The 576716-nt window shown below is 39.3% G+C and overlaps 1 protein-coding gene across 4 annotated transcripts; it reads left to right on the plus strand.

The window, feature by feature from the left end:
* Window positions 1–30544: 30544 nt before the first annotated feature.
* KLF12 (Kruppel like factor 12) lies at window positions 30545–466336 on the plus strand. 4 transcript variants are annotated; one of them, XM_013047135.2, is made up of 9 exons: window positions 30545–31512; window positions 174869–174932; window positions 231852–231941; window positions 280677–280715; window positions 325243–325789; window positions 353691–353826; window positions 395957–396019; window positions 437112–437269; window positions 456345–466336. In XM_013047135.2, exons 2-9 carry the CDS (start codon window positions 174900–174902, stop codon window positions 456524–456526), a joined length of 1248 nt encoding a protein of 415 aa, XP_012902589.1. In that variant the 5' UTR covers window positions 30545–31512; window positions 174869–174899; the 3' UTR covers window positions 456527–466336. The 4 variants fall into 4 exon arrangements, with proteins under 4 accessions (XP_012902589.1, XP_044936569.1, XP_004775111.1 ...); XM_045080634.1 differs by lacking the exon at window positions 280677–280715 and adding an exon at window positions 318171–318239 and having other exon boundaries at window positions 30547–31512; XM_013047136.2 differs by lacking the exon at window positions 30545–31512 and adding an exon at window positions 31521–31763.
* Window positions 466337–576716: the final 110380 nt, after the last annotated feature.

The raw sequence follows: 576716 nt of genomic DNA on the forward strand, positions 1-576716 counted from the left end.
GACTCAAACTCAAGCATTCTGGGTCAAAAGTTCTCTTGAGTCAATTACTCAGAATTACTCCACCCCACTCTCCAACGCCAATGTGTCCCCACCCTCCACCTCCCCCAACCTCTGTAAGTTCCTTCCCTTTCCAGGACATCCACTTCTAAGGAGTGAACTCTGTATCCCTATTTCTGAAGGTGGGGCTGCAGGAAAGGAGCCAAAAATGATGATGAGGGGACACTCATCATTTTTTATCTTCCTTGGGCTCGTTTGGCAATTACAGAGGCATTTTGTTTGTTCTATGTTTTCTGTCCTCTGGAAATGCCTAGATATGTACACAGATTAGGCTGAGTCCTTCCATCAAAACAAACTTCACTATAGATAAGTTTCTTAGTTCCTTTCTTTCCCAAACCAAGACTATACAAGAATGTAACCCCCTTGTTTGTATTTAAGAAGCCTCTAGTTACAAGGAGGCATAAATAAGATGGTAAGAAAGATGAGGTAAATAAGATGAGGTAGGAAAGATAATACAACTGGCTTTGAAATGAAACCTCAAGTGAGTAAGAGAATTGAAGGTACTGGCAGCTATTTATCCTTATTTTAGAATATGTTTGTATTTAATTATAGTATAATATAGTATAATTAATTATAGTATATATACTCTCTTGCTTAATAAAATAATTATGAATATTTTTTTTAAAAGATGAGTAGGAGGGGTGCCCGGGTGGCTCAGTGGGTTAAATCTCTGCTTTTAGCTCAGGTTATGATCTCCAGTCCTGAGATCAAGCCCCGCATCGGGCTCTCTGCTCAGTGGGGAGCCTGCTTCCCCCTCTCTCGCTGCCTGCCTCTCTACTCTTGTGATCTCTCTGTCAAATAAATAAATAAATAAATCTTTAAAAAAAGATAAGTAGGAGAGACCTACTAGCTGGTTATTTTAGATTGAGTTCTATTAGATGTTCATGTATCAACGAGGTCTCCATGGGTCCAGAATGTTCCCTTCAGGATACAGAAGAGACATATACAAAGAATGTGGGATGCATGCTATCATTCCATAGTCCTACACAAAAGAAGACATTATATCTCTTACATCCTTAAGTTGGGTTTCCAGTTCTCTCTGGGGAGCTAATTCAGATTAAACAAATAGCAAAGCACTGAGAAGCCAAAATGCCAATGTATTAATTTACTCTGAAAAACGTAATTGCCAGGCAGATCATAGTACTCACTTTGACTAGTTAGAATAGTACCTTCTCAATAGAAATGTCACCTTGAAAAATATCAGAATGAGAGGATATCTGGTAATTACTGGATGGAAGTAAAAGACATTGAACGACCTTCAGGCATACAAGAACTTCTCTATCATGGGGTTACATATACCTCTTAGATTTCTCAGTTGCTCCAGAGTGGGCTAAGGAAATAATGGAATATGTGCATTGTCCGGCTTTCGATTTTCAATGTTCTTTATTATTGTACAGAAGTTTCTGTGACTCAAGGGGGCACCTGGATGGCTCAGTCAGAAGGGTATGCTACTCTTGATCTTGGGGTTGTGAGTTCAAGCCCCACATTGGGTGTAGAGATTTTAAAAAAAAAATTTTTTTAATTGGGGTGCCTAGGTGGCTCAGTAATTAAGTGTCTGCCTTTGGCTCAGGTCATGATCCCAGAGTCCTGTGATGGAGCCCTGCACCGGGCTTCTTCCTTGGGGGAAAGCCTGCTTCTCCCTCTCCCACTGCCCCCTGCTTGTGTTCCCTCTCTTGCCTTGTCTTTCTCTGTTAAATAAATAAATAAATAAAATCTTTAAAAAAAATTTTTTTAACCAAAATAAATAAAGTTTCTGGGACTCAAATGACACAGTATCAGAATTTCGGGCATTATTAGATACCCCCCTTTTTGATTTTCAGTATACTTTAAAGATTTGGGATTCCCTGATGAGAATTTAGGAAAATATTGTTATCTTACCCATAACACACTCTTCGAACCCATCTTGGTGTGATGTTACATTTTGGGGGAAAAAAAAAATACCCTTTCCAAAAGGCTACACTCGTTCATTTGTGTAATTTATTTCAGTTAGACTGAAAGGTAAGCACCTTCTTGGAATCTGCAGCCCTATGTATTTACCACCTAAGGTCTCAGGTCTCAAGAACACATATAGACATCATGTGGTCACCAGTAAACTTGACCCCTAGAAGGAACATGGCCATGCTGAACACAAAGGACTAAAATTCAGAATATCTGGGTTCTGGTCTCAGCTCTGCCTTGAGGTACTTGAAGTGTAGGAATCTCAAGCCTGTTTCCTCATACTTAGGCATGCATAACTGGGATAGCTCATTTTTCAGTCCCTTTGACTAGGACATAGTAGGTATTCATGCTTGTTGAATCAATGAATCATCTCAAACAGCTCTTTTAACTCTAAAAATTGTAGTAAAAATTGGTGAATTAAATTCTAGATTGGTGGGGTGCCTGGGTGGCTCAGTTGATGAAGCATCTGTCTCCATTTCAGCGCTGGTCATGATCTCTGCGTCATGAGGTCATGAGATTGAGCCCTCTTTGGACTCTGTGGAGCATGCAGCCTGCTTAAGATTCTTCCTCTCCCTCTGCCCCTCCCCCCACTCATGCTCTCTCGCAAATAAATAAATAGAATCTAGATTGGTGAATGACTTTTTTACAAATTCGGTTTTTCACTAATAGTAGTTTTCCATTTTTTCCTTTAGTGAACATTCATTGCAAACTGCACAGGGGTCACACAAAGACCCTGACCATGAAAAATTTACTGTAATTGATAATTTCAAGCTTTTTCCTCATTTTCCATATACTTCATACTGAATACTCTATATCTACATATAACCTTCTATTTATTCTAATAATCTAATATTCTGTCTTTACAACCAACTCCTTCTCTACATGTCTCCCTTTCATGATTGCCCCAAGATTTATTTCTATCTGGGACTCACTTGTTTTGGGCTCTCTTTTTTTTTTTTTTTCCTCTCAAGAAGCCTGCTCACTGCTTTGTAATCCAAGTTCAGAAGTTCAGGAAGAGCAGATTCTAATAGGAAAGCAAGAGTCTGAGTGAGGGACCCCAGTGGCCTTCTACTTACCTAATGCTGGACCGTGAATGGCGCACATCTGCAACGCTGGAAGGTCACTCTGGCTTCCCTATCCCAGCTTTAGGTTGCTCCAAGAACTCAGAGCAACTCCCCGATCTCCGTCTTAACCCCGGCTGCAAATCCCCCACAGGGGATCTGGGAAGGAATCCAGCCAAACATCCTGCAGCCACACATGTGTCTTCACTCACTCTCCAGCCCCCGCAGCCTTTACAGGTCGCTGCCCTCACACGGACCTCCCCGGACCACCCACAGGGCCCTGCCCTGAAGTCCTGCACATACCTCCTTGGCCCCCTCATCTCTCAGTCTTGCCCGAACATGCGCAATCTCTACTCCACTTGTTTCCACCAAAGTCATTACGAAGGAGTTTTTAAAGAGAAACGTGATTTTTAATGTCATAACATTTCCAAACAGTAAGAACACACCGACAAAGTGCAACGGAAGCAGCAGCAGCACACACCGTAGTGAACATAGGAAAGAAGAGGAGAGGCACGAGAAAGCAAAGGTCTGTAACCATCACAGGGAGAGTGTTGATTCTGAGTGCGCCTGAGCAGTGCACCCTGAGAATGTCTGCACTGGTCGCAATTAACCAAGACCCAAGAAAACAGAAATCCCACCCCACTGAATTCCTGTGCTTACCAGTTTTCTCTGATCCAAACAGCTGGCCTATGCCAGAAGGTTGACATTCCCTGTCCGGTGTTTTAGGAGCAGGATGAGGATGAATAACAGGTCTGTGGTGCAGCGTGGGATTCTGGAACGGATCCTAAGGGATCCGGAAGCCTAAGGGATCTGGCGAAATATGGCCATAAGTAGACTATCTCCAGTTACCACCTGGGGCTCCCTTTCTTTTGCCCTGTACTTGGATCTGTGTCCACTGTGTAGAGGCGCTTAGGATCGTTAGAATAATTTCGTTTTCCAGATGCCTTCAGCCCTGGTATGGGTCTCTTGGCAGTAGGATCAGGTAAGCCAGTGTTTGACCATCCGAGCTCTGCCAGTTCCACTTTAAAGACTTGTCATAAAGAGGTAATTGGGGGGAAAAAAAAAAAGATTCATGTATGAGAGTATTTGTTACAGGATTTTATACATTTTCAAAACGTAATGAATAAACCAAATGTTAATTGATTGATAAAATATTAAACATACATATCATAGCACACTATGCAGTCATTAAAAGTACATATATTTACTCATTGATAAAGTCCCCTGTGATTCATTGTTAAATGCAAAAAGAAAGTCAAAAAGCAACATGTATGATCCCATTTATGACAGGTATATACTGGCAGATATACACACAAAGGGGCTAATGAAAATATTGAACATTTGCTATCCAGTTTCCAAAGTGGAATTTCAAGGTGGTTTCAAATTTTTCATTTCTATTTTGCTGTATTTTTTTGAATTTTCTAGTATAATATAAATCGTTTTATAGGATTGGGGGAAAATGTTAATCAGCTATTTTTTTTTTTTAAGAACAGGAAAAGGGAAATGTATGGCAGAAGTATTTTCAAGCCCGGACTCACACTACCTGTGTGACCCTAGGCGAGTCATTTAACTCTGCTAAGCCTCATGTGTTCACTTATATTATCACTCCTTACTTACCACAAGTGTTGCTTCAGGATAATATAACATAGCAGGGCAAAATGTTTTGAAATATTATTCAATGCGTCTTTCTCCCCTGAAGCTCCTTTTTTATGCTGGAACGCTTGTACTACTAAAGCTAGTGGAGGAAGCTGAGGCGGATGGCCCCGGAAAAGAGGAGACATAGGAGAAAAACACGGGGTAATCAACAGTCATATTTTTGTCTTTGTGCACTAAACTACTGAAGTTTTGAAGAGACAAGGGTCTTGAAAAACAAACTAGTGTTAAAAAATTTCCTTCCAAGCTTTATGTTTTTGTATTATGATTATGTCTTTAAAAAAAAAAAGATAGTTATTTATTCAGAAGAGTGAGAGCAAGAAGGGGGTGGGGCAGAAGGAGAAGAAGAAGCAGGTGCCCCGCTGAGCAGGGAGTGGATGCTGGGCTGGATCCCAGGACCCTGGGATCATGACCTGAGCCAAAGGCAGACGCTTAACTGACTGAACCACACAGGAGTTCCATGAGTATTTCTTTTGAAATAAAATTCTTTAATTTTAAAAGAGTGGGTGAACCTCAAACTCCCAAACAAATTTCCAGATTAGCCAAGTTTAATTATTTGTTATAGAGTACAATACTTCATTCATTCATTCATTCATTCATTCAACAGATACTCTTTCCAGGCACATGTTTCTAGGCACTAGCACTATAGCAGTAAGAAAAACAAACAAAAATTCATAGTTGGTAAAATAAACAATACATTCTCTTTTTTCATTCTTTTTTGCTTTGATCAATAAGGATTCATTAAAACCATAGTACATAATCACCAATGTTAGATTGTACCAACAAACTTTTCTTAGGCAAGTCTTTTACAATTGGTGACCTCTAAAATGTGATGAGCCATTTGAAACTCTTTTTTTTTTTAATGTAGAACATTTACCTGTTTTTTATTTAGCTATAAATGACCTACACATTATATATTTTTTAAAATATTTTATTTATTTATTTGAGAGAGAAAGAGATCACAAGTAGGCAGAGAGGCAAGCAGGGAGAGAGAGGGAAGCAGGCTCCCTGCTGAGCAGAGAGCCTGACGGGGCTCGATCCCAGGACCCCGAGATCATGACCTGAGCAGAAGGCAGAGGCTTAACCCACTGAGCCACCCAAGTGCCCTATGACCTACACATTAGATTAGTTTCAGGTGTGCAATATAATGATTCAGTATATGCCTATATTGCAAAACGGTCACCACAATAAGTCTAGTTAATATCCATCATCACACATAGTTACAGTTTTTTTCTCATGATCAGAACTTTGAAGACCTACTGTCTTAGCATACCTTCTTATGATACATCATTTGCAAAGGGGGAGGTATAAAGTGGAGAGGATGTGAAGAAACTGGAACTAATGTATTTCTGGTGGGTGATTCTAAATTGATTCAACTCCCGTGGAAGAGTATTTGCTATTATACTGCACAGTGGAATATCTGGGTACACTATGACACAATTCACTCCTACGTATATTCCCAAGAGACATACGTGCAGGTGTCACAAGACTTATGCAAGAATACTTATAGCAAAGACATTCACAAGAGCAAGAAACTAAAAAAGAACCCAAATGGGACACCAGAGTGGCTCAGTCATTTAAGCGTCTGCCTTCGCCTCAGGTTATGATCCCAGGATCTTGGGACTGAGCCCCACGTGGGCTCCCTGCTCAGTGGGAAGCCTGCTTCTTCCTCTCCCTCTGCCTGTCGCTCCCCCTACTTGTGCTCTCTCTCTCTCATTCTCTCTCTCCCTAATAAAATCTTTAAAAAATAAAAAAAGAACCCAAATGTCCATGAACCAAAGACTGGATTAATAAACTCAAGCATTTTCAGACAGTAAGACAGATAAATAACTACGGCAGCATTCAATGTTATGGCTGAACCTCTGAAAGATAATTGTGCCAAATGATGTTTTTCCAAAAATGGCCACGATGTATTTCCAGCCTCAAATGTTCTTCCAGAAATTTATCATTCCCTTCTTTACAACCTCTCATGTCAACAGGTAGAGTCTGTGTTCCTTCCCTTTGAATCTGGGTGGGTCTTTTTGACCCATTCAACTCATACAGGACAGATGCTGTGTGACTTCTAAGGGCAAGTCATAAAAGGCACTACAGTTTCTGCCTGGCCCTTGGAAAATCGAGCTGCCTTGCATGGGGTCTGACAACCCTAATGCCACCAGACCCCACAGAAAGAGATGGAGGGAGAAGCCCAGAGAAATTCTGCTTGTTTCAGTCCCTAGCAGCTCTGGTGTAACCAGCCCAGGCACTAGAAATATGAGTGGCCATGTCTCAGAGATGACCCCAGGTCCAAAAGCCCCATGGCTCCAAACACATGGAACCAGAACGCCCCAGCCATGCATTTCTTGAATTCCTGATTCCAGATACACTGTGAGATGTCTGTCTGTGTCCATCAACTATCAACTATAAATAATGGCTGTTTTACACCAAGTTTTGGAGTGATGTGTAATATAGTGATAAATAACAAGAATGACATTGGCTAAAAGCAAAGAAAAAATCCCAGGAAATTATTATAGTCTGATATCATTTTCTTAGTGCTCAGAAATAAGTAAAATGAAACAAGAAAATTTTATTTTAAGAGTCATTGAAAAAATACAGTATTTTCTAGATTTTGATGTTCGTTTCTGATTTTATTGTGCTAGAATTAGAGAATTATTTGTATTATTACTACTTTTCAATATGCATGAAGGTTTTCTGTGTAGCATAATACGTGATCAATTATTGTAAATGCAACTTTTGTATTCCTACACTACTGAAATCTTTATAATTACAACAACATAGTATCAGCAGCCTTCCATTTCTTTAGACAATATCTGTTCACTTTCTATTGTGAGCAATGATAAAGTTAGCATGCTTCCTCCTTCCTCTCTGCTACTTCCTCTTCATCTCTGTTGTTTTTTCTAATGCTTAATAGTATGGCTACAAACACTAATATTCCTGTTACTTGATCTGTCAACTTTAAATGCTATCTCCTGATTCTTAGCCATTACAGATGAAGCAATAGATAGACTTACTCTAACTCCCATTTCCCCTGCTTTGTCTCCAAAGTTGCATTAGTTATATAATGTCTAAATGGCCATATCTGTTTGATCACCAAGTTCCCTCACATTTGGTTTTACCCTTGCCTACAGCTAAATAGATTAAGTACTACCTGCCCATACACCAGCCAGTTTCCAAAGTCATCTCCAGGGATTTCATCAAGAAGAGTTTATTCAAACAATATTCCCTGTGCTCCTGCATGTTCAGACAGCCTGGACAGACTTTGGTCTTTATATCTCAAGGATAGTTTGGCTGGATATTTAATCTTTGGCTGACACTTTCCACTAAAGACACTGTATAAGCGTTTAAAATATTGACAGTTTAGTGCATGCTGTTTATCTGCTGGGAAAACTGGCTGTTCTTATACATATTTCTCTCCTGTAGAATATCTTGTCCTGATGCTATAGCACTTGGACATTTTGCTGGAGGTCATGAAGTCTAGAAGGTACACCGGGGGGCCCTCCCAGCAGAAATCTTTTTCCCCCTGAACTCGCACAGAGGTTGCCAATGTTCTGCAATTGCCGCTCACTGTGTGACTCCTTGTTTAGCCCTACCTCTTCTGCTTAGCTCAACCAGATGGATCTAGAGGGCCTCAATGAGAGCCCTGCTCACCCCAGTTCCTGACCCCATTCTTGTAAACAAGTGATGTAGCATTTGCAATTAGGGAGAGCCCCTTATCTTCGGGAGGTGGTCCAATCTGAGCTCTGGCATACTCCAGGCTTCCTCTCTACTTCCTCCTATGGCTTTTGGCCATTCTTACATAAGTTTGAAGCCAGTAGGTTATATATATGATTTCATGAAAAGGCAAGCTTTGCAAGGTCCATTTTTTCTTCCTTAGGCTTTTTCCTTTTTCCTAGGGGAAGGGGCAAAAAAAAAAAAAAAGCTGAGTTGTGGCACCCTTTTTTGTCAATATAGTGCAAAGTGTCAAAAGCACTTTTGGTTTATAAGAACTGGACTCAATGAGAAAGAAAAGGGTTTGTGGGTCCTAAAGATCCAGAGATTGGTTCCTTCAGAGCATAGATTTTAACTACACATTATATGGTAGAAAACGCTCTCTGATAATCACAGAGCAGGCTCCCTCATTTCAAATGATGTAAGAGAAGAATCAGATGGCTGGAATGAATTGATTTGGAGGAAACATGACTAGATCATACAGAGCCCTCTGAGAAGTGCCCAGAACTCTGTCCCAATTTGGAAACTAAATTTTGAATAGAAATAGCAACAGAAACCCTCTGTTTGTGGGGAGAGTCTCAGAGAAGAGAGGACTACAGTTTTGCTTCCCAAGATATAACTTGGGAAGATACATTTTAGAGCAAGTCTCCAACATAGCATCTGAAGAGTGGGAAAGAAAGGACAAGAAAGTTTTCTATGCAAAACATTCCCATATGCGTGGAAGTGGCACAAACAAGAGAAAAACAAAAATGTATAGACTCTGGGGCTCGAGGTCACAGATGTCAGTTATAAATGCCCCAGGGCACTGCAGCAGAGATTACTCAGGGGAACTACAGCTCCCTGGAGGCCAGCAAGTTCAGGAGACATCACTTGGACCAAACACGCCTCGCCAATGACAGGACAATGCAAAGGCAACAGCCTTCTTCCCAACATAATATATCCCAAAAGAGATGGAAGGAGAGAGAGTGAATATAAAACCGACTGAATATTTAACTTGATTTGGCCACATGGAAGTTGTAAATAACTGAGTCATCTTGAATTACTCAGATTATCTCTTTGCCATCTCCAAAATGGGAGGTACACAACTGAGTTAATTTCACTTGCAGAGAAATAAACACTATTAGAATTTTATACACATAGGTTAGCGACTGTGAAACTTTAAATCTGCTACATGTGGGGCCTTGCCTGAAATTCCAAGGAACACTCGTGCAAGGCATACTTGCACCATGAACTAATTCAAACCCTAGACAACAATGGAAGCAAATCAGAACCGTGATGCTATGAGAGAACTGTGTGCAGAAAGCCAAAGTCTGGCCCCCCAAACTGATATTCACTTCACTGAACACCTATTGATAGTCAGCAGAGACAAAGAAGAGGGAAGATCATGGGGAGTTATACTTAGGGCCATCAGCTCTGACTCTGAACTGCCAAAGAAATAAATCTCCTACTCACAGAGGGAAGGTTGATTCTAGGGGTACCAGCTTGGGCCATAAAGGTGGGGATGGCAGTATATTTAAAGAGTTTGATTTGGAAGAAGAAACAAGATCCCATGTTTAAGCTGTGAGGAGTACCCATAACTAGTGTGATAGAAGCTAAATAGACTGGGGAGGAACTTGAGACCTGCAGAAAAAAGAACACCATGATGGGGCGCCTGGGTGGCTCAGTGGGTTAAAGCCTCTGCTTTCAGCTCAGGTCATGATCTCAGGGTCCTGGGATCAAGCCCCACATCGGGCTCTCTGCTCAGTAGGGGGCCTGCTTCCTCCTCTCTCTCTGCCTGCCTCTCTGCCTACTTGTGATCTGTCAAATAAAATCTTTAAAAAAATAAAAAAAAAAAAAAAAAAAAAAAAAAAAAAAGAACACCATGATGATGCAAGAACCAAGGAGTGGTCAGTTCCTATCATCCCTCTAGCTGGACTGCCAGGATGCAGTAAATAGGATAGTCACTATTGCCGGGAACCAGTGGAATCCCAAGAGGCCTAGAGTGGTGTTCCATACATCATTTCCTACAACCCTAGGCAAAGTCCTATCCTTAGTCCAACTTCAGGGTAGCACCTTCCATAGCATAGTCTACACTGGAGGGGAAAGTGAGCAAAGAGAAATCTTTGGGACAACAGTGATAATCCTATAATAGAAACAAGGATAACTTCACCCATGATCCCCATGTAACTGCATAATCTCAGAAACTCTGAGAAGTAAGTCATGGGTAAGCAAAGTTTGAACAGGGACTTAACTATGATATTCCTGGCCAATATTTTTCCCCCTAGGGATGCAAATATTTATTAGGACGATGAAAGAAGATAATATTTTTGGAAATTAACCAATGCAATTTATTTTTTGCAGTCATTCTTAAGTTCTTAATGTTTTCAAAACTCTATGTACTGAGTAAATAATAATTATTTCAAGAGGGGGTCGGATCCAATTTAGAACAACAAAAAAGTCACCATTTCATTTTAAGTTTGAAAGTAGAAGTTAAAAAATCCAGAGTGAGCAAGGAGGAAATTAAATTCACAAGGGTCATGTCTAGAAACCCAAGATGGTAGGCAACAGGTTCAGGGAGATTCTAAAACAAAAGAGTAATAACTTGGCTTTCCCAGGTAAAGCCCACAACACTACAAATGTTCTAGAAAAAGCTTAAATCCAACAATGACCCAAATGCTATTAACTAACAAAGTTGAATAAGGTCTCTGAGTTCTTGAGTTTTTGACCTGAGTGTGGTGTAGAGAAAGATATAAGAGGCTTGCACTGAGAGAACAGGTGGATCAAAGGAGACTTCACGTTTGGAACAAAGAAGATAAAAAAGGATGGTCTGACAACTTGAGACCACTGGAGGGGTATGGACTTAATGGTGTATAGACCAGGTTTTCAAGTTCAGACAGGACTAGCTATAAATTGCACAGAGGATACCACAGGGATCAGATGACCCATCCCTAGGCAGAGACAATTCCTTTTAAAATATTTTATTTATTTATTTGACAGAGAGAGAGATCACAAGTAGGCAGAGGGGCAGGCAGAGAGAGAGGAAAGGAAGCAAGCTCCCTGCTGAGCAGAGAGCCCGATGCGGGGCTCGATTCCAGGACCCTGAGATGATGACCTCAGCCGAAGGCAGAGGGTTAACCCACTGAGCCACCCAGGCAGTCCCTCCCTGAGCCCTTTTTTGACCAGGATTTTAGTTCTACTCCTGGTTTGAAGTAGAAAATAAGGGAGAATCACAAACTGATTTGAAAACTTATACTGACCACATCAAGTTCAGGAAATTACTAAGTAAACTTGAATTGGCAATACAGAAATTTGCAGCATCAGAAAGACTGGAAATTCTTAAGTAGTTTCAGTTATCCTAGGAAAAAAGCATTTTCATTTTTAGCATCCAGATTTTGTGACTATGTGAAAATTAAGCACAATATACATATTAAGAGTAACAGGTATAGGGGCACCTGGGTGGCTCAGTGGGTTAAAGCCTCTGCCTTTCGCTCAGGTCATGATCTCAGGGTCCTGGGGTCGAGGCCCGCATCGGGCTCTCTGCTCAGCGGGGAGCCTGCTTCCCCCTCTCTCCCTGTCTGCCTCTCTGCCTACTTGTGATCTCTGTCTGTCAAATAAATAAACAAAATCTTAAAAAAAAAAAAGAGTAACAGGTATATAGCAAACATTTAATAAATGATAGCTACCAATTATTATTACATTATTACATCATTCCACTTTCATCTGAACTTTATGCTTTGTTTTTTTTTAAGATTCTGTTTATTTATTTGACAGACAGAGATCACAAGTAGGCAGAGAGGCAGGCAGAGAGAGGGGAGGAAGCAGGTTCCCTGCTGAGCAGAGAGCTTGATGCGGGGCTCAATCCCAGCACCCTTAGACCATGACCACAGCTGAAGGCAGAGGCTTAACCCACTGAGCTACCCTAGCGCCGCTTTATGCTTTGGTTTTTATCAACTTATAGGTCTTAAGAAGCAAACATCTTTAAAATGTCCTATTAGTTTATCAGGTGGCACAAAAGTACTGGCAAATAAAATCCTTGGTTCTGAAAGAGGTAATATAATTATGGGACTGTGGTGGAGTAAAAGACTAATGTTCAAGAAGGGAGCATTCTAGAAGAATTGATTAAGTTCGTAATTTTGCCTGGAAAGGAAAACAGGCTCATCTAGCCCCCAAGTCACACATGAATTATTTGTACCAGGATGATATTTAAATAATTAATAATGAGAAACTTAGCTTAATATTCCTGCCAACCAGCCTGTATTGAGGAACCAAATTTTTAAAATATGGCTTGGGAAGTCTGGGATCAAGTAAATGTGTTGGGTGGTCTTGCAAGCTATTTTCATCACATTGTAGGAGCTCAGTGGACTGCTTTTCTCTCCATTAAAGGACTGTACCAGAACATCTATTTATATTCCCAAGTCAGGCCACCCTCTTTCTTGGAAAATACTGTCAAAAGTGAAACACTCTTCCATTATGAACTGCCTGATTTTACTCTCTAGGGGTGCCACAAGTCTTACTTTGTATTTATTTCTCATCCTTTTGAACATGCATTTTTATAGCATTGCAAGTTAATTACAGATAATTTTTTAGTCCTCATATTTTGGGTTGGTAACTTTTATTAGCATGTAAAGAGCTATCTTCATTCTTCACGTCACTGCCGCAATGACTCCAAGACTCACCGGGGGTGGGTTACTTCTTCCTGAATCTTGTGTTTATGAGCTTCAGTCATTTCCTGGCCAGAATTGCTTACTGTTTATTTTGACTTTCTCCTCCATTTGAAGATTCTTCTGAGTTTGCGGCAGGTTTGTCTATTGACTATAAGTGCCTAATCACATTTTTTTTTTTTTTACCCAGTTGGAATTATAATTTTACATGTAAATGGTGATGTGAAAATGCCCCAAAGTACCACTTTTTTTGTGCTCTCAAGACTATTTCTTAGAACTACTAGTCTTTAGTCTTCACTCATCCCTCAGAACCTAAACTAATTCCCTATCCACACTTGTAAAATGCCTAAATGAGTTTATAGTCATATAATTGTGAATAAACTCATCACCTATTATAATCCTAAAATTATTAATCAGGACAAGCACTATTGTATTATATTATAACTGATTGATAATGCTACTAGGTATTTCGTTTTTTCGTTCATGAAAACAAAGCTTGCTTATTAAAGACACCAGTGTTCAATGTATGAGTGTTAAGCCTTTTCATGTATGATGATATTTGGGTAGAAGAATTCCTTTGCCATATATTAGAGTGGTATTCATTAATTCATTCAATAAGTTTAGTAGATAGTTAACGAGTGACAACTATATTCCAGGCACTCTCCTAGGCAATGTGTGTACATTAGCTAATAAAACAACAAAAGATTTATTCTTATTGAGATTACAATCTAGCTAGGGGAGATAGAAAATAAAAAATACATTGTGTTTACCGTTGATGTTAACATATGGAGAAAAATAAGCCAGAGAAGGGAGATGGGACAAGGTAGGGAAGAAGCTGCTATATTTCAAAAGGTTTTAAGAGGGAAGGCCTCATTGATTAGGTGAGGAGACCACCAGAGGAGAGGATATGCACAGGCCCAGATCTCAGGGCCAAGACTATGAGGCAAAGAAAGCAGCAAGTGCATAGCCTTGGGGCAGGATGGCCTGGCGTGTTCAGGAACAGCAAGGAGGCCAGAGTGGGTGGAAAACTGGGAGGGAGAAGAATGGGAGAAGGGATGTGGAGAAGGTAGCAGGTAACCCTGACATACTATTTAGAAGTCTGTGGAGGCTTTGCTTATAAAGAGTGAGACGCCATTGTGCGGGCATTGAGCCAAAGAGTGATAAGATCAGATCTTCTGTTTTAAGAGGGTATCTCTGAATCATGTCCTGAGAAATGTGTGTAAGGAGGGGATGATAGAAGCAGGGAATCAGTGTCAGAGGCTTTTGCAATAAACTAAGTAAGTAAAAGACGAAGGGTAGTACCAATGGACGTGAGGAGAGCATACCAATTCTAGATCGAATCTGAAAGTTGAGTCAATAGGAATTGCTGGTTGACCATAGGACAACTCTGAGTCAGTGAGTCAAGAATGACACTAAGCTTTTTACCCAGTGAGGGGAAAGAAGTAATTGCCATTGGCTGACATGAAGAAGGCTATAAGGAATAGATTTAGGGCTAGGGTGGGGTCAGATAAGATCTGGAGCTTAGTTTTAGACAACTTAATTTTAGGTGCCCATATGCATAGGAGGTTAGCTCTAGAGTTGATAGTCGAATATATCAGTCTGGAGTTAAGGGCCCTTCCAGATATCATCTCCGTATTGATAGCCTTTAAAGCCATAAGACTGGATGAGATCACTAAGGGAGTAGGCAGAGATAGTTAAGAGATCCAACAGGGAATGTGGGCACTCCAGCTTTGGAAAAATGAGCTGGGGGAAGGGAGAAAAGAATGAGAGAATGTCTTGCTCTGGAAGGCAAGGGAAAAAAATGTTTTAAGGAGGAGAGGGTGTTAAACTCTCTCTTTACCCATCAGTTGATGTCAGTGTTAAACTTCATCTTATTGACCTATCTGTGCCAAGTTCTACTGATAGGCCAAGTTAAAGACTGGGCATTTGCCACTAGGTTTATTTTTATATTTTTTTTAAAAGAGATTTATTTATTTATTTGTAAGATAGAGAGGAAGCACAAGCAGGGGGAGCAGCAGGCAGAGGGAGAAGCAGGCTCCCCACTGATTAAGAGGCCCAGTGAGGGGCTCCATCCCAGGACCCTGGGATCATGACCTGTGCCAAAGGCAGATGTTCAACCGACTGAGCCACCCATGCACCCCTTGCCTCTAGATTTAAATCCTACATTTAATTTTTATTGACCCTCGTGAGTGTAATTTTAGTAGAGTGGTGGGCATGGAAGTGTGAATTGGTTTCAAGAGTGTGGCAGAAGAGAAATGGAGTACAGAAAAAAGTGGGCACTTCTTGGCAGGCTTTTGTTATCACAAGCATAGATACGGGGCAGGAGCTGGAGGAGACTATGTGGTCAGGAGAATGATTTTTAAACTTGTTTTCTAAGACTTGGTAGGTGATAGGATGTTGTGTGTTGAGGGGTCATGACTCAGTGGAGGAGGAAAACCTGGCGATGCAGAAGTGAGGAAACAGCTCCTGGAGGAATATCTATGATGGGGTGAGAAGACAGGGGCGTAATGCTGGGGGGAAGAGCTGACTTTAGAGAGGGGAACTGATGGCTTGTTCATGGTATCACAAGGGAAGGTAGAGCCGTAAAAACATGGGTAACTGTGGAAAACCCGCTCTTGAGGGCTTCTGTTCTCTCAGGGAAATAGGAAGCAAAGCTGTATCACCGGACAGTGAGCATGGAAGATAAGGTTCGGAAGTGTGAGATGAGATAGGTATAAAAGAGTCAATGGGTCAGGAAATGTCTAAGATTACCAGGCAGTGCTTATATCCCAAGTAAGCATTGGGGGACTTCTATTTCTTGGGAAAATATTCCCAGATTATTAAAAAATGTGTTTGAAAAAAAATGTGTTTAATGGAATATTTTGGGGAACCATTGTATACTACGTTGGCTCTCTCTGCTAGAGTCAATGAACAGGTTAACAGCTGCTACCACATCTTCTTTAAGGAAAGATGTTTAACATTGTACAACCAAGTTTTTTCCAGATGCTTGAGAGCACTGAAGTCTTAGTGTAGCACCACCTATTAGCACCCTCCAGAACACCGTTCCATGGAATCCAGTTTGGAAAATCACTGCCACAACTATAGCACCACCAAGGTGCCCCCCAGTACCCGACAGAAGCTCTGGAAGTCACCCCTATTCCATCCGCAAGGGGCAACATCTGAACTAGATGCAAAACTTAACTCTCTAGGTAAACCATGAGGCAAGAGGCAAAGAAAGTAGCAAGTGCATAGCCCCGGGGCAGGATGGCCTGGTGTGTACAGGAACAACAAGGAGCTGTTCTCTGAAGTTCCTCATCCATGAACCATGATGGGGTACAAGAAGCCTTCATGACAATTCAGGCCCATGGGAAGAACAACGTGCTCAGCTCCAGGAACTCAAACCTGACATGCACAGGCTGGGAGATCCCGGCAAGCCTTTCACACTTCAGTATCTAAGTGTCCACTGAAAGATTTCCTTCACAGTTGTGGGAACAGAATACACAGTGATTAAGAGTGCTTACCGGAAGTCCATTAACGTAGGAGCAAATCTCAGCTTCATTTCCTACTTGCCGGGTCACCTTGGAAACAGGTTAACCTCCATGGATCTCGGTTTTCTTCTTTGTAAAACAGAGAGGATATCCCCTACCTCACTGGCTATTGCAAGGATTAAATGAGATAAAACACATCAAGCACTTAGCACATTGATTTTTTTACATGCGTACTGTAACAAGAGAATGCAGTAACTGATATGGAGCACTTCTCTAAATTAAAAGTCCTTTGAAATTGTAAAGCAGCAATGTTGGTTCTTTATTAACGGTGTGGGAAAAGGAATTAAATTAAGAATGTTTTTAAAACAAAACATGTAATACAAATAGATTTGGTTCGTAAAAGTACGATGCAAACCCACTACTCCTCACTGATTTTCTTCATCTGTTTTCTCCCCAAGATTTTGATGACAGTCTACTGTAGAGGTTTATCAAACTTGTGCTGCATTATTGCAGAAAGGAATGGCTTTTCTGTTGGGGATAATAATAGTAACAAAATAATATCATTTTAGATTTGTGGTCTCGCATTTCCTTTCCAAGCAGGTATTGCTCCTGATGGGAAAATAAAGGTTACTAAAGGGTTAACTGACTTTAGTAAAGGTCAACAACATGGCAAAATCATTCCACTCCTGGAGCAGCAGGAAAGCATGTTTCTGACATATTTATAACTCCATGGTTAAGATGTTCGTTTAATGTGCTTTTTTATCCAAAGGTCTCTGACCATTTAAACCTTTCCCCCCTTTAAGTTAGATGTGACTTGCTAGCTATTAATGTCCTTTAAGTACCTGGTTTATACTCACTTTAAGATCTGGCCCTAACAATTTTCAAAGAATGCTACCTTGACAAAATTCCAAGATAATTACAGCAATTGTGTGTGTGTACGTTTTTTTTTTTTAAACAAACAAACATGTTTGAGTTAAAATTAAAACCTCCCTTTAGATTTGAAGTTTAAAAGAATTAAGTTTGCTTGCTTGTTGTAAGAAGATATTTCTGAGACTTTGTGATGCAAAGAATAAAAAATACATTTTGAATATAGCTTTAAAATGTGCTTGAATATGTCTGCTATGAATCTTGGAAACTGATCCAAGACCAGGTTCAGAAATAGGAGCTAAAAACCTGAAGTCTAGGGCTTGTTGCCCAATCCAAGAGGACCGCCTTTCCCCTTTCTAACTTTGATGCTTCTAGATAAAATGGCATATTTCCTTGCAGCTTGATTACCTATTAGTAAATAAAAGTGGTATTTATAAGTATTTGGGGGGTTATATTATATAAATATTTTCATTAGTAAGAAATACAGGTCCTAAATGTTGATGTGCACAAATGGATACAAGTCAATACACGTGCACACGAAAGGATAGAATTACGTGTGGTGTGCATCTAGATTTTCGCAGCAGACCCAGCCATATGTTTCTTGTCTAGGAGGCTGCCCAGTGAACTCATGCATGTGGATAACAGTTCTAGCAGGCAAAAAGCCATATAAACAATGGGCATAACTCATAATGAAACAAAGAAGCATGCTAATAGCAAATTGTATCATTATAGAACACTACTCAACCGAACTTTTTAATGAGTAATTTTGATAAATGAGCAAATGAGATGTTAATATAGCCATCCCACTGAAAAGAAATCGAATGTTTGATGGTGAAGGATCACATAGCATTTTGCACTGTAAGATGTGACAAGTCACTTCCTCTCCCTGACTTTTGCCTATGCTTATCTTCTTTGCAACCTTTCTGGAGTCAGCCAGGACAGTATCAAGCACAATGCCTGGAAAACGGTGGTTAAGTTGTATGAGATATTTTGTTTTGTCATTGCGACTGGAAAGAACTGCTTCCAGTTTCAGAGAAATAAAGAACGGGATTTAAATTCTTTGTCCTTTTATGTAATAAATAGAATGTGTACTTTGTGCTTAGGGTCGGGGTGGGAAGGGTAGTGTAATAAACCTAAGGAATTTCTCATAGAGGAGCATTTTTGTATGTTGAAAGTAAGCCTTATGTTTCACCTGATGTTTTCTCCTGAGAAAATACAGTTGCCCTGCTTAATTCAATGAGGAAAATATTTAATAATTGATGAGGATTTGTGGAGTTGAAAATTGTAAACAAGGCAGTATTTCAATACAACAGCTCTAAAATAACTAAATAGACTTCCTCTGTTGTATTTATTCACCCTTTCTATAGCACCTATCATCTTAATACTTAGGCATAAAAGTACCGGGCATAATGTGAGGATGAAAATATTATGATTCCATCTCATTTTTCTCTCTCAGTAGTTAAAATATTGACAGTGTTCAGCCATACATTTATTCCGCCATGTTACACTGCTCGGTTCCTGAGACTAAAGAATTCCTTATGTACAGCGAATATTTCAGTGATTGATGTGAAAGAAATATGAAGGCGTGACACTGTATTTTAGTTAAACAGTCAGTCAGTGGTTTATTTAAATAGAAGTAATACACAAATTTGTAGATACAGTAGCAATAGCCAATGGCCCTGTATTCAGTGTTCTTTGCCTTGGTTTCATTCTCATTTTCAAAGAAGCTCTCTCTCCTCTCATGATTTCACACCACCCAGTTAAGTTGCTGAGACCCATTTTTAGCTGCTGGGGCTGCGGACGTTATCAAGCCCTTTCATGTTAATGAGCTACACAGGCATGATTTATATCATAACAATTGATGACAGGTGGCACAAAATCCTTGTAATTGTTGTTTTGAAGATAAAATGATGGGGCACCTGGGTGGCTCAGTCGGTTAACCCACGGACTCCTGAGTTTGGCTCAGGTTATGATCTCAGGGTCCTGAGATGGAGCATTGCCTCAGGCTTCATGCTCAGTGGGGAATCTGTTTCAGTTTCTCTCCCTCTTGCCCTCCCTCCCCCTGCTCACGCATGTGCATGCTGTCCTCTCTAAAATAAATAAATAAAGCCTAAAAGAGAGAGAGAGAGAGAGAGAGACGATATGAAAGCACCAGGTGCCTCAAAATCCTCATCTGTGCTGTTCCCTTTCAAGTATTTATTGAGTGCCTACTATACCAGGTCTGCAGCAGCAAATACCAGCGAAAAATCCTCTGCACTTTGGAACTCCCAATCTTGGGGAGGTAGGCTGGAGAGGGATAGGCAGAAGCAACGACAATAAAGCAAAATGTACAGTGTATCTGATGGTGATGGTGATAAGTGGCTTATGGAGAAAGATAAAGGGGAAAGAGGTTAGGAGTGCTTGTGGGGCTTGCAACTTAAAGTGGTTTGACAAGGCCAGCCCCGAAGAAGTAAAAAACAATAGTAGAAGTTCATAGAATTCTTGTGAAGGTAAATAAACTGTATGTAAAATGCTTTGACCAGTGTGTGGCACATAGTAAAGATTTAACAAGTGTCAGTTTCAAAAAGAGGTAGTGATGTTTAGTGTTGTCCTGAGAAAGGTTTTTGTTCTGTTCCTTCATTTGCCATGGCCATTTTTATCTGAAATTAGGAATGAATTTGTTTTCAAATTTTGTATAAAAGGTTCAAAAAACTAATTGGTAAACTAGACAAAAATTCAGAACTGGGAAACCTAAGTCTTAGTGGATAGATTATCCACAATTTGTCCCTGTCTTAAAAAGGGAGAAGGAGGAGGAGGAGGAAGGGAGGAAGAAGGGAAGGAGGGAGAGAAAAATTCTTTATTTAATGTCTATTTTTCAAAGAATAAAGTTGTTTTAAGTCATAGATATAGTTTAAATTATTTGAACTTTATATGTAGTCTGACTTGAAACATAGGTCAGTTAAAACAGATGTATCCCAAATATGAGAAAATACTAATCTTTGCTAATTGAATTAACTGGGTTCAAACATCTTAGTCAATATGCAGAGATCTTGTATGTTCCTTTAGATGATTTTTCTTTATAAACAGCTTTACTATTCTTGTAGGCATACTTTAATAGTAAACGAAGAATAAGTTATTTGTATTAAACAAGCTAACAACAAAGCTAATATAAAAGGAAAACAAATAATTATAGGGCACCACTTTCACCACTGTTGTTCAACATAGTACTAGAAGTCCCAGCAATAGTAATCAGACAACAAAAAGAAATAAAAGGTATTTAAATTGGCAATGAAGAAGTCAAACTCTCCCTCTTTGCAGATGACATGATACTCTATATGGAAAACCCAAAAGACTCCACACCTAAACTACTAGAATTCATACAGCAATTGAGTAATGTGGTAGGATACAAAATCAATGTACAGAAATCAGTTGCTTTCTTATACACTAACAATGAAAATATAGAAAGAAAAATTAGAGAATTGATTCCACTTACTATAGCACCAAGAACCATAAAACACCCGGAAATAAACCTAACCAAAGAGGTAAAGGATATGTTCTCGAGGAGCTACAGAACGCTCATGAAAGAAATTGAAGAAGACACAAAAAGATGGAAGAGCATTCCAAGTTCATGGATTGGAAGAATAAACTTTGTTAAAATGTCTATACTACCTAGAGCCATGCATACTTTCAATGCCATCCCAATCAAAATTCCGCCTTTTTCAAAGAGCTAGAACAAACAATCCTAAGATTTGTATGGAACCAGAAGAGACCCCCAAATTGCTAAGGAAATGTTGACAAAGAAAAACAAAACTGGGGGCATCATGTTGCCTGATTTCAAGCTTTACTACAAAGCTGTGACCATGAAGACAGCATGGTACTGGCACAAAAACAGATACGTAGACCGGTGGAACAGAGTAGAGAACCCAGATATGGACCCTCAACTCTATGGTCAAATAATCTTCGACAAAGCAGGAAAAAATATACAGTGGAAAAAAAGACAGTCTCTTCAATAAGTGGTGCTGGGAAAATTGGACAGATTTGTGTAGAAGAATGAAACTCTACCATTCTCTTACACCATACACAAAGATAAATTTGAAATAGATAAAAGACCTCAGCATGAGGCAGGAATCTATCAAAATCCTAGAGGAGAACATAGCAGTAACCTTTTTCTTTCAAGATATGTCTCAGCATAAAAAATTATTAAGGTACGCCTGGGTGGCTCAGTTGGTTAAGCGGCTGCCTTCGGCTCAGGTTGTGGTCCCAACGTCCTGGGATCGAGTCCTGCATCGGGCTCCTTGCTCAGCGGGAAGCCTGCTTCACCCTCTGCCTCTACCTGCCTCTCTGTCTGCCTGTGCTCACTCACTCTCCCTCCCTCTATCCCTGACAAATAAATAAATAAAATCTTTTTTAAAAAAATTATTAAAAAAAAGATATGTCTCAGCAATTTCTTTCAAGATATGTCTCCAAAAGCAAAGGAAACAAAAGTGAAAATGAACTTTTGGGATTTCATCAAGATCAAAAGCTTCTGCACAGCAAAGGAAACAGTCAACAAAATAAAGAGGCAACCCACAAATGGGAGAAGATATTTGCAAATGACACTACAGACAAAGGACTGATACCCAAGATCTATAAAGAACTCCTCAGACTCAACACACACACAAAACAGATAATCATGTCAAAAAATGGGCAAAAGACATGAATAGACACTTCTCCGAAGAAGACATACAAATGGCTAACAGACGTATGAAAAACTGTTCATCATCATTAGCCATCAGGGAGATTAAAATCAAAACCACATTGAAGACCATCTTGCACCAGTTAGAATGGGCAAAATTAACAAGACAGTAAACAACGTGTTTTGGAGAGGATGTGGAGAAAGGGGAACCCTTTTACCCTGTTGGTGGGAATGCAAGTTGGTGAAGCCACTTTGGAAAACAATGTGGAGGTTCCTTAAGAAATTAAAAATAGAATTTCCCTATGACCCTGCAATTGCACTCCTGGGTATTTACTCCAAAGATACAGATGTAGTGAAAAGAAGGGCCATCTATACCTCAATGTTCATAGCAGCAACAGTCACGGTCACCAAACTGTGGAAAGAACCAAGATGCCCGTCAATGGATGAATGGATAGGGAAGATGTGGAGTATTATGCCTCCATCAGAAAGAATGAATATTCAACTTTTGTATCAACATGGACAGGACTGGAAGAGATTACGCTGAGTGAAATAAGTCAAGCAGAGAGAGTCAAGTATCAAATGGTTTTGCTTACTTGTGGAGCATAAAGAATAACACAGAGGACATTGGGAGTTGGGGAGGAGAAGTGAGTTGGGGGAAATTGGAGGGGGAGACAAACCATGAGAGACTGTGAACTCTGAGAAACAAACTGAGGGTTTTGGAAGGGAGGGGGTGGGGGTTGGGTGACACTGATGGTTGGTATTATTATGGGGGCGTGTACTGCATGCAACACTGGGTGTTTTGCATAAACAATGAATTTTGGAACACTGAAAAGAAATAAAATAAAATGGAAAAAATAATTATAGGGCACCCACAATGTGTGGGTATGTGCTAGATAATTTGGAAGTTGCTTTCATTTTTCCTTCAAAAAGTTTTGAGGACTTGTGTTTTGGGCACTGCCCAAGGCACTGGTGGGACATCTGAGAAGTGTTTGGGCACAGTTCTTGCCAGATCTCATAGAGCTTACAGCCTCGTAGAGGAAGGTATGTACGGCCTCATTAGTTCTTCATCTCCTTATAAAGAAGGTACTGCCCCACGTGTATAGGGAGGAAAACTAAAACCAAGAAAAATGAGGTGAGCTGTCAAGGGCCACTCAATCAAGTGATGAGAACCAGAATCAGTTTAGAACATTCTGTTCACAGGTGCAAGCTCTTTCACTACTGACTCAGTAAAATTTGAGTGTGAAATACAAATGCAGTTGGTATTTACCTTTCTAATTACAGCCTGTTTACTCAACTTTTAAAAAATTAATGTTCATTTCTCGATGTAAATCGATGCAGTAGGAAGATGAACCATGACCAGACTACACAACTAGGTGAGGTGGAGCTGGGATTCACATTTTGCCTTAGGTAATTCATACATGGATTAATCTAGAATCAACTACATTATGGTTTGTGCACCTCAATGATTTTTTAAAACCACATTATGTGGGAAAAGTTCAGGTAAAGAAGCATCTTTTTTTTTTTTTTTTGATAGTTTATGAAATGATGTTTTTACAATGATGGGTCAATAACTCTTAAGCCGAATGGCATGTGTCTCCTTTTTTAGCTATCTGCCAGCAACAAGTCCAAAGAGACCCTCAGCAACATAACGGTATGCATCTTGCAACTAAAACATTCTGCACAATTACGTAACAAAAAGGCAGACACTGCCCGATGAATGCCCCAGATTCCATTTCTCCTTGCCTACTTCCCTGCAATTGGTGTCCATGAAGTCATGTGACCCAATTTTGGCCAATGAATTAGTAGCAGATGGTAACAGGTGAGGCTTCTAGAAAACTTTCTAAAACTTGGCCTTCACCTTTAGCTTTTTTCTTTCTTCCTAGTGGGGCAAGAAAAAGAAGTTACACTTTAAGAAGGGGAACAGGGAAACAAAATGAGCTTTGGGGCCTCGTGGCACCAAAGAGCAGCTGTACAGTCCCCAACTGGAGCTGCCTCCCTTTGGCTTCTTGTTTTGTTGAAGGAGAAGTTGAGACCAAAAGTATGTATCTTCAGCCGCCATTAGTCAAGTTTTCTGTTCTTTGCAAAGGAAAATAAAGCGATACTTAATCAGTGATCTTCTCCCTTCCCTTCCTTCTCTTTTCCCCTAGATCTTCCTTTCCTGTTCTGTTATTCCCAAGTTTTAGGTTTTAATTTTTTTCTTTCTATTCTTTTCTAATCAGTTCTTTATCTTCCAGTTGGATAGAATGAATGATCTATTCACATGACTTCCAGTGTTATCAGAACTGTAAACATGCCCGAACTCCTGAATTTCCTACTCTTCAGACCTTTCTTTTCACTTCTTACCAAGACTTGAAATATGAGACGTTGTTTTCTATTTTCTTTTCCTTGTACCCCTTTCCCAAAATAATAGGTTGTTGAATTTTAGTCTGAATTTGTAATATCTTTTGCAGCTGTTGCGTCATTGGTTTCCTATAGTAGCAAGTTGTGGCAAGAGCAGTTTGACTCAGCCCAAGCTTTCTACCTACCAGTGTTACCTGGTCCTAGAGTTCAGTTCCTACTAATCAAAGAATTAAAATGCAAGCCATTTCTGTTTGCTAATTTAAAGTTTGTTTGTTTTTTGTTTTTTTTCTCTGAAGCGCCACTCAACTAACCAGAACACCTTAGCCAGAACACAGGGAAGATGGTACTCTCAGATATATGATGTGGTCATTGTTAAGTTGGTAGAATAATTTTGAACAATAATCTGGCAGTATGTTTCTAGAACAGTAAAAACAAATTCATAATCTTTGTTTTGGGAACAACTTAGAGGAGACTATCTAAAAAAAATTTTTTTTTTTTTAAAGAAAGATGCCAAGATAGTCACTATAATCTAAGTATAATTGTAAAAATTTGGAGAAAATTCTTGTGGTGGGGATAAGCTAAATAAATAATGGCAATTCACTACTAGGACAAATAATGATTATGATGACTTTATATCAAAATAAAAGATATAAAAAATTACAATAAAATTATGAACCCCAAGTCAGAAAAGACAGTAGTTACCCCTGTAGGGCTAGGAGAGGGATGTGACTGGCATGACCAGAGTGGGGGCTTTGAGTATTGGAAATATTCTATTACTTAAGCTAGGAAGAGGCCACAGGAATGTGCCATAACATATATATGTTATATATTATTTTACACACATGACATAGTTCATATTATTAAAAAATAAAAATGTCTTTTGAAGAAATTTTTAACCTCCACAAAGGCTCTCTCTCCATTCTTCTTAGTGTTACCTAACAGATACAACTTTATCCAGAGTACTGTAACTGTATTTTATATTATAGTTATTCATTACTTTTATCTAAGCTCATCTTCGTATGCTTATAATACTGAGGCTAGTGTCTTGTATATAGCATGAAATTAAAGTGGTATTCTGCAAACTATGTACACTTTAGCTGAATTAAATTATTTCCATGGGGCATAATTTCTAATTATAAAAATAAAAAAGGCAAGGATAGCTATATTTCAAATCTGATAATGCCTCAATTTGTTATATTTTAAAAATGCAAATTATCTGTTTATTACATTATATCTCTAACATTTGCAATCTAAAGACTTGCAAAGTGCCTCTTTTTTTTTTTTTAAGATTTTATTTATTTATTTGACAGAGAGAGACACAGTGAGAGAGGGAACACAAACAGGGGGAGTGGGAGGGGAAGCAAGCTTCCTGCAGAGCGGGGAGCCTGATGGGGGGCTTGATCCCAGGACCCTGGTCATGACCGGAGCTGAAGGCAGATGCCCAACGATTGAGCCACCCAGGCACCTCACAAAGTGCCATTTTGAAAAACAACTTTTCCTATGAATTTTCACTCTGGTTATGAAAATTTATATTTAATACAATTCTACTTAAAAAATGAAAAAATAGTATAATTGATTGGATCATTTTTAAATGATTAAATATGATAGGGACAACAAAATTAGATAAATGTGTTCCAAATCTGATACATTTCTGTATGTAAAGACTTCTAATTTAAAAGAAAGTTGCCAGAATCCATGTTCAAAAGGTGTTTATCAACACATTTCAGTTTTGCTTGTTGTTTTTAATATGTGCCCCCAAATGGAAACTCAGGTTTTCAGCTATATTGTGTTTTAACATATGTCACTCCAATTTTGTATGTTATTCTAATTGGCTCAACAAACATTTCACTAATCATCTACCATGTACAAAATACTGTGATGGGGAAAGGCTAAAAACATGGTTAAGGTGCATCTTCAGTTCTCAAATGGGTTACCTATCTAGGAGCGCCAATAGTATTTAGTGAAAGTACCCTAGTGATAAGTGAGGGAATTAACACTTGCTGGATGCCTACTTGGGCCAGGTTATCTCCTGCTGTGTATCTCATACTGGCCCAAGTGAGGACCCAATAAACGTTAATCCTTCCAAGTATGGGGAATATCATTTAAATGGGTGGAAAAAATGGAGAATCAAAAAGGTACTCTTTCCATTACATTAAAAGAAGCCTCAAGAGGGGAAGATAATTTTGTGGTGAGAGGGTGGGATATGTATATCTGTGTGTGGGGTGTCATGGAATCATTTTGGGAAGATTCCATAGCGATAATGGGGCAGGGGGCGGGGCGCGGGGCGGTGAACCATCTATTAAGGCAGCTAGGAAGGAGAGGGCATGGCAGGGTATCCACCTGGGTTTGAAGTCTGAAATACATGAAAATCTATGTGGGGCCCTCAAATGTCATGGTTATTGTATTGATGCTAATTTGTGTCACTTCGGGTTTTAAATGTAAGTATGCTCTAATTAAGGCTTTGCTGGAGGTGAGGTGGAATGGACCTGAGGGAAGGAGGCCAGAGTTTCAGAGCTGCGGGGTGGAGGGTGGGTTGGGTGGGGGGGATGGGGAGGGGGGGGTGGGGGGGAGGGAGTAGGAGCGCTGCAGGAGACTTGACTAGAAATGACTATGCAGGAGCTTGGAAAAGAAGAGATATGTCTGAGAGCGCAATAAAGATATTTAAGCTAGAAGGACCCAAACTGTATTGATTGCAACAAAACAAAGTTATAAAATGTCATTTTCCTCTAATTTCCAGACAGCTCCTCACTCAAATCAAAACATGTTGTTTACCATGTAATCACATAATATCACCAGCTGTTTGCATTCCTAGTAAGGCTTTTTACATGCCTTTCTCAAACTCAAACAGGAAAACTTCCTTTTGCCGAGCATCATTACCAAAATACGACATGTGAAAAAAATGGGCATGGAAACCTGACAATACACGTTCACTTCTGACCGCAGGGAAAAGTCAAAACTATAGTTTAAGATTTATTTATAGCTTTGGAAGTCACATTTATTTTGACTTTGAATCAAGTCTAGTCTTTCAACACAGCTTTTACTTCTGAAAATGGACTCAATTTTCCCCCATCCCTGCCTGAAATTGTATTAGTGTTAAATCATCCATGCGATCCTTGGCATCACTAATCCAAAGGCTTAAGAACTTTAAATATACACAGATACTGAAGAGAGTCTTTACCTTAGAGAAATCAGGGTGTGGTACAGATAATACTCTTAATACTGTAAAAGATTTTTCTATCATTGACACTAATTTTTCAGAATATTACCACTGGTGAAGTATAATTAAGAAGATCTGACAAAAAGTTTGCAGGTAGGTAACATTTATTTTTACATTAACAACTTAAAATCTCTAGTTGTGAGTTCTGCCTTATCGTTTACACTGAGTGAGATATTACTTGCCTTGGGGGTACGTGTAGGTTCTTCTCTTTTCTGGGACAAGATGTTAGGTAAAAGAATACCAAGTTTAAAAAACTCAGAATACCAACCTCTAGCAGCCTTGTTAATCCATGCACCTTTTGGTACTTGTAATAATCAAGACTAAGTAAAAGAAGTATATGCATTTAGGAAAATGAGTCATCTTTGACCCAAATTATCTTGGTTTTAAACAGAATTGAAGTACCATAAAGAATGGGATATGAAAGATACTTTCAACCCTGAAATTTTATGATTCTGTAATTTCAAAACATTCTTGTATGCGGTTAGAATTATACATTCCTGCTGAAAAATTGACATGTTTACATTCTCTGACTTCTCATATCCCTGCACACAAATGGAAGCGAAGGGTAAGGGACAAAAATGTAAAGATGTGCACATATTTTTGTTAGGCTATGGGTACTATTTTTCTACCTTTTCCCCTTCTGTTCACACGTTAGTTGGCTTAACGCTAAGTTTGATACAGGGAATGAGTAAATGAACTGAATTGGAACTTCAGTTCATATACACAAATGTATGTACAGACACACACATAATTTACTGCAGTATCCTAACTCTCAGTGATAACCATCTTCTTTATTCTTTGGTTTTGCTCTTCCCCACCCATCCCCAGATCATACACAATGAAGTGATTCTGCCTTTTAAATTTGTATCTTTCTTCTTTCTTCCTTTCCTCTAAATCTGGGGAGTTGCCTTAATGGAACATTTCTGTTTTTTCTCATCTGTCAACAATTAAAAAAAAATTGGCAAGTACTTTCCCCCCCTAATATTTGATGTACTCCCTTCTTTTAACCACATTACCCAGATTCTGGATATTAACACTGACCTTCCTCTAATTTCCTTATCTCTCCGGAATGGAGTCTTGTACTTTTCGATCTTTTGTCATTCTATTTACATGCCTCTGGCTGTTGCCAAAGGAAGGGAGTGCAGCTTGGAATGCTTTTCCACGTGCAGAAAAGCACTTGCTACAGAACATATTTATGGTCGGTCCGCCACTCAGCTTTGAGAAAGAGCTGTTAGTACAAGAACTGCCACAATGACATAATTTCTTACAGCATCCTTCACTCTTACGGTTAAACTCACTTCCTTCACTCCCTGCCCCACCTAGAGGGAAACTTCACAGTGTTTCTAGTAGAGGCAAGTTTTTCGTTTAAACACTGCATTTGTTGATAGTCTACCGTTTTCCAAACACGCCTTTTCGTGTTTCTTCCAGATGTAGTGCAGTGTAAGGGACTGTTAACCGCGATTAGACCAGGGGGTGGGGTCCGGAGCCGCTTTCCCGAAATAGAGACCCCACCCTGCAATGGCCCCTCAGCCTCCAGGTCCCATTTTCTTTCGGGGCTCCTGATTCCTGCCGCACCCACACCTTCAGATGTGGGCATCCCTCGCCTTCCTGCTCTCACAGCTCTCGTCTTCTAAGACGACTTTGCTTAAGGAGTGGTCTGTGATTTTCAGACACTGTCACACTTAGGCCATTTGTGGTTTTTCGGAACCCCGAGAGCAGGGCAGAGCCCTCCTCTCAATACTGTCGGATGTCTAAGAGGCAGGCCCGCTGACTCGTCCAGTGAGGATCAGAAGTGGGCTGTGGACTCATCGTCCAGGCTGGACCACCTTTCCCAGCATTCCCCATGCACAGACTGTGGCAGGTGGCAGAGACCGCACCAGGCGGTACACTGCCTTTGTTTTCATTAATAACGCACACCGGGCCTTTAGAGATGTTTGGAAAATGCCACACAAAATGTAGAACACGGCTTTTCCTGGCTAGAAGTCGTTCCTTTGCTCTCATTTCCTGTTTCTCGGCCTCTCCCTTGTTTCTCTTCCCACCCCACTTGGTGCCACATTACTTCAAATCTTGCTCTCCTAACATAAACTTCCCCTTCGCAGCCTTCCCACCGCCGGGGCGGTTTCCCGCGCGGGGCGGGCTCAGGGGCACCGCGCAGGGGTGACGGCTGGCCCGGGAGCCCCAGCGCGCTCACCTAGGTTTGCAAGAAAAGTGGCGCTCGCATCTCCACCGCTGACCGCCGCGCCCCGCCAGGCCCCCCTCCCCACCCCGCCCGTCCGCTTCCGCCCGGTCTCCTCCCCGCCCCCGCCGACCCTCCGGCGCGGCGCTGACCCCCGCGCCCTTCGAGCCGCGGCGGGAACGGGCGCCCCGCCGTTGCCTCCTCTCTCCCGCCCCAGAATCCCGCGGATCTGCTCCCCCGGGCGCGGGGGCGGGGAGGGAGGGGCTGCTCGCTTCTCGTGCCTCCCTCCTGGGGCACAGGGTCGGGGGCTGGACTCCCCGACACCGCGGGCCCCACAGCCCCCCGGCGCCTCGGCAGGGGTCTGCAGCTCCAGCTTCCTTCCGCTCCTGCAAGTTCGCCTGCTTTCGCGAATAACTAACACGGGCTGGCGCCCCTTCTGCCGGGTTTCCCAGGCGAGGCATGCGTCTTCCCCCGCCCCCATCCATCCCAAGGTGAAGCACCGGGAGGGAGGACACCCCCGCTTCGCCCGCAACGTGCGCCGCTCCCGAACCCAAACAATGATCCCGCTTCCTTCCTCGCCCAGCCCTCCTCCCGCCCCACCCCCCGCGCGCACCCCAGCATCCAGGGCACCGCCCGCCCGGACTGCCCCTGCCCGGACCCCATTGTTGCCCGACCCGGGCGATGCCCGGCGCCCGGGGGCGGTCCCCGGGAGCCGCCGCGCCGCCGCGCCCGCAGCCTCGGCCGGCCGCTGGAGCCGGCTCCGCCCACACCTTTCCAAGTTAGCTGGCGGGTGAGCCGCGGGGACGGCTCGGGCGCCCGGCCCCCTCCCTGCACGCCCCCACCCGGGCCGGAGCGGGGAGGGGGCGGGCGGCCGAGCGGGCTCCGCGCTCGGTTTGCCTCCGAATTCTCTTCCTAAGGCTGCCTTGCGCGCTCTGACACAAAAGAGGGGACTTTCTCGCGGCTCAGCGCGAGTCCTCGCCTGGCGAGTTGCAATCCGGGGGCTCCACCCGCCGCGAGGCCCCGCGGGCCCCCCTCGGCCGGCGGCTCCCAAAGCTTCGTTGGCCATGTGTAGGTTATTTTGGGTGCCGCAGCAAGGTGGTGCAGGTGAAAGGGAAGCTCGGCCGAGGCCGGAGGCCGGGGGGCGGGGGCAGGGGTGGGGCGGGGTGGGGCGGGGTGGAGGCTCCGCGGACCCACCCCCCAGCCCGGCGGCCCGGGCGGCGAGGCGAGGGCCGGGCAGTGGGTGTTGCCTTCTACCTCTGCGAGCGGGGAGGGGTTAGTTTCCCACAGGGGATTTCAACCATCACACTCTGAGCCCGCCTCCTAATCCTCGGGCGGAGCGGCTCGGGGGCCCCATTTTATGGCAATAAAGCGACTTAGCGCCTGCTGAGCGAGCCCCTCCCCGCCGCCGCCCCCGCCCTCGGCCCCACCCCGGGGCTCGCCCGCAGCGGCGGGGCTTTGTTTCTGGGGAGGAGGACCCGGAGCTCTTTTGTTTGGGGGTTTGGTGTTTTCACCCCCCCCCACCTCACCTCACCCCACCCCACCCCACCCCCCGCGCCTCTCCGGTTTCCTGAGCTGCGGGCTGCAAGGGAGGAGAAGCGGCGTCTTGCAACCCCCTCGGCTGGGCCCCGGGGTAATTCGATGCGGGCCTGGCGAGGCTCCCCACGCTAGACCGGGGCTCGCGTCTCGGCAGCCTCCACCCACCGGCCCACCCTACATTTAGCGCATCATGTGATCCGGGTAAGTCATTTGCAAGTACAACAGTTCCCTGGGTTGCCCCCCATTCATTTCCTGAGAACTGCAGAGAGCAGCTGAGAGGCTCTGCCTGTGCGTGTGCGAGTGTGCGTGTGAGTGTGCGCGGGTGACGCCGTGTGTGTGCGAGAGTGAGTGTGTGCGCGCGCGTGTGTGTGCGAGAGAGAGAAAGGGAGAGAGAGGGGGACTCTGTGTGAGGGAAAGAAAACAATTTCTCCTGCTCTGCAGCTTCTGTTCAGGTCTGTGCCGATTCTGTTTCTTATCAAAATAAACAACCCCCTCCTTTTTTTTTTTTTTTTTTGCCATCCCAAATCAGACCGTATTCTCTTAACATGTTTTATTTTCCTTCTGTCATCTGCTCAAGTTAAATCATTTTGGTTGGTCTATGTTCTTAAAGGGGGAAAGTGTTGGGAAGCGGGAGGGGGCCGAGGGAGGGCGATGCTATTGCAGAGCAAGTAGCGTCGGTCGGATGTGTGGAGAAGAAAGAAGGACGTTTCTCCCCCCCCACCCCCAAATTCTTTTTTTTTTTTTTTTAAACTTATCAAGTACCGTGAATTAAGCAAATGTTTTTCTACCCCTAGTGGAATTGTTGGTTGCAGTGTTTGGCTGACAGTTGCCAAGGATGAGAAATAAAACACCAGGGCTGAATTGGGGGGGGGGGTGTTGTGGAAGTAGTTTGCCCCCAGGAATAGAGCGAGTTCGGAGAATAGCCGCCGCACCGGGGCTATGTGGGCTGTGGGTGTGCACCGGAGAGAGTGGAGGGGAAGGGGTTAAGGCGGAGATGACACTGCTGGCATGAATAGTGGTCCTGGTGCTACATTCATTATTGTCTCTGGTCGTAATGATGTGTAACTGTCACTTGCTACGGTGCCTGGTCCATGGAAGTAGCCAGGGGCTGGCCCGTGGCTGTTATTTTCAATTACGGGGGAGCCGGCCGGAGTTGACAAGGGGCAACTTTGCACGTCCACGCGAGCCGGGAAGCCCGCGGAGACGGCCTGGGAGCCACTTCTTGCCTTAGAAGCTCGCTCCCAGGACTCGGACTTGACCTCCGCGACATTAGTTGGTGTTCATGTTAGATGCTCCCCTGCGGGGAGAATCAATCCTGCTTTTGTTGGGTAGAGAACTGCCTATTAGAACTTTGAAAACTTTTATCTTTGGGGAAAAGGGTGGGGTGCACTCAACAGTTCTGTTTCGAAGTGCATTTGAGGCAAACGCTTGGAAAAAGTACCAATTCCTTTGTTATATGCCCTGCAGCTTCCCAACCCCCTTCCCCCTGCGCTTCGAGTTTTGCATACTTTAATAGTAATACCCTTAATTCAGCTGATAAAAACTGACTGTGTTGAGTTAAAGAGTATTAGTACAACGGAATGTGTAATCTGGATAAACAGTTTGTATGGTTAATATTGTCAGCTCTCTAATTTAACCGTACAGATTTTAAGTATCGTTCTGTATGGATTGTTTTAAGCAATTCCACTGGCTAATAGAATTCTCCGCGGAGCACTCGGGTATTTTATTTTAAATCAGCTTTAATATTCTGTTTCTCAGTAACACTGGGGAGGTGAGCAGCTCTATTTACATTTACTGCATGTGCATCCAGTGGCTTCAGTAGACATCTGTCAATCAAATAACGCCATTCTGCAAATCCACGAAGACGCCTGCAGGCCCTTTTCTTACTGGAGGATAGAGTTGTTTGGATAAGTAAATGCTTTGAAATAAATTTGGTGGCGTTTAACAGGGCGCAGCTCGTGATGGGAATAGGAGTGGTCACTTTGAAGAGTGGGTGTATTCCATCATCTAAGAAATGCTCTTTGGAATTGGCATTTAATAAAACCGCTGACACCCCTTCCCCCCCAGGAGCCGGGCTGTGCTGTTTGTAGACCTCATTCCCATGTTGTTTACATTTGTTTAGAACCACATAAAAATTGGTTGTGATAAAGGGGTATACTTCCAGGCTAGAAAATGTTTAACTGTGGAAGCTCAGTGGACATGGGATGTTGAAGGACAAACATTTCAGTTGCATAAGTTGTATCTCTTGCTGCAGGCAGGTCAATGTGAAGACTAGCTTGAGTCTGGTAAGCTGCTTTGGGTTGGGGAGAGAGCAGTTAGAGCATAGAGGTATAGGCAGACGTTTGTTGTGTGTTTTGGAGAGAGGTTTAATTCTGCCTTGTAATTCATAACTATTATAAAATATACGAAGGCTGGTAAAATTTGGGACTTTTAGTTTATGAAATAAAACTGTGTGACGAATACAGTTCTGCCAGGCTTGTCATTCTTGAGGGATTTCTGTTTATTTTTGAGTTGCTTCAGTTGATTTATTACTTGGTAATGCCTCTTTGAAAGAAACTTCGTTCAGATACACTTTATTTTGGAATGCTTTGTCTTACTATTTATTGAATGAAAATTGTTGTGCCGGTGAGCCCTTAATATATATATATTTTTTTTCTCCAGAAAGTTCTTTTTCAGTAACCGAATGTCCTTTGGGAGAGAACTGGTCCTGCTGTAGCATTTGAGACCTTGACCTTAGCAACTCTTGGCTGGTGCTTGTTAACTACAGCTGCAGCCTATGTGTGTACAGAAAGGGAAGGCACTGCAAACACTCGTGGGCTCCCTCTCCCTAGGCCCAGGGAAAAACAAATCAGGATGCTTGACGTTCATTCATTACGAAGAGTGCATCAGGCATATAATAGCAACAGTGCTCTGGTCATTTAAAAATATATATATGTTCCTAGGGGATTACTTCCCCACCTCCTGTGAAAAGTAAACAAGCACTTTAACAGACTGTGTGAGTTTTACATGTTATATCATGAAGCAGGCTGTTAACAGCTTAATGAAATAATTTGATCCTAAACATAGGTGGGGTTTTTTTGTGTGTGTGTTTTTTTTTGTTTTTGTTTGTTTTTCCTTTCTGCAAAGAGGACACAAATGCTTAGACCTTTAGGCCTACACTGAGGGCATCTTGAACTGCAGCCAGTATTGGTTAATCTAGACTATTGAGTAACCTTACCAGTGAGGTGATATTGTTAAATAGTTCAACATATAAAGGCCCGGGATGTTTTTACCATCGCATGAGATGGAAAGTGTGGAATTTCATATTTATGTGAATTTCATTGGTACAATTCCATTGAATTGGGGGTGCTAAAGGTTTTCTTTGTATATAAGAGAAACTATCTTCTTAGAGTGTTAACTTCATAAATGCAACTGTCAGTGATTTGTGGATTTATGCAACATAGTTGTATCCTACAATACTAGAGGCACAGACTCATTTTTAAAGTTACTCTTTTTTTGGATAAGGAAGTCTCCTCACTCCTGCTTCCATGTTGATTAATGAATAGGAGCTTAAAAACCCCACACTGATTTATTTAGAATCCACACCCATGATTGTCTTATTCTTTGTTGAAACAATTTTCATTTTTATAAATAATTCCTAAAATAGGTTGCAGTTGCTTACCTCTATCATTTATATTTTGAAAATACTGTATGCCAATAGAGTAGAAATATATGTATTTTTGCCCGGTGTCCATTTATTTTCTGTGTGAAATTTTTCTTTGTATTTATTTTTCAGCCTACAAATTACGCACAGCTTTCAATCTTAAGTATGTACAAAATGTAAGGGGAAAAATTTTAACATTAAATCACTGGCAACACCCTATAAACCACAGCCTTAACTCATCCACCACAACCACAGCTCCCAAAATCAAAATGCTAGTAAACAGATGGGCCTTGCCCTGTGCCCAGGAGGTCAACAGCCTTAGGCTCTGTGAGATCTGCTGTGTTTCTAGATCCCAAACCGGTCCAGAGAACTGTTTGACTTCAACAGACCAGAATTCATTTCCAGGGCCTAGACCGGCCACACCCCATCTGATGTCAGCTTTTGAGTTCTTGTGGTGGAGAACACATGCTGTGGATTAAATGGTTGCTTTCTCTATATATTCTCAGTAATTATGTTACAAAAGGATTTTTCGGTTTTGGGTGTTTATTGTCATAAAAGTGGCTACTTGAGTAGTCCTGTTGCTCCATAAAAATTTGTTTTGGTCTGGCAGTAGATTGCAGGATATTCACCCAAAAAACTGCTCTGGTATGGCCTTTCTTCCTGTCTTTTTTTCAACTTAAAGTCCTGCTTCTCTTCTGTGGCTAATTCCATGGTATATAGTTTTGGATATTAGCATAACTGGACTGGTCCAAACAGTATCGCTTTTTAGGTACAGATGGTGTAGTAGAAAGCCCTTGTCGTCGCACTGCCCTCGTGTGTGGAAGGCGAGAACCAGTTGCAGAGCTCTGGGACAGTTTTCCCAGTCCCATCAGAGTAACAGAGGCTGCCCCATTACGGCAGACTGGCCAAGACAGCCAGGAATTGTGTTCCCAGTGCTACATTCACCACACTTAGGGGTTTTCAGAATAATTCCTGTCATGATGTATATGTGTAGTTATATACGTGTGTGTGTGTGTGTGTGTGTGTGTTTGCTATTTTGTGTATGTACCTGTGTGTATACATACACAGTATTTATATTTATGAATGCGAATTTTTATATTGTCTTTCTATGTTGGTATATATATCCCCCATGCCACATACACTAAGACCAAGAATTATAGTAAAAAGCCCCCTCCCCCATCATCGAATAAAGAGGGAAAGCACACAATTTGTTTTCTCAAAGCCTGTGTTTAGTAAGATTATTCTCACTTGTGTTTTTTTTTTTTTTATTTTAGCAAGCAAACTTACAGCATGAAAACAGCCCTTCCCCAAAGAAAACAAACCAGCAAAACTAAATGACAACCAAGAGGAAGGATTGTAAAAAATGAAATAAATAACTCTAAAGAAAATGTTTATTCATTTCCCAATCATGTATCTGCTAAGGGTATATCTCCTGTTGTCTGGACGGATTTAAGGGGCAGAGATACTACAGTTTGAATTAGGGGCTCTTGCCTTCTAACTCTGAATGGCCTTGGTCACATTTCATAACCTCTCCGAGTCTAGAAAATGGGAAAAATAATGTGCATTTTACGGGGGTATGGTGAGGGTGAAAGGGGATAGTGTGGGTACAAATCACTTTGTAAAACTGGAAAGTACTGGCCTGGCAACCGATTGGACAGGGAAACCACTCCCTCTCCATCCCCCACATCCCTACAAGGGATGAACTTTCCAGCCTCTCAAAGTGAGCATATAAATTACACTTATGGAGAAGGAATTTCCGAGTGTGGGTAGAAAACTTCTGGCAGTCAAAGGTCATGAATTCCATTCCTGTCTCACTAGAGATTTGCTCTGTGACCTTGAGAAAGTCATTCTTAAAAAGTTTCTCTAGCTGGTATGAAAGTCACTGACTATTACCATTTATATAATGCAGGTGAAGTATCCGAATAGGTTTTCTGAAGAAGGTCCATGAAAATACAGTTCCCATGATCATTTTACAGAAAACAGAAAATAAAGATCAACAGTGATTATTTAGGGATTGTAAACCTCCAGGCTGTTTCTTCAGTGAGTCAACTGAAACTTCTATCAACTGGTCATTAAAAATCCTTTTAATTTTTTTTTTTTAATAGAATCATTACATTCATGCTGTTGTACTATGATTTAGAACAGTCTATTGAACTGCAAATTCCTAGTTAAGCCAAGATTCTGTTGATTAAGCTATGTCTGATTTATGGCTTAAGGTGTCTTGGTTAGACTCAAAACATTGTAACACAATACATGCACAGTAAAGAGAGGTAAATGATGGAGATATTGCATGGATATTTGAAAATCTGTGGAACACATTTTATATGCACACCTTTTCCTGCCACGCACATTTCTTTACACACATACATTTGAGAAAATTAAGAACAGTTTTAATTTACATAATTTCTCCCCAGCTACATTTTCTTCAGTTAAGAAGCAAAGTATGTTTCACACTGTGTAAACACTATTCTTGCAAGAGCAAAGAAACACTCAAACTAGCTCATCGATATAACTCGTTTCAGGCTCTTTCCATGTGGCACAAACACCCTAACTCCTGTTCATGTTACAGCTATTACTGTAAACATCAATTTCTGTGGGACTCTATTTACCATCCCTTGCTTTGAGAACATGCAGGGCTCTAGTCTGTATTCTGGGGCCCTGGAGTACATGCTGTTCCATCTGCTTGTTGCTTTGCCTTGTCTACTGCCAGTAGTAAGCCCCTTGAGAGCAGGAAATGTATCCTCCTCAAAGTTGCTGTCCCGGCTTCTCACCCAGTGCCTACCATTGTGACTTATCATACAGGGCTAGGGCTAAAATACTCATGGAAAGAACAAATGAAGGAGTGCAGCCCCACGCTAACCCTTCAGTAGCTAAAGGGCAGTGTCATGGATATTTCCTACCTACATGTTTTCTAGCTATGTATATTCAGCTCTCTTAGCCATTCCACAATTCACAATATTTTCTTGAATTTTTAAAATTTTATTTTTGCAAAATGAAGCTTTGTAGTGGAGTCGAACAACGCTGGATTTGAAACCTCAGACTGCTCAGGTTTTGGCTGTCTAACAGGGCAAGTTAATTCTCCAAGTCTCCGTTTACCCACTGATAAGTGAAAACAAGAACAAGTAATGTCAGCTTTGTAGATATGTTTGAGGACTAAAATTGTGGTGATGTCCATAAAACATCTAGTATATGTACCTTGTTAACATTTAGTGCTCTACAAATATTAGTTTGTTCCAGGGTATTTGTGCCTCTCTCCATTTTTGTAAGTTTTTAATTTCAGTTAGTTAACATACAGCGTTATGTTAGTTTCAGGTGTAAAATACAGTGATTCAGCATTTTCATACATTACTCGGTGCTCCTCACGACAGGTGCACACCTTAATCCCCATCACATATTTAACAAAACCCCCCACCCACTTCCCTTCTGGTAACCATCAGTTTGTTCTCTATAATTAAGTCTGTTTCTTGATGTGTCTCTCTTTTTTTCCCTTTGCACGTTTGTTTCTTAAATTCCACATATGAGTGAAATCATATGGTATCTGTCTTTCTCTGACTGATTTCACTTGGCATTGTACTCAGTAACTCCATACATCTTGTTGCAAATGGCAACATCTCATTCTTTTTTATTGCTGAGTAATATTCCATCATGTATTTGCGGTCTCTACTCGTATATCCGTGGACACTGTTTCCGTATCTTGGCTATTGTACATAATGCTGCTACACCAGGGGGCATGTATCCCTTTGAATTAGTGTTCTTGTATTATCTGGTGATGTGATTGCTGGATTATAAGGGATTTCTATTAAAAGCAGACAGTTTAGAATCATTGGTTTATAAAGTAATCCATTCGGAATGAAGGGTAGCAACAAAATAAATTAGCTGCTCTTTCTTGTGCAGAAGTTAGGCGCCATATTTCTCATGTGTTGGCTTATTTAGTATGTACTCTTTAGTATACAGGTATGTGTAGGTTGACTTCCAAATAATTTATACTATGAACATACTATGTTTATACTATAGTATGTGTGGAGACCCCTAGAATACAATACCTTTTATACACTGGATCTTGACTTAGGAACATCATTTTACGGGTGGTGTTTTTTTTAAAGCTATTGAGTGATGGTGCTTACTGCCAAGTAAGAGTTCCTTCCCACCCCCCGCCCCCGCCCCATGACTTTGCTACTTTTGACAATAATTTTAAAGATTATTTGAAAATTGTACTACTTTTGCTTTTCATTAACAAAATAAATGGAAAAAGGCAGAAAATGAAAGGGCTGCTTCTACTTATAAGAAACAGGGTTTATCATCTTGATACACAGTTGAAACAGAAATCATTAGGTGTGTTGAAAAGTGACTCTTTGGAGGTGCTTTAATGGAGTTAATCTGATAAATTGTGAAAAATAAGATTATGGAATATACAGAATGCTATACATCTGTTTTTAGTACGGAATTTAATAGATTACATGTAACTATAGAGTTTGTAATTTTTCTTTTGTCTCTGGGTGTGGATCTCCTTTAAAACAGAAGTCTGGTCCCTTGACTTACACTTACTTGGATTTTGTGTAAGTTTCCAGGAGTGCATTATATATTGAAAAACATGAGATTACTCTATTTAATATTCTTTGAGTACCTATATATGATATTACGGTTTCTATTTTATAGATGTAGGAACTGATTTTCACCAAATTGGTGCGATCGTGGTCAACAGCCAACTAGCGCCAAAGTGAAGATTTGAGTGCTGGAAAGCCTTTGTGTTCCTCTTTCCTCCCTGTGTTTCTCTGCTCTCCCTTTAGCATTAAGTATGCTATTCCAGAGTTAAACTTGTTGTAGAATCGAGCAAAAAAGGGGAATATTATACAAATACTGTGTTTAGAGGCTGTTATTTTATTTGTAGATTATATTGACATACTACACTTACTAGAATACATTGACTAGAATATTTAATACAGAAGCCAGTTCTGTGATGGGTGATCCGTGTACTGAAACAACTTATGAGACCTCATCCAAAAAATTATTTTAGAAGGCAACAGCTACAGGATGTTTCCAAGTGACAGTAGTCGACCAGTAACTTCTGGCCAATACACATTGTGCCGTTTGATAAGGCTGTTATAGTCAAAGGTGTCATAAAAGTAAGAAAAAACATAATCGCTCTAAGAAATGCCTTACCTCTTTTGACATATATGTGTATATATATATTCAGCTCCTATCATGAATATAGAATCATGTATAAAAATGGGTAGGACATCATCATTACTGAGCTGAAATCAAGGAGAGGAGGTAAGACTTAATGTAGAAAATTATAATAAAGCAATTTGTGATAAATGGACCAAGGGCTGTAAGTTACTTAAACGAAATGCATAGGAAAAAATGCCCCTTATCTGCGAAATCAAGAGTTTCAGGTTTTTCATGGATATGGCAATAATTCTTTGTGGGAAACATTTACTTTCTATAGAAAGAAAAAAGCAAACCTACAAGAATAAGAAAGCAAATTAAAACCATATTTTGGCTACTGTAGTGATTTCACACCTCCTTTTCTGTTATCTTTTAGAGTTGATGGCTTTATGGTGTTTTATCATTTGCCTTATCACCAGAAAATTGTGATTTCCAAAAATAAATCCTGGGAAGTGCTTGGCTAGTAGGGCATGCAGTGTTATAATGAGTTTAGAGAAGGTTTATTTGGGCAAAAAAAAAAAAAAAAAACTTCACAAAAAAAACTCATATGTATGTGTGTGTGTGTGTGTGTGTGTGATGATTGGTTAATAAAATTTTAAAAGTACCCCTTCTGTGAAGCTGTCTAGTGAAATTTTTTCATATCGCTGAAGATTTGATGTATGATAATTTATAAATGATGAGAATTTTACCTTTGACCAAAAACCTTGAATATGAGAGTAAGATTTTTTTTTTCTAACTTAAGAACAACAGAAGGAAAAACTTGAAAACCAATCAGTTTTACAGAAGGTCACAGTCAGTTGTAATTTATCAGAGGTGTGGCTTGAAGGGATATTTAGGAAGAAACTTTACATTAAAGTGGTTGGTTGTTCAGAGTGACACCCTCTGGAAAGTGCATTAGCTTTCTGCTTTAGGTGTAACTACTTACACTTAAGGAAACACACATTTCATTTTGAGACAATGTATAACAAGAAAGAAATCCACTCTTAATGAGTCTATAAAGGGCAGTGATAGAATTCCTGTTGTATACTGAGCTCTCTATTGAGTATATTGGGATCATACCAAGGCACTAGGCTGAAGCAGTTGTTTTCATTTATAAATAGCTCGGTAATTAAGACACTCCAGAATACTTGGGAAGTGTGGGCCTAACAAAAAAAATTTTGTTTAGTGGCTGGTGGTTTACAGGGTGGTTTTAGTTTCATCCTGACAATCCTATAAGGTAGACAGGACACATGTCACTTTTTTTATTCTCAAGGATATTAAAGTCATATGAAGGTAAAATAACTAGAAGGTGGCCAAGCCAAAACTAGAACCTTGATTTCCAACCCCAGTAACATAATTTTTTCCATTTCATTCCACTGCTGTCTTCCTAAGTTTCCTTTAGTCTTAGATTTTGAAAGTCTACTTTGCAAAAAAGAGGTGCCTGTGTCTAGCATCTAGCTCATGTAAGATAGTCACTGAATATTATTGGATGAATTCTATCCCCTTCCAAAACGTACTTTAAAGGGGCATTAAAAAAACCATATGCAATAGCTCAGATTTTAGAAGAAACTGTGCAAATAGAGGCATTTCTACTCTGAAGAAAATGAGGAGACGGTTCATCACTTACCATGTACCAAGGCTTGTGCTAGATGCTGAAAGTGCAAAGGTACTCTGTCCTAAGTGTGTGCAGATCAGGAGGAAGCCTCGAAGCTACAGCCAGAGGGAGGCCCATACTGTACTATATTTCAGTTTATTTTATTTTCATGTAGATCCTTAGTGTGCCTAAAAGTAATACCTAGATATTTTTAGATTCATGTTTTAGTTTCTTTTGAGTACTTTTCATCTTATCCGAAAATCTTTTCCATTTAAGCATGTGATTGTTTTAAGTTTCTTTTTCCTTTCAAAAAAGGTATATTTTGTGCTTGCTGTACTGAAAATGTGTATGGTACACTTAAAAGGCATTATCTCATTTAATGCTTATAGCCAACTCAAAGCGAGCTATTTACTTAAATGAATTGATTATTACTATTATTACTTTTATGAGTAAGGTTTTCAAAGGACAACTTAAAATCTGTAGGAAAGAAGTGTTTCGCCTAAACTCATTGAGCAGTGTTTAGAAATACATCTCTCTGATAAAAGTAAGTATGTGTGTGAAGACTTTAAACTTCATTTTTTCTTTTTTTTTCCCCTACTTCTCCCCTACTTCTTATAGCCAGCAATAACATTCCATTCCCCCGTAACTCATGTCATCAGAACTATGTGTCCTTTTACATTTTTCTCCATATCCTAAGCATCATAAACACATTTGCACAAAGTTTTTTGATCACTGATTATAAAAATGGGATTATATTTTGGAGACTATTGTCAGATTTGTTTTTTGGTTCAGTATAGCTTAAGGGAAATACTTGCACTCAACTGCTGTATCTCTACTCCATTAAAAAAAAACAAAAACAAAAGCGAAAACAAAATATTGCCTGATATTCTCAAATATGGTTATTTCATAGTCTACTGAACCATTAACTTATTGATGGGCAATACTTTTGTTTCTAGTTTTTCCACTAATTACACTATAGAAACTAATAACAATATAGAATAATTTCTACTAATAATATAGAAACAATAGAGAAATACCTTTATATCTACACTTTGACAGACCAATGGGACAGATTCCCAGGGTGGGATTATTTACTGCTTCAAAACGGTGCCACATTGCTTTGAAGAAAAAGGCTGTAGCAGTTCTTTTTACCAGTAATGCAGGCAAAATCCTTAACCTGAAACTCCATTAGGAAAAGTTGACACTTTCCCAGTCTGATAGTTGTGCAGTAGTATCTCACAGTTACTTTAAATTAGTATTTCCTGACTGTTGGTGGCATTGAACATCTTTTTCTATATTTGTAGGTACATTGGAGTTGTTCTTCTAAAAATTGCCCTTTCATACTCTGCTCATTTTTCTACTTGGGTTAATGTCCTTTTGTGGGAGTTCTTTATATATTATAGCTATTAACCATTTGATATCTGGATTGCAAAGACTTTTGTCAAAAACTGTCCTTTTGGGGTGCCTGGGTGGCTCAGTTAGTTAAGTGTCTGCCTTGCGCTCAGGTCATGATCCCTGGGTCCTGGGATAGAGTCCTGCAGAGGGCTCCTTGCTTGGGTGTCGGGGGAGTGGGGAAGGGAGGGAAGGGGAAGCCTGCTTCTCCCTCTGCCTACTCTGCTTGCTACTCTCCTTGCTTGGGCTCTTTCTCTCTCTGACATGAATAAATAAAATCTTAAAAAAAAAAAAAAACAACCCTGATCTTTTGTTTGTTCAAGAGGTATCTTTTGATGTATAACATTTTTAATTTTTATATAATCAGTTCGTTCTGTCCTACTTAACTTTTTTTAATGTTTTCTCCATTGACAAAACAGATGTGTAATCTACACTTACACTGAATTTTTCCCTTCCACTTTGATCTTATCTTTAGTAATTTTAGTAATTTGTAATTTTTAGTTATATGTGCTATAGAAGAGGGATCCACTTTTACTTTCAGATGCATATTAGCACCATTGTTAAATTAATGTATTCTTTTACCAGTAAATATAAATTCTGCAGTTGTATTATGTTCTCAGCTATCCTATGATAGTACCAGGGTTTTTTTTTCTCTTTTAAAGTAGTAAAGTCCAAATCTAAGGAATATGTCATCTATTGTCCCAACTCCCCTGGACTAAAAAAATACACAAAAACCCTGTTTGATTCTAATGGGAATTGCATTATGTTGTATATACTCTGGGGACAATTGACATTTTAATATTTTTAGTTCAGTGTGTCATCCCCATTCAAGAATGTGGATGTCTTTCTGTTTATATAGTTTTTTATGGTTCAAAAAGATCTTAGTATTTTACTTGTAATGGTTGTTTTCTCTTAAATTCTCTTAAGTCTAAGTACTTTTATAGGTTTTTGGCTATTTTATATTTATTGAGATGATAAGATTTTCTGTTTTAGTCTGTTGGTATGGTGAATTAATTGTGTGGCTTGATTTTTTAATGTTGTGACAGACTCTCATTACTTATAAAAGTCTTACTTGTTCTTGGTGCATTATCTAGTTATATATAGCTATATTTGATTTTCTAATATTTTGTTAAGAATTAAGATATGTGTTGGGGTGCCTGGATGGCTCAGTGGGCTAAAGCCCCTGCCTTTGGCTCAGGTCATGATCCCAGAGTCCTGGGATTGAGCCCTGCATCCGGCTTTCTGCTTGGCAGGGAGCCTGCTTCCTCCTCTCTGTCTCTGCCTGCCTCTCTGCCTACTTGTGATCTCTATCTGTCAAATAAATAAATAAAATCTTAAAAAAAAAAGAATTAAGATATGTGTTTATACTGTTCAGTTCTTTTTATTCTTTTAATATTTTTATCTGATTTTTGCTTTCAGGTTATTCCTAGCCTAAAATAACAATGGAAGTGTTCTATTATCTATTTTTTTGGAATAGTTTTTGTAGAATTATTTCTTCCTTAAATGTGTGGAAGAATTCACCAGAGAATCCATCTGGATTTAAAGTTTTTTTCCCCCTTTGCAGGAAGACTTTTAACTATAAATTCAATTTATTCAACACATACAGAGCTATTCAGATTATATGATCCTTTGTGAATTAAACATCTTGGTTTGTGTTTTTGAAAGAATTTGGCTTTTTCACCCAAGTCACAGAATTTATCGGCATAAAGTTGTTTATATTGTCCTGTACTTTTAACGATTGTAGATCTGTACTGATAACTTGTTATATCTGATTTAGGTGACTGGTCACTTTTCTCCTTTTCTCCTGATCAGTCTGGCCAGGAGTTTATTAATTTTATTGATGTTTTGAAAGGGCCAGCTTTTGGTTTCATTAATTTTTTTTCTAATTTTTACTTTTTTTCTAATTCATTGATTCCTGACCTTTATTATTTTCTTTATTATGCTTGTCACAGGTTTAATCGGTTCTCTTTTTAGTTTTTTTAAGATGGACACTTAAAGTGTTGATTTGAGACCTTTTTTTTTCTTACATAAGGATATAATGCCATAAATTTTCCTTTGAATACTGCTCCTTTAAACTTTAATTCAGTTAATATTTTCTAATTTCCATTGTGATTTCATTGTTCACTTTGAATTGTTTAGATTGTGTTGTTTAATAGTCAATACTTGGAGATCTTACAGATATTTTTCTGATACTGATTTGTTTTCAGAGTATGTATGATTTTGATTCTTTAAAAATTTTCTGAGATTTGCTTTATCACTCAGTATATGGTCTGTATTGGTGAGCATTATACATACAAACCATGTGTCCTGTCATTATTGGGTGGAACATTCTATAAATGTCAATTAGGTCTATATTTTGTAAATATCAGTGAGCCAAGTTGGTTAATAATGTTTGAGTCTTCTGTATTGTCAACTGATTTTTTTTCTCTCTTTTAATCTCTCAGCTATTGGCAAAGAAAAGTTTAGTATTTAAAATACAATCATGAATTAATCTGATTCTCTTCAGGTCTATTAGTTTTTGCTTTATGCATTTTGAAAGCTTTGTTATTAGGTGCATACATATCTAGGATTGTTGTGTTTTCTTGGTGAATTGACCCCTTTATCATCATGTAATATCCCTGTTTTTCCTTTATAGACAACATACAATTGTGTGTGAATTTTTAATCCAATTTTATGATCTCTAACTTTTACTTGGAATGATTTGTTTACTTTAAACATTATTTTGATATGAATGGATTTCAATATAATAACTTGCTGTTTGTTTTCTTTGTCTCACCTAGCTTTTTTACTCTTATTTTTCCATATCTTGACTTTTCTGGGGCTTGATTATTTTCTAGTAGTCAATTTTATCTCCAGTAATTACAGGTCTTTGTTTTATATTTCTAGTGGTTACTCTAAGGTTTACAATATATGTCATTAATTTCTCATGGTCATATGATACAATACCACTTTCTGTATTTTGTCAGAAAGAAAGTTATAACAGTATACTGCCCTTTTTTTTCTCTCCCACTGTTTATGTTATTTTCTTAATACATTTTAACTTATACATATTATAAACCATATATTTCCTAGGTATTAGTTTTGCTTTAAAGATTTATGGATATAAAATCTTTATATCCATATGATCCATATAAATATATGGATCATAAATCAGAATAAAAGGTCTTTGTATTTACTGATGTTTTTTATACTTCAAAGATTCTTTATTTCTTTGTTCTAAATTTCTGTCTGGTATCATATTATTTTTGCCTAAAGAAAATATTTCTTGAAATGTAGGTTTACTGACAGTGATTTTTCACAGATTTGTTTATCTGAAAAAGTCTATTTGCCTTTGTTTCTGAAATATTTTAGCTGGGTTTGAATTTTAGTTTGACAGTTTTCTCTCCATTCATTACTTTAGGTATGTTGCTATGCTATATTATCCTCTACTTTGCATAGTTTCCAAAGAGATGTTCTTTGTCATTTTGATTTTGTGGCTCCATATATAACGTTATTTTTCTCTATCTTCAGGATATATTTTTTAACTTCAGTTTTCAGTAAAACCAAATGTTTTTACACGTATTGGCTTGTTATAATTTGTAATTATCCTGCTTAGGAGTTCTCTTAGCTTCTTTGATCTGTAGTTTATTGTCCTTTCTAATTTTTCACAGGTTTTCCCCTCTATTTTTATAAGTATTTCTTCTGCCCCCTTTTTTCTCTTCTCTCTTTCTGGACCATTTGGACAAGTACATTTGTTTGCTTCAAATTGTCCCTTAGGTCTCGGATCCTCTGCAACTGCCACCCCCCCATTCAGTTTTCAGTCTGAATAATTTTTCTTGATCTATCTTCAAGTTCACTAATTCTTCCTGTTGTGTCTTCCTATCTTCAAGTTCACTAATTCTTTCTGTTGAGTTTTTTGTAAACTTAGTGAAAGAATTATCTTTGATATAAAGCTGCTTCTTCAGTGTTTTTATATCACTTTATAAAGTGTTTTTATATCACTTTAAAAAAATTTCAGTTTACTGAATTTCTCCATTTATCCCTTTTGTCTGTCTTTTTTTCTAGATTCTTTTACATTTTAATTGTAGTTATTTAAAAGTATCTCTGGTAGTTTCAATATCTCTGCCATATTGGGATCCAATTATATTGATAGCTTTATCTCTTGACAGCTAGTAACTTGCTTTGCTTTTGTGTCTTACAATATTTTGTTGACTGACATTTTGTATAAAAGGACAGTAGAGACTGAGGTAAATAATTATGCTAAAAAATGGACATGTCTCTTATTCTGCAAGATATTAGTGTCTGTAAAGAGGGAAGATAAATTGTTCTGGTCAGTAGATGTGTTGAGTTATTACTTTGTTGTTGCTTTTGAACGGTCATATCACTAGAGACTTGAGCTTTCTTTAGGAACGCATTGCTTTTACCTTAAGACTTCAGTGAGACCTGAACTGTCACAGTGTTTTTCTTCTCAGTGTTCCTGCTCTACCCTCAAGTTTTGGTCAGCTCTGAACTCCACTGTCACAGGGAGCCTCCTTTTGTTCTTTTGCCTCTATCCCAGCAGTAGTCTGGGAGGACTTGTGGGTGGGTGAGTGGGTAGGATCTCAATTCTCTTATACCAACAGCAGTCTTAGGCGAGCCTGGTGTACCTAAGTCTGAGTTGAGACTTTGATAGCATGCCTTCTTGTTGTAGTCAGACTATCTTGTGTCAATGGCAGGCTTAAATGTTTGTGTGCGCTTTCTGATTTCTTTTTTGTATTATTTTAGAATTCTGGATCTGGGTAAGTTTTCTGCCTTACCCCAGGAGCAGATGAGTTTTAACCTAATGTTCACTGCAAGGTCAAATGTGTGTGATTTCTGTCTCTCATCCAATGGCTGTTTTTCTTTGAACTTGGGTAAAGAGATAGGCAGAGTCTCTCTTCTGGAGGCAGATAAATCTTCTCCTTCTCTAGCTGCAGTTCACCTTTGCAGGGAGGAAGCTGGAGTATTTACTGTTCTTGTTCCTGTGGCAGATGGCTTTTGCTTCACTTGACAGTAGAGTCTGGGATGAGGCCAAGTTTTATCCTTGTGTTCCTGTGATAGCTGATGTCTACCTTTGTACCCCCTTTTAGGGTGGGGGCTTTCTTACTTCTCTTGTTCTTTCATTCTTTTGTCCTAGCACCTGGAGGATGCTTGGAAAAGAGCAGGGTGATTGGCTGTGGTGTGTCCTGGCATCAGGGGTTTCCTGGGATACTGACTGACTCAGCGAGCCCACATTCATCTTTTAAGAATTTGTTAAAATGTCAGTGTTTTTGTTTTTGTTTTTTAATCTGCTTAAAAATTAGAAGAGGGGCAATTGGGTGCCTCAGTCATTTAAGCATCTGACTCTGAATTTTGGCTCAGTCATGATCTCAGGGTTGTGAGATCCTGCCCTGTGTCAGGTTCTGTGCTGGGCATGGAGCATGCTTAAGATTCTATCTCTTCCTTTGCCCTGGCTCTTACCCCCTTCTCTTTCCCACTCTTAAAATATTTTATTGCAATAAAAAAAACAATAAAAAATTTCCATATTAACTGTTTTTAAACCTACAGCTTAGTAATGTCATTTATATTCACATTGTTGTGCAGAAGATCTCAGACTTTCTCATCTTGCCAGACTGAAACTGTATACCCATTGGACAGCAACTCTCTATTTTCCCCCTTCCCTGGGCCCCTGGCAACCACCATTCTGCTTTCTGTTTCTTATATGCTTTTATGACCCTTCATTCTATTTCCATTATCATGGTCAAAGGCAATGTCCTCTTTCTCTGTGAATGGGCTTGTTACCCATTGGAATTTAGTTTACCCTGTTGCCTTGTAACTTAAAGTCTTTGCTCTCAAAAACATGATTTTGTAGGATAGTTATCTTAAATACGTATTTTCTTTCTACCCTTGTGTAGCTTAAATGTGCTTAGATTCCCCCCCCCACTTTTTTTGACTGTTTGTTGAATTTTCTGTAAGTTTTTTAAAAAATCATCTGATAAATCATCTTTCTTTCTTCTTTAGTTGACTCTTATAAAGCTTTTTATTAGAGGATTCATTAATATTGAACTATCTTTGCATTAGAGATTAAACCCTGTCTTTTCATAAGTTATTAGTTTTGTATAAATTTAATTGATTTTATTTGATAAATTAGTATGAAGCTTTGAATGAATATATATATATTTTTTTTCTTTTTTTTTCCACAAGTGGGATTGGTCTATAATATTTTCCTTAGTACTGAATCATGTTTCTGTATCGATATTTTGGTGGATATAGAAATTGAGAAAATATTTCTGTCTTTCCATGAGCTATAGTTGAAACTCTCTTTCTTTCTTTCTTTAAGATTTTATTTATTTATTTGAGAGAGTGAGAGCCAGAGAGCAGGAACAGGGAGAGAGAGCACGAGCAGGAAGAAGGGCGGAGGGAGAAGCAGACTCCCCACTGAGCTAGGAGCCTGATACAGGGCTCCACTCGGGGCTAGATCCAAAGCTCCTGGCTCATAACCTGAACCCAAGGCAGAGACACTTAAGGGACTGAGCCACCCAGGTGCCCCATGAAACTGTTTCTTATAGACTAATACTTAGGTGTCAACTGTTGGGTCATGGTTTTATATTTTTTCTAGTGGCAGATATGTAATCTTTTTTCTAGTTTCTTCTATGTATTTGTCCATTATTTTTGGATCAAGTTTTGGCTAGCAGATTGTCCATTCATTTTTTAAAAAATTGATTGAGATATAATGGACATAGGACATTCTGTTCATTTTAATTGTACAGTGTATGATTTGATGTGTGTATGCATTGCTTAATGATTAACACTAGGTAAGAACTGTCACTACACGGTGATAGTTGTTTCTCTTTCTAGGGATGAAACTTTCAAATACACAATACATTATTGTTATCAGTAGTCACCATGGTGTACATTACATGCCCAGTACTTTTATTTATCTTATAATTGGAAGTTTATACATTTTGACCATGTTTATCCCTTTCACCGCTTCCCCCCCGCCTCCCCACAATACCCTGCTCTGGCAACCACCAATCTCTTATTTGTATCTGTGATCTTTGGCAGCCACTGATTTGTTATCCATATCTATGATCTCTGTATCTCTGTATATACCCATTTGATAAATTTTTAAATTTGTTAGGTCAGGATAATATGTAGTATTCTCTATTATGTAATTACAGTTCTACTATAAAGCATTTGTAACTTTTTTGTTCCTACTACTGTTTATTTTTTTTACTGTTTTTTTTTTCCTTAAATGTTCCATAAATTGCTTTGCTATTATGCTAATATTTTAAAAAAAGCTTTTGAATTTTTCATCATTTCTACTGGTTTTACTTATTTTCTTTTTTGACTTTTAGCACATTTTCTTAATTCTCTTTTTTTTCCTTTTGCTTAGTTCTTTTAAAAATAAATCTCCTTTTAACTAGGAAGGCATTGAAGTTAGATCTAAACATTTGCTATATTCTGTACTTTTTAGGGGAAGAATTATTTCCTTTTTCATTGTACCAAATTTTTGTGATTTTAATTGTAATTTTACTATAATTTAGTTTATAATTTTATTGATTTCTTCTTTGAGTCAAACATAGTGTTTCAGTGGGGTGTCTCTCTATCGGATGGGGTCCCTCAAATGTGTGGTGATGATTGGGTGGAAACCAGTGGCGTACAAGGTGAAAGAATTTACTTGAGGTACAACAAAGGAGATAGAAGCTAATTGAATACATTTTAAGGGAGCAGCGGGTTGGATGGCAGAAGAGAGGCTGTCTGCCGTGAGGCAGTAGGTGGGGGCTACTTCTGAAGAGGGAAGATGAAGAGGTATGGCAATGTATGGAATCTTCCCTTTTTTTTTTTTTGTAACTGTGACTAGTTTTAAGTGGCCCGTCCATTAATTAGAGCCTATGAATATTTTGAGGTGGATTGCCTGATGGGCTTGTCTGTCCTCAGCCAGGGGGTCACTGTGGGTCTCCCCCCTTTTCTTTAAATTTTTATTTAAATTCTAGTTAGCTAATGTACAGTACCATATTGGTTTCAGGAGTAGAATTCAGTGGTTTGTCACTAATATACAACACCCAGTGCTCATCATAACAAGTGCCCTCCTGAATACCCATCAACCCTCAGTTTGTTCTCTGTTACAAGTCTCTTACGGTTTATTTCCCTCTTCCTTTTTTTTACCTCCTCTTATATGTTCATCTGTTTTGTTTCTTAAATTCCACAAAGGAGTGAAATCATATGGTATTTGTTTTTCTGAATTATTTTGCTTAACATAATACCCTCTAGTCCCATCTGCATTGTTGCAAATGGCAAGGTTTCATTCTTTTTGATGGCTGAGTAATATTTCATTGTGTGTATATACCACATCTTTATCCATTCATCAGTCGATGGACATGTGGGCTCTTTCCATAGTCTGGCTATTGCTAATGCTGCTATAAATATCAGGGTACATGTACCTCTTCTAATCTGTACTTTTGTATCCTTTGCCTAAAAATACCTAGTAGTGCAATTGCTGGGTCATAGAGTAACTCTGTTTTTAATTTTTTGATGAACCTCCATGCTCTTTTCCAGAGTGGCTGCACCAGTTTGCCTTCTCACAAGAGTGTAAGAGGGTTCCCCTGTCTTCACACCCTCGCCAACACCTGTTGTTTCCTGTGTTGTTAATTTTAGCCATTCTGACAGATGTCAGGTAGTTATCTAGTCATGGTTTTGATTTGTATTTCCCTGATAATGAGTGATGTTGAACATCTTTTCATGTGTCTGTTCATCATCTGGGTGTCTTCTTTGGAAAAATGTCTATCCATGTCTTCTGCCTGTTTCTTAACTGGTTTATTTGTTTTGAGGTTGTTGAGTTTGGGAAGTTCTTTATAATAACCCTTTGTTAGATATGTCATTTACAAATATCTTCACCCATTCTGTAGGCTGCCTTTTCGTTTTGTTGACTGTTTCATTCACTGTGCAGAAGCTTTTTTTTTTTTTTTAAGATTCTATTTATTTATTTATTTATTTATTTATTTATTTATTTATTTATTTATTTGACAGAGAGAAATCACAAGTAGATGGAGAGGCAGGCAGAGAGAGAGAGAGGGAAGCAGGCTCCCTGCTGAGCAGAGGGCCCGATGCGGGACTCGATCCCAGGACCCTGAGATCATGACCTGAGCCGAAGGCAGCGGCTTAACCCACTGAGCCACCAGGCGCCCTGTGTGCAGAAGCTTTTAATCTTGAAGTCTCAATAGTTCATTTTTGCTTTTGTTTCTCTTGCGTCTGGTCACATATCCACTAAGAAGTTGCTCAGGTCGACTTCAAAGAGGTTGCTGCCTGTGTTCTCCTCTAGGATTTTGATGGTTTCCTGTCTCATATTTAGGTCTTTAATCCACTTTGAATTTATTTTTGTGTAGGAAAATGGTCCAGTTTCATACTTTTGCATGTTGCTGTCCAGTTTTCCCAACACCATTTGTGGAAGAGACTCTTTCCCATTGAGTATCCTTTCCTGCTGTGGGCCCTTTCTACATTCAACCCTCAAGCCTGTTTGCCTAAAAGTGGCCTCTACATCAAGGATCTCTGAAACTGTGTTTTTAAATTTCTGAGTATTAACTATTTTTAAGTCTTTATTTTGTATTTATATTTAAATTTTGATTTATATTCAGAGACTAACTTTGTAAAACAGACTGATTTTTTTAAAAAGATTTTGAGAGAGAGAGAGAGAGAGAGAGAAAGAGAGAACACACACACACACACACAAAGGGGGGAGGAGGGTGGTGGGGCAGTGGGAGAGGGACAGACTCCCTACTGAGCAGGGAACCCCATGTGGGCTCCCAGGATCCCAGGATCATGAACTGAGCCAAAGGCAGATGCTTAACCAACTAAACCACCCAGATGCTCCTGAAGCATTCTCATTTTTAAAGAACTATACGTTCCTTTTCCAGTGATTTTAAATAACTATACTTTTCTTTTCCTGTGATTTATTTTTATAAATGTTTTATAGAGACTTGAATAAGGTATCTATTGAGGAATGTGTTATTCCATTTTTCATGTGCAACATTGAGTTTGATGATTTTTTAAAAATTAAAATCTGTTTAAAAGATTTTATTTATTTATTTATTTTTTAAGGATTTTATTTATTTATTTGACAGACAGAGACCACAAGTAGGCAGGGAGGTAGACAGAGAGAGAGAGAGGAGGAAGCAGGCTCCCTGCAGAGCAGAGAGTCCCATGTGGGGCTTGATCCCAGGACTCTGGGATCATGACCCAAGCCGAAGGCAGAGGCTTTAACTCACTGAGCCACCCAGGCGCCCCTTTATTTATTTGACAGAGATCCCAAGTAGGCAGAGAGGCAGGCAGAGAGAGAGGGGGAGAGAGAGAGAGAAAGAGAGAAGAAGAAGTAGGCTCTCCATGGAGCAGAGAGCCCGATGTGGGACTCAATCCCAGGACCCTGGGATCATGACCTGAGTGGAAGGCAGAGGTCTTAACCCACTGAGCCACCCAGGCGTCCCTTGTTTTATTTTTTAAAAATATTTTATTTATTTATTTGACAGAGAGAGAGAGAGAGAGCCAAGTAGGCAGAGTGGTAGGCAGAGGTAGAGGGAGAAGCAAGCTCTCTGCTGAGCAGACAGACGCTTAACCGACTGAGCTACCCAGGTGCTCCTATTGATTTGTTTTAATTATTTTATGTTCTAACAGTTTTTTCTGTTAAATTTGATTAATTCAAAAAGTGGTGTATTGAGTTCTGTATTCTAGTCATATTTTTATATCTTTGGGTTTTTAAAATTCATTTTTTATTATTTTAAATTACAAAATACAAGTAACATAAAATTTACCATCTTACGCATCCTTAAGTGTAGAGTTAAGTGGTGTTAAGTATATTTACATTGTTGTGCCACAAATCTCCATAACTTTTTCATTTTGCAAAACTGAAACTGTGCTCCTTGAACTCCTCCCACTGTCCTCCCCCACCCCTGGCAGCCACCGTGCTGCTTTCTGTTTCTATAAGTTGGGCTATTTTAGGCACCTCTTATAAGTAGAGTCATATGTTGACTTTCTGTGACTGGCTTATTTTAGTTAGCATAATGTCTTCAAAGTTCATTTATGTTATAGCATGTGTCCAGGTGTCCTCCTTTTTTTAAGGCTGTATAATGTTAAATTGTATTTATACCACATGAGCATGTGTGTTCAAATGTCTTCTTTGAGTCTTGGCTGTAAATTCTTTGGGCTATATAACCAGAAGTGGAATGCTGTATATTGTTGTAGTTCTGTGTTTAATTTTTTAGGAATTTCTGTAGTGTTTGCCACAGCACCTGCGTCATTTTGCATTTCCACCAGCAGTGCACAGGGGTTCCAATTTCTCTACATTCTAGCTAATGCTATTTTCTGGAATTATAGTTTTTCTTTTGTTATTAGCTATTCAAAGAGGGGTGAAGTGGCATCTCATTGTGGTTTTGATTTGCATTTCCCTGGTAATTAGTGATGATGAGCATCTTTTCATGTGCTTATTGGCCATTTGTACATTTTCTTTGGAGATGTGTATATTCAAGTCCTTTGCTGTTTTTTTTTAAGTTGGATTTTGTTGTTGAGTTTTAGAAGGTCTTTGTATATTCTGGATATTAACCCCTTATCATATATACATGATTTGCAGATATTTTCTCCCATTCTGTGGGTTGTCTTTTCACTCTGTTGAAGTGTCCTTTGATGCCCAGAAGCTTTTACTTTTGCTTTAGTCCAATTTATTGTTTTGTTGTTGTTGGTGGTGTCCTATCCAAGATATCACGGGCAAATCGGTTATCCTGAAGCTTTGCACACCTATGTTTTGTTTTTAAAACTTTTATTGTTTTATGGCTTCATTAAATTTTTAATAGTTTTGCATGCATATTTATCTGTGTATTGTTTGGGTACATACAATTCCATGACTTTTCTTATAATTATCCTTTTTTTTGTACTGAATGCCTTTCAGTACAAAGGCATTCAGTACAAATACTGACTGACATTAATATGTCATACTTGACTGACATTAATATGGTCATTTGTGTGCTTTCTTTTTGAGGAAGAGTTTAAGTATATCGGATTTTATTCTACCAATCTATCTAGTCTGTCATTAGCTTTTCTTTTTAAATTTTGTTTTGTTTTATAAAGGAGTGCTTTTTTCAGTATCTAGGTGTTTTTTTTTTTTCAAACCCATTTTATTATCTCTCCTCTTTAATAGTTACATGTAACATGACTGTATATTGTTTTTCTTAATTATGATTTCTTTAGTCATTTTTCCATCATAATTCCTTTTGTGAATGTAATCAAAGTGATATTTATTTCCTTTTATTTCTTATGTGACTCCCATCAATTTGGGAGATACTCTGCACGTTTGACTGATGGTGAGTAGTCCTTCCCTGGCTTGATGTTTGTGCCACCATTATTATTAGCTCATATAGTTCTAATGTGTGAGAAAGAAAATGCATTATTTCCTTAAGACTACTCTGTTTGACAAAAAATTGTTGTAATAAACTGCCATCACCAGAACACTTTAGTAACAGATGCACAGATCTCTGATGCCTACAGTGTGAAGGGTTCCCTGTTAGATGTGATGCCCTTTGCCAGATACAACTTGCTGTCCGTGGTAAGAATAGGGAGAAATAGATTTTTCACTGCACCTTGCAGCAAGGTGGCTGCCATCTTTCTTACATTTTTCTTCTGTGAATTTTCATTATCTTTGTTCTCTGGTATGGTGAGGTGTCCTAGGGATGCTTTATTCTAAGAATATGATCCTATGGATATTGTATTGCTGACACTGTTTCATAATTTGTGAGATTGCTGTTTTGATAGAAGTTCATTGGTGTCTTCAGTTAACAATGCAGACCTTGAGCAGAAAGATTATTTCAGTCCCAATTACACTTCACAGAAGGTTTGAAATCATTATCTTAGTTTTTAACCCTAATTTGAAAAGATGAGCAATCTTTGATTTCCAAATAGTTTAAGTATTTTCTGCAAAGTCTTACTATAAAATCATAAACTGTGTGCTGGCAACAATCCAGTCATGGAAATCAGCTAATTTTCATTGAGTATTTATAGTAGTGTTCTTAGGATTGTGTTTAGATCCTGTCTTAATTTGCTTGGGCCCCCATAACAAAAGACTACAGACTGAGTAGCTTAAAAAACATAAATTTATTTTCCCACAATACCGGAGAGTAGAAGTCCCAGATCAGGATCAGTTCCTGGTGAGGACTTTATTCTTGTCTTGTAGGTGGCCATCTTCTTACTGTGTCCCCACATGGCAGAGAGAGAGAGAGAGAGAGAGAGAGAGAAAGCTTTGGTGTCTCTTGTAATTAAAGCCCTTAATGACCTCATTTAACCTTTATGAGCAGGTCATATTTTAAAATACATTTTTCAAATACATTTTTCACAGGTCATATTTTCAAATACATTTATCACCATGGGGGTTAGATGTTCAACATAAACATTTTGGAAAGACAGATATTCAATGTATAACAGATCCAGAGCCTAAATTCTTTAAGAATAAGGCATTAAGTCCTAAATTTCTAGTAAAAGTGAGTTCTTAGTAGTTTGTACCACTATAGTAAAATTACACATTCATGGTGGTATGTGAAGAATTTAAAGAGATCAAAACCTCATCCAGAGAACATCTTTGCAGAATTACTCTGTGATCAAGAGTATTAGTTTGTGGGGAAGGAGATAAAACTCTGGGATTTATTCCCACAAGTGAAGAAATGATCTCCAAAGATACACTGTTGGGCATCATGTAGAGTAATTCTTAGGGCTTGGCAAGGAGATGCTATTCAAGCTTCTGGCTGTGCCTCAGTCGTTGCTTTTCAAACAGGAGTTTGGCAAAGAAGGGGAGGAAATAGGATGCTTTTCTTTTTCCATATTTTGGGGGGGACAGTTATTTAGTGTATGTTTATTTTATTTGGATCTAAGGCAAGAAGAATGAACACGGTAGTTATTGAATATGCACTATAATGGGTTGAATGGTGCCTCTCAAGAGAGATGTGTCCATGTCACTCTCTTGAACATGTGAATGTTACATTTTTTTGGGAAAAAGGGTCTTTGCGGATGCAGTGAAGAACCTTGAGGTAAGATCATCCTGGACAACCTGGACGACCTGCCCTAAATTCAATGGCAAGTGTTCTTGTAGGAGTCAGAAGAGGAGAAAGCCATATGAAGACGGAGGCTGAGTGATGTGGCCACAAGCCTAGGGACACTAAGCAGTGCCAGCAGCCATCGGATGCTGGAAGAGGCAAGGAATGGACTCTCCCTTAGAACTTCCTGAGAAAGTGTGGCCCTAGGGGCATCTGGTGGCTCAGTCCGATTAGTGTTTGCCTGTGTTTGCTTTGGGCTCAGATCGTGATATCAGGGTCCTGGATTGAGCGCCATGCTTCTCCCTTTCCCTCTGTGGCACCCCCTGCTTGTGCTCTTTCTCTCTTTTTCTGTCAAATAAATAAAATCTTAAAAAAAAAAAAAAAGAAAGAAAGAAAAGAAGCATGGGTCTGCCGTTACCTCAATTTTGGGCTTCTGACCTCCATGAAAGAGTGATTTCTGTTTTTGGCTACCAAGTTATTGGTGATTTGTTAGGTAGCCATGGGAAATGAATCTCTACCCACTATGGGGAATTTGTTCTGCTGAAAGTGAGGGGTCCAAAATGAAGCAAGACAAGGTCCTTGCTACCAGGAATTCAACCTTTTCTTGAAAGTAGACAGAAACATAATAACACGTTACAATAAATTGTATAGTAAAATTTTGTACAGAATGTTCTGAAGGCCTCGAAGGGTACAGCTAACTTTGGGGGTTCTGGAGGATTTGTTGAGGAAGACACTTTGTTCTGGGTTGGAATGAGGAGTAAGAAAGAGTGTCCTTAGAGGAAGGGTCTGGAGGGAGAAGTGTGTATGAAAGGGCCTTTCCCGACCCTTTCAACCCGGCTGGGAGATGAGCACGCCATCTGAAATCCCATCATCTTCACTTACTTACTTACTTAGTAGAGCCATTTCTTGAAGTCGCATTGTCAACTGGAGGCTGCTATATCTCAGCCTCCAGTCGTCTGGCTCAGTGGTAAATAGAAAATGTATTAGAAAAAAAAATCACCGTCCACCCATGCTTCATCACTTCATCTTCTGGGTCAGTACTTTTGGCAGCATAGAGTACAGTATGAGGTCAGTGGTCTACACATGAGGCCACAGTACAGTTTCTGAACTCTGTGATTGGGGGGCGGGGGGTGTGGAGAGTTGGCGAACTTCTGTGTAAAGGGTTAGAAAGTAAATGTTTTGTTTGTTTTGTTTTATTCAGTTATTTTTTCAAGTAAATATTTAAGATTTTGCCAGCCACATAAGGTCTCTAGGTGTGTGTGTGTGTGTGTGTGTGTGTGTGTGTTTGAACACCTACATATATTTACAACTCTTTAAAAATATGTGTGTTTTACAACTCTTTAAAAATGTGAAAACTTTTCCTGGAGAGCAGGCCTTATAGAAACAGGTCATGTGCTCTATTTGGCCTCTAGGTGCATAGTCTAGTGCATAGACTCTTGTTCTATGATATATTGAAGTAGGGGTTCTTTTTTCTTTGTAAAGGACAGTGAAGTATTTCTGCTGTAAAGAACCTGTATAAATATGAACAACTTAAAATCTGAGCCAGGGTATTATTGATTAAAATTTATGATTTTCAAACCTTAAGCAAATATTGAAGAAGTTTAGAAATGGCCAGAAAATGCTTAAGTTTGCTTTAACATCTTTGCCTCTTTTATAAATGGAACTTAAAAAACATTTCAAAGATTCAAAAAAAGAGGAAGCATGCTATTTTGATGATTTCTCTAATTACACCACTTTAAAAGGCTTTATTTCCAGTTTAGTAATAACATTTTTAAAAGATCGTTTATTTTTCATTAGCACAGTTGTGCTCTTATATGAGTTGTATAGTATTTTTAAAGATATTTCAACAAAATTATGTTCTTTAGGACAAATGATTAATTGGGCATTTCAGATCATCTTGTGAGGGAGCTTTGTTTTTAGACTTTTTTTTTTCAATTAACAACTCCTAAAACTATTCCAAAGTGTTGTAGTTTTAGAAACTGTCAACAAATTATTTTAGGATTATTTTCAAATTTCTTACAGTAAGCAAGTGTAGGTATTTCAAAGATGCCTTATTTTTAGTTCCTACAAAGCATTACAAATTAGGTATTATAAAAACCTTACACTGAGCTTAAAATAAAGAAAATATTAAGGATACCTCAGAAGATGTCTTACTAGTCAAACTTTCTTTCAGTCCGTAGTACAGTTCCCACCTCTTTTTTTTCTGCACTGGGTCCATAGAATTCAAGTAGATCAATAAAATTTGCTGAGGCAAAAGGTAAATTTGAATACAGATTGTGTTATAGAAGTCAATCTCAAATTGAAAATTAGGATACCTTGTAGTTGGTCTCTTATGGTTCTTATGGCATTTATATTCTATGGTAGATTATAAACCCCAGATCCTACATTCAGACTGCTTATTTTAGCTGTGGCTCTCATTCCACTGAGCTCCTTTCAGAGAAAGATTGATCCCAAGTCATGTCGCTTACATTCAGACCAACTGTAATATGGTTGGTGAAGTCTGGCAAAAAGAATCAGAATCCTGTTTCTTCCAGAGTTTAGTTATTGAACCCCAATACGTCAGCTGTGGAATGGGGATAATACCTGTTGTGTGCTTGTTGAGAGGGTTACAGAGACTGCAGGCCATCCTAAGGTGCTTGCTTGGCGTAGAGTAGGCCAACGGGTTGTAGCAGGAGTTGTTGCTTGTTCCCATTCCCCAATGTAGGGGAAGGGCTAGAACACTTTGGATGACTTCTAGAGATAAGCTGTGATAAGAGCTGTAATCCTGGCCCTACAGGGAAATTACCTAAGAATGCTCCTTGGGATGGCCTACCAGCCACACCTTGATGGGTGGGTTGCTTTTCAATGGGTGGAGGGAGAGGAAAGGGCTGTCCAGGCACAGGAAGCAGCTTGAGCTCAGGGTGAGGCAGGAAGTGCTGGGTGTGTATAAGGCTGAGGTCCACTGGCTGATTGAACCCACAGAAATGCTTTCCTTGGAAATATACAATGCTTTCATAAGATTTAAGCCAAGAGAGAAACTTGAGAGATTTTGTTTTAAAAATCTAGATTTCCAATTTCTTTTGAAAAATTTGAAGATCTTATAACCATTGTTTGAAACATCATCATTCCTTATTAATGTAGTGGCCACATTAATGTAGTGGCTATATTTCAGATGTTTTGGTATAGTTTGTTTATAGTATGTTTTAGTATAGTTTAGTTCAAATCTTCCATTTTGGTTTTTTTTTTCCCTGAAATGTCTTGGCTACAATGGCCACTTTATTCCATATGACTTTTATAATTATATTGCTTCCTTAGAAATGTGGTATGCATTTACAGTTTACTCCAACTTTGTTTTATGTTGTTTTTCAGTAAAAGGGCTTTCATGATTTGAGTTCTATAGATATTTTATACTTAGAGTTGCTATTGGGAATGTACCCCACGACCCTTTATATTTTTTAACTAGTCATTGTCGGTATGTTTATAGGAAATCTCCATTGGTTTGGGCTGATCTTTTTATCATGTTAAGGAAGTATGCTTCTCTTTTTTGACTAAGAATTATAATCAAGAATAGATCTCAAACTGTATCAAATACTTTTGGGCATCTCACGTTATGATATTCCTCTTTGACATGTTGAATCATGGTAGGTGGCTTTTTAGTAGTAAGTAAGTTTCCCATTTTTTTGTGTGTGCTCTAGAGTAATCAGAGCATCTGAATGATGTGTTAAAAGTATTTGTAAAATATATTTTCTATTCTTTAAATATTGGGAAACTTGATGTTTGTACCTGTCTTTTTTTTTTTTTAAAGATTTTATTTATTCATTTGACAGAGATCACAAGTAGGCAGAGAAGCAGTCAGAGAGAGGGGGAAGCAGGCTCTCTGCTGAGCAGAGAGCCCTGTGTGGGGCTTGATCCCAGGACCCTGGATCGCTACCTGAGCTGAAGGCCGAGGCTTTAACCCACTGAGCCACCCAGACGCCCCTGTGCCTGTCTTTTTAAAATAAATTACTTAAGTTCTCCCCTCCCCCTGCATCCCATGGAATCTGTTCTTTGGCATTCATCTGGTCAGATTTCCTACTTCTTTTAAATCAGTATTGATATTCCTGTTTACCTCCAAAATAATTTTGTGGTTTTCAAATTTCAAATTTAAAAAATTTCCATTTGGTGGCTAAAAGCAATTCTTCATTTCATGATTTGTGTGTTTTATATCTGAAAATTAGTTTATGATTTATCATTTACAAACCCTCAAGTTTAGTACCGTTTCCTGTTTTCTGTTGCATTTTCTAGTATATGTGCTGCCGAAGTGAGCACTCTGTTGCATTTTCTAAGTGGTTATTTGAACATGGTTGGAGTTTACATTTAGTTAGAAAAGCTGATAAACACTTTTTACATTTTAGAATTTATTGAAAATTCTTTGTCACACAGTATGTGAGTAACTTATTATTTTTAAAAATATTTTTTAAAGATTTTATTTATTTATTTATTTATTTTGAGAGAGAGAGAGACAGAGACAGAGATAGTGAGGGAGAGCAGGAGCAGGGAGGAGGAGGAGAAGCAGACTCCCGACTGAGCAGGAAGCCCGACCTGGGGCTTAAGCCCAGCCCCCTGGGATCATGACCTGAGCAGAAGGCAGATGCCTAGCCCACTGAGCCACCCAGGTGCCCCTACATATGAGTAGTTTAGAGAAAATTTCCACATATATTTAAAAACAGTGTATTAGCTCAATGTGTTAACTTTAGTCTCTTGCTCATAAGGAGTTCTACTTAGCTTCTGGAAGAAAGATATGTCAGTGAACCATTAGTTTCTCAAAAAGTTGCAGAGCATTCAGTAGGAATTCATCGGCCATCTGATTTCCTAGTAGCATTGAAAAAACTGATCTAAAGAGATTCTAAGAAAACCAGTAGGTAAATGATTATTGTTCCTGTTGCAGAGCACATAGCCAATACTTGAGGAGATGAGGGGCATACTCAAATAATGTGGAAAGATACTTTTGAGACAGTCCTTATTAAGTGTCTTTGATAGATACATTTAGTTTCTGAGATGGCTGATGCTAAAAACAAAAAACAAAAACACCACATAATACATTGAGGATTTAGCATTTTTATGGAATGGAAATTAAGGGAACATATATATAGTGGATATGCTTGTTTAATTAAGACAAATGGTCTAACCTATCTCATAACTAAATATATTTGTCTTAACAGTTGCTTATTTCCCCTGAAACTTCTGTAACAATGTATCTGTCTTGACCATGTGTTGACTGTAGAATCTTGGATGCACCATCCTAAGATTCCTAGTACAGGGCAGGTCTTCATGGTTTTCTTTGGCTTTCTTTGATCTCCAGTTTCTGATATGCGGCTTATGTCTTTAAGCTATTTCTTATTCTTTAAATTGATATACAAACCTAGAGACCTTAAAGTCAAACAGGTAGAACGTAAAATGATCTAAACAGTGGCGAATTAACATTCCTTTTTACTTTTGTTTCAATGGAAATATTATTATCTTGAAATTCGACTTATTTCTTTAACTTAGTGATACTGTAATTACAAATTTTGACTGGAAAATTTATAGAAAAATCACAGAGAGACTCCCAGAATATATGCTCTTGGAAATGGAATCCTGAATACATGTGTGTCCCATGGAGGTATCTTTATCTTTTTTCCTTTGCGTTGTTTTGCATTGGAACTAACTCCCTTGGCAAGACTTTTCTGTCATAATACAGAAAAAAGATAAGAAAATCTTTCTTGAATTGTTTGGCTTGGCTGTATTACATAGTTAGTGGAGAGCTAGATTTGAGTTGCTAAAACACCTTACTGTCTTTATCGATAGAGAAAAATGCCTTACAGTACTTCAGTGAGGACAGATGTATAATATTTATTTGCTTAGCATAATTAGATTATTTTCTACACAGTTATATTTTGTTGAATATGACTTAATTTATGGCCTTGATTACCCAGTGAAAAATGCAGAATTCCTATGAGCAGTTTGGTAAGTATGCATTGATTTTTAACTCCAGAAAACACCATTGCTTATCAGTAATGTGAATATTTTGAAAAAATTCTGAACCATCTGAAAGTTTAAAAAACAAAATTTATGTCTTGAAATGTAGTGTTGAGTGAAAGAAATGGGAATTTATGAAGTGTCCTAAATTAGTCTCACTCTTATTATGTTAGAAAAATCATCAATTTCCTTTTATAGTGAATGTACTCATCATGGTATCACCAAAATGTAAAATAATAAACAAACTTTTCTGGAAATTAAATGAAAATTTTATGTTAAATACTTAAATGCAATTTTAATGTCTAAGATGTCCAGTTAAAAAATTGGTACAGCTGTTGAAATACCTGTATTATCAAAACAGTCTCAAATGTGAGTTTGAATAGATACTTGTTTAAGACTTGCAACCATTTCCTATATCCAGGTAAAGCGTAGATGAAGGCTTTAATAGCTAGTAAGCACCAAATGTGATTATGAAATATAATTGACTATGAGTGCCTTGAGGACAGGAACAATGCTTTATAAATAGCCTTGACTTCTTAGCTACTGTGTGGTACAAGCTATATAGAGTAGGGGCTCAATCAAGTGTGTGAAATTCAATTACACCATTTCTTTTTAAGGCTGACAAGAAGTTGCTATCTCATGACTACCTTAATTTTATTACAATAAGAGATGATGCTGAGAGCATCAGTGTCTGGTCTTGAGTTTCTCTCCTTTCTTCCCCTTCTGCACACGGTGTCCTTACACATGGTATGAAAGGCGTTTTCTCCCTCTCACCTCACAAAAGCCTCCTTCCTCCTCTCCTTGGGAGATAATTAGGCACAGTGTGTATTAGTTTTTATCCTTTTATTTTCAGAGCTTGAGTATTGAATTATTTGAACAAGCACTTCATCCTCTCATAGAAAAGGTCCTTGATCGGAAGCTCTGTATCTGTTCACACGTTTAGGTTGGAAGCCAAGTTAATGCTGTTCCCTCCACTTGTACCCTGGGTGAGAGAAGCCAAGAATACAGCCTGTGCGTTCCATTCCATAGGAATCTGTGAATTCACCCTTTTGCCAAAGATCCTTTCCTTCACTTGCTTTCTCAGTATTTTTTTTTTCCTCTTCGCTTTGTCGATAAACCTACAATACTGTCAGATAATTCTACTCTTTATTGTATGATGCTTCCAGTTATACTGTTTCAAATATGATATGATTTTAGTGTTTTTGAGTTTTAGTGTTTAGTTTTGCTTTTTCCCATTTTCGCTTCATTAATCAGATTTATATTTTTCAAAAAAATTAAATAGTCTGGTAGAGTTAGAGATAACTTGGTACAAAACTCAACTTTGTTTTAGAGATATGAAAATCATTTAGTTGTATTTCTAGAAAATACTGGCATTTTAAGAATTCTGAAATGGCTAAATAAGTTACTTTTTTTGGGGGGGGGGGACACTGTATCTCCTGACCTTTCTCATAGGCCACCGGAGCTGCATAATGGTTATCAACTTTCTTTAGAAATTTATGAATACACTTTTCCAATAAACCTTGTATTTATCAGGTTGCTGACTGGCCCTGAAACAGTTATTTACTTATGCTGTCCTTGGCCCTGGTGATGTACCAAACAGAATGGTGACCCAGTCCACTGTGAACTGCGCAGCTTATGATCTAGAAGAAAAGACAGACATCCAACAAAATAATTTCAGAAATTAATTAAATGAATAATAGTGGATAGAGAGCTATAGAGGAGAAGTACCCACTGCCACTCTGCAGCCTCCACAGAGCACAAAGGGAGACCTAACCTACTTTAGGAATGTTTGTGCACCAAGTGTGAGGTATGAGTGCCTCTCCCCTTGCCCTATTTCATCTTAAAGTCACCAGTGCCTGTTAGTTTCCTATGGCGGTCCCCTTTTATGTTCTTAGTCTGTTGCTTCTTGAAATAAATCCAGTGCATTCAGAAGTCAGTAGATTTAAATCGGAGCACTATATATGGTTATGAACTTCTGTGTTAAACTAGGAGAATGTTTTTTTGCTAGAACATTATCGACTCATGGACTTGTATACTAGCTATCTCTAGCTCTATTATATTTTCAATTTGGGCGACTGGGAAAATGGTGCTGCCACGAACAGAAATCAGGAAGCTAAGAGAAATATAGGCGAGCTGGAGACAAATAATGGTAAAAGCCATACCTAACTTGACAAAGAAGGTGAGGTCCTGGTCATTTGGAACTTAAGATACATAGATTCAGCAGAACCAAATGATATTGAACAGCATTTAATCTTTAATGATTCAGAGGACATGCAAGTCAAGAAATTTTGGTACCATATTCATCTTTATGAATCTCAATTTATGTGAATGTGCAGAAATGTCAGGCTGTAAAGTTATGGTTGAATAAATGTCGGATAACAGAACATGAGTTTAATCATTCAGTGAATATCTCTACCTGTCCACAGAGGAATAATGATGCAGTGCTCAAAATTGTCTAGAAACAAAATGTACAAATCATTGAAGTAATGTACTAAAAATATGTTCAACTGTGATGATTCACCGGCCCAAAAAATACCTCATCTGGGAAATTTCCTTATGTATATACACTTCTCTCTGTTTGAATGGGGTGTGCGTGTGTGTGTATCTATGTATGTATGTGTTTTAATAACAGGGTAAAATCAATTTTGTAACTCAGTTTTTGAAAGGTAATTACATCACGGGGAAAATTGTTCTGACCTTTCTCATATTAAATTCACTTTTTAGGATCTATTGCAATGATATTGTTTTAGCTAACTCCATCAACTTCTAATAAAACTTCTATCATTTATCTTTAAACCATTATATAAACTGTGATACTATGGTAAGGTTGGTCTCATTTGGTGATGATGAGTTATTTATGTAATCATTATACTTTATATGATAGATTCCTAGTAGGTCAAGCCCTTTTGAAATTTGGCAGAATTGAATTATGGTTCATCAATACATATTGGTAGTGATTCTGAGGTTGACTCTTTCATTTCAGATCCTTTCAAGGAAAATTGAAGTGTTTTCTTAATTTTGATTATTTGTTTTTCCCTCAAAAAGATCTGTAAAATCAAACACAAATAGCGCATTATAACTTAGTCAAATACCTCTAATTAAAGGTGTGGACTCTGTTCTTCAGAATTCTCTGTGGGGTGTAGGTGGGCCACTTTGGAGGTTGTCTGCTTGTTAGTGACTGCTGGTAGCTTACTTATCCCTGTTCCTGCTCCGTCCTGCTGTTATTAGATCCAGGAGGCCTCCGAACAGGCATTTTCCATGTTGCATTGCTGATGGTATTTCTTAGCAGTGAGATTAACATTTCTGAAATGACAAAATTTTCGGATCACATCCTTGTTTTAATTTGACATCATGAAGAAGCCCTCAGCTGAAAGGAAACTCCTATTTACTATTCTTAGCAAATTTTAAGTGAAAAAATTTTAAACATCTGGAATGAAATTGTACAGTGGCCTAGAAGTAGTTTTCCAGTAGAATTTTTAGAAATAGTAATTTAAAAAAATTATTAGAAATGACTTTACATTTCTAATAAGTTGTATAAGCAGGGCAGTTGTTAGAATTTCAGCGTGTTTGCATTTCATACACCTCTCCCATTTTTATTTGGTGTCTTAATGAAACATTTGAGAGCGAGCTTTGGACATGATGCCCCCTTACCCATAAGTACTTTAGTGTATGCTTGCCCCAGATAGAATACTCCTATATAACTAGCATACACAGAAGGCCAAATCAGGAAGTCCACGCTGATACAACACAGCCATCTAAACCACAGACCTCATTCATATTTCACCAACCACCCCCTTGCTTTTCCCTTCTGGTGAGAAACCCGTCGAAGGATATTCATTACAGTCGGTGGACACATGTCTTTGACTCCTCCAATTGGGAATATTTCTTAAGTCATTTCTGTTTTTCATATCTTTGACAGTTCTGTAGAGCACAGGCCTTACATTCGTTAGGATGATTCTGAGCCAAAGATGATGTCAGTTTTGTTCATTGGGTCATGTCAATGGCTGCCAGATTTCCCTTCTATCAAGGTGCCCCCCCCCCAACTGACTAGTGCTGTGTAACTGACTAGTGCTATGTAACTGACTAGGGCTGTGTAACTGACTAGGGCTGTGTAACTGACTAGTGCTGTGTAACTGACTAGGGCTGTGTAACTGACTAGGGCTGTGTAACTGACTAGTGCTAAGCTTACACCAGTATCCCTTCCCTCATCATAGTCCCATCCACCAGGCGTGTTTTCCATGGACTGCTCTGCCTGAATCAGCCCCTGCAGGGATAGTTGTTGCCAAGTAGTGATTTTAATTTTGTGTTGTTTCTTCTACTGGTAATCCGCTTTGTGGAAGAGCCTTCCCTCCTCCCTCCTTGATTTATTTTTTCATACATCTTAGATTCCTCGTTTTTTCATTGGGTACAGTATGTTGTTATCCTTACTTACTTTGATGCTCGTATTATCCCAGATTTGGAAATGGAAGCCTCTTCAAGGCAGCTCATGTATCTTTCAGCACACGCCGATCAATTTTGGAGCACTTCTTGATTTCTAGGACTCCAGAAAATGAGTCCTAAAAGCAGCCTTTTCTAACTTCAGAAAGTAAACACATGTTAATGAAACCTCAGTCATTTGTGTTATATGACATGGCCTATGCACGCAACCTTATCTTATTATAGTCTTGTCTTGTACGTTCCTGGCCCCTTCCTTGCAATACGTTCTCTCTCTTCAGGCGCCTCTGGTTCCTTTTAGTGGACAATGGTATTTTGAAAGTCAGACTGGGGTGGATAGTTGTAAATAAATGTCTGGTGGCTTTTGCTGTCCACTCTTTAAAATAAAACACAACAAAACAAGGCACAATTAAGTGGACCCACACAGTTCAAATCCATGTTACTCAAAGGTCACTTGTACTCCTGATTCTAGTGCAACACTTCCAAGTTCTTTGTAGTCTTTACTCTTGCTGTGTTTGTAAATACCTGCTCCAGCAGAAGCCTGGACTTTATTAGCCTCGGCGCGTGTATTTATTTGCACAGTCGTTTTACCAGTGTTCCCTATCCTCTGCATGTCTCCTTGCCTGGTATCACCTCACCTTCTGCCCCCAGGGCCCTGTGTCCTTGGTCTCCAGCAGGCAGCCTCCAGTGTGCCTCCCTGCTGCTCCCCTCTGTCTGTCCGCACTCTGGTGCGTGGTCCCACTAGGCATGCTTCCCTGCCGGTGACATCCTCCTTTTCCCCACAGGACTCTGTGTCCTCTGGTGCCACTGGACACAAAATTGGGTTTTATGGTTGAATCGCACCATTTTATACCTTTAACGGTGTTGTTAGAAGATGTGTATGTGCTTTGTTTTCAGTTTCAGTCCACACTCAGCCAGCCCTGCCTGTTCTGTGTGAGGTGCTGGGCTAGGTATACTGCAGAAGTGAAGAAGGTCAACAGTGGACAGTCTCCACTCAATTGGAACCATCACTGGGGGGTGAAACCACTGAATTACAAGTAATGAATTTTACAGAAAGGGGAGAATGAATCTTACGGAGAGGTACATTGGAAGTGCTTTCATGGTACCCTGTACTTCGTATTGTCTGTCTCCCAAGATTTACTGAATGAATTCCTTAGTATTTGTGGTGTGGGTGTACATCTATGGCTAAGCTCAAGGAAAGGCTCTGAGAGTTCCAGAATCTGCATGTAAGGCCAGCACTCTGATGTTATGGTTTCACATCGTCTTCTCTTGGTCAGCGGGAACAGGGCTCATGTTTCTGAACAAGGTAAGATTTGTATTGTAAAGGGTTTGTATGCTTATATGGCAAAGAGATTCCTTTAAAACCATTTGTAGAATAATAATTAGGAATAGAGGTCCAGCAGTAGAAAATGAGTCCTAAAAGCAGCCTTTTCTAACTTCAGAAAATAAACACCTGTTAATGAAACCTCAGTCATTTGTGTTATATGACATGGCCTACGCATGCAACCGTATCGTTTAAAGATTTGAAAATATTAAGAATTCTGTGTTGAATTTATTTGTTTGCTTAAAGATAAACCTTTTTACATTTTGAATATACTTGTTTAATAATAGTGCATTGCTACATAAAGTGCCCAGTGAGGTATTTTCCAAAAAAAACATTAAGCCAGTGATGAAGACTCCTTGCATAAAGACTAAAAAACAAAGGTTACTAAGGTCTAATTTTTATAATGGTTCTTTCCTATGGTCTTGACTAAATATCTGAGAAGTATGCATTCCTGTCTTGTGGCAAAACCTACATATGAAGCTTGATAAAGCCATTCACTATTCAGTCTAGGGACTTTAGGGCAGTAGGCCTAGGGAGTCATGGAAGTTTGAAGGAACTTCAGAAAGTGTCTGTCTTAGGTAGACAAAAGTAATGACTTTACAGAGCCTGGATGCAGTGTACCAGGGTCCCGGATAGGAATATAGCTCTCGGGGCTCTCAGTCACTCAGTGCTTTTGGATGTGGCCATAGTTCTAATAATCGTAATTATAATGGTGATGATGATTATAACTATTATTATTCGATTGACCTAGCAGGTGATAGCACCAAACTTCTGCCAGAAGGTAAGCAATACTGACAGTTAGTAATTACCCAGATTGTTTTTAGCACTTGATTAAACTGGGCCCAATGTTCTCTCATGGTGTGTGATTTCGAGATTCTGGGCAGTGAGTTCAGCATTAGCTGTGGATGAAAAACTGAACATCTGAATTACCTTTAGTATTATGGTTGAAATGGTTACATTCCTGGGACCAAGATTTCTGAGATTGCGTGAGGAGGTGACTGTTACAGAGAGAAATTTAGAGCTCAAGTGTGTTAAGTATCGTTTGATAGTAGAGGCTAACTGGTTTACAAAAAGTCATTTAGCTGGTTGGTTATTTTCATTTCTTAGTTTTTTCTTTATTGGGTTTATCTGTATTATAAGGGGAAGAGAATAGAAGATTGAATTCTGAATATCTATGTAGTAGGCCAATAGATGCACCTAGATGTCAAAAAGAATATTTAAAAAAAAAGTATTTGGAGGAGCAGTTTGCAGAATTGGGGCCTGAGTATGGAAAAATAATGAGTTGCTGCTTTAGAAAAAAGTTGCTTTGCAGACATTTAAATCATAAAAGCACATGAATATATGTATAACATTTATATTTGAAAGTATGCTGTGTAGTGAAGTGTTTGTGAAAATACTGGAAACTTAAAAATGTGTTAAAAATGTTGGGATGTAGTGTCTGAGTCTTGTTAAGCAGCAAAACTCAGCAGCATATGTAGCGTTCGATCTTTGGGCCAGGGTTGTGATGCCTTACGAGTTACTGCGATTTAATAATGATTTTTAGAAATTTGAAACTGTTTAAGCAAACTTAACTGTGCAGTCATATTTATAGCTCGTCCGTGCTGTGATTTTGTGCCCTGGTTTTCCTCCTGTATTTGGTTATTAACTAAAGAAAAAAGCCAGAGCAGGCTTTAGTATGGTGGACCCAGCAAAGACAACCAATACATACCAGTCCCATTCTCACATTACAGATGTTTGGAGAATTGATGCTTCATTGTACTTTCTGAAAATGCCAGGTGTTCACGTAAACGCCTTAAGATGAGAGCTCCACAAGTAACTCTTTTACGCTAGTCATCTAATCTTTGAGAAAAGACCTGTTCCGCCATCTTGGAACATGACTCTTGGAGACTCTTCAAGATAGGAAATTAGTCTGTATTTCGCATTCATCTTTTAACCGAATTCTTATTACCACAATGGAGCTGTCTATGTATTGTACTTTTTTGAAGAGGTAGAAGCTCTGGTTCAGGGAATTGAAGTAACTTACTCAAGGAAAGAGATTTGGAATTTGAGCTCCAAAATGTCTGACTTGATGTTTCGAATAAATCCAGGTTTTTCACCTTTTTTGGTCTTCCCATTCACATAATGAATTAGGCTAAGGCCACAGACTATGTTGGGTACTTCCTGAACTTGTTCATAAACCCCTTTCTAGTTTTTCAGAGCTCTCTGGGCAGGCTTTTATACTTTTTGCTTTTTCGTCACGCCGCTGGAGAAGAAGCAGGCTGAGAAGGTGGCGTTTTTGGCTCCCTTGCTTTGTTGTGATTTTTTCAGTGATACTGGAAGGTAATTTTTTTTCTTTTAATAAGCAGTAACCACATGTGTGAGCCAACGATAGAAGGAAAAATGACACTGGTGGAGTTTTCTTGCCGTAGGTATAACCTACTTAGTTGCCTAGGAAACAGAAACATGATTTACAAATATTGATTTGAAAAAGCTTGTAGGAAATCCTAGGCGTCCCTGCCTTTAAAATAGTTTGTCTGAAGAGAGCAAGTTAAATAATTGAATCCTGAATGATCACATTTTATTTAGATTAGAATGTATTTTATATATTGAATGGTTCTCTAATTTAGATTGAGGTTCAGTATGGTTGTAATATTTGGTACCCATTGCTCATTTATGCGTGCTGGAGGAATCAGTGACCTTTTTCTCCTGTAGCTGGGTACAGTCTGCTCCCCCACCTTTTGCTTTTCTGAGTACTCTGCTGAACGCCAAGGAAAGGATCCAAAGGAAGGTAAACTCCAGATGAAGCTAAGACTTTAGTTAGAACGATGAACTCTCGTCGTCCATTTTGTGGAAAACTTGGAGTTCGAATTCTGCTGCTTCCAGTATTACCAAATTAGATGAAAGTTTTCTCAGTTTTATAGCTTGAAGGGGGAAAAAGAGAGCCACCAGGAAAAGCCTGTGAGCTCTTGTCAGCAAATTAACACAACTAAGAGGAACTGCTCAGAACGTGTGTAAAAGTTGAGGCTCTTCAGACAAGAAGAGCTAGTTCGGAACATGATGAAAGATGGTAAAAATCTAGATGGGGAAACCCACCTTCATCAGAGGATTCCGTGATGGTGTAAGAGAGATACAGGGTGTATTTTCGTGTGTTGCGGAACTGTGTGTCCTTGATGGTGTCCCTAAAACCTGCTGAAGACAACTCCGCACACCCAGTGCTGTCCGGGAATCTGATATTTGCCTTGGCAGAGGTCGTTCTCAAAGTAACCAGTATGCAAAGTGGTAACCTCAAGTCACTAAGAATAGTTAGTTGTTTTTAGCACATTCTTTGTAAGGAATTGAAACTGAATGCACTTTATCATCATTTAAAAAGATGACAATGACGGTGATGATATGCAAGTGTTCAGTGTATCAAAAGTATTTGGTATATCACTCTACCAAAGCCATTTTGAAGGTCTTATTCTTTGAAGATTCCAAATAATTGAGGTTTTATGAAATACAGTTTCATTGTCATCAACCCCTGACATTTCTAATTTGAAATCCCATATGGGGTTTTCAGTCATATCCCAAGAATCTGAAAAAAGGGGGATGAGCTGATCTTTGTTCTGTCTGGAGATTTGAAAAAATGCAAACTTTTCAGGCTGAGGGATGTATGATCAGAGTCTATGAAATGTAGACTTTATGAATCACATCTCAAAAATCTGTGTTAGAACTGAGTTCTCCCATGCAATCTGAACAATATTAAGTGTGAAAACAAGTGAGAAGAAATAATGCTGCATCCAGTAAATATAATATTGTATAAAATATATTATATATGTGAGGTGTTTTATGCTGATAACTCTTCAAAAATACTTTAACAGGGTAGCCAAATCAATAGGACAATGGACATAAAAGCTTTTCTGGTTGTAGGAAAAAACAGTTATTGAGTCCCTCCTATGTGACCGATGTTGTGCTTCATCTGGGGGTTCCTTGACCCAATCCTTTCCCCTTAGAAATACACAAGCTGGGGAGGAGACAACCTGCGATATGTATGTGATACATATGACATATAAAGGAAAGGAGAGGGGGTTGTGGCAGCCCACTGTGCTCAGATCCTTTTTCACCCCTCCATGAAGGCATGTGTGTGCTATTTTTTTTTTTTTTTTTTTTTTTAAAGAGTGCAGTGCTTGTGAGTGGGGCCTGGTGGAGAGGGGACTGGGGGGAGGGGGGTGAAGGGAGGGAGAGGAGAAAAAAAGAGAGGGGGGAGAGAGAAAGAGAATCTTAGGCAGGCCTTGTGCTGGATGGGGTCGTATCTCATGACCCTGAGATCATGACCTGAGCTGAAATCAAGAGTCAGATGTTTAACCAACTGAGCTACCCAGGCACCCTGCATATTCTTTTTTTTTTTTTTTTTAAGATTTTATTTATTTATATGCAGATAGGTCACAAGTAGGCAGAGAGGCAGGCAGAGAGAGAGAGGAGGAAGCAGGCTCCCTGCAGAGCAGAGAGCCCGAGGCAGGGCTCAATCCCAGGACTCTGGGATCATCATGACCTGAGCGGAAGGTAGAGGCTTAACCCACTGAGCCAGGCAGGCACCCTTCATATTCTTTTTTAAACCTATAGTTTCCAAGTATCTGCAGAATGTGTATTTTATATTTAGACATAACGAAACTACTGTCCTTTGCTTTCTCAAATGGTAAAGGATTTGATGATGGATAATTTGAATGAACATGATTTTAAACTTTTCATGCTATGTATGTGTACATAAGTGCATATGGCAAAGACTTATGAGTACGGTATATATATTATGTGAGATGTACTTAAAATATATAAAGTTATATATGTCAGAATCTATAAAATATACTGATTTAAATTCTGGAACTACATACTTGTGTAACTTAAACATAAAATACCGCTTAGTATTTTTTTTTTCATTGCCTTTCACTTACACACCTAATGAGCTCTGAAATATTTGAGGTAAATTGTCCTTCCTCAAGGAGGGAATGATTTTCAGATGTTTTTAGTTAGTAACTTATGTTGAAATCAAAATGGTTTAAACAGTGGATTGCTATTTAAACCAAAATGTAATGCTCCTTTACATTAATTTGTATTTTTATTTATCTTACATACCTGGAGAAGTTGACCTGAGGAATAATGTATTGATTATAGGCCCTCTCACTATATATAATTTTTAGAGTCTGTTTTTTAAAAAATATTTTATTTATTTGACAGAGAGATCACAAGTAAGCAGAGAAACAGGCAGGGGGTGGGGAAGCAGGCTCCCTGCTGAGCAGAGAGCCCCATGTGGGGCTCTATCCCAGGACCCTGGGATCATGACCTGAGCCGAAGGCAGAGGCCCAATCCACTGAGCCACCCAGGTGCCCCTAGAGTCCATTCTTGACTACATTTTCTTTTTTGCATGTGATGATATATTTTGAAAAAACTTGCAATTAGAACTTTATAGCTAGAATGCTCTTTAAAAATTAATTTCATCGAATTCCTTCATGTTATTTACAACCAAATGACAATGACTATATTATGGTTATTTATAGTTTACAAAATTATTTTTTTGTTAAATGGAACTCCAGCTTTGCCTAAACCTATGACTTCCATATATTAGTTTCTTTATTCTTTGTTTCTTGTTTGGGGCATTCATGGCAGCAAAGGCAAATTCAAAAAGTTGCAATTTAATCTCCATGAGATCTGGGACACTTTTTAGATTTTTGTACGTGTTCATATTCAATATATTGATAAATGGGAAGTAATTGTAAGAACTGAGAAACTGTATATGAATTTTTTTTATAGGTGCTAGAGGGAAAAGGAAAGACCTGGTTTTGATGAAGGAAGGACATGAGCAAAATGAGAAAAATAACAGAATATTTCATGTTAAAGAAACATTAGGAGACAGAGTTTATAACCCAGAAGTCACTTTTTTCCTTTTTTTTTTTTTCTTACCAAGTTTTGGTTATATGCAATCTGTCCCCAAAAGATTATTTCACCTCCTAAAGGTGTCCATGGTGTTGTCTTTTTGTTTGTTTGTTGGTTGTTGTTTCCCAGCTTCACTAGCGCAAATGAAACTACACTGCCATCACTACCATTATCCAGTTTACTTTTTAGTAGGCATTTAATTTAGGCTGGTGGAACTTTTCACTTTTCAAGTACAGCAGCAACATGGTGAAGTAATGCAAAAAGCTTAATCTGAACAGCATGCAGATTGGATTTAATGGAGGAGAAGCTAGAGTCAAGGAGACCAAGTAGAAAGTAAAAATTGTGGTCTGCACTAAAATAAGGATGTTTTGGAATGCAAGCAGTAGGTAGAATTAAGAGCATTTCCCGAAGAATATTTTGATGCCAGAGAATTCCAAATGTAGAGGAAGAGAGAAAGAGGATGCTGAAGTTTCAGGGCTCGGTGATTTGGAGAATGAAGATTCCATTCCCACAGGATCATTGTGGAAGAGGTGATTTGGGGTCATATTCCAAGTTCAGTTATTGCTTATATTATCTATAAGTTGATAGTAGGGCATCTGGGCGCATGCATGTGTGCTCACATTATTAGAATTAGGGAACTGGAGCTCAGGTAAGATCTTTGAGCTGGAAAAAGATTTGAGTACAGAGTTCTGGATGAAGCATTGAGACATGATTCAGTACTTGAAGGAGGAAGGTCGTTTGCCTTTCGTCAGAAACAGCTATTTCAACACTTGCCTCCAAGATTATATTTCTGTTAAACTTATTCAGTAGCATTTCCTACCGATAAGATGTGTTTGATTACAAGAAAATGAACTCAAACTGACTTTAATAATAAAAGGGACTGTGGTCGTCTGATAATAGAAAATCGAGAGGTAGGTAGGTCTTCAGAATTGGTTGGGTTTAAGGGTGCCTGGGTGGCTTAGTTGGTTAAATGTCTGCCTTTGGCTCAGGTTGTGATGCCAGCGTCCTGGGACTGAGCCCTGCATTGGGATCCCTGCTCAATGGAGGACCTGCTTCTCCCTCTCTCCCCTGCGCATGCTCTATCTCTCGCTGTCTCTCTCTCTCTCAAATAAATAAAATCTTTAAAAAAAAAAAAGAGTTACTTTGTTTTAACATCTCAGGATTATCAAGGATGGATCCAGTTTCTGTGTCAGCTTTAATCTTAGGCTGGCTCCTGAAGTTACAGGAATGAGAAGGGGAGGGTATCTGTGTTTTTCCTTGCAGGGTGAGAAGAAGTTGGCTTCTGGAATCTCTCTCAGCAAGTTAGGAAGTTTTCTTTCTCAGGTGCTACTTGTGACAAAGATGCCATAGTTCACCATGACCATGAGATATTTTTCCATTCATACGGGTCTCTAATTTCTTTCAATAATGTTTTGTAGTTTTTGTGGAGTTTAGGTTTTGTAATTCTTTTGTTCAGTTTATTCTTAAGCATTTTATTCTTTTTGATGCTATTGTAAATAGAATTTTTCCTTTAGTTGAGGTGTAGTTGGCATATAACACTGTATTATTTTCAGATGTACAACATAATGATTTGATGTTTGTGTATTCCAAAATGATCAACACAATGTCTAGTTAACATTCCTTATCACACATAGTTATAGAATTATGTTTTCTTTTACAGATAACTGGTGAGATTTACTTTGTTAGCAGTGTTAAATATGCAACATAGTATTAGCCAGGGATGGAGTCCCACATCGGGCTCCTTGCTCCGCAGGGAGCCTGCTACACCCTTCGCCTCTGTCTGCCATTCTGTTCTGCCTGTGCTCCTCTCTCTCTCTCTGTGACCAAAAAAAAAAAAAAAAAAAAAAAAAAAATCCTCTCTCCCTAAAATAAAATAAAACAAGATAAAACTGATTTTTGTATATTTATGTTGTATCCTGCAACCTTGCTGAACTATTTAAGTCTTTTTTTTTTTTTTTTAAGATCTTATTTATTTGACAGAGAGAGATCACAAGTAGGCAGAGAGGCAGACAGAGAGAGAGAGAGAGAGAGGGAAGCAGGCTCCCTGCTGAGCAGAGAGTCCGATGCGGGGCTTGATCCCAGGACCCTGGGATCATGACTGGAGCCGAAGGCAGCGGCTTTAACCCACTGAACCACCCAGGCGCCCCTATTTACTCTAAGTCTCAAGATGAGTTCTGTAAGAATTTTGAATATATAGGCATGTCATCTGTGAATAGAGTTAGTTTTACTTCTTCCTTTCCAAACTGAATGGCTTTTATTTCTTTTTCTTACTTAATTGCCCTGGCTAGAACTTTTAGTACAGTGTTGAAGAAAAGTGAGAGCAGACAGATGTTCTTGTCTCTTTTTGGATCTCAGGGGGAAAGCCTCTAGTCTTTCACCATTAAGTATGATATAATCTGTGGTTTTTTGGTAAATGACCTTTATCTTGTTGAGCACATTCTCTTCTATTGCTAGTTTTTTTAATGTTTTTATCATGAAAGGGGGCTGGAGTTTTTCAGATGCTTTTACTGCAGTTATTGATATAATCATGTGGTTTATAGTTTTTAGTCTGTTGATATGATGTGTTACATTAATTGATTTTCAGATAGCAAACTAACTTTGTTTTGTATGGGATACATATCATGACGAAGTGGATTACATATCATCACTTGTTCATGATACATAATCCCACTTGGTTATGATATGTAATTCTTTTTATATGTTGCTGGATGTGGCCTCAGTAGTATTTTTTGAGGATTTTTGTATCTGTATTCATAAGCAATAACACTCTGTAGTTTTCTTGAAATGCCTTCATTGCAAACAATTTTTAAATGTCTAGATGTTTGGATTAACTGTGGAGTTTTTAACATGTAATCGATTATTATTTCTTTATGGGCTTATTAAAGTACACACTTACTAAATAAATTGGCATATGAATTAATAGTGTCTACTGTTAATATATTTTGAAGATAAAAGGATTGGGAAGAGAACATGGTAACCTCTTTTTACAGTGGAATGAAAGAAACTATTGTAGTTATGAACCTGGTGTGTTTTCTGTTCTCTAGTTTTTTTTTTTTTAAATATGGGTGGAAATGTTTATTGGACTGTGTGTGTGTGTGTTTATAGAACTAATTTACCCCATCATATACCTGAAAAGCAGTGAATATATTACAGTATGAATAAAGTAAAAATGGATGTAATGGAGATTAAACTCGGAATTGTATTTAGAATTTTACTAACTTTTTTTAGTGATTAAAAGAGAATTTTATAAATGATAATTGCACAATTCTACTAAATGTAGAATAATTGCACAGATTTCTTATTTTTTAAAAGCTTGGGACACAATACAGTAGTTTACAGTTTCTGTGGTGAATTAAGTTTCTCTGAAGAGAAGTGGTATTTAGTGGAATTTCTGAATAGGTTTACCAAATAGTAAGAGTTGTTTGTTCACCATCTTCCATGGAGTTTTTAGCAAACTCTTTCCTCTTAGGGTCCCATGATGTTGAGGGAGAACGGGGCCATGCTTTTGTCTCCAGTCTGTAAGGTACCACGCCCTCCTCCAATCACTCATCCCTGTGAAGTTTCTAAGAATAAGGGGTGTACTGGTAAAACTACCCTGGGTCGTGCCCTCATTGTGTTCGCCTTGTGAAGAACGCACCTGGGTGTACTAACAGGTGTTTCTTTCTTTTCTGCTCACTTAATGTTCGTGCACTCAATGGGGCTTCCTATGTAGACCACCTCGGGCGTCCTCTTCACCATGCACTGAGAATTAATTACCAATTAATTATATAGTGGCACCTCACACGTGACAGAGATTCTCATTTGACACTAATAAATGAAGAACTTATTACCTCTACTTTACAAATAAAAAACCCCCTGAGGCTCAGGAACTTAAATGACATGACCAGAAGCTGACATCAGCTGGGGCTGGAAGCCTCACTTCTGTCAGATTATAAGCTCCTTGAGAACAGGGAGGGTATTTTAATTAGTGATTTAGCTGCAGCATTTAGCACATATCTTGGCCTAGGCATGTGTTAAATAAATGTCAAGTCCCTGCTTCCTTCCAAGTGGCTGACCCCAACTCTGCTATTGTGGGATTGCTTATGCAGATGGTTCTGGACTCCTCCAGAAAGGCCGAAGCTCAGGGGCATCAGCTACTCTCAGAAGTGAGAAGATCCTCCAGGATTCATTTATTCATTCATTCATTCATTCATTCATTTATTTATTAAACCACTTTGCTGTTCTATCTCTGACCTGCATTAACTTCTGATGCAGGATCTTTGCCAACATTCACATCATGTGGTTTCTGGTCGCATGTGTTTCTGATGGTAGAATTCATGTGGCTGCTGCTTCCTGTCTGAACTTATACCTTGGGCTATGATCTCTTCCTTATTCAACAAGTTGTGTTGTCACAATTAATTCCAAATGAAATTACTGCCTAACTATGTCACAGTTCCTCTCCAGCATCCTCAGTGGCACAGAAGTAAAATGTTCTAGACGGTTACATTTGGAAGACACAAGGAGAGATTTACATCTCTATATTTATGCCTTTAAAACAAAAATGCTACCAGGTAGATTGTCAGTCTCTCCCTAGGCTTAAAATATCAGGGATTTACTTAGCTAATAATTTTCATAAAAATTGGCTTCTAAAATTTAAATCTTTTATTTTACATTTACATCAAATATTAAAAACCTCAGTGTTACTTTCATAATTTTTAATGAGTAAGAATATAAAGCAAGCCAAAAATAAAATTTATCTTGAAATCTACTGCAGCTTTTCCTCACTGAGGATAATCATTTGCTCAAATGATGGTCTTAGCAGGCACCAGCAGTTTCAACACGGATACTTGGCTCCTGGCACAGATGCTGTACGGAATTGTAGTATCTCTCAGTGTTTGTTCCACGGACAGTTGGCACCAGATTTACCAGAAGTGTTTGTTAAAATGCAGACTTCTAGGCATAACCTAGGATGATGATTCAATCAGAACCTTTGAAAGTGGAACCCAGGAATCGGTATTTAAATAAACTTCTTGTTGACTCTGGTGAATTCCAAAGTTAGATTCCCCTGGGCTGGCCAAGGGTCAGAGTGACAAAGAACTTGGGTTTAGTCGCTCCACCAGTGAAGGCTGTTTGACATTTTATGCTGTGACATTATATCTGAAAATAGGAATAATGGTAACCACGGTTAGTTACCTCAAGGAGGTGCGAGTTTTCAGGGAATTTTATGTAAAATAATTCCTGCAGTGACTGGTACATAGCAAGTGCTCCACAAATGCTACCGGTAGCAGCAGTCAGTGTGGTGCTTGTTACTATTATCATTGCACCCAAATGCTATAATAGCACTAGGACTCCTGAGCCCTTCAAAAGGAGGCTGTGAATGTTACCGGAAAAACAACTTTCGAGAGTTGAGAAGTCAGGGCCAGATGTTGGCCAACTATGGGCCACAGCCTGGTTTTATAAATAAAGTTTTATGGGTGCACATCCCATTTGTTTAAGTGTTGTCTGGGGCTTTTTTGGACTCTGGCCTATGAAGCCGAAAATACTTTCTGGCTCTCAACAAAAAAGGTTTGCTGACTTTTGCTCTGTACTGATGTGGATTTTGGCCAAAGCTTCATCTGTGTGGGTCTGTGGTGCAGGCAGAGGCAGTCAGGTGTTGGTTATAAAAGTGAGTGCTGGTGACAGTGGCCAGTTTTCCTGTTCCTGGTTTCTGCTCCTACTACACCTGCTGTTCCAGGTCTTTCAGATGAGCCAGCCCTTCACGGTGCCTTTCTGCCACTGCCTTCTCCCTCCACCTAAAAATCAGTGACAAGGTCCTCTACCATTTTTGCATCTGGGAAGCGAGCTGGGTGACTACGTTGGAGGCTTCTTTGGACTTAAGTGGTATAGCCCCTACAAATAACAACCTGGAAAGTAAAATAGTATGTAGAGATCATGTAGACAAAACACAGTCACGTGCCCTGGTGGGTTTCCTAATTAGCAAGTTTGAATTCATATTAACTTCTAGAAACATCTTATCATTCATCTCTCACCACCTCTAAGTTAAAAACCAAAACCAGGGGCTCTGTGGTGGTTCAGTCGGTTAAGCGTCCGACTCTTGATTTCCGCTTAGGGCATGATCTCAGGGTCTGGGATCGAGTCCCGTGTTGGCCCCTTGCTTAGCAAGGAGTCCCCTGGAAATTCTCTTTCTCCCTCTCCCTCTCCTCTTCTCCACCATGCTCATGCATGCTTGCAGAGTATCTAAGATAGCTAAAATAGATAAATCTTTAAAAACTAAAACCAAACCCAGCTATCAGACTGTAAAAAATAAATTGACATAAAATTGTGGAAGGATCTTGTAAACAATCACAATCTAATTCTCTAAATCTAAAACTCTAAATGGAGATAAGACTGTTGAAATTTGTGGTTACATTTCACAAATTAAGCCTACCTCCTCTAACTTCTATGATCAAACTTTGTATCATGCTCAAGCATACAAACAATGATTAATTTACCACATTTTGTTATTTTCCAACATTTTCAATAGGAATATCCCATTTTCCCCAAGTACTAGCTATATTCTTCTTGCATTATGCCCTAATGTTTTCATGGGCTCTAGCTGAGAAAGAACCTTTATAGTCAACCCTTAATATAATTTTATATGGTCTTTGATATATATCTATATATCAAAGATATATATGTGGAGATATATCAAAGATATATATCATCTATATGATATATATATATCAAAGATATATGTATGTGGAGATGGAGATAACTTGTATCTTTGATATCTATGTCTTCGGCATCTCTCTCTCTCTCTCTCTCTATATATATATATATATATATCTCTATATATATCGAAGACATAGATATCAAGGATACAAGTTATCTCCATTTTTGCATATATTCATGAAACTACAATAGACAGCTAATAGACTTAAGCAAAAATGTTTTGAGAGATCAAGCAATGCTATTCTATGTTCTTGTGGGTTTGATCATAGGTGCTTTTCTCTGTATTTCTTTCTTTGATGTGTTCTGTCTTTCACTGTATGTGTGTCTTATTCCTTCTTCATGTGGTCCCTTAGTCTGTTCTTCCTCTTGTCCTACTCCTTTAACCGGTTGTGATCTTAACTGATTGTATCTCTTGGGTCAAATGTTTATGCAGTAGAACTAGCACAGCACCTAACATTACTCTTTAAAAAAAGTCCTGCCAAACAATAATTGTTTAATGTGCTCTTTGATTAATATTTTTATTAGCTTGCCGACTTTTCAATAAGAAAAAAATTCCCATCCCCTGTTTTCTTGGCCTCTCTCTGTTGCTGGCTCAGAGTGTTTTATTGTTTGATGGAGTAGATAAAATTCCCCTGATGTTTCCTACTCACTCTAAATTTGGAATACACCTACAGTATTCTTTTAGGCTTTATTGTTTCCTAAACCATCTATTTAAATACTGTCCTAAAGCTTGAACGGAACACTGTTATTGTGGCTAAAAATAATATGTGTAATGGAGCAGTAGATTTGACTTCATTACCATCTTCATAACCATGCAAAAGCCAGCGTTCCCACAAAGCACTCCATAAGGTCTAGTGATTATTAAATTTTGCCGGTTCCATGGCAAATGTATAATGGCTACTTGTAGTGATTTGTAAAATAGAATGGTGGGAAGAGTTTGACCTTTAAATCCAGTAGGTCTTTCTAAAACCCTGGTGTTTGGAGGAAAGGCAGAGGCATCGATAAGGCCACTAGTCAGGGGGAAAGCTCTTGCTTATTTACGAACAGAATAGAATTCAGGGCACCCTTGTGCTGCATCTGTAGCAGAACAGGAGGAGCTTATAGTCTGTTATTTTATATTGAGATGTCTATGAACTGGAGACTGTTTGCAGTTATTTTGTCGGGGATGGTTGATTTGACGTTCCTATATAATTTTTCTATCATTTATCAGAAAACCTTTATATTATTCTAGGTATTTTTTTTTCCTTTTTGAGTATAAGGACAAATCTGTTTCCCAGGTGAATTGAATTTAAATTTTGTTTTAATAAAGAACTTCACATCCTTGTTCAATGATATTAAAAAAGATAATTTTGCCATTTGAATTATTCTATTACACTTTATGATCCTGTACTTATGTTCTTGCTTTTCCCCCAGTCTAAAATTCCCATCTGCCACTTCCTCCTCACTATATTCCCTCTTCTAACTATTCCAACTCTCAAAACCTGATTCCTAGTTCAGATGCCATCTGCTTCAAGAAGCTGTCCTGCTTTTGCAAAGTCAAATGAATGAATTTGGGTTTTTTTTCCCTTTTTTTTTTGCATCTTAATTTCTGTACTTTTAGAGACATTTTGCCTAGACTTCTATTTCATAGTTATTTTGTTAACTTCCAAAGATAGGTGTTAGGTATCAAGTATATGAAATTACCATTATTCAACTGTTTTTGAGCTATAAACATGTCACGTTCATATGTCAGAACCTAATACTTATTTCAACATTAACTGCACAAATCTTTGAAAATAAACTATTGTCTGAGTTCATGAAAACACATTTTGGACTTGGATTCATGTCTCTATCCTAGAGGACTTACAGAGTTTTATACGTAACAAATGTATTCAAAAAATGTTTGTCAAAATCAGATTATCCACATTCCTATCACTTTGTATGAGATAACTAATAATTGATCTAGAAATGATACCTTTGCTGTGGGTCACACCGTTTGAAAACTGGGATATCAGAGTCCACTGTGCAGATCTGTCTATTGTCCACTCATTTCAATATTGTCAGATACCTAAAATTAAACTTCTTGTCTGAAAGTTCCTGTTCCTTATGTTTTAGTTATATACTATATTAACTTTCTTGAAGCATTTTATCTTTACTTCATTGATATTTGCCTTATTTTGCTTTACTAATTGCAAAAGTAGTTCTTTTATTTCTAATTTTCCTCTCTCAAACTTTTTACCAACTTAAATCTTGGTTTAAGGACTGTTAGAGCCCGCCCCATCCCCACTGCCCCCCCCCCCCACGCCCGCCCCGGAAAATATTCCCTGGCTTGTTTTGTTTTATCGTGGGGGGAAAAGAAATCTTTCCTTTGAAGTTATATTTTGTGCTTGCTAAAGGTCCAGTTAAATCACAGGAGATAAAAGTTGTACTGACAACCTTGGACATTCACTGTCCTTTGCCAGAAATAGCAAACTAGATACTCATCTTGTACAAAAATATGTGCATATTCATCCTTCAAAACATCTTGTCTTTGGTTGGTCTTACAGTAAGCAGTAGACGTCCCAGTCAGCTCACAGTGTGGAATCTGAGGGTTACTGGGCAGGAGGTAGGTTTGGAGGGGAACAAAGTGTGGTGCGGAACAAATAGAGAAAATTGTGTTTTTTCTTTACTGACCGGCTTTTGATTTTGATACCATACAATCTCTTTCTTAGCTACTTACAATACAGTATAATTTCCTCAAAACAGGTTTTTTAGCTCACTTAGACCTTTTTTCCTAACTGGAAGAAATTCTGCATGAGAAAATGAGATTTTGGAATTGTAGGCAAAGCCCAATTTGTGAATACACTGAAATATTTTATAGCATCCTATAGAGATACATTTTTGTTTTAGTGATTTCTTTTGTCCTTGAATCAACAGTTTTGCAGTATAATATTTTTAATTAGGTGAAATTTGTGATGGGCTCTTCTACAAGTTATGGAGCATGGACAGACATTTTTTATATTTAGACCCCATTAGTTGAGGGTTTTGGAACATGAGACTCTGGTCTATGCAAGTTGAAATTGGTAGTTTTAATAATTAATTAAGGTCACTTATTTTCTTATATTTTTCCAGTCGGAGTGGAGTAGGGGAACAGGTTATTGTAAATCTATGGGAGGTGACCTTCTCTGCCTGTATGTGGTGATTTACACATGTGCATGTTTCTGCTGTTCCAATGAATAATTCAATAAAATGGACTAGATCTTACTGATCATGGTTTGTAAATGCAAGGGTAGAGATCAGTATGCTGTTCCCCATGCCGCGGATGGTGTCTTGCACATGACAAATCTGTAATTATCTGTTGAGTGAATGGTTGCGTTGATAAAGTATCTACTAGTTGCTTAATACCATGTGTTGAACTCCGAGGAACAGAGAAGAACCATGACGTTAAACATGGTCTTTAAGTCTGTAAATTAGAAGTAGAGACAAAAAATCAATGCATGTTAATAGAATGATTAGTACTGAAATCTGTAGTACTAAAAGTAATTTTTAAATAAAAGCAGAGATAGACGAAAGAAGCAACAGTAGTGATGTCATTTTCTAATTATTGCACACCTACTTTGTACCACTTATTGCATAAGGTGTTTTACATGTGTTATCTCAGTGAATCTTCATGGCAAATCTGATTATTATCCATGTTGCTCCTCCATGAGGTCATCGAGGTTCAGTATCAGTCTCAAGATCACATAGCAATTAAGTGGCAATGTTGGGCTGTAAGACCTGTTCTGTCTGCCTCTAACAGTACTGTTACTTCATTGCTTTGTTGCTTCTCTGGTTTTCTAGAACTGTCCGGCCCAGGATTGGCCCAGGGTGGTAGTTGGTTACCAACGGCTCTCTAGATACTTGCAGACCCAATATAAGACTTGGAGCTCTTCCTGAACCAGAAATTTAACACCCATACTATTGTCACTGGGGCCCGGCTCCACCCAAAGGGCTGGTTCAGTGATGGGAGGAGGGAATCCTATACAGAGACTTTAAGAGGCTTCCTTTGTCTCTGCCCTCATCAGTATTGGTGTTAAAATCCATACATTTTTTAGTGGTATTTTCAGGCTCTTCAGTTTCCGTTATAGGACATACTTTATGCATACCTATAAACAGCTGTTGAAAACAAAGTGCAGTATCCATCATGGCGGCCGTCGTGTTTGAGGTTCTTAGAATTAGAAAACTGGTGTAATTGATGGGTCTCTGCCTGTCAGTTCTAGGTCTCTTGCCTGGGGAGCTTTTTACAAATAACAGTTGACACCCTTGAACAACATGGATTTGAACTGCACAGATCCACTTCTATGCAGACTTTGTTCGATAAATCAGTGCAGTTCTGTAAATGATTTAACATTTTCTTTTCTCTAGGTGACTCTGTTATAAGAATAAAGTGTATAATAAGCATAACATACAAAATACATGTTCATCGACTGTGTTATTGGGAAGTCTTCCAGTCAGTAGCAGGTCACTGATGAGTAGTTGGGTTTTTCGGGTAGTCAGAAGTTATACTTGGATTTTCAATTGCATGCCACGTTTGGTACCTCTAACCTCTGGTAGTTCAAGGGTCAACTCTACTAGTACCTTAGCCCAGTCTCCAGAATATCTAAGTCAGTAGGTTTGTGCTAGGGCTCTGGAAATCAGTCAGCCTATCTATCCATCTGAATAATCATATGATTCTTTTTTCCTTTCTTCCTTCCTTCCCTCCGTTCCTCCCTCTCTTCCTCCTTCTCTCCCTCTCTCCTTCCTTCTTTCCTTTCTCGCACCATCTGATGGTTTTTAAGCGTATGGGTCACATTCTCTCCAGTTTCTTCCTCACACTTTTTTAACATCTCTGAAGACAACTTAGTATTGGAGAACATTTTGATTGACAGAGTTTTTGTTTCTTGGACATAAAATAATGGTACATTTTACGACCGATGGGAATTTATTTACAGTGATGGCAGGGTAAGGTGATTTCTATAAGGGAAAATGATTACCTAGGAAACATCCACTTAGGGATGCCCCTATGATTCCCAGAGTGTAAATGTTTTAATTTAACCAAAGAACAGAGAAGCTATTTGGTTTCATTAATCAGTACATTCGAATCATTACTCTGAATGATTATGCTTCATTTATTTTGTGTCAGAATGTTTTCCACACAATAATAGAGAATAAAAGTGCATCATTAATTATAGTTGAGCAGCTCACACATGTGTGGGTCTATATATTTCCATATTGTCACACAGTGGAGGAAATTTAATATAAGCAATAATTAATCCTTACAAAAGAATTGAAGATTCAATTAAATAATAGTATTAAATTCATGATCATTTATAATCGTGCCTTATAACAGTTTTAAGTAATGCTTGAAAAAGTTTGGAGAAACATTTCCATTTGCCCATATCTTCCCTTTTTAAACGGAAAGCTTTTGTCATAATCATATGGTTGTTATCCTGGGGGCCTAACAGTTACTTGCTTTAGAGAAGAGTGTAACTTTTTTTGAAATGGAATTAACTCATTTGCAGGGCTTCACCGTGATGGGGTTTCTGAAGGAGAAGACTAATTACTGTAAAAAAGTGGTAGTTGTGTGCGCGGAAATTTGGATTTGCTCCTTGACTGTAAATAGGCACCTTTCCTGATAAGAACCTCTGTGTCAGTCTGCTCTTCTGGTTATTAGAACTTCCGTGCTTCTTCATAATGTTTCTTCTGGCTCTTTTCCTTTCCCCTGGCTGGCTGGGACTCTTGTTTAAAAACAAAAAACAAAACAAAACAAAACCCCATGAAACCAACTATTACACAAAACCCGCTTGCAGTATATAATTGCAATATCATGAAAACCCACTGTATCTTCCTGGGTCCAAAAGGGGGTGAAGGAAGTCAGTTGCCAGTTTGGTTCATTGACTGAATAAAGTAGAGGACTTGATTTATAGTTCAGTAACTTTTTTTTTTAAGGTTTTATATATTTATTTGACAGAGAGAGGGATCGCAAGTAGGTGGAGAAGCAGGCAGAGAGAGGGTGAGGCAGGCTTCCTGCTGAGCAGAGATCATGACCTGAGCGGAAGGCAGAGGCTTAACGCACTGAGCCATTGGGTTAAGTGGGTGAACTAAGCACCCCAGTTCAGTAGCTTCTTAAAAAGGCAAATATGTCTCTCCCTTATAGATGAGAAAATATGGAGACAAGAAAAATTTGAAGAGTTTAAGAGATGCTACAGGGAAAAGTGGGTGGAGAACAAAATTTTAGAGATTCTTGGAACACATCATAGTCTCTGAACTCCATGATCTCTCTTTTTGCAACAAAGCCAAAATAATTTCAACACTATTTTTTTCAAGCACCAAACAGTTTTCAAATGGTTTCTTAAACATTGCTTCAGCTTACTCTTAAAATGAATTTCTGACTTAGAGTTTTTATGGCAATTTTGGGTAGTTTGTCTAAGAATACTTCACAAATGATGGGGTCAGATCTAGAATTTGGGATTTAGGACATGTAGGCCCATATCATTTCCACCACATCACACTTAGTGATTCATTAATAACTTAATCACATTTTATTCACTGCTCCCCGATGATGGTATCATTAATTTCAGTATTTTAGTGTTACTTTTTATAATTTCACGTTGCTTTAGGCTGTGATTTTCAAAAGCAGTTGAAGCCAAAATTCTTTCAGTATGGATTGCACCCTTGATTTTGGAGAATGTGAAAAAGAAAATTTAACATTAAAAATTGATTTATACTAATAGTTTGTGGAATAGCCACAGCCCGTGTACAACTATAAAAAAATCCAGTTTTAATATAATTGAGAAAATCTACTTAAATATTTCTTTTATATGTTTAATAGCTTTTTTAAAAAAAATATTTACATATTTGACAGACAGAGATCATAAGTAGGCAGAGAGGCAGACAGAGAGAGCAGAGAGCAGAGAGCCTGATGTGGGGCTCGATTCGAGGACTTTGGGATCATGACCTGAGCCGAAGGCAGAGGCTTTAACCCACTGAGCCACCCAGGCGCCCCGTGTTTAATAGCTTTATTGAGATAAGAGTCACATGCCAATTTAACCTGTTTAAAGTATACAATTCAGTAGTTTTGGTATTGTCAGAGAGTTGTGCACTGCTCCACAATCAATTTTAGAACTTTTTTTTTTATTTTTTAAAGATTTTATTTACCTATTTACTTGAGAGAGAGAAAACATGAGTAGGGGGGAGGGGCAGAGGGAGAGGCCAGCTCCTCACTGAGTAGGGAGTCCAATGCTGGGCTCCATTCCCTGACTCCAGAATCATGACCTGAGCGAAGGCAGATGCTTAACTGACTGAGCCACCCAGGTGCCTGTGGGGAGAGAGAATCTTTTATGAATGTATGGATGTATTTATTTCAGTGTTCCAAGATTCATTGTTGATGCTGCACACCCAGTGCTCCATGCAATACGTGCCCTCCTTAATCCCCACCATCAGGCTCACCCAACCCCCAACCTGCCCCCTCTCCAAAACACTCAGTTTGTTTCTCAGTGTTCACAGTCTCTCATGGTATGTGGGGAAAGAGAATCAAGTCGATCTCACACTGAGCTTGGAACCAGACACGGGGCTTGATTTCACGACCCTAATATCATTGCCTGGGCTGAAACCAAGAAGACGCTTAACTGAGCCATCCAGGAGCCCCAAGAAAACCCATTTTTATAAAGTGGAGGTATTCAGGGATATCCTGGTTCTGTTTCAATTTGGGGCTGTTATGAATAAAGCTGTTTTTTTTTTTTTTTTAAAGAGGTGATTTAAACAAAATAAGTAATCTTCAAATTAATGTCAGAATCCTGTGTTTGAAAACCTTTAATTATATTGTAATTATTTCTGAGCTATTTAGAGACATTTTGTGCCAGTGTGCTGAGCTGGATATCTAAAATGGTTTTTTAAATTTAAAAAAAATTTATTTTTGGTTTTATCAGTGTCCTAGTGTTTCTCCATTGCTGTTTTTGGTCAGGAGAGTAAAGTAGGTGATTTTTGCTTAAACCAATGAGTCTCATTTATTGCTGTAGAAGCTGTAAACATACTCATGGTTATTAAATGCAGCTTAGCTTTCTGGTATAGCTTACCAAGATCATAATAGATCCTGGGCTGAAAACTTTACCATTATTTACTGAAGAATGGTTCTCATAATTTGATGCAGATTAGAATCGCATGTGTATTTAAAAATAGTAGTTATCTTTACCTGTTCCTTGGAGATTGTAATTTAATTGGTGATTTAATCCCACATGGGACCCAATAGCTAGCAAATTTAAGTTTCTTGCATGATTCTTATGTGTGGCCAGGGTTAAAAACTTGTTTTAGTTTCTTGTTTTCAGAATTTTAACAACAAAAGCCTGCAGCTTAATTTTTCCAGACTAGTTTAACTTTCATTTATCTGTCTGATGTCTCAAGAAGAAGAGCTCATTAAATCAAAGCTACTTTAGAAAATGGGTGAGGGGGGCGCTGATTGAATCTCTAGCCAGCACCTCTGAAATTCATTTGCCGAACTGTTCATCTTCGTATCCTCAGTACCAGCAAATGCCCACTCGGCAGAAGTTCTTTACCTGCCTGCCTCCCTGCCTTTTATTTTTTTCCTTTCCTCCCTTTCTTCGATATTTATTAAGTGCCTACTGTCTGTTCCAACACTGTCTTATATCCCAAGGATATAAATATAATTTGGAGTCCTTTCTTACGTTTGAGTTGGCAAAAGATGCATCATATTTGTGGAATTGAATGGAATCACACCTGAGCCCTCTTGGCAAACGGCTGGGCTGTGCCTCAAATCCTGTCGAAATTAGGCCTTTCTGATGTCCAGGAACGCTCTAAGCCTCGTCTGTCACTTCCTTACTGGTTTGCTTCCCTGTTACATTGAGGGACATCCCAATTCTAGCCAGGCTTACGCCATCAGGATCACGTGGGCTAGAGCTAGTAACTTGGGTCTGACTTCTGCATGCACCACAGACTCACCTGCGTCCTACCAATGCCTGAGTCTGGGGTGAGCTCAGAGTCAAGTTAGGTCATAAATACAAGGGACACTGTGACTTGTGGGCTGTAAGTCATCGGAGCCTCTCCCCAGAGGACTCGTACAGTGTGACTGCCAGGTCTAAGGACCCAGCCTTTTTTTCAGCCCATGGCACATTTCATTTTATTTTGTTTCAGTTTTTCATCCATGATTTTGCTTTTCCTTGTTATTTGTGCTTTTTGCAGCCTCTCAGCACGTAGAAAATACCTTCTGAATGCGAGTAAACAGGTAGGGGGAGCTGGCGGTGGATCCTGCTGTACTGCTTCCAATGGAGATCTAAACTGGGGGAAGAAAGGCCCACTGCGAGGTTTAACAGCACAGTTCTGCCTGTTGAGGCTTTGATGCCACTCTTGGCAATGATAGATTATCCATGTAGTACTGAGTATTGTTGACCAGAATCATAGCAAGCCCCATGTTCCTAGGAAGGTATTTTAAGACATACATTGTGCTTTTTAAAAAAAATTTTATTTATGTATTTGACAGAGCGAGATCACAAGTAGGCAGAGAGATAGGCAGAGAGAGAGAGAGGAGGAAGCAGGCTCCCTGCTGAGCAGAGAGCCCAATGCGGGATTTGATCCCAGGACCCTGAGATCATGACCTGAGCCAAAGGCAGAGGCTTAACCCACTGAGCCACCCAGGCGCCCCAACATTGTGCTTTTAAAAGGAAGTAATTAAAGTTTAGGCGTTTGAGGTGATTCTCCCCTCTCACTGCATTCCCTTCTGAATTCTTGTACTTTTTATTTGGGTTCTTTGGCTTGCTTTATTTCATTTTGCAAATAATTTATTCTCTGGACCTGTGTGTATTGGTGTGTGCCTTTTAAAGGCTTTGGTTTGTTTGGGAAATACAACTCGACCAAAGGAGCCTCTATGGCCACCATTAGAACAAAGCTTCCTAATTTCAATGTCATTAAGTGAGCAGCTGGTGCAGCTGAATTCAGAGGCACAAGCATGGTTATTGACTGTTTTCTCTGAAAACAGTCTGAACAAAGCATTTCCTTAAGCAGTGTTGAGCGGGATTTGGAACTTCCTATGCCTCAGAAATGTCTAAGAAAGGGTTCCGGAGTTGCAAAGGTCAGCATGACTGCTTGTGACTCCTCACCTCTACCCCCAGTCCATGGTATTTGACTCCTTTAAAAAATCTTGTATTTTAGAATCATATGGTCAGAATGGCTAAGTTAAAAAAAAAACATTTAAATATATGATGTATCAGTTACCCTTCAATGTGTGATAACACACATGCTAGTTAAATTAAGAACAAGTGGGGCGCCTGGGTGGCTCAGTGGGTTAAGCCACTGCCTTCGGCTCGGGTCATGATCTCAGGGTCCTGGGATCGAGTCCCACGTCGGGCTCTCTGCTCAGCGGGGAGCCTGCTTCCTCCTCTCCCTCTCTGCCTGCCTCTCTGCCTACTTGTGATCTCTCTCTGTCAAATAAATAAATAAAATCTTAAAAAAAAAAACCTTTAAATTAAGAACAAGAAAATTTTAAACATTGGAGCTTGCATTAGAGCGGGGGTATGTTATTTTTACATATTATGGTATTTAGTTTCTTGTAGATAGTTAAGGAGAGTAATCTTTTATATAAATTTGTATATCTTCTGTGAATAGGTTGGAAACAGAGATTAGGAGTTGGCCGGAGTTTATTCATGCTTTTTTTTCATAATGATTTTGCTTTCATTATTTTTTATCATAATGTTTTCATTAATTTTTCATTAAAGATATTGAAATATAATTGATATAACATGTTAATTTTAGGTGTATGACATAATGATTCAATATTGTCCAATATGTCCAATATATAGGGACACCTGGGTGGCTCAGTTGGTTAAGCATCAGCCTTTGGCTCAGGTCATGAGCCCAGGTCCTAGGATTGAGCCCCTGCTGAGAAGGAAGGCCTGTTTTTCCCCCTCCTCCCTGCTCGTGCTTGCTCTCTTTCTCAAATAATAAAATCTTTAAAAAAATTTGTATGTATATTGTACACACACACACACATACACATATGATTATCATAATAAGTATAGTTTACATCCATTAGCACTTACAGTTAACAGATTTTTTTCTTGTGAGAACTTCTAAGGTCTACTCTTTAGCAACTTCTGAAAATACAATTATGGATTTTTTTTTGAGATTTTATTTATTTATTTGACAGACAGAGATCACAAGTAGGCAGAGAGGCAGACAGAGAGAGAGAGGAGAAAGCAGGCTCCCTGCTGAGCAGTGTGGGGCTCAATCCCAAGACCTTGAGATCATGACTTGAGCCGAAGGCAGAGGCTTTAACCCACGGAGCCACCCAGGTGCCCCGCAATTACGGTATTTTTATCTCTAGTCACTGTGCTATACATTACATCCCTAGGACTTATAACTGGTAATTTATACCTTTTAACCTCTTTTACCCCTGTTTCCCACGCCCATGCCTTACGTTTTCTTTTTCTTTTCTTTTCTTTCTTTCTTTTCTTTTTTTTTTTTTTTTAAGATTTTAGTTATTTGACAGAGATCACAAGCAGAGAGAGAGAGAGAGAGAGAGAGAGAAGCAGGCTCCCCGCTGAGCAGAGAGCTGGATATGGGACTTGATCCCAGGACCCTGGGATCATGATCTGAGCCGAAGACAGAGGCTTTAACCCACTGAGCCACCCAGGTGCCCCTTAAGTTTTCTTTTTAATGAATATCTGCCATATACCAGACTCTGTTAAGTACTAAGAGGTACAAAAGATAGGCACGATACTAAGCAAATAATTAATAATAAAGGTGGGATATATTTTGGTGAGAAGGTGGGTGGCATAGATGAGCTTTCATCTGTTTTATTTCCAGGTAACTTTGTATTTTCAGGGAAAATATCCTTTATAGAGAGAGAACTCAGGTTGGGTTGAGAAGGTTGAATACTACCCCCATAGTCCACTGATGGCTTAATTTCATAAACTCTTTTTTTCTATTGAATCTGTTTTATTTTGCTGTCCATTAATTTTTTAAATTTATGCAATTAAAGAAAGTTTACTCCCACAGATTAAGGAAGTATTTTATGTGGGTTTACTACCTGCCATGTAAAATCGTGATTTTTCCTTTTCTTTGTGTTATTTCTATTTCTCTCAAGTTTTTTGTTTGTTTTTTAAATTTTATTTAACAGAGAGAGAGAGGGAGAGAGCACGAGCAGGGGGAGCAGTAGAGGGAGAGGAAGAAACAGACTTCCCGCTGAGCAGGGAGCCTGACGTGGGGCTCAGTCCCAGGAACCTGGGATCATGACCTGGGCCGAAGGCAGATGCTTAGCCAACTGAGCCACCCAGGCGCCCCAGCACCATATTATTTTCATATAGCCCTCCTGCATTATCATAATCATTAAATTGTAATTAGGTGTCGTCTTTAACATGCATTATTTAGTAAGGTCTGGTGGTTAATATAGCTCTGCAAAGGTAACGTTGTATGCTTTATTTTCAGTTCTACTTGGTTAGTGTTTTGTTTTTTTGATGTTTTATGTGGTTAAGAGTATATGAGAAGAATGTCTTCTGTAAGTTATTCATGGTGACTTCTGGGCCTTAAGTTTATTAATAGCTTGGCATCCATGATCCTATACACATATAAACTGATAATTCATGACTCGAATAGTCTTTTCCTTATCCATAAGGAAAATATTCCAGACTCACTCCCAGAGCCTCAGGACGTCCCTTGTATTGCCCATGGGGAGAGTTGTAAAACTTCATTACTTTTCTCATTCCTTCTACTGAACAATGCCATTCTCATGGTCACCAATTAATGTTTGTGTCACTGAAACAGTAGGTGTCTTCCTCAGCTTCTCACCTGACTGGTTTGTGGCCCTATCTTCAAGGCAGGTGAGTTCCTCTGGATTGGGACTGGGCTGACATTCGGTCCTCCTAGAATAGGATTCCGTCTTGGCTTTTCTGAGATCAGTGGCCTCACCAGGTCTCCCATGCCCATGCTCATCTCCACGGACTCCTCAACTGATAAGAATTTCTAAAGTTATGTTGTCTTTAAAAAAAAAACACCACCACCAACTTTTCTTTTACTTCGTTCCATTCTCAAGGAAAGATCCTCTTTCTCTTTCTCTCTCTCTTTCCCTCAAGTTATAGGATAGCTTCTTGAAGTAATTTGTTTCCACTTCTTTATCTTCCAATTCCTACTCCAACTTAAGGCTCCTGAGTTTACGCACCTTCCTGCTACTGAGTTCAGACTTCTTTTGCTAATAGTCTCTTAACTGCTACATACATTGGTTTCACTAGTGGTGTCTTATTTGACCTTGCTTTCACATTTGATGTGGTTTACTACTTCTTTAATTTCCTTCCTTTCCAATACTATTCGTATGCTCCTGCTTCTTCCTTTGGGTTGATTCTTAGTCTCCTCTATGGGTTAATTCTTAGTTGCCTTTTCTTTTTGGCTCTAAAGCTCATATTCAGAAGTGTTTCCTCATTCTCCCTCCTTTCTTAGTGTGCCCATTTTTTTCCTGCATCTTCAAATTCTATTCATGTATTCATGAATCCTAAAAAAAAAAAAAAAATCACCTCTTGATTGCTAGACCTAGATGGCCAACTTCCCATTAAATTTTCCAAGTGGATATATAATAGCATTTCAAAATCGTCATGTTCGCAACTATGTTCTTTATCTGTTTCTTCAAATGGCCTTCACTTCAGCTTTTTGTTAATTCATCTTTGACTGTTGATTGCTAAATTTCTGAACCTTGGTTTTCAGTTTTTGAGTCATTATCACTCACCCCTTAGATATCTCATCAGTCAGGCTGATTTTACCTCCTCAGTATTGTTGTTCTGTTATTTATTCAGTAGACTATTTTCATATTCTCATAACTGGTGTCCTGTATTACTTCCATTTATTTTCTAAACTGCTTAAAAAAGATGCTTTGCTGAAATGCAAGTATGACTCTGTCATTCTTTTGTTTAAAATATGATTCCCTATAATTTATGGTCTGATACTCAGATAACTTTGTCCCTCATGGTTCAAGCCCTCCCCTATCTTCCTAGTCTCTTTATAATTTGAAAACTTTGGTATCGGGGACCCCTGGTGCTTCTTGGTACTACCCAGCTTTTGTACATGCACTCTGTCAGAACTTACCTTCCTGCCTAATACAGGTGGTTTTTTTGTTTTTTGTTTTTTTTAGACACTTAACATTTACTTATGATGCTTAGTATTTTTAAGTAGGCTCCACATCCAGTGTGGAGCCCAATGTAGAGGTTGAACTCACAATCCTGAGATCAAGACCTGAGCTGAGATCAAGAGTCAGATGCTTAACTGACAAAACCACTTAAGCCAGCTCCCCCTTATGATGCTTAGTATAATGGATATAACGGATTGCTAATATTTGTTAGCATATCCTTCTGTCCCATTAAATTTTGACTTTTTTGGAGGGCTAAAACCTTTTTCTTTGTATTCACAGTCCCTATCATAGTGCATGGCACATAGTAGGCATCCGAATATATAGTGTAACCTTATCAGTGAGAGAAATAAAAATCAATAGTTGGTCAGTTAGTCAAAGAGTTATAACAATAGAGGAGCATAAAACTGATGTATGCATATCTTACATATTTTATTCAAACATAAAACTTACAAATACATGTATTTTGACAAACCTTTGTTATAAGACCTATACTTCTTTTTCCAGTATGGATCCACAGATGGGTTCAGTGTTTCTTATCAAAATCAAACCCATGTGGATTGTCTAATTTTTCCTGATTTGATTCTTTGAAGTAAAACCCTGGACACACTGTTACGGTTATTTAGGGTTTTTTTTTTCCCATTATTGTATAGTTATGATGCCCATACCCTATTCAATGCTAATTTTTAAAAATTCAATTTTTTATGAATTAATCTTTGAAAATTTTCAAGGGATTCAGCTATTTTGCATCATTCCATCCTCCTATTTCATTTATTTAGGTAATATAACACTTAATAAAATCCATTATAATGAGATGTAACTGCATAAACAGGTTTAGGATCAAAATCACTCTGACCACAAATGTAGTTCAGGTGACTGCAGGAGAGGTGCTGGTTGGAGTGTTCCAGGTGCATCTGTCAGTATGATATACAAAATGAAAGGAGATCGCTGGTTAATCCAGACCATTGGTTAAGTGGAAGTTGGTTAAAAGCATTCTACCGTATTTGTCAGATTGTGCTAAGCGATGGTTATCTCTGTTACTTGGCATTTTTCTAACTAGAAAAGTTGAAAACAAACTTGCCTTCTCTCCAGTGCATTTTCTCATGCACATCATTTATAAAAATGTTAAATAAGACCACTTTGAGCACCTGTCTGCTGGAAGGTCTCATGCTTCAGTGTCTATTTCTTGGTCATTTGTCTACTGCTTTAACCATGGCAAAATGTAATTTTTAAAATTGGTCTTTGATTGCCATCAAGTAGAGTGAGTGCTCAAGCATATTCTTTCATTAATTCCTGTTTGTTTTTGTCCCTTAATATGTTGTTTTCTTCAGTGTTTGGAAGGCCTTCATTTTGACAGTTCTGAGGCTGGGCACCCTATTAGCATCCTTTCCGTGGAGTGGCTGATTGTAATTGAAATTTTATATTTGAGCCAACAGTTTAGAAATACTACCTTGAGTCTTTAACTCTGATAATGCCAATCACATTTTTGTCATATATGGTTTAATAATTAGGTCTAGGCTCTTCCTTACGTTAAGCACTGTTTGATTTAGTTCCTGCAACCTGTTTCAAAATATAAGTTGGGATTTGCAATATTCTTAATACTTTTCCTAATAGACACCAAGGAAACAGTTACTCAGTCTCTCTCTCCCTCTCTCTTTCTCTCATCTAAAATACATGCTTTACAGAAAATTTTGCTGTATTTCCAAAGGTTTTATCTTTTTAAGCAACATTTTTTTATTTGCTTTGGAGCACTTTGAAAGGTTATTCACGAATTCCTTCTTGTCAGGCCTGATGATTAGTTTGTCCTTGAACTGCTAATATTTGAAGGTTTCCCTATGTTTCTTGCTAGGGCTCCCCTCCAGTTTTTGAGAAGCAGTTAGGTATTTATGTCCCCTCCGACTGTATCCTTTACGATCCTACACAGGACTTGGTCCTTTTGATCCATAGCAGATGTGGATCTGGGCTGGGGATGAGGTCTTCATGATGGTCTTCACTGTACCTGTGGTTTATTTTCTTAAAGCTGCATATTTCCTTTTTTTGGAATCAAGTGCCGTTTTTAAGAGTTAACTAGTGACCTGTTAGAGCTGTCTTTCAAGGCCAGGGTGATGGTGCTATCTAGTTTGACAGGACTTTTTCCCAAGGAGCAGCTGGTTTTGATTTTTTCAGTGTTAAGGGAAACTCTCCTGCCTGACAGCAGAGGTGTATACGCAGATTACATTACCATTTTCTTGGTGTCTCTGTGTGTGTGGTTTTTTTTTTTTTTTTTAAATTTCACTGTCTTAATTGAAACCTTGAGCCTATTATCTATAATGATTATAAAAGCAGTACCTCATAGTTTGTCTATATCGGCTCTTTCAACATAATGTGTATGTGAGTTGGTAATGGCTCTATTTCATAATAAAGGGAAATTATTTATGGATAAAAAAAGCATACTAGACTATTAGAGCAAGTAGCTTAAGAAAGCAAGTGTTCAAAATATTCACCATCTGCTTCAGTAGACTTTTTGAGAATAACCGTACAGTCTGAAACCCCCACAGGCATCTCTATTTTCTCTTCATAGTCTCTTCTGCTCAGCATCCTCTGTGGGTCCACCGGCCGTCCTAGCCTGTGGATGTGGACAGCCCACGTCCTCCACCACAACCCACATGTTTTGTTTATGCACCTCCCTGCCTCTTGCAGGACTTCCAGCCCTTTTAAAATCTCCTCTACGGGTTGGGTCCTCAAGGCCGTCTTCTCTGTATTGATGAATCGTTCCAACAGCTAGTTACTGTGGTCTCCTCCATTTTAATCTGTACTCAGGGCACAAGTCATCTCTTAAAAATGGGGCATTATTCAGAGAAGGAAACATACAGCTCTAAGAAGATCAACTATGGGTATTTTGAAGACCTTATCCATAGGTATTCAGGGCCATTTTGTGTGTCCTGATGAATCATCCCATCAGCTGGTTACTGGGAAGAGTCCCGAGTTGCTTGCTTGCCACGTCCCCTCTTCTTAAACCTGCTTAGAGGGCTCACCATTGCTACTTCTAACTCCCCAGAGAACCCTGATTTTGTATATCTAGAGGGATCATTTCAGAGTTCTCTTGTATTGTGAGCCCTCGGGGGAATGTTCGTTTAGGTTGTCCTCTGGAGCTTGTGGTCCTAAGCCGTGGGTTCAGTTACTTCCTCTACATAACTCCTGCACTACTGCTTTATGGGCTCACAGACTGGAGATCTGTGCTGAAGCAAGGACGCGTAATACTGTGCTTCATCTCTGGTCGCTGTGCAAACCCACCCCCTTACCCTGTAATATGGAAATCAGTATAACAGAAACAATACCGAAATCTTCATCCTTGAGCCCAGAAGCGGAAGTGGTCATGCACATGGGCACCTGAGGGCTCACTGGATTTCTACATCATCTTATACACCTAGATACGTGTTATTTCCTGTGTAGTCCTTAGAGACTCTGACAGAGGTAAATCAGAGTCCAGATAAATTGCTATGTAATATAAATTATAATAACTTTGAAATAGTCACACGAGTGTCTTTCACATTTGAATTTCTATGTCTATATGTCTATTCACATTTGAATATATAATTTTGAATATGAACAGGGTTTGCTATTACACATTTTAGCGTGTGTATAGACCAATATGCGAGAATGTGCATATAAATCAGATACGCAGTGAAGTGTGTGTGTATGTATATGCAGATGATGCAAAATAGAATGATACATACATGAGTAAGTTGTGTGTATGGATCGAACAGTACGGTGTACATACATTTATATATGTGCACATGTGTGCATTTGAATCAAACACAGAATAGTATAAGGTACATGTATATACGTGTGTGTCAGTAATGCAGTATATATGTGTGTATGGGTGTATATGAACCCCACACAGTGATACAGTGTGTGTGTTTGTGTGACTCAGACACAGAATAGTGTATGTGAACCAATCAGAGGCAGGTGTGTATGTGCGCATGTATTTTGTGTATGATTTGGACACATGGTAGTATAATGTACGTGTGTATGTGTGTGCATATGTGTGAGACAATTTTGGACACACAGTAGTATACTGAAAAAAACACAGGATAAATAAAACTCATGTTGATTCCAGAATAACATGTGACTCTGCACAAATCACACAGTCTTCCCAGGCAGCTTTAGTAAAAAGTGAGATCTTTAGTAGCTCTCAGTTCTTTCATGGTTTTGAAATTTGATGGTCACAAACTATCTAGCCTGTTCCATCACTGTGTGAATCATTATATCTGTAATGACATTTATAGTTGACCTTTTAGCATTCAGAATCTCCATTGTACCTCTGTTTATTAGCCTCTGCAGGAGAGCGACATAATAACTCTAATTTCATCGTTATTTCTCTGAACTATGCCCAAAATGGTCCTGGCTTTTATAATTAAGGGTATCGAATACTTCTTTGGCTGTACTATCAAAATCAAATTTTCTAAGTCATTGGATTAACATAAAGAAAAAATTGCAGCAATCTATGTCTCATCTTGTTAAGACTTCGTTGCTATATAATACCTAACTAAAAATGATTGAGTGAGGGAAATCCTTGAAGGCAGTGTTCGTCCCTATTGGCAGTAGATAGTACTTGCCGTATGCCAGATACTCAGCAAATATTAATGGAATGAACAAATCATTGGAAATTGCATTTTAAAAATTCATTCTCATATATGTACCCATGTGTTCTCTGAAGATTCCTGTGCGATGTTTTGGTTGGGACTGGTGGAAGGAGGTGATTTCCCGCCATCCCGTTTGCAAGAGGACAGTGCCATTGAGATGCTGTTTGTGACGGACACAGAGGAACTGAGGGGTGGTGGGAATAGAACGTTAGTGCTTTTCTCTCTTTTGGGAACAGTGATCACACCCCTTTTAGACGAACCCTCTTAAACCAGTGAACCAAATTATTTCATTAGCTCTATGTCCATACCATCATATGGAGCTTTTCCTCCAGGCATAAATCTTGTGTCCATTGGGCACTGAAGCAGTTAATCTAAATGTTCTCCTTCGGAATCAAAGTGCATTGTGGACGTAGCACTGAGTTATGATGCCAGAACATCAGAAGGTCCTATTTTTTTCCGTAGAATATTCTCTTCCTAGCATGTGGTATCTATAAAAGGAAGTGAAAAATTCTCTAAAGGAAAATTATAAACATCATTAAAAAATCGGGTGTTCTGATACAGAATACCTTTTCTGTTGCGTGAATGCCTTACACATTATTATTATTTTTTAATTTCAAAAATCATTTAAACATTAATTATTAGCTGTAGGGGTAATTAACTTTTACTTCGACACCTTATGCCAGCCTTCTTGTGGAAAAGCAGTAAACATAAGAAATAGTACTTCAAAAAATTTGATTATCTGTTATCACAAGGATTCTTCAGGAAGACATTCGGCCCTAAAATGAGTGAAATAAGAAAATGTTATGTAAGGTTGGGCTACCTAGCAGTTTGGATGTCCTTGATGTTGAGCATACAAAATCCTAATACAGACTCTGGATGCTTGCTACTGACTATAGCTTAGCTCTTTTGGTTCAGGTCTCTTTGCAGGGTTTTGACATTTTTGCATGAGGTTTGTGCTGAATTTAACCTGACCAAGGAGGCTTCCTCTAGAGTCAAAATGAAACTGAATATTCATATTAAGGGTGGTGGGGAAAGAAAAAAAAATGTCCTTCCATCAGAAGCAGACTGCACGAGCCTTCTGCCAACTGGCCTGTTTGTGAGAACTAGTGAAGTCATCAGTCCAGAGCTATTTTCATACACTGACACGGTGCTGCAAGGCGGCCGGAGGGGCCACACAGGGGAAGCTCTGAGAGAGAGGTTTTCAGAAGCAGAACATTTTGCTGCTGACGGACAGCCTCACCGTTTCACACCGGCTGGGACTCTGACATCTCTAGGAAGCAGGAGGGCTTGTGTAATGGCCCAGGCGGGAGGAAGGTGAAGAGGAGTTTTAGCTTTTACGGGCTCTCTAAAGCAATGTCTCAATATCTAGATGCGGAGGCTGTCCAGCAGAATGGGTTGCCACGGGGAAGGGGAGTGGGATGGTGGAAAGCTGGAGATGAGCTCTTTTGTCTGTCTGTCGAACAAGATGGTTTCTTTTCCCTTTTTCTTTTACTCAGAAAGGTCGCAAATGGAAAGCCTGCTCTTTTGCTGACACAATCCTGTAGGAGATCATGAGCAAAATAAAGGAAGTGGGACTTGGATCATATATAATTTATCAGTGTGTGGAAAACAAGCTGAACACTGTGCTGCGTGGTAAATTACTTCAGAACAGGCCCAAAGTGGGAGACTATCCTGTGAAGTTGTATTTTTAAACCCTTAAGAGAAAGATCTATCCCTTGGTGAAAAAAAAATTTTTTTTAACCTGAAATACATAAAATAAATGAAGTACATTTATTTTAACCTAAAATACATTATTTTAATTTTCTGATTATGGACTCTGGCCGGTGAACTCGGTCTTGAAAGATCCTTCAGGAAAGCCCAAGTGAGTCTTTGATTAGAGAATCATGTACCAGATGCTGTTTTAACCACTTCCAAAACCATCCAGAAGTACACACAGAGCTTCATCCCTTCAGAAACTTAGAAGTAGTCCAAATACATCCACCAAATGGAGGTAAATTTGGAGATAATGAGATACTGTGTTTGAGTGTAAGAAATGAACTCTTTTTCTGCTTCATTGATGCAAGTATTTTAAATTGCCAAAGTAAGGTATTCTCTGGTAAGTGGCTTCCTCCAATGGGGAGCAAATCAAAGCAGACACACTTTAGCCTGAGTGCACTCAGGGGTCATGACTGTGAAAGCTGCCATGATTCAAACCCTATTGAGCAATGGGAAGCCAGAGACAGGAAGCTGCCTTGTTTATTAGAAGTAGGGTGACCACAGTCTCAGACAATGGAGGAAGATTCTGGTACTTTCATTCTGAATAGCAAGCCCTAGTGCAAAAAAAAAAAAAAAAAAAAAAAAAAAAGGAAGAGAGAGAGAGAAAGGAAAGAAAGAAAAGAAAAGGCCAAAGTATTTGTCATGGGTGTTTCTCTATTACTAAAATGTACAGAGCTCCTGTGTACTTTTTAAAATTTTTGGTTAAAAAGGCACAACCTTAACATATCTTATTCACAAACAGTTCAGAGTTTCACAGAGCTCCTCTAAAGTCAAGGTTGCAGTGAGTGCATGGCCTTGATTTCTGCAGTGTGAATTCAAAGTAACCTAGCCATTATTAGGGGAGTGCGTCCTTCAGACTATTCCAGAAGACACTTATTTAGAGATTTCTATCATGTTTTCAGCAGGAGAAAGATCAGAATTGCTTTGGGATTGCTAGGAAGGTAGGAGAGGTATTGTAGGGTAATTTTCTATTTGATAAAATTTGGAACATCGTTTGGAACTTTTTCAATTACACATAAAGAAACGGAGACCCAACAGTGTCTTCCTTACCTGAAATCTAGTAAATATTTAGATTTCTATAGGAAACATCATGGAAATTAGATGAATGAACTTAATTGAGAGTTACTGTATGTCCCGTAATAAAATTGCCGTTTTGAGGATTCATGAAATTTGATCTAGTTTTTAAAGGCTGGGCTTGAAATCTAACTCCGCCATTGTCGCTGTGGGACCCTGGGTAAGTGACTTAATGTATTTGGGCCTCATTTTCCTCATTCATAAGATGAACTTAATAAGAGAACCTATCTAAAAGGATTATTGTGATGTTTTGAAAGATCTTGAATGGCTTAGCATGATGCCTGGTTTGTAGAAAGAGCAAAATAAACATAGACTGTTGTTATGATGACTAATGCTGTTACTTTGTTGCATGTATCCTTCAAGGCCCTTATTTGAAAGATTCATTTTCATTTGTGTCAGCTACACGAGGGACCAAGGACTAGAACTGGCCCACTGCCCTCAGCCCTGTGTATGGGAAAATCGTGTTGCTTCTGGTGGGCTGAAATACATGCTCTTTGAGGAATAAATTTCAAGATGTTAAAACCTGTATATAGGGATCAGTGAACATTTCAAAGAGAGTAGATAATAGGACTAACAACTCCCAAGTTCATAGTATCAGGTTTCATTTATGGTCATTTTGTATGTTCTGAGTTCCTGTTTCCTTCTGCATCTTACTCTGGGCTATGTGTGGCTATGCACGTACTTTCATATGTTTTTAGATGTTACTTTTGGTACTTTTGCTGTTTTTGATAAACTTATGAGATACGTTTCTTTGTATCTGTTACAGAGGAGGAAACTGAGGCTCTAAGAAATTTATCAAAAATTACCTAGAGTTAATTTAACCACTTTTTATTTCATTTTTAAAATTGTCTTCCTTCATGTGTCTCTGTATCTCCCCTCATCTCCTCCTTCCCCCTCATCGTACATCCTTGGCTTCCTTTCTTTTTACCCTTCATCGTTCTCTTTTCCCTTTGCATGTTACCATTCCTCTCTTTTATTTTTCCCAATTTCTCTGATGGATGGCAAACATAACTTTTAAGCAGTTGCTGTCTCTAATAACTTCTGAATTTTTATACCAATAATGTGTTTTCTTTTAAAGGTGTTGAATTAAGTTGCAGTCTGTGGCCGGTGATTTAACTCGTCTCTCCTGTGTGTCTGTGACTAGCTGACAGGAAGAGTAATTTGCTTCACTTGTGTAAGAGATGGAGGCCACCCATTAACATATCTTGGGAATTACCTTCTTCACTGATAGATAGTTCAACTTATACTGAGTATTCTGGTTTTTAAAATTTGATTAATTAAATTTTAAAGATTTTATTTATTGATAGCGGGAGAGGGAACACGAGCAGGGGGGGTGGGAGAGGGAGAAGAGGCCTCCCACGGAGCAGAGAGCCCCAGTGCGGGCTTGATCTCAGGACCCTGGGATCATGACTCGAGCTGAAGGCAGACTCTTAACGACTGAGCCACCCAGACATCTGCAGGTGTTCTGGTTTTAAAAGGCCTCATAGCAGCCACCATTTTGACGGCTTTACACCTGTCTTTTTGGTATAAAAGCTGCTGTAATCTACTCCCAGAGAGTCCAGTGAAATGAGCCCCTTTTCAGAGGTAATGGGGGGAGATCAGAGTATTCTCTTGGTCTGTGGGGATGGGACGGAGGTTGGGGACAACTGGCCCCTGAGCTCTGCTTCTGTTTCAGCATCTCCAGCTGGCAGGCCCCGTTGTACTTGGGACCCACCTACACAGGCCCACAGCCCCTTGCCTGGCTTGCTTTTTTTTTTTTTTTTTTTAATTAAAAGACCATGTGGAGTTAGCTTTAGCTTTATGGAGATAAGGGAAAGAGAAAAGTTGGAAGTTCAGGAACAAAAAAGCCTGAAATGGGATCCTAGCCCTGCTTTTTTAAAATTCTCTCGTCAGGATTCAACAACTTGCGCCTGGCAGCCCGTCGTGGTCTGGAACTCCCTTTCTCACTCTCATGAATGGCTCCCAGCGACTTGAAAAAATAATTCTGAGCTCTTAAGTTATGCAGGGCACTACACTACAACTTTTCTCTGGCTCTGGTGACCAGACCCAGTTCTGGACCTCCTTTTGCATGTGTAAAGACAGTATTTTATAACTCTTCCATTTCCCCGTTCTTCACTAGGCCCCACAATGGAGGGGGAAGAATGCAGGTTTTTGTACATAGAGTTGAATTTCACTCCCCTTCCCTCCCAGAGGAGGCAGGCATGGCTTCTAAATGTTTTTCCACTTCTCTTTACATGTAGGATTAAAGCCAAAACAAATTACGGTCATTTTGGCTTTTTGGTTGAGTAGATTTTTGATGAGTTGGAGTTGACTGTAACTTTGAAAGAACATTTTTTAGTTTCACGAAATAGTTGGGTAGTGCAGTTTTTGTTTTCACAGATTACTTTTCTGATCCTATTTGTAGACCAAAGCATGGCAAATACTTGAATAAGTTTCACTTCTGTGTAGGAAACTCTTCATGTTAAATAGGATTCTTATACACTCAAAGGGATATACTGCATAATTTTACACCTAGTGCTATATAAGTTGGATTTCTTATTCATCACACACCATATGCAGTGTTATTAATCTTTACTGTAAGTAGAATGACAAGTGAGCAATAAAAGCAGGCCTTAAAAAAAAAAAACTACCAACAAACATACAGGGGGAAAAAAATCTCTAACAGATGCTTCGGAAAGAAGTGACAGTCAGTGAAATGTGGGTTACATGTATGTTGCATAACTGATGCACTGATGTGTACGCTCAGTGTGGTCCTTGGTTTTCACTTCCTATCACAGCGTGGTCTTCGTTCTTTTCTTCTCTCACCACCCTCCCTCCTTCCTCCCCCGCACCTCCCACAGCTCTTCGGTCCTATTAACACGTCCTCTCCGGGTGGGAGGCAGGTGTTGTATTTGACTGCGTCTCTGATCCCAAGCCCACCCATCTTTGCTGAACGGGGCGGAGGATAACCTTTGGAGGTGGTTGGCACCGCTCATGCGATGGTCCCTGTTTCCTCTGCCTTTCTTGCCCATCTGTAGGATCCACTGTTGCTTGCGGGGTTGTTTTGTCTGTCGTTATCCATGCTTGCTCCGCCAACTGCACCTGGAACTTGTTCCTGGGACTAATGCATGCAGCCATGTATCCTGGCCCTAGGCTGGGTGCTTTAGAGCTATTGCTTACTGGCCGCCTACTGCCTAGAACAACTGTGTTTAGGGTAAATTGATGCTGTTATTTTTCTTCCAACTGTCACCATCGCTTATCCATACCCTCCTCTGTTAAATGAAAAATATTCTGTGGACACGCCTTGACTGTTTCCTGTGCTGAGCCTTTGTGAGCCCTGCCTGCAGAGACTTAAGACCAGCAGCCCAGAGGCAGGAGAACTTTGTTTCATCAGCTATGGGGAGTGGGTTAAAGGTGTTGGTTATGCCTGCAGTTTGTTCCCATGCTCTGGGGATGAGATTCCTGTGTTCACAGTGATACAGAAACCAGCCCAACTAGGGCATTGCGTATAGAACCAAGAAAATACAATTTACATATATCCTCCGATACTTTGCTGGCAAAGTAAGTGCCTTGCGTTGATTTGTTACTGTAGCCCGTCAGCGCAAGGCATTGTTGTTGTTTTTGTTTTTCCTGCTAATCAATTACTTTGCAGCCCGGGTTTTGCTTTTTAGAGACATTTACGTGAAGGGACTGGGTTTGAGAAACTGATGTCTCAGTTTCCGACTTTGCTGTTGGTAAGACCACAAGGCATTTTGGTGGGAAAGTAAAGGCAGAATTTGACTTATTAAAATTTCAAATTAACTTGCCTTTGGTAGTTTTTCGTAACATGATTTTTCTGTGGCTTTTTAAATATTTAGTACTGTTGTCAATGGCTGGTGTGCTGGGACTGGAGATATCTTATTCACTGTTGCCCATTCTGCTAGATGCTCTCGAGGAAGAAATGTACCGTCTTTTTGTCTTAACTTCCCTGTCCATAAGATGTTAATTATTATAATTATTCCCCACTTGCTTCATAGGGATGTCAGGATGCCTTGGCATAAATGCTATGTGTAAATACAAAGTATAATATCATAACGGGCTTTTAATTTTCTTTAACGTCAAATCTTTGCTCACTAAATTTTAATTAGGATGGATGTACGTTGAAAATGTTCTAAGCTTCTGAGCCATTTTTCTTGATAAGATCATAGTCTTTTGTTTTTGTTTGGGGAAAGGAGGTAAGAAGCATTTCTCTCGAGAATGGAAAGCAGTCTATCTAATGAATGAAAGGCCCCTATGTTAATGCAGTTGGTAAAATATATAGGCACACTGATATGTCCAAAACATCAAAAAATTGCAGGAACAACAAGGCCACACAGCTGGGAGGAAGGCCTTGGCAGGGATATGGGGGCTCTGATCTTGACGCTGTCTGCCTTTAGCTCTGGGCTCTTAGGTAAGTCATGGGTTGTTTTCTCCTTGGTAACCTGAGTCCCTTGAGTTTGCTAATTTCAGAGTTCCCTTGTGTTCTGTCATCTTAACCCCAGGTATCCATTTCTTGCCCTTCCTTGCCCCATTCTCCTGTCAGTGTCAGGTCTAGACTGTGCCCACCATAAAGGAGCTGATGGACTCCTCAGTGAGTGGGACTCTCTGTGGGACTTCAGTTGCCAGTGAAAAAGTCCAGCTCCTGACGATAGAGCTCTTCCTTAGTGTTTGTCCCCCCCCCCCCCAACAGTAGCAAGAAATACAGATTTAATCACAAGAGAACTCTAGGTTTTGGAACTGTCCTATACATAATACAAGAAAAACACATACAAAGTATTTAAAGAAATAAAGGATGCATTTAAAACTGTACTTCTACAGTGAGGGATTTGAACGGATAAGTTTGGAAAAGAACATTAAAATGGAACGTTAAAATATGAAAATTAAACACCTGTTGAAATAAAAACTCAGTGAACAGATTGGATGGCAGATTAGATACAGTTGAAAAAAGAATTAGTGAACTCAGAACCATGTACACATAATCCTAAGAAGGTAAGAAAACCTGAAGGAAAGTCAAGGAAGTATGAAGCATGGAGTAATGGCTACTTGGGGTGCTAGAAGAAGTGAGAAGAGAGAACTTTTAAACCATTATAGCAATATTTATAGAAAATTAAAAACAATAATCCATCACCCAAGGAATAGAATGTAATTTTTTTTTATCATAGGAAGATATACATGTCATTAAATTCGCCATTTTAAGCATTTTCAAATGTACAATTCAGTGACATTGGATACATTCACAATGTTGTATTAACGTATTAAAAGATTATAGTAAGGCTCTGAAAAGGTCATTCTAATCTTTTTTTTTTTTTTAAAGATTTTATTTATTTATTTGACAGAGAGAGATCACAAGTAGGCAGAGAGGCAGGCAGAGAGAGAGAGAGAGGAGGAAGCAGGCTCCCTGCTGAGCAGAGAGCCCGATGTGGGACTCGATCCCAGGACCCTGAGATCATGACCTGAGCCGAAGGAAGCGGCTTAACCCACTGAGCCACCCAGGCGCCCCTCATTCTAATTTTTGTATAAGATTTACAAAGAATAAGGTAGTAGTAATAGTTGTTTACAGTTATTTAAAATTTTCAACAAAATGAGCAAAATTAATGTTAAGTGTATTCAAGTTTACTTTCACAAAACACATTTTAGTAAGAGAACTTAATTACAATAAAAGATATGCAAGCATATTTAAAATTATTATTTATCCTAGTATATTTTTTTATCTTCAGACCTTTTATTTTTTAATTTTTTAAGAATTAATTATTTTTATTAACATAAAATGTATTAATTATCCCAGTGGTACAAGTCTGTGAGTTGTCAGGCTTACAGACTTCATAGCACTCACCAACCATATCACATACCCTCCTAATGTCCATAACCCAACCACCCTCTCCCTATCCCCTGCACCCCCCCCCACGCAACCCTCAGTTTGTTTTGTGAGACTAAGAGTCTATTATGGTTTGTCTCCCTCCTGATTCCATCTTGTTTCATTTTTTTCCTTCCCTCCCCTCCGCAACCCCCTGCCCTCCTTCTCAAATTCCTCATATCAGAGAGATCATATGATAATTGTCTTTCTCTGATTGACTTACTTCGCTCAGCATAATACCCTCTAGTTCCATCCACATCTTTGCAAATGGCAAGATTGCATTTCTTTTGATGGCTGCATAGTATTCCGTTGTATAGATATACCACCTTCATTCATCTGTTGATGGACATCTAGGTTCTTTCCATAGTTTGGCTATTGTGGACATTGCTGCTATAAACATTTGGGTGCATGTGCCCCTTTGGATTGCTACATTTGTATCTTTAGGGTAAATATCCAGTAGTGCGATTGCTGGGTCATAGGGTAGCTCTATTTTCAACTTTCTGAGGAACCTCCATGCTGTTTTCCAGAGTGGCTGCACAAGCTTGCATTCCCACCAACAATGTAGGAGGGTTCCCCTTTCTCCACATCCTCTCCAACATCTGTCATTTCCTGAATTGTTAATTTTAGCCATTCTGACTGATGTGAGGTGGTATCTCATCGTGGTTTTGATTTGTATTTGCCTGATTCCAAGTGATGCGGAGCACTTTCTCATGTGTCTGTTGGCTATCCGGATGTCTTCTTTGCAGAAATGTCTGTTCATGTCCTCTGCCCATTTCTTGATTGGATTATTTGTTCTTTGGGTGTTGAGTTTGGTAAGTTCTTTATAGATTTTGGATACCAGCCCTTTATCTGATAGGTCATTGTCAAATATCTTCTCTCATTCTATCAGTTGTTTTTTTGTTTTGTTGACTGTTTCCTTTGCCATGTAAAAGCTTTTGATCTTGATGAAGTTTATTTTTGCTTTTGCTTTCCATGCCTTTGGCCATGTTTCTAGGAAGAAGTTGCTGCCCCTGAGGTTGAAGATGTTGCTGCCTGTGTTCTCAAGGATTTTGATGGACTCCTTTCTCACTTGAGGTCTTTCATTGATTTAGAATCTATTTTTGTATGTGGTGTAAGGAAATGGTCCAGTTTCATTTTTCTGCATGTGACTGTCCAATTTTCCCTGTACCATTTTTTGAAGAGACTGTCTCATTTCCATTGGACCTTCTTTCCTGCTTTGTTGAAGATTAGTTGACCATAGAGTTGAGGGTCTATTTCTGGGCTCTCTATTCTGTCCCATTGATCTATGTGTCTGTTTTTGTGCCAGACCATACTGTCTTGATGATGACAGCACTTTGTAATAGAGCTTGAAATCTGGAATTGTGATGTGACCAACTTTGGCTTTCTTTTTCAACATTCCTCTGGCTAATCGGGGTCTTTTCTGGTTCCATTTAAATTTAAGGATTATTTGTTCCATTTCCTTGAAAAACATTGATAATATTGTGATTGGGATTGCATTAAGTGTGTAGATTGCTTTAGATAGCATAGATATTTTCACAGTATTTGTTCTTCCAATCTATGAGCATGGAACATTTTTCCATTTCTTTGTGTCTTCCTCCATTTCTTTCATTAGTACTTTATAGTTTTCTGAATTTGGATTCTTTGCCTATTTAGGTTTATTTCTAGGTATTTTATGGTTTTGGGAGCAATTGTAAATGAGATCGACTCTTTAATTTCTCTTTCTTCTGTCTTGTTGTTGGTGTATAGAAATGCAACTGATTTCTTTGCATTGATTTTATATCCTGACACTTTACTGAATTCCTGTAAGAGTTCTAGCAGTTTTGGAGTGGGGTCTTTAGGGTTTTCCACAGAAAGTATCATATCATCTGCAAAGAGTGAGAGTTTGACTTCTTTGCTGATTCTGATGCCTTTTATTTCTTTTTGTTGTCTGATTGCTGAGGCTCGGACTTAGAGTACTGTATTGTATAGCAGTGGTGATAGTGAACATCCCTGCCGTGTTCCTGACCTTAGGGGAAAAGCTCTCAGTTCTTCCCCATTGAGAATGATATTTGCTATGGGTTTTTCATAGATGGCTTTGATGATACTGAGATATGTACCCTCTATCCCTATACTTTGAAGAGTTTTGATCAAGACTTTGTCTAATTCTTTTTCAGCATCTATTGAGAGTATATGTTTCTTGTTCTTTCTTTTATTAATGTATTGTATCACATTGATTGATTTGCAGATGTTGAACCAAACTTGCAGCCCAGGAATAACTCTTTTAATGTACTGTTAGATCCTATTGGCTAGTATTTTGGTGATAATTTTTTCTTCCATTTTCATCAAGAATCTTGGTCTGTAATTCTCTTTTTTGGTGGGAGTCTTTGTCTGGTTTGGGATCAAGACGATGCTGGCCTCATAAAATGAGTTTGTATGTTTTCCTTCCATTTCTATTTTTGGAACAGTTTCAGGAGAATAGATATTTATTCTTCTTTTAATGTTTGGTAGAATTCCCCTGGGAACCCATCTGGCGTTGGGCCCTTGTTTCTTGGGAGATTTTTGATGACTGCTTTAATCTCCTTACTGGTTATGGGTCTGTTGAGGTTTTCTGTTTCTTCCTGGTTCAGTTTTGGTAGTTTATAGGTCTCTAGGAATGCATGCCTTTCTTCCAGATTGTCAAATTTGCTGGCATATAGTTGCTCATAATATGTTCTTATTAATGTTTGTATTTCTTTGGTGTTGGTTGTGATCTCTCCTCTCTCATTCATGATTTTATTTATTTGGGTCCTTTCTCTTTTCTTTTTAATAAGTCTGGCCAGAGGTTTATCAATCTTATTTATTCTTTCAAAGAACTAGCTCCTAGTTTTGTTAATCTGTTCTACTGTTCTTTTGGTTTCTATTTCCTTGATTTCTGCTGTGATCTTTATTATTTCTCTTCTCTTGCTGGGTCTTTCTCCAGCTCCTTTAGGTATAGGTTTAGGTTGTGTGCTTGAGACCTTTCTTGTTTCTTCAGAAAGGTTTGTATCACTATATACTTTCCTCTCATGACCGCCTTTGTTGTGTCCCACAAATACTGAGCAGTTGTGTTTTCATTTTCATTTGTTTCCATGAATTTTTTCAATTCTTCTTTAATATCCTGGTTGACCCATTCATTCTTTAGTAGGATGCTCTTTAGCTTCCATGTATCTGAGTTCTTTCCAACTTTCCTCTTCTGATTGAATTCTAGCTTCAGAGCATTGTGGTTTAAAAATCTCAGGGAATGATCCCAATCTTTTGGTACCAGTTGAGACCCGATTTGTGACCCAGCCCTTAGTGGTTTTTAAAAAATATTCCATTTCACGTATAAATTATTTGGGGCCAAAGCATCTAGAAGTTTAAATGATCACCCTGAATTAGTTGCTTTGAATTCTCTTTATGAATTGTCTTATCTGCTCTGACCACCCTGGTGGTGTTCGGTTTTTGGAGTCAGGGGTCAACTTCATAGGTTTTGTTTTTAGAACATTTCGGTCTAAGAATTTTGATACTGTGAGCAGGCTGAAATACCTCTTGAAGATAATACGGGAACAGTTTCAGATTCAGCATACCTTAATCTTATTTTGTGATGGAATACATGGAAAAGTTGACTGGGATTGGAATTTTATTAAAAAAAAATTACGTGTGAAATTTCTTATAACTAACAAATAAGCCTTCCAACATTCATAGCAACATTCTATAACTGTTATTCCCACAAAGTGAATTGATCTCCAGTTTCTCCATGCATCTGAGTTTCTAGGTCCCATTTTACATTTCATCCTGACTGAAAAGCGGAGATGCCAAAAGGTTTTCTCTTTTTCCTGCATGCCATTTCCCCCTCTCAACAATGGACTAATACAATTCTAAGCAATATTTTGAACGTGTTGTTTTTCATCCAAAGATATTTATGTGAAAATTTTAAGCTTTACGGCTGTTCATGTTACTTAGGGACCATCTGTTGTGTGCCAGGTCCGGTACCCAGATGTGAAGCCTCCACCTTTAATAGAGCCTTGTTTCAGCTGTTCCTGAAGCCAGTGGAGGCAGGATGTTGAACGGTTAACAGCACCAGCCTCGGACTTCTTGGCCTTGGGTCCCATTCCCCTGCCTTCTCAGCTTGTGACTTTGGGCACTCTGACCTTCCCTCTGGTCTTGTTGTCTCTTCTGTGAAACAGGGACGGTAGCTCTACCTGTAGGACTGGGGAGAACATTAAATGAATTAACACATGGAAAGGATTTAATGTCCCGTGCACAGTAGTCCTTTTCCATTATCCCAGTATTAGTAGTAGCAGCAGGTAGTGGTACTGATAATGGTAGGTGGTATCTCTTGCCATCCGGGATTCTTAGAGTTTTGTGGAAAGTTGAGAGTTGTATCTCTTTCAAGGAATATGTACTAAATGTAAATGAAGTATGTTTAGAATACAGTCAGTTTTTCACCACAAAGACCCAATGAAAATTTTTTGCCCTATAAATATTTTATTTAATAGCTTATATGAGAAGTGTGCTTTGATGCTTCATCTTTAATTATTTTAGGTATTTCAGTTTATTATAGTGTGTAATTTCATTGTAAACATATACCGCCCCCCCAAAAAAAAAATCTAGAGTATAGAGTTTCCTGATTGATAAAATGGCTTTCTACTGTTAGATTTAGGTTAATCTGCATGTGCTTTTTTAATGGTTGTTGGTGTGGCTGTGGTGGATGGTAGGCAGGAGACTCTGGAGAAGGCAGGTAGGGGAGACTCTGGAGGTTTTAGAGGGAAAGCTAGACTGTCGATTAGCAGGGATGAGGAAGAATGGCCTAGAGCCAGGAGGTGGAGGATATTTGGTAGTTCATGAGGCAGAAATGAGCAGAGTACATGAAAGGGAGGGAAAGCCAGTTGCCCTCCAACTTTTATCTAAACTGTGGTAATGAACGAAAAGTAGAGACACCAGGCGGGGTGACTTTATCTAGAGGTGGCACATTTGATTCTGTCTCATTCATTACTCATGGCTGTGATGTCCCAGTGACATTCACTTGAAAATTTTGGAGATTGGAATGGAAACTTGCTTTGGGGGAGGAATTCTTCCTTTGAGTAGTGTGTGATGTGGTCTGGTTGGAGTGTGGTGTTGGGCAGGGTCAACAGCCTGCTTCCTTGGCTGGTAACTTGATGCTCAGCTTTTTGATAGATGGACTCCTTGTTCTTTCCTTTCCATGGAGTGTCAAAAAGCTATTAGAAGACTATTTTAGTAATAGTCTTCTCAAGAGTGGGGCTAGTAGCAAAATTAAAAAAAAAAAACTAACTTGGAATAATTGATTCAAAAACATAATTCTCAGAATGACCCAATGGGCAGCAGGTGGGCAAACCATGAGAATACCCAAGTGTGGCACCATATCCTGGACTTACACAGTGTGTGGCAGGTTTCTGATCTAGTTTAATCCTCATAGTTACTCTGAGAAGTTACTGCATCTTCCTTTTTTAACACATAAGGAAACAGATTTAGAAAGGTAAAATAATTCGTTTTGGGTCATACAGTTAGAAGGTTTGGGAGTCTTTACCTTCTTGTTACAAATTCTGTTTTCTTTTTATATGACCTCACATTTATTTCTCTCTACTTGATTTCAATTCTTTTTCTCTTTGTGGGTGGGTTTGGCGTGAGTGGTATTGGTGCTTTTGATCTTCTGATGATGGTTGAGTCCATCTCACTACTCAGTCTGTGTTCCCCCTTCCTTCTGGTACCCTAAGGCTCCTCTCCTGTTTTGCTCTTTCCCCTTGCTTTTTCTTCAGTCTCCACTTGCACTCCTCTTTCCATTTTCTGCCCTGCTCCTCACCATCAGCCAAGCATAAGTTCCCCAGGTCCCTGAAATATGTCCCTTGAGGGGGGGAGACTTGCAGAGTCATCTGTGGTGTTCGTGTATGTGTTTATAGCGATTCTATGCTATACAACTCATTTTTCTTACAATTTTCCCCCAATACTGTACTTTAAGTTCTCTCTGTGTTGCTATTAGCTCTCAGTTCTGTGTAGTATTCTGTAACATTTACCAACCACCGTTAGTTTTTTCATTCCCTAGTGGAAATCTTGAATGCTTTTAAGTGTCAATACCACAGTGTTGCCTTGAACATTTCCAAAAATGTGTACTTAAGAAGAGCAGAGATGCAGGATCATACCGGGCATAAAGATACTTCATGTCACTAATCACTGCCGTATTTTTATTTTTTTCATTATTGCTGTGCTGGCTTAAATATCTACAAGTTGTCTGTAAAGTTTTCCTTTTCCCCAAACCACTGCCCAAACTTGGTATCATTCTCCTCTCTAATGGTCATCATCCTGATATGTATAAAGTAATACCTTGTTGTGTTGATGTGTCTTTACTTAATATCTGGTGAGTTTTAACCTCTCCCCTCAATTTCTGTCTCCCTCATTATAACATCCCTTGCCATTGCGGAAATTCAGACCTTTATGAATTCTTACTTGAACTATTGAAATATCACCTTGACTGGAGTCTCTGCCTCTCAGTCCCCAACTTCCCCTGCTTGCTAAGATTCATCATCTTATCTTAAAATTGTCACATGGGTCCTCTGCTCAAAATCTCTGATGGGTTCACATCCTCTTCTTTTTTTTTTTTTAAAGATTTTATTTATTTATTTGACACAGAGAGATCACAGTAGACAGAGAGGCAGGCAGAGAGAGAGAGAGAGAGAGAGAGAAGCAGGCTCCTGCTGATCCCAGGACCCCGAGATCATGACCTGAGCTGAAGGCAGCGGCTTAGCCACTGAGCCACCCAGGTGCCCCACATCCTCTTCTTTTTTTTTTTCCACATCCTCTTCTTGTGTAAATTGCACGCCCCCCCCCCCCCCCCGCCAGCTCCCACCACACATACTGTGGTGGGTTCAGAGTGTATTTTTGGTCTTGACCTCCCACAGCCCCGCATGGCCCCTGATGCCCTCCTCCTTCCATCAGAAATCCTTTTCATTTTGTCTTTCAGTGTTGATGTTCATCACAATTTTGCATGCACACAGTTTAAAGAGTCAAACTGACCAACAGAGCTTGTGAAGAAAAAAGCAGCAATTCTTTGCTTGTTTTCTCCTCTCGGTTTTCCCATCCTCTGAGGAACTTTTCTCAACTGCTCTTCAGGTTCTTTTGATTTTCAAGCATCATATCCCTAGATAGCTCATATATGTTGCTATTTCTTTCTTTGTATTTCCTTTTGTGTTAACTCTTACCCGAGGGCTTGCCCATATGCAGTATGAGGACTTACCTCATTTCCTCTCCATGCCCCCCTGCCAAAAACACACAGCTTCTCTGTCTCTCCAACGTAGTTGTTTCAACGCTGATTAAATCAGTATTAAATGTTCACCTAATTATACCTATGGTGGTGTTAGTCACAGTTGTGCCATGTACGTTGATTACTTTTTCTTTCCTGTAAATTTTATTGCCTGATTTTTTTTTTTTTTTTTTGGTTGAGTTTTGAACATTCTCATTTCTGCTTTACTCTGGGCATTCCAAGTCATGAGAAGAAGGTTGTGTCCAGGTCCTTCTTGGGGCCTTCAGCCCCGTTCCAACTTGTGCTCAGCTCTCATCCTGGGGTCCTGCTATCATCCTTTCCCTCCTTGGGCCCTCTGTCTCCTTCTCTCCCCCTTCCTCCTCCTTTAATTACCCCCTTCTTTTCCTATGTGTGTCCTCCTTCCTGAGTAGCAAGGTTGTAAGAGAGGAAAGTGTTTGACATCTAGCATGTTAAGAATATCTTCACCTTTATAATTCATGGATACTTTAGTTGGGTCTAGAATTCAGGGTTGAAAATAATTTTCCTTTGGGACTTTAAAAGTATTCCTCCACACCACCTTCTGTGTGGATGCCATTATGATTCCCAGTACTTTTGTGAATGACCTTTTCTCCCCTGACTCTTGAGTTTTCAGTGTCTGAAATCTTGTAATACGTGAACAAGTGTTCTTGTTCCAGATGTTCTGAATTTCCCAGTGATGTGCTTTGTGTGGTCCCTTTTCATCAGGTTTTGCAGGGTGCTCAGCTGGCCCTATCATTTTGTAAATGATAAACTGTAAATCCTTGTTTTAGAGACTTTTTTCCCCCTCAAAACAGAAATCTCTTGTCATCCAAATTCATTCGTTTCCTGGGTTCAGATAGCAAGCAGGCAGATAGGGACATATCGCAGGATCCAAGGTACTGTTCCCTCCAAAAAGTGCCATCTCAGAATTTCTTTTGATCATCTATTCAGTTCTTGACGTAAGGGAATGAAAGTGGGGAGCGGGAGTGGGGGGTGGTTCTTTCTTGGTTGATCTCCATTTTCTGTTTTCTTAACTCCCATATTCCGACGTCAGATATTCTGGGATGAAATGCCAGTGTTTTTATTATTCTGCTTCTGTTTTCTCTCTTCTGTTCTGCTTTCTCAAAGATTGTCTTCATAGTCTTCCTATAGTTTTCTTATCTCACTTTTTTAAAAGTATGTATTTATTTTAGGAAAAGAGAGCGAATGGGGCGGGGGGTAAGGAGCAGAGGAAGAAGGACAAGCAGACCTGGCACCGAGCCCGGAGCCTGACCAGGAGCTTGCTGCAGACCCCTGAGATCATGACTTGAGCCGAAACGAAGAGTCAGGTGCTTAACTGACTGAGCCACCCAGGAACCCCAATCTCACTTTTTTACTATCCTATTTTTAATTTCTAAAATATTTTTTGTTTTTGTTCTTACAGTAATCCTTTTAAAATGACACCTTCTTCTTATCTTTTGAATGCATTAATAGTCTCTGTAATCTCTGGTTGGAGCACTCCGTAGATTCCTGGATATTCTGAGCTGATCTGTGAGCATTTCAGCAGAGTCGCTGGCTGGGTTACTGTTTTTTGAACTATCTTTAGGCTTGAATCTAGGGCTAATTAGGTTTTCTATAGAAAGACCACCCAGACTCCTGCTGATGGGTGTAGGTCAGGGATGTGATTCACACCCTAAGAAGAAAACTGGACATCTTAACAGACTGTTCCCTTTTTCACTCTGTTCTCTCTGTGATTCCTTCATCCACACAGTATCCCTGATGTCTCAGGAGCGGCTCCACGTTTTTCTCTCTATAGGGAATAAACTGCTGGTCTTCCAGGATGGGGATGGGTAGACATCTGCGTTCACTAAGGTAGTGTATCTGGAGATGTAACAAATTCTTAGAGAGATTGTCAGCCAGTCTCCCTTATTTTAGCTAAATCTTACCCCATTTCTAGAGTCATATGGAGCTGACAGCTTCCCAGATTCTGGAAGGTTTTTTTTTTTTTTTTTTTGGGTAAGTCATATTGCTTCTTGGTTTTCCTCACAATTGGCTTAGTTTTATTCAGCTTTCTAGGGTCTGCTAAATCATTTACCTTTCTTCCATCTGCTTTTTGCCTTTCCAATTTTTTTTTCCCCGTTATTGACTCATCTCACATTCTATGCCTAAAGAAAAATCTATTCCCTCTCGTTTTATTTGAATTGGGAAGGGAGTGAAAGTCAATGTATGTGATCGTCCTGCTTTTTCTTTACCCAAAAGTCATATTCTTCTTGGTCGTTTAAGTTTCCCTTTCTGCCAATCATTGATCTGTATGTTTTAGCAGGTTTTTCTATTGAGTTTCTGATTTTTTTCTTTGGAGAATTTCTTTATATGGTCTAGATTTTAATCCTCATTGAATTTCTTTCTTTCTGTTAACAACTTTGGGCCACACGATAAAGCTCTGCTCCCAGAATTTGAATTTTCTGAAGTGTGAAAATAGATGTTCATATTGCTGGACTCTAATTATGTGTTGTTGTGTGGAGTATCCAGAACATAAGTACTACAATGATTTGATGCCTTAAAGTTTCTCTCACTCCTTTTTATTTTTTTTTTAAAGATTTTTATTTTATTTATTTGACAGAAAGAGATCACCAGTAGGCAGAGAGGCAGGCAGAGAAAGAGAGGGGGAAGCAGGCTCCCCACTGAGCAGAGAGCCCGATGCAGGGTTCGATCCCAGCACCCTGGGATCATGACCCGAGCCGAAGGCAGAGGCTTTAATCCACTGAGCCACCCAGGCGCCCCTCTCACTCCCTTTTAAAAATAATACAGTCATTGAAAGAACACCTATGATGTAGCCATTGGATCTGCATGAGTTGTTCTGGTTGGAAATTTTAGATACCTGGCTGCAGCTGTGGCAGAAGCTAATGGTCCTGCATTATTTGTTCTTTCTTTTATCTGTGGTAATGGAGTTTTTCCTTGTGTGCCTCGCTGCCCAAAGTAAAGAAGACATTTTGTAGCCTTTATGCATAGCCGGGTGATTCCAGCCAATGTGATGTAAGTGGATGGAAGCTTCTACAAGCCTAGCTTGAAAATCTGCCCCACCTCTTTATCCTTTATTTCCATTGCACGGAAGGTAGGTAGATCTGGTGGCTGGAGTTCTGGCTGTCCTTCTAAACTGATAACATAAAGCCAGGCTCTGGGAGTGTGTTGGTGTGCATGGTGTCTGTAGCACTTAGGGGAGCAGAGCCTCTGTGCAGTCGTTGACTGTGCCTGACTTTGCATTCAGAATGTTAGAGACAGAGACTACCGTCCTGCCTAAGCCGCTGTCCATAAGGCTGCTGACCTTTGCAGCTGTATCCCATCTTGACTGACGGCCCAACTCAGACTTGCCCCATCAAACTCACCCCATGGTTTATTGGCTTATGAAGTGGGTTCATCCAAGAAGTGAAGCTGTTTTTAGTTACTGACGTATGCAGTAGTTGAAATTATGTCATGGGTACTCTGTTTCTTTCTGCACTTTTCAGTGCTCTATTCTCAGATTATTGAAGTACGGCAACAGTATGGCTGCTGGTTGCCTATTTTATAGATATTTTGTATTCTTAGAAAAAGAGCAAGCGGTTTTTTTGATAACAGTTATCTTGGTCACCTGTTCCCTAAGTCAGCCAAGGTGACGAGGGGCAGAGTATTCAGATCCGTTAGACCGGGGTCAGATGACCACTCCTGGGTTGGAGGGGAGGGAACTTTCTTTCCCAGACAGGTGGACTGAGCAGGATTTTTCTCAGAGGAAGAAGAGCTGATTTTGAAAAGATGCTGGGAAGATAAGTATATGTCTAGTTGCATTATATACAATTAAGCTTCGTATAGCTATGATTTTCAAAACCAATATATATGTTAATTTCTTGTTTTTTTTTTTTCTGTTTTTCAGTAGCTCTTTCCAAAGAAGATGAAGAATGTTTAAATAACTTACAGGAGAATCAATGACAATAAAGAGATAAAAAAAAAAAAAAGAAAATTAATACCAATAATGGTGTAGCAAGGGAGAATAAGTGTATTCCTTGCTTATGTAGAAATATAGTAGTAAGATAATCAGATGAAAATACCTGTGGTAGAAAAAAATTACAGTAGTGTTTTCTAACTAGGGATGATTTCCGCTAGTGATAATTAAACATTCCTTGTTCGAGTGTTTACAGTGTATCTCTGCAATTGATCTCAGCCATAGTTGAGTGAACATCCTGATGTGATTCATTTCCAGTTTGTAACTTCTTATTCTCCTCTGAGCCTCTCTGAAGGACCTATCCAGTGTCATCCTCGTCCTCGTTTCTTTCTTCAGAGGGGACATTTATTTCTGGGAGTCCTTCAAAATAAAATGGAGTAGGTTGTTGCTTTCGCAAAACAAATGGGGAAGTAGGTTTCTTTTTATTTTTAATACATTTTTGTTGTTGTTTTTAAAGATTTTATTTATTATTTTGACAGAGATAAGAAGCAGGCAGAGAGAGAGGGAAGAAGCAGGCTCCCCGCTGAGCAGAGAGCCCAATGCGGGGCTTGATCCCAGGACCCTGAGATCATGACCAGAGCCGAAGGCAGAGGCTTAACCCACCTAGCCACCTGGGCGCCCCTTAAGTACATTTTTTTTTTTTTAAAGATTTTATTTATTTATTTGACAGAGAGAGATCACAAGTAAACAGAGAGGCAGGCAGAGAGAGAGAGGGAAGCAGGCTTCCTGCCGAGCAGAGAGCCAGATGCGGGACTTGATCCCAGGACCCCGAGATCATGACCCGAGCCGAAGGCAGCGGCTTAACCCACTGAGCCACCCAGGCGCCCCTTAAGTACATTTTTAAAAACAGGTATTGCAGCCTGTGAACAAACTGAGGACTGCCATGGACTTCTCTCAGACCACTATTGAGATATATAAAAAACTGTATATAATAATTTGCTGAATTTTGACATCAGCATCCCCCCCAGTACCATCACCTCTTGATCACTGTAATAAATTATCTATCACATCTGAGAGATTGTGTCTCCTCTGCTTTTTTTTCCCCCTTTGTGGTAAGAACACTTAAAATGAGCTCTACCAGGTACGTGAATGGGTCAGTGGGTTAAGTCTCTGCCTTTGGCTCAGGTCATGATCTCAGGGTCCTGGGATTGAGCCCTGCATTGGGCTTTCTGCTCAGCAGGGAGCCTGCTTTCCGCCACCCCCCTACTCCCTGCCCCCCCGTCCCCCCGCTTGCCTCTCTGCCTACTTGTGATCTCTGTCTGTCAAATAAATAAATAAAATAAATAAATAAATAAAATCTTTTTTTAAAAAATGAGCTTTACCCTTTCAGCGAATTTTAAATTGTATTTCTAACTATATTTTATCATTGTACAGCACACCACATTGTTAACTGTATGCACTATGGGATAAGATGTCTGGAATTTACTAATCATGTGTAACTGTAACTTTATGTCCGTTGAACAAAAACTTCTTCCATAAATTATTTAAAATTTTTAGCCTTGTTTAGAAGATGAGGCAGACATTTAAAAAAATAAACTTATATTCTTTTTTTACGTTTTAGATTTGTAGAAAATTGTGAAGATAGAATTCTCATATGCCCCATACCCACTTCTCCTTATTACTAACATTTTACCTCAGTATGGAATAGCTGTTACAGTTAATAAACCAATATCAATTCATTTTTATTAATCTGAAGTCCATACCTGATTCAGATGTCTTCAGTTTTTACCCACTGTCCCTTTTCTGTTCCAGGATTCTATCCAGCATCTCACACTGCATACTGTGGTCATGTTTCTGGCTTCTCTTGGCTGTGACAGTTTGTCTGAATTTCCTTGTATCTGATGACCTTGATTCCTCTTATCGGAGAATGATTTTAAAAACGAAGATCTGGGTGCTTGCTGTGCTTGATGCTGGTGAGATGTTGCAAAGTGGGCATTCGTTCAGTGATCCCATTTTACAGACATAGAATTAGAGATCCCAGATAACCCTGCTGGTGAATGAAGAGGGCAGAAGTAGTTGTGGTCAGATTATGGAACAAGAGACCTTATTTCTGGGTTGTTTTCCTTTCGTTCCTCTGCAGCTCAGGGACTGATAGTTTTTCTCAGTCACTGATCTTTTTGTGAGGTGGTTTATTTTCCTGGGCAGTATGATGAGTCATTTATCTAAGGGCAAAGTATAAGAAGTTTTTTATTAATGTTCTGACTGGAGAAGTTACTCATTTATTGACCACATCTTTTTTTTTTTTTTCCCCAGTTTGCCAAAAAGACACAGAAATGAAATATGATCTGCTGAAAAGTATTGTATATTGAATAAGAATAGACGCAAAATTCCTTACAAGATTGTCTGTAAACACAGAATCCTTAAGGAGTGTTAATGGATATAATGTTCTCCCACTCTTTTCTTTCAGCCTAAACAGCAATTGCTGTGAGGACTTGCCAAAGTTATTATAACTAGATCCATTGCCCAGTTTTTACAATTTTAGTCTTCATTGAAGATATAAATATTGCCTTGAATAGAGAAATACAAACCTTCCTCAAGGAATTCTTCCCAAGGGAAAAATCTAAACCTGGGACACCGGGGTGGTCAAAAGCCAGCCTTTGGCTCAGGTCATGATGCCAGGGTCCTGAGATCCATCCCTGCTTTGGGCTCCCTGCTCAGTGGGGAGAGTGCGGAGTCTGCTTGTCCTTCTCCTTCTGCCCCCTGCCTCCTGCCCAGCTCCTGCTCTCACAATTAAATAAAATCTCAAAAAACAAAACAAAACAAAACAACAACAAAACAACTAAACCTACAACAACAACAAAACAACTAAACCCACCATGTCTTTTACAGTATATACTACTTTTTTTTCTTTGCATTAACTAATCAGTCAGTTCTGTTTAGAGATGGGAGCTTGGTAGATTTTGCTAGTTGTCCTGGTTGAGGACCAAGATAATTGAATAATCTGAATTTACTATATTTTAGTAAAATATCAAGAATGACTGAAACTGTTATGAAAGCCCGAGAGTATGTGTGCACACACACACACAGGTCAATCAATGTTCATGTTTCCAGTCAGGACTGCCACATGTTTATAGGGAAGTTGGAATGATTTTTGGAGTTGTCTTGGTCTCATTGCTCCTGTGTCGTCCCCGACAGAATGGCCCCCAATCAGGCTTCTGTGAATTATCTTTTCCTTGTCCTTTCCCACACCCATATTTAGCCAGCACTAAACATATTCTATTCTTTTGAAGCATTTGAGTGCATTAATTTTTGATGTTTGAAATGGTTTAATCTGTCAGAAGACGAGGGTCTTAATTTTATTTTCCTTCTGGCCATTAGTGGGATAATTAGAAGAGCTTGAGCAGCACTAGACCCTTATTTCATCCAATCTTTCAAGTTTATAGACTTCATGAAAAAATAATATTTCACGAAGGAAATCTCAGTTTAACCTTGTGGAAAGGTTTTTCAGTCAATTCGTCAGACGTTACTTATCATGCATGGAATCTTATTTACCTTTCTTCCTTTTTCTTTTTCTTTTTGCATTTGGATAATCTTGAGAAAGATCCTGACTAGTTTTTGCTGCTTTCTTGAATCTCAAATTCATAATTTTACTCTTTCTTCTTACTTCGCCTTGTATCCTGAGATATCTATGTACTAGAAAGTCTCCTTACCAGTGGAGATCATTGTGCTGTCTCAGTTTTAATTTGTGCCTCAGTTAATGCTTTTCTCATATTCATTTAAATGCTTTATGAGTTCCTTTTCTGTGACGCACAGATCCTATCTGTTTGAGTGAATGACACATTGCAAATATTTGATGTTACATATTTATGAGGTCCTTCTGAATTATTTTATTACTCTTTTGGACATACTTATCAGATCTTACTTAATTGATGGTAAGACTCAGCAATCCATTAAGTCTTTCAGTTAATTCAAACTCTGGCTATAACTAGGATTCATAGAACCCTAACTCCAATATTGTTTAACGTAGCTAAATCAAAACAGAGATCCTATCCTGGGCTGGCTTCTTTTGAGCGCTCTTTTGGACCCCCTGGCCTTCCGATATCATTGTTACAGGAAAAACATGGAGATGCTACCAGGTCAGATCCCTTTTCAAGATTGGGTCCTTGTGCTGTTAATTGCACATGAAAGCCTTTCTGTTAAGAATTAGGCAGTAGATAAACTCATTCTCAATACTGAAGGAAGTTGTGAATGAACGATTATAAAGTACAGAAGATAGTTATGGCCAACTCCTATATAGCACTAACTCAGCACATAGATGTTTTATGTGAAGAAGATACAATGTCAAAATCTTTATTTTTTTTTTATTTTTATTTTTTTTAAATTTGAGAGGGAGAGAAAGTGAGAATGAGCACAGTCAGGGGAGGGGCAGAGGGAGAAACAGATTCCCACTGAGCCCAAGGCAGACCCTTAATGGATTAAGCCACCCAGGCGCTCCTATTTTTTATTTTTTAGAAAGATTTTATTTATTTATTTAAAAAAAATTTTTTTTAAAAGATTCCATTCATTTATTTGACAGAGAGAGATTACAAGTAGGCAGAGAGGCAGGCAGAGAGAGAGGAGGAAGCAGGCTCCCTGCTGAGCAGAGAGCCCGCTGTGGGACTCGATCCCAGGACCCTGAGACCATGACCTGAGCCGAAGGCAGTGGGCTTAACCCACTGAGCCACCCAGGCGCCCCAGAAAGATTTTATTTTTTATTTTTATTTTTATTTTTATATTTTTTAGAGATTTTATTTATTTATTTGACAGAGAGAGAGAGAGAGAGAGAGATCACAAGTCGGCAGAGAGCCAGGCAGAGAGAGAGGGGAAGCAGGCTTCCCACTGAGCAGAGAGCCCGATGTAGGGCTCAGTCCCAGGACCCTGAGATCATGACCTGAGCCGAAGGCAGAGGCTTGACCCACTGAGCCACCCAGGCTTCCCGAAAGATTTTATTTTTAAGTAATCTCTACACCTAATGTGGGACTAGAATTTACAACTCCAGTATCAAGAGATGCAAGCTCTCCCGACTGAGCCAGCCAGGCACCCTAATCTTTATTTGGCATATGATGAAATTAAGGTGCAGAAAAAAACTTTTTTAGAGATTTTATTTATTTGAGAGAGAGCATGTGTGCACGGGTGAGGGGCAGAGGGAGAAAGAGAGGGAAGTAGACTCCCCACTGAGCAGGGAGCCTGATACGGGACTTGATGGATCCCACGACCCTGAGATCATGACAGCTGAAGGCAGATGCTTAATTGACTGAACCACCCAGGCACCTCAATGTGCAGAAAATTTATTTACCTTGTATATATTCACACAGTAACAAATGTGTAGGCAAAATCAGGCGTTCTGACTTAAGCCATTCAGCTGGAAAACATTACTATCTTGCCTTGGAATCTCCCTACCTGACTTTTGATGTGTGTGTGTGTATGTGTGTGTAAATGATCTGGGGGGTTTCATTGCCATATCTTTGATTTTTTTTTTCCCTCCTTTTTCAAGAAGTTGAACGTTGGATGCTTGTGAATTTGATAATGACTATTAGGAAATAACAGTTGCCATAATCAGCTGAACTGCTAAAGTTCTGTCCTCCTACTCATCAAAACTTAGCTAAGTTTACACAGTGCTTGCATTTGAGAGTAAGTCAGTATCTTAACATGAATGTTCAAGGTCAGTTCCATCTGATAAATGTTTATTTATTATCTCCTTTGTATAGTGTCCTATCTGAGGCGCAGTACTCACAAAAAAACAAGGCCAGTCTTCTCCTTACATAAATACTTACATAAATACTTCTATACTCGTGTGCCTATAGTTAGGTACCCAAGTAACTGCACTGCAAGGCATATGAACAGTACAAGGCATATCGTGGGGGTTCAGAGATGATAGAATTAGGTTTCTTTGAGGAGGTTGCCTTAGACCTCAGTTGTAAAGATGGGATTTCTTTAGAGAACTGAGGTGGGAGGAACAGTGTGTGTGCACAGATGCTAAGGAGGAAAGGTATACAAAAGTGGTATGAGTATGGTTGTTGGGTAAGAGGTGTACATGGTAGGGATTTGTTTTCGAGATATGGTGTAGGTTATGTTGTAGATTTTATTTAAAGCCATTCTGGACGTTGTGGCAGTGCAGATAGAAAAGAAGGGCTCAACTTGAGAGTGATTCTCAGAACCTATAGGACTTGGCAACTAGTAGAATGGGAAAGATCTGGATGAACGAGGAGGAGTCAGGGGTGACGTCAAGCTTTTAAGTCCAGGAGATTTTGGAGAGGGTGGAGGGAAATCAGAAGAGCTGGTTTTCATTCTGGTCTGCTTTGCTGAGGCAAAGATTACTGTGATAGTTGGCATAAACATTTTTTTACAATCTCAGCTATTGAAAACCTGGGTTGTATGACTTAATATTATATCTAGGGTGTGTTTAAGGAGAGAGGACAGCTCTCAAAAGAAATTGTGGAGAAAACGTCTATTAATAACCATAGCTTTGTTGTGTAGTGCAGTCTGTCTATCTAAATGAAGTACTCAAGGAGTCTCTTATTCAGTCTTAAGTGGTTTGAAAATAAGGGAGAGAAGTTGTAGGCATACTGATATTTGTTCTGAGTGTAAAGTACTGGAAGTCGATTTCATTCTGAAACTGTTCTTGGCTTGAGGGAGATTCCTGGGGTAGCTGAATTCTATGACCTGGTCTGGGATTGTAGCATCCAGCGCATCCACTCAGGGCATCAGTGTTTTTCAGGAGGAGTGGGTGATCCGATGGCCCAGGTCTGTATTCTGTATTCGAACGGCATGAAGCACACCTTGATCTTTTCCTCACAGGTGTTCTCTGTGATGGCATGAAGCCCGTCGATTGTGGATGACCTGTTAGATTTTTAGCACTGGGCATTATGACTGGTACTTAAGTAGACTCAAAAAAATAAAATGAAGTGGTGATGAATTGTTTTCATAGTCTGTGACAGGTTAGGTTTTCAGAGACATGGTCTTCTAATGGCTGTTTAATAGGCAAAGTTTGAATCAAGGGACCTGTATGCCTGGCTTACCATTTATATATTTTAATCTGTGATACCTGTAGTTGAATTCTTCCAACCAGAATGTCTGCTCTGCACCACGGTCAGGTTTTGACACTGATGAGTTTAGTTTTTGAACAAGCCATACTATGTACTTTATGCAATGACTCATTAGGTAAGGCACAATTTTATATTGCATTTATGGACAGTAGGTCCTATGTGAAAATTTTGTGGGCATCACAGGGTCTTGCTGGGGTAAAGCAACAGTTTCATATAGTAATGTTTCTGTCTTTGCCTCTCCTTTTGAGTCCGGTGATCATCTAAGCTAATGCTAAAAATACATGTAGAATTTTCATCTTTATCTTAATTGTATTACGTTTTTGAAACCTAACATTGGTCCTTCATTTTTATTTTTGCCTATTTCCGAAAGTAATACTTTGTAATAAATCTGTATTGATCTTAAAGCATAATAGTAGTGTCATTTCTTTATTTTTAAGTTTTTTACAGAATTATGTTTTCTTTTGTAGGATTTTGCAGGTATAATATTAGACGTATGAGGGAACCCAAAGATCTGATTAGACCAGCTTGACAGAGAGACTGGATAAATGAAAACTAAAGTGTTGAGTGAAAGAAAAAAATCGAAGTGTTGAGATACGTTAATTCAAAATTAATCAGAATAAAGAGAAAGTATCTCTTACATAAAAGATCATACTAATTTAAAATGAAGTTGCTTACTTTTATAAAACTTTTCCAAGGAAACATATAACGTATGAAGTGAGTCCATGGCTGTATTTTATTTTTTTCCAGATTTATTTATTTGAGAGAGAGTGAGTGGGAGGTGCAGAGGGAGAGGGAGATAGAATCTCCTGTAAATTCTGTGCTGAGCTCAGAGCCCTGTGTGGGGCTTGATCTCACAACCTGAGCCGAAACCAAGAGTTAGATGCCCAACTGACTGTGGCACCCAGGCACCATCCCCTACCCCAATAGCTATGTTTTGAAAAACAGTGACCTCTGTTCCAGGTTAATGTTCTTTCATTAGTTATAGATGTTTAAATTTTATTTATTTATTTATTTTTTTGTTGCTTTTTTTAAAAAAGATTTTATTTATTTATTTGACAGACAGAGATCACAAGCAGGCAGAGAGACAGAGAGAGGAGGAAGCAGGCTCCCCGCCAAGCAGAGAGCCCAACGCAGGGCTCTATCCCAGGACCCTGGGATCATGACCTGAGCCGAAGGCAGAGGCTTTAACCCACTGAGCCACCCAGGCACCCCTAGATGTTTAAATTTTAATATCAAGCATTTCTATATCCCCAGGGAGACTATCACTCCTCAGTTTTACATGCTTTAAGCTGTAAATTTGCCTTGAACAATTTTTAATAACATTTCAAAGATGTATCTCAAAAAGGAATTTAAAAGAAACATTGAGCTTTTGAAGTCAAACACAACGCCTTGTCTTCTGAAAGCAGTCAACTTATTGTAACTCAACATTCTTTGCTCTTAAGATAGAAATACCTTCAGCAAAAAGTTGTCTTAAGGGTTGAGATTTTTAATGATGTGAACCTTAAGGTTAATATGACCATTTTACATGGACCATACATAATCATTTGTTTTGTGAATAGAATGGTGATTGGCAAATACATTTGCTTTCTCCTAAAGCGTGACTATGACGTGGGCCAATTACAGGCTGTCATGTGTCTTTTTCATATGGAGCACAATTGTATCTTCTCTTTCCTTTATATACGGCTTTTGTAGTGGTTATCTAAGCTGTGAGCTCGTAGAGATCGAAGAATCATTTTAGTGTTTATAGCCCCCAGCTATATAGAACAATGCCAGTTGCTTAGTAAATGTTGGTTGAATGATACATGGTTGGCTAAATGTATATATGTATGGGTGGACTGTTGGATGGATGGACGGATGGATGGATGGATGGATGGATAGCAAACAGAGTTTGCAACTGACAGGTTTTCTTTTTGATAAATTTATTTTTAAGTAGTTGTACATTCACAGGAGTTCTCCCCCTGCGCCCCCCACCACCCAAATACAGGGTGATCTCATGTCTTCTCACCCAGTTTCCCCCAGTGGTAATTCTGACCTCCTGCAGAATCAAACTCAAGACAAGGTACAATCTGCAGAGCTTCTGTAGGTTCCCATAGTTTTGTACTCACTCATTCATATGTGCTCATGCGTATAGTTCTGTGGGGTCTTGTCACGTGTACTCATGTTAACAATCACCACAGTCAAGATACAGAATGGTTTCATCTCTCCAAGGCTTTCTTGTGCTGCCCTTTTATCTGCTGCCCCCCATGATGGGTTATGATAGTGCTGACTTGGTGCTCTGTATTTGCTTATGGCTTAACTATGGTCTAGAAAAGAATTATGTTTCTGGGAAAAGAGAACAGCAGTGATAGCATTTGTGGCTGTTCTCCAGTCTGTAGGTCATCCCTCGCTGGACTAGTTTACGTATTTTCTTTTTTTTTTTTAAAGATTTTATTTACTTATTTGACAGAGAAATCACAAGTAGGCAGAGCAGTAGGCAGTGTTGAGCGGGGGCAGAATACTGGCTTCCCGCTGAGCAGAGAGCCCGATGTGGGGCTCAATCCCAGGACCCTGAGATCATGACCGAGCCAAAGGCAGAGGCTTTAACCCACTGAGCCACCCAGGCACCCTACACATTTTCTTTTTTAAAGAAACATCTTGAAGTTGGCTTCTCCAAAGTTGTGAGTTATCAACATGATCGTAATGGGAGTTTACTCTCATTAGTTGGAACACAGGATCTCTTCATTACCCAGAAAACGCATAAGGTTGCAAAATGAAAAGAGAAGGCTAAAAATGGGGATCTGCAGTGTTAATGAGGTAGATATTGACAAGTACATCGTAGGAAGTGACCTCAAGAGCAGAAATTGATGCATTTTCATATGCAATGAATTGGTGTGTCCAGTAGGTTTTAATGGCCACGACTGTGGATGTCTTGTGTGTAATTATGGCAAGAAATACAGAGCACTGCATGCGGGCTCCAGCAGGCCAAGCATGTCTCACTGTGACTCTTCTGGGTTGAGAGGAAATCTGTGACGAGGTGAACACACCAGGTTGGGTTGCAGATATAACCGCTCATATTTACATTCACACATGGAGGACACTTTTGATATAGAAGGAGAAAAACAGATGCTAGTGGAAGGTGTGCTTTTGGGAAATAGTTTGGAGTTTTGGAAATGAACATCTTTTACTCACATGTCTCAAAGGTAAAAGTAGACCCTGTGACAGAGTTGGCACTTGGGCTATAAGTTCATCCACATGAGACCTGTCTTGTCTTGGGAGAGAAGGTACTATCTCTCCCTCTTCCCTCACCCACTTACTCTTTTACATTCCATGATGCTGGAAGACAGAACCATGGAAGTTTCTTGGGAATTTCATCCTTGGGCGTGGAAGGGCCCTTCCCAGCTGTCTCTGTTTAGCACTTTTCTTCCTTTCTGCCCCTTCCTGCCTCACCCTGGAGCTCCTGTTGGGGCAGAAGTTAACGTGAAAAACCTGTTTTGTAAAGAAAAGCCTCCAAATGCCACTCCTCAGGTCTAGGGAGAGGAAAAATATTGCCACTTCCCAGTCCACCTTGGGAACACTGTGTTCCTGTTGGGCGTGTTCTGCGTGTGTGTGTGTGTGTGTGTGTGTGTGTACCCTGTGGGCGGATCTGGGAGCCTGCAAGTGGGTGAGGGGACACCGGGTCTGGGATGGTGTCGGGCATGGCCTTTCAGAATAGCTTGTTTCCATTTTTTGGGAACATAACCCCCCCCCCCCGTTCCAGTTTATTAACAATCAGTATTGAAGACTTACCTTAGGCACTGTGGGAAGTTAAAAAAGCTTTTATCTTTGAAGGACTAGCAATCTCTTCAAAAGATTTATCTACAAGTGGGAGAAAAAGAGGTTTGCCAGTAATGCAAAATATGAGACTGTGGAGTATTTGAGCACGACAGAATACACTGGGAACGCGGTTTGAGTGCAGTCTGTGAAGGTTTAGAGAACATGCGTTTCGGGATGGTTCCTAAGGAGGGGCTGGACATCACCTAAGGTGGACATGTTTGTAAGGTGCACGCTGGGCATCAAGAAGGGGACATTCAGAGAGGCAGCAGGTTGGGGTTGGGCTGTGTGCCTGGGCAGCTAGATGCACCCTGGGCAGGCGATAGGCATCCTGGGATCAAGTTCCTCCACTGACTAGATTGGTTCATTCTGGTGGAGTTCCTTCCCTGACTATAAAATCTCTGTCCTACACTAACATTGCAAATACTCAATAAAATAATGTTTATGACCTACTCTGTAAACTGCAAACCCTACACGGATTTGCATTACTACTCTTCTTCGATTACCAGTTTTAGACATCAAACGTTGATCTCGTTTGTGTATGATTTAAAACTGCAGAGCATCTGAAAGGCTGCTGATATTTACCTATTTTTAAGAGCACGAAATGATACTGAAATAACACAATTCAGCGGATCGTTTTGGGATGAGATATGTATTTCCTTTTCAACCCATCAGGAATGAATTTTTAGCACGATGATGAGCCTCTTCGGCTTTTCTAAAACTGTGTGAGGGAAAGACTGATGACTTCCAAAGCAGGACTGTCTGCCAGCTTTGTTTGGCTTCAATCTGACTTTATATTTTTGTTAGAAAAACAAACAAATGTTCCCTAACAAGACAAAAAGCTATATTGGGAACTTCCCTCTGTCCCTTGAGCACCTATGTATGTGTCATGCAGTAAGGATCAAAAAAATAGTCATCTCTGTTATGGCTCAGGTAATCAAATTAACAAAATAAATGTATCCTTTCCAGCTGAGATCGGCTGTAGTATAAAAGGAAAAATTCTGAGTACTTGTAATAGGCACCTTGTGAGGCCATTTTCCCCAAGGAAGTAATTTGAGTACAGATGTGAGGTAAGCTGTGGGATAAATAGGCCTGGAAAGCAGAACAGAGGTATATGGATTGGGATAAAAATTAATTGCTAAAAATATGAAGCCAGCGTATATGATGTGCCTTTTTATAGTATTTTCCTCTGGGAGCTTAGATAAAGCCGCTTCTATATCATCCTTAATGCAGTGGTTTGGCTAGGCATTATGCTTTGTCCAACCTGAGGTATTTTCAGAAATAATATGCTAAGATTTCAAATATATCTCCCTAAATACTTCACCTTATAAAAACTGAATCAGAGTAATATGGAAAAGGTACTAAGGTAAGATTTAGGGGAGTTTCTTTGATAAATTTGTCTGGAGGAGACATTTCTAAAGCGTGACGCCAAATCCAGAAATCCTAAATTGGAAATAGATGCGTTTGACTAAAAAAATTAAGCCCATCTTTATAATAAATATTTGGCAAATTTAAATGACCAGGTATCAGCTGGGAAAAAAAAAAAACAAACCCTAATTGTAATATATGTGAGAATGAGAAGTTCATAGTCTGAAGGAAGAAATCTCTCAACCAGAATAAAACAGCTACCCCAGTATAAAGATGGGAAAAGACCTGTACAGGTATTTCACAAAAGAAGACATAAATGAACAGTAAACCACTGACTTGGTATGTAATCTTGCCAGTATTCCAAAAAGTACAGATTAGAACCATTTTTTTCCACTGTTCGATTGCTTACGATAGAAGATGGCCTTACCAACTGTTGGGAAAGCTGTGGTAAATATATGTGTATGTTTGTTGTGGAAGCATTTTGTCAACTTCTGCTTTTCTGTGCAACTATACATAAACTCTTCAAAAGTGAGTAACCTTTGGACCACAAGATTTACTTCCAGGAATTTATTCCAAAATACAGTTTTGCAAAGAATTGGCTACAGTTAGGTTCACTAGGGTATTGTTGTCATTAAAAATTGTCAAGCAACCAAAATGCCGGATAAATAGTTAAATAAATATGATACAGTGATAGCCTGCTCTTGAATTTATTGGTAGGCAAGTCTGTGTATGAAGTGTTGTCACCTAAGGGACGTAGTGGGTTACAAAATGGCGTGTATGTCAGGGATATACAGTTGACCCTTGAACAACATAGGATTCAGGGGAGCGATACCCTGTGCCATCAAAAATCCATACAACTTCTGACTCCCCTAAAACTTAACTGCCAATAGCTTCCTGTTGCCTGGAAACCTTACTGATAACATTAATAGTGGAATAGCACGTACTTTGTATGTTAAAAATGTTTTTCCCAGTGTATTCTTACACTAAAGTAAGCTAGAAAAAAGAAAAGGTTATTAAAATCTTCTGTATGTACTCTACTGTATTTATTGAAAAAAATTTGGAGGACTTCTGGGTGGCTCAGTCGACTAAGAGCCAGCCAGCTCAAGTTATGATCCCGGGGTCCTGTGATCTAGTCCCACATTGGACTCCTTGCCCAGCAGAGAGCCTGCTTCTCCCACCGCCTGCTGCTCCCCCTGCTTCTGCTCTCTCTCTCTCTCTGACAAATAAATAAATAAAATCTTAAAGGAAAAAAAAAAGAGAAAAATCTATGTGTGAGTGGACCCATGCTGTCTAAACCCATGTTGTTCAAGGGTCAACTGTATAGTAACATTGAAATTTGCTATATTTTAGATGCTTTGTGAAGTGCTTTACATTGGTCATCTTATTTAATAATCACTGCATTCCTCTGAGGAAATATTATTGGCCCCATTTTACAGATTAGTAGACAGAAGCATCAGGAGGCTAAAGAGCTCAAGGTCACACCAGTAATAAGTGTGGAGACGGGACTTAACGGAATGAGCAGCTTTGGGAATTCATGCTTTTTGTATGTGTGTATACATGTATGTGAGGGCATATACCAGATGTGGTAACAGTGCTTGCTATTTTGCTACTACTATTTCAAGTGATTTTAATTTTCTTAGTTACACTTCTAGGCATTCTTTGAGGGTTTTAGAATATGCGCATTATATTTTCTAATCAGAAATAAAAGGGCCAAACTGGGGCGTCTGGGTATCTCAGTTGGCTAAGCTTTGGACTCTTGATTTTGGCTCAGATCATGATTTCGGGGTTGTGAAATAATATGCTAAGATTCAAATATATCTCCCTAAATACTTCACCTTATAAAAGGTGGGAACTTCCCTCTGTCCCTTGAGCACCTATGTATGTGTCATGCATAAGGATCAAAAAAATAGTCATCTCTGTTATGGCTTCCCCTAACATAACATAGGGGGGATGTGGTGTCTGCGTGGTGTCTGCTTAAGTCTCTCTCTACCTCTCTCCCTCTTTCCCCCTCCTCTTTCTCATGTGCTTATGCTCTCTCTCTCTCTCAAAATAAATAAATAATATCTTGAAAAAAGTCAAAACTATTTTTTAATGTTTATACTATACAATAAATAACAGTTTTTAGAAGGGCAGGCAGCACTTGTTTTAATTTGTGTACAGTGTGTGTCAGGTTTTACTTAATGAGGAAAAGATAAAATATATGAATGATTAGCATATATAGTTGACATTTTTAATAACACCCACAGGGCACTGCATATTAGGAAATTAGTAAATGATGTTTCCTGAGGCATGTTTAAGGGTAGATACACAAAATTGAGTTTTAAAGAATGCAAATAATGGAACATTAAACACCTACAGCAGTTTAAAAATTCAAATCTTTTTTGGAAAACTGAAGAAGAAAAAAAAAGTTCATATAAATGTAGTTTTACTTTTATCACTAAACCATCAAGTATTTACCAAATACCAAGAATTTCCGGACATAAAGGAGTACCAGATAGAAAATTAAGAGTCGAGTTGCGGAAGCAAAACTTCAGAGCCAAATAGTCCCTGTTTAAGAGAGTATATATTTCAGGAGGTAAATTGTAAGCCTCAGATGAAAATACTGAAGAAGTAGGTCTGAGTCAGAAAGGTAGGGGCTCCACGTAAGATGGATAGGGTTGAACAGTACTCAGGTGTAATAAGTCAGTGCATGGGGAAAATATCGAACTGACACTGCACACTGGAGAGTTGGTGGCCGAGGGTGACAAGTAGCCTGAACAGAAAGCAAGAATGAGCCCATTGGGAACAGGCAGTAGTTCAGTCGTGGCCAGCTAGGAGCCATGGGCAGTGCAGTAAGGTGAGGTCAGATTATAGAGTGCTTCCATCGTGAAGCAGTAATGTAGAAAACTTGACAGGTAAGAAAAAAGTTGTCAAGGCCTTCTCTAAGGCTTAATTATATTGGTTTTCCAAAGTTTCTCTTCAGTTTCATAGATATAGTAAGGAAGGTCCTTTAATCAGGAAACCATGCTTAATAGACTTGGAAATTCCTGTTACACATACTTTGTTTTTAATTTTAAGTTTTCAGATTGTATTTTTATAATGTATTAACAGAATTCCATAGATTTTTACATAAGAAATAATGAAGGCTATCAGTTTGATTGGGTTTCTACACACTTGTGAACAGAGTTCTTAGTTAAGAAACTCTTTTTTGGGGTGCCTGGGTGGCTCAGTGGGTTAAGCCTCCACCTTCGGCTCAGGTCATGATCTCAGTGTCCTTGTTCAGGTTGTGATCCCGGGGTCCTGGGATCGAGCCACACATCGGGCTCTCTGCTCTGTGGGGAGCCTGCTTCCACCTCTCTCTCTGCCTGCCTCTCTGCTTACTTGTGATCTCTCTGTCAGATAAATAAATAAAATCTTAAAAAAAGAAAGAAAGAAAGAAACTCCTAATTAAGAAACTTTGGATGGGGCTTTGGATGTCATTTGGTTTGAGTTCCCACCTCAGTAAAGAGATTTCTTGTATAAAAATCCCCAAAGGTGATCAATTATTCCTTCCTATTTGCCTAAAATAATGACTAGTAGGAGGAAAATGAGGATTTGAGTTTGTTGCTTAGCCCAACATTAAAAGTAACCTGTTTTATCTGTGGAAATATATATTTATAACAGGATAAAAAATTTAAAAGCACACATTTTTAAAATAAGATTTGTACTAGGGCGCCTGGGTGACTCAGTCGTTAAGCGTCTGCCTTCGGCTCAGGTCATGATCCCAGGGTCCTGGGATCCAGCCCCACATTGGGTTCCCTGCTCAGTGGGAGGCCTATTTCTCCCGCTCTCATTCCCCCTGCTTGTGTTCCCTCTCTCACTGTATCTCTGTCAAATAAATAAAATCTTTTAAAAAAAAATAAGTTTTGTACTTACTGGGATATGATCATGTGGAATTACCAGTTAATTTAATCTTTGAAATGCTTTTAAAAAAATCTTATTTTTTTATTGCAACATGGAAGAACGTATTTAATCTCTTAAATTAATCTGCCAAATTGAGAGGTTTTTTTTTTTTTTTTTTTGGTCAATGACTTCATAAATATTTTAGTTAACTTTGTTAAGTAACATAAATGTTAGTTTTTTGGGGGGTATGACTATAAAAATAATGTATATTAAGTAATATTTATATTTTATTGATATTAACTGTTCTGCTATTTTATCATTTTATAATGTTCTTTTTATAGATGAAAGAAAGTTACATCTGTGAGTCAACAGGTAGCATATTAAGGGTATATACAAAAAGTAATAAATTCTGATTTGGTAGACGATCATATTTGTGCATTGCAATGATTTAAATCAAGTTGATTATGTTTATTAATAAAGTAACGAATGCTTGTGTGCCTCACACAAAAATTAGATTACTACCAGTAACCTATACACATTCTCTTAGTAAAATAAAAGAGACTTCTGATGATAGTTTCTCATAAACCTAGAAATAAGAGTAATCCAGTTCTCTGCACCCGAGATCCCCCTGTCATATGGAATTTAATCTCTGCTTAATACTCAATATATAGTGTATCTTAGGGACAACTGGTTACTTAGAACAAAGTAAACCACAACCATCTCTGTATGTATCGAATGTAAGCTTAATGTCTGAAGCCATCCAAACAAAAGGAATTAAACAAATGAATTGTAAATCACATACAACATCAAATACAATAGCATTGCTGGGCCAATTGAGTAAAGGAGAATTAGTTAAGGTAGGCATTGTGGAGAAAGCAAGCAAGAATTTTGAGAGAGCATAAAGGAGATTGGTGAACCAGAGAATCCTCTAGAAGGAATGTCAAGTTGTTGGAGTCTATGAACCCATCAGGACTTGGAACACTACCTAATCCATTGTAGTTCTGGGAGGTAGCATGGCGCCTTGTACATGTTGGTACATGAGTTCTTCCCTTTTCCCTCCTTTCTTCCTCCTTTTTGCTAAATATAGTGCTTTCAGATATTGAGAGGGTAAGAAGTAGATTTTAACAAATTACAGAAGAGTGTAGCAGTTCAAAACCATAGTTGCGGATTGTGGAGAGTGAAATTGAGCCCTTCCTTAATCACTTGCTTCTGTTTCTGGGGCGTTAGGCAAGATTTGTACCTTCAAGTTACAGTTTGCTCATCTGTAGAGTGGTCAGAGAAGAGTAACTATATCTAAACTTGTTATTTTAATGAGATGAATCTTGCAGAAGCCTTTAGTACTGTATTAATACATTCTTTAAATGTATTCTTTCTGGTCTGCCATAAGCCTCAAAGATCTGACACTAAGTGGGTTAAGTACTATCTGTACAATATGATTATTTTCTCTTGAGTTTCTATCAATTGGAAGTGGGCCAGATATGGGGAGAGTGTGGGAGGTGAGCACATGACAGCCAGGTTTTGTTCTGGAACATTGGAGCTGTTCGGACTTTTTGTTTCTTTCTCATGTAGGTATTTAAAAATGTTGTGGGCCATCTGAAGGGGTGGTGAAATATCCTTTCACTAATGAAAGGAACTGGCATTTCACTGGACTAGAGATTGACACAAGTAAAGATACAGAGAGGGATCAGGTATAAGAAAAAAGAGGTGATAATATGGCAGGGAAATCGTCTGGGGCCAGACAGGCATTGGCTGCTGCTCCTAGCTCTTTTCCATTGACTTCTTTTTAGAAGTCTCTTTCATGCATCATCCCAGGGAGGCAGACTTCTAATCTTCAGGGGACTCTTGTTGGTAATCTTCTCTTCTGTTTTCCGCTTTCCAGTAAGCCCTCCCCCATCCTGGATAAAGCGAGCACACCCTCCCCTCCCCCACCATTCAGCCCTCGCTTGGCTTCATTCTAGTGCTCAGGGTCCCAATCTCTGAGGGCATCAATTGACTCAGGGAATTCAAGACAAATAATGACTTAAAACATTTTAAATGTAATATAAAAAGAACTGCAGAGTTTTATGGAGAAAATTCACATCTATTTTTGAGGAAATACAGCATTTTAAGTAACTTAGACCCTTCCATGGATGACTCAGGTCCGACCTGCAGCACCTTCCTTTCCCTGCTTCCCTTCCCCCTGCCTTTCCCACCGGGCCCCGGTTCTGCACTTAAACTGTGTTCTAGAGGTAAGATTTGGCAAGTTATGCTTTTAGGGGATTACATTACAGAACTGAACTCCTAAGGAGCCACACATTTTATTCCAGAAGGGAGCTGACTGCTCAGGAGTTGGTTGGAAGGTGCTATTAACATCAGAGTGCAAGGCTCTTCCTAGAGGCTCAGATGCACCTGGTGTAAAGGTGAGACATAGAGAAATACTTGAGGACAAATGGTGGAATGATACTGGGCACCCTGGATGCCCACATCCATTAATAGGTCTTCCTGAATACTTACCAATCACGAGTGACTTCCACACTAAATAAAATAAACATATTCCATCCATTATATTCTGGCAAATTATTCATGATTTAGCTAAGTCTGACCTAAAGAGAAAATGATCAGGAAACATGCCTATATTAATTTTATGATTTTTAAAAAATTTTATGATTTTTAAGGATCAAGTTTCTTTTTAGTTGGAAACATTTACACAGTGAAAATGAATGGATGAAATTTTCTTGTCCTGGAGATAGCAATTATTCCATTTCAAGGGGCTGATTAAAACAATGGAGGAAAACAAATCTAGTAGGATTACATAAAGAGATATAAGTAATCTCTCTCTGTCAAATAAATAAATAAATCTTTAAAAAAAAAGAGATATAAGTAAAAATCCTGGTTTATATGGTTTATAAGTTTTTTTTTTTTTTTTCTTCTTCTCAACTTTGGAGAAGAAAGGCAAGAAAGGATCAGAATTTGGTTCAAGTCCCAGGCTTACCATTTATTATTGCTTGGATGTCCTCCATGTAACCTTGGAAAAGTTTTATTTCCTATGGGACCTTCAGTTGCCTCATCTAAAAAAATGCAGTTACTAAAAGCATCTAGTTAGTGTTGTGTGAAATGATAACTGGATATCTAGCAAGCTGTCTGGAAATCAGTATTCCACGGATGCTAACTATAAATAATAATAGGGAGAATTGCGAACTCCTTTTGTATATGTCATCTATGATCACAGGCTATTTCTTTAGAGTTTTGTCATTGGTCATATAACATGTACTCTTTTTAAAAAAATATGAAAATGCTCTTTTTCTTTATTTTTCTCATATAACGTAAGCTTATCTTATGATGCGGTTCTCATATATGTTGTACTTCTAATTCCCATTAGCGTAAGGAATAATTGAACATTTTTAAACCTTCAAACATTTCCATATAAGAACCTTGTTTATTGTATTATTTATCATATTAAGAAAAATTCTAGGAGTGACCTTATTAATCTTTATAATCTTTTCAATAAATGTTGCTGTTTGAAATCTACTAATATTTCAAAATAATATGAGGGAAATATACTTTAAAAATTTATATTGTATCTATATTTCTTAAACATTATGAAGTTTTATCAGGAATGCAAATGAGATAGGGAAAAAAAACCATACTCAGAAAACACACTAAACTTTTTCAGCAAAAGTTTTCATATATTTTACTAATTGTTCTTCATATGCAGATCATTTTTACTTAATATTGCTTTTTATCCCATTTTTCTTAATTGTAGTTTATAATGGCAACATATAATACTCTATTACATTGTTTTATTATAATTATATTGGCCATTTCCTTTTGATGTACTTGTTCTAGTTTTTAAGATACAAGTGGTGTTTCAATGAGCTTTTTATGCACAATTCACCTCCACCTCTGCCCTTTTTTTTTTTTTAGGAAGGGGGGAGGATTAATTAGGGTGTTACTAGTGTGTCAGATACTGTCAACTGTTTTGATTCTTGAAACACAAGTGCCTTTTAAAAGGGTTCTGGTTAGTTGGTGTTGCCAGAGGCAACACAGGAGTAAGGTCCTTTCTATCAGGTCTTATCAGTGGATGTAAGGCATTAGTTTTAAATTGGCTGATTTAATTGATACCAACCATCTCTCACCTTTTCTTATTTCATTACAGACAACAGATACATTTTAAAATCATTGATGATTAACAGAACAAAACCAACCTTTGAAAATGTATTTCTGGCTTATATATAACCAAGTACTGATGGTTTGACTTACTGTAACATTTCCTTTAAATTCTTATTATCTTAAGCCCCAGTCACCGAATGAAAAATTGGAAACCACTGTTTTGGTTTTACGGGCATTTACAAATAGCCTTCGGACATCTTTATCTTGAGTTTTGCTATTAAAACAACTCTGCGAAGTCTTCCTTCGCTTGCTTTCTCTTTTACCAGAGCTGTAGGAGAACACATCTTAGTATTTACTCACCGCACCCCTTACCCCCCAAATGTAGGCATCATGAATGAATAGACAGAAAGGGGTAAGGGAATTTTCTTGAGATGCATAATTAGATGTGAAAAAAAGGGGGGGTGTAGAGAAAAGTGTGAGAGCTAAGGAGAAAAAAAATAAGCAAATTAGGGAGGAAGACAGGAAGGTATGAAGGGACTAGATTTACGTTGCGTTTCCATGTGTGAGTCGCTCCGTAGCCTGTAGGAAAAGCTATGCTTCAGGTTCACTGATGCGATTGTAATTTTGGTCCAACTAATTCTGTTGTCTCTTTCCCATTGCTCATTTCTTTCTGAGTCTTTATTCCATTTTATTTTGAAGCAAAGCACTTTCTGAATTGCTGGTTCTGTTCCGTCTCAGTCCTGCAGCTTCCCCTCTGTGTGAATTTGCACTTCTGGGGCACTGTTTCCTGTCAGAAACCCAAGGCAGGCCCCTGACCTTTCTAGGTGCCTATTCACACAGGAAAGAACCTGACAAGTTTCCCAGGGCACATGACTTCACTGTGAGAGCTGATCCAGGGTGGTGCACAAATGGGCCCCCCCTTCCCATACCTCGTGGTCTCCCAGGGGTCCTAGACTGGTTAGAAAATTTAAAAATGGACATAACCCTTTCCCAGCACAAATAACAAAGATTAGAATCTGAGATTTAGATTTGCCCGGATAGAAATCAATCAAGGCCAATGATAATGCTATTTGACTCCAGGATCAGGTGATATATTTTTAAAAATTGTAATAAAATATCCTAATATAAGATGTACTGTTTTCAGCTATTTTCTTTCCTTATATTTGGCAAGTTCCAAGTTTTCACACTGTGCAAAGCACTTTTCGAAATACCGGAAATTCAGAGATGAAGAGGAGGTACTTGTCCTCAAAACAGCAAAAGTTGAGTTAAATCCGTATTTTTTTTCACATGACCGTATCTAACTTGGAAATATGTGCAAGCATATGTAAGTTACAGAGCTGAAAACCATTCCTTCCCTATTTTGGGAATAGAAGAGCCTTTAACCCTTGCTTTATTTTTATTTTTTAATTGTGGTAAAATATACATGACATCAAATTGACTTTTAGGCATTTTTAAGTGTACAAGTCAAGGTGATTTTTATTCACTACACAATTTAAGCTTCAAGGAGCATTTATGTAGAGCTTTATTAGAGAAGCATGAAGCTGTAAAAGAAGTTGATGTGCAAATCTTCCACTTTTTTTTTTTTTCTTGAATTAAAATAACTTTCTTTCCTCTTCCGCCTTTCCTTATTTTTTTACACATATATTTTGGTAGTTGAACTATTGCCAAGTTCCTTTAAACCTGTTTTTCCTCTAATGTAGAGATTTTTTTTCTTTTTCCTTTGAGTCTTAAAGATAGTTTTCTGCACTGCATTTGTAATCCATGTTTAATCATTTGTACTAGTTTTATAATAATAAAAATGAAATTGGCATTTGTTTCATCTGATACGAGTTATAGTTCTTTATAAGGTCAAGTTTGGAATAAGGGTATCCAAACTTCAGCTCCTTCCCTGGGAAAGGTTTAGCAAATCTACTTATTAAAGGAAGTAACATTTATATTTTTCCAAATAATATTTTCCTCCCCATCACAGGGACTCTGGAGGAGTGATTTTATGTGGCAGTAGTCAGATTGGATGCCTGATGTTCTCGGTGTCTTCATTTAATTCTATCTGTAGACCTTTCTTTATCTTGTCACATCAGTCTAATCTAATGCATTTCATTGCTTTATTCATGGCTTATTGATTGATGATATAATCTACATTATTTTGTATTCATGACGTTGACTCTTTATAAAAAGGCAGAGCATGAACTTGTGTTATTCTGAATTCCCTTGAGTATCATTCTTGCTCCGAATATGTTAGTAAACTATTTAGAGGCTAATAGTCCTATGGAAATGAAGTGTCAGAACCTTTGTAGCTACTTAGACCATTCGTAGATTTTTTAAAAACCATGAAGAAATTGAAATGTTCAACATGTATAATTTACTGAGGTTCATTGTTAGTTGCATAATTAAGAATGTTCAAATTGACTTTGAAGCTATAGCTACATTTGATGGGGCATCCAATGTATTTGTATGCTTTTCAGGGCAGATGAGCAGCAGAGATTTCTTGGAAAATAGAAGTAGCCGGGATGGAATGACATTTGCATAAAGGCCCTTCCTTTTGCTACCTTTGTTTGTTTGTTTGTTTTGTTTTATTTTGTTTTAGAAGCTTGGCTTCATCTTACTTGAGTTACTGAACTGCTTTAAGCTTCTTTCCGAGTATCACAGCCAAACTGAAAGATTTCCTCACCTGTATTTTAAAACGGCTGTCAGACTGAGCAAAGGCAAGCAATAGAGATGCCTTTTTCTTGTGTTTTCAGTTTATTTGCATTTGTTCCTGACTTCTAAGCTATTTTATATCCCCGAAGGAGTTTGCTTGCTTTTAACTCTTTCATATATATGTATATATACATATATATATACCTGAAAGGGTCTGTAAGAGATCAAAGTAAACGTCAGCCTGGTAAATAGAAGAGATTTTTTTTTTCTCTCTGAGCTATGTTATAAAGGGAGATTTCTTTTGCCTTATTTATGTTGAGAACTCAATGTGGTTAGGAAGACACTGAGTCATTAAAGTTTGAGAAGTGCCAGGGAGGCCAGTCCTGTTCTGTGTAGAGTCTCAAATATTTGAAGTTTATTGGAACTGAAATAATTTAACCAATACAAATCTATAACTAATCGGAGTTTTTCCTAATTTCTTAGGTTTTAGAGAGATTTTGTATTTTTCTTTCTTAATGCATCTTCACTCATGAAAACAAAATTTGGCTCAAATAAATGATTCTGCTCATCTTTTTAGTGGTTGAGTGATCAACACTAACTTGTTTATACTGCCAGTTATTTTATAAGATACTTATAAGGTCAAAGGAGATGAAATATATCTGGGGACCAAACTGATTTGTGCCTAAGGAATTGTGATTATGGTCAGTAATTTTTGTACTACATGTATACTGGATGTGTTTTCTCTTTCGGATGCCCACTTACTCTGCTGTAGTCCAGCCGATTGCTGCTTTTATCACTGGGACTGCTAGTGTATCACAGAGTGTTTGAGTGTGACAAAATGATACATGTACCCATCTATTTATTTGGTTATTGGGGAGCGGGGAACTTCTGTGCCACCTATAGCTAGCGAGGACAATTCAATGTATAAACCATTAGGTGGACCACCAAGGCACTAAATCAAGGAGAGTTTACTACTTTGCTGGGTATTTGTTAGAATATGAAGTTGGGGGCACCTGGGTGGCTCAGTTGTTAAGCGTCTGCCTTTGGCTCAGGTCATGATCCCAGAGTCCTAGGATCAAGCCCTGCATTGGGCTTCCTGTTCCGCTGGAAGCCTGCATCTCCCTCTCCTACTCCCAGTGCTTGTGTTCCCTCTCTCACTGTGTCTCTCTCTCTCAAATAAATAAATAAAAAATCTTAAAAAAAAAAGAAAATATGAAGTTGGAATTCAGGAAGTATTTTCTCTGAAATACAGTTGGTGGTTGGGTATGAGTTTGTTAGAGGTAGTATATTCTACAAAGTCCATTTCCTCTAGAATGCGCCTTCCCTAGAACATGGTACTACCAGTATAATCCTGTGTGTGACAGTGTTACCTATTGGAAAATGCTTGAGTTTTCATATGAATTTTTCAGAGCATTGCTATAGCACCGACAGCAGAGATATGAATGTAAAAACTTCTAAGCTGTAGACAACTTGTTATTTTAGAGGCTGAATGTTGGAAGAAGGGTTCTATTGCTTTGGTGGTGATAAACTGTCAGGGATTGGAATCCCTTTCTAGATTAGTCTCTTAGGGACACTCTTGACTCTGACTATATTTTCCATACTCCATTTATTTTCTCTGAGGTTCCTAGAAACTTGGTTAATCTACTACCTATTCACAGTCAACACCGGATGCTTCATACCATAGTTGCTGTTCTCCGCTCCCTGTACCTCCTTTCTGCTGTATGGGGTTGAATAGTCTTCCCTCCCAAAATTCACGTCCTTCTTGGCATCTCAGAATGTGACCTTATTCCAGAACACTGAAAACGAAAAAACTAAACGAAACATGACCTTATTTAGAAATGGGTTGTTGCCGACGTAATTACTTAAGATGAGGTCATACTGGAGTGGGTTGGGCCCTTAATCCAACATGACGGTGTTCTTAGAAGAGGCATAGGCTACACAGGGAGAATGCCATGTGATGGTGGAGACAAAGACCAAAGTGGGGTGTCTTCAAAGCAAGGGACACTGAGGATTGCTGGCAACACCAGAAGCTACGAGAAAGGCGGGAACGCTTTCTCCACTGTAGGCTTCAGAGAGAGCGTGGCTCTAATTACACCTTGATTTTGGACTTCTAGCTTCTGGAACTGTGAAAGAATAAGTAACTGTTATAAGCCACTGAATTTGTGGTACTTCCTTACAGCAGCCCTAGGAACCTTCTACATCCGCCAGTTAACAGGAAGGTTTGTTTTGGATATGAGTGTTGAAGTAATTTTAATGTTGTTCCTGAAAGGTTAGTACTACTAGAAGTGTACTAGAAGTAGAATTGAATATAAAATCAGGAAAGAAATCAGAAGTTGAATATAAAATCAGGAAAGTTATCATAGTTGAGGGAATTCCAAAAATGAAGTTTAGAAAGGATAAGGCGCAAAGGGCATTAGTTTCCTTTTCTTTCTTTTTAAGATTTTATTTATTTATTTGACAGATAGAGATCTCAAGTAGGCAGAGAGGCAGACAGAGAGGGAGAAGCAGGCTCCCTGCTGAGCAGAGAGCCCCATGCCGGCCTTGATATCAGGACCCTGAGACCATGACCCGAGCTGAAGGCATAGACTTCAGCTGGGTGGGCAGAGCCACCCAGGCGCCCCAAGCATTAGTTTTCAATCAGCTTCATTCAGTGTAGTCTCCAGAGAAAGTGTTTCCATTCCCCTGAGATGGTAATTGTGTTGTTTTAGGGTGGGGCCCTGACATTTGTATGTCTAAAAGCCTCCGGAGGGAATCTGGGAGTATACAACCAAGGTTGAGAATCACTCGGGTGCCTGGGTGGCTCAGTGGGTTAAGCCGCTGCCTTCGGCTCGGGTCATGATCTCAGGGTCCTTGGATCGAGTCCCGCATCGGGCTCTCTGCTCAGCAGGGAGCCTGCTTCTCTCTCTCTCTCTCTCTGCCTGCCTCTCCATCTACTTGTGATTTCTCTCTGTCAAATAAATAAATAAAATCTTAAAAAAAAAAAAAAAAAGAGAATCACTCATGCAGAGTAAGAAGACAGACTTGTTAGGTGTAGGGCACGGGCTCTCGGGTCTGGCTGCGCACTGGGGTCCGCTGGATGGCTTTTCAAACCTACGGCCCACTGAGCGCCAGCCGCACACATTCAGGGGTCATTGGTCAGGGGTTCAGATGGCTCAGAGTTTAAAAAGCTCCTGGTGAATTCTGATGTGTAGCTGACATTGAGAAATTTGGTCGAAAGTTCTTTATATTCCACTGAATAGCAGGGATACTTAAAATTTAAAACTTTTTGAGACTTGGTGTCTGTGTGTGTGTGCGTGCGTGCAATGGATAGATTTAGATATAGTTAGTTTCAGCGAAACAGAAATCTGTGTCCTGATTCTAACTCTATATTGCATGGCTTTCCTGAACATCTTTGACAGAGAGGGGGCCAGTGAGGGGTGTGTGGGTTGGATGTGTTGGGGGATTGGTGTGGTCACGAGTGGTTGCATCTGGGTAGTGCTGGGGGTTCATGTGCTTTTTCGATTGACTTTTCTGCCTCCTTTTCTCTGCATCGTTTATCCTCTTTTCTACTCTTAGAAAACCAGTCTTGGGCCTAGCACATTATGGAAACGAGAAGGAAAATGTAGACGTGAAAAAGCATAGAAGATGAGTAGAATCTACAGAGGGGAAGAAACAGAATAGGAAAAATGTCGTCTGACAAAAATGTCCTGTAGCCAGGGTTGGTTGGCTGTTTAATTATGAGTGTGGGGAATGCCCACTGATTTTGTAGAGAGGGGACTTGATGTGTGTGGATGTGGATGTCTGGACAGATATTTATCTAACGAGGGAGCGCTGTTCTTCTGTATGTAGAAATGTGTACATACCTACAAATGTGTACATAAGTTGTATTTTTTTCTGCATTTCTGTTTGAAGTGGATGTCATTGCTGTGTTTTGTGATGGTTTCATAAAAATGAGTTCCTCTTGGTCTTGCAGTTCAACATCTTCAGTGTAGACTTGACCGTTGGGTTGTACTCTCAGTGCTGATGGAGAGCTACGTTGTTGTTCATACCCCCAGTGCTTCCTAGTAACTTGCGTGACTTACGTTATAACTTCCATTGTGGCTATTACTTATAGAGTGACAGCGTATTTGAAATATCTATGAAGACATTAAAACATCAGATTTAATGTAGTTAAATTTCACATAGAAGGTTTGGAATGAATGTCCCTGTGTTGAGTTTTCATTTTGCGTTGGTTTCTTGTCAAGTTTTAGTGCTTTGCTCGCCTCCCTGTGATCATAGCTGTGTCCCTTTTTGTTTATTTGTCTCTAAACTTCACTACTGATCTGGCTGCTGCTCTTTCAACTATTCTAAGCCTATGGTCTGGCTAGTGCTACCATTAAGGAGAACATGGCTATCGGTGAAATTCTTAGAAGTTGGTTTCTATACTTTGCACTGGATTCTTAAAAGTGATAGCCATAGGGGCGCCTGGGTGGCTCAGTGGGTTGAGCCGCTGCCTTCGGCTCGGGTCATGATCTCAGGGTCCTGGGATCGAGTCCCGCATCGGGCTCTCTGCTCGGCGGGGAGCCTGCTTCCCTCTCTCTCTCTCTCTCTCTCTCTGCCTGCCTCTCCATCTACTTGTGATTTCTCTCTGTTAAATAAATAAAATCTTAAAAAAAAAAGTTATAGCCATAGCTATCTGAAATTCTTCTATGCCTTCTATGCACTTTGCACTCTTGTATTTAGCTTTCATATGGTCCTTTGAGGTAGATGATAGCATTTCTGGTTTACTGGATCAGGACTGTCGCTTAGCATTGTACTTTGGATCTAACCAGGGACATATTGGGAAACAGTATTTGGAGTAAAAAGCCCTGATTAATTGCATCTGCCAATTTCCTTGATACAAATACACTGACCATTATGGACCTCGAGCTACAGAAGTGCAGTTATGGGGTCGTGGACGATGTCCATGGTCAGCTCTCACGTGCTGTACTAGCCAGCCCCAAGCTCTCTCTCTGGGTCTTACACTAAAGCTGGTGTTGTTTCTGTTCTCTTTCCTTCTTTCCCTCCCCGCCTCCGCTCCTTCCTTTCCCCTCTCTCTTTCTCCCTCTTGGAAACTTCCCCTCCTGCCCACCCTCTAGTCGTTTTCCAGGATCTCCTGTATCATTATCTCAAGGATATCATGTCTTGTTTGTAGCTTCTACTATTAAAAGTTTCTTAGAGACGTGGAATTATCACCAACCGTCAACTTTCAGGACCCTTATTTCCTTAGACCAGAGTAGAATTAATAGACGAGGATTTATTATATTAAGTCGTCTCTTTTTTATTCTTGATAAGAACAATGTGAGTATCAAGTCACTTGCTATCAAGTCAATTGCCTGATCATTCCAAATGTGAGTAGCAATTTTGTAAACTTATTAGTAACAAGTCAAAGTGATTTTACTCCTGACACCCAACCGATATTTCTGAGTGTAATTCAAAATGCTTTTTTCTTTTCATGCCTCCCTTTTCTTTGCAATTCCCTTTACCTGAAAGTACTTTTGTTCTGAGATATGGTTTGCTTGACACAGTTATGTAGTAGCAGACTTGGAAGGTGCTGGATCTTGATGGTAATGAAAACCCACGAGAATTGTCAGTCATCTTTCTTCACAATTGCAAAGGAAGTGGCAGGTGTTAAAATCTTTCTCCCATTCCATATTTTGATGGAAAAGTCTAAACACTTGTCTAATCTCCTTCGCTTTCTCTATCTCTACCTGATTATAAATCTCAGAAAACATGTGTCTTAGAAAGTTTTCATTTATCCTGTTTCTGGCTCTAACACTGACTTCCTTAAAAATTGGAGTGCATTCTAAATCATTGCATCCTGTCAAGTGTCCTGCCTGTACCCAGACCTCCAGTGTGATGTATTAGGCATCTGTAAAGTGCTGCTGCCTTTGTGGGATTTGTCCAGTAGTGATTAGGTACCCATCTTCTTTCTTCAGACACGGATAGGCTGAATGGGAGTAGAGCACTTGAATCCATCACTGGCAGGGGCCGCTTGCTATTTTGTGTCACTTTGACTCGCTGGAAGTTGCTTTAGTCTACGAGAACTGTGCGATTAACAAAGAATTGCTAAAATTTCTGGAATGGCTTCTTCAAAGTTTATATATGCATGAAAAGATATTTTAGCCAATATAAATAGGAGGCTTGTGAAGTCTTTTTTTTTTTTTTTTGAACAAACAAATTTCATGTAACAATGACCTCCTTTAAAAGCAGGCTGTGTTTTTCTTTTCCAGCATGTCAGACCCCTGGAAGACATGGCCATAGGCCATGGGATTTCCCACTCAACAGAATGTCATTTTATGTTGATCCCCAAAGAGTTCGGAATTGTTGAGATTTTAGGACTGCCTAACATTTGTATTTAACATATAGGCCATGACACTGAGCAGTGAGAGCTGATGGGCACAGGGACCAGCGACAGAGTTTCTGTTACTATTACGGGGGAAGCAGAAAGAAAAGACCAGAAGGTTTCCATGTGGTCTGTAGTCCAGACCATTGTTTTTGCCTTTGCTGAGGACATAGTTAAAGGAGCAGATCTTTATTTTCCTAAAAATGTTAAAATTGGAAGCATTTTCCACCAGAAAAAGAAATTTCCCAGAAAAGAGGGAATTTTATTTTGCGATCTAATTACATGAAGAGATGCAAAGTTATATTGATCTGTTCCCTGCTTTGATTTAAACATACAGATCTTTGATTGCAAGGGACTTGTAAGTTAAAAAGACCTATTTTGAATAAGCTTTGGACAGAGAAATCCAATTTTCAACACGAACAACATAGCTTCATTCTCTCTATGATAGTTCTATAGTAATTGTACTGATTTATGATGAATATATTTGTCATCTGAAGAGAGTTTACAATGAAATGGAATTACTCTATAGCCAAAAAACTTTATAGCTTAAAGTCTTCATATGTAGAGTTAATAGTATGGGAATAAAAACATATATATATATATAAAATGGTTTCTGTTAGATGAATGAAACATGCCTGACATTGGTTTATTATTGTCGTTGGTAAAGAATAAAACATCATGTGGCTTCTCAGAGCCATAGGTCTTACTGAATGATCTGTTATAAGAGCAGGATGATGCCTAAATATTTGAATGTTAGGGAGTTAAACATAATTTCCAATGAAACAGACAAAATGTCTGGTAAAATCTAATTCCTGAATGTTTGAACAGTGACCTATTCCCAGAGGAGGATTTGCCTTCTTGAAATGATATGTATAGATTTATTTTGTATACCTTTTCAGCAGTGGTGAGTTCCCCCTTAGGGCATTTCTGCATATTAAGTCACTTTTGCAGGAGATAATTAGCCATGTATTATGCATAAGAAGGCAGAATAACCAGAGAGAGGGAGGGCGGGGAGGGTGGGAGAGCCTGAGAAATTTCTAGTGAGCAAGGGCTTGAAAATGAAGAATTCATGATGTAGCCCCATGTTACTAATTTAAAATTGGTAAGATCCTGTTGAAGTTTAACTTATGGAGGATGTTGCCTTTATGGTTCTAATTTAAAAAAAAGCAAAAGGCAAGAATTATAAGTACTTTCAAAGGCTTTCTCATAGCCTGGGCTATTCCAACCCCAATTTCTCACGTTTTTCCTATGCTGGCAGGTGCCACTGGATAATCCGGAGCCCTGTGCCCCCTCCCGGGCTGTGGCTGAGCTGGCATGCCTCCTGGTGACAGCTCTGGAACTGCCAGCCCTGACTGAGGCTTTCTTATCCCTTCTTTGCTTCTCCCCTTAGCATAGGCCATCTTTGATACTCCAGTGCTCTGCTTTTCTAGGCCTTTCCCTGCTCTTTGGCCAGTTACTTCCAACTCAGACCATTTGTTTGAGATGTTTGTATAAGTATAAATATAAATACATAGATGTATGTGTCTATCCATTTTCTCTCGTGACCGTTGCCAACTCATCTCAGGAAAACCTCCTCTTCTTCTTCTTCTTCTTCTTCTTTTTTTTTTTTTTTTACTTTGCAATAAAAAGATCACGACCCCGTTTCTGCTGTTCCATCACTTTTTATGGCAATAAACCTGTGTGTATGTAGTCTATATTTAGCAAACAGATTAAAATAGAATTCGTCAGGAAAGAGAAGAGTTAGAAATAAGATCAAGATGAGATCTCAGGTAGAATCAAGTGACTAGTCAAGTTCAGAGGATTTCAGACTTCTTGGAGTTGTGTGAATCATCTGTGTTGACTTCTTTTTTTTTTTTTTTTTCGGTGGAGGACCTTTATTTATTCATTTATTTTTAGTTCGCCTTTTCACCCAAGTGCAGTTCGCATGCAGAAAAGGGCACATATTACAGGGGTACAAAGGGGTGAGCCCCCACAAAGTGAACATCTATGTTCTCTCTCATTTCTGTTGCCATACATAGCTGTATCCCTCAACATGAGTATAACAGGTCGTCTTTTGAGTTAAGCTTCTTTCACCCAACAGGATGTTTTTGAGATTTATCCAGAGTGTTCTTTTGTTTCATTGCCGTATAATGTTCCAGTGTATGAATTTATTGAAAACTTCCACAGATTGATTTATCCACCTGACTGTTGGTGAACATTTTCCTGTTTCTAGTTTTCAGCGGTCAGGGGTATTCTTGTGAAAGCTTTGTGATACGCACGTGTGTATATTTCTGTGTGGCGTATTCCTGGAAGTGGGATTGCTGGGATTGCTGAGTCTTAAAGAATATGCTTTCATTCTAGTAGATGCTGCCAAGTAGTTTTCCTAAGTGTCCCAATTTAGGTGTTCATCAACAGTATATGAAAGTTCCAGATGCCCCATGTTCTTGCTATTATTCATATTTTCTTGCTGTGTGTGTTTGCCATTTTGATGGCTGTGTCTTAGTGTCTCATGTGGCTTCAGTTTACATTTTCCTAATGATTAATGTTGGTGCAAAGCTTTCATACGTTAGCGGCCATTTGGCTATCTTTTGGGAGGAATTTGTCCAAGTTTTTTTTTTAAAAGATTTTATTTATTTATTTGACACAGAGAGAGAGAGAGATCATAAGGAGGCAGAGAGGCAGGCAGAGAGAGAGGGGGAAGCAGGCTCCTTGCTGAGCAGAGAGCCTGATGCAGGACTCGATCCCAGGACCCTGAGATCATGACCCGAGCCGAAGGCAGCAGCCCAAACCACTGAGCCACCCAGGTGCCCCCGAAGGCAGACTTTTTAACCCACTGAGCTACCCAGGCGTCCTTGTCCACGTTTGTTGTTGTTGTTGTTCACTTAAAGAAAAACAAAACATCCTAAGTGTCTTTCCCTTTTTGTTCATTTCTAAAATTGATCCAAATACCAAATCCACTCTGATATTTGTTAGGGAGGATGGGAATCATGGAAATGTTACTCAGTAGTATGTATTTGTTCATTCATTAAACAAATGTTTTTTTGAACATCTCTTATGTTGTATATCTTTACAGTGGTATATAATGGTGTCTACCTTAAAGAGTTTGCAGTCTAGTTGGGTATTAAGGAAAGTTTAAAAAAAAACAAAACATCAAGAAGACTTGTTGTTAAGTGCTTTGACAGTTAAGGAGCAAGAAGAGAACCCAGTGAAAAAGCATAAGTAGGCACGCGTAATGGGCTCTCAGTTTAAGAAAAGACTTCCCATAAGAGAAGAAAGGGACCCAAAACTTAAGACGAAAAGTAGGAGTTAGCCAGACGAAAATTAGGATGGGGAGTTGTGTTTCAGGTAGAGGAAACAAAAACACATTTGAGAGATGGCAGTGCTGATGGAGAGAACCCCTGTATTTGCATGTAAGGGATGGGGGTAGGGGCAGGGGCAGGGGTAGGGAGTGTTGTTTAAAAAGTCTTAATTAAAAAGTATTTCTTTATTTAATTATTATTTACTGAGCCCCTCTCATGTACCAAACCCTGTGTAAGTCACAAGGACAAAGGGTCGGTAACATTATTATCAGCAATAACAACAGTAATGACTAACGTTTACTTCTTCCTGTATGCTGGGCATTGGGATAAGCACTTTCCTTACATTTTTGCATTTCATTCCTGGAGCCATTCCAACATAAGCGCTGCTATTATTCCTGTTTTATATTTGAGAAACCTGGGTCCTAGACAGGCTGAGCAACTTCAGTAAGCCTTCGAATGCCCCATGCCCATTGAAAATGCAGTCTAGTGGGGACTTTCAGAAATCGCACAAGGAATTATATGTACAAATTGTAATTGCTTTGAGGGTTACATACCATTAAGTTAGCCATTAATAGGAAGACTTGTAAGATATTGAAATCTACAAAGTGGATTAAAATCATAGGGAGGAGGGCCTGGCCAACTTTGTTGGAGGAGCATGTAACCCTTCATCTCACGGTCCTGAGTTTAAGCCCCACATTGAGTATAGAGATTACTTAAATAAATAAACTTAAAAAAATAAAATCAGGGATGCCTGGGTGCCTCAGCTGGTGAAATGGCTGCCTTTGGCTCAGGTCATGATTCCAGGGTCGTGGGATCGAGTCCCTCATCGGGCTCCTAGCTCAGCGGGGAGCCTCTTCTCCCTCTGCTGCTCTGCCTGCCGCTCACCTCGCTCATGCTCTCTCTCTGGAAAATAAATAAAATCTTTAAAAAAAAAAGATCAAATCATAGTTATATAATACGTTATATGCTATATATGGTATATTAATACTATGTATAAATTACTATCTATACAAATATTTTTATCAAATTATGATAATGCCAGGGCAATAAACTACAATATTAGGAGCATGAATCTGGAGTGAAAAATCCCTTGGTTTGATTGCTGGCTCCACTAGCTATTATTTCACTAATGTGGCAAACTCTTGGCCTCTCTGCTTCACTTGGAAAAACCTTGTCTTAAATCCATCCCATATTCATTTTAAAATTTGGTAGTCCTGTGAGGAAAAACGTTCATATTTGCCATTGGTCTTTTCCCTGGAAGTTTGAATGTGCTGAACACTACCAAAAAATCATTGGCAGACTGAGACCTTATAAAGTACATTACTTTTGGGCCTGGAGAAAATTTTTGGAGTAAACTGAAAATAGAAGGTTATAATTGAAATGTCAGCAAATATAACTTTAACAATTCTAGTCGATGCTACTGGAATATTAAATATACCTGTTAAATACATTTTTCTTTTCAGTATATAAATTTTAATATGCATTTCATATCTCTCCAGCCATATTTCCTATATCAATAGTCCCCTGTGGCAACTTTATCTTTGAATACAAACTATTCTTGTTCAATATTTGAGTAGTGATAATGGGTTTTATTCTATAAATAACAGCCTTAGTACCCTAAACTACAGCCAGCATAACTTTATCATTTGCAAGAATTACAGTGTTTTATATTCCAAATAGCGATTTTAATGTTTTATTCATTACCCATAAACAAATGCAGAACACACGAAGAAAACCATTTACTGGTATAGAAGGGGGCAAATGTGGTGCTGTAGTGGGGTGCCCTCTGTCCACTGGGCTTGCAGGCCTGAACTGCTGAAATTCAGTCTTCCAGGAGCCTTCTAGAACATTCTGAGGATTCAATTACATTTAAAGTAGCAATCTAAATAGCCCAGGGCTGCTTAAAAGCTTCAAGCTATGGAAGAAACCTTGAAAATCACTGTATTCAGAACCAATTTAAAAGGTTCTTGTCCTTTCTGATGGTTACCCAGTAGATTACTTCTCAAACTTTCCTCAGGAAGGAAATAATCCCAGGTATGTGGTTGAAAGTAGCCTGCTGCAAGTAGTAGATGTATTCTGACTCTCTTGTTTTACGTTACATTGTATAATTTTTGACCTGTATTCATAACATACTCTGTTTTAATGTAAATTTTCAAAAAACATCTACAAGTGAAAGTGATGCTTCTGTAAGAAACACCGTGTTTTATTATGTGAATTTCTGTTTTTCTTGGCTCACCGTGGCAAAAGACCCCCACCATGGCAAAAGACCCCGATAAATCGAGGGTGTCTCTAATTTGTAATTCTTGGCCTCCTAGGCATTTTGAATCTGAAGATTAGATTTTGTATCTGTGTGCAACACATCTCATGAACTGGCCGATGTGTGGCTGTTGTTTTTGTTTTGTCTGGTTTTTGTCAGTTCAGAGGTGCAGCCATTGTTTAATTTTTTAATTTCTAATTTGCTTCTTTTGTTTTTAAGATTTTATTTATTTGACAGACAGAGATCACAAGTAGGCAGAGAGGCAGGCAGAGAGAGAGGAGGAAGCAGGCTCCCCGCTGAGCAGGGAGCCCAGTGCTGGGCTCGATCCCAGGACCCAGAGACCATGACCCGAGCCAAAGGCAGAGGCTTTAACCCACTGAGCCACCCAGGCGCCCCTGTTTTATTTTTTTAATTAGAAAAGTTTGTAAAGGGCTACAGCGTCTTCATGCTGTCAGAAGTTGAGTAGCAGTGGCCTTCTCCAGAGAGGGCATCCCTTTGCCCTCCCATTTCTAGCTTTTCTGGAAAAGCTACACTCCTCTGTTTGAACCTTCCAGCTCCCGTTAGCAGTGAGACATGTAGCTCCCTCAGTAAATCGGCCCAGAGCTTCCCAGCTGGCGTGCTGTGGTTGGTCACAGGTATACCAAGACATTAATGTCTTTGGACAGTTTGAGGATGATTTGAAAAGTTTGGGAAGCGCTGAATTTGCCTTTTGGTAACTTCATGCACAGCCTGGCATTTCCAGGTTGCCCTACGTCATGGGTTCAGAGAATCCTCTCACATGAGGGCCTCCGTTGTGTTTATATCAAGCTGTAGGGATCAGTCAACTCTTCAAGTCCTTCTGCAGATTCAGAAGAAATCAAGCCATGTGCTTTTTACTGGGTAGATCCCCTCTCTGATGTCCAAGGTTTATTTCTGAGTGAGCCTTGTTTCTCGAGTGTAGCCCTGCTTATGTTGCCTGATAGGGATGGGTCCCCGCCTGAGCAGGGGAGAGATATTTGGTGGAGATCATGGGATTGAAGACATTGTCTCCATAGGCAAATCTGTTGGGGGGCGGGGGGAAGAGGTTGGGAAAAGCTAATATGTGATTGTTAGGTACTGTCACATTTAAAAAAGAGCTGTAAAATTTTTTATATGTATAATGAATTCTTTCACCAATTTGTACATTATGAAAATTACAAACTCTGTGATTCAAATTTGTTTACTCAGAGGGCTGCCTGAGAAGAAACATAGAAGGAGCAACAGTAAACACAGAACGGATGAAAATGTTATTGTCAGTAGGTTTGACATTTAGAAATTTAGGAGGATTGTTTGGTCTGTGTTTCCAAATGGTGCTGTAATGTCATTTACTCGGCTGTGTTTGGTTTAATGATGTATACCATCCGATGTATTGCCCTTCCGCCACGGAGCAGATATGTGATGTAGAATATGTTACATTGTATTTTACCAGTTGAAATACGGCTATTTTTCGGGACATAACAGTGGATGCAAGGTTATATTTCTGGTCTTCTGGGAATCTTTTAGTTTTAATAGGCCTTGAGTGCTATAGAAAGTCCTTGACACTTGAGTTTGGGCATGGCTGTACACGAATGACCGTGCTTCTGGAAGAACACACAAAGCTTCTGAGATCACTTTGCAGAGTTTTCAAAGAACTGAAGATTAATAATCTGGTGAGATAAAAATCAGGTAGCAGTAAACATCAGATACATTCTGCACAATCATAGCTTTCCGAGGGGCTCAAGATTTTGCTCAATTAACAGTACAATGCTGTGATCCATTTACATCCAGATACATGAAACACTAGATTAAACAAGAAAACATACCTTTGGGGAGTTAAGTGGGCAAAGTAGACATGTCATTAAGGTCTATATAAAATATAATTAGAGGCCGGGAAAGTTACAGTGTGGTGTGCAAGGCTTTGAAATGTGGGACCTTGACTACTGCCCAGTAGAAATATAATGCATGCTACTTAAGTAATTCCTAATTATGACATTACAAAATAAAAAGAAGCAGATGCAATTAATTTTATTTTATTTAGCCTAGTATATTCAAAATATTACCATTCTAACATAAAATAAATATAAAACAATAAGTAAAATATTTTAGGGTTTTTTTGTTTGTTTGTTTTTGTTTTTGGTAAAAAGCCTCCAAAATCTGGTGTGTATTTCACACTTAGAGAAGAGCTTAATTTGGACCAGTCATGTTTCAGATGCTCAGTAGACAGACTCATGACTGGTATAACATCTATCAGTGTTTGGCCTTTAGTTTCTGTAGTACTGCAGGCAGAGATTTTATACTATTTCGATTCATACTTTCATGGCAGTTTTCTTTATTATTATGCCGAAGTCTGTGCTTTCTGAAACCTGGCATCCTTTATTTTTAACTAGAATGGGGATTTAGTTGGAAGAAGAAGGATAAATCCTGTTGACTCAGTGAACGAGGGATTAAAGTTCATAGTGAAAGAGATCAAGATGTGGATTTCCTAGTAAGGGAGAAAGACCAATGATATTAGAGAGGCAATAAAAGAGAGAGTGAAGAAGTTATTGAAAACCAAAGTCTGACTAATTCTGGAATCGGTATAATGTTAAGTAATTAAGTTTTTAAAAATAGAGCCAAGTAATCTCCAGAAACAGGAATTCTGAATGATAGATTTTCAGAGTGAACTTTACCTCTGTGGGATTTAGTCTATTTGGGTCATGATATTATGAAAAATTATAAAGCCATCTTCTGTTGCCTCTGTCTCTGTAGACAAGAGAGTAGTAAGACATATTAATGTTTTCTGGGAATCTGGTTGACTTTAGTAACTACTTTTTTTAACTGGCATGATATAATAATAATAATAATAATATAGGATACCCAAGAAGTTCATATGATTTTTTTTCTCTGATCTGCTTTGGGCTCCAACACATTCTGTGGCTTAATGATATGACGTACTGCTGTGCTTTTAAAAACCAAAGTAGTATTTCTAAATTAAAAAGAGAATTTAATACTAACTACTGTCTTTATGGAGTGCCTTTTGCAAATTGCATTTCTTAGATTATCCAGACATGACAAAGATCCTGCAAAGTAGACGTTAATATTAGCTATTTCTATGGATGTGGAAAAGCTGAATTTTAGAGAGAGATGACTAGTCCACAGCCCTATAACTTGCCGGTAGAAAAGGTAAGAGCTACAGAAGGCTAAATCTAGCATCAGGTGAATAAAATGATTTAAGGAAGTCTAACTGGCTCTGCAGTTACTGTTTATGGTCTCACAGCAGGAGGGTTAACTTTCCAGTAACTTCTGGGCTTCTGCGATGCGTGGAATGTGTTTGGGTGGGTTCTTACATGAAGCCTCAGAGAAAACCTACATTAAAGACTAACCACCCTGGAAGATAAGAACTCTGCCACACTTTAAGTTAGAGCTTTTTTTTTTTTTTTTTTAAGATTTTTTATTTATTTTTTGACAGACAGAGATCACAAGTAGGCAGAGGGGCAGACAGATAGAGAGGGGGAAAGCAGGCTCCCTCCTGAGCAGAGAGCCCAATGTGGGGCTCCATCCCAGGACCCTGGGACCATGACCTAAGCCGAAGGCAGAGGCTTTAACCCACTGAGCCATCCAGGCGCCCCTAAGTTAGACATTTTAGTCCGTAGACCAGACATGGAAGAGGCTGCCCGAGCAGCAGCAGCAAGCAAGACTCACGCCATCAGCCACTCCTGCTCAGAATGGAGACGGCGAACAGAGGTCTCTCCCGTGGCTGCTTGATCCGGCCCCAGGAGGAGGCCGCCGTGGCGGTGTGTGCCGTCCCTGTGCTTGGTGGCATGCCTGAAATCTGGCCACGTCTGCAGATAAATGGGTTCTGGCCCAGCATGTCCCTCAAACTCATAGCTCAGAAGCTTCTTGGGGGAGGCACTATGGCGTGAGGAAAAGAGTATGGACCTCGGGCTCAGACAAAAGTGCACTCAGATGTCGGCTGTGCCGTCTGATAACCATCCAACTCATCCCACTCTCTTTCTTCACTTGTGAAGTGGGGGTGAGTCATCCCCTCTCCACGGGGAGCATTACCAAAGAGAACGTGTGACATGCCTGCCACGGTGCCTGGCACATACCCGATTTACGGATTAGATTTTTACTGCAGACGTACTATAGTAAATAACATACTCCTTTAAATTACACGAGACAAAGTGGCGGTTTCACTTCTGGCTGTGCTAAGACTGTAGCACTAGAGATTGTTTACAGGCACAGATAAAGTCGTTGCAATGCTCTGCTTTATGGAACTGTGCTTGGAAAGGAAAGCCCTTCGGAATTCTCCAAGGGCACCTCCGGGGCATCATTCATTCACTGCTGCTGTGTCCACGGGCTCCGCTGCAGCAATAGTGAAAATACTTCACTCTGTTGTCCCCTTTTGATCTCCTAAGAATTTCTCTTCAGAGTGCCATCTAGTAAAGCTATGTGGCATGCTAAGTTACAGTGGATGCATTAGTTACCTATTGTATTCCTGCGGAAAGTGGGGTCAGAGCCACTGGGAGTGAGAAGTTTGGTTAAATTTTCTAAGTTCAACCAATTCAGAGTTAGAACTCAAACTCTATCAACCACTATTTATTTATTCCATTTCATAGCTTATGCCTTGGAGACCTGTATTTTCTTTTATCTTTTCTTTCTTTCCCTCCCCTCTCTTCCTTTTCCCTTTACTCCTCCTCCGTGCCTTTCTCCCCTCCCCTCCCCCCTCTCCTCTCCTCTTCTTTTCTTTCTTTCTTTTTTTTTAAATTTGATTTATTCATTTGACAGAGAGATCACAAGTAGGCAGAGAGAGAAGGGGAAGCAGACTCCCCACTGGGCAGAGAGCCTGACACAGGGCTTGATCCCAGGACCCTGAGACCATGACCTGAGCCAAAGGTAGAGGCCTAACCCACTGAGCCACCCAGGCGCCCCGTCTTCTTCTTTTCTCCTAAGTGGACTCTACACCCAGTGAGGTGTCCCACGTGGGATTTGAATATATGACCCCAAGATCAAGACCTGAGCTGAAATAAAGAGTTGGACACCTAACTGACTGAGCCACCCAGACACCCCTATGGATTCTTAAAATATAGGATTTGTAGGTTTGCCACCCTATAAATGGAAGAAGACTTGAAAATCTTTTCACCCTTTCATTTGAGGAAGCTGATGCCCAGACAGGTTAGCTAATTTACCAGGTGGTAATAATATTTAATGGTAGTACTGCAGTGCCGTAAAGTTAAGGAAGAAGGGCTGTATTGTTTTCTTCATCTAATTTGTCGCAAATCTCACCAAATAATGTTTGGTGATCAGTGACAAGATTTCAGCCTATTGCTGAAAAACGCATCGTAAAATTTGCTTTAAAAATTTTTTGCTTTTAAAAAAAATTTGCTTGCATTAAAAACTGCCACTAGGTGTCAAGGTTATTCAAAGAGAGTTGGACTGTCGGGTGTGTTTCTAATTGCTTGCTCTCCTGTGGCCAAGAATGCCTCATGTAGCCCTCTCTTAATCATTGTTTGGTTCGTAGGTGATATCTCACTTTAGAGTGACTTATGCGTACACTGGATAGCACCCGATAATAATTTGGGTAATCTGACTTAAAATTATGTACTGGTATAATCCAAAAAAGTCAACTTTTTAAAATTTTTTTAAGATTTATTTGACAGAGAATACACGCCTGTGTGTGAGCTGGGGGAGGGGCAGAGGGAAGGAAAGAAAGAGAGAGAAGGAGAAAATTTCCAGCAGACTTCCTGCTGAGCACAGAGCTCAGTCACCGGAGGCAGATCATAGGATCCTAAGATCACGACCCAAGCTGAAATCACGCCCAACTGACTGAGCCACCCAGGTGCCCTGTAAGTTAGTTTTTATGAAATGAAAGATGTGTATAAATTATGTTAATCATAAGGGTGTGCCTCAGTTAATTTTCACAGTTGGACACATTGATAAACCTACCACCAAGATAGAAAATTAAAACATTATCAACCCAGAAGTCTCCTCTGTATCTTTCTTTAGTCATTAGTACTCTCGAAGTATAAGTACTACTTTGACTTCTGTCACCATCAATTAGTTTTGTCTTTTTGAATTTTATATAAATGGAATCATGCTAGAAATCCCATGGTAACTGTTTTTTTAAATGGTTTAATTTTATTTCATATTGTGTAATGAATTTTTTCCATGTTCTTCACTTCTTATTACTGTTGAACATACCATTATTTGAATATGTCCCAATATATCCATTCTGTTGTGGATGGGCCTTTGGATTGTATATAGTTTTGGCTATTACACATAGGTCTGCTGTGTGATCTTCTTGTATATGTACTTTGTGAATATATATACTTAATTATGTTGAATATATACCTAGGGATAAATAGTGGACTTACTGGGTCATTAGATATGTGTATGTTCAGCTTTAGAAGACTTCTAGTTTTCCAAATTAATTTTACAGGTTACCCTTAAGCCATCAGTATATGAGACTTTTAGTTCTTTCATATCATCACTAGAACTTGGTACTGTCAGTGTTGTTAATTTAATTTATTGAATTTTTTTTTTTTTTTTTGAGAGGGAGGCAGTGAGCATGTGCATGGGGGTGGGGCAGAGAGAGAGAGATGGGGATTGAGAATCTTAAGCAGGCCTCACACCCAGCACAGAACCCAGTGTGGGGCTAGATCTCATAACCTGGATCACAACCTGAGCTGAAATAAAGAGTCAGATGCTTAACTGACTGAGCCACCCAGGCTCCTCAGTATTGTTAATTTTAGGCATTCTGATGGATTTACAGTGGTATCTCATTGTGGTTAAGTTTACATTTCCTCGATGACCAAAGAGGGTGAGAATATTTTCATGTGTTTATTCGCCATTTTCATTGAGTCCCTTTTCAAATTGTTTGCTCATTTTTCTTTTCAAATTGTTTACTCATTTTTTTCTTTTGTGCTTTCTACATTTTTTAAATTGATTTGTAGAAATTCTTTATATATTCTGGATACTAATATTCTGTTAGATACATGTATAGCAGATATCCTCTCTCTGTATACAAGTTGCCTCTACATTCTCTTTATAATGAATTTTGATGAAGATTTTAATATTATTCATTTTATTAGCCTATCACTTATGATTAGTGCTTTTGGTGTTCTGTTTGTGGAATCTTGGCCCCTCACAAGATTATGAGGATTTTCTCTTTTATTTATTCTAGAAACTTTATTTTTCTTACCTTTCATATTGACAACTATATTTATCTGGAATCAATTTTTGTGTATGTTGTGAGGTAGGGGTCAAAATTCACATTTTTTCCAAATATGGCGTTCTTTTGACTAGCATCATTTATTGACAAAGCCCTCTTTTTCTGATTGCAGGATAGTGCCATCTTTATCTCAATCAAGTGACCAATTATGTGTGAGTTTATTGATTAGTTTATTTAGACTTATGTGTCAATTCCAAAATATTTTAATTATTAGGACTTTATAAATCTTGATATATGAAAATATAAGTCCCCCAACTTTGTCCTTTTTCTTTAAGATCACCTTGGCTATTCTTATTTCTTTGAAATAAGAATATTGAATATTCTTATTCATGAGAGGAAGGAAGGGCAGAGGGAGAGGGAGAATGAGCAGGGAGCCTGATGATGTTGGTCTCTATCCCAGGACCTTGAGATCATGACCTGAGCTGAAGGCAGTTGCTTAACTGACTAAGTCACCCAAGCACCCTTAAAGGGAATTTACGTTTTAATATTGAGTTTTCCCACTCATGAACATGGTATAGCCTTTTTTTTTTTTTTTTTTTTAAGTACTGCTTTAATTGCTCTCAATAGTTTTTTTTTTTTTCAGGGTGTGTGAACATCTTTTATTAAGGTTATTTTTTGATGTTTAATTCTTTAGTATTATAAATTTTCTTGGCTTTTGATTTTTTGTTATAGTTAGATTTTTGCAGGTATATTTAGCTTTGTATATTGACCTTACTAAATTCATGTGTTAATTTTGTGCCTGTAGGGTCTTTGTATTTTCTATTAATGCAATCATTCCATGAATAATTATTCTGTGAATAATCACAGTTTTACTTTTTCCTTTTATTATCTTTATTTTTTTATTTTTAAAGATTTTATGTATTTATTTGACAGATGCAGATCACAAGTAGGCAGAGAGGCAGGCAGAGAGAGAAAAAGGAGGAAGCAGGCTCCCTGCTGAGCAGAGAGCCCAATATGGGGCTGGATCCCAGGACCCTGGAATCCTGGCCCGAGCTGAAGGCAGAGGCTTTAACCCACTGAGACACCCAGGTGCCCCATCTTTATTTTTGAAAATTATTTATTCTTTTTGATACTGGCTGAAACTTACAGCATAAGTTGAATTGAGACAGTGATAACAAATGCTCTTTTTCTGATTGCAGTGGGGAAAAGCTTTAACATTTTACCATTAAATGTGATGCTTTTGGTAGATTTTAAAATAGCTACTCTACAACAAATTAATGCGGTTGATTTTTTTTTTTAAAAGATTTATTTATTTATTTATTTGACAGAGAGAGAGAGAGAGAGATCACAAGTAGGCAGAGAGGCAAGCAGAGAGAGAGAGAGGAGGAAGTACGCTTCCTGCTGAACAGAGAGCCCGATGCAGGAATTGATCCCAGGACTCTGAGATCATGACCTGAGCCGAAGGCAGCGGCTTAACCCACTGAGCCACCCAGGCGCCCCTGATTTTTTTTGTTTTTTTTTAAAGATATATTTATTTATCTTTAGAGAGAGAGACAGTAAGTGAGAGTTGAGGTAGGGAAAGAGGGAGAGAATCTTAAGCAGACTCCCCATTGGGCGAGGAGCCTGATACTGGGCTTGATCTTGGGACTCTGAGATTCTGACCTGAGCCAAAATCAAGAGTCACATACTTGACTGACTGAACCACCCAGGTGCCCCTAAGGTTGATTGTAAAAAAATGATTACTATGGGTTCATTTTATCAAATATTTTTTTGTGTTTATGTGAAGAGGTGATAATGCTAGGAATTTGCCTGTTGAGAGTGATGAAACTCTTTGTAGAGGAAGGAGGAGAAACTTCAGCTTCTTCTGAAGGGTCACGGTCGTCAGCAGGGGTCCAGACATTGCAATTACAAATGGCAAGTTCTTGAGACCAGGAGTAACATGATGAAATTTTTAAAATATGTGTCTGTTTGTAATGTGCATTGGAAAGAGCAGAGGCTAGCGACAGATAGATTAATAATAATCCAGACTTGTTAAAGAGAGGTAAGGATGTGGAGGCGGTGAAGGAAAATTAAAGAAGTGAATCAGAAGTGGTTTTAGGAAGCATAAATATGATTGTTGTTGTATGTATTAGAAAAGAATCTTCAAATTGATTCAAAGATAAGGTTCCAGGGTCTAGATGTTAATGGTTTTCACAGACTGCAGTGGGAAACTGGGAAAAGGATTTTTTTGGGGAAAAGAATAAATCATGACTTCAGTTTTGGGTGCTGATAAGTGAGGCTTTTCCCCCATGGTAAGATGGTAAGCCATTTGTGTGTAAGGGAGCTATCTTGGCTGCAAATCTCCAGTCTTTATCACAATTCCAGACATGATAAGACTATCTGTATAAAAATCACAGGAATCTAAGTGTTAGATTGTTCAGTGATAATCTAAGTGGGACAAGGTAGAGTGAGATTTAGGAGGGGAAATTAGGTTTAGAGATATTGATCTGGGAGATAATAATTGAGTCTCTGGTAGTTGAACTTCCTGAGAGATCAAACAGAAAGGACATCTTAAAACCATTGAGAATTCTGGAAGATGCCCCTCTGAATGTCATAAAATATTTTATGAACCTGGAAGGTGAAGCATATTGAAATTGGTGGTTTATGAGTGAAAATAAAAGAAACGTCCTTATGGAAAGTAGGCAACCAGCAACCTTCAAGATGAAGGAAATGATAGTATCTTAGACAAAGTTTGGCATCCAGAAGGGTCTCCAGATAGCGTATGGCTTGCTCTCATGTGACACTTGTGTTCATTTAGATGCTGGTTGAAAGCTGTTTTCAACTTAAACTACAGATTTGTGCATGTACTTCAGAGCCCTATTCTTGATGACTCCAGCAAGTTGTCATCTACTTGGTCCTCATGAACAAAAATGCAATTATTTTCATCCTCCAAACCATGGCATTTTTGCAGAGATGAAGTATGTGTCAAACCACAACACCTGGTATCTACTGTTCCCCAGATTTACCAATGCTTTTTTAGCAGGCTCAGTGGTTTCCCAAATAGCAGCATGCCGCCTCCAACCTTTTTTTAGTCTTAAAATATATGATCTATGACGTCTTTTTCATTTTTGAATCCCTAGTGATTGAGAAAGTTATTTTTTTTTTATAAATGGGAGCATTAATGACTACATATGATTAGGTAGGGACTTTATAGTTCCTTTATATTATTTTTTCTTTTTATTTTAATGGAAGTTTGGAAAATTAACTGTTTGAAAGCATAAATTATTTCTGCTTGGCTTTATTTATGAGGGTAAAGTCTTTATTATTTGGTTAATTTATTTAGATTGTTTAGTATTATGTTTCTGTCTATATCTTCAGAGCCAGAAAAGATTCTGTAATTTCATTTGAACACTGTGAGCTGATGGAAACATATTTAGCCAAAGTTAGGATAAATTTTATTTTCTAATTAAGTATTTTAATAGCTGTTTGGGCTAACGGCCTCAAGCACAGGTCAGAAATACTTCTTTGAAATGTATTTTCAGAATTGGCTATTTTATATTGAATGCATTATCAGAGAATACAGGTTATTTCTGATATGAAAAGTTAAGGGTTTTTTGTATCTGTGCATATGGTTAGGTCATTGGGAAGGAAAAGGAAGAAAGGATTTTCATTACATGAATCTTGCATTTCATGTAGAAGATTGTACAGAAGTTCTAAAATCTCTAAAAACTTAAATGAGTTAATGAAAGTGTTACTTTCTAATTAGGGGGAAAAACCCTTTTAAAAATTGGCTTTATTGTAGTATTGGGCAAGTCACTTTAGTGTTCCTGATTGAGTACACCTAATATAAATCCCTTTATACTGTAAGACAGCCTACGTAAGACACTAGAAGTCACACTTTTAGGATTGTTTTTATTATTTATTTGCAACAAATCATCTTTCTATATTATAGACTTTTTTTCCATGTTAGAGCCCCCTTTTAGCTCCTAGAATGCTCTTTGGTGTGTGTGTGTATCTGTGTGTGTGTGTGTGTGTGTGTGTGTGTACCCACACATAGTAAATTTTATGTGTGGGTACACACACACACACACACACACACGAATGTTCTGAGACTCAGATTTAAACGTACTGATGACTGCCTGCATTCCGAAATGTCTCTTCTCCCCCACTTTTCAAGGCTTCACTTTATTTCATCTTCCTCTGTGACAGCTAGGTGGGGTCCCTTGACTTCCCACTCTACTTTGTTCTTCCACAGAGTTCCTGTTTTGTTATGGAACGTGTGACTTGATACAGGCTAGAGAATACGGACTTCAGTCACAGTTATTTTTATTGTAACGTGTGGGTATTTAATCCTAGGTCATCATGCTTTGTACATGAACTTATTAGATAATACAAGCAGCTAGTCAGCATTAAACTTATGGTAAGTAGCCAGTAGATGGTAGCTATTATTGTTATACTTATTTTACTTATTTATATTTGTCTCACCTTTGTGAGCTTCTTTAAATTAGGTATTGTGGCATAGGGTTTTTAATGTCCTCAGTTCCTGGCATATAGGCGATCCACGGGTGAATTAACAGAATATTTATACCATGGAAGGAATATCGCAATTAAACATCAGCAGACCTTCATCATCTGCTAGCAATTACTTGGATTATATTTGCTTTGACTCCCAATATCCGTATTTCTCCAGCATTTAAAGGAGTCTTTGATCCTTGTAAACAAGAATCAACCTAATATATCATTTGTCATTCTCAACAAATAGTATTTTGATTTTCTGGTATTATTTAGTCATGAGAGAAGCATATGGTTATGCAATTTATTTGACGGTCTACTAATTTGCTCATCGTTGAGAAATACTAATTGATAATGTATTTATGATGACAGCTTGCTATCTGTGGTGGGCCAGATTATGAGCTACATAGGGTAATGATTGTGATGTCTGAATGTGCAAACTGAATTGATGAGTTCAGCCGGACAAAACTGTTGTTTAGTAAGGCACTTGGCAACTCGTAAGACATTCGTTAAAAATATCAGATGAATCCTCTTGTTTCTGTATCATTGTATCAAAATGTCAGTAAAACAAATCTATTAAGCTCTCTGATCCATCCTTCAAATTCTATTTTAAAGTCCGCCTATGTTAAAATTCCTCTGGGTTCAGATATTTGAAGAGATTGAACATGAAAGTACCCTAAAAATATCTTGTCTGATATTTTCTAATTGTTGTTAAATATTTTGAGATTGCAAATTTCATTTAAATGTCAACTGTAATTAAATGTGTGCCATTTGTTTTTCCACTCAGGTTTTGCAGTTTGATGAAATGTTTTCCCCCACAATTTAATAAATATTTGTTTTATTTCACATGAATTAATTCAAAACTGGATAAGAGCAACATATTTTAATCAACTATTGTTGTGATGGACTAGAAAATAAATTTACTCCCTAAGCACACTATTTACTATGCACTTGAATGTAATTTATCTTGCTTAGTATTGGCAAGTTAAACACAGAAAGCAATAATTAATAGGAAAGCCAAATACTGCATACTGCATACTAAATAAGGCAACTTATTTTTCTTGAATATATAAAATTTGTAATTACCCCATAATATATATGCCTCGCTATGTACAGACAACGCTCATTGAACTAAAGTAGTAGAGAAATTATTAGGCTTATGTGAATTACGCATTTTTAATTGGTACCAACTATGTGTTGATCATGATTGTATTTTCAGTTGTTTTCAAAATTGGAAGCTTGCTTTTTAATGTATAAATCATACTACCACATTATACTTGCATAATGTGTTAGGAAGGGAACTGGCACCCTATTATTTTGTTCCTCCCACCAGCCCCTTGGAAACTCCAAAGATTTATAATATCTTTAGTATGATGGTTTAAAACACATCCTGATAGAAAGGATTGAGAGAAAGTCGTCAACGCTCTTCACATGGGAATGCAAACGTGTGTGTGGCCAAGTCACTTTTGGCGGAATGTGGTGTTGTACGCCATCATTTCCCGTACAAGTACGAATTGCATGTGCTCCTATTTGTGTTGTAATCTAAATCACATAAATTAGACATATGAAGACAAAATTTAATCATCTTGTCAGTTCTTTGCAATACAAATCAGATTTTTGGCTGTGCAGCCCCAATAAAATGGCAATTACACTTAAATATGAGCATAGCATAAATTACTTTTCAAACCATTATATTGAGCACAATATATGTAAAAGAAATGCTTAATTCATTTGCTATGGTTACTTTCTTTTAAAGGTTTATTTGTTCTCTGTCTGCAAAGAATGCTGCGATGTAATGGAAGCTGAAAATGAATTAAAAGAGTAATTTCCATGTCGGTGTGCTTTTGCTTTACCTCCTCCCTCTGAAAATGGGCCGTTGATTCAGTGAACTCTGTTCTTCAATGTTTGCTCAGGCTTTGGGCCATACCTCACTCCGAGTGAGACCTTAATTCGTAAAGTTTGCTCTTTCTGTGTTGTCTGCTAATAGTGAAAAATTTTGGGGTGGAAGCATAATTTCAGAGAAACATAAAGCTGGAAATAGGGAAGAACTTTTTTTTTTTTAAATGGAGCATTTTCATTTGATTTCTATGTAACTAATAGAATTCCATAAGATTTCTGGTTGTTAAGGACCTGAAATTCCCTGTCTCCTGTTTCTCTTAGCAGTTACATCATTGAATTCTCTTAATGGAGGAATTGGGGACGCCGTACTTTGAGAGCCTAGGGGTGTGATTCTGTCGTCTGTCCTAGGACCTTACTATAAAAAACACACAAGACTGACTGTACTCTTGGGGAAGTGTAACTTGGATTCGAATAGGTCATTGTTTGTTCCCAGTTCTCAGGAAAGTTTAAGTGGAAATAAGAGTCTGTGTGTCTGTGTGCTTGACCATGAATGTAAGGAGGAGGTTTGGGACTGACATTTGTTGAATAACTGATAAGTACCAGAGTGTCTGCTAAGTACATTGTACATTCTTCTTTTCAACGTTCATAGCTGCCTCCCCAACGAGATTTTATTTATTTATTTGAGAGAGAAAGAGTGCGCGCACAATCACAAGCAGGGAGTGGGTGGCGGGAGGAGGAAGGAGTAGACTCCCCATTGAGCAGGGAGCCCAATGGACATGGGGCGCCATCCCAGCACCCTGGGATCATGACCCGTGCTGAAGGCAGATGCTTAATCAACTGAGCCACCCATGCGTCCCGTGATAGAGGATTAGTAAACGAGGAACAGGGCACCCAAAACTTAAAACAGCTTGCCTTAAGTCACATTATTGCCAAGTGTTAATGCTGGTGTTCCTGCTGTTTGGTATTCATGTTGTGATCTTTTTTCAACGTGAGAAAGCACACAGTCCTTCTCAGATGGAGTGAAGTGTGTCATTTATTCATGTGAGATCCTGAAATTGTGTGTGTAGAAGAGTACTTGGTGTTTGTATATCATCACCTGAATTGCCTGATGAGTCAAAGAAAAGGGGTGGAACTTTGTGCCTGAGCTTTTGTCTCAAGGAAGTGAGGTAATACTAGAAAGTAGGTATGGAATTACAAAATATATCCAGGAAATAATCTGCCTTGAAGTTTTTTGCCTTATCTTTTTTAATTCATGAGGTCTTTGCTGTGATAGTTTTGTGTTAATAAATTTAATGGAAATCGGATTACTTATTTTAAAGATACTGCTCTCTCTGTGGACTCTACCTACCCTAGTTGAAACGATTTCTGTTAAAACTTGGGGAATTGATGAGATACAAAGAATAATGGTCACTCTTTAATAACAAATCATGAAAATTATATGTATTTCATATGTAGACATTATTTAGAATGCAGAACCACATTTCCCAAGTGGAAAATAACCAACTGTCTTTTCCTATTTGTGGTGAGAGGCATCTCTAAAATTGGATATTCATATAGACATAACTTGCTGACTACTTACGGCCTATGTTAAAGAAGCATATCTGAGGACTAGTTTGCTTCTCTGTAGAAAATGATGTTTGTGCCATGGAAATCCGTGTGTCTTTTCTCAGCAGTGAGAAGTCTCATGCTGTACAAGTTCAGGTAGGTGTCACCTGTCACCTAGCAACAAGCACATTGCTTTGTGTCTTCAGCGTCTCTTTTCATTTTTAAGTCAAAATAGCTATGAAAATGTAGCACTTAGATATGCATTTATCTCCAGAAATATTTAGATTAACCTTCAAATATTTTTAGTTCCCAAGATAACTCACTGCGACAGGTAAAACAGAAATAACTTTAAATGAAGGAAGGCAACGTATATATTAAAAACCTTGAGGCACAGCAAGGCCGGGGTGGGTCTGTTACATAATACCATCGACTTAAATTCACAAAGCCTGCATGTTGGAGTCCCCTAATTGGCTTGAAAAGTTTTGTGAATATGTATATAAACCTTTGTTACCTGACTTTTCTTTTTTTTAATCAGCCCTTGAAAACACAAGATCACAGCTAATGAAGTAGTGATTTGTGAAACTGAACCTAGAAGACGGAATCCCAAATGGGATTGCTGTACCATTACCAGAATTCCATTTGCTTGAAGCAGAGCAACTAAATTACCTTTGGGCAGAGAGTAGAATACCCTGAGTGGTCAGATGGCTATAAGCACCTTTAAAAGGTGTCTCGCTGTCTCTGTTTAAAGATACATAAAAGGATTTTCAGAGGAACTGGCAACAAGCGTACTTAGGGTTCCTGAAGTATGCAGAATGTATTAAACACTCACCTTTAGAGATGGAGAGCATAACAGATAATTTCAGGTGTGACGAAGAGCTAGCAACCTGTTACTACAGGTGATGAGTTAGGGCCTGTGCTCTAAAGTGTAACTCCTTCTTCATTAAGCTGGGTAGTATCCGCGTTGTTCTGACCAAGGTCAGTTCTATTGTCCAGGATACTTAACTGTCTTTGAATTACAAAGGACGCTTAGAATTCCTTCTAGGAAATTTTAGGGGAGGAAACAAGTTCAAAAGGAACAGAATTTAGAAGATGATTCCCTATTGCTACAATTTCTCCAGACTCACCATTAAAACAGGAGTATTTACGAACAGTTCTAGGCAGCAATTATTTTTGTTTAAAAGTAAGTCTAAACTTCTTTCCGAAATGTAATATATCATGCCTTTTCTTATTTCTCATATTTACTTTGTGTTGAAATAAGGGACCAACCCTTTGCTTTTTCTTTACCTGACAATTGAGAATCATTTTTGGAGCCAGGAAAGTAAGCACCAAAACATGTGTGATGAATTTTTGATGAGGACAGTGGCCTTTAAAACTTCTGTGCTTTGAGAAGATTTATGAGATAATTTTACAAACCTATTTGGCAGACTTAAGTAATATTTTAATTAGGAAATTGATGAGATATTAACTGTTGCTGGAAAGGTGCCATTTTCCTATTTTACATCATGGCTTGATTTTGATGGGGATTTGGGGAGCAACACAAAGGCCCCTTAGCATGAATCAAGTTGACATTCATCTCTTTTGTGGTCTCAATTTTGAGAAGTCCTGTTACTTTCTTGCTTAATTTGGGCCACTGATGAAGGAGTGAGAATTCCTGTGTGAATGACAGGACACATTGCTGCATAGACATGACCCTAGTTGGGGTAGGTGGTAGACAAACCGGTGTCACTGTTACCCCTGCTTCTGCGGAGAAGGAAATGGGGACGCCGGTTGGATGAATTGTTTCAGGTCCAATGGCCAGTGGGAGACAGCGGTGAGCCCAGGGATTGGTCTTCTCAGCTCTCCACCGTGACTTCATTTGCTGTCACATGTGCTACTTAAAGTATCGGGGTACTCGAGGGGAGCTGCCGGTCAGGAGATGAGCTTGAACACTCTTTGAAGAGTGTGAATTAAACAGAAAACGAAAGTTAGCATTATATCAGGCTCTCAGGTTTGAAAGATACAGAGGTATATACATTGAAGTTATAGGTGGTTGTAAAGATAAACCAAAAATCCATGCTCAGATGTGGAGCTAAGGAGTTCTAGAAGGACCCTGACATTATCTAACTGGTTACCTTGGGCATGAAATTAATCATCATTGTCAAATCGATCTTAAAATAGTTCATGTACTCAAGTTCCAGAACTGCTTTCGGTACAAATTATATCACTAGGCTACTTTGTAAATCTCCAAATGCTGTCAAAATGTGGGATATTATATTGGGTATAGTTCACATTATTTAATGTTTTAGTCAGCAGATTAATTTTATCTAAAAATACAAATTAGATAACGGAGGCCCTAGTTACGTGGATAGGAAGAGTCCGCATGATTGATAGAAACATGAGTTTATTTTGTTTTTCTTCCATTTGTCATTACTACCTTCATTTACTCATTTGACAATATTTATTGATCCCCCTAAAATGTGTGAGGTAATGTGCTCTGTTTCCGGAAATAAAGATGGATGTGGCGCTATGGTAGCACGGGCTTCTGTTTCTCTGGGGAGCATAAGTTGGTAGAGTCTCTTTAAAAAGACGTTTTGAAAAACCAGGAAAAAAAGTTCCTATTATTTTGATGTGGTAATTGCACTTCTATAACTATATTCTAAGGCAGTAATTAAAGGTGCAGACTCAGAGCAGCTAAGTATAGTAAATGAGGCTATCTGGCTCAGGGGGTGAATGGTGGTGAAGATCTGCCCTGGGCTCTGCTCATTGGGCCCTCCCTTCTGATTAGAGTCTGTCCCTGTCTGCCCAGAGAGGGCGTCCCTTCCAGTGTCACTATGTCATCACCCCAGCTAGCAGAGGCCCTGGTGGCTATAAGATTCACATAGAAGGATGTTTAAACATTATCAGCAGTAGCACAAAATTGTAAATTATTAGACAAAAATTAGGGAGTAAATATATCTCTGCAGTGGAGTGTTACAAATTTTGGATTAAGCATCAGGAAGTTGAATATCATGTGAAAAATGGCCAAGATATATCAAAGTGTGGGGAGAAAAAAACCTACAAAATTGGAATGTAAGATTGAAGCCAGTTTTTGACGTACCTAGTACATTCTGCTAAGTTGGAACTGATCGATTTAGATATATTTTGAAGACTAGAAAGGACAGGACGTGTTTGATAAGAACATGGTGTTTTAAGATGACTTTTTAATTCTTTCAAGGGAAACCATATTATGGTTTCATAATGTAAAATAGAAGAGTTACAGTCTGAATTTCCAGAGAATTTTCCTAGTTTGCCATTGTAATATTAAGATATGATTGGGGTGCCTGGGTGGCTCAGTCATTAAGTGTCTGCCTTCAACTTAGGTCATGATCCTGGGGTCCTGGGATTGAGCCCCACATGGGGCTCCCTTTTGCCTGCTTCTCCCTCTCCCACTCCTCCGCTTGTGTTCCTTCTATCGCTTTGTCTCTCTCTGCCAAATAAATAAATAAATAAATAAGATCTTTAAAAAATATTATTAAAATGTTACATTTACATTATATTGCTTTTCAGCAGGATTTCTAGTAGTAAAAACTGTAGTATATACATATTGAGATATAAACTTTTTAAAATATGTATATATTAATTATGTATAGAGAGAGAAGTGGAGAAGAAGGAGGGGGCGCAAAGGGGGAAGAGAGAGAGAGAGAAAGAGAGAAGGAGAAATTGGTTAATTGATTGATTAACTTAAAACTAGAATAAAATTAAAAGCCAGTCTGCCTTACAGACCAAGCCCATGGAACTTGTGAATCGTGCTGTGTTTCATTTAAGGCCCTATGAGCGAGTGAACCCTTTTTCTGTTCAAATGTCTGGAGGCCCACGCAGAGGAAATCTGTGCCGTGCTGCAGGGGTGAGCCACCAGCAGAGTGGGTGCTGCTGAGAACACCAAGGCCTGTCCCTCTTGAGTGTAATTCCGAATGAAAAAGCAAAATCAATTATGCCTACTAAGCTGGCTTAACTGAATGCCAAAGAAAATTTGCCTCATGAAAAGGGAATTCTGAAGCAAGTTACATAATGTGCTGAATGAAAATAAACAGGAGGACTTTCAAGATACTTCCACATGAGGCAAATGCTTTATTGTAATCAGAACTCTCTAATCCAGCAATATTTAATTATATTTAGTGAGATCCAAACGGTCCTGGGGATATGGGAGCTTTTGAGATTAATTTTTGGGGGTACCTGGGTGGCCTAGTCAGTTAAGCATTTGACTGGACTCTTGGTTTATTTAGGTTCCGGTCATGATCGCAAGGTTGTGGGGTTGAGTCCTAGGTGGTGGGCTCTGCGCCCAGCAAGGAGTCTGCTTGGGAATTCTCTCCCTCTGCTCCTCCCCCCTGTATCTCTCTCTTGCAAATAAATAAATCTTTAAAATAAATAAGAAGTTGCTTGGGTATTGATCGACATGAAGGCACCAAAAAGTATTCATATTAATTATGCTGCATATGTATCAGCTGTAAAGAAGGCAAAAAATCATTTCCTCTGGAAAACAGCATTACTTAAAAATTCGTTGTTTGCTACGAATAAGGGAGCCAAGTGCTTCAGTAAGAATATTTGTGACTTTCGTATATTAAATTTACTTTTAAACCAATTTCTGCCATTTTCTCCTCCCCTTTGTCTCTCTGGTGCCTCCCTTTCCTTTTCTTCCCTCCCTCGACTCTCTTTAAACAGATCCCCATTATCTTGTGCTCAGGAGCTGTCCTAGTTGGAGATCGTGCTTTTTTTTTTTTTTTTTTAAAGATTTTATTTATTTATTTGACAGAGAGAGATCACAAGTAGGCAGAGAGGCAGGCAGAGAGAGAGAGGAGGAAGCAGGCTCCCTGCTGAGCAGAGAGCCCGATGCGGGACTCGATCCCAGGACCCTGAGATCATGACCTGAGCCGAAGGCCGTGGCTTAACCCACTGAGCCACCCAGGCGCCCGAGATTGTGCTTTTATTCCCGCATTTCTCCACTTTGCCCTTTAGTGGCTGGTAAAGAGCAAGCAAAAAAAAAACAACCAGTGAAAAAAATATTCTGTGACTGTTGCTTTGATTACCTCATTCTACCAATGAAGAACCTAAAGAGTTGCAGAATGAAGTTGTTCACTCCCCAGTGGAAGAATGTCATCAACATGTGGAACTTTTTCTCATTATCTGTTTTTGTGTGTGTTTCTTGCAGGATCAATGTGACTCTAGAGACAAATGGATGAATGAATATCCATATGAAGAGGAAAACAATAAAGGTTGGTTAGTCAAATTGTATATAACTGCATTGAAAATCTTAGGTTGAACATGACTTGGGGGCCATTCTCATTAGAACAATTCTGTGTCTGGGTATGGGACAGAAGTCAATACTTCGATACATACATCTATCTGTAAAGTGTAATTTAAAAATTTTGAACCCTTAAATATGAAGAAATTTATAAGGAAAAACCCCTTTTTTGTGTAAGTCTAGCTGTTATCAGTTTCATAGAACTTAGGCTGAAATTAAGGAATCAGCTTATTGATGAATATTGAGAACTGGAAGACCACTGGATACAACTGATCCCTGGGACAAAGAAAAACAAAAGAAGCCAGCTTTTGTGTAAATATATGTTCGTTCCTACAAGCGTAATCCCGATACCAGCGCCACATGGCACAGGATTGCTGTCAGATGCTGTTTTCTTTGTGCCAGCTGAGTCAGCTTTCCTCAGAGGAGTGGGATGACTTTGAAGGGCTTTTCACAGACAGGTACCACTGTAAATTAGAGGGGGGGAAAAGTCTTGTGAATTTCAATAGTAATCAAATACTAGCTGTCACTTTAGGTGTGGCAGTTACTTGAGCTTTTCTCCTGCTCTCTACTGGTTATGATATAAAAATCATAGGCAAAAGAAAGAGAATTACAGTATGTTAAACTATCTCTTTCCTAAGATTTTCGCACTTAACAGGTCTGTTTCATAGACATGTGCCTCATAACACTTGTGGAGCTGCGCAGTACCTGCCATTTCGTATTTTCCTTCCTGCGTTGCTTCCGCTACTGTTGAGTAAATGTATATCATGCTGTGTCTTTTTCTGCCAGCCTACCTTCGCAGTTGCTTCCAGATAATTTTCCAGGTTATATCTTTCATTTAACATTGCCTTCTTCCCTCATCATTGCTAAAATTACTCCTTTCTAGTATTTGTATCTGGAAGATTTTCAGACCTCTAGAGGGTGCATGGATTCACACATGATACAAGGGGGGCTTGCGGGTGTGTGGTAATATTCTTTTTCTTGACTCCAGTATTGCCTACATGGGAGAATTTACTTTGTGAAAATTAATTGTGCTGTGTATTTTTTTTTAAAGATTTTATTTATTTGAGAAAGAAAGGAAGAAGGCATGTGAGAGTGAAGGAGTGGGAGAGCTCGTGTTCATGAGTGTGGTGAGGGGCAAAGGGAGAAGCAGGTTGCCCATTGAGCAGGGAGCCCAATGCAGGATTCAAACTTAGGACGCTGGGATCATGACCTGAGCCAAAGGCTGATGCTTGACCAACTGAGCCCCTATACTGTGTATCTTTATTTGGATCAGTGAGTTGCTATTAAACTGGCTTTGGGTTGGGGGGGGGGGGATGGAGGGGTGTGGTCTGTATTGCTCATCATTGCCCATGGTGTAAATACTCTAATTATGATTGGTTTCAATGATTTAACAACTAGCTTGCAGGGATCTTTAATATTTAACAACTGGCACTCATGAGCTGGGGATGAGCTAGCACCAGCACACGACTGATAATTTCATTCAAAAAGTTAAACGGTATTATGGACTCCCTAAGGCAAAGGTAATAAATTTAAATTTTCTTGCTTTGTCCCTATGTAAATATGGAAACTTTCACTCCTTATCATGCAAAATATGTTTATCCCTTATATATGATATTGGTATAGTATTACTTTATGTTTTCATTCAATTGTTATTAAATTTTTTTGTTTGAGTGGCTCAGTATTAACTTTGTGAGTTTATTTATTTTGACAATGTCATTGTTCTGTAACTAATTTTATGACAACTGAAGATGTTGGCAAAGAGAATCATTGTGTTACTACTTACCCTGAGGAAAAACTCTGAAAATATTATCTTGATTGACTATAATATATGTGATTCATTCTAAATGATTGTGCCTCCTAGCTTATAAAAGTCTTATTCAGAAGTCTGTATGGAGGAAGGAACAGTGAGTATTTCACTTAATATGTTTGTCCCAAAGAATTATTTTTTTTTTCTTACTGCTGTTTTTCATTTTTTTGGTCTGTATTTTCAGTTACAGATGTCTCAGAACAGAAAATACATTGGTGCTTCTTTTTAAGCCTGCTTGAATCAGGTGCTGTTAGTTTTTAAATGATTTTTTGAAAAATTTTATTTATTTATTTGACACAGAGAGAGAGAGATCACAAGTAGGCAGAGAGGCAGGCAAAGAGAGAGGAGGCAGCAGGCTCCCTGCCAAGCAGAGAGCCAGATGTGGGGCTCGATCCCAGGACCATGAGACCATGACCTGAGCTGAAGGCAAAGGCTTAACCCGCTGAGCCACCCAGGCGTCCCAGATGCTGTTAGTTTTAACAATGTTTGATTCAGGGAGAAAATTGCAAAGCTTGAAAATTTATCTTTTCTATGTATTAAGTGTATTGACAAGGTCACTTTTAAGATGCAGTTTTAGAATGTCAGCAGTGCAAGCAACATTGCCACTGTCTACGTAATTGAAAAGACATTTGAATATCGCTTTAAAAACTATTTAGTATGTTTCCAGTTTGTGACTAGTGATAAAATCTTGCCAAGAGCCACAGAATATCCTGCTGTGCCTTTCTGCTTAGGTTTGAATATTTAAACGGCCTAAATAGCATTTGCAGAATTCCTTTTGTGGCCACACCAAGAGTCTCACTTCCAGGAGCAGCCTTCATCTTCTCTTTGAAAAAACCTATATTTGCATTCAGTCGTTTCCCTTACTCAAGTGTTAAGTTCTTTTATTCACTTTCCTTGCACTTGAGTTTGTCCCCTTACGATCTGCCATTGGAAGACATCAAGGAAATTCAGAAAAGATCCCATCTTCCATCATTTTCTGTTCCCAAATATTGGCAGGAAGTATGTCATATATGCTCTCGAATGTATTTCACCAGTTGCTGTCCCAGTGAATGAGTTGGCTTGTTCAGGGACCGGGTTCCGCAAACCTGGCTTTGCCCCATCTGTCTTCCAGCCGCTCCAGGGTATGTTTACCGAGTGCTTCTCAGCTGCTGGTTTAGAGCAGGTGTCCAGAACATGCGCACGCATATACATGAGCCCCCCTCACCAGAGTTCCCATTCAGACTTCTGCTCTGTGACTACCTCTGTTGAACAGCTGCATACACCGTCCAGCACCAGCAGTGGATGACTTTTACATCTTGTATTTGGAAACCACAAGGACAATAGCAAGCTTTGCTGAGGAATCTTGAATTTCCTACCAAAAAAGAGTTTATAGCATAGTGATGGGCATAGATAATGTGGCTGCTTTAAAGTTCTTTTCCATGAAGTTCCAAGGCTCTTTCTTCAACACAGGATAGCAAGAATCACGGCAACCTAACCTTTCTTCCATTTTCAACTAAGTAGGCAGAGTGGCTCGGAAAACCCCAGGGTCATGTAAGTAAATCGTGGTCAGCGCTGGGTTACTACACGTTTATGTAGGGTAGTTGCTTAGTAATCATGGACTAGAACAAACAAACAAACAGAAAAACCCGGAAAAACAAGTCTTGACACTATAATGATCTGTCTGGATGATCGTGGACCAGTGACGACTTTTCTGAATTTTAATTTTCTCAACTGCATAGTGGAACTAATGACACTTGTCCTATTTCAATGGTTGTTATGGCAGAAAAGGAAGTATGACGTTTTCAGAAGAACATTTTAAAGCGTAGAGTTCTAAATGTGAGCATGGTACTGATACTATTATTTTTATAGCATGAGAGAGATTTGTGACTTTGTTGTATGACTTCACATTATAAAGTCATTTTCAGAATTGGAAGCACCCTCAAACGTCACTAAGCCTAACTTGTGCTTGGGGTGTGGCAACCTTCTGGAAGGTTGGTTGGTTCCATCAGCCTTATGTTGAGTACTCTTCGGAATTTATACTGTATGTGGCAATTCATTCTACTGTCAGGCATATGTAATTATATTACAAGTTTATCCTCGTATGGAGCCGAATCAGTAGATGGGATAATGATGGAAACTAGTGGGTATATCACATATTTATTAAAATATCATCCTGAATTACGTCACTCTTCCATCAAGTTGTTTCACCTTTGGGTATCTAATTTCTCTTATCTAGGAAATGAGAACAAAATAATGTACAGGAATCTGAGAAATATTATGCAGTTATTAAAGTAGAATAATGGCTTTATTCTTTGAAAAGATGATGTATTGCTCATTTTTAAACACCGCCTCACACCTTTTTTTTTTTATTTTTTAAAAAATTTAATTTCCTTTCAGTGTAACAGAATTCGTTGTTTATGCACCAGACCCAGTACTCCATGCATTATTTGCCCTCCATAATACCTACCACCAGGCTCCCCCTATCTCCCACCCCCCACTCCTTCAAAACCCTCAGGTGGTTTTTCAGAGTCCATAGTCTCTCATGGTTCATTTCTTCCTCCAATTTCCCTCAACTCCCTTCTCCTCTCCATCTCCCCATGTCCACCATGCTATTTGTTATGCTCCACAAATAAGTGAAACCATATGATAATTGACTCTCTCTGCTTGACTTATTTCACTCAGCATAATCTCTTCTAGTCCCATCCATGTTGATACAAAAGTTGGGTATTCGTCCTTTCTGATGGAGGCGTAATACTCCATAGTGTATTTGGACCACACCTTCCTTATCCATTAGTCCATTGAAGGGCATCTTGGTTCTTTCCACAGTTTGGCGACCGTGGCCATTGCTGCTATGAACATTGGGGTACAGGTCGCCCTTCTTTTCACGACATCTGTGTCTTTGGGGTAAATACCCAGTAGTGCAATTGCAGGGTCATAGGGAAGCTCTATTTTTAATTTCTTAAGGAACCTCCACACTGTTCTCCAAATTGGCTGCACCAACTTACATTCCCACCAACAGTGTAAGAGGGTTCCCCTTTCTCCACATCCTCTCCAACACACGTTGTTTCCTATCTTGCTAATTTTGGCCATTCTAACTGGTGTAAGGTGGTATCTCAGGGTGGTTTTAATTTGAATCTCCTTGATGGCTAGTGATGATGAACATTTTTTCATGTGTCTGTTAGCCCTTTGTATGTCTTCATTGGAGAAGTGTCTGTTTATGTCTTCTGCCCATTTTTTGACATGATTATCTGTTTTGTGTGTTTTGAGTTTGAGAAGTTCTTAATAGATCCTGGATATCAACCTTTTGTCTGTACTGTCATTTGCAAATATCTTCTCCCATTCCATGGGTTGCCTCTTTGTTTTCTTGACTGTTTCCTTTGCTGTGCAGAAGCTTTTGATCTTGATGAAGTCCCAAAAGTTCATTTTCGCTTTTGTTTCCTTTGCCTTTGGAGACATATCTTGAAAGAAGTTGCTGTGGCTGATATCGAAGAGATTACTGCCTATGTTCTCCTCTAGGATTCTGATGGATTCCTGTCTCACGTTGAGGTCTTTTATCCATTTCGAGTTTATCTTTGTGTATGGTGTAAGAGAATGGTCGAGTTTCATTCTTCTACATATAGCTGTCCAATTTTCCCATTACCATTTATTGAAGAGACTTTTTTCCACTATATCTTTTTTCCTGCTTTGTCGAAGATTATTTGACCATAGAATTGAGGGTCCGTATCTGGGCTCTCTACTCTCTACTCTGCTGTCTATGTGTCTGTTTTTGTGCCAGTACCATGCTGTCTTGGTGATCACAGCTTTGTAGTAAAGCTTGAAATCAGACAACGTGATGCTGCCAGTTTTGTTTTTCTTTTCCAACATTTCCTTAGCAATTCGGGGTCTCTTCTGATTCCATACAAATTTTAGAATTATTTGCTCCAGCTCTTTGAAAAATACTGATGGAATTTTCATCGGAATCTGCCTCACACCTTTTATCATTTGACGAATGTTATTTACAACGTCTCTGTGTGTATATACAAGTAAATAAAGGTGGTCTTACAGAAAGCATCATGATATTTATACTTCGTATTTCTAATGAAGAGATGTTTTTTCATTTTGCTTCCAGTATAAAACGGAAGAAATAGAAAGTGGACTTAAACTGAAGGAATTTATGAATTTCAAATTAATGTCCTTTCACCAGTGTGTTGCTATTACTTGACAAACAGAGACTCTTACATATAGAGAATAAAGTGGTGCTTTCCAGAAGGAACGTTTCTGGGAGGATGGGTGAAATAGATGAAGGGTATTAAGAGGTACAAACTTTCAGTGATTAAAATACGAAAGTCCCAGAGATGGAAAGTATAGCATAGGGAATATAGTCAGTAATACTCTAATAGCATTGTGTGGTGACAAATGGTGACTATGCTTTTTGTGGTGAGCAATGAGTCAAGAATGAATTGAAACTAATATAACATTGTCTGTCAACTATACTTCAATTAAAGAGTTAAGTGGGGAAAAACTCTTTGAATTCTGATAAGCTTTTTTTTTTTTTTTTAATGAATTTAACTTCAAAACAGCATCTTTTGACTTTATGCTGGGGAAGATGGAAGGGGCACTTGGGTGGCTCAGTCGTTAAGCATCTGCCTTTGGCTGGGGTCATGATCCCAGGGTCCTACATCAGGTTTCCTGCTCAGTTGGGAGTCTGCTTCTCCCTCTCCCTCTTCCCCTGCTTGTGTTCCCTCTCTCACTTTTATATTTATTATAAATAAATATATTCTTAAAAAAAATGATAGGAAAATTGATGGCGTTTCTTTGTATTTTTCCCTCTCGTTGTTTTACCATCCTTTTTTGATTAAGGTTATTACCAGTGATTTCTTTATTATTTGTGATTATGAACCACAATTACCAAAGCTTTAGTTCAATATTTTTTTAAAAAAATTTTTTATTTTTTATAAATGTATAATGTATTTTTATCCCCCTGGGTGCAGGTATGTGAATCGCCAGGTTTACACACTTCACAGCACTCCCCATAGCACATACCCTCCCCAATGTCCATAACCCCACCCCCCTTCTCCCAACCCCCTCCCCCTAGCAACCCTCAGTTTGTTTTGTGAGATTAAGAGTCACTTATGGTTTGTCTCCCTCACAGCTTTAGTTCAATATTAAAGCTTAGTCTTACTTCTTCCTTTTCTGAGCAGTATGGAACTACTGCTTTCCTGCTCTCTGGCTTTGGTGTCACTGTGAAGACTGAAGCAAACTGATCCACTTTTTCTTGTTTTGCTTTTTGTTCAGATATCTGTGGACTATTTTTAGTTTGCTAGAAAGTTCAGTAACTTCATTGACTATGTCTTGGTTTTTATGATTCTGTATCAGTTTTTCTTGGATCCTGTCATTAAACTCTGAGAAATAGAGTCTGTATGTATGTCTTCACATTTAAAAATAATATTTAAAGTATATTTTCTTTTCATTTTGTTCTCTTCTTTAGTAACCCTGAAAATATATCTAATATTTCTCCTTGGTTTTTGCATCTGTGGTCTTCATCTTTAACTTTTTGTTTTCACTTACTGTGCTTTCCTAGTAAGCATTTTTTCTTACTATGTTTTCAGTCAAGTTCTGCATTACTTTTTAGTAACCCAAGTGGTTTTTTTTAAACAGTATTTCTGTAGTATTTCAGAGCTCTGTCAGCTTATTTTCATTGATTTCAGTTAACTTGTCTTTTTTATCATTTGAACGCTTTTACTTCTTCCTTGAATATTTTCGTTTTGTAGACATGCTCTTGTGTCCCTTTTTTTTTTTTTTTTTTTGTAATTTGTGAAGTGTTATTTGCCCCAATTCTTTGTGTCTCCTTGGGTAATTCCTCCTGTTATGTTTGTTACTCACTGGCCTATTACTTACATTTTTCTTGGTATTTGCTGCTTTTCTGCACAGTTCTCTTGTGGCCCTGGTTCTTCCCTGTCTCCGAATGGGCCCAGTGTTGGCTAGTATTAGCCTGTATCCCAGGGAGTGTTGTGGGCAGGGGCACCACGAGTTTGGGTATGAACTACATGAGTCCAAATCTTTGACTCGAGTTAGTTATTTCAAATACTCTCTAAGTAAAGCTGTCATTTCCAGAGTCTTCCTCGCTTCCATTATACAGTGGAGGACTCTCGAGATAAAGGCTCTGACTCCCTTCTCACCTCAGGTGGGAACCTCGGTCCAGATGAACGAGCTGGACTCTAAAACATGCCGTGTCCCTCTGCTCGCTCTCTGAGTGGTACTGTCTCTGCTTTCATTGGGTAGGCATTTCATAACTGTGATTATTACTTTTCAGAAATTCTGTGTTTTGCTTAAGGCCTGAGGAGGTATATGTCAGCTCCCAGCTGCCTCCCAGATTTCACAGTCTTTGACAGGTATGTTTTGTTTGGCGGTCTGGGTTTCTGACTATCTTTGCTTTCACAGAAGGTGGAGGGTTCCCCCCACCCTCCTTTTCCTTTCTTCTAAATTTGCTCTGAAAGTGTTCAATGAGTTTTAAAGGAAGAATATTTAAAATTGCAGGACATTGCAGTTTCCTCTAAGGGAGATTTTAGGGAGCCTCCTGCGGCGTTGACAAGAGAGGCTCTGTGCTTAGACCTCCTGGTTTTTAATCATGGCTCAGCCAGGGCTCCCCCTTCACCCAGCTTCTCTCTCTCTCATTGTCACGTCTGCCACGTGGAAATGATGATGATGATGACGCCTCCTCTGTAAATATTGTTGTGAAGGTACAATGAGAAAAAAATGCTAAAGCATTTGCATATTGCCTGGCAGTCACTAAGTGCTCATTAAGATAGCTATTTTTACTATTTTAAGCCATGTTAATTGAGTTCAGAAGGCATCAGTTCTGCTTTAGGAAAATTCACTACTCAGACCAGTATTTGTATATGTTTCTTTCCCTTTGACTAAAGGTATGCTGGGATGTACCTGGGGGTACTGGGTGTCCTACTTAATATGTCAGCTTCTGGTTTTAGGGTTTAACTGTTCCTTTGTGTTGATAAGGAATTGATACGTTAAGCTTTCTCTTGGAGGAAATAAAACTCTTGAAGATACTGGATATGATAGGGGAGTTGGTGTCGACACAGAGTGTCGACACCTTCTCTCATATTAATCAGGGTTCTTCAGAGAAACAGAACCAACAGAAAGTATATATATCCTGTATGATATATATGATTTATTATAAGGAATCGGCTCATATGATTATGGAGACTGAGAAGTCCCATGATCCGCCATCTACAAGCTGGAGACCTCCCAGGAAATCCAGTGGTACAATTTTGGCCCAAGTTCAAAGACTTGAGAACCAAGGAGCTGATGGTGTAAATCCAAATCCAAGGACAGGAGAACACTGCTGTTCCAGTTTAAGCCGGAAAGGACTGGCGCCTCCCTTCCTTCACTTTTTGTTCTATTTAGGTCCTTAACCAATTGGGTGATACCCACCTGCTTTGGAGGAGGGCAGTGTGCTTACTGAGTCCTCAGTTCAAATGCTAATCTCATGCAGAAACACCCTTACAGACACACTGAGAAATAATGTCCAATGTGGGCACCCTCTGGCCCAGTCAGGCTGACACAGAATTAATCATCACACCCACCCTGCAGTGTGATGAACCCAGCAATCCTATATTTAGAAGTATTATTTGTTAGACACAGGGCTACAAAGACAAATTAAATTTAGACCCTGACCTCAAGTCTTCATCATCTCAGGGACAGGCAAAATAAGTTACTACAATTTGGTGTGATTAATACTACAATATAGTTAATGAAACCGAGAGAGTTGGTACGGGCCACGATCGGCTTCACATATGAAGTGACATTTGACCTGGGCCTTGAATGATCGCGTCATGTTGACTGGAAGAAATGGGAGCAAACAAGAAAAGTTATGATCTTTTGTTTCAAAAAAATCCTAGTAACTATGAACCGTATTTTCTTTTCTTTGGCTGAGCATTAAAGTGCTCTGCAAAATTTCCTCTTGGAGTTAATGGTAAATGTGATATTCAGTGATGTCATTAAATATTTCAGCCAGAATCTATTGAGGCTCATTTATGTGTCCAAATGATTTTCTCTGTTTTCCCCCTCCCTCTCTGTCTCCCTTGCTCACATGCTTTCATGCTTTCTCTTCCTTGCGCACACATCTTCCTTCTCTGGACATTTGATTATAGTGGCTCTTCCGCTAAGCTTTATGTTCTTCTATTTAGAGTGCATTATCAAAGTCATTTATATAATATATTTTACCAGAAAATTTCAGGAGTGATCATAAAAATGATATGAACATCTTTTAAACATGACCATTTTAGTTAAGCAATGTTGATTTAATGAGAATTTTATAGTATTAAAGCAACATAGTAATTGATTATTGGAAACATTTATGGAAGTATAATATCTGTGGTTAATTTTATATTATCAACATCTGTACATTAAAAAAAAAAAGCAACCTCCTTTTTTTCTCCCAAGCTGATGTTAGCTAAGAATTAATTTCCTACTGTTCTCTAAAGGGACTTTTAATACAATCATGAATAATTATTGACTGAACAATGAGTGGAGTTCTTTATCTTATACATAATTTAATCCTTCAGTACACCTTAGCCTAATGCAAGTAGGACTCACAGATATTCCAAGAGAAGAATCATTTGATTATTGACCTTCAACATGCTTTGTTTCTCAGAACTGGTTCTGGTACCACATTCTGTACCAGTCATGAGAGAAATGGAACCATAGGAATGCTAGGGAATATGGGATTTATTCTCAGGATTTGACCTCATCCACTTGTTGGAGCTAGTTAAGCGAGTTGTGTGTGGCTGTTGCTTCTGTGTCGTTGGTGTTTGGCCAGAAGTCAGCGGGACAGGAAGGAAGGATGAGTGGGAACTTTGGGAGAGCAGGGGCACACAGGAAACAGTGAGGATGAGCCGATCTCTACACAGATTCTTCGCTGCTGCTAAGCTTCCAGTCTTGGGGATGCTGAGGACTGGAGGAGGAGCCGGACCCCCTTCCTGTGTTAAATACATCATGGCCCGGGAATTGGCTGAGCTCCCGGAGAGGTCCCGTAGGAGCCGCAGTCAAGGGGGCGGACCTGTCCTATTCTCAGCAAGGTGTACCAGCTGCCTAGTGGTGACAGTGTCTGTGAGCTGTGCCTGCATTTGGAGCTCTGCGTTGACCTTCTGAGTGTGAAACAGATGTGACTGCTGCTACATTTCTTCCTTCTGCGTCTTTCCAGAATGTCCCTCATCACCCAGGGACTGAGGGATTATGTGGGGAAGGCAGTCAGTGCTCGAGATGCACATTGAGCTCCGCTAAGCTGGGACAGTTCCTAGCCACCAGCGGGCATTGCTGGCTCTCCTTTCTCACGTGAAGCTCTCCTTCCTCACCTGCCCTCCCCTTGAGTCTCACTGATCATCTGCACTCTTTTGAGCTCCGCACTCTCTCTTGATGCTACTGGGCACGTCTGAGGACTTGAAGCCCCGCGCGTGGTACCAAACCTTGTCGTGGAGACCAAGACACACACAGAAGAGCCCACCGGCCTGGGCTCACCGTTTTCCCGGTCGACTCCTCTACTGAAAAACAGTGGATCAGTGTGGCCTTGTGTGGTCCTGGACACAGTTGTTGGCGTGGCTAAGACGGCTAGACTGACTGTCCGTCCCCAATGCCATACGCCAGTTGGGCTCAGATCAGGGCCACGTGGCTGCGGGGAGCTGCAGTTGAGGACACAAGACGGGCAAGACATAGCACAGGGAAAAGGGGATTCTGATTTGGTGGAAACATGTGAGTTGTCTTGTCACTGGGGGCTTATCCAGGCAGTGGGAGTAGGAGCAGTATTGTGAGTGCGAGTGATAGGAAGCGTCGGTGCTCACGGTGTGAAGGAAATGAATGAAAACTGTCAGGGAGAGCAGGAGCCTAGCGGCCAGGTGGCCAGGCAGCAGCGGGAGGTCAGCAGCTCTGGGGGACGGTTAATAAGGAGGCGGGTGTTCATGCAGACGGGGATTCAGGAACTGGGAGGCTCTGATACGGGAGCGGGGGATCCAGTGTGGGTCGTTGGAGGACAAAGAGCTACCCCATGGCCCTTCCCAAGTAGAAGCAAGGGGGCTGTAGAAAGATGGTGGCCCAGGCAACTTCTGTACAACACCGCTCGCTGGGCTGGCATGGCAGGTGTTTATCCCACATGTCAGCTCTCGTCTGGGCGAGCGGTGGGGGACTTCCTGGAGGTCTGTGTTGAGTTCCGGTGCAGGACTAGCGTATCCTGGGTGAGGGGACTTCCTAGGGGCAAGGGTGAAGGAGCAGGTGATGAGGTGAGTGACGGCCAAGAACTAGCTGCTTACTCGAGTCCGAGAGAAAAAGAAAAACTTTTGAAAACAACCTGGCTCAAATTCCTAAAATTTCATCTAGAACCCCAGAGAGGCTTAGACTCGAGTTTGTGACATAGAGTAAATTCAGAAGTAGAATTCTAATCCGAGAATAGGAATAATTAGATTGCTGAAATAAGGTCAGGAACTTGTGGAACAGACCAGTTTATATTTACACATTTATGCTTCGTGTGTGTGTGTGTGTGTGTGTGTGTGTGTGTGTGTGTGTTTGTGAGAGAGAGAGAGAGAGAGAGAGAGACATTGCTTCTAGCTTATGGGTAAATGTCTGCTAGATTTTTCTGAGTTTTAATCAAAGATTTTAATGTAATCATCCAATTACTTTTAAACTGAATCGCGAATATCATTCTCATTCCTTAACCATCAGGATCCTAAAAATGAAGACCCTTTACCTGGTTAATCCCTTTGTCGATTCCACTCTTCCCAGTGGTGACAACTTCTCCTGGGGATTACTGTTGCCAAACTGTAGATACAAAGGACAGAAAATGTTATCTGTAGCATGTAATTGATGCTTGTAAATTCCTCCCTTCTCCGCGATGCACTGATTCATTCTAAAAAGGAGAAAGCGGTGGAAAGAGGTGGGAGTGGGTCTGCTGGCCAGATTTGTTACTTCTGTCAGTAACAACTTTTATCAGTCTCTGGAATACTGAGGCACTTGTGTAAGGTTGCACAGTGGTTAGTAGCAAAGCTGCATCCTTCTCTTGTTTGTTTTGCAACACTTATTTGTATATCATTTCTAAAAGTGCCACTTAGAGTAGAAGGCCCATAGAGAAATGATTCTGGAGATGGCCCTTGTGAAGTGTGGGTGGAAGGGAGGCTGACCACAGGTAGAGGATGGTAAGCAACATTTTCTTTTCAAGCAATTAAGTGATAGATTTATATTTCTAAGTTCTTCTGGTTCCACACCAGGACTTAAAAGCATCTTAAATGTTCCCTTGTCTAATTTGATAATTACTACAACCCCATCTTACCTCTCATCTCTCCCCATAGAATCTGAAAAAAATGGAGGGGGCAGACATTCAAAGGTGGAGGTGGCATGCAATTTTGGCAGCTCTACAATCCACCTGTAGCTATCTTGGTGCAAATAATTACCAAGGGGAGGCAAAGAGAGCGAAAAGGCTGTGAGATTTTTGTGTTGCAGCTAAGAGTGAGATAGACTCCTTTTCCCCAGTTCTAATCAATTCTACAAAAGCTGCTTGTTTTTTGTTCCATCAGAAACAATGTATGTTGTTGTAATCCAAGAACTTGATTACAGTGGAAAAGTCTCTAATGCTTTCTGAGCAAGAAATTGATCTCAGTTGTACTTTGCCTTTAACTGTGAGGCTGAGATACTGCTAAAGCCCTAGCAATTGCTCTTTCCACATGGAAACTTGTTGGCTGGGTAGGAGCTGAGACCAGGTGGGACCAGTGGGGTAGCTCATGTCATTCTTTTTATGTCTGCTCAGTCTCATTAAGTAGGCCAGGACGTATGGCTCTGCATCAAGGAGATGATGCTGTTGTTGGCATCAATAGCAACTCCTTTCTAGATTTTTATTCTTAAGTAATGCTGAAAATTTCAAACCTGTATCTTAGAAATGTGGAAATTTGGAGTTGGACAGTACTATAAGAATTATCTCATTCAACTGGATAATGCGTAGGAGGAAAAAGATCAATAAAAATCAAGTTACTTGCTCAAGGTTACATAGCCCATTATAGACTAGGAGGTTTGGGAGAAAGAAAGGCATAAAGGGAACATGGTTACTTGCAATTCACAGATTTTAAATCCAGTTAAAGCAACTAGGGTGACCTTTTGCCCATTTCTGAATTTAAAGCAAAAGGTACCCGATGGACATCATTTCAGCAAACATTTGACTAAGTGGATGGGTGGAGTGTGAATGAGAACAAAAGAAAGGGAATGAGAGAAGAAAAATGAGGATAGATTTCTCTGTTACTTTTTTCCATTTTTGAAGAAGGTGTTAAGGAGTGTGATCATCTAAGAAAGAAAGAGGAGATCCTGAGAAATGGAAACCTGAAACGTTTCTTTAATTAAGGTTGACTTTTGTAGTAAGTGGTAGTCGAGGAAAAGGGCTGATTTACAGACTGGAAAATGGTAAGATAAAGATTTTCCTAATCATGCTGATGTTACGGTAAAAATGCTCTGAATTTACTGTTTAGGGTATAGTTAAATATAACAAGTGTGGAGAAAGTACTTCTCTGTACTAAGTATATTTACGATGAATAATCTGTCTGTTTTAACACAATAAATTTATATTGAGACATCTAGCAACATAGACTTTTTTGGGATAATGTGCTTTTTTTCTTTCATTTTGATTAGTTGAATGTTCTGAGGATTTCCCTCTACCCTCTGTTTCTTATGCTTTGGATAAGTTTCAATTCTTGTGTTAGAATAATTGCTTATGTTGTGTGATGACTATATTGTCTTAATAAAGCAAATTCTAGCCAACTATGTCAATTTTTTTTAGAACTGTAATTTTGAAAATTCTTATTTAATTAAAAGAATTTCTTTTCTAATGGAGAAAGTAAGGATAAAAGCTTTTTTGAAGTTATTAAGTATTTGGTAGATATAAAAGAATATATGTAATGAATGTATTTTATAGCACATATAACAAAAAGAAACCCGACTTGAGAAATAGAATGTTTATAGTATTTTTAAAACTCTTTTTTAGTCCTAGACATGAACATGATCCTGAATTTTGCATTATTGTTTCCCTGCTTTTTATCAATTATAAATCTGTATTCTTGAGCTATATATTATTTGCTTTTGGGTGTTTGGGGAGATCATATAAGTAGTGCCATGCTGTGTATGTTCCTTTGTGATGTGCTTATGTTATGCAAAGTTTTTGGTTTTGATATGCATACTGGTGAGAATACTGATTTCCACAGCTGAGTAGAATTTTATTATAAGACTAGACCATAGAGGGACTGCTGGGAAGATGGTGGGGCATGGCAGCTGTAGCGGCACGGGTATGTTGTTGGAGGTGGAGCAGAGGGGCCATCTTCTTCAGCTTCCTCTGTAGCCTCAAGACATTACTGGCGAGGAAGCCCCAGTGGACACCACCAGACACCACGGGGGGCCTCCAGCTTGTAGACAGAAGATCCTAATCTCTTTCTTTTGTCAACCAGACCCTTCAAACCTGGCTTATGAGAAGCTAAAAGGAGCAAGTCCAGGAGTTATTTTCATTCCTGGCTCTCTTTCTAATATGAATGATACAAAAACATGGCAATTTTAGAGTTTTAACAGCTCTCTAGGTCATGTCGATATCAGGGACCTCTATGTGTATTTTGCATCCCTATCATCTAGTTGGAGGACAGCCATACAAGACAGATGCAGTAAGTAGAGATGTCCAGTTGCCCACCCAGGGAGGGAAGGGAGAGTTAGCTGCTCTGCCTGCTCTGTCCCCTGGATTGAAGAGAAATAATTGTGATTGAGACATCGGCAGTGGCCTTGTTACACGGTTTCCCCAGGGTCCCAAATCATTTCACTTTATACCTAAAGGAAATTTTAATTTCTTCTTCCTCTATGACTTACAAATCCCTAAGAAAATGTGGATATATATGCTATATATCCACATGTTTTCTTATATGTACACTATATTTTTTCTTATATATGTATATATAAGTCTATATATACTATATACACTATATTTTTTCTTATATATGTGTATATAAGTATATGTCATATATATGTACACATTTTTTCTTATATGTACACTAAAAACACGAGGATTTATTAGTTTTCACCATATTCTAAGAGTTAGAAAAGCCTGAAAATTTGAAATTTGAGTGTAGTGATTTATTTCTACTTAAACAAACAAACAAAAAACCTAGGGGCTCCTGGGTGGCTCAGCGGGTTAAAGCCTCTGCCTTCGGCTCAGGGCATGATCCCAGGGTCCTGGGGCTCGATCCCCCCACATCGGGCTCTCTGCTAGGCAGGAGACTGCTTCCCTTCCTCTCTCTCTGCCTCCTTGTGATCTCTCTCTCTTTGTCAAATAAATAAATAAAATCTTTAAAAAAAAAAAAAGGCTGTACCATAATTTATTCCTTCTCTAGCAGTAAGAATTTCTATTCTTCCCCGTGTTTTATTATTTCATTTATTTTTCTGTTATAATTTTTTGAAATTGAGTATAGTTGACACACAATGTTACATTAGGTTCAGTGTACAACATAGTAATTCAACATCAGTGTTATTGTTATGTTCACCACAAGTGTGGCTGCCATCTGTCCCCATACGTCACTATTACATATCACTGTATTCCTTATGCTGTGCCTTTTATTCCTGTGACTTGCCCATCCCATCCCCTCCTTGCCTTTGACAATATCACTTTGTTCTCTGTTTTTATAGATCTGATTCTGCTTTTTGTTTTATCCTCCCTCCCCACCCATAAATGAAATCCTATGGTATTTGTCTTTCTCAGTTTGATTTATTTCACTTTGTGTAACACCCTCTAGGTCCATCCCTGTTGTTTCAATGGCAGGAGCTCATCCTTTTTTATGACAGCATAGTATTCCATCGTAGATATATAACACATCTTTCTCATCCGTTCATCTATCAGTGGACACTTAGGTTGCTTACATGTCTTGGTTATTCTAAGTAATGCTGCAGCACACACAGGGGTGCATATATCTCTTTGAATTAGTGTTTTCATTTTCTTTGGGCAGTTACCCAATAGTGGAATTAATGGACCATATAGTAGTTCTAATTTTAATTTTTTGAGGAGCCTCCATACTGTTTTGTACAGTGGCTGCACCAGATCACATTCCCATTGACAGTGCATGGATGTTTGCTGCTTCTCCCTCTTCCTTGTTAGGGTCTTTTCTTCTGTATACCTTCGGGTCCTTAATGTCTCTAAAGGATATCAGTCCTATTGTCTTAAGGCTCACCCATTTTGCTTCATTTTACATTAATTCCTTCTTTAAAGGTCTGTCCCCAAATACAGTCACGTTCGAGGTACTGGGACTTCATCCTAAGAACTTTTGGGGGTAAACAACTGAGCCCATAACAAGGGTGTTCCCAGTTGTCCATTAATTATATTTTTAATCTTGTTTAAAAAAAAAAAAAACACCTTGTTTATGTACTTGTATCTCCCTTTTCATCTACTTATTTCACAATGATTATTTTTACTTTCTTCATTTTTTTTTAAATTATCTTTGATGAGTCCTACTAGGCTATAGTCTTTTCAAAGAGTTCTTTTTTCTTTGTTTTTTTGGTCTATATTTTGTTAATTTTTTATTTGTCTTTATTCTTCTTACAATTTCTTTGTGCTCTCACATTCTTGTCTTACATATTTAGTTGCTGAGCTAATTGATTTCCAGTTTTTATATTCAAAGCATTTCTAGTGTATAATTTCTTTATATCATTTAGTCCTATTTTTTCTTTATTCCGTTATAATTTCTTTTAGAATCATAAGTTATTTTGAAGTCTTAATTTTCAAATGTATCTTTAGTTATTTTTTTAGTTACCTTGTGTTGATTTCATTGTATTTATAGCATATTTACTGGATAATAATTCTATATGGTCTTGCTACATATAAGGACTATTTCTGTAAATGCTTTGTATGTTTGAAAAGAGTGTATGTTTTCTTCTTGTTGTGTACATCATTTTGTGTTTGTTCAATAGGTAAAGGTTTTTAATTATCTTGCTCTGTATCTCTGACCTTACTGATTTTTGCTTGGCTAATCTATCCACAACTGAAAGAGTTGGTTGAAATCTCTAATTACAATCATGACTCTGTCAGTTTCTTTTTATTCATGTAAATCTTGGCTTTATATATTTTGAACTACACTAAGTCGATGAATACTCATTTAGAATGGTTAATACTCCTAGAAAAATTGACCCTATGTCTCGTTAACTGGGTAATATTTCTTTTCTTTCATAATCCATTTTGCCTGAATGCTTTTTTTTTTTTGTCTGAATTTAACATGCATACTCCAACCACTTAGTTACTTTCAGCATTGTGAGGACAGTTTTCCTTTTCACTTTAAATGCCGGCGGATTCACTGAAGAACGTAAGCAGAAGATGCACAGGTCAAGAGTTGTGAAAGAATAACATGAGCTTCTGCTGGAAAATGGATCGGAAGGCTGCAAACAAACTGGAGTCAAGGGAGGCTAATGTAGGGTCTTTTGAGATGGTGGGGGTTTGGCTTGGAAAAGTCAGACCTGAGATGGGGAATAAAGTGAAGTTGTATATTTCAGAGGCAGAATTGAGGGATATTGGTGAATGGACGTGAGAGGTGATAGAAGGAACGTGTGAAGCTTCGTTTTCTATCTTAAGCCACTTGTTACTTGAAGTCATCATTTATCAAGCCTGAAGTGATAGATGGACATGCTCCCAAGTTCACGTTTGTACATGTGGCATTTATTTTTCAAAAATATATTGATAGTCTCTGAACGACAATTTTCATATGTGTTGCTTTAGAGAGGATGAAATGTATATGGATATGCTGTGAATGCGCTTTTCTGTCCAGTCCTAGTCATTAACTTTTAAACTTTTTTTTTTTTAATGACTTTGTGCCACGCACAGTGCCAGTTCTTCTGGGCTTTCAATGGTGTATATGGTGAGATGCACTGCCCTGAGTTTATTAGTGAATGCAGAGCAACACAAAGACATTTATCACCACAGAGTGGGAAGTGCTTTGGCAAGAGAAGTACCTGGTTCTCTGTTAGAACAGAGCAGGGGCACCCAAGCCAGATTTGCTTGGGTAAGTCTTGGGAAGACTTCCCAATGAAAATTAAGCCTATGTTTAAACTATGATACAAAGAGACCTGAAGATGAATAGGGACAAACCAGGGAATGGGTAGGAAGGGTGGGGAGAGAATACTGGCCCACTTGAGGATCTTTTTAAATAAATAAAAGAAAGAAAGAAAGAAGGAAGGAAGGAAGGAAAAGGAGGAGAAGGAGAAGAAGATATATAGGATTTGAGAGTAGAGTTTTAAAAGGAATGATTACTGTTCAGGAAAAGAGGAGCCAAACTTCAGAGACTTACAGTTTAAAAAATTTGCTGTTATTGTGAAAACAAGGAGGAACTTTTGAAGAGATTAAAGAAAGAAATTGACATGATCAGATTTGCATATCGGTGAATTTCTGAATGTCTGTTAAAAGGATTGGAATAGGAAACTAGGGAAGACCACCAGATAAGGGACTGATGATGATGCTATTGTGAATTGGGGCTAGCTGGGCTCCAGGGATAGAGAAAAAACCGGACGTACCCGAGGGATATTTAGGAGATAACGTCATGATGATTTAGTTATTTAGTATACTTGGTGTTGAAGCAAAAAAGACAGAAATGACATGAAGGTGTAGCATGGACTACTGGGAAGAACAGGTTTGCCAAATACCTTGAGATCTTTTAAACCCATGAGATTGGAATTTCCTAGGAGAAATCCCAGAGGATTTTTCCAGTAGGTGTCCTTGAGCCTGTTGCTCAAGGGCGAGTTCCGGGTAGAAACTTAGGAAATCAGGGCTGTATTGATGGACTTGGAGCTGTGAGAATAAATGGGATCACCCAAGCCATGTTTATGAAGAGAAGAGAAATATGGGAGGGGGAGCACGGAAAAACAAGCACAAAAGGCTATAATGCAAGAATATGATACAATGCAGTGAGGAGATAGAAACTGTGGGATTGTGAAGAAGGGAATGGACTTTGGTAAGAGAAAAGGAAAGTCATCTTCAAGTGAGATGATCACTGAAGAATGATGGTAAATATTAAACAGTTATGAAAGAGAACGATCCAGGCAGATGGAATCATACAAGAAGTTACCATAGATGGAGAAGAGAAGAACATGACTTGAAAGACTAATGGGTAATTTATTTGGGGACAGGACAGAAAGATCAGTCAGGGCCATTACGAAAAATATAATGCATTATAGTATTAGAATGCAGGGCAAGATATTTGAATTAATGCCATTAGTATACCTTGTAACATGTCTGCCTTTTATATGTTTTATTAATCATAAGGCCACAGTTAATAGTTTGTAGATGTTTTTTATTAATGTATTTTTCCCCTGATCTTATTCATTAAATACTTCTGAGATTCTTTTTGAAATCTGTTTCTTTTTTAAGAGAAATATTCAGATTGTATTTAAGGAAATTTATTTCCTTTATTTAAGGTAATTTCACTCATTATGTTTAAGTAAATATGCATTCATTATTAAATTCTAGTGTTTAGAGTAAAAAGAGATGGTTGAAATAATGAAAATAAACTTTATATTTTTTAAATCTAATTTTTTACATTTTTACACCTTACAGTCTTATATTTTATCATTTTATTTTTATAGTGTTAGTTTCAGATGCATGATACAGTGATTCAACACTTGCATACAACACCTGGTTCTCATCACCACAAGTGAACTCCTTAATCACTATCACCTATTTAACCCATTCCCCCCTCCCCCCCCATTTCCCCTCTGGTAATAATCAGTTTGATCTTTGTACTTAAGGGTCTGTTTCTTGGTTTGTCTCTCTCTCTCTTTTTCTCTTTGCTTGTTTGTTTTGTTTCTTAAATGCCACATATGAGTGAAGTCATACAGTATTTTTCTTAGCATTGTACACTGTCTCTGTTCATGTTTCGCAAATGGATACATTTCATTCCTTTTTATGGTTGAATAATATTCCATTATATGTGTGTGTGTGTGTGTGTGTGTATGCCTCATCTTCTTTATTCGTTCATTAATCAGTGGACAGTTGGGCTGCTTCCATATCTTGACTATTGTGAATAATGCTGCTGTAAACATAGGGCTGCATGTATCGCTTTGAATTCATGTTTTTGTATTCTTTGGGAAAATACCAAATAGCGTGATTACTGGAAAACAGGGTGGTTCTGTTTTTAACCTCTTGAGGACCCTCTATACTGTTTTCCAGAGTGGCTATGCCAGTTTGCATTCCCACCAACAGTGCACAAGTTTTCCTTTTTCTCCACATCCTGGCCAACACCTGTTGGATCTTGTGTTGTTGATTTTAGCCATTCTGACAGGTGTGAGGTGATATTTCATTATAGTTTTGATTTGCATTTCCTTGACTGTAAGTGATGATGAACATCTTTCCATGTGTCTGTTGGCCATCTGGATGTCGTCTTTGGAGAAATGTCTGCTCGTGTCTTATGCCCATTTTTAAATTAGATTAAATATTGAGTTTTATATTTTCTTTATGTACTTTGGATACTAACCCTTTATTGGATATGTCATTTGCAGATGCCTTCTCCTATCCCATAGGTTGCCTTTTAGTTTTGTTGATTGTTTCCTTTGCTGTGCAAAAGGTTTTTTTTTAAAGATTTTTTTTTTTTATTTGACAGACAGAGATCACAAGTAGACAGAGAAGCAGGCAGAGAGAGGAGGAATCCCTGCTGAGCAGAGAGCCCGATGTGGGGCTCGATCCCAGGACCCTGGGATCATGGCCTGAGCCAAAGGCAGAGGCTTTAACCCACTGAGCCACCCAGGCGTCCCTAAAAGGTTTTTATTTTGGTGTAGTCCCAATAGTTTATTTTTGCTTTCATTTCCCTTGCCTTAGGAGACCTATGTAGAAAAATGTTGCTGTGGCCAATGTCAAACAGGTTACTGTCTATGTTCTTTTCTAGGATTTTTATGGTTTCAGGTCTCATCTTTAGGTCTTTAATCCATTTTGAATTTATTTTCATGTATGGTGTAAGAAAGTGGTCCAGTTTCTTTCTTTTGCATGTTGCTTTCCAGTTTAATGAAAAGAAATGTTAGATGTATTGTATTATACTTGCCAGATTTCAAATGTTAACCAAAAATTAAGGATGAGTAAATGGATAAACTTTTGTCTTTTCAAACTTTTTTTTTTTTTTGGATAGAGGGACTTCTAGAGTTAGAAGGTTTACTTTTGTATTACATAATAAACATGCAGTTGATTAAAATTTTAGACTTAGATGAAAATACTTGTTTCATTAATGGAAGAGTTAATTTCTAATGAGCATATAGTGAAGAGTTACAATAGAAAATGCAGTTCTTAGTTTCCAGATTTTCTTGTACTGAATGAATGAACAAATAGCAAATTCATTCTTTGTGTAGAACTCTCTACCTAGTCCTTTGTAATAGTAGGAAACCTGCACTGTGTTCTTAAAGTTTATCAAGTCATCAAGCAGCAAAAGATTTAAATTAGTTTGATACTCATCCTGGTTCTTTCCCATGGCTTTTCATTAAGCTATTTCTTATAATTTATTTCCTGGTCAACTAAATCAAACATTGTCAACTAATGTTAAGAAAATATCGTATTCCCTAAGATACTTTTTATTTGAGCATATTAATTAGCTACTTTTTTACTCTAAAGTCAGATTGATTTAATAAAATAATTGGATCATGCTTTTCCATAGAAGTTTATAGTTCTGTAGTACCAAAGTAGTCCTTTTGTCACAGCTTCTGTATTAATGATGTGTTTGGCTAGATTCCATTGAATAATTTATTTTGTGAAGGGACTCATGGATGCTGCATTGCTTGATTTCTTGCATGTTAAAATATCTTTCTTTTACATTCATAAGATACTTTGCTTGAAAATTTTGGGGTCCCACTTAGAAATCTGTAGATTACTTGTCTTCTGGCACTGAGTATTCCTCATAGAACAGGGAGGCAAGTCCTATTTCCCGTGTGTAAATGAACTGTTCGTTTCTGTCAGAACACCTGCAGAATTTTTTTATCTTGAAGTTCAGTGACTTAAGGATATAACTTCTTTTGGATCATTCTGTATCATTTTTCTTGGAACACTGTCTGTTATTTCAATCTGTTCTTCCTTCATGTTAGGGAAAAATTCATACTATTATTACTTGAAATATTTTTTCTAGCCAATTTTTGGGTTCTTTTCTACAGGATCAGCATTTTTTAGTTTGTTCTTTATGCCTCTTTTCTCCATTAAAAAAAAATGTATTTGTCTTCTTCTTCTGTATTCACTGGATTAAATAAATCTTTTTTTTCCTACATCAGTAATTAAATTTTTAGTCATGTTTCCTCATTGCATTGCTTTTTTTTTTTCTTTGTTAGTACATAACTGATAATTTTTTGGACTTCAGTACACTTTGAATGCTCTGCAACACTTAAAAATTTTTTTCTAGGGGCGCCTGGGTGGCTCAGTGGGTTAAAGCCTCTGCCTTCGGCTCGGGTCATGATCTCAGGGTCCTGGGATCGAGCCCCACATCGGGCTCTCTGCTCAGCGGGGAGCCTGCTTCCTCCTCTCCCTCTGCCTGCCTCTCTGCCTACTTGTGATCTTTCTCTGTCAAATAATTAAGTAAAATCTTTAAAAAAAATTTTTTTTTCTATTGTTTTATCACTTAATCTTTGAGTCCCTGTTCACTAGTAATCATTTTTTGAGGTTTGCCCAGTATGTGAAGCTTTTTGCTTTTAGGTTGTGTTTTCTTTAGGAGCAAGAACGTTTTTCCTTCCTCTGCCTGCTTGTTTCCTTCCTTTATTCTCTCTTTGCATTTTTTCCTTTAATTCTATCCAGTGATGTATTTCAACGTTTCACTTCATCTTGGCCTGTGTGTAGATATTCTATTTGCTGGGCTACTCTGTCCTTTAATCTTTTGTCCCTTATTTCTTATTATAGAGGAGGACTGTGATTTTTCTCTTGGTTTTTACATTTTGAGAACTACCTATTGCCTGTTTCCTTCTGCTGTAATTCGAGGTGAGGTGTGGAAGGGACTTGTTCTGGGAAGTGGAGGAAGGCAAGGGCTTGGCTGGATGATGGGCAGGCTGTGTCAAAGTGTTCTCCCTCTTTTGGGCCCTACAGAGACAATGATGCCCTTTCCAAAGGAGCACTCAGGTATAACAGCTCCTTACAAAGACATGCAAACTATTTCTGCACCTTTGGCTGAGTGGCATGAAGCTTCTCCTCAGGGAACTTCCTGATACTTGGTTTCAGACTGTGGCTTCCCTCTTTACACCCATGAGCCCTGGTGCATAGATTTTAGTACGTTAAAGAACTGAAAATTTCCCCACAGGGTAATGATGTGAGATATTTAAGATTACTTTGGGGCCTGTAGGAGTATCTTCACTGTTAAATAACAAGGCCATTTTCCATATTTTCTGGGGCAAACCCTATTCAGAAATACGAAGTGGGCTTTACTTTGCTCCCTTTCTATGTCGCTGTTGTTCCATTTCCTGTTGCTAACCAAAGCAACTTACAAGAACGTGCATCCCGTTTTAAATGATCTCTCATTAGGCGTCCGGATTTTCGGTCGTTCTGGACGATTTAGTTCAAAATGATGAAGCATTTATAAAATCGGTGCATTGCTTGCATGAAATCATGATGCTTGAGGCCATGTGGAAACATACCCTGTACTTCACGGTGTTTATCTCACAAAAGGGGAATGATTCTTTTTTTGGTCCTGTTATAAGTCTGCTTCTCACATGGGTAAAATGTACACAATCGTCGGTGTCTTCCTGGTGATTCATTAAGTCTGTAGGGTGCAGAAGGGCAATGGTGGGTCACCCCAGGGCAGGATTTTAGCCAGGAGCCTGTCACCTCATATCGATCTACTGGTTACTGGTTTCATTTATGTTTGAACTTGCTCCGCTGTGGCTGTGATTACGGTGAGTTCCATCTGAGACATACCAGATGATAAAAGTAAACTGAAATTTTAGAAAGTTTACAAAAACCTTCAAATCAGCCTTGACATCCAGTCTCTTATGTCCTGTTTAAATGCTTTTGGTGTATGTTTGCTTCTATAGGGATGATCATTAAGGAAACTGTCAGGAATAATGTCTCAAAAATTATCTGTGAGTGAGAAACCACCATTTGTTCTAAATGGTTATTACTAATCAGTTGTCTTGATAATTTTATTGATTGGATTCATGATAAGGAGTCAGACTTTGAAGACTCTTTTAAAGACCTCCCATGATTCTTTAATGGAACATTCACAATGAAAATGTGTCAGGCTGATGGGGGAAGTTGCATTTATTGTCAATGTCGTTCTTTATCCTAATAAACCAAAACCCACAATATTTGAACAGTCTTAAAATCCTCATGCAGTGATTACGTTATCTTTAACAGGTTGCTGTGATTTTACATGCTCATGCATGTTAAGTTTTTTTCCCTTCTTTTTCTCAAAGTGAAGTGTTCCAACATTTGAAGGTTTTCTTTCCCATTATATCTTAGCATTTATTTTCCTGAGAGTCTCTCTGTACCATTCTCTTTGATTTGATAAACCTTTATTGATTGCATAACACCAACACTGGGAGTGTTTGGCCTGTGTAGTTGTGCAACCAGTTAGTTTGTGAGTGGAAAAGAAACTAGCAAACAAACAGAAGCTTTTAAAGCCCTTATCAATTCAGGTAAAGAAATTTTGAAAAAGTATCTTTCATCTCTCTTTATTTGTAGTTCATATTACCATCACGAATGTAGTATTTTCGTTAGCATTAGTAGTCATACACGAGATCTACTAGAAAATTGGTAGTGAAACCTGTCTAGCCACAGTTAATTAAGGAGTTTTCTTGTTTTGAGCCTCAGGAGAAATCTACACCGTGCATTCCCCAAAACATGGCCTTATATTGTCATGGAGGTGGAACTAAACTGGGGGAGGGTGATGTAGCCCAGATAAATAATATATGCATTACATGGTTGCCTAAGAACAGGGGTCAATAGTTCTCCTGTCTGTTAGAGTATGTAATTGTGCCTGCATTGGATTCTGGCGGCTTATCAGAGGCTCTCTCTGGAGTTTGGTTTCGAAGTTTATTTTGTTACAGAAGTTCATGTATTTGGTTTGCATTATGTCTCTTCCCCCAAATTATTGACCTCAATATAAAACCCTTACATGTATTTGCGATTGATTGCTTTCTACAAGATTCCGGCAAATGAAGGGTTTAATTTATCATGCTTCACTTCTCGACTCCTTGCTTGACTGCGTCTTTTTTTTTGCATCTGTTTTTATTGATATATTACAGAATTTTAAAAGCAGCCCTGTTTTTTTATCCCTTGCCAAGTTCTGAGAACTTTCTCATTTTGTGTTATTTATGTTTATAATTTTTTACCATTTGCAATTGGTATAAATTTAATTGTGAAAACCCCTAACAACTCTTTCGGTTTTCAAGGGTGCTCTCCCAATTGCTGTTAACATTTTTTTATGCAGCTTATGTGATTTTGTTTAATAAACATTCCCCGCCCTTCTGCTACTTCCAGCCCTTGATTTAACCCACCGAAAATGGGTACTTTTGACAGCATCTGCACTGGGAAATGCTTTCCAAATGAAACATTTGTTAGAACACACAAACGATTTATTTGAGTTCATCTAAGAGCCTAAATATTTGATTCTGCTGCCAGTACATGCTTTATTGGCTAATGTTCCTACAGTGTTTCCACATTTTTATAGGCTAGCGGCCAAGTTGTCCAACAGTCTGAATGGAAGTGGGTGTGTGTATGAGGAGCTGGTATCGCCAGCATGTGTAGCCAGTGGGCATGTTAGAACTCACGGAAGTTGATCCCTTCAACCTGGAAGCCTGTAGATACTAATGGGCTTTCTTAGTTGGTCCAAAGTGGCTTGAGGAAGCCCGCTCAGATGTCCTATGCTATTTACCCAAGAAAATGAGAACTGTTAGGGTAACATACTTGGTCGTGTTGGATCTAAGGTAATCAAGAAATTTAGTACAACTGAGATCTAAAATATCATTATTCTATAAAGATACTTCTTGGTTAAAAAAAAAAGACTGTGTAGTGCTTATGGTTTATAAAGCATATTGTCACATGTCTTCTCATTTGATCAATCAAAAAAAATATTTGTGGGGTAGATCTTGTTATATCAGTTTAACATATGAGAAATCACACGAGCTGGAAATATTGATGCTGTGGGTTTAAATCCTTATTATTAGAGACTACCTTCTGTGTTCTCTCACTGTCCTATGTGGGAGTTAAAGCATGGCCAATGGAAGAGGGACTGACCTAATGTAATACCATATTGAACCTAGGAACTCTGCATGTAGTACCAGCATCAGAATGTCAGTCATCAGCAAGGATTTGTGGATCCTAACCAAAGTCTTGATTATGTGACATCTGAAAATTTAAGTTGGTCTCCATTTGGTAAGAACAAAGAGTGGATAAGTGAAGACGCACATTTGTATATATCTAACATTATAGATATATACTCTGTGCGTGTATGTGTGTGTGGGGGGGCATTGAAAGGAAGAAGATTTGATGGTAGCCCTTTGGCGAAGATTTTTAGAATGGCATATGTTAATTAACTGAGACCTGTTGCAAAGGCTCCTGTTCCATGCATGCCCAGAGCGCTTTTTACAGGTGTGCTTAGAGCCCAGCAATATGCTAGAGGTTGGGGATATAGGTAACTAACACATAGGGTTCAGCCCTGAGGTGGAATTTATAATCTAGTAAACACAGTAAAGGAATGGAGTCCTTCAGTGTGGGAGATGCTGGGGATTGAATTGTCTCACCCCAGAATTCATGTGTTGAAGCCCCAGTGGGACAGTATTTCCAGGTGGGGCCTTCAGGAGGTAATTATATCATGAGACTGAAACCCTGACAGTGAGATTAGTGCCCTTAGTCCAAGAGATATGAGGGATCTCTTTCTCCCCATGTGAAGACACAGCAAGAAGATGGCCGTCTGCAGGTAGAGAAGAGAGGCCTCACCAGGAGAATTTTAAATAGACCCACACGTTGGGCTTGGACTTCTCAGCCCGCCAAACTGTGAGAAACAGATTTCTGTTGTCTATACCACCGGGTGTGTGGTATTTGGTGTAGCAGCATGAGCTGACTACTACAGTAGAGATGGAGGAATCTCCACAGACCCGTGTTTGGATGAGGGTTTGAAGAATGAGTAGGAGTTCTGTCAATAAATAAGGAGGGAAGGGATATTCTTCCAGGATGAACTCAGTGTGGATGTGCCCTAATGTGTAGAAGGGAATGTGAAAGATTCTAGTGGTTGTACATTGTTGAAGGGATAGAGGAGAGGTTAGAAGCTAATCTGGGACTTGTTTCCAATAGTCTTCTGGAATGTAGGATATATTGAAGGGAATTGCACTCAGCCTCTTGGCTTTTAACTCTTTTTTCTACTACTGTATTTTCATATGTTTGATTTAGTTTGGTCAGATACATTTTCATTATTCTCAGTAATTGTCTAGGATATGCTTTAGAATCTCTAAGAAGATAGACTTTGTATTCTGATCCTTCATAAGTTTGGATCCTACACCTCCCTCTCTAGACGTGCCCTACCACACACATGTTCATACACACAGTGGGAGTCCTAACTCAGCAGCAACCCCAGGATTTCCCTTGGGAAATCCAGCTCCAATGTGGTGGAAAAAATTGAAAATCGTTGCCATAAGCGAAAGGAAGCCTTTTAAAAATTAGATACATAATTATATATTTGTAAGTATAAATATGTATTATGTATTTCTGTCTTAATCATAGACTATATTAATTATGGTATAGATAAAAGTTATATATCGTATATAATATAGATTTTAATGTTTTGTATATCATCTCTTTATTATATATAATACTAATATATATAATAGGGAAGATATATATGAAATAGGGAAAAAAGTCAACCTTACGTGTTTTATAGAAATATAATTCGTTGCTGATATGTACATAAACTGGAAGGGAAATTGCTGGCAGCTGGGAAACGAGGTATTTAATAGTTGTTAAGAGATGATGACGCGAATGAAGGCTCTAGCAGTGGAGATAGCATGAGTGGTGCGGAGAGAGAGCTCAGAGCTGGCATCCAAACCGCTTTGTCATTGATCACGGACTGAAGAGAATTAAGGAATGCTCTTAGATTTCTCTTTTGCTATATGCTGATATCATTCACAGGAGTAGAGAACAATGCAGCAGGAAAGAATGTAGGTTTTTTGCGAAGTATGAAATGGGAAGAGAAATGAGTGAGTGAGGATGCTCTATCAACTTTTTTACCTTCTAGAAAATCCCCGTAGAGGTCATGATAGGGAATAGAGACCTAGAACTCGAGAGAGATGGGAACTAGAGATGAATTACCTGTAGAGAGATGGGATTGCAACAGTGAGTGTGACCTGGATTTCTCAAGGAAGAATGTGTCCAAGGAGAAGGAGAAGCAGATGGAAGTTTAGCTTCTTCAGGCTTCTCATGGTAATTCTGAATGTGCAACAGATGGAAATCGTGCCTTAGGGATTCCAGTAAAATACACGAATAAATTCCCTTCCCTTAGAGTTTACAGAATCTTCTTTACATTTGTACTTTGTTTTATGTTTTGTTAAGTATTTTCACAAGACCATCTTTTAGAAAACTTCTAAATTCTGTCATCTCAACAATATTTAATAAGGCAAAGAAGTTTTCAAAATTAGAGTACTCATTTTGCAATCAGTTTACTGACAGACATAAATGATGACATACACAGATTCTGTTTTGCGGGGGCCTGAAGTAGAGGCATATCGAATAATTATTTGCCCTGAGAATATTTACCAAATGACATGCAGAAATATAGTAGCATATCACCAGTAGAGTCTTAGTTATCTAGAGACCATAGCTGTCTGAGACCCCACCAACTACTGAGAATCACGCAGATAAGACCTCTGAGAAGACAACAGATGACACAATGTAGGTTTACCCTCCCTTACAGGAGCGTATGTTGGACACTCAAGTTTCTATGTTACTTTCAGCAAGTTTTGCTGATTCCATTTTTTAAAAATATACAACAGATGAGAAGCAGCAAATTTGTAATAAGCATTTTACAAAGGACCTTAAGAATTATCTGGTTGAATTTCCTCATTGTACTTAGGCCCAAGGATGCCAAGTGACATGTTCAAGGTCATTTAGCTAGAAAAATAACATAAATCAACTTGACTCTTGGTCCAGTGTTCTTGCTATTCCCCCACAGGGCAGAAGGAGCATCTATAAAAAGAACATGACGGTATTGAGAAATAAAAGGCTGACAGACTATGAAATGCAGATACACGAGCACAAGAAGCCCGACAGTTTCAGGTTCTGCAGTGTAGACACACTTCAGCGGGCCCTGCGGTTATCTCTGTGGGCAGCATTGCCTAGTCTTTGAGGGTCATAATTATTGGCCTGAGTCATCAAGAAAACGTTAACTTATGTCCCTTTCTATGTAAAATATGTAAGGAGTATTTCCATCCCAAGTGGTTAGTACTTTTTCTTTTACATTTGAACTTAAAAGAGATAAGCCCTTGAAAAAAAAGAGCTAAGCCCTTAGCCATAGGGAAAACTAAACTCTCCAGAATATAAAAAACTAAGCTCACCACAATACAGTACTCCAAGAAGGCCGTGTAAATGAGACTTATTGATAAAGGGGCAGACCTCTCTTGTGACTTACTTACTCTTTCATTCAAATGACCAGACTTAGATGCTTGGTGTACAGAATAATATGTTTTAAAAGTTACGTGACCTTATTTAGAACTGAAGCCCTCATGTTTACGGGAAGGAGTTGTCTGTGTCCAATGCTGTGCGTGTAATGTTGATGCCTTACGTCTCATCCTTAGGAGAAGGGATGAGAGCCTCAGGAGATGTTTTTTCCCCCCACTTGACTTTCCCTTAGAACCTTAAACCTGAGGGACCCTTAAAGACTCCTATTCATATATTATCCACCTCATTCTGTCTTTGAACACCTGAGTTCTGTTCTGTAACTGTGTGTTTAACAGTCTTGGCTGATTTCTTTATTTTGGTATTCCGTGGCATTCTGCACTTACTGAAACCCAATTTTCTCGGTTTTGGTGACTGGCACAACCCTATTTCACCTGTCATTCTCAGTTCAACCTATTTGGCTATCAGTTTCTGAACCTACGATCCCTTTCATGGGGCCAGGAAACTAATATAAAAGCCAAAAAAGCATTTAAGTGTGGACTTGGGAAATGTTACATTTATATTCCTGGGAAGTGATCAGAAAACAAAATTGGTGGCTTTTTTTAAAGCAAAGGAACTTGTCAGAATTCAGCATTTTTATTTGTCTTTTCCCTTGTCCTGTCATTTATTTTGGTCACAATTTATAATGTTTTATCTATAAAACTTGTTGGTAGACACAAAAAGTTTTAAGTGGAAGCTACCAGTTTCTTTTTTCCATTTGGGATATTGAAGTGTCTGAAATTAATTAGGATTTTTTATTAGCGTGGAAAGTCAGTTAGATAGAAGTTATTGGTGCATCGTGGAACATTAACTGTTAACTTTCCACTATATTTCCTGGCTAAAATGCTGGCACATTGCTGGGCATGTAAGTTCAAGGTCATTGGGTTTCAGTGCTGATGTGAGACCTCAGGGGTTACTTTCTGTTGAATCGGGTAAAGGATTGTGGAGGATCCGGGTGACGTAAGGACCTGACTACCTTATGTGCCACTGAGTGAAAATTCTATGTTGGCTCAGTCCTTTTGCACACAGAGTTGTAAGAGGCCGCAGAGGTTAGGACTGCATTCAAGCTGTCCTCAAAGGAGAGTTGGCTACTCTTTCCTTACAGATCCCCAAGGAAAAGGGAGTCCATGACCTCCGCTGACTGCACATTTCAGAGCCTCACAATCAGGCTTGTAAGGAGTTCTTCCTAAAGCACGGCCCTTCTACTTCTTAAAGTTAGTTTCTTTTCTGACATTTTTTCCCCCTCACTTTTACAGGTTTCCTCCCCTTTAATTTCTTTTTTTCCCCTTTTAATTTCTTTATCAAAATGGTATGTCTCATTATGTGTTTATTAGAGAAATACTTGAAAATGTAAAAGAAGTCAGAGACCAGCAAAGCTACCATAATTTTCATTACATTCAGAATAATGAGGTAACTTCCTATATGCCATTTGTATTCTGGTTTGTATAATGAAGAATGTATAGTACAAACCTATTTATGTCAGTGGACGCATTTCCCTGTCTTTGGAAATGACCCTTAGTGGGATTTTATTTTATAGCTTGATAATTTATTTAACCACTCTCCTATTTTTGGACACTTAGGTTGCTTCCAAGAGTCAGTAATTAGAAACAGCAGAGAAATAAATATTCTTTTGCACATCCTTAATTATTACCTTAGGATAAATTCCAAGAGTTAGAATCGCTAGAGCGAAAGGCCATGTGCATTTTATGGCTTTTAATATTTTCAGCCAAGTTGCTCTGAGGTTGATAGCCCCACCCACTAGAAGATGAGAGTGGCCTGTTCTTAATTAATTTACATTGCGGCTACATTGCAAGAACTTGGAAAAGGTAGCTCTGTGGTCTGAGATGGTCATGTCCTAGTTTGAAGAGTGTGCTGTCATTGGGGCTTAATAACCACCATCCTTTTCCTCTGCTGAAATTCCTGTCACCTCATGCCTTATGGTTATAGTGGAAAATTTTAATTTATTTGGGCTTTTCGGAGAGGAGAAATGAATGGTGAAGAACAGAAGGGGATTGTTGGAACAGTGAGCAGTCGTGTGTGTGTGTTCTCTGCATTTCCAGCCATAAGGGTGTTGAATCAGCGTCTACGAGATGCCTTTGTGGATAGCGTGCGATGGGTCATGGAGAGCCATGTAGACTGAATGCAAGCTCTCTGCGTGGGGATAACTGGGATTCCTGTCCGTCATCCTGGTCTGCAAACCCGATCCGTCTCTGTTACAGGACGTTACAGGATGGAAGCCCTTATATATTACAAAAATCACGTTGGGGCGCCTGAATGGCACAGTAGGTTGAGTGTTCGTTCTTGGTTTTGCCTCAGGTTGTGATCTCAGGGTCATGAGATCTAGCCCAGCATCAGGCTCATGCTCAGGATGGTAGTGGTGAGGAGGTGTCTGCTGGAGATTCTCTGTCTTCTTCCTCCCTGCCCGATGCCTGCACTCACTCTTTCTTTCTTTCTCTCAAATAAATGAATGAATCTTTAAAAGACCAAAAAAAAAAAAAAAATCAAATGAATACACTTTCTAAATTGTGTGAAGAATGCAGTGTGCTTCTAAAATATAAAATTTCTTACGGAGACTTGCCGGTAAATCTCTTCCCCTGAAGATTCTTCCATCTGAGGTAAATATGTAAGAGCTTTATTGTTTTAGAAAAGTGTCCTTATAATGGTGGCAGCACTTACATCCTAAAGCATGAAGATGGTGAGAGTGCTTTGATTCACAGCACTGCTCGTTGTGGCAGTTTTGCTTGTGACCTTGTCACATCGAAGGTGTTCGATCCTAAGGCCAAGCCTTTCGACTGACCCTCTATCCAGTGGCAGCGATGGCCTGCAGATGGGTTACAGGTGTGCCGGCACATCTATCCCTTGGGCCTTTGGGATTGGCTGCCATGTCCAGCCTTGTCTGGTCACCCCACAATGCAGTAAATCTGCCCCCTGTTCTGTGTGTCCGATAATGTCAGAACACAGCTTACGGACCCTCTTCTGGCCTTTGGCTTCCCTGAAATTTTGTACTTCAGGTTCAGATCATCATTCACGTGTCTGAGCATCTGTACCCCGCCTCTTATAGATTACTCTGATACTAGTTTGGGAGAATTGAGAGATCTAAAACATTTTTGGTTGTATACTAGAACTAGATTCTCATCGAGGGGTTCTGAAGTTCTAGTGTGGTTTTGCCATCCTCAGTGCTCTTTTGCCCCGGAAAAAAGGCCCAGCTAGGCTTGGTTTTGTACTCCTGTGTTCTGTGAACTGACCTGTGAACAGAGAGCAGGGACCGTGAGTCCCGGGTCAGAGCCGGTGGCGGGCTGCGTGCTGTGCCAGGCGCCTGCTTATTCCCATTTGTGTTTCCTTGCAGACTGGATTTCTGTGCAGCCTTGGCGGCAATTCATGTAGGTGTGAAAAAGTACCAAACAGCTCGGTTTCCTCTTAAAAGTTATGCCATAGCATGGATCTCTTTCTCATTGTCTGACTTCTGGATGGAAGATTCCAAATGATCTAAACGAGACCTTAGGTATTTGTAACAGTACTTTAGGAAGGATCTGTCTACCCTATCAAGTTAGTTTCTGTATTTGTTGGCTTCTCTGGGAATAAATTGTAAAACTAGGCCCACGCATTGAGCAGCAGAAGCTGTGACTGCTTAGGTTTCTCTTCGTAATGGTTGAGTGCTAGGTTTTACCTCCGGCGTGTCAGTAAGAGGTGCGGTCTCTCTGCCAGCCCTCCTGGATCTTTGCACCAGATCTGAGCATTGAAGTTGTACATGGTTTCTTATTTAAAAACTAATAGCTTGAAGAAATGTAAATTTAGTACCAAGTGATTACATTTAGACAACTCTAATTGCATTGTATGTTGTCTCTTATTTTCCGTCACAGTACGAAAGTTTGCCCCGTCAGGTATTTGACAATGAAAAGTTTGTTTATTAATGTTGCTGCATCACACCAAGTACTACCTCACCACAAGACTTTTCCATATTGAGAAATGGAATTATTTTGTTGACTACTTTTTAATTTCAAAGATGGATGATTGATAGAAAGAAACGTTCCAAAAACGTTGTTGAACAACCTGTATTGTTTGTTGAAAGTAGGAAGACTTACTACTGAAAACTACTTTGTTGATATTCATATAATGTACTATATAATTGGAAATGGAGAAGCGCCTGGGTGGCTCAGTTGGTTGGGCATCTGCCTTCCGCTCAGATCCTGGGATCGAGCCCGATGTTTGGCTCCCTGCTTCTCTCTCTGTCTGCCATCACTGCCCTTCCCCCCACTGGTACTGTGCTTCTCTCACTCATTCTGTTTCTCGAATAGATAAAAAATCTTTAAAAAAGTTGGAAACAGATTGAAAAGTTAAGGTTAGGCAAGGCAGAGTGCTGTGACACAAAACCTGCGATTGTTTTTCCCATTAGACATTTTTCAGCAACATGCTAATCAATATAACAGATATAACATATATAAACACACACAGGCACATATACATATACCCATATCCTTCTGATATCTTCTGGCATAAAATAACTTTTATTGCCTTATTTAACTGTATTTTAGTCTTATATATATCAAGTACATTGAGTGACAATTTTCTTTACTGCTAGGAGAAGAATGATTAAATACAGAATGATGTATTTCCCTTGTTGCCTGGTATTTAAGATTATTAGCCAATCCCTTCTATTGGTCTTGACAAAGTGTTATTGTTAATGTTGGATAATAGAATAACATTTGAATCACTGTTGTAAGTATGTTCAAATAATAAACAGTGTGGGAGACTGGTCAGTCTCTTCAAAAGTCTTGGGATAGCATGTTGCTTCTTTTGATAGTTTCATAGACTTGGCAATAGTGGTTGCTTTTAGGACTTAGCCTTCTTGTGTATGTCTAGATGCTATTTCTGAGGTCCACTGAATAAAGTAAGAGTACATTCTTGAATTGTCCATTTATTTATTTATTAAGATTTTATTTATTTATGTGACAGAGATCACAAGCAGACAGAGAGGCAGGCAGAGCGGGGGGAAGCAAGCTCCCCGTGGAGCAGAGAGCCCCATGTGGGACTCAATTCCAGAACCCTGAGATCATGACGTGAGCTGAAGGTAGAGGCTTAACCCACTGAGCCACCCAGGTGCCCCTGTCCATTTATTTTTTAACTGCTTTTTTGGAAGCTGCTCTAAAGAATATATTCTTTTTTTAAATTAAAAAGTGGAATTTGTACAACAGAGAATTTATAAAAATTAACTTTATTTTTAGGGCAGTTTCAGACTCACAGCAACACTGACCATTGTACTTCTGTATAGAATAGTTTTGCTGCCCTAAAAATCCTCTTTGCTCTTCCTATTTATCCTTCACTCCCCTTTAACCTCTAGAAACCATTCCTCCTTTTTTACTGTTTCCATAATTTTACTTTTTCTGGAACGTCATGTAGTTGGAACCATGCAGTGTGGGTAGCCTTTTTGGATAGGGCTCTTCCACTCAGTGATACACATTTACATTTCTTCCATGTCATTTCATGGCTTTACAGCTTATTTCTTTTTAGCATTGATTATATTCAGTTGTTGAGATACACTATAATTTATACATTCACCTACCAAAGGCTATCTTAGCAGCTTTCATGTTTTGGCAGTTATGAGTTAACACCACCATAAACATCCCTTTGTAGGTTTTTGTGTGAACGTACATATTCAGTTCATTTAAATAAATTCCAAGGAGTGTGGATTCTGGGTGATATAGTAAGAGTTCATTTAGTTTTGTAAGAAATTGCCAAACTGTATTCAAAGTGGCTGTACCATTTTGCATTCCAGCCCATTAAAGAATGAGAGTTCATATGGCTCCACTGCATCCTTTTCAGCATTTGATATTGTCACTGTTTTAGATTTTCGCCAGTCTAGCAGATGTAGCATCTCATTGTTTCAATTTGCAATCCTCTAATGACATATGATATTGAACAACTTTTCATATGCTTATTTGACATCCATATATCTTCTTGGGTGAGGTATCTTTTAATGTCTTATATCCATTTTTTAATCAGGTTGCTTGTTTTCTTATTGTTGAATTTTAAGAATTCTTTGTATGTTTTAGATAACAGTCCTGTATCAGATGTCTTTTTCTCCTGCATACTTTTCCCTAGTCCGTGGTTTCTGTTTTCATTCTCTTGAATGAGACTTAATGAAGTCTAGCTAAAGAAATACTTCTTTCATGGGTCATGCATTTAATGTTGTATTTATAAAGTTATCTCCATACCAAGGTCATCTGGGTTTTCTCTTACCTCCTAGGAGTTTTATAGTCATGTATTTTACATGTAGGTCTGTGAGCCACTTTGAGGTAGTTTTTGTGACGGGCATAAGGTCTGTGGTTCTATGTGTAGATTCTCTCTCTCTCTCTCTCTTTTTTTTTTTTTTTTCCAACGGGGCTGTCAATTTGCTTCAGAACCATTTGTTGAAAAGACTGTTTTTGTGCCAGAGATTAGCATTTGAATCAATAGATTTATGTATTTTATTTATTTATTTTTAAAGATTTTATTTATCTGACAGAGAGACACACCCAGAGAGAAAACAAAAGCAGGGGGAGTGGGGGAGGGAGAACTAGGGGGGAGCCCCTTGAGTGGCTCAATCCCAGGACCCTGGAATCATGACCTGAGCTGAAGGCAGACACTTAACCGACTGACCCACGCAGATGCCCCTGAATCAGTAGATTTAAATGGTGCTCTGTTTTTAGATTCAAATTCACTTGTTCATTGCTGGTATATAGGCAAGTGATTGACTTTTATACTACCCTTGTATCTTACAACCGTGCAATAGACACTCATTACTATTTTGGATTTTTAAAAAATAAGTGATCATGTTATTTGCAACCAAAGACCGTTTTGTTTATTCCTTCCTAATCTGTATATCTTTTATTTCCTTTTCTTGTCTTAGTGCATTAACTAGGTCTTCCAATGATGCAATGATGAGAGCTTACATTCTTGCCTTGTTTTGATCTTAGTGGAAACCTCCCCCTTAAGCATGATGTCAGCTATAGGTCTTTTGTAGATGTATATATTGCTTAGGATTCTTGACAGAAATAAAACATAAAGATATAATGAGAATTGGTTCACATGATTATGGGAGGATAAGATACACAACAAGATTTCATCTACAAGCTGGAAAACTAAGAAAGCTGGTGGAAGGACGCCTGGGTGGCTCAGTCAGTTAAGCATCTGCCTTTGGCTCAGGTCAAGATTCTAAGGTCCTGGTATTGAACTCTGCATCGGGCTCCTTGCTCAGCGGAGACATGCTTCTCCATCTGCTGCTCTGCCTACTTATACTTTCTCTGTTAAATAAATAAAATCTTAAACAAAAAAATAAGAAAACTGGTGGTATAATTTAGTCTAAGATGGAAGGGCTGAGAACCTAGTGCAAGGCCTTGCATCCAAAGGCTGAGTAACCAGGAGCTCTGGTGTCTGAGGACAGTAGAAGGTGGATGCCCTAACTCAAGAAGAGAAATAGAGAATTTGCACTCTTGCTTTTCTGTTCTGTCTGGACCCTCAGTAGGTGCTTGATTCCTGCCCACATAGATGAGGATGGGTCTTCTTTATCCAATCTACTAATTCAAATGCTGATCTCTTCTGGAACGATTCTCACAGACACACCCAGAAATAATGTTTTACCTGCTATCTCGCATGCTTTAGCTAAGTCAGGATGGCATATAAAATTAGCCATCACAAATACTCTTTGTCAGGTTGAGAAGGTTCCTCTCTAATCCTAGTTTACAGAGAGTTTTTATCATGAATGGACGTTGGATTTTGTCAAATGTTTGCATGTATTTATAGGATCATGTGACTTTTTTTCACTTTAGCCTTTGAAAGGGAGGGATTATACTAATTGATTTTCTGATGTTGAATCAACCTTACATACCTTGGATAAATCGCACTTGTCTGAAGTGTATAATTCTGCTTATATATTCTTGCATCTTTTTTGCTAATATTTGTTGAGAATTTTTGCATCAGTGTTAATGAGAGAGATTGGTTTGTAGTTTCTTAAAATGTCTTTGTCTGATTTTGGTAATATGTTAATACTGGCCTCATATAATGAGTTAGGAAGTGTTTCCTATGCTTCTGTCTTCTGGAAGAGATGGTAGAGTGATATAATTTCATCTTTAAATGTTTGGTAGAATCAGCCAGTCACCAATGAACTCATCTGTACTTGTGCTATTGTGTGTGTGTGTGTATGTGTGTGTGTGTGTGTGTGTGTGTGTGTGAGAGAGAGAGAGAGAGAGAGAGAGAGAGAGATTGTGGGGGAAGGGCAGAGGGAGAGAGGAGAGAGAATCCTAAGTAGGCTCCATGCTTGTGGGGTGCAATCCCACGACGCTGAGATCAGAACCGAGCCAAAACCGAGTCGGATACTTAACCGACTGAGCCACCCAGGTACCCCTGTACCTGGTGCTTTTGCTTTGGAAGGTTATTAATTGTTGACTCAATTTCTTTACTATATACATGCTATTCACATAACTTATTTCTCCTTTTTAAAAAATTTTCTCATTAAAAAAGAATTTTTAATTAACATATAATGTATTACTAGCACCAGGGAACCGATTTCTTCTTTTGTCATTTTGGTAGATTGTATCTTTTAAGGTTCTGATCTGTTTCAACTGGGTTATCAAATTTTGGGGCATACAGTTGCTCATAGTATTCTTTTATCCTTTTATCATCCATAGGGTCTCTGATGATATCCCCTCTATTTTTTCTGGTATTATTAATTTACATCTTCTCTTTTTTTCTTAGTTAGCCTGGCTAGGCTTATTGATTTTATTGATCATGTCAAAGAACCAGTTTTTGGTTTTGTTGATTTTTTTTCCCTATTGATTTCTTGTTTTCACATTGGTTTCTGCTCTAATTTTTATTATTTCTTTTCTTTCTTCCTTTGGATGAATTTGCTCTTCTTTTCCTAGTTTCCTAAGGTATAATGTTAGATTATTGACTTTAGATATTTCTCATATATATATTCAATGCTATAAATTTTCCTGTACTTACTACTTTTGCTTTTCCTTCTAAGTACTTTCTTGGCATCCCACAAATTTTCATAGGTTGTATTTTCATTATTATTTAGTTTATTGTTATTTGGTTTTTATTGTTATTTGGTTCACAATACTTTTAAATTTCTCCTGAGATTTCTTTTTTGACCCATTTGTTATTTGAAAGTGTGTTATCTCCCCAGTATTTTGAAATTTTCCAGCTCTGTTACTGATTTCTACTTTAATTCCAGTGTAGTTTGAGGGCACATATTATAAATTAATTAAGGTGTGCTTGATAGCTCAGAATGTGGTCTGTCTTGGTGAATTCAGACTTGAAAAGAATGTGTAATTCTCTTGTTGTTGGATGAATCTATAGAAGTGAGTTATATCCAGTTGATTGATGGTGCTGTTGAGTTCAACTCTGTCCTTGCTGGTTTGCTGCCAGCTGGGTCTGTCCATTTAGGATAGAAATGTGTTCAAGTTTCCATCTGTAATAGTGGATTCACTTATTTCTCCTTGAAGTTCTGTTTGTGTATTTGCCATATACATTGTGATGTTCTGTTGCTAGACACAAACATATTAAGGATCTTCATGTCTTTTTGGAGTATTTCGTCCTTTATTGTTACGTAATACCTTTCTTTATCCCTGATAACTCTCCTTGCTTTAAACTCTGATCTATTTGAAATAATAGATACTGCTCTGTTCTTTTAATTAGTGTTAGCATGGTATATATTTTTCTGTCCCTTTACTTTTAACAAACATATGTTTTTATATTTAAACTGGGTTTCCTATAGGCAACATATAGCAAGGCCTTATTTTTTGATCCACAGTGACATTATCTGTCCTTTTTTTTTTTTTTTTTAAATGTTTTAATTTATTTATTAGAAAGGGAAAGAGAGAGAGAGAGCATGAACAGGGTGAAAGGCAGAGAGAGAAGCAGACTCCCCGGTGATCAGGGAGCCTGATGTGGGGCTTGATCCTGGGAATCCGGGATCATGACCTGAGCCAAAGGCAGATGGTTAACCAGCTGAGCCACTCAGTGCCCCTCTGTTCTTTTTATTGGTATATTTAGACCACTAATGTGTAAAATAATTACGTATGTAGTTGGATAAATACTCACCATGTTGGTGAGTATTTTCTTTTACCATTGTTGCTGTGGTTCTTCGTTCCCGTTTTTGTCTTCCACAGTTTTTCTAGCTTTTGTGGTCTTAACTGAACATTACATATAATTGCATTTTCTCTCCTTTCTTAGCATATCAGATTTCTTTTTAAATTATTATAGTGGTTGTCCTAGAGTTTTCAATGTACATTTACAATTAATCCAAGTCCCCTTTTAAATAATACTGTTCTGCTTCATGGGTAGCTTGAATGCCTTATAATATCAAAGTATGTCAGATTCCTCCTTCCTCTTCCTCGTATTAGCCCATCCAGAGGATTGTTCATTTCTGTTACATAGTGTTTTTGATCACTAGCATTTCTTTTTGCATCTTTTTTAGAATTTCCCTTTCTCTGCTTCTGTTATCCGCTTGTTCTTGCATGTTGTCTATTTTCTTCTTCTTCTTCTTTTTTTTAAATTAAACCCCTTAGCATATTAAGCATAGTTTTAAATTTTCTGATCTGATTATTTCAGCATTCCTGCCATATCTGACTCTGGTTCTGATATTTGTTCATTGTCTTCAAATTGCTTTTTAGTATGCCTTGAATTTTTTGTAGAAAGGGAGATAAATGAACTCCAGTAAATAAGCTTTTAGTAATGGTAAGGTATGGGGAGAAAAGACGTGTTTTGTAGTCCTGTGGTCAGGTCTCAGTCTTTTGATGAAACTATGCCTCTTGACTTTGAACTTCCCCGGTGCGTCTCACTCCCCCGCCGCTCCCCTCTTACATGAACAGGGTGGCTGGTGGGGACTGGAGGTATGTTATTTCCCTTCCTGCAGTAGGGCCGGTGCAGATGAGACCCTAGCAGGTAAGGCTCTGGTAAGAATTTTTCCCAAGGACTGGCCTCGTTGAGAAGAACTCAGTGGTCTGGCATATTTCACACGGAAATCCTCCCTCTGGTGATAGTGAAGGGATTTTTCTCTCATAGTCACTGTAAGGATATGGTACAGCTCCTACAGATAAAACTCACAAAAATGTGGGGACCCCACATAACTGCATTCCCCTGGAGCTCTGACTCAGGCTGTCCACCGCGTGCCTCCAGCCACTCTTTAATTGCCGTTCGGGGTTGTCTTCTCCAGCGCTGGTCCCCACAAAAGTTTTTGTTCAAGGATCTTTGTTCTGGCAAGTTGTGGTTTTCTATATCCTTTTGTCTTTCTCTCTACTTTTTAGGGCGGCAGTTTGCCTTACAACCTCATTTCTCAGATGGAGCTAACAAAAGTTGTGATTTTTGTTTACTTGGCCTTTTACTGGTATGATAGTTGGTCACTTTAGACTTGTTACGGGGTGGACTAGAAACTGAAAGTCCCTGAGGATACTCTCAGTTCTTCCAAAAATGCAACACTAAGAATCCAGTTCTTGTCCTCTTCACTCTCTAGGAATTTCCTCAAATAACAATTCCAGGATTGTTACGTAATCAGAAATCTGCACAATGGGCAGAATGTAATTGTCCATGGTTCTTACAAGATAGTATATTTTGTTTAAAAATCTGAGGAATGTAAATCTTTTTGCTCCTATGGTTTTTCACAGAAGAACAGAAAAGATTGATTTTTCCAAAGACTAAAACCTTTTAAAATATACTCTCTGCTGCTCTATGTAGTTAAAAAAAAAAGTCTTTGGCCCATAGCTTCTTTTCTCAGGGTGCTAAACTCTTAGCATAAGGTAATAGTATCATGTGCTCATTTTTCTATAGTCATGGAATTGCCTAGAACATAATTTGCAGATTGAATACCAATATATCACAGATCTGTGGGTAATGAAAATATATGCAGACAATTGATAGCCCGCGTGAAGCAATGTAACAGGATTCAGTGCATCAATTATAAATATAACTTAGTAAGTTACTTTCAATTTCATCTACATAGTTTTTAGATTTGTAGTAGTTAAATTTTATCCGTAGCATGAATATACCCGTGGCTCTGTGTGTGTGTGCGTGCGTGCACTGTCCTGGTTAGAGAAGCAAGGTGACCCTTTTATACTCTATGAGGGGATCTAGCTAAAAATGTTGATTTCTCTCCTCTGTTTTCCTTTTAATCTGTTTGGTTCTTTTTTATCTCAAAAGGTTAACACCCAAATATTTCTTTTAATTACACAGATAATCTGTGAAATTCATGAGAAGTGAGAACATTTGTCAAAGCAAAAATGAAAAACATGACTCCACGTTCTGTCACCTGTAATTTTGAATGTGCATCCTTTTAGTTTTATTCTGTCCGTCTCCCACTCGGTCCCTTTCCCTCCTCTTCTCTTCATCTCTTTCACACTCTCTTTGTTCTGAGCATTGTTTTTAACCGTATGGCAACGTATTCTCCTGTCCTGTCTTTTTTCACTAATTATGATCATTCATCTCCTTCAACACAAAAGGCACATATCATAAATTTAATGAATAAATATTATTCAGTGGTTTTTATGTCCCATAATCCATTCAACTAATTTCCTGTTGTCCAGCATTTAGATTGATACACTTTAAAAAAAAATTTTTTTTTAAATACTGTAAGCAGTGTGGTGTTATACATACTTATATATGTGCTTGTTTGGTGATTTCTCTGAAATATCATCTGCTGTCATTGTTTTTACCAAGATGCTCATAGGCCTTGGGGTTTCTCCTCTATTTGTGTGTTCTCAGTTTTTTTTTTTTTTTAAGAATTTAGTAAACTTTTAAGTTAATGTGAAAGAGAAAATTGCATTTTATGGTATTTGGGGCTCTTGTTCTTACAATTTTATAGCATTCAAAAGGTGATGATGGTTCATAGTGCTCTGATCTTTAGGAATAAACCATGTACTTACGAGCAAGATAAACTTTACCATGTTTTGCTCTCTTAAAGCACAGCAGCAATATGTTTGATTTTAAAGATCTGGTTTATCCAATACTGTGTTGAAAAATAATGCTCCTAAAGCAAATCTCTTTATATTTAATTTAAATAATCATACTTTCTAATTATGTAATATTTAAATATATTACATGATACATGTATATAGTACATAACCACATACATGTATTATATAACCACATATGTAATATATGACCATATATAATGCTTTAGCTCCTTTATGAGACTGACGCGCTGCGCTGCCTTCTGTGCTAAGGAGGCAGGTGCTTTAGCTCCTTTATAAGTCGCTTTTAATCATTATGTACTAATAGACTTAATTTATGATTTTTTTAAAGAAGATTTTATTTATTTATTCGACAGAGAGAGAGATCACAAGTAGGCAGAGAGGCAGGCAGAGAGACAGGGGGAGGCAGGCTCCCTGCTGAGCAGAGAGCCCGATGTGGGGCTCCATCCCAGGACCCTGGGATCATGGCCTGAGCCAAAGGCAGAGGCTTTAACCCACTGAGCCACCCAGGCGTCCCTAAAAAGTTTTTATTTTGGTGTAGTCCCAATAGTTTATTTTTGCTTTCGTATCCCTTGCCTTAGGAGACCTATGTAGAAAAATGTTGCTGTGGCCAATGTCAAACAGGTTACTGTCTATGTTCTTCTCTAGGATTTTTATGGTTTCAGGTCTCATATTTAGGTCCTTAATCCATTTTGAATTTATTTTCATGTATGGTATAAGAAAGTGGTCCAGTTTCTTTCTTTTGCATGTTGCTTTCCAGTTTAATGAAAAGAAATGTTAGATGTATTGTATTATACTTGCCAGATTTCAAATGTTAACCAAAAATTAAGTGTGAGTAAATGGATAAACTTTTGTCTTTTCAAACTTTTTTTTTTTTTTTTTTGGATAGAGGGACTTCTAGAGTTAGAAGGTTTACTTTTGTATTAACCCACTGAGCCAGTTTATGATTCTTTTTATCTGACTTCTTTTGTTTAAGATGCGGTCAGATTTTCTAAGGTATCCTTTTGACCTTAGAGTCCTGGTTTCTATGAAGAAAAGTGAAGTATAAAACATCATCCAGTAAATCAGATGTATAGCTAAGAATTAAAACTCTTGTCTTCTAGTTTCTCATTGAAAGTTGAATTGCCATATGTGTTTGGATAGTTACAGTTTCTTACTTTGGGGATTTTCGAGGCTGCATGGGTCGATTCTCAGTGGCCATGTCCAAGAATGGGTCAGGAGAGCTTCCTGAAATTGCTATATTACTATTGAAATCCTCACAGGATGAGGAAATTCACAGCTCTTTGCCTGGATCTTTGCATTTGTTTAGTGGGGAAATTTGGATACACAGAAAGGGGTCTAGAAGGAATTTAAACAAAATAAGAAAACCATCTTACAAAATGTTGCTGATTTCCCAGTGAGTGTATTTTAAAGTAAACTATAAATATTCTTTATACCGGATGTTATTTTCTTCTAATATTGAGGTAGTGTTTATATTATTGGGTAATAAAATTCAACATAAAATTAAAATTCTTTCCTAATGAGTTCATAATATCAGTAATTACAAAACTAGTGTTTCTTAAGTGGGCACACCTTCCTCCTCTCACCATCCCCTTCCCTTTGACATTTGATAATTTCTGATTAGTGCAGCTGTGGGGGTGAGAGAGGGCTACCGGGATCCAGTGCTAGAAGGCAGGGATGCTGTTGTACGTCTTACAGTGCACAGGGGAGCCCCAGCCACAATGATGTATCTAGTCTAAATGTCCATATTGCAGATGGTGAAAAGCCCAGGTCTGAAAGAATATTTGAGTCATGGCATTGGACTTCCTAAGGGGGCATATTTACTCTCTTTATAAGCAACATTTATTTTATCCATATTCAGTCTTAAGCAGCAGAACAAAAGGTAAAAGCAACTTCGGGGGTACCATAAGTTACACAGTTTCAAAATTACACTGTTTCTATTTTTATGGGTCAGATTTATGAATTGGCTGGCAGGAAGTTACAAGGCCTGAGTCAATGCTGTGCCGTTATAGAATTCCTTAATAAAAACGTGTACTTCAGATTTCTGTTGAATATATTTTGTTTCTTTTCTAACTTTCATTGTGTTACATTTTAGAATTTGAGAAAAGGGAAAAAATTAGCCCTGGATTTAGTTTACTTACACATGTGCAGAAACACATACCTTATAGAAAGTCTGAGATGGGAAAAGCGTGGTTGATAAAATGAGCAAGTGCCGACGGGGAAGGACGAATGATGGCAGCTTGGTTGGGGACGTGGAGGTGTTCCTGTCACTGGCTTCCTCCTGCCCTAAATATGCAAATTGTTAGCCGTTTGGATTTATTTTATCTTCTCTGTTGTTCTTTTGTCCCCTCCCCCCCCCCGAATTTTTCAAGTTTTCTGCCTTTCGAATTGCAGGCTCCTCTGTAGATATCTTCTCTAGTAACATACATGTTAGATATGTTATAGTAGTGTTTTTCTTTAAGACAGTATATCTCTGGGCAATCATATGAAGGAGAATCAGAAGTAAAGGGTTTTTAGCATTGAATCAAATAGCTCGTGGTTGCTCGGAAGGGCTGTCAGACACTTCAAGGTTGCACCTAGTAGTTAGAGATGTTAAACGCCCTCCCTGGGATGCCGGGGGAGAGGCAGGTCATGTCTGTATGTAATTGGTGTGCAGCCTTACAGTTTTAAATAGACAGCATAGTTCATTCTTGCCATTTTTCCTGAGAAATTTTATTTTAATTGTGTAGCTCAGTCTTCCTTCAGTTCCCATCATCAGTATTTTTTTTAACAAATCTACCATTTCCATTCTACTTTTTTTTTTAAAGATTTTATTTATTTATTTGGCCCAGATTGAGAGAGAGCACACACAACAACACAAGCAGGGGGAGAGGGAAACAGCAGCACCCGCCCCCATGGGAAGGGAGCCCAATGTGGAGCTCCATCCCAGGATCCTGGAATCATGACCTGAGGCAAGGCAGACATTGAACCACCCAAGTGCCCCTTCCATTCCACTTAATGATAGTTCATAGAATCTAACACATAAACCTCAGTGGTTCTTCAGAGTCAAACAAAAATCAGATTAGAACATTCACTATTAACAGTAAGTTTAATAGAATGGCAAAATAGTATTACTACTAATTAAAATTATTTAATATAGCTCTTAACATAAAAGACTTAAAAAGTACTGAAACACTTGGTATGCATTATCTCATTGAAATCTTTTTTTTTAATTAATTTTTTATTTTTTATAAACATATATTTTTATCCCCAGGGGTACAGGTCTGTGAATCGCCAGGTTTACACACTTCACAGCACTCACCAAAGCACATACCCTCCCCAATGTCCATAATCCCACCCCCTTCTCCTAAACCCCCTCCCCCCAGCAACCCTTAGTTTGTTTTGTGAGATTGAGAGTCACTTATGGTTTGTCTCCCTCCCAATCCCATCTTTTTCATTGATTCTTCTCCTACCCACTTAAGCCCCCATGTTGCATCACCACTTCCTCATATCAGGGAGATCATATGATAGTTGTCTTTCTCTGCTTGACTTATTTCGCTGAGCATGATACGCTCTAGTTCCATCCATGTTGTCGCAAATGGCAAGATTTCATTTCTTTTGATGGCTGCATAGTATTCCATTGTGTATATATACCACATCTTCTTGATCCATTCATCTGTTGATGGACATCTAGGTTCTTTCCATATCTCATTGAAATCTTAAAACAATTCTGTGAAGTAGGAAGTTATCTGCACTTTACAGATAAGAAAACTGAAACCCTAAGAAGGTTATACACCAAACAAATATGTGTTGAGTGTAACCCAGGAAGTGTATTTTACTGAGCCCATGTTAGACAGTATTCTATTCCTACTTACACTTCTGTGCAATTATAAAAATGTACGGAAAAAAGCAGAGATGTGGACATAGAGTGCTTTTAAAAGGTTAAAGATCAGGTAGTTTGAATTCTTGGAGATGGTATTGGAAAGAAATGAAAGTGGATATGTAACAGCATTGCCAATAGAAATGTTGACTTAGCTTGGGATTTGGATGATACATAAAATTTAATTATGACACCTGAAGACATCATTCGGGGAATCTGGAAAAGTCATAGCTAGAGGTGAATATACTTGGAAATTGAAAGATAACATTTTGTCGAGCCTGTGCATTTGGCAGCCAACCAGTAATGTCCTCACTGCATCCGCACGATCCAGAGTATTGAGGGAAAAAGGGACAGGATATGCATGGCCACTTTGTGACCTGTCTGACATGGCTGTCCAGACAATGCCAACTATTGCAGCTTCGTCATCGTCAATAGAATCTTTTAATAACAATCACTTTTGTTACATTTTCAACCATACGACAAACATTATGTAGTGCTTTTCCAGGCTTTAACAATCCTTCTTGGATGAAATAACCTGTAAAAATCATCTTTTACTACCTTTACTTTTTTGAAACATGCATTAAAAACCGATATCATGCTTAGGGTTTTCAAAGAATATAATATGATATTTGGTATAGAATCTTAATATAAACCTAGTTTATATCTTAATATAAACTTAGTTTACTTGTTTGCAGCTTACATGCCTTTCTGGCTACGGAGGAGAACCTTAAGGTCGAGCTTTTGTCTTTTGTTTTCATCAGAATAGTCAAAATTAAAAAAAAAAAATTAACTTGGATTTTTAATTCTCCTCGAAGTTCTTTTACTTATTCCCAACTCCTCAGTGCTATTTCTGCAGACTGTGCAGGAGACAAACTCTCAACAAGCCCATGTTGTAGTAAGATAATCCATTTGGATTTGATAAGGAACCGTTTAACATCATTGTAGACCAGGAAAGGTAGAAATATAGGTCAATAGTCATTTCCTTTGTTTCCTACAGAAAATAAATGACTTAATATTTGATAGTCATCTTAATTTTCTCTAGGCACAGAAGACCCGTGTTGTCATTTCATTACATAAGCCATTCAGTGCTCTGAATGTGTTTTCATTATTATCCACACGATTTTCATAAAGGGTAAATGACTGATGAGTATGTTCACGTACAGTCCTTTTAAACTTGTACTTTGGCATATATCTGTTCCTCCCTCCCTCCCTTCCGTCTTCCCTTCCTTCCTCCTCCTCCTCTTCCTTCTTTTTTTTTTTTTTTTGTAAGTTTCAATTATTGCAGAAGTCTGTAAAACATTACAAATCCTGCAGAGACAGTGTTAGTAAAAGCAGAGTCAGTTCTTGTCTTGAATACATAGCTAATAAAATGACTTATGTATGTTTGCTTTATTTCAACCAAACCTGTGTTTCCAAGTTGGGATACATTTGACTTTATGTATCTCTCAGAAGATTTGAACACACTCTGCTTAAGGAAAATCTACCTCTGTGTGTCACACATCTTGTGTATACAAAAATATATTGGAATTAATGATATACCCAAATATTCATGTAATCCAGAGTAGAGTAGTTCCTTTTTTTTTAAGATTTTATTTATTTATTTGAGAGAGAGAACATGAGTGGGGTGAGGGTCAGGGAGAAGCAGACTCCCTGCTAAGCAGGGAGCCTGATCCAGGACTCGATCCTGAGACTCCAGGATCATGACCTGAACTGAAGGCAGTCCCTTAAGTAACTGAGCCACCCAGATGTCCTAGAGTAGGTCCTTTAAGAGATCTTGGACGACTCGGGGTGCCTGGGTGGCTCAGTGGGTTAAGGCCTCTGCCTTCGGCTTGGGTCATGATCCCAGGGTCCTGGGATTGAGCCCCGATCGGGCTTTCTGCTCGGCAGGGAGCCTGCTTCCCTTCCTCTCTCTCTGCCTGCCTCTCTGCCTACTTGTGATCTCTCTCTGTCAAATAAATGGATGAAATCTTAAAAAAAAAAAAAAAAAAAGAGAGATGTTGGAGGACTATATGACATGGTGGCTTTTCCTATTATGTTTCCTGCCTCAACCTCTGTGGACAGTCTGGAAAGATTAGTGCCATCCTCGACACTCCCTCTGGCTATGTTTTATCACCATTCTTCCTCCTCCTTGTCAACCATCAAAAGCTGTTCATTCTGCCTCTGAACTTTTCTTCCTCCTCTTTCTTCCTGCTGCCATGGCGTTAGGTCTAGCTTACCACCTCTCCCCTAGGCTACTGGGGTGACCTATGAACTGGCCCTTCCTTCTGCATCCAAACCTGTATGTTCATGGAGCATCTTCCAAATTAATTCTAGTGCTGTCTTACTAAACACAAAGCTTAAACATACTGTGTTTTTGCAAAATAGACCTTCACAACTTCCAGTCACATACTGTGTGACGCCCAAACACATTTCTTTCCTAGGTCCCTCCAGCTCTTGAGGTAGGGAGCTTTTCTACCTTGTTCACTTGTGCTCCTAGCAGGTAGCATATAGCAGCACTATAGAAAAGTTTTTTTAATGAAGTGCTGTAACCCATAAGGCCCTTTGCAACCTGACCTGATCTCTTCTCCAGTGTCTCCTCCAATAAGCAGTTGCTCCAGCCACACCACAGCCTCTACCATTCTCCATAAATGTGGGGTATTTTATAGCCCTAATAAGACTGTGCTTATGCTCTCCTTCTCATCTGTCAACAATCAGTATCACCTGGGTCAGTTAGACCCAGGAGAACGAATTGGCCTTATATCTGCCTGCATTTATTATTCTCATTAGCCCAACAAATATTTACAGAGATATTACTATCTGTTAGATACAGTTACAAGTCTGGAGGTAAGGATACTGTTAGGAACAAGAAGACAAGGTCATGTCCTTCCTGGAACTTAGATTCTAGTATAATGGCAAATAAAGGATTTGTCAGGTAGTGATGAATATGAAGATGGAATAGAATACACAGAGGCCCAGCGGAGAGGACATTTTTGACGTGGCTGAAATATAGCCTGAGCAGAATGGTATGAAATGGGGTTGGGTAGCTGGTTCGGGGCACCTGGGACACGTGGTTGGTGGTACCCTGTAGGGCAGGGAAAGGACTTTAGACGACCTTTGCACTGTTTGCCTTCAGTGTATCTCTAATCAGCCGGCCTTTTTCCTTGCTGCTCCTGCCCAGCCCTGGTTCCAGCCTTTTGTCAGATCTCAGAGGCCTGAAAACGCGAGCCACAGTAGCTTGGGCGGCTCTAGGCCCATAGGGTTTGCAGCCAGAGTCTGAATACCCAGCGCTTGAGGCTCTCGATCCCTGAAACCAGTGGAAGGTAGACTTAGCCCCAGAGTTAGACTGTTTGCCATTTTCATAATCTCGGGCGGATGACTTCATCTTTCTGCACCTGAATTTCTTGTCTAAAATGAACATAGTAAAAAAAAAAGGGGGTGGGGGAATAACTGGCTAGAATGAAACTCTATGAAACTTTCTCCCTTTTGTTCACTGGTAATACCCTAAGTGCCTAAACAGTGCCTGATACTCAGTAAGTGTTTTTTTGGAATGAATCAGTAAATGTACAAATGAATGATTTGATGAATGTAAAACACTCAGTACATATACACTCAGCAAATGGTAGCTATTGTTATTATGGTTGTTAATATTATTATTTTTAAAATTGTGATCCCTGTGATCATGCTGTGGTTGTGTTGCAAGTGTAATTTTCCACGTGTGGAGCCTGTCTGCTCTGTTGTTCATTGTGCCCAGGCTCATGGTGCCTGGCTTCTGTGTGCATGGGTGCGCCTGGGGAAGGAGACTTGGGCTGGGCATGTGCTTTCTAATTCTTGTCTGCTCTGTTACCTAGCTCTGGGCTCTGCTGGGGCTAAATCCTCAGAATTAGATTCCACTAGCCCTGTAGAGAGTCTTTTCTGGAGTCCTTTTCCAGGACCGAACTCACTTTTCTCTGGTCTTTATTTATTTACCGAGATAAACTTCACGTGTAACATTATGTTAGTTTCAGGTGTATAATGCTAATGATTCGATATTCGTATATATTGTGAAATGATCACAGTGGGTCTAGTTAGCCTCCAGCACATTATATAGGAAATGGTTTTCCTAGTATCCATTCTTTTAGCAGTCTTCAAATACACGATACAGTTAGTACTAACTATAGTTACCATGCTGTGTGTTACATCCCTGTGACTTACTTGTTTTGTAAGTAAAGTCTGTACCTTTTGACCACCTTCCCTGCTATGTGTGGATACATACCCCACCTCTGGCAACCACCAGTCTGTTCTCTGTATCTGTGAGCTCCCTGGTGTTTTTAGTTAGTTAGTTTGTTTGTTTTTTACGATTACATGTGTAAGCAAGATCGTTTAATTTATTTTTTTATTTTTTTCTGACTGACTTCACTTAGCATGATATCCTCAAGGTTGATCCATGGTGTTACAAGCGGCAGGATTTCCTTCCTTTTTATGGCTGAATAATTCTTTTATCTTTACATGACGTCTTGTAAACTTGTTGCTTGTTGGCTCATCCTTGCAACCCCACACCTGCTCCTTCCTACATGTTAGATCTCTCCCTGCAATGTTAATACCTGCCTGGCTGAGCCGAAGTTTTGTCCTCCCTCTGTAGGGTGTGGTCTGTGGTAGGCGAACATTTCTCTTGCCATGACAGTGTCCTCTGTTTTGTTGTTGTTGTTATTGTTTTTTGGTTTTTGTTTGTTTTTTTACATGGTTCCTGTTCTTCTGTCTTTGGCTTGCCCCAGATATTGGCCACAGTGCCTTGTGGTTCACAGATGTGGCGTGGATGGAAGGAGGTGACTTTGGCACAGCAGAGACCCTCACTCCCTGTTTATGGAGAGATCTGGTTAACGGACAACCCCCAAGTGTGTGCAGTTCTTCAGAACAGGAATGATAACACTAACTTTCTGTTACACTTTGTATTAATGCGGGGGTGGAGAGTGTTCCTTGGACTCTCAGATGACATTTCTAAAATTTCAGTGTGAACTGCATTGTGGTAATTAAGCACTTGCCAACAGAGGAAACAATGATCCTTGCTATGGGGAAAATAGAAGTCCCCATGTGACGAGTACAGTTTTACCAGTCCTTATGACAGAACTAATTCCATGGTTCAGTGGGAGGAATTTGTGGAAGAGTTTTGTCTTTTTAAGACTGTAGACAGATAGTTCAAAATAATGTATTTATGGCTCATTACAACCACTGGAGGGGGTTTAAGTCGAGAGTTCCAGCAGGCCTAGCTGAGTTCTTAGTTGTACTGATACGGTCATCAGTGTGACATCCTCTCTTTCGTGCTGCAAAACAATGAAAGATGAAAGTCTGGGACGAAATGGCAAAGTACGTTTGAACTGATATTTATTTTGTACCATGAGAGGTGCTTTGATTAAGCATACGCCTTGCACCAGATTGATTGATCATTGTGAGGATATGTGAGCTTAGGAAAATACGCTCTTACACTTAATCTAAGAAATTATAAATTAAATGTGATGCCTAGGTGTATCTCCTTGAGTATCAAACATAGAGGGTAAAGTTCTTGTATCATCCAAGTGCATGAAACTGTTGTGTAAATATTGAATGAGCCACCAAGGGTATATGAATATTTTCAAAACACTGGATAGCAGATGAGTTTACCATAGATTTTTCTGGGTGTTGAAATCAGGATGGGTTGACTTGCTAAATTAATGATGAGGTATTTCTAGGATAGGATGCATAATCTCATCAAGGCAAGAAAATATGTTGAAACTTTAATTTAAAGGAAAAAAGGAAATAGCTTTGAAACCATGGGCTTATTTGACCTCTTACTGATATTCCCCAAAATGTTGATACTCACCAGTGACCAGAATTTGCACATTTAATTCACTGACTAAATTAGCTTAGTCCTGAGAGGAGCTGTTAATGGAGATTCCAGAGTTCCTGAGAGAGGGAGAGAGGGGAGAGAGAGATGGGGAGGGGTGAGTGGGGCAGGGAGGAGGGGAGGGGAGGGGAGTGAAGGAGGAAGAGTGGCGGATGGGGAGAGAGAGGATTGGTTTGGAACAGAGCTGTACTCCCTTGGTAATGTTGAGACCTTAGACAGTTTAACCTTCTTATATCTCAGATGTCTCATCTTCAGAGAATATAGCATTGACTTCTTGGGTTACTGTAAGGACTAAATGAGTATCCCTTAGCACAAGGTCTAGTCCTTAATAGATATGCACATATGATGTAATTGTGTTTTTTATTAAGATAACAATAAAATGCCTTTTTTTATTCTGCGATGTGATTTGTTATATAATGATAGATATTCGAACCTGTTGGCTCCGCCTGATTCTAGTCTTTTAGATTTGTTGGTCCTTACCTGTATAAAACAAGATGAATTTCACTCTTTTGTGTTTCAGCACATGTTTGGGGGCTATGATAAAACAGTTATGGTTTCTCCAAAGAACTGGGTGACCCACAGTCAGGAAGAGGGTGAAGAAAAGGCTTGCATTTTGGGAATAGGAGGACAGATTCTAGTAGTTGCCATGGGGAAGTTCCACCCCATTCTGTTTTTATGAGATGATCATTGAACATCGGTCTCTATATTTCCTGGCCATTCCATTTAAAATATTTTGAGATGTTAGGATCATTGATTGAAGGTTATGCTTGTCCTGGTTTTGACTAAGAGAGCTACCATCAGTTAGACTTCTGTGTTGCCAAATCTTATTCGGCAAAAAGGAAAGTCCAGAGTACTGTTCTCATTCAGTGTACATGTGGTTGGTCAACGACCATCTAATAAGCTAATGGTTACCTTTTGCTTTAATTAATAAAGTGTATTCATACGAAGCACGCAGTGTGAGTGTATACACGTGTGTGCACCTGTGTATATGAATGTATACATACACAAATGTTAATTATACAAGGTTGTATAATATCAAAATGTTCATCACAACCAAATATACAAAGAATACGATGTTCCTTAAATTGATGACTGTGTAATTTTATTTACCTCTTGGGAATCAGTTGAGCTATTGATTCCACAGCAAATGTGGTTTGATTAAGATCATGGCAAGATATGCTTGACAGCAATTGCGAATTATTAAAGGTTATTACATATTTAAAGTTTACAGTCAACTGAGATTGTATGTATCTGATTTTAGCTTAGGGAGATAAATCAATCGATATTTTATCCCAGGAACTATGTCCTCAAAGCTATACAATTACCATGTTCTCCATAAAACCATACCCTTTCCTGAATGGTCCGGAATATGGTGTGATGCTCAGTGCTTATGTTTATACTAAGCAGGGTTGGAATCATGAATGTAGAGATGAATATGCTTTATATAAATTTATAATATCGCTTTCAGATGTATATATAAATTGAATCTGCACTAGTTGAGTTTAATAGTTAAGGATTGGTTTCTTAGCTGTGAACACTATTATTCATGGTGTTATTATAGTTGGGGCTGTGGCTGATCCTGGAAAATCATGGAAAGAGAAATATTTTGAGGGAAAACTTAATTTCTTTAAAAAAAACTCTCAAGAGGTGTTTTATTTTTCCACTTTTATAGGAAACTAACATCTACATCCTATCTTTAACACACATAGGCTTATTCAAGAGTAACAATAAAAAACATCATGAAAATACAGTGATATTTAAATGTGCTAAATGGAACATGGGCCGAGTCAGGTTTTCATGATTTATCAGTTTTTAACTTCAAAGACTCTGGTTAGCTTGCATTTTTTAAACTAATGAGTTTATCACAGCCTGTGAGGAGAATGGTTAAAGTCTATCAGCTGTAAATTGGTACAGAGCACTGAAAGGGACATTAGCCTCTAATCAGATTCCAACAGTTCATTAAACCTGTCTTTCCAGAACCTCGCTTTGTCTTTTCCCTGTCTTTGGGAGGCATCTTCCCCCTTTCCTTTGGGCAAGACCTCCTCCAGGGTAGGAAGCAGTATCAACTCATTCTTCATTGTCTACCAACCAAACAGCCTACGGGATGCTTTGTTAGGGGAGATTTCTGGCTGCTGCGAAGGGCAGGGGCGTGGAGGGCTGGCGGGCTGCAGGAAGGCTTGCTTAAAACTGGGTGGTTGCAAGCCAAGCTGGCCGCTTCCAACCACGGAAGCAAGTGACACGTTAGGATTTGAGATCCATGCCTGATGTGTAAACAACCCACCAGCCTCCATGAAAGGATTTAAAGCTTTGAACAAATTAACTGAGCTTGCCAGGGAGACCACAGTTCTTTCTGCTTGAAGCTATTAGGATGCAAAATGCCTAAAAAATATGGACAACTCAAAAGCACAAATTTAAAAAAATGCATCCTGCCAGTTTTAATACTGTTGCACATTTCTAAGAAAAGAACCTGACAGTAGTTTTTCTTCTTTTTATTACCTAATAGACTAGGTAGCATGGAATTTTTAAATGCTCATTAGTTAGCTCTGGAGTAAATTTGCCTTTTCTTCTTATTGATGTCTCAGAACAAATATGTGTGATAAGAGGTTCTATAAATTTTACTTCTTATTTTTCTTGAAAAAGATTGGCAAGAAATAGAGATAATTAGAGCTTTACTATACTGCACTCTGTTGGTATTATTTGGTAATAAAAACATTTATGATTTATCAAAGTGGGAGTTGTTTTTATTTAACTACTTGACAGAAAAGGAACCATGTGAGAGGCAAAAACCTGAAGGTGTAGAAATGATATTAATCTTTGTCATCAAAGGCAAGCAAAATATTTAGAAACAGATCTCTTTTTCTTTTGAGGAGACCACTTTAGAGTCCTGTGCTTACGTTCTATGATTGAGCAAAGAAACCATTCTAAAAACTCAAACTTAGTCATTTCAGTTTCTGAGTTTGGTCAGTAGGGGAAGGGAAGGTTGACATTCTAAACGTGTTTTAAAACAGGATTTTGGCCTGAAGCAAGCAATCATAAGTGTCTTTTGAACTCTCTTCATAGGTTATTGACTTTAGAAAATCCCCAAAGCAGTGAAAATTAATAGAGAATAACCTCGATTTAATCTTTTCGTAAATATTGTTTGAAATTCTACTGATTCACTATAGAAATAAGTAGAAGTTCTCCTTTCAAGAAATGGTAAATTCAGCCAAACAAATACCAAAATAGAAAACAAATTGTTATTTATTTTTTGGTTATGACTTGAGCTTAAAAATTTATATGAGTTGTTTTTGAAATAAATGTTTGAGGTCAATACATAGAAATTTTCATTTGATCTGAAGTGCCATACTAAAATTCAGTGTCTAAAATTATATTATCTTGTTTTTAAAAATTATTTAGATTTTGACAATAATGTGAGGATATGGTCATTTTTTATCTATTTTCTCCTTTGTGGATTTCTGCACACATGCAACCTCTGGAGCTAAGGAAGAGAGAAACATCCTTCTCTTTCTTTCCACCGCTGTAAAAGTGTGATGAATCTTTCCAGCCCCATATAAATTAATGTTAAGGTTTCTTTACTCCAGTTTATTATCGTCTGACCTCTAACCCAGAGGTCAGAGAATCAGACTGATTAATTCAACTTCGTGGTCATTATTTCAAATGATAGTTCAGAATGGGGGGATAATTGGTTATGCTGATAGTCTCATTTAATTATACTTCATTGTTAAAAAAATTAGGTTAGCAATACTAAATGTACTACCATGAAGGAAGAGTCTACCAGATGTCCTCATTTGAATGCTTTATGGCTGACTTTCTCTCTCTCTCTCTCTCTTCTTCCTCTCAGAATATCAACACCTTTGAGAACAGAATGTTAATGCTTGATGGGATGCCGTCAGTCAGAGTCAAAACCGAGCTTTTGGAATCTGAACAAGGGGTAAGTTTCCAACAATGCCCCACCTTCTTCTCTACGTGAGCGCGGCAGTCATTTCCAGAGCATCCTGACATTTGCTGACTTTCACTTGCCTGTGCCGTTTCTCTTGACCCACGATCATCTGCGGCTGGTGGATTCTCGCCCATTTGTAGCCTCAGCCATGTCTAACTTGGAAAAGACAACTTCCTGAAACTAGGAAGGCACAGTGACCTTATAAGAACCATATGGTTTTATTTAAGTTAGTGAAGGTTTTTGAAAAGTTAATAAAAATCCAAAGCAAAGAGGAATTATTAAAAAAAAATAAGATAGGAATATAACCTCCATGCCAAAATGGCTTCTTTCTTAGGAAGTTACAGGGTACAGGTATGGGAATGTTCCTCTTTGCCGGGTTGGTTTCACTTTTGACATTTGTATTTACCCTTTTGTGTACCACGAGGACTAGACGACAGTTGACGAAATTCGGGTCGGTGAGTTTGAAGTGCGAGTAAAGCAAAAGAAGGCTTAGCTAACAAGACATAGCAAAATTGACACATGAACATTGAAATATGAAGACTTAAGATTGGGTTGAAAATTGAAAATACGAAGACTTAAGAGCATAGCTGGATTTCTTTTTTAAAAGGACATGGGTGATTTTGTAATTGTTAACATCTGTAGCTTTCGTAGTTGAAATTGTAATAAGGCCGTGTGACTGCGTGCGGCCTTGGCTGACCACGTTTTGTATTTATGTGCGAAAGCACTGCTCGTGTGCCCGGGGGCCCACTGCCTCCCTGTGTTACTAACACTCCACCATTGAGGCACTCCAGGTGACCGGAACTAGGATGGATTAAGTAAATATTTCATCTTAATCTTATTAACTTATCTCTCAACCACAAACAGCACAGCACTGGCCGTGTTTTATAAGTGAGCAACCAGAAGACATTTTAAATGTCGATTAAATTTCACTTGTAAAAATCTGTGTGCGTGAGTTGGTGTGGGACCCCAATCGAGGGGCTCAAGGGGTTGGGATGCTGCTGGATTAGAGGGACTTCATTGTGAGGAACCGAGGGCATGAATCCTGCTGGTAGCATGTAGAGGGTTTCTGCGGTAACTTCCCCAGGCCCGAGCAATCCGGGGCAGGGCGAATGGTGTCACAGTATAAAGTTCTTTTATTCACATGCAGCCTGTGTCTGAAATGGTTCGTAGTCAGTGTCGATTGTTGTCGCTCCGCAGTGAACTCTGTGGAGTATGTCAGCCGCTGACACGCCTTCCCCGCTCTGGGCGGGACATGTCCGCAGACCCACTTAGGGTCAACCTGACACTCAGGCTGCGGAGCATCACCATAGAAGCAGCCGGTTGGCGGCGAATGATACCATTTGTTCCTTGTAGACAGTGCTGCAGGAAGACGTCTTGTCTCCGCCTGGATTTTCTAGCCTGACTCAATAAAGTTAAACTCTACAGTCTTCCAGACCAAGTAGTTTTTACCTTTGCTGTTGGACCTAACATGGGAAGGATTTGTTTGATTTCTTGAGAATTTCCGTTTTCCTATTCCAAGTGCATGAGCATCAGTTTCTGCAGGTAAATTTCTACACACCCCGTGTTTAAGTTGAACACACCACACAGACCACAGTGTCCCATTCACAGAGGATAATAGCCTTTTTCCACTGCTGATGGAAAAACGATAAAGTGGTATATCCCACATGGTTGCTTTTATGTCACGAGATGTTCTTCAACTCAAGTAGCAGTAAATCTACTCGAGTCGCGCGTGTTGGAGGAAAGCAGGGAAGCACAGAAGCCAGAAGGTCCTACTTTTTCTGCTGCTCAGAGCAACGAGGGTCATCATTGCCGCCAGCTCTGGGAACCTTTGGTGATGTCAGGATACTTCCCCTTTACTGTCCGTTTTCAGTTGTAAGGTAAGGTTTGCATGAAAGATTTAGATGCACAAAAAACAAAAGCCAGGATTCCTAGGGGTTTTCCATTGTGAATACGAACCTCATGCTACTTGCTTTATAGAAAGTATTTACTGCCCTCAAATAAGGACAGGAAAAATGGTAGGTTTGTAGGTTTTACTTAACTCTTAGTCATTAAAATCAGTTTTCCTCCTTGTGAATGGAGCTGCTGTTAATATTTTAACCCGCATTTAGATTGTGTATGTTGAAGGGAAGTAGAAACTTGATTTTATTCTTTTCCTTACCTTTGTATGAACTTCTTAAATATATGGCAGACATAATTTTGTTCTCTTTTACAGTAAAGCTTTAAGAGAAGCAGCCCAGTGTTTAATGGAATGTATTATGACCTCATTATTTATGGAATATAGTAATTTGTGTTTAATCATTTATAATATTTCAGTCCAATTTTTCTTTAAAATTAGGGATTAAAATCTAGACTTTTAGTGAACTTCACTTTTGTTCATTTTATTAGAGTTTTTAATAATTTTTTTAAATATTTTATTTATTTATTTGATAGAAAGAGATCACAAGTAGGCAGAGAGACAGGCAGAGAGAGAGGGAAGAAGCAGGGTCCCTGCCGAGCAGAGAGCCTGATGCGGGGCTCGATCCCAGGACCCTGAGATCATAACCTGAGCCGAAGGCAGAGGCTTTAACCCACTGAGCCACCCAGGCGCCCTTTATTAGAGTTTTTAATTGGGGTATAATGGGGTTGGGTGATACATAGTATCATTTCAGAATCAGAACTATTTTAGATAAGGAATAACAGAATTCTAAAGATTTCCTTATTTCAGTCTTCTAGGACTCTCCTCAGTTCCTGTTAGAAGCTGGTTGAAGTTTGACTATTTTTATAAGAAACTGTGAACATTGCTGAACTTGATCAAATATGTGATTATGGGCTTTTGAAAAAGATGTGATATTAGTAACAATAAACACAAAGTCATAGAAATGAATCAGTGCATCACAGCAATGAATGAGAAAGCCTCAGCTTGATGTCAAGGATTAGATTCTGAAATCACTCTGAAGACTTAATTTCACGAGTGTGATTTTAAGATATAGACATTAAACATTCAGTCTTTAGGGGAAGAAAAGTTTCAAGTGCTTTTCAGGCTCCGGTGGCATTGTAAAGATGCACTGCATAATATAGCCCCCCTGTTTCAGTGCGCCACGCACACATATGTCCATTCTCCTCTGCTGGTTATAAATAGTCCCTGTCAGCTGGTCTGTACATATCTCCCCACCCTTCCAAGGAATTCCAGACCTGATGACCACATTTCAGAGCTGGAAGAAAGACTGTGGAATGGGTTTAGATTAGCTACTCTGCTTTCTGTCTTCTCTGAAAAGTTCTGGTTGCCTGGCCTCATTCTCTTAATAGTTTAATGGTGTGTGAAGGGGATAGTCACAGCTCTTCAATCAGATTGTAAGCTCTTGGAGGGCAAGAACTGTTCCTTGTATTTTTCTTGCAGGTCCCAGTCCCCGGCAAGTGGTCAGGAAATACATGCTTTACTTGTCTGGGTATTATAACTGGCATGGTGAAAAAATACGGAACCAGTGCGTCATTCCTCATTATAAACCTGCTCTGTAGACTTCATAGGGTGGTTGTGAACAAAACAATAAAACTTGGAAATGCTGGAAACACACATTCTCATTGATGGTATAGTGTTCAGCTTGTAGCCCTGTGAACGGAATAGGTACAGTAACATATCCACACCGACTCTGTGCCCCTCCCCGCCTTCTGTTTGGAATTCTGTCACTCCCGCATCCTTAGTTTTATGATATCTAAGTAGATTATTATTGTAGTCTCTTGAAACGGGACTTTGGTTTTCTTCGGGCTTGTCGGTAATACAGCACATGCTGCTAAGCAGTCCATGGGAAGGGCACGTCCTCTTGTGATACACTTCAGGGGCACAGCAAGGAGTGCTTGAATGACTTTGACTGTGACCTTTGGTGCTTGTGTCCTGCTGTTACAAGAGCTTCCCAAATGCTGTCGGCCTTTGGATGTTCTAACATGTTATTAAGCAAAGGACGAAAGCAGGAAGAAGAGGACTGGAACGATTCTACCCAGAGATAAGGCAGGAGCAGAGAAAGGGTACTGCCTCAAAGATATAAAATATGATTTTTGTTCCTGGCCTTGGAGCTCCCTGGCTTGAATGGCCTTGGGAAGTGACTGCATAACTCCAGGCCTCTATGTCCTCGTCTGTACAGTGGGGGTGTTAAAGGCTGGCCCAGGTTCCAGCCAACATTCTTCAAGTCTGGTAATGGGCCAGGAGTGAGAAAAAGCATTTCTCCTTGGGACTTTAACAATCCTACCATGAGGAAGCTACCTGTGTGTGCAGGTAGAAATGCCTAGACTTGAAAGGGGGGCAAACCCAAGTTCAGATGTTCCCTGTGCCATGGGCCAGCTGTGTGGGACCCATTGGTCTCTGTCCACCTATTTCTCCTCTTTTGGGAAGTGAAGTGAACCGTCCAGCCTCCGAAGAGCCTGCCTCCCTGCTTGAAGAAGAGCAGGAATAAAAAGGATCCCATTGCTTCCGTTTCTATGGATGCAATTCTCATATCATATTTAGTAGAGATTAAACAACTGGACTAATTTAGAATTCTATTTTCTTTTTAAAGATTTATTTATTTATTTGACAGAGAGAGATTACAAGTAGAGAGGCAGGCAGAGAGAGAGAGAGGAGGAAGCAGGCTCCCTGCTGAGCAGAGAGCCCGATGCGGAACTCGATCCCAGGACCCTGAGATCATGACCTGAGCCGAAGGCAGCGGCTTAACCCACTGAGCCACCCAGGCGCCCTAGAATTCTATTTTTTTTTTAATTTTTTTTTAAAAAGATTTTATTTATTTATTTGACAGATAGATCACAAGTAGGCAGAGAGAGGAAGGGAAGCAGGCTTTCTGAGAGCCCGATGTGGGGCCTGATCCCAGGACCCTGGGAATATGACCTGAGCCGAAGGCAGAAGCTTTAACCCACTGAGCCACTCAGGCACCCCATAATTTAGAATTTTAAAAGAAGAGTTAAATCAGATCTCTAAGTCTAACCCTTATTTATTTATTTTTTTGAATTTTTATTTAAGCATATCTGGAGAAATATTTCAAATTCTGGTTAGATTTTATCACATAAGAAATGGGATAATGAAGCCAGAAATCAGTGATTCCATGAACACGAAAGTGACACCATATTTTGGTGTGACAGTGGCATTTGGCCACAATTTTTTAGCAAAGGGGTTCTGAGTGTGTATACGTCAGAGAATACTTCTTGATGTGTTTACCGGGGAGACGATGAGGTGTGTGGGATTTGCGGCAGAGTGAAGTGGGGGGACAGAATGCGCGGGGAGGAAGATGACGGACAGCGGGCCAGGATTCCGTCATTGTTGAAGCCATGTGACCGGTACCCCGGGGGCTCGTGTAACCGTTCTACCTGATTTTGTGTATCTTTGAGATCGTTGGAAGTAAAATGTTTAAAAAGGAAAAGAAGCTCTCTAAATAAAAATAGAAAAGTTCATCAGTGCACGGGCATCAGACGGAGTCCTCAGGGAAACTCGCCTCACCCGGCCACCCTCAGTGTCCGCTCCGTCTGTGGGGAAGGAGTGCCAGCAGTGCTCAGGCCTGGGGTTCTCCTCTCCCTTCCGCTGTAGGGCACGTGCGTTTCTGACCTGTGGGCCTGGAGGTGGAGAGTGGTAGCAAGAGTGGAGCAGAGAGAGAGGGAGAAACGTGTTGGGTTTTTTGCCAATTTTAAGGGCTCCAAACAGTCTGTGATTGGGTTGTAGAAGACCTTCGTGCGTTCCACCGGGGGCAAAGCCCAATGTGTCTTTACCGCAGCTGTGGGACCCCGAAGGGTGCAGGTGTGGCAGCAGATGGGTTTAATCGTATCCTCATGGCTTACGAGTAGGAAATGTCAGGCCAGAGATCCCTATGAGCACCCTAATTTTAGAGATAGGACAGCAGAGGGGCGCCTAGGTGGCTCAGTTGGTTAAGCATCTGCCTTTGGCTTGGTCATGATCCCAGGGGCCTGGAATTGAGGCCCACATCGGGCTCTGTGCTCAGTGGAGAGCCTGCTCTTCCCTCTCCCTCTGCTGCTCCCCCTTGCTTGTGTTCTCTCTCTCTCTCTCTCAAATAAATAAATAAATCTTTAAGAAAACTAGAGTGAGAGGACAGAAGGGAGTAATGACCCTTTTTCTAGATGCAGCTTGCAGTAACTTTTGCAAAGCATTCTGCAGGACATTCATAACAAGGTGGTGAAGGCATTTCTGTATCACAAAAGACAGACTAGCAGCGTTAAGGTAGTATATTGTACCTTCCTGTAGAGTAGAGTTTTGCTTTATGCTTCTCACTATTCCTCATCATCTCAGCACAAGGAGCTTACAGCTAGGCAGGGCTTGATGAATAGTAATTCAGATGCTATTTATTGTAAGTGAGAGCCAGGGCCAGACTGTAGAATATTGAGGATTTTGAGACAGGTGCTGTTTTGGAAAAGACCCCAATCTTTAGGCTTAATAAAGAAATGGAGACAGGTGCAAGTCTTGTAGCTGAACCGAGACATGTGCTATGGAATGTTTAAGACAGGCAGTTGTATCAAAATTTAGTAGCTTTAGAGAAAAACAACAACAACAACAAACCTTTTTCTTTTTCTCAGAAAACTGTTATGTTTAATCTCACATAAAAGGTTTAATATATATCTGTGTATAAAAGCTTAGCAAGACACTGTTACTGTAATGACTTCATCAGAAGAAAAGAAAAGGCATTGTAAAAATGCCACTTGCATTACCCTTTAACAGAGGCTCATTATTACCTCCCCTACTGCAGAACAGGAGCCGGCGTAGCTAGTAAATTGGTAGAATTATCTTAGACATATGAATTTGCTTATCATTTAATATTCTCCCATGACCCACGGCTTGAGATCTTTTGATCTGTAGTGAAATCTTTGCATATCACTACGTGGCTTCAAAGAAAAACATATGCCGAAGTTGTGTTATTCCTAATCTGAGAAGACCATTTTTTAAAAAAAAAAAAGGGCAGGAAAAAGTATCTGTACTTGCAAAACTCATTTTAAGGAAGAGCTATCCTCCACTAAAGAAGCAGAGTTGGACTGATTTTAATAATGTCAGAATGGCCAATAAATGTATTAATAGAAAGAATTGAAAATCAATGAGCTGTGATAGTAATTACAGATAGTACCCAAGGGAAATATAGCAGGCAGGCAAATCCTTTCCCTTGGGGGCTGCCCTGGGCAAAGCTATGAAGTTGATAATTCTGCCCTCCCTCTTTCCCATTAGCAATGTACTTTCTCCTTCAACTTAATTCTTGTCCATTCACAGCCCAGACGTTCCCAGCCCTCCGTGCATGCGGTGATGGCTCAAGGTACCCACGGACCCACAGACCCACTGATGACCAGTTCTAACTGGAGTCTCTTTAATTGAGGAAAATGTAAAGTGCTATTCTTTCTGGGAGTCATTTGCATTTTTATAGGGTCAGTGCTTTCTAAAAAAGAACACTTCTTAAAGAGTAATTTGGAAATTTGGAGTTAGGGAAAATTAACCTCTCTGCAATATTTCAGTTTATGCATGATTGTGTTTTCCTCCATGTACTGGTCTTCATGGTAGAATTACAAAAACAAAATCTGGACCATGAGGCAAGAGTTGCTCTTTATCTAGATATGTTTTCATGTGCTAATATTTACATGCTGATTCACAGTTTATAACTGTGATTATAGCTTATTTAACCCTTGGAGGACTTTTGCTTTGGACCACGTGGGATTAGTTACCATGGGAACTGACCTCTTACCGTAGACAATTAGAAAGCCAGATAAAATATATGAAATGCTTTTACATATTGAGCAACAGACAGTTAAGGACTATGATCCTTGGGAGTAAGGCAGAAAAGGAGGTGAACCTTACTGGTGTCAGCCTTCTGCCTAAGAGCAAAGCAGAGAGAAGAACCCAGATAGGGCCTAACAGTCACTGAGTTAGGTAGCAGGGATTGGAATTTGGGAAAGATCAAGGCAACTGGCTTTTAAGGGGAACAATAACAGAGAAAGGAGTTGTATGGAAAGAGCTCCAGAGATCCTCAAAGTGACCCCCTAAGAAGGGTTTGGCTAGGTAACCATCTACCTGTGTGTGGAGGAAAATAAGAAAAGAACAAAGAAGGCAACTGGCAAATAGTTCTTTTTCTCTTTCTTTCTTTTTTTTTTTTTTTTTAAAGATTTTCTTTATTTTTTTGACAAAGAGAGAGATCACAAGTAGGCAGAGCAGCAAGGGGCGGGGCGGGGGGTGGCGCAGAAGCAGGCTCCCTGTTGAGCAGAGAGCCCGAGGTGGGGCTAGATCCCAGGACCCTGCCTGAGATCATGACCTTAGTGGAAGGCAGAGGCTTAACCCACTGAGCCACCCAGGCCCCCCCTTCTTAAAAAAGAATTTATTTATTTATTTATTTATTTGAGAGAGGGAGAGCGACAGTGTCTGCCTAAGTGTGGGGGAGGAGCAGAGGGAGAGGGACAAGCAGACTCCTCACTGAGCACAGAGCTTGACTCTGGGCTCAAACCTAGGACCCTGAGATCATGACCTGTGCTGAAGTCAGTTGCTTAACTGACTAATCCACCCAGGTGCCCCTCTGGAGCAATTCTTAGAGCTCACATACAGTTTCCACTGACCAGAATGGAGAGACACCTTTGTACATGAGATAGAGGTCTCAGAAGGGCCACAGGTTAGTAATGGGACTGAATTCATCCCACAGTTGTCTCGGCTGGGTTTTGCCCTGATGTAGGTGAAAAGCAAACCCTGAAAATGTCAAACTAACCTGGAAGTTATTTAATTATACCAGAGCAAAATCCAGCACTCTGGAAGAAGACATAACAAGATCTAGCCCTCAGTGATGTAAAGGTTCCACCATCTGGAAATTGATCATAACTGAATCAATTGATCAGATAGCAAACAAGATGAAAAGAACCTCTGTGACCTGTGCAGGAATCTCAAGTAGTGTAACATATGTACAATTGCACTGTCAAGAGAGGCAGGGTCAGAAAAATCATTTGAAGAAATAATGGCTGGACATTATCTGAATATGAGGAGAACCCACATGTCCAAGAAAATCAGTTAGCCCCAAGCTGAAGAAACCACACCAAAACATAAGATAATCAAGTTGCTGGAAATAGGTAATAAAGAATAGTCTGGAAGCAGCCAGCAGAGAAGAGGGGACTATATCTGATATGTAAAGAGACGATCAGACTTCTCACCACATAAGACAGAAGAAAGAACTTCCTTAGGTGAAAGGAAAAGGACACTAGATAGAAATTCTGGATCTACACAAGGAGACGGAGAGTACTCAAAATGCTAAGTGTCTAGGCAAGTATAAAAGATGTAAAAAAAAAAATCTTTTTAAAAGAAAATGGTGCAAAGCAAACATAATAACACATTGTGGAGTTTATGACCTATTGGATGAAAATCAACAACAGCAGTAGCACAGAGATGGGGTGTGGAAGGAAGTACACCATTTGGGATGGTATTATTTGAAGGTAGACGAAGAACCACACAGGCGTGCACACACAAAACACACGCACACACACCTACACAGTAAAAAAGCCAATAAAGTTAATAAACCAAGGGTGGAAATCAACTGGAAGCATTTTAAGAAATACTCCATTTTCTCACAATGAAGGCAGAAAAGAGGAAAGATGAACAAAGAACAGGTAGAAGAGAGAGAAAACAAAGCGTGAGTTGGTGCATTTAAACACTGTATGTTAAGAATTGTGTTGGAACGGGAAGAGTTTAAGCACTCCATTTAAAAGATAGATTTTCAGCTTGGGAATAAAAGCAAGACCTAAGTACATCCCACCTGTAAGATGTTCTCCTTAAATATAAAGATGCAGGTACCTAATAAGTGACAGGGTACAATCAAGAATAGTCAACATCATGAAGCAGAAACAAGAATGGTGGTTGTCAGGGGTTTGATGGACCGGGATGTGGGCAGTTTGAGGGTGTAGAATTTCAGGTTTGCAAGATGAGAAAAGAGCTGTTCGAGAGTAATGTGAATGTGGTTAACACTACTGATCTGCACATTTAAAGATGGATGTGGGTAAATATATTTTGTGTTCATGACCTCAATTAAAAATAAAAATAAGTGTTTAAACCCTGAGAGCTGATGATTCATAAGTGTACTGGAGAGCTGGTGTAGATTACTGTACCAGTAATCTACAGTAGTGGCTGAAGGAGAACTTCAGCAGAAATAATTTCTGATGGCCTCACATGGGATGTGACTTTTTTAGAAGGCCTGCTTGTTATAGCAGCAGTCATGTGTGAGTAAATAGCCCTGCCTTTACTTACAATAGACACCTCTTAAATAAAGGTTGGCTTTAACAATGCCCTTCTCCTGACTTTGGAGGAAAAAGTTTTGTGTGAAACGTGGGGTCACTTGGGTGTAAGTCTTCCCTGTCTTGTTGATTGTGGACAAGGCTTATCCTGCTCCAGATCAGACACTGGAATTCTTATGTCCAATAACATTTTTATTAATAAATAATTTAAGTATATATAAAAACCTTTCAAGAAGAAATTAAAGACATGATCACATTACCTTGCAATACAAGCTGTTAATAGTTTAGGATATTTTCTTCCAGGGACATAATAAGTCTATACTAAACATTCTTCTTCTTTTTTTTTTTTTTTTTAAGATTTTATTTATTTATTTGACAGAGAAAGATCACAAGTAGGCAGAGAGAGAGGAAGGGAAGCAGGCTCCCTGCCGAGCAGAGAGGCCAATGCGGGGCTCGATCATGACCTGAGCCGAAGGCAGAGGCTTTAACCCACTGAGCCACCCAGGCATCCCTATACTAAACATTCTTTTAAACAAACAGAAAGTAAAAGGATAGAGAAGGATATGTATACCCTAAATCACAACACCGAAAACAAAGCTGTGATCCCTGTATTAATATGAGATGAAATAGACTTCATAGAAAGGAATATAGCCAGAGATAAAGTGGAACATTTCATAATGATAAGATCATTTATTTATAGGACATAACAGTCCTACATGCTTTTGTATGTCTTGAGTATGTAATGTCATCCCCATTACTAAAGAAAATTGCAGAGCTCTTGTATGTCAAGGTCACATCCCCAGTAAGTAACAGGGATGGGACTGGAGTCCTGTCTTGTGAATCAGAATCTTTGCACTATTGTAAGCTTTCTTTGTTGTTCAGCTTTGATAGCTGTTGTAACTACAGTATTGCAAACAATCTGATATAAAATAACTCTCACTATAATATTCGTGTTTAAGAAGGATTTAAGCAGATCTTATGGAAGGTGATAGTTGAACATGCCAATAAATGCAAATTTACCTAGAGAGGCTCATGGCCACTCCAGTAGTCTGCAGTAAATAGGATTTCTTGGGTCTCTCTTTTATCTTAATTGTGTAGGATTCAAAAACAGTTTTTTACTATGTGCCATGTTTATTTTAATATAAAATAATGTTTGCAAGTATTTAATAATGGTAGAAATTACAAAAGTATTCCATGACTATCACATGGACACAATTGTATTTTGCTGTGTGTCACTTTTGGAAATCTAAAGGAGCAGAGCAAAGCTGACACCACATATCAGGTTCAGTTTTCTAGAAAACTTCTTGGTCTCTGTCATAGGATCTTGAAAGCCCAGAGTTTTATAAATATGTAACAACATAAAGACGCCCACTGTGCTTTTTCTTTTTTTGCTTTACAAATTACGTCAGCATCATCACTGAGGACAATGCGTACGTACATTGCTACCAAGGCACATTCCAGCTGGTGGAAAGTTTGATCAACTTAATATCTTGCTGACTGGTCTTGTCTGTGGCCTGTGGAAAGATGAGTCTGTCTCGATCCACTGGTTAGTCCTTTTTCTTGTCTGAAGGGAATACTGTCAGATTTTCTTAGTAAAAGAGTATCTACTTCTTGTCAGTCGTAAATGAACTCTGATGTTCACATGACTTAGGGTTCCCATGATCCGTTCTCTTCCCACCTCTCCATCTTCAGTTTCATTGCTGTGCTCTTGTCATAACTAATTATACCTTTTTCAATGAAGCCATGAAGATGATGATTGAAAGTATTCACTCTTAAAGCCTGAGAAGACTTCAAAATTAAGAAAAAGAATGTACTTTTCTTAGGTTTTTTTTTTTTTAACCTCAATGTATACTATTTTTGTTTTCAGTATGAAAGAAATGAACACAGTTGTAGTTTGTAAACCTCTAACCTCCTTTGTCTAAGTCAGCTCTAACCAAGAAGTAGAATAAGTCTCCTGAGTTGCTTCAAGTATTGTTCTGAATTTCATATGAAGAGGAATATTCAAACCATTTAAAAATGGATCTTCATGTTGCATCACCACTTCCTCATATCAGGGAGATCATATGATAGTTGTCTTTCTCCGCTTGACTTATTTCGCTAAGCATAATATGCTCTAGTTCCATCCTTGTTGTCGCAAATGGCAAGATTTCATTTCCGTTGATGGCTGCATAAAAATATGTTTATAAAAAATTTAAAACTAAAAAAAAAAGAATACAAATTACTAAAATATAAAAAAAAATGGATCATCAATATATTGTTGTGTGTTTACTAAGAAAACAGAGGCAAAAAATTCGAAGTGAAGTATTTGCTATGAACAGTGTAGTGGCTTCTGGCACATTTTAGGGACCAGACAGTTTAGACATTGATTTTAGGCCCATACACATGATCTTCTCATGTAAGGATATGTTTCTCCCCACTCCCCCAGCAAATACTGTACTTAATGAAAACTTACTTAAAAAAATTTTTTCTAAGTTTAAAAAAAAGTAAGTTCAACCCCCAATGTGGGGCTCAAACTCTCTACTCGGAGATCAAGAGTCCCAAACTCTACCTACTGAGCTAGCCAGGCACCCCAGTAAAAACTTAGATTTTTAGAAATTTCAGTGTTTTACCCTCAAACACTTTGTGTGAGAAAATTATTTTCATATACATCATCTTTATTACTGTGATAAATTAAATATCAATAATAGGTCAAAGCCCTTAATGTCTATTCTTTTATTGAGTCATAAATTAGATATCAAGACCATTCTCTCATTCTGTTCTCATTGCATGGCTGTATTCGGCCATTTGCTCTTATCTCTCTCCCACCAAAGTTTATCGCCACAGTGGCTCCCCGTTTCCACACTGACATTCCGCAAATACGTATAAGTGGCGATGTTGCCTTCATTTCTCCTCCTTGGATTATTCTCCTTGGGATAGATTCACATTTCTTTGCAGGTTTTTTGAACTACAGAAATGTTTTTGGGAAGAGGTGAAACCTTTTCCTATGTTTAAATTCAGGTACAGTAAGGGGTATAGAATTCAGCTAGAATAAATGAAATTGTATACATAAAGCTTAACACGGTGCACTATGCATTAGGTAAACAGTAAAATGCAACTGCTCTTGCAGTTGTTACTGTAGTCTGAATTTCTTTTTAATTTAATGATATAAAGTGATATATGTGTATGATATGGTGCATGTAAATTAAAATATATGCCTAGTTATTCAGATAGATCTCAAAAGACCTAATAATCCTCCAAAGCTACATTCCATTATCCACTAAAAAATGGTACTGTCCATGTGTATGCTTACACAGTAAACCTATACTGATAATATGCTATTATGTACTTGTCTTTATCATAATGCACATTTAAAAATAAGTGTCTTTAGTTCTGTATTCTTGGACTTAATTCAGGGGTACTGTATCTCATCATGTATAACTAACTTTGCTTAAACATGAAGAACTAGAAACACTTGTTACTGTAGAAGGCATTTGAAATATTCAGAAACACATATGGCCATGATGGTTAAAGGAGTAATGGTTTAAAAATAACTCTCCATTTCATAAAACGAAACTATTTCTCTAGTGAATATTTTATTTTAAATTTCTATTTCCACAAAGATAGTTGTATTGCCACCATTCAAAATTTCCATTGTTTTGAAAAATGATCCTTACAAAAACAGGAAGAGAACTAGGAGAGGCAAAACTAGTATATGATATATAATGTGACTGATCTCTTAAATTAATATCTTTTGCCTTTTCTACAGGAAAAATGATGCATAATGTTAAGCTATAACATTTGGAAATAGTGGGAGAAAAGCCACCAAATAATTGATATCCCTAGTTTTTGAATTACATAAATTATCATCTTTATGCCCTGAAAAGTGACTTGCTATTTTAAGAGACCTATGGCCTTTGTTAGAGTAAATTGTTTTCAAATGTCGGGAAATTGTACCTACATGATCTGACCTACTTTATGTAGCTGACATGATTCACCAAAGCGTGTTATCAGAGTGTGTGGTACTCTTTTGGGATTCCTTGACTTCTTTGCTTTCTCATCTTGACTTTTTGCTGGCTTCCCATGTTGTGATTCCAGTTCTCCAGAATAGAATCTTTAAAGTTAACAGGAACAGGAATCCCTCCACTCCCTAGACTCGTACGGCGAGGGTGTGGACCCTTTGCCAGTCCATGGCCCCGTGCTCTGGAGTGATGCTGAAGGTAGCCCGGCAGGGCCGCCCGCTCTCGGGGCGAGCGCAGTGGCCGGAGTGTCTGGCTGTTTGGAAGAGGTTGTGACAGACGCTCTAACATCAAATGCTGGGAGACAGGAACAGTGTCTTTTCACTGGAAGAGCCTTGGGATGTGGTTTGGCTTTCTTCCACCTGTATCGTTCCTTGCTGTGTAGGATTTAAGCATGCTTCTCTGACCTACTAGGAGATTTTCTGAGTCGATATTTAAAAATATATATAATATATATATATATATATATATATCTCCACTTCAGCTAGTCAGGGTGTCTTCTGTTGTTTACCACCGCTACTCACTTTCCTGCTTCAGTATGTTGGGGCTTAGCTCAGTGATTCTCGGGTTAAGTGCGTGGACCCTGGATCTGGACGGGCTGTATTCATGCTCTGGCACCAGCATTTGTTTAGGACCCGAGCAAGCTGGTTCTCGCTCAGCCTTGGTTTCTTCATCTGTAAAATGGGGATTATAGTAATCCCTACCTTGTGGAGTTTCTGGGTAATAAAGGAGTTAATATATATAATACTTACTAGCTGCTTGCTGTTGCTTCATCATAAGACCCTCTCCGTGACTGTAGCTGATTTCTGTCGCGGTTATCCTGCGCGTCCCAGGACAACATTGCCTTTGCCATGAAGTACATTCCCATTGATTTCTCTCTTGTCTGCACTTTTGTTGAATCATCCTGTAGTCAGTGCCCACTTAATTTAGCACTTCATTGAGCTCAGATTGCATTATGTGTATTAACTGTTTGATGTCAGGCACATTCATTTGTGAATTCAGTTTCAAAACCATCATTTGGGGTTCAAGTTGTGAGGGATCTAAGTAGGCAGTAGCCTAACATGAAGGAGTCCCCCCAGTTTATTTGGAAGATGATCCTAATCTTAAATACCCCAGTAGGAATAGCTCTACTTGTTAGGGTTGTGTTTAAGGACACTGACACAATGTGTCTGGTCATTTATGTCATCTCCAAAGACGGTCCTGGTAATCCTACAGTGATCATCTCTACGAGTGAGGCCAGATGTAATTAACAGTGGTTAAGGAACTTCTTCCAAGATCAAGCTGCTTCTCAGTGTCAGAATTAGCTGCGTTTGAACTTTAAAAAAAAAAAAAAAAAAAGATGTTTCCTGTTATATACTAGGTTGCCAGTTAACAAATGCTAGAAATATCCTAGGTGAAATAATCATGGGAAATCATTGATTTTTGCAGGCCTTTGAAGAATCATTCTCATTATTTAATTGTCATGTTTCATGAAAAATATTTATTGAAATAATATCGTCTGTTGATTTGTTGACTGAATCTGATTTGATTCATCTAGACCTTGCATTTCTTGGTGTTAGAAATGTATTTTCTTCTTCAGAGTTGGTAGTCTGAGGAAAAGTGGTGGCAAAGTGCTACTTTGCGTCTGTATGTATCCCTCGCATAAGTGACAGTACTTTATTATGTGCTATTGTTGATGTTTGCATAAATGTAACGAGAAGTGGTATAGGGTATTGTGATCACCACTTTTCTCATCAACAGTTGGCAACATAATAATGTGGTCATTTGCCTAGAGCCCAGACATCCTCCATGGCAGTGGGAGATTACAACCTAGGCCTTCCAGCACTTAGCCGCTAGCTCAGTTGTTTAGCCGTATGCACAGTTCAAGTGCCAATGTGTCATGTACACGGTTCAGGATCTTCAGCATTGCTGTGGATGAACGAGATCCCCAGAAATCGTCACGCACTTCAGTGATAGGTCTTAGTGGGGCAAGGAAGTGCTGACCTGATGATATGGATGCAAGTGGAACTGAGTCTTGATGGACGAGTTTGGAGAACAGCCATGGAGAAGACAAAGAAGACAGTCTTGGGTAGGTGGAAAGAGTGTGGAAGAACATTGATGGGACCGGGGCTTACCCTTGGATAGGCAGCCATCGGAGAGCAGATTTTTCAGAGTGAAAGAGGGTATAATTCATCCTTTCCTGTGGACAACAGAGTTCTGTCACTTGTCATGTAAAGGAAGAATGTTGGCACGGTACCGCTGTTTTGGGGAGGTGGGCAATCTGTTGTCTCTGGGGCTCTCCTCACTCTTAGCTCGTGTGTTGGTTTCTCTCCTTTTCTTCTGTGCCTTCTCATTCATGCTGGTCCCCACTTCTTGCTGTGGTACTGAATTTTCAAGCCTGGTCTGCCGTTCCAAATTTCATTGAGACAGATTTGGAATTATTGATATTTGTTCACATAAAAGCTGTGTTCTAGTTAAGTGGTTAGACATTTGAGTTTCATGCTTCACACCCTTTCATATTCTTTATACCATTTCATTTATCTAATATGATTTCATTGTAATTCTGTGTAACACTCTGGGAGTAATCCATGGGATTACTTTGGGCCCATTATTTTTATGGACCCAGAGAGTTATTCAAGTGCTGCTCTGTCATGTTCTCAGTTAGAGTCTTAAAATGGTGTGTAAGTCTAGAGACACTCTTATTTTACGGAAATCATTCAGTACTGTAGATGTGCAGAGAATTTAGCCCAGTTCTGCCAGGGCCACCACTACTTGGGTAATTCAAGCAGTGAAACACCATGTTCTTAAAACTACACCATTTGTTCTGTCTTTGATGAGTTAAAAGTGATTTGGTCTGATTAGTTTTGTAAAATAAGTGATCCTTGTACAACATCTTTGGTTCCTACTTATTTATTCACTTGTTTAAAATAAAAACAGAGTGGGGAGGGACATGGAACAGATTTACGTGGGAGAGCCCTGAAAATATGAAGTTATATGTATAATTCAAGTTTGAGGATTTTACACTTGGCTATGTACTGATGTGCTTTATTGTTTAAAGAGTTTGGCATGCTCTAGCTGAGTACCCCTTTACATCTTGTGAATATCCTTTACGTGCTTCAGAGCACCGCCTTGTGCCTTATTGTTTGCTATTGGTTACAATTCAGTGATGAGGCAGAATAGAACACGCGTTCTGATCATCATTTTTCACAGTGGAAACAGAGATGAAGGTTTTGCTCAGATGAAATATGGTAGCTGCTTCTAAGGGATGGCTGGAGAATGCAGGTGTTCTTGTTTGACTGTGACCCAAGCCTGGGGCATGGAAGGTAGCCCTTTTCAGAGTGTGCTCTGCTGCCCGGGGCTGCCCAGAGATTCTGGGACCAGGGAAAAGGACCCTGGGTGTCAAGCACATCCCCCAGGGGATTCCCATGCTTCCTGCATTTTGAGAACTGCTGATCCAGGGTGAGGTTCTGACTTCTCATTAGGCTTCTTGTGACTGTGACTTGGAAGGTGGTACCACCTAAACTTAGGAAGCTCCCTGCTGTCACAGAGCAAAGGAAGGGCTCCTGTGGTGACCATGAGACCCCGTGGGACTGTCTGTCCCTGGCTGCTGGGCTGGGCAGGGGGGTACAGGGGCATCGTGGTCTGGAGACATCTTAGCAATTGTTAGTAACCCAGAATGGATGAGTAGATGCGTGTGAATTCTGAATGGAACAAATAATTCGTGTAAAACTCAGTGAGATGATACGAGGAATTTGAGAAACAAGACAGGATCATAGGGGAAGGGAGGGAAAAATGAAACAAGAGGAAACCAGAGAGGGAGACAGAACATTGGAGACTCTTAATCTCAGGAAACAAACGGAGGTGGGTTGCTGGAGTGGGGGAGGGGGTGAGAGGGATAGTATGGCTGGGTGATGGCCATGGACATTGGGGAGGGTATGTGCTATGGTGAACGCTGTGAAGTGTGTAAGACTGATGAACCGCAGACCTGTACCTCTGAACAAATAATACATTATATGCTAATAAAAAAATAATTAAAAAAAAAAAGGAAAGAAATGACCAAAAAACAAACAAACAAAACCACCTCAGGGAGAGTTGTGAGGAAATTTCCAAAGAAGTCGAGTCAGTGTAATTCTGATTGTACCGGGTCCACGTTCTCAGGCAGCCTTTGGATTCCTGTGGAGCCCAGTGAATTCCCATTGTCAGGTGCCGCATTGTATTTTCAAGTTCCAAGCCAATTACCATTGAATCATGAGAAATGTACTTAACTCTGTCTTTGAAGAAGTAGTTCACATTTTAGTCATTGACATTTTATTTTACCTCTTCTCTGCTAAGAGAGTGAATGACTCATTTAGAAGTTAAAAAATACTTGAACTGTTTAAAATATTGATGTTATAACTGCCATAACTTAGAAGAGGAAGCATGAAAATTGGCATTTAAATGATGTCTCTAAAGATCCCACATCTTTTGTGCAGACTGAGACTCACTATTGCCGTGAGACTGGTGTCAGATTTGGAGCTCACTTCTGAAAGGCTGGTGGCCTGGCTACTGGGGCTGCTGGGGGCTTCATAAGGCTCCCCTGCCGTCGGGGTCTGGGGGTTAACAGTCACTCTGTGCTCTCTGGCCAGTCAGGAGCCCTAGCGCGTGATTTTCCTAGGGTAATTTTTTTCTAATTATCTGAAGAGGTGTCAGTTTCTAATTTTTTTTTTTTATTTTTTTATGTTCGAACTGGGGTACTTTTGCATCAGCGGACACCTTACACAGCCCCTATGACAGTGCATCAGGTAGGCTCTCAGCAAATGCTCCTTTCATTGGAATGCACTCAGCCTGACTAGAAATCTGAGATTCTGTGCTTAAGCTTCTACGACACAGTGTCGTGACATTGCTCTGTAGGATCCCAGTTCTGTCACCTCTGGCATGGATGGTCCAAAGAGTCTGCCTTTCTCCTGACTGTGAGAAAAGATGGGTCACACCCTGCCCCTCTTCCCTCCAACAAAACAGAGGAACACATTTTATAAGATCTGACAAGACTCATGTCCCACTTTTCTCCCTCTCCCTTTCTCCCTCCTGCTTTCCAAAACCCAGTCTCATTTCTCACAGTGTCTCTGCCTTTGTCACTCCTTAGCAGTCAGAGATGAGCATATGTGATAGTCGAATATTAACTTAAAAGTCCACTTAATTACCAACCCGTCTAAATAATAGGAATAATAATAGCCTAATTCTCTATTTTGCTTTTAATCCCCAGCAAGTGACTTTGCCACAGAACAGCCCTAACTTACGAATACTCTTTGGAGATATGGGAAAACTGGTGACCTCTTTCCCTTGGTGTTATTAAGCCAGGCTGAGATTATTTTGAGGTGAGAACAGTACTGCTGTAGTCTGGATTTTTTAGGAAAATTAAAATCATTGACAAAAACTCTGGCAAGCCCTTTGTCAATCAAATATCTTAAAACTTTTTACACAATAAACTAGCTTCTTGGTTTTACTGTTTTTTTCTCCCCCCCCCACCCATGGTTACAGAGATGTTAAGCTCATCTTCAGTCCTGTAGTATATTTGAAATACACAAGTGACCTATTTATGACACCAGGAAGATATCTGTAGGATTTCCAACTTAGGCCATTGAAGGAAAAAAAAATGCAAACACAACTTTGATCTTCACTTCATTGGTAAAGTCTTTAAGGCAAGGACTGGGAAGAATCAAGTAATTTTTGGTACATATAGAATATGAAGCTTTTACTCCTCAAAGGTAATAGAAATTTAAATGAAAAGTGGTGCAGTTGAAACTGGACAATAAATTCATTCAGTTAAATGGGAACTAGGTACCAAAAAACAACTTCATGCAATAGTAGAAATCCCTTAGATTCTCTGTACTGCTTAAAGCATATGTCTTCCCTACGGGGGAAAAAATCCGTTCAGTTAAAAACATAATGCTATCTCTTGGTCCTCCAGGCACATAACAGGAGTCCACATAACAGGTTCCAAAGCTCCTCTTATCTTCATAACTTATAGGTGTGATCATAGAGGTTTAATATTTTTCCTGATCCTGCCTTTGTCCTGAGAGTACAGTATAGAAGACAGCTGAAATAGCTTTGAGAGACATGGTACCTGGAAAGCTTACCTTATGGGTCTGCAATATGTGTGTTGTTCAGTCTCTAGGGAAGGAACTTATAAAGTCCCTGAGTTACTTTAAAGGTTTTCAAGCTAAAAACTTCTAAGTTTATGTTAGGAGATAAGAGGCCAGGTGAGAACAGTATTAATTAACAGATACTTGTAGTTCTTTAAGCACATATGTTTTCATTAGGTTCTTGGAACATTTCAGTTGAGGAATTAAGTGGAAGAATGAGTATGTGTCCATCTGATATCAAAACTCCGGAATGTTCAGTCTTTTTTTTTCTTTTTTTCAAGATTTTATTTATTTATTTGACAGAAAGATCACAAGTAGGCAGAGAGCTAAAGAGAAGGGGGGGGGGAAGCATGCTCCCCGCTGAGCAGAGAACCCGATGTGGGGCTCGATCCCAGGACCCTGGGATCATGACCTGAGCGAAGGCAGAGGCTTAACCCACTGAGCCACCCAGGCGCCCCTGGAATGTTCAGTCTTAATCATATTTTCTGATAGACATGTGAGACAGGAGAACATATTAATGTGTAAGTATTCATAGCCTCTCTCTCGGTTTCTCTCTCTTTTTTTTTTTTATTGCCAGCTTTTTTGTTGTCATGGGTTGTTACACAGAATCTGGATCACAGGAGAGAGATGACTTTTTGCGGATGGTGGAGGGGGGTTGGATAGAAGTGAAAAAGCAGGACATCTAGCACATTCTGGTTTGTTCTGGAAAGGGCAGAGAGCTGTTGCTAAATGAGAGAATAATTTATTTTGAAGGAGTGTGTGGGGATGGAGGTAGGGAGATTGAGCCCAAGAGCCAAAAAATAGCTCTGACAATTTTGGGTAGAGAGTTAAGAAGTTTGGTGGGCAGGAAGGGACAGATCTGCCAAGTGTTTCAGATTTTGAAAATGGGGAAAAGGGCATTTTAGAATGTAGATTGCGCATTATAATCATATTTTAATTTTTCATCGAGAGACTTGACTAAATATTTGAATTATTTTTTGAACACTGGACTGGAATTTTCCTGGAATGACCCATTGTTACGCCTGGCCCATAAGGCAGCTCACCTCCACGTAGATGTCAGCGTATTTTTAAAAATAAATGTGTATGTGTGCGCGCACACACCCTCAAGACTACGTGTACATATATGTCTATAGTTATGCATATGTAATACAGATTGCATATTTATATGTATCATGTGTACATAAAAACAAAATATAAATCTATGTGCACATATTTACACATATGTATATTCATAGAAAGTATGCGTATTGTTATTTTATACATAAATAAATTTGTATGCACAAACACCAAATACTTCTCACATATTGGCAGTGCTATATTGTTTAGAACAGGCTTTTTCCACGACTTTTTCGTTATCCTGAATTTGAAAGGGAAACGATGGCAGCCATGTGGTCCCTGGAAGGAGAATGGAGAATGTCCTGACGGTGAAATCCCTCAGTGGAATCTGGAGTAACTTCTGCTGCTGGCTGGGCTTCCTTCCTTGCCATACAGTGAGGAAACGTAGGGTAGAAAGATTTGTAAAGGTGCAGACTTGATGGGGACGCTCAGCACCATTTTCTCGCAGAGAAGGGTTTAGAATCGAGGGATCTGCCAAAGTCTATCGGAGTGCAACCCTGAGGTACTAGAACACATCTTAGGTGAGGAATGAAAGCGTTTGCTTTTCAACATTGAAGATCTTTGGGGAGTTATTTTGCTTTTCATGGCACATTGATTACAATGCCCAGAATCCTGGTTTACATTCAAATGCAGTACTAAAGATGAATTCATGACAGTATGGTGTATTATGTTAATGATGTAGCTAGAAATTTGAAGGTGGGTAAAGCACAACAATCAAATAAACATGATCGTTTGGCCCATTAGGGCAAGCTATAAAATGGTGTGTAGCCAATTTTAGTTTTAGAGAATTTTCAATGTGGAGGGAATTTAGTCTTTTAAAAAAAGAGGTTCGTTTCGTCTCTAAGTACTCTGTTGTAGATTTAGGGCTTCGAGAAAGGCTGCTTTCTTCCCCGTATGGAGAAAAGCAGGGTTCGCAGAGAGATCATACGCATGAGACCTTCTGGGCTGGTCAGTCTTAGGTCTTCCTAAGTGATCAGAATTCTGTCATGGGATCGGCAGATTTTCTGGGCTATTGATCCAATTTGTGAATGACCATTCTAGAAATCTTCATGGTACTTCTCGAGTGGCTCTTTATTGAGGAGCTTTCTGCGTTAGCGTTCTTGAAGCCATGCCAGAAACTCATCGATGATTCCTCTGTCAACTATGAGCTTTCCTAGAAGTGATCTTTTGACACCTGGAGGCCTCCTTTGACGTGGGCTGCCTGCTGGCATAGTCACGAGGACTTCCATTGGCACACACAAGCTCAGGGGAAGAGCTGCTCTAGGAGTCACTACCAGTAGTTTGACAAGGTGGCACCCAGTTAGCGTGTCGCATTTGCAGGTATTCTCTGGAATCTGACCAGGTTTTTCAGAAAGTCAAGTCGACCATCTATTCAGAGGTAATGGTGTGTTTCAGATCTTCAGGACTTTGGCAGCACAACTCAAAATGGAGGAATTAAGAGTAAATCAAGCAGCATTAAAGAGTCTAATAGGAAGGAGTGGTGTTTAAGGCACATCAGTGGAGAGCCTTGGTAGCAATTAGGGTTCCCTTAACTATTGCGAGATCCTGCATCTAGCCAAACTCAGGATCAGGTGGTAGGAAATGAGTCCTTGTTGGATAATTCTTCCACTGGCAGGCTTGCTTTTTCCTGGTTTTGATTGTTAAGTAGTTCTCTAAATGTTCTCTTTGTAGTGCGTAAAGTGCTCAAATCAGAACAAGCTTGAATCAAATGTAGTTCTCATCCCAGAGTCTGTTCTGTATTTCCTTTGTTATCAAGTATTAAGATACACCTAAAATAGTCCTCTGTACAGACTCTTGTACAGTACAGGGGCCGAGGTGAGAAATGTGCCTAAAGTTGGTAGGCGTTTATGTAGTTCATCTACATCATAGAAGGGAAAATGGAATTTTTGTGGGAGCAATTTAAAAGAGAGAGCAGCAGAAATAGTTGTAGACCAAATGTAGACATTCCAGTGATGGAATTTCAAGGTGGAAACATATTGCCATGGAAACAAAAATTTGAGTAGGAGGAAGAAATATGAAGGGTTGAGGAGGGAAGTCTATTTGGAAAAAATGAAGGAAGGAAAAATGAGTTTTCAGTTTAACTCATTTATAATTGTGTTTGCCAAGTCAGCATTCACATTTGGTCCTTTTCACTCAGTCTTGTGAGGGAAATATGTATGTGTGTGTATATATATATATACACACACACACACGTATATTCTTAACTGGTGCCTAAATACTTAAAGATTAATGGCCCTTTAATTAGATTTAAGTTTTTTAACTACATAAGACCTTCAAGACTTAAAGTGAATATCAGAAATGCTGCCTTTTCATCTCTTGCTGTGCCTTGACAGTGGAGAAGCCCAGCATATGTTTTCTGATGAATTTTTTTCATTCAGTTTCATTTAAAAAATGCCTTCTGAATACTTGTTCTGTGCCACATGCTGCCCTAGGAGCTTTAGGGACACAAATCACATAATCCGTCATCTCTTCCATGAAGGAAGTTCTCATTTGAAAACAGGAGATTGCAGCAGAAAGAGTGATACTAGCTAACATGTATTGATCACTTATTTGCTAGGTTTAGTGTTTTCCATACGTTATTTCACATAATTCTTCTGGCAAAATTCACTTAATTCTTCTGGTCGAAAGTTAGATGTTATCCTTTCCTTCTTTAAAGATACCGAATGTGAAGAAAAAGACCCAAACCAGTCATTGTGATGACTACATGTTAATGGCAGAGGCCACCTCAGTGCACAGTACAAACCAAAAGTCAGGCTCTTGACTCATTTTTTTTTAAAGATTTTATTTATTTATTTGACAGAGAGAGAGAGATCACAAGTAGGCAGAGAGGCAGGCAGAGAGAGAGAGGAGGAAGTAGGCTCCCCGTTGAACAGAGAGCCTGACGCGGGGCTCCATCCCAGGACCCTGAGATCATGACCTGAGCCGAACGAAGGCAGAGGCTTAACCCACTGAGCCACCCAGGCGCCCCCAGGCTCTTGGCTCTTAAGTGTACCTCTGTGTTGCCCTCATACATGTGTGTGATGAGCAGTACTGGCGAGTATGAAAATACAAGTATTTAAAAATAATAGGAGATTTCTGAACATGGAGGGATTTGATATGTTTTAGAAGATGTGGGCTAGCTCCAGAGTGGTGATAAGTGACACAGACCCTGCAAGGGTCAACACAGGCACAAGAGGAGTTGTTCTGAGCTGACTGGTGCTATTCAGTTGTTGAGATTTATTAGCATGTTAAGGGGCCATGTCTATGTAAGAATGCTATATATCGACTGTTTTCATAACACTAGGAAAATGGAGGTTTGGGGTTTTTGCTTGTTTGTTTAAGGCAGGACCAATCAGGGACGTGGTAGCAACCTGTGCCCAACTCTAGATGGTCTATTTGTGGGGGTGCTTATTCAAATTTGGACAGTTGTCAGTTGCAGAGTTTTATTTAAAGACATGACCATTGTTTGACTCAGTTGGGGGCAGGAGGAGTCCACGGACAACCAGTGTACATGTTCCTACCTTCAGAAGAATTGCTGACAATATTTTATTGCTCTGAAAATGCGGGGTTTTTTACCTGTTAATTGGGGACAGATGAAGTTAACAGTCAAATAAAAACAATCACATTATCAGAAGATCTCAAAGCCAGTCCCTGTACCTACAGCTTAGAATACTGACAGCAAGATGCAGATATCCTATTACTTTATCTTCCATTTCTTTGCTATTAATATACTAATTTATATGACCACAGCTTGTCACTAAATCTTCTGCTTCATCACCCCTCTCACATCAACGTTAAATGACAGTACTTAAGACTTCAGTTACAAAAGATCTGGCATATTCTAGCTAATCCGTCATAATACTTCCTAAATGATTCTTATTTAAATATTATGATTCTATTTCATAAACAGAATAGGAAGCAAAGACAATTTCATTCTTGATTTTTTTTTTAACTTTTTTTTTTTGGATTGGGGGATGTTGAACGGTAGATTCTCACAGAGGAGAGAATCTCCTGTAGCTCATCTGCTGTAGCCAGATAGAGATTTTGACAAGATGTTGGACAGCTCTGGTCCTTGTGGTCTGTGCCAGTTCTGAAATCCAATAACTCTGTAGTTTAATGGGTTGTTATTTCTATGGTAATCTTAGCCATTAGGTTAAATCATTAACTTTTTAAAGCCCTTTTTGTATAGGTAACAGATCTGTCCCAAAGTAGAATCTGTTTATTTGCCTGTTTCACTCAGGATTTCTCTTTCTTAATTATGGCAGTTAGATTACTCCAAACATCATCTCAAAATCTGTGTAGATCAACGAGAACAGATAAAACTGTAAAACCCTATGCTTTAGGCCTTCCTAGGCAGGAAGACAGAGCACACTACAAACTTTAAATTATCTCTAAGTAGAAAGGTAGATGCCAATTTTTAGAAAAGATATTTTTTAAGTTACCTTCAAGCCTTTGTGGAGAACTGGGGTTTTGGAAAAATTATACAGAAAAGAGATGTAGCTGAAATAAAGCTTATCCCTCAAAAGAGAAAATCTGTGCTAATTTCAAATATACTTATAAAGAGGCCTGAGTAGAGAGGCCGACAGCAGGGAAAGGATTTGAAATGTGTGTGTGTGTGTGGCCCATGCAAGCATTCTTGGGAAGGCAGCACTTCTGGGGAAGAGCAGGAGGCTGAATGTTGGCCCCCATGTCTGGGTCCCTGCAGCCTGTGCCCGATGCCTTGTTTTCTGCCAAAAGGAGCTCTGTGGATGTGATTATTCTGAGGATCTTGAGCTGGGGAGGTGATGCTGGATTATCTGGGTGACCTCTAAGTGAAATCACAAGTGCCTTTCCACGAGGGACGCAGGATAGGATTTCACTGCGTAGAAGACAGGGTGAGGACATGGAGCAGGTTTGGAGCAGAGATTGGAGTGATGTGGCCACAAGCGAAGGAATGCCAGTAGCCCCCCAAAGCTGGAAGAGAGTAAGAACAGATTCTCACCAGGAGCCTCCCAGAAAGGGCCAACTCTGCTGACACCTTGATTTTAACCATACATGACTTATTTGGACTTCTGGCTGCCAGAACTGTTAGAGAATATAAATTTCTGTTGTTTTAAGCCATTACATTTCTGTTGATGTGTTATCACGTCCAAAGGAAACTAATACAGGGCAGCTGGGTGGCTCAGTTGGTTAAGCAACTGCCTTCGACTTAGGTCATGATCCTGGAGTCCCGGGATCGAGTCCCACCATTGGGCTCCCAGCTCCACGGGGAGTCTGCTTCTCCCTCTGACCTTCTCCCCTCTCATGCTCTCACTCACTGTCTCCCAAATAAATAAATAAAATCTTTTAAAAAATAAAAAAAAGGGAAACTAATACAGAGGATAAAATGGGAAATTTACTGTTGGAAATTCTCTTGTGAAAGCATAAAGATGCAAGAGGAGAATTTATGACCTAAAGATCTAAAAAGTCTAAAATAAGTGGAAAACACCAAGCTCTCCTGCCCATCATACTCCACAAACCATATATGAATGAGGCTACGTTTTTTCTACACTAACAGAAGAGGGCACTCTTCACCTCACAATTGCATTAACCACTCTAAACTATCATCACCCTTGCTCATAAAACGCAGCGGTAAGCAGGCTTCAGAACTATTTTAAGAAGAAAACAAAATGGGAGTTCAAAATCTTTCAGCCGATGAAAATTCCCCTCACAGTGCCAACCATAAAGCAGGAGAAGACAATAGCAACACTACAAACAATTACTTGGGACTGGGGGAGGGGGGAGGGGAACACTTTTTTTTTTTTTTTTTAAGATTTTGTTTATTTATTTGACAGAGATCACAAGTAGGTAGAGAGGCAGGTGGGGGTTGGGGAAGCAGACTCCCTGGAGCAGAGAGCCCGATGTGGGGCCCCATCCCAGGACCCTGGGATCATGACCTGAGCTGAAGACAGAGGCTTTCACCCACTGAGCCACCCAGGTGCCCCAAAGGGAACACTCTTAAGGCACAGTTTTAAAATTTAAGAACAGGAATGGATTAAAAACCAGAAGAAGAGAGATATAATTTAATTGAAGTTAAGAAGGAAATGGGAAAAATAAGTAAAATTGGAAGCAGTAGAGACTAAATTCCAAGGTGTTCAAGGGGGAGCAGATTCAGGAGCATCGAAGAAATGTAGGCATGTAAGAGAAAGAAAGAAAATATGATGAGGGTAAAAGTGGTCTTGCAGAAGAAAGTTGTTGAAATAAAAGCTAAGCAAAGAAGATCTAGTTTACGGCTGTGTGTTTTTCTTCTCCAAGAAGTGAATCTAGAAACACTTTCTTGAATTAAAAGAAGACCTGCAGGTTCCTGTTGGAAGGAGTTTCCATGTGCCAGAGGGATGACAGTTCTGTCCTGGTAACGATGGAAGGAAGGGAGTCTCATTTTTTTTTTTTCTTAGACTCAGAATTCTTCCTCCACGGGCCTGCCTGCTAATTAACAGGACAGTCTAAAGCTGAATGGAATACAGACCATGATTTACAGGCAATGATTAAAATTATGGCAAACCGAAAGGACAGCCCAGGTTCCTGGGGCTAGGCTCTGGCTCTCAAGTGTTGCATCAGTGGGCTTTTCCTAGAATTATACCTAGGGGTGTTCTCGAAGGAAACCCTAACATTATTTGCTTAATTCTAAGTTGATGATTAAGCGATGCATAGGGATGAGGCAGCATGAAGAAAGGAGAGAGAGGAGTAGTTCAGCGGTGCCATGAGTACTGGGGGCCTGGCGTGAAGTTTGGTCCCGGGTGTACAAGGAAGAGAAGCAGTCACGGAGGTTGAAGGGCTTGCAGTCTGGTGGAGAAGAGGGTCGTGTGTCACCAGCGTGTGTACTGTGCTTGGGGGAAAATAGAAGGTCAGCATAAAGCCTGACCTTCAGTTACATGGAGATGATTAACACAAGAGGTGAGTTTTGGAAGACCAGTCAAAAAAGTGAAGACGTGGGGAAAGAATATTCAAGAGAGGAAGAGAGAACATTATAAAGAGGAGGAGGTACAGGGCTTCATGCTGCGAGTGAGGGCAGGGTAGGAGCTGGGCACTGTAGGAGGAAATTAAGACAGTGAAGGGGAGAGAAGAGTCGAAGAGTTAAGATGGAAACGTGGTGTATGAGTTAATATATGGACTAGCTTTCTCCAGGGTTGCCTTCACAGATGACCACACACTTTGTGTCTTGAAACAACAGGTATTTGGCTAGCTGGAGGCTAGAAGTCCAAAATTAGAAGGGCTGGCAGGGCCGTGCTCCCTCTGAAACTTACACGGGAAAATCCTTCCTTGCCTCTTTTAGCTTCTGGTGTTTGCCAGCAGTCCTTGGCGATCCTTGGCTGTTAGAGGTATGACTTCAATCCCTGTCTCCGTTTTCTCCTTTTGTATTTCTGTCTGTGTCTCTTTTTCTCTTTTAAGGATTCCAGTCATGCCGGGTTAAAGGGCCTGCCCTACTCTAGTATGGACTTCATCTTAACAGACTACATCTGGAAAGACCCTGTTTCCAAATAAGGTCACTGTGGGAGGTACTGAGGTATTAAGGATTTCAGCAAATCCTTTTGGGGGACACAACTGAAGCCAAAAGAGGATCCATAAAGGAGTGTTTAAGTTTGAATTTTCTCTTGGGATTTGCTTAAAGGAAAACCACTCAGTGGGAACTGCCCTCGTGGGCTGATAAGCCATAGTGAATCTTTAATGACATACGGAAGAAAAGTGAGCAAACTTCAACATAATGAACTGAGAAAAAGTATACTAAACATTAATAGCCTTAGAAGCCCTTGTTAATTAAATAATTACTAGCATATTTCTGAATTGTTATTTTAGAAACTATGTTTAGGGAGTTATTGTGAAGGAATAAGAAGTAGTTAGGACTTCAACAGAGCCTTACCTGAGGTAAAAAAACAATACTCTGGACACATCCTACCCGAAATCGTTGTTCCTCCTAGAAGTAGGAAAGAAATAGAAGCTTTGGAGCAAACCACAGGGCCTCTGACTTACAACAGTGTTTCATTTATAAGCTTTTATTTGTTTTGAAATAAGAGAGTCCTAGAATGGAAGCATGAACACACACATTTCTGTGGTTCAGAACATAAGGAGGGCAAGTTTTGGTAGAGTGTTTGTACTGTTTCTTACTATCTGAATATTTCCTCGTTTCTGTAATTCCTGATGTATTTATTACATCCTAGGTACATTTTTTAAAAAAGGATTTTTGAAAAAGCTAATTTTTCAATTAGAATAAATGAATGAACACCTTCCCCATTATCAAAATTCATTATATATGCACTTTTCCCAGAACATTTCTATGAACTCAAAAACCAGTGTTTTGTAAGTGTTTCTCTATTGCTGACTGTAGGAGTGGTGTGTTTGGCTGTTAATCATCTGTTGGGTGCATGGGCAGTATCGAGGCCCTGAATTGCATTAAATCACGTTTTCAAAGATCATCTTGCGAGTTCACTGAATTTATATTATTAGACTGAAGCAATTGCTTCCTAACATCTTATATCAACCTTATGAACAAAAGTTGAAATTGCTTGTTAATGTAACTTTTTCGTTTAATAAGCCGAGACTGTAAAAAAAATTCTCATCTCACCGCCATTACCTTATCCTCTTATCTCTTATCACTATTGTGTTTTGTTTTGTTTTGTTTTTTTAAGAGTTAGGAGTTTGAATTAATTGCTATAAAGTTCAGTATTCCCATTAGCTAAAAATTTTGGGGTTAAGACACAAGCTGCCTTTATACAAGAAGCAGAACAATCTCCAGCTTTAGTTTGTTAGGTAATGTTACACTCGTGTTTTGTGTTTTTATTTTATAGATTTTATTTATTTATTTATTTAACAGACTGAGATCACAAGTAGGCAGAGAGGCAGGCAGAGAGAGAGGGGGAAGCAGGCTCCCTGCTTGAGCAGAGAGCCCGATGTGGGGCTCAATCCCAGGACCCTGAGATCATGACCTGAGCCGAAGGCAGAGGCTTAACCCACTGAGCCACCCAGGCACCCACACTTGTGTTTTGATTACAGAACTGTGCCCAATATATTTTGACGCTTGTCTCCTAGTAAAAGGAGAAAGATTTATATGATCTGAAGAGAAACCAGAGTATTGACATTTGTCTGTTCTAACAGGACTAAAAGGCAGGATTCGATCTTCTTTGGGAGCTGTCAAATGTTCTACCTCTCCCTACAGGCAAGTACATGCATTCCGAAAACTATAGAACATTTCGATTGTCGTCAGTCCCTGACAATTGTTTCTGAAGAACAGTACCAGTAGATTGTGTTGATGGGGCATGCTCGGAAGCTGGGCGAGGTGGAGGAGATCTAGTTCAAATGGGGAATTAAACACCTTGGAATTTCATACTAGTCCTACACGTAACTAGTGGCACTTCTGGGAGCTCCCGATTACGCTTTTGTGATTGGGGCTGAAAACCGCTGTTTTCATCACCTTGCTGAGCCATTGGATACATCCAAAGAGAAAAGCTTGAAATCTTTCAACTTAAAAATGTATCAGTTATAAAGACTATGCAGGTATAGGGTGATGCTATACAGAATAACCTGATGGAAAAGATTCTTGGAATCGCAGATCCATGAAATAGCAGAGAACTTGGATTTCAGCAAGCCATTTAAGACAATCATAGAGGAAACTTCCTTTGGCTCATTTAAAGATAGAAAAATGGAGACTGAGAAAGAGTAACTGATGAATGCTGGGCTGGATATCACAACTCTTTAAAATGTCTTTGACTTTGTGCTGGAAATACTACATCTGTCATATTAGGGCAGCACACTTGACTTTGGAAAAGTGGAATCTCTTCAGATAGAAGTGGCCGGGAAGGTGAGGGATTTGAAAATCATCTCACCTGCGGTAACAGTGTATTTAGCTCACAGGGAAGCAGACATGTGAGGAGATTCAACAGATTTACATATTTTTAAAAGATTATTATACATTTATTTCATGCATATTTCATTATGTTTAGTTCAGAAAGCAGTATTAGTTCAAACTTTGGATGTTATAGGAAGTCAAGTTTGGTATATATGAGGAAGCAAAACCCTAGTAACAAGTAGAATTGCTTCAAAAATGAGATACTCTTTCTGACAGGTACTGTGTGCTATGCCACTGGTGGTGGGAACAGAGGTTAGCTGAACACTGTACAAATTTTACTTGGGATTCTATGGACTGGGAAGGTTGCAGGTGATCTTCTAAGTTTAACTCCCAAATTACATAATTCCATACAAGGTCTCGTGTGTAAATCCTGGGTCTCCTGAGCAAGGGCTTACAACTGGCCCGTTTTCCCTTGCACTCTGAGTTCTGCAGGAGTAAGCTCTGTGTGCTCTGGTGCTGTGGTGATGGCTGGAATGCTGGCACCAATAGCTGTGCCTCTGTTGGCCATTCATTCATTTGTTCATTCAGTGAAGGTTTTGTTATGCTTCTACTAGGTCCCAGACATTGTTTTAGGGAGTGGGGGATAAAACATTAACGTAAATAGTCAGTCATGTGCTTAATTTCTTGGGGACTGAGGCAGACAGTGGAGAGGTCAATCAGACGGTGTGTGCTATAAAGAAAAATGAAAACACAGCGGGGCGCCTGGGTGGCTCAGTCGGTTGAGCATCTGCCTTTGGCTCAGGTCAGGATCCCAGGGTCTAGGATTGGAGCCCCACATCCGGCTCCCTGAGCAGCAGGAGCCTGCTTCTCCCTCTGCCTCTGCCTGCCACTCCCCCTCGTTGTTGTCTCTCTTTGTCAAATAAATGAAAAATGAAAAAATATTTTTAAAAGATTTTATTTATTTATTTGACAGAGATCACAAGTAGGCAGAGAGGCAGGCAGAGAGAGAGAGGAGAAAGCAGGCTCCCTGCTGAGCACAGAGCCCGATGTGGGGCTCAGTGCCAGGACTCTGGGATCATGACCTGAGCCGAAGGCAGAGGCTTTAACCCACTGAGCCACCCAGGTGTCCCAAAATAAAAATATTTTTTAAAAAATGAAAACACTGAAGGAGATTAAAGATTGATCCAAAGGGTTGATATAAGATGCACAGGTATTGCTCAAAGCCTGAAAAATGTGGATGGAGTAAGCCACACAGATGTCTAGAGGACCACCACTCCAGGCTTGTGGGTAGCTAGTACAAAGGCTTAAAGGCGGAATAAACACAGAACAGTGAAGAGGTATGGTAAAGCCATCATTGTGTCCAAGGCAGAAAAGCCAGCGTGAGAGAGGAGTGGGAGGGGGTGTGGCTAGAGAGGTTGGTGGTGGCTAGGAGAAAGGGAGGGGCCCGCTACTGTGGGTCATTTTCCGCACTTTGACTTGCTTTCCTTGGGGAAGCTTTGAATGCAGAACTCTTGTTCAGAGGGGAGAAGGAGGCATTGAATGACCAGTGAAGTCTAAATGAAAAAAAGCCTCGGAGTGGTGAGGAGGAACAGGACTGATGTGGGTGTTGCCATTCAGCCCCTGGATGCCCTTCCGCACCTTTCTCTGGGTCTCCACTGTTACCCATGGTAGGATCAAAATAGGTGACCTAGAAAGATCTTTGTATTCTTTAAATTCCTTGATTTGATGTCACTGATGTTACGTTTTGAATTAAAAAGCCTGTAGAAACTGAAGAGAGTGGGGAAATCCATGTTGGAGCATGGAAAGTTTCATGAAAGAAAGTGGGTGTGAGGTGGGCTTTCAAATGGGGCAGATGCTAGAGGAGCCGAGAGAAGAGGATGGGAAAGGATAGTTCGGATCGGGAGAGAGGCAGAGTAGGCGCTGAGCTGGAGGGACCTGCAGAGGCTGCTTCAGTGAGGGTGGAAAGAAGCCGCTAGAATTGTAGGCAGGTGGAAGATGTGAACGGATTATTGAACACTAAGCAGAAGATGAGTATGTTCAAATGTGAAGAGAGCCACCAAGTATTCCAGAGTAAGAACTAAGAGACTGATGTAACTGTTTAAGAAAATGATACGATTTGGCTTCCAGTGAGAGACGAATCATTTCAAACCAACAGCATCCTTGATAAATTCCATTTGTGGTACGTGGGTGGGGATTAAGTAGTGGAGAATCTCCGAAGTCTGTGCCTCCTCAGTCCTGCTTACTTAAAGAGAACAAAGGCCCCAGAATCAGAGCTGAGAACTGAAATGGCGAGTGCTCTAGAGGCAAATGTGTATGAATTCTGCAATCTGTATCAAGATTTGGGCAAACAGTGCGGAGGAGGGTTCTCAACCTGAAATGCTCACATGAAATTGGGATGTTTGAGACGGGCTGAAATGTTTTCAGGTCATGTCAGTGGTGCCCTGACTCTCAGCAGAAAAGTCTTCTCTCAAGCGTCCCCAGTAGAGGTTTCAGGATTTGAATGGACTAAGATCAAGCAGGCCAGAATCATTTCTCACTAATTTTTCTTGGGGAGTCAAGCCATCTTGAATGAGCGTTAGCTGAAATAGCAACACTGAACATTTGGATATAGAAGGATTCAGGTGATACAGTGATTCCATATATAAAGTGGAAAGGCTGTGTATACATGTTTAAAGAAATAAAAGATGAACCGTAAAAGTGAACAAGTAGTAAACAGCTGTTGAGAAAGACCAGGAAGATCTGGAAAAACAACCAAGTAGAACCTCTAAAAATGGAAAACATTGTTGAAATAAAATATGGAAGAGAGTGGTTAAGAAGCAGATAAAGTCAGAACTGAAGAGGGAATTGGTGAATGGAAGGATATTTTTAAGAATTACAAATACAGAGAGAAAAGGAAATAGAAATGTTAAATAGTGGTTGAATGTACTTGTTTTCAGACTTTGCAAAAGGAAGAAAACAGAGAGAATGAAGGCAAGCCAATACTTGAAAACAGGTTGGCTGAGAATTTTTAGAGCTGGTGAAATACCTCAACTTAAAGATTCAGGTTGTACCAAGTTTCCCATGTAGGAGAAATGAAAATGTGAATATGGCAGTATTTGTTTAAAAAAAAAAAATCCTATCTTTTTTGGGGGGTGCCTGGGTGGCTCAGTGGTTTAAGCCTCTGTCTTTGGCTCAGGTCATGATCCCAGGGTCCTGGGATCGAGCCCCACATCAGGCTTTCTACTCAGTGGGGAGCCTGCTTCCCCCTCTCTCTCTCTGCCTGCCTCTCCGCCTACTTGTGATCACTCTCTCTGTCAAATAAATAAATATAACCTTTAAAAAATTTTTTTTAATCTTTTTTTTTGTGTGTGTGAAAATATTTTGGGACTAAAGAACTGCAATCGGTGACAACAGCTGAGAGTTTGGTTTTTGTAATTACTAGTGTAATAAGGTGACTTGAATTAATAGTATAACATAATGATGAAGATTCAGTCAGTATTCATTTTGAGTCAAATTCCAATTCATTAAAGGAATGATCTGATATGAAGGTACAAGACCAACTCAAACAGGGACCTTTATTCTGGATTTTATGACTGGAACAATTGAATTTAAAAAAGCTAGGAAGGTGAGATGAAATAACTGGGGGGAAATAGAGATGCTTCATTTTAGATAAATCTAGTTTGCGGTAGTGGTGGTGGCGCCATTTTGAAAATTTCATGAGGAGAAAGCATCTTTATAAACATTTACAATTTTACTGATGTTTAGTCTGAAGAAAAATGTATTAAACCTACAAAGTTTGTTTTATTATATATCCAGAGTTTGAGATACTGCTTTCAGTGGAGCATTCCTTGGTGTTCTCTGTTTTTCTGTATGTTTTACAATGATAAAATGAAAAGGGGACAATACAATGTAAGTTCAGTTACTAAATTAATGGGTAATTAAATCTCTGGAATTAGAATTTCCTTTTCAATATAATTTAACAAGGACAAGATTACAGGAACTAATACTTGTAGAAATTCTTGGACTTGGGCACAGATACTTTGGTTTTACTCTGCACTGTGTATTTCTGAAGTTGTACTGTTAGCTACCTAGCTTACTAATTGACCAATGGAACAATTCACTAGGATAGCAAGATATTTTGGCAGAACCTCATGAAAATTTAAAAAGGTTTAGTGCTGCCTCACGTTTTAGCTAGGCCAGAAACAAAACAAAAACAACCCAAAAGCTTTTACTTGGACAATAAAACAATTATTTAGAAGTGAGAGGTGATTGAATAATGGAATTATGGTTAATAACAGGTTAAATGTGAGTAATGATTAGGTTCCTTCCAAAGGGAGGGAAAAAACGCCTTCAGTGTCTCTAAAATTGTATGTGACTTTTTCATTTATAATATTTCATCAAGTGTGCCTTAGAAACAGGCTTGCAACCTCTGTGTAATAGGTCTCATGTAGCCATACAAATAAAACAGAGAAGGAGAAGGAGAGAGAGCGTGTGTGCACAGAGGGGAGCAGGGAGGGGCAGAGGAAGAGAGAGAATCTCAAGCAGACTTCCTACTGAACGGAACCTGCCGCGGGGCTCGATCTGAGGACCCCAAGATCATCACTGGAGTCAATCAAGAGTCGGACGCCCAAATGACTGAAACCACCCAGGTGCCCCTGGCACAGGCTTTTTGAGTCTGACAGTCCTGGGCCACCGGATTCTATGTATTCCTTTTAGGCTTCTCAATTTGAACTACTAGGAAACCATCATATGGCTCCCAGGGCCACCATTTGGCCTGTGCTTGGCTCGTAGACATCGCTGTTAATTGCTTTTACTGCTCCCTTCCTCTCCCACTGATGGAATGTTAAAATTATATCTCAATATGTTGCTAGTACCATAGAAAATAAAGGTATAAACTCAGACACTGAAATCACATGACAGCCCTGTAATAAATAATCCAGAATATAGTGACAGTAATTTTTATGATCATCATTGAAATGAAGTGACAAAAATTTTCTCAGAGGTAGTTAGGATTTCTGACATTATGTCCTTTGGCCTCTTTGGACCCAAAATTCACAGTGAGCTAACGGCATGAAAATTAAACAAACTGAGTGAGTGATAAGAAAAATACAAATGAGAAATCCTCGTTCTGTCACGTAACTGAGGTTGATAAAGTTAGGTAGTACCTTATTCTATGCTCTCCAGTAGAAATTGCATTTGCTATATTGTATACTGAAAAATCCAAGGGAGCCAAAAGCTTTGGAGATGGCTACATAAATGAATTTGGGCATCCCAGAAAACAAATCTGTTACATTTGTGCTAGGTGCAACTACAAGACTGGATATTCTTAATGACCCTTTAATAGCTTTTAATAGCTAAATAGCTAAATAGAACCTTAATAGCTAAACAGAACCTTTAACCATCTCTGACATTTTCCCCCAAAGTCCATGGTCAAGAATACTTGGTTTATTTCTGATCTATTAAGTCTGCATTTCTAGTCTTCTCTTTGCCCTTACCTGCTGTCCAGACATTTGAAGGTGATTGTGTTGTAGTTGTCATTAGAAAATATCTGGTTATTGTCTTTCTTGACAACTTTGTTGTATTCACTAGTATATCTTTAGTTGAATTTGTTATGTGCTGGGTCCAAGAGCGGTGGAAGATTTTGAAACTTCTGAGGCATTAACTTTTCCACATTCCCAGTTGTTAAAATTCAGTTGATCTACGTATGTGAGAATTGTGTGACTTGAAATATGGATAGCGAAACTTTGAAAAAATAATTAAATAGTCCTATTCTTGAATTTGGCTTGAGATACAAACCCTGTTCTTCTTCATAATAATATGAATATCCTAGAAAGATGGCCAGATTTTGATCCCTTTAGTAGACTTTCAAGTATCATGTCAAATTTATCATTCCCTTTTATTTTCCTTGTACTGCTCTACTTAGAGGCTTATCATGTATTTGTGGAATGCCATAATTAATACGACTTCAGTCTCTGTGGTTAATTTTAGTGTTTATTGCCCATCTCTTGATGTGAGGATCACTTCATCACCGTCTCAGCGTGTTCTGGCACACTCAGACGCCACACACAGACAGCATCTTTTTTTTTTTTTTAATGGTATTGCTTTAAAAATTAATATAGCAATTAGGCACTGGCCAAGTGAGAGGCTATCTTCTTTTAAGATCATGTTACATAAAAACTCTTGTTAGTACAGATGAAAAAGCATAAGGTCTTGATTTGTGGGCCAACTTTTAAAAAAAAAAATCATAGAGATAATTTTGCAGTGGCACAGGCAGAGGGGCTGATCTGAATAAGGCAGCTGTATCCTATTAGGATCAACTAGTGAAGACTGTACAGATGGATGCCTTCGTGGTTCTCCAAAAGAAATGACACGAGCAACAACGACAACAACAAAAACTCAGGATCATATTGCTGGAGTGCACTTATTTTTCGGTTGCTCCTTGTGTAAGACTGGGACCAATCATAGTGGTATCTTCTCACTGAAAGTAGTGTAGGGCGATTGATGGATTGGGTCTTTCGACTTCTGCAGTAAGGAATTATCTGTGAGAATAACATTAAAAGGAGAGGAGGAATCTTTAATGTTTTTGATTTAGCAGTGAATCATTACCATGTGCTGACAACGTTTCTTCATTGTGTGGAGAACATTTTAGAATGAATTGGGTGGCTATCATGCTAAATAAAGTAACACCTAAAGGAATACCATAATGAAATCTGGAGAGAACGCAGGCTGTAGAGTTAGAATTATTTTTACTCCCTGGCAGCCCTGTGATCACGTCTGTGAACTTGGGCAATCACTTAATCTTCCTGAGCTTTGGTATCCGCTTCTGTCAAAATGGAAGGATACTCCGCTTCTGCCTCCATCCCTGGTCGAATTTTAGAAGTAATTGAGAGAACGAATGTCAGAGGCCCTGTTGTAATGCCGAAGAATCTTAAATTAAACAACTTGGGTATGGGAAGTGACTAAGAAACACCTTGCCTCCCTCAGAGTAGTTCAGCATTAATATTTTACATATTCCCCCCTCCCCCCACTGAGTTTAATTAAATCTGTAACCCTTCTAATGCTCTTCCCCATTCCTTCCCTCCTTACCTGCGCCCTGACATAACATCCGCATTTGGGGATCATAAAAGCCCCAAGTAATTATATTTTTGTTATTTTGCTTTTGAAATTATCCTTTATATTTAGTTAGAATGTTGTGTTTAAATGGTCTTAAACATGCGTCGATTAAGCACTGTAGATTACCCAGTTCCATTTTGTACCTGCGGTCCCAAAAGGTAGGCCACAAATTTCCACTGAAAGAATTCACAGATATGTAAAATAAAATTACATCTTTTAGCCATTAGTATACCTTGGGGAAGTTCATCTGATTCTTTTAAAAACAGCCTTTAATTATAAAACAGCATTGCAGTCTCCCCACCCTCCGGTGAAGGCTTTTTAAAAGGTTTTTCATGTTTGGGTTAACATGATGAGATTTATTTCCCTGTTTCACAACTGTGGCTGATGCCTTTACTTTAAGAAGGCACTGACCCTTGAGCTTAGAATGAAGGAAAGGGATATGGAGAATTCTTTGCTGATCTTTATTGCTTTGCCGCATTATGGAAGTTTTCAATTGAGCCAAGGGAACAGGAACCCATTAGTCAGGGGCTGCTGTCACGGAGAAGATTTGTGTTCTCCATTTTGGGGAATGTTTTAGAACTGAGAACCACATATCATTTATAACCATCAGGACAGGGTGAGTTATCCTATAATTTGGGCTAATATATACCCCAGCCCAGACACACACACACACACACACACACACACGTGTGCATGTGCCCTTAATAGCAGGTTAATGTGGAGGTAATGTTTCATGCTGAGGACAAGGTGGCCTAAAGATATTTCTATGGCAACAGAAAGGCCCCTACAGGTATCTGTCTTCTAAAGTTGCTGTCCTTTATTAGAGGCTGCCTGTTCTACAGACTGTAATTATCATTAGGTAGAGAAAAGGTTGTTGAACGTGGGTGGACCGCTTGGCTGAAGCTTTCTGACTGATTTGTTTAGCTCAGCTTTGAAATAAATTTCAAAGGAATATTAAGAACCTGAGATCATTGTGCTGCTTGTCTCTGTAGGTGAAGCCATAGCTAATTATAGGATGTTTGCTGAACGTGGCTCAAGTTTTTGGACAGACAACATATAAACATCAACACAAAAACACAATTAAGGGTGATCTATGTTAAACTGTTTTAGCGTGTGTGCAGTTATACTGTTTAGAGAAATCTATTATTTCTTTTAGGGGAAAAGACACTTCAATCAGAACAGGCTCTGAATTAATCAAGTTGTCATTGGAGTGTTTTTGCAGGGCTAACAGTCTATGATTCAAAATTTATCTTCTGTTTTTACAACTAGGACTTAGAACTTCCAAGATTTTTCTTGGTTCTTGGCATAAAATTTATAGCAGATGGGCCAACAAAAATCTTACTCTGATTAGGACGTGTGTGGAGTGTTTCGTATAGCTGCGTTTAGAGTCAAGAGCAGTGCACTGAGTAAGCCAATAGAGTGTCCTTGCTAAAGGAAAAACCTGTAGAAATTAGGCTCATTTTGGCAGCACTGTTGAATTGACTTTACTTGTTTTCCCCCCAAGAATGAGATTTCAGTTGTATTGTTGCAAAACCCAATTTCTTACCTATGTATGATTAGTTTTTCTTAGAAGTCAGAAATTGTGGTAGTTTCAGAGTCAGTAATCTATGTACTTAGTGAGATTTTTTTCAGGAGTAATAACAGAGCTGCAGAAGACTTTATTTGCATACCATGTAATCATCTCATTAAGGCATAGAACCCTGAATGAATTTCACTGAAGTTGAAAATTATTCTAAAATGTAATATATTGAAAAACATGTATTAAAGGGGTTAGGATGTGTTCTCACATTTTGGAGACACCTGTTTTGCTATGTGACTAGCAATTAATAAAACTTATTGGAAAGAGAGGTGGTTAGGAACAGAAGGATTCGTCTATTGAGTATTAAGGAATAGCTTAAATAAATTTTGTCTTTAATATGTAGAGATCTAGCAAGTCATTTCCTCCCTTGGGTAGTTTACTTTCATGTGTATGTCAAACCCTTTATGATGACAGATCTCTAATCAGTTTATTGAACAATCTGAATTTGGTCAAGTATTAACGTGGAATTACTTTGTATTTTTCCTGAGGCCCCCCGGGCTCGCATTCCTATCCCTTAATTGACATTTCATTTTGAAGGGTTTCTGTAACTTCTTAGTGAATTTTAGTCATTTCAGTTTCATGCTGCAACCTCATACCCAACTTTAAGCTCTTTTCTTTTGCAGATGGCTTGGAAGAGGAAAGTGAATTCTGTGTTTTTACTTCCTCCTTATTTCTCACCTTGGAATATATCTTAGAGAAGGAGAAGGAGGTGGTGTTGGTCTCTGGGTCAACTTTCATTTTTTTTCTTTTAATAGGTGGGAATAGGGGGTGGGAGGGCAGAGGGGCAGTAGTGAGACAGACTCCACAGTTTGATCTGGCTTGGTCTCCTTAACTGCCGATGGCCTCACTGATGCAGAGTTTTCCATATGGACGATGATCACTTTTCTTGCCCTTTCCCAGAGAACCTTCCAAAGCCGGGCAGCCATGTTTCCTTTTGGCCTGCCATTGGTCCCTCCAGCACCCTCTCTGGGCAGGAGGCCTCTGGTGGTTGGCCTCCTGAGCAGCTTTGGAGGGTAGGACATCTGGCGCTGACATAACCTTTTCGCCCCATCTCCTTCGACAGCTGCCATCAGAAGAAGCCATATTTCATGGCCTCTTCCCACTGCTGTTGCCTTGTGTGGCCGGATAACTATTCTGAGGTGCCAACCTGGCTTCCTTCTACAATGTCCCTTAATTCATAGGACCCTCACATAAGGTAAAGCCAAAAAGTGGGAGTGTGGGCTCCGTGCTCATTCCACCACCCTTCATTACCGATTGGTCTCTAATTTCTTTTTCCCCGTTTTAGAAGGGTAATCCATAAGCGTATCACCTTAATATATGTCCAATCAAGGCTTGAAATATCAAATTTCACCTTCTTGAAAGTATTGTCCTATTTATGGTAGATTTTGTTGTTGTCCATCCCATTTACCTTTGGTTAAATTAATCCTCCTTTCCCTGCCCTGACAGCCTACGTAGAGGACAGTTGACTCTCTGATTCTGTCCTTTTTCTCCTAACCTTTCTCTTAAGAACTTAAGAAGTGGGCCAGACTCAGATTATGGTTATGAGTAGCAGAGCTTTTTCAGCCACATTTTTTAAAAAGCCCTGAGGGAATTGTCTGGCAGCAGATATTTATGATTCTGTTTAAATAGGAAGTGGCTTATCTTTCTGTCTTCAGCTTTGGGTTAGTGGACAAATCGAGTACAATAGAAAACATCCTACAGATGTCCTATAATAAGGCTTTCTTTAAAAAAGAAGAGGCGCCTGGGTGGCTCAGTGGGTTAAAGCCTCTGCCTTCGGCTCAGGTTATGATCCCAGGGTCTTGGGATCGAGCCCCACATTGGGCTCCTTGTTCAGCAGGGAGCCTGCTTCCCCTATCCTCTCTCTCTGCCTGCCTCTCTGCCTACTTGTGACCTCTCTCTGTCAGATAAATAAATAGAATCTTTAAAAAAATAATAAAGATTAAAAAAGAAGAGGTGGAGAAAAAAATATGCATTGCTGCCATTTGTATCTGAAAATTATTAACCTGATGATCACTTTTTAACATAGGTTAATTTGCCCTTTGAACGTTTTGCAGTGTCTTTTTGGCACAGATGATACAAAAGGGGAATAAAATTTTTAGTAAGAATAAGAAAAGCACTTTAATAGGAAATATGCATTAGGGAGGGCTGTTTAACCCAAATTTTAGAGGTCAAGTTCTCTGTCTTAGAGGAAGTGAAATTTAAGTTCATGACTACAGGGGAAATAGGAGTTAGGCAGGTGGCTGGAACAAGGGAGAAGAATTCACTGGCAGGGATCACCATCTTCCCATGGGCCCAGAAGGAAGAGGGAGCATGGAACCTTGTAGGTCCAGAATATTCCATTTATAGGGCAAGTAGGGGGCTGATACAAGTGGACTAATATGATTGTAAAGAAATAAACAGAAACCATATCATAAGAAGGGTTTGAAAATTATCCTAAGAAAATTGGAGAACAGAAGAAACACTGGAAGTAGGGGCCTGATGTTGTGAGATGTGTATTACAGAATGATTGCTGGTACCTTGGGAGATACGAGACTGAAGAGGACGAGGAAAGCAGGACACTGCCCTCGCTATATGAGTTTGAGTTAACAAAGTTAACTTTCATTTGAGGCAGTCTCTCCCCTCCCCCCACCATAAAAAAGCTTTCTTCAATGATTTCAATATGTTGCGAATATGATGTTCTCTCCTTTCACCATGACTTAGAAATTTCAAGGTCATTTTGCCATGGGAAGCAGATTGAGAACACAAGTGTGAGTGTACATGAACTTTACTATCATGTCAAAGATAGACATGCCAGATCTAAAAGTAACTATTGGTTTCTCAGGTCTGGTGCATTTTGAGATTAGATGTGGAATATGACACAAGCCTTTGCTCAAGAGAGAATTTTTTTTTTTTTTTTGTATTATCAGTTTAGAATTTTTTTTTTTTAAAGATTTTATTTATTTATTTGACAGAGAGAGATCACAAGTAGGCAGAGAGGCAGGCAGAGAGAGAGGAGGAAGCAGGCTCCCTGCTGAGCAGAGAGCCCGATGTGGGACTCGATCCCAGGACCCTGAGATCATGACCTGAGCCGAAGGCAGTGGCTTAACCTACTGAGCCACCCAGGCGCCCCACAGTTTAGAATTTTTAACCGATAAAACATAGATAGAATAAAGTGGAAGGCTTCACTTTCACAAACAATCCAATCTGTCATTCTCTTGGTGGCGAACCAATCGTTAGTCTTTGTATTACAGCAGGAAAAAACTTGAGTCTGTCGTTCAGGGACCATGTTTATGGACTTAATGAATCTCCAAAAACAAAAAGAGTTTTTAGGTTCTAAGGTAAAGAACAAAATGTGACAAGAATTGCTGTTTCTAAACAAGAGAGCCTAGATTTAGAGAAATTCTTATTAGACCTTGAAATGCTTCAAAGAAGAAGTGAATTAGTTGGAGGTGAAAACCGAATATCAGATCTAGATTATGTAGTTCTGATGATTTTTATGTTAACTTTTTTTTTTTTTTTTGGTAGATTAAGCTGAAAATGCCATACTTTTGCTATCAGCTTTTTCTAATGTCTTACAGCCTTGGAAGCTCACTGGTTCTGTGGCGGGGTTCCACGGTCGTCCTCAGCATATGGCTTGGCACAGACTGGACATTCAGGAAGTCTTCCCTTCTGTCACACTTCCTTTACTTTTGCTCTCAGTGTGATAGTTTGATTTCATCAGAAATTGTTTCTCATCCAAAGATATAAAATCAGTTAATTGGGGACTGTTTGTTCAATATAACCTATTATCTGAGTTCTAAGGAACTCATCAGAGGCAGCATGTCTTGCCTTACAGCAGATAATTTTGATATTACTTCTTTTGAATGTGAAGGATGCTTGGAGCATGATTCCTCAAAAACCCGTCTTTGATTGTAGCCTCTTGGTATGTTTCCCTTTTCCATAATCCTATGGTAATTTCTCACTGACCTATTTCCTAATGAGCAAACTTCAGATCTAGGGCTGCAAAACTTGCTAACCTAACATCAGTACTACCTTATTTTCCATTCCGGTCAGGTCAGTCTTTTGCTGTGTCCTGTCATTCATTCTTCTCTGGGGGTATCCCTGACTCTCATCCCATGCCCGGGTACTGCCAGCCATGGCTGTCCATGGCTGTTCATTCAACACATGGCTCTTTATTCACTCAGTGACCTTTCTGTTCAGTGTAAGCGTTACTTACTGCCCACCGTGAAGACAGTAGGTTGACTGCTATGGATCAAGGCATGTGATTTCCTTTTCTCATGTCTCAGGTCTTGAATATACTTTCATATGGGGAAAGTTCCATTGCCCGAACCAAACAGACAAGGCAATAATTATGGTATGTGAAAACTCCTACCTGGTTGGCAGGTGGAGATGTTGGCTACATGTCTACTAGGCATTTCTGCATACCACTGGAAAAAATTACTTAACTGGGTTTTGGGTGATTTGTTTTTGTTTTGTTTTGTTTTTCACTGTAGAATAAGGGCAAAAGAGTTCTAAGTTCTTTAGCAGTTCTAGGATATATAAAAATAAATTCCTTTATGACACCGAAGTTAAACTTTAAGTAACCTCAGCTATTTAGGATAGCTCTGAATCTGGAAACTGAATAAAAGCGAGGATCTGGCAGCGAAGAAGCAGCTTCTCATTCATTATCCAGCAGGGGTGGAACTAGTGAGGAAATGTTGAAGAACCACAGATCCAACTCACACTGGGGCTGCATGGCTCATGAACAGGGGGATAGCCGCAAAGGAAGACTTTCGCTGGTTGGCTTTCTTGGATATAAGCCAAGAAATATGGGAGGATTAAGAGGAAAAGGAGACAGAAAAATGAATAAAAAGGAAATCCATTGTTAAAGAAGAACTATTACTCTATAATCCTCTCAGTAAATCCTGACAATTGATAGAATTCAACAGCCTTTCCTTATAGAAATACTGAAAAATGGAACTTATTTAATATTGGAATAGGAGTTTCTTCTAACTAATAGTTAACATGATATTTAATGGAAAAAAATAACAAGTTTCCATCAAAATCAGAAAACAAACAGCCTATTAGAACAATCATCATTATTATTACTATTCTTATATTTTGTCTTAGAACACCTACTCAGTGTCTACATGGAACACAAAAAGAGTAAGCAGTGGATAATTTTAGATAAATATTTCATTAATTCAAGAGAATGTGATTGAGTACCTCAAATTAAAGAAAAGAGTGGTTAGAGTTAAATGACTTGAATTCAGTAAACTAAGGGTGCTTTTAAAATAAATAGCATATCTATGCTCCATTAATAGCTAAATCAAAAATATAATGGCGTTCTTGGTGGCAACCTATTACAAACTACCTAGACATAAATTTTAAAAGAATAAAAAAGGCGATGAGATTAGGGGATCCAGAGAGTCTCTTAGACCCCCATAAGCTCTAAAGGCTGTACTCCGTAACCTCCTTATAGGGCATTATTTCATCGCTGGTCTGGCTGGGCACATATATACACATGTGTTCTGTGCGCATGCTTGTGTGCTCACGTCTGTGGTTTATAGACATCTGGAAAGTGAGGGCAGTTTTACAGATTTTGAGACTCAAAGTGCTCATTAGTCCTTACTGAAGACTGAATGTCTCTTAGCATCATCCATTCTGTTGCAAATTATGTTTTCCAAGTTCTCTGGCCCCCTGGCTTTTCAAGAAGGTTGACCAGTAGGAGACATTGGCAGGCAAGTAGGAAAGCTAATTGAATGGAAAAGTAGGGTTCTCTCTCTCTCTTACTTGCGCAGCATTTTCTAGCAGTGGCTGTCTCTGTCTCCCAGCTCCTGGGGCAGTCCCTACTGTTGTTCTAATTCCATTCAAATGAAGCCAGCCCTGGACACTTTCAACATCCTTTTCTCCTTTGCCTTTCCAGTTCATGGGATGAGACTGGCTTTGGGAGTTTCTGGTGTTGCTAATCTGGGTTACTTCACTATTCTTCACTATTCTCCAAGCTCTGTTGTTACCTGTATTAAAATCTCCTCTTTTTAAAATACCCAGCGTGGCACCTGTCTCTTTACTGGACCTGATTTAGAGAAACCCACTATTGTGTTTCTTTCTTTAAAAAAAAAAAAAAAAAAAAAAATCTATATAGAGCAGTATCTGGCACATCGTAAGCACTCAATATTGTTGATCGAATGCATTCTAAAACAATGAGGCTGAGGAAAAATGAGCTGATCAAATTATTTTCAGATATTCAGCTAAAGCTAATGAAAAGATCTGCACCACACACATAATTAAATTAGATCACATGGATTGTGTTTATTTAGTCATTAGCAAAGAGATTGGAAGGTGCCCCTCTTTCTGACCCAGTGCTAATTGGAAGAGTAATGCAGAGGTGTGGGTCATGGATTTTTTGAAGCATGCCTTTTCAAAATCAGATATTAGGAAGTCGGCTTCAGGGCTGAAAAGCAGTCAGCAAAATAGGAAACAACTAGAGGGTTGTGTGTGTCTTTTGTTTTTTATTTTTGAAGTTTTCTCTCTCGATCACTATATTATCTGAACACATTTACACTGGCAGCAAAAGTGGTTGATTTCAATCATCCGTCTATTTTTTTATTTTAACAAAAGCAATATGCTCTTGATAGAAGAAACAATCAAAGATGGTTGTGCCTAAAAAATAGTAGCTTCACCGCACTTATCTCCATCCCCACAGATGTAGCCAAGGTAGGTGGTGCGTTGTAACAGCAGGATGGTCTGTGCCTATATTAAGAATATGCAAATTGCATCTTGCAGAATATACTCATTTGTAATTTTTTTTTTCTTAACTGAAGAAGATAACTCTAGCAATTTGCAGTTCTAAGCCATTTATTTCAATAGCTGTGTAGTACCCTATTGTATGGATAGAGCCTAGTTTATTTGTCAGATTCCTAACTAATGGGCATTGGATTTTTGTCAATGGCTTCTGCCATAGCAATTTAGACAAAATAGGAATTTGGTTGGGGTGTGTGTGTGTGTGTGTGTGTGTGAACCACCATAGTTCCTAATACTCCTATTTCATATAAACATTTTATCTGCCAAAGTGGATAAAAACCTTAGTGGCTATAATCTTAGAGTGTTCAAATACAACTAAATATATGTGTAGTCATTTGATTGTGACATTTTAAAAAATGTTCACTCAAAGTTCTTTCCAAAATTAGTTTTATTACTTGAGAACAGTAATACTGTTCTGTTGCAGTAAAGAGTTAGAATTGATCCTGAAGAAGTGAGATCACTGCCTTTTTTTTTTTTTTTTTAAAATAATTGTACTCTCTTTGCCTTCCATTGTTGCCCCATTTTTTTCTTGGGTTATTCCAGAATAATGTTTAGGTTATGAAACAGTTCAGAAGAGACTTCTGCTGATAGAGAAGAGTTTGTAGATTCTAAAACAAGGCCTTAGTAAGATATCCAAATCCATAGTTTTTGAATTCTTTTTTTTTTAAGATTTTATTTATTTATTTGATAGAGAGATAGATCACAAGTGGGCAGAGAGAGAGAGAGGAGGAAGCAGGCTCCCCGCTGAGCAGAGAGCCCTGAGATCATGACCTGAGCTTAACCCACTGAGCCACCCAGGTGCCCCAGAGTCTTTGAATTCTTGACTTAATACCATTAAAAAATCAAACTGGGCCGTAAGGTAAATTCTTGCCACCAAGTTGCTTCTTGTACTAACACAGAAACAAGATACTGTGAATGAATGCTATTGACAAAGCAACCACACGTGATAATACCAGGAAGCTGTGTTCTAGAAGGTTAGTGACTATTTGGGTGGGGGAGGATTAATTACTTTGGCTTTTGAATTCAACATTTCAAACCTGTATTTAAATATTTTAACTTTTTTTGGAAGATAATTTTGTTATTATGTTACGTTGCTCAGGAGTTTCTCATGATTACTCTGCCTAACTAATAAGAAAGAAAGAAATGATCCAGAAATAGAAGCTATCAACAGAAACTTCATGAGAAATGAAACTTACAGGAAAACTGTAGAGTTTACAAATTTTTGCCTTTCTTGTCATCTACACGTGTAACAGCAGCCACCTGTTCAGAAGAAGATAAAAGTTGATGTATATAAATGGGTCCTCCCCAAGAAAAGATGGTAATATCCCCATTTTGGTTAAGAAGGCAAGAAAATGCACAATTATCGTAGAAGTTTCCTTCTAAAGCCAACTTTGAGTATGATTATTTGGAACATGTACTTGTCCAAAACCCATCATCCCCTATGGTTCTTGAAAGCTGTATTTCTGGGCCTTCATTTCATTTTTAAATTTCATTTTTTTAAGGCAGAAGTAATTCAGTTACAGCATGTATTAATCTAAGAAATTATTGAAGAAGTGACCTTTATTTGTCCCATCTGTAATGTATTCAGCTGTTAGAGGACAGGAGATGGTTCTTACTCTAGGTCATTCTAGGCAAGTGGGATTTTTATCCTTATGTAGCCGCAATGTGGGAGGCAGTCTGCATTTTCTGAAATATGTGAAAATTTATTTTAAAAGAACATTTGATTTTTAATATAAAAATGTAAATCTTTGGACCAAAGTTTATTCTTGTAATCTTCCCTAACTTACCCCTACTCATGAAAATATATTTATATGTATGTGCATGTTTCCTAAATGAGCTTTTAGCTTTCTATTGGAAGTATTTCTGGTTTTGTCCTTTCATATTTAGTTTTCATTCATGTGAAAAGAAATGTTAGAATAGTCTAGGAAAATGCATTCCATATTTTGAGTTTTCAGCTAAAAAGTTAGAATTCAGATTCTTTGACATGTTTACAAGGGTTTTGAGCATTTTCAAAAAAATATGTATTGTTTCCGTTTTCAACATTACTTTATCTTTGGAAATGTAAAATTACTAGTTTCTTTTGAATTCTTTTAGGACAGTCCATTGGATTGCACATGGTTAAAGTCTATTGAAGTAAGTGTCTGTTAATTTTTTAAAACTTCCATTAAGCAATTTAACTTTGTCTCCCTTCAGTCATCATTGCTTACAATTAATTATACAATAACAAATCCACTTAAAATTATGTGATGTGATCTTTTAAAAATAAAACTTAATGGGATTAAATGGATTATTTTTTTTCATGAGAAAATCCCGTAACCGAATGAAGTTTTTCTGCTCTTTTTATGGAAAGAGTACTTCGGGTTAATATAAAAAAGTTTAAGCAAACACATAGAAATTTTATAAGGTTAACTACTTAGTGCTTACTAGCTAAGACATTTTTGGTAATAATTTCTTGAATTATGGCCCAAAGTGATGCTAAAATCATTGATCCTTGACTCTTACATGAGGCAGAAGATAAAGAATCCAGTTTAGTGAGTGGGGATGAGTCAACGGAAAATTATTGTTCTTTATCTGATAATAAACTACAAACAAGACTAGATACTGTCCTCCTGTGGCACATTGAAAGACACTGTGTGTGTTCTCTGCCTCAAATATATTCATGGTCAATATTTGATAAGTCAATGATCCTATTTTAGTGTTACTCTCAATTGAATTCCGTAAACCATTACTTAGAGGAAATCTTGTAAAAAGTAGGCCTATATATCCACTGTTTTAGTTAATTCTTTGCTTTTTGTATTTGGAGAAATGGAAAACCTATTTCATATTAGAAAGTTTCCCTCACAACCAACATTTTGAAAAGATGTGATTATATTTAATTCCCTTTTTCTTACAATTTTCTAAAAAAAGTAGCACAGTGACATTTTGTTTAAATATTTTTTAAATTATTTTGTTGTTGACCCAACTTTTTACTAATTTTTTAAATTGTATTAACCCTTTATTTTATATTATCCTTGCTGATATTTTTAAAATAAAAACATCTCAGAAACTTAATTATACTATTGGGTCTTTTGGATGAAAGATAATCTTTCAAAACTTGATTTTTAAATGTGTGTATATGCTAACTGTTTTTTTTTTTTAAGATTTAATTATTTATTTGACAGAGAGAGATCATATGTAGGCAGAGAGGCAGGCAGAGAGAGAGGAAGGGAAGCAGGCCCTCTGCTGAGCAGAGAGCCCGATGCGATGCGGGACTCCATCCCAGGACCTTGAGATCATGACCTGAGCCGAAGGCAGCAGCTTAACCCACTGAGCCATCCAGGCACCCCATATGCTAACTTTTTTTAAACAAGTGAAAACAAGTTCATTAACGTGTGTACCTTTTGTGTATGTTAACATATGTATATGTTAACAATGGGTTAACTCCTTGATTTTCAAATTTAACCCACATATCTGTCTTTGGGTTTTCTATAGGTGTCTTAGCAATCAGGCATTAAAATCATAGCACCTGGTCATTGAGAAGAAGAATAATTGCTTAGATTCTAAATATATATGTTGGGAAATTAAAAGGCTAACTTCTCAGATCTCTAGTTTCTTGATGTATATAATAAACATAGTTCCCGCATTGTAGGTGTTAAGCAGTATTGTCCTGCCTGTGTACCTAGGTGTTCAAGGACATTGCTATCACTGATGGTTAGAGTAATTTGAACTTTGGACTCCTAATGTCATAAGTCATTATAAAGGGACTATATAGATAAAATGGAAATTTGCCTTTATAGATTTATGTGCACACATACATATACAGATACATATATACACACATACACACTTAAATACATAGATCTGTACATTGATATGCATACTTATCTATAAATGTAGCTTCTGCTCACCTAGTGGCATTCTGTGCCTCTCCCCAATCTTCCAACTCCCTTTTAAAAGTAGGGCACAGGTGCATGCTTTGATTTGGATTCCATTAGAAACTATGCAGAAGGACTTGTGATATGAAAAGATTCTGACAAGTCTAAATAAATCAGTCTGGAACTAAAATAATCTGTGAAGGTCCATTAGCTTACGCGATCAGTGTGGTTCCTATGTTGCAGATTTACAGAAACATGATACTAAAATTTTTAGTGTTGAGTGGTTTTTCACTTGTTGACCATATTTTCTAAATGACTTTTCCAAGCAGTGAAGCCTTCATAGTTAAGCTTTTTGAAAATAAAGGAAGAGTACAAAGCATGACAGCAGAAAAGACTCAAGTGTTGAGTCCTCTCAAGTCCCCTAAAGTCTTATGTGATTTCTTACTTTTCAAAAGGTATTTTATTCTTGTAAGAAAGGTTCATAAACCATAAAAACATTTATTTTTTGTGTATTGGTTGTTTCTTTTTTGACAAATCCAGTAAGTTTTGTGTATCTCTTTTTTCATTTTTCTCCTTTTGGATATTACTTACCATATTGTTTTTAAGAAACAGAAGCACAATAACCTTTTTAACTAATGCAGATGAAAGACAAAGAAAATCTATTCTTCTCCTGCTAAAGTTTTCATGAAACAATAAGTAATAGAATTCTGCATGCTGAATGTTGTCTTCGGTGCTTTGAATAGCAGCAAGATCTAATTTCCCCACCAAAAGCCTTCGTAATTCAAGGCAGCCTTAATGATTTAACAAAACTATTATAATAAAAATATTAAGAGATAATCTAACATCATCTCTAAAGTCTAAATTCTTTTTATCTAAAAATTATAAAGTTTTTCATCAGATATTTTAATTTAATGATCAATATCAGTGTTTGTTTTATTACAAATAAAACAAATTTACAAAAGACCATCATATTATTATGCATTCAGTCATTTGTCATACAGTCCTTTATTTTGGTTTGCCTGAGAAAACTGTTTCAGAATTCATTTTTTTTATTCATGGAAATAAAATTTGGACAACTTTAGATAAATATTTATTTGTTTACAAAGATTTTAAAGGTCAAGTAGATGAATAGATGGATAGGAGTAGTATTTTTAAAATCAATTTAAACAAAACAGACCTTTTGTTAAAAAATGAAATAGCCTTTTTATTAGCTTTGCTCTCTTTAAGTTTTTTAAAAATTATTTAGTGTGTGGATGGATGGCCTTAGAGTATCCATCTAGATTAAAATTGGGCAGCCCATACTTCTGCAGTGGCCCATGTATCACCGATTTCTGTTTTTGAAATTATTTGGTGTTTCTGATGCTGATTAATTTTGTGAGTGTGTGATCAGAGCTAGTGAGTGAGTGATTTTGATCTTGACACTAACAAAATTTATACCTTGATTTTCTTTTCTTTTCTTTTCTTTCTTTCTTTCTTTCTTTCTTTCTTTCTTTCTAAACATTGGGCATTTTGAAGGTTCCAGTAGAGTTGTTTCTCTCTCTGGTGATATGGTTAATGCCATTATACAAGAAGAGCCCTTGCTGTGTACCCTGTTGCTACTAGTTAATTTTGTCATTTGGCTACAATTAAGCACAGATTTTCCAGCACTAAGCACCGATTTAATGCAGAATTAAAGGATGTCCTGGAAGGTAGCTAGAGAGAATCTGAGAGAGTCTGTGTGCTCTGTGTTTGTGTATAGAACTGGCCTCTCTACTTAACTCTCTAGCAAGAACGTCAGCCCTCCAGATCCAGACTATCAAGGGCATATTGTAGGTACCCGGAAGCTAGAATTTCAAAGACTTTCAACTTCGTAGCACTCCCATATGTTGGCGCCCGGTGACGTTTGTCCCTTTTTGAAACCTGTTCAGCTGATGCTTCTGTAAAACCTCCAGTACTACAGCCCGTCTGAATGATCGGTTCCTTACCTTGTCATCCCCGTCTTGGTGTAGGTAGCACCAACCATTGTTGAATTTCATAAGCTAAAACTATAGGAGTTCTCCTGGATACCCTTTGCTCCTTCATCTTCCACATCGAATTCATGACTTCTCAATATGCCTTACCTCTGAATTCCTCTCCACCTCCACAGTTTGCTCACCCAAACTGCACCGAGAGCCTCTTCAGGGGTACGTAACTTCCATGTTTGCCCCTTCAGCCCATACTCTACGTAGCAGCTTTTTCTTCTTACTTAGAACTTTTCAGCATTTTTCCATTTCTCTTAGAATAAAAGCTATTTTTCGTTCATAGTTTTAAAGTCCTTTGCTTGTCCCCCTCCCCGGATATCTCTTTTCCTGGGTATCCGACAACTTCTTCCTCTGGCTCTTACTTCAAGTCTTGATTTAAATGACCACTGTCACTAAGCCTGGGTATCTGACAACTTCTTCCTCTGGCTCTTACTTCAAGTCTTGATTCAAATGACCACTATCACTGATCCTTCCATTACCTCCTATTTGAAAGTGCGGCTGCTTCATTGGGCTGGCTGGTGATGAGAGCAAAGTGTAGAAGCAGGAAGACAAGTCTGTAGACTTCTTGGGAGTTGAGACTAGAGATGGGGGTGACTTGGACTAGGTTCGTGATATTAGAAGGTTCTAGAAGTTTAGTGAAAAGTGGTCACTGGTAGATTGGGTTTTAGGGTTGATAAAAGAGAAAGGGTTGTTTGGTCTGGAGCTCCTAAGTAGATGTTGATAGTGTAATGACATAGGGAAGACTGTAAAAGGAGATGACTTTTTACTGGGAAGAGAAATTAAGAGTGTTGTTCTGGGTTTGTTAGATTTGGATGCTAAGTGAAGATTTCAAATGAACTAATGGCTGTGGGGACCTGTGTTTGGAAATGGAGGTTTCATAGTGAATGCTATATTGACAAATGAGATTTCATAAAAGAGTGTAAACAGAGTAGAGGGTGCAGGACTAACCCTGAGGAATTTCAGTACTGAAAGCTTGAGCACAGTATGTGGAGTCAGTAAAGAAGACTACCAGGTGCACAGGCAAAAACCCAGGCAAGTACGGTGCTCCAGAGCTCAAAAGAAACAAAATACTTAACAGGTGATTATTCAATGTTGAATCTTATGGAACATCAAAGAAGATGAAAAAAAAGCAAGTAAGCAATGGACTGGCAGCAAGGAGATCATTCATTGGTGGTCTTTTTTTTTTTTTTTTTTTTTTTTATCCAGTGTCTTGATAACAGATCTTGGTAGCCAATATTGTGGTCACTGGTTCCATGTGGCTGTTTAAGTTTAAATGTAAATCAATTCAAATAAAATAATTCCTCAGCAGCACTAGTCCTATTTCATATGTGTAATAGCCACCTGGGGCTAGGGGCTACCATATTGGACAGTGAGGATGACTAACATTTTCATCATTGCAGAAAATTCCATTGGGCAGTGCTGCTCCAGAAGGCAAGTGCAGCTCTGAGTGTACTCATCCTCTCTTGGTCTGGCAGACACCTGTCCCTTTGGAGAGGGGTTATGGCCAGAGGAAGACCAGAGCCAAAGGCTTTGAAGCCTTGGATCCAGGATACCCATTCTAAAGGGGATATTGCCTGGTAGAGCAGTGAAAAAGGAAGTATGATTGGTTGAGAGGACAATGGGAGTGATTATACAATTCTTTTCTTTTCTTGACTATAAATTCTCATTTATTTTATGCACGTGTGCGAGGAGGTGAAGGACACTGGAGCAAATGGTTTTGGTGGCTTACGTTGTCTGAGAAAATTTGACTGAATAGGCAGTACTTGGGCTGGTATGAAGATGAATAACGTTCAGATCCACAGAGGGTAAGGGAGTACTCTTCTGCTGAGGGAAGAGAAAAATACAGGTACAGTTGTGTTCTAGACATTTCAACACATTTCAACCTCAGCACAAGTGTCGGAAGTAATGTTGTTAATATCCTCATTCTCCAGATGAAAAAAGAGTTGCATCTTATTCTAAGAAATGAGACTGATAGGTAAACTGAAATTTTGTTTTGTAGAACTTTGAAAACCAAGGAGGGAACTTAAATTTTAACATAGTGTTCAAAGAAGACTTTGCTTTTTTTCAGTTGTATTAAATTTGGGGAAGGTGCCCTGGAAAGGTCAGTGCTTTCTCCAGTAACTTGTATCTATAATTAAGTTGGCTCTTGCTCCATTTTCTCTGAATTTGTCCTTTAGAGTAGAATAGCCACTCAGTGGGGAATAGGAATGTGGTTTATCTCACCCATTGTCATCTAATACAAGCGCAAATTTTAACTTTTCTAACAAAATTTAACTTTGTCAAAATGTCACATGTCTCTCAGAGGCAAATATCCTACCTTTTGTCAAATTGTGCCTTGCAAGTGAATTTGCTATGTACATGCCTTTTTTTCACGCTGGGTTGGAAGTTCTTTGAGGTAAAGGTGGGTATGCATTTGTTTTACCCTGGAGTGCCCTGACCCAAAGCTTGGCAAATAATTGGATGTTGACTAGATATGGGGTAGACTGAGTTGACTACTGTGTTTCGGCTGCTGAATCACTTTGGGCCAGCAGGACCCCCTCCGCTTTCCTTTCATGCATAACCTTACTGTGTCCTTCCCTGTCATATCTCTCCAGTTTACAAAAAAGGAAATATCCCTAACTAGACCACCTTGTATGCTCTGACTGAATGCCATCCTGCTTACGTAAGGCCCTTACCAATTTGGCAAGGACATTTAAATTTATCTGTCTTCCGGAGCATTATGCCACACATTCCTAAGGCTGATATGATAAGAGTTGGTGCTTTGTCTTTTTCAACAAAGAGAAACTTTTGAGACTTAAGATAGAATCACTCATTTTTTTCTCATGCAAATAATTCTTTTAATTTTTAATGAATTTACTGCTGTTCTCATTAAAGTTGCTTATTAGTAAAAAGATGTGTAATAAGCTATAATCTTTAATAGCTAACAACAAACTTCACGAAGTTTTAAAAAGAGGAGGCACTGTAATGTTGGTGTTAGCTGTGGTAGTTATTTGGAAAAGGTATTCTTAATTTAGTGGTCATCCTCACACTTACTGTATTAATAATAAATTTTGTGTTCAAGGTTGATTTTTTTTTTCATTTCTCAGAAGACAGTATACAAAGGCACTAATGTAACAATAGAATGAAAAGAACCATGAAGAATGAGTATGACCTCCTGCCATAAAGACAGTTTTCCTGAGTGTGAGATAGTTCCTTAGGTGGTTCTACATACGGTCCTTCCATAATTGTCTCCGTTCATATTAAAAATATATATATCTAGGAGTGCCTGCGTGGCTCAGTGGGTTAAAGCCTCTGCCTTCGGCTCAGGTCATGATCTCAGGGTCCTGGGATCGAGCCTGGCATCGGGCTCTCTGCTCTGCTCGGCCGGGAGCCTGCTCCCCCCTCCCCACGCCTGCCTCTCTGACTTCTTGTGATCTCTGTCTGTAAAATAAATAAATAAAATCTTAAAAAAAAATAAAATAAAAATATATATCTATATATACAAATATACAAATGAACTCTATTAATATATGTTAATTTATACTGCTTCTGGCTCAACATATTTGCAGTTCTTTTAAAATTATTATAAGATGACATACCAAAGCATTACAAACATTGATTTAGGGTTTTATCATTGGTTCTCATGGTTCAAATACTGTCATTTTTATTTAAATCAGTTCTGAGTAATAAAATATGGGCTGGTGCAGTCCAGTTACTTAGATTTTTTTGTCATTAAAACAAACTTGAAGTCTGTAAAATTGAATCCTACATTTGACATTTTCATAAAGATTATTTTCAAAACACAAGTCTTATTTCTTAATAATTTAAAACATATTTCCATGTTTGTTCACTAAATTCATTTGCTTGTTTTGAAATTAAAATTAGTTATTTAACTAATTAACTAATTTAACTAATTTAACTAATAAAATTAGTTATTTAAGTCTGCATTCATTTGATATAATAATGTCCAAATACAAATTTGTTTATTTTAGTATATTAGTTTTCTATCTCTATGTCAATGTATTCTGAGTGACCATAATTTGGGTAAAAGTCAAAAATAGCCCAAATAAAAATTATTGAGGAAAATAACCTTCTGAGAAAATGTGTGTATCTCTCTCTCTCTCTCTCTCTCTCTCACACACACACACACAACATGGAGAGGAATATTATTCATTCATAAGAAAAGAAGGAAATCCTAACATTTCCAACAACGTGTATTTATACTATGTGAAATATGTCACATTTCCAATGTGTATTTGACCTTGAGGGCATTTTATACTAAATGAAATACATCAGAGAAAGATACTATATGATCTCACTTAATATGTGGAACTTAAAGAAAAAAAAAAAAAAGAACCTATAGAAACAGAACAGTTTGGTGGTTGCCAGAGATAGGGGTTGGAAAGTGGGAGAAATGGGTGAAGGTGACCAAAAGATACAAACTTCCAGTTATAAGTGAATTCTGGGGACATAATGTATACCATGGCGACTGTCATTAATAAGACTGCATTACATATTTGAGAGTTGCTAAGAGAGTAGATAACTTACAGTTATCAAAGAGAAAAATAGTTATGTGGGTGAAGGATGCTAACATTATGGATATTATTTTGTAATATATACACATATCAAATTATGAACACCTAAAACTAATATGATGTTCTGTCTCAGTAAAACTGGAAAAAGATGTCATTCTGAAAATCCCCCAAAGGGTGGCTTCTTCCGGTGTTAAAGAATAGGAACTTTTAAACTTCAGGGTTCATCTGCAGTGGTATTTCTAGTGCCTTGGAGGGATGAAATCCGAAGGGCGAAACCAAAAAAGACAAGGAGAGCTAAGCTCCTGCTGTCGTCATCAGGCAGAACATATAACATGGTCTTGTAAAATGTAGTGAAGGCAAGATTAAATGAGCCAACAGAACATTACACAAGCCCATAGTTTGTAATTTCTGTTCATTGTTTTGGACAAAGCCATATATCAGTCTACTTATTTGGAGTTGTACCGATGCAGAAGCCTTGGTCACCTGACTTCATCTTATAACAACTTTTATTAATGTCTTATAGGTAAAATAATTCCACACCAACCAAGTTAAGATTTAGTTCCATCCCAATATTAAGACTATAAATAAAAACCTGAAGAAAAAAATTTATTACCTCGTGCAAGGATTAGGATCAGATTTCCAGAGTCATTAGTGAATTAGGATGGGAAGGACAAGCAGAGAATTTTTTAACTTTCAGTATAAATGAGGTCTTATACACAGTGAGCACTTTTACCTTTGCCTATAAACAACTTAGATGAACAACACAGTTTGCTTTTTTTAAAAAAAAGTTATAAGGAAACCACCATGGTGTGCAAAAAAACAAAAACAAAACCAAAACCAAACAAACAAAAAACCTGGTATCTAATGTGTACAGAGGAAGCAAAGTTTATATGGCAATGAAACTATTTGAAAATCTTTTTTTCTTTCTTTTTTTTTTTTAAGATTTTATTGATTTATTTGACAGACAGAGATCACAAGTAGGCAGACAGGCAGGCAGAGAGAGGGGAGAGGGAGAAGCAGGCTCCCTGCTGAGCAGAGAGCCCGATGTGGGGCTCGATCCCAGGACCCTGGGATCATGACCTGAGCCGAAGGCAGAGGCTTAACCCACTGAGCTACCCAGGTGCCCCTTGAAAATCTTTTCATATGGAATGATAATTCTACACAAAAAAACTAGAAAATGAAATTCTCTTGACCTTCAAACTGTAATTAGAACGGTATTATCCATTTTTTTGTATTAATTTATTTCCTTAGGTTTATAAATCAGGAGAGCTTTGTGTTTGTGTTTGATTACATTGGTTGAAAGTTTTGGGCCTCTCTCATATTAAAAATAAGCAAGAAATGTATCTTGCTAATTAGATGAAAGCAATTATTTTACTGCTTTAAACATTTAGGAAGTTTTATTTGTTTGTTTATTTATTCTCTCTAGAAAATAGGATTTAATGATTATGTGTAGATGCCAAAATACAGCCATGAAAATGAAATCTATGGCTTTGTAAATAATAGTTTGTAAATCCTGAGTTGTAAAAATGGAATAATTTCCCCTAATATACCTTACATTTTCAAAGCTGCATTCTCTTAATTTCTGTTTAATTTTCACTTGGCAGTGACTCCTGAAATTTGACTTCTGTTATCGCTAGAGAGCATGTTCAGTAATTAATGATTATAAGTAGGTACATAAAAAGAGTTCTAATCTATTTTAGACATGAACTTTTTTAGGGTATCCGCCTTGCTAAAAATTGGGTTCATACTTTATTTCTTAGCATTGTAAAATATCTGTTTGCCAATACCATCAAGCCTATTCTTTTTAAAGGCAGAAGGTCTTTATAGATTTTTTTTTTCTTTAAATAGGTCAAGGTACAGTTTCCATTCCATAATAGGCCAGTTAATTGTACTAGGTTTCTGATTCAAGAAAAACACCATTAAGAACACAGCCAAGAATCTGGAATTTAGAAAAATTGTCTTTGGAAGAGCAGCCCTGTTCATGCACCTGTGAAAAAATCCCACAGGTCCTTAAAAGTCTATTTATTCTAATTTTAGACACTAGTTTTACCACATGTTTGTTTTGTTTTCCAGCTCTAAAAGTAGTTTTGAAGCAGCAAATTAGGAAGGGAATGGGTGAGTCATGGCCACAGGCATATGGAAGCAGCTGGAAGTGGCAGAGCAAACCTTCATCACAGGTTGGGGGTAATTCCTCATAAGGACCAAAGACCCTACATTTATGTTTTATTGGAGTAATTCTTTATGTGTTTTTTCTTAAACTTATGGCATGTAGTCCGTTTACCATGCTGACTGCAATGTGAGACAATGAACTGAATTTGAATTTCCTTCTCCCTCACTTAGCTCTCTTCTTAGAGTTAGTCTGGGTGTAACACCAAGTCTGCAAGTTGAAAAGTTTAGTATTTGTTCATTTGGAGAAGAAATGCCAAGTCCATAAGATATTTCCTCTTCTCAGCAAATCTAACATTTAATAGGGGTGGCCAGAAAAGAAATAATTACAATCAAGAGAGCTGTGTGTGTGTGTGTGTGAGGCTCCAGTCATCTATGAGTTGCTGTGGACCCAAGAAGGGTCTCTGTATACCCTCGACAGAGAGGAGCATTTCATTAGACAGATGGCCCGAGCAGGGTTTTAAAGGAGCAAAGAGTTGAGCAGGGTAGAGGAGGTGGGGAGCGCCGCTCCAGGTAGAAGGAACAGCACCCATAAGGAACATGATTTATTTGAGAATCTCAAGTGTTAAGAAGCTTCTGGAGAAGTAGGGTAGGCCAGGGGTCAGCAGACCTTTTCTGGAAAGAACCACATAGTAAAGATTTTAGATTCTGCAAGCCTTAAGGATCATATGGTCTGAAGTCATAGCTTCACTCTGCTGTTGTCCTGCAAGTGCAACCACAGACAGGATGTAAATGAGTAGACGTGGCTGTGTTCCATACTTATGGTTTTCAAAAATGGTCTTCTGGGATTTGGCCCAGACGCTCCAGCTTGCCAGACCCCTGGTGTAGAGCTTGTGTAAGTCATGACCCTCTACCTCTTTAAATAATTTTCTTGTTTTGTTGATAACTTTGTAGGATTGACCTAGAATGGCAGTGCCGATGGAATTACGGAAAACTTTGATATACTTCCTCTTCAAAACATTTTATTTCTGTGTGTTATGTATTGTGGTTTTACTGTGTACTTTCATATCTAATATTTGCTTCTATGGAAATTCCAACATTTATTTGCATAGAGTTTTAGTAATTGCCTACAGTGTCTCATTATCTTCATATCCCTTGCTCTGTTTTCTTTTTATTCCCAAGGTTGTGTCACATTCAATGTGTCATGTCAAAAGAGTAGCAGGAAAAATATTGAATATCCCAGGATCATGGAGGTAGGGTTACGAACCAGTAACATTTGAGCTCACCCTTGAGGGATAAGTAGAATTTTGCCAAGCAAGGGAAAAAAAAATGGTATTTTGGTATAAGAAATACCATCAGCAAAGGTAAAATGGTGTGAATGGTGGAGCAGTACTCACTGAGCAGCAGGTAGTCCAGACTCTGAGAAAACCTGGAGGATTTAGGTCTGTCCTCTGTTTTAATACCTTGATTGACATTCTCAGTAGTTTGGATTTTTCCTACAGTCTGTGGAAAGTTCTTGCTCCTCTGCAGAGTCTGTTATCCTCATCACAGCCAAGATGGTCCTTTTAAACATAACTTAGACCATATCACACCTCTATTCAAAGACTTCTCAAAAAAAAAAAAAAAATCACTGCCATTTCCTAAAAGATACTATGTGACCTGATTCCTTACTCCCCTGTCAGAATCATTTTCTCTCATGTTTTCCGCTCTCCCTCCACTGGCCTCCTTAAAACTTCTCAAATATACTTAGCCCACTGCCTGCTCATGGATCACTCTTCACGGAGTAGCTCCCTTATTTTACCCAGGTTTCCAGTCCAGTTTCACTTTATCGGCCTTCCATGACCCACCCCATCCAAATAGAAGCTTCTCCAGTGACACTCTCTGGCCTCTTCTCCATCTTACTTTTTCTGGTTAGAAAAATGTCCCTTTTTTTGAAAGTTAAATCTGATGTCAGTGGAGAAGTTGGGCTGCAACATAGGAAAGAGCTGTGGGTCAGAGAAGGACAGCCTCGCCCGAGGAGTTATGAGAAGTAGACAGCGCAGAGTAGTTCAGTCCGGGAATATTTGGAAATAATTAATAGGAGTTTTGCACCCTCTTTACGTTTTTATTGTTCTTCATTCCTCTTTTAATTTTGCTTCCTTAGAATAGCCCCATAGCATGTCCAAATGAGAAAGTACTTTTATGTAAGAAACATCAAATTTCTAAGGTTAAATTTTATGTCTGCTAATCCCTATAGGAGCATGAAAAAAAGTTTTTTCCCTTTTTATTAGCATCTGTATAATTTTATGTGATTATCCATATAGACTGTAATTTTCCATTGTGACTAGAGATTGTGGAGCAGGTAATTTAATTAAATTTACTTTGAGTTTATGTTTTTCCAGAACCAGGTATAAGGTCAGTGTAACTCTTAAGATCCATGAGGAGTCTAAGATTCATGAGAGATACCCATTAACACCTTTGCAGAATGAAGGTCAAGAGAAAATGCCAGTAGAGTTATGACTTTTATCATGAAGTCCTTTATGATAGCTAAAACACTAAGAAAATCAACAACTAAATTGCTTAATGAGGATTTATTAACTAGATAAACATCTGTTTGAGGAAAGTACTCAGATCCAAGAAAGGATATCTTGAACAACTATTTTATATCAAGTAAGCACTTATGTGTACCCGCTGACACTCCCTAACTGCTTCTCTAGCACAGGGTAAGGTATGAGAATACCTAGAGGAAGCTTAGGAAGCAGTGAATAAATATAGGAGTATTTACCGTCATTTTTGGTTGAGCAAACTTTTTTTTTAATCTTGATGTCCAGCCATATATATGAAAAATGAACCATGATAGGGAAACATTTGAGGGAGAATACTTCAGCAGCACATTACTGAATATAAAGTAGTGATCCACCCCCCCCACTTTTGTTACCTGAATTACATCATTTTGCCTAAAGGAAATTTTGCCTATGATCATTTTGATATTGTGTGCAACGGTTGCTTTGAGGACCTATCTAGCTCTATCAGGCTGGTGAGACTCAGTATGCCGGGTCAACTCGGTTTTATAATAGGCATGCCCTTTATTCAAAATTGGGAAATAACTTAGCATTATGGGAAATTGTATTACATATGGCGCAAGTTGTGGTAATGAAAAAGTCTCTGGGACTAATGTAGGGAATAACTTCTAGAAAAAAACCCATGGTTAATAAAAATGACTTGATGAATTGTTCCTTGTGGACAGTGCTACTTCTAGTAGTACAGTGGACAGGGAACTCTGAAGAGACATTCTGCTACCAAACAATTAGAGAAGAGAACGAATAAGGGAGATCTCCAGGTCCTTCTACCATTCCCAGTTGTTCCCTTGCCGGTCAACACAAAGACAAATGCATGTGTGCATATACACACACATGTTAAAACATGTTGAGGCCATGAACTAGAATTAACATGAGAACAGTGTCTGTATTAGAACTAAGGCTGACTAAGATCCTGAACCAAATAGAATTTTTAAAATAAATAATATGTAAGTGATTCCATGGATAGGCTACACTTAAACTTAAAAAATGAGGGGTGCCTGGGTGGCTCAGTAGGTTAAGCCTCTGCCTTCAGCTCAGGTCATGGTCTTAGGGTTCTGGGATCAAGCCCTGCTTTGGGCTCTCTGCTCAGCAGGAAGCCTGCTTCCCCCCACCTCTCTCTCTCTGCCTGCCTCTCTGCCTACTTGTGATCTCTGCCTGTCAAATAAATAAATAAAATCTTAAAAAAAAAAAAAAACCTCTAAAAATGAAAAAAACCCTGAAAAGTGACAGAGACAAAGAAATTCACAAAAATAGCAGGATAAAGATGTCACTTTACAAAGAAAACACCAATAGACTGACATCCAACTTCTCGATATTAACAATGGCAGCTAGGAGAAAATGGGGTAACATTTTCAAAATGCTGAGAGAACATGTCAACATAAAGCTGTGTAGTCACTCAGTATAATTCTGTGAAACATCTTTCAAATATATGAGCAAAAACAAGGATATTTTTGGTGAACAAAAACTGAGTACCTAAGTAAAGGAAATTCTAAAATATTCAGCTGAAAGATTCTGATATATTAATTCAGGAGGAAATCGGATTCTGAAAGGATTACCTGAAATGTAAAAAACATTGGTGACCAAAGAAATTTGTAAATGTTTCATAAATATACACTTTCCTTCTTAATGTAATACTATTAATATTTGATTTGTATGGTTGTTATTAAGTGAGAGAACTGGAATATTGAAGTACAGTAACAGTTAAGTTTGGAGAGAAAATTGGGAGTTAGTTTGATGTTATTTGTCTATGACCTTGTTTATTATGCTTGGTAAGAATTCAGGAGTAGTTACTGAAAGAATAGAGGTACAGTACACAATTTCCCAAACTAGTAGAGTGGGGAAAAATTGTATAAGACAACAGCAAACAAAAAAGTGTGTAAGCATCTCTCTTTCTTATACTATACATTTTTTGACATTGAACGAGAACAAATAAAGACAGGACAAATAAAAAGCAAAAAACTAAGATGATTTTTTAAAAAGCCAAATATCACTAATCCTAATAAGTGTAAATGAGTTTGGTAGGCTGAATTCTGGCTGGCCTCCCAAGATTTTCTGTCTACCCCACCCTAAGGTACATGCTAGTTGAACCTGTAAATGAAGGTATAAGCTACTGAAGCCTTGATTTTAGCCTACGATACCCCATGCAGAGCACCCAGCTAAAATTTGCTAGATTCTCAACCCACAGAAACTGCAGGATAATACAATTCTTTTGTTTTGAGCCATGGAATTTTTGATGAATTGTTAAGCAGCACAAGAAAACAGATGCAGTGGACTAAACACAAAACCAAAAGATGGAGATTGTTGGTTTGGATTTAAAGGCACAATTATATGTGGTTTGTAATAAACACACCTAAACCTAAAAGCAAGGATTGAAAGTAAAGGAATCATGACAGATTTACCATGGAGATTTATCCATTTTATTTAAGACCATTTAGATTTTAGTACAGGAAATATAATTAGGCAGAGATAGAGTTTCACTACATATTTTATCAGGATGATTTAACAGTTCTAAACTTGTAAGCAACTAAAAAAGCAGCATGAAAATATATAAAGCAAAACTGATTAAATGTAAAAAATTGAAAAACCCTCTATGATATGGGGGGAGGTTTCATTATACCTTTGTCAGTTGTTTTAATGTCACATAAAAAAACTAATAAAGGTAATGATTTATGTAACATAGCTCTTAAGGTAAATGGAATAAACAGAGATTCCTCCATCAACAATTTTAGAAAATAATCTCAAAACTGCAAAAATGTACCAAAAATAGGGAATAAAACCAAGCCTAATTAGATTTCTAAAAATTCCTATCACACTGACTATTACATTTATTAGAAGTTGTAAGGTAAAAATATAAATTTTGAAATTTAATATCTTAATAAATAACTCCTGAATCAGACAAGAAATCATAAGGGAAACTAAAAAAATATTTAGAATTGTATAATAATGGGAATACTGTATATTGAGATAATGTAGGATGCTGTAAAACTGTTATTTGTAACCCCTACTGGAATAAATGCTTGTATTAGAAAAGAAAAAAGCTGATGATGGGTGTCTATTTTATTATGCTTTATAGAGATTTATTTATTGAAATGTTTCATTAAATAAATTATTATTTACATATCATGCTTACCTATATTGTATTTTTTGCACAGGTTAAGTATTACAAAAGTAAATGTGATAAAAAATTCTTTAATATTGAGTACTTGGTGGTCTAATTAGTCAATAGTTACTGTGTTCTCTTTAAAGAAGTATTCTTTTACATATGATATATGAAAAATTAAGATGGACAACTGTTGAGATAGTGGTAGTTTTGGAACAGTAGTTAGTAAATAATACTCACTGTTACTAATCATGTTTTTATTGTATATTTCATCCTTGAAATCCTTAACCAAAATCTGACATTTTAGCAATAGCTCTAGATATTAGCAATGTGATAAGGGCAAAAAGCTATGGCTCTTAAAAATTTTTTTATTTAATATTTAATCCAGGACATTTTTGAGAGGTTTTACTTAAAAGAGAGCTATCGCTGTAAACTTTAGAACTAATGCCTGCTACTAAAGAAAATAATATAACTATTAAATTGTGATGACAGTTGAGATGGTCAGTTGTTCCACATCAGTGACTCGAACTGGTAGCAGTAAATGGTTTTACTCAGAGTAAGCCATTTGCCAAGTTGGTGTGTGGTATGATAGGGTGCTCCTGTCTGCTTCCCAAGTTTCACAAGTACTTTGCTTCTGTATAAAGTCAGTGCTCTGTGCTAAAGAAACAAGCCCATTATCGTGCAGATGATAATTCAGAATAGACTGGCATTGCTGCAGTTACATTTTCCGAAATAACTGAATTTATCGGTACTAAATTTTATTATAAAAAGGGCATCATGTCATTATATATGACTGTACTGCTTCTAGGAAGATTGATTAATTGATTTATAATCTATTCTAATTTACTATAGTGCATAATTGCTTAAACTTATTGAACAGGCATGAAATGTTTCACAGGGGATACCCCCCTTTTCTCTTTGATAATCTGAATGATTTACCTTTATAGAACTGCCTATTTTCCTCCCATAAAAAGCAATATATCTAGTATCCATAAAATGGTCCCAAGGTCAAATATTCAGACAATTCATAAATACCTTATCTGATATCATCATGGTGTGAAGCAAAGCTCAGTAATAAAAATTCAGAACTGCTGCTTCCTTAATAAGTAGTCCACAGCTCTGGAGGCTGCACTTGACCTCATCAGAATTCTCCCCTGTGAACAGTCTTCAACCTTGCCTTTTTCTCTGCTATAGTAGCCTTTGGTTCCCTGATGTGACTTTTCTAACCAAGGTTCACTTGTGTTCATTTGCATTTTTAATGAATTATTTGCTTCAATGCCTTTTTTGAGTGGTGCCATATGTTTACTATTCACATTATAAATTTTGAATATTTTCTTAATTTAAATGCTATAGTAGGGGTTTTGAATACATAGTGTGAATTATTTCTAGACATTTTGAAACATATTACTGACATTCCATAACCCTACATTTTCTTTCCTCTAAGAATAATGTATTAAATCTTTTCATTTCACATATTTTTACTTGGACCAGAAATAGAACATATTCAAGCTCATGTATTTTTTTTTTTAATAAAATGGTGCACTAAAGAGTTCAGACTGAGCAAAGGTTTATATAGTTCTTAGAAAAATCTACAAAATAAATGTGAGCATAGAGAAAGAATGATCAATAGGGTTTTTAGTAACTCGAAATTTCCAGGTGCTTTGATCACATAACGTATTGGTCAGAGCCTTCCACTGACTTTAAATTGTGTAATAGGTAGTTAATTTCTAAATAGTAAAAACACAACAACCACAACAAAACTAAAGCAAAAGAAAATTTGACAAGTGTTTTGAGAATTGCCATCTATTTTAAAATTAGGCTAGTAATAAAATGATAGAAATCTCAGACCATATTTAAAAGCTTTATTAGGAAGTTGCTCCTCAGTATCTGACAGAGGATTCTCTTGGCTCATTTCATGTTTAGGCTTATTCTCCTTTGTGTTTATTTTTAGAGGTTGAATCTACTAAAGTGAGTTCTCTCTCTATTGAAGTTCTCACTTAACAGGGAAGCAGAGATGAGAGCAAAATAGGTCAAATTGATCATTAATTAGATTGTTTTAGCAAGCTGTTATCAACTGGCCAAAACTAATAAAGATCACTCATTTAGATCAATTGCTGAATGCATTAGAATGTTCTATAGTAAAATTATGTGATGAGTTTTCACCTTTCATTTTAACATGATTCAACTTACATCTGTTATTACACACATGTGTGCACAATGCACACATACATAAACACACAGATCTGACATAATGCAAATTCTTGCTTTAGGCTTAAAACCATGAAAATATGATAGGTACAGTGGTCAATTCAGTGACCAAAGGAGATAATCAAGAAAGAAATAAGCAAATAGGACAAAGAGAAGCATGTAACAACAGCAGTTTCATTTTGTTCATGTATTCAGCAAACATTCTGGATATGGGGGATGTAACCGTGAAGGAAATAAAAATATCTACTGTGATGAAGTATCATTCATTTCTTTGCCTCTGTTTTGATTTTCACAGTAGAGCCTTTGAGAACATTGACTCCTAAAGACTTGACTGTTTCCCAGAATGTTTCAAAAATTTATCAGACAATGCTTTTTAAATTCTATTTTTTTTTTTTTTAAGAGAGAGAGGGAAAACAAAAAAGCACAAGCAGGGGGAGGGGCAGAGAGAAAGGGAGAGAGAGAGAGTCTCAAGCAGCTTCCCTGCTTAGCATGGAGCCTGATGCAGGGCTTGATCTCACGACCCTGAGATCATGACCTGAGCTGAAATCAACTAAGCCACCCAGGCATACCTATTAGACAATGCTTTAAATTTTTATTTTTATTTAATTAATTAATTTATTTATTTTTAGTGTAGTTGACCCCCAGTGTTGTGTTAGTTTCAGGTGTACAACAAGTGATTCAACAACTCAATACATTATGCTGTTCTCACCACAAATGCAATGACCATCTGCCACCATACAGTGGTATTACAATATCATTTTCTATGTCCTCTGTGTTGTACCTTTTATTCCCATGACTTACTCATTCCATAATTGGAAGCCTGTATACCCCACTCCCCTTCACACATTTTGCCCTTCCCCCATCCCCCTTTACCTCCAGCAACCATCTGTTTGTTCTCTGTATTTATAGGTCTTAGTCTATTCTTTGTTTATTCACTTGTTTTTAGATTCCGTTTATGAGTGAAATCATATGGCATCTGTCTTTTTTGGTCTGACTTATTTCACTTAGCATTATACTCTCTGGGTCCATCCGTGTCTCAAATGGCAAGATCTTATCCTTTTCATCCTTTTTTTACGGCTGTATAGTATTTCATTTTGTGTGGGTTTGTGTGCAGGGTGTGTTTAAGTCACATTTTATTTATCTATCTACTGATGGGCAATTGGGTTGCTTCCATTTCTTGGCTATTGTAAATAATGCTGCAGTAAACATATGGGTGCATATATCTTTTTAAATTAGTGTTTTTGTTTTCTTTGGGTAAACACCCAATAGTGGAATTACTGGATCATATGGTATTTCTGTTTTTAATTTTTTGACTAACCTCCACACTGTTTTCTCAGTGGCTGTGCCAATTTACATTCCTGCCAGGAGTGCACAACACTTTGTTTTCTCCAACTTCTTGTCAACACCTGATAGTTCTTGTCTTTTTGATTTTAGACATTCTATCAGAAAACACTTAACTTCCTTCTTTTCCTCATTCCAGGTAGTTCTCCCATACCTACTTCTTAAGGATATCTTAGCCAAGTGGGGTATCCAGTAATGGTCCATGACTTCCTACGGTACTTCCAGATTTATAGATTTATATCCATTTTTTTAGTTGGTGGAGGCTGACCCATATTCTGTGTTCTATCTTGGACACTGGTCCAGGTTCCTGCCAGGGTCTAATCTCATTATCTCCCTACTGCCAGTTCTGTCAAGAGTAATTGCCCCGTGCTTTATTATACTCGGTCTTCAGGTAAGGCACTGAGGAGTCTTGGTAATCCAGAAACTGTCTGCAAAAACTTGAGTGTTTAGAATATTGAACAGATAACAACTTTAATCTTCTAGATAACAACCTTAATCTTCAGATAATGTGCACATGCTTTTGTTTAAAGGATCTGCAGAAAGGTCGAAAGGATCTGCAGAAAGGTTGGCTCATGCATTTATTTCTTTTAGCTAACTTTCATTTTTAAAGTTGATATTATTACATTCACACAGAAAAGTGCCTGAATTTTATGTGTGCTATTTGTGAAATTTTCACAGAGTGAACACAGACATGTAATTGCCACCCAGATAAACAAATAGGAATTTATATGTCCCATTCATATCCCATCACTGTCCAATTTAAAGAATCATGACCATCGGACTTCTAAAATGGTAGTTTAGTTTTGCCTGTTTTGCCTGTTTTTGAATTTTGGCAGGTTTTGATAGCAAGTATGCCAATCTCATAAAATCATTTAGAAATGTATTCTTTCTTTTTTTATTCTTGGGAAGATTTTGTTTAAGATATGGGTTATTTCTTAATTACTCCATAATAATAGGTTTGAAATAATTAATTCATAAAACAAATCTGGGCCTAGAGATCCTTTACTCAGAAGGTTAAGTTGATTTCTGCAATAGATACAGGAAACTTCAGGTTTTCCTTTTTTTCTTTTATCAGTTTTGGTCACTTGTTCCAAACAATTTCTCTATTTCATCAGAATTTTAAAATTTGTTAACATTACCCTGTTTATAACTCTATTTATAACATTCTCTTATTATGTTCTTAATGCCTGTGGGCTTAAATCCTGACATTGTTAATGGCTGCCTTCTTACATTTTTTTAAATAAGTTTTGTTGCAAGTGTATGAATTTATTAGTCTATTAAATAACAGGTTTGGGGTTTTGTTGAGGTTCTCTGTTATATATTTCTTTCTGTTTAAGTAGTTTTGCTGTTATGTTTATTATTTTCTTCCTGTTTTTATTTAGAATTAATTTGCTTTTCTTTTTCTAACTTCTTTAGATCTTTAGATCATTGATTGTCCGCCTGTCTGCTTTTCTGATATATGGGTTTTTTTTTTTTTTTTAAGATTTTATTTATTTATTTGACAGACAGAGATCACAATTAGGCCCAGAGGCAGGCAGAGAGAGAGGTGGGGAAGCAGGCTCCCTGCTGAGCAGAGAACATGATGCGGGGCTTGATTCCTGGACCCTGGGATCATGGCCTGAGCGGAAGTCAAAGGCTTAACGCACTGAGCCACCCAGGCGCCACCCTGATACATGTTTTAAGGGCAAAAATTTTGATCTAATCACACCTTTAATTATATCCCACAGTTTCACATACCCCATTTTTATTTTATTTTTTTTCAAGATTTTATTTATTTGACACACAGAACTATCTAGAGAGAGAGAGAGGACAAGCAGGGGGAGCAGGAGGCAGAGGCAGAGGGAAAAGCAAGCTCCCCTCTGAGCCAGGAGCCCCATGCGGGGCTCTATCTTAGGACCCTGGGATCCTGACCTGAGTGGAAGGCAGATACTTAACTGATTGAGCCACCCAGGAGCCTCCCTATTTTTTTCAATATTTGTTGTATTTTCAGCCCATGGACTGACTTCAAGTTGTACCCCTTGATTTCTAAGTACTCCGGAATATACTACTTATTTTTTGGTAATTAGTGTTTAGCCTAATTCCACTGTGGTCAGAGAACATATGCTGAATAATGATAACTCTTAGGATTTGCTAAGACTTACTTTATAGCTCATGGTATGTTCAAATTCTGATAAGTAGTTCATGAGTACTTGAAAAATACTTCATTGGGAAGATCTTAAGCACATGTTCTAAAAGATCAAATAAAATAAGTTTATTAATTGTATTATCTTTATTAATTTTTATGTTCATACTCATTTTTTATCCCTTGTCTTATCAGTTGTTGAGAGAAATGTGTTAAAATTCCATACTTATTTATAGATTTGTCTATTTTTCATTTTAGTCTTTTATATTTTTGCTTTTGGTGGGTATTTTTTAGGTGGATCCAAACTGAGAATTATTATATATAGAAAGAGATCACTTTGTGACCTCTTAGTTTGTATTAATTATTCTAGTTTAGTATCCATCTAGTTTAGTATTATCCATCTTAGTTTGCATTAATTATTCTAGTTTAGTATCAACTTTTTTCCTAGTGTTTGTATAGCTGTACCAGCCTTTCGTGGCTTAGTGTTTTCCTAATTCTTTTCATCCTTTTAGTTTCAACTTTTAGATTCTAACATTCAAGATTTGCCACTTGTAGGTTGTTAAAAAATTTAAACTATAAAGATATGTAAAAACCCTAAAAAAGCTAGACTACTAAACTGCAGAATGTGGAATATTTTACATTTAAATATACCATCTTACTGTGTGTTTTTTATTTCCTTGTAATAATTTTTTACCCATCCCTGTATTCTCTGTGTTAATCAAGAAACTTTCTTTTATTTTCCCTTTTATTATTAAACTTTGTAGCTTATCAGTATAAATATTATTTTATTACTTTTAATGGCATTTCCTAGGGATTGCATTGTCCCTTTGACTTGTTAATGACCACCATAGACATTTTTCTTCTTTCTAGATAACACAAAGTTGTTGAGACATTTTAACTCTCTATATCCCTCTTCTTCTTTGTCCTACATTTTAAACCGAACAAGATATAATTATTGATACAGAGTCATTATTCAGTTAGATTTACCTACCTATTTACCTTTTTATTTTTCTTAATGCTCTTTATTCTTTTCCTTCCATATTTTTATATGAGATAATTTTCCTCGGGGCTGAAGAATTCTCTTTAGTATACCTTTTGGTATTATTCTCCTGGCTGTGAATTCTGTTTTTGTCTAAAAGGTCTTTATTTTGCTTTGACTTTTTTATGACAAGTTATCAGTTATTTCATTATTTTTTCTTTTAGCAATTTAAAGATACCCTTCCGTTATCTTTTGGCTTTCACTATTTTTTTTGAAAAGTAGCTCTCTAGTCCTGTAGTAACTTCCTTGACGGTCATTTCTTGTCTGACAATTCTTGAGTATTTTCCCTTGGACTTATATGGCTTGTGATCATGGAGATTGTTGAAATTACAACTTAATATCTTTCCTCAGGTTAGAAAATTCTTGACCATTATGTTTTTCAGTGTTACTTCTGCCCTATTCCCTATTCTCTCTCTCCTCCTTCTGGGCCTTCAGTCAGATGCACATAGGATATATCCCATTATGTCTTATTCTTTTTAAGATATCATACTATCTGGGGTGCCTGGGTGGCTCTGTCAGTTAAGTGACTGCCTTTGGCTCAGGTCATGATCCTAGAGTCCCAGGATTGAGTCCCACATCGGGCTCACTGCTCGTGGGGAGTCTGCTCCATCCTCTGACCCTCTCCCCCATGCTCGCTCTCTCTCTGTGTCAAATAAATAAAGTCTTAAAAAAAAAAAAAGATATCCTACTATCTTACCTAATTCCTCTTTCCAGACTTCATTCTGGCAAATTTCTTCTCACTTATGTTTCAGTTCATAATCCTTTCTTCTGCAGTGTCTGTTCTGCTGTTAAACACAGGTATCAAGTTTTCAATGTCAGGTATTACATTTCTTTTTCTTCTAGAATTTATATTAGGCTTCTGCGTGTATGTGTAGATTCCAATTTTGGAGTAATATTTTCTCCTTTTCTGTTTTCTGTTGTCTCCTAGTAGGACAGTTGATCTTAAAAAAAAAACTTTTTTTTCTTGTGGTGGGGAAGAGTGAGGGGTAGAGGGAGAAAGAGAATCTTAGGCAGGCTCCACGACCAACACAGGGCTCAATGTGGGGCTCAATCTCACAACCCTGAGATCATGACCAGAGTCAAAATCAAGAGCTGGATGCCTAACTGACTGAGCCACCCAGGTGCCCCAGGAGAGCTGATCTTGTACAAAGTACTCTGCCTTAGAAGAAATGAAATTTACCCCTTTCTTCTCACACATTTTGTCTGCTATAAATTGTCTAGATCACTTTAGATTATTTTTTATCTTATTGCCTTAGCTCTTACCCATAAAGCCCTTCATGAAAAAGTTTTTCAATTTAATACATGCTTTGAACCAGTGGTGAAAATGTGTCCAGTCCCTTTTGAGATAATCTGTGGAGCTGCTCATATGTTACTTTTTTAGTCTAACAACAAGTACAAAGTCATATTTAAAATTCACCTATTGAATTGACCATAACATTTGCTTTATTTATAGATTCCTCTTTTTTTTTTCTTGCCTTTATTCTCATTTTTAATTATTATAACAGCATCTATGTCTGTCATCCTGTATTTTCTATTAGGGTTTCCCTGTGCATGAACTTGGACAAATGAAGCCTTTAAACTTGTTGATTCTTATTACTCCTTAATGTTAGATTGAATTGAAAACTGTCATTCTCAACCAACCTTATGCAGAGTTGTCAACATTGTCTTCTTTGAAATCCTTGTATTTATGATCTTTTTTTATATACCACTTGTATGACACATATATTCCATCATTCCTCTGTGAACTTCTCATGCCAGAAAATTTACCACAGCCTGAAAGGACGGACTTTTGTGTTGACTGATGTTCCTTTTGAACAGAATTTTTAGCAAGTCTTGCCTTGGCAGTCAGACTAACTTCTGAACTTCTTTGTAATCAAAGACCCTTCTGATTGGATATATTGGATTTATAGTCAGTAATGTTTTCCTCTACTCACAATAAGAATATTCATGTATCGGTGAACAGGATAAACCCTTTCCTTTAATCTTTTCTAAATATACATCCAAATGTCATCTTTGTACTTAATCTCAGGGTATATTTGTATTTGTGAGAAAATACAGCATGAGTCAGGTTTTCTCCCCCCCGCTAAGAACCAGCCCCCTTTCCTATCATTGCTCATATTCTGCCTCATCTATTGACCAGTGAAAGCATCACAAAATTAATAGCTTATTAAAACTCAAATCTGATAATTCAGCTCATCAGTAATGTATGGCTTTGAAAGAAATGAATTCCTAATTGAAACACAAGGGGAAAGGGACAGTGCCATCTGTATGTCACCCTTCTACAAATCAGCAGATCTGCTGGATCCTTTATAAAATTATGGAGCAATTATTTAAGCCTGATTTACTGTTCAGAGTTGCATTGACAAGAAATTATCCAGGACCATCTTGTGCAAACCAAGAAAAGGATTTGTTTTAGTCTTCAATTACCTTTCCCCAATTGGTAATATTCCAGTCTCACAATCTCTTGTTCATAATTCTGAAATCCTTTAAAGTACATGAAAAATTAACATTTTAAAAACTCATTTAGAATTAAAGCCTGGAGTAAACTGATGTGTAGATCTCCATAGTCTCCATGTATAACACAGTGTAAATGCTTAGTTGTTTTACTGCAAAAATACTCAACTCTACCTCAAACCTGGAGGTTTGGAGGTGTGCTGTTACCTTCCTAAAATCCTAAACATATGAATTCAGAAACATATATGGCCCCAGTGGGGTTAAAACAAGAAATTGTGCATCTCTAATTTTTTCCAGTTAGTTTTGATATTATACATTATATATTATACATTATAATCCCCAGATGTTTTCTGCTGGAACAGATGATGGACAGATTTTAACATTTGACCCTACAATGTGTTATATTTGATTCATTGAATAATAAAGGCCATGTCATTTTATGGAAGGTAGATGGACATAAGCTGTCAGATGTAAGTAATCTCTAGTTTTAGCACTAGAGTAAAATAGATAATAGCTAGAACAACAACCAAAAAATACAGCCGCAACTAACTCTGTCAGGCAGTGTGCCTTCAATAATTTAACCTTCCAAATTCCCTTCAAATGGTACAAATAGATACAGATATTAGCGTAATTTTTAAGTGAAGTACTGACGTTTAGAAAGCTAAGCAACTTGCTTGTGGTCACAGAACTAGTACAGAGCCAGGGCACAAACCTAAGTCTGCTAACCTCCACAACCTATGCCCTTGGCCCCTCTGCTATAATGTTGTACTATATCTTTTTCAAATGAATCATATAAGACATTTAACACATATGAAATACGATTTCGTTGATCAGCTCTTGATTAGCTCCATGTTGATTACAGGAAAAATGCTAATAGCGAATCAACTTCCTTTTGTCATTCAGCGTTTATCTGGGATCCTCCCTTCTGCTATCACTTGGCTTGTGCTCGGGAAATACAAATGAATTTTAATACGAGCCTGAGAAAAAGAATATAATTATGGCGGTGAATCTGCTGGAATCATATAATGAATTTAAAACCCAGCATAAATGCTTTTGGGATTATCTGTCATTTGGGATTATTATTCTGTGATCCCTTGTAAGACTGTAGATAATTGAATGTTGGCTATTTTACTGCAACTGAAAGCACGGATGCTAAGAAGAGAATGAACCATGTGAATGTGAGCTCGCTTATTTATTTAATAATTAATTTGGGATTTCATCACAGGAATCATTTAAAGCCAAAAAATACCACAGAGTAACTTTATCTCATGGGAATCAAAGTTCTATTATTTGGATCAAAGAAGTGATTAATGTACCTGATTTTTCTCTTTTTTTTAATATATATTCAATAAATAATTGAGTGATGTACAGTTAGTGTTTTCTTAGAGATATTATAAGGAGAACTAATAGAGGAAAAATAATTCTGCTAATATACGTTCATGAAGTCCATGAAAGCTTTCATTTAACCTCTTTGACTTTCTCCTTTATGAAATGATAGTCTTTAAATTGCACAAAATGAAAGGAAAAAGTTTTAAGGGGGGTAATTACAGTGATTTTGGTCTTTCCTGATCTCCTGTAGGCAGACATGATCAAATCAGTCGTGGGAATGAGTACTGCGTTACCTCCGAGGTCGGGCGGGGGTTGGGGGGGGGGGTTGTTGTCTCAAATGGCTAACGATTCTCTGCCTGTTGCCACTCAGCACCTGTAGAGCCTCTGGCACATTTCTTAACCCTCCTCAGCTTCTGTTTTTCTTCTGTAAAATTGGTTAATAATAATTTCCTTTATTGGGATGTTGTGAGGATTAAATGAATATACCATAACGCACATACACACGTCTGTATGAAATACAAATGACTTCAAGCCCTTATATCTGGTGAGGGTGATTCAGATCTGAGGCTTAGATTTAGCTGGCAGGAGCCATTGTTTGGCTGAGACCCAGATCCTTGCCGGAAAGGCAGATGCTTAATGGAGTTGGGACCATCAGTTGCATTTGTGATTTCAGCTCTCTGACCCAACCCCAAGCCCCCTTGGCCTTTACAAATACAAATATAGCTGAATTCTTCTTTTCTCTGTAGCACAAGTATGAAAGCCAAACAATTAAATATTTAGAAAGGAAAGCATATGAGCTCACACATATACAAGCATCTAATCTCTAGATCGTAAACTCCTCAAATTAATTTTTGTGTATATGCACTGCATGCTCACACTCCCATGATTTTTTTTTTTTAAAGATTTTACTTATTTATTTGACAGACAGAGATCACAAGTAGGCAGATAGGCAGGCAGAGAGAGAGGAAGGGAAGCAGGCTCCCCACTGAGCAGAGAGCCCAATGTGGGGCTTGATCCCAGGACCCTGGGATCATGGCCTGAGCCGAAGGCAGCGGCTTTAACCCACTGAGCCACCCAGGCGCCCACGATTTTTAAGTGTACTACACACTAGGAAGTCTTGGGAATGTGGACATGCTAATGAGCATTCGTACCAATACCTTAACCACGCCCACCGAGATGCACATGCTGACGTTTGGACTGTACAGGTACATTTACATGGTAAATACATATGAGGGAATTTGAGGAGGAAAAAATGAGAAGAAAACAAAAGAATCCAAAAAAGGGGAAAACAGGATGGTAGAAGGAAAAAAAAAAAGATTGGAAAGAAATGATAGTTTAGTGTAGGGTTCCTCAACCTTGGCACTCCTGATCTTTTGTCTTTGTTGTAATCTGTCCTGTCACCCTTGCTCTCGATTGTGATCATCAAAAATATCTTCAGACCCCGGGGCCACAATTATCCTGGCTGAGAACTGCTCCTTTAGTGTAAGAATGAACGAATGTCAGGTCAGATACGAAGATGAAATTGGCGAACATGGAATGGAGCTAGGCAAAAGGTCTTATCTTCTAAAATTAACATAAGGGAACTGAGCACAGTCAGCAAATAGGGGAAGAGGAGAAAGGGAAGGAGAATAAGATGTGTGGACAATGTGCCGTAGAGTTTGGAGGGAAGAAGGAGCGAGTCAGAGCTGGTGGTGTAGGACATCTCCACTGAAGGGCTTAGAGTAGCCTTTTTTATTAATTACTGCAGGATGGAAAATTAACCAGGTCAGATATTTACATTTATCATCGTATCTCATTATAAAACTTATAATCTCCCTTTCATGTATTATTTCCTGATTGACAGAAAAAATGCATACAAGAGCAGAACTAGCTTTGTGGAATTTGATAGACATAAAACTAAATTTTAGAAACAGAGAGATTATCCTTTAACTGTTATGGTAATCTACCTAGCAATTCTATCTGTGCATTTTCCAGTTGTCAAAAACAAAAGCCCCCAAAGGAATATACTTCAAATGAACAGAAACAGAAGTGAGACTCTGGCTTTATTAGGTTTTAGGCCCCCTGGAAGAGTGCATCTTTAAATCCCTCTTTTAAAAATTATTTTGCAGTATCCCGAAACTAGTCCCTTAAAGTTCTATAGTGAGAGGAATTAATAAAATGGCAATTAATAAATTAAATTATTTTTAAATGAAGGAATGAGCCAAGAGAAATGTTCAACTCTAATATTTGTATATGATATAATTAAGTTAATGTATTTACTGTTTGTTAAGTTTTAGACATGGGGTAATTTCATAGATTTATTCAATTTTAGAGTTAATAAGGGCTTTAGAGAGCAACTGGAGCTTTACTAATGAGCTTTAATTAAGAGCTTACTGTGGACCAGCGACTGTGATTCAGGACTGCCAAAGAACTAGAAGAAATGGCGTCTTCATGGGCACCCAGGCTGGTTCGAGAAGGATACTTGAAGCTCCGAGTGTTTGGCAGAGGGAGGGCAGGATCTGGTTCAGAACAAGTGGAATCGGGTAGGGCTGGAGGACAGAAGAGGCCTAGGAAGCGGGCAGAAGCATACTCAGAGTCATTTTCATTAGAAATTAAGGGAAGAGAGACAATAAGTAGAATGGAACCTAAGCTAGAACTCAGGCAAGTGTGCTTTTTATAAAACCCCACTGCCTCTCACTTACTGTTGTTCTATTTACAAAAGTTACACCTTATTCCACTGCTTTTATCAGGAGATGTGCATCATTGGTCAAAAATATAATAATGTGTTTGTTTTTTTTTAAATTTCTGAGTATTTGGCTTTAAAGTAAAGGGACAGAAGAAATTCAGTAAACAGCTGATTTATCCACTTAACATCCCCAGTTGTGCTACATACAAGTCTTTTTAGGATTTATGATTTTCCATTTTATTCCGTCATGTTTTCTTATTTCTTTCAAACTTACATAATGTATAGCGTGGCCAGGGCACAAACTGTTGGATGCTGTTCCTGTTAAGAAAGATGTTTCTAGTTGCTGTTATTCTGAGGCTTACTGTGAAAACAAACAGGAACTAAACAAAAAATAAACACTGTGATGTGGGTAACTGATAGCCGCCTTATGCCATTAAGCTTGTTATGTGCCAAGGATATAGGGAAAGTGAGCGAATGCTTATTACTACACAGGTGTCCAAGCAGTGCTCATTTTTATCCTTTCTTCTTCAGTTGGATATTGCCACATACTGATTTCGCATGAACTGCCTTAAAAAATTTCTCCAGCGAAGACACGAGCGCGCGCGTTCTCTCTCTCTCTCTCTCCTTCCCTGTTCCAGGGCTGATAAGGGCAGTCCTGGGGAGGAAATTTAGCCTAGGAATTCCTTTTGGGTTTAGATCATACGTCCATATATGGGGCCTCAGGTGATTCTTTCAACTTCTATGACACTGTATTTTTTCATCTGTAGAACTGAAGGAGAAAATTCTGCCAGATAACACTGTACTAAATATTACATAAATGTTTATTTTTTTCTGCATTTTAAAAAAATTTAAGTTTAATTTATGGTTATAAGGTCTCATACTTCTTTGAAGGTGTACTTGTTTTGTATATACACTGTGAAGAAGTTGATTTAAAGAGCACAGTTTTGTTTCCTCAGATTCACTTTTAATGACCTCCATTTTTTAAAGCACAATGTTGAAATAGTCCCTCTGCACATATATTTCATGTTTTCTGAATGCAATTCACTAAAAAGTGATGAAATGTCATTAAAGCTCTGGGGTTAGGGTTGGGGGAGCAGCTTCTCCCAGGACAGACATTAAAATCCTTCTGTGGAGGTGTCTAGGTGGCTCAGTTGGTTAAAGCCTCTGTCTTCCGCTCAGGTCATGATCCCAGGGTCCTGGGATCGAGCCCCGCATCGGGCTCTCTGCTTAGCAGGGAGCCTGCTTCCTCCTCTCTCTCTGCCTGCCTCTCTGCCTACTTGTGATCTCTGTCTGTCAAATAAATAAAGAAAATCTTTAAAAAATAAAAAAAATCCTTCTGTGGCGTCCTCCCATTTCTCAGACCGCGGTGCTGATTATATACTGATGTTCACTAAATACATATTGATTGAGGGAAAGCTTTTCATCAAAAACCTAAAAAGCTTTGTAGTTCCCATGCATTGGTATATAATTGTTTTCAGTAACTTCTCAAATATGAAAATGTTTTCCCGGTAAACTGTAATGCAGCAGCTTGGAGTTTCCAGAGAAATCCACAGTGTAAACCCACTGGGTTACTGCCCTCACATACCTTTAGTTTCTGATTGTATTTAGCTCTTGTCTTTAGTTTCATTCCAGTTACATAGGTAGAGATATTAATTTGTGCAAAATAGCTGTGCCGCCCATCTTTTCAAAACTGATGGGAGGAACGCCCTTGGCAGATGGGGACTGCAGTAGAATTTGTTATTTTCTTCCAAGGACATAATGGCTCAGTGGAATCTAGGGAAAGCCAGATTAAAAATTAGAAATGCCTCTGTTCCTTTTTTCAAATATTTTTTCCTGAAAATATATTTTGTACCCTCCTTATAGGTGTATCTTGAAATACAGCACAGTTATTTTTGTTTTTTAAAAGTACCACAGGTTCACTGTAGAAAATAAAGAAAACTTGGATTAAAAAAAAAAAAAGAAAAGGAAATCTAGATCACCCACGAATTCACCAAGTGGAGAAACTATTATTAACGTTTCCACAGTTGTCTTCTAGCCTTTTTCTTATTTTCATATGGAAGTAAAAATGTTGGTGGAGGCAACAAAATTAAGCTTATTCTTTTATGTAGTTTTGTATCCTAACATTTTTTTAGCTTAACGTCATAGAGATAGTATCCTCCATGCCACTGAATATTGTTTCTCAAAGCTGGCGCGTCACTGGAGTCCCGTGTGATGCTTTTAAAACTACCGGCACCAGCGCCGGATCCCAGACTCACCGCATCGCTTACCTTTGAAATGTTGCCTGGATGATTCTGTTTTTAGCCAGGGCTAAAGCCGTTGTTTCAAACTTTCTTCCGTTTTTATGCCCAATCTGTAGTTTCTAATGTTTACTCCTACAAAGATAAAAATGAGTATCTGTGTATACCTGTTTGCCAAAATCCCTGATTACTATCTTTGTCTAACTACAAGTCCCTGCCTTGTTATCCTGTTTCCCCAGGAAGAAACTTTTGTACCCACCTCGAATATATAAGCTCATAAATAGTTTAACTTTAGCAGTTATCATATCTTCATGTATTGAATTAGTGATAAAACAAACCACACTTCATATGAACTAGTGTATACATTTTAGAAAATATTGAACTTTTCCAACTCCCCAGTTGTCTGTGATTTCATTCAGTATCTTTACATGCAGGTTCGACAGCAGTGCTGGTGTCCTCAGGAGGACCAGTTTTAAGTCGTCATTAACTCAAACACCTCATCTCGACCGCTTGACACACAGCACTGTTTACATCAGTGGTGATGCTGCGTCTGGGGTTTTTCTCCAAAGCCATCTGAGGTGCTTATGGCCTGAACTTGAGATGGTTGGCATGTATGTAATCTTCCAAACAGAACAACCGTCTTTTGAAAGCTTCTTTGTAGTACCAGCGCTTAAAATCGTGAAGTCATTCCACATCCACATTCCACAGGAATCATGACTAAGTGTGCTGAATTTCTCTCCCTCCTCCTGGCTTAAAGCATACATATTCTCTCTGGTGATTTCTGAAGGCCAACAAGGCAACACTGGTATTGATTGAAGATTTTGATTCCAAATATTATTCTGTTTTTCCCAAAATACAGTAATTAGAGGTAAGCCTGGAATGCATCCTGAATATAAGGTCACTCCCTCTCAGCTTGGGAGGGCGATGTGTTTGTGTGTGTGTATATACATGCATAGTATTGGGGGGGAAGAGGAGAGGGTGATGGCAATGCCCTAGATTCTTAAAAATGTTATATTTGTTTTAAGGTATTTAAGACTCTTGAGGCGTAGTTCAACAGCATTCCCGTAAATGTGTACCCAATTACCCTACTAGCCATAAAGTGTCTATTTTACTACATCCTTGACAGCATTACTATTAAGGTTTTTTTTTTTTTTTCAGTCCTTCTCTCATAAATAAATATCTCCGTTCATCTCCCAACTGAGGTGTCACCCATTGTCATTATAAGTATCTCCTGATTAGCAGGGGTCCTGGGTGGCCGGCAGGTTCTCTTTTTCTGTTGCATGTCTTTGTGTTTTCCTGTTCCCGTCTTTGTCGTCTCTGGGCCTCCAGTCTGACCCTTCTCCCCTTTTCCTTATATGCATTTCCTGGTAGGTATCATCAACAGGGGCTTGAAGGACCCGCCGTTGTCCACATGCACGTGGTAATTATGTACACCTGTGTGTGCCCCGTGGCGATTGCTGTTAAATGGGAGAAACACTTATAAAACCCGTGGTCACTTTCATCGTCCTTAGACCTGTGTGCATCGAAACCTCATTTAATGGGAAGCCGAAAGATGAGGCTAAAAGTGTGGGTTTGTATGAGAGCATTTTAGTGACTTTGTAGTGAGCTGAGATAGAATTAAATCATGAGTAAGTTTTGGGGCATTTCAACTCTCTTACCTGTCTGCTTGTGCCATTTTCCCACTGTAGCCGCCTCTGATTCCAGGGTACATGGGAAAAGGTCGATTTCCATCGTCTTTGCCATTAGACTCGTTTTGGCCTTGCTGGTGAATTCTCTTCATAGGCATTTTCTCTAAGAAGGGGAGGATATGAGGCTATTCTTGCCCATTTGCCTGCTGTAAAGACCCACATTTTGTAAATATACCCCCTTTTCCATGAAAAGATGGCATTTTGGCTTGATGTGTTTGTAATGTGTTTGGCTTTCTCATCCTCTTCAGGTCAAGTTTTCTTGTGTCGGAAATTCGGTGCACTCCACCACTGTGAGGTATCATTATGAAATAATGACTAGCAAGGTCCAACTGATAGAGGAGAAGACTGATCTATTTGAGAATGGGAAAGTTCATGCGTATTTTAAAATCCGCAGTGAGCACAGGGACGTTTGCCTCAGTACCGGGCGTGAGTCTGTAGTCTAGGGTAAAGATTCCAATGAACGTTTTTTCCCCCCAGGAGTCTATCACACGTGTTTTTCTTTAATGCATTGTGAATGTGAAACTTTACTAATGTAAATCAGTCACTGCATAAAACCAAAGACCAAAAAGAATTCTAGCCATGAGGTAGAAAACATAAGCCTGAAACAGTGACTTCTTCTTCTTCTTTTTTTTTTTTTTAGATTTACTAATGCTGTGATAATACTTTCGGTTTACTAATTTTTGTGAGGAATGATAAAATATAGACAAAACTGGGTCTCATCAACAGCATTAATATTGAATTCAGTTTCCTACAAATAATGAGGGGGACTTTTTTGTTTGTTTGTTTAGTGCAAATTTAGAATTACAGAATAATTGGGCACATTGTACCCAAACATGCCATATTCCTACCTCAGTCCCACCCCTAGTATGAAGTCTTGTGTTAGTGCAGCACACTGGGGACAGTGAATGACTTAATTTACCTGTATTGATGATGTTAGTACTGTCACTGCATTGAGGCTGTTCACTCTATGCAGTTCTGTGGGTTTTGACAAATGCAGGGCAGCACGTGTCCATCCGCCACCGTTAAGGTTATGTTATGTTATGTTGTGTTGAGTTGTGTTGTGTTACTGCAGTAACGTACAGATGAGTTTCACTGCCCTCAACACTCTTTCCTGACTCGTCTCTCCCCTCCCTTCCTCCAAGCCCCTGGCCACCACTGATCTTTTTACTGCCTCTATAGTTTTGTCTTTTCCAAAATGACATATAGTTTGAATCGTACGATTTATTTTTAAGACATCTTTGCATGCTTTGTAAGGCTCAGTGTGACAGCAGTTGTTTAAAAAAAAAAGGGGGGGGGGACAAAACTGACTTCCTAGACTTCATTTTGACCTTTGTTTTAGGGACACTGCTTCTTTTAGATCATTTGGCCAGGGAAATAGGATTTATGTGGCTTAGTATCCTCCGCGCTATATTCGTGCCTAGCAAATGTGATGAGTGTTCACTGATTATGTTATGTGGTGAAACAAAATGTTATTTATTTGCTAAATATCAGTATGTTTACATGTAACACATAACACATTATGTTCATGTCCAGACATTTCTGTCAGTCTTTTCGTTGCTTCATTTCATTGTCTGCTATTTAAAAAAAAAAAAAAAAAAATGCGTTCGCTGCATCTCCTCTATCCTTCCCCACCCTATGGCCAAGGAAGCCTTCCCACCTCCTCCCACCCCAACTTCCCAGCACACACGTGCCCAGCTGGGGTTTCAGTTTGGCGGCCCACGGTTCACATAGCTTCTGATTGCTTTGGATAAATATTATGAAACTCCTGGGAAATAAATAGGTCATAGAAAAGCACGACAACTAAGAAATAGGAACATTTGAGATGAATGTAAATGTGTATTGAATCCTTTTTTAAAGGTTTCCATTTTATGGGTGGTGGGTCTGAAGGGGGGTACTTGTTACAATGAACACGGGGCCTTAAGTGACGCATCACTAAATTCTACTGAAACCGGTATTAAAGCAGAAGTAAAATTTTGAAAAAAAATTTATCTATCTATCTATTTATTTATTTTAAAGATTTGATTTATTTATTTGACAGAGAGAGACGCAGCCAGAGAGGGAACACAAGCAGGGGGCATGGGAGAGGGAGAAGCAGGTTTCCCGACGAGTTGCGAACCCGTTGTGGGGCTCAATCCCCGGACCCCAGGATCGTGACCTGAGCCGAAGGCAGTTAATGACTGAGCCACCCAGGCACCCCTGAAAATAGATTTAGAAAGAAAAAAAATAAAAAATAAAAAAGACTATCCTTTTCCATTCAAATGCAAAAGCCCCCAAAACGTAAATGTAATAGCACATAGTCTATTATGTTATGTGTATGTCCTGAATTTTCTGAAAGAACCAATCACGTCTTAAACTAACACTTGAGATACTGAGGTAACACAGTCGATATTCCTTCAGCTTACCCTCCCCCCGCTTGCAGTGGATAGCTCATTTGATACTTTCTGAGCCCAGGTACATATCGTCATGGTAGAATATTTCCAGTTATTTCCTTTTATTCTCTCATCTGTAGTTTTAAAGGGTTGAGAGTTTATCTCTCCTTTTCTTTAGTCTACTTCGCTTTCATTTTTTGGGAGGGTGGTGAGTCTTATAAATACACACTTGGGGGCATCTGCGTGGTTCAATGCAGTAAGCCTCAAACTCTTGATTTCAGCTCAGGTCCTGCTCACACAGCCCTGGGACCATGCCCCGCTTTAGGCTCTGCTCTTATGGGGAGTCAGCTTGAGTTTCTCCTCTCCTTCTGGCCCTACCCCTGTTCCTCCCCGCAAGAAACACATATTTATGTAGGTGACCACACACACATGCTCTCTCTTTCTCTCCAAAATAAGTCTTAAAAAAAAAAAAAAAAGACACAAATCTATAGTATTTGCATTTAAGAGTTTGCCCTTGAACAGGTGGACTGAAACAGGGTGATCACTGGGCCGAAAGCAAGACAAACGATGACCAAAAGGGCATGTGTAAGATGAATCTTTTCTTTTTAGGGTGGCTGGGTTACTCAGTCAGTTAAGCATCTGCCTTAGGTTCAGATCATGATCCCAGAGTCCTGGGATGGAGCCTCCTTCTCTGCTCAGTGGGGAGCCTGCTTCTCCCTCTCCCTCTGCCTCCTGCTCCCCCTGCTTGTGTGTGTGTGTGTGTGTGTGTGTGTGTGTGCGCGCTCTCTCTCTCTCTCTCTGTTTCTGTCAATAAATTAAAAAAACTTGAAAAAAAAAAAGAAAAATAGGCTTTCCTTTTTAGTAAAATAAAACAGAGAAGAAAGTACAGTGTATACCCTGTTCACAAGTGGTTGTTTGGTGACATATACACTCAGAGCAAAAATGGCCAGAGGTGTTTCTTGCTTGCCTTCAGCATTGTACTTTGTATAAAAAAAAAAGAATGTAGCTCCTTAATTAAATGTATTTCCATCTAAAATAATGCTGTATAACTTAAAACTTCCATGATCGAGGATATAGATAGAGCTTATTTCCTTTTTTACATGAAGTACACAGTACATTTCCTTAATTACTTCCTGTAAAAAAAATGTTGAATTTAATTAATCACCAAGTCAGAGAATGAAACTGACATAAACTTTGAGACACAAGAAGAAAATAATGCTGTGCTGTTTCATTCCTTGGTAAGACTGGTCAGCATCTCAAAATAATTAACATAACTATATATTGTCAGAAAGCTGAACTGTGGATTGGTGTAAATCATTTATATTGTGGAATTAACAAATGAAACCAGTTAATTAAAATGTAGTCCACTTTACAGATCATCCTATGGGTCAATCTAGTTAAGCACAAAAATAGAAAAATTTTAAAAAAGAACAGAACAGTGTCACATGACTGTCTTCTATATTTTAAGAGATGTGTTTGTTTAAAATCACGTGGACCCTAAAAGTCCTGTACTATTTTGACTTATTTAGCTACTTTTGTAGTGTATATATCTGTTTGGTTGATTAGTGAACACTGTACCTGTGCAATATAGTGGTTGCATTTCTGCAATCCCGCATCAGAATATCTTTTGTGCGGTGCATCGAGTCAAGTTACTTCTGAGAGTCAGAGTCATAGATTAGGTTGTGTTGGGATTTATAGTTCTGGTTTTTTGGGTTTTTTAAAATTCTATAGATTTATTTATTTATTTTAGAGATAGAGCTAAGGGAGCAGGAGAGGGAGAGAGAAAGAGAAGCAGGCACCCCACTGAGCACCCCGAGGCTGGAATCAAGAGTTGGTGGCTCACCTGACTGAGCCACCCAGGCCCCCCTGGAATATTTAGTTCTGAGAGGGGGAGCTCGTTTGTTCCTGTCCCACCCTAACCGGTATTACTTAAAAACACTTAATACCCTTAATACAATCTATAAAACAATTATATGAGTTTGGAATTATATTGCTCTTTTGTAGGTAGATAAACTCACACCTAGAGAATTTTAATGATGATATACCAAGATGGCACAGCTAGTAAGTGACAGGGTAAGTCATGAATTCTTTGGTGTCTAAATCGAATTTTCTTTCTTATAAAAACCACACTGCATGCTTATAAAGCAAAGGTGATCCTAGCAGTTAAACCATGAGCTATGTAATGTTAGGTGACTTTTATAATCTTTTTTCTAAAAACTACCATGAGATTATTTCTCAACAAGTTTATAAAGATAAGATGAGATATAATTTGTTTAAATGCTGACTGGCTGGGTGAGTAGATGAGTGGCTAGATAAGTGGGTAGTTGGGACACACTGTGTGTGTGTGTGTGCGCGCGTGCGCGTGCGCAGCACATGTGTGTAAATGCTCTGCTTCTCTAAAAATCCCCGGGGCCATTAAAGATGAAACAGACGGCATGTAAATCTTGGATAACACTTAACAGAATACGGTCTAAGCAGCCCTCAGCCATGACTACACATAACAATCTCTGGCGGGTTTTCCAAAGATGAGATTGTGTCCAGACATTTTTTCCTCTCTTGTTAAGATTACCAAGTGTTTAAAAGACATGACCAATATTAAAAGCACTTTTTAGTCGTTGCCAGAGCATAATAAGATTCAGCTGCTGATAACGGCTGACTATAGGAGACACATCCAGTACTATGGGTACCGGCATTAGGAAATTTTAGATTCATTTTTATATTCACTCAACGAAACGCCTAAAGCTTAAGTTACCTTTTAAAATATTTGTTTGGGAAAAACTTTATCCTGTTAGGAAAGCTCACGTGTAATCCCCAGATCACTGAAAGGAATATGTTCACTAGACTATTATGTATAATATTTTATTGAGTGGATATTATGATTAAAATTGGCTTTCGGAGTTTTGAAGAAAAGACTATGTGACCATATAATCCTGTTTGTATTTATCTTTATAGATTTTCACATAAATATTTTATTAAGTATATTGTTACATTCATCTTGTTCCAGTTGGTGTATATTTAGGCAGTAATTTGTTAAGACATTTTATTAAAAAATTTCCGTCATTACCCTTTCAAGGAATAATATGTAATCCTTTGGAAAGATCATATGTATATAATGATTTACATTATGAAGAATTTCTACAGTGATGAATTACACCCCAGCCCTTGGTTTGTAAACCTATGTGGGAATCTGGATAGGTAGGAGAGAGAAATCTGTGGTGTAAGTAGTCACTGTTTCTAAAATTAGAACTCTAGATATATCTAATAGAGGAAAAAAAAAAAAAAGAAAGAAAGAAAAGAAAAATCAAGACCGTGTTTGATGATAGCATGTTCTTCATGAAGTATTTTGTTCTTTTCATGATAAATCAGTCGAGATACTTCATGAAATTAATTATTCTCATGTGTTTAGGGGTGTTGTTTCTTTTAATGATGTCAAATATATTAAGTGTTTGATCATCATCTCCACATCAGGACATCAACAGCAAAATTCGGCTAAAGTCACACTCCCAGACAGAAGTCTTGGTGGGCTTTGGTATAAACAAACAATAACAGGGGCACTAAGTTGACCCTGAGATTGAATAGTCCATCTGTGTTGTAGTAAGAATTGAGTGGTTAGTAATCAAGGGTAGAATTTTAGCGTGGAATCCTTTCTTTGTTTTTTAACAGAAGTTTCTGTATGGTGCTTAAAACTTCTCGCTTCTCTTTATTTCTAATCTTTTCAGCATTCCTATCCCTTATGTTTCCCGGTAGCATGCCGTATCTTCTCTCACTTTCTCAAGTATCCTTACAGGCATTCCTCATTGTATCAGCTTTGCTTTGTCATGCTTCACAGATAGACTGGTTTGTTTTCTTTTTCTTTCTTTCCTTTTTTTTTTAAGATTTTATTTATTTTGACAGAGAGAGATCACAAGTAGGCAGAGAGGCAGGCAGAGATATAGGGGGGAGCAAGCCCCCTGCTGAGCAGAGAACCCAATTCGGGGCTCAATCCCAGGGCGCGGAGATCATGACCTGAGTCGAAGGCAGAGGCTTAACCCACTAAGCCACCCAGGCACCCCTGTTTTCTTTTTCTTAAACCAATTAGAGTTTGTGGCAAACTTGCATCTAAGCAAGCCTGTTGGTGCCATTTCTCCAAGAGCATTTGCTCACTTTGTGTCTCTGTGTCACATGCTGGTGATTTTCACAACATTGAAAATTTTTCATTATTATTTATTTTTTTATGGTGATCTGAGACTAGTGATCTCTGGTGTTACTATCGTAATTGTTTTGGGGCACCGTGAACTGCGCCCATATAGGACAGCGCCCTTGATAAGGGTTGTGTGTGTTCTGACACCCGCCCACCAACAGCTGTTCCCCATCTCTCTACCTCTGCTTGGCTTCTCTGTTCCCCGAGACACAGCAATGTTGGAATTGGGCTAGTTAATAACCCTATTGTACCTCTGCGTCTTCAAGTAGGAGCAGGCATACATCTCTCACCGTCAATCCAGAGCTAGAAACGCATGAGCTTAGTGTAGGAGGCTTGTCAAAAGCTGAGACAGGTTGAAAGCCAGGTTTCTTGCACAAAACAGTTAGCCAACTTGTGAATGAAAAGGAAAAGTTCTCAAAAGAAACTGCAGGTGTGAGCCAGTGAATGCACAGGTAGGAAAGGGAAAACAGCTTTATTGCCGATACAGAGAAAGTTTGAGTGCTCTGCATAGAAGATCAAGGCAGCCACAGCAATCCCTTCAGCCAAAGCTCAATCCAGAGCAGGGTCCTAACTCTTGAATTCTATGAAAACTGAAAGAGGTAAGGAAGCTGCAAACAAAAATTGAAAGCTACATTGGCTCATGAGGTGTAAGGAGAGAAAGAAGCCATCCCCAGATCATAAAAGTGAGAGGGGAAGCAGTGATTGCCACAGAGAAGCTGCAGCGAGTTCTCCAGAACATTGGGCTTGGATAATTCATGAAGGTGGCTACACTGAACGACTGATTTTCAACCTAAACAACCTTCTGTTGGAAGAAGATGCCATCTGGGGCTTTCACAGCTGGAGAGGAGAAGTCAGTGCCTGGCTTCAGAGGACAGGCTGACTTTTTAGTGAGGAGCTAACACAACTGACGACTCTTAAGTTGAAGCCTATGCTCAGTGACCATTCCGAAAATCCGAAGGCCCTTGGGAATTCTACTACACTACTGTGTCTGTGCTCCGTAACTGGAGCGACGAAGGCTGGATGACGGCCCCTCTGTGTACAACATGGTCTCCTGAAGCTTTTAAGCCCCCTCTTGAGACCGACCTACTGGTCAGAAGAAAGATTGATTTCACAAGATGACTGCTCATCCACAGGGCACCTGCTCACCCAAGAGCTCTGAGGGAGATGTGTAGAGATGATTGCTGATTGTATCCCTGCTAACACGACGTCCAGTCTGCAGCCCGTGGATCAAGGAGTCATTTCAACTTTCACATCTTATTATTTAAGAAATACCTTTTGCAAGGCAGCACCTGCCGTGGACAGCGATTTCTCTGGTGGATCCAGGCTAAATAAATCGAAAACCTTCTGGAAGGGTTTCACCATTCTAGTTGCCCACACATTTGTGATTCATGGGAAGAAGCCAAAATATCAACATTCACAGCAGTTTGGAGGAAGTTGATTCCAACCCTCATGGATGACTTTGAGGGGCTCAAGTGGAGCAAGTAACTGCAGATGAGGTGGGAATAGCAAAAGAACCAGAATTAGAAGTGAAGGTTAGCATTTTTTTTTTTTTTTTTTAGCAATGAAGTATTTTTAAATTCAGATATGCACATTGTTTTGTTAGACGTAATGGTATTGTGCACTTGGGAGACTACAGCTGTAGTGTAAACACAACTTTTCGAAGCACTGGAAAGCCAAAACATTCACTTGACAGGCTCTATGGCAACATTTGCTTTATTGCCACGGTCTGGAGCTGAACCCACAGTATGTCTGATGTACAATGTAGTCCTTTTATTTAATTTCTGGCTGCTCCAAATACCTCTCATTTGATGTTCCCGTTGGTCTCCCAGAGCTCTTGTTGTCGCTCTCCGCCGTGCGCTCTGTCCCATCACCTCACTGCCGCTGCGTGTATATGGATTCTTACCTCAGAACCGATGCATTTCAATCTTCCCCTTTCTGAAAGTCAGGAAATGAATTCCAGATGATGATTTCAGGATCTAGTCTTTCAGGTCTTTGCTCTTTCCTAAAAGAAGGAGCGGAAGTGGGCCCCAGGTGTTTCGAAACCATTTTGAAGTGGTATTGCTAGCTTCCCACCTGTGCATGTGCGTCCCGAAGCTACCGGGGGGCTTTACCTGCCGCCTCCCAGTAGGAGAGGTACATATGGGCTCTGAGGATGTAATGTTATGTCAATACCGTAAACAGGTGAATGGTACAATAAAGACTTTGTTCTCTTTCTACTGACGAGGCATCATTTGGGGATATCCTGGGTGCATTTCACCTGCTACGTGGGAAGAAGGAACCAACATATGCCTCTGCGATGGTGGTCCTTGTAACTTCCTGCATAATATGGCCAGCCGTTCCAAAGAAAATGTGTGTAGTCCTTATGTTGGATTTATCCTAGCTAATTATCATGACCATTTTCTATATTTTGGCTTAAGCTCATGTAAAAGCTAAGTAGTTCTCACATGTTTGAAAATAACCTGGAGACTCTTAATATTTGGTCCTTCATGGCTTTCCTAGGATTTGCAACAGAATTATAAGAGGGACACTCTGCTTCTGTTGTTATAAAACAGTTTAAGGAATAAATTTGTTTCTGAGGGAGGGAATAAGCAGATACAAAATGTGAACTCCTGTTCATAATCTAGAAAAGTCGAAGCCATTCGCAAAGCTCAGTGACACTTGATGTCTCAGAAGCCATCTCTACAAATAAGCCCCATCTTTCTCAACTCTTATATTGTCACAATCCGTTAGTCTTTTGTTTATATTGTGATATGTTGCTACAGTGATGACTTACACCTCAGCCCTCAGTTTGTAAATCTGCATAGAAACCTTTTGTCTAACGAGACAGAAAAATCGCTGTTTCCGAAATTAGAATTCCGGATGTAGTTAATACAGTAGGAAGACAGAAACTAATCAAGCCTATATTTGAAGTCAAACAGTGTTTTGTAACATGTATTTAATGACATATTTTATGATTTTAATGACAAACCACTTGGGATATTTTATAAAAGCAGCCTCAACAAAGAATTTCTATGTGAGTATAACACACTAGTAAGAAATACCTTAGATTGTTCTAAAAAGAAATTAAATGATAATGCTGGGAATCGATTGAAATACTGTTCTAGTTAGAAGAGAAGATAATGCTAATAGTTTTTTTTAGAAGTAACCTGGTTTATGGTATTTGTGGGGGTTTTTTTGTTTTGTTTTGTTTCTTAGTGTCTGAAAAGATTTAAAGAGTTATTTCTCAGTTTCAATACAAAGAATGAAATCTTGGCACTGAGAATTTCATGCAGTAGATTGGATGGTTTATTTTTATATTTTCTAATTCTCTTCCTTTTTGTGTGTAAGTAACCATCTTAGTTTAGGAAAAAAAAACAACAACAATAAAACATCAACCCGTTTCCCTTTTTAGTTGATCTGGTACCATTGTTGACTTATTATCTTGTTGAATAGAATTCCCTTGCACTACTGCCTATTGTATGTTTTGAATGGAGCTATAATTTATATTCTATAAAGAAAGGTTTTAAGAAACATGTTTTGTTCCTTTAAGTGTATGCTCAAATTTTAGGGGGAATAGCAAACTAAGATCTTTTATTAAACAAAGAATGAAATGAACCAATTTAATATAATTGTAGACATTGTTGTTCTGATGCCATAATGAAGCTGAAAAAAAAGTTTTTGGTCTTTGTACAATAGAACATCAGTGCCTGTGTTAGCCTGGCCAAATTAGATATAACCAAAATAATCTGTCACAGTCTAATTTTCAATGGTAAAGCTAGCCTGGCACGTGACAATAAAATTGTTAGGCCATTTTGTTAGGCCTTGGAGGTGGGCATTCAATGAATACTTGTTGAATTTATGAATGAATAAATATAAGGATAAATCATATTTTTATCTGGTAATAAAAATGTTGAGTCCATTAGTCTGGGTAGAATCTTGGATTTATTATTATTAATTATTATTTTAAATTTGCTCATTAAAACTAAAAAGAATAAAAATAAACTCGTACAAAATTATCTTTATGTTAAGTTAAATAAAATATTCATAAACAATTTAAAATTTTCAGAATAAGTTTTTTCTAAAATTATTTCCTAAAATGTTTGTTGTGGTAGTTATGTACATTATTTTGAGAAGAAAAATGTTGCTATCACTAGGAGTTAAAATATAAACCAATTGTTAGAACACATTTATATTTAATAATTTAGCAATTGTGCTCCTTTTCAGTGCTTGTCATGAGAATGATATGGGAGCTCTTGCACCATTTATGAAAGTTGAAATATAGTGATTTTCCCCAAAATTATTGCCAGGTACTTTTATGCCTCCAGATTATGATAGTGTTGAGTAAAGGTTAGAATCACGAAATTGCAGAATAGCAGAGCTGGAAGGGGTGTTTGAGTTTATCTTGTCAAAATTCCCATCACTTTACAACTGAGGAAAGTGAGATTCACAAATGCAGAATGGGTCAAGCCAACAACATGAATGCTTTTAATTAGAATAATTGTTATTTTAAATAAATAAGCGGTTGTATTTATGTAGTTTTAAGTAGGTAGTGCTTTGTATACTGCCCTGGTCTTTTAGAGATCGTATGTACAACTGCTGTTCATTTTGGGGTTCTTGTGGCCTCTTCTCCCCTCCATGGAGTACTTCTTCCACTGATTTTAACAACTGTGTCTGTCTCTCCCAATAGGATGAAAATGTCCTTATAGGAGAGGCCGTGTCTTAACGCTGTTTTGTACTTTTGTACTCTCAACTCTAATCACGATGACTGTCACAGAGCAGATCTTCAAATATTTGGGGAATGAGTAGTGTCTCATAGCAATAAGGGAAAAATTAATAAGCACTCCAGTCATAAATCTTGCCATCTCTTCGGTATGTGATTAACAAGGATCCGTATGTGTCCCCTTTTTCTCCCGACAGTCTCCAAACGTCCACAACTACCCCGATATGGAAGCTGTTCCCCTGTTGCTAAATAATGTGAAAGGGGAGCCCGCGGAGGACTCGTTATCTGTAGATCACTTCCAAACACAAACTGAGCCAGTGGACTTGTCAATCAACAAAGCCAGGACATCCCCCACCGCCGTGTCATCCTCCCCGGTTTCCATGACAGCGTCCGCCTCCTCACCTTCTTCAACTTCAACCTCTTCATCGTCGTCTAGTCGTCCAGCCTCCTCCCCGACCGTTATCACATCAGTATCTTCAGCATCATCTTCGTCAACAGTATTAACTCCAGGGCCCCTTGTAGCCTCCGCGTCTGGGGTGGGAGGCCAGCAGTTTTTGCACATCATCCATCCTGTCCCGCCTTCAAGTCCCATGAATTTACAGTCTAACAAACTGAGTCACGTTCACCGCATCCCCGTGGTGGTCCAGTCGGTGCCTGTTGTCTACACAGCTGTGCGGTCACCTGGAAATGTGAACAACACTATCGTAGTGCCGCTTTTGGAGGATGGGAGAAGCCATGGCAAAGGTAAGGGACCCAATCGAAGCCTTGATTTCTTTCAGCGTGAGGGCTGACTGTGCCTTTATTCAGTGAGCTGCCCTGAAATCGTGTGCAAGCACACCACATCCAAAGAGGTTCTGTGCACCACGCAGACGTGAGCTGATGAGCACGGTTTAGGGCGAACCAACCGCGTGTTGGCATTGGTATTTGCTTCCATGTTCTTTAGTCTATATTTTTACGTATCGAGTCATTTAGTGTTGGAATTCAAATGTCTTCCTTTGCAAAATGATGTTTACCTTCAAAGGCTCAAATGGATAGAATAATCTGTATTTAGCATAACTGCTTGTAAGTTGAGTCGCCAGTAAAATAATTCTGAAGTTAGGTGTTTGACTACAAAATTCTCATGTGGCTTGAGGTCTTATCTTAGTGGAAGTTACTGTCATTTTAAATACTGGTATGACTCGGTATGATGCAGTATTTCAAAATGCAATATTAAAATTCCCTTCCAGGATTTAGAAGGAAATGCTTTGCTACATAACTCTATTTAATAATACCTGGTTGCCTAATTTTGTATATGGCAGTTATGCAGTTGATCATGAAGTTGCTTTCCTACATCTAAGCTCTTTTTTTTTTTTTCTTCAGTTTTTATTAAAAGGAATTAAAGTAGCATCACGCTGTCGATTTGGTCTTCCTTTATCATGAATCTACAAAATAAGCCACCCTTCTGTGGAAATGGAAAATGCCCATAATCATTGACTCGTTCCCTCTAAAACTAAACACTTATGCATGTATATTGTCTTCAGGGCCCAGAAATGATGAGGGTTTAAGATATGTTGTATTCCTTTTGCGTTGATATCATATTACTACCGAGGCCCATCATTAAAATATGATTGATGAATACATAAACACATCGCCTTCTCATAAAATGCTAGTAAGCCTAGATTTTTATAATCCTATAAGGTAGGATTCAGTGCCTAGAAACAACAGTTGATTGTGAAGTTAGAGAGATTTTTGCAAACTGACTCTACAAAACTGCATCCATCTTTGGCAAGTTATTGTCTTACCTGCATTGAGGTTTTTCATAGCTCACGAAATGAATTGTACCTTCTTAGTATTAACAACTGAAAAATATCACCTGATTTACAGCACTAAGAGGTTTTAGTGTGCAGACTTGGGATGTAGCGTTCTGTGCTTAATGTGGAGACCTCTGTCTTTTGTGCTGTTTCGGGCAAAGGCCCTGAACTAGTCCCACCACCATCTGAGTGACCAAGTAGACAAAAAGGAGGTATGAAGTAGTCTTCTCTTGGATTTTACTTTAGTTGAACCCTCTCTGATGTTACTAACACTTCTGATCAAAAGGAGCTAACCGATTTGAATAATAGCATAACTGCAGGCCACGTCATGTGGTTTTGTTGGGTTAGGTATTTATTTTCTTTCGTAATTTCAAGATGTGTTTACAGGTTTTTTAAGAATTAGGAATTAACAAAGAGCAAAAGTGGAAGCTTGCGTATTGCGTTACTTTATCTGTATATGTGTATACCACAGGATACAGCCCTTATACCGTTCCCCTCAAGGGAGATACTGCTTTAATTGTGAAGATGATTGACGAAGATTTTAATGTTGTTCACTTTTTTTTTTTTTTTTTTACAATTTTGATGTACTAATGAAGGAAACAAAAGAGATATCTCTTTTATTTGACATTATCTTCTAAGGGAGAAGTTATTTTTATTTAAGGGGGTTGATATTGAAAGTATATTGCCAAAATTTAATTTTCTGGAAACTATGTCTCTGCCAAAGAACTTTGTTACGACTCCTGCTATAATTTGCTCTCAAGTGTGTTTGTTAGTTTCATGCCACGTTTTTTATTCAGCAGTTTTCTCATGCCCAGAATAAAAACTGATATAACCATAAATCCCCTGGACTATGATATGGACATTAGGAGCAGGAGAGTCAGAATCAGGAATCTGAGTTAGGCTTAGTCCCTTCACTTACAGTTTCGGACTGGGAAGTGTTATTCAAAGATTAAATGGGGATAATGACATGATCTATCCTTGAAGATTGTTGAGGAGATTAAGTAAGAGCTTAATGTCTGGGTTAATCAACTATCAATAAAATGTTTGCAGTTACTTATTATTATTTATCACCTTCCCAAGCTACTTGAAGCAGTAATGTTCAGAAATTTTTTCTCTGTTGTATAAAAACAAAGTTGGAAGGAAAAAAACATACTTAATTTACAAATGAAAAACTGCTCCCAAGAAGTTAGTACAGAAATGCTTCTCAAAATTGTTACTACTGGTTATAAGGGATGAGAGTTTACTATGAGAAATTATCTGGAAACATCCCATATTTTCTATTTTTATTAGTTTGTATTATGTTTTCATAATCACCATATTATACAAATATTGCTATAACATTTTATAAGTTTTTTTTTATTGTTTAACTGATTACTTAGATGATGGTAAAAGTGTCTAGTGGAGGAGGCTTGCCTACCTCACAGAATGAATAAAAGAAAGGGCATTTCAGTAATTCTTCAAGTCTTTATTTTGCACATGTGCAGCTGGGCACTGGGCCAACAATGAAATGGCTAAGTGATAAAGGGAGCCCCTATTCCATTCCCATGCTGAACTTGTATATCTGATATGGATAAGCAAAAGAAAATATGATAGGGGAGTTGGATTTTCAAAATGCTAACAATAAAATTATAAAACTAACCCATATAAATGCAGATGAATGTACTGGCTAATTATTTTTAAAGTTGTTATAACACATCTGGTCTCTGGTAGATAAATCGCTTACCTTATCTGTCATGTACACAAAGACCTGTGAATGTACCTATCCATGTTTTAAGATGACGTATCATGTGAATTGAGTCATTTGTCCATTCAAGTATTTATTGAGCATCTGTCATGTAGTGAGTATTTTATTGGTCCAAGGATACAGTGTTGAACAAAACAGATGCTGTTTCTATCTCAGGGTGCTCATAGTCTACTGGGAAGTATAGACATTAAACAAACAAACAAAATCATATAATTAATTGATAATTGTGGACATTCTGTGCTTCAGTTGGATTAAAACATAGACTACGCATGGATTTTTGCCGAGGAGAGTTTAATTATAATTGCAGATGGAGAAAGTTGTATTTGATAAAAGTATTTTTACATTGGTATTATATATGGTTAGAAATGTTTCCACTGTGATGCTCAGTGGGGTGGTTAGGGTTTGGGGATGAGGTAGAGTGAAATGTCCACGTGAGTGTGCTTGACTAGCGACAGAAGGAGGTGAGAAAACTTTTCAGTGAGGATAGAAACTCAGCCCATTCATGTATTTGAAGAATATTGGTCTAAAGGAATGACAAGCTAGGTCCGTGCACTGACATATCTCAGTTCGGCCTTGAACGTGATATGTGATCTGAAGAAAACAGCATGATACTCTGGACAAACACAACTTGGGCTAGAGCTACAAGAGGGAGGATATCAGAGAAGGTCTCCCAAGGAAGACATTTTCCCTCTTGATACCAAAAGGACAAAATGGCAGTTAGCCCCCAAAATGGTTGTGCTGAGAAATGGGAGCTCTCTATGTAGAGGGAACAGCCAGTGGACTGATCTGGCCCGAGTTTTGTTGCTATGTCACCTGAGACACATTATTTATAAACAAGACCCTAAAGGGATTATTTGACCTTATAAAGGAGTTTCAGTCCAGCCTGGGGAAGTTTTTTTGGTAGGTTTTCCAGGTGATATTTTCATTAGTTTTTACAAATACTTAGTAGCAGAAAAGCGTAGGAGTTATAACAGATCACAAGCAAAGTTGGTCATGGTTGGTAATTGCCTGGATGAAAGCAAGTTTGGGTATCTCCCTCCCTCCCTTCCTTCTTTCCTTCCTTCCCTTCCTCCTGTGGACATCCTATATGCCAAGTAACATTCTGAGAACTGAGGTTCCAAGATGAGCAAATGTCTACTGTAATGACCTTACAATTGAGGCAAGCAATTTATGGCAGATGGTCTAAGAGCTATAATGAAAAATAAGCCATGGTAAGGGAACGGGAAGTCAAAAGACAGGAGTGCAATTTTAGGTACAATCTGGCCTACCTGGAATGTACGTTATGATAATAATACCTGGGGAAGACCTTTACAGAAAGAGAGAACTGGAAGTTCAAAGACCCTGAGGCACAGAGGGTGCATGGTTGGTGTGAGGAGGAACTACAGGGCCGCTGGTGAACAGGAGGGGAATGAGCGATGGGAGCGCAATGGGATATGAGGCCAGAGGGGTGAGTCAGACCGGGTCATGTATGGCCTCAAAGAATTTGGTTACATTGTTTGTTTTTTTCCTAGATATGGTGGGAAGTCACTGAACTGGACCTTTGGGCAGGAAAGTGACATGACTACTTTTTTTTTTTTTTAGATTTTATTTATTTGACAGATAGAGATCACAAGTAGGCAGAGAGGCAGGCAGAGAGAGAGAGAAGCAGGCTCCCTGCTGAGCAGAGAGGCTGATGTGGGACTCGATCCCAGGACCCTGAGATCATGACCTGAGCCGAAGGCAGCGGCTTAACCCACTGAGCCACCCAGGCGCCCCAACATGACTACTTTTTACATTCTTCCTTTCACAAGAATCACTGAATCACTGCTTAATGAGGACTGAGAATTGGGAATCTGGCGGGGTGCAGTTCATCGGTGACAGTGACAGTGTGTCAGTGGAGTCATGGGGACAAAGGACTGACTGAAGTGAGTTGCGTTCAGCTGGGAGGTGAGGAGGGGAAGACCGAAAGTCTAGGCAGCTCTTTGGAATAGCTCTGCAGGAAAGAGTTGTATAGAGAAATGGATGGCGGGAGAGCCTTTTAGGCTCTCAAGGGAAGGATTTAAAAAGAGGGAGATATTATAACCCATTTGTATGATATCAAGAATAATCCAATAGAGAGCTGAAAATGGGTAATTCTAGAGAGGAAAGAGCTGTAGAAGCAAAGTCTTTAATTGCACGTTCGTTGCTTATATGATACTGTGGAAGTAACCTACATCTCGCAGTAATTTATCGGAGTTCTAAAGTCAACTTAATAGATTGACAAAGTTTTTAGGGAAAAAAAAGAGACATGATGGAAAGTTAAAGGAAATACAAAAACAGCAGATAATCATCTAGGGTTGATAATGAAAAGCAAACAAATTAAGGTTCAATAAAATTGGGTCCATTGAGAGTTATAAAAGTGATACCAGAATTAATTCATGTAAGATCAAACATTTCTCATTCATCACCTAGAGGAAGGGATAGAGTAGTTGAAAACAAAATAAACCCAAAACACTTTGCATTGGTCCTTTAAAACTATTTTTTATATCTGAGTATTAATGAATGGTCTGTTTTAGAAATTCAAAATAAAGAGCAACACCATAACCAGTCTGTGGCCATCCAGCTGATGAGCTAGGGGGGAAAAAAAAAAGGACTCATTTCCTCCCTCCAATATGTGAGTTGTTCTTTCTCCAGGTAGCTGAAGGAGCAGTCAGTCTCACCTTGATGCCTAAGAATGAGGCTCAAGCAAGAACCTGACTGATCAATGGCTTTGGAATAATCAGAACTGAAAAAGCCTAAGGGCAGCAAGGGTAGTGTTCCTTAACCACCATCCCATTCTTCTGTCCCTGTGACTGTTGTAAAATGGATTGCCTAGAGGGCCGGTGTTCAGCTACAGGTTCCTATATAGCCACTTTCTCTTACATGAAAATGCACCCCCAGCAGCCTGGTCTACCAGAGTTGTATAAAACAGGTTTTTTGCATTAAGACTCTTTATTATAATGGTGTCATACTTGAAAAACAACTCCCTATGGGTTCTGAGTGCATTATTCCAGACTTAAAACAATTATGCTGTTAGATCCTTGAGTAGAAAGTACTTTTTTTCCCCAAGATATCTGACGAGAGCATGTTGATACTGCTGTTAAGAAACCAGCCCCATTTGGGCATGTAATTCCTTTGGTCATCTTTTTTAAGAATGTTGTGGGTTTTTTTAAATTATATTTAGATGAAGTGAAGAATCCTCCAAAAATATACCTTATTTTCATAGCACTCATTCAGGAGTTTCAAAGGGATGTGGTCTTGGGCAAATTTGAAATACTCACACCCCATTTTCTTTCCTCCAGGCTGTTGCTTTTCTCAGCAGCCAACAGGAAGAAGCCACAAGTGTATTTTTAGTCCTGTGCCATTTCTATTTGTGAAAGGAAATACGGTCATTGCAGTGATCGCCGCAGTGCTGGTTGGAGACTAGGGCTCTAGCTCTGGCTTCTCCTGACCATGGAGTGTGGCTATGGTTTTGCTTGCGAGAAGCTACCCCCTTTCAGATCTCTGCTTCCTCCATTGTCTTCTGCTGTCAGCTCTCTCACTTGTGGATGTTAAGGATGCCTCATTTCAGGTGATGTTCCTTCTGTCACCGACTCACTTCCTCTGTCTCCCTTACACGTGCCAGTCCTCCTTTAGTTCAGCGTTCAGTGGAATGCTGGTGTCATCAGTCCATACGGCAGGATAGTCCCAGGCAGCCGACCTATGCCTATGTGTATGGTTGTCTTTACTTTTGGAGTCATTGAACTACTACAGCTTCTTTTGGTAAATTTATTCTTCGACTTATGCTTAATTATGAGAATTTCCAAATATAGTTGACATTTTAGGCCTCCATTTGGTTTTTGTTGATAAACCATTTATGTTCTTTCATTAAAAAAAAATTTTTTTAATGCTGCCTTTTGGGAAGTGGGACTGGAGTATTGCTGACTTTGGGTTTACACTTCTGAACTACGGACTTGCTAGGACTTGAGTGTTTCAGTACTATCATCGTAAAGCAAAGGCAGGAACTTGTTAAAGAGTGAGAAAGCCAGTTAGCTAAGGATAATGAAAAATGGAGTTTTAAATAAGAGTTCAGAATACTTTATGGAGAGATGCATGGGCCACTTGTTTGCATTTACCTGATTTGCCACAAGGACAAGATATTTATTGGTGTCTTTTCACTTCTGGACATGTACAAGAAATTGAATATCTTCCTCCAAAACACTGGCTTCTTGAGTTCTTGTTCATCTGCAATACCTTCAATTTGTTAATTTCTCTGCTTCATCTAGCATAAATTGGTTTAGTTCAAAGATTTGATGATAATAACTGGCTCAGAGAGGAGACAGAAGTTATCTGTATTGTGCTGAGAGAATTAGCAGAAAAGAGAAAATTCTAGATCAGCTCCTTGTAAACTGTACAATGTCAAAGAATGAGTTTAATTGGCTTCCCCCCTACACACAGTTAAATATTAAATGAAAGTACAAAGCACAAAAAAAGAGAAAAAGAACATAAGGACGGTAGATGGAATCCACATTTAGAGAGAGATGATACTTCACTCAGAAGTAGATATTACTCAAGGAGGAGAAGATGTAGATGATTGGAAAATCTATTTATTAGAGAAAGTAGTTAAATAAGAGTTTTAACAAAATGGCCTCTGTATTCATTCTGTTGTAAATTGTTAGCCAACATACCAGTTTAACTTGTTGGAAAAGTTCCTCCTATAGTTAAAAAAAGATTGAATTTATGTATAAATAAATAAATATATGCTTATAAGTGATATTTTACTAATAAATAAATGAATAAATGTAGTTGCTACATTCATTTTTCACCACACCTGAGATAAAGTTATTGTAAATAATAAATATAAAAATTTAGTTCTCGCTTACATATAAATTTCACATAGTACAGGTGCTATTATGCCATAAGGAAATTTTTACTTTACCTAATAATTGCAGGTATTTATAGAATTATTTTGATGATATTTGGAGATATATACACATTGTAAGAGACCTTTGGAAATCTAGCATCTCTGTATTAAATGAGCATTTGCATAGCAAATGAGCATTTTATCCAATGAGTCTTAAGACCTATAGGAGCAAATGAAAGAAGGAAGACTGTAAGATCCAAGAGGGAAACTCAGTCTTAGAATCATTGCTGGCATTATTGTAAATTGGCCTCTTAATTATTTACAACTCTCTGGCTGCGCTTTCTGTTCCCTATTTGTTCTTATTCCCTTAACTCTTTTTTTGTTCCAAACTATTGAACTATTGAACTATTTTCTCAGCTTTTTCTCTTTGCTGGTTTTCCATTGTTAGTGGAGAATTTCATTAACTGGTATTCTACTTTGTGTTCTTTAGAAAAGAACAAGTTGATAGTTGTCTATCTGAGAAATAAAAGAAAAGCCATCAATTTACAGAGTCACCATCATATACTTGATTTTTTTTTTCCAGCCACCTTTACATGGAGGGAATTGTGCCCTGATCACTGGCCAGTTCGTGTGTTTTTCATGACCTGGTGGCTCTACCATCTTTTTTCTTCTGTTAATTCATTTATTCAACAAATAATCCTTGATCCTATGGCCAAGAGTATCCCCTGATCCCAGCTGTGGAGATTTTTTTTAAATAAAACTCCACTTAAAGGTAGTTTAGTTTACAGTATAATGAAACAATATTGTTCATACTCTGGGATTTTTTCCTGTTGAGTCTTAAAATCGATTTGGTAGCTTAAAATGGGCAATTTGAAAGAAATTAAATAAAATTGAGACTTTTTCTGAGTATATCAGTGAAATAAGTATTACATAGTGAAACTTTTGTTCGGCAACCTATTTATTGACATACATGCAAATATGGTACTGGGAGAGAGAGAGAGAGAGTGTATACTGAGTCATGCTGAACTATGCATTTCTTGCTGTTGTTCCTGCTCAGAAAACCTGAAAAAGGCTACATTGGAGTTCTCACCCTTGCTTCAGTCCCTCTGGCTTCCCTTTCCTTCCCTCTCAAAGATCCGCCTTGGCCCCACCTTCATTCTCTGCCTTCTCACTCTTCACCTTCCTTCCATTTGCTTATGTTCTCCCTTTTCCTGGTTGGCCTTCTCTGTGTCCCTCCACCCCTCACCATTCTACCTACTTTGGACTCTCCCATTTTCTCTCTCCTGTCTCATCCAGTCTCCTCTCCTAGAACTAATGTAGTGCTATGGAATTAAGCCACTTGTGTTGAAAATGACAGTCTTTGTACTGCCATCTAGTGGTAGAGTTTTAAAGCAATGCAAGTGTCGGTAGTTTAGTTTCTCCCATGGCTTCCAGATTTCCCCCACTAGCTACTTTAGGGTTGTAAGGTAGTACAGTGAATATGCCCTATTTACTTGAACCTAAATTTGAAATGTAACTTACCTGCTTCATTTTTAGAACTCTAGTATATGAAATACACACACACACACACACAAATATATATATATATATTTGTATATATATATATACATATATATATATTTGTAATATATGTGTATATATATATGTGTGTGTGTGTGTGTTTAGAAAAGACTATATTTAACTTGGACCCCACACACACACACACACACAAATGTATAACTCCTACTCATTTGTCCCACTTTCCATCCTGTATATTTGTATGTTACTTCTGTTTAGCAGAAAGAAAACATTACTTTCTGTGTATCTGTTCCTGTTTTTCTTTTTAAACCATGGTTTATATTTGTTGGATAAATAGAAACATATATGCCAACTTGTAGGCTAGCTAACAAGTGTTGCTGAATGTCATTGAGAAAAAATAAAAGGTAAATGGAGACGTATTCTCCACTCAGCAAGAACTCAGAAAGACAGAAAATAGGAGAATTTGGTGAAACTGGAATAACTTGGAGAATTCATCAGAACTACCTCCTTAGTTAGCTGGGGGCTTACGAGAAGGAGGTTCAGTAGAAACAGGGTAGCATTAGAAAGACAATCTCATGATATATGGGTTTCTCAGTTTCCTGGGGTAAAGAAAGACAGTGAGAGAGTCACCTCCTCTGTTGACAAAAAGTGTAGTTGTTGTAAGTGTTATAAATGTTTACATAAACAGGGGCGCCTGGGTGGCTCAGTGGGTTAAGCCTCTGCCTTTGGCTCAGGTCATGATCTCAGGGTCCTGGGATTGAGCCCTACTTCGGGCTCTCTGCTCAGTGGGGAGCCTGCTTTCTCCACCCCACCCCACCCCCGCCTACTTGTGATCTCTCTGTCAAATAAAATCTTAAAAAAAAATTTACATAAACATATGTCTATATGTAGGATACATTGTTATAAATCTCTACTCCAAGATTAAAATATTGGGATCTCCCCAAATCCCTGCAAGCTTCAGTAGCTACTGTTTCTCCAACACATAGCATCATGCCTGACATTAGTTAATGCTCAATAAATATTTATGGGTTGAAGATATGAACAAATTAGTAAATTAATGTAGTCTGGTACAGGTACAATGTTTCACATGCGATGCTTAGGAATGCTGTGGCAGTGTTGGTCGGCCACACTGGTTAGACCTAACCTCTAACCTTAAAAGGATCTTTCTCTTACATGGTAAAGGAGATGAAACAATGTAACATGATAACCAGCAAGACTCCTCATATCCTCAGTTTGGCTCCTTCCATCCCAGTCTGTTGCCGTTTTACCAAATACGTCTTGTGTCCCAGCTACAGTTTCCATTGCTTTTCATGACGACTCTTCTACTTTTACCCATAGACTTTCCTTTTCCTGGAAGACCCTTTCTTTCTCTGGCAAAAGACCTGGGGGAAAAATGTCCTTTTTTCCTACAAAGGGAAATATTACATTAAAAGGCAATATATGAGCTTTTATTTCTGTGTGTGTGTGTGTGTACGCTCAATATATTTGGCTCAATACATAATATGTAATATATAATTATATTATAATATCTATATCATGCATTGTTTTATTGCCTTATCAGTGTCTGGGACACAGTGAATACTAAGTGTCTGCAGAATGAATGAAAACCATTCCTCCAGCTGTTAACTGTTTGATGTCATTGGGCCATCTGTAATTCCCTGGCATTCTTGCGTGCATTGTTTCTGTTTTATTTCACGGGACTTAATATTGAAGAATGATATTTGGTGGTACATTACAGATGCTTGCTATGATTTAGATTGTAATCGTCTCTGGAGTTGAACCCCTGTGGGTGAAAAGTATTCTTATGACTTTGAAAGGGTCTTAATGAAAAGATATTGCCGTGTGAAAATTATAGACCTTATTTATCGTTTCAACCCTCAGGTAAAATATTTTACCTGTGAAACTAGGATAAATAATGGCTTTGATTGGATTCAGGCAATTAATAGAGTCTGGTGTGGGCTTCTTATATAACAGTAACACCAATTTCCTTTCCCAGTCAGGGTGAAACAATTATGCCTCCTACCCTACTCCAGTTAACTGCGTCAGCATCATAGTACCATAAAATCTCAATAAAATCTGAAAACTGTGGAGTATGGATAATCCCACTATAAATTGTAATAAAAATTACCCCTCCAGACTCTATATTCTCTCCATTAAGTTCATAGACACTGTCTCTTTGTACATAAAGTTTTATGAAATAAATCGACCAGTTCTTCTGTCCTTACTAGATAGCAAGCTGTTTTGATTTAAAAGCTGATAATGGTACAATCAGATTTTGGTGTTTGCAGTGCATTTTAAAAACATAAATTTCATCTAACAAACCTTAAGTAGAGGGAAAATGCTACTTTTATTTGCACTATGCAGTGAATGTCTCTTTGTGAGAAAGAATAAATGACATATTTCCCATGGTGGGCCTATTTGTTGCAGCCATAAAATAAAAATTTGGTTTCCTTCCACAGACCTCTAATCTTAAAGGTACATGAAGCAAACCCAAGCACAAATCTGAAAAGAGCTCTGTCTGAGTCGTTTCAAATCTTCTGTGTTTAGAAGGAATTGTCAATTTTGTGATTGCATTTTTGTCTCTCCGCGCTACATCCAAGGGCTCCCTCATCATCTCTGGTGTGGCCTCTGTCAGGAGTGGGTGTTTTAAATCAGTCCACTATAAACACACAGCCCTTTAAAACAGAGGAACCCTTCTAGAGACCTAGGTTGTAAATCCTCGGAGAACATGAATTAGACTCTAGAGGAAGTCATATGTTATAATGAAGGTAGAGTAGGTGGCGTTTGAGGTCGAAAGTTAAAGAAGCATAAGATTTTGCTACTCAGAGGAGGTAGGAGTATTCCAGACCGGGAAGAGAGTGAACAATGAGGGCTGAGGATGGAGAGTACATAAAGAATGAAAGATTGTGTGGTTTTCCCTGAATTGTAGGCTCTAACGCACTCACACACACATTCACTGCCTAGAGTGTGAAACACAAACTGCTTGCATGATATATACTAGGAATCACTTACAGGAGAGGGCCGGAGATCCTTGCCCTGAAAAAGAATGCCTTTTAACTCTTAGTTTAGATATACCTCTTACATTCCTTCAGAAAATGATTTTCCAGCTGTGCATAGAGAGAAACTAGTGAACGAGATCTGCAAAGGAAAAGGAGCCAAGAGGAGTAGATCTCCATTTTTTATTTTATAACTTGGGTCCCCTGGAATGTTGTCTCGTTAGATGTTTTTGTTTTTCCCAGTAGCCGCAAAAATTGTGGAACATTTCACTTTCTGTATTTTTCCTGACTATCAGAAAACAGATCTACTGATTTTGCGTTACTAGGCTACAAAAGCTCGATACCCCCTCTCTGCTATGCCCCCTGCCCAAATTAGGAAACTCCCTTTAGTCAGTAGGCTGAGAGCAAAAAGTGACAGCTAACAAAGAAGGTGTCAAAATTATTATTAAAATAAGACCTCGAAAAATCATAGCAAGGTCTTTTGGGATTAGAGTAAATAGGCTTACACAGCTCTTTAGTCCTTGGAGATAATACTTTATTACAGCACAATAATTGCTTTTGAAATAATGACCATTAGCAATGAAAGAAAGGTTAAATTATGGTCAGTCTATTTGAAGTAGGCAACAAAGAAAGTATGTAATAAATCTAATACAGATATTTATTAAAAATCATTCAAATAATTAACCTTTATCGAATGCCTGTATGTTCTCTGTGCTTTACATACATCATCTTCAAGTCAACAATAACAGACATGTGGGTGTTATGGCCTTTTTTTACAGAGAAGGAAACTGAGACCCATGTTACTTCCTCTACTCTTTGTAAGGACAGAGCTTCTTAGTGATAGAGTCTTCAGTAAAATCAACATTTCTTAGTACTCTAAACCCATTTGCCATACTTGGACTTGATGTTTAAAGGGGTGTGCCTTAATTATGTAGAAAATTTGTCAGGTTTTTTTTTTGTTGTTTTTTGGAAATTTTGTCAGTGTTGATCCAATTCCAGATTTCTTCGAACTAGATATATTGTATTTTTAAATCATTTTATGTTATTGTCAAGGTTTAAAATTCGTGATATATGAAATTTGTATATCTGTATCTGTCTTTCTATCTGTAAATTGCATGAAGTAATTCTATGTTGCTAAATATCAGCTTTATGGTACCGTATTATGTATTTCCATTTCTCCAGCGTCTTGCAGCATTAAAAACAGCCTCAAGCTGTAGGTTAACATTTGTAGGTGTAGGGAAATTTTGTCAGAGTGTGGTTCACTGAGTTTCAGGGATCGACATCTGTGTCATTTGTAGACGTATCTGGTCTCTGCCTGGAGCTCTCTTGAGCCGAGAATTGGTTGGACAGACATATACAACACAGACGTGCCTGTTCTATCTTGCCTCATTTGGGTAGTGGTTATTTTCTGAAAAACACAAGTGGAAACCACAAAGTAAAAACACAGCCAGCATTTATTATCACTGTTATAATTATATTTATTTTTCTTAGATTAATGAGTTCAATAAAATTCCAAGCACTAGCCAATAGCTAATAATCATTATAACATTACAGTTTTAGAATTATCCTAGCTTATATAGCAGATGTTCCAAAATGCCTTCTTTAAAATTGGAAAATAAATTCCATAAAATGTGTCTTTGGTTACAGAGAATAGCTTCATAGTAAGATCTGACATTTTCCAGTTTTCGTTTCTCTTCGGAGTCTCAAATAGTATCTTTTCTATGTTTTTGTAGTTCTCATGTTCTTGCGTTTGTCAAAGAGTAAAATACCTTATATGCTGTCCAAAGTTGATTGGCATCGTGATACGGGATAGCAGATATTTTCCAACACGTTCTCAAAGTCATGGCTGTAATGAAATAGAATCAATGGATTCAGCATCCTACAAATGAGCGCTAACTGGTGAGGCCCTGCTTGCTTAATGGCATTGTTGTACCCATTGGTATAATCTACAGTAATCAAGGTAGTTTAACCTCCAATTACGTGTTTTATTATCTCATTATCCCCCTTGCAAGTAAAGTAACTACTGACAGGCCTGTTTCTTTCCTTCCTTGGCCACTTGCGATCATTTTTTATAGTAAGCATCATCATAAGCCCCTCACACTGAAAAATACCCCCCCTTTCCATTATAACTTAAACTAATTTTAACTGTATAGTCTTACATTATCTGATATAAAGGGAAGATGACAGCTTTTTCAGTTTACAAGTCTAAATAAGCCATTGGATGGTTTATGGCTATTTTTCAGTGTTGGGCTCTGTATTTCTAATTATGGCAAACATCAAGAGTAGAATTATCCTTACAGACAGCAAGCACAAGCCATCATGGGCTCATATTCTACTTGATAAGATTACTCGTACCATATCTTATTCCAGAGGAGATGTAAGGAGTATCAGCCACAGTATTACTATATGCCGATGGGTGGTTTGTTTAGGGAGATCTTGCATTTTCGTAAGGTACAAGGTACAGTGGCCATATCTGGGCATGGTAGAGTTTGCTCAAAGAAGAGCTTGGTACCATGCCTTATTTATGCACGAATGTATCAATTTACACATGAACATGCACAGAGACATGTGTCCATATATATTCACATTTTAAAAAGGATACTACCTAGAAATTGTCAGACTTAATAAACTGACTGAAATTAGTTGATTCATTATAAACTTATTCCCTATATTATACCATTTAAATAAGGGAAAGTTTTCATATTTAATATTTAAACAAATGGGATGATTGTAGCACCATTTATTTTCTTTCTTGCTTTTTTTTTCTTTTATCAAAACCTTGGTAAAAACCTTGAACTACCAGTACTCTTACTGAACAGTAATAAGAACATTTGAAATATTTTTATTTAAAAAAAAACTTTAAGCCTCATTTTTTTTTAACCTTTTGCCTTATCCAGGAATTTCCCGGTATTTTCCTTTCTATTTACTTATGCATTTGATTCAGTGCACATTTATCATTCAGCTGTCTTCTGTACTGTGCACAGATGATGCCCAGAGGAAGCTCATAGTTGAGTGAATGGAAGAGGCAAAGCAGCTTTCCTGAGAAGCGTCCTATAACACAGTTAAGTGTAGACTCACAGAGGTAGGTCACAAAGGAAAGAGCACAAAGCTCAGTGCTTGGGAGGGGTTGGTGATGATGCAGGACAAGGATGCTTCTCTCACAGTAAAATGTTTACTTGCATTATCCCCATAAATATGAGGAAGGAAAGGCAATTATTTTAAAAAGGTGAAAAATCCTAGAAATATGAAAGAACACAGTGCATTCTGGCAGAGTTCTTGTCGGCCAATTCTGTAGTAAGTGAATGCTACACGGAGACAGAGAAAGCTTGTGAGCTGGTGAGTTATCATAGGAAGGCAGGCGAGACTTCCTAAAGGCAGGTGCAGAGGCAGTAGGAATGGAAATCTGATAGGCAGAACTTGTTGCCCAAATGGATGTCGAGGACAAAGGAAAAAATAAATATAGATAATTCCCAAGTTCTTGTTTTGGCAATTGCCACATGTTGAAAATTCTAGTGGAAGAGTATGTGAATTGAAAGACAGTACTGAGAATTTTGCCCAGAAAACAGTGTAAAGTGAAAAAACTGACAAAAACATGGAAGAAAAGATGCAAGACATGAATTGATGTGTTCCAAAATTTATCTGAAAGGATATCTATAAAATAGGAGTAGATAGAATGTGTTATACAGAGAAGCAATATTCAGAGAAATGTCTGGGTATTTTGGAAAATTAGGTAAGCCATGAATCTTACAATATAGATGACTCAGTAAAAATAGATCTGCATCTAGACACACAGGAGTGAAACTGTCAGACATGAGTCAAATCTCAACAGCTATCTACAAAAGAGTTAAAGAAAAACGAAGACTGTCAACAATAAGAAATGCCAGAAAGCAATGCAGTAGTCTCTTTAGAGGACTGAGTGAGGGATCCTAGAGTTTTGTTCTCAGGTAAATTCAGTCAACAGTAAAATAAAATTTATTTAAAGCATATATTGACTAAGAGCTTACCACCCACAGAAATTTTCTGAAAGATCTAAAGAATACGCTTTTGGGGGAAAAAAAAAAAGGAAGAAGAACCCAAATGGAAAGGTGAGCTTAGAACTGGTTTTAAAAGTATAGGTAGGGGTGTTTGGGTGGCTCAGGTGGTTGAACAGCTAGCTCTTGATTTCGGCTCAGGTCATGATCTCAGGGTGCTGGCGTCCAGCCCTGAATCATATCTGCAAAAGGAAATAAATTTTAATTAACTCTTGGTGGTGAAACATGAATCAAAATTCTGAACTATAATGAATAAGAACATAGGGAAGGTTGGAATGTTCCTTGGGTGGTTATCACATGCTAAATCCTCCTTGTGTTTGGGAGGAGAATAGATACACAGAATGACTTTAGACTTTAGAAAAATTTTAAATGAAAGAATGTAAATAAATCTCTAATGTTAAATGAAAATAATTGTAGAATATGATCTTCTTATATAGCTTTTAAAAGGGCAAAACTGTATTCATTGTTAATTGATATCTGTGTAGTTAAAGCATAAAAACTCTAAATACACCAGGATACTATGGAAGAAGGAAACAAACAGTAAAATAAAACAAAAAAAAAAGTCAGCTTTTTCTCTAATATTTTACCTTTTTTAATGACCTGAAAGAAATATTGCAAATGTTAAGGGTTTTTTGTTTTTTTTTTTTTTGATCTTTTGAGAGAATAAATAGGTGTAGAATTCCATATATGTGAGGGAATTTTTTTTTCATAAAAGTGACATGAAAGAAGAGCTATAAATAATTTACCTCAATTTTTATAAGCAAGTTTCTGAAAAAGAAAATACTGGAACTTTTGTTGAATGGTTCTTCATATTTTATCTTTCACATTGTACATTGTTGGGTGTGAGAGACAATAGGAAGAAAACATTTTCAAGATTTGGCATGGTTGAAAGAGAAAAAAGAATGTAAATGCTGAAGAGTTACTTTGGCCTCTGACATCTTATTTAATTGATGGTATAAATGTGGTAGACACCAAGGAAGTTCTTTCTTATTAGCATGTGAACTTGCATGGATTATAATGAACCATCCTGGCCTCTCAGATCCGTGCTTGGCCTCAGGGACAGCTCATGCTTAGTGTTGAGGAGGTGGCTTGGCAGCTTTGGTTACGGAAATCAGCATAAATGATGTTCAGAATGCATATTATTAGGGCAATATCAATTTTAAAAGTATTCTAACATAAATGTTACTGGTTTTTACCAATTTAAAAAAATAATTTTTTCTTTATTACCATGTTCAAAGAAAACACATCAAATCTTGTGTTTATTACCTAAATATACTGACCCGAAGCATCACCCAGACCTCACTCTCTGTGATAGCTCCTATGTTCAGAAACTGTCTCTTCTTACAGAACCTAGACCGTCATTCATAGAGAAGTTAGTTGTAAACCCAGTTTAAAGTTAAGAAAGCCAAAAAGACTAGTGTGTGCTTCCTATGCCCTCTCTCAACGTAGCCTATATTATATAGTGTTCTCGAAACACTAATGTCCCCTGGCCTGACTCTGGGCAGAATTACAGTTTTGGCCTCCTTCTTCCAGAGTCGTTTCTGGAGACTGCACCAGCTGCCTGTGATGGCTCCTTCCTTAACCTATGTCCAGGGTTTGCATCTCTGAGCTCAGGAAAGGGTCTGGGCAAAGGAGCCCCAATGTGACAGATGTTCCTGAAGCCAAAGGAAGTAGGATTCCATTTCCAGGTGTAAGGACCTCATCAGTTTTCTTAGAGACTTAGGTAATTTATCTTCTCTAGGGGAAGGAGGGTGGTTAGCAAAGTATCAAAATAACGTCTCTTTAAAAACAAGTCAGAAAACAGACAGTGCCTCTTAGGGAATCCCTCTTAGGGATTGAGGGAAACAAACAGAATTATCATTTCTTACAGAAGCATCCCAGACAGACTTGATATGGAAAATACTTTTAATCCAATTTTACAAAGCAAATTTCTCTCTTTGCAATTTGCATAAAATTAGGCCAGGAACTGGCATGTCCTTCAACCTGGATCGGAAACAGAGAAAAAAATGTAGCCATACTTGCTTTTTGGCCCAAAGATCTATACAGGTCATTTTTGAGTGCTTATTCACCCCGGGTTAGGATGACGCCAAAGCAACACATTGGAAAGAGAAGGGTCAGCACCAACTTTTGCTCTCATAAAGAAAACTTTCCTTCCGTGATATCAAGAGTAGCCTCTACTGGCATTCACAGGTATAACATCTAAGATTTGTATTTCTCAAGTGTCCCCCAGAAGTCTGGTAGGTACTACAGATATTTTGCTCAGTTACAGGTTAGAGTCACAGGGACATGAGAGACTGAGCCTCCAAACTACAGGATTCTTCTCAGTGCTGCTTTCGTGCCTTTTGCTTGTGGCCCCACAGAGTAAGGCTTGTGAGCTCTTCGTGGGCAACGGTGTGTGTGTGGGGGGGGGGGGGGGGCGGGCGTGTCAATTACCCACTGAACGAGAAAGAAAACCTCCATAATCTTTTTTTAATGGGATGTGGGGATATGCACAAGAAATCTGTACCTCCAGATGGAAATGCGTTCTAGGGTGTGAGGACAAGTGTGCATGTTCCTGCAGCCAAGAGAGAGAAATTCTTAAGAAGAGGCCGGAAGTGGCTATGAAAAGAAATCATGAGCAACCTTGAAAACTGTAAAGAGATTCAATGGCCTGTGGGCATAATTCATAGATGTGAGGATTTTTTATGGTCTTAGAACACGTCTTCAAGAATTCCAAGGGTCTACTGCCTGTCTCTGCGAGGACACATGAGACCACTATTACATATGAGGACATACTTTTAATTTTGCTGGTTTAAGAATATCCTAAAATGAGGCATGGAGAACACCTTCTTTGAAGAGGAAGAGGGGCAACAGCAACGTTAATTCTAAATGGGCCACAGGAGTTCTGTGTGCCACCTTTTTTTTGTTTCCTGCATGCCACGGCACCTGAGACAAGGGCCATGATTCAGTGGTCCTTAAAATTATTATAGCAGATGTCAGTCTATGTCTTGAAAGATTCCATTTTATCCAGTCTATGGACCAGAAAACACAGATAACGCAAAAAGACCAAGTGAAATTAGAAAAGTGAATTAAAAGGCCGTGGATTATTGCCTAAAATCATCTCTCCGCATTACACATGAAAATGAGTTTGGTGATTTCATTATTTACCATATGCACTCACCACAAAATCACTTTATTATTAAGTATTTAAAATCATCTCTGCTTAAAGTGGATTCACTTCTGAATAAATCAATCGGGCTGGTTAGCTTGGGTTTTGAGCAGTTGTAATGAATTGACAAAATGGAAAGGAACAGGAAATAGTGGCGTGGTCATATCTCAGAGGGTTCCTAGAGTTCAAGGCTCTTAGCTGACTCGGGAGAGTTGTATAAGGTTACCAAGCATAGTGTAAAAGCCCACTTATTAATGGAAAATTTTATGAACTCTTTAATCCCAAAGCCTTTTGTGCTCGAAGACGTGCTTCCAGTGAACACAAGACAATTGCAAATCTGTGTTCATTTTCTTTTTAGAAACAAGAAAAATAGTTTTAGTCATGATTCTTTAGAAAAATGAAACCCTCGTTGCTGTTGTGATAATCTCAACAAACATTCATTTTAAGCTGTATTTTAAATGATTGAATTCCTTACCGAAGTTTCCAGGCAGTAACTCATATTCTAGAGATGGTAAGTATGTTGAACTATTTAAAATATTTTCCTAAAAGGAAAGAAAAGCCTGTTAAATGTAATTTAGCTAAAAAGCGAATAAAATTTCATTTCCTATGTCATTCACTGGCTTATTCAGACCCAAAATATAATTATCTAGGACTTTCCTGAGTCGTAGAACTGTAATGATTGTAACTCCCCTCCCCACAATGTTAATATTAAAATATAAGCCAGAATGTGATTTTTAAAATAAAATGTGATCTAGGTGCTCTCATCATTATATTGCAGAATCTTTTGCCAACTGAGAACCACTGTGACCATTTCAGAGACCTGCATTTATTACCATCATCTTCATCAGCCAATGTTATATTTTACTGTGTATGAGAGTATAATGGATATGGCTTTCCTACTCAAGGAGTAGACAGAATCAGGCATATAAAATAAATATATGCTTAAGTATAATTCAAAATTATGCACGGGTACCATAAAAATATATAAAATACAAAGTATGGATTTTTTTGGAATCAAAAGATTGTGTTGCATTAGAATATGAAAGGGAGCTTCATGAAAGACGGTGCCCTTCAGCAGGAAGGGGAGATTTTGTTGACTAAAAGTGGATGGAAGGAAATAGCCAGATATAGCTGGATTAGGGAAGGAGCCTTGAGTGTAAGACTCCTCAGAGTTCCAAATGCAAAAAGAATTCAGGAATAGCTGGAGAGGACTGTTGAACCTTATTTGTTAGATGGTGGGAAAAATTCAAGGTTTTTAGATAAGGAATCTTTTGAGGAAAGCCCTGCATCCATTCACTTCCTGGAGAAATTCTCTATGAGACAAACGTACTTAGCAGTATCTTGAGAAAGTTCACGGAGAAGTAGTATAAAAGGGGTGGGAGGAGTTCCAGAAAAATCATGGGGTTAAAGCACTAGCAATAGTTGGTGAATCGTACTCATGTAAGGGGTACAAATAAAATGAGTGAATTCACCCATGAAATGAATGACTCTGGGTGACGAGGGAAATGATGGGTAAAATCAAGAGAAGAATTGGGTTTAGTCTGAAATGACTTTGGAACGTTCTGATGGACCGGGATGCCAGAAATAAGAGACTTGGAGTTGAGGGGAGCGATCAGAGCTGGGAACACGAATTTGGTATTCATTTCCTCTGAGACTGTAGAATTGTGGGATTGTGTGCCATTAATGAAAAGCTCACCATTAAAAAGAGGCAGAAGAGGGTAAGTAGTGGAAGCTTAAGGGGAAAAGGAAACTTTAGATGCATGCAGAAAGAGGAGATGAAAGGTAAAAGAGAGGAAGGGAAGGATGTTGGGGGAGGGGAGAGGGTTAGGGGATGAGGGGGGGAGGGTCCAACTCACCCAAGAAAATTAGTGTACAGTAGAGTCAGTAAATGTTTTCTCTAAAGGGCCACCAGAGATACAACAGATGAGTATGGTCAAATAAAACTTTATTTACAAAAACAGTGACAAGGCCCACAGGCCTTAATGTGCCCATCCCAAAACCAAGGGAGGAGAGAATTTTAAGAGACTGGAAGTGAAAATGAAGAGAGATAATCAGCAGTCTTGAAAGCTGTGGAGAGGTCCAGTAGCATTATAACTGAGATGCGGTACTTGCACTAGAGAATTATAAGAACATTATGAGGTTATTTTTTAATATAATGGGAGCAGAAGCCATTACCCTGTCAAGTGTGTGGGTGGGAATTGGGAAAAAATGAATAAATTGCCTATTATATCTACACAGTACCAACATCCCAGGATTTACATAATTGATTACATTTTTAAACCTGCATTTGGGATTATGTAGACAATCACAGTTGCCATTGTGCAAAGGCATACAGTTTCATTAGCAGTAGCAAAAGTAAAGAAAGTAAGAAACAGATTTTATTTTATTTTTTTTAAAGATTTTATTTATTTATTTGACAGAGATCACGAGTAGGCAGAGGCAGGGGGTGGTGGGGGTGGGGGGAGCAGGCTCCCCGCAGAGCAGAGAGCCCCATGTGGGGCTCAATCCCAGGACTCTGGGGTCATGACCTGAGCTGAAGGCAGAGGCTTTAACCCACTGAGCCACCCAGGCACCCCAAGAAACAGATTTTAGTTCTTCAGTAAGCAACGTGGGGCCCTGGAGAGCTGATTCTAATCTTGGAGTTCACCCTACTCTCAGTTAAATTTTTTTACTAATGAGTAAAATCAAAGAGCATGATAGGCTAGAAAAATCAGGCATCTATTTGAACAATTGATATTCTGAAAGCAAAGGAGGTCAGGAGAGGTATTGTACGACTATATTATGGAGAACCTACCTTGCAGGTCTTCAGGTGGTAACGCCCTGAGTTTTCATTGAATGCTGTATGTGCAGCCAGCATGAGGTGGCCAAAGAGAAAACAAGCTAGTGAGATTTTCAGAGAATATTAATGTCCCTGATGTTCCTCCCGCATGTCCCTCTAGCTGGATCTCTCCCCTCGTGCTTCAGACTCAGGAGCTGGGCTGATTCTTCTCAGATGGCTTCCCTTCCCCCTCTGAGCAAAAAGCTCAGAGTCTTCACGTGTACTGTGCACACCTTCCTCTGTCTGGCCTCATGCCCTCTGCTGTCCCGTTTTCAGTTCCAGAAACGGAACAGCCTCCTTGTGGTTCCTTGGGCACAGAACACCCTTTCCCACCTTGGGACTTCTTAGCCCTGTTGTCTGCTGTGCCCGGAAGGCACCCCCTCTCCAATCCGCCTCTGCCTCCCCCACGCCCCCGCCCCTCGCCGGCCTCCTCAGGTCCTCCCTCGGCTCTTATTTTCTCCACGAGCCCTTTCTGGCCACCCCGCTCCTGAACGGTCCACCTTCCTCTCAGCAGCCTCCAGCGCCCCCCTCCCCAGCCCCACTTCCCCACTCTTTTTTCCTCTGTGGCCCTCCTCATTATCTGACTGCGTCTATGTTTTTCTTATTTATCTTTGATCATCTGTCTCCCCCGACCCCCAGGCTGAAGGCACGAGTTTGTATCTGCCTTGTTCACGGCTCTCTCCACAGCACCCAGAAGAGTGCTTGATTCCTCATAGTTGTCCAGTAAATCTCTGTCGGCTGAATATATAAATGAATGTTTGGATCAAGAGGACTAGTGGTGTTGTATATCATCCAGTATATATTCTGCCTCGGTGATGGTGCCTCCAGTTTAGGTACATTTCAAACAAAAACTGCCTAATTTAAACAGCCCAGGGGATGGAAGGGATTTCGCAGCGGTGTCCTAGAAGGGATGGTGCGAGCGGCACTAAGTTTCCTGCCCAGATGCCACTGAACGGTGATGCGCTCCTCGGCGCCAGGCGGGCAGTAAGTGCTCTCAGTGTCTTATCTCATTTACCGCTCAAAACCCCCTACGGTGAGGAGGAACGGAGGGGGAGGGTGGGAGAACAATTGCCCAAGGTCAGGGGCTGCAAGGGACCCGGCCAGACGTCCTACCCATGTCTCTGAAGCCAGAGCTCTTTCTCTTAAACATGGCAGCTGTCGTTTTTAGAGCAATTCTTGCTGGAAGGTGATGGAAGATGACTCTTTTACTCTGTGATGCTAGGCATGTTCCCCTGCACATTCTCCCTGCCCCCCACCACCATATACTCCTTTTCCCTCTCCCTATACCGCACCATTCTCCCCCCTGCTCTTCATGTCCAGAAGAAAGCAGCAGCAATCCTGGAAGCCAGGGTTTCTTTAACTGGGACCTGAGGAGAAAAGAAAGGCTGGTAGTACGCAGCCCCTGCCCATCAGCTGCCTCATGCCCTTCCGACCGTGGACACCCCCCACCCCGCCTGCCCCGATGGGTCAAGGTGAAAGGCATTGCACAAACTCTTCTGCGAGTCATTCTGGCTAGGATGTGGTAGTCTTAAAGCCTCCGTGTATGTTCATAGATCATTACACTGTTTGCATTTCCGATGGTGACCGATGAAAGGACTTCCTTTCCTTGAAGAAGAGCTGAATGGGCCAGTTTATGTAAGATAGAGCCTTTAATCTTTGGACAGTGCCCAGGCTGAGGTGGACACGGGTGCTGCTGTGTCTTGTGTCAGTCTGCTGATAGTGTGAGGGAAGGTAAAGTGAAAATGCCTGGTGAGTTGAAGAGAGGCAAACATACGAAATCTGGCTTTGAGTAGAAGAACCCCCCATATAAGCCTTCTTTCAGCTACGAGCTTGAGGAAAGGGGTAGAAAAGCTTTGTTCACCCAGGTAACAATACCAATGATGGCCTCTTCCAGGAGAAGCCTGACTGAGGCAGGACAAGGACCAAAGAAAGGTGCCTGTAAAGCCAAAATAACTGTCAATACATTTTGAATCTTTTGGATTGAGAAGTAAATAATAAAGAATATAATATGTGACTTTTAGTTTCCATATTTATATTGACGGCCCACTTAAATTTATGCTGCCTAAGGTCAGGTTGCCTCTTGGGAGGAGAATAGAGAGGAGTGAGACAGGCTGACCATAACTGTAGCAGTTTTCCACATCATTGCCTGAAATCTCCGAAAGGATCTGGGAGAGTGCATTGATTTTGTATTGCTGAGAATAAATCATCCCCAAATCTAGTAGATTGATACAGTAACTTTTTTTTTTTTGCTTATCGTCCTGTGAGCCAAAAATTTGGTATGGGTTTAGCCAGGCAGCTCTTATGGTAGTCTCACTGTGGTCACTCACACAGCTGTAATCTTCTGGAAGTGAGAAGGTGACTGGTCATGCTCAAATGAGTCACTTACCTCAGTCGGGGTCGGCTGCCAGCAGAGCAACATGTGTTTTAGGCTTCTTGGGTTCCTTCACATGGTGGCGAGGTTCTAGAAACAGTGAGCAATTGAGGGGAAACCCAGTATGCAAGTGCTTTTCAAGCTTTTGACTTTGTGTCATGTTGGCTGGTAGTCCACTGGCTACGTCGTCACGTAGCCTGGTCTGGAGTCATCCTGGGATGCAGCCACATGAGGGCATGGATGGGTAACTGGAGACATGATTCATTGTAGCGATCTTTGCAGGAACAGTTTATTGTATGTACATATTTGAAAATTAAGAGTAATGTTTCCATTTTCTCTGAATGGGTGCCCCCAGAGAATCAGTTGCTTCTGAAACGACTGAGGAACTCAAAGACTAATGGAGGTTAACTAGGGGAGATGTTCCTATCCCACATTTAATAAAAATAGAGTAGAGTTATGCAAGTATGTAGATAAGCTAATCATCTGACCTAATCAGCAATGCAGATTTTAAAAAGCCTTTCTAATTACTTCCTCAGCTTGGCTGAAGGTATGGGTAAAAAGAGTTTCCCAGCATGCTGGTAGCAGATGTATTTCATAATATTTATCGAAAATATTGGAAAGAAATCCTCAATTATGATGATCCTGAAAAGTACATCAAAAAAGATATCATATTTAACATATTTTAAACTTTCATTAAGATATAAACATAACGTATTTTAGATCATCAACTCTCCCACCAGTTATTTGGAATCATTATTACAATTAGACTTCAGCTCTCAGAGCCAGATTGCTTATTGGTTAACTGCCTGTGTCTTCTCTGAGTTGTGTTACTTATCCATGAAAGCTCTAGTTCTCTTGGACAAAATGGGACCACCGCGATAGTCTCCGTTCTTTAGCTGTTTGTTAATCTGGTATCTTGGCAAAAGAGTCCTAGTGCATGATGTTTCAACAACTTTAAATGTTAAGTTGCTGACATTTACAGGCATATGTAACACCACACAATATGTGATTTGGAAGCCTAGATAGATCTGATACTCATTTTCTTGGCAGAATTTGAGTAGTCATGAATGACTGTCAAATAAATCATTCTACAATAGAGTTCCCCAAAAAGAAGCTATCTATGAATTCCTGGTTGAAATGCCTGTGTCATTCCTGTGTGCTGTGCTCTTGGAGGGATAGTTGTTCATCTTTACCTTCCATTCTGTGAGCTGCTTGGTATCTTTCCAGCACATTATGTTTCATATAACGTTGGCTTGAGTGAGTTGCCATTGCCCACAGTCAAAATAAATCTTAAATGAATTGGTGCGTTTAGTGCCTTTGGAGTGACTGAATGCTTCAGTAGCTCCCTGTTATCAGATGCTGTGGACCTGCTTACCGTCCTCTATAAAGCGCTTCTCCAACATCCGTCTTCTAGGGAATCTTCTTCAGAGATCAGATGGAAAATAAGCAGTGTTTTGTGCCAGACAAAGACAACATTCTAAAACTCTTAATGAATGTCCCTGCATGATTCTTGGCATTTGGGAAAGTGAATGCTGCGTTTTTGGAGAAGCGAATGCTGAGTCATAGGACAGTGACTGGTTTTATTTGAGGAAGGGCCAGAAAATATAGATAATCCAATATACGGTTTCCTTTATTGGCTAGTGACTTTGAAACTACAACATGTCATCAACTGTAAGTCTTAAGATGTGACACTCTTGTATGCCCAGACTGTTAAATCTCTACATCATAGCTTCTCAACTTGGGTGCTTTTGGCATTTCAGACTGGATAATTCTCTGTCATGGGGGACTGATTATCCTGTGTGTTGTGGTATGTCTAGCACCGTCTTTGACTCGTGCCCCCTGGATGCCAGGAGCATTTCCTTTCTGTGGAGTCACTACAGATTAGATTGTGACAAGTCAGACATTGCCAAATGTCTCCGGGGGGGAGGGGGGCAATTTTGTCCTCAGTTGAGGACCACTGCTTTAGATTATTTGAATGATTTTCTCTTTCAACTAACATTTATGAGGCACTTCTTTGTTAAAAAATACATTTTGGTATGTTTATATTTACAGACAGAATATATGTCAAGTATACTAAAGCAGTGGGTTCAACAGATGAAAGTTCCTTCCTGACCAAGTTTAGTTAGAAATATGTGGAAACTCTCTTGATTTTTCTCTTTGTATTTTATGTATTGGGTAGAATCACGAGAAATTGTCTTTTTGTGGGTTTAAAAAAAAGGTAAAATATCACCATTTCCCAGTGTTTCTACCTAATGTATAATTTATAATAATAAAGAAATGATTTGAGAAAAAAAAATTATAAGCATACCCAGATGTCATCGTAACCATGATTTTAAGTGTATTTTGCTTTCCTTTGCAAACAGTGGTGGTTTTAGAAATTTCTTGTAGGCAGGTTTGAAGAGCCAACAGTCTGGCTGCCGCTGGCTGAGGCTGAAGTCATATATTTTAATAATGTGATTGCGTAGCTTGTGCAATACTTTTAATTTAGAAGCTGTGCTTATTTTGTGCTTGAGGTGAGGGCTGATGGAAATCTTAGATGGCGGTGGATACTAAAACTGTTCACTGGGAGGAGGAAGTGGAAATGAAATCTAAATTTTAAAAATATGCATTCACATATTAAATGTTGATGGCAGTCCTTTCATTTGAAAGGATCTGATTGTCTCAGTCCACAGGGGTCACAGACCATCGGGCTATTTCTTGCTTTGTTGGCAAGTTTACAGAGGGAGGAGAATTGTATCTGGAAATGCCTTTCTGAAAAATGAAATCGAAATGGAGATGAACACTTTCTAGCACATAAAACATAGCCACTGTCCTTTTTGTGTGCTCTAGATCTCTACTTAGAACAGTAATGAACTGTGAGACAGTATTCATTGAAGTATGAAAAATACCTAAAACTTGATGCTCGTCTTGTAAACCTTGTTCTTCCTTAAGCTTATTATGAGAGCTGCAGGTAGATAAAATCTCCTCTCCCTTGGCTCTCCACCTTCCAGGGAATGTGCTAACCAGTAGTGAAATGGCCAGAACTCTGGCAGCAGAAGCAAGAAAGAAGAGCCAGGGGGTTGCAGAGTAATTCAAGAGCTACCTAATCAGTTTCTGACCACTCAAGAGTTGGTAATGTTGTAGATTTTATAGTTCGTCTTCTGTAATCGTCCCCTGAAACTGGAGAGCCGACGGAGGTTCTGTAAATCAAATGAACAAGGAAAAAAAAAAAAAAGTCCGTAAATGCTCAGTGCATAAAATGCACCACTTTCATGGATTCCTGGGATTTCCAGAGAGTTCCCTGTGCGTGATAGGCATAGGTGAGAGATGGCGTGCTTGATGTTGGTCCAGGACGAGGTGAACTTTGTGCACACTAATTTTAATTCATTATATATGCCTTTTTTCCCCAGCACAAATGGACCCCCGAGGCCTATCTCCCAGACAGAGTAAAAGTGACAGTGACGATGATGACCTGCCAAATGTGACCTTAGATAGCGTTAATGAGACTGGATCTACGGCCCTTTCCATAGCCAGAGCAGTACAAGAGTAAGTACCACGTTCTCAGGATGAAATGAGACTCGCCGAGGTGTGCAGTGGGTAATGGAAGCAGCAGTACCTCCTGTTCCCGGGACTTGCCCCTCTCGCTCGCGACGGGCTCGCGCGTCGGCATCCTTCCGCCCTGGCTTACGTTCTCTGGGAGCAGGTTAGGCATGAAGTATTTTGCGTAGTTGAAAATCTGTGCGTCTATTAGAAATGAGGCGTCTGTGCATCTCTGCTAATACCTCCTACCTCTTCTCCTTAACTCTGAAAAAAACACATTGTTCTTTTTGAATGTCACCATCCAATTACTGCCCTCATTGTTACCATTCATTTACAACAGTCGGGAGAAATAAAATATGGCAAGTATGATGATCTTGTTTTGATAGGAGAGTGCAGAACAGCTTTTCTGAAATGTTAAATTTGGAAGTTGATATCTCACCACTTTGAAAAATCAGAATCGTGTGTGATTTTTGAAAAGATCTTTTCTCTCTCCTTATATCCGGACCATCGAGTTAGATTTCATCCTTGTTAATCAAAGAGAGTTGCTTTTCCATCATTGTCGATTCGGAATCTAGAATCGAACCGGTGGCTAGTCCTTGTATATTTTTTCTCTGGAATAATTTTTAATAACATAATCTTACATAAGAGTAGGACTTATATCACCACTGCTGTTGCTAGCACGTGAGTTATCGGGTCACTGAAAATGATCTTAGTCACTTTCCATATTTTAATTCATTTTCCCAAATATTGACTAAGTTGTGACTCTGCTCTGTGCTTTAGTCTTTGAAATCTTTAAAACACACACACACACACACACACACACGACTGACATTTTAGAATTTAAAGCATATGTGTGTGTGTAAAGTGAATATGTTTCTATGTTCCATGGGTCATACATAGTATATATTTATGTGATATATATCTGTGCACACATACAAATACATATGGTATGTTAAGGGAAATAGGATATAATGGATCTAAAATGAAATTTGGAGTCAGAAACATATGAATTCAAATTTACATTTAAGCTCTAATGGTTATGTGACTTTGGCAAGTTATTTAAGCACTCTGAGATGTTTCTTCATCTGTATAAGAAAATCAATATACTTACCTTGTAGCCTGGTATGAGGATGTAATATAGTAATAAGATATAAAAATCAAGTCACAGAATTTTGGTATATAGAAGGCTTCAATTGACTATGGACTTAGTATTATAATTATTTATATAATAGTGTGTAGTATATGACAACTAGGAAATTAATGTGTAGAAAATGTTGTTATTCTAATTGTACAAATGAAAACACTCAGAATCAGAGAAGTTAAATGACTCCTCCAAAGTCCTATAATAAGTAGTAGTAAGACAAAAGTTTGGACTTCTGACTCCCAAAACAGAGCTTTTCCTAACAGTACCTGTCATGTTTGTTTCCAGTAATATTCTTGTACTTCACCACCTATAAAAAGCATTGTTTCACTCAAATAACTGGTTATAGTCACTTAGTTTCTCCAAAGCAAATGTTCATTTGCCAGGATAGGCATGGAATCAAAGGGGTTGCTGAAATCATGTTTGAAATGATGGCAGTCTGAGTCACCTCATTGCTCATTCAGTGATCAATACAGTTTAATATGGTTTTGTGTGACCTAAATCTTAAGATCCATCTTTAAAATTAGACTAAATGATGACAGGCTTCAATCCTAAAATGAATAGTACATTTCAAAGACATTTTAGTCATATTATTTTCCTATATCATTATAATACATGTATAATTTCTGTGTGTGTGTGTGTGTCTGTATGTGTATGTGTGTGCGTGTGTGTGTGTGTGTTTACAGAGGTGGGTGTGCTTTTGTTAATTCAGACTTTAAAGTTGGGAACTATAATTATGAAAATCTAAATTATGTTTACTTTATTGGGGACTCGGCATATAATGACATTAACTTTTTAAACATAACTATTTTTTTTTTGCTTTTAATATTATGTGCTTATAATATGTAGTGTATTTTAATGTGAAATGTTTAATAGCAGCCTCAAGAACTGGAACCTCATTTTCAGCCTAACCTCTCAGGCTTGCTTTGTGAAAACATTTTCAAGGCACAGTAGCTTGTATAACTGCATATGCCTGCCTTTATTACTGTTTCAAAAGTTGCCTGTGTATCTAGGGAAATGCCAAATTCATTATTCATGTAAGTGTTTTCATTAAACGATTAGTAAAGAATACTGAGCCGTCACCTGGGAAGCCCAAGAACGCCAGGACCCATCAATAGTTAATTAAGTCTCATTCAAGACGCAGTGTGTATATGTAAACACCAGGAAGTGAGAAGATAGTGTTAGATGAAGCAAAAAGAATGCTCTGCCGAGACCTCTTAAATATGGGTGTATTTCAAAACTTAAAGTAATACACTGAGGAAAATTTTATTCTGGGACAAATAAATATATAATCCTTGTTAGACACATTTAAAAAAAAAAATCTCTACTTAGGTTTACCCGAAGTTAACTTTCAATGTATGTCTTTCTGCTTCTCTCTTAGTTTCTCCTTGATTCTTTAATGCATATTGCTGTTGGTGATTTTCTGTTTTCGCTTTTCCTGTTTGCCTTTGGAACTTGATGCCTTCTGTTAACTCAGAAGCTATCAAACAAAAATTCCAGTGTACTAGGGTCAATAAAATAATACATTAATAATAGTGTAAAACATCAGCTTGGCATATACGAGATGAAAGGATTTCAAAAAAGACACCTGTTGACCTCTTCCCTGTACTTGCAAAACTTTCTTGAGAGAGTTAGATTCAGAAGTCTATCTACAGATAGAGAGGCAATGGCATCAAAGGGTTATGTTTATTAGAGGTAGCATACTTTCAAAGCCTTGGGCAACCAGGACACAGTTGGCTTTCCCATCAAAGGGAAAAGGAATCATGGTTTAGGAAGTGTTCCAAGGTGGGCCTCTTATTCATTGGCCACCAGTGAAGTGTTAATCAAGGAGGAGAAGAAGATGAGGAAGGAGGATATTAGGGAAGATTGACACTAGAAATGGATGAAACTGCCTTGTCCTTGACCTGTCCTTACAACAAGATGCTGACCCGCAGGGTAGATGTTCTTGTCTTCTTTCCCATTCAGGTGCAGAGTCTTGTCCATAACCACTGTAGTTTGAGTTTTTAATTAAGTGACTTACATTATTGACATTAGTATATCAACATAGCATAAACCTTAATATATAAATATATATAATATATATTTTTCTAAATGACTGTTACTGTGCATTTTACTGTTTTTGTTTTATTTGTTATTTTTTTTTAAGATTTATTTTTTCTGGGTGGGGGAGGGATACAGGGAGAGAGGGCAAGGGCTGAGCATAGACTTGCCACAGGGGCTGGATCTCAGCACCCTGAGATCGTGACCTGAGACAAAATCATGAGTTGGGCGCTTAACTGATTGTGTCAGCCAGGCGCCCTTGCGTTTTACTTGGTTTTTTTTTTGTTTTTTGTTTTTTTTTTTTTAGTGAACTTTTAATTCTTTAGTTTAAGAAGTGTTTCCTTTGATTTGAAACGCAGAAGTTGTTAGGCAAAATGGCATCCTCCCCGCCAGATACTAGATATTTCTGTCTTTAAATAAAAAGGAACATCACTTGGTACTAGAGCAGCAACCTGAGGTCACTTTGATGTATTTAGATTTATATAGTGAGGTTCCTGAACTATGCTTGGACTAATCATTTCAGCCATTTTCATTAATTTGCTTGATTATTGTTTATCAGCTTGGGATCCGTGAATTCAAAGACAATGGAAAAAGCCACAGACAGGCCCACACACAGTCTCTGCCCTTTTCTTGTTTTGACTGTACAGATACTGTCCAAGTCAGAAACCGTGTGTTCAATAATTCTGACAAAGCCAAATTCCAGCAATTCATAGAACATCTGTTTTGTTTTGGTCTGGTTTTTTTTTCCCCCCGATGGTAAAATAGGGTCGTTACCCTTAACAACTTGACAAACATAATTATGAAATAAGTGTTTGGAAAAAGAGAAGTACAGGCGCATGATGAGAGCAAATTATTGTAATTAACTCTCGCCCCAGGCAAAACAATGATATTTTTTAAAATAGGTACAGTTTGGCTGTGTTACCCAGACCCTCTAATTTCAGTCTCCCTTTTTAATTCTTTCTCTCTAATTCCAAATATTCATACTCCTCGTTGGTTAACAGGAGTAGAATAATCAACTTCATACAAACCAAAGTGTAAGTGAATGAGAATATCTCCTGAGAGAAATTTCAATATAACCAGGAAAAAACCTTAACCTAGAAGAATAGGGACCAAGACACAGGCATGCCCTGTTTTCCTAAGTTCCCGTTATGCCACTCTGCTTTTATGAAAGACCTGTTAGCACCTGTTTTTGCTAACTGAAAGAAAGTGAAAGAGGATTTTCATCTTTACGAAAAAGATGAACAGCAAAAATAGTGTTCAGTGTGGGGTTTTGTTGTTGTTGTTTGTTGTTGTTGTTGTTGTTAGTTTGTTTGTTTTTTTGTTTGTTTTTGCAGTAAGCCCTTAGAGAAGCAAGGAGGCATACTCTAACCAGAGAGAACAGCCCCACCAGACTCCCTCTGGGAGCCACACCCAGCATCTCAGCACCAGAGCTTTGAGCTGTGTCTGTGAGCAGCCATGGTTTATCTCCACTTACCGTGTGCCTCCGTCAGCAAGATGGGTTCTTAAGGTGTCACAGAGGCCTTAGCGAGGGGGTCTGAGAGTCTGGGAATGCTCCAGAACTCTTCCAATTAAGTTAATGGTCATTGCCTCTTCGCTCTACGCCATTTTGGCTTACAAAATGTTTCATAGGAACGTTCTCCTTTTGAGTATTAGGGGAATCCTGTATTAGTACTTTCAGTAAGAGCAAGAGTGGAGGAGGAGGGAAGCGTTTGAAGATGTAGAGGAAATATACCTGTGTTACTCAGTGTCAGTCCTTAGAGAATTGGTGCATGTGTGTTCCTGTTTAACTCCCACCACAGCTGAGGAGCCTACCCTCTCTGATCTTTATTATAACTCTCAGAGGAAAGAAAAGCAAAAAATGTGTAGCATTAGTAACTTTGTGCTTTGGCTACCTTCCCTGATACTTGCTACTTAATAAAAGGATATTCCTTTTAAATGGTTCATTGTCAAGTACATTTAAGCTAATCAAAACACTTCACTGTCCTCCTCTCCCTGTTTTTATTACAGTTGACCCTTGAACACAGAGTTGAATTATGAAGATCCACTTACACGTGGACTTTTTTTGGTAAATACAGTAGAATACTGGAAATGTGTTTTCTCTTCCTTATGATTTTTCGTAATATTTTCTTTGCTAGCATACTTCATTGCAAGGATATAGTATGTCATACATATGCAAAATGTGTATTAATTGACTGATTATGTTACTGATAAGGCTTCCAGTCAACAGCAGGCTATTAGTAGCTAAGCGTAGAGGTAGTCAGAAGTTACCTGTGGATTTTTGACTGCAGAGGGGGGTCAGCATCCCAACCCCAGTTGTTCAAGGGCCAACTTGGTATTGCTTGTGTGAAGGTCCCTTCTCCCAAAAAACTGCTTGAATTTCTGGAAATGAAGAGTATTATGATCTTTAGCACATTTTCACTTGAATGATTTTTAAAAGAACAGGTATGGTAGAAAGTTAGATATCCTATTGTTATTTCAAACTTTGTTGCTAGTTCAGACATCATAGTTCTTAATTTTAGAAAAGTGCATTTAATGATAAAAGGTCAGAAATCGTGAGTGTTATTTTTTTGGTTTTATTTTCATTTTTCTTGGTCTGAACTTCTTGAACACACCCACTCCTCTTTCTCTTAATGTCCTCCTGTATGATTGTGTTAATGTCTTTTAAATTACAGTAGAGATCGGTACAAGAAATGAGGAAGAAAAGTGAAAACCAAGCAATTGTAACTGACAGCCTACTTTTTGGCAGATACTATGAAAACTCGTGTAGTTCTCATTTAATTTGCCCTGTGATCCTGTTTTTATCATGCAAATAAAGAAATGGAAACCCAGAGAGGTTTACTCTATCCCCAGAGGTCCTACAGCTGATAATTTGCAGAGCTCATATTTGTTTCCAAGTTTGTCTGACTATAAACCCATATTCCTTTATGAAGACAGCTACTGTCTTTATGTTGTGGCTTTAATATCTCGAAACTGCCAACTATCTAAAGCCAAGTTCTTTGAACTTCAAATCCCAGCAAGTACACATTTTTATGAAATAATTTCAGACTGTTTCATCTTTAAACTCATTGTTACTTTAAATATAATCTGATATGGAGAAAATAATTCTATCCTGTACCCTCTCAGAATTTTCTTTTCAAAAAGTTATTCCACTTCTATAAATCACACATTATATGGAAGTGTGAGGAAATAAAATATGAACATATTAGTGTTTTTCATTATAAACTTCACTGGTACTATTTTATTTAAAGAAATTGCTGGGGAAAACGTGGTTTCAAGTGTGTTTTAATATACACATACATGCTGACATTCCCAAAACCAAAAAATGAACATCCCTTATAGAATTGCTTTTTCCCAATCTATAAAAGGAAAGGTTTGTCCAAGGGTTAACATCGTCCTGGGTCATCTTATTTTGCACCCTTCGACTGAAAGATTTGAGAGGACTTGGATCATGTGCCTCTCCTCATCTGCTGATTAGAATGAACCCAACTGAGCTGATAGTGCTTGGAGAAAAAGCCAGAGAGCACGACCTGTCAAAGGACTTATGTTTTTCTTCTCAAATCTTTCCTGGATTCTTATCTCCTTAAGAGAAGCTATAGGTCATTTAATAAGCCTAACATGTTTGGGACCCTTTCAGGTCCCCCCACTTCCTTTCCTACCAAAGAAACAGTGATGATTCCCCTCAGTAGTTGGAATTCTAAATCTATCATGGCTGACACGGGCTCTACTGATGGGTAAATCTGAGAGGTGCCCATTCCCTTGCCAGGGGAGATAAATGTTTTGGGGTTGCTATTCTTTTGAAAGAGCTCAGAAAGAGCTGCTGATTTTCCGTGAATGAACACAGATAAAGTCCAACATGTATGCTTAGCCTGCCTCTCAGCCCATCAGTCTCCCAGGCCTGAAAAAAAAAAATTAAAATAGCGATCACTGAATATCTTAGTCCCTTGAGTGTTTAATACCAAAATGGAGCCCTTCGCACCCACACACAGTCCCATATATCTGCCTTTGGTGGGACACTCTTTGTCCCTCCTTAAATTAAGAAAAGTGGGGTGAGCTTTGGCCAATAACTTGATATTTGAATTGTTTCATGAAGTACCGGATTTTTTTTTTTTTAAGATTTTATTTATTTGACCGACAGAGATCACAAGTAGGCAGAGAGGCAGGCAGAGAGAAGAGAGAGCAGGAAGCAGGCTCCCTGCTGAGCAGAGAGCCCGATGCGGGACTCGATCCCAGCACCCTGGGATCATGACCTGAGCCAAAGGCAGAGGCTTTAACCCCCTGAGCCACCCAGGCACCCATGAAGTACCAGATTAAGTGACCCGTTAATTTGGTGCATGGTTAATTACTTTATTCAACCCTGTGTTACATGCTGAGGTTAGGATGAATGGTTCATAGTACCTTAGCACAGGGAGCTCAGCATCGAAATGTAAGAGGTGAAGCGAAGCACGATATGATAAAAGCATAGGAAGGGCTGCCTGAGAAAACAGAGGGGTACACATAACTCAGACTGGAATAGGTAAGGCCATCGATGTGCAGTAGGGGTGCAGCCGTTTCTGATGACTGGTGCAGAGGTGAGTGTAGCAGGGAGATGGGGAGGTGACTTCGGACCTGATCAGGAAGGGGGAAATGTATTCTGTCGACAATAGGGAGATGTGGATTTGTCAGCACATCGGTCTCAAGGAAGCTGCACGTGGTTGTGCAGGTGGAACACCGTGTGTCCCAACCGGTCCTATTTACATCGTTGTGGATGTGAATAGTCTGCCTGAATGTCCGCGGTTTCCATGGTTAGACCCAGGAGCCCGTGGCGTACAGGTATGTAAGAAGTGGTGGCGATGGGAGGAGACAGATGAGAAGCACGTATCTCTGAGGAAGGAAGGCAGCTATGCTCACCACTATACCACCAACGCTTCTCTGAGGAAGGTAAGTGCGACGGAGGTCGTGCGGGGGAGGTCGGGGAAGCCAGATAAGGGCGTTAGGCTGTGTGGATGTGGAAGAGAGGGTTCACTGTTTCCTTAAGATGTTCCAGAAAGAAATCTCTAATAAGACTGTGTTTTTTGAAAGACCTGAAGAAGGTCAGGGCACAAAGAGATCTAAAGGGAGAACTTTCAAGGGAATAACAAGTGCAGAGACTCTAAGACAGGAATATTCTGGAATGAGTAAACAAACTGACCAACTGGAGGACATTAGTTAAAATTCCTTGATCTTGGGGCACCTGGGTGGCTCAGTGGGTTAAGCCTCTGCCTTCGGCTCAGGTCATGATCTCAGGGTCCTGGGATTGAGCCCCACATGGGGCTCTCTGCTCAGCGGGGAGTCTGCTTCCCCTTCTCTCTCTGCCTGCTGCTCTACCTACTTCTGATCTCTCTCTGTCAAATAAATAAGATCTTTAAAAAACAAAAAAAATTCCTTGATCTTACAGAAGAAACTGAGCTCCGTAGATACCGACGAATTCTTCCAGCATTCCGTCCCTAGGGAGAGGGGCTCAGGACTGAATATTTTTATCCCTTCATACTTTTCCCTCTAGGCTGTGATAAAAATTCCCTTTTTCTAAGGCAATCTGCAGTTATTCAACCAAAACAAGAATCAAAAAGCCACCCCCCCCAAAAAAATGCAAAACCAATTTCCCTTTCAAAATATTTGTTTACTTTGTACTTCTTTCTGACTTGGGTACTCGAAACCTAGTTTCATATCCCCCTGCCCCCCACGATGATTCAAAAATATCCATTATCCCAGCAAGTTTTAAAAAATATATTATTATTGTACTTTCTGTAGCCATTAAGAACTTTTTCCCTAAAAATGATATAGCTATTCTTTCAAGTAAAAGCTTATCCTCAAAAATTTTTGTGTACAAATCTTTTTGATCATTAAAAAAATAAAATGAAATAAAAAAGAACATATCATATATGAAAGCCACTACCCAGGTATTACTATCTTCTGGGTACTATAGATATAAACAGATTAATTTTAGCCTTTCTAACCACTTGGAAATTATTGGGTTAACTATATGTTGATTTTTTTTTTTTAACTGTCATGCCTCATTTTAATGTGAATGTACTATTTCTTGGTGATCAATTTAAAAATAGAAATCAGGCTTTTTAAGACCAAACTTTTTGTTTTATTTTTATTTTAAGGGGATTCCAAAGTTACATCATGGATAGAATTGATGAGCCACTTCTACTTGACGGTGGCTACACATTTTTGCTACTTTGATATTTATATATTTTTTAGTATTAGTAATTTCTGAGATGATTCATAATTTGAAATATGTTGACATTTCATGTGGTCATACAGTATATGTATACTCCAAACTGATTGCAAGTATTAATATGCTTTTAATTGTTGACATACTTCTCTATGTGAGATCTTTATATAGCTTTTTTTTTTTTTTGGCTATATGTTCTACCTATAATCACATTGCAAATTTATGTACACCATTTATATTTCTCATATATATTCCTAATGGGTGTAACTTGTGAGTATAGATAGTCATTTCTCATGCATTTTTGATGTGTGTTGACATAAATACTCAGTGATAATGTTGAAATATTAATAAGTTTCGCTACAAGTTCCCAGAACTATTCATCACTATTTCATTTATTAATGTAGTCAGAGAGAGTACACATGATAGAAAACCATACTGTAATATATTTGAAATTAACTCAATTCACCAGGATATAATCTCTTCTATTTTCAGTCAAATGCTCTAGACACTCTCTTTTCTTATTACTCTTTATGAGTTATAGCCATTGTACCATAATTTTCCTTTACTTTATAGCACTTTCCCACACACTTGAATCTCATTGAATACATTCACTTACATGCATCAAAGGAAAGTAAAAAATTGAAGGATTCGTTTTCAAGGAGAACCTGCTGCTACACAGAAAAATCTAGTACAGATAGAAAAAGATAGCTTGGATAAGAGTGAATCTTACCAGGTTGACGTTTTACCATGATATTTTGCCATCCACTTACATAATTGCATAGTTGAGGGTCACCATCCAGCGGAGATGTAAGACATCAAGCATCATGGCTCATCTTAGAAAGTAAACCCCAAACCATGTGTGCTTAGTAATGGTAGAAATGCCAGCAAATATTCCTGATTGATTTTCTGAAAAATTACTAGTGTGCAGGAAAGAATTCCACACTTAATTTAGAAGTAATGGGCGCCTCGGTGGCTCAGTGGGTTAAAGCCTCTGCCTTCTGCTCAGGTCATGATCTCAGGGTCCTGGGATCGAGCCCCGCATCAGGCTCTCTGCTCAGTAGGGAGCCTGCTTCCCCTGCTCTCTCTCTCTTTGCCTGCCTCTCTGCCTACTTGTGATCTCCATCAAATAAATAAATAAAATCTTTAAAAAGAGAGAGAGAAGTAATTACATATTCTTAGCTAAATGAATCATTTTACCAATGTAATTTTTAACATTAGACCGACTCAAATACTACTTCTCGATAGAATTCTGGATGTTGAATAAAATTCTTTCTGTGAATCTGTTTATGTCCCTAACCTACCCATCTACCCACCTCCATTTCATTCCGGTTACTTTTGGCTGTAAATAACAATAAGCCTTACTAGAGCACTTGAACATGGGAGTCTTTTTTCCAGTAAACAGGAAGTCTAGGATAAACAGGACAGGCCGGTGGAGGTGTGCAGAATGTCCTGAAGGTGTCTTCTCTCTTCCAGTCTTGCTGCTCTTCCCTTGTGGTTTCCTTCCTACCGGTTGCACGGATTGGCTCCATCTTCAGGCACCCTGTCCTTATTCCAATCACAAGGGGAGAAGTGAGACTACAAGCCAAGTACCAGAGGAGCATACCAGCCAACTGTGGCACTTTTTTAAAAAAAGATTTTCTTTATTTGAGAGAACGGGCAAGTGAGAGGGAACGCGAAGTAGGGAGGGAAAAGGCAGAGGGAGAGGGAGAAGCAGGCTCCCCACTGAGCAGGGAGCCCCAGGGCTCAATCCCAGGACCCTGGCATCAGGACCTGAGCCGAAGCCACCCAAGTCTCCTTACTCTGTCTCTTTTCAAAAGTTGTCCCAGGAGCCCCACCCTGTGACTTCTGCCTGCCTCTCATTGACCAAACCTGGTTTGCCTGTTCCCAATTATTGGAATATGGCTAAGGGGAAAGAAAACTATGGCGAGGACGGAGTTTAGTAAACCAGCATCGTCTGCCACCAAACTTAAAGTTTACTCCTTAAGAAAAATGTGGTACCACCCCAAACCCAATGTCAAGGTGTTTGGGTTTTTTTTTTTTTTTCCCTTTAAAAAAAAAAAAAATCAGTCACCTGTTGCCACTCTAATGCTGTACAGACAGCCACTCCAGAACCCTGTGGTCTACTACTGTAGTGATTGACTTTTCTTCGATGCATCAGCTTGTTGGTTGGGGCAGGTCTACAGGTTGTTGGAGCAGCACTAGTCATTGTCTCTCATTTTTCCAAACCCAACAGACGACTTGTGTCATGTGTTTCTCATGGCGGTGGCTAGAGTGTAAGAAGGCAACCCAATTGTACAAACACATTTTAAGCCACTGCCTATGGCACTCATCTGTCAACATCCCATGGCCAGACCAAGGCCACATGGCCTACCCTAGCATCGGTGTGGGAGGAACCATATTTCTCCCTGGAGATGGGAAGCTTTAGGACAGTGTTGACTTATGTACTAATATTTTAGAAAAGAATACGTACTAATATTTTAGAAAAGAAAGGCTGTTGTTTCTAGAAGCTATTAAAATTAGCTAATACACCTGTATTAAAAATCTAATTTACTAAGTTTTGGTAAATTTTAGTCATGTTTTCTGATAAAATTTCCAGGTGGTTCTGGTAGGTCTTGTAAATTCTTCCCCATAGATTCACTTAATGATGTATTTTTTAAAAATCAGTAATAACAAGTATATTTATTATGTCTTTGTATCTAAATTTCATATGGTAAATTCTTATCTCCAGGGTTTATACTCTCAGAAGTGTTCCATTTTGCTAAGTATAATAGAAGGTATTACTAAAATGTAGTGCTTAAGCAGCTGATTCCAGCTGAATAAGCCAAACCTGTGAAATGTAATTATGATCAGTTTTTAAACCTAAATTAATGTTGATTAATCTCTTACCATATACAGAATGGCTAAAAATAGCATCAGCTTATTTGCCTTTTTCCTCTGATTTCTGGAATTCTATAGCTATGAGCTATAACAGAGACAAAAGACAAATAAAGCAAAATTATACAGAGAATTTAAAATAAAAATTTGGAGCTAAAATTTCATAACCATGTAGCAAAATATGTATCGGTCTCCAATTCTGCATGTATTTTCCATTTTGTTCTATATGTGTAATCACTGTTATAAGTGAGAGAAAACAGGAGATTGATTCTCGTAGAATATCCACTTTCTGATGCAAATATAAAAACTAATTTCAAATTGTACATTTATAGGAAATTTTCTAATACCTGATAGGAAAGTACAAGCAAGAAAATTGTTAGAAAATATAAATGACTTTTTTTTAGAATCAGGAGGTTAAAATATCTTCTTGCCAGGTTTTACTGGGTAGATTACATTGTGAGGTTACAATATTAATTTTTCACTATATCTTTTAATGAGAGTTATTTATCCAAGTCAAGTCAGAAGACCGGTAAATGTTTTATAATATAAGAATATACAGCAAAGAGGTGCCTGAGGTGGCTTGGTCGGTTAGGCATCTGCTTCTGGCTCAGGTCATGATCCTAGAGTTCCTAATTGAGCCCTGCATCGGACTCCCTGCTCAGTGGAGAGTCTGCTTCTTCCTCTCCCCCTACGCTCATGCCACTTGTTCTCTCGTGCTCTCTCTCTCTCAAATAAATGAATAAATAAAAATCTTTAAAAAAAATTCTTAAAAAAAAATTAAAAAAAAAAAGATATCCAGCAAAATTAGAAATTGTTCAAGAAAACAAACAAGATATTTCCTGAATTGAAACCAGGTAGTCTCTTTACATAACTAAAATCAACCAGGTTTTTAAAAATATGATTATATCTTTGGCTTTTTACTCCTACATTCTTACCCATGCTTCCAAACTGACACTACTTTGAAACAAATGTGGAGTTGTGTAAATCTTGCCTCATGTATATCTTGAAAAGTTCAAGATTATACTAGGGATTGCATTAAAAAATTAGTCATAAAAATAACTTAATGGTCACATGCCCCCAAATCAGGAAGAATATATTGGAAGTTATTGAAGCAGTGTAGACATGAGCGACTCCAGGCCTGGACCAGGGTGTCAGTGGCCTTTGAATGTGTATCAGTGACAGTAACAGTACATATTTAAAAATGTAGTGTTTTTGTGGTTCCCAATTTATTTTTATAAATCTGTCTCATAGTGATTCTTAATACAGCAATGTCTGGATTTTCTTACTTTACAGATGAGGAAAATGAGACTTGAAGTGGGAGCTGGCTGGCATCATAGACCTGATAAGGAGTGTTACCAGTGGTGCCCAATTAGATGTGATTTTCCACTACATGTTAAAAGGGCTCTTTTCTGTATTCTGTCTTGAAGGAAAAGATTTCTGATAAGTATTTTAAAGAAATGATGGATAGTTTGAGTGATAGCTAACTAGACGGAATGGTAAGATGAAGGCAGAAGGAATGGCTGTGTCCTTGAGCTGAATAACATAATTGAGAGGAGTGGGTAGAGGAGTTCAATACAACGAAACTCCCCAGCGGAGCCTTCCTATTGGTGTTTGGAGGTCTAGAACAGGAACTGATGAAAAAGGACTAGAAATACAGGAAGGGAGGCAGTGGCATAGGGACAATTAGTGAGGTTCATTTTTATTTTTTGAGGTATTATTTGTATATAATAAAACACTCTAAGGCTACAGTTCAAGGGGTTTCACAATTGCATATATTCCTGTAACTGCTACCCAAATGAAGATTTCATTAACAGCAAAGTTGTCTTGTATCCCTACCCCCCATAAACTCACTGTTTCCTCCCAACCCCCAAACAACCACTTTCCAGTGTCTGTCACCATCATTAATTCTAGACCTTCATTTATGAGTTGTATGCGATGTATTCTTTTGTTTCAGTCTTCTTTCACTTGGTGTTTTTGAGATTCTTGCGCATCATTGGGTTGCTCAGTGGTTTTATGTACTCACTTATCCATGCACCTTGGAGCTGTTTCCAGTTTGAGCTCTTATAGAAAGGCACTATGAACATTCATGGGCAGCTCTTCTGTGGACATAACGTTTTCGTTTCTCTCAGATAAACATCTAGGAGAGGAATTGCTGGGTCAAAAGAAGATGCATGTTTATCTTTATAAGAAACTGCCCAATAGTTTTCCAAGTAATACATCTTTTTATATTCCCACCTGTGGTGCCTGGGAGCTCTAGTCATTCTGCATCTTCAACTACCTTTGGTATTGATAGTCTTTTTTTTTTTTTTAAGGCATTCTCTCTATATTTAAAATGGGGTCTGTTTAATTCTTTTTTTTTTTAAGATTTTATTTATTTATTTGACAGACAGAGATCACAAGTAGGCAGAGAGGCAGGCAGAGAGAGAAGAAGGGGAGCAGGTTCCCCGCTGAGCAGAGAGCCCGAAGCGGGGCTCGATCCGAGAACCCTGGGATCATGAGCTGAGCCGAAGGCAGAGGCTTTAACCCACTGAGCCACCCAGCTGCCCCGGGTCTGTTTAATTCTTCACAGTGAAGAACAAGATGCCAAGGACTTGGTTTTGGAAGATCTGCAGCGAGGAGTCAGCTGAAGGAAGGAAAGATGAAGTTCAACAAAGAGAAGCACCAAGAAAATAGGGAAGAGTGATTTTCAGCCAGATCCTGCTCCCCTGAAGTCCCAGGAGGGTGAAAAATGAGAAATCCAATCAATTTAGAGGGGAAAAAAAAAGTGAACTAGAGTGAATACAGATCTGCTTGAGTTGTGAAAAGGACCTTTAAGCTTGGATGAAGCAGGTTAATAGGAAGGAGTCCTGAGTGCTTAAGGAGCAGGAACCTAAGATTTTACGGAAGCAAATGCAGAAATGTCTCTGTGAGGGGAAGATGAGAAGATGATAATCAGAGCAGTGACAGTCATTTGTGGATAGACTAGACATCTACCCAGCATGAAAAGAAAGTTTGAATGAGTCATTCAAATAATTATGTTTGAAAAAAACACTTTAGTTACCACATGTTTTTGTCTACATGTGTAAAATAAAGTTGCTTATCTGATAATCATCTGGATAAACTAATTCAGATAACAATTAGGAATTTTCAAATTCAAAATATGCTTATTTAAAGGCCCAGTGTATGCCAGAGTCATTTTTATCTTCTTTCTATTTTCATTTTAGGTACATCTTTGTCTTCTTATTCCCATGCACTTTGAACTCTTCTTCCTTTGATCTTTTAACTTTAGACATGAATAAATATTTGTAAACTTTAAACCCTAAATGTAGGTTAGGTCTTGGTTCATTCCAGTGAGAAAATGAGCTTTTCTTTTAGGAATAGTCCTTTTATTTGGTATAAAATATATATATAACCTTCTATCTCTTCTGGATTAGAGATATGAGAGTCTTATAAGTACTTTACATATTTCTGTGCTTATAAAGTACCCAGCAACCACAGTTACTTCTTTATATTACATAGAACCAAGATCATAAAATCAAATTAGCAGATAAACATTACTGATTCATCAAGGTACTCCTAACAGATTGCTGTGAGTGGCAGCACTGTTCAACGTAATGACATGATAAGCATCAAAAGGGAATTACTTCATTCCTATACGTCATTCATTCGATATTTCTTGAACATTTGCTGTGTGGAAGACACCATGCTAGACTTTGTGGAGGAGACAAGTAGAGAATGTCATCTTTAATATGCCAAGAGTGATTTCATTTTCTGTCCGCTATGATATCTAGGATATTTGTATTCAAAGAAAACTTCTAGTGAATTAAAGTTTTGCTATGCATTGCAGTAATTTCTGTTACCTTTCATGGATGCGCCCATTTATTGAACATTGAATATATGCCAAGAAATCAGCTGTCATTATGGAAGGTCTCCCTGGGTCAGGCAAAACTGTATCAAAGGGGGAAAAAAAACAATTCAAGATTGTCTCAAGGGTCTTCCCAGCTTAGGGGGTGTACAATCATCAGTACTTTCTTGTTAGCAAATTTGATGCTTGTAAAACCCAGACTTTGTTCATCTTGAAGCCAGTTTTAATGAAGTAGAGCAAAGCAGAATAACATGGCTTTAGCTGGAGGCAGAGGGTACAAAAATATATATTGTGCAGGGCAGAGCAAGAGTAGGTAAGCACTCTAATAAATTTGTTGATCTAATTGTTTCTTTATGTTGTGGGCCAGTTAAAAAGAAAGTAAACCTTGCACAGGGCAGGTTAAACATTCCTTCGTGGCCCTCACACCTTCTACATGTGGTATCTTTTAAGGAATATGGGGGATTGGAGATGGTATTAAAGGTCAGAATGATCCGCTGGCAGCTTGGATGGTTAGTTTTTGAAATTCCTTCATCAGGAAAAAGGAAAACTCAAGGATGTTTTCAAAGTTATGTTTAAACAAATTGAATGTTATCAGGAAGCAGGCAGGGTTGAGCTGTGTTTCAATTGGGATTATTTATGGAGAGAGAGAGAGAGAGCAGACTCCACATTAGATGTTTAAATTTGCTTTACTAAATATATTCATAGGTGTGTGCAACTGTGTACTTGCAATTTTTTTTAAAGGCTATTCCAATATACGACAGAGAATGGGTTTAGAGGTGACTTAAGGTTGCTGCCTATACGCTGCCACTGTTAAGAAGTGGACCGAGATAGAACATGTCACCTAATCTCTGGAGATCTTTTCTCTAACCAGAAAACAAAGGGTTTGGACTGAATTTTCTCTCAGTTCCTATCTAGGTCTGTTATATACCGAGTGAGGGACGTATTAACATACTTGAAAGACCTGAGCCCTCCTCAGTCATTGTAACTTCTGGAGACCATCCGGTGTCTTTTTCCATTGAATTGTGGGACTTTACTGATAAGTGTGTATTCCTCCTGCGCTCTAATGATACATGATAATTGTGTCTAGAATGACAGCTTCGCTTTAAGTTGGAAAGTGTGCATTGTGGTTTAGCACAGTTTGGTTCACATTTCTATATTTGTTCTTTAATAATCAATTACTTGAATTTAATCAATTTGGAGTTTGGGTTGTAAAAATAATGTCAAGTAAGATTTAATTGAACGGTAATAGGGGATTTATAAACATACCATTAAAAAGTGTCAAGAACCTTAACTTGTGAAAAATATTAATCAAGAAGACAGTAGTTGATAATAAAAAGCAATCCAGATCCAGGAAATTCATTGACATCACAGGTCCAAGCCCACTCACTGTTACTGTGAACTAACAAAGGGAGTTTGTAGGCCGTGGACTCGGAAGGCGGAGATGGTATCCAGCGTCAGAAAAGCTGCTTTGGTGATGTTTTTCAAGATGGCACTTCCAGAGTTTCAGGTTTTAAGTGTTTAGGGTTCATCTTAATAAATCATATCTATTTTTAAAACTACAGGTATAACACAATCACATATAAGTGAGTTGCCTACCAATAGTTTTATGAACTTGGAGCCTACGGCTGTGTTAGTTTACACAGCCAGATTATCTCATTTGAAGGCAGATCACAAAGCAGATCTCCTACCGACTCTGTTCATATGTTTGAAGTTTCCAGGCATGCGGTTCTTGAGAAGGTGAATGCAAGAACTTGGCACATGGCCCGTAATGTAGTAAAACCTCAATAAATGTTAGCTGGGCTGCTTTCTGTTCTCGCTTTTACTATCTATCATAGGTTATAAAGGTTGTCACTTCACACTAGTTCTTTTCAAATTCATGTCTACAGATGTCTGCTCGCATAAAATCGCACAGCTGAGTACGTTCCTAACGCACATGTGTGCCACACTGAAACGTCAGGCCGTGTCAGGCACATGTGTCCAGCACGTGCCCTTGCCGTGGCCTCACCGTCGGTTGTATAAGGACAAGTGGATATCAAGCATGTGTAACCAAGATAATACACTGCGGATCATCTGGGTGCCTCTTTTCTAACTTGAATAACAAGGATAAATGATATGCACTTTCATATTTCATAGAAATTTGAAATTTCATAGAGATTTTTATTAATTCACTTTGCAACCAAAATTTCCATTACTCCTTTTTAGGCTTCAGGGTCATTGTTTTAGTCTGAAGGTATGACACAAATGTCGTTACCCAAACAGGTCTTACGTGTACAGCATGACACGTGCAAAAGACCTTTGTACAGATCAAGATACAGAGCATTTGTCCTGGAAGGTTCTTAAACCCCAAAATAGTCTTGATTATTTTAGTACTTTTCCACCCAGGGAGGATCTCAGTTACTGTAATGGAAGTGATTCTGAGCTTGCAGGGTACCCTGTGCAACATTCTGACGTCTGTAACTGAATTTCGGGGGTACAGGTTCATTTGTACTCTCTAATTGAAACAGAATGCAGGGTAATTTGGATGCTGGCATTGTTATTACAAAAGCTGTAGGATTTTAATATTTATCAAAACACATTGTTCTTTTTCTAGTCACTTAATGATAATTAAGGATTTTCCTTTATTGTGAGTAGATACTGCTTTTATCTCTTTTTACTTTGAAACTCCATAGACAATTTGATTGTAAAAAGACTTCTAGAATGAACAGTTTTCGTCCAAGTAACAGGTACACAGGGGTGGGTTAGGACTCGCCGCTGTGTTGGAATCGGTCGAGAGAAAAGACTGGAATTGGAGCTAACTAGTTGGCGTGTGTAACCTGCTGTAGCCATAGTGAATGACCTTCAAAATCTGGGTTTATTTATGCTTAAATTTGTCTTTGTCTCTGTAAGTATATAAATGAACATGGGAATTAAATGCCTGTCAGCATGAGGAGTAAAGCAGCTGAAAACAGCTGATTTTGATCAGTGGCTTGCCATGTTTAGTGTATACTACCGACCAAAATAGTAAATGCTGGGGAATAACTTTTGGGACTAGTCCAGGATGATGCCAGGAAGATAGAGTCCTATTTTGATGATTGTATACTCTAGTCCACAAGAATTGTAATTCCAGAGCAGTACCCATAGCATTTGATCTGACAAGAGAATGGAACCTCTTATGTCTTTACTTACTCCCTTTCCCATCTCAAAAGAAAATTTGGGATAATTTACATCAATGTATTACTATGGTATAATTGGAAGATTCATGACTAGGCAAATAAAGTATAGGAAAAATAATGTAACAACAGTTAGATAAGGTGAAGGAAATGTTAATACCTACATATGCAGAGCATAAGGTTCTGCATAATAAATACAGGCAGGAAGGGCACCTGGGTGGCTCAGTTGGTTAAGCCACTGCTTTCGGCTTAGGTCATGATCCCAGGGTCCTGGGATTGAGCCCCACATCAGGCTCCCTGCTTGGCAGAGAGCCTGCTTCTCCCTCTTCCTCTGCCTGCTGCTCTGCCTGTGCTTGCTCTCTGTCAAATAATAGAGGCAGGAGGCTAATGTGGCCCAGAATTCCTAAGGATCACTTCTGTAAGGCTTCACTCTAGGAGAATAGCCACAAAATTGCCCCAAAGAAACTGAATGTTTTGTTGACCTGACAGCTTTTTTTGAACGATAAACATTTAATATGGCAGGAAAAAAAATTCAGTTCAATGAGAAAAGGTGAAAAATTGCATTGAAATTCTGGTACAATATCATTTATATAAAAATATTCTAATTTTGACTGCATCCTTAGATACTAGTGTAATAAATTGTAGCTTTTGCTGCATGTGAGTAGACATGTGAATATACACTTGCATTAATTAAATCTGGTAAAAATGTCTATTCTGGCCTTATAAAATGTAAATTACACTTATCTACTCTATCTTATTTTGTTTGTGTCTATTTAGAGAACTATTCAGGGAACTTTAAGAAAACAAAATAAGTGAAATTGGGGCTTTTTTAGGGATCTCGAGAGGAATGAAAATGAATTTTATTAAAATTTATTTCTGGTGAATTTGAAATGTAGGCGCATTTTCCCAGGGGCAGTTCCCCCTTTACATCAAAAATTTCTGGATCAGAATAGTGAATTTTTCTATCCATGCAATGTGTTCTTTTTATTTCCTAGAAGAACAGCAGGGAGTTTCATCTAAGAGAGAAGGTGATTTCTGGAAGCCCAGGGACTGGGTGTCTATCCTCCTGAATTTCAGTTCGGCCTCTGTGCTTTGCTCCTGCTGTTTCTAAGCTGCCCAGCCTCAGTACTCGTATCTGCAAAATGGAGATAAGGACCCCTCCTTCCTCTCCCTTTAAGACTGTGAGGTGGCGAGTTCTTCCGCTTCTTTGTATAACTGGGCTTCGGCGCACTGTGGCATTCTATGAAAATCCTCTAAGGATGCTTCAGTGAGTATTTGACTCTGGGACCGTGCCAACACTGTAATATTCGGTTTCAAACACCGCCCCCCCACCCCAAGAGCGCTGGCATTTATTGCTACAAAGTAGTGTCAGCATGGGTCACTCCCCCAAATACTCAATAATTGGAAGGATTAACTTCCATTCTAATCGCTAAACTGTGCAATTAAAAAACAAAGTCAGAAAAACAAACTAAAGTTGTGACCGTTGTATTCGTTGGGAAAGACTGATGAGGGTTTCCAGTTACGTTCAGAAATCTTCAAGTAAGCATTGTAAATTTAGTAAAATTTACAATTTTAAAAATTATAAATTTTACAAATTTACAACTGTAAATTTTACTGTTTTAAGGAGAAGGACTGCATGTAATGAAAAGATTGAGCAATTTTTCTTTCTTAAATGTCAGGATTACTTGCAAAAGTCCAACAAAGACATTTAAAACCAATTTTTGTAAGCACCTCTGGATTGCTAAAGTGTCTTTAGTTTATGAAATGAAACTTGAAAGATAGGCACCTTAATGTAAACAGTGAGTTGCAAAGAAGGAAGAAGAATGACATTTGCTGAGCAGTGATCATGGGCCAGGTACAACAGATCTTTTATCATCCCTGTATCTAGATGAGGTAGGTAATAATATTCTCACTTCCACAAAAAGAACCTAAAGGTGAATGAGTTTAGGCAACTCACACAAGATCACAGGTAGTGTGTTTTGAAACTAGGGTCCACATCTAGCCCTGTTATCCTTTACCTTCTGGATAAACTTGGGAGTTCTTAGCCCCTGCATGGCCAGAGTCTCACTCTGGGACCCTACGCAAGTTCTGTGGTGTTATTCTCACTCACGAGGGCGATATGGACCCGAGGATCTGCCAAAGGCTTTTGGCTCTAAATTCCATCTGGATAGGAGAAAAGGAAACATGCATAGAATAGGTGTTCATTTCTGTCGGACAGACACCGTTGGGACACCCAAACTTCTTAGGGTGCTCGTTTACAGAAGGCAAATGGAGTAATTCCTCTGTTCCTGCTGCAAACTTCTGTGAGGATGAGATGAGCTAACATGTCTGAGGGTGTTCCGTAGATTCTAAGGTTCTTCCCAAATGTAAAGTATCACAGGACCAGCAGTCACAGGGTCACTTAAAGACCAACAATGGAGAATATCTATAGAAAAACAAAGTCAGGCAAACCTTCCCTTATTAGGATGCAATTTGTGAAACCATCGTGTTATTGGGAGCATTTATACTCTCAACTCACCATAGTAAAATGAAATCTCATGCCCAGTAGGTTTGAGTCTTCCTAATGACTCGAATTGCTACACTTTCAAGAAAATGGAGTCTTAATGGCTTTCAAAGCTAGACAATTATTTTGAAATACACAAACAGTGTGATTTTTTTTTTTTTTTTTTTTTTTAGAAGGAAAACCAGTTTGGTGAGTCTACTGGTATACTATTGACTGTCCAGGCATGAAAACTCGTCAGTTTTCACTAGACTATAACTTTTATTCATATTGTAATTAGCAGAACATGTAGGTGCAAATTTCACACTTTATAAGAGCATTAATTACAGAGAATTTCTCTTTGTCTGACTGGTTATTTAATTTGCAGTCTAATACAGAAAGTTGAAATGCTCTGAAACAAAACTGCAAAAAGAGATGAAACCGATTTTACGGAAAGAACAAAGTCTTTTTGAAGAACCGGAAAGCGGACGTGTAGACAAAGGGAACGAGATGTGTGTTTGATACATGAGCACAGAGGTAGTTTCTGTGTGCCCAGTGCAGACGTGTCCTTTAGAGAACTGTCCTTAGCCCTTGCTGGGAACCACCCTGTGTCACTGCTCAGAATGTTTACGCCTAAAACACACATCTGCCTTCACATGCATCTGAGATGTGAGTATTGTTGGTTTCAATGTAGGCCATCATTTTGTGTCTTCATTGATTTCCTGAATGACAAAAAGCATGTGGAGAAAGAAACAAAAAGACCCTGAGAGGGATGACAAATTTGGGTTGAATTAGAGCTAACCGCTCAGATTCCCTGCTGTGTAACTTATAGAGATCAGTTGCTTTGAAACCCAAGATTTGAAATAAGTTTAATTACATGTAAGTTTCAAAAAGGAATATAATCACCTGCATTTGCCAAATTTAATATAGCAATAATTTTACTAGAGAAAAAGGTATTATAATAACAAATAGATAGACAACAAATTGCAGATTTGCATATCAAGAGCAAGGTAAATAGGGAAAATTTTAGTCAGTAATTATTTTTAGTAAATAAGATGTGTGTGGGCTAGGATGGGGAGCGCTGTTTCCCCTGGGTCCCTCTTGCTCTTCCTGCCTTTCTCTTTTCCAGGACTTTCTTCTAAATTTTAAGCTGTCGGCTATTTCCACTTCTTGCATATGAGGAATTTTTAATTATCATGGTAAGCACGGGGGGGGGGTCTTGTAGTAAAGAAAATGTACTGTGGTGTACCAAATTTTTGTCATTTTTTTGCCTAAAAATAAAACATTTTCTATGAACCATTTCACTGAATGGTCTTCCCATAAAATCACGCATCTCTGAGAATAGAAGTGTTAGGTCTGACGCACAGTGCCTGCATTCTGGAGCCAAACCCTTGGGTTCCAGTCCCAGAAGTGCCATGTATCAGCACTAAGATCCTGGCAAGTCACTTAATTTTTCGAGGTGGCAGCGTGTTTGTTTTTTCCACCTTTGAAACATGTAAAGCATCTAACTCCTATGGTGGCTGAGTGGGTTAAGTAAAACAACACTTGTGCTTAGCAGAGAGCCTGGCAGATAGTGCTCAAGAAATGCTCCCTTGGAGAACTGACTGGTTATTCAGTAAGCAGTTGGATGAATTAGCTGTGAGCACCATCTTTGTGAGACAGACTCTATTTTGCCCCAGAGAGACGACAGCTTGGGCATACACCTGAGATTAGAATACCAATCCTGCCTCATACCCCGTGACCCTGAACAAACTATATAACTTCTTGGAACTTGTTTCACCATCCGTAGAGTGTACCAAGGTTGTCCCATGGTTATTTTAAGGGTGAGAGATGAAAAGTGCCTAGAATAATACCGGCCAAATAGTAGGTGCTCAGTAAATTAGCTATACAATTGTTAAATATGGACAATATAACTCAGTTACTCAAGAATGAAGATTAGAGAGATAAATCTTGTAAATATAAACAAGAAGAAATTACCAAGAACACAAAACATATGCGAGAAATACACAATCTGGGGTGCCTGGGTGGCTCAGTCATTAAGCCTCTGCCTTCAGCTCAGGTCATGATCTCAGGATCCTGGGATCGAGCCCCGCATCAGGCTCAGTGGGGAGTCTGCTTCTCTCTCTTATTCTGCCTGCCGCTCCCCCTGCTTGTGCTCTCTCTCTGCAAATAAATCAAATCTTAATATACATATATTATCAGATATCAGACATATTATATTATCAGATATATATCTGATATGTATATATACATATCAGATATATATTATATATATAATATGTTAATATAATAATATATATATATAATATATATGTTAATATAATAATATAATATGTCCTATTTAGAGGAAGTGAGACAGAAAAGTCACTCCTGCCTGAAGTCATGGAGGACTTCATGGCAGAGGTGGGATTGTTCAGGGCTTTGAAAGACAGCTGGGATTTACGTGTCAGAGACAGAGAAAAAGACATTCACAATGAGTGAAATGGCATAAGCCAAAACCCCATGGAAGAAAAATGATTTGAGCCTAGGGTAAAAGGTTCTAATAGAAAGCCGTGTGCTGTACTACCAGTGGGTTAGGGCCAGAACACCAGGGTCATTCATGTGATATTAAAGGAGTTAGGGCTTATTTCTGTAGACATCAGGAACCCCTTGATGGTTACTGAAACAAGGGTGGATAAAATGGCCAGAGTGGTTCAGGAAGGTGTTTAGGCTTCTTGATAGAATCCACACTGACAGTTGATGGTGAAAAGGAGCTATGATACCATGCCGACAGAGCTATCAGAGGGCATTTCTAACAAAAGACCTCTGCCACCTTCCCACCCACCAGTTATACTCCTTCCTGTATTGGAACTGGATGCAGGAATCTCCCCCCGCCCCCGTCGGCACCAGAAGTAAGGCATCTGCAGTCCTGGTTGCCAGAAGACCTCACTTCCCTTCTCTGCGCTGGTGGAAGTTAGCTCATGCAGAGATCCATAATTACAGGGCTCTCTGGGAAATGCAGCTTTTAGCTTCCCGAACTCTCTTTTTTCTTTTCTTTCTTTCTTTTTTTTTTTTTTTAAAGTTGGAAAACAGGGAGCTGGAATGGATCCTGAGGGAGCCAGCTTCCCTGTCTGTACAGCTGGCTCATCTCAGCGGTGCGTCAGCTGCATTAGTAGGGACAGGGATGGAGGCTGGCTTCCCCTGGATGCAGGTGTACCAACTGTAAGCTGAGAACTGCCTCATTTAGAGGGCTTGCGAGAGTGGTAGAAAATAAAAGGCGAGTCGAGACCGTTCAAAGTCAATCAACAATCATTTTCAGCTCCAAGGGATAAGGGAAAAATCAGCGGTACTCACCGAGCTCTGAACTCTACTAACCTGTTGAATAATTATCTTACTAACAGATAAATGGGTGGAGAATTGGTACTAGAGAGGAGATAAACCTGCTTCTAGGTATGTTCAATTGGTTAATAGTTGGATATCTCTGCGAACATTTTCTGGTAAGGAACTGAAAATGCAAAATTATACAATTTGGGCAAGATTAGAGGTAAAGATGTAACTTGGGGAGACACCAGCCTGATGGACCTTGAGGAAGCCCAGAGACGGGGCGCCAAGAGACATGCAGGTGTCAGCCCTGGGGTGTGGGGAGTGGGGAGTCAACAAGGCTCGTTCCCGCTGTGGGTTTGTGCGGGATAGAACCAATACTGACATAGTAGAGGCAGCAGCCAGATCACAAGCAAAGAAAAGAGTTAGTAAGGATTAGGGTCAGAGCTAGACTACCCGTTGCAAGCTTAAGCTGTGAAAGAAGCCATGGAAATTGTGATTTTTTTTCCCCCTCTTTTTATTTAAAATCAAGCATTTCTTATCAGAAATAAAAATGTCGGTGTCTGTTTTAAAAATGCTGTTGGGATTCCAAGTAAATGTTGCAGGATTCTGTGAGCGTGTTACATTTGAAGGTGATTTGAATTAGCATCTGTAAACATGTAGAGATTTAACATAGGATAGCCAATACTGAGGCGAGGGCTGTGTTAGACTTAGGTAGGGTTTCCAAAGCAGAGCATGTTAAAGTTCACAAAGATGTTAAGATTTTATAAAAGATAATAGGAAGAATAGGATGGCATAATTTGAATTTAACATCATGCAAATGTACTTCCAGATTGCCTACTTGTGTGAATTAATTCATGGTCAAGCTAAAAGGGTAGGGCATACGCACACCCTAATGAGACTTCTCTGGCAAAATAGAAATACTCTATTTTCGAAGCCCTTGAACTCACGTTGCTCATGTTGTTACCTAAAAAAGTCATGATTTAACCCATCCATGGTTTGCTTTGCATGGTATGACTGATTTAAACAGGGGAGCAGGCCTGTGTTTAGCATAATGATACACATGTGAGAGAAAGAGAATTTGAAGGTCCCTGCTCAGCATACAGAATACAGGAAATCCGTCCCAAATGACTGTCCTGTTTTGCCCTGCCCAGACTGATGATGCTTTTGTAAACACAGCCACAGTTAGGAGAGCGCTTGGCAAATGAGAGCACCTGATACCAGTAAACCCTCTTGATTCCCATGCCAGCCACTCATCTGAAATGCAGTCAACACCAAATTTGAAAATGGATAGACTCAAAAGTAAAAAGAAACTAACGTCACCTCGCAGCCACTGGATCATACTTCCTAATCAGATAATGTGTGTAGTTCGTAGAACTTCTTAATTTCCTAAATTCTGGTTATGCTGGGATTCGTGTAGAATGCGGCCTACTATGGCTACAAGGATTTGCATATGTCTTGCTATTTGGCAGAATGTTGCAAAACTCTGATTACCTTTTTTCTTTTTCTTTTTTTAAGATTTATTTATTTGAGGGAGAGAAAGAGCAAGGGCCGGGGGGAAGGGCAGAGGGAAAGAGAGGAGAGGAGCGGCGCCACCCCCCCCCCCCCCCGCCTGCCGCCCCCCCCCCCCCGCCTGCCCCTCGCCCCAAGCAGGACTCCATCCCAGGACCCTGAGATTATGACCTGAGCTGAAGACAGACCCTTAACTGATTAAGCCACCCAGGTGCCCCTCTGATTACCTTTTATTCAAAAACTAAGCTTTTCCATTTCTTCATGGTGAATTTCTCTCGTTATGTCCCAAATTGGAAGCTGGTTGTTTTGAGATAGTCTTTATTGTAGCCTCTTAGCATTTAGCCTGTACCAAATACCCAGAGACCTAGAATCCTCTCACAAGTTACTGCTGTTGGTAAAAAGGAAAATGAGACACCAAGACATGGGGCCAGGGACAGACACCATCACATGGGGACTCATGTAAGTAAGGACAAAATCATGGCAGCCAAGACTTGTGTAGCACGTGCCGTACTCAAGTATTGCTCTGAATGAGAGGTTGTGAGTACCCTCCGCTATAAAGATGGCAAAACTGAGGCATAAAGATGAGCTCTCTTACCCATAAACCATGCACTTAGTTAAATGGTAGGACCTAGTAGTGGTTGAATGCAGGTATCCTAGTGTCCAGAGTCTATACCCAACTGTACACCATGATGCCCTTCCATGCAGGGTCTATAATGCTTTAACTCTCTAGCCTAGAAAGTCCCTCAGGGTGGAGGCAGTATTTTATGCATTTTTATGTTACTTATGCCTAGCACTGGACTTGCAAAACAATGGAAACTAAGAAATCATTTCAATTCTTATTTTTCAAATATTGGAATCATAATGCTTTCTTTCTTAAATCACTGAGTCTCCAGGGCAGGAAATGTAAGAATTCTAATTTAATTTAATTTTTTTTTTGTCATGATATTTCTGCTTTCCTCTTTGGTCATGTGCAGTTTTTTTAGGGCTGTACTATGTGTGTTATTGTTTAGTACAAGCATGTGACTTTTTTTCTGTTCTGCGTTAATTCTTCTTATTTTCTGCATGTATCTCAGGGACTCTGTGAAGACTCTTTTTTTTTTTTTTTTTTAAAGCAAAAAGAATGCTCAATAATAAGGATGTATTTGTGGGCAATTTCCAGACCTAGCCTATTTTGTATAACATCTGTATTTAATCTGGGACTAGAAATTTAAACAAAGTGCTCTAATCAGATCTTGTAAATTCAGTTTCTCTTGATTATTTAAAAGAGAGTATCAGGTTGTTAGATTAAATATGGGTTAATTCCATTTTATGGTCATTCATCCTTCTACATTTTCTAATGATGATGATTGAGGGAAAATAGTCTCAGCAAAAATTGGAGGGAATTTTTAAAAGACAGTTTAATTTACAGACTTCAAAAATCTTAATCTTACTTGTTGACAGTGGTGTTATTTGCATTATTCTCATATTTGGCCAGCACACATGGGAAATGTGAGTATGAAAAGCCCATTATAAAATTGTTTGGTTAATATATTGTGTGATTGTTTTCCAAACAACAACCAATTCTCCAATCCCTTGGTGTCAGGGGTGTCTAGCCCCTCAGTTCAGTCTGATGCTAAGTATCCTGAGTTAGTCCCATCAGATCAGGGACTCAATCCTTGAACACTGGCCAGCTACAAGTTTGAGGTTCCCAGGACCCCCTCTCAAGTTCGGTATTTTGCTGGAATTCCTCACAGAATTTAAGCAAGTGTTACTTACTATTACCAGTTTATTATGAAGGATACAACTCAGGGACAACCAAATGACAGAGACATATAGGACAAGACGGGGACGTGTGGTGCTTCCATGCCCCGTCCCAGGACACCATCCTTCAGCCTATCTGGGGGGTTCACCAATGAGGTAGCTCTCCAAATTCTGCCATTCAGGGGCTTTTATGGGCATTTCATTACGGAGGTGTGATTGATGAAATCACTGGCCATTGGTGATTGAATTCCCTATCCAGCCCCTCTACCCTACACAGGAGAAAGTTCTGATCACATGCTTGGTCCCTCTGGTGACGTCTCATGCTGAAACTATCTGGAGACCCCACCATAAGTCACCCCATTAGCATAAACTCACATGGAGTTAAAGGGGCTTGTAATAAAAGCTAATGTGATCGCTTGGGAAATTGCAAGGGTTTTAGGAGCTCTGTGTCTGGAACTTCAGGCAAAGACCAAATATATATATAGGTGTATATATATATATATATATACACACACACATATATATAAAATTGTATATATATATATAATTTTTATATATAATTTTATATATATATAAAAATTATATATATATATACAATTTTATATATATGTGTGTGTGTATATATATATATATATATAAAATTATATATTTGCAGATATACAATATAGATGCATTTAGAGAGCTCAGACTACTTCATGACTACTTACAAACATAATTTCAGTTCTAAACATCATTTGGTAAACATGAAACTATAATTAAATTTTGTTATATATTCCATCTAATCTGTAGTTAACATTTTTAAAAAATGGAGTTACTTCCTTGGTCATGAAACAAACAGAGCAGAACATTGTTTAAGAATGTGATGTGGGAGTTTGTTAGGCCTGGACTTGATTTTCAACTCTGCTGTGTGACCTTGGGCTGGATAGAACAACCTCTCTGAGCTTGCTTTTCTCATTTACAGGATGGGAGTGATGCCACCCTCCCCGTAGGCTGTTGTGTGGATAAGTGAGACTGTCTAGTAAAACTCTTTGCCCAGCACAGAATTCACAGTTAGCTCTCACTTTGAAGCCAGTATTTGCACGCGTGTGGCTGCTGAGTGTCGGGAAATCTCCTCTAGGACTTGTCCCTCAGTTTTTTCCTCCTCAGTCATTTCAGGCTCTTCTTTTCAGTTGTACCTTGCACCTAACATACAGAATGATTTCCATTTTCTTAAGAAAAAAAAGAAAAAGAACAATCAAGTTACTGTTTTGTCCCACTTGCTTATTCCAGAAAGACCTGTTTTTCATGGAAAAGCTCAAACAGACGTTTCCCAACATTCTCTCCTTTATCCTCAATCTCAGGTATTCATCATGTAGAGCCTGGCGCCTGTCACTTTTCTAGCTTTCCCCAAAACCCATCCTTATCATGGTGCCTAACTGACCCACTATAGTGATCTCTCCTCAGTTCTCTCGTTCCCTTTACCAGATCCGACAGGGACTGGGTCTTTTTCCTCCTGGTTTTCCTTGGTTGCCCTGATTCTTCCTTTGCCGCTGGCCCCCTGCTCTGCCCCTCTGCTCCTCTGCCCGTGGAGCCTTCTTTTCAGACACCCTCAGCCGCTTTCGCTGCCGTGTTTATGATAATCAGATCCATTCCCGACATCTGCCCTCCTGAATCGCAGTCATTCATCTGCAGCTGCCTCAAATCAAAGCCACATTTCCCTCCGTTCTTGTAGCCTCTCGGAGCGTTAGTACTTGCTTCACCTTCCTCTGTCTGGTGTCGCTAGGTTTTGCCAGTGAACAGTCTCTTCCGTGCACTCCATTCCCTCACGACCTCTCTGGCTTTGACTTTTGTCCCCGTATAAGTGAACCATGGCCCCATCCCCAAGATAATCGTGACGTTAGTCTTCCTCACTTTCGGCCTTAGGCCTGCTGCTCGCAGATGCATTCTCGTGCAACAACATTACTCCTCTGAAATGAAATCTTCCAGCAGCTTTGCACTTTCTAGAGCCGGAAATCCCAAAGCATCTATCACCGGCCCTCAGACATCCCACCTTCTGGGCTGCAAAAGGCATGAACTCCTTCCAGCTGCAATGGTTGCACGCGCTACTCGTCTTCCCTGCCCCTTCCTGTTTGCGCGTCCTGGTTTCCTGCCCTGCACACCTGCTACTTCTCCACATCAGCTCAGAACTGCGTCCTGTGAGACCCGGCCCAAATCCCATAGCATTAACTTGGAGTGATTTTTCTCTCCTCTGCTCTCTGGAAGTAGTGTTTGCATTATTTTGTTATCCCTTGTCTTGCAGTAAGTCCTCCATTTGGAGAACTGGCGCTCTTTTTCTTAACCATATATTGTTATTATTTAACCTCTCCTGTGCTATTAGATACTCATTTGGCTGGACGCCAGTCTTCGTTTAAAGTTAAGAAGCCACACCTTAGATTACGTGGCTCTTATATGAATTGGTAGGCAGAAGCTGGGGAACAGAGCAATGCTACTTTTTATGAGACTGACGTGCTACCTACTACGCCAACGAGGCACCTGCAATGCTACTTTTTTTTTTTAATTTTATTTATTTATTTGACAGAGATCACAAGTAGGCAGAGAGGCAGGCAGAGAGAGAGATATATATAGAGCGAGAGAGAGAGAAGCAGGCTCCCAGCTGAGCAGAGAGCCCAACGCGGGACTCAATCCCAGGACCCTGAGATCATGACCTGAGCCGAAGGCAGCGGCCTAACCCACTGAGCCACCCAGGTGCCCCTGCAATGCTACTTTTTAATCACTTCTTTCCTCTTTATCATTTTTTTCTTAGTAGGGGGCTTCATAAACAACCAGAACAATAATGTGATCTCTATCAAACTCGGAAATAACCAAAGGAAGTGACCTGGCTGTGCCTTGATTTGCCCATTTTGTTAGTAAAATAATAGCCAGTACGTGTTTCTGCAGGAGAAACCCTGTAGCCTCTTGGGCCAGTACTATGGGAAGCAGAAGACGGAGGATACTGGGGGTTGACCCTGGGGCTGAGGAGGGAGTGGCAAATTTGAACTAACTGGGGGAAGTGATGTTGATAATTGTAGAGGGCCTGGTGCATTTGGAAAGTGCTTATATGGTGGGTGCGTTGCTGTTTGTCCAAGCCTGTTGGTGAGCTGATGTGTGATACTTCACCTATCCCTTGCCAATTTCCGCAGGCAACTTTGGCCTTGTGATGTATTGATTGATGTATTTGGCAGCTCTTGACCTCAATTGCCAAATTCTGAAATGCAGTGTCTCTGCATGAGCTAGCAGGTCGTTTCCTGGCTCCTTTGCCTTCAAATCCTCCAAGCTTCTTGACCCTCGGTTTGGGCAGTAAGAGGACTTCCTCTACAGCCATCTACACATCAGACTGCTCTGTGATTTGTACTGAATCCATCTGTTGGATACCATTGCCTTTGATTTATTTGTGTCCACTTAAAGGAAAGCATATCAGGATTCTCACACACACACACACACATTTGGTTAAACACATTATTTAAAATAAAGACAATGGTTACCATATAATTACCAGACTGGGGTCTTTCTAGCATGAGATATTTTACTGTCAGTGAACTGTAAGCTATATTTTCTCCTTAGAGATGGCTTATCATCTTTAGAGTCTGGTTTATGCCTTTGTCATTAGGCTCGTGGAGGAAATGATGTAAAATTTTGTCCTGCTCAAAGGAAAAATGGTACAGCCTACTGAGCTATAACACCTTCTTGAGAGAATGCTAAATTATAATAGATCCAATTTGGGGTGACAAAAAGCCCATATTACATACTTTAACTTTGCCTCTTTTTTTAGCCTAAATGAGGTATCTCAAAATTAATGTGGTCAGAAGCAGTAAAAGCGTTTGAAGTGATTTTTCAGCTGCTTACCATTCTTTCTCGACAGAGCACACTAAATAAAAGACATTACCAGTGTGACTAATAGAGTAACTACCAATCAGAATACCTTTCAATTCATGAAATTCCTCCAGCTCAGTCCATTCTAAGGATAGAATCAAAGGATTTTGGTTTACATGTTAAAAGACAGGAATCTTAATGCACCATACACTGAACAGTGAAAAATAATACATCAGACTTACACACATGCAAAATGAAGTGGAAAATTGAAGCAATTATCAGGGTATCTCAGGTTAAAGGACGAACTGGGGATCTGTGTCCTTTGGATAAGTGTCAATTCCACAATATAAGTGTTGCTCTCTACACCTGATCTAAAGTCCCTTTCCCCTGCACCCCCCTACCCTGCCCGAATCCCATCACAGCATTATTTCTATTAACCTTCTAATGTGTCGTCTTCTTTTCTTCTTTTACTCCTTTCTTCCTCCCACTTTCCAACATTTCTGCTGTCAGTAATTCTGTACCCAATGCACGTGAAAACTGTGATGGCAAAGTAGCAGAATTGATTGATGAGTTTGTACGCTTAAAGAAAAAGGTGTGAGAGAATGTGTGCACGCACATATACTGTGTTTATCAGTGCACCTTGAATGAATGTTATCAGTAATAACTGTTGAAAAGAATGAGAAAACACATCACTAAATAAAATAGGAAAAAGCAGTTTTTAGACAATGTGTATCGCTTGTATTCTTCTCCCGGCAAAGAAATAGCACTTTAAAATGTTTTGCCCTGATTTGGGGAGCTAAAAGTTGCAAAAGTAGAACCTAGATGTCCATCAACAGATGAATGGATCAAGAAGACGTGGTATATATACACAATGGAATACTATGCAGCCATCAAAAGAAATGAAATCTTGCCATTTGCGACAACATGGATGGAACTAGAGCGTATCGTGCTTAGCGAAATAAGCCAAGCGGAGAAAGACAACTATCATATGATCTCCCTGATATGAGGAAGTGGTGATGCAACATGGGGGCTTAAGTGGGTACGAGAAGAATCAATGAAACAAGATGGGATTGGGAGGGAGACAAACCATAAGTGACTCTTAATCTCACAAAACAAACTGAGGGTTGCTGGGGGGAGGGGGTTTGGGAGAAGGGGGTGGGATTATGGACATTGGGAAGGGTATGTGCTTTGGTGAGTGCTGTGAAGTGTGTAAACCTGGTGATTCACAGACCTGTACCCCTGGGGATAAAAATATATGTTTATAAAAAATAAAAAATTATATTAAAAAAAAAAAGAAATTGGGAAATATGAAAAAAAAAAGTTGCAAAAGTATAGACAGTTCGCAGATACCTTTTAGTTTGCTTCCCTATTGTTGAGATCTTACATCGTCATAGTAGCGTTATGCAAACCAAGAAATTCTCATTGATTCAACACTAAACCACATACCTCGGGTGAGTCTCAGCAGTCTCGTCACCCCATCGGCCAGTCTTGCCCAAACTTCCCGGGAGGTGAGGAGGTGACGGATGCATCTGCTTTGGCCTCCTGGCCTGGATGGGTCCTGTGTGCACACAGCTGGACGCAGGCCTGAGCAGATGTAAAGGATCCTTCTCCTGGGAGGGTCAAAGCTTCTTTTGGACCACACCCAGGCCACAGCACTTTTCACCCACTGCCCCTTCTACTTTGTACTACCTGTAATATATATTAGAAATAAATATATAATCAATATTAAATTAAATATTAAATTATTATATATATTTACTTATTCATTTTTTCCAGATAGCGGAACAACCGATCTGAGGAAAAATGAACAGGCTACTCTTATGAGTTCCTATTCTCTCCTTTTACTTACAGAGCAGTGTTTAGTAGATGCCTCCATTGTACCAGATGTAGGACCTGTTACTGGGCATATACTGGAGAGCTAAGGAGAAATAGTTCCTGCTTTTCATCACATAATCACTTTTTTTTTTTTTTTTAAAGATTTCATTTCTTTGAGAGCGAGAAAGTGTGCATGTGTGTGTGGAGGGGGTGGCAAAGGAAAGGGAGAGGGACTCTTTTTTAAGGGTTTTCTTTTCTTTATTTAAGAGAGAGAGAGAGCAAGAACATGAGCAGGTAGGAAAGGGAGAAGCAGGCTCCTTGCTGAGGAAGGAACGCAGTGGTGGGTGAGAGAGGGGGCTCTGTCCCCAAACCCTGGGATCATGACCGAGGCGGGAGGCAGACGCTGAACAGCCTGAGCCCCCCAGGGGGCCCAGGGAGAGAGAGTCTTGAGCAGGCTCCCCACTGAGCATGGAGCCCCTGGACCCCCGGCTCAGTCTCAACAATCCTGAGATCACAACCTGATCTGAAATCAAGAGTCAGATGCTTGACTGACTGCGCCACCCAAGGGCACCATCAAATAATCAAATAATTATTATCATATACACTTATATATTATTATTATTATTATTTATATATTATTATTACTTGTATATATTATTATTATATACACTTATATATAAGTATATACACTTATATACACATGTACAAGTGTATATAAGCCTGATACGAGCTGTGAAGGACTAATGGACAGAATGATGGCAGTCTGTCACACAGACACATGGTCCAGTGTGGGCAGTCAGGGAAAGCAAAGTGGTACTTGAGCTGAGAGCTGAGAATGAGGAAGGTTCTGGAGGTGAAGGGGCAGTGTTGGAGGTTCTGTATAAAAGGAACAACACAGGAACGCCTGGCTGGCTCAGTCAGAAGAGCTTGCCACTCTTGATCTCGGGGTTGTGAGTTCAAGCCCCACATTGGGTGTAGAGTTGACTTACATAAAACTATAAAAAAAAAAAAAATAAAAGGAACAACACATGCAGAGACACAGAGCTGAGAGAGAGAAGCTGAACGGAGGCAGGGTGACTGGATCACAGCAGGGTGTGGGAAAGGGGTTATTGTGGGAGAGTAAAGCTAGAGGTGTGAGCAGGGACCAGATCATTGGCACGTAGGCCCAGTGGAGATTTAGGTCTATATCAAGAGAAGTGAAAAGCCACTAAAGGGATAGTGGAGTGAGAACAGATTTGCCTTTTAAATATGCTTACTGTGGCTCTAGTGCAGAAAATGGATCGGGAGAGAAGATTTTGGGAGGGGCGCTGCTAAGAGACAGGTACGGGTTAAAATAGGTCAGTGGCTGTGGAAATGAAAAGTGGGCTGAATGGAGGCAGTGTAGTGGACAGACTGGGCTGGATATGGGGAGAGACGTTCAGTCGAGGATGACTATGTTTTCTGGGTTGCACGATGGAATTGAAGTTGGGGCCACTTACTGCCCAAGGCAAAACTGAAGGAAAAACTAATTATTTTTGGCTTTTCTGACATCAAGGGAAGGGTAGAACAGATCATGTCTTACCTCTCTTAAAAATGGTTATAAGATCTTACAAGCCTAAATTGAGTCATGAAACTCCCAACTTCCAGTCAATAAGTGGAGATCTCTGGCGTCCCCTGAATGAGCCGGAAGAGGTTTAAAGTCATGCAAGAAAGGGGCGCCTGGGTGGCTTAGTCGATTAAGTGTCCAACTCCTGATTTTGGCTCAGGTCATGATCTCAGAGTTGTGAGATGGAGCCCTGCCTGCATCAGGCTCCGTGCTTAGCAGAAGCTGCTTCTCTCCTCCCTTTCCCTCTCCCTCTGCCCCTTCCCATGCTTGCTGTCTCTGTCTCACAAATAAATATTAAAAAAAAAAAAATAGTAAAAATAAAGTCATGCAAGAAGTCCTGCATGGTGTCCAGGCCTAAATCTGCTGCTTTTCTCATTTACATTGTGCCTCCATGAAATTCATGGCTCATTAACCATTTTTCTGGTACGGATGCTCGCATCTCCAGCTCTCTTCTTAAAATTTTCTGCTGAACCCCAGCCCTGTATAAGCAATGGACAGAGCTTACTCTATTTTTTTAATCCCCATACATGATCTTTATTCCTTATATTGGCTCCTCTGATCACCCAGTTCACGGGTCTGGGTGTTAGCTAAAACTGCTTCCTTATTCCACCTTGCCTCCCCACATCTTACATGTATTTACACCAAATCCTGGGGATAACACCTAACTTATTACGTATCTGTCTTCCTCCTGCTCCTTCTCCATTCCCACTCCACCATGCCCACTACTGCCATCTTGGCTCCCACTTTCACAGCATTTTTACTGTAGGCCTCCAGTGGTTCTTCCCGCATAATGATATTCTCTTCAGCCATTTTCTACCCTGCCACCAACACAGCTTTTCTAGTACACAAATCTGATGGTGTCCGTTCTAACTTTAAAAGCCTTTGGACACTGTCCTTTAATTCTTTGAGTTAACTGCTTCGCACAATACATGAGATCTACCCTGCTCAAGGCCCTGTTAGTACCTAATCTCCTAACCCTCCAGACCTGCCACATCCCTTACTACAGTCACCCAAAACAATCTGTAGTTTTGTTGTTGGCCATTTCCACCCTTCAGCGCCTCTCTCTGTTGTCCTAGGGAAACTTCCGGGTCTACTCCAAAGCTTTAATAATTCAGATGCCCCTTTTATCTGCTCCCATGGCCATTTATCATGTTACCCATGATGACCATTTATTGTCCAAACTCATGGTTGTGCTGTAGGCACCCTGAAGTTGAATCATGTTTGTATAGAGGTAATATTCCCTCATTCAACACAGTTTACAGTACTGAAGAACCTAGAATGGTGCCTGACACCACAGATGTCCCATTAATATTTGAGTTAATGCATAAATAGTAGGTACACAATAAATGTTTAAATTAAAGATATGAGTAGGGTGATTAGTTAAGGCAGTTGCTACTGAGAGTTTCAGAAGATGAGGACTGAGAATTAACCATTAGATTTGAAAACGTGGAGGCCATTGATGACCATGACAAAGATGGTTTCATCTTTGAAGTTTAGATTGAACTTGGTTCTTGTAAAAAAAAAAAAAAAAAAAAAAAGGGAAACAAAAAAGTAGATGTAGCTAGAATTAATTATACCATCTAACCCTACATGTGTTGTACATGATATATTTAAATAGCAACACTAATAAGAAATTTAATAAGCAGTTAAAGAGAGATCAGTAGTTACTATGAATTTCTTTTGAGTACCCAGATGCTTCATGTTTCATCCAGTGCCGATTTTAGGTAAAAAAAACTAGTACATTCACTTTGCATTTATTTAATTATAAGATATGCAGTTGGTCTTAAATACATGTAAGATCTCTCATTGAAGCCCCTGGTGCTAATACACTTTATTGCATCCTTTAGGGTTGTGTGGGGAGAATATGTATGAGTTCACAGGATTGGATGATAATGTGGAGTAGGACAAGTCAGACATAACTGTGTTCAGGTTCCAATTTTGCTGTTCACTAGCTGTGTCACTCTGGCGAGTTACTTAACTCTTGTAAGCCTATTTTCTGAAGAAATATGAACAATAAGGGTATGAGGATAAAATAAGATAATGTGTCTGATGTGCTTAGTATGGTGTGTGGTACACAGCATTGAAGTAGTGATTTTGTACTGGCGAGATTACTGACTTGTTCTCGAACGGGATGTAACTGAAATACCATGCAATTTAGTAAACAGAAGATAGATTTTCTAATAAAGAACAGAAAAATTCGATGTCAGAGAATAAGCCATATCGTAGAAATCACAGGAGTCGGTTCTTATTACTCTGTATGTGTTCATTTCTCTTTGTTACTTCTTTGCCTTTAGTGAAGTCATATAAACATGGTAGTTAAGACTGCAGGTCTGTAAAGCACATTTGTCGTCTCAATCCTCTGGAATTAGCTGGATATTCCAGGTTCATCTTCCCATGCTTTCCAGTCCAATCAACACTGCTAGGGATAATAGCAAACGTGTATTGACTGCTTCTTGGGTCCCAAGCACTGTTCTAAACACTTGGCAACTGTTACGTCATTTAAATCTCACAGCCCTTGGAGATGGGCCACCATTACTATCTCCATTTATACAGGAGAGAAAACTGAAGCCCAGAGAGGTTAGGTAGCTCTCACCCCAAGATGACATGACCCTCTTGGAAAATGGTGGAGCTGAGATTCAGTCCCAGGCAGGCTGGTTCCACAGTCTGTACCTTAACCACATCATTCTATTTTCATTTGGGGCTAGAAGATTGGATTTAAGTTGGCCTCGCTTTTCTGTGGTTGGGATACTAAAAAAGCAGATGACATCTTCCCCCAGCAGTTCATTAGTCATGAGTAATTTGTGTTGAGTATTGGCTTTTGTCTCCTGCCTCCAGCCACCAGCCATTCAGGAAGGTTCATAAAACCATTGGGAAGAACTGGGCGATTGCATCCTCTTGATAGACAACAAATGTCAGTCATTAAATTATAAGATTTGAGAGTCAATTTCTTTGGACTTATATGCAAAGAAGGAAGAACCATTTTTGTATTAAGATATTTTAAAAGTCTCACATGCTTAGCAGGGAAGCTAAATTAAGCCCTGTGCTGGGCACAATTATAAAAATGCTGCGTGCTTCAGATGAGGAAACGCGTGTCAACAGAACAGTTGGTATACGTGGCCTTACTGGTACGGCTTCCCTTTATTCCACGTAACGTAAGTCACCCAATGTGAGCATTTCCATTGGACACTAACTGTCAGTCTCATAAGAGCACATTGTGGGATTCAGTGCGTGTTGCACAACAACCCAAATTGCTCTTTTCTTTAGGGTGGTGATTTTTTTTTTTTTCTTTCCATATCCAGCGGTTAGTACTAAGGCCTGAAACCCTTAGTTACAGAACAAAGTGGCTTAGCAGTAATCGAGCCTGTGTGAGGCTAAGAGAAGCATAATGAACACTCCCTGTAAGCTTCCTGCCCAGATGCAGGTGCAGGAATCAGGAGGTCATGAATAATGCATGACATGCAGATTAGGCGGTGGTTTCTCCTACTGGGGTTTTGACTTTGCTACCTGCCTGGCTGCTGCTATATGTGGAAGGAAGGGAGGCAATGGCCAGAAGTGCCCCAGCATAGCCCGAGCTCACAAAAACACCGCATATCTTTTTGAAGAAATAAAATTGGGGGAGGAGCTGAAATGCAAACCTTTATAGTCTACTTTATCGAATGACGCATGCTCCAGGTTATCCAATTTACCCCCTTTCAGAAGGGAAAAAAAAAGCTTTCTTGTTTTACCCTTTTAATTTAGGAAACCTTGTAATTATTTGTTCATATCCACGCAGTTGTGGAATTCTTTGTAGCCTGTTAAACCATTATAGGAATTGCCTACTTACAGTATTTGATCTATGGATCAATGAAATTGTGTTACAAGATACAAATACCTAAAGGATATTGTAATTATAAGTTCAACAGCCCCATTTTTCTCCACTGATATATGGAACGAGAAGCATCAGTAAGAGAATACTTCCATTATCGAACATCACCTGGTGGAATTTCGATGAATGGAACTACGAAGGGTAAGGAGGAAGGAATACAGGACCCAAACACTGAAAGGATATGGAGTGAATTAAAGAACCGTAAGTGTTCAGGCTAATACTCCTTAGAACTTTATTTAGGTGGTAGGACTCTGATACCCTAGTGAGACTGTAGGGAAGGTTCAGAGGACTTCCTATATTGTCCCTTGGGTCAGAGAGATTTAAGTGGGGAGATATTTTTTGGCTCATAATTCCATTTTGATGATTGTATTTCAAGCAGACAGACTGAAAGAAATAAGGAAAGAGAAGAAAAAATGAGCCTTGCTACCTTTTGTATAATTCTTCTGCATTTCTATTGCATGGTTTTTTTTTTTCCCCTCTCTCCCCAATTTAGGGTGCCGGAATATGCGCTGGCTTTCATTTCTAGCTGAGTCTGTCATTTCCGCTAGGCCCCAGTTTGGCCAGATGCCAAGACCAACAGGTGATCCTTGTAGCTGCAAAACAGCAGGAAGTGAGCCGTGCTTGAATGAGACAGTTCACCAGAGGGGCTGTCTGGCCTCTCTCCATCTTTCTGCATAATTAACATCCCCTCCCCCATGCGGAGCAGAAAATCTGTGCCGACCGGCTCAGCTGCAGCAGCCATTGAGAAGCGCTGTGAGGAAAAGAATGTTAATAAGGGATGTTGGAAGAAATAAGCCTTCCCAGTGCAAAGTGCAGTCTGGCTCTGGATTTACAGAAAGTTTGCATTTAGCCCTTCTGCAGAGCTGGAATGGTATTATCTGTTTTTTAAATGATTTTTACTTGCTCAATAACTATGGAAGACCGGGTTCTAGTGAATGTTGGAGCTGTTGGTTCTGACAAGGCTCAAAGACTCTTTTCTCTCCTGTACATGAGAGAAGTGTTTGGGACATAAGGATACCACAAGCCCAAAGACTGCCTAGATCTCACAAATTACAGTAAAGGTAGAGCAAAGCAGGAAGTTGGCCACAAGGAAGCAGGAAGTAGGGCCTATTGTCTTGCCAGTTAGTGACCCACAAAGAGGTTGAGGTTCAGCGGCTAGCTCCTGATTGGAAAATATCAGCGGTGCTTGGAAATATAAACTATTCTGATGGATGATTCTAACCCCGGAAACTTGTAAGACAATGTAATTTTTACTTCTCCGCTATTTAGCTAACCTCTTGAATTGACTGCCTTCCTCGAAGCCCAGCAGCAGAGCATCACATCTAGAAAGCTTTTCTGCTAGAAATAACTGTTTACCCTCCTTCCTCCCCCAGTCTCCGATTCTGTTCCTGGACATTTGGATGAAGTTCCTGCTGCAGAGGAAAAACCAAACAAACTAAAAAAAAAAAAAAAAACCTTTCTTTTATCTTCTCAGGTTCTGTGCCTGGGGGCCTGCAAATTAAACTGACAAAAGACTAAATAAATAAATAAACAAACAGCAAAAGACAGATTAGCAAGAGGGGGAAGAAAAACCCCTTTATTACACATGCAATATACAGACTTGCAGGCCTGCTCAGTGATGAGTAACTGGAAGGGGTGGTTAAAGTGTGGTTCTTATATACCATTTTAACAAAGGGGGTAAATTATGGAAAAGTGAATAGTCAAAAGGGGGGTTTGAGCTTCTAGAGGGGGTGAATTGTAGGAAGGTGACCAGGAAACAGGGGAGTCTAATGGTAGATAAGTGTTATTACGTAGTCTCATTTCAGTACTACGTCCGAGTAAAGAGTTGTATGGTTGTATGTTGTGTTCTTCCTGGTTTTGGAAGTGTGGGGGGGGCACCTTTACAAAGGAAACTTTGCTTTACAAACGGGAAGTTCATGTCCTGGTTTTCTGGCCTATAAAGGGAAAGTCGAGAACTCCTCCTTTGCCTGCTGTTTCTTACTTGTTTGCAACTCAAAATAATCCTGAGGCCCAAGTATCATATTCTGGGGTAGCATATCCTGAGCTCTTTTCTTTAGCTCACTTTTTTGGGTTTGTAATCCAGCCGTTGACTCAGGGAGGGTTTGCTTGCTGTCTCTTTGTATCCCTGGTGGGAAGGGGCGGTAGAAGGGGCTCACCCTCGTCCTAGGCAAACACCTCACCTTACATGACTTTTACCTATTTCTGCACCTTGCAAGGATTAGCTAGGCAGGAACTTTGTGTTGGACTGAGTGAATCTGTCATTTGATTAAAACTGGGGGTGGGGCTCTTGGGGCTCTTCACAGTGAACATTATGACAAGCCATTATTACGTTAAAAGTGGTACAAAAGGAGGATGCCTGGGTGGCTTGGTCCTTAAGCCTCTGCCTTCTGCTCATGTTATGGTCCCAGGGTCTTGGGACAGAGCCCTGCATCAGGCTCCCTGCTCCTCGGGAAGCCTGCTTCTCCCTCTCCTACTCCCCTTGTCTGTGTTCTCTCACGCTCTCTGTCTCTCTCTGTCAAATAAATAAAATCTTTAAATAAATAAATAATAAATGTGGTACAAAAGGAGAGAGACTGCAGGTTTACATGCATAGGAATTTAACTGTCTTCATTTACTAAGAAGTGATTAGGTTCTGGGGCTTTCTATATTAAGCATACCTACAAGAGATCGTTTATAAACAAGCTCTTTTTTCTCTGTTTTTTAATTTGTTCATTTGTAATCGGGAATGTGCTTTTTTTAATGACCGGATTATTCTCATCTACCTATAGGGTACATCCGTCCCCAGTATCAAGGGTCCGGGGAAATCGAATGAATAATCAGAAGTTTGCTTGGTGAGTATACCGTCTAAGTTATAAAAATTTGTTAAGTCTTACGGGAAATTTTAATTGGGTAGTGTTAAAACAAGAGAGAATTATTTCTGCTTCTCTGTAGAGAGTACTCTTCAACTAACCAAATTACATAGTCTCCCTTTCCTTTGGAAACTTCTAAATGGAAGCCATAAAGTTCCTTCTCAGCCAAAGACCTTCACTCACCAAAAACTGAGGCAACATTTTTCCCCTAACAGATATGACATATTTTCCAGGATTATTCACTGTTCCATTATTTTTAAAGAATGTTTCTTTCTTTCTTTCTTTCTTTCTTTTTTTTGAAGCTTTTATAAGTTTTTAGTGAGATTTAGGCAACAACAGAAATTTTTCTCAGATGCCAACTTCCACTTCTTGTAAAGATTTTTGTAGTAAATTGATCTATTATAAATTTTGATGATTATGATTTAGATGATTTTTTTCTTATCTTAGCCGCAAATATCTAGGAATTTTCCTTCTTTCCTTATCTCTTTCTCTGTCTGTCTCTCTTTGTTTTCTTTCTTTCTTTCTTTCTTAAGTTAGGGCATATGAAGACCCTTTGTTTTCCTTTCTTCTTTCTCTCTTTCTTTCTTTTTTCTTTTGGCTTAAAACAACACACATTTATTCTTTTAAAGTTTTGGAGGTCAGAATCCAAAAAATGTCTTATTGGGGCTTATTCAAGGTGTCGGCTGGTTGATTCCTTTTGAAGGTTCAAGGGGAGAATCCATTCTTGGCATTTTCTGTCTTACAGGGGCCGTTCTCAGTCCTTGGCTTATGGCCCCACATCACATGCCTGTCTCCCTCTGCTTCTGATATCACCACATTGTCTCCTTCCTTTGTAGTCAGATCTCTTTCTGCCTCTTCCTCTTACCAGGACACTTGGGATCGCATCTCAGGCCCACCATTAGTTAGCCTGAATGATCTCCCTATCTCAAGATCCTTAATCATATCTGCAAAGTCCACTTTGCCATGGAAGGTAACATTCATGAGGTCCAGGGATTGGGACATGGGTCAAAGATACTTGACTGACTGGTTCTTGAAAATAAATAAGTAAATAAATGGAATTTACCAAAAATGACGTGAAAAATTATTACAGTCACAAAAACATGGACAACTCATTCTTTGAAGAAGTGGTTTGAACTGTTTCACAAATGTTTGCGTGAAGCAAACAAAAAAAGTAACGTACCTTATTTGTTTATATTATTCCATGCCAAAAAATTAACCTTTCCACACATATCTTCAAAAAAAAAAAAAAAGGAAAAGAAAAAGGAAAGAAAAGAAAAAGAAAAACGTGAACCGTGCACTGCATTCCTTGGAAAGTGAATGGAAATTCACAGATCTCCCTTTGTACTTCATTGGATTGTGCTTAGAATGGGTTTTTGATTAAAAACTATGGCTTTTTCTTTTTTAAGTGTGGGAAGATGATTACCAAAGATTGAGCTTCCAAATTAATTTTATTCCTAAATCAGGATTATTTTTAGACACAAAATAATGACTCTTTGAATTTGAATAGGGCGTAATCAGCTCACTTCCCTTCCCCCATTAAATCTAATTAACCCTCACAATAGCTTGGTGATGTTGTTAAATATTATGCTTTCCTTTTTCACAGAGGGGGAAATGGAGCACAGAGAATATAGCCATTTGCTCCTACACTGTCTAAAAGCAGTGGCATCCTTCATGGTTTCTCACAGTCACTAAAACATATTGTCCCCTGTCACACCTGAAAAGCTAAGAGAATAATGCTGACGCCCATCACACAAAAGGAAAGGGAGAAGCAACTCCTTTCTTGACTGCACCGATTGATATTCTTTCTCAGTACAAGGCATACTGTACCGAAGAAACTTCAGAACATACAGAGAATATGTATGATGCTCAAGTGAGCGACGACAGCTAATGAACAGAGTACGACGTTGCCAGTTAGCATATCCACCTTCTAACAACCCACTTCTCAGTGGCCAGTGTGGATCCCTGAATAAATAACAAATATCTTTTCCTTCACTCTTCCTTCCTGAAGTATTGGAGTAATGGTAGCTTGTTCCTACCTAATGCATAGCACGTTATTTGGTTAGTAAGTTTAAACCACTTTTATCTCCGGAGAAGTATCCATAAAATACAAAAAGGATTTTTGTTTTTTAGTCTTGAGAAAGTTCAATTTTTATTTATTCAGCAACATTTATCTACAGTCTCTGGCACTGTGAAAAGCACTAGATTAGAAAGATAAATTAAAACATGGTTTCTGCCCTCAAGAGGCTCACTCTCTTGTAGGTGAGGGAGGGGTGTGCATGTGTGAGAAAGAGAGAGAGAGATACCACGTTATGCGTATGTAACACACAGTATCATATCATATAAACAACATATAATAGGTAATAAAATGTGGGTAAGGCACTAAGAAGGTATACTTATATCAGAGGGAAATGTTACCAGTTTTATTTAAGACCAGTTTGAGAGTAGATAGTGCGAAAGAGAACAAGTATAAAGGAAAAGAACTTTAAGAAAATCTGTCCCAGAGAAGCTTTCTGAGCAAAGACCCAGAATTAGTAGGAAAAGCAGAGCATTGAGTTACTGTTTCCATTATCTATTGAAACTCATATACAAGGACCGGTGACATTTCTAAATTAAGTCTAGTAGGAACATATATGTATTTAAAATACGTGCTTTATTTGGTCATGAATTAGTTAAGATTCCTATTCTATGTACCATCTCGAAATTTCTTGAAGTAAATGCTATGAGGTGGGTACATGGAAAGAAATCAGCTGGCTAGGAGGAAGCCAGTGACTCACCCAGCATCTACATCCAGTTAAGTGATAAACACTTGCTATTTCTTTGTGAAAGATTGGCTCTGGAAATTCGGAAACTTTAAATACTCATGCTAGCAATAGAGATAAAGGGGAAGTGACTGTTGATCTTCCCCAAAGAGAAGTTTGGGGTAATTTATAGAATTACAAGGTAAATTCAACACCGGCGTGGCCCTGGCTTGAGTTAGATCTACAGACACCGTCTGTGTGTTGTAAAGTTGGGTTCGCAAATGCTCCAATCAGTTAAAAAATACCGTTCATCACAAGAGCAATTAAGCTTCACTAAAACATAAAAAGCTTTGAAATTATAAGTTATGCATAGGAAGCGCATGACAATTGGTAGGTTGTAAATGTCAGGGTCTGAGGTTGATCTATGAAACCAGTGTTTATTATTGAGTAAAGGTGGTTTAAAATTTTAAGTAGTGTTTTCCTCTGCATGATGTTAATATGGAAGGCACAGCCACTGGCCTCCTTCCTGTGGCAGCATCTCTTCTCTCTAGAACTGAAGTGACGTGTAGAAAAGAATGTCTGTTCAAGGCAAACACACCTGCTTGAATGGAAAGAAAATCTGGTAACGAATATCCCTATCCAGGGACGGATGAGGTGAAAGCGCCAGGATGTGAGGGACAGACGTTCGGATGGAGGCAGGTTTGCTGTAACTCTCTGCTGACTTCCAGGGATTAAAGAATGTCAATAAGAACTTCATGGTGTTGGGGCGCCTGGGTGGCTCAGTGGATTAAAGTCTCTGCCTTCGGCTCAGGTCATGATCCCAGAGTCCTGGGATCGAGCCCCACGTTGGGCTCTCTGCTCAGCAGGGAGCCTGTTTCCTCCTCTCTCTCTGCCTTCCTCTCTGCCTACTTGTGATCTCCGTCTATCAAATAAATAAATTAAATCTTTAAAACAAACAAAAAAAAAGAACTTCATGGTGGATACGTTAGCCCCCCCAGTAAAGAACACGAGATCATTGTACAACTCATTTAATAGTCAGTTAATCAAAGGTAGCAATCCAACCGGACATAAACTCTGTCCCTCAGAATGGCTCTTCCCTCCTGCCACCCCACTAGAGTAATATTTGTCGATTTGAGGATTGATGAAGCCTTAGAGGCTCAGCATGTGAATTCCATTCTCTCTTTCACGGGCACATCTGTCTCTTCCCTTCACCACTGACCCTAAGCAGAGGTAATCATACCTTCCTTTATCCTGATAACTATCAGAACCTTTTTTAGAGCATTTACCATTCTTTCTTGCATGTAATAATGCCAGTGGGGGGGGGGTGCTGGTTTGCTCCATTAAGGGGAAATGGGGCAAGTTTTATTAGAATTGAATGTGCAGATCGACTTTTGTTCTTCACAGATCTTTCTGCGTGAAGCTGTTATATTCCGATATCAATCCCACAGAGAATGGCTTGTTTCCACTGTCATCTTTTGGTTGTTTTATGCCCAAACATGTAGTAGAGATCTGGAAACTGTGTGTAGTGTGTATGCGCAGGTGGGAAATATCTCTGAACTGAAGTCGATTTCAGGCTCCAGAAATTTCCAGGATCAGTGAGAGTATTCCGAAGACCTACACCTCAGTAGATGCTCAGTTTTAGCTTTTCTCCCTTGCTTCTCTCCTCTCTGCTTCACCCCCTCCCCTGCTCCATTCCCGAAGATTTGGAGGAGGTGGGTAGCTATCGTTTTTGAGTGATCGTCATCATGATGGTTATGCTAGGCCCCAAACATCCATCTAGGGCTCTTACATAAGAGTGGTAGAAGACATGACGTAATAGAGATTTTATGGGCTGTTTATATGATGACATAGAAAATACAGTATTATTAACAGGAATCATCAGCAGTCAGATAGATGTAATCTGTCCCAACCAGTTGGATGCTGCCGCCACCCGTCTCAGTTACAGTTTATTTCTTACCAACATGCCCGAGATGTTATGTAGCTGTATACATCAGGAAGCTCCAGTTTTAATAGTGTGACTGCGCAAATTATGACACATTCCGAATGTGAATCACATTTCGCATTTGGACATGACAAAGTTCTGTGTCACGAATTTTTGTGGCAAGCAGGAGGAACCTTCTTGCACTGTGATGTTTTATTGTCGGCTATAGAGTGCTACGGTGAACGCAGATATTTAAATGCACACGGTTGCCAGTGTTAGCTGTGATTTTCACAGAATCTTTCTCCGGGTATAACTATATCTTTGTCATAAAAATAAGAACACTTCTTGTTTAAACCTTTTGCCTTAATGGAGGAAAGCCCCGAAGTTGTCGGGATCCGAAACCTCTCCAAAAGCCGAGGCAGAACTGGTCCTTTAGGGAGGGATAGAGCATTTCCAAATGTAGGAAGACATTTCAGAGCTGAGGGAGATGTAAGCATCATCAGGTTTAGTTCAGCGTCTCACTTTCCACGTGTGGAATTGGAGGCCCCAAGACAGCACGGTGACAATGGCAGACGTGGGCATATACCCGGGGCTCTGCAGTCCTGTCCCGGTGTCTTTCTGTGGGCAGCAGGTGCTACCAATGGGTGGAGCAAGAGAAACGCCAGTGATTAAGTGAGGAAGGCACTTAATTCATTACCAGTTAAGCAGAAGGCTTCTGTCTGGGAAATTCCCACAACACTAGTATGACTGCGGGAGCGAAGGGAGACTGAGGAGAGGCCCGACGGAGGACCTTGCTGCCAACTCCGCCATTCGGCAGTTACTCCTTCCCAGAGAGCTTCCTCAGCATCTTAGGGATCCTTGCATGCTCATTATTTATAGATAATATTGATTATATTATTTTAATTACCAGAGCATTCCACCGCTTTGCTGCTTGACTTACAGGGCAAAAATTACGATAATAGGTATGGACATTAATATGTGTAAATTTTAGTTCCCAGAGGGGCCTGCCTGACCTTGTGAGTTTTTTTAATCCATACTTCTTGGCAAATAAGTAACCGCAGGTACCTTTGGATTTCGTTTGGTGGCACGCTCTCTCCGGTGTTTGAGAACAGATTCGGAAAGTGGGCCGTAGTTCATGTAATCGTGAACCAGTTTGCAAGTTCTCTGTATTCATACTGAATTACAATGAGAAGAAGTGCCTGTAGGGTGTTGCTACATTTTAATTCCCTCCAAATTCACATCTTTTGGTATGTTATAATCCAGTTTCAGCTATGAAATTCTTTAATTACTTCCACCACCTCCTCATAGCTTGGTGACAGTTATATGCACTTGAAACTTGTATGCCATCTTTCCCATTGACCTTATTAAAGACTTTTGGTCTCATTTTCTTGAATTCTCCATTACCCAAAATAGCAGCAAGAAACCTCATGATGAAAGTGTTTCACATTCCTGTATCAGCTGATTTTTGTCTCTAGTATTGCTTCTGTCACAATAGAGATGATTGGGGCAGAGGTGGTTTAAAGAAAGTTATTTTCTGCAATTATTTCCTTAATTGTAGAAGAATTAGGTCTATAAATCATGCTGAGTCATAAAGGTCACCACTTAGGAGACATTTTTCTATTAAAAGTCCAAGAATGTTTTGTTTTTGCTTTTGTTTTTGTTTTTTTCCTAAATATTTTATTTATTTGACAGAAAGAGAGCACAAGCAGGCAGAGCATCAGGCAGAGAGAGAGGGAGAAGCAGACTCCCTGCTGAGCAGAGAGCCGGATGTGGGGACTGATCCCAGGAGTCTGGGACCACAACCGGGCAGAGGCTTAACCCTCTGAGCCATCCAGGCACCCAGGAGTGTTTTGTTTTTACCAACATGTGACACAGAAGCACATTCGTGTCTTTCTGAAAACCCTACAGAAGAACAGTGTGTGTCATCTATTCTTTGTTGATTCCTGGGATCTTTCCCCCACTGTAGTGAGGTGTGGTGCTATTATGAAATAAAACATTTCTGTTTTATTAACTAATTTTATTTTTAATTTTTTTAAAGATTTTTTTTTTTTTTAATTTAAGTAATCTCTACCCCCTAGTGTGGCACTTGAACTCACAACTCCAAAATCATGAGTCACATGCTCTACCAACTGAGCCAGGCAGGTACGCCTTATTAACTAATTTTAGCATGACCGAGAAATATTAGTTTAGTATTCAGAAGGACTTCTTTTGAAAATCCAAAAATTCATGGAGACTGAACAACACACTTGGAGATAGCACACAGGCTCACAGAAGAAAGTTGAAGAGAAATTCGGACATCAATGACAATGTGAACACAACTTAACAAAATTTGTGAAATGCATCAAGAGAAGTGCTTAGAAGGAGACTTATAGTATCAAATATATTTATTAGCAAATAAGAAAGATCTCCAGTAAGTAATCCATGTTAGGAACTCAATAAGGTTCCTTGTTAGGAAACCAGAAAAAGAAGAGCAAACTAAATCCAAAGTAAGCAAAAGAGAAATAAGAAAATGAGTTGTTTGTAATCCAGGGCTTTATAACATTTTTCACGTAATTGTTATTTTTTTTTTAGGTTGGTTACAAATATTTAAAATTACACAGTCTGGAATCATGAGTTCTGTTGGGGGAAGCTACTTAAACCATAGCTTTTTATAGAGGTTTAAATTGTGCAGTGTACATTACTCTATCACGTTCCCCTCCTAGTTAAACCTGTTCAGATGTAGAACTTGAAAGTAATTGTTGTATTGTTAGGACACTTGACGAACAAGGATGTGTAGAAGTCATTAATGAATAACACGAGTGAAACTGTTTCCTTGTATGAAAAAAATATGTGTCTCTGAAAGTACCAGTACAAGCCATCTAGAAGAGCCACGTTCTCTTTTAGTCTTTCATAGTACTTTTCAGTGAATATATTTGGAATGAAAAATAGGCTAATCATGGTTGTCTTCTAAATACATATTTGAAAGATGTAATGACTAATATGGGGACCCAATCAAAAATCGTAATGTATTCTTGAATAAGTTGGGAATACTGCTCAGGATAATAAATCTGAAGGGGACTTCCCTGGGAGAATGCTGGATGTGTCAGTACTATCTTGATCTTCATTTATCAGTCATGTTTGCAATGTCATCTTTCTAGTCATGGAGACTTCTCTGTCTGTATGTGGACAGTGAACTGACAGTTTCGATATATTCTCACCTTACTATGATTTTTCTCAGCTGACCACTAGATTTTCATAACATTTCCTAGTAATTTCCTTAAAATTAGCTATTTATTATGTTTCTTAGTACAGCACTAGGTTACCTAAGGTAGGCTCAGTATCCTCATAATTAATATATTTCCTCTAATCTGTTTTAAAAGGGCAATAAGATAGTATGTGATATCTTTATCCAAAAACTGTCTACCGGTTTGAGTCACATGTACTCCATGAAGCCTATTGTTAAGAAGTCATTGGGGAGGGGTTGGGGTGGTTCCTGGGTGGCTCAGTCCATTAAGTGTGGGAGTCTTGATTTCAGCACCTCTTGATTTCACAATTCAGGTCACAGGTCACAATTTCAGGGTCATGAGATCGAGCCCCACCAACGGCCTCCATGCTCAGCAGGGTGTCTGCTTGGGATTCTCTCCCTCTCCACCCCACCCCCCAACTCATGCACTCTTAATAAAGGAAGGGAGGGAGGAAGAAAGGGAAAAGGAAGGAAGGAAGGAAGGAATATCTTAATAAAAAAAAGTAATAAGTAGCTGGAGGGCTGCAGACCCTGCTGAGACCCACTCTCTACTTGTAGCCATTGTCCCTGTTTGAATTTTCACTCAGTTTAGTCTCCTTTTTCAGGCAAGTTTCTTTGTCAGAAGTAATGGAAAGTGACTGAGTCTGGCCAGCTTGAGCAAAAGGTAAATTTGTAGAAAAGGACAGGAGGTGGGTTACGAAGTCAAAGGGAAGACAGTGGAACTGGGACACAGGAAGCGTGGGAAGCAGGACAGCACCCAGGGTCCCGGAGCGGGATCGGATAAAGCAGGTGCAGGCCTCCAGCGACTCAGCTCTAGCTCCTTGGCATCACCTCTCAAAACCATAATAGAGCCCTTCAGACTCTGCCTGATGGGCCCTAGCCTGGCCCAGGTGCCCAGGCTGTGAGGTAGGAAGGTGCCTTGGTCTACAGTCCCATTAAGACCACATGTAATGAGGAGTTTCCCAAAGGAGGAGGCGGGGCTGGTCCTAGACAGTCACGGGGAGACCCTGCTTCATCAACTAGCAGTACAGACTCAGCCTACGATTCTGAACTGCCATGAAAAGGTAGTTCATGAACTTTAATGTCATTACTTGGAACTTAGCTTTTCTTATAGTTTGGATGAAGATAATCTGCAATTAGTCACTAAAATAATTGGCTTGTCTCAGGTCTTCTTTGCGATTACTGAGTGGCCAAATCATAAGAACAATGTTTAGTCAAAATAAGACTCCAGGGCGCCTGGGTGGCTCAGTCGGTCAAGCGTCTGCCTTTGGGTGAGATCATGATCCCAGAGCCCAAGGATCAAGTTCCACATGGAGCTCCCTGCTCAGTGGGGAGTCTGCTGCTTCTGCTGCCCCTCCCCCCAACTTGTACACACACACACATGCGCACTCATTCTCTCTCTTTAAAAAAATAAAGAAAATCTCTAAAACAAAACAAAATAATCTCCATTTTCCCTTAGAACTTTTAAGGGAAACAAAACATCCATTTCCTCAGAAATCCTACTTTGCACTTGATCTTAGCCAAAAGGCTGAAAAGTAATCAGAAATCCTACTTTGAATCACATATTTAAAGATGTGGCCTTTAAAACCGAATACACATAGTTATTGTGATAAGATACATAAAATAGAGCAGAGGAACCTCCTATGAAACAACAAAAGCTTGAGCCAACAAGCTTGGGTTCTGGTATAAATTTGTCATTTATACTAAATTAGTCTATGCTTCTCACATTTCAGTATTTCTATTAAACGAATGAATAAATGGTGTCTGACCCAAACTATTCAAATTAGGTCTTGGGAAGAGTGCAAAAGAGACAATACTCTTCTTAGTATCACCTTGAATGAAAGTATTTCCTAAGTTCTAGATATTAGCCCACAACCATATGTCAGCTTTTCATAAAAGGAATCTTTACTTCCTCCTAAAAGGTTGGTTCTCTGACACACCCAGCATTTGTTACAGCTTCAGATGAAGCTATAGTTGACTTCAGCTCTCTTGAGTCCTTCTTAACCTAACAGTTTAGAACCCGGAACAGGTGAGTATCTGTGGGTAGGCCTGTGGTTCAGTACGTGAGGTAAATATGTGCTCCAGAAAGAGCACATGTTACGCCTCAGCAGAAGTCATAGCTTTGTAGGATATAGATGGAACCAGTTTACTCCAGTTTCTGTGAAGGCCAAATAAACAGAGGGGTAGCTCTCTGTATGTCACCAGTTTTGTATGGTCATTAAATCTTTTCTCCTCATCCTGCAGTATGTTTGGACTGCCTTCGTAAAGGGACATGTCAAATTACATCCTTTTGAAAAACAGTGATTTAAAATCACCCATAAAATTAAATTAACATTATTGTAAAATTGAAATATCTCCAATTCCATCAATTTTCTCATTCCTCTGTTCTTGGCCTTTTTTCCTCAAAAGACTCTAAAGAAAAAAACATGGCTTTCCTTAGAGTTTGCTGTTGATAGGGATGGTGAAAGAAAATAGCTTTTTATTATTTTTCACCTGCGACCTGAATTATTTTGTACTCTTTGAAGAACGCTGTAGCTTAGCTGCAAGAACAGACTGATTTCTTACAGTGAAAGTAGCTTACAGTAATCTTCCCCAAAGTTTACAGGCTGCTAAGGATTTATTTGGGAAAGCGAAGGAAGTGTGGAATTAGGAGTTGGAGGCTAGGAAACAAAGGCCAAAGGCGACCCTGTTGAGAACAGAAGGAGATTGCTGCCACCTAGAGGTAGAAGTTGGTAGATTCTGAGACCACTGAAAACTGGGAGAAGCATCTGGAGAGTAGGTATTCATGTAATAGTATAAAACCGAAATGCTGCCAGTGGGTTCAGTCTCTAGACTAGACTCTTCTGTCCCCTTCCTTCTTGGTAGAGCACCAATGTTTCCTATGAAGTATTGCTGACCCTAGCAGATTTTTCTCCTTCGGCAGATGTTAACCTTGTTTTCTGTCATAAAATCATATGTGAGGTCATCAGAAATCTTCCTCCTATACAATACAATCTCAGTTATTTGAAGGAGTCATTATTACCCAGCCTCACAGAGAATGTGTTTCCCCCATAATGCACACTATCTCCAGTGTTACACCAGGAGTTCCTGGAAGGCTACCTTCTCACTGACTCGTGTGGCTGAGGCTCTCCGGTCTGTCAGGAAAGTGCAGTGAGGAGAGGAACCTTTGAGATGAGAGCAGAAAGTTTTGGGGACATCCTCCAGAAGAAGAGAGCCAGAAACTTCCCAAGTCAAGCTAAAACCTAATCCAGCACCGCACCAGTCTCAGTAATAGGCAGTTTGGCTCATTTTCATTTTGGTTCTTAGGAACTGACTGTACATAGCCCTGACATTTAAAAAAAATTATGCCATGAGGACATGTTTAATAGAAAAGCTTCCCTCCTAAAGAAGCCTCGACAGCCGGAATGTGCCGCCACACTGGGCTTGCGATTCCCTCTTTTCAGGACCGCCTAGTGCACAACCCCAGGGGGCACTACGCACAGCGTGAGCTGTGTGAACGAGTGCCTCCTGCAGTACTGAAGAAACACAGAACCTGACCGCGGAAGGTGCAAAAATAGGAAGAGAATATGTGTGTGAATTTCCATGTCCGCTCCTCTCTCTTCTCCTGAATGGGAAACTTGATTGAACGTGGTTGATGATTGTGATGATGGTGTTCAGGGGGAAAAGGGCTTCCAGAAAATACCCGAACATATTGGCAATACCTTTTAGAAAATGAGGATAGCAAACAGCGTGTTCCCTGTTTATTTTAAATCCTCTTGCCGCCTTAGCACACGTTAACGGAGTCTGTTCCCTGCTTAGCTCCCTGGTGGGCCTTGCTGTCTGTGCCTTTCTCTTAGCCTGTATTCACTTTTAAGCTGCAATTTAAGCATTTACTTTCCGTATCACTTTTATATACCTGGACGTTTCTGAAATTGCCAGAAATTTTTTTTTTTTGATTCAGTAGTGTCATTTTGCCAGAATATTTTCATTCATTTGTTTGTTCCTTCCTTCCATAAAATTACGGCAACCACTTGCCTCCACTCTGGGGATGTTGTATTTGAAAAGACAATGCAGGGCCTCTGTCTTCCTGGAGCTTAGCATGTAGCAGAGGGAGATGGACAACCAGCAGGTGTCTGGTAGTGATGAGGACGCTGCTGAAAATGCAACAGGGATATGCGTGGAGATGACTGGAATGCCATTCAAGGGCTTGGTCTGAAAGAAGCCTTTGAGAGGCGGTGACAAGGAAGCTGGTTGCTGGGTGAGAAGGAGCCAGCTGCATAAGGATCTGGGGGAAATTATTCCAGGTGCTAGAAACAAAGGCCCCGGGGTGGGATCGAATTTGGAACATTCAAGGGACATAAAAAAGTGAGTGAGGGGTGGGTCTAAGATAAGCTCAGAGACGTTGGCCAGGACAGAAGCACACAATATCCAGTCAGTCTGAGCCATGGGAGTTAACGAAATGATCAGATCCCTCTTTTCAAGACCCACTCTGGCTGCTCTGTGGAGAAAGAATTCCAAGAGTAGAAGCAGGGGAATGAGGAAAGGAAGCTGAGGCAGTGAGTGGTTGAGGAGAAATGACGGTGGTTTGGAGTGGTATCAGTGGGGGCAGAGAGAGATCAAGTTAGGTTATGTTTTGAAGGCAGAGTCAACAGCTTATTGCTTACAGAAGGAAATGAGGGAAAGAGAAAATCAGAGATGACACCCAGGGTTTGTCTGAGCTTTTTGTTGCCAAGAGCTTGAAGAAGAAAGCAAGTCTGTAGGTACCGATGTGGGCACCATTGGCATAGGAATGCTATTTCCTGAGGGGGTGTGTGTGTGTGTCTGTATTCGATGATGAGGGACAGCAGAGTTTTTGAGGTGAAGAAAATCTGAAGTTAAAAATTTTTGTAGAATATCAATCAGTTGATATTCTACAAAGAGAGGTTGAGCTACAGATCGCCCCGGGTCAGTCAGACCGAAGCTGTGGCATTGCATCTAAGGCAGCCCGTCAGGGGTGGGTGCCTTGGTTACATTCTAGTCCATATGTTCGCCCCACCTGCCCCAGTATCCAGTCCAGAGCTTCTTGGTGAGGCATCTGACCCCAGCTAAATAAACAGATCTTACTTAATACATGAAGGCATCTTTTTTGCAAAACACCAGGTACCCTGACTTTTCCAGACCAGCACTGGAAAAGAATGTGTTTGTTCATATTTTCCAAGCCCAGTTTTCTGCCTGTTTCCCGTCCACGCCAGAAGCCTCATAGTCACTCCCACTCGGTCAGAACCAGCATCCATTTGATTACCCAAACTAGCATTTCTCCTTCTAAATATTTCTTGGCAATGTGGGCTCTTCATCCTAACACTGGCTTATCATCTCTTGCCCAAAATACTAATCCGCATGCCTAACCGGAGCCTTTGGATTCAGATTCCTTCTGCCCTGCCCATATGCAGTCTTTGTCATGCTTGCAATGATGTCTATAAACGGAAAGGTTGTTGCTCTTCTCTTCACAATTCCGCTGGACCTTGTCATTGTTCCAAAGTCCCAAGCCCTTAGCATAGCTCATGAAGTGTTTTGCAAGACAACAACTCTGACTGTTTCCCCACCTCTGTGGACCCTGCGTTCCAGCCACACTGAATGTGTGTTTTCCAAAAATACCTTGTTCACCAAGAAAACCAATTCTGAAAGGCTTAAGAATTCTCCTCAGTGCAGTCTTCGCTCCAGTCCCCCAGTCTGTCAGCCTCTTCCTGTCCGATCCTCGAACACTCTGTGAACCAGATTATCACCCTCGTCATGATTTATGGTCACCATTTCGTGTGTGTATGCGTGTGATGATCTTCCAACCTTGTCATCTACGATGGGAGAAGCACCCCTTCTCCCATCGTGAGGACCATCATTTCCTGGCTGCCAGCTCGGGGCGTGGCATGGCAGGCTGGAGCATATATACCGATCCACAAAATAAATCATCTCCTCAACCTCCTCATTTTGATGATGGGAACACCGAGGCCCGGTTGAGGCTTAGTTTGCACAGTGAATTTAAGCTAAGATCAGAACTTCCATCTCTGGACTGTGGCGGATTCCCTCTTCCCTTTTTCATGGCCATTTCCCATTCCTTATTTAGTATTTTATTTTATTTTTTTTAAGATTTTATTTATTTATTTGACAGACAGAGATCACAAGTAGGCAGACAGGCAGGCAGAGAGAGAGGAGGAAGCAGGCTCCCCGCTGAGCAGAGAGCCCGATGCGGGACTCGATCCCAGGACCCTGAGATCATGACCCGAGCCGAAGGCGGAGGCTTAACCCACTGAGACAGCCACCCAGGCGCCCCCTTATTTAGTATTTTAAAACGAGGGGAAATACTCAGATTCAGAGGGCAACAAGAATTTTTTCACGTTAGAAACGTCTTGAAACCTTGGTTACATCATTTCTACACTTTCACTGTTTGTGATTATAATTATGACATTCGACGAAATGTTTGAAGGATAATGGTAGAATGCCGACCTGAATTTCAGAGATTTGGGACCTGTTCTGTCACTCTCTAATTATGTGATCTGGGGCAAGATTGAGTCCCTCATGTCTGCTCTTGCCTATACATTTCACAAGAATGATACAAAAAGAAATGGAAGAGATTATGTAGGAAAGCTCTTTATGCCCTGGAAGGCAAGATGTTACAGAATGCTTCGGTGGTATTATTTTCACTGTTCACTTTTGTCTTAAATGTAGCCTCCTTATTGATGTTTTAAAAATGTATATTTGATGGCTTTCCTTTTCTCTTGTTTCCACAAACCATATGATATTATAAGGGATTAGGGTTCCAATTCTTACCTCCACCTGACTTTTCCATATAGGCCCTTCCTTCTGATCCACTCGATTCTGAATTTAATTATCAGGCTTGCATTAACACCCTGTCTCTTTGCTTTCTTCCTGCCTAGCAGTTCTTCATGGCTGAGTGAAAAGAGCTTGATTAATAAAAGCTTGCCCTTTTATATTTCCTTGTAATTAGTCCAATAAAAAAGGGTCACCTCCTGGATGGGCTTTGTGTGGGTAATTTTTTTTTTTTAATTCTTTGTCCTTTGGATGTGCTAATTCGATGGCTTTTTTGTTTCTTGTGTATATGGATGGATTTGAAAATCAATCTTCTAGTTTTTATTACCATGCCTTCAAAGACACAGGCATCCACAAACATCACAACTCTGGAAATAGGATTTGGAACAAGATTTAAATGCGGGGTCTGTGGTTTAACGGGATTAAGGCATATGACATTCTCAGCTGAACAGAGAATAAATATCTTTTTCTCTTTAATCTGTTAGTTGGCTCAACAGGTACTGAATTTTAAGTGGTGCTGGGCAAAATGTCAATCCATGTCGGTAGAAAAAGTTAAATCGTCTCTCTCTCTCTAAGAGCTGAAAAGCTGGACCTCCCCATGATCATAGCAGCCATGGGCCCGGGATCCCAAAGCACACATCCAAAAGTGCCTCCTGATGAAAATAAGGGAAGATTGTTTACTCTGTAGGAAATGCCCATCAAAGCAAATCTTGTGGCGTAATTGGCCACAGAGGGAGATGGAGCCTCTGAGGTACTCAATGTAGATTTCTGTTCTCCAGTAATTTTTAAGACCTTTAAAACTGACCCGGGGTGAATAAATATTAAAAAAAAAAAAAAAATAGAAGTCCAGGGCACTCAGTGGAAAAAGCAGAGGCTTTGGGATCAGGGGGATGCTAGTTCAAATTCTGTCTGCTACATTTATTGGCTCTTTGGCTTGAGGGAATCATCATCCTCACCACCATTTTCCACTGAGGTAAAATGCAACAAAAATATCTCTTTCCCAGAGCTCAGCAGATTGAAACTTCATTGTATTAATTCAGGTTAAAGGTCTGGGCAGAGCAGGGTCATATATGTCAGCTATTATTTTTATTAAAATGCCAACTCCTAATTACCCACTTCCTCAAGGACAATCATCCAAACGTCATTTGTGTCTGACTTTGCCTCCTGTGGGTTATGTGCCACCTCATAACAGAGGGAACCAGCTACGGAATTAGAAAGGGGCACTGAAATCAATAATTTGCTCCCAGGCATGCCTGGTTATATTGCTGGTAAATAATTCATCCTCTGGTGATAGAGGGAGGTCTCCAAAGTGATTCTCCACAAACTCCTCATTTTTAACACTTCTCTCCAAAGGGAAACAGTGAAGCCTGATTTCCTCAGGAAACGGACAGTGTGCTTTGGTAGAACCGCCTTTCTGTGATATTTTATATTCCTGAGCTTCTTACAGCTTCACACAGTTGCATACGTATCCTTTCATTTATTCCTCATAACCATGCTGTGAGATGTCCTAAAACATACTATTACCTTAACCTTTAAAATGAGGAGAAGCAGAAGAGAGATTAAGGAGTCAGCCAGCTGGTTTTCGTATTTCCAGTGACCACATATTCCCTCTATAACCCTCGGCAAATTACTTAATATCTCTGTGCCTCGATTTCCTAACCTACAAAGTAAGGCTTGCTATTAACCCCTGTCCCATGGCTCTTGTCAGGAATAAATGCGCTAATACGTATAAAGCTCTAAAGGACAGTGTTTTGCAGACTCAAGAAATACGGATTATTATTATTTTGAGGAGGTGGCAAAGCTAGTTTTTTTTTTTTCAAAGATTCCATTTATTTATTTGACAGAGAGATCATAAGTAGGCAGAGAGGCAGACAGAGAGAGAGAGAGAGAGAGAGAGAGAGGAGGAAGCAGGCTCCCCGCTGAGCAGAGAGCCCGACGCGGGACTCGATCCCAGGACCTTGAGATCATGACCTGAGCCGAAGGCAGTGGCTTTAACCCACTGAGCCACCCAGACGCCCCCAAAGCTAGTTTTTGTAGAACTAGAGATATATATAGCCAATGTTACTTATCTCATTAATATCTAGAAATTGTTTTGTTTTGGCCTTTTTACAGATAACAAGATTGAGACCTAGGTGAACAGAATTCTCCGGTATGATGTATAAAACTGACCTTGATGCCTCTACTGTGTCCCTTCTTTTCATTCCTCTTCCTTTACCTCCTTTTAAACGTTGATGTTCTTCAAAGTTCCATCTCCTTTTGTATAATGTCCTTTCATGAAAACAGCCATGTTCGCAACTTAACCCCCCACTTTTTTGCTGATGACATATGGCTTCCTCTTCGGGTCCCTATCAAGTATTTCTATCACAGCACTTCAGTGTGCATGTGTGTGCGTGTGCACGGCCTTTCTCTTTTGGGCCCCAAGTCCCCAGTACCTTGCAAAAACCATGGCCCGTACATAATGGGCACTCAAGAAATGTTTGAAGAAGGAACACTAGAAGGGATGGGACATGCATTCAAACTGAAGTGTTCAAATTCTTGTAGAATGCTTTCTGGAACATTTTAACAGGTTTTCCAAAATTTGCTCTGTTAAGATATTAAGATATTTGTCATTGGAAGTCTGACCTGTTTTGAGCACCTACTCTGCGCCAAGCCCTAGCATTTTTCACTGTTATTGATTCAGTTGTGTCTAATACTGGGAATATAAAGGTACCCTCGAGGAGCTTCTGTCTTTACAGGAAAAGTTCAAAGTCGTGAACGAGTTAGCAGGTATACTGCGGCTGTGTGCTGTTGGCCTTTTGTAAAGAGAATGTCACCTCTTTGTCATAGATAGGGTTTTCAGTACCTCACCAACTTAACATTTAGATATTGCCTCCTGTGTAGGCCTTCAGCATTAACATCATTTGAGGTCATGGAATTCATGAGTACAAGTTATTTACATTTTTAAACTTCATTTATCAGTTTTAAAGAAATGTGTCTGATCTCCATTGCTTTTGCCCCTTCCGTATGGTTTCCCATGTATATAAATTGAAAAATGACTGAACTAGTAAAATCCCATCATTGTTTGCCTGTGTACACATACACACACCTAATTGTGGTGATGCAGTATTTTTGTGTGTTGCTTTCATCTGTGAATCGTTACCAACCTGATGCTACTCCACTGTGAAGTGGTGTTGCCATGCTTCTTTCTCCCTGGGTTTAGAGACCCCTTCTGAAGGCGTCAGACATTCAGTAATGACATGGTTTTTTTTAAAGATTTTATTTATTTATTTGACAGAGAGATCACAAGTAGGCAGAGAGGCAGGCAGAGAGAGAGGGGGAAGCAGGCTCCCTGCTGAGCAGAGAGCCCGATGTGGAACTTGATCCCAGGACCCTGAGATCATGACCTGAGCCGGAGGCAGAGGTCTAACCCACTGAGCCACCCAGGCACCCCAGTAACAACCCTTTATCTGGTAAAGGCAGCATCTGCTACCTGCTTAGTAGGACATTACTGTCCTTGAGAGGTAAAAATGATGTGCTTTGCATGATAACACATGTCAAAAAAGGAGCATTTTCTTTTTCATTTCCGCACTTGGTACTTGGGCTCAGTGAAACATAGTAGTTCTTGCACACGACGCTTTCACAAACTATGAAACCAGTCGTTGTCACAATCTGGGTTTAACATGATCTTTTTTGGGGATATGTACTGGGGATATAATAATAGCATTTAATATTTGTAAACATGCATGATTATAGTTATATCGGTTAGAATATACCCTTCAGTCCTCGTTCCAGTTGACCTCCATGTCACATGATTTCCTACACTGGAGGAGGAAAACCAGAGCCTACTCTGTAGCTGTTGACAGAGCCCCATTCACGGTGAGTTGTGTCACAACTTCGTGCTTCCTTACCCTCAGCTGGGTGGGAGTAGAGTCACCTGTTTCCTACAAGAAAATATCCTTTAAGGGAATATGCATTTGCACTAGGCATTCACTGTTCCCTTATGTCTCTAGGGGTCAAAGAGCACATGCATAAAAATAACCCCACATTATAGACGATTTATGGGAAGGAGCCATATTTTTAAAACGAATACAGATGCATTAACTGCAACTTCTCATAAGGAATACATGAATAAGTTGTTTATTCGAATCAATAAATAACAGCTATTCTTGTAGGTACTCATAAAAAATGACTGATTATATGAGCAGGCCTTGGTCCAGAGGATGTAGCTGGCTAAGGCTAGAAGATCTGTACCTCTAGGGGCACCGGCATCTCAGGATTTAACACCAGGATGCATGAGTATCAGCATTTCTTCATTTCTGAAGAATGAGCCCTCCTTGAAGGTGAATTCAGGGGGCGACACTCAGAAAATAATGAGCTCAGATATTAAAGTAGAGGGACACACACACATTCACCTCTGCATGCACATCTAATTCTGTATTTGTAACTTGCATCTGTGTCTCACCCTGCAGTTTTATTTCTTCATCTTCTAATACAGATTTTGCAGGTGGTGACCTTGCTGGTGTCAGGCTCGCCCAAGGTGGACTTGGCTTCTCCTTTCCTTTCTGACCTTGTTCTTCTACACATTCACCCCCGCCCCTGCGGCCTCACAGCCGTTCTTCCTGTGTCCCCCGCTTTGGAGTGGCTCACCAGTGCTGCCGCCACCCCTCCCTGTACTAGGCCAACTCCCGTGGGGCGGACCCGGGCTCCAAGGTGTCCACCACCCAGCCCGCTTCCGCCCATTCTCCACTCCTCCCACTGGTTTGCCAAAACAGGTTCTATAAAAACCTGCCTGGAAGAGATACCTATCAGAAGGGCCATTCGTCTATTCGATTAAAATCCTATTTCAGCCATTCTCTCCTGGGAAATTCACAACCCACCTTTGGGACATTAACATCAGGTAGTATTGATCCCATTTTGTCAGGGATGAAATGAAGGGTCCAAAATAGAGATTCAGGGATTCGTGCTAGGCAACACAACCTTCGTGCAACAGAGCTGGCATATCTCGATCTTCCGATTCCAAATTTATCCCTGGATCACCCTAGCCCCTGCTGCCCAAAGTCAGACCTGAATTATTATTTCTGGAAGGAGAATTTAAAAGCAGACAAGCCAGGTCTATTTTATTTCAGTACAGAGATGCCTTAGATCTTGGTATTTGGGTTTGTTTGAAGTAAGGAAGCGTATCTGTAGTTGGCGGAAAGAAGAGCTTCCAGATCAACAAGAGAGGTTAGTAGGGTTCTTGAAATGGCTTTTCAAACCCTTTTTAAAGGTGTAGATTGATTTTCTCTCTGCAATGCTTGAAATACAATTCTGCCTCAAGGAATTAGTGAGTTAGAAGAACTCTCGATGTACTTTCTAGTCATGAATTCTCTCCTTTTCTTGAACACCACAACTTTCTTGGAAACCACCTTGATGTTTTCTCATTGTCACAGAGGAACTTTTTAAAAAGGTGGTTATTATGAAATTATTGGTGGCTCTGAAGCAAGCTGTTATCAAAACAATTTTTCAAATGTGCTTCTAGGACCAGCTTTTTTCAGACGCACGTAAAATCTCTGCAAACCACGTAATACACACGCTCTATCCTTTGGTAGGTTTTTTAGAAGCCATTTCAAAGTAAGTTTCCATGTAACTTGAATCGAATGAGGAGACATTCCTTCCGGTACTTCTTTTCCCTCCTCTTGATTTCTAAATACAATATTGAAATTGTTATATAATCATATCGTAAATCTTTAAGCAAAGCTAAATTCTCTGGTGCTTTCAGGATCTTTAAACAGTAGTCTATTTTATAGAAGATAGCACTGATCGGACAATAGAATTTAAGACTCTACATAAAAAGAGTTGATCCTGAGGAAAGTTATGGTAAACCCTTCTGCCAATATTCTGCGAGCGTGAGTCATGGTAACAACACCTGCCACATGCAGCTTGTAATTCAGAGAGAAATAGGCCCCTTCAAAGTCGCTCAGATTTTAGGCTCAGATTCCGGAAACAACATGCAGCCAGAGCTGAAGAAAGAGGAATCTGCTATCAAAAAAGGCTGATGTTCTCAGTCCACTGAAAACGTAACGTGCTCCTGCCTGCCTCCTATCTAGGGAGTTTTCTCATTTATAAGTGGAGAAACTAAAGGAACCGTACGGGCTTTTCTTAGAGAACAAAACAGCAAAGGAAGAATGGGGCTAATCGCTAACTTTTTTCCTTGTGCTGAGGAGAACCGTGAGTCTCCCTGACTTATTAAGAGGGTGGTGTGAAAGAAGTGAGAAATAGTCACCCCTGGGCGCAGTGGGAAGCTGAGCCATACTGAGTTCCTCACAGGGAGAGCTGACTCTTGTCTCTCCTGGCTGAAATGTCTCCTTCAAGGAAATATCTGATTGTACTACTTGAGCTCTCATTCAGAAGTATACGTCCTACCATTCCGTATCCTCACTGCTAAGAGGGTTGGTATTAGTTGCTAACAATCTACTGTTTGACTTACTCATTTTAAGCCTACTTAATCTGCCTAAGCTTTATTTTACTCGTCTGTAAAATGGGAATGACAATGCTGTCTTCTTAGAGTGTGGAAAGAACTAAATAAGATGATACATGTAAAAGATTCAACCGAGTATCTGGCAAACATTCGGTTGCTCCGTAAATATTAGCTATTGTTCACTGTTACGATTTAAATACCAAAAAGTTCAGGGCACAGAAAATTCCCATTTGTCCTGCTCAGAGTAGAGACTGAAATCTATACATGCCCTCTCTTTTAAACTCAGATTTGACTGGACTAGAGCTAGCAAATAATTTAAAAGATTTGGTTCAGTTCTTTAGAATGTTCTGCTTTTTCAAGTGAAAAATTGTGCATGTTCCACAGAATGCCCTAAATATTCAGGAATCTTCTCCTAGTCTAATGCCTGGAGCACAAATCTGAAATAATAAACACTGGCCTTTACTTCCGTCATTTTTTTCTTCTAGCACCATATCGATAGGCTTTCCACCCTCTCTTAAAAGGTCAGTGTAAGTGGCGGCAGGAATGCGACGTGTCTCCTCCCTTGGTAGCCTGTGTTGGATGTGTGACAGATGAGAGCAGGGATGGACAGCGCCTTCCTCCCGGCCTCCCTAGAGCCACGTGCTGTGTTCCCACATGGGAGGTGCTTGGTAAATGCTTGTGAAACTCACTCAGTAAGCGACCAACCTCACGGCGACATCTTCTTTCAGAAGTTTGTTAAAACCGAACCTGGAATATTTAAGAGATCAGAGCGGCATTTTGCCTAGCATAAATTTGTTTTCTATAAATTTCGATTTCTAATTTATTGTTTTAAAGCCAGCCACAGAGAACAGTGGAGCTGTTGATAAGTGAAATTTATAACTGGGGGGGGTCAAAGAGGCGAATTAGAGCGTTGTTGGATAATCCTTACATACTTGAAACTGAAATAATTCAAAATAATGACGCCGAGGCTCTGAAACTTCTCTGGAATGGGACTTAAGACAACTGCCGTGGAGTTAAGAGAGGATGCATTGTTGGCCTAAGAACCATAAGAATATGGGGTGCTTGGGTGGCTCAGTCAGTTAAGCGTCTGCCTTTGGCTCAGGTCATGACCCCAGGGTCCTGGGATCAAGTCCCGCATTGAGCTCCTTTGCTCATCTCCCTCAGCCTGCTGCTCCCCCTGCTTGTGTGCTCTTTCTCTCTCTGACAAATAAATAAATAAAATCTTTGAGAGAGAGAGAGAGAGAGAGAGAGAACCATAAAAATAATTGGGATCCAGGAGAATGCAGTAGAAGTCTTTACTGTTATTCTTTGCAAATCTGAGAGCAAAGTTCTTGTCCAACAATGAAATGAGAGTTTAAGGCTTCAAAACCATGGTTCCACCTGACCAACAGCCCCAAACTCTTGGGGCTCTTTGGCCGATAGCTCTCCCCGACCCGGGGACAGGAACCAGTCCTGCAGGCGGCCTCATGGCCCTTCAGTTTTTCTCTCCTGTATGATGCAGTCAAGTTGCTCTCCGTTCCAAGGAGACATTGTCAGGATGAATTGGAACATTACAGACAAATAAAACATCTTTAGAGGAAGTTTAACTTCTCGGAGGAAAGATGCTATAGGAATGGAAGGAGTTATTATAAACTTTAAAAAAAAATGGGATATGTAAAAATGTTGTTAGCACTTGAGACCGCGTCCCATTTTATGCCTTATGTTTTGCCTTTGCTTCTGGAATTTTTAGGCCTGTCTTATGGATGTGTAAATCGCATTAGCACTGGGGAGGCTTTTCATACATAAGTTGTACTGTCTGTCAGAGCAGATTGCTCTGCTGTTTTTCCTGCGTTTTCCTAAAAGTCTGCCCACACGCTGATACGCTACAGAGGCTCTCACACTTAGACATATGCTAGAGCACAAAATGCTTTCCCCTCAGGACTCAGAGAGGGTGTTTCGAGAACGCTTTCCTGATTCCTGCTTCTTGAGATAAAAGAACATTTGGCAAAGAAAGTCCGACTACTTGCTTTGAAACAATAAATCAGGAATTGAACTCATTTAATAAAACTAACAGAGGCATGCCGTGATTCGTTCTAAACGATCTGTGATAAGGCTTCAGCGGGTTTACCTGGCAACTCTCAAAGGTGAGGAGTCTTCTTGTTACTTCGGGAGCGCATAAACAGGTCACAGGTCTTGGTCACAAAGCCTATAAAACTGAACAGTTCTACAAGTGCTGGACCCTTGTAGCTCAGCAGACCAGCTCTGGACTGGACACTGCTGTGCATCTTAGCAATTTTTAATTATCCCATTTCAGAAGGTAATGCATTTCTGCTCAGAGGGAAAAGTCTTATTTGGATTTGAAACTTAGCTTTTTTTAAAAAGTAAAGTTAGGGGTGCCTGAGTGGCTCAGTGGGTTATAGCCTCTGCCTTCAGCTCAGGTCATGATCTCAGGATCCTGGGATCGAGCCCCACATCGGGCTCTCTGCTCAGTGGCAAGCCTGCTTCCTCCTCTCTCTCTCTCTCTCTCTACCTGCCTCTCTGCCTACCTGTGATCTCTTGACTGTCCAATAAATAAATAAAATCGTTTAAAAATTAATAAAAAATGAAGTTATCCAAGAATGTGCTCGCCGCAGATAAATTTACGTATGTTTTTATCATTGGCAAAGCTGTTTTAGAATGTTTTCTGATTATTTATCATCAGCTCTGTGTAAATGTAATAATGACTCAGGAATTACTAACAGCCTACAGTGGTGCCTGAGAGTCTCGAGAGAACATCAGATAACAATAACGAGAAAGGCGGAAATGGTGTGCTCATTCTCCCCACCTTTTCTCCCAAGCATTTGCAAACTTTCTAGAGATCTAAAGCTCCTTGAATGTTTTATTGACTTTATGCTCCCACTTTTATATCCTATATGGGCTATATGAAAGACATTTCATTATTTTTTATTGAGATATAATTGACATATACAACATGTTGGTCCAATACCTTTATGCAGCCCCAATACGATTATCATCTCACCATTAGCTGACACCTCTATCCTGTCACGTAATTATCATTCCTTGTTTGTGGTGAAAACAATTAAAGTCTAGTCTCTTAGCACCTTTGGAGTTTATAATAAGTATTGTTGACTATATTGACATACATCTTTTTAACTGAATTTTATTGGAGCACTTGTGCCATTTCCCTCGAGGTAAACAATAATGCTTAACGTATTCCCCGTCAAAAACTGAGAGTCAGAGGGAGGTAGGATTTATCGAGGCCAGCCAAGTATAGCAAAGGCTAGCCAAGTAGCAGGAACTGTCTTAAATGCTTTACATGTATTAGCTCATTTAATACTTGTAACAGTCCTATAAGGCAAGGACATTTATTTGTCCCATTTTAGAGAAAGGAAACTGAGGTATTGGGGCCTTCAGGTACCTGCCCACAGCTTCACACTTAGATACATGGGGCTGGGAGAGCCGACTACACGGCCCCAGGCTCTTAACTACAACCCTGCTCCTCTCCGTAATAGATGACCAGCATCTGGGGTGAAAAAGTAATCATCTCATCGGGGTGCCTGGGTGACGCAGTCGGTAAGCGTCCCACTCTTGACTCTTGGTTTTGGCTCAAGGCATGATCTCGGAGTCATGGGATTGAGCCCTGTGTTGGGAACTCTGCTTGGGATTCTCTCTCTCCTTCTACCCGCCTCACCCCCTGCCATTTCTTTCTCTCTCTCAAATAAATAATCTTTTTTTAAAAGGTAATAATCACATAAATGGAAGGGGTATGAAAACCATTGTGGCTGTGTTTACCAAGGTCCTTATCCTTCATAGCCTGTCAACTATGTATACACCCCTTTCAGGGCGATGGTACACTCTCCTTGTATCCCTCGGCTCTCGTAGACGCTGTCGGAATCCCTCCACGGTTTCTCACACTTGGTCCGTGGACTACTTTTGTTGTTGCTGTTTTTTCACAAACATAATACACATTGACTCACCCAGATTTTAAGTTATAAAAGTCAGAGACAATATCTTTTTCTACTTGTCTATTTTACACACACACACACACACGCACACACACGCACACACCACAAACATGGAAAAATGGATCTAAAGTGAACATTTAAAAAAATGCACGCTGAGTGAAGTAGATTTACGTAAGTTCAGTAATCTTGATTTTAATAATGATTTCTCACATCCACCAATTGTAATTCTCAGATATTTTGGTGTCACTGGTTCACAGTCGTTTATTAATCCCAAAGTACATTTGGCCAATTTAGTCAAATTCTGAGAAATTCACACAGAAGTTTTTCCAAAGAAGTTGCTTAATTAGTTCCACTATACATATTCTTTAATCTTCTTGCTTTAAAAAAAAATGGGTTTCAGATAAAGCTAAATGAGACAGTTTCATATATTTTCACAAATGCATAATATTCATGGACAGAATTAGAAAAAGTCAAAGCCTTGCTATTCTATATTAAAGTGTGCTTTAATTACCCAATAAACAAGAAAAATTGAAGTGGTAATTAGTATGAACTTTATGTCTGATTCACAGATGTTTTCTGATAACTCATACTTAATCCTTCTGTGTCATTGCCAGTAACGAACACGTTGAATGCATTAAGCTTCTGGGTGATTTGTTAGGCTTATGAACCCCTCAGCTTTTTGAAGGGCCTCAGAAGTTGCTCTCAGGTAGTCTAGCTAGAAGACCAAAGAAAAAGAAATGCATTGTATTGACTGGAAGGCAAACAGGGGATGAAATCTCAGGAATCAGTGAGTCGTCAATTTATTTTTTCCCAGCGCAGGACTTGAACTCATGACCCTGAGATCAAGACCTGAGTTGAGGCACCCAGGTGCCCCTGTGCTAGAGTGTATTTATTAGTATGTAATTTTCCACTGGGAAGCACTAATGTTTTGGTCCCTCTTTCTTCATAAAAAACATCAGCACTTCATTTTTCTGCATACCTGCTTTGTGAATGCCCCTGAACTTGCCCTGAGGATGTTGGGCATGTTTGAACAGTGGATCACAACAGATCCCATTAATCCTTCATGGCAGCAACCCATCCAACAACTATCGTCTGTGTTATTCTACAGAAGCCATGCTATACATCTTGTGGAAAGTTGCCCACTACCTCTAACAAATGCTTGCTAATATGTCATGTTTCTGCTTGACAATATGATCCTTCACATGTAGCCCCATCACCTGAAACTGTATAAACGTGTGGAAATTATGAGCTAATGAGGTAATGGGGAAGATCATAAAATGCTGACTTTTTAAATGTGTGAATCATTTTATTTTCTCTTGGAGACAGACAGATAGTCTTAAAGTACTATGGCTTCTTTTGGCAGCTGGAAGAATCAAATATTTATTATATTGATAATGAACTCTCTGAGTTGGGAGAAATAGATTATAATTCACAGAAACTCTAAGCTTTCTGGAAACAATATCCTTAATTAATGTCACTAGTCTACAACAGTTCTCAAACTGCACATCTGTTTCCCCTATAAATGAGTTATGATATGTAGGCTTTGATGCCTGGAAGAAAAGTCCTTGAATGAAGGAACCAGGGGAATGTTGGGACAACTAAAATTTTTCAATTAATTGGGCTTCAGGAATGGAGACCAGCCAACTTGATGAATGTGTGCTTAGTGGGATATTCAGGATGGCTTTGGAAAGGCAGGAGCTGCCACCTCTTAAGGCCACACCCGGCTAACACTGTGGGTCATCATGGACATTAATGGCTTCCTCACTAATGAATTCTACATTCATAAGCCAGAATTTTCTTTCTAAAACAAAACAGAAGTCCTGATATTTCCAGGACCTACAAAATGCAGTTCTTGGTAAAGGAACATTCCAAGTTGATGGTACTTGGGCCAGGTTGTCCTCTTTAGCTTTGTCTTTACCACTCACATGGCTGCTTATCTGTACTCTCCAAGACCTCCTGGTCCATATCCTACAATAAGCTTCCCTGATGACTCTCCCTGTCGTGTTTACTATTTCCTAGAGCGCGTTCACTCTCCCATTCCTCCCTAGTACTTTGTTACTCTTCTATACAGTCTTTATGGCTTGTATAATGTGAATATACTTAATGCCACTGAAACACACACTTAAAAATGGTTACAAGGGTAAACTTAGGATACGTATATTTACCATAATAAACAAAGAGACTGTGGGAGAAGGGGAAAAGGTGTGGAAAGGACAAGGATTCTGATTAGATGCTGTAGCAGGAAGCCAGGTAAGAGGTAAAAATGGCGGCGAGGATAATGAGAAACAGTCAAGTCTGGGATATATTTTGAAAGTGGAGCCAGTAGGGCCCTATGGACAGATTGTTGTAGGTGGGAGAGAATGAGCCCCCAGGAGAGTAGTCAGTTTTCTGTGGTTGAGAAAACCGGGGAAGGAGCTATTTCGAGGGAGAATATCATGTGTTCTGCTTTTACCTTGTTAGAGGTGTCTGTTTGACGTCTGAGCGCAAGGTCAAAAGATACGTGAGTCTGGAGCTCAGGGAGAAGGGGCCATCGAAATAAAAATGGGTTTGATGCAAAAACATGGTATATGGAGCCACCTGTACAAGTCATGGGAAGGGACACGCTCACCAAGGAGAGTTGAAACAGCAAAAAGAAGTGGCCAGAGGACTGAGCTCAGGGAGCCTCCAGCATCCAGAAACGAAGAGAAGGGGAGGAACATAGATGTGAGATACTTTTCATGAATAGTCCACAAATTTCTATGGAGCACCTCCTCTGCCAGGCAGTGTTTTTAAGTGCTTGGGAGAACAATTACTAAAGAAAAGGCATCATCCGATTCCCTTTGGTGCTCTCAGGTGAGTCACTTAGCGTGACTGACTCCCAGATTCCTCATCTGTAAAATGGGGTTATAATCGAGGTCAGCACAAAGCGACACAACAGTAACCTCAGTGCCTTCCTGAGTATCTACCCGTTTATATGCAGTGTTTCATTTTTATAACCCTAATCCTTCTTAAAACCCTGCAAGTTAGGTATGACTGTTTTATAGAAAAAGAAGCCAACGTTTAGGGAAGCTAATAAGTTTTTCTAAGACGCAGCTAAAAATTCATCAGCAAGATTCTTAACCTGGTAGTTCTGAACTCTTGTCTTTCAGTCCACTCACTTTTCAAGCTGTTCTAATACGTAAAACACTCAGCAAACTGCCTGAGGCGGTAACAAGAGCTTCCAAAAGGGTTTCTTTCATCCTTGTCCTCCCCTCTACTTAAGTGGATCTCTTTGAGGTCCTGAAAAACAAACTCCTATAATTAAAACCAATCAGAAAAGCAATCACCTCGGTCATCAAGTATGTAAACTGCCAACTATAAACTTAGTAATATCCCCAAACACATTTAATGAATGTTAATTGACTGAATAAACAAAAACTGTGCATCTTTTAGTCTAATTTTCTCTACAAAGTACCTGGCCTTTAGAATTACAGATTGGACAGCACTTAATGAAATTCCATTACCATTAAGTTTGTTTTATAAGCTTTCTTTTATGAAATCCATTCAAGTTATCCCTGAAAATACTTCTTTATTACCTAGTTTCTACTACCCTGTTAAATTATGACTGGCCTAGGAAATGAAAAGAAAATGCCACTCTATTGTCTTTTCAAAGTAAATCTATTGTTTATATGCAGATTAATTTTAATCATACCTTTTCCTATTTTGCCACTCTTCCTTTGGTCTCTAGGTAGGCTGGTTAATGACATTGCTATTATCTTGGTCACCCAGGCTAAGACGCTGGGGCCACCTTTCATTCCTTCCTCTCTCTTATCTGCTATTATCCAACCAGTCACCAACCAACAGAGCTACTTCTGGAATGCCTGGGAGTCGGTCCTCTCTGATTCAGATTTAAAGACACTAGTTTGGTTCAAGAAGAATCTACTTCTTGGGTCATGGTAATAAATGTTCTCTTGACTTTTAATCACTTCCTCACCAATAAATCTTTTCATAAGCCAGAATTCTCCTAAAAAAAAAAAAATCCTGATTATTCTAGGATTTATGAAGTATGTTCTCTATAAAGGAACAAAGTCGTTGGTACCTAGCCCATTGTCATCTTCTCGTCTGCTTCCTCCTTACCGCTTACATGGCCGTGCCTCACGATTCTTCAAGACCCACTTGTTGGTATCCTACATTAAGCTTGTCCTGATCTCAACCAGAATTAAATGCTCTCTCCCTTTAATCCCATAGTACTTAATTATTCCTCTCTTTACCACATATCATTTTTACGGCTTGTGTAATTATGATTTGCATACATAATAAGTTGGAGAAATGTTTATTATCTTAACAGCTGTCACCAAGTTCCTCCAGAACAAAACTCTCTTGGTGTGGAAAATGTGTCCTTAGAAATGCTTGGAGGTGGACTGGAAGCTAAAGCCCACACCTACCTCCCAACCACAGACTTATCTATAACAGTAGCCCCAAGGCTTTCTGTAGGAGAAAGCTGCTCTGCCTTCACAAAGGGAAGGAATGTGTTGTTTTTCTCTTGAATAAAGATGAGATGGAGGGTGGGAGCAGCAACCAGAAAAAAGAGGAGGGAGCAAGAGGACCAGGGAGAGGAAGGATTGCCTGAGGCTGGATGGGACCAGTGAGCCTCACAGAGGTAGCCCAAGGCATTCTGCAAATCTAGAGAACACTAGGAATAGAAAGCCAAAGCTCCAGGAGCCTCTGGACATCTATAGTGAAAGGGATTTTAAACACTCAGGTGAGTTTATGTGGTTGTTCCTGATGTGAAGATTGAAGAATGTCCTGTTTCTAGCATCAGGAGAAATGCTAGCGTACGAGGTAGCCCTGAAAATATAAGCCTCCCAGAAATCCACATCCATCTTTACAGGGTGGAGGCTAGACTTGGGCAGGTCCTCCAGCCAGCAGGGGTCTGCGTCTTCTTCACCTGCTTGAGCTAGATAAATATCCAAGTCTTACACCTCACCAGATTATAAAACTCCTAGAGGATGCCTTTGATGCCCACTTGCTTTGCTAGGGGGAACTCACAGAAAATATTTTTTGGCTTTTAAATATTTTTTCCATTTTATTTTATTTCTTTTCAGTGTTTCAGCATTCATTGTTTGTGCACGACACCCAGTGCTCCATGCAATATGTGTCCTCCATAATACCCACCACCAGCTCACCCAACCCCCCCCCATTCCCCTCCCCTCCAAAACCCTCAGCTTATTTCTCAGTTTTATTTTTTTGAGTAACTTCTACACCCGACGTGTGGCTTGAACTCACAACCCTGAGATCAAGAGTCATATGTTCTTCCAACTGAGCCAGCCAGACACCCCTCTTGTTTTATTTTATTGAATCAACATTGTTAAGATGAAAAATACCTATACAGCCGACTATTACTAAATTAAGCTCTCTCATCTTACTGATTTTCTCAGTTGGAAAAAGCCTAATAAAAAAATACCAACAGTGCAAATGATATTTCATCATCAGCACATATGTGCAAGAGATTGAGTGAAAAGACAGTCCACAGATTGGGGAGAAAATACTTGCAAATCATATATTTGTTAGGAGACTTGGATCCTCGAATAGACAGAAATCTAACAACAATAAAAACAAAGACAAACAAACAAAAAAACCCACAATTTTAAAATAGGTGAAGTATTTGAATAGACTTATCTCCAGAGAAGATCGACAGTCTATGAGCCCATGAAAAGATGCTCAACTTCATTAGTCATTAGGGAAATTGCAAAGCTAAACCACAATGAGATACACACACCGGGAAGGCTAAAGTGTAGAAGACAGATACAATGTTTGGTGAGGATGAAGAGATAGTACAATTTTCAGTGCTGGTGAAATTAGTTACAAAATGTTGTAGTCACTTTGAAAAACAGTTTGTAAATTTCTTAGAATATTAAACTAGAATTACTATATAATCTAGCATAGTAATTCTGCCGCTAGATACATACCTAAGAGAATTAATAACACCTTCACGTGAGAACCTGTACAAATGTTCAGATGTTCGTAGTAGCACTATTCATAATAGCTGAAAAGCTCATCAGCTAATAGGAAGTGTGATCTTTAGGATGGAATATTATTCAGCTATGAAAAGGAATGAAGTATGAAGTATTGATATATATAGCTACCATATGGGTGAACCTTGAAAACTTTATGCTAAATTTAGGACAGAAGCCACACACAGAAAGCCACATGCTGCATGATTCTATTCCTACTGAATGTGCAGAACAGACAAATCTATAGAGATGAAAATAAATTAGTTGTCACCAGGGACTGGGGGTAGGGGAAGGTGGTGTGATTGCTCATGAGTATGGCATTTCCTTTTGGGGTGATGAGAATATTCCAGAACTAGGCAGAGGTTCTGGTTCCATATCATTGCAAATGTAAGGAATGCGACTGAATTGTACAGTTTACAGGTTATGTGAATTAAATCGTAAAGTTATTAACCAAAAAAGGAAGAAGGAGCCCAAGGTTAAGAAGTATTAAAGATGGGGGAGCCTGGGTGGCTCAGTGGGTTAAGCCTCTGCCTTCGGCTCAGGTCATGATCCCGGGGTCCTGGGATCAAGCCCCACATCGGGCTTTCTGCTCTGCAGGTAGCCTGCTTCCTCCTCTCTCTCTGCCTGCCTCTCTGCCTACTTGTGATCTCTGTCAGATAAATAAAAAAAAAAATCTTTAAAAAAAAAAAGAAGTATTAAAGATGTACTAGATGTTGAGTTAGGTTTACATGACTCTTGGCTAATTGTTCTGACAGCTCCACATTTGAATTATGGGCATCTGAAAATCAAAGAGATTAAATGTCTAAAATACCATTGCTTATAAGTTATAATTCAAAGCTAGATTTTTAGATTATGGTCTCTGCTGTATTCTATCAGAATAGCAACAAAAAGTAAGATTCTCATTTTCTTTTTTTCTTAATAATATGAGCTTATTGATCATGAAACTTTAGGGTTCTGCATATTAAAACCCCGATTCAAATTTCAACATGTTTCTCTCTGTTTTTAAGTCCATAGTGCCCTTTTGTTTTCCTTGTTTAACTTAAATAGTCCACCTAGTGCAGAAAGAAATTTATGAGACACATTTAAAAGTACTATATAAAATTTAAACTATATAGTTCAGGGTTGGGGTTGCACAATTAAGGTAGAAAATAAACACACCAAATCCTAGGCTGTTGTGGTTGGGTTTCCTGGCAGCCAAAGCAAAAAAAGTAAATAGGATAGGAATTTTAGTCTATTTGGTAAGGGGGAAAAAAAAAAAGAATATCAGTGTTGCCAAGCAGATTTTCCTACATACTAAGTAAAAGTTAGACACAGATCTTTCCACAACCTCGTTGGAGAGTAGAAAAGTCCTAGCCTGAGAGGTTAGGAAGCTGGGCATCTGGTTCCAACTCTGCCAGTCTTTAGCTGTGTGGCTGTGATGTGATAATTCATCAACCTGCTGAGCCTGTTTCCTCATGTTCCAAATGTCTTTCAAATATGAATGTGGGTCACCTTCATATACTTTCTTATTTTTTCATCATTAATTTGGGAGAGTATTTGAAGATGAAAGTTTTCAGGAGAGGAAATTAAAAAGTAAAATGTTGCTTCCATCAAATGGGAAGATTTTTGTTTTTCTCCAGAATTCAAGCACATCCTATTTTGATGTTAGGAGAAATGCCTGTTTGTGACACCAGACAGCCTTACTGGCCAACAAAAACTCAAGTGCAACATTACCAATGAAACCTACTCGGTCTTGTTATTTACATATCCCCTACGAGCAATAAAAACTGTTTCAATAATTTATGTAAGCTTAAGTACCAGATAGTTAACTGATATAATTTCAGTGTTAATAAAAGAAATCTCTAGAGTAACATAGACCTGGTTAATGATCAGCATAAAATAGATGGAGGCCTGTTTTGGTGGTCACTTCAAAAGCTTATTTATGGTTGCATTATAATATCTCACAAGAACTGTATATTTGAAACATTTTAGATATATTTTAGTATTTAAGACACAGAGTTTTAGGGATGCCTGGGTGGCTCAGTCGGTTAAGCGTCTGCCTTCAGCTCAGGTCATGATCCCAGGGTCCTGGGATGGAGCCCCGTATCCTGCTCAGCGGCAAGCCTGCTTCTCCCTCTGCCTCTCTCCCCATCCCGTTCATGCCTGCCCGCTTTCTCTCTCTCAAATAAGTAAAAATCTTGAAAAATTTATAAAAATAAAACACAAGAGTTTTATCTAGACTGCACTTACCTGGGGGACCTCCATAAGGCTATCTTGTTAGTGAATCTGCCTGATAATAAGATCCTTCTGATAGAGAAAAACTAACTCCTTTATGGTGAGACTCCAGTGTCAACATTTCAGTAAAGTCTTCCCAGGGTTGACTGTGCTCCCCAAACTCCTTCCTTCCTTTCCCTTCACCCTTTCAAGCATCAGTTGCTGTGCCCGCTTCGGGGGAGGGGGGGGGACGCCGAAGATTATATCTGCATTCTTGAGGAGTTCAAGGTTTCTCTTCAGTTAAATAGCTAGAACTTATTTTTTTAACTTAACACGGTTCTAGGGGATCTCCAGATCAAATGGGTTCAAGGGCTGCACCAGTAAAATAAATGGAAAGTGCAACTCTTTTCAAGGCAACCTCGAGTGGTAGGGCTCAAGGCAAACTGAGGACAGGGCCTGTCTTCAATTCAGATGAAAATACTGCTGCAGGGCAGAGAGTGGGGGATGGGTAACTGGGTGATGGACATTAAGGGGTGCACATGATGTAATGGCTATTACATAAGACTGATGGAACACTGACTGATGAATCACTTTCAGAACCATTGGTTCTGAAACCAGTAACACTTTTTATGTTAAGAACTAGAATAAAAATGTTTTAAAAATTCAGATTAAAATAATAACTTAGTAAATGGAAGATTCAAATGATCCATCCAGCTACACCTCATGGCATAAAACATAATTTAAACCCCATTGTTTTCTGAAGAAATTCTGCAGCAAGTTCATCTGAACATTTCAGTACGTGATGTGTCTTCTGTTCAGTGTTGAGTGTCGAGAGTAATTCGGAAATCCACACTTGTTTCAACTTGTATTATGGATTGATTTTATGGGGTAAAGTCTTTGCAAGTCATGCTTTGTTCCCCCAAAGTAACTATTTTGAGTAGATACTATTTATCGAAAATGGATCTCTTCTGTTAACACACTAGCTCCTCTCGGCTTGTAATCTGAATTCATCATAAGTATGAAAATAAAACCAATCACAGCTAATGCCATTAAAGGTTCATTTTTTCCTCCATTTTATCTTTAAGAATTTTGTTATTGCAGCTTCTGAACTTACTGGCTAAACTACCGTGAATAAAAAAAAAAGAGCAGAAAGATAAGCCTGTAGCAGTTTTGAGTATTTTAATGGTCTAGCAAGTGATGAAGAACACTTAGTGGCAGCTGCTATATTTAAGTAAAAACTGTGATACACTGAGTCTGTCTACCCACCCCCAAAAAGCTCATCCGGAAACCTATTATCTGTAATTAGCAGGAAATTTTCCTTATTAACACAAAACAATAATTAGAACTACATTTTGGACATATTCTGTTCGTATGAAAAAAAAGTGCCAAAATCTAGTTGAATATATGGTAAGATTGAGCTTGTTGACCTGTTTTAGTGAATGTATTACTCTTGATTTACAGTTTGTGAAAGTGGCATATTTTTATTGAATCCAGATTTGAACGTGAAGTGGTCTGATGCCTTCATCACAGCTTCTGGAAAGGATGGCAACTGCTGATCTGACAATTTCAATCTGTTATCAGAAGTAGTTTTCCATAGGAAACCGTAGGTGGCAAGAGAAAAGAGGGGGAAGGAAAGATTTCTTCACGCTGGTAAACCTGTGCTGCCTTAAGGTGTAGCTTCTGGGAATTAGGGAGTGTATCTAAATAGCACCTTTTCCCCAGTTAATATCCTAGGAAAGACACTGATGTGGTTTGATAGCAGCTAGACAGAATCGGTTATCATGTGGCAAGATTTAATACAAAGATTGCTGCTGCTGAGAGCCATCTACTGGCTGAGAGAAAGCCTGCAAAAGAAAAAAAAAGAAGAAGAAAGGAAGTGGGGAAGAAAGAAAAAGAAAAAAATGCAAATGTCTAGCTTGTGCAAGCAAACAGAAGCTCTTTGACCAAGATTTCTGTAATGCCTCGGTTAACTGAAAGTCTCATCAACTTCTTTTCTGGCTTCTGGCCTCGATATTTCATTCCCAACATGGTGTTTGATTTGCTAACAAGGAAGTAGTTCGTTCTTACATGTATCCTGTGGCAGAAAGTAATTTACAATTCCAGTAAGTACTATGTTCTGTCCAATTCAAAATAATTTGAAGACAAACGTTCGAAAACGGTACAAAGTAGATTTTTAAGACTGAACGTTCCCCCCTTCCCTTAAGGTAACTGGCATGCAGCTGATTGAAAATCATTTTCGGTATCATGGTTAATAAACAGGAATGGCAGGGGAAGACCTAGTTCTGTGGCGGTGCTGGTCAAGGAAGACAGAATCGGCTTCCACTGGAAGATTCAGCCTTCTAAAAACATGACCTTGGCAATAAATATTTTTTTCACAGCAACTCAGGCAAGTGTTTTCTTAGGTAGATTAATAGTAAATAATGATACTGATTGCCTCGACTGGCAGCATTTATAAAGCTGTTTACCTTAAAATTCTCAAGAAAGAAGTATACACTTTATTATAGCAGACTCCATGTAAGAATGCTTTTATGTTTTTACCCTTTTTTTTTTTCCTATCCTTGAATGAGGGGGAAACTTTAAATGACACAGATTATGTTGTTGCATTTTCCTGTTTTACCAATTTTTTTTAAAGGTTTTATTTATTTATTTGGCAGAGATCACAGGTAGGCAGAGAGGCAGGCAGAGAGGGGGGAAACAGGCTCCCCGCTGAGCAGAGAGCCCAATGTGGGGCTCGATCCCAGGACCCTGAGTTCATGACCTGAGCTGTGGGCAGAGGCTTAACCCACTGAGCCACCCAGGAGCCCCTCCTGTTTTCTCTTGTGCTGGATGATATTAACCTGAATCTGAGTCCGTAGGAAGTAATAACTAAGATTGGGTCCTAGAGTCTGCCGCTTGGGTTCGAATCCGGGTGTAGGGTGGCCGCCCACTTTGTCTTACCCTCCCACTCCACTTGTCTGCCTCGGTTTCCCCATCTTTAAGCGAGGGACACCAATCACCTCGACCTCGCAGAGTTGCTTTGAAGTTGAAAGCATTTAGAGCCCAGCCTGTGTGTGCTCGGCCTTCCGTAACTGTCAGCCATCACGTTATCTGCAGCCTGCTCCTCCCAGTTGAGGGTGAACCTGTGAACTTGTGAAACCACGCGCTATTCCACTGTTTTCTGCTCTTGTTTGAAAATTTGGGATATGCATGTCCTCTTTCTCTTTTCCGCCTGAGAAGAATGTCCTGGTTTTTTTTTTTTTTTTCTTTAAGCACCTATAGAAACTTCAATTTCATTGAAGGGCATCTCATCACACTGAGGTCACATGTGACAAATGGTCTTTTATTACCTGCTGATTACAGTTAACCTTAATTTCATTCATGGCAGCCATGTAGTGCCTTCTATTTTAATAGAGCTGTTCCTGGATGTGACTTCTCCAGCCTCTCTGGGTTTAATTCTAATTTAACTTGCCATTCCAAGCGGGACTGTTGTGCAACTGAAGTCATGATTCACTCATTTGTTCTCTCTAGATCTCATTATTACAATGCAGTGCCTAGGAGACCCCCTCTGGCGCTCATTCACTACTCCAAATGGTCTAACCTTCTGGGGAAGGGAGTGGGCCTTTAGTTATTGTTCTTGTGAACCGTGCAGATGCCTTCACATTGGCGGCGGAGGTGGCCCTCCCATTTTCATCCTGTCAGCTCACTGTGAAGGATTATTGGAAGAATCCTATGTTGGTACATGCGGCGTTTCCACCTTTGGAACAAGACCAGCTTTGAAAGCACAGAACCGGTTTGCATGTTATTTGGGGATACCTGAAGGGCCATCTGAGCGAAGGGCACGTTGCTCAGAGAACATAGAAAGGGCAGAATAGACGCACCCGGAGAGCAATGATAGCTGTTCTGTTCCTGAATGCCCACGCGTGTGGGCCTTGGAGTGAGATGGGCCAGGAGGAGATCGCAAGAGTAAGATCACTCTTCACCCTCTCCTGCTCAACACATGCTTGCTGGGATCAAAGGGAGGATTTTTATTCACTCACTGGCATCCTCTACACGTTCTGAGGGATCTCAGTGGCCTTCCCCTGAGAATTATAATTGTAAGGAATGCTTTAGAATGCTGTCCTCTGGAATTTAGGGCAAAGAACTGAGACACTTATGTGTATGTGGTTTTAATGGTTACCCAGACTCTCTGATACTTAGTAGCCACCTTTTATATAGTATTTAAAGTATGAAGTTTAGGGAAATGAGAGTAAGAGCGAAGAATTGAGTGACCATTATCTGAAGACTTGCAATAAAAGAATCCTAGTAAGGATTAACTAACCAATGAGTGATTAATTACTTGATTGATAATATTAAATTAAAAATTAGGAATACTTGACTTACTACACTCATTCATTCATTCATTCATTCATTCAATTTAGCAAACATTGCTGGAATGCCCACAGTGTTCTAGGCTCCAGAGATGCTTGGCCCCAGTACCTTGACTGCCATGAACTTGGGTTGACCAAACCCCCACCATTGATTGATTGTCTTCCCCCTCCAGTGCCTGCCATCTGTGGGTTCTTGCGTGGACCCCCAACATAGCTGCAGTCCTGCACGGAGTTGGAGTGTCCACCCATCTTCCTGTGTTCTTTAGGTTCTTCTGCCATTTTGTTCTCTGTCTACCTCAGCCCACCTCTTATTACATTTCTGCAAAGATCAAATAAGTGCTTCTGAAAGGCACAGCCTGGCCAAAGGTTCTTCAGCATCTTCTGAGGATACCTCTACCGTTTTAAAAGGGGAGCCAGGGAAAAACTTTACCCAAGCTAGCTCTGCTGGGTGTGGCTGTCCATGGTACTTACATTTTTAATTTTTTAAAAATGTTTATTGCATAGATACCTTGAGGGAGTGGTTCTTCATAGTATCCTAAAATATATTACTTTAAAATGAAGAAAGTCAATGTGTGAAGTTTTATAGCATTAAGGCCGTACCCTAACATGTCTTTCTTTTGGTGTAAATTCAGGAGTCTTGGTGAAGTACTATCATGCCGTTCCGTGGCCTTAACCTTCCTTAGCCATCTGCCAAATGGCTCCGTGATAGAGGGACCGTAGAGCAGCCTCACTTCCTTGTTCCCTTAAAGACCTGCTTAGTACTTACTAGGTTTTAAGTTCAGATTTATTTTTTACTTTCTCTCTATATACAAATACAAGGCAAAGTAAACAGCTAAAATAAACTGCAGACAAAACAACGTATTATGTGATTACGCATAGCTATATTTATACTTATTAGTCTGTAGAAAGTACTGCACAACACACACCGTTCTGATTATAGAATTTATAATTTGAAGGAAATAGATACCATATCATTTTCTCTTGATTTAAAAGATGTCAAACATATCATGACACAGAAATCTCTATTTTTGAGGCCCCCAAGGACCAAGATCCATGTTTATTTTCATGACTAGATATTCAAGAAATGAACTGCTGTTGTCCTATCTCCACACGTACAGTTTTGTTCACCAGAAACCCAGCCTAGGCCGAGCATACTTTGGCGGGAGCGACCAAAGCTGTTCCTTTGTGGGGCGGGCCAGGCACACTATTTTGACTTTTTCACAATAGGCTCCAGTTACCACAACTGAGTCAGTTATGTGGAAAACCACAAATCCACACTGATTCGTAAGAAGGCTCGAAAAAGTGGCTTAGCCATCCCGTATTTTCTGTCATTCTACTAATAAAGATCTTGTCATAAACTCTTCAAGGCACAAGTAGAAAAACACCACTTATATTTTGTCTTAGCTAATAATAGAAAGCTTTGGCAGCTGAATCTGTTATTTGTACAAGTGAGAAGATACATTGAAAACTTAAAAGGCGCATATGTAGAAGGAAACATTGAGGGGGAAGAAAAGTTCACTGGAGCAATGTTACAGTGAAGTTTCAGAAATAAGCTAAATGTCGATCGCTTAAGAAATAGACTTTAAAACTCTCAGTTGAATATTCACTGGACTGTTACCATGTTTCATCTAAGTCATGCATCAACCACTGGCCCCAAATACAACCCATGTTTTATGAATAAAGTTTAATTAGAACCTTAGCCACACTCCTGGTTTACATATTGTCTATAGCTACTTTCATGTTACAAGGGCAGAGTTGATTTATGACATAGACTGCATGACTCTCAAAGTCAAAACCAACTATTTGCTATTTAGCCATTTACAGAAGAAGTTTACCAACCTCTGATCTAAGTTAAAAGTAACACATATTGTAAAATGCACCACTGCTGTATGTACTACTAATACAAAAAGATAATTTTATGCCAGTTAAACTATGACAAGCCATAAGTTGTATAAGAAGCATCTGATTTTAGAGACATCAAAATATGAAAAAAAATCATCTTAGAATAGATGGGTTGTGGATATAGCACTTGAAGTAAATAAATGACAGTGTTGGCATAAACTGTGCTTAATGGTGAGTGAGCAAAAGGTAAGTGTAAAGAAATCCACAAAGGGATGGGAACTATATGATGGTATCTATATGTCTCTCTCTCTTTTTTTAAAGATTATGTATTTATTTGACAGAGAGAGAGAGAAATCACAAGTAGGCAGAAAGGCAAGCGGGGGGCGGGGGGCAGGCTCTCCACTGAGCAGGGCTCGATCCCAGAACCCTGAGATCATGGCCTGAGCCAAAGGCAGAGCCCCAACCCACTGAGCCACACAGGTGCCCCTCTACATGTCTCTTAAAGAACAAAACATTGTTAGGAGCTTCTGTGACTGTAGGTTTGTATAGGTAAGGATAATTGGAACGAATTGAAAGAATTTAAAGAAAATGTATGACAGGTTTTCCGTGGGAGGAGAAGGAAGGGATGGGGGTGGGGTTTTCCCTTTACCTGTAATCGGCTTAAGTGAAGCGTAAACGTCACTTTCTTCAAAGAACTCTTGCTCAGTCATTCAGGTTTTTGTAAGAGGTAATTTACTAATAAACTTTAATTTTGAAAAGCATCAACACATGAAAAAGCTGGAAGAAAATATGTCCAATATGAGCAGTGGTGAATTTTTTACATTAGAAATAGGGATGATCGCGTTTGTGTTATATTTTGTGATCATAGTAAAGAACTTCGTGGGTAACCGAAAACGATTAGTCATATGCTTCGTTTCTACCTCAATCAAAAGAGATTAAAGTTTGAAGAGGTACATGTTAATCAATTACCTGACGTTACAAACTAATCCTGTTTTTCTGCTGTGGCATTAAGATTAAACACTGTGCAAGTCGGGGCCAAATTTCATAGTTGAAACTTTTTCTCATAGTGGTGGTACAGCTAATCTTTAAATACAATGTGCTTGATTCCTCACCATGAAAAACCACCAACTGGAAAAGCTAAATGTCAGGTGCATTTCACTGAACAGAAATAGCTTGTCATGACTCATGTTATTGATGTACTGATGTCATTTCTTTCAGCCTGACCTCACTTGTTTTGAAATGTACCTTGTGATTTTACTCAATTTTCTATGTTGTCACGTGCAGTTCAGACCCCCCGTGTTACTTACGGAATGCCCTCATTTTGTCTGTCTGTAGCTGAGCTTCCAAAAATACTCTCTGTGTCCTTCAGTAGGATTCCAGATTGTTCTTTCGATAAGGAAGATCTCCTCACTTACCACTGATTTTTTGGAGTTTTTGTTTCTATCTTGTTGTTTTAAGCATATCTTTGTCTTTGGAGGAGTGTTTTCTCAGAAGCAGGCCAAGCTGCCTGCCTTCGAGATTAAGAAATAAACCATGTCCAAGAAAGGGATGGTCGGAAATGTGTCCGTAGGGCCTTGAGTCTGTAGCAAGCGACAGGCTACGGCTGGGGTCTCCTGTCACTAGCATGAAGACGGAGCGCTGTGCTGGTCACGGTTTAACCGCATTGTTTCTTTCTCCAGTTCAATCTCACCATTTAGTATTGAGAGCACAAGACGCCAGAGACGGTCTGAATCCCCAGACTCCAGAAAACGGCGTATCCACAGATGTGATTTTGAGGGATGCAACAAAGTATACACAAAAAGTTCTCACCTGAAGGCTCACCGAAGGACACATACAGGTACGCTGTCCCACAGTTCCTCGCTGGGCTGGGGCGGAGGGCGGGGGAGATGGGGCATCGGGGAAAGTCCCAAAGGGGCCACTGTTCGACTTCGGGTCCTGAGTGCCCAGGAATGTGGTTTATACTCGCTCCTTATACTGCGGTCTAATGTTGACTTCCGGTCTGAGGGGAGTGTGTTCCCCTGTCTCAGTTGAAAAAGACTTAAGTCTTAGTGACCTTAGCAATGGTGAAGTTCATCGTCTATGTCTTAAGGACCTTTACGGTGGTAGGACTCAGTGATGGAGCCTTTTTTATAGTCAGTGTTGTCACTTAACCATTGTCTAGTTTCTCAGATTCTAAAAGGTCCGCAAAGCACACTGAAAAATGCTGAGCAAAATTGTCCTATCCTCTTAAAGGTAACATTATATTTTTTTTAAGATTTTATTTATTTGACAGAGAGGGACACAGCAAGAGAGGCAACACAAGCAGGGGGAATGAGAGGGAGAAGTAGGCTTCCCACAGAGCGGGGAGCCTGATGTGGGGCTCGATCCCAGACCCTGGGATCCTGACTTGAGCCGAAGGCAGCTGCTTAATGACTGAGCCACCCAGGCGTCCCTAAATGTAGCATTTTAAGCACCACTTAGATCATGTTTTTCTCCCCTTGGTCTCTTCCCCCAAATAACCAAACAAATGAACCAAAAAAAAAAAAAATATATATATATATATAAAATTGACATATATGTATATATGTGTGTGTGTGTGTGTGTGTGTGTGTGTGTATCTCTGTAAGGAATGTAAGAAATATTTTCATGTGATTCCATTTGATTTTCACTGGTATTTTATATAGAGAGGGAGGACTTCTAATATTCAGTTTAGAGAGAAAGAAATTGAGATTACACACGACTTACTCTTGTCACCGTCCACCCCCCGCCATCCATCCGCCCACCCACCCAGGAAATAACCTAGTGACTCTTGCCTTAGCCCCCTACCCACCCCTTCCGTCCTGTGCCTTATGTGTTCCTTAGCCCACATCCCCAGCCTCCTTGGCTCCTGGGTCCTGTTGGGAGCCCCCAGTGGGAGGCTCTGGGAAGAGACTGAAGGTAGGGAGAGACCCCCACAATTACACTACCTTTTCTAGGAAAAGTGGTGACTGAAATGTGTGGAGCTCAAGGGAGCAGATAGGAGAGGGAAAATCATTCCTACACACTCCTGGTAATTTCTGGTAGCTACGGGCCGCGGGACAAGCCGGCTGAGTCCAGGGTCACCAGACGCCAGCATCTGCCTCCACCTGGAAACTTCAAGTGGAACAGACTCCCGCTGAGATCTGTGAATAGTATTACATCTCAAAATATACTAAAATGATCCCACTATGAACACCATTTCCTGGCCGAGGTAGCAAAATCATGCGAGGCAGCGTTCCTTGCCGCTTACTTCGTCATGTCATTGGACGGTTTCTAAAGTTGCTGGGCAGAGACTGCGCCGTGAGTCCACACGTCGAGCAGGCATCCTTTGTGTGTGTGTGATGCCGTGCTGGTGTAGGAGGCTTGTCTGAACTCAAAAACACGTTGCAGGATCTGGAGTTTACTTTTGCTCATCAAACGTAGAACATACACTTCGAATACCTCTCCCGATTCAAGGCGTTGTGCAAACTGCCTCTTCATCTCTCATTCCTGCTCCCAGTCCTTTTCCTTTTTCTGCTGAATTCCAGATTCTTGCCCTTTCCATTGATTCAGAGCCTCCCCAGGAGGGGTTCTCATCTATCTCTCTGGCACTATTTTTGAATCAACTTCTTTACCATTTCTTTACCAAGAATGAGTATAAAAACATGAGGGTCAAAGAAGCGTGCTCCATCCTGTCAGTAGGTAATGAACAGCGATCACAGTCGTAAGTATGATCAGGTCACGTGACTTGCTTTTCATGGGAGCATTTCTGTTTTAAAAAAAAAATAAATAAAGGAACAGGAAGCTTTTTTCTGTAAATCCTCGTATGTTTTGAGTTATTTCTTGAACTTTCTGAGATACATGTTAGCCTCATTTGTACACAGACACCTCTGTTCCATTATCCAAGTGATGCATAGTGGATAGGAGGAAAGCAAACCCAGGACATTCGGGATTGTATCTTATAGGTCAGTTAACATAAAAATGAAAGTAGGGGAGACGTGATGCATGCATTACCATTGAAAGCAGTATAAACTCTGAATGTTGAAGCATCATTAATTAGCTTAGGTTATTAATAAGATGAAATCATAGACTCCTAGGGTCCGCATCAACCATATACGCCACAGAGTCTACTTTGTTGCCCAACTTCGGAAATCCCTTGGGTGTCATTGCTCACAAGGAACAAGTCCCTGCGATGCTGTTTTCTGCGCACGTACATGTCTTCTGTTTTATTTGATCCCTCACAACACCCATGGTTGCAGCTGTCTTTATCCCCTTTGTGCAATGGTGGCTCCTGGTCAGGTATTGTTCCTACACGAGTGAGCTCACTCCTCCACAAGACAAGCTGGGTGAAATTTCTGAGGGCAGAGTCCTCATCTCCTCCATATCGAGTGGCCTGTTATGGCCTTGTTTGGCTCCCAGTACCTTCAGGTTGACTGGAACAGCCCCAACTACCTGTTCAACCAGAGCTCTCACTGTTACTCCCTGGCCCTGGTGCCCCTCCCCGGCATGAACCACTGGCATCTTCATTTCTCCAAATCAGGTACCCTCAGTTGTCTTAGCCATCTTTTTCTAGATATCGTCCCACTTGTCACTGTGTCTTTTCAAGTTTTCACACCACAAATTGAAGGGAGAAATCTTGTGAATGGGCACCTCTTAAAATGTAAAAATAGTATTAAGTCCTCTAGCAGTTGACTCTCTCTGTTAAGTCCTCTAAATCAAAGACTACCAAGATTACATCTTGTCCCTCCCTTGTACCTATACAGATTTTTTGTTAAACCTCAACACGCAATGTTGCGTTGATAGTTGACCTGCCCCTCCCTTGGGAGTAGTGCATTTCCTCTCACTGGACATGTTTCACTGCTGGCTGGCTGATCTTTTGTGGGAGATACAGAGCAGAGCCAGTCTTCTGAGGGCTGTGGATGCCCTTTCAAGTCTGGGAAATAATGAGTCTACATCCATTTGGTTGACTTGGGTCCGTTCTTCTAAAAAGCTGAAATGACTTTGAAACCTCTCTCCGCCTACCTTGCATTTAGTATTTTAGCTCTCTCCTTCAGCTTTTCCATTTTTGCCAGGTATTAAGTAAGACAGGTTAAAGGAAAAGGCTCTGAGATGTGACCCCAAAGACTTCTATCCAACTGGGTCCTAATTCGTTAACCAGTAACTAAAAAACCACCTAACTATCCTACCTTTAGTCCTTCTTTCTCAGTATCACAACTACATCAGCAAATTCCTTGTGAAATTCCTACTCCAAACCAAGACATGCCACATCCCTTCATCCACTTAACAGAGAGAGATTTACTCCGCAAGACATATCCTCCTAAATTATAAAGTAATAGTCCTTTTAAAAATAATGAGTGAAACTTGGTTCAAAGTGAGCCCTGGTGTGTTTCTATTTATAATTCTATGCAAGGTTTCTCAACTTTTTGTTCAAAATGAAATCAAAACTAGTTGTAGAGGGATTCAGGTTGGCTTGCTTTGCTTTTAATAAGTTCTCAGCCGTACCTTTGCTTCAGGCATTTTGAGTAAGTTATTTTTGTGTGACCAATAACAATGAATGTAGAGCTTGGGATTATAACAGATGACTTATGAGAAGTACGCACGCTATGGGAGGTAAGCAAGTAGCAGTAAGAAATTTCCTTTGATAAAGTCATGTTAATTTTACCTTTACCACTTGACCTTTTGTGCTTTATTAGTATGTGATCAATCATCTCTTTAGAATTTGCACAGTAAATTAAATATAGTTGAAGAAGTGTGAAAGAGTGCCTTTTTAAATTTGGAAATAATTTTGTTTTAATTTGGAAATAATTTAAGTGTATTGTCATGGCCATGCAGTTTAGATAATAATGTAAAGATTTGAGCAAACACTTTTAACTACCTTTACTAAACACTTGCCTATGGTGAATTATTTAAGGCGTGGTAAAAAGGAAAAAAATATATGTATCTCCCCAATCCTGTACCCATGGTTGTCAGCAGGTACATTGTTCCTATTCACTGGCATAAATTGTGTCTCCCCTACATGGAGCAATGTACAGTCTATTTAAGTACATACACACTGTAATTAAATTAATGGTCATTTAAACCTTTGTTACACATAACTAGCATGTACTATGTATTTCCCTCACTTCATTTTAAGATTTGTATTGCTTATTAAATGACTTAAATATCAATTTTAGGAGGAAATAGTCTTATGAATCTGGTATTGCTGTTCACAGTTCTCTTATTTTCTAAAAATATGTGTCCCGGTATTTCTAAAATGCAGAACAAGCAAGCAACATTCAGGCATCAATGATTCCTGTAGCCACTAGATGGCGCACAACAACCAGCTGTTGGGTTTCGTCTGGGAGGGTCTGAAAGTCCAGGAGAGCTCGCTGGTGGCATGGGGGCCAGGACATAATGATCAGTGTCCTGTGAAATATGGCCATTTAATGATGAACAAAGAAAAGAAAATATAAAGATAAATTTAAAGCCATATTTTTAAAGGAGTAATTAACATAGAAAAATATTCAGTTTTGAATGACTCTGGGAGCATTTTATATTCCAGCTTGATACCCTGGTCTCCAAAAATCCGTGAGGCTTGTTCAGTCAGTGTTGTCTAATATTCATTTTAATCCCTATGTAACGTATGCCTAAATTTTAAAAATTAGTAACTGTCAAGCAAACACATTTCTTATCTCTCTGGCTTCATCAAAAGTGAGTCGTATCTGAATTTTACACTTCAAATACGTTAACTCATATGGATGCTTTAAAATTATTAACCACCTGTGATTTAAGTCTCTAAAACGTGTCCTTCCCTACCTTTTATAAATGAAGGACATGCTGTATGATTTAGCTCTTCCCTTGAGAAATGATGCCTTTGTAATTAATATCAGATAATCACGGTGCCTTTGGAACACACCCGTGCGCACGCACACACACACACACACACACACACACACATTCAGACACACACGTCAATCCTAAATGCTTGCAGATTCCATGCCTTCTCACTTTTTTACTTGCCTCATCACTTTTCACTGCTATTCCTACATTTCTTTCTTCTGATTTGACATTATGTTGAACTGGGTGAGATTCTGAAATGGTTTGATGATATTCCTACAAAGAAATTCACGAGCTCTGTGACAGCTGTGCATATTAGTGGCCTTTCTTCATAGGTCTGGTAGTTGCTCGATCAGGTGGTGGGGTGCTACTCCTACTCCCACATCTGTCTTCATTCATTAAATAACTCACTCGTATAAAACTGTGTCAGGCCTGCTGTCTAGATTTGTTGTTAGATAAAGCATAAGGCTTAGCGATGCCAAGATAATTAATCACTTAAGAGCAAACTGAATTTTTCAGGTAAAAAATCCTTTCCTAACAAGTTGTTGGTAAGTCTTGGCCAAACCACTCGTAAGTCTGAGCATACTGCTACTTGCTGAGAAACAGGAAACTGTAGTAGGACTAGAACCACCTTTGAAGGCAGCAGGTGAGAGTTTGAATCTGTCCTTGGCCCCTAACTGGTGGGCAAACTTAGACAAGCTACTTCACTCTGTGAACCTCAGGTTTTCTGTTTCATTATTATCTTTGAACATAAACATAGCACTCTTTGGTATAATTACTGCAGGAGGCCTCGGTTTTATATCCCAGGAAATGCAGTGACTAAGCCATTGGAGGGACTCGGTGTTCAACTGAAATTGTGTATATGAATATTGATACAGATATATGTTGTTGCTGTTGCGACCAGTAGATTCAAGGCAAAAAATTGTGCCTCATTTGGTATTCACTCATCACAAGTAGCTATAATCATGTCATCTCTGTACTTCAGACCCTACTAATTTAACATTTTTATAATTCAGAAAAAGTGAAGCGAAAGCTGTTGCCTAAACAAGTCCTCTTTATCATCATTTTGGCAAAATGATGATACACATAATCTTATAAGGAATATATTTAAAGTACTTAGTAAAAGACAGTTTTTCATTTGAATCTGTGTAGACAGAATTAACAGGACACACACTTCTCGAGCATTTTCCATGTCTAAGGCATGCTGGGTTTTTTCTTGAAGAAGGCAAAAAGAGACAAAGCCCCCATCTTCAGTGAAGAGGTCCATAAGTAAACTAGATAAGATTCACATGAACGGTCATGACAGAGGCCAAGAGTGCAAAGCTGTATAATAAAGGTAGAAGCAAAATGAGAATAGAACACGGAGCTGTCTGTTATGGCTAAGGAGACTGGGGACACCTTCTTACTCTGGGTGCAAAGCCCTTCTCATCTGACTTCTGTTCATCTGTTAAACCTCCTTTGCAGACCCTATCCCAATTTCCCTCTTTCCTCAGTCATACAAACGCATGAATCTCCAAATGTGCTAAACTCTATGGAGTTCAGTCTTTCATTTTTACCCCTGACCTGAAATGGCCTGCTTAGGGCCTTCCTTTCTTCCTACTTTTTTAGAAACTCTATTAATTGTTCAAAATTGTTTCAGTGTCCCCTGGTCTGTTAGGCTGTCTGACTACCCTCCCTCCCCAGCCAGGTAGAAGCCTCCATGAGCCTAGAGCTCTTGGGTATCTCCGGGTCCCAGCACGAAGGGAGCCATATGGGAAACACGGCCGCAGTAGAAACAACAGGCCCACCGTCTGATGACATGAGGGTAGGAAGAGGGAGGCTTTGAAGATGTTGGCACGTGTGGTTTAGGAGTAAGAAATGCTGTGAACAGACATGGAGACCACAGATGGGAGGGAGCTGACATTTCCTGAGGACCTGCCAGATCCCGGGTACAGTGCTCAGCTCAGCTCTCTTAGCGCTTGACCTATTTCAGTCGCCTCTGTGAAGTCCCTGGAAGGTTAGAGCACTCACCCTCTTTCGTGCAGTGCACAAACCGTGGAGCTGGGATTCAAGCTCCAGGCTCTCTAGAACCTGTCCCGTTGTCACGACACCGGGTCTCAGACACGTTCGCTAGGAACCTGCCAGCCTCCTCTCCACGCCAGCCGCCTTGCCCCGTTGGCTAGCCGGCAGCCCGTACCTGTTCAGTGACGGTCATGCAGGTCCTTTTGAAGTCAGAACATAACAAGGGACTTTAAATGGTCTATTTTGAAAGCTTTTCATTAATGTGAACTGGTCTTTCTTCTGAATCTATTAAAATTTTACTTTGTTAGAAAGCCAGTGAGAAGACAAGGACCAGAAGCATTAATGATTAAATAGGCAGCTGTAGAGTGCTCGTTCGGTGGGAGGCTCTCTGCACAGGAAGGGGTCCGCCATGAAGACAGCAGGGATTCCGAATGCGGTGGGGGAGACAGCCGGGGCCTGGCCGCCACGTGCAGCGTGTCCGAGAGCCGCGGGTGAGCGCGAAAGCCAGGAAGGGCGGATGGGCCCTGTCTGGCGGGCTGGCGGGAGGCTGGTGGGCCTCCCCTACCCCCTCGAGCAAGCACCGGAGTGCCCTTTCTAAAAGAGAACCTGGGGGTGCCTGGGTGGCTCAGTCGTTAAGCCTCTGCCTTCGGCTCAGGCCATGATCCCGGGGTCCTGGGATCAACCCCACATCGGGCTCTCTGCTGGGCAGGGAGCCTGCTTCCTCCTCCCTCTCTGCCTGCCTCTCTGCCTACTTGTGATCTCCTATGATCTCCCTCTGTCAAATAAATAAATAAAATATTTTAAAAAAAAATAAATAAAAATTTTAAAATAAATAAATAAAAAGGAACCCGAATCCTCTGGATGAAAAGCAAAGTGCTGTGGATGTGTGGCACTTGTTTTCATTTGTGGAGGTGTTACTTTAACCTATCCTAGAGAGTGACCATGTAGAAACATGCTGAGCCGGGATTTATGATTATCTGCATGCAGGTGCCGATGCCATGCATATTTCACTTGACTTGGTTTGGAAAGTGTTAACCTTATTTGGGTGTGCCTGGGTAACTCAGATGGTTAAGCATCTGACTCTGAATTTTGGCTCAGGTCCTGATCTCAGGGTCGTGAGACTGAGCCCTGCACCAGGCATGAACTGCACCAGGAGTGAAACCTGCTTAAGATTCTCTCTCTCTCCCTCTCCCTCTGCCCCTCCCGGCACGGGGCAGGTGCCTGGGTTCTCTCCCTCTTAAAAAAAAAAAACAAAAACAGGGCGCCTGGGTGGCTCAGTGGGTTAAGCCGCTGCCTTCGGCTCGGGTCATGATCTCAGGGTCCTGGGATCGAGTCCCATATCGGGCTCTCTGCTCAGCAGGGAGCCTGCTTCCTCCTCTCTCTCTCTGCCTGCCTCTCTGCCTACTTGTGATCTCTCTCTATCAAATAAATAAATAAAATCTTAAAAAAAAAAAACAAAAGCAAAAACAAAATGTGTTACCCTATTTAAAATTTGTTTTAAAAATAAATCCATCTTTTACATAGCTTTAGAAAAGTAATGGCTTTTAAAACAGCCTTACCAATTATTACCTCAGTTAAATAAATAAATTACTAAATGAATTCCCCTTCTTAATTTTTTTTTAAGGTTTATTTTATTTATTTATTTGACAGACAGAGATCACAAGTCAGTGAGAGGCAGGCAGAGAGAGGAGGAAGCAGGATCCCCGCAGAGCAGAGAACCTGATGTGGGGCTTGATCCCAGGACCCTGGGATCATGACCTGAGCTGAAGGCAGTGGCTTAATCCACTGAGCCACCCAGGCGCCCCTCCTTCCTAATTCTTTTCGTGTTAGTGCACAAATTGTTAATGACAATGGAAAGTTCAAAACATCAGGGCATCTCATGACCATGCTCTGTGTTTTCCCTCTTTTACTTCTGGGTTTATTTTATCCATATTCCAGTCAAAATGGTGGTGTAGCAGGAGTTGGATAGTAGTATCCCAACCCTTGTAACTTTCTCGTGTTCCATCAAAGAATGACTAGATTGTTTTAGTCATCCTGTCCTGAATGGCAAAATTACTACTAATATGAAATTCGTGAGTTTAATGAAATCATTAAAGATAAAAGATAATGAGGAGCTGTATCTTTGCGGAAACAATATCCACCCCTAAAGAATATATAAAAAACATTTATTGTGCTTGACTATTCAATAAAAGTCTTCATAACTAAGAATGAAAAGAATTATAAATATATTGTTTTAAAGATGAAAACAGTTAATGCTCATTTGAGCAGCAAAATAGAAGGCCCCATTACTCATCATGTTACTAATTTTAAAGGCTTAAAATGAGATATTTGGGGCACCTGGGTGGCTCAGTGGTTTAAGCCTCTGCCTTCAGCTCAAGTCATGATCTCAGGGTCCTGGGATCGAGCCCCACATCGGGCTTTCTGCTCAGCAGGGAGCCTGCTTCCCCCTCTCTCTCTGCCTGCCTCTCTGCCTACTTGTGATCTCTCTCTGTCTATCAAATAAATAAATAAAAATCTTTTAAAATTGAGGTATTTGTTTGCAGACCAGAACTTTAAATGGCACCAGTTTTAAATGAAACCTCCCAAATTTATTTTCCTTCTCAAAAATACATATTCTCATTCATTAGACTAGAAAAGATGGTAGAATGGATAGAATGCTAGCAATAGACTCCCTGCCTCACAAAATACTTTTTTTTTTTCTTAAAGATTTTATTTATTGGGGGCGCCTGAGTGGCTCAGTGGGTTAAGCTGCTGCCTTCGGCTCAGGTCATGATCTCAGGGTCCTGGGATCGAGTCCCGCATCGGGCTCTCTGCTCAGCAGGGAGCCTGTTCCTTCTCTCTCTCTCTCTGCCTGCCTCTCTGCCTACTTGTGATCTCTCTCTGTCAAGTAAATAAATAAAATCTTAAAAAAAAAAAAAGATTTTATTTATTTATGTTAGAGAGCACTCGAGCTGGGAGGAGCATAGGAGAGGGAAAGAGGGAATCTCAAGCAGACTCTGCGTTGACACAAAGCGTAATCTCATGACCCTGAGATCATGTCCTAAGCCAAAAGCAAGAGTCGGAGGCTTGACTGAGTCACCCAGGAGCCCCTCTTTTTTTTTTTTTTAAGTAAGCTTTATACCCATTGTGGGGCTCGAACCCATAACCCCGAAGTCAAGAATCCCACACTCTACTGTCTGAGCCAGCCAGGCGCCCCCAGATTACTCTTTAACTTGACTGTTGTATGTTATCTTTTTAAAAAACGTGAGGTATTTGAATTTAAGTAGTGTCCTCCATTTAACCAACAGCATTTGTTAGCACCGAGCTGTGTGGGCCCTGGGGATACAGTGATGAAGAAAGCGCAAACCCTCCTCAGTACAGAGCTGTTGAGTGGGGCAGGCAGACAGGAAAACCAGCAATCACAGTAGGGTGTGATGAGAGTTTAGCATAAGTGTGTCTAGGGTCCCAAGAGCTACATGATCAGGCTGTGTTTGAGAAAATGTTCCTCCAAGTAGTGCAGATGGTATTGGAGTGGGTAGCACATAAGGCAGGGAAACAGAACCATTAGACGTTGGTTTCGGTGGAAGGTGGCAAGAACCTAAAGAAAGGCCACCTGCCACGGCAGGGATAAACTGGAGAGGACGGCCGGGCAGATCCTTGGAAGGCAGCACGGACAGGTAGAATAATTGGGTTGCGCAGCAGAGAGTAACAGTGAGGAGTCCAAGAAATCCTCCAGCTAAGAGAAGTTCATGACTTGACTGATACCTGAGGAAGTAGGATTGCCTTTCTTTCCACTTAGCAAAACAGAAGGAGAAACTTGTCTTATTCAGATGGTAGATGCCGAGTGGAGTTTTGGTCGCAATGGTTGAGATGGCTTTTGAACTGCCACTTGGGAAATCTCTATAATGCTTAGGAGAGAGATTGAGGTGTCGACTCTTAGGAATCTTTTCCTTACAAGTCGTGGTGGAAGCCACGGGAGCCAAGGAGAACATGGGCAGGTGAGAAGTCAGTCAAAATCGTGGCAAACCTTTATGTGACAGGTAAAGGAATGATACTGTGCAAAAGAAACGGAAAGGAAAGTATAACCAGAAACATGGGAAAATAAATATTGTCACTGTGTGGAAATAGAAACTCAGAAGAGCCAAACAGACCTTGAACTTTTTGCTTTCAGTAAAGTATATTTTTATTATAGGATATTTTGGTTCATTTATACTTGATTTCTACATAAGAAGGACTAGTATCTCTGTGTTAACATATTGTCTGTCCTGTAAGTACGAATTCACATTTTTAGCCTGTTTCTCCAGCTCTGACCAGATAGCCTGGTTTATTAAAGCAGTGACTTGAAGTGTCAGGAGGCAATATAGAAGAGAGGTTCAAACTGAGGGCCCTGGTGTCTGACTCCCAGGGTTCAAATCCCACGTCTACCATGTACCAACTCTGGGTGAAGTGGGGTTGGTTACTATAACTACTTCATTGGGAACTTCGTAAAGTTCGCCTCCATAAAGTTCTTTAGAACAAAGTGTGGTGCACAGAAAGTGCTATGTGCTTTGGCACATCCTGTTTTTATCAAAGATAGCCATTATGGAATTGCATGGGGAAGAAAGACCAAATCCACCTGATCTCATTTACACATCGTGAAGAAGACAGTTAACTCAGACCAGACAATTCACAATTCAGACACAATGTGTTTGATCAACTTGATAAGGTCAAATTGGTCCAACAAATTATTGAATACTACATTGTTCTCTTTGGCCTATAAAGTAGATTTATATTTTAAAATGTTAGGAAAATCAAGATCAAATTGGTATCCAATTACCAGAAATCCCTTAATTCGTTTTTAATAGCAAACAGGATCTGTTTTGAACTTTATTTATGTCCTAGGGAAAAAAAAAAAAGAAAGAAAAATTTTGAATTTTATAACTTAAAATTAAATAACCTATCATTTGTCAGTCACTGGCTACGTGGGCTTCTTCGTTTCACAAGTGTAGGAATAGTGTGTCCATTTTACAGATGGGGAAACAGTGCTTCAGAAAGCTGAACGCTTGAGCCTGAGGTCTCATTGCTGGCAGATGACTGAGCCAACGTTTGGCCAGGCTTTCTCCCTGATTTCAAAGCCTGTGCTATTTCCTACGGCCTTACCGCCACCAAGAGGGAAGGCAGCCTCAGTCTACCCGTCTACCCAGAGAACAAGTCAGGCACTGCATAATCTCAGCTCTAGGTTTCTGTGTCCTCATTTTAAAAGTAACTTATTTCCTCCCAGATCTAAAATAGGGTGAACTTTTATGAACTAATGTAACAGAAACCAGAAGACAAGATAGGAATCTTGATTCTGGTCCACTCCCCCCCACCCCCCCCCATATGCAAATACCATTCCTCAAGTGAAACAGATTGTCACAGAAAATATGTTGAGCCTTGAGTGTAATGAAGCTCATTTGTCAGCGTCTGGGGCCCCGTAACTTTATAAAAGTTAAACAGGGACACATTTCAGAAATGCACTTCTGAACTGAAAAAAAAAAAAAATGCCTCTGCTTCCTGTTGCAAAAGGTGTTCCTTTTCAGTTGCTTGAGAAAATATTAGAGAGAAGCTGATTTGAGAACATGGCTGTTTTGTTTGACCCAGACTTTTTCAAAGACGCATTCCTCTCCTCCGTCTTGCTCACACGTCATTTTAATATGAAAGGGCACCTGTCTTTTGTCTCAGTACACATTCACCTTTCAGCATTTCAGATGGTGAGATGGGAGGGACCTGAAAAAGTTATTTTTGTTTCGTGGGTTTTGGGAATCCATTCAATACCTGCTGTTTTCTTTAGACTTTATTATGCCTCTGCTGGGTAAATGTCATGGAAATGCATTTAGTGACTCTTAATCCTTTTCTTTAACCAAGATTGAAAGAGACAGGGGTTCTCATAATAAATCAGTTTGTTGACTGTTGCAAGGAAAAAAAAAAACAACAAAAAACCTGACGTGAGTTTTCATTTTCTCAGGACACTTAATTAGACTTCTGTTTAAATAATGCCTGTGACTACAACACACACACACACACACACACACACACACACACAGGCAGTTTTGCATAAAAAATTATACTTAACTTGAACCCCGAAAGTGCAGTTAAAAAGCGTGTTTTAAAACAAAACTTTGCAAACCTCCTCATTTGTTCTTTTTCCCCCCCCCCCTCTCTCTTTCATCTTCATAGGACTGTTCCACTTTAAAAAATAGAAGCTCTTGCTATTAGTTTTGGTTTGCATTTTCCTTTTTCAGTGGTTCTCATAGTGTAGTCCAGGTTTTTTAAAGAACAGAGGAGGACAGATTGTACTCAAAAAATGGCCAGATCCTTTCTTTTCTTCTCTCTCTTTATTTTTTTTTTTAAACACAAAGTGTGGAAATGGCTTGGATTTGTTATGGGACATGGAGAACTTCACGCTTTAAAAACTGAAGACCTACAAGTTAGTAAACTGCTTCCCAAGGTATGGCATTGGATTAAGCTACCAATTGATCACCCAGATGGTGTCCTTTGGTTTTCCTGAGACACTGGCAACTTAATGTCTCAATTTAGCCAAGAAATACTATCTACTAAGACTTATTGGTAAAGACATACACGATACCATTTTCTGTCATTTCATTATTTCATGGGATTAGTAGAAGAAACAAAAATCAAAGATGATCCGATGTTACAGTCAAAACTTCCCATTATTTTGAGGGATATTAACCATGCTTTCAGAGATTTTGCCACTCAAGATTCTAAGTGTACTTGTGAATTAGACAAAAGGAAGAAGGTGGGCATGCTATTTTTATTTTCAGCTTATTTCTAGGGAAAACAGGTTTGAATAACACATTTACTGAAATCCAATTCAAACGCGTTGAAGGGCAGTTCACAATTCCTGCAGAAATTACTGGAAATCGTGTTTACCGTCACTGTCAATCAGCCTGACGCCCAGCAGCTATGTGCGGGAGAAGCACAGATTGGGAGATGACGGAGTCCTCTCTTCCGTCCAAGCCAACCTCTCTCCATAGGAAAATTGTCGTGGAAAATACACTTAACCATTCTGTACCTACCACGCTGACTTCTTAACATTAAATTTAGTTTTTTTATTTTCTAGGAAGATTTTAAAGGAAAGAAGACAGGGTGGAAGAAAGATTCTGTCTGCTCATTATATCCTTTCCGGGGTTCATTTATGCATACTGCAATACATCTTACAAACAAATTTATCATTTAATAAGTTTTTACTCACATCAGGAAGTTTCTGTTACCCTGATTTGCTTGTAAGATCATATCCTTTTAACTGCTTTAAGGCACAAGTGTAAAATACAATGTATAGTTGAATACAATACAGTGGCCACTAAAATTGTTGTTGTATCCACTTCTAGAACTTGACTGGCCCAAAAAGAGCATTGATTGATTTTTTTTTTTTTTTTTAATAAAATGCTAGGTAGTGGGCAGGTATAATCAAACCCTAGTTCTCTCCTGATTGAGGGGCAGAGGTCAGGCCAGTACCTGGTCAGAGTGGCCATCTCCTCCCCCACCCCCATAGCTCAGCCTCTAATTTTGAAGAGAGATTAGAAGATAATCATTTTCTTTTTTCCCTCTTTTTTTTAAGCATGAGGAGAGAATACGTACACTCCAGTTTTATTAATGCAGCAGTAGGGGTAAGGAATATTATGCTTGCCCCTTATGTTTTCATGAATATTAAAAAGAAAGTATACCTTCTTATAAGAAATTTGCAAGGCAAATTCACTTATCACTCAGTTAAGCTTACTCTTTTCTGATAGGCTTTCTCCCTCCCCACTCCCTAGTGGAAAAGGTTTACATTCTTCATATGTGCCTTCATTCGTCGCTTAGCCCCTTAATAACTTATCAACTTATTTATCATTTGCAGTGGTTTTATTCAAGAGCAGGGACATGTCTGCCTCTGGTATTTTTGAGAGCTATTCCTTGTCTTTCTTTTTTTTAATTGAGATATAACTGACATTAAATCAGCTTCAGGTGTACGACATGATTCAGTATTTGTATAGGTTGTGAAATGATTCCTACGGTAAGTGTAGGTAACATCTGTCAACACAGATGCAGATGATTTTTTTGTGTGTGATGAGAACTTTTCATTAAGATCTACTCTCTTAGCAACTTTCAAATATGTAATACAGTGTTGCTAACTCTAGTCACCCTGCCTTTGCTGTGTATTCCCATGACTTTGTTTCTCTGTAACTGACAGTTTGTGCCTTTCGACCCACTTTTCCCATCTCACCCAGCCTTGTCTTTCCGGATTGCTTACTGCCCTGGATTCCACCTCACAGAATACTTGGATTTTGCACTCAATTTTCCTGCTCCGCCTCTGTGGGCTCACAGAAGAAAGCCTTACCATCAGTTACTGCTTCCCCTGTGCCCCACCTCCTGAAATGTCCATATTAGAAATGATGCCATACAGCTAAGCTGTTCTGACCCTTCCCTCCTGTGCCTGCCTTCCCAGACTCAGTAGAATAGTAACTGGTCAAGGTTCGCAGTGGCTTTGTAAAGGGGTTGTGTAGAAGCATTGTTCTTTTGGTTACCAGATAAGAGTAAACTTAATTGTCTGAGTGATAAGTGAATTTTCCTTGCAAATTTCTTACAATTTATACTTTCTGGGGCGCCTGGGTGGCTCAGTGGTTAAGGCCTCTGCCTTCGGCTCAGGTCATGATCCCAGGGTCCTGGGATCAAGCCTCACGTCGGGCTCTCTGCTCAGCGGGGAGCCTGCTTCCTCCTCCTCTCTCTCTCTCTGCCTGCCTCTCTGCCTACTTGTGATCTGTCTGTCAAATAAATAAAAATCTTAGAAAAAAAAAAAGAAAAAAAAAGGTATACTTTCTTTTGAATATCCATAAAAGCTTAAGCATAACATTCCTTGCCCGTATCACCTGTTAATAAAAGTATATAGAGACATTCCTGACCCTACCGCGTCCTGACCTTCCTGTTATAAGAAAGACCTTCTTCATCTTTTAAGGAGCAGGGAAGATCCTAAAGATATTTTTAAAACTCAGATCAGATTGAGTGAGCCTTTTCAGAGAGTCACTCAGTCCAGAATTCTCAATTTAAAGTATTTGCCATGAAATATCATATGTATTTATTACTGAGTGGGCTCTTAGAATTTTAAATGGTGTCCTATGAGGAGAATAAGTGGTTGTTTTAAAGCCCAAATATTCCCTCACCACCCATCCCAAATTAACAATGTGCATTATGTATCCCAATTCAGTAAGTTAACATAATCAGGAAGCCTGCGGAAGGCTCAGGTGACCCCTTACACCAGGGGTCAGTAAACTTTCCGTAAAGGGCCAGATAGTAAATTTCTAGGCACCACAGGCCATGCGTTCTCTGTCGCAGGGCTCGGTTCTGCCTTCAGTGCAGATAGCCTAAAACAGTATGGAGACTCCTGTTCCAACAAAAACATATTTATGGATGCTGAAATTTGAATTTCATGTAATTTTCACATGCTGTGAAATAGCCCTCTTGATTTTTTTTTTCCCCAACCACGTACCAAGTATAAAAACCACTCTAAGCTCAAAGATTGCACAAAAAGCAGGCCACAGACTAGATTTAGCCCCGAAGAGCCACTCTCTGCTGTAGATTTTCGAGTAGAAAGGACATAAGTGTCATTATTAAACAGCCAAAATGGAAGGAAAAGTTATACTATTATAATTGTGAGGAAGAAATTAGAGAATATTAAGTGTGTACAGGGTGTACACACACGGTGTAGTATTAAGGTGTACGAGGAAATTCCGAGAACACCTGAGACAATAAACTGTCCCCATGGTGGGCCATTCAAAACTCTACCATCCTTCCTGAAAAGTGACACTGGAGGATCTCATCCCCTCCTGGCCTCTGCTAACTTTCCAGGCTTATCCCACCTATGGGTCCCCTTCCTCCCTATCCAGAATGGCAAAGGGAGTCAAACATATATGACACTTTGAGCATCCATCCTTCAATTAAGAAAACCCACTATTCTTTCCTTTCCAAACCTTGCACTCTGGACTGGTTCCAGTCTGGAGAGGACTGGGAGATGCCTGTTAGTGACAGAGGCCACCAGCTGAGCACAGTGTCCCAAAGATGGATGTGTTTTTGAAGTCATGATTTCTGTCCAGCTCAGCTTGTTAGAACCCATGCTCCTGATGTGAATTCAAAAACACACAGGGAGGACATGTAAATAAAAGCATGGTAACAGTTGCCATTAATATACTATGCAGGAGACCCTCAATCTTTTTCAGTTAGGGGTTCTGATTTCTGTGTTTGTTTGTTTTTTTAATTTCTGTTCAACTTGGTCAGTAGACACCTGCAAATGAAGATTTTTGTCTCTGTAGGGCATCTAGAATGAGTCAGCGGTTGAGGTTTTGGGTTATTGCACTCAGTAGGCTTTTCCTTGAAAGGAGCCCTTTCAGAGTAAGCTGGAGCTTTCTGAGGCCCACAGTTAATGCATCAATATTTCTGGATTTAACTGGTCTGTGTTATTCACTCCCTTCTGAAAGGGTCACTTGATCCTAAAAGGACCCGTATAGATAGCATTTATTTCAGGGTTGAATGGAAGTTGTTGGGTCCAGTTCAGACTGGTTCTCCCATGTAGGCATCACCTGTCCGCTCATTGATAGGGCTCAGTGGTTCCGTGTGTGTGTGTGTGTGTGTGTGTGTGTGTGTGTCAGTTTCACTAATTCATACAAGCATTTGTTTGATACTTACTCTAGGCTCCAAAGATATTGAAATGGTAGAGGCACTGACCTCCATGTATTCAGAAACGGGTGGAAGAGAAAGGCATCTGAATAAAACTTTTATGATACATTGCGGTACATGATATAAGTAAGAAATGAATGATTTGGGAATACCTGAGAAAGTAGAAATAACTTTGAGGGTGTGACAAAGTTTACATGGGAAAAAACTATGCATTCCACTGCAGCACAGTGAAAAGCACTGGATTTGGAGCCAAGTACATTTTTTTCTTCTGACACTGGCAAGTTACCTTACTACATTGAGCCTCAGTTTTCTCATCTGTAAAGTAGGGTTAAAAATCCTCACCCTCCAGCTCTATGCATAGGAATCTGCAAAAAGCTCCCTTTCCTATCTTAGGCCCTTTTGACCAAAAACTGCGTGTGGCCAGGATGCCTGTTGTTGACTATTTGATGGGAGGAACAGGAGAGATCACTTTTATGTGGGGTTGCATGGGGACAGGGCATCCATTCTGAATGAGAGCCAGGAAAAAAAAAAAAAAAAAAAAAACAACCCACACCTGGGTCAACCATTGTCTCTCTCCCCCTGGGAGTTCATTTGGACAATGGATAGTGTATCTTTTCCCAGCAAAGCCTTTGCATATTTTACCTTCCTTACAAGTTGACTGAAGGACCTGGTCAAATTACATACTTCTTCAGACGGCTTTTCACCATGAGTTTCAACACTGAAACCAGCTTGGTGATTCTTCAGGGCTCACCCTAATTAAATCACTGAAGAGAGTATTTAAACTTTACACTTGTAAGCTATCTAGGATTCTTTTCCAATAGACAAGCAAAAACTAGATGTTTATGACATGTGCTTCATTCATACCTAATTTCTGGTGAGCGGAGGAATGCTTTTGCCTTTCGACGAGATTTTGTGCCTATTCCCCATGACCGATAAATGGACATCGTGACCGATAAATGGACATTGTGTCCTAAAATAGCCTTAAACCATCTAAGTGATGCACATTTGGGGAGGGGTATTAAAACCAAATGTAATTAATGACCCTATATAGTTCTTCGTGAGTGTCAGAATTAGAGCCAAATCAACCTAGGCAGAAAGCTAGAATGCCTCTTTAGTCAAGCGGTTGTGGTTATATCCCGTAGTGATCAGTCTGGCCCTTTGGATGCTTTGACCATAAAGTACCATCGTCCCCATCACTGAGGAGGCAAGTGTTAAAGAACTAACTGGCCAGATGTCACCACGGGAGGGAGGCGATGGAACGCGCTCCCTGTCCCCACCTGACTGACCCCCACCCCACCCCACCCCACCCCGCTGGCAGGGTGCAGAGGCTTCCCGACCAAAGATGACCACACGGAAACCCCACGGAGAGGGACAGTGTCCCCACCCCTAGGGCTGGCTTGGTTCTTGGGGGCGAGTGATGGAGCACCCAAAGCGTGTGTCCCTTTTTCTTCCAGGAGAGAAACCCTACAAGTGTACCTGGGAAGGCTGCACCTGGAAGTTCGCCCGCTCCGACGAGCTGACAAGGCATTACCGCAAACACACGGGCGTGAAGCCGTTCAAGTGCGCGGACTGTGATCGCAGCTTCTCCCGGTCAGACCACCTGGCCCTGCACCGCCGGAGGCACATGCTGGTGTGAGGAGTGCTTCCCGTCCAGCTGAGCGTAAGAGCTGGGTCTCTTAGCGGCACCCCATTCAGCAGGGCTGAATCCCCTCCACAGTGTTAACGCAAAAGGGCGTCACCATCCCACGATGTCTGAAACCAGAGCAGGAACAAGAAGGAACCCTTCTCCTTTTCGGTCTGAAGGTAACCCCCATCGCGACTGCACGAGAAACGTCTTCACGCTGGCCTGGGAGATCCGTGACACAATCGCTGAAGAGACAGGCACTGTTTCCCCGTGCCGTGTACTCTGCCGTTTCAAGATGTTTGTAGCTTGTACGTTTTCTGAGCTGTCAGACGTTTTGTTATCGATCCCTTAAAGGTCACCTATCACCAGCCGATGGCTAGAGCAGGACCTTTCAGATTGGGATTCTTCTCCCGCACCACCCCCCCCACCCTGCCCCCTTCTTTTTACTGAAATTTTAGTTCCTGTCTCAGTAAGCTAGAACACACATCCAGTCTGTTTCCAGCGAGCAGCATGAAAGTAGAGAAGAAGCAGCCTGTTGGAGAGTTCCATGACCTGAAAAGAAAGGGGCACTCAGGCGGCCCTTGGCAGTCGCGCCACCCGCCACTTGTCCTTAGGCCATGCCCTGAAGAGAAACCGACATTGAATCTTTCATTTGTTTGTCGTTGATTGTTTCTGTTTTGTTTCGATTCCGTTCTGTTCATCTGTCGGAGCAGAGGGGCAGCGACATTTCAGGTGGAGCGTAGTGCCAGCGTCTGCCCTGGCGTGGACCGGCACCGAGGTGTTCTGTAGTTGAATAGGAAGAGCCTGTCTTAAAAAAAAACAAAAAACAAACAAACAAAAAAAAAAACTACTGCCCCACTTCAAATCGCAGTGTCCTGTCACCTAGGCATCATCTCTTCCTGCCCCTAGTATTTGATTACAAGGAATCAGGGGGAAGGAAAAAAAAAAAAACTTTCTTAGACACACTGGCACCAAGGTAAGAGGTGGGGCTGCTCGGGCAAAGTCAGTGAACATGAAAAATCAGACAAAGCAGAGATGGGATAAAGCGCCTCTTGAGGAGAAAAGCAATAATGAATAAAAGGACTTTCCTACAATAACTTCACTGAGGACTCACGTTACCACAATTTTCATACTTACTAAAGGGATTGTAAAAAACACCCCAGTGGTTTAGCGGTCTTGGTTACAGGGACAGCACTGAGGTAATCTTTCTGCTAATTTTGTTGTCCTGCTTGGTGGAATACCACAATTAAAGATTATGCTCCCCTTTTCTTGTTTGAAAACAGTTATTTGGTGAACAGAAAGGCCAAGGAGGCATAGCAGGGAATTAACCCTTGGGTTAAGGGGTCAGTCCTCCTTGGAACCGAGTCAGTGGAAAGGGAGTGCTCCCCGAGGAAAGCCTAACATGGTGCTAGTTTCCTCACTTGGAGAGCCAAGGCTAAGTGACTCTCCATTAGGTTCTTCTATACAGATTTCATTTTCTAAACTGTATCAGACCCCAGGGGTTCTGCGTTGACACAGACAGGGATGTTGAACCCACTCATTCCGTGCTGAGGGTGAGGGGAGATGACAGTCCCGTCAACCCCCTAAAATTATGAGCCTTTCTTGCGACTAGTGCAGTATACAGTAAACAAAGCAATACATCACCAACAAGCATTCTTTCAGAAAAATTATCATATTTTTTTTTCCCCCACTAAAAGCTGATCTTCTTTCAGCTGTACGTGGCTAAGGGGCTTGGTGACTTTTTCTGTTATTGTTGTTGTCGTTGTTGTTAAGATTTTTTATAGCTTAGATATAAAAGTTTGCCAGCATAGACCTTTGCAATGTATTTTAATTACAAACACTTGATTTGGGGAATTGCACAAATTAACCTCACAATATTCCTAGCTCGTTTTTAAAATGTTTGAACATTCTGAAATAATTTCCTGTGGCAGAACTGTCCTTTTTAGGATCATCCCCTAATTCAGAGAATCTTATTCTGACAAAGCAAGGAACGATAAATCATTGAAACAAGGACAATTCATGTTGGATGGTATTAAAAGGAATTGTTTTAAATGTTCAAGCAACAGCATAATGATGTTCAGGTCAAATTCTATCTTCAAAAACTATGTGCTCTGCATTTTCTGCCAGGTCTGAAAAACTCATCAGGCAATTTCCCTCGAACAAGGGCTTCGAGTCTATTGATAAATAACTTTTTTTGCTACATAATCTATTACCCACCAAGCACTGTTTTTTTGTGTGTGGTTTTTTTGTTTTGTTTTGTTTTTGTTTTTTTGGCTTTTTGTTTTGGGGGGGTTTGTTTTGTTTTGTTTTCTTTGGTTTTTTGGGGTTTTTTTGTTTTTTTACCTACTGGAAAGTTTTTTTATCTGTACTGTATACAATTCCTACTTCTTATTGCCTGTGACCATTTTGGGTAGAAAAAGGTCTCTTGCTGCATTCTAGCACTGGTTCCTGGTCATTGGCAAAGTACACGGAGAGTGGCCAACACAGCCAAGCCACCCTCGCTTTTCCTGGTCCTGGAACCTGGCTGGCAGTCAGTAGGTGAATCGCCCAGCAGCAGTGTAGACTTGACTCCATTCTGCCTGCTCTCAGAGGATGGGCCGATCTCTTCTGTGCAAAGAGATGTCTTGAGAGTGTCACAGGTAGAAATGGTTTTTAGAATTCATAGAACTGACAGGCAGTGGGAGTTTCCTGAGTGACGGCTTGATTTAAATTTAGCACAGAGCTAAATGGGCTGCTCCTCTCTGATCACATAGGAAGGGTTCAGGGAAGTGAGCTTTTTCTCCTCACCCTCTGAGAGTGGGAATCAGACCGAGATGGTAAGTTAACCGCTGAAACTGTCGGCGTTCTGCCATCTCCCAACCCCCCTCCGCCCCCTTGACACGCTCGATACTTCTAAAGAGGGATCCAAGCACAAACAGTGAGTGAGTGAGTTGCTGATCTCACCCCAGGACTGGAACTTCCCCAGGGCTCGTCCTGGAACAGAACAAATTCTCCCTGGTGAGTTTTCTACTAATGTTTCCCCTCGGAAAGGAAAGCGGTTGGGAGAGAAGGAATTGGGTTTTCAGGTAGGAGTATCTTCGGGCGTGGAGAAGCCTCCTCATTTCATCTGTGTCCATCCTAGCCTCTTTTAGAAAAGCACAGTAGGAGATGATGAACACCAGAAAAGGCACAGAATCCACAGGACTTGTCCATCCCCTAACTAGAAGCATTCTTTGGTTTTAACTCTGGAGCTGTTCAGTTCGCAGTTGGACATGGGCGCGTGTTTGAGAACTTCTCCGCAGACTGCCGTGGTGGCTTGAGAAGCTGCAGGAGGCCTGGAGGTCTCTGTGCGTTGTAGAGATGGAGTTCAAGGCAGTTAACGTTCTTTGAAAAGTTACAGGTTACCCTGAGGTTCTAACAGATTCCCTCCCCGTATTCTGACCTTAAGTTGTTAGGAAGCAGCCTCACGCTTCCCCATCGGCCTCCGGCCTCATCCTGTCAGTTATGTGTGGACTCCGGGAAGCCTGCTTGATGGCTTGTCTTAAGTTCTATTAAGACGTTTAGACTAAACTTCCTAATGGCTTTCCCATAAGGAGTATCCTACTTACTGCCTGCCGTCCCTTCGACAAAACACTATAGGACATTTATTTTCAAAAGCAGTGGAGCAACAGTAATACAAACTGCATTTTTAAAAAGAGCACTTTTTATTCACTTGAGAGTTTAAGTGGAAAATAGGAAGAGGATGGTGAGGGGGAAAGAACTTATAAGATGCTACAGTGTTTACAAATGCCAGTTCTAGGGGATTAGAAAGGCCATTCTCCTTGTGGTTGAAATTTGGAATAGCTTATACAAAGATTGTGTTCCCTTTTATACACTTTTTTTTTAACTTCAAATTTTGCCACTTGTGTTTTAAACGTAAATATAATTCTGCACTTTGAAATCAGTTCATTTGAACAGTGACATGTATATGGATAAAGATGCAGTATTCCTTATTCTGTACTTTATTTATTATACGTACCAAAGCTGCCATTGAATAAATCCGGTAAGGTGAGGCCTTCAGATATACTAACTAATCGCCTTTGTCCTGTTGTTATGACTGCTTAGAAATGTGGCCACGATGTTGTTATAAAGGTGTCCTCACACATCGAGGACGGACAGTTTCAGCAGTGTTCAGAATGCCAGCACCCACGACACGCTGAGTTTTCACATGAGGGACTGAGCGGGAGAGAATTCCCACGGATCACATTAGGCCCGGGAAGCCTTAATACTCATAGTCCATAGCCCAGCCTCCGCTTCCGCTCTGCACTCACGCCTGTACATGGAAGAGGTAAATGTATTCTCTAACTTCATTGCCCAGATCTCTTCCTTCAGTTTTTCCCAGGTAGGGCATCTCATTAAAACTAGTCTTTCCATTTGATTTGGTCTCATCTAGGAAAGGGATTTGGTAAGTCGTGTCTTCCGTATGTATTTCTGCTTGTCCCCACACTGTGTTCCACTTACCCATACAGGCACCCCCAACACACATGCCAGCACACACACGGCAGCCAGTGGGCCAGCAAATATCAACAAAGAACTTTTTTTAAAAGAATGAATTTGTAATAATCCATGCTGTCTAGAGATGTAAGTTATTTACCTTATTAGGGAATCAGCTTATGCTATATATGACTTTGCCTGCATTTTATAGTTAAGAGGTGTACATAAAAATTTAAAAATGCTATATTTTCACAGCTTCATTATAGAGTAATGTCTGTTTAGCAACCCATGTCCATTGGTACTTTATGCTGAATACTGTGCAGTTGCAATAGAAATTCAGATTTTCGTAAGAAAATGAAATAGGAGGATACTGCATCTTTAAAAAAAATAGAGTGAAAATATTTTGCTGTATTCGTAAACATATGTGATAGTGGAAAAGTATTTTCAAACTCGCAAATTTTACAGAGGTTGTAAATAGTTTGATGAAGTATGTTGGGAAAAAAAAAGAGCTTCTAGTTTTCATCACAATAAAAAAAAAAGAAACTTGTTCAGATATGCCTTGTATATCTTACAATTAGCAATATTGCCATGGGAACTCTGTTCTCCTTTGGCAGAGCACATTCCTTGTGCTCTGACAAAACGGAGTGGCCACTCGTCTCCATTTAGCCAGGATGGTTTAAAACACAATGAAGTCATTTTAAGTTGCAAACAACTGATTCCAAATTCAAAATGTCTTTGCCTGGAAAGGGGGAAATAGCTGCATCGGATTTTACTTGTGCTCAAGAGAAGCTTCTAGCAATTGTTCTCTTTTCTCCATTATCTTCCTTCTCGATGAACTAGTTCTTCACGGACTGAGCCACCCAGGCTCCCCTTTTGAACTAGTTCTTGACGAGAACGGAAAACAAAACAACGGTGAGGTGTTTATTCTTGTTTAATTGCAGAGGGAATGAAGAGTTTGGAGAGTAGCTACATGTTGACAAGATGAAGAGCTATGGTTATGGCCACATGTTAAATGAATCTACACTGGCAATAGGAATAAGCTAATGCCCATTTTCAGAAATGAATTAAAAGCTGAAAGTGCCTGTCAATAGACATTATGACCAATGAGATATTCCTATACTTTTACACAGCAATAATTCTTCATTACACTGGGTTTTTCCTCCACACTTGGGAAACACACACACACACACACACACACCCCGACTAAATATATGCACGTAGTAAACTGAATATGTTCGCATAATCACAAAAATTCTTTTGTGATTTTTAAATATTCCTAATCTTGTTTATGTTAGTATTTCTTAATTTAATCTTACTTACAGAACGTCAGAATGCAAATCTGAATGTTAAGGTTCTCCTCAACATACATTCTGGCATAAGGCAATTATAATTGTCAGATAAAAACTTCACGGATTTGCCCCAAACGTGCAAAGCACTGTGCGTGGCTCAAAAAAGCGTTGCTCAGTTAACAAAAGCCCGATTTATTTAGAGCAAAACACTAGAGAGATTTGTTTGTTCTACTTTGTTTTGTCCACTAATATCAAAGGCACAGATTCATCTTTACATTTCTTCATTTCCTTTTTCCCTAATATTTGCTGTTATCATACACAGAACCATTTTGGAATGAATATCCACACCATCATTTCTCCCCTAAAAAGTCTACTGAAGACTGCTGACACTCGGTCAGCCTAGCTTTAACCAAGATTTGGAGTTGGTCCGGGAAATTACCAGAGTTCCGTTCAGAACTTCCCGACTTTTTCCTATGATTATTTTACTTCTAGACATGGAGTCATGAATAGAAATATACACTGCGATTATACGAATAGACAAGAACCCTGGAAATGTCCAGCCTTACCATCTCAGAGCACAAATCCACCCAAACAAGCTATTGAGGGCTACCAGTCAAATTACATTCTTTCAGGGCCAAACATTTGATAAAAGCAATTTTTAAAAGTCTAACTGTGATTAAACACTCAGGCTTTAGACAGTGAAGACCACCCTGATAGGTAGCGATCTACATACCTCTCTAGAACCAGACCACAGGTCTAGGAAATCATCAACCGTTTCCTCCTCTAAGTTTCAGAAAGAAGGAAATGTGTCAGGATAGGGTGTCAAAGAACGAATGAAATGTCAAAGGAAAGGTGCTGGGTTCTTTAATCTCCCCAATGTCAAGTCTTCTGATTGGGCTGCTTTCTGCAAGGTGTCTAGAAGTACCAAGTGAGAAGGTCCAAATTTCAGCAAACCATGCAAACAATAGCTCTTCTTTCTTAAAGCCTTACTCTACACCAAGCATTCACCTAGACCACTTTTGGACACACTAACCCATAGACAGGTCTATATTTCATGGTTGGGAAATGGAAGCACAGAGAGAGTTGGCTGAGTCGCCGGCAAACACAGAAACCCTGAACAGCAGAGTGGGAAGGTGAAGCCGCATACCTCTGGCTCTGCAGCCGGGGTTCTTCCCCCTGCACTACACTGCACCTGCCTTCCCAGCAGCCATGTTGTCCTGTTTTTCACTGAAATTGTTTTATGGCCAGGTAGTCCTATTTCCAAGTACAAGGCAGCACATGATAGGACAGTGGTAGGTAAGATTGAAATCAGTCCTTTCCTGGAAAATCATGCATGAAGGATCATTATAAACAAACAGCAATGACCAGTCTCCCTGAACCTGTCACTTTCCTCCCAAATGTTTGGCCTAGAGATCCCAAATCATGAGCACTCTTCCCTAGTGGGTGGCATGTTGCCATAGTAAGTCTTCTCCATTCCCCATATTTCTCTGTAGGCAGAGTAAAAACCTTTCCACCTGCAGACCTTCTAGAATCTGCTCAAATTGCATTTGAAGTCTTCACCTCCTTCGAACGCATAGTTACTGACAGAGCTGTTTTTGGGGTGGCAATCACAACCATTTAGATGCTGAGCAATGAGAGAGAACGGAGAATGCCTTTTCCGATTTCTCACCTGACGGAACCACCTCAGAATGTTTTAAATAGCCTTATGGATAATTTGATTATAGTATTGTTGTTAGTTTAATTGAATTTTGTGTAAGAAGCTGTCCAACATCAGAGGAGTCAACCCCCACCCCTTTTCGGTGTTACAAGCTCCCTGACACTATTGATTCATGGAAATACTAATGGGCTTAGAAAACATCAAGAGAATGTCATTTCTCATGGTGTTTCTTTCTTCTGAAAATGAATCTCCTGAATTATGATCTTTCTCCCTGCTCCTTGGCGAGGGAAGAGATAAAACCTGTATAAACAAATTCCCTTCTATGCTGAGAGCAAGTGTTCTGTGTGCACGAGCCGCCGCAGGAAGGGGCTCTCTTCCCCCATTAATTGGGTTTCACAAGCAACAGTTTCTCAACAACCAAACCACAACTTGAAGTGAGTTGAAAGAGATGGATAGTGGCAATAGTCACATCAGGACTTTGTTTTTCTTTCTGGGTTTCATCTCTAGAAATTGTAAACGTTTGAGACCACAGAGTCTGCCCTTTGTGCAAAGCAAGAACCAGGGACTGGGTGAACACAATCTTCCTTTTTCCAAAGTGGGCCCACCAAGACTTTGACAGAGATTCATTTTGGGGGAGAAATGAGGGTGAAGAGAAGGATAGGATTTGGGTCAAATTCTAGTCAAAATGCTCAAGTATTCAAAAAGTAAGACATTTTAGGGACACACTAACATCTTCCCTTTGCTAATTTCAGGCGCCAAAGATAGGCATAAAACATTACAAAGAAATGCTTTTGCCCTACTTGTGTTTCTAGTTTTCCCGTTGCAGGATTTTGTAATTACATTAGACAGCAAATATATTTTTGTTCCTCAAGCTTCATTACTTTGGATGGGTATTGTTGAACTGGGGCACTGGTGCCTATATTCAAGGCTCTTTCCTATCAACTTGTCTGTCCGCAATTTGTTGTGTTTAAAAATCCATTTTTTAAAAAATCACCATCTCCCCGCCCCCACCCCCCGCCCATGGAACGGTGGCTGTATTGTTTCGTCCATGTCTATGTGGGACACATTGCATCATTGGCAAACCAACTCTCTGTGGATGCGAGATCACTACTTCCAAAACCAGCTTGAAAACATCGTCTTATGTATTATGTCATCCTACATCATAATGCAATTATGTGTATCATAACATGCTCATTTAAAAAAAAAAAAAGAAAGAAACCAGCAGATTCATGTTTGTCCATTGAAGAATGTACTCAGAACTTTCTGTGTTGTGAAACGATGAGAACAGACCACCTTCAAGATACCCACCTGCCACTTAAAATGACCTAGTTATAATTAGTAGTAGTCTAGACGCTGCTCTTGGCGTGGGGGGGTCAGTTCAGACGTCACGTTCTTCTGAATAAATCTCTCACTCATATTTGAAAAAAAAAATAGATGGGAATAAAGAAAAATAGCATCTTTGGCCAATTCAAGCAGGTATCTTTTTTTTCCTTTTCCTTGACACTTTGCTCATTATACATGATGACTGGATCACAAGATCCATCTGTGGAAAAATACAAAAACATCCTTTACTTTACAAAACAGTTATTCTAGGCTCAAAAGCCTCTGAACAGCAAATTGAATAGATGTGCTGCGTCTTACTCACTTAACAGATGTAATTTCACAAAAGACTCTTGGGTCTCTGATCCCAGAGAGTTAGAATGCCCACAGGAGGTCCTACACATTAAAGGACACCACCACTCCCCCCTCAGTGATGCTGGCAAGCAAAGGTGTTCATTTCTTAGATCTTCATTTGGTTTTCTGTTCAGAGTTTTAATTGCAAATGAATTTATTTCTCCAGCTTATCTAAAGATCTAATTTCCCAATAGTTTCCTCTGCATTTATATACTCTGTAGTGTTTAGGCAACCCCTGTTATAAGTTTATTAATATTATGTAAGTGTTGTTCTTGTATTTATGTATAGTGTATGTATTGTAAATATATTCAGAGCTTTTTTCCTTTTACTGTAAAATGGTGATTTTCTTTTTTTTTCTTTCTTCTTTCTTTTTTTTTTTTTTTTTTTTTTTTTTTTTGCCCTATGATGATGTAAAGGGAGACCCTCCTAATGAGATTCTCTCAGAGGATGATTATTCCAGTCTATTCTCAGAGATTTAAATGAACAAGTGTTATCGTTTTTAATGGTGTCTCAGACATATTCTGTTGGTGCATTGCTTTTCTGTATTCAACTTTCCTATGAATTGAGCTGTGAACCGAAATAGAGTTTAAACCTTAACTGTATGCATTTGTATAATTATCTGAATGAAGGCATGAAGGTTAAATAAAGCATTTTGTATGGAACAAAACTCCCTAATTATTACTAAGGCTGACTCAGACACTTTGGAAATCATAGTTATTAACCATTCTAATTAAACCTTTGTTATGAAAAGTTTTACCACTTGTGTATAGTGATTTGAAGCACAGAATGAGATACAGCGTGTACCCAAAAATGAACAGGTTTGGGTTTTTTTTTTTTTCTCATAACAACGAGCACCTAAAGAAGGATTCCTAATGTAATAGTTTACTGAATATAAAACTAAAAAGTGGTCCAGAAATATGAAGTGATATGAAAAAGTTAACACCTTTCGGAGCCGAAAATGGAATCCCTATAATTGAATGAATTATTTTTTTCAGATTTTTTGTATCATCTACGTACAGAATGATCCATCTAGCACATGCCAAAGCTAATTTCTGTATATTTTTAAGAAAACTGGATTATGAGGCTTTGAAAATAAGACCATTAATGAGTAGAAAATCTTTGGAATAATAGCTAAAATAAGCACTTGAAGAATCTATGTAAGTATCTTCCTGCATGGTGTCTTTCCATTGAAGATCTACAAGAAAAATCCATTCCACAATGAGAATGCCAGTCAATACTACTAACAATTCTACAGAAAGGTGATAGATGATAATTAAAATTGTAATAATAAAATAAAACTTCATAGATGCTTGGCAGTGTTCTAAGCATTATATTTGTTCCTCTTTATTCATTATGAAAGTTCTGAGTTAGGTTCTGTTATTTCTTAATTTTTACAGAAAAAAAAAAAGTGAGGCACTGAGTTTAGGCAATTGCTCCAGTCAGTCTGGTTGCAGGACTGGTGTCCTACGGGGCTGGAGACAGGGTAGAAGGTGGGGAGCAGGGGCTGAAGTGGGAGAGAGAGAGAGTTAAGAGCATTCAGTATCGTAGAAGCAGTCAACAAATACCTTTGATTATATATGTACATACAAATATTAAAAAAATGAACAAAATACTACCCTTCATCTCAGACTCCACAAACCAGAGTGTAATTTAAGAACTCATAAAAATCAGAGACTGAAGTCATTTGGGGCTCACTTTATTACTGACAGAACTCCATTTCCAAATGAACGTGGAGTTCTACAAAGTCGCTTTGTGCCACTCAAAGACCCTGTGGAGAGAGCCACGGGGGAGTGCGTCCCACCCCATCCTCATCCAAACACGCTTCTTTGGCATCAGGATGGAGATTCTGTGCCCTGTTGCTCCGACCTTCCCAAAGCTGGCTGTTCTGAGCACTCTGATGGGGTCTCCCCCAGTCAGAACTTTCCTGATACTTCCATGGTGATCACAATCCCAACTCGGCAAAAGAAATCACTCACTAAAAGATTATAAGGCTTTTTTGAAAATCGAGGCAATAAACCATAAGTGCATTTTTGCTAAATTATTTGTGAAGATTCTAGCTGTGCCATGTTAGACATACTCCATTAAGGCAGAGCCCAACAAATTAGAGAGGTCTGTCTTGTTCTACACTGTGGTGAATGAAGCATGGTAGTAACTTGTAAGGCTGAACCTAATTCATTCAATTACTTCATTTTGGGTATGACTTTGTAACAAAACAGTAAGTTCGACGTTAAATTTATGTCTTCGACCTGATTTTCCAAAAGTCCGCTTTAGGCCAGCTAACAGTCAAACCAGCTCCCTAGTTACGTTTTTTGTTTGTTTTTTCAGTTCATCCCAGGAAACTTTATCATAAAGATAGACCAATGAGACAAATCTCATGGAAGAAATCACATGATACTGTTTGACTCTCAAGGTAACCTCTTTGTTAATATTTCTTCTCTTGAGTGATTCCTGGATACTTCCGCAATAGGTGGGATTAAATGGGTGCTAGATAATTCTGTATCTTCCTCAGTCCTCTCCCTTACTCTGGGTGTTTCATCAAAGCTAGGATTTCTAGTCCAAGTCTTAATGATTTCATTGTTTCTTACTGTCTGCAATATAACGACTACAAAACAACAGCATGAAGTGGTTAAAAGTACAGAAACGGCAATGTGCTTAGAATTGAATACCTTGGGGCTTTATCAAAGAAGAAAAAATATATCAGTGCTAGAACAAAATCATGCTTCCTAAAAAATAATTTTAGTCCCAGGTGGCCACTGATGGTTTTCATACCATATAGTGTATTGTCTTCCCACCAAAGTTGCACGGTTTCTTTCTACACAATGAATTCCTTGTACTTTGTCTGACTGCTGTCTGGATGTAATATATTTCTCTCCCAACAGTGTAATAAGTGTAATTTACATCACTTCCTGTTTAGTCTAAATTCACCAATGAACGCCTACACAGCTCATACACTTGAGTGAATATCTATTTCTGAAATAAATCGCATTTTCCCTGTAGAGGAACATTTTTTACACGATCTTTTTCTTTTACAGTTTCATTGTGTTGAATTCCTGCGTGTGTGTGTGTGTGTGTGTGTGTGTGAGACAGAGAGAGAGAGAAAACTGTTTTATGAGCCCATGATGACATCAGCAACATTAGACTCCAGCAGGTATGCTAAAAACAGGTTCACTCAGGAATGTCCCAAAATTGCTTAAACATATGGATAGCCATCATGATGCCCCCTTTTGTTATAGCTACAGTTCATGTGAATATATTGGAATCCATTACCCTGGAGAGGATTGCAAATCTGTGCCACGAGCTACTGTAATATCTGTGTACCTTGGAGCTTTTAGACCATACCAAAGACTCTGGTCAGTTCTAGCATCTGGAGAGTGGCCTTGCTGCTGCCCCAGACTCCTCTGAACTCTTAAGCTTGATCATAGCCCAGGTTGGGAGGTAGATGTGGTCCTGAGGATTAACGTGGTTGATCATCCTCATGGCCCTTTAAGTTGACATTAACGTGGCCGGTACATTCTGTGGCTGATCTAGGATCTCTGGAGCCTACTTCACCTCTCGTTGCTGATCTGGGGCCATTGATTTGTAATATGTTTGACATGAATTCACATAGTCACTCAGGCAATGATCGTTGGTTCCTTGGTAATATATACAACAATATTCTGTAGCTAAAGTGAACATTGAAGTTAGAGTCAATATATCTACAATAAGGGGAGTGGTTGGGAAATTTCATGGTTTATTTGTTCAGACACTCATGCATGACACGTCAATGTTATTATGTTTACTAGGAACAATTTTTACATGCATAAAATAAGGAAAAGCACATATATGAGTTGTTAGTCTGTGTAGGTATTATACTAATTAAGATATAAAATTTGTACCTAAGACATAATCTCTAACCACAAGTAAGTTACATCCTACTAGGGTAGATAAATATACTAGGGTAGAAAATATAAATGAGGGGCGCCTGGGTGGCTCAGTTGGTTAAGTGTCTGCCTTCGGCTTAGGTCATGATCTCAGGGTCCTGGGATCCAGCTCCCCATTAGGCTCCCTGCTTCTCCCTCTCCTGCTCCCCCTACTTGTGGTCTCTCTCTCTCTCTGCGTCGAATAAATAAATGAAATCTTTAAAAAGAAAGAAGGGGGGTGAAGGAAGGAAGGGAAGGGAAAGAAAGTGAAGAGAAAGGAAAAGAAAAAAAGGATAAAGGAAGGGAAGGGAAAGGAAAATGGATTAGCACCACTAACACTGGCTACGGTGTCCTGGAAGTCTAGTTGTAGACAGAAGCTTTTCCATAACACAGGCAATCAGCTGGGCCTCCATGTTCCCTGAGATCTATATAGCATGTGGATGCTCCAGTCCCTAATTCCATACCCAAGCCCTCCCCAAGATTTCTGTGAACTTTGAGGGTATACGCAGCACTGGGAGGAAAGGACTCAAGGTTGCTTGCGTTATCACAATCAACTCCAACTCTTGGTTTTGGGATCATTTTAAGGTCCGTCCTGTCAGCCTCTTCCTTGATTTACTACACAAATGTACACACATACAAACACAAGCATGTGTAAATTGTGTAGTTATGGTTTGCCATTGAAGCGTTGTGTCCCACTACTGACAACTGAATTCATTTAATGGGTCAAGATGAACATTTTCCAAAATTAGGTAAAGAATGAAATGGGACGGTGTAGGATAAGATGGAATGGAATGGAATGGGGGAGAAGAAAGAGCCGAGAAGATGAGGAGTAGCTTTTGTTTTTGTTATGTACACATGGGCATGAGAGTGAGGAGGCCCAATGTAAAAAGTAAAGTTTGAAAGTCTCTAGTTGACTGGTCTATCTCTCTCCTTTTGTCCTGCCCAACATCTCCCAGGACAAATCCCGGTGGGTTCATTTCTCACACTGAGCAGGGTATCCATTGTGATGATTAATTTTATTTGTCAGATTCGCTGGGCTATGGTGCTCAGATATTTGGTCAAACATTATTTGGGTTGTTTCCATGAAGGTAGTTTTTTTTTTTTTTTAAATAAATTAAACATTTAAACGGTGGGCTTTCAATAAAGCAGATTACCCTCCATGATGTAGATGGGGGGCTTAATAGGACAAAAACTAACTGCCCCTAAGAAAGAAGGACTTCTCCCAGTAGACACCTTTGGATTTGAACTTCAGCCCTTCCCTGAACCACTAAACCCCTAGTTGGTAGCCTGCCCATCATATTTTAGAGTTACATGCCTCTGCAATTATGTCAGCCAATTCCTTAAAACAAATTTCTCTACAGATAGAGAGATAGAGGTTAGAGATATAGAGATACACACACACACCCACACCCTGCTGGTTTTGGTTCTCAAGAGAAGCCTGACTAATGCTTCCTTCTATTTGATTTCTCAGGCTAGTTTTCATCTCCCCGACCTTACCTTTTCTCCTATGGGACCAACCCAGATATTTTGCCAAATAAAGGTAATTCTTTCCCCATGAAAAATTCTGTGGCCAGTTACAGCTTGGAATGGAAATGGGAAGGTCATTTCATGAGGGATGGAACTCGTATCAGATGCTATGTTTGGCTGTAGTATTTCAACTGACTTAAATTAATTGATTTCCATAACTGGAAGAGCAAAGGTACTGTCATCTTTTGAGCCTTAGTTTATCTCTGAAACTCCTGTCATCCTTGCTCTTTTTGGCAGCTGCTACCTCAGGCTGGCTGTGAGATGGTTGCAAAAGTCCCAGGGCTCCTACCCACGTACAAGCATAACAGAGGAAAAGAGAGACTTGCTCCCAGAAGCAGCAACAGGAAGGAAAATCTGTAGCAAACCTCTCTTCCTATTTCATTGGTCCAAATTCTGAAATAAGCACAGCCCTGAGCCAGTCTTTGGCAAAGGAACCCTTAAATAAGACTTGTTCCCTTGTGCCACAGGTTGGAGTCAACTTCTCTTGAGGCTCATGAGCTTCCTAGGGGAATAAAATGGGTTCAGTGTGACTTGTGGTTTTTAGTCAATTGTTTGTTTTGAAAATTTAAAAACCTTCAGAAAAGTTCAAAAATACAATGGTGAACATCCGTATACCCATCGACAAGTCAGCTAGCGCACTGTCTATACACATTTTTTAACTGTTTAAGTGCAAATTGTGGATGTCTTTTAGACTTCTTCCCTGAGTATTTCTACACCTATCCCTTAACCAGGATATCATCCCATCCGAGTTGTAAAAATATCTCAGTAAAGACCTCTACAGATTTTTAGTTTTGGGGATCCAGATCCCGTCAAGGGAAGGGTCACACAATCACTAGCCTTCCCCACCTTCTCCTTCCTTTTTCCCCTCTTCTTTTTGTTTTTCTTGATTATTGTTTTTGTTCATTTAGGTTTTTGCTTGCTTGTTTTGATGGTGGTCTTTCATGACTTTGACAGTTTCAAAGAATCTAGGCCAGTTGTTTTGACTGTGTCCTTCCATTTAGATTTGTATCCTTATGATTAGATTCAGATTAAAAATTTGTCAGAGGGAACACTAACCGGTAATGTAGACTGAGTGCATTGCATAGAAGGGATATGGAGCAGGTTTCTCTCATGGTTGACAGTGTGAAATTTGTTCACCATTACAAAACTTTACTACTACTACTTCCATGTGGATTTCATTATATCCTTGAGGGTTTTTTTTTTGGTCCTTGAGGTTGACTTTACATCTTTAAAAGAGACTCTGCAGAAGTTACTTCATTTTTAAAGTTAATATATAATTATTAATGTAAAGATTCCAAAGCTTAGTTCTTCCTTAACCTTTTCCTTCAACATCCTAATAGTATTATTGTATTTATTAATCTAGCAAATGTAACACTTGTTGTAAGGTGATGAAAGCAATTCAATTCCTTGGAACATGAAAAACTGAATTTGTAAATTTAATATATATACTTTTTCTTTTATGAAGTTTAATGGATGAACAACAAGCCATTCCCAAGAACTAAATATTTTAATTAATCTATAAACTTTAGATATGATGATTCTTAAATTCTCTAAATGTTCTGACTTTGCATATAAATTTTTTATAAGATTCAACTTAAAATTTAAGAAATTTAAGCCATTGCTTAAATTTCATGTTTCCAATTAGATTCATAAGGTTAGCTTCTAGCAGGACATACTCTGTTATACTCTTAGTTGCTGTAAGTGTCAAATATGCACAAATTTCTTTTTTTTTTTTTTAAGATTTTATTTATTTGAGAGAGAGATTGAGAGAGCGATCATGAGCAGGAAAGGAAGGATAGAGGAAGAAGCAGACCCCTCACTGAGCAGGGAGCCCGATGCAGGACTCTATCCCAGGACCTTGGGATCATGACCTGAGCCAAAGACAGACGCTTAGCCGACTGAGCCACCCAGGCGCCCCTAGGCACAGATTTCTTACACAAAAATATTAACACCATGATTATGATTCTTAAATATTTCTATACTTAATCATAAACTGTCTTGGGGTTAAAGGGAAACAATTAGAACATTTCAAATAGTTTGGGGTTTACCTTCTCAGATAATGAAGTTGCTTGAGACTGGAGATCTCATTTGAGATACAGGTATAGTATTAACACGGATGGAAAACCTATTGGGTTATAAACATGGACCCCTATTCATAATGTGAACTATAACTTAGCAAGAGTACTTGGGTGGTTATGTACTTCACATCCCCAGGCTAAATTTTTTTATTAGCAAATTTTTCCATATTCTCAGGGAAGTCTGTACATACCCACATATACACACGTACACTCCCAATGCAATTCTACTTGATTGAATTTGCATTTATTTGGGTTTATACACTTGATTATATGCTATACTCCTGAAGACTTTGGAATAGGATGGATTTTTTTTCTTATAATCATTCCTATCAAGTAGGGTTATAACTCTCGCCAATATGAAAGTGACCATGCGAACACACAGATCTAAGACAGTGGTTCTTAATAAGGGCACAATTTGCATGGCCAAGGGATATTTATCAATGACTGGAGACACTCTGATTATCATGACTGGGACAAATAGCGCTACTGGCCTGTGGATAGAATCCAAGGATGCTACTTAACATGTAGCAATGCTCAGGACAGTCCCCCATAACAAAGGATTCTTCTGTCCAAAGTGCCAGAAGTGCTGAGGTTGACAAACTCTGGTCTAAGGTTATGTCAAAGTCATTAGGTTCCCAGACGCAACCAACTTTATTCACTCTAACCTGCAGAAATGGCAGTGGGAGCAATTAACAAAGAACTGAATAGATAGACAGTACTGGGGAGATGGTGAACCCCTGCATTCTGTGTTCCAGCAATAGTCAGACCTCTGTACTGGAACGGACCTACATTCCATGCCTGCATACATGTCACCCTAGCCTAGAACTTTGTTTTCTGTGTGTCTACTTAGTGAATTCTAATGTATTCATTACTTCCCCTATATAATCTCGGAATCTATTACCTATCCGGCTAGGAAGTGACAAGAATTTCCTCTTGTGCCTTAAACATACATCAAATATTGCACTTATAATGCTGTAAATACCTATTACATATCTTCTTTTTAGCTACATTGTAAGCTGTTTGAGAGCAGAAGTTGTGTTTTCCTTGTCTTAAATCCATAGAGTCTGGCACAACCTGCCACTCAATATATATTTGATGGGTACATAAATGATCCAATTTATAGATAGGACTTTAACAAGGAGAATAGAAATAATGAATTGGAAGGGTACCTTTGAACTAGATCACAGAGGACCATAAAGGCTAAATTCTGGAATTTGGTCTTTATTATTTAGGGAATAGAGAGTGAGTGATATTTTTACTTCTGAAGATGAATGTTCTGGTAAATTTTTTGGAAAATTAAGTCATATTTTAAATGCACTCTCTTACACACACATAAATATATTTGATTTTCTTAAAGAAAGAGCATAATAATATAACTAATAACTTCAAATTATTCACATCAAAATTAACATCAGTAGGAGACTTAGCAAAAGTATTCCATAATCTTTCACTGCAACTTCCTGATATGTATTGTTATGATAAAATATGAATTTTTTAAAAATAGAAAATGGATTTTTATCAAAATATTAAAGCACTTTATGGGTAGAAATACTGTAAAAAGTTCACAAATTATTAAAATTACCGGGGGCGGGGGGCACCTGGGTGGCTCAATGGGTTAAGCTTCTGCCTTTGGCTCAGGTCATGATCTCAGGGTCCTGGGATCGAGCCCCGCATCAGGCTCTCTGCTCAGCAGAGAGCTTGCTTTCCCCTCTCTCTCCACCTGCCTCTCTGCCTACTTGTGATCTCTCTCTCTGTGTCAAATAAATTTTTTAAAAAATAAAATAAAATTACAGGGTGCAAATTTACCTGAAAGTTTCTGCTCAAACTCTCTCCTAGTGCCCACACTTGTTAGCATTCGATATTGTTTTCACTATTTCAATCCACACAGTCTTGTGACAATAAAAAGTCTTTAAAAAAAAAAGATTTTATTTATTTATTTGTCAGAGAGGGAGGGAGCACAAGCAGGCAGAGTGGCAGGCAGAGGCAGAGGAAAAGCAGACTCCCCGCTGAGCAAGGAGCCCGATGTGGGACTCTATCCCAGGACCCTGGGATCATGACCCAAGCCAGAGGCAGCAGTTTAACCAACTGAGCCACTCGGCGTCCCAAAAAAGTCTTTTTATTTCTGTTACTTTAATACTTCTGCATCTTTCCAAAGAAAATCTTCAAGACAATTCACATGTGGAAAGCCCTAAATTGATGCTATACCTGATATATGAGTCTTTATTTAGAAACAGCTTTCAGGGCACCTGGCTGGCTCAGTTGGTGAGGTGTGTGACTCTTAATCTTGGGGTTGTGAGCTCGAGCCCCACATTGGGTGTGAGATGACTTAAAAATAAAATCGTTTTAAAAATGGCTTTCCTTTTATTATTTGCTTATGAGTGGTTTTAAAAACATATTATATAATAAAGAATTTTAAAACTCAGAATGACAGCTGGTATACAAAATTCGCTGCAATCAGAAAATAGTGTTCTTCAAGGAAAAAAAAATGTGTTGACTATAGCTCTTGCTGAGTGGGTAGAATTGTAGATGAGAAGTTCAATTTTCTAGTCAGAAATGTTGATTTCCCTCAAGTAGTAGCATCACAGGGCTGGGGAGCTTGCCCCTGTGGTAGAAGGAGCCTCTGGAGCAAGAAGGCATGAGCCTACACAGTACTTCCTCATAGACAAGGCAAGTGAGAACAGGCCACTTCCTCACACCATTAATTGTTGTTTTCTTTCTTCTTCCAATATTTCATGTATTTTATTCTAGAATTGTCATTTCCTGTCTTTTGTGAAGGTTTCTGTAATATTGGACTCATTCAGCCCAGATGGGGCCTGAAAAATTTTGCATTTCCTTTTTAAAAATTCATCTTCTACATTGATGTGGCTGCCTTTATTCACATCAAACCAAAATAATAGTCCCTTTTTTACGATGTGTAACTGTGATATATTTATTTACCAATATGTCGGCTGTATCGCGTGAGGTATTTAATTAGCTTTTGTGCATGTGCAATGAAATGCTAATCATGGGCTAGTTATTTTTTACTATGACCCTGGAGAGCTGCTACTTCGATGGTTTCTTTGCCTTTATCTGGGGACTGTGCCTCGTGAAATGCTTGTCACCCTCGCAGGGGAGACAGGTGGCATTTTCTGTGGATCTCTAACTGGTAGAAAGGTATGCCTCTCTATTAAAACCTTAAGACATTAAAGATAACAAAGGAAACCTTTTGACTTCTTTTCATTGGCATTCTGTGTATATAAAGACTATCACTGGACAGAGAGCAGTAATAAAGTCCAGAAGCAGATAAAAGCACAAATAGTGAAACCAAGGTATTTGTAAAGCTCGATGAACCTGTTAACCCGAAGTTGGAGTTTGATCTTTACCTATGGTCAAGTCTCAAGGTTAACTGCTCCATAAAGCTTCATGAGGCACTGGTGTTTCTATCTCTTCGCTTCCTTATCACCTACAGGGCTCTGCTGTCGTATTTCTTCTAGTCTTACTTCTTTTGAATGTATTATCGATGAGAGATTCCTTTACCTTAGATTTAAGATAACGCCACCGGCCTGTTGGCATCAATTGACAAATTGGACATGTTTGATATCAGTGTAAAGAGCATTGTGAGTGGACTCGTCAGTTGCTGATAATGGTGTAGTCATAGCATTTTTGGTTTTATGATGAGAGAGGGGAAAAAAAAATACAAAAACAAAACCCAACTGTCTACCAAACTTGGAAATGGATTTTCTCCATTTGTGCCGAAGGCAATAAGTAGAAGGTTGTAGCTGTGCATGCTTTAAGGATAGAGGTTAAAAAAGAAACTTGTGATGAAATACGTTGGTAGAGTCTTAGTCTTGGTTACAGAAGGTTGAAGAGGTTCAAGATGTCAAATCAGTGAAAGAGCAATTGCTTTAAGGCCAGGAAAAGCTGTTTTTAGATCTTGTTTAGTCAGTTTACCAGCAGAATGAGGCATACCAGTGGCTTGCCTCAGGAGACACGTCTTTACACCGAGGGTAGGGGCACCACCCTCCTCCCCTTCCAAGCTATACACAGGAGAACACAGGCAAAGCACCCAGGGCAGAGCCTGTCCTAAAGTTGGCCTTCAGGAAGGGGTTTGTTGTTATTCTTGGCTCCTCAACTCCTTAGAGGGAAGGGATTTCTACTTTACTCTGCAGGAGGGAAATTTCAGGAGGATTAGCTCCTGCCCTTCTCTACCCATCCATGTTTCCTCCCCGGAGGAGCAGGAGTCACTTGTGTGTTTTGTGAACTTGAGTGAGTGCGCACACTCCCTCCGTCTCAGAAGACCCTGCCCGTAGAGTCCCAGGTTCTCAATCCCATCTAAAGCAGGGACCCTTTTATCCTCATCCTAGTCTTACGTGGAGTGTGGGGCCATCTCTCTGCCATCTCCAGGAAGGGAAAAGTGGTATTTTTCCTTTGTAAGGGTGGGTTTTAAAAGCTAGAACAAAGAAGATCATGATTACTAAGTATGAACTTACACAGATTAGTAGCTGCTTTGCTGGGGCTCGGCTAGAAATACCCTTGCCAACCCACCTACCCAGTAAATGTGTTCCATATCTGGGCACGTAGTGTTTGAAATTACGCATTAGACCTCACTTACTTGCCTAAGGCTTCTTATCACTTACTCAATATGCCAGGAAGGGCAAAAGTGGTAGCCTTATCAACAGTCACACCTTCTTATGAAGGAGTCTATGAATGTATTTAGAAGAGCAGGTTGGAGTCAAGAGGAAGAATGAAAATGGTACGGTACTGTCGTCGTGGGACTGTGCTCTGCCTGTGATGGCGGTTGTGGTAGCTCACGGTACTTGGGAGTCACAGAAGTGGCACGAGGTAAAGGGAAAAGTGTACAAAGGTTTGTGAAGGAGAGATAAGAGTCCTGGAAAATAATCTTTACCTAGTTTATGATTTTGCTCAGGGAAATTCGCCCCGAAGAAGGAAAGGATATATTACTCAACTCTACTTCCTGTTGAGTAGGAAGAACTGACAAAATACACATTCGTGCACCAGCATCCACACAATCTAATGCCCGAGTGGATTACTCCACGAAATACCTGCAAGGAAAATGTTCAGAAAAGAAGTTTACTACAAATTGCTTTATTCAAGGTTTATCTTTTATTTGAGGGTTCTGGGCAAATCAAACCTATTTTGATACTAGTTTTCACTACTCAGTCCATTACTCAGTTGCAGACTGTGACCAAATACCTTTTCTTTTCTTTTTTATTTTTTAAAACTAATGGGAAAGAGACTAGAAACACAAAAGCATAGGTTTGGAGAATTGTAGAGTGCTCCCCCCCACCCCCGTGACCTTCTGTTCTTTCCTCTAAAAGAACTGAGTATCTCTCTCAGGGGTGTGGTTGAGAACAGGTCAAGGCAGCAAAAGGATTAATACATTTTTTTTTTAATTTGCTAATGTCTTGCCAAGAATATTGACATTAGAACTATTGCATCACAAAACAGATTTTAGATTATATATTTTATCTATTTGTCTATCCCATACATATATTTATTCTTATATTTGAAGAGTAAATTCATATTCATGAATTTATAAGTAAATTCACTCAGTGTCCTTCTTAACTTTCTCAACCATTCTGTGTCTGTCATACGGGAGACAAAATTTTTGTCTCCATCTTTAAAAAAGAATTTCTGTGTGATAGTATTAACGATCTGAAATTCAACGGGATGAATTTTAATGCTGTAAACATTCCATGGAAAGTGGTGATTGTTTTTAGATATGTAAAACTCACATTTACTCAGCATACAAATTCCAGTCCTCCCAAATGTCTCTTCTCTGTATTAATCAGACTGCTAGGCTATATCTAAAGGCAAGTTCCCTCTATTTTCTCTCAAACTTCCTTGAGGACAATAGTCTTTTTCAGCTTTTATCCTCTATAAGGACCTTACCCAGAGCCTTGAGCACAGAACCCCCTTAGAAGCAATGGTTAACGTTTCTTGGGCATTTATCACATGCTGAGCTCTGCATAATTGTTTTTTTTATCTGGCCAACAATCTTGTTCCCCATATTATCCCATTTTATAAATAAGGCAACCGACATTCACAAAATTTAACAAATTTGTCCAAGGTCGCACGACTAGTAGACAGAGCTAGAACTCAAAGTCTTGTCTAGACCCCATGCACTGATGAACTCTCTACTGCAGGTGTTGAGTGGTACAATGAATACACAACACACATGTACCCACATTTTTTTTTTTTCAAAAGAAACAAAGCATATTCACCATAGAGAGGAACACTCAAGATCCGACCAGGCAGATAGACCCAAGCTTGGTGACAAACCTGAGGCTTACTAGCTGTGGGAGTCTGAGGCAAATAAATGGGCTTGCTGGTCCTCGGGTTCTTTATTTGTAAGGTGAGGAAAATGTGTATGAACAGCTTCAGAGGATGTTAAGTAGTTTAATAAAATATGAGAACCGAAGTTTGGGGTTCTTCTCCTTTTCTCCTCATTTCAATCCCTTTGACCTTCTACATCCATGCCGAGGTCCTTAGTTCTCTGTGGCTCTAATAAAAGTAGAAGGCACCCTCGGGGTCTTGCCTTTTTGTTGTTGTCACTTACCTAATTGAGATAGCTGCTTTTTTATTTGCAACGCAAGAAGCCATTTTTTTGTTTCAAGACAATGGAGTTAAAAAAAAAAAAAAAGTTGAAAATCTTTGGTACACGCTTGCCAAAACTTGCCATCCCTCTCTTGCTTTAGATGAGTTTCTGATTTTTTCCAGTGACCTTTATTTAACATAGGAGTGAATAAGCCCTGGACTTTCCCAGATTAAAAATACACATAAACCTGGAAGCGGCCACCACAAAATATCGCTGTGTAAACATGATAAAATGCAGAAGTAGATCATTTACATTCAATGAGTAACAAGGTATTTGCAGGAATTCGCCGTCCTTGACCAGCTCAATTCTGTTCATACAGCTCACGCTTTCACTTTATTGATGCCTATAAATGAACGTGTCTTGTCTCAATGTACCCTCGGCGTTTGGCACACAAAGGGCTCTATTTTATAGCTGAGGGCCACAACTCGACCTCCGGGGAAACTCCACAGCTCTTTTCCTCTGGCCCAGGTTGGTGTTCACTGTGGAGGCTGACATCCTGAGACTTCCGATTAGAAGCAGTAATTTGTTGCTTGTGAGCCGGTTATCTGCAAACCAGCCCTCCCGTCCTTCTGTCCCTTGTGGCCATCTTTTGGGGATTCTCGCCACTCTGCAAGGCACCCATTGTTCTGGAGAAAGAAGTGGAACTAGCATCTCTGAGAGCATAGGTTTGTGAGAAAGGCGGAGGCAGAGTAGGTGGGAGATAGTTTCTGGTTTTGTTCCTGGATAATCAGGAGTTAAACACAAAATGCAGAGAACCCGAGGAGACCAAGCTCATATTTTGAGGATAATGTGATCAACAAAGACACCAAAACACAATGAAGAGTTTGGCACCAAGCTCTACTCACGAGTCTAAATAGAATTTAGAAATACTCTATTAACTCTTACTTCCACACATGGAGCACTTAGTAGGTTCAAAGCATTCTGATACCTGCCTGAAAAATATTGTGTCACTGAAAGCCTGATGTATCCCTATGAGGCAGACATTACTACACACTCCTTAGAGCTAAGGACCCTGAGGCTGAAGGAAGTTGAGGAGCTGAGGAGAGACACACAATGACTAAGTGGCACTTCTGGAATTGTCTGCCCCCAACCAGGATCTTAACCACACCGAAACTATATATAGTCATCAGGTAATCCAGTCTTAGTCAGAACCCACATCCTTACCCCAGTGAAAAAAATCACCCAGTTTACACAACGCGCAGCCTTCATACAGCGGTTAATCAATGGCATTATCCAAGTTTCCCTAGTTTTATTTCCCCCTCATTTTCCTATAGTTATAACATTTGTCTGGTTTAATTTGGGGACTTTTCAATAAAATTAGTTCCTTTAAGAAGAAGAAATAAAAAATCCAGGAAGTATTTTTTTTTAAGATTTTATTTATTTATTTGACAGACAGAACTCACAAGTAGGCAGAGAGGCAGGCAGAGACAAAGGGGGAGGCAGGCTCCCTGCCGAGCAGAGAGCCCGATGCGGGGCTCCATCCCAGGACCCTGGGATCATGACCTGAGCCTAGGGGAGAGGCTTTAACCCACTGAGCCACCCAGGCACCTCTCCAGGAAGTATTTCTTGAGGAGGAAGGATAATCACCAAGAAAGTGGAAGATGTGATTCCTGCCCTAGTGCATTGGTTCAACAAATGCTTACGGAGTCTCCTTTCTATGTGCCAGGTTTTGTTAAGACATAAAGAAGGAAACAGTGTATATGACTGGCCTCCCACACTCAAAAAGACTGTAATTCCATAGGGAAGACAGGTCAGAAGAGATAAACTGGAACACAGTGAGACAACAGCTCTGGTTGCCACAGGTACATGGCAGAGGCCCTTATTCCAAACTGAGCAATCAGAGAAAACTTTTGGCAGGAGGTGATACCCGCAACTGAGTTGTGAAAGGCGAATATACCAGTCAAGTAAAGAAAGGAAAGGTGAGAGTGGGGGAAAGCAAAGGATTTGGTGCAGAATAAGAGAGTTTTGTGGTTTGGGAGAATCAGCAAAAGCAGTTCATTATGGTTAGAATGTAGATCAGTGGTCTCAAAATGGCTCAAAGTTAGAATCACCTGGGGAGCTTTGAAAATGCCCCAGTGCCCAGGTTCCACTCCATATTAAGCCCAACTTCTCTGGGAGTGGCATGCAAATATCAGTCATTTCCAAGGCTCTTTGAGTGATTTCTTCGTATAGTAAGTTTAGGCAACAGTGATAGAGCCAGCAGTTCTGAGAGTGCTCTAGAGCCAGACAATATCAACAACACTTAAAATGGAAAACCTGTGCCTTGTGTTGGAGGAGAAGTGACAAAGCCATTAACACACAGATTGCTCTGGGTGTTTATTACAAAGATACAAATGCAATGATATGAAGGGCCACCTGCGCCCCAATGTTCATAGCAGCAATGTCCAATAGCCAAACTATGGAGAGAGCCCAGATGTCCAGCGACAGATGAATGGAGAAAGAAGGTGTTGTAGCTATATACAGCGGAATACTATGCAGCCATCAAAAGGTGAACTCTTTACTATTTACACCAATGTGGATGGAACTTAAGGGTATTATGCTAAGAGAAATAAGTGAATCAGAGATAGACAATTATACTATGATCTCACTGATATGTGGAATTTAAGAAACAAGGCAGAGGTTCATAGGGGAAGAGAAAGAAAAAATGAAACAAGATGAAACCATAGAGAGAGACAAACATAAGAAACTCTTAATCATAGGAAACAAACTGAGGGTTGCTGGAGGGAATGGCAGTGGAGGATGGGGTAACTGGATGATGGACATTGGGGAGGGTATGTGTTCTAATGAACGCTGGGTATTATGTAAGAGTGATGAATCGCAGACCGGTATCCCTGAGACAAATAATACATTACACGTTAATTAATTGAACTTAAATTAAAAAAAAAAAAGATGTGAGAGAAATGAAAAAAACAACAACAAAAAAATAAAACACAGATTGTTGGGAACACCACCCCAGGATTTCTGATTCAATAGGTCTGGGAAGCCTGGGTGTGTGTATTCCTAATGAGTTCCCAGATAGTTGATGCTCATGCAGCTGGTTCGAGAGCCATGCTTTGAGCACCACTGGTCAAGACCAACACTTCTCAAACTCTAATGTGCATATGGTCACCTAGGAATCTTATTGAAATGCAGATTCTGACTAAGCAGGTCTAGGGTGGGGCCTGAGGTTCTGTATTTCTAACCAGTTCTCTGGTAATACCAATGTTGCTAGTCCTCAAATGACACTAGAGTATAAGAAGACAAATAAGGAGGAGTGCCACTGGAAAGGTAATTAGGGACTAGATTTTGAAGAGCCTTATGATGTTCAGATTGATTTCAAACCAGCTTAAAAAAATAAGTCACAGCATATTCAGGGTTGGTTGGTTTCTTCCATTATTTTATTTTGTTCTTCACAGTATCAACTTCAGCCTACTAAGATAGCAGCCAAGAGTAATCAAGAGTAAGGTAGCAGCCTATTAAGATGGCACCCAAGACTACTTTTTTTTTCTTGTTTACTGCAACATGGGAAGAGAAAGAACTCTCCTAATCGTGGAATGAAACTTTTCATTTCAGTCTTAGATTGGATCCACTTAGTCACCATATCAACATCTCCATCAATAAATGTTACCAGCAAGATGCCCTGCATCAATTGTCTCAGCTCTGGGAATTTCAAATCAATCATTGGCAAAGGTGATAGGGCCATCATTTTGGAGTAGACTAACCAGGATTTACCTCTGAAGTAAGTGTCCATTCCTAAAATCACTTTGCTGTATAATAGAAGGTGTCAAAAAGAAAATCACAGTTGCAAAATGGAGTCACTCATGCTAGGCTACATCACCCTGGGACTCAATTCCTAACCTACGTGCAGTTTCAACCTCCCTCAGAAATGTACTCTTAACCAGTCAGTCAGAAATTTTCTGGTCAGTACTGGTAATTTGTCACAGGGGTCCTCTCTATCCCCACAAAAGAGGACTAGGTAACCTGCATGAAAAGACCCCCTGCTCTTCCTCCTTAGGGAGTTGCCTGAAAAAATCCTTTGTTTTCTTTTACTAATAACTCCCTTGCCCACCCTCCTTCCTATAAAAACTTTGCATTTTGTGCCATTTCTCAGAGAGCCTTTGAATTTGCGAGATGACACACTGCCTGATTCACATACCACTTAATAAAGCCAATTAGCTTTTCACATTTACTCAGCTGAATTTTTGTTCTTTAACAGAGGATAGGATTGGGAATGGATGTTGAGGGGTCAGTTACAATTAGCAATAATGACAATGGATGTCTTGCTAAAGTATATTTTTAAAATATTTTTATATTTATATTTTATAAATTTTTATAAATTTTATAATTTTATAAATATTTATATTTTATATTTATATTTTATAAATAAATAAATAAATATAACATATAAACATATATTTATATGTTATATTTATGGTTTTTTCTGAGCACTTTTGGAAATTATTGAAATTAAGTAGAAAGATAGCAATATCAGATATGCCTTTGAACAAGAACCCCAGGTTTGAGGGTAAATAACTTGTAGTGGGGCAAGAAAGTTAATGAGGAAGAGTCAATGGTGTCTTCATCTTAAGCCATGGGATTGCAAATAGAACAATCTAGGAGACTAGGTGATAATTTGATGTGGGTTAGGGAAAGAGAGGACTTAAAAACTGCTCACATTTTTCTGGTTTTGATAAAGAGAATAAAAGGAAGGTTTTGACTTGGGATGGTGGAAGAGGGTAGGGGACAGAGCAAGGAGTAAGACGAGTGGAAAGTGATAGTATTAAGCATGTCAATTTTGAAGTTCCAAGGAAACTTCCAGGTAAAATCCAAAAACAGTTCGATGTACTTGTGTAGCTCTGGGAATCAATGGCAAGAACAAGCCTTAAGATGTAGAATCAAGGGGCGCCTTGGTGCTCAGTGGGTTAAAGCCTCTGCCTTCAGCTCAAGTCATGATCTCAGGGTCCTGGGATCGAGCTGCGCATCAGGCTCTCCGCTCAGTAGGGGCCTGCTTCCTGCTCTCTCTCTGCCTGCCTCTCTGACTACTTGTGATCTCTGTCAAATAAATAAATAAAATCTTTAAAAATTCTAAATCTAAAAAAAAAAAAAAAGATGTAGAATCAAAAGTCTATATTTTATAGATGGTAGTTCAGAGTATGAAGAGAGGCCAAGATGGAGCCATGGGGAATTGTGGCATTTGAGGGGAGGACAGAAAAAGGGAGGCTTTATGAAAGAGACCGAGAAAGGCCAGATTGAGAATCAGACAGACCACTGAAGAATGTGGCATTGCAGACACTAATGGAAGAGTTTCATGACACAAAAGTTTATGGTAGAAAATGCTACCATAAGTACAGAAAAGTGTTCAGGGAATTTGGCCACCACAGCCTAATTAGCTAATGTACATTGCAGTGGATGGACTTAGAGTAAAAATGAGGAATGAATGATTTGAGGTGGTGGAGCTAACAGGCATAGACAGTCTTTCCATTACAGACAGCTGTGAAGGGCTGTAACTAAAGGGGACAGGAGATTTTTTGGGTGGAAAAGGAGAAATCAAGCTTATAATGATCATTCTATTTATTGCAATGGTTTTAAGGAGCCAGCTCATACCAACTCATGAGAAAGGATTGAGTTCATCTCTTCCCAACCGTGTGTTAAGAAACATCACACTGGTAGCCCAAAATTCAGCATGATAGGATACTGTCGCCCAGAAGTTGGCAAATGCTGTAGATCAATGCCTTTCCCCCACTGGAGTGCCAATTATTAAACACTTCCTAGCATGTTCCTGCCTTTTAGTAAAATTTTAGAAGCTACAATGGTTTTTTTCATGTTTTTGGCTGCCCAGCATCTGAACTCCCATCGCTGTTTGGGGAGTTCCTGATTTCAAAAGCCCTGGTGGGGACTAGAGCCCATCTCCCACATCCAAAGCGAAAAAGATCCATGCCTGTGGCAGCTAGGGTTATAACACATGACACTCCTTTCTGAACTTTAATTTTGAAATATAGTTCTGAAAATATAATTTTTTTCTATGCAATGAATAAAAAAGGACAGTGGAGGGTCTCTTTCAGTAGGGGAGGCAGCAACATGTGGAATCCATAAATTCGGAGGCATTCATATAAATGAAGATGCTAATTTTTGTAGCAATGTCCTCACTGTATGTTTGAGTTTGGCCATGACCCTGGCTTCCAAAACTTTTATTTTTTTCTGCTCTTCCAAGCCTATGTCTCTGGTTTTCCCTATCATTTTGGAGCCATCCTATATGCCCTCAACGTAGTTTTTTTTTCCCTTCGTGCATGCATATGGCACACTGGTACGTTAAAGAGGTGAACATCCCTGTATTCATGGAGCTTACTTTCTGCCTAGACAACCTAGAGACATTCTCTGTTGCTTGTAACCTAAATTCTGATTGATAGGTATTCCATTCTAAGCTCCCAGTCACTGTATCATAGTTGAAGTTCTGGGAATAGACTCTGAGATAGATTTTGGCATGCCAGATCTTCATTAAGAAGTGCCCTTGGGGGGGCACCTGGGTGGCTCAGTGGGTTAAAGCCCCTGCCTTCAGCTCAGGTCATGGTCCTGGGGTCCTGGGATCGAGCCCTGCATCGGGCTCTCTGCTCAGTGGGAGCCTGCTTCCCCCTCTCTCTCTACCTGCCTCTCTGCCTACTTGTGATATGTCAAATAAATAAAATCTTAAAAAAAAAACAAAAAAAGGAGTGCCCTTGGGGTCAAGACCAATGAGAGAGTGAGGAAGGAAGAATTATTGGGTGAGGGAAACATTGAACTGTGAAGTAGATCCAACAACAGCCACAGCCTGGGAAGCTATAGAGCTAGAATGACTCTTCTGATTTGTCCCAAGCTGGACAGATCCATACCATTGGATGTGGTAGGGTCCAAAGAAGAGATTTGACCTTGGACAAGATGGATCTCTGTACCTGAAGCAATCTTGGAAGGAAGGGGCTCACCAAGTGAAGGTTCCCTGCTGGCAGTGCTCCCAGCAGGTGGAACAACAGGTTCGTCCTTGAAGGGGCATCTGGGCAACTCATCACAGTGTTTTTATACATCACTGCTATTCAACGTGGCAGCAGACAAACAAGTACAGGAAAAAGAAGTAAGATAGAGAAGGATTTGAAAACTCAAATTGTCATTTGCAGTCAATAAGATTGTATACATAAAGAACCCAAAATATTTTTGAGGCAGTAAGACTTTACAAGATTTGATAAGTATCAACATATGAAAATTGATAGCCTTCTTTAGCTCAGTAATAACCAAGTAAAAATCACAATAAAAGGATCCAATTTGTGACAGCAATAAAAGCTACAGATACATATCAAAGTATAAATTTTAAAATTCTAAAATTATGTGAAGGATCATCATGAAAGACCCAGATAAATGCAAACTACTCCATATTCAAGAGAGGAAAGGCTCAATGTCTTAAAGCAAAGATGTCAAGGAGTCTACAAATTCAATGAAGTTACAGTCTCAACAGAATATTTTCATCAGACTTCACTAATTGATGCTGGAATCCACATGAAATAGAAAAAGTCTAAGAATAGTCTATTCCAGTTCTAGAAACAAAAAACAACTTAACATAAGCAATGAAGCTGGAAGCTGTACCCAGTAGTACTGCTCAAGAACTTACAAATTTAAAAGACTAGCAACAGACTGGGAGAAGATACTTTGTAAATAGAGAAAAAAGAGTATTATACAGAATATATTTTGAAGGCCATCTATAAATCAATGAGAAAAAGATAAATACACCAACACAAACATAGGTAAGAAATGTGAACAGGCAACTTATGGAAAAAAAAAAAAAACAGAAGGGAAGAATACATGACAAAATGCTCCACTTCACTAGTAAGTGGAGTATAAACGAGTATCATTTAAAATGCAATTTCACACTGGATTGGGAAAAATGGAAATGTCTGACAATACCACGTAGTGACAAGAAAGCAGAAAAAAAGTCTTCCCATACAGGTAGTATAGGAGATAGGTCCTGCTACACTGGGGAGCAATTGCGCATTATGTAATCAATTGTGAGATACGCATTCCCTCTTACAGGTTTTCTACTTCTCACCCTAGAGCTACAGCTTTCCACTGAAGCTGTTCATTAGTATTATCTGCAAGGCTTTTAAGAAACAGCCTTGGAGATTTTATCTTGATAGGCCTGGGATAGGACCCTTGAGGACCTCTGCCCTAGAAAAACTGTCAACACTTGTGGGCAAGGACACAGGAACATGTTCTTAAGAGCAAAAATGTGTTAATAAACCAAATGGCTATCGACAAGGGAATGTCTAAATAAGTTGCAACATATACGGGTTTGTATATGTATTAATATGTATATATGTGCCCACACACATATGCCCATTCCCATCAGAGGAAAGAGCCGAAACATGTTGATTTGTTAATGGGAAAAACTGGAAAGAACCAGGAGAAATGGAAGCTAGGCCAGAGAAGGATTGATTGAGGGAATCAGGTCCCCAACGAGGGAGGACCCAAGAACTGCTTTGGAGGATGGAGCTGTACCCAGCTGTATCCAGCACAGGTGGGGGGCTTGGTCACCAGGAGTCTGAGCTAAGCTCAAGGAGAGGCTCTCTTTTACTGAACAGAAGGAAAGGAGTGGAGAATGGGGCTGTGCATTCGCCTGTCCATTACTCGTCCAGCAGCCATTCATGGAGCCCCTGTAGGTAAGGTTTGGGAAATGAGTTTGAAGGCATTTTGCCTGGGGTGGTCTATTTTCTCAGGGAAGGAAGGTAAATGATCTACCGAGGAGCAGGGAGGAGAAGGAAGGTGGTTGGCAATTGTATTTCTGGAACTCGAGAGTGTTTTAAATTAATTTTTATTGTTTTTCAATTTACTTCTTGGTTAAATCCAATAAAAGTGCTTTCATTTTTAAGTTTAAAATTAACCTTCTGTTTTTAATTTTTTTCACGTCCAGAGCCAAGTTTTGTCTCACTTGAGCCATTGGCATTTTGTAAACTGTCCACAGGACAATCGCTTACAAAAGAATCCGTTTCTCCATGTGACTCATAACATCAGACACATATGCATTTCTGAGTAACACTACCCAACTTGACTTCATAGTTCCTGATACAAGGACTTCACAATTACTCTGAGACAAAAATAGATTTATTTGGGCAACACTATTGATGTTTTCAGCTTTATTGGCATTGGAAAATCAAACCAAAGCAATTGAACATGAGTCGGAGGCAGTCATGTTGAGAAGCTACACTTCCTGACTCAAAACCGAGGCCACACATCTTTCCCCAAGGGCACATACAAAGGTTTGAGCTCTCTGAATAGGAAAGCCAACAGCATATGGAGAGAATGTATTAAACAAAAGACCCAATAACGTGACTGCAGTGTTTGAAGTCTCCAAAAAGAGCAGTTGCACTAATTTTGGCATCGGCTACTTTGCAAGAAAACAAACTCTAAGAGAAGGGAGATCTAAAAATGTTCTTTCACTGGAGACCTATTATCAATTGCTCACACAGTTACTGAAGTTGCTCTGAGTTCTACACCTGCAGCATTGTGTGAGATAATTATTTTATTCTTTGCTCATTAGAACAAACAGACCTCCCACAGAGTAATGTGCATTCTTATTTTTTTTAATGGATTTATGGACTCAAAGTATTGAATACCAGATTTTCTGTGGGTTACTGAAAAGGCACAGAGGGATTCTAGAACAGACTGGTTGTCAGAGTCCAGGCGCTTTGTATCCAAGGAAATGGACTTAATTTAATCCAGGTGACTGGCTATTCAACACAATCTTTTCTTAATTAGTGATACCTTGACCTCTTCTTGTGGAGTCTCTTTCATGAGCTACATTTCTTGCAACCAACGGGTCTTATTTTCCCACATGACTTCCCACAGTTTAACTGTCATAGAAAAATCTATTTTTTGAAAAAACAAGATCCTCTATTTGAAGAATATCCAAGTGGCCAAAAAGAGGCAACTTTTCTCTGCAGTAGTTTTGTGAAGATAATTTTTCCCCAAAATGGATAGTGAAAGGCAATTCTTGGATCTTCAAGAATCTCAGCAGTCACACTGGTAGGAACAAATATTTAAATGTTTTTCATTTCAAGTGTGGGGGTGGAATTCTAAGACAGCCCCCAAGATGCCTGACTTCTAGAATGTCCACATTATCTCAGTTATTCAGTCAAACAATATCTAGGTATAGCTGTGAAGAAATTTTTCACATATAATTAAAGTCCCTAGGAGTTGACTTTAAATTAAGATTATGTGGAGCTTGACCTTTCCAAGTGAGCCCTCACAAGAAGTCAGAAAGATTCTCCTGTTGGTCTTGGAGAAGCAAGCCGCCATGATGTGGAAGGAGTCATGAAGTAGGGGACTGTGCGGGTTCTAGTAGCTGAATACTGCAGTTCCAGAGCCACCAGGAACTGAATTCTGCCAATAACCAGTGAGTTTGGGGAAGGACCCTGAGCCTCAGATCAGACCCCTGGCTGGCCGACACCTTGATTTCGGCCTGGGGAGACCCGGAGTGAAAACCTAGCTAAGCCATTCCCAGACTCTTGAACTGCCAGCACTATGAAGTTAAAATTTTTGTTTTGTTTTAAGCCACTAAGTTTGTAGAAATTTGTCATATAGTAGTAGAAAACCAATACGCTAATGAAGTATCAATCTAGCTTCTTGACTTAAAGAGACAATACTAAATTTTTACTTGTCTTCTGGTTTCCGGAGCAGGTAGAATCCAGCCTCAGGATGAAATATGTTTTTTAGAGAGTGTAACTTCCAATTGTCATCTGCATAGCCCTCTCAAATGCCTGACTGAGAGAAATGACAGAGAAGATAGTCTAAGACAGAATTCTCATGATGGGGGAACCTCACCTTCTAGTTACCCTCCCATGACTGTTCCCAGTTCAGTTCCCACTCCCAGGCTGGAAGGACACCTCTTTCTCTGCTTAAATAAGTAAGTGATTGAAAGCAACATCATAATGATGCTAATCTTGAATCCATTCTGATTTATTTTTTTAAAACAATTTGCTTTCAGTGTTATGACAGACCTCGCAACTAGTTTCTTCATCAGGACTGAGAGCTGCTTCTTTTTTCCCCCCCAAAGATTTTATTGATTTATTTGAGAAGGAGAGAGAGATATATTGATTTATTTGAGAAGGTGGGGGGAGAGGGAGAAGCAGGCTCCCCACTGAGCAGGGAGCCTGATGTGGGCTTAACCAACTGAGCCATCCTGGTGCCCCTGAAAGCTTCTTTTTTTAACATTCAGTGAAGAATGATTGAGAATTTCTGGGTAAAGGATTATAGTAAGTACTATAAAAGTGGCTTCTTATGTTCGCTACCCTAAAATATTCTATGCATAGAATCAGGAAGATCTGCGATCTCCAAATTCTTTTTCCACTTCTCAACCCTGTCCTCAACTTTCTAGTCATTTCTTGTCTTATCAAAACCCAAGGTGGGGCAACTGCAGACCATAAGCTCCTTTAGACTTCTCTTATTTGTCACTGGAATATACACAATATTTGAAAAATACTGCTTGGCATGAATGAGTGACTGAGTGGCTAGTGGAAAGTGTTCTTTCCCCAGGAGGGTCTGTTCAGAGATTTTTGTTTGATTGTTTTAAAGCTTTTATTAATATTTAAATAAATAACAGCATGAACGTACACTATATACTCTTTCATCTACATGATTCATATACAAGAACAGAAAAGAAAAAATACATAGTCATTGAAATGCAGTAGAAGAGTGGTTTCTGAAACCCAAAGAAGGCATGAACATGGTGTTTTGAAATTAAAGGTGTTCTTTAATATCAGGGAGTGAAGTTGTAATGCCATTAAAAGCTTGGATTGTATACAGGAACTAGGTGATTGAACAGAGTTAAACTAATGCTTAGCCTTTTGGCATGTTTCATTAGTTATTTAGTAATATTTTCTAAAAAGCAAGTCATTCCAGGGGAACAACATGAAACAGAATAATATTTCCATTCAACACATCCAAAGCAACAGTTCTCTCATTCTACTCATTTTTGGGTTTCATTTCTGTTTTTGTGAAACCAAAGTAAAAAGAAGAACAAAGGTGTTTGGAGCAAGAATCAAACTTATTTTATGGCAGAATTTTGAGAAAATACTCTTCTCAATGACAATTATTCTGGATCCTTGGTGAAGTTTTGTTTTTTTTTTTTTTAAACCACTTTATTGAGGTTGATTGACATACACAAGGCTGTACATATTTAATGTTATGCAGCTTGATGAGTTTGGAGATAAGTATATACTCATGAGCCCACCACCATAATCAATACCATAAACCTATCCATCACCTTCGAAGTTTCCTCCCTATGTATGCATGTAAGTATGCAACAGAACACAGAACACTTAACAAAGGATCTGTCTTCTGAAGAAATCTTAAGTACACAATATTGTTAAGTATAGGCACTGTGCTCTCTAGGACTTTCTCATCTTGCACTACTGAAATTCTGAACCTTTTGATCTAAACCTTCTTGCTTCTCTCCCCTCGCCCACCAGCCTACCACATTATCCTGCTGCTAGTAATAACAATCCTATTCTCTGCTTCTATGAGTTTATTTAAGATTCCTCATGTAAGTGGGACCATGGAGTATTTGTTCTTCGGTGTCATTACCATAATGTCCCCCAGGCTTATCCGTGCTGTCACAATTGGCAGAATTTCCTTCTTTTGAAAGGCTGAATAATATTCCATTGTGTGTAAATACCAGATTTTCTTTATCCATTCTTTATCCATTCTCCCATAAGGGGACATTTTGGTTGCCTCCCTATCTTGATTATTGTGAATTGTGCTGTGATGAACATGGGAATGTAGATATCTCTTTGAGATCCTGATTTCAATTCCTTTGGATGGGTTTCCAGAATTGGGATTGCTGACCATACGGTAATTCTATTTTTAATTTTTTGAAGAACATCCATATTATTTTCTATAGTGTTTGCATTGATTTACATTGCCACCAATAGCGTACACACATTCCCTTTTCTCCACATCCTCACCAACACCTAACGGATGTGAGGTAATATCTCGTTGTGGTTTTGATTGGCATTTTTCTGGTGATTAGTGATGTTGAACACCTTCTCATGTATCTATTGATCATTTTTATGTCTCCTTTAGAGAAATATCTATTCAGGTCCTTTGCCCATTTTTAAAAAAAATATTTTATTTATTTATTTGACAGAGAGATCACAAGTGGGCAGAGAGCCAGGCAGAGAGAGAGGGAAGCAGGCTCCCCGCTGAGCAAGGAGCCTGGTGCGGGGCTCGATCCCAGGACCCTGAGATAATGACCCAAGCTTAAGGCAGAGGCTTAACCCACTGAGCCACCCAGGTGTCCCCCTTTGCCCAGTTTTAAATTGGGCTTTTCATTTATCTTTCTACCAAAGAGTAGGAGTTCCTTATATATTTTGGATATTAATTCCTTATCAGATATAGGATTTGTAAACATTTTCTCTTATCCTATAGGTTATCTTTGCACTTTGTGGATCATTTCCTTTGTGCAGAAGCATTTTAGTTTAATGTAATCCTCTTCACCTATTTTTACTTTTGTTGCTTATGCCTCTGGTGTTATATTCAAATCTGGTCAAGGCCAATGTCAAGATTTGCCCCTCTGTTTTCTTCTAAAAGTTTTATAGTTAAGCCTTATATTTGAGTCTTTCACCCATTTTGAATTAATTTCTGTATATACTATAAGATAAGGATCCAATTTCATTCTTTTGTGGGTGAATATCTAGTTTTCTCAATAGCTTTTATTGGAGAGACTATTCTTTCTGTATTGAATATTCTCAACACCTTTGTCAAAGATCAGTTGACCATACATGAGTGAGTTCAGTCCTGAGCTCTCTGTTCTGTTCCATTAAGCATATGTCTGTCTTTATGTCAGCACCATATTATTGATAACTACAGTTTGGTAATATAGTTGGAAATCGGGAAGTGTGCTGCCATCAGCCTTGTTTTCCTTGCTCAAAATTGCTTTGGCTACTCGGGGTCTTTTGTGGTTCCATATGAATATTGGATTGTCTTTTTCTATTTCTGTAAAACATGCCACTGAGATTTTGATGAAGATTGCATTAAATCTCCAGATCACCTTGGGTAATATGGATGTTTTAACTGTATTAATTCTTTTCATCCGTGAACACAAGATCATCTTTACATTTATTTGTGTCTTTTAAAATTTCTTTCACCAATGCTTTATAGTTTCCTTTTTTATTTTTTTAGGACCTTATTTATTTTAGAAAAAGAGAGTGGGTGAGCCCATGACCAGGGGGAGGGGCAGAGGGAAAGGGAGAGAATCCTTAAGCAGCCTCTTTACTGAGCATGAAGACTACCCTGCAGGGCTCAATTTCAGTATCCTGAGATTATGACCTGAGCTGAAATTAGGAGTCAGACACTTTACCAACTGAACCATCCAGCCACCTTCATTGCTTTATAGTTTTCATCTATAAAGTTCACCTATACAGTGTTCACCTTGTGAAAGACAACAGGGTCTTTCACCTCCCTGGTTAAGTGTATTCCTAAGAACTGTTCAGGGAAGAAAGCTGGTCATAATCTTTCCATGGCTTTCTTATGGAACCTGAGTTGTAAATGGAAGGAGGAAGGATAACAGAGGAATCTTAGAGCTCAGAGCTAACCAGGGGATGTTTCAGTGTGATATTGTCTTGACAGGCCCTACACACAATGGGGCATTGGATGCCTGGGAAATGCTAGCACTTGAGATCTGCTAAAAGGCTGGAAAGAACACAGTCCACAGGTTGGGTTAAAAAACAAGAAACCTTGCTGTAAGAAACACAGATTCAGTGGCTTTGAAAATTGGCTAGAGGGAACATGGTCCAAAACCCATCCACTAGTTCTTTCTCCACTGAACAGTGGAGTTGCTGCTACCCATCAGGTTGTGGTGGTTGGAGCTGGGAGAAATCTGAAGAAAGTGATTTTTTAGGCAAGGATCAGGGTTCCACAAGACTCAGTTCACTGTACAAATGCTACGTGAGCAAAGCTCTGGGTCTGAGTGGGTTTTTCAGGAGATATGGAGGGACAATCCCTCCAGGGTTTTTAAGGAAAAAAAAAAAAGAGAGAGAGAGAGAAAGGAGATGTGGCCCCTCACAGTAAGGGCTGAGCTGAGACAGAGAACACCTAACTTTGCAGGGACTGGATGTCTGGGGCCACAGTGCATTGCAGGGATATATCATTGAAGGAGTGCAGAGTCATGGTGAAGCAAAGAGAAGAGCTGGAGGGGTGGGGCAGATATGAGCGGGTAGGAGCATGACTGGATGAGAGGAGCAAGACCAAAAGGAGGGAATGGGGTGTGGCTATGGTGGGAAGAGAGTGACCATGGACAACACACGTACTAGCAGGAAAGGGGCTTTAGAGGGAAAGGAATGGTAAGTGAAGGAAGGGACATGGTTAGGAAAGAGAGCATTTGCCAAAACCCAGTAGGTAGGGACACGGCCCTATGGAAGGGGTGTAGTGTGTTAGAGAGGGCATGTTTCTGATGGAACACAGGCAGTGAGCCCCAAGGGGCATAGATGTGCCCACAGCTGAGTTCTGGAGACCCAGCCAGGCCATAGTAAGAGGGCAATAGGAGGTATGGAACATCCTAAGGGAATGAGAGCAACTTTGTCTGGGAGGTTGTGGTAGGACTAAGGCAGAATGTGGAGAATTGGTCTGGACAAGAGAAGCATAATATATAGGAAGAAGGGTGTGTCTCAGCTAGAAAAAGTGTAGCTCTGTGGAACCAAGGGGCATGGCCTCAGGAGGTTAGGCATGGCTATGAAGAAGCACAAGAGTATATGGGTGGTCAGTGCCCAAGCCTAGAAAGGAGTGGGTGGGGGCCTAGAATGAGTACAGGGGTATAGCTGTAAAGGAGGGGATATGGCTCCTACAGGAGGGAGCACACAAAGCACAGAAAGCCGTTTATCCATATCTACAATTTCTTCTCTTCCCAAAACCTGTTTCTTCCTTAATTCTTCTTACCCACAAGTCTTTGTTCTCTCCCATAATTCTCTCCCCAAACAAAATTCTCTCTGTTCTCCCCTAATTCCATGTCTTTCCTACAGTTCTCCGTAGCCATGCCGGAGGGCTAGGTATAGCCTTGGAAAAGCACTGTGTGTGGTCCCAGCAGGAGGAGTTGTGGGGCTGGAAAGTAAGTGATCAGGAAGGAGCCAAGGCGGTGTGGCTTGGGAGGGAGGCACATGACTCACATAGACTGCGAGGGGAGTGTGTGTGCAGTGGGTGTGTATTCTATGGGAAAGGTGGGGAGAAGAGTAGCAGGTTAATTATTTAATCTCTCCCACAATACTTTTTTTCTGTAATTCCCTCTTCCACAATCCTCAGTGCTCTCCCACAATTCTCTGTACTCTCCCACAATCCTCAGTGCTCTCCCACAATTCTCTGTACTCTCCCACAATCCTCAGTGCTCTCCCACAATTCTCTGTACTCTCCCACAATCCTCTGTACTTTCCCACAATCTTAGCTGTTCTCCCACATTTCTCTTTTCTCTCCCAGAACTCTTTTTTCTCTGAAAATGTTCCGTTCTCTCCCCAAATTCTCTATGTCTCCCAACGTCCTCTGTTCTCTCTTACAGTTCTCAGCGACATCTCAGTAGCAGTTGTGACTTCAATTGCTAGTGATCCTGAATGGAAGGTGTGGCTATCAAAACACCTGGTGAAGCGGCCCTAGTGGGAGAGGTAGGTTTGTAGCATTTGGGATCATGATGGTCATGAAGGCTCAAAGATGACATGGCAATGCAGGAAAAGCAGGTGAAAATACCCAAAGCCCCAAACTTCTAATTTAGGAATCATTCCCTCATTTCTCTTTTCCTTAAAGTAGATATTTTTTGTATTTGATCTTCAAAGGCTACATAGTTGAAGCAATAGGATCCCTTCCATATTTAATAGACTTGGGCCCAGAATTTACAGAGAAACGGAAGTAGTTCTTCAGATCAGCTCCATGGGGTCTGCTTCTGCATGTGTGGGGAACACTGCCATTGAAGACAATTATTCTTTCTTGCAATAAATATTTACTGAATGACTGTCTGTGCCAGACATGAGACTCCGTGCTGGGAACAACTGCTGAATAACACACATCTCTAACTCAAGAAAATATGATTCAGTGCGTGATAGCAGTCTTTCAAAAGGCACATCCAGGGTGCCATCAGTGGTCAGATACAGTCTGGTCATCTTGGAGATGTTTAGGCTGTCTTGAAGAAACAGTATTAACTAAGAAGACTTGAAGGGGGTTAGCAGTGAGCGAGGACATAGGGAATGGGGGAATGCAGAACATGAAGGAACAAAGATGATGTCTGCTTGGGGACTGGCAAGTAGGTCTGTGTAGCTGGAGAATGGGGGAAGCCTAGTGGCCAGTGGTTGGAAATGAGACTCTAGACATGGATAGAGGACTGTGATCTTTGAGATAATGAGGAGCCACTAAAGTTTTTTCATTCAGTACCTGACACAATCATATTTGACTTTTAGAAAGGTCATTCCTACAGAAGTGCAGAAGCTAGGAAGGAGGGGTAGGGTAAGACTTGATTGAAAGAAACCAGTTATAGTTGAGCCCAACAGCATATCTAGGCAATGATGAGGTCTGAAACTAAGGCAATGCTGTATGTCATGAAGAAAAGAGATATTTAACAGATTTAGAGTATCCTTGACTATCCTCTGTATAACATTTTAGAAAAACTTTGTCTGCTTTGAATTGAAATGGGCATGGATCTTAGAATTGTACAGTCCTTGGTTTAAATTTCAGCTCTCCACAGATTAGCCAAGTAGGGAAATATCTCAAGTCTTCAATTTCTTATCCATAAAATTGGAATAGTGATATCCAGCTCACAAAGCTATAAACATTAGTAACAGCAATATAAAGTGTTTAGCATGTAACTGGAACTTTGTGGTTGACCTGTCTTAGTTACTCACAAATTTTAATTGTTTTTTGGTTTGGATTTCAGGCACTGCAGAGTTAAATGTACAGGCATACCTCAGAGATATTGCAGATTTGGTTCCAGACCACTGCAATAAAGTAAATGTTGCAATAAAGTGAGTCAAATGAATTTTTTGGTTTCCCAGTGGCTATAAAAGTTATGTTTATACTATTCTGTAGCCTACAATGTGTGCAATAGCATTATATCTAAAAAAAAAAAAAAAACAAAACTAGTGGATATACCTTAATTTAAAAATACTTTATATGCTAGCCATCACCTGAGGTTTTGGCATGTCATAATCTTCTTGCCTCCAAGTCGATGGCTGCAGACTGATCAGGGCAGTTGGTGAGGCTGGAGTGGCTGTGGCGATTTCGTAAAATGAGACAACATTGAAGTTTTGACACACAGATTGACTCTGCCTTTCACGAGCTATTTCTCTGGAGCGTGGGATGCTGTTTGATAGCATCTTAACCACAGTAGAATTTTTTTTTCAAAATTGGAGTCAATTCTCTCAAATCCTGCTTCTGTTTAATATTTGAAATTCTTTGTGGTTATTACAGCAATTTTCACAGCATCTTCACCAGGAGTAAATTCCATCTCAAGAAACCACTTTCTTTGCTCATCCATAAGAAGTAACTCTTCATCTGTTAAAGTTTTATCATGAGATTGCAGCAATTCAAATATAATAATAATGAAAAAGGTTGAAATACGGTGAGAATTACCAAAATGTGACACAGAGACATGAAGTGAGCAAATGCTCTTGGAAAAATGGTGCAGATAGTCTTGCTTCACACAGGGTTGCCACAAACTTTCAATATAAAAACACCTTATCTGTACAGCACAATAAAGCAAATTACGCCTATAATGTTAATCACTAACAATCCTATTAGACTCCAAGACCACGATATATGCTTTCTCTTATCTTTAATATTTCTATTAACTTTATTGAGTATCCAGTCCTTTACTGTAAACAATCTCATGTTCTTTTTGGGGGGAAAAAAGTAAGTAAGAAGTAGGAGTGTGGATGGATAGACAGATGGATAGCAAATCTATGGATGTCATTCAGAATAACACTGATTATAAACCAACCCCAAATGTAGTGGTTTAAAACAAAAGAGCTTTTTTTAGCTCATAATTCATTAGATCAGCAATTTGTGCTGAAATGGCCTCAACTAGTTCATTTGGGGTTAGACCTAAATGGCCTCACCTGTTCATTTGCGGTTAGCTGGAGCCAATCAGGCTTCGTGGTCAGTTGGAAGCCAATGTCCTCACTCATATTTCTGGTTAGCTGTTAGCTATTGGCAGGGACAAAGAAAGTAACTGAGCTACCTGAGGCTCTTTTACACGGTGGTTGTGGTAGGGTTCCTAAGAGTAGCATAAGAAAGATATTCCTACTGGAAGTAATTTTTAGGTCCTTTCATCATGTTTGCTACTGGGACACCAGCCAACACACGGAACATGGTTAATTCTAAACTCCAGAGGTAAAGCAAAGAAAACTCTGCCTTTGATGGGATGAGATGCAAAGTCATACTGCAAATAGATGGGAAGAACTGGTGGCCATGTTTTGTAATCTACCATCATGTGGGCTTAGCTTACACTCTTTCCCATGGTGGCTGTTGACGAGTTTCTTGGGCTGTTTTCTTAGGTGTTAACCAATAACCTTTCACCCTTCCATCTGCTTTCTGAGGATCTCCAACTTTTGTAAAGTCCTGAGAGTCCTTCCTGGGGTCCCCAAAGAGTGTCTCATGGTTTTCATTTGCTTCATCTCTGGGGCACCTACACTTCCTCTCATCGGGTGTCCCAGATCTGCCAGACACTGCTCTCCTCAAGTGCATTTAATTTTGCTACCACCAGCTCCTCTACCACGGATGCAGCAGTCTTTCAGGCATGAAGCTACCCATGTCTGTGGTGCTGCTCTTCTGAGGAATGCTCTTCTTCCCTCCATGGAATTCTAATACTCCTTGATCCTCAGTGTCTCAGAGTGTTTTGAAAACACCCTTGTAGATTTTCCATGTAACTTTCCTCCCACGCCAAGCAACTACAGGTCCATTGGCTGTAGATGAAGAGTTAGAAGGAGCCTTGAATCTGAAGCTGAATCCAAGTTTATGATCGATTCATCTTCAGGTAGCCCCATTTGATGACTAAGTTTTGGCCACCATATTGGTCCATGTCACAGTAGCAAACAGGATGAAAGGTCCTCCAAAGTGCTTTTGGTAGATTTTATTTGTTTCTTTGTGGCCTATAGATTCCTTGAGAGAATGACATCAATTCATTACATGTAGCTGGACATGTCTGAAACTCTTTCCTCAACCTGTAGATGAGGAAGACGAGGCCTAGAAAGAAATTCAGAGAATTGCTCTGGGTCTCCTAGCAAGTACACAACACAGCTGGGATTTGATCCCAGGCACTGTGACTCCAAAGTTCGTTCACTTAATGGCCTCACTGTATTCTGTCCCTTAAATGTAAGTCATTCCATGAGGTACAGAGTTCAGAATTTTTGCTTTAAAATTTAAGTATAATTATATTGCAGGAGAGTTATGATTCCTTTCTATTAAAACAGGACAACTGAAGCCAACCTGAGTAAAGACAGAAAAGTTTAAAAGGATAAATTCAGATGTAACTGTCATAATAAAATGGAACCTGTTTGATATGTGGCTCTGTATTCTGTAATATAGTAAGTGGAGTATAGCACTTATAAGTTTGCTACTCTGGGTAGCCAGCCATGGACGAGATGGCCTTGCTAGAAAAGAGAAGGAAGAAAAAGGAACTATTTAGGACATGTCTCCAAATTTTAGGGCCTTGTGTGGTATGTTTAAAAAGAGCATGGGGCATGAATTCAGATTCTTGTGGGTCCAAAAACAGATTTGGCCATGACTAGCATTTAAACCCAATTTTCCTCTACTGAAAAAAGAGGTTACATCACCTTCTGTATATGGTTCTAAATATTAAATAAGTTAATGCCTACAAAGCATTTTAGCTCAGTATCTGGTCCAGAACATGTTCTACTCAAAAACTACAACTATTATTATAAAACTTAAACCTTTTGAAACAAGGTGGAAAAAATAAGTAATTATTATAATACCAGATATAACTAAAACGTTTCCAGCCAACAAATGCAGCCTTTTTCCTGCTTTAGCGCCCTTATAGTCAATGTGTTCTTAGCCTGTTTCCTATATATTCTTTTCCATATTTTTCCCCCAGTCTTTGCTCTATTCATCCATAAGTTAGTTCTTATTCACTCTAAGATCAGTAGAATTTTTCTTTTACTTTCCCTTTTCTTATTTCTCCTTTTCTTCAAATACTACCCCATGAAGTCCTTCTTTTGATGGTAACAATTTCACTGGTTCCTGAAGAATTTCAGTGGGTAGAGGATGCAACAAATCTGAGCATCTGTGATATTTGCAGAGACTATGAGCAGTTTAGTGTGTCTGGAACACAGGATATTACTGGAGGAATTTTTTGTAAAGGTAATTAGAAGCAAAGTGATAAAGGACTATGAATCCCAAACTAAGAAATACAGATTTAATGTAGGCAATGAAGGCTTTTGAAGGTGTCTGAAGAGGCAAATGACATGACAGATGTGCATATTAGGAAGGTAATTTTGGCACCTGTGTAAAAATTAGATAAAAACGAATAATGAATTCTAGGGCATCTGGGTGTCATAGTCGGTTAAGCGTCTGACTCTTGGCTTGGGCTCAGGTCATGATCTCAGGGTCGTGAGATCGAGCCCCACATCGGGCTCTGTGCTCAATGTGGAGTCTGCTTGGGATTCTCCGTCTCTCCCTCTGCCCCTCCCCACTGCACGCCCAATCTCTCACATAAATAAATAAATAAATTAAAAAAAAAAAAGTGAAGGTGAATCATGAGAGACTATGGACTCTGAAAAACAATCTGAGGGGTTTGAAGTGGCGGGGCGGGGGTGGGAGGTTGGGGTACCAGGTGGTGGGTATTATAGAGGGCACGGATTGCATGGAGCACTGGTTGTGGTGAAAAAATAATGAATACTGTTTTTCTGAAAATAAATAAATTGAAAAAATTAAAACATATATTATATATAAAAAAAAGTGAACAATGAATTCTAATGAAGGGGGACTGGAAGTAGGGGAGATCATTTAGGACCATTTGGGGTCATGGCAATGGTCCTGACAAGCTATGAAGGTGACATGAAGCCAAGCAGAACAGCAGGAATGCAGAAGGCACCATGGATCCAAGAGGCATTTGCCACATGGAATTCACGTTTATCAAATATCCACAAAGTATCCATTCCCTTTCAATGAATGTTCTAGGTACCAGGGATAGAATGGGAACATAGTTGCTGAAGGTCATGCCCTTGGGAGAGGAGGACTAATGTGCTACAGGCTAATAGAACTGGGAAGGGGGAAAGACAGCCCTGTCCGGGGAGCTCCTCTGGGAGAGGTCACTCAGAGGGGGGAGTCTTTCATGCAGTGACACAGAGAAACCGTGAGGGAGCATCCGTGGGGACGCACCCAGCTGGGAGGTGTTTCCAGGAAATCAGCCAGCAGGTGCCAAGCCAGAAGCTTCAGTGTGAATTTCCGGATCAGCAAAATGGTTAGACTCTGGGATAGGGCGTAGGATGGTAGGGGCACTGGGCGAGAAGCAATGAGGCATGTTTAGAGGCCAGTTCTTGGAGGTCATTTAAAGGCTATTTTGGCTTTTACTCTGAGTGTGATGGCAGTCGTTTTGCCTTACAGCTTGTCTTACAACGTCCTATGCCACTAATTTGTTTAGCCATGCTTCGGTATATAAAGTGAAACGTTCTGAACCTTAATTTTCTCATCTTTGAAATGGGCATAAAACTATAAACCTTGTTTGGTTGGCGTGAGCCTTAAGTGACTGTGCAAAGGCACCTGAATGTTGACTGGGTGTGTTGACTGAACGGGCCTGGCCGGAGGATAACCGTTTCTCCACTTCTGGCCAACACAACCGGATCGTGGTAATATTTTCTGGGAGGAAACATAGGAAGGAGCCAGTTGGGTGAACAAGAGGAGGAGATCATGAGCTCATGTTGGATCCTGGGGTGCTGTGTTGGATTCTGGGGTGCACTGGGGAAGGGGGTAGTGCCTTGTGTTGTGGTTTTCATTAAACCACGGCAGAGAAGCAGTCAATGCATTTTTACATCTCTTTCTGTTTACCTTGTGCACGGGGCCATAAACAGGTGTCCCGGTGGTGGCCTGGCCACGGAGAAGGCTGAATGGACTTTGCCCTCTTTTCTATAGCAACTTCCAAGTCCCGCTGCCCGTAGGTACTTTTTCCATTTGTTTGTTTCTATGTCCCCATGTCTCTGTATCTTCCCCCTTGTAAAGTGTACACTAAAGAACCAACTACTCTTCCTCCATTCTTTCTCTGACGCTATCACTGTCCCTTATTTTGACGGACTTGTCTTATGTTTAATTGACTCCCGGTCTCACAGGTCACTGTCATTCAAATACACATACATAAGTATTTAAACATTAGGGCATGACGACACCTGCCAAAGACACCAGGGAATGGTGTCCATGAAAGATTTCCTTTCTTTAACTTTCCCAGGCGGTGCCCTCAGTTGCTCGGTGGGGTGGGGACTGGGGTCGGGGGGGAAATCCACCGAGCCCAGAGTCAGGAGGCTTTTCCTCCTGAGAGCAGATGCCCATCCGTCCTCTGGCTTAGCCACATCCCCCATCCTCCTGCAGTTTTAATCCCTCTCCCTGGACAACCTTAGTTTGCCTAACAAAAACATTTTCTTGCTTGAACCATAATAAATATTCCTCCCACCTCTCTTATTTAAGTAGACCACATGATTTTCTCTCAACCTCCATCTCGAAGTTCTGCATCCCATGATTTTATAACTACTATCTATCCGTTTCTATTACCTTCCTTCTCTGTCTTTTTCTACCCCTCCCCTGCCAGCCAGGACAGCATTCCTTCTGTCAGGAGGCTGGTCATTTTCATCTTTTTCCTTGGTGGTTAAGGAAGTGGCTGAAGGTGTGGGCCGGTGGGCAATGCTTCAGGAGGCATTCAGCCATGGTGTCAGGCCACCCTGGAGTCTGCTTCTCTGTGGGGATTTCTGCTCCTGAATCATTTGCTTTCTCTTGTCTCCGATGCCTTTGTTAGGAGATTGAGCCAGCCTTCCTCCACCCCCAACCTGCCTTAGCCATTCTTTCTTTTCTTTGTTGGGGTAACTCTCCCTTGCTCTCAGCTTTTGTAACCTCAGAGAAGCCTTTGCCAGTAAGTTCAGCATCCATTCCCCTCCCCCAAGGCTGGGATAGGTTTTTCCACCCCTGTGCGCAGAACACTGTGTGTGTGTGTGTGTGTGTGTGTGTGTGTCTGTCTGTACATACATCCTCCCCAATTGCCCAGTATCATATTGTCATTGTCCTTGGGCTCATCTGACTAACCAGGCTCCTCAGCACTAACCCCACTACTGAGCGTGAGTGGATGTTGAAATAAATGCTTATTAAATGGATAGGTACATTTCCTCAATCTCTCACCATCATGCTAATAGAAATAAAATGTTGTATAATAAATACTTCACCCAATAAGACTTCTCTTTATTCTTTTACCTACTCTTGATGTCTTTTTCCCTCCAAAAATCATTTCTTAAAGGAATTTTCTGTTGTATGAAACTTCTCTCTCAATGACACCATAATTTGTCTATTTTTACATCTAAAAATGAGCGCTCCTTTTTTTTTCTTTTTATTCTTGCATACTTTGAAGTATTTTGAGGTATGCTTTTATTTTTACCTGGGTATGTTCATCATCTGATCACCCTGAAACCAGTGTCCTCAAACAGTAGAGTACGTTGTCTCCAAATCATTAGGCTTTTTTAAAACTACAGAACCTCAACAAGAAACCCGAGCGTCTCCAGGATGTCCCACCCCCACACCCTGCCCCCTTCCGTTCCACCCAACCCATGTGTTAGAACGAGCCATCAATTTCAGATCAAAGTTCGTTATAGCTATCAAGTGTGTTGGGACGAAAAAGGTAAAAAGTTGAAAAGTGCTCAGTACTGTATAAATGTCTCCCGACTGAACTTTCAATTTGTGAATGATTATGAAACTCAAATCATAACTTCAGTTTGCAAGAGGAAAAACGGTCCTTGTTTGTTTTCATACAAGTTCCTTTGCTCTAGGAAGTCAAGTGTCATCTCTCTGGGGTTCCATCCTTTTTGTTCCAGAGCTTGAAGGAGAAGGGCTTTGGCTCCTCTGACATTATCCCTACATTTATTCTTTGAAGAAATACCTATTTAGCACTTACTATGTGCTAGTGTTTCAGGCTCTGGGATGGAGCAGAGAACAAAACAGTTTCTGCTTTCATGGAAACAAATATATACACACACATGCATATATAAGTAAATATTGTTTAAAAAAACAAAATTCAACTGAGTTAACTTAAAGACTTAATTGGCTTTATTCAGTGATTCAGGGATCAGGCAGTAGCTCTCTAGCAAACAGAAGGGAACTTTGAGGGTTGCACAGAACAGAAGGCTTATAAAGTCAGAAAGAAGGTAGGTCAAGGAAGTCATAAAAGGATTATTTCAGGCAAAGTCACCTTCCTTTGGGGGACAGAATGGGGTCCATCATGCTTATTCCCTCTGTAGTGCTGATCAGGTAATTCCAGGTTGACTGCTTAAAGGTTACATTCCTGGGAGCTGCTAAAATTGCCATTTAGTCTTGTTCCGCTGTCTGTCACAGGGATAAGTGACTCCATGTTGGGTCTTTAAAAAAAACAACAACAACAACAAAAAATAATGTACATGTATGTACTGTCAGGTGCTGATAAATGTTGGGGAAAAAAATAGCTCAGGGTGTATGGGGACAGGAAATTCCGGGTGGGGCTGCTGTCTCAGATAGGTTGTCAATTCTCATCCAAGGAAGACAGATTCTGATTCGTGTCTGCGTGATTCCAAGGCACTGAGTGGAACGTGTTTTCTGCACCCCCCCCCCGCCACCAGCCATCTACTCTCTGTTCTTCCCAGCTGAGGCCAGCCAGACCCGCTCACTCAGGGGAGACTGTGGGGTCTTCTGATCCGGCTCTGGTTCTGGCTCTCTCTCCTTCGATGGTATTCTCTTGTTCGGTGCTGTAGCCAGTCCGAGACTCCTGCTACTTCCCAGGTTGGGCCAGCCTGGTCCTGGACACTCGAGGTAAACAAGCTCCTTGTAAATTTTGCTTTCTTTTTTTGCTACTGCTTATTTTTCTTCCTGATTTCCGTTTTCCCTGTTGCTGGCAGAAAGACAAGACTATCATCTCCTTCCATTAGCAGGAGAGAGCTGAGTTTTGGCTTTAGAATGAGGGACAGTGAAGAAAAGAAATAACCTCTGGGTCTGCTGTAAACCAGACCTTCTTATTTTTAAAAATTTTTTGAGATATAACTCCGTAACACAAAATTCACCATTTTAAAAGAGTGGTTCCGTGGTTTTTAGGATAGTTACCATGTTGTGCTAGAATTGACTAACTTCAGGACATACCCATCGCCCCCAAAAGAAACCTGTTATCCACTACAAGTTCCTTCCCAATTTCCCCTCCCTCAGCCCCTGGTTATCACTAAGCTATGTGTCTGTGGATCTGTTTGTTCTGGATTTCACATCTAGAGAATTATATATGGGGGCTCTTTGCATCTGGCTTTTTCTAGTCAGTGTAAGGTTTATGTCTTATTAGTGTAGGGCGAAGGAGCCCTCTTCTGCCTGGCCCTGTGTGGCTCATTAGAAGTCGGTAGTGGAGTTCAAAACCCAAGACTCAGAATGTCAGAGGGCAGCACTGTGCACACATTGTGTTGTTTTTTTGCCATTGTTCTGTCAACGCCAGTGAATCTGCAGTGGAGGCTGGCTGTGCCTTTGGGTGTTTGGGGATTTCAGTACAACTTGACCATAACAAAGGATATCCTTTCTGACAGAAATGAAATGCTTCATGCCTTCTGTGGAAATCACTTAAAAGAAGAGCATAAGTCCATACCATAAGTCATACTTTGAACATTTTTTTGTTATGTATTTTAATGTGTCCCATTCTAAGAGGATTTCCTCATCTTCCTAAATCTTGGCTAAGTTTCTTGGGTTTAAAGAGAAATCAATGTAATTACATGTTTGGAAAGTGTAGTCTTACTACTTTCTATTTTATACAAACTTGATTTTTTCCTTGAAGCTTTCCAACAGTACTGGACCACTCACGTATGACATGTGACTTGTGTGTTTACATGTATGTATTTCCTCGTTTGAATCTACGTAGCATACATTGTTTGTTTCAGACATGTCTGCTCATATGTGACAAACTGGTAGGAAAATCCACACAAGAAAACTGTCTTACATAGAAGCACGGGTACATCATGAGACATGTTAGCCAAGGACTTGGTCTACTAAGAATGCCTCTGGTGGTCAAAAGCAGGCATGTTTGTGCTTCCTGGTGGTGGTCTACCTGGTCCATGACCCAGGAATAGTGCCAGCAGCACTGGCAGCTTTGAGGGCACCAGAAGGCCATCTGTGCTCTCCAGGTGGGCATGGGTCCTATGAGGAGAGTGAACCCAATTCAAGCAACTCTGCTTGTAGAGCTGAGGACCCAGCTGCTGATGTCAGCAGAACAAGAGGGAGGAAAATGGTGAACGCCACACAGCAGATGAGAAGACTTGCTAGTGAGCTCACAGGAGATACCCTTGAAGACTCTATAAGAACTGAAGGTGATCATGGGGTGCCTGGGTGGCTCAGTGGGTTAAGCTGCTGCCTTCAGCTTGGGTCATGATCTCAGGGTCCTGGGATCGAGTCCCACGTCAGGCTCTCTGCTCGGCAGGGAGCCTGCTTCCCTCTCTCTGCCTGCCTCTCTGTCTACTTGTGATCTCTCTCTGTCAAATAAATGGATAGAATCTTTAAAAAAAAAAAAAGAACTGAAGGTGGTCATAAGCGGGCTTAAAATAGTATCTGAGTATGAAAGGCAAAGAAAAATGATCAGTATAATCTCCCTTTTACCTCCAGACTGATGCTCTTGGGAAAACACTGATCAGTTTTATAAACAAAAGAGGATTCGTATGTATATTATGAATTATATATATTCATATGTATTATATGATATATATAGCATTTCATATATAATTATAAATAGTGATTATTTAAATTCACAGACTCCTTTTAATTATGTCCAACCAGAGACCTAATCAAGCTCCAAAAAAGGTCACTTAAAACAGCAATAACTCAAGTAACTGGAGAGGTCTGATCTCATTCAAGCATTCCTTATTCAGTATGAGGAAGTAGCCTTGTCCCCTAAAATTCCCTATTCTCCTTTCTTCCTCCCATCATTTAAGAGATAGCATCTACTAGAAAAACAAAACAAAATAAAACAAAATGATAGAATCAGAGACAGCTGAGTAGCTCTACTTCTTACCAGCTGGTCATCTTGAACAAATGAATTAGTATCTCTAAATCTCAGAGTCCTCATATATAAAATGGGGAATGTAATACCACCTACCCCTCAGATATTTGGGGAAGTTCTACCAGATTAGATCTGTAGAGTGAGCAGCAAAATGTCTCTCATGGTAGGCACTCAGTCCGGAGTCACTCTTTGGTCTTTCTCACCGCTGTGGGTTGGGCCCCAGAAGAAACCACCTGGAATGATGTCAAAAAGGCAAGTCCCCAGGAGAACGCTTAAAGAAGCCACTGCATTAGCATAGTTTTTTCTTGGCTGCTCCATTACCTGTTGCTTCCTGGCCATGACCCATTTGCTGCCTTTCTTGCCACTTCTTTGCATCAGTCATGGCGCCATGGCCGCCATGTTGCCTTAGACTTCTTGCATCCAGTCAAGTCAAGACGGTTTGCCCAGGTGCCCACATGCAGTCCCAGGGCAGCCACCTGCACCTTGACTGCACCCTCTCTGCCATGACTGTCTCACCAGAGGGGGGGTCTCCATCTGCCTCACCACTCCTGACTTATCACGGGTGACACTTCCTACACCAGCAGTGAAAGACTGAGGGTAAAGCCTCATCTTCTGACTTCTTTCCTCCTCCCTTCCTAGATCCTGCCTTAACATCTTCCTTTCTCCCATTTCCTAAGCTCTCTTTTGAGATTGATGAGGGCGAAAATAAACCTCGAGAAACAATGGAAACCATTGTCTAAGTATTTCCAGAAATGACTGATTAGTAGCAACTCTGCCAAACTGAAAATAATCATAGTTTTTGGCACTCACCAAAGTTTGTGTAGACAACACTAAACAGTCTCACCCTTGCATGAGAAAAGATCCGAAGATAATTCCTGAGGAAAAATCTGACTCCAACGTTAGGCATCCCATGACCCTTCTCTATAGAAGGTGCTTAGCTCTCTATCAGAATGGGGAGCTGGGTCAGCTGCAGAGACTTGCTCACACGTGCCCCTCACTGTATGGCTGGGATCCAAAATGCAAGGGGTTTACCTTCAGCCAGGAGCTTGGCACCCAAAGTCTCACGCAGTACTTGAAAGCCCAGCCCTGGCACCAAGCTGCTGATATTTGAAACACTAGCTTATTGGCCATAGGAAAATACACTAAAATCCTGGTTTCTGGTATATAAAATAGATAAGATTTGTTGTCTTATAAGTTTGCCTGAGATTTCTGTGCTACAATCAAGGCCTAGAGCATGGTAAGTACTCAAGAGCATTTGCTGTAATTGTTGTTGTAGATTTAATTATTATTCTCTAAGATGAAGCTAGACAACATCAGGCTGACTATATTTAGCTTAGCTGAGAGAAGTAAAAGAATAAGTACATACTACATAAAGAAGGTATGTGAGGACGATTATTTGAGACAGTGGTTCTCAAACTCAGTCCACACTAGAATCACCAGAAGGCCTGTTAAGATACAGATTGCTGGCTTCCAATCCCAGAGTGTCTGTCAGTGAGTCTGGGGTGGAAAAAGAGAATTTGCATTTTGATCTTGTTCTCAGTTGATGCTGGTGTGACTGGTCTGTGGGCTATACTTCAAGCAGCACAAATTTAGAGTATTTCTCTTTTAGAAAAGTAGTTTGATTTCTTTGCCAACAGTTGACTCCAACCATGGCCACATGCTTCTATATTTTGTCTTCTGAGAAAGCAGGGTTGAGGTGTTGCTCACCTGTTTTCAATGCCCTGAGAAAACACCCACATTAGGTTGAAGCTTCTCATTTAATAAACTTACAAACAGAGCATCTGTGATGGGCCAGACACTGCATTAGGTCCTGGAAATGCATCAGTGGGGAAGACAGACACTCCCTCCGCCCTCAGAGAGCGAATGGCCTCCTGCAGTAATTAAGCATTAAGCACATGACTACATAAATGCAAAATTCCATTCACTATTGTGAAAGAAGAACTTGAATTCCCATACCCACTCTGTGAGACAGATGGTAACGATATTATGCTTCCTATTTACAGCTAAGGAAGCAGTATAGAATCAATTTTAGTTTAAGTCTAGCATTTGCTCTAGACATCATTGAAACTCTTAATGCAGATAGAGTTGAAAGACTTTCTTAAAGTCAAGGAGTAATTGGTGTCAAAGCTGAACTTAGACTTTTATTTGAATTTTCACACTGTCTGAAAACTAAAAACATGGCCTTAGTGTTTTATAGCACATATACTATATATAACCTCCCAACTATGTTAGTAAGAACAAAATAATAACAAGGGAGCTAGAAAGCAACATAAATAGACTTTTGGCCACACGGATATAGATTACTGTGTGGTATTTGTAATGTAACTTCATGTCTCCTCCTCTTGGTGGCCCAGAAGACAGTCATTATTCTTTTATTATATTACTTGGTGGGTGTTTTTTTTGCTGAAGTTTGGAATGTATTGTCAGCAGTACCCTTGACCGTGTCTGATGGATTAGTGGAAGTCCTTTATTCTTAAAATTAGAGACTTTGTTTTAAATAATTCACAATTCCAAAAGCAAATCACTTTTCAAATGTTCATAATATAATTGTGATTCTTTTGTAAAACACCTCTCGGTCAGGTACTTGTCAGTTTATCTCCCAGTTCTAAAAACAAGGAAACTAAAAAGTTCATACAAAGTAAATAAGAATTATTACTAATACTATTACTAATACTATAACTAATACACATTAAAAGAAGGTGATGAGAAACCTAGGTATATTTGAAGTCCCAAATTTTAGAGAATTTAACTTCTAAGTTACATTGGACAAATCCATTATATGGATTTTTTCCATTATGGAAATTAGATACTAGCTTTAATTTAATAATTCAGAATGTGGGTGAGGGGATCCTACTTCTACATGCTGCATATGGGTGGGAGTCAAGTGTAAATCCCCTGAGTATATGATCACAGAGTTTTAAGGGCACAGAACTAGATAAAAACTTTCCCCCCAAAAGCAATTAAAGTAACATTTCTAGAGTCAAAAAAGAACATGGAAAATTGTCTCCCCTTACTTCTTATGCTATGAATGAAGAAACCAAGGCCCAGAGAGGAAATGATCACATGGGAAATGATCACCTCCTGATTCTCTGATGTTTATCTCTGAACTATGACAGTGACACAATGTTTTGCAAGTTTGACGGTATCCCTGCCTCCTCCTACCCCTATGGCTATTCCTTTAGCACAAGAAAGTTGAAAATTTCATGTACACAGTGTCAGAAGAGACAGGAAATTATAAAGTCGAAAAAGTCTAATCTTGGCCTTGGTGTTTCATAAACTTAGACCTTAGAATGAAGCAAAAGATTAGGAACAATGCATAATTATATAAGAGCCAGACTTCTTGCCCCACGCTAGATAAAGATGCTCTGGGAGGAGGAAGGAGAAATTCAAAATGTAGGTGCAGGGAAGCTTACACATTGTTGATTTCTGAGGGGGACAGGGGGGCAGTGATCTGCTTTTCTTTAGCCAAACACCTAGAGGAAAGGGTGCCACAGAAACCAGGGATACAGTTGGAATGTCTAAGAACAAGTGGATCTGAGTCCTCAGCCATTGGATAGGGAGCAAGTTTCCAGCATCTCTAGCTTTCATGGCTGGATGTAGAAGCAGTGTTGCACAGACAGGCCCCAAACAGCTGCACCAAGTTCTCCATTGTCCAGTGGAACAACTGTTAGAAGGATCCTCGGCACCCAAGAGGGATGGGCATGACACAAGAGTGGGAGAGACAGAAAGGGTGTGAGATTGTGAATGAGGAGGGAGACAGCAATACCTACACAGATAGATGTTGACTGGAGGCAAGATTGAGACAAGGACATCTCAAAGACGCCAGTGTTGGTGTTGTTGCCCTCTCTTGCCCTTCCTATGCCTCAACATCATGTCAACCACCATAAATGTAGACCTAATCCTGGGAGAAGCCAAGAGTAGGTGAAGTGGGAGTAGAAGACCTCACTGGGTAGACTGAGATCAAATTTCCAACCATTGGGCCCAATGAGAACTGAAGCATTAAGTTCAGTTGTAACAAATAGAAATAAACAGTAAGTTCACTTACAGAGAAATTTCTCGTACAAAAGAGTCCGTGGGTGACTTTTTTGCCCACTAAAAATATTACTGCTTATTTGGCATGAAATGTAGTTTTCCCAAATGGCAAAAGAGTTGCTTTTCTGAATTCAACTTAAAAATAATGATTTAATCCAGTAAGTTCACATGTAAAATGGCCTTAAATATCATTTTTAGAAATGTGGCAACTCCTCTTTTAAATGAAAAACTGTTGTGAAGAACAATTTATGTCTTAAAACATTTTAATGCAAAACTTGTGTTGGTATTACATTTTGGAGCTGAAGACCAACTCAGCCCCCATACATTCCCGTCTTACATCCTGTGTTATGAAGCTTCCAGAAAGTGGTTGTAACTGAAGCTTCCAGAAACTCTACTGTAGTGAAACAAGACCTCCCAGCTTCCTTTGGGACACACCCCCTGCTCACTGAGTAGAGTACATTATTATTTTCTTATTTTAATCCAAATTTTTCTTTTTACTTTGCAATGTTATTATTTACACATTTCCGATGTTTCTATATTTATTCCCAAAGTACATGCAATTAATTTTCAGCTAACATTTACACATGCCTTGAAGATTACCTTTGGTATCTTCTCTTTTTCAAAAAGGCACTGGGGGTCCAAACTCTCTCTCTCTTTTTTTTTTTTTTTATGTGGAGGAGGCGTCAGGAAGCAGCATGTCCTGATGGGCAAAACCCAAGTTTTGTAGCCCCTCCAGACTCCGTCACTGACTGTCTCTGGGTCTTTAGGAAAGTCACTTACCCTCTCTATGCTCTTCTTGCCTCATTTATAAAGTGAAGAGTGTGATGTGTCTACATCATAGAGCTGTAAGAGATAACTCTAACTGTGAGATACTTAGTGCAATTTCTGACAAATGGTTAGTGTTCAAGAAATGTCAACTATTACTATCACGTGACCTGGAAAGATGTGTTTGCCACATCTATTCCCCCACCTACACACACACACCTGCACATGTACACACACACACACACACACACACACACACTCTCACACCCTAATTTTCCCCCCTTTGAGCTGTTTTATTCCTTAATAAATACTTGTTGAATATATTATAAGTGAAACATTTGCTTTCAGTTTTCGGTTCAATAAATTTTTTTTAAAGATTTTATTTATTTATTTGATGGACGGAGATCACAAGTAGGCGGGGGGGGGATGGGAAGCGGGCTTCCTGCTGAGCAGAGAGCCCAATGCGGGGCTCTATCCCAGGACCCTGAAACCATGACCTGAGCTGAAGGCAGAGGCTTAACCCACTGAGCCACCCAGGTGGCTCAGTAAATTTTAATTAAACACATACCATGTGCCAGACATTATGGTAGTGAGGCAACAGAGTAAATAAAATATAGTCTCTGCTCTTCATCTTACAGTGTAGGAGAGACTTAATTAATAGCTTCAGATATGCACACATTGAGAAGGAAGGGACTCTGGAGAGTCAGCAAAAGCTTCCTGGAGGAGGCAACCACTGACCTGAATCTTGAAACATGTGTGAGAGTTAGCCAGGTGAAGAATGGAGGAAACCATATGAAGACATGGTATGGGAAGAAAAAACACCCTTGACATTCACAGGGATCAGGGCAAGGGTAAAAATGGAGGCTACATACCTTGTGTCAAAATATTTAGAAGTAAAATCAAGCCAGCACCCTGCTATGTAAAATAAGTTTTATCCTCCTACTTTGACAAATGTACCTTCATAACAATGTAGAAGGCCAAGTTCTATGTTGGAATACTAGAACTTATTGGAATCCCAGGCTAGAAATATGATGGCGAAGAGTGAGTCAGCCCTTAATCCATCACCTGCCATTCTCTTTTCTCACCCTGGCTCCATCTCCCTCCTCCCTTTCTTTGGCAACAATGGTAACATTTGCCTTTGGCTAGCCCACCTCAGACATGCCAAGGGTTACAGTCTAGTCCTTGGAGCATAAACTTAGGGGAAGAGACCCATGCAGGTGCTGGAAGGGTTTTGGCCTATTTGTCCAGGGAATCCAGGAGACCAGACATTAGTAATATGGACTACAAGGAGGAAGGATGGATCCCGTTAGTCACATGGATAACTCACCTGTGAGGAAGACCAGGAGAACCAGGCCCCCTGAAAAGCAGAGATCTTAGAATAGATTCCCTGTATGCCCACGTCTAAGAGTGATACTTACGGAAAACCACAATACTCCATCATGAGAATGTTAAGAATAAGACAGAGAGTGGGATAGGAGAGTAGAAGGTGGGGGGGGATAAGAGCCATGTGATGGGCATTTTTATATCCATGAAGGCTGAACTTGTATCTGTTGATTTAGTAGAATTATTGAAAGATTTCACAAAAAGAAATGTCATGATTACATTTTTTAAAGTGAAGTATTGACAGTAGTTTGGAGAACAGATTAAGGATCAGGAGTCAAAATAAGATCAGAGGTAGAGGGTCCAGTTTCGGGACTGTCCAGCTGAGAGATGAAGTTAACTTTTGCAGAGATGAGAAGATGGTCAATGCCTGTTTTGGAGGTAAAGTTGATAGGAATTATTGATTTTTTGGAGTTGAGGGTGGGGGAGTGTGAAAGATTGAAGACAAGGGTAGAGGATGACTCTGCTGTTTTCACTCAGTGGCTGTGTGTTGGTTTTCTATTGCTGTCACAACAAATTACCATAAGCTCAACTTTGAAACAACATCAATTTATTATCTCCCAGTACATCTTGGCTGGGTCCCTTGCTTAAAGTCTCATAAGGCTGGATTCCATTTCCTTCTGGAAGATTCGGAGATAAATCTGGTTCAGGTGGTGGGTTAAATTCAATTCCCTGAGGTTGTGTCACTCAGGCCCCCATTTTCTTGCTGTCTGTTAGCTTGGGGCTGGTGGTCTTTGCTTCTAGAGGTTGCAGGAATTCCTTCTCATGCTTTCCCTGAGGACCTCTTCCAGCAATAGCAGATAGAGTTCCTCAGGTCCAGAATAATTCTTTGCTTTTAAGATTAATGCAATTAGATTGCATCCACCTAGATAATCTGGGATAATCTTCCCATCTCAAAGTCCTTAACCTTAATCATGTCTGGAAAATCCTTTTTACCCTGTGACACAATGTATTCACAGGTTCCAGGGATTAGAGGGGGGCTAAAGATTAGTGGGGGGGGGGCAATTTTTAGGGGAGCCATTCTTCCTACCATAGGCTGTAAAAAGCTCCTGGAATTATTTAGTTTAACCAAGCTGCTCATTTCACAGGTGTCCCTTGTTTAAATCCAACAGTTGGTTGGTGGCAGAAGTTGGGTAAAAATCCAGCCTTCCTGATTTTGTCTTCCTGGCCAAGCCTTCCAAGACCACACAATTAGTAGCTGCTGACTCTACCTCCTTCAACCCTACCCAGTTGCTGTCTATCAAATCACCTTGATTATTTCCTTCACTGAGTCCATGAGACCTTCAGATAATGTTATTCGTTACTAGTTTATTTACTGATGGACTATCTTCTCTTACAAGTATTTAGCTCCCAATTAACGTAGAAGTCTAAAGTAGGGATTTTTGTCTTTTTCCTTTTTTTCCACCATTGAATCTGATGTACTGAGGACAGTGTTTGGTACACAGTAAGCTTCAATAAATGCTAGTTGAATCAATAAATGAATGAATGATGGTAAGATTTGGACTGAGTTTGTCAGTCTTTGGAAAAACAAGTAACATTACAGTCCAGAATTTTTTCAGTCTTCACGTTGTTTTACTTAAAATCCAAACATGTCCAGTCATTCTCTAATTCATTTGGCAAATCCTCTTGATTTCAAATATGCATTTGCAGTATACCCACTCAAATAATAATGTCAACATCCAAATCAGTTGAGATTGACTGTGGTTACATTTTCCTAGACTATGTATTAATTTGTGCATGCAAAGCAGGCCATTTTAACCTTCTACAGTAATATGTCTTCCATGAGTGGTCTTATTAAAATAAATCAGCAATATTAAGGCATAATTTTGCTTCATATTTAACATATCAATGAGAGTTACTGGGGCCAGCTGGACCTTTGCATGTGTTTATATTTCCCATGGTGTTTTGTTATAAATTTTACCTCTATTTAAACCTTACTTGTCACAGGGGTTTGGCAAAAGCTCAAGAGGTCATCTTGTCCATACTCTCCCTTAACTCAAAGATATATGTAAACCATAAAGTCAGCTGAGTTGCTATTTCTGAAGCAATCTCCAAAAAATATGGTTCCTTACTAAAAGTTCCACGTTGTGTAAAATAAGTATATTCTTTATAAGGCTTACTCTTTCTTCTTTGCATTGATTTTTAAGTTGCATTGACTTAATTATCCTCTTGTATTTATTCCAGTGAACAGAGTAACATAATTTATATCCTTTATTCTTCTTCAGGCTTCCATTGTAGATGATAGCTATAAAGTTACTTTTTATTTACTAATAGTTTCTTTTTACAGAAATGATTACACAATCTTCCAAGTTACATCACATTTATGAGACCTCAAGTGAACATAATATTTTTAAAAGATTTTATTTATTTTAGCAAGAGGGAGAAACAGAGAGAGAGGGAGCAGGGGGAGGGGCAGGAGGGAGAGAGAGAGTCCAGAGCAGACTCCACGCACTGAGTGGAGTCCCATCCTGCAGGGCTCCACCCACCGACTGTAAGATCACTACCCCAGCCAACACCAAAAGGCGGACACCCAACCTCCTGAGCCATCCAGGCACCCTCTGAACATAGTATTTCTCATGAGATCCTAGTTAATGGTGTGTGTAGTGGGTGGGTGCCTTCTCCTCTCCAGAGACAAATTCCTCAAGAAATACAAGCATTTCCTTGTTGATCTTTGACTCTTCTTTTTGTCTACTGTGGATTATAAAGTAACAGGGCCCCTTGAAGTGAGTTCTAACTGCTTTTAGGTAGCAATTCATTCAAAATAAACTCCAGAAGCTAAAAACAATCAGCACAGTCAGTTCATCAATATTTCCTTGAATATCTGCTGTGATCCATTCTCTGCTTGCTTATAGGCCAGTTTTTAAACCTCAACATTTACATATAAGTTTTCTTCAGAGAGAGAGGGAAGCAGGCTCTCTGTTGAGCAGAGAGCCCGACGCAGGGCCCGATTCCAGGACCCAGATCATGACCTGAGCCAAAGGCAGAGGCTTAACCCACTGAGCCACCCAGGTGCCCCTTCTGATTTCCTTTTAGTAGGTGTAGGCTCAGAATTGGAAACTCGTTAAAGAAATGTACACAGCTTCTTGTAGGGTGGGATCTCACCACTGAGGGGCCACTAGGGAGTAGCAAACATGCAGCGTTGATGCAGGAGATGTTCCTTGGAATCTCCATGGTCTGAACAGACTACTCCAAGAATAGTTTTGTAAACAGAATTTAGATTCGGATTTTTTGTTTCTTTGTTTAATTGGCTGTTTTAGAAGCAATTTCAGGCTTATCTGGAACTATCATTCCTGGACACCCACCCCCCCCAATTTGGCTCTAATTTTCTTCCTTGTAGCTTTACATTCCGCAGAACTGAATTTCTGCTATGTACTATTAAAGAGACCACTAGAATGCAAGCAATGCTAGGCTTGGAAATAACTCCACAGTTCACTAGTTGATATTACTGTAACCTGCTTTATGAATAATGTACAGAAAAAAAAGGGAGATGGGTCTCAGAGCACCATCTGCAGCCTTAGGTTTCTATCATGTTGCTGGATCCCCGCTTTCCTTACAGATGTCCCTTTAATTTGGAATGTGACCACAAAATAATCAGGTACAAATTTTGGCTGAGTTTCACTTTTCATATGTAATTAATTCCAATTTTATTAGGTTCCACAAATTTTTAAAATATGAAGTTGTTATGATTTCTTGAACTCCGTGTTGATCTTTCCAATGACAAGATGTGCTAGCTACTATTATGGATTAGGTAAAACACTGTTTGACCCAAAATATGAGGAAATCTGTGCCTTTACTACACAAATATTCTGGATTCTCCTTATTCCTCTTTAATGGAAGATTCTGATTCAAAAGAATATATTAATTCTATTCCTAAATCCTTTTTCCTTCTGGGAAGTTAGTTAGTGAAACTTTTCCTGCATTTTGTATGTTGCTGAACAATTCCTACTTAAAAGTTTTGCTTTTGTTTAATATTTACAACTTCTCACAACTAATGCCAAGACTGACTTTCTTTTTATATATCTATAGGGCTATGTGCCCAGAACTAGAGTGCTGCTTGTTATCAAAAATGTCCCTTAGGGAAATCTAATATATGGTCTCTTTGTAAATAATATCTTCACCTTCAAAACAAGGTTCTTTCCTATTGAGTAGATAAAATATACACAAGAAAATGCCATGTGCACTCTTTTTGTACCCACAATCAGCTAGTATTTTTTAAAAAATATTTTATTTATTTATTTGATAGAGAGAGATCACAAGTAGGCAGAGAGGCAGGCAGAGAGAGAGAGAGGGAAGAAGCAGGTTCCCTGCTGAGTAGAGAGCCTGATGCGGGGCTCGATCCCAGGACCCTGAGATCATGACCCGAGCTGAAGGCAGAGGCTTTAACCCACTGAGCCACCCGGGCGCCCCTCAGCTAGTATTTTTTAATGCATAATAAACTATAGCCCCTAACCTTCCCAGATCATGTGAAAGGAGACAAGATGGATAAACATTACAGACATAGACACCTATCATGAACCCCCTTTGAACCATAATGTAGCATATTATTACTTGCATGTCACTAATTGTTATACTTTTTTCTATACCTCAAAGCTTCTCATACCCTCATGCTTTATCAGAGAATCTGGAATAAATTAGATTAGAAAGAAAAAAAAAACTACTGAAATCTGGAGAATTGGGTAAATAGGGCAAAATGTTTTTACCCTGTTGATTAAAAAATTGGGAAAATGTACCTTTTTCTGAACCAATTCATATCCCACTAGTGTTTTCAAATATTTCAAAACATAAGATAATTAAATTATTATTAGAAAGTGCCTCTCCCTCCCCCAAAAAACCCACTTCAATTTAGGAGTACAGTTGTAGAAATCATTTACCAAAGAGGACAAATAAGTGTTGATATTTATTGAATAAAAAAGTGGATAGCACCTTTAATTTCACTAAGACAAATGACTGAAAGAGTAAAACTTGCACCTTGCTCTTTCTCATATAATTATTTTAATTTTTAAATTTATGTAAATTAGATTAATTAACATATAATGTATTTTTAATTTCAGGGGTAGAGTTCAGTGATCCATCGTTTTCTGTAACACCCAGTGTTCATTATATCAAATGCCCTCTTTAATGTCCATCACCCAGTTACCCCATCCCCCCACCTCCCCTTCAGCAACCTTCAGTTTGTTTCCCATGATTAGGAATCTCTTATGGTTTATCTCCCTCTCTGATTTTGTCTTTTTTATTTTTCCTTCCCTTCCCCTATACTCCTCTGTTTTGTTTCTTAAATTCCATGTATTAGTGAAAACATATAACAATTGTCTTTTCTGATGGACTTATTTAGCTAAGCATAATACCTTCTAGTTCCATCCATGTTGTTAGAAATGGTAAGATTTCCTTTTTATGGCTGTGTAATATTCCATTTATGTTTTCCTATCTATACAAACATATATATATACACACAAATACAGACATTTATATATATATATATATATATATGGTATATATGATACACACACACACACACACACACACACACACACACATTCCACATGTTCTTTATGCATTCATCTGTCGATAGACCTCTGGGATCTTTCCATAGTTTGGCTATTATGGACATTGCTACTATAAACAATGGGGTGCAGGTGCCCCTTCAGATCACCATATTTGTATCTTTAGGGTAAATACCTAGAAGTGCAATTGCTGGGTTGTAGGGTAGTTCTATTTTTAACTTCTTGAACCTCCATATGTTGTCCAGAGTGGCTGCACCAGTTTGTATTCCTGACAGAAGATTTCTTCACATCCTCACCAACATACATCGTTTTCTGACTTGTTAATTTTTGTCATTCTGACCAGTGTGAGGTAGTATCTCATTGTGGTTTTCATTTGTATTTCCCTGATGCTGAGTGACGTTGAACATTTTTTCATGTGTCTGTTGGCCATTTGTATGTGTTCTTTGGAGAAATGTCTGTTCATGTCTTCTGCCCATTTCTTGACTGGATTCTTTGTTCTTTGGGTGTTGAGTTTGATAAGTTCTTTATAGATTTTGGATACTAGCCCTTTATCTTAAAAGACATTTGCAAATATCTTCTCCCATTCTGTCGGTTGTCTTTTGGTTTTGTCGACTGTGTTTCCTTTGCTGTGAAAAAGCTTTTTATCTTGATGAAGTCCCAATAATTCATTTTCGCCTTGGTTTCCATTGCCTTTGGTGATGTGTCAGCAAAAAGTTGCTGTGGCCGAGGTCAAAGAGGTTGCTGCCTGTGTTCTCCTCTAGGATTTTGATGAATTCCCCTCTCACATATAAGTTTTTCACCCATTTTGAGTTTCTCATGTAATTCTGAAAAGTTACACATGAAAATCAGATGCTTTAAAGGTGGAAGGTCTGGATAGAGAAGAGTTGGGGTTGGATCTTGAGAAATTGGATTAACTGGGCTCTATCTTCTGATAATTGCTGATACCTGTGGATGGTCAGGAGCTGGGACAAAGAGAGCAAAATGGATACTACCATCTGGTTGATTGAGTCCTGTGGTCTTTAGCACCTGGTCTGTGAGGCTCTCCCATCCAAATCTGAACATCCTTCTATCCCTCCTAATGTATTAAGTAGCCTTCATTTCCCAAGACTCATAAAGATAAAAAACTAACAGTTACAATCCATACTAGAAACAATATTATGGATGAAGGAAGGTGAACACTGACACTGTGAACTTGTGACACACCCATGACCGATCGTGAACATCTCTCATGTGAATGTGGAGGGGACTGGGTTGTGTTCTGACATGGTTTATCATGTAAGATGTACAAAGGTCAAGACTCACCAGTCAAAGTCAGGAGTGGATATCACATAAAAAATATAAGGTTTTTCTTTCTGTCCATCATCAGGGGGAGGTGGATTCTACATATAGGAATTCAAATACATGAGACAAGTCAGACTTTAGGGGGATCTGGAACCTATGACTGTGTTTCCAACTACTAGAAAATCCTCTACCTTTAGGAACTATGGCTTTTTGGGTCCTGTGATTAAAAACAAGACAAGACAAAACAAAACAAAACCAAAAAAAGTCCCACAAAAACAAAAGTAAAACAGATTTTCCTGAACTGAAGACTCTTGGAAGATTTTGTTGACTTACTTAAACCTTCTTTCGTTCTAGGAACGGGCTGTGAATGTGTCAAATAATACTTCCAAAGAATTTATTTTCTATTCTCTCTCTTTCTTTCTCTTATGCATACATGGACACTGCACATAAACAAAATAATAATCCTCCCCTCATTTTAGCATTTTCCAGTTTCTCTCAGTTCCTCACTCACCCTGTCACCAGTATAATGCATATCCCGTAATAAACAGCAAGTTATCAGCAGAGATGACAATGTGATATTTACCACCAATTTGACCTCAGAGATCTTTCTTATCTTTTTTCTTGTGGGCTTTGAGAATCTCATTACAGAGAATGCATGTCCCTGACCATTGAAAATATTTCCAGATAAATATATACCTGAATCTTTGTACTAAAGATGTCTCCTGGGTTCTGCCTTGTGTCCCACATCAGGAGATCAAGTGAATATCCAAATTACATTTATCTTACATGCCACCTAGGCAAAATGGGAAAGCAACTGTTCTAAGAGGGAGTACAGCTTATCACTAACAGATAAGTACAAGCAGTGTGGAAACCAGTTGCTACAGTGCTGGACTTGAAGAACATCAGGAAGATAAGCCAATTCAGATCTCCCCACTTAAGCAGCAGAGCAGCAGAGCTCTTCCAATTGTAATAGAAGCCCCCCCACTCAGCACTGCTCCAGCATGGGAAGGGATGTCAACCACTGTCAATGACACTAGAAGCTCACGGGTAGGAGACTCAAGCAGGATGCGCTTTTTCTTCCTAGAGTCTCATGCATAGGGGAAATGCAGCATACCTCTTGGCCAGGAGAAAATTTTAATATTCCATGTTCTAGTGTCTGGAGTCAGGTGCTGTCTGTATTTATTTCTCTTGTTTTCATTCCTTAACCAGTGGTTCCTTCTCAACCAAGCCTGAAGATCAGGGAGATGCCAAGTGAGATTCTTCACAAGCATCCAGAATCCTGGGCCCCAGCACAAGCTTACTATATCTCCGTCTCTATAAAGTCAAAGATTAAATTCTGTTATGGGTTGAGTTGTGTCTCTTCTCCAAAAAAATATATAGGGTGTGTTAGTGTAGTAACTCTTAGTATCTCAGAATGTGATCTTACTGAGGGATAGAGTCTTTACAGAGGTAATCAAGTTAAAATGAGGTTATTAAGGTGGGTCTTAATTCAGTATGGTTGTTGTCCTTATACAAAGGGGAAATTTGGATGGAAGCAGACAAGCACAGACAAAGACAATACAAAGAAACACAGCAAGAAGACGGTCATCACAAGTCAAGGAGAGAGACCTTGAAGGGATCATTCCCTCACAGCCCTTGGAGAAAACTAATCCTCTGATGCCTTGATTTTGGACTTCTAGCCTCCAGAATTGTGAGACAACAGATTTTTGTTCCTTAGGCCACCCAGTTGTGATAGGTTGTTACAACAACCCTCGAAACTAATACAAATCTCATTTTAAGCTTTATTTCTAGCGTCGACGTGGTTTCAAATGGAGGAAAAATGTATGATTACAAGTGCAGTCTACTTTTGTAGAAGTCAGGTGAACTTCTGCTAATGGATCCATCGTGTATCTTGAATAGGGAGATTGTGAGCAATCCTGGATTTCTCTCTCACTTTCATTTTCTAGCTAAGTATATTCAGGAAATGACTTTATTTCTCAGGACATTAATCTGCCTGCCTAAAAGAGGGCTAAAATCCCTTCCTCTAGGTATTTCTTTGGGTTTCAATGAAGTCCTGAATGTACTCTGCCTAGCAGGTACTAGACACTCAATGCATGTCAGCTCCTTTTTCCTTCTGTTCCACCTTTCCCACCAATCCAATTTAATAAACACTCAAAAGTCTCTCTAACCCCACTTCCTCATGTCAGAATGACGGTAATAATGGAACTTATTTTGGGACCCCTGGGCGGTGCAGTTGGCTGAGCAGCCGGCTCCTAGTTTCAGCTCAGGTCATGATCTCAGGGTCTTGAGTGGAGCCCCACTGCAGCTCCGCGCTCAGCTTGGAGTCTGCTGAAGCTTCTCTCTCCCTCTCTCTCTCTCATTCTCTCTCAAATAAATAAATAAATAAATCCTTTTTAAAAATTGAACTTATTTTATGTTTGTAGTGTGGTGTAGGAATGCATGAGAAATTATACGTAAAATACATGTAGCACCGGGCCAGGGACACTGGAGCACTCAGGGGCTGTTCACTGATATACTTTCTAGTGTGGCCCCTGAATGACTAGCTCTCAGTGGATAGAACAGCCGCCATTTAATGACACAGCCATTCATCTGAGAATGAAACTGTCAACAGGAAACATCTAATGAACTAGGCAAATTAACGATTATTTCTCTAGATGGGTATGTCCTTTACCTATTCATTCAGCTAAACTTTATTTTCCTGTGTCAAGGACTGACAACACTTGATGCCTATTCAAGATAAACAGAGAGTCCAATATCCTACCTTAGCAGCCCTCCCAAGTCCTTTTAGTAAGATTTCACCTGTACATAAAGAGAAGGGAAAAGCCCGTGGCGTAATGGATGTGGGGATCCTGGATCCTAATTTCTATGTAAGTAGACTACGATTATGGTAAGAATTTCTTCTTCATTGGGAACCAAGTTTGCTCCAAAGACTGAATGGAATTTAACACATCCTGTGAGTCTAAGCCCCAGGACCCAAAGCAAGACCCTGGAAGTTAGATCTCAAGTTAGATTCCAGGCAATTCTTCTAGAAAATAACTAAATGTAAACATCATCTGTCAAGTGTGGAAAACTTCCCTGTAAAATATTTTTCTTCTTTCTTCTTGATTCAGTTCTATTAAATGGTGTGGTTTGGAAATGTCCACATAACTGCACTAATTTCCATAACAAAATTGAAACGGGAAAGAAAAAATAAATAATCTTGAATGAAAAAGAAATGGAGGGAAGTTTCAACAGTTTTAATCTCAGGTGGAACTACTTTTGCAAAGTTACGTGGCTTTGAAAGAAAAACATGAAAAAAGCTGACTTGCTTTTGTTTCAAATAATCAAAATACTAACCAGAATGATGGGTAATTAACTCGATTCTCCTTTTTATTATTTTCTTTTTGGTTTATTTTTAGCTGATATTTAGGTAGGCATCAATACGGTGGGAAATCTTTTCCTAAGTAAAGCAAAGAACGTTGCCCACAATCATGAATGAGCATCATTGCCAAGGGATGAAAAGCCCTCATGGGTAGTGTTATTTAGGTAGATCTATCACCATGGGGACGTCAGAGCGGAGAACAGTGGGCATCTTGTGAGATCCTCACCTGAGGGAATGAACTTTGCCAGCGCCTCTGCAAAGGAAAACATTGAGCATTCTACTTGCACAGGTCAGTCTTGGACACAACAGGGTTTTATTCCTTTTTCAAGTCTAAAGGCAGCCTCTGTGTTTGAGATCTTCCATACATCACTCAGTCACTTCAACATGGACTCTGCTTCCTCATGGAAACTTCTCCTCAGGTTACAAAGTACACGAAAACAAGAGGGAGGGCGCCAGGGGGGGGAAATTGCACTCTATAGTTGGTTCACTTGCAGAATTTCAACAACAGTGACATTGATCAGGTTTACTCCTATGGGAAAATTACAGGAGATGGAATTATTGCCCAGTGGTATAGGCTGACTTCCACTTCTCTATTTTGGGAATAAGTACTCTTTGAGAAATCATTGAGGTGAATGATTAACACACGCAGATTGCCAAACAACAAGACAGAAGATTTGCAGACCTGGGCGATGGAACTTCCCATCTGCTGGCTCAGGTTAAAGGGGGCGGTAAGCCGCTCCGAGTCGCACAATGCATAATTTCCCCCACCCAGCTCCCAAGGTACTTCTGCTGACCTGAGGTTTCCACCAGTAGTATAAAGAGACATAATGCTTTACTGTTTGTTGGAGTTTGTCTCTGATTCTTAAAAGGGTAATTTCAGTCCAGCTAAGAGAGCATTTTCCAGCATGCTTGACCAAACAGGGGGCAAGTGGAACATGAAACTCTGGAGAGATCCATTTTACATAATTTTATGGTAAAACTTCCTTATGAAATATTTTCTTTAACATAATTCTGTTCTGCAAAAAGACATAAATTGGGAAACAATGTGAAAGTGACGAAGCCGAGCCTAGTAAAAACTGCCAATTTCAAAAACCGTTTTTAAGATAAAATTAAAGCAGTCTGAAGGATCCCCTCATCGACTTCCTGTGTAGCCATGATACGCACTCTTGGTGTGTGACCTTGAGGAGATATTTAACCTTTCGTGGTATCCGTTTCTTCACCTGTAGGCTGGCGACAGTGAGAGAACTCCAACCCGGGGTTGAGAGTATTGAATGAGATGAGGTCCTGCAAAGGACTTAGGAAAGTGCTTGCTATGTGGAAGGGGCTAAATAAATCCTTTCTAATATGATTCTTTTAAAATATGAGAATCAAGTCTATTGAGAATATCAATTGACTTGCCTAATGGGAATGTGAGATGTAGCTCATCTTGGGAAAATAGACAAATCTAGCCAGTGATGCTGTGTGCCCATAGAATTCGGCAAATCTGGACATGTCTGTGGGACCACAGAGGTGAGCCCTTGAAGGTTGAATGAAGGGCCAAGGGGGACCCTATGAAAAAAGACTCATTCTAGATAATAGAGAATGACTCAACGGCACAGGGCTGATGCTGGAGAGGGAGAAGGATTGTGAGAGCCACACCATGCCTGTTGTTCAGATATTTGGCCCAGTGCCTAAAGAGACCTTGACCCAAAAAAAACAGGATGTGTCAATAAAAGTTTCAGAAAGTCAAAACAATACAAAATCATTGGGGAAGGACTTCCTAAAAGTAGCTGGAAATATTAGGAGAGCCAAGTGGTAGCCCCTGTTTAACAATGCTGGCAATGATGAAGGACCTTGCCAGGAGCTCTGGAAGATCAAGCCAGCCTTACAGGGAAACCAGTGTCCTGGACATTCATGGTTTCAGAATAGACACCATAGACAGCTGTTTTGTGGACGTGATCAGTGGGCTCTGGTGAGGGATCGTTCGAAGGGCATCGGCAACATAACTGATGTGGCTGGTGGCAATAGCATCAACGGGCTCTCCTACAGGGACCAGTGCTGGGGAGAAGGAGATAATGGGAGAGCGCCGATGCTGAGGTTCTTTATGGCAATCAGTATAGAGAACTCTGAACGGTCCAGAGGCTTCTCCTGTGCTCAGTCAGCTGTCCCTCTTTTTTGCTACATAAAAATATCTGTGTGTCAAAATTCATACAACTGTTCATAAAATACTTGATTTTATTGTATATATTTTTAAAATAATATTAAAAATTTTCAGAAGCACCTGGGTGGCTAAGTTGTCTGTTAAGCCTCTGCTTTTGGCTCAGGTCATGATCCCGGGGTCCTGGGATGGAGTACTCACCAGGCTCCTTGCTTAGTGGAGGTTTTGCTTCTCCCTGTCCCCTTACCTCTTCTCCTGTTCATGCTCTTTCTAGTTCTTTCAAATAAATAAATAAAATCTTAAAAAAGGAAATTTTTTTGAGTAAATAGCTCATCAGTGTACTTCTAGTCACCATTTCGTAAGTTTCTAAACGATGTATAACTTTTTCAGAAAATAATTAACACACTAAAATGCATAAATTGTATCAGCCAACACCTTTTTGCAAACATAACAGATGTATACCTTTTGGCATACGGTTCTAGATCTGCTCCTTTTGAGAAACGTACACATTTTATGTCGGTTTTTTTCCACTGTGAATGCTATTATAACTCATCTCAGTGATGCCAGGACATCTTATTTTCTTATGATTTCATGTTTATTTGTCCTACTATTCAATCATTTGATCAAGAGTGAAAGTCGGTGACTTAGTTAATCCACCTCATCTGAATGAATACTTTAAGGTTGTATTTTACCTTTTTAAAATTTTTTCTAGTATTTTACTTTTTCTTTTTTCTTTCTATTTTTCTAGTATTTTACTTTTTCTTATTTCATCCATAATAAGGCCTCACATTTTCATTTTATTTTTAATATAATAAATACACCTATGTTATATTAATTTATAGAAATTTAGCAGGCTGCATTACAACTTTATATGCTTGGTGTTCAACAGAGATAGGAGACTATAAAACCAGCTCTAATTAAGTATAACAAAACATAGCAAAAATCCTTTGTTACATAAATATATGGCAAAAGAGAAACTTCTCCGACATATTACATCTTTTTTTCTATATGACTCTTTCAAATATATTGATAGAACATTAAGTTTTTGGTTAAGATCATTATAAAAATATGCAGAAGCTTTATAACCAATAACTTGCAGCATGGTAATATGAAAAGCTTGACCCAAAGAATCTAACTCAGTGGTTAAGAAAATCATAAATAAATGTTGGCACTTATTTTATCCAGACTCAAATAGATTTGTAGTCAGGAAAAAAGATAATCGACTAGCTTAAAAAGACCACAAATGAAATGTAATAAATTGTATTCAAAGACAGTGAGAACTACACAGGAGCCCATTCAGATAAACACGACTCTTATACAGTTTTGGGTTTTTTTCCACATTTTAGCCCTGAAGAAATCTAGGGACAGGACCAAACCTGTTCTTTAACCAGTCCAGCAAGTAAAAAATATGATCGATACTGTAAAGAGAAATTCTAACCCCAGCAATTCTTGGGTAACAGGCAGGACATCTCTTTGATCAATGGTTTAACACTTCCCAGCATCTAATTGAGACTCTCTGAGATGTACTGTTAACCTGACCAGTTAACCTATTGGCCTCTTCACCCCGTTTTCCCAGATTCAGAATGGGCTGAAAAACAGGTGAGCGTTTCCAAATGTGCAGCCTCTCCTTAGTGTACTGGGAACAGGATATAATTTGCTCCCTCCTCTGACTTCCTCCTTTTTACTTATTATCAAAATGATAAGTTGTACATATAAAATGGAGAAGTCCTCCACCCGAATGAGCTTGATGCTATCAGATTCTGTAAGAGGCACCCACGTCACTCCCCAGAATCCTGGCAGCTCTGGCTAGAAGAGGTGACTTGTCTGTTCAGGCTTCTGCTGAAATACCACCGGAAGAAGTTCCTTTATTTCAGAACTTTATAAGTAGAACAAAATTCGTTAGCTTGATTGAGTGACTCTCTCCTTGGGGATCAACTGTAGCGTACACTAAGCAGTCAACCTGAGTGTCAGTATATTTACAACAAAATGTGGATCACATACGGGGCTGTTTCTGTTTTAGTCCCTATGCCTCTTGACAGGGCAATTGGTGCCATAGGTACTGCAGCCGGGATGGCTAAGGAAGTCCGTGTTCTCTTCTTGTCCCCAGGACTTTCCTCCTAATGGCCAAGCAGCATCAGTCTCTTTGCAAATAATCCAAGTTCAAACTTCAGGTTCTCCTTTCACGAGCTGTGTGAGACTTCAAACAAAACAAGTCTGTGTGAGACTTCAACAAAACGAAATGAAATAAGACCTATTTGTGCCTCAGTTTCCTTGTCTGCAAAACGATGATAACATCTGTCCTATAGATTTATTGTGGAGATTATGCCGAAGAGGTTGTACAACAGAGCCCCGTAGAGCATGGGCCCCAATTCATTTCAGCTATTTATTTTATTTACCAAATCATGGTCCACATAAAGCGTATTTAGAACTAGAGTTCTGGAGAGCGTGGGCCCAGGGAGGAAAAAAAACGAAAAAAAAAAAAAAAAAGAAAAAGAAAAAGGAAGACGGAAGAAAGGGAAGGAGGGAGGAAGGAAAGAAAAGAAGGAAGAAAAAGAAAGAAAGAGGATATGAAATAGAGCTCCGTGGTTCCAACTTTAACCCCTGTGGGATTTCTCTTCTGTGAAGAAATTTTTCTGCTGGTGGAAAGATGTTTCTGAACTTTCTTACTTCGACACATCGGAGTGACAGCAGGAGAGGCTCTTATTAAGCGATGTGCCTTTACTGCCTACAACAGGGCTGAGCCTATACTAGACGCTCACGAGAAGGTTCCTGAATGAAAGTTGCCGGCAGTATGGGTGGGACACTGGCCATGCCAACAGTGCTCCCGTTCTTAGGTCCAGCTCTACTTCCTTTGTTGAACAGGGGGAACGTTAAACTCAATCGACAGGATCCATGTGAACAGTGTTGGAGGGGCAGGCGCCTGCCCGCAGAGGTGTAATCCCAACAAGTTGACCAGATGAAAATGTCACGAGATGCAATCAACACAGGATCCAGCCTGAGAGGCTGTTGACATTCTGTGTAATTACCGCAAGTGCACCCTGGGTAGTCCACATTATTATAAACTGCATTTCCAACACTGTATGGTATTAAAAAAAAAAAAAAGGCAACGAAGTTATAGCCATTAGCAAAGCTGAATTGGAACTCGTAGAAAATGTCAAGGAGATCTTAATTGTACTTTATATAATGGTCTCCTAGGCTAATAAGATATGATCTAAAACCATTAGGTATGAGAAGGTAAACATTTTAAGAGCACTTTTTTTGCCAAAAGGCTCTTCATCTCTATTTGACAACTCTGGCTCGGCCTTGAGGGAAAGCATTGCAGCATTCTGAAAGAACAGATATTGTTCGTGACCAAGGAGATGAGGCTTGGTAGGGGGGAGAGCACTCAAAGGTAATGTACATAGCGCGAGCATGTCTCTAAATCTGCTTGTGAGGTCACACATCACCAGGCCCCGCCTCCCACCACTGGCTGAGGGGGTCGGCAGGTAGCCCTCCAAGTCCTCCCTCTACCACACAGCACGCACTTCCAGACTGCTGGGAAACACCTTTTATGCTGACGAACTTCAGAACACATAAATCTCTTGAGCCTTACAAGTGACTGGGCCTCGTTCTCTCAAGGTCGGAATCACGCCAACAGAAAGCCATATATTCATGTTTTGTATTATCAATGAGCTTCTGAGCGAAGACAGCAGACCCATGAATCCCCGCCGCTGCTGGAGATTTTATAGAGTCCCTGCTCTCAATTATTGATGAAAGTCACCAGCAATTTAATCTATAGGTCAATGTTACTCTGTCCCCTGAGCTCCGTATAGTTCTGTCTTCTATTTCAGGCTCAAAGAATACACTGTTTACCTTGGTTCTTATTTTTAATTGGTTTGATGTTAAAATCACATGGAGAAATATTATCTACTCCTCAATGAGACTTTTATCTGAGTGAGAGCAGAGGTTTTTTTCCCACCTTCTTCACCGTGCAGTTAACAAAAGTGATCATCGACTGTCCCTAGGGAGGTAAATATGTGAAAATCAGCAAAAACTAATATGTGTTCATTCTATAAGTGTGTTCAATTAAAATTCATGAAATGAAAATACAATCACCAAGGCAGAACGTAACTTAAATGGAGACTTCAGTTGGGGTGAGTGGCTACAACTTGCAATTTTCTGTTTGTAAACACAGTTTAGAAATCATTGTTCAGACATGTGGGCTATGGTTCTCATTCGTCTCAAACTTGTGTGTACTCTGGCAAGCAACCTAATGCTTCTTTATACCTTTGTTTCTCTATTTGTACAAGGGAGAACATTACCACTAAACGAAATTTGTACAGTGCTTTGGGACACCTGCACAAATTGTGCTGTTTCAAAGTGATATTAAGATGGTATTTGTTTAATCTACTGCAAAATCAGATTAATACTTTCTTTATTGCTAGTTGGTACTGTTTACTAACGTGTGTTTGTTTCATTAAACATTAGCTCTTCAGGATTAGATGTTATATGAAACGGCCTACTTTGTTAAATGGATGAAACCCTAAGGTAAACAAAATTAAACAAAGGCCTTTGCTACAGGACTTCTCAGAGCCTTTAATATCCCGATGAGCATTATGAGTCTCCTAGAAGGGTATGGTTTGTGGTATTTCCCAAACTTATTTAACAATAGTATTTTTTTTTTTTTTGAACTTTTCTTTTAAGGTCAGAGGAAGGCTTTTGTGAAATGCTTAGCAGAAGGATAAGCACCATTAATAAGTATAGTCCAAAAATCTTAAAGAGGAAGCACGGAGTTGAAAAGCAGCTCTGGGGAGCCTGGATGGCTGAGTCTGTTAAGCATCTGACTCTGGGTTTTCCACTGAGGTCATGATCTCATGGTCCTGGGATGGAGCCCCACAACCAGCCCTGCTTTGGGCTCCATGCTTAGCTAGTAGCCTGCTCAAAGATTTTCTCTCTCTCTCTTTCTCTGCCCTTCCTCCTGATCACAGCTCTCTCTCTCTCTCTCTCTCTCTAAAGTAAGTAAATAAGTAAACAAATAAATTAGTAGCTCTGTTCTTTTATTTATTATTTATTATTATTATTTTGCTTTTTTAACATTATAATTGACGCTGCCTTAGTTAACCTGCACTAAACCCATCACTCTGTGTACTGGCTGGACCACATTGAACTGCTGGTTTTACAGGTCAGAAAAAGATGGCATACCAGCATGTTCATGCATTTCTACCTAACATCCATGTCCCCGGCAGACTGAACTCTTGAAACTAGCAGGCTAAATTCCAGCGTGCCTACAGACTTCCATTCCCAACAGTTAAATTATATGTTTTGTCAAGACTTATTACAGCAAGATTTAAGAATTGCTGTTAAATGAGGTTGAGGTGAGCTGTTCTAAAAGTTTGGGGTGTGGGGAGTGGAATCTTAAAATTGTGATGTCTACACTACATTTTTTTTAAAGATTTTATTTATTTACTTGAGAGAGAGATCACAAGTAGGCAGAGAGACAGGGAAGCAGGCTCCCCACTGAGCAGAGAGCCCGATGCAGGGCTCAATCCCAGGACCCTGAGATCATGACCTGAGCTGAAGGCAGAGGCTTAACCCACTGAGCCACCCAGGTGCCCCTCTACACTCTATTTTAACTGACTTTCAATGCTCAGGGAACACTAAAGGTACTAATGTTGGAAATTGAGGATGCTATGTTATGGGTGCAGTTCATGGGAGGAAAGAATCAGAATTCCTATCAGAAGACATAAAGTCAAGAAATAATTTTATCCTATGTCAAAAGATGGATGAATATAGAGGAATGATAGCCAAATATTTCAACAGCCAGTATGGTCTTGACCCTGACCGATCAAAACAAATGGCTGTCCCAGCAGAAAGGATCTTCAGATGATTGCAAGCTGGTTGAATGTCAGCTATGTCCACAAATGTTTCAGGTTAAAATACAACATTTTGGGGACACCTGGCTGACTCAGTTGGAAAAGCATGCGACCCTTGATGTCAGGGTCGTGAGTTCAATCCCCCGTTGGGTATAGAGATTACTTAAAGACAAACAAACAAACTTAAAAAAATACAACATTTTGATATATCATTTTTAAAACAAATTTCTTGTTTTAGACAGATGTTTTGATTTTCTGGCCAAGTGCTACATCTGATCACCTCAGAAGACTTCTCATGAGTTCCCACCACTACCAGCAACAATGACGGGACCTAGCATAATATGGCTCCAAGGTACTTTCCACAGGTGTTATCCCCTTTGATAATCAGGAACTGGAGTAGAGAAGGTTGGCTCCGTCCTGTAAGCAAATGTCCTGGAAGAAACCCCTTTGAAGCTGCCACCCAAGCAGGTGGGGGTTATAGAAATCAGAATTTAATTATATAAATAGTTTTCTTGTTGATGAATCATTTGATGAAAGGAAAAGACACAAAGAGAGCAGGAGGGGAAGAAAGAGCTGGAAACTGGACTCCAGATTTGGGCAGAATATTCAAGTATCTGCTGCCAGAAGACGGCTCCTGACCAAGATGAGTACTCAGTCAGGATGACTGAGGGAAATCGAGAGATTATCATGCTGAGTATGAGACTGCTCTGATGCCTTTACACTCTCATTGTTGTTGATCCACAGGGGCACGTGGAAGGCTAGCTTGCTGAGTCTCAGGACCACTACTCTGCACCTTAACCTGTACAGTAAGAGGTTCAGAAATAAATCTGATATAAAGAAAAATTTCACATTATATTCTGACTCTCAAATGACAAAATATACAAAGGTCTATCCACAACTGTCACTTTTAAAACACTTTTTTTTTTTAATTCGAGTGTAGTTAGTACACAATGTTACATTAGTTTCAGGGGGACAACAGCTATTTGACAAGTTTAAACGTGATGCTATGCTGACCACAAATGTAGGTGCTGTCCCCACACAAGGCTATTACGATACCATTGACTCTGTTCCTTATGCTCTACCTTTTAGTCCTGTGACTTATTCATTCCATAACTGGAAGCCAGTGTCTGTCACTCCCCTTCTCCCATTTTGGGCATCTCTGGCAACCATGAGTACGTTCTCTGTGTTTACAGGTCTGATTCTGTTTATTCATTTGTTTTTTTGTTTTTGTTTTTAGATTTCATGTAAAGTGAAATCATATGGTGTTTGTCTTTCTCAGTCTGATTTTTCTTCTCTCTCTTTTTTTAAAAAAAAATTATTTATTTATTTGAGATGGAGAGAGCATGAACAGGAGAAGGGGCAGAGGGAGAGGGAGAGGGAGAAGCAGACTCTCTACTGAGCAGGGAGCCCGATATGGGGCTTGAAGGCTAGCTAGCTGTGTCTCATTTTTAAAACAAATTTCTTGTTTTAGACAGATCCCAGGATTCTGAGATCATGACCTGAGCCGTAGGCAGATGCTTAACTGACTGAGCTACCCAGGCGCCCCTCACTCTGACTTTTTCACTTAACATAATCCCCTGTAGGTCCATCCATGCTGTTGCAAATGGCAGAATCTCATCCTTTTTTTGGCTGTGTAGTATCTCATGGGGTATACACACACACACACACACACACACACTCTCACTCACACAATATCTTTTTTTTGTTCATCCATTGATAGACTCAAGATTGCTTCCATATCTTGGCTATTGTAAATAATGCTGCAGTGAACATACGGGTGCCTGTATTCTTTCAAATTAGTGTTTTTGTTTTCTTTGGGTAAAAAGCCAGTGGTGAAATTATTGGCTCATATGCATTTCTATTTTTAATTTTTTGAACAACCTTCACATTATTTTCCGAAGTGGCTACGGGCTTTGTAGCCTAGCACCTAGTTTTGTACTGGAATCACCTGGGAGCTTCAGAAAAATACGTGTGATCGTGCTGATGCACTGGGTTTTAAAAGCTTCTCACCTCAGGAGTCGCCTATGGCTCAGCTCTGCTCACGGGACCTGGGAACCTGTTAGAAATGCTGGAAATGGAGTTCTGTCCTAGACCTATAGGGAATCTGAATGTGGATTTTAATAAGACTTCACGTGAGTCCTAGGCACATTTAAGCTGGAAAATCTAGAAAACTATTTCTCAAAGTATTGCCAGAGGACTTATATTAAAATTTCCTGAGGCATTTTTTAAAAAAAGAAAAAGCAGGGTTTTTGTTGTTGTTGTTGCCCCCAGTTTAGCTCCTGAATGAGACTCTCTGGGGAACTGAGAAGGTAGGGGTGGGGGTTGGTGGGAGGCGAGGCTGGAGCCCGAGGAAACAATGGTTATGTGATCACACAGAGAACCTTACTAGCCTCTAAGAGAGAACCAGCTGGTGGGGGAGGTAAGGGGAATAGGTGGAAAGGTACAAATCTTCAGCCCTAAGATGCATAAGGTCTGAGGATCTAATGTAGAAGGTAGAGACTGGTAACACTGTCACGTATAATTGAAATTGGCCGAGAGATGCTGTCAACAAAGAAAAAGGGTAAAGTGACTGAGGTGGCAGGGTGGGGGGCGGGGGGGGGGTCTTCCATAATAGATACACATAGCAAATCATCATATTGTACATTTTAAATATCTTACAGCTTATTTATCAATTATACCTCCGTAAATGGGAAAAAAAAGCAAGTTGACAAAAACGGTTGTAAAGAATGTGTCTTAGGACTCTTTCTGAAACTGCTAAGGTCCAGGATCTGAAGGGCTGTGGGAGGGGTCGGAGAAAGGGCCTGGCGCTGTTGTATTAGCAGGCATGGGTACTGGGTCGGGAAGCAGCAGGCTCTGCTCCCTAAGTCAAAATCATCCTAACTTTATTCTTTTTTCAAGATTATTCATTTATTTATTTGACAGAGAGAGAGAGAGTAAGTATAAGCAGGGGGAGCGGCAGGCAGAGGGAGAGGGAGAAGCAGGCTCCCCGGCAAGGAGCCCAAAGCAGGGCTCGATCCCAGCACCCTGGGACCATGACCTGAACCTAAGGGGGACGCTTAACGACTAAGCCACCTAACTTTAAAGAAGATGCTCAGACCATCAATTCTGGGGCAATTTGTGTCCACCTTTTTTAGAAACAAGTCAGACTTCAGGGTCTAATCTGAGATTCTCACCTTTCCTCAAGCACCAACAGTTAACTGAAGTTTGGGGCCAGTTGGAGTGTTTTTGTTTTTTAGCAAAATTTAATATCTCAGAAATACAGCTCATCGACAGGGACCTAAGAACCTCTTGTAGAAATGATTGACACAAACTTGTCTAAACATTTTTTTTGGCGCATACCCTGATTAAGCAAGCTTGGGCTGTGTTTCCAAGTACAGAAGGAATACCCTTCTGTGGTAGCTTCTCTTAGACAGCCACGAAGGCAGCATCAATCAGACCACAACCTTGACAAAGAGCAGTTCTATGCAGTACAAGTCTTAGACAGCATGCTGCTGACTTCTCACACGGGTGTTGATCTTGTTCCCCAGATCCAGAACAACAACAGAATTCCACGGCAGCCTCTATTTACCCTAGTAACATCAGTTCACGGTCATTATCACGGGTCTAGGCAGGACTTTTTGTTTTCATTTTTGGATTAGTTTGCTAGAGCTGTCATAACCAAGTATTACAAATTTGGTGGCTTAAAACAACAGAAATTTATTGTCTCGCGATTCTGGAAGGGGAGATCTCTGTAATCAAGGTGTCAGCTGTGCCATGCTTTCTCCGAAGGTTCTAGATGAAGGTTCTTTTTTTCCTCTCCCTGGCTTCTGGTGCTTGTTGGTAATCCTTGGTAGTCTTTGTCTGTAGGTACGTCACTCCATTCCGTCCCCATTGTCATGTGCTGTTCTCCTCATGTATCTCCACACTCTCCTCCCTCTATGCGGGTTTCTCTCTGCGTCCCTCCTCTTCTTAAAACGACATAAGTCACATTGGATTAAGGAACCCCCCATAGTTCGGTATGACCTTGTCTTAATTACATTTGTAACAATCCTATTTCCAAATAAAGTCACATATTGAGGTTCTGAGAAGGACATGAATTTGGAGGGGGTGCTATTCAACCCCGTAGAGTTTTGATATTATTTCATTATTTGTTGCTGATTTTTTTTAATCTTCCCTCCCATTCTCTTTCATCCCTATTGATAACAACCTCTAGTTGTATTTAACATATGTCCTTCTATTTCATTTTCCTTCTTTACTTAAATATGCATCCTTGAAAATGTAGTGTTATTAAATTTACATAAATGTTTTTAAATGGAAATGAGTGGATTAGTGCTGTAAACTTCATTCCGTCTCATACTTCTATCATTCCATATTTTATTTTTGTGATCTTTTATGTTGATATGTGTCCATTTAGTAAATTTCTTCTTAGTGCTACATATTCCATCAGGAACTATGACTTTTCCATATAGAATCGGTTAAAATTAGTAATATTATATATACTCAGTAATTATTTTTAGCTGCATGATAGACTGAATGGAATTTTTTAAAAACAATTCTATAGCAAAAAGTAAATTTTCTTTGAGAAAAAAGGTAAAAGTAGAGTATGAAGGGTGTGTGTGTGTGTGTGTGTGTGTGTGTGTGTAGGTACAAGTTGTGGCATTAACTAGGATAGTCAGAGTAGGCCTCATTGAGATGAGACCAAAGGAAAGAGTTAAAGGAGACAATGGAGTTAGCCAAGAGGATATCTGGGGGAGGAATATTTTAGGTGGAAGAAACAACTAAAGACTCTGAGACAAAAGTGTATGTATGTATGTGTGTGTATCATACCTAAGTATATATATAAGGCAGGAGTCATATATATATATATACATATATATATATGTGTATATATATATATATATATATATATATTCATTTAACATAGCCTAACCCATAAATAATTGTGATTTATTGGAGTTAGCGTTAGAGATATAGAAGGCATGCAGAATGACCACATGGAAAAATAAAACTTCCAATTGTCTCAGGAATACCATAAGAGGTTTTACAAATTTTATTTTAATTCCAGTATAATTAATGTGCAGTTTAATATTCATTTCAGGTGTACAATATAGTGAGTCAACAATTCTATACATTACTCAGTGCTCATCATGTTCATCAGTGCCAGCAGATTTTTGGTGGAGTCTTTCATGTCTTCTGCAGATAGTAGAAGTTTTACTTCTTCCTTATCAATTTGGATGCCTTTTCTTTTCTTTTTCTTTTCTAAGTGCTGTGGCTAGGACTTCTCGTACTGTGCTGAATAAAAGTGGTGAGAATTTAGGGGAAAATTTGTTCTTGACCTTAGAGGAAAATCTCTCAATTTTTCACCCTTGAGTATGATGTTCACTGTGGGTTTTTCATAGATGGCCTTTATTATGTTGATATATGTTCCTCTCTAAACCTACTTTGTTGAGAGTTCTTAACATGAATGAATGTTGTACTTTGTCAGATGCTTTTTGGGCATCTACTGAAATGATCATGTGGTTTTTATCCTTTCTCCTGTTAATGTATCATATTGATTGATCTACAAATATTGATCCATCTTTGCATCCCAGGAATAAATTTCACTTGATTATGGTGAATGGTTTTTTATTGAATGTATTTTTGGATTCCATTTGGTAATATTTTGTTAAGGATTTTTGCATCTGTCTTTATTGGCAATATCAGCTTATAGGGCTCTTTATTGTGAGTGTCTTTATCTGATTTTGGTATCAGAGTAGCACTGGCCTCATAAAATGAATTTGGAATCTTTTATTCCTCTTCTATTTTTTTGAATAATTTGAGAAGAATAGTTATTAATGCATTTAAAATGCTTGGTACAATTCACCTATGAAGTTCTCTGGTCCTACGTTATGTTAGTTATGTTTTTTGGGAGTTTGAGGGGGGGTGGTTTTTCTTTTTTTTAAGATTTTATTTATTTATTTGACAGAGAGAGGGAGTGACAGCAAGAGAGGGAACACAAGCTGGGGGAGTGGGAAAAGAAGAAGCAGGCCTCCCACTGAACAAGGAACCTGATACTGGGCTCCATACCAGGACCCTGGGATCATGACCTGAGCTGAAGTCAGACACTTAACAACTGAACCACACAGGTGCCATCATGGGAGACTTTTGATTACAGATTCAATTTCATTGCTGATAATTCATCTGTTCAAATTTTTTTTTCTTGATTCAGTTTTGGGGTGTTATATGTTTCTAAGAATTTATCCATTTCTTCTGGGTTTCCAATTTGTTGGCATATAGTTTTTCATAATCTCTTATAATCCTTTGTATTTCTGTGTTGTTGGTTGTTATTTCTCCTCTTTTACTTCTGGTTTTGTTTGAGTCTGCTCTTTTTGTTGTGTTCTGGTTTGGTTTTGTATGGTTAGTCTGGATAAAGATTGATCAGTGGAGTTCTTTGTCTCTGATTGGTTCTTTTTATGTTTTCTGTATCTTTATTGGGGGGACTCACTGAAGAGTCCACTCTTTTCCAAAGTCCAGTGAGGGCAGGCATATTACTTATCTCTCATTTAGCTCTCTTGCTGTGATTTTGTCCTGTTTATCCATTTGGAACATCCTCCACTGTCTCCTCATTTTGTTTAACTCTGTGTGTCTGTTTCTTTGTGTTAGGAAAGTCAGCTGTGTCTTCTACTCTTGAAAGTAGTGGCCTTATGAAGAAGAGATTTTGTAGTGCCCTGCAATTCAATGTCCTCTGTTCACCAGAACCTAGCAATTCAGGGGTGTCTCCTATATGTGCTGTGTGTGCCCTACTTTTGTGGCTGAGCCACCTTTGTCTTCAGTCTGTCATCTGCAATGTTTCTCTTTCTGTTGTGAGCAGTTGGGTCCCCATGTTTTTAGTGGGGTAGTCTGGGGGCTTCTTAGGTGTAAGCTGAATCAGATCAGGCATTTGTCAGCTATGTGGTAGCACTGAAATTTAGGGCACTCTCTCCGTGTTGTCCCATGAGAAGCTTTTGTTGGTAGGGGGAACATGCAGTCAGACCATTCATCTGCCCCCAGCCCAATGCTGGGACTGCAGTCAGACTAATGTGTTTGGTTATTTTCTGCTCTCTCTGGGGAAGGAGTCACTTTGGAGTTGTGCTGACCCCATAGGGATGACTTACACAGTATTAGGTTTGTGGCACCACCTTGGATGGACTCCTGTCAAGGGTATGTTTGAGGGTGGGGGCCCACAGGGGAATAAAAGGGCAGAATGTGAGGTGCTAGCAAGGACTATGCTGAGGCCACTGGGTTGGAGAGGGTGAATCCAAAGAAACCTGGGGAGGCAGAGTGCACTGTTAGCTAGCTGGAGAATGTTTCTGCTCTGCTGGTTCCCACAGGTGTCCGTGTATCTAGGCTGGAGGGGAGAGGAGGGAAGTGGCCCCTGCCAGCTCCTTTGTTGTTGGAGAGTCTCCAAAGATCCCTGCTCCTCCAGCACATGCTCTGGGAGATAGTAAGCAAATCTCCTTTCTGTATACCCTAGGCATTTTTCAAACTGTGGCTTCTGTGCTCTCTCTGTGGAGCTGTTTGTTGTACTGTCTCCTTGAGGGAAGGGGCTCATTTTCTTGCCCTTCTGGCTCTCCGAAAGCCTGCTGGTTTTTAACGTTCCAGGTGCTAAGCCCCACTGCTGGTAGAACTCACAAAGCCAGGCCTCTTTGGCTTTCTAAGTCAAATGTTATGGGGACTCATCTTCCCAGTGTGGTTCCCTGTGCCTAGGGTGACGGGTATGAGGGTTTGTTCCTTCCTCTCTTCGAATCCATAGTTTCCCTCTCTTCTGTGGATGGTCCTGCGGGTCCTTTTAGTTCCCAGCTGTGTCTCTGCGCTTTCTACCCTCCTCAGTGTGGTCTCTTCTTTACATTTAGCTGTGGAGTCTGTTTTGCCAGTATCCAGGTCATTTTCTGGATTATTTATGCTGATGTGGGTGTTATCTAGGTATATCGTTGGGACAAGGTGAGCCAAGGATTCTCCTATTCTGCCATTTTCCCCAGAAGTTCAGAAGAGTTTTTGTTTGTCTTTAATATAGAATTGTGTGTTGACTATGATATCTAGCTTGGAGGAAAATGCCTTAGTTAGAATAGGCTAGGTAAGTCTGCATTAACAAACAAATATTGTCTCAGTGGCTTATGGTAAAAACAAAGAAATAAACCAATTCTTCATACAAAGGAGAAGCTTCTAGATCACCAGGATGTCTCACCTTCAAATAATAACTCAGGGATTGAGGCTGCTTCTATTTTATGTCTCTGCCATCTTGATATGGAACTTTAAGAAGCTTTCCAGGGCAAGGAAAAAGAGACTGCTGGAAAATCTACTGTTCTTTTATCTTCTGGCCAGAGAGTGGCTCGTATCACTTAGGCCTGAGTTTGTTGGCCAGAATTAGTTGCGTGTCCCAACCTAACTGTGAGGGATGCTGAAAAATATAGTCTTTCTGCGTACTTAAGAAAAGGAAAAAGAATGGGGCCCAAGAAAAAAATAGCATTTTCTCTGATATAGAGAAAGAAGTTAAACTGTATTTGAGTTCATGGCACTGCCAGCCCTATTAACCTTGAGTTCCCTGAATGTGAACAATTTTAACCAGCTTTAAAGGGATGGGTTTTGACAGTAAAAGTGGGTGTTTTTATTTGTTTGCTTGCTTAATTTGACTTGGTTTTTAATTCTCTAGGTTTCTTGCATTCTTTTCCTCCTGTAGTTCTAGTTTCCCTCCTCCCAAAGGTACTGAGCGCATAATACACAATCAACAGATACACTAACTTATTGAACTAAGGAATAAAAACTTTCGACTCAATAGGCCCTGACACTTGTTAATTTTGTTAAAGACTTAATGAGAAGGAGATAAAAGAATAAATGAGTAGAATTTCCACTAATAACTAACAACTTAATTTATCTGTCTTTCATCTTCCCCCAAGTAGCCATAATTAAGTGTCGATGATGTCACATCTATAATAATACCTCTATTTGTAGCTCCCTTTCAAGTTTGCAAATCCTGCTACATCTGTTATTTCACTGTATCCTCACACCATACAAGGGGCAATAAGGCAGGTGTTATCCCCATTTTGCAGATTAGGAAATTAGAATTCTGTGATGTTAAGTGAGCGGCCTAAGATCTGCAACCAGTAATGATGTTGTCACTTGAACCAGATCTCCTAACTTCTTGTCCTGTGTTTTTCCCCTGACCAGAACATAGAGGCTCTCTCCAAATGGAAATCATCCATTTAGGCAAGACAATAAGGTCTACTTCTTAACCTTTAACACAAAGAAATCCAAGCTGGTTATAATAACTTAGTGAGAGTGTAACTTTCAAAAATTTCATCCCAATGGGTGCTGTTTTATAAACTGTTCTGGAAGTAAGGAGGCTTAGCTGTACAGAGGCATCTATACAGGGACAGGAAAGTTTTTCTGTAAAGGGCCAGATAGGAAATGTTTGTCTCTGTAGCCATATGATCTCTGTTGCATACTGTTCTCTGTTATTTGTTCACTATTTTTAAAAAGATTTTATTTATTTATTTGACAGAGAGAGGACAGCAAGAGAGGAAACACAAGTAGGGGGAGTGGGAGAGGGAGAAACAGGCTTCCCGCTGAGTAGGGAGCCCAATGCGGGGCTCGATCTCAGGACCCTGGGATCATGTTCCAAGCCAAAGGCAGCTGCTCCACGACTGAGCCACCCAGGCGCCCCTTGTTCACTTTTTTTTTTTACTATATTCCATTTATTCAAAAGATATAAATCAAGGCAACTTTTTTTAAATTAAATTTATTTATTTTCAGCATAACAGTATTCGTTATTTTTTCACCACTCCCAGTGCTCCATGCAATCCGTGCCCTCTATAATACCCACGACCTGGTACCCCAACCTCCCACTCCCCCGCCACTTCAAACCCCTCAGATTGTTTTTCAGAGTCCATAGTCTCTCATGGTTCACCTCCCCTTCCAATTTACCCCAACTCCCTTCTCCTCTCTAACTCCCCATGTCCCCCATGCTATTTGTTATGCTCCACAAATAAGTGAAACCATATGATAACTGACTCTCTCTGCTTGACTTATTTCACTCAGCATAATCTCTTCCAGGCCCGTCCATATTGCTACAAAAGTTGGGTATTCATCCTTTCTGATGGAGGCATAATACTCCATAGTGTATATGGACCACATCTTCCTTATCCATTCGTCCGTTGAAGGGCATCTTGGTTCTTTCCATAGTTCACTATTTTTTAAATGTAAAAATCATTTAAGTTCACAGGCTGTTCAAAGTAGGCTGTGGGTTGGATTTGTTCCACAAGCCCCAAGTTTTTAGGAGGCTGTTTGTCCATGAACACTGACCGTGACCATGAAACAGACTACTTGTTGGTCTTTCCGGCATTCAGCCTGCATTGCATTGTCTGCTTGGCAATTTTCTTTCGGGTCACAAATTACCCACTTCCAGGTGAGATATGCCACATTCTGTCTCTGAATGTCTTACCCTGCCTATTCACAGGTCGCAGTGTCTCCCTTCTGGTACATGGCTGGGTCTGTGACTTGGTGTCTTGAACTGTCTTCTGAGCAGCTCCACTCGCCACTGGAAGCCATGGGGCATGATGCTCCCTTTCTTTCTTAAAGAGCTTAACTTCTGCTGCCTGTTTGCTCAAGTTGGACCTCTCCAAAGTGCCCTTCTACCTCATTATTCTAAATTTATCAAATTTCTTCTTTGTTATCTTTTGGTAAAGCCTATGAAGGTGGAATTTGGGGGTATCCAGGAGGTCACTCAAGGGCACTGAATATTGTGCTACAAGTCATCAGAGAGCATCCCCAGCCTCATTTCTGTCTTTCTCCCTGGAGTTCTGGCAGTAGCAGAAGGCAAGAGCAGTGCGACAACTTTTGGAGGTCACTAATCTCGGGAAAATGAGGCATGCCTATCAGAGCTCCATGAATTGCTTTAATACTCAAATGCTCTGTGATGGAAACCAATCACTTCTTTATAAGTTTCTCCTATGATTTTTTTTTTTTTTTGCTAATTTCTTTCTAGGAAGAAGATGCTTTGTTCATTAAACAGATACTTGCAATCTGCTGTAAGTCTGACACTATATTAGTTGCCAGGGCACAAAGAAAATTGGTATGTGGTATCTGCTTAAGGAGCTTATGTCTTTCAAGGAGATAGATGCATCCATGGGCTGTGAAAATACAGAATAGTGCAAATATAGAGCTTTGTATAGGGTGGCAAAGGAACATGGAAGACATTCTTAATTCTTCAGGGGAGAGGGACAGCTAGGAAAGAGTCAGAAAGGAAGTGATGTCTGAGTTGAGTAAAAGAAAGAATGAGAAAAAATGGTCAAGATGGAGGGAATAACATGTCACGGAGGTGTGGTAGAGGATGGTGTGATTGAGAACTATTGAATGCATAATGTGACTTACACATGTAGTGCCTAAGAAGGAAGGGTATAGTGAGGCACGGATGCAGAAATGTGCCAGAATGTATTCCATGCCAAAGTGTGAAGTTTGTTTGTTGACCTGAAGGCAGGGGTGAGCAAGTATAGAAGCACAAAGGCTCCATAAGTTTCATGTTTTTGAAAGATCTCAGGCTGGGATGTGGAAGTTGGACTAATGAAATCTAGGACTGGAGCAGGGAGTTTTTCCATTTGTCCAGCAAGAGATGGTAAATATCAGAGTTAAAGCAAAAGGAACAAGTTCAAGATGATTAGGAAACAACAGCACTTGGAGACCAATTATGAGTATGAAATAAGGAAAGTCCAGAACGATCTCCAGGTTAATGGCTTGGCAGTTGAGAAACAATGTCGTAATCCAGTAATATTGGAAACACTGAATGAGGAGTGAAGAGGAAATTAGAAGACTGGATGATTCATTCCATTTTAGGCTGTGAGATCTGAAAATCCTCTGGGATGTCCAAGTGAAGACGTTCAGTATACAGTAGGAAAAACAGGTTTGAAGGTCAGTGACAGTGACTCAGCTGGAGATATTTGGGAAACATCAGTACCTAGTCTTTGGATTTAGATGTGATTGTCCAAGCAGCAGTTGAAACTTGAGAAATAAACAGGACAAAACCCCAAGGAACCCTAACTTTGTCAGATGCAAGAAGAACCTGCAATCGAAATAGAAGATCCAGAAGGAATGGACACAGAGAGAGAGGGATATAATTGGAACTGTGTGCTGTCATGGAAGGCAGAACAGGAAAGAGTTTTGAGTTTCATGAGACAGGATGAAAAAGAATTGATTTTATGTAAAAAGTTAGGAGGTCACTAATTAGAAACAATTCAGGAGAGTAGTGGAAATTAGAAGCTGGGGTTGGAGTGACTGGACTAGTGAATAATTAAAGGAGATAATTTAATATTAGATGTAAAGTCTGCAAAGACACTTTGTATATTGTAAACATACAAATATACAGTAGGTTTTCATTAATGTATAGTCTAAGGCATAATTTCTAGATTTGGACTATCTTTTGAAGTAATTAACCCATCTATATTTAATTTTCATGTCTCAATGATAAAAATTGATAATAAATCTATTGATAATAAAATCAGTAGATTCATTATAAAATCTACAACCATGCTTATCATCAACACAAACCCCTTTACAATTTTATTCGTTTCTGCAGGGAACAAATTGCCTTAAAAATACTCCTGTCCATTTGCTAAATAATTCCAGTTATTAAAGGTCCTGTCAGGATTTTCGGTTTTTATATCCTACATGCCCCCTTCCCTGCCCTAGCTAGTTCATGGGCCTTTCTTTCTTGCCCGCAAACAGACCTTAGACACTTGGCCTTTGTAACCAGTCACTTTGCTCCCTGGGATCTTCCCATCACCTCTGCCCCAGAATTTGAGGAGCAACCAACCATATCCTTAGCACTTCTTAACTTGCTCTTTTCATAGGCCATTGTGTAGATCCTTTGAGATTTCAAGGGTTTGGGAATTTTCCTGCTAAGGACTAAAAAGAAATAAACAAGATTTTTTTTTTTTTTAAATGAGAAAATTTCCAAGCTTCTGAAGTCTTAGAGTTAAGATTTTTGGTTCACAAGTTTTGGTGTTAAGTGGGTCTTATCCTTCTATGCCTATGTTGGGGCTTACTAAGTCAGTTCTTTTATACCTCTTCTGATTTCATGTCCTCATGTCTTTCATGACCTTTCTACCAAGAGGACTGGAAGATGACATCAAGACAGACCATGAGGCCTCTCTTTGTAACATCCCTGAAAACCCACAGGCTAAGTGATCCCCATTCCACTGGCCTCAGTCCTAAAAGAAATGTTCACCTTTGTATATTCCTCACAGTTATTTCCCACATAAAGCTGAAATACAAATCCTAATCCTGAAATACAAATATTTTCCATCTTTCCCAGTTCAATCTCATGTGTTCATTTGCTAATCTTGTTTGTTTATGTTCTTATGCAAATCACTGATTTAAATATAGAGTAGAACAGGACCAGGGAAAGAGTCCCTTGGCATGAGAAGTGGAAACCGTGTTTCCATGTGATAATCAGTCCATGAGCTAACGTTCTTTAGGAAGAGTCATCCAAAATGTATAGATGTACTTAATTGTTTTCTAATTTATAATTCAGTTTCTATTCTATCATTGTGTTCATGGGACATTATGAGAAGTGCCTTGCTGAGCTTCAGACATACTATGTTGCGAGAGAAAGTGTAGTGGTTAAGAGCTTTGGATTCGGAGCCAGATATGTTGGTTTTGAATCCTGTCTTTTCAATTTACTAGCTTTGAGACCTTGTGCAAATCACTTAACCTCTCTGTGCCTCAGATTTCTTGTCTATAAAATGAGGATAATATTAATATCTTATCGAATTTTCTCATAAGATTTTCATGAGGATTAGATAAAATAATACACATTAAACACGTAATAGTACTTGACAATAGCAAGTGTCCAATAAATGTTAGCTCTTCAAAAATGTATGATGGGGGGCACCTGGGTGGCTCAGTGGGTTGGGCCTCTGCCTTCAGCTCAGATCGTGATCTCAGGGTCCTGGGATCGAGCCCTGCATCAGGTTCTCTGCTCTGTGGGGAGCCTGCTTCCCCCCTCCGCTCTCTGGCAGCCTCTCTGCCTACTTGTGATCTCTCTTTGTCAAATAAATAAATAAAACCTTTTAAAAAATGTATAATGGTAGCTCTCTCCTGGAGCAGGGAGAGAATAATGAATAATCAGAATCTTTATGTGGGTGATCAAGACAGAGAAAATATTGGGAAAATTCCGGTTGATTTTAACATACCACGCCTACATCTTGGTGAGGAACCATTGTATTAGTTTTCCTCTTTCCAGGTGTATTGTTATTAAGAATGAAAGAAAAATCTGACTTAATCTGTTATGGGCCGAATTGTATCCCCCAGAATTCATTTGTTGAAGTCCTAACCCTCAGTGCCTTAGAATGTGACTGTATTTGGAGATAGGATCTTTGAAGCAGTAATTAAGTTAAAATGAGGTCATTAAGCTGGGCCCTAGCCCAGTGTGACTGTAATCATTATAGGAAGAGGGAAGTTGAACACCGGTTCAGAGGAGAGACCACATGAAGACAAAAGAAGATGGGCCACCTAGAAGCTGAGGAGAAAGCTCTCAAAAGAAACCAACCATGCCAACACCTTGATCTCAGATTTCTTGTCTCCGGAATTGTGAGAAAATCTATTTTTTTTAAAGTCACCCAGCATAGGGTGCTTGATTAGGACAGCCTGGCAAACTAATACATAATGTAATTGATCCCACTCTGCGACTAGGGCATCTTTGAGGATTTCTAAGCTCTTCTTTATTAATCCTTTCTAGACTTATGTCTAGAATCAATAGCTCAGTTTATGGCACGTGGTTTGCAAGATCTGTTTTCTTCATCTCTTTAAAGATCGGGTATGTACATACACACAGCCGTTCAGCACCTCTCTTGTCTACCACACCTCACCAACAAGAGCTCATTTTGTATCTGGGATATAATCTGCATGGGTAATGAGATCCAAGCTCATTGAGAGTAATTACATTCACTCTTTTTATCCCTTAACCAGTCTCAGGCTTTAGTTAACCCTTCTGAAGTGTGATGCCTCTTTTCAGCCAATCATGTTATCATGTTGATGATAAAAGCAAATTAGAATGTGGGTAAGCCCATCTTCTCTCTGTTGGCTTTTACAAGCAGCAAGCTTATGAAATTCATGTTTTGAATATATTTAATTTTGAATATATTTAATTTTGCAGTCTGTTGAATTTTTGTTAGCTTTTTCTTAATCAGGGCTTTATTCTATCTACCCTGTTATTACAGGTTAAAGACGCTCTTCAGTACTTTCTGGTCTATCTCTTCTATATCTTTTGTATGATGGAAGCACTAAACTCAGATTCAAAACATTAGGGGCCATCTGTTGCTTGGGACCTGGGTCAAGTTGCTTAATCTAAATTTTTTTATCTATAAAATATAGTTTAGTAATATTCCATCTTATAAGGCAAGCCATTATAGAATTATTATTAAATTATAAAATATATGCAAAAGCACTTTGAAGTTATGATTTCAGATATATACAACAACTTATTGTTGATATTACTATTATTATCATTAAGGCATATCCTTTCATTTCTGAGTTCAAGAGATAGTTATGAAACCACATCGGTCTCTTTTTTTTTTTTTTTTTAAGATTTTATTTATTTATTTGACAGAGAGAAATCACAAGTAGTCGGAGAGGCAGGCAGAGAGAGAGAGAGGAGGAAGGAGGGTCCCCGCTGAGCAGAGAGCCTGATGCGGGACTCGATCCCAGGACCCTGAGATCATGACCTGAGCCGAAGGCAGCGGCTTAACCCACTGAGCCACCCAGGCGCCCCCCACATCAGTCTCTTAATTTAGCTTTCATTTTTATTTACGTTTGAAGGAAATAGTCTATAGTACATAGCTAATTTTGCAAGAGTAAGAAGACAAGTTGCTTTCCCCTCTCACCTTCAATGGAAGAAGAGAAAAAATCACTACTTTTGGCAGCAAGAAGCATTATTCACTTCTTGCAGACCAAATGAGGGATCTAATTTTGGACAGAGGTTTATATTTTAATGTTTTCATGAAAGATATTATGGCACAGAGGAAAAAGGTCCTTCTCAGGAGTCAGCCAGACATAAAACCTGGCTCTGCCGCAACTGGACTGTTCGGCTCTGATCAAGTCTCTGAACTTTGCCTCACTGAATCTCCATTTCCATACTGAAAAGTGGAACGAATAAATAATTACCTCAGGGCTCAAATACAGAATGTATATCTAGTGCCTGGTATATCATGCATCTTTCATAAAAACTGATCTTTGTACTAATAGAATTTACATGACTTACATTAATTATCTTCTCATTCTGACTTTTGATAATTTTCATTGAGCAAATTCCAAATCATAATCATTAATTATTTCTTGCTTATCCACTATTCAGGGTACTGGTCTGCAAGGTAAAGAAACAAAGAGGGAAAGGCATGCCTCCCTTTTTGCAAGGGGATTGTCATCTAATTGAAGAGGCGAAACATATCCAAGAGACAGTAAGTGACAGAACATGACTATGTTTAGACACGGAATGAAATAATTTAATGGGAAAAATAGAAAGAAAAGGCTTTAAAGTGAAGGAATGAAATATGAAACCATGCTAAATGTAAAATGCTGTGTTATAATATCTGATGCTGTTATTCAAAAATTATGAGTGGCTCAATATTTAGAGGAGAAGGCAATAAACAGAAAATCAATGCAATGAAAACAACAATTTATACATATTTCTATTCGATTTTTCTTACATGAGAAATATTCTCCAAGATCTCATTATATTGGAACAAAATTAATTTCCTTTCAGCAAGAACTTAAACTATTCCTTTTTATTGCATTATAGAATGTTGGAAATTTACTGAAGATACAGACAGCCTAAATTTAAAGACTTTGTTCCCTCTCATTTGAATTCAGTGTAGTAAATATGAGACATAATTACACTAACAGTCAATGGAAACTCATTTCTTGTTGACACAGCTACATTTCTGTAAACTCTCATTATTGAAGTTATTTATCCAGGGTCTTTAAAAAAAAAAAAAAGCCAGCTGATGAGTAAGACAGTACTTACTAAAACAAGAACCGAATAAACTTGCCTTGATCACATTCATGAGGTCATTCAATTGAACTACATTGTATGAAACCTGGAACACAATAGCACAGATCTCTGAATGCTGCGGGATAATCAAGGTACAGAATTTATTGTGGGGGCGATTAAAAATTGCATCAGAGAAATAATGATCCGTCCTTTAATTACTTTCCTTTGTAGTGAGCTTAGATCAATATCAACTGTTTGTTTTATTCAAGCTCCTTTATTTTTCCTTTTTAGAGAAGACATTGCATGACTATGCAAGTACAAGAACTAAGAGAAAGTCCTGAGCACTTGGCGGGCAAGGTAGAAAGCATGGTAAAGTTTCATGCATTTGGTCCCTGCAAAGGAAGCCTTGTGCTGTGGCAAATACATCACAAGTCATCCCGAATAAAAGTCAGAATAAGATCATCACGTTTTACCCAATTGTTACTGAAGGATGGTAAAATCATGATAAATATAGGAAAATGGAAAAGTTTGAGACTTTGTACTGATTGGTGTTTTTATGTGAATTTTCTGAGTCTTCTGGAATTCAGCTATCCAGTGGAGTAGCCTAATTAATGGCCACTTTTAATCTATCTCTGGGTTCTCATTGTTAGCACCAAGTGTTAATACGATTAGTGTTGTTTTATTTTTTGCCAAGAAAAATGAGGAAATGGATATTAGCTTTTTAAAAACAAAGGATTCTCCAGAAGCAAACCCAAAGTTCCCATCCCATGCCAAGTTGGAAAGAACCTATGGAAGTCAAAGAAAACATCCTTTGAGGGTGGCCTGTGTTGAGGGCATATCTTGTGATCTGCTAGGGACATTGCACCTGGTTCCCAACACTGATGCCACAAACAAATAAAAGTACATACTTCTCTTGGGTGTGGTATCATACTGAGGCAAGGGCTTCTTTAAACTAGATTCCTTTGAATGGGAAAATTCGTACATGACTTGGAAGACAAAACAGAAACGGTCTAGATGTTTGTGCTAATGATTTAATGGGCATAATTCCTCCCTGAAATGGTAATAGAAGTGTCACCTTCTTTACAGGATTGTGTCCCTGCACTGGAAGAGACACTCTGTCACCCAGAGTGGTAGAAAAGTTTTTTAAAAAGTTACTCAGCCATACTGTTGGGTCATCCCAGCCAGTGGTAAATTTACACAGGAATTTCCCTTGTGATTTTTGTGGCCTCACATTTTCCAACCCATTGGTAGGTAGTATTGTAAAAAATTAAGAACATGGGCTCTGGGGGCAGACAGTTTGGATTTGAGTCTTTCTTTGCCATTTCCTGGCTGTATGACTGAACCACTACGTGCCTCAGTTGCCCCATCACTGCCTTTTTCATTATGTTGTTATGAAGAGTAAATAAGATAATATACCCAAAGTGGTAGAATACTAACCAGTATGGAATGTGCTCAGTAGTGTAAGCATAAAAGAAAGACTATAAAATCGTGTTTCATTTAACTGCTCAGACAATGAAGTATTCTGTAAGTAATCAAGAATTAAATGGAAACTTCTTTTTGTCAAAATCCTTGTAAATATTACTCCAATCCTTCTAGAAAAGTACTCATGACATTTCCTAAGACTAATATAATAAAAATAATGTAATTCCTGATGGTAATCTCGCAATGCCTCAGGACATCCTTCTAGACCCAGTGGATCATTATAAAGAACTGAAACAGTGTGAGGATTTGGAATCAACAGTCATTGACCCAAGTAGTCCCCTTGAAGATTTTTTAAAAAATTGAATATATATCTTATGTAATATTGCCACCCCAATACAATTTGCCTTTAAAAACAGCAAACAAGGGGTGCCTGGGTGGCTCAGTGGGTTAAGCCGCTGCCTTCGGCTCAGGTCATGATCTCAGGGTCCTGGGATCGAGTCCCGCATCAGGCTCTCTGCTCAGCGGGGACCCTCCTTCCTCCTCTCTCTCTCTCTGCCTGCCTCTCCGACTACTTGTGATCTCTCTCTGTCAAATAAATAAATAAAATCTAAAAAAAAAAAAAAACAACAACCAGAAAACAAGACACAAATCCAACTGGATGGTTTGTTAGTTGTTACAGCTAAAAGAAATTTCACTGTACTCTCAAATTGTTCAAACTTTATTTCATATTCACATCCTTTGAATATAGGCTTTGGGGTACATTTCTCAAAAACTGACATTTAAAGTTCTTGTTTGTGTATCAACTCATATACAAAGGATGGATACTTATAATGCACAGCCAAGATATAAATATTCAGAAATTTACATACCTTATTTGATAAATAAGAATGAAAAAAAATTATATAAATTAAAGCTTCAACCCAAGAAGCTAAAAATATAGGAAAAAAATAAATCCAAAAGTAAGCAGGAGAAAAGAGTTCATAACTATAAAAGTGAAAATAACATATTAGAAACTAGAAAAAATTAGATTTGCAAAAAAATCTAAGATCAGCTCCAGTAAAAAATATAGAAAAAATCTGGCTGTTAGAATCAAGATAAACAGAAAAATTTGTAAATATACAACATATAACTATAACTATGAACTATAATTATAGTTCATATAACTATAGAGCCATAGGAAATTAAAACTTACACAAAGACACTATCCACAATTCCTTGCTAATCTATTTGAAAAAATGATGAAATATATAATTTTCCAGGAAATATATAAGTTAAAAAAAACATCAACAGAGAGAAGTTAAAACAAAAACAAAGGAAGAGGTAACCACAAAGGAAATCAACAAAATTGTCAGAAAACTGCTTCCTTTCTTGAGCCTCCCCATGGGTCTTATGATAAACTGTTGGAAAATTGTTTTAGAATATGCCAATGAAGCTATTACAGAGTACATAAAAGTATGGACATTGTTGTTCATTCATTACATGTGGCTGGCATAATCTGCTACCAAAACTTTAGATAGCAGAAAAAGATTATAGGGTAAAAAAATCAGAAATGAAAATTCAACATAGCGTAAAAATATAGTACTTTAGGAATATAGTGATAGGGCAACATTAGGAAATATATTAATATAATTAACCATATTGATAGAACAAAAAAAGACTAATAAAGAAATAAATTTGTTACAATAAATGTTAAAAATGCCTTTCATGAAATTAAAGTCTTAAAAATGACCTCTCAGTAAACTAGAAAGAGAAGGGTGTTTATATAATGACAAATCATATTTATCACAAATCAAAGCCAACATGATTATTTGTATGGTGAAAAAAAAAGAAACTTACAATATCATAATGTTTACTATTTTGTTTACATAATTTGTTTATTTTGTTACATAAAAATACAATACATTTAATGTTTACATAATGTTTACTATTTTCCAGTATTATTCTGGAGGCGTACCTGAGGAAAAAACCAAGCAAAAGTAGTAAGTATATCTCTTGTTATACAAAAGTATCAATTACAGAGTATAAATTCACTACCTGGAAAACTCAGGAGAATTCACTGAAAATTACTAGATCTGGTAACCGAGTTTAGGAAAGACATCAGATACAAAATAAAGGTAACAACACAGTGAAGAGTTTTCCTTGTGCCAATGAATAATCAGTGGGTAAGTAATAAAACTGTGAGCATCTAAGATTTTCTAAATGTAGGAAACATTGAGTAGAGAAACCAAATATAGTATAAAAAGAATCACCACCTATATTGGTCAAAAAATAGAAACTGAGATGACAAATAGTATTTTGTTTTCTAAATTCACAAAGATCAGAAAGTGATCATTACCTGTGCTGGTGAATGCAACAAAGCAAGCATTCATGTATCATTTGTAGGGATGTAAATAAATACAACTTGATTGGAAGGCAATTCTAAAATTAATTTAAAATTTATAAAATAGGTATATTTTTGACATAGAAATGCTGTTCTAGAAACCTGTCCTTTGTTTCAGCAAAGATGGTATTCTATCATTTTCTAGCTTTCACTCCCATTAAAAAATCAGACATCACGCTATTGTTTTAATGTAGCTTCTTTATAGCTTACGTTTCTTTTTTTCTCTGGTTACCTCTATCATGTTTGGTTGGATTTTGGACATCAGTAGTTTTACCATGCTGTGACTCAGCGTAGTCCCTTTATGTTTCTCTGATCGAGGTTGTATTGCTTCTTGAATCAGTGGCTGGGGAGTTCTTACAGTTTTAGAAAATTTAACACCATCACAATGGTGCTGCTCAGCTTCTAGGAAGCCTTCTTCCTAAAAAAGAAAGTGACACCAAATGCTTACCTCACCTTTTTTGGTGTCTTTTTGCACTTTTCTGCTGTCTGAGGTCTTTTCCCTCTACTCTTGGCTGCCTTCATAGCTTTGAACTCCAATTTTTGTCTCTCTAGCACCTTGATGCTTCTTTGCCAGTTAGCATCACATTTCTGCTCACCTTCTCAGTTCTTAGACATGCCCCAGTTATAAACCAGCACATGACCCAAAGGACAAAGTAGCATGAAGTGTTGGGCTCCCCTTCATGTGTTTTCTTTCCCTTTGGTATCTTCAATTCTCAAGTCCTAACTGTCCGCATTGGGAGTTTTCTGCTGCCTTTGAACAAATGTTTTTGGCTGTGTGTGTGTGTGTGTGTACATTTTATTCAATTGTCTAATTGTTATCTAGGGGAGAGTTTGTCTGATAAAAGCCAGTCATTTTTAGCAAGAAGGGATATCCTCTTTGGGACCATTCTTGACTCTTCTCTTTCTCACACGTGTTGGCTCAACCTTTCTAGTATGCGCAATCTCCCTACTTCTTACCATCTCTACTGCCACAACTCTAGTCCAAGCCACCTTTACTCTCACCCTATTACAACAACGACCTCATCATTATTGACCCTCTTTGAGCTCTTGCTCGCTGTCACCTACTTTCAACACAGAAGACTGCATGACCTGTTGAAAACGTCAATCACTCCTCAGTGACAATGGTCACTCCTTTCTCTCAGAATAATTCCAAAGCTATTACTGTGGTTCAACAGATTGTATTTTCCAAAGACGATCACATAATATATCTTTTCATCCACATGCTTTTACAGAGCCTTGTCATTCCCCCACCAGGAAGTGAAGTCTATGACCCTTCCCACTGGAACTGTACAAACATTTAAGGCTGACCTGACCAAGAAGCACATCAGCAGTGATACTCTGTGACTTTAAGACTAGGTCATATCAAGGCCATGCATCTCTTCCTTATTCTCTTGTAAGGCTCATACTTGGAATGCAGCCAGCATTCTGTGAGGAAACCCAAAACACTTATGGAGAGATCACGAAGAGAAGAAATAAGGCATAAGGCCCATAGTTCTGACTGCTCCCGGTCAGCACCAATTTGCCAGTCATGTGACCAAACTGTCATTTGATGTCACTGACTCGATGCCCCCGCACCCGATTGAGCAGCACTGTTTGATGCCATGTGGAGCAAAGATTAACGATTTTCATAAACCCCTCTTGAATTGCACATTTGCATGCAAAATAAATGTTACTCTTGTTTACTCTAGTCTTGGGGTAGTTTGCTATGTAAAAATACATAACTGATACTGAAGACCTACAATACCTGTCATAACAAGATTCCTCATCACCTTTTTAACCTCAATTCTTCTACATTTCTCTCATCTAGTCTCCTTTGATTTCATTTGTCAAGCATTCCCCTACCTCCAAGCTCTTATGCTTATTCTTATGTCTGCCTGGACTATTTTTCGCCCATTTATCCCCATGCTTTCCTCCCTTACCTCCTTCATTTGAGCTCAAATATGACCTTATTCCTGAGAACTTTTTTGGTTGCTTTGCTTTTCTTAAAGCGTTTATCACCAACTTACATATTATATATATTTTACTTATTTGGGTTAGTCACCTGCCTTATCCCATAAGAACATAAATTAAATGAAGGAACAGATTTTTCTGAGTCCCAAGTGGTTAGAATAAGTAAGTAGTAGGGAATTAATAAAATGTTTTGAAGAAATGTTTACTTTGCATTTCACTGTGTTGACTATTTGTTATTCATCCCTTTTTGCTGTACATAGACTCATGACATGAGTAGATTAGCTATAGATACTGAGAATTCCTGAGAAACCTTAGTCTGCAAAATGTATTCACTGCTCTAAGATGCTTTGTTTAGTTTTCTCAAACATGTACATGACCTCAGGATACATTTACTTCTGTGTTCAGCCTGCCAGTTTCCCAAGACCAAACTGCATCTGCGTCAGTCTCGAAGTCTCTAAGATCTTCCTTAAGGTCTTTTCTGTCAACTCTCTTCTCTTAACTGGTGCTGGCCCTTTCTCCTTCCCAACCTGTCAAGTCCCAGGATAGCTTCAGTTCCTGTCTTTTAGGAAAGCCTGGGTTGCACAGTTGTTCTTACTTATGTTGTCTACTTTCTACCTGTCTTCTCTCCACACCTCTAAAGCTGTCAGGGTGAAGGAAAACCGAAATCCTTCCCCTCTGTTGCTTATAGTTTCCCTCTATTTTCCATCTACATTTCCTATCTGGGCCAGACTTTCTTCTGTTTCCAATGAATTCTAAAATGTCTTTTTATCTGTTTAGTTCTAACCTGCCTTCTCTATCTTACAACCATATTATATAGTCTTGTTACCTTATGTAACCAGAATAGATGAGCAACACTTTCAATTTATCCCTTGAATACTGAGAAGTAAAAAACCAGTAGGAGTCATTTGGTTGGATCAAGTACACTTCCATTCTGCATGTAACTCATTGATACAAAGAGAAAAGTAAGAGGCAACTTGCATGAAAAATGTCTGAATTGTTTTTATTTGCTTTTAAAAAGAATCCTACCCAAGAATATTTGCTGTAGGTTACAGACTATGAAGGTTACTATCCCTGGAGCTTAAGAGCCAAAATCATCATAGACTCTAACAACTCAAATCCTAGCATCATAGTCCAAAAGAGCTCCTGTTTCCAGTCTATTTATTAAGACAGATGGACATAAGGATTTATTTTACTTAGGAGATTTTAAAATAGAAATAAAGAAACCTTCCAGATCTGATTCTGATTCTTTGCTTACTCTCTGATTAAGGCTCTCCAGAAAGAACATTGCTCTTGTCTCTAAATTTCCTTTTAAGTCAACTTGTCATCCTAAAACTAATCTATTGGGTCAAAAGATATTAAATTAAAAAAAAAAAGATTATGTGAGACTGGCCAAGAGGTTAGACTGACCATCAAGTGGCAATAATATTACCATACTTAGCTGGAACCCATCATTTTCTTAGATGATTATAATGAAATTAACATTTGAAAAACATATATCTGAAAAATGAATTTGGGAGCGTAACTAACTTAATGTTTAAAATGTGTGAAGGTCAAGTATTGAAAAATGGATATATTAGAGGTATAGATCCAGTGTAATTGAAGAGTTGTGATTATAACAAAGAACAAAGATCAGAGACACAGAGAGTACTTCTAGCAGACAAATTTCATATCTATTTAAACATTAGAAATTAAATAAGACCCAACATCTTATTTGAACAGTATACACCAGTCTTTTTTCCATGATTATTTTGGGGGCTTCTTAAAAGATTAGGGAGACTACTGCTCTTCTGCTTTGTTTTGGGAGCTATATTTTTTAAAAATCCTTTCACAGGTGCCAGCAATAAGCCCTGCAAACTCAACAGTTTTGCAGGGTTGTACTTCAAATGGAGAAGAAAAGGACTATTAACTGAAGTTCTGTTGATTTTCATACAAGGTTACAAGAGCAATGGCTTACCACTTAGCCCCTTTTATGAACACAGTCCTCTTTCCTGAGTCTTTTCTCAAGGCTGAGAAGCTGTGAGCAGATCTCTGTGTTGACTTAAGCTGTAACTTGGAATTTTTGAGGTTCCAACCCCACTAATTTTTAAAAAAGATTTTATTTGTTTATTTGACAGAGAGAGATCAAAAGTAGGCAGAGAGGCAGACAGAGAGAGAGAGAGAGAGGGAAGCAGGATCCCTGTTGAGCAGAGAGCCCAATGCGGGACTCGATCCCAGGACCCTGGGATCATGACCCAAGTCAAAGGCAGACCCTTAACCCACTGAGCCACCCAGGCGCTCTCCACTAATTTTTTAACAAGAAAATTTACTTTTAGCACCCTAGGATGATAAATAGAAAATGTAGATTGCCTTCCTTTTTTCTTGGGATAAACTTATCCTAAAAGAGAGCTGCAGGGAAGAAGTCCTCTCTCGTGAACTTCTTATTGTGATGCTCCTCAGTCACTCCCATTGGCTCCCACTTAGAGCTCCCATGGCAGCTCCTCCCCTTTGAGTGGGCTTCTTTGAGTATTGGTTGATAATAGTACTTCTCTTTAGCTAAATCTCCTGTAAGCTAGGGTTGTCACTGTTTCTCACTTCCTCATATACCAAGAACTGCCAGAACCCTCTGGGAGTATGACATCACCATACAAAGAGAGCCATCCTTACTCCATTCAGCCCACTGGGACCAAATAATTCTTACAAAGAATGTCCACAGTCTTACAAAGTTGCTTGGGGAAGCAAATCAATGTGGAGCCGCAAGACATCACACATTTAACAGCTTTTTAATAATCATTTATGATTCTCAGAGGCAGATTTTAGATTCCCTGTTTTTCAGCTTAGGGTGAGCTTTTATACCTCCCAAGAATATACCTTCAAGGGCAAGATAACGTAGAACTCTTCACTTCCTTCTAGAAGTGGTGGACCTCAGCTATCTAGAGTATTTGGCAAACAAACCACATTCCTCTTCAAACATTCCTCCATAAGGCACAGGAACAGCAAGTACCCAGAGCCTAAGCAAAATCGCCAGGTATCCATAGTTCCACAGGATAGGTATGCAAAATAAATTCATTACATTCAATGGTACAACTCTGAGACCATACACACATGTACACTGTGACATTTGCCTCTATCAGTATGTATATGTGTAAATACATAGGAAATATTTACTCTTCAATTGCAGGTGCGTGTGCGCATGTGTGTGTGTATTTGTTGTGTTGTAAGTCCCTCAAAACACCATGTACTCTTTCTCTCTCCACCCTCCCCATCATGGTTATAATCAGATTCCAAAATTAAGTCTAAGGTTTCTATCTGAGGTCTAAGGCACAAGCAGGAAAAGAAATATGGACTATGAGGACGAGAGGCAGCAGAGTCTACAAAAAAAGCACTGGGCTGAGCTTTAAAAGAGGTTTAGTGTCTGCCGTGTCATGGATATTGTTCTGACTTTGATGATGTAGTTTGCTTATCTAGAAAACAGAAATGATGATACATATCCAGCGGGGTCACACATGTGCTCAAAATGCACTCCAATGTATAGAGAAAGTGCGCTTTCTATATTTTCCCACAACTGATCTGATTTCCTTCGTAAGTTTCCCCAGCACTAGGTAATGAAATATGATAGACCAAGTCACTATTTTCTGACACAATAATTTAAACAATGTCATCAGATAAACTCTCAGTCTCATTCAGATAAAATTCATAGACTCTTTTTTTCTGAACTCTCCTCTGCTTCTTTCAAGGATGGTTTTCAGATACAGAAGGAAATATGGTTCAAGTGACCTCATGGTGGTAGGGGAGACGCAGGTCCTCAGTTGCTCTGGGCTGTGCCTGGACTGGTCTGGGAGTGTCTGCAGTTGAGGTCTGTTACTTGCATAACTTGTGGACTGGTCTCTCAGTTTGATAAGGCTTGGCCGTACTCTCCAAAAGCATGGCTCCCTTTACCTCTTTTATGATATGGTTGTAACTCCAAGCTGTCCCTGTCAGCTCTCTAGATGTTGGCTTTGGCACCAGTTTGCCACCACAAAGGCAATTCCAACCAAAGCTATCCATTTCAGCTCTCAGATAACTGCACCAAACCCCTACTCCAAAGATCCCGAGGACATACAGGATCTTTGGAGTTCTGTATATACCATTTGTGACTTGAGGTCATCTTGTGCAAGCTCTGTCCCTGCACCCATACTGTGCTGTGTCCCAAGATTGCAAAGACAACCTGCAATAGTATTTCTTCCACGAACTGTAAATAGGAAGCTTATCAGAAGCCCTTCTTTCCTGGCTGTTTTCCTCATTGTATTTCAACTGCTTTTTTCCTTACTCCTAAACTTCAATCAAGAGAGGGGAGATTGGGACAAGTTGACTTTTGCTCTGCTTCTTCTAGTGCTCTCTACTTTTCTTTTTTACAATATATGTACTACAAAAGGAAGGAATACCTCTCCCTCCTCCTGTAGTGACAATTAAGCCAACCTAAACATGTAGGCTCAAAATAATAAGAGCTACAAAAGATCCTAATTAGCTAAAGTAATCTTGAGAAGGAAGAACAAAGCTGGAGATATCACACTTCCTGATTACAAACTAGTCATGAAGCTACAGTAATCAAAACAAGCTGGTACTGGCATAAAAACAGACACACAGACCAGTGTAACAAAACAGATAGTCCAGAAATAAACCCGAGCACATAGTATCAATTGATCTCAACCAGGGTGCCAAAAATACACAAGTGGGAAAGGACAGTTTCCTCAATAAATGGTGTGGGGGAAATTGGATATCCACATGTAAGAGAACAGAATTGGATGCTTATTATACACCACATGCAAAAAAATGAACTCAAAATGGATTCAAGACTTAAATGTAAGACTGAAATCACAAAACTCATGGAAGAAAATATAGAAAAAAAAAGCTCCTTGATGTTGGTCCTGGCAGTGATTTTTTGGATGTGGTACTGAAAGCACAGGTAGCGAAAGCAAAAATAAACAATTGGGGCTACATCAAACTAAAAAGCTTTTGCACAGCAAAGAAAACAGCACAATGAAAAGGCAGCCTATGCAATGAGAGAAAACATTGGTCAACTATGTATCCAATAAGGGGTTAATATCCAGCATATCTGAGGAATTTATGTAACTCAATAGCCAAAAAGCAGATAACCCAATTATTAAAAATGTGTAAAGGATCTGAAAAGACATTTGTTTGCTTTTTTTTCAAAGATATACAAATGGCCAGCAGGTATACAGAAGGTGCTAAATATCACTAATCATCAGGGAAATGCGAATTAAAACCACAGATATCACCTCACACCTGTTAGGATGGCTATTAGCAAAAAGACAAAATATAAACTGGTGAGAATATGAAGAAAAGGAAAGCTTTGTACATTGTTGGTGGAAATGTACATTGATAGAGCCATTATGGAAAACAATATGGAGCTTCCTCAAAAAATTAAAAATAGAACTACCATATGATTCTGCAATCCCACTTCTGAGTATATACCCAAAGGAAATGAAATCGATATTTAGAAGAGATTATCTGTTGTTCTATATTCACAACAGCATTATTCACAATAACCAAGAATGGAAACAAACTAAGTGTCTGTTGATGAATGGATAAAGAAGTTGTTACATATACATACAATGAAATAATATTCAGCCATAAAAAAGAAGGAGATCTTGCTATTTAGAAAAACATGGGTGGGGGCACCTGGGTGGCTCATAGGGTTAAAGCCTCTGCCTTTGGCTCAAGTCATGATCCCAGGGTCCTGGGATCGAGCCCCACATCGGGCTCTCTCCTTGGTGGAGAGCCTGCTTCCTCCTCTCTCTATTTGCCTGCCTCTCTGCCTACTTGTGATCTCTCTCGGTCGAATAAATAAAATCTTAAAAACAAACAAACAAAAAAACATGGGTGATCCTGAAGGATATTATGCTAAGTGAAATAAGCCTGACACAGAAAGACAAATACCGTGTATTTGTCTGTATGGTATTACTTACATGTGGCATCGAAAAAAGTCAAGCTATAGAACCAGAAACCAGAGTAGTGGTTCCCAGGGGCTGGAGAGTGGGGGAAGAGGGGAGGTGTTGGTCAAGGAATACAAACTTTTGCATATAAGATAAATAACTTCTGAGAATCTAATGTATAGCATCATGATTATAGTTATTGATAGTGTGTTTTATACTTGAAATTTGCTGAAAGAGTATATCTTAAATGTTCTCACCAACACATAAAAGGCAACAATGAAATTAACAGTGTGTTAATTGATGATCGTGGTAATCATTTCACAATGTATATTATATTAAATCATTAAGTTGTATACACAAAATGTATATAATTTTATTTGTTAATTATAGCTAAATAGAGATGAAAGAATTAGAAGCTTATTGTTTATATATATACATTCCAGTGTGGTATTTGGGTAGAGGTAAGACAGTGTTTTGGCTTTTTATTGACATGTAATAAATTATGTCAAAATTTAGCAGCTTAAAGCAGTACTCATTTTTATTATATTTAACAATTTTGTGAATTCAGAATTTGAGATCTGCTGGTCAGTTCTCTGCTTTACATGATATCAGCTGGGGCAGTTCAGCTGGGGCTAGAGTATAGAATAATTTACACATATGGCTGGCAAGTTAAAGGTAGTTCCAAGGGACCTCTCCACAGGGCTCTTTAGGCTTCCTAACAGTGACTGAGTTCCAAGAAGCCTTCACAGAAGCTGCAAGGCAATCTCACAATGACATTTCATTCTGTTAAGTGGTCAAGCCAATTAAATTAGCCCAGATCACACAGAATTCGAGGAAGTGGCTCTATCTCTTATTGGGGAACTCTGCGTACATGTGGGTAGGGAAGAAACTGATCGTGGCCATCTTAGAAAATAAGTGGCTATATGCTCCATGCAGTCATTCAGGGATTCAGTGTGGCAGTTGCTCTGCCGTGTAGCTCACAAGGTCATCTCGAACGTGTCCTTCATCCCAGAAATCTGTAAGAAGAAAGGAGCATCTGTGGGACATTGTTTAACATGGTCTGGAAATGACACACAGCACTTCAGGTCATCCATGGGCTAGAATTTAGCCACACGGTCACACCTACCTGCAAGGAAGGCTGGGAATGTAGCCTGTCTCTGGACACAGGACAAAGAAGAGAAAAGGTCACTGGTGGGCAAAAATCGCCACATACTCTGTCGTAAGATCAGCTGGGCGCATCTGTTGGTATAGTGTGCAGAAGGACCTGAAATAATTTACAAGGACTCTACCTTTCCTGACAATGACTGACCTTCAAGCCCATTTTCTCACAGAAGGATTTTTCTTTTTAAATCTACTTTGCCCCTCAAATCTGAGCACTTACACTGAGGCAGCCTGCTACAGTGGATGGGAAACACTGGAGTAACACAATTTACAGAGTGTGGGAATGTACCTGAAAAGACTTAAAAATTTCCTAACTTCACCATGAATATTTTATATGAGTGTCTTCAAAATAAATTCATACACACATTGTTTATAAGAATTGCATACATACAAAATTTTGTTGATTTGAAAAAAAGTAAAATGAAATATTTATTTTGAAAATTGGTTTGCTTTTAATTATCAAGAGTAGAATCCTCTCCAAATGCTCTTCAGACACCCTAAAGTAGACAGCATATCCATCTTTCTATCCCTCTCTCACTCCTTAGGGCATTACTTATTTATACAACAAATATTAATTGAGCACCTTTTATATTAGGCACTTCTTTAAATAACTGAGAGTCCAATGGGGACAATTAACTTTGTTCATGTAGGTTACATTCTACTGTGGGACTTATATTTTGGTTGACTTACACTCCAGTATTCAAACTTTATGAATACTTGCAAAATGGGATAGAATTGATTTCCTATTAACTATAAAATGTTAGATGAGTTTAGGCTCTTTAACCCTCTAGAAAAAACGGAATACGTTTAACCCGATGAAATGAAACTTGGGGAAAAAAAAAGTGAAAACACTTAGTTTCTTACTAATAATGCACTTTCTACTTCCACACAAAGTTATTGAGATAATTAATAGCTATCAGGGGGTGCCTTAGTGGCTCAGTAGGTTAAGTCTCTGCCTTCAGGTTAGGTCAAGATCTCAGGGTCTGGGAATTAAGCCCCACATTGGGCTCTTTGCTCAGTGAGGAGCCTGCTTCTCCCTCTCACTCTGCGTGCTGCTCTGCCTACTTGTGATTTCTCAAGTCAAATAAATAAATAAATAAAATCTTTTATTTTGTCAAATAAATAAATAAAATCTTTAGAAAAAAAAAAGCTATCAGAATTGTGAAAATACCTTTCAGATTAAGGATTTTTCTCATTTTTCCACCCAGTTGCTACTCAACAATAAATTATAATTGTTAATAACAGGTAGTGTATCAATGAATAAATGAATACAAACATATTCTAGGAAAGAACATTATGTTTTTTAATTTAAAAAAAGGTTAAATACACCCTTCAATATTATTTTGGTAATTTACATAATTTCCAGGAAAAATCTTAATAGTTTTCTGTACTTAATTATACCTGTGGTCATACTTGCTTTTATTACAAAACAAATGTTTTAAAAAATAAGTGAATACTAGCCAGAGTTGAACAATAATAGAATCATGCCATTACTCTGTATGGAGCACTTTTAATGCTATTCTGTACATTCATATGCATCTCTCAAGGTCAAGTTACTTTGCTATTCAATGATTTTGAAGAAAAGTGAGGCAACTGTAAATAAACTCAAACTCAGATAATAGGTTTGCAGCTTAAACTGTAGAAAGTGAACATTGGGAACACTCAGTATTATTCCGTCACTAAATTACCATGTCACCTTGAGCAGGTTCTTTCATTATCTTCTCCTTAATCATTTACCGTCTGTTAGATGGGAGAACTTCCTCCATGGTTTTATAAAGATTAGATAATAACTATAAAGTAATTTCTGGGTAAAAACTCTTGGCAGAGGTGTAACAGGCGTAGATAATAGCTTATCATTAACCGAGAAAATGGACTCAAACAATCCAAGTCATGGGAAGCAGTAATGGCTAAGAGGTGCAGAGCATTACATTGTATGTAATAGGTGTGAATCAGTAAATATGAGGATGAACAAAAAGAATGTGACACATGACACTGGCCCCAAACTTCTTCGTGCTACAGAGATGTCTCCGACTTAAACCTGACACGAGTCATCTGGCAGTGATAGAGTAAGGGGAAAAATTGAAAATATGCTTTTCTAGCATAAGCATTTAAACTTCATTGGGAAACAGATTAATTAAGTACTCTTGTAGGAGAATGGGAGGTTATAGAAGTGTCACTCTTCCCACTTCTAGCCAGTATTTCTAAGACCAACCAACAGCCTGGGAGAGCAATGCACAGCGGGGAAGAGTGTGCTTCAGACGTGGAAAATGCTCCTCCATTGTAGGTAAGCATCCAGTGCGATTTTCCAACAGCAGCCTTTGAAAGAAGAATAGTTCTCTTGAAGGAGATGAGGTCACTGAATCAGAAACAAGCTGGGTACATCTGACCTGAAAGTGAACTTAGATTAGCGAGGGAGACTATAGATTAGATCACCTCTCTGAGAGCCAACCAGGAAGTCTCCATTGGAAAAAAAAGAAGATACGCTATTATTATTATAGAGCCAGTATATTAATTGGCCTTATATTTATTCCCAGAGAATCCCAACAAAAACATGGTATTATCCCAAGAAGTCATAATCCTGGGGTGGTTGGTGGATACAGGTGCGTGTTGTAGGCGGGTTTTACAGAAGTTCCGTGTGATAGTGTTTTTATTTAAGCATACTGGCTCACTTCCCTATTGGAGGAATCCTACTGTGAGTTCTTTCATAAAGAATAGAAACTTTCCGGCAAGGAGAGACTTACCAGCCAGTTGACTTTTTGAAGTGTGATATTTGTTTAAGGTGTGGTATACACTAATGAGTAGTAAGAATCCCTCTATGTAGGGAAATTTAGTCAATAGATAATCTATATGAACACCTACTGCAGGTAAGTCATTGTGTTTGACTTGTAAAGTACAAAAGAATGAATCAGACATCACCTCTCATGGAGCTCACAGTTTAATGTGGAAGGTAGTCTTTGTACAATTTATAGTGTAAAATGGAACACAACTTGAGGTGCACCTTAAAGAATGAGTAGGATTGTTAATAGGTAAAAGAAGGAAAGAAGGGTATTCACAGTAAAACAAAAAACTGTATCAGCCAAGCCAAGTGATCTGAAAGCCCATTGTATGTTTTAAACTTGGGGAGTGGTGCACTGTGGCTAGATTATAAAATTCTGTTATGGCGAGTGTGAAGTCAGGGGTGTGTGCACTTTGATGAGTAGCTCTGTTACTTTCCTTTATTACTTAGATATCAGGAGATCATTAAATGTCCTTGGGCATGAGAATGGCATCAATAGATTTGTGCTTTAAAAAGAATTAAGTGGCAGTGTGGTAAAGGAATTGCAAGGTAGAGGGTTTGTAAACAGAAGTATTTATTAAGTTAATTGGGTAATGTACCTGAAAATATCAACATAATTTATAAAGAATCAAATTAAGTGTAAATTGCTATTATAATTGTATGCCCAGGAAAGAAATGATGAGTACCCAAACTACTGAAGTGTCAAAGGCAATGGAAAACCGCAAATATCTGGGACATTTTATAGTTAACAATAATAATAATAAAAAGGGGCATTTGCTAAGGGCATCTGGCTGGCTCAGTTGGAAGAGCATAGGACTCTTGATCCTGGGGTCCTGAATTCATGACCTACATTAGATACAGAGAGTACTAAAAATATAAATAAAATTTTTTTTAAAAAGTGAGCATTTGGGCCCCTAGTTGGCTCAGTCATTAAGGGACTGCCTTCAGATCAGGTCATGATCCCAGGGTCCCAGGATCAAGCCCTGCATCGGGCTCCCTGCTAAATGGGAAGCCTGCTTCTCCCTCTCTCACTACCCCCGCTTGTGTTCCTTCTCTCGCTGTGTCTGTCTCTGTCAAATAAATAAATAAAATCTTAAAAAAATAAAAAATAAAAAGTGAGCATTTTTTGAGCATTTGCTATGTTCCATATTCTTTGTGCAGCGCATGTATTAATTTAATCCTTATAATCCTTTAATTTAAGAAGAGTCAACCATTTTAAAACTTAGAAACTGAGCAAAGAGAATAAATAACTTGCCCCGATCTCACAATTGGTAAGTGATGATGTCAGGAAGGAGATTTAGGAAGATTCTGGCTCTAGATATAGCCTAAGGTATAACTATGCAAGAAAATGATGGATTTTAGTAGTGATTAAGGGATAGGAGGAGTCAAAAATGATCTACAGTTGGCTGTTCTCAGAGAATCTTTTGTAAAAACTAGTTTTTCAGAATGTTAATAGATGTTAGGCATGAAAGGGGTCCAACATCAAATAAAATTCTGAGATAAAACAAAATAAACCTATTTTCTACTGAAGTAAAACTAAGATCCTTCAGACGTTTAACTTTCACTGAGTATATCTAAGAATGTATGCTAGAGTATGTAGAATTTATAGAACTTAATTGACCATAAATCTCCTTTTTAACTTTAGCTTTTTGGGGATTAGTGTTCCTGGAAAACAATCCGGCAAATGCTGTTATAGAGGTCCTACCTTGGTTACCAGATGCAGGAGCAACAATATTGTTGGTAAGATGGTAAATATGGTTTGGACATATGGAGTGTTAGGCGCCTGATGGGGAGACACATAATAGAATATCGTAGGTCTGGGTCTCGAGAGATAGGTCAGAATTGGAGACTCAGACATGCAAATCCCTCATATGCAGGTGACAATGAAAATATAAACTTACTGGCAATAGCTGAGCTCATTGAAGGGAAGAGCAAAAGAAAGGAAGACTGAGGAAGCGATTTCGGGGGCTGCACACATGCACTGTCCATTTGTGCAGAGCTCAGATGAAACTTAGTTGATATTTAAATTTGATCATATTTTGTTATTTCTGATAGTGGATGGTCTGTTTAAGCTTTAGTATATCTCTCTATAAAATTTAAGCCATAGATATTCTTCTAAAATCCGTATTTTTCCAGTACAACAGACCAACTAGAAGCATGAATTTTTTAATTTATAAAAACATTAGCCTGGTTGATCTCTCTTTCTCCTTGGGGGAGATGGTCTTTATTTGAACACAAAGTAACTCAACCATAAGTACAATGATGTGGAGCTACAGTTAAGGTTCCAAATGTCACTTGTCTCCATGACAGCCTTATATAAATTTTAAAAAATACTATTATTTCCTAAATTTGAGCATAACCTTGAATTTTAAACAAGATCTCCTATTAACTTAATCCATGGTAACAAAGATTCTCTCAAGCCAAACAGTTCCAGGAGAATCTATTTTAGCAGCAACATCTGTGAACGATTCCAAAGGCTTGCAATAAAAAAATAAAATCATATAATATCTGACCAGAAACAACAAAAGCCAAATTGGATTCCTCCCTGGAAAATGAACTTCAAATTATCTTTTAAACCTACAGACTTTTAAGGGAAAAGGTTGAAGAAAATCATGTTTAATTCACTTAAAAACAAGCAACTTTAGGCAAATACACTCTTGAATCCTTAATTTCAACAAGTTGGGGACATGTTCACAGTGTCAAGGCCAATGTTAACATGAAAAGAGAATTAAGGAGAGAGACACTGAGTTTAGTTTTGTTTTTTATTCTCCTGAACTTTCCTAAGTTCACCTCATACACCCGAAGCACAGCTCTTGGTCCTATAATTTCTCTGCTGAAAAAATCTTTATGGTTCTATCCCCCTTGGGTAATGAAAGTCATACCCCTTAGATGGACATCTGGGTTCTGGAGGCCCAGGTCTTTGTGTGGCTCTCTGATCTGATCTCCAGTGTTCTATTTCTTGCCTAGAAGATTCCAACCAACCCTACTGCTTGTTTACCATATACAAACCCTGCCTTCCTCCTTCTGCTTCCTTGTTTATGTTGTTCTTCCTTCTTAGGTTACTTTTCTCACCTTACCAACTCCAGCTAGAGGTAAATCTCTATTTTTCCCCTTGCCTGTCTTAATTCATATAGAGTTCCTAGCACATTCAATCAAATTCTAACTTGCTTTACTGTTACATAGGAAGACCATGGGGGTGTGATGATAAAATTCACACAACCTTGGGAATCAGCCAAATGCTGGTTTCAGATAAATCTGTGTCTTATTAGCTAAGTGGCCTTTGGCAATTCTCTTGACATGGTTGACCTTCAATTTTCTTATCTGTAAAATGGAGAGAAAATGTCACGTTGAAGATTCTTTGGCACTCTGCTTGGCACACGAACATAAATACATACTAATTCCATTGTTAGTAGATCTTAATTCTATTTTCGCTTTCTGAGTGGTTATGTGTCAAGTCTGCTAAAAGACTGTAGAACCAGACAAAATTACCTACTTCATTAGGTTGTTAAAAGGATAAAAGAGGTAAAGTATATAAAAGACATAGCAGGGGCTCCTGGGTGGCTCAGTTAAGCACCTGCCTTTGGCTCAGGTCATGATCCCAGGATCCTGGGATTGAGTCCCACATCAGGCTCCCTGCTCTTTAGGGAGTCTGCTTCTCTCTCCCCCTTGGCCTGCCACTCACTCCCCCTGCTTGTGCTCTCTCTCCTTCTCTGTCAAATAAATACATAAAATCTAAAAACAAAACAAAACAAAAAACCACATAGAATAGTTTCTGGTACAGCATAACCCAATAAACAGCAGCTTTATTATCATTGTTTAGGTATATAAACTTTAGTAAGTAATGGCTTGTGTGCAATACATCTTTATTTCTGCCAGTGCTTAGCAAACAGTTGGTGCCCAACTATTACTATTATTCATTGTATGTATACTTCCATATTACGGGGATCAGGTCTGTGAAATAAGAAATAATGATTTGGGCAAACCCAAGATAGATCCACTACTAGATTCTATTTATAAAAGAATTCAGATGAATTAACATTTGATTAAATTTGGTACCTAATTCAATACCCAAAACCATAAAGGACAGAGCTCAGGAGAAAAAAATGTGTTTTAAACTTCCTTATTTAAAAAAAAAAAATTGTGGTTAAAAAATAACATAAAATTTACCATTTTGATCTTATTTATTTATTTATTTATCTTTAGTAATCTGTCCACCCAACATGGGGCTCAAATTCACGGCCCCACGATCACAACTTGCATGATCTTCTGACTGACCCAGCCAGGCGCCCCCAATCTAAGCATTTTTAAAGTGCACCATTTAGTAGTGTTAAGTATATTCACATTGTTGCAAAACAGATCTCTAGAATTTTTTTTCCTTCTTGCAAATATGAAACTTTACACCTGTTAAACGACAGCTCCTTCTTTCCCCCTGCTCCTAGTCCCTGATGACCACCATTCTACTATCTGTCTATAAGGAGAGAACATTTTTATTTATTTATTTATTTTTATTATATATTTTTTAAAGATTTTATTTATTTATTTGACAGAGAGAGAGAGATCACAAGTAGCCAGAGAGGCAGGCAGAGATGGGGGGAAGCAGGCTCCCCGTTGAGCAGAGAGCCCGATGTGGGGCTCGATCCCAGGACCCTGAGATCAAGACCTCAGCCGAAGGCAGAGGCTTACCCCACTGAGCTACCCAGGGGCCCCAAGGAGAAAACATTTTTAAAAGGAAAGAAAAGAGAATTCTATCATAAGAACCTCACCCACTGATTATCAGAGGAAGTGGTGGGGGGGGGAAACAGAGAAAAATAATGAAACAGAGAGATGTCCCCAGCACAAGGGAGCCTGTCACATGCTAAGTTAATAAGACCGAAACTTGGAGCAGGCTGGTCCTTGGCTGAGAAGCCCGGGATGATTATCAGCCCCATCTGGGAAGCAGAGGTGGAGTAGCACAGCAAGGCCAGAAGGGGTTTCTGAACATTAGAACAGAGAAGAGCCAAGAGCTGAAGTAGGAGAAGTACCAGAACACTAGTCTTAGGGCAGACATGAGACACCAACAAGAAGATAGGCAGGAAATGGGGCGAAGGGATGGTGAAGAACAGAGCAATAAATAAACATAATTCCTGTGGGTGGGTCTGTCTTGGGCATCTTTTAAAAGGCTGAACACGGGTCTCTAGGGCAAGGCTGGGAGGGCCTGATGGCACAGGCCCCGGGTTGGCTGAGGGAGGGAGTGAATGAACGGAGGCTCCTTCCTACCTCTGCATCCAGGCCGGTTGGTGCTTATAAGAACTGAGGTTCATCAGTCACCTGGTTTCACCAGTATAAACACATTTTTTGGAGGAATGGGAGAGAAGTGTTGAAAAGGGCCAATAGCCTGGATTTGTCTGGGCCTCACCCACTTTCAGATGGGCCTGCTGGGGAAAGATGGTTTTTAAGGAAAACAAGGGGAAAAAAACCCCAAACTTCTAAACTGAAAATCATGACTCCTGGATGCTTTGTTCTAGCTCCACCTAGTCTTTTTATATATGACCCTTGGCTGGTTCAGTCTTTTCGCTTTGAGCTCCCCTTACATCAATTTCCTTATAATTTTCAAGGCCTCTATGTGTCAAGTTGATTCACTGAATGAAAGCAGATATTTTCGTGCTGCTGTATGGTGACTATTTTAGTCTCTTCGTTCTTAAAATTGTTCCATGATCACGTTAAAAGTTAGTACTCAATGGTTTACGGATCTGAAAATTAAGGTTAACCCCAAAGGACAAAATGAACTTTAATAAATGATGTAGCGGCTGTAAACAAAGCCATTCCTCGACCATGAAGTAGTGAAGGACAAACGTCCTTCTTTATTTATAACTAACTTCCTTGGAATGGCCTAAGAGGACAGTAGAGGCCTGGAGGGATGACAGCCTCAGAAGACATGGAAATGCCCCCATTCACTCGGTGATGAATGAACAAGGCAAATAGCATGATGAATGGATACCTGTAGTCCTTCTGTTCTTGGAGCTTGCAGTCTAATGTGGAATAAGGAAGCGTATATTCAAATATGAAATACATGATTACACAAGTAATCTAGAAAAGAAGCAGAATGGTGACACCTTATGAGAAGCTCTAGGAAAATTAAAAACAGCAACAGTGATAAACAGTAAGGACAGGGATCTTTGCAGAAGAAAGGCCGCAGAATGGAGAACCAAGTTCTTCGGAAGGGAGTAAGCATGTGTACAATGACCTATTCTAGTTCAATAGCCAGCTCTGTTTCCGTCCACAGTCCACCACCATGGAGATCATGCTGCGCAGTCTTTGGATCAAGGAGAGGGATTAACGAAAGCAACCTTCTCACTGCTCTGCCTTGACCCTTCTTCCTCCTCCCAATTTGCCTGGAGTTCTCACTTCTTGTCCCCCTCTGTCCCTTAATTTTCTATTGATGCTGTAATAACTTATCACAAATTTATTAGCTTACAACAATATGGATTATTACTTTATAGTTCTGTAACACCAAATTCCAACACAGGTCTCACTGGGGTAAAATCAAGGCATCAACATATTATATTTCTTCCAGAAGCTCTAAGAGAAAATCAGTTTCTTCACCTTTTCTGGCTCCTGGAGGCCCACACGTTCCTTGACTCCTCCTTCTTCAAACCCAGTGTCTCATCTCTCTGACCCCTGCATCCAGTATCACGTGTCTTTCTCTGATCACAGCTGAGAAAGTTTCTCTGTTTGTAAAGAACTGGTGTGATTAGATTGGGCTTACCTGCATAGGCCAGGATAATCTCCCCATCTCAAAATCCTGAACTTAATCACATCTACAAAATCACTTTTTGCCCTGTTTAAGGTCACATATACACAGGTTCCGAGGACTAGAACCATCTTTTGGGGCTACTCTGTCTACTGCACAGAAGTAATTAGAGCCTTCAGTTTCCTTACATGAGAAGGCCAGCAAATCTCATTCCCTCTGCTGTTGGCTAAGGGAATTATGGAGAAAGTAGTGAAATAGATTCACATGTTAAGATTATCATAGGTGACAGAGTCTATTTTTTCTTGTGGCATTGGGTTATAAACTTAAAAAAAATCCTAACAGATCAAGGTAGGTATGTACTTCTTGATTTCAACTAGATTGTTCTCTTCAGAGTAGAACTGTCTCATAATGGGGACAGAGGAGGGAGGGGAGAAAAAACCTTGTAGACTTTTCTCTGTCGTAGGGAAGGGGCAGGAATTTCTCTGCTTTCCCTTCCTTATCCAGTCCATTTGGTTTGGAGCTAAGATCTGTACAACCTTGGTAGGGGCCTGGCTTTAGCATCTAAATGACTAGAGCCAGAGCACCAATGAGAGGAGGAGTTCAAATAAGGAAACTATGCATGAAATGAAAACCTGTTTTAACTTTGCCTGGTGTTGGGTTCCTCAACTTTACAGAGGCTCTGATTTTTGATAATCGTTCTACAGAAGCAGGGATATCTGGCTTCCTCTGTAAAGCAGCTGAGAACAATTTTCTATAGCATTTCCAGTGTTTTCCTCAATTCCAGTTTCAATACTACCTTTCCCCCTACATTTGAACAGTCTATAGCCCATTTCAGCACCTTAGTGCTTAGCTCTTAGTAAGTGCACAATAAATATTGGTGGGATAAATAATTGACTTCTTATTGAGGGACCATATAATTATATAATCATATAAGAAGCTGTGTGGCAGCAACTATCATTTATTGAACACCTACTCACTCTACTAGGTCAGCTTCCACATGCTTTCTAGGTCTTTCTTTGATCTTCGCCACATTCTGTGAGCTTGGTATTATTGTCTCTATAAAGTCAGGAACTAGTTCAGAAACCTGACCAAATTGTGGAGCTACGAAAGTTAAAGAGGCAAGACTCAAAATGAGGTCTCTCAGAGCCCAATTGTTCTTTGTGACTCTGTATTGTTCTCCTCCTCCTGACCATCCTGTTCCAGGGAGAAACCCAGGATCTGTCCTGGTCTCCAAATCTCCAGTCTCAGCCCTCTGATGACAGGGTGCAAGAGACAGAGCTAAGGGCAAAAAATGATCCTGGGCATAATTGTGTGCAAGACTGTTTTTGGAATCCTCCAGCATTTCACATTACCTAAGCATCATATCTTTTTTTTTTTTTAACTTTCTTTTTTTAAGATATTTGGAAAATGTATTTATGTGAGAGAGAGTGAAAGCAAGCACAAGCAGAGGGAACAACAGACAAAAGGAGAGGAAGAAACAGACTCCCCAGTGAGCAGGGATCCTGATGTAGGACTTGATTCCAGAACCCTGGGATCATGACCTGAGCTGAAGGCAGATGCTTAGCCCACTGAGCCACCCAGGCACCCTCTGTGCTTTGTATCTTAATAGTGTTGTAAAGATTATGTATAGTGAGGTCAAATCAGTATTTTGGCAGTTTTGATTATTCTCTTTATGGCTACATGGCCTCTTCATTTTTGCTCAGGTGTATGACTATCTATCTGCCCCAAATACAAAAATTTTAGTAAAAATATTAAAGGCAAATCAGTGGCCAAGCTTTATAACTGGGTCCTGGCTGGGTTAGCCTTTTAGAGTTTCTACCACTTGTCACTCAAAGCTGCTCCCTTGCCTCCTGCTATGTATAATTCAGAATTTGTTTAAATCCCTGAACTATAATATAACAGAAAGGATAATCCCCCCCAAATTCTGACTCTTGGGATGTCTGTTTTGAAATTCTTTTTGAAATATTATTTAAAAAAATAGGTTTTGTGCTTCTGCTTTGCTATTGTTCTCAACATGTACTAACAATGTCAACAGGACAATCCAGCCCTGAGCTCTGCTGTGAAGTGTCTATGTCTTTAGTTATCCACGGGGAAACTGGGAGAAACCTGTGGTGGGGGGGTGGGGGAGACAAGTGAACTGAGCAAATCCAGAGACTTTCTGAGGTCCCTTGGGGTTTCTTCATTATTTGTTTTCCTCTTCATACCATTCCTTCCTGTTCTTTCTTTGAAAAGCTACGTTTGTAGAATGTCACAATAGATAATTTTCCTTTATGTTCTTAGTATTTCTTTAAATGATGTGGAAAAATGTCCCTCGTGAGGATCCATGTGCTTTTTCCCCCTTGGATTTTCCATCAGTAAATTTGTAAGAATTCTTTTTCCGTAGAGTTTTTATGATGAATAGCCAGTTCGTGAAAACTACCAAGTGGCTTGCAATTACAAATGGCTATTCAAATGCCAAGAAATAATTCAGTCATGCTAATCTTTTACGTGCAAATTTTGTTATTTGTTACAGGAGTGGAAATATGTAGTCATAGGAGATCCTTTCAGTTATGTATTTAGGGATCCCAGGAGGATGCATTGGATGGAAACTCATATTTGTTTCCACAAGCACTCTCTGAGATTCTCTTAGACACCAATAGCTATGTTAGATAACTGAAGCTACAAAGATGAATGGTTCTCCAAACTGATCAGCCAGAACATTGTTTTCCTTTGAAATACAGGCTAATCATTGGCCTTTAATTTCTTGAGGCACACATAAACACCATTTTCATAAGCACACACGAGTATCTAGTTATTTGTGAAATAGTCTTATTGGTAACTTAGGTGTAGAGCTCTGGTGAGTTTCTGGATTCCTAGCTAACCCACATTTAACTGTAAAATAATAAAAAACATAGCTGTAAAAACTGCATTGAGCTAATTCATGATAATGAATCCCTGGAGAATTATCTGAAACATTATCTGCCTACACAAAAAAGAAAATAAAGAAATACATTTGCCAAAAGAGGAGGAGGCTTGGAAGTTCATGGAGCACAGACCTTCATCTGGATGATGTTTTTGTTTCATTAATGTGCATCTGTTGCATTGGGAGCCTAACTAGTTCTTCTTGTTAGAATGATGGCCTCTATATTGCCGTGAGATGATGAGTAGAAATGTTGTAGAAGAATGCTAAAGGGAGAGGGGGCGGGAATAGGGTCAAGGAGGAAAGAACCTGGGGAAATTGATGGAAATATGAGGACACACCCAGATATTGAAGGAAATAGGATAAGGGAGAGGTAGCAGAGGATAGAAAGAGGGCAAGTGGGGATAAGAAGGAGAGAGACCAATGGGGATTGATAGACAGACAATAATGAAACAGTGGAAATGACAGGGAAGATGTACAGATGACAATGAGAAGGAAAGTCGGGGGAAATGGAGGGAAAAGAGAGAAAGGAAAGATGTTTAAAAGTGGAAGACAGGGTTCAATGAGAAAGACAGAATGAAATGCTCTCAACGCTCTCCCCCACTGTTTGATCCTGGGTTCAAATGTCTGTGGCTGCCACAGTCCACGGACCCCACTTGTTCAGGGACCTGTTAATAAGGGTCAAATTCCAATTCTGAGCAAAGAGGACAGACTCTCAGTGGTATCTGTGAGCCAAGGAGGAAAGCTCAATTCCACCAGCTGTCTCAGGAGTCCTGCTGCCATTTTAACCTTGACCCATGGCTTTATTTAGGAAGCTAAAGGAATGGGACAGTGCTCTCAACACTAATGTGGTTGAGGATGAGAGAGTCCATTCCTGCCTGGAAGGTCCTCTGCTCCTCACTAGGTAGAAAACCAGCCCCATACAGGCAAGTGAATGATCTTCAGCTTCCATGACTATGAAATATGGTAAAACAAAATGAGCTTCTCCCTTACTTTGGGAGCAGAGGTGGAGCAAGTACTCCGTAGATCAGAGTAGGAGAGTGAGCTGAAGCAATGGGACCTTTATAATCCAATTGGCCAGCAAGAATCTTCCTGGACTAATAAAAATCTCCCAAAGAAAACTTTTCCTAAACTTTTCGTACTGGTCAATATTTGTGAAATGCTATTACAGCAAGGTCAGCTGATGAGGGAAGGAAAAAGTGCCTTCAATTTTCCAGTACCTACTTAGAAACTGGCACAATTTAATGTGGCTTTTGTTAATACTATTTTATATTAAAAAAAACACAAAGTAAATGTTTGGCATTGGTTGTTTCTAATGTAATGAATCAGATAATGGGCCATGCTTGGCATAATGTTATGGCTGCCTTAGAAAAGAATTGACATCATTTCTAATATTGATTCCTCTTATTTCTGAACACAATCTATCTCTCTCTATACTAAGAGCTTCTTTAATATCTTTTGGTAATTTTATAATTACTTCTAAAAAGGTCTTGTACACTGTTGCTGATACCCAGATTTATTCCTAGGTATTTCGTTCTTCTTTTTAACCTCTCTTCTTATTGTGCTGGATGAATGAGACCTCCAGTTTAAAATGGTGATAGTGGGTATCATTTTCGTGTTCCATATTTGCCGTAATTTAAAGGGGGGTTCTAAAATTTCCCTAAATTATATGTTGGTTATAGTTTTTTTTTTTAAAGACACTCCTTGTGAGGATGACACAGAACTTTTTTTCCTAATTTGCTAACATTTATCAAATCAAAAGTTGTTAAATTTTATCCTTTTTTCTGTATCTACTAAGATAGTCATATAACTTTTAGTCTTTTAATCTGTTAATGAAGTGAAATGTGTTTAAATAAATGTATTGCTAGGTTTTCATTTACTCAATTTGAAAGAAAGTTTACATTTATGAAGACAAAGGAGATCAGTATTTTCCCTTTCTCATATTACACTAAATGGTCAAGTTCTACATGAGTGCATATAAAGTATAGAGGGCTTTCTCTTTGTTAGTGTTCCTGGAATAGTCTGATGTGACAGGGGTGAACCGATTCATGACTGTTTGGTAGAACCTGTAAAGTGGTCTGGGCAGTGTTTGGCATTTATATGTGTGTGTGCGTGTGCGTGTGCGTGTGTGTGTGTGTGTGTGTGTGTGTGTGTTGAGGCGTATATACTATTTAGATGTATTGTTTTTTTCTTGCGTCAGTTTTGGTAAGTTATTTGTTTGATGGAAAAGTGTCCATTCATGAAAATACATAGATTAGTAGCACAAATTATGGATAGAATTTTCAAAAATTATTT

The sequence above is a fragment of the Mustela putorius genome, unplaced genomic scaffold (genome assembly GCF_011764305.1).
Source record: "Mustela putorius furo isolate JIRA1106 unplaced genomic scaffold, ASM1176430v1.1 tig00000480_pilon_pilon_pilon, whole genome shotgun sequence".
NCBI classification, from domain to species: Eukaryota; Metazoa; Chordata; class Mammalia; order Carnivora; family Mustelidae; genus Mustela; species Mustela putorius.

Excerpts from the sequence above, each read along its gene's own strand:
- KLF12 (XM_013047135.2), top strand. The coding sequence starts at position 174,900 with ATGAATATCCATATGAAGAGGAAAACAATAAAG. Across the intron at positions 174,933-231,851 it reads TGAAGAGGAAAACAATAAAG|AATATCAACACCTTTGAGAA; the intron begins GTTGGTTAGTCA and ends TCTTCCTCTCAG. Across the intron at positions 325,790-353,690 it reads TGGGAGAAGCCATGGCAAAG|CACAAATGGACCCCCGAGGC; the intron begins GTAAGGGACCCA and ends TTTTTTCCCCAG.